Here is a 576716-nt window from a genome sequence, read left to right as displayed (position 1 = left end):
AGTCATGTAAATTTGATTATATTATCTACCCCTTTATCCAAGTTTTTGATTAAAATATTTAACAGAAGCCAAATGACAGAGCCACATAGTACTCTCCTATAGATTTCCCCCCAGGATGACATTGATCCTTTCATTTTCACTCTTCAGGTTTAGTTGTTCAGTCAACTTTGAATATGCATAATTGTGTTATCTTCCAATTTGCAATTCTTTTTCCAACTTGTCTAAAAAGATAAAATAAGAGCTTTAGTCAAATAACTTGCCAAAATTAAGTTATACAATATCTTCTACAGCATTCTTAATCTACAAATCTAATAACCCTAAAGAAAAAAGGAAATCATATTGGCTTCACATAATTTATTCTTGATGAAACCATACAGGTCCATTATGGTAAATGTTTCCTTTTCTGAGAGCATACAAAATAATTCCTTTAATAATTTATTCTAGAATTTTGCTAGCACTTAAACTCAACATACTATAGAGTGAAAAATCAATCTTACTGATTTTTATGGACAATTGTCTGTATCTAGTTTTGTGCCTACTCTCCTATTTTCCATAATTTTTCAAAGGTCAGTGACAGAGAGGGGAAAGGGAAAAGGCATTTATTAAGCATCAACTATGTGCTAGGTACTGTACTAAGTGCTTTTACAAATATTATCTCATTTGGTACTCATAACAATTCTGTAAGGTAGGTGGTATTATTATCCCCACATTCCAGTTGAATAACCTGATTCAAAAAGACATTAAGTGACTTATAAAGGGTAAAAGGATTAGTAAGTATGAGGCCAAATTTGAATTCATGTTTTCTTGATCAGCCCTCTATCCACTGCATTACCTCCATGCTAGAGGTTCATTAACCACACTCACCAGTTCTTTCATTACCTTGGAATGTAGCTTGTCTGGAGCTGGTCACTTGAACCTTCTGAGAATAGTTACTGAAGATATTCTCTTATTGTCTCCTCATTTTTTTTCCTCTCTCCTTTTTTGTTTTTGTTCTCAGCTCAAATACCTTTTACCCTGGTGAGGAAAATAGGAAAAAGAGCTGAATAATTCTCCCTTTACTCTGTTGTACATTATCATCCAGCCAGGAAAAAGTGTTATCCCATCTCTTATCTTCCTTTTCTCTCAACAGTAATTCAAAATTCCTTTTTGTTGTCTTTAGTATTATTTGTCAGTATGTGCTCATTCTGATATTTAGCATTATTGATAATATCTTACAGGACTCTCTCATAATAATTTTTAGTTACTTCCCTTATTTTTAAAGAAACCTTCCCATTTTCTTTTGATATGCAATTACTTGAGTTGGTTTCATCAGAATTTCAGTCATAATAAATTATCTTCCCTAATAAACACAATTCCCAGTAGAATTTTAGGGCATGAGATCTTACATGCCCTTTCCTTGAAATATATTAAATTCGCTCTCCCAAAATTTCAGATGCAAATTACCCTCTGCCTACCTTTTTTTCCTTACCTATCACTAACACGAAGATGGCATGGACATTTCCTCTAAACGCTCTCATCATTTCTACTTCAGCAAAATATTTCTCTTTATTGCAGTGGGTCCATAAAAACAGCTCCCCTCATAGTTTCCTTTACTTGTTAAAAAATTAAATGATCATTGAAAGAAAACAAGATTTTCTAACTTCTCTACTTTTAGCAGATCAACTGAATAATAACATCTGGATAGCAGAGATCACCCTATCACTATCATACTATGCTTCCATGACAGCTTTGCTACTGGGTTTCAGAACTCATTAATCTCTTCCTTCTGATTCAGTAGTATGCAGAATAATTATACCATAGCACCATGTTTCTCCTTCCAATGAGCCTTAACCAGATACTCTCCATTATTCTTTACCTTTCTGATTGTAACAGCAATGCTGCTTGCAGCTGCTGCTGATGTGTAAGACCCAACAAGACCAGCAAACAAGAGCTGTGAGCACAGGTTCTTTGATCTGCTTTTCTAAGGAAAGCTAAAAGTCAAGGGGCTAACAATCTCACTTTAATCAAACATACACATATCATTCACTAGTTTAGAGGGAAAAGCCAGCACCCTGAACTTCAGAGAGAATACAAACATAAATTACAAACATACATTATATAAACGGAGCAAATAACACAAACCAGTCTATCCATAGCAATACATAGTTGCCAGAGAAGCATCAACATCTGGGTTTTTTTCAAAGCTGGGAGACTCTGGAGGCCCAGAGTCTCATCTAGTCAAATCACAGGACACTCTTCCAGTGAGTGAGAGCCCCAAAACAAAATGCTAACCTCTAGGTTTATATACCTTTCTTAGGACCTGAAGGCTTAACACCTAATCAGCAAAAGGCTGTGGGCCTGGGGCTTTGTACCTAGTAAGACTTAATCAAAGGCACTTGATTACTTCAGTACTCCAAAAGGAAAACAGTGAAAAAAGGCCCACCCTGCTTAACATTACATTGATTCAAGGATTCATGTGTATGCAAATACTTTGGTGGCACCCTATCATTTGCAGAATAAAATACATTGGTTCCTGATTTCCCAGTCAGTAGTGCTCCCAATCCCCTTATCACTTTATAATTGTTTGTGTATATCATATATTTACACATAAGATGATCTTTATGGCTTACTTTGTATACTTCTACTTTTTAAAGTTATCTCAATTGATTCTTACTAATATCCCTCCTATTTTTGTATTTTAATTAGATTTATTATTTTTAGTTTACAGCACTCAGTTCCACAAGTTTTTGAGTTCCAAATTTTCTTCCCCTCCCTCGCTTCCCCCCCCAAGATGGTATGAAATCCAATATATTTTCTACATATACCTTTGCATTAAACTTATTTACACAATAGTCAAGTTGCAAAGAAGAATTATGACCAGTGGAATGAATCATGAGAAAGAAGAAACAAAACCCTCAAAAAAGAGAAAAAAGAAAAAGAAAGAGCAAATAGTTTGCCTCAATCTGCATTCAGACTCTGTAGTTCTTTCTCTTGATGTAAATATCTCTTTCCATCACAAGTCCTTTGGGGCTTTCTTTGAACTTTGAATTGTTGAGAAGAGCCAAGTTTATCAAAGTTAGTCATCACAGAAACAATATAACTGTGTTTGTGTGCAATGTTCTCCTGGTTCTGCTCCCCTCACTCAGCATCAGATCAGGTAGGTCTTTCCAGGTTATTATGAAGTCCGTATCTTCCCCATTTTTTGTAGCATAATAGTATTCCATTACATTCATATACCACAGCTTGTTTAGCCATTCCCCAATTGATGGGCATCCCCTTGATTTCCAATTCTTTGCTACTACAAAAAGAGCTGCTATAAATATTTTTGTACATACAGGTCCCTTTCCTACTTCTGTGATCTCTTTGGAATACAGCCCTAGAAGTGGTCTTGCTGGGTCAAAGGGTATGCACATTTTTTAGCCCTTTGGGCATAGTTCCAAATTGCTCTCCAGAATGGCTGGATCAGTTCACAACTCTACCAACAATGTAACAGTGTTCCAATTTTCCTACATCCTCTCTAGCATTTATCATTTTCCTGTTTTGTCATGTCAGTCAATCTGACAGGAGAGACGTGGTACCTAAGAATTCTTTTGATTTGCATTTCTCTAATCAATAGTGATTTAGAGCATTTTTTTTCATGTGACTACAGACATCTTTAATTTCTTCCTCTGAAAACTGCCTGTTCCTATCCTTTGACCATATCTCAATTGGGTAATGACTTTTATTCCTATGAATTTGGCTCAGTTCCCTGTATATTTTAGATATGAGGCCTTTATCAGAGACACTAGTTGTAAAGACTCTTTCCCAATTTTCTGCTTACCTCCCAATCTTTGTTACATTGGCTTTGTTTGTACAAAAACTTTTCAATTTAACATAATCAAAATCTTCCATTGTGCATTTTGTAATGCTCTTTATCTCTTGTTGCATCATGAAATCTTCCCTTCTCCATAAATCTGGCAGGTAAACTCTTCCTCGCTCTCCTAAATTGCTTATAGTATCAGGCTTTGTTCCTAAATCATGAACCCATTTTGACTTTATTTTGGTATAAGGTGTAAGATATTGGTCTATGCCCAGTTTCTGCCATACCATTTTCCAATTTTCCCAGCAGTTTTTGTCAAATAGTGAATTCTTGGCCCAGAAGCTGGATTCTTTGGGTTTATCAAAGAGTAGACTGCTATAGTCGTTGATTACTGTCTCTTATGTACCTAACCTGTTCCACTGAATTACCACTCTATTTCTTAGCCAGTACTCAGTAGTTTTGATGACTGCTGCTTTATAGTACCCTCCTTTTCCATATTCCATTCATAAGTCTCATCTCAACAAATCTCAGTGATACCTATTATGCTAAATTTATCTCTTTGCATTGAATTCTTTCTTAATGTCATACTCTTCACATCTGTGTATAGACATCTAAGAGTTGTTGCCTATCTTTCCAGATACTATTTTCTGTGAGTTAAAATGTGTCTTCACTGCTCTTATTCTTTCTGTGGCCTGCCTCTTACTCCATGGGGTAAACATCCCCCAAAACCAAATCTTATCCTCTCACATAACCCTACCCTACAATTTATTTTTACTTGTATTAGGCTAACCAGAAGAACTGTTAGATTAAAGCACAAGAAAAGTATTCAAATAGTACACCAATATAGCAGAAATATACTGTCTACAGATTACCAAATGCACACTGGGACTGTTCATAATCCAAGAATATGCATGTAGGTCCATATACATAAGGCACGTGTATTACCAATGAATATGCATGGCTGGAACAATTCTGATGTCATCACACTTCACCTTCTTCAGTATTTCCACTAAGCTATTGCTTTTCTCTCATGCCAGCAGCTGGGTTTGAAATGGAATATAGTTTGTTTTTGTTTCTTTTCATAATAGTACTAGGTATCTGCCAGTTTTTTAACCTACAATCCTTAAGGCTATCTTTTGTTAATTAAACCTTGACCAGTCATACCCTGTTAATGAGGGAGTAAAATCCTAAATCTGTCTTTGGAATTTCTTTTCTTTTTCTGCCTCTCAAGATGTCTGTCTAAATCATAGGTTCCCAAAGTGGGTGATACTGCCTCTGGGGTGCTGGACAGATCCAAGAGTAGAGTAGTAGCCATGGGTGTAATTGGGGGCATTGAATAAAAATAAGGGGGCAGTGGAAGCATAAGGAAAGAAGGGAAGAAAGTTTTGAAAAACCATTCATACATGTTTCATCTGTTGTATAACTGATTTAAAGTCAGTTATTACATTATTTTCCAAATAAACATACAAAATGCAAGTTATAATCGATCAATGGTTAAGTCTGCCAACAAGTCTTAACAAGCAAGTGTTGGCAGGCAAGTGTGTCGCACATTGTTGGGAAGTCCCGCATGCACTGGCAGGAACGTGTGCATGCAATGACTTGTATATAATTCTATACAGTTACACAACACAATACTGCATCATCAAAATTTGAGTGCAGGAAAAACCCCACAAATTTACAATAGATTATCAAATTCAAGATGTGTCATTTTTAAAAAAAAATATTTTTAAATGATGCAAATTTCAAAAAAAAAACATTAAAGGGTTAAAGAAGGTAGATTTCCAGGGGGGCATTGAGTAATTTTTTTAAAAGGGGGCTGTAGGACAAATAAATTTGGGAACCTCTGGTCTAAATCATCACCTGAATTAGTCTAAATTCTTTTAAATTCTTATAATACCTGTGAGTCACCACCCTAAGACTCATTCAAGTCATGCCACAGGTTCCACTTAGCAAAATAGCAAAGTAGCTGGGTGGACCCAGAGTAAGGAGATTCTTTCCACTCCAGTTAATTCCTGTGCTAGCATTATGTCTAGAAAACAACTAAAAAGTGATGGATGGACCTTTTGAAGATGACAACCTTTCCTCAACTTCTCCTTAACAAAAACATACCACTCTGCTTCTGATACTTAGTAGACAACTACTATGACAGGAAAGAAAAAAAAAACAACTTCTGAATGGTTCTGACCCAATGTCATACTAGTGTGTCACAATGATCTTAATGATTGCTAGCATTTCCTAGTTTTTCAAAGTCATAAATAGTTGAGTTCAGCAACTAGAGTTATTAAAGCCTTAATTGTTCCTCATGCCTAGGCTACCTCCTGCTTTATCATCTAAAATAATTCTATAATTTGGTTTCTCCTTTTTTGCTAATCACTATCTCCTTCGCAGCTAACTTTCTGACTTTAGGCTATTTGTCTTCTTCACATATTTATCATCTTCAACTATGAAACAAAAACAAATTTGCCTTTCTGAAGTATGAATTAATATGTTCAATTATTCTGTCCAATGGGAGTCATTAACTTGCAGGAAAACATCTTCCTTGACTTCATACATGTAAATCAAAGATCTCCCTCTACCTTTTCTACTCATAGGCAGAATGAATCTTCAAAGTCATAATATTTATCAAGCTGCTGAGAAGCCTTTCTTGATCTCCTTTAATTCTACTGCCCCCTGCATTGATAATCTCCAATTCATTACACATACACACACACACACACACACACACACAGAGTTTGCACATTATTACTGACATGTTGTCTCTCCCATTTGACTGTGAGATCCTTGAGAACAGGAGCTGTTTATTGCTTTTCTATCTCCACAACTTAGCATGGTGCTTGGAATATAGTAGGTGCTAAGAAATACTAATTGACTGACTGCAATAAAGATAAAGATGGAGATGGATATTAACATAGAAGTTACAGATATATGTTTTTGTTACAACAACCTGGCTAGCAGCTGCTGTGGGGGTGAAAAATCAACACAAGCCCAACAACAAGAATGCTGCAAGCACAGGTTCTTTCGATCTGCTTTACTAAGGAAAGTAGCATAAAGTGGGTTAACAATCTCATTTCAAACCAACATACAAATATTATTCACTTAGTTCAGGGGAAAAAGCCAACACCCTGAACTTCAGAGCAAATACAAACAAATTAAAAACATACATTATAAACAGACCAAATACAATTCAGAGTTACTAAGAAACCATCAACATCTGGGTGAGCCAGGAGGCTCTTACAGCAGTTGCCCAGAGTCCTGTACCAACACTCCTCCAGGAGTGAGAGCCTCTAGAAAATAGCTCTGTTCTTTCATTTTATACACTCTTTAGCCCTCATCAAATGTCATCTGAACTCCTACTATTGGCTCTGGCCTTACAAACTCCCCTTACACCCACACAGGCTTAGCACCTAGTAGATAGAGGTTTGGGCCTGGGGCTTTGCACCTACTAAGGCTCAATCAAAGAGACTTAATTAATTTATCATTTGAAAAGAGTAAAAAAGTCCCAACTTACTTCCCAATACAGTTTTATATCCCCATTTTCCCTTATATTCACTTGGCCACCAGCCTAGCTCAGGACTTCAGTGTCTCTCATGGATGGATAACTTTTCCTTAGAAAGAAAAAAGAACATTGTCCTGTAGAAAGGGAACTACACTTGTTCTACTTGGACATAAACATCAGAACTCAAAGCTCATTTAGACTTGATATAATTTCTATTTTGCCTTCCATCAGAGAGATTGCATGGCATAGCAGAGAGAGTAATGGATGTAGAATCAGGAAGACCTAGTTTCAACCCCTGCTTCCAACAATTATGAGCTGTGTGTGAACTTGAATAAGTCATGTAACTGCTCTGTGCCTCATCTGTTTCCTTATCTGTTAAATGAAGGGATTATACTTGATGAGATCAAAGGTCTTTTCTATCTCTAAATATATGTCCTTTTGATCCCATGATGCAGTCAACAAACTTATTCATTAAGGATCCATGCCAAACATAAGGCATTTAAAACCCAAACTGAGCTACCTTGAGGTATAAGGGACATCCTTGATAGTTCATAGTTTCCCCATCCCTGAAGATTACTGAGCAGAGCATAGTGAAGGGGAGAGAATAAAAAAATTATATAGCTCCTACTATGTGCCAGACACTTTACAAATATTGTCTCATTTGATCACTTGAGCATGTTATAGAAGGAATTCCTGTCCAGGTATAGATTGGACTACATGATCTACGAGGTCTCTTCCAACTCTGAAATTCTATGATTCTCCCAAGCTGATGCTTTCTGGTGATTTCATTCATTTTTAGGACTTCTTTATTCTTTATGAAAAGCAGAAGAAAACAGGGAAAAACTCAAATAAATCTATTTTACTGCTTCTCAATAGCTCTGTTCAAAGTTTTGGCAGGCAACATGACTGGGATTTTGGAGCAAATTTGTTTTTTTCCCCCAGATTACCTAGGAATTTCTCATACCCATGCTATTTTCCAACTCATTACAATTCAATTTATTTCAAAATTTTATTGGTACTTTTTGCCTTTACACTACAGTCCTTGGCTATAAACCCTTAATCCCAGTGCCACAAGTCCCTCATAACAAAGGAAAACAGGCAAAAACAACCAATAGAGTAGCTACATCTGATAAGGTTTGTAAAGTTCTGTGATCTTCAGACCCTTTGCCAAGAAGAGGGTGGTGTGGTTCATATTAGAATTCAATTCAGAAAGTTTTTTCATGTGTGTCTACTATATCTTCACTCATATGATAAGTTTGTAGGCATATCTAAAAGACACTTAAGATATAGTCACTGATCATTATTTGAAGATTTGGTGACTACATATCATAGATTTATAGAATTTTAGAGCAGGAAAGGACCCTATATATCATTTAGTATAACATTCTCATTTTACAGATGTGGGAAAAATTCTAAAGCATTAAAGTAACTTACTTAAAACCATACCACCAGTTAATGCCAGAAGAGCTCAAAATCAATTTGTAGAGTCTGGATGAAACATAAAAATATAAAACATTATGTATCAAAAAGAATGATACTGTTAATTCTATCAGAATTCAAATGAGAGAGATCACTTCTGAAATGGCTGAGGAAGAGTTAGTGAAGGGATTCATCCTTTAAAAATGGGAAACTGTGTATATCCCGTTGGGTCAATGACCTCAAAAGCAAGTCCATCTATGTGCAAAAATATTCACAGCAGAATTTATTTATTTTTATTTATGATAGCAAAAAAAAAAAACTGGAAACAAAGTATGTATTCGGTGATTGAGGAAGAGATGAACAAATTATGTCATATGACAATAATGAAATATTATTGTGATGTAAAAAGTAACAAATATGAAGCATTCAGAGAAACGTGGGAAATATGTATGAGGTGAAACAGAACAAAGAGATAAGAACTAGAACTATATATGTGTGTACATATATATATATATATATATATATATATACATATATACAAGTAGAATAACATAAATTAAATTACTTACAGACATCAAAGTTCAATAAAATGCAATAGATAATTTTGTTTCCAGATAACTGAGGAAGGAGTGTTCTTCTCAATAGACGGTAGATTATGGGGATGGAGTACTGCATATGCTATCAGGTATGTTTGTTGTTTTGATTAACATTTTCTTAATTACAAAAAAGTTTTTATTTGGGGATGAAGTGTTAGTGGTGAGAAATTGTGGTCCCAAAACAATAGGCATCTCCTTGGTATAGATTAAAACAAATAGAAAAGTGGATCAGCGGAACAGACTACTTAAGTCAGAACCAGAAACAATCAAGCACACAAGTCCATTCTTCTATAACCATCACCATCCCATGATGTCATTGGTCCTCTTCTAAAACAAAGGATAAACAACAATAGGAAATTAAGACAAATCTATAAGACCAAAAACCATTCCCCAATAGACTACCAAAAGATATAAACAATTTTCAAAAGAAGAATTTCAAACCATCAGCAGTTATATTAAATGTAATGGAATACTATTGTGCTATAAGAAATAATGAGCAGGCAGATTTCAGAAAAACCTTGAAAAACGTACGTAAACTGATACTGAGTGAAGTGAGCAGAACCAGGAGAACACTGTACACAGTAACAGCTACATTGTGTGATGATTAACTATGGTCTCCTTAGCTCTTCTCAGCAATACAATGATCCAAGACAATTCCAAAAGACTCATGATGCAAAATGCTATCCCCATCTAGAGAAAGAACTATGGAGTCTGAATGTGGATTGAAGCATACTATTTTTACCCTTTTTTTCTTTCTCATGGTTTTTCCCTTTTGTTCCAATTCTTCCTTCAAACATGATTAATTTGTAAATATGTTTAATATGATTGCACTTGTAACTAACTTATATCAACCAGTTTGCTTACCATCATGGTGAGAAGAAAGGGAGGGAGAAAAATTTGGAACTCAAAATCTTATAAAAACAAATGTTGAAAACTATTTTTACATATAATTGGCAAAATAAAATGCCATTTACAAATAAAATTATATTAAAGAATAGCACTAATTAATAATAATAAGAGATATCCAAATTAAAAGAATTATGGGATTTGATATCATTCTCATCAAATTGACAAAAGTATTAAATAAAAAGATAGAAGGAGTCAATGTTGGAAGGGCTGTGGAAAGATAATAAAGCTAAGAGATTGTTGATAGCGCTATTAATTGTAATCATTCGGAAAGAGAACTTGGAATTATTGGAAAAAATACCCTTGGACCCAGGGAACTCATTTGTTGGTATATGTTCATACCATTTGACCCAGAAAACCCATTACTACATGAATATTCTTGCCAAGATCAAAGATATACAGAATATCCTCATATGTATCAAAGTATTTATAGCAACATGCATGTGTGTGTGTGTGTAAAAACTAGAAGCAAAGTATAAGTCCATTGCTTAGTGAATGTCTGAACAAATTGTAGCGAAGAAATGTAATAGAATACCATTGTACCCTAAGAAATAGTGAATGAGGGGAATTCCAAGTAACCTTGGAAAACCTATATGAAGTGATAAAAAGTGAAGTCAGTAAAAGCAGAAGAATACATAATACATTAATGTAAAAAAAGCATATACTAAAAGGAAGTTGACCTCCCAGTAATTGTAAAGATTTCTCTCATTCTTGAAGAAAAGATGATAAAATTCACTTCTCAATCCACTTGGTAGAGAAGTCGGGAATGATAGAGGTGAAATGTATAAATTACCAGATGTAATCACTGTGTTGGTTAGCTTTGCTTTACCAGTTAACTTTGGTAACAAAGAAGGGTATATCTGGAAACGACTGTGATGTAAAAAGCTAAGGTATAAATAAAGCTTATTCTAACTCATAAAGAGAAATATCTAAATCGTTTTTTATCATGAAAGAAACTTCCACCATTTTTGGTGTAGTCATTTTGATTTTTTTAAATTGAATGTTTCTTAAGGGGAAAATGGTGACATCATTTAAATATAAGGGGGCAAATGCATATATCAGAAGGGCATTGCTTGCTTCCCAATATCAAGATGCTTCCACCTCAATCTGTGACTCTTTTTATAACTGTCAGAGTTAAAAAAAAAACCCTTTTGGGTCAATACTTCGGTAATGCAAGGATTCTTAGGTTTATAGAACATAGATTTAGAGTTATCAGGGACCTTAGACATAATCAGAGGCCCAGAGAATTTAAATGATTTACCAAGGTCACACAGAAAATAAGTGACAGAACCAAAATTTGAACCCAGATCCTCTGACTCCAAACTCAGTGTTGTTTCCACAGTACCCCAACACTTCAATCAATTCATCATTAGATCTTGAATGTTCTATAAACAGTCACCCATTTTGGTAGTAAGATAACAAATATCTGAAGGAAAAATGTGGTAGGATGTGAATAATCATAGTGAAAAGCAAGAAGCACACCCCAAGAGAAAAGAACCTCCTCGACAAAAAATGAAGAATATACTCATGGGACAATGGGGAAACCATTCTGGCTTGAAGGAGAATGAAGGTTTCCTTTGCAGCATAATAGATAAAGTGGAATAATTGATAGTTGACTAGAAATAATAAAACAATGAAATATGCAATTCTCTAAGAGTGCCGCAGTCTTAGAAGAATACCTGCAAGTTGCTCACTGATTTATATATTAAACAGACACATATCTCTTATATTATGCATATAATAAAATGAAACTTATTGTGTTCTCTTTCTATGTCTATGTGAGTCTCCAAGAATTACTGAGATAAATTTCATTTTCTTCACACTCTGACTGGCAAAGTGAGTCAGCAGTCTTTGGCTGTCTCCCTGAGCCAGGTATGTTTAACTTTTGCCTGGAAACATTAACAGCTATTAAAATAATTCTTTTCATTTCATTAATTATACAACAGACAGAGAAAATTTGGAAATACTGTATGACTCCCTAGGTTCTATTAGCCCTTTCACAGCTGGGAAGCAAGGAAACCTTTCTTTATCAAAGCATTTGTGGTATTTGGGCCTACCTTACTCAAGGACCCTTATCTCCAAGGAAAATCCTAGATGATTTGCATTTCTTTGCCCCTCTTCTAGCTAGCATTTATAAGAGCTAGCATTTAAATAATGCTTTCAGGTTTGCAAAGAACTTTACAAATATTATCTCATTTATTACTCATAACAACTCTGGGAAATTTTTATTCTTATTTTACACATAGTAAAATCGATGCAGATAAATGTTCAGTATCTTACACAATTAGTTTCTGAGGCCAGGTTTGAACTCACATCTTCCTGATTCTAGGTCCAACACTGTATCCACTGTACCACCTTGTTGCCTTTTCTTAGCTCTTAATAAACTGTGAATAAAAAGGTATACTTTTCATAATTATAAGTATGGCTTAATTGTCCTGCTTTATTCATCAAAGAACAGAATTTAAGCAAAATGTCCAACTCTATAGAGAGACTGTGTTTTCATTAGGATAAGGAATGCCCAAGTAAGAAAATTTCCTCTACTAAGGCAGGGTGGCATCTTTTTGGCAACTTATGCTCTTAGAAAGTTGTGTGGGGATACTGAAAGCTGAGGTGCCTTGTTCAGAGCTACACAGTGTCAGAGGCAATATTTGAACCCAGGACTTCTGGCTCCAAGGATAGCTCTCTATCCACACACTATTCCTCTGCTCAGCTCTATAGGATTACAAATTGCCCCATGATTGACATACTAAAATAAGGCCTTTAAAAAAAAAGTTTCCTAGTTAGCTATTTTTAAAAGACCAGAAATCCTAAAGACGGCATATATTTGTATTTATTTTTTCTTTTGTGTTGGACTTTATTTTACAGTATATACCCTCAAAAGTCAGGAACTTCACTAGTCATTATTCATTTAAATGTAGCATGCCTTTACTACATATATACCATGTGTCCCTTCCCAAGCTAGACATTGTAGAATTATGAAAGAAGTAAAAGAATATTCACTAATTTCAAGTAGCTTATAATCCATTTGAAAAGAAGGTAATACATCAGAAAGTAGAAGATATTATGGTATAAACTGTGTATCTAAGTGCTAAAATAATTCAGAATAATGGACAGAGCTGTGCAATTTCCAAAATACAATACAGCCTGCATTTGGGAAATTGTGCTGTTCCTTCAACAATATCAAATCATTCCTTGCAACAAAATCCCATCTTTTTAGCTTCAGTAGTCTCCAGATGATGCTAAGTAACAGGGAGTCATAGAACATCCCATTTTCTGAAGAATTGGAATCAAGAGTGGCTCAATATACCCTGGAGAAATATACGGTAGGTAAAAGTAGATGACAACATCATGCCAACAATAACTTGGTGCAAAAGATGTAATAAAGGAAATCCATGGGAAAAAATATAGGCCAGTCGTATAGCAAAAGTGAGGGACAGGCCTCTAAAGCATGCCACATAATGCTAAAGACCTCGAAGTAATCTACTAGAATGTTGAATAGATGTTCACTGGAAGAAGTGTAGAGAGACATGGATTAGATTCACCACACAGTACAAGAAGGTGTGAGTGGGTTAATGTGTACCACTAGAAATAAGAACCCATCAATAAAACAGCAGATCCATCAAAACACTGAAAAAAAACGAAAAGATCATTATAGAATATTCATGAAGGAGATAAGTTGTCAGCTGAGCTGGTAGTGCTATACAGAGATTGAGGAGAAAGATTATTCCAAAGAGATTATATAGAATAAAAATGGAGACAGTGGTGAGTGAGACAGGGAAATAAGGAGAGGAGCCTAATCAATGATGATTTTTCTTGGGCAGAAGCAAAAAGAAAAGGATAGGCAAAATGGGACTATTTGACAAAAGGTCACAGGATCATCAATTTAAAGTTCAAAAGGGATATCAGAAACTATTTTAATTGAGGGAACTGAGGCCCAAAGATGTCAATCTATTAATAAGCATTATTAAGGACTTACTATGTATTAGGCATTTTACTTAGTGCTGAGAATGCAAGGAAAGACAAAAACAGTCTCTGCCCTCAAGGAGTTCACATTTTGGTGGGGAGACAGCAAGTAAATAACTAGGTATACACAAGATCTGTTCAGAGTTGATGGAAGGTAAGCTCAGAGGGAAAGGCACTAACAGGTGGTAGAGTTGAGAAGGGAGAGACTAAGAAAGTACTCCTGGAAAACATAGTATTTGAACTGTCTCAAAGGAAAAGAAGCCAAAATTGGAAAGGAATGCCTTCCTGATATAGTAGACAGCCAATGGAGTACAGTGTTCAGGGAAGACCAAAGAGGCCAGTAGTGTAGCTGCAACAAGAAAGAAGAATAGAAAAGGGCTGAGTTGTGGACAACTTTAAATGTCAGAGGAGTTTATATTTGACTCTGGAGGTAAAATGGAGACAATGGAATTCATTGAGGTATACGAGGGTAACACAGTCAGATCTGATTTTTTGGAAAATCATTTTGGCAACTAAGTAGAAGATGCATTATAGTGTAGAGAGACATGAGGCAGGAAGACCAATTATACAGGCTCTGACTGGATAGCTTCTGAGCCAAGGAAAATTTGAAACTGATGGAACAGAGAATCATCAAGAACCTTCACAAGAATGGCACAGGGAAGGATTAGATATTGGCAGAATGATCTAGTCTCTCCTTCCCATGCTATACCATTTACCAGCAAATGTTAACTAAATGGATTGTTATGTGGTAAGGTGACCAGCAGAACAGAAGAATTAAAGACACCCTGGGAAGAGAGAGGGGCAAAACAATTAAACAAACCAACCATATGTATTCCAGTGAGATTTACTGCATTTTTTTTAAATAGCAAGCAGGAGGGCCTATTGAAATTTGTGCTGAATCAGTGTGTCCATTGCTTCCAGTATTACTTTTTGTGAGAGAGGCCTTCATCTACCCCAACTGTAAACTCATCTCTGAGATATACCAGCCCAACCCCTTTTGGAGCCATCTGTCGATCAGTATTATCCTGCTCTTATTAACAAAAGTTGTTTGCATCCTGTATTGGTCCCAGTAGCCATCTCAACAATGCCTTTCAGCCTTGGTGTTTTTTTTTAATAAACTTCTTTTAATTCTCTCTTAAAAAAAAAAAAGCTATTGAAATAGTCCAGGTTGAAGATTATAAATATCTGAAATAAGATGGTGGCTATGTGAATGGGAAGAAGGTGAGATGTATGAGATGTAAAGGCAGAAACAACAACAACTGTCAAAAGACTGGATATGTCAGGTGAGTGGGAGTGAGGAGCTGAAGGTAATAATAAAGTTGTGAGCATGGATTATTGGAGAGACAATAAGTCTATGAAAATAATACAAAAGTTAGCAAAAGAGGAGGGCTGGGGCAGAGGGAATAAACCCTATATTAGACATGTTAACTTTGAGGTGCCTATAGGATACATGGTTCAATATGTACAAAAGGCAATTTGTGGTGTGGTACTATAGCTCAAGAAAGAGCCTGGGGCTAGATATATAGATCTGGAAACTATTTGCATAGAGATAATCAATGAACTCATGGAAGATGATGAGATTACCAAGTGAGATAATATAGAACAAAAAGAGGAGGAAGCCTGGACCAGCGCTTGAAGAATACTCTCCATTAATGAGCTTGATGTGGGTGCAGATCCCACAAAGAAGTCTGAGAAGTGATCAGATTGATAAGGGGACAACTAAGAAGGAGCAGTGTTGTGAAAACCTATAGAGGAGAGAATATCCTGAATGAGCAGGCAATCAATGGGGTTGAATGATAAAGAAAGGTCAATAGGCTATAGCCCAAACTTGCCCAAGTGTCAGAGGTGAGATTTGAAAAGAGGTCATATTCAAAATCTGACAGCATTTTTGGAAGGTTAGTGTAGCAGCAATATGAAGAATAAACAACTAGGGGAGTGACAGGAAGATATAGAGACCAACTCAAAACTTAAGAATCTATTTCAAATGATGAGGTCCTCGATTCAATTGGATATTGGGAATGAAGAGGAAACTATCAATTATAAGGTGCTTACAACGGAATTATTTGCAAAAATTAATACCTTAATGTACATACTAACTGAATGAAGGAATGAAAAATATCTGAGTTTATTAAACATGCATAGTCCAGAGAAGAACTATTGGCAGAATAAAGAAGTTGGAACAGAGAGCTCGGCTATTTGGAAAAATACCTAATTAGGTTTGGGACATGTTCTAATTTGACATAACATAAAGGTACTCTTTAGGAGGTGTTTCATAGGCAGCTGTAAATACAGGATAATGTTCATGTTAAGACAAGAAGTCAAAGTGATGTTTTCAAATGTTTTTGAATATCTTCTGCCAAGACTGAGATACAATATTCTGTCCTTAATAGAACAGATACAGCTGTAGCTTACCAGGTCTGTACATCTTCCTTTCTCTGAGTTTGAGTCCAGGCTAGGCCATCAACATCATATTTCATTCACTTTCATCTGGCCATCTGGCACAATAGTATATATGACTGCAATGGCCATCTGCCCAGTAACACTATTTATAATATACTCCTGCTACTCATGTAACAACTTTAGCATCCCATTGATTGCTTCAGAAGCACGAAACCAAGTCAATAGAAGATGGGCAACTTTGCTATCAGCAGTTTGTGATGGAATAGAAAGGACCAGAAAATTTAACCAATATGCTCAAGGAAAATTTGGTTGAAAACTCAAGATTTTCATTGCAGCCATCACCAAACATAATAAATGGGCTGAGAAATAAAAACAAAAACAATCAAGTAAACAAAGTCGGCACATTTGTGAGGTTGAAGGAGAATTTTGGCAGTACAGTTTTCCAGCTCAATGTTCTTGACTAAACTATATAGATCAGGGGTTATTATCTACTCAGTCTTCAAGTTTTTGAAAGGCTGACAAAACAATCAGTTGTTGTTGGGGTTTGTTTTGTTTTGTTTTGTTTTTTGCTTGGACTGGGAGAGGGGAAAAAAAATAGGAGTAATTGCTAGGACTTGTAAAGAGGCAGATATAATTTCAACAGATATTTAAACTGCCTACTATGTGTAAAGCACCGTGCCAGGCACTTTAGATACAAAGATAAAAAAAGGATCTGATCTAAAGGAACTTACAGTTTAGCATGATTAAACAAAAACCAAAAAACTTCACAATGATTAGAGATATCCAAAAATAGTATGGGCTCCCTTGTAATATAATGAGCTGCCTATCGCTAGAAGTCATCCAGCAGAAGCTGGAAGACCAGTTTTCTGGAATGTGATAGGGAAGACACCTATTCAAGTGAAGATTATACTAGATGATGTCTGAAGTCTGTTCTAATCCTGACATTGCATTCTTCTAATTTTTAATCTCACATTCCTTTCCTCTGTTTCTTAGAATCTCTAGTTTCCTTCAAGGGTCGGTTCATGTGCCACCTCCTACAGAAAGCTTTGCTTGACTCTTCCCTTCCCAACTGTTAGTGTCCTCTCTCCCTCCCTAAATGGCCATGTAGTTACAAATCTGTTTATGTTTCATGTCCATCAGTAGAATATAAACTCCTTGAGAGTACTATTTTTTCATCTTGTTTCTGTAGCATGTATGATAATGCACATTGTATATAGTGAACACTTAATAAATGCTTACTAGATTGAATCAGATTCTACACCAGAAACCATACTGGCCCTCTTGTCTGACATCATTCCCACTGTCCATTAGCCAGTCTCAGAATTGTTAAATGTAATCACTATGTGTCTTGGAATTTGTAGCCTAAGTGTGTTATTGTTATTGTTGTTGTTTTGTTGTTGTATTTCCTCTCCATCCACCCCTGCAAGCCATCTATAGACTCTTCTGATTGGCCCTTTTTGTTTTCTGTATTTAGAAACACTGTCCAGTATTCGTATGTTATTTCTTGTATCGTATTCCAGTTATTTGACTTGTGCTTTTCTGGGAGACCACTAATCCTGAAATTTTCTCATGCATTCTGTCTTTGAGATCAATACTTTGCTTATTAAGAGATCATTTTTTTTTCTTCAAAATTATTGCTGTCTACTTCTCTTCCAAATTGTCTTTCACTTCTGTATACATGCATTTCCAATTAGTTTTCCTTTCTTCTGTTTCTTTGTTGAGATTTTCCACCATGGGGTTCATGTCTTTTCTGTTCTGCCAATTGCTTCTGCCATGCAGACCAAAAATTCTGGTTTCACAATTCTTATTTCTCTTTTAAGCCATTCAAGAACATCCTGCTAAGGTTACAGACTCTCTTAGGAATCCACTGGAACCTCTGCCTCATCAGATATTGATTCATTTTCCTTTATGTTGCAATATTTGTTCATAGATTCCTGGGCATGTTTAGCTGATCTAAAAGCCATATTCTTTTCTCATATTAATATCTTCCCTGGTGGATTACATGGCTAGGCTCAAGGTCTTAAGATTTTTGGTACTTGCACATTTTTTCACTTTCCCCCCCTATTTCTTACTTTCTTACTCCACCTTTGATTGTAGTTTCCCTGGAGGTTTGACCTCAAAGCTGTTTCAGTGTCTTCTCACGCTGGGTAATTCACTTTTATCAGCCTCAATCTCCACCCCAAGTGTCTTCTGAGGGGACAGAACTGGCCCAAGATGGCCACTGGCACTTTGCTTTAGGCAGGGCTGGTGGATCCATATACACCCTGACTCCTTGCTCCAGTTCCCTCTTTTCTTCAGTTCTCTAACTGAGCATACTCATAGCACACAAGGATGTAGTCTCAAACAGAGAGAGCTTCTACGTTTCTACATTTTCCATAGCACTGCTTGGAAGGGGCAGAATGGATTTGAGTTCTATTGGAAGCCTATGTGCCCTATGCAGCCTCGACAGAACATGGTGAACAGTAGGGGAGGAGGTCTTAAATAAGCACGTTAAGAGCTCCATAAACCATCAAATTAGAAATTGAACATCAAATTGGAATGGTAGATGCCCAAGCAGAGCTAAACCAGTGGCACTGAAGTTATCATGACCACTCATCTCATCTAAACTTTCTTCATGAGGCAAGTATCCAATTGAAAAGTGACTATAGCTGGGAATAGGAGAAAAGATTTTCCGCTCTGACTCAAGGGGGTGAGACACATACTTCATAGTTCATAGGAGGACTCCTGGGGTGGCTTTCATTCTAGTTACTATCCTACTTTTCACCTCAGCAAGGAATGCATTTTCAAAAAGTATTCTGTATGAATAGAGCTTCATAACCCCAATCTAAGGAGCTTTTATTTCATCCTTTTGCTTGAAATAATAGCATGGGCAATTTGGAGTTAGCTTCCAGTTTCATACAATTTGTATTTCTAATAAACGGGGAAACATGGTATTTGCCTTAGATAAGATGTGTGTGTGTGTGTGTGTGTATAATGATTTGCTTCCTTGCCTTCTAAGAATATATCATGTCTTGGTTACTACAAATAAAAGCTTTGGAAATGTAGGTTTCTTTGTAAGCCCTGACTGCTTGTTGAACTCTCTCTCTCTCTCTCTCTCTCTCTCTCTCTCTCTCTCTCTCTCATTCTGAGGTTGTCCAATAAAATAATGTTTGAAAATGCAACAGTTTTGCAAAACTTGTTTGATTTTTTCATTAGCTCTATAGATAGCCAGTAATCAAAACAAAACGTCTTTTTTTTAACTAGGCAGTACTTAAAAGCCGAAGAGCCTATTAACCATACAGTTTTGTGGAACACATCCAACAGAGAGTTTTTCTTTTTATACTGGGTTGCTGTAATTTGGACATTTCCCTTCTGAAATAGCTTTCAGCTTTAAAAAAAATTAGTTACAATGTGAAGCCACAAATGGTTTATTTACTTCCTTATAAAATGTGTACAGAGACCCAGCATTTAACTTTCATGCTATTCGAAAAGGCAGAACAAATTACCCTCAAAATATTATATCTCTTAATCTCTGGTGTCAGTTTTTCTTTTGACAAAGTCATACACTCATTGCCAGGCTTAAGCAAAATGAAATAACAGCAGCAAGGGATACAATCCTCTCTTCTGTTTTCAGAAAGTTGCAAGCAGCATGCCTCCCTGAGCATGGAGGGGAGAATTTGCCCATTTCCTGCCAACCCCCAGCACAAATCTGGAGTTTTACAGTCAAAAGGCTCTCTGCATTCCCTACCAAAACTGCAGGGCCTAGGGCAATTCTGTATTGGCCTACATAAGGCAGTCTCTCCTGCCTTCCTATTATGTTCTGCTTCCTCCTCCCTTCAATAAACATTCTTGATAGTTTCTTCTCAGGTCAGTCTTCTTAGGATCATAGATATAGACCTGGAAGGGACTACAGAAATCATCTAATCCCGTACTCTCATTTTACAAATGAGAAAACTGAGGATCAGAAAAATTTGATGACTTTCCCAAGGTCAGACAGTAGTTATTGGCACAAGTCTTGTAACTCCAAATCTAGCACTTTTTCCACTTCACCAAATTACAAAAGCCATTTGGCCATAGGTGACGAAGTTTAATTTATGCTATATGAACATGTTGATATAGACACACATATTAATAAATTGATGTAGTAACATATATTATTAAAAATGAAGCTAATTTATGTTATATTAATAAATTGATATAAACATAATGTAGGAATAGGTACAGATAATAGACACACAAATTATAATCAGACCAAAATTATAGGAGTATTGAGGGAAGATAACGTGACATAGTGGAAAACTCTCTTTGAATTAGACTCAAGTTCCAATTCAGCCACAAATTAACTGTGTGACCAAGTTACTATCCTTTCTGAGCCATCTGTATGATTAAGGTCTTGAAAGAGAGTTTCAAAGTTATCTTTCAACTTCAATATACATTTTTTCATTTTTATTTTTAATACGAACATGAACATTTCAATATAAAAAGAAGAAAAAGAAGACTGTGCATACAACTGCAAGCTTCAATAATATAGCTTGTTTTAAAGTACATATTAAATTGAATATGACAGTTTAAAAATTGCAGCTCTGATATTAGATGATTCTATGCTCAAGGGATCAAGGTCATAGGTCACAGAAAAATAGAACATAGATTGGGGGCTAGAAGGAAGGTCACAGGCTACCCTGGAGAGCTTAAGCAACTTGTCCAAGATCAGACAGGAAGCAGGTAACAGAGATGGGATCTGAACCCTGACCTTTGTGCTCCAAGTCCAACATTCCCTGTGTTTAGCACTCTTTCTTTAAATGAAGATTGCACTGTAACAGTTTCCCTTGCTAGAAGCATGGCTAGCATGTACAGCTGACGAAGCAAACATCCAGGCCAGGAGAAAGACAATCCCAAAATGGGGCAAAGAAGATAGTCAGGAGTTATGAGGGAAGTCCAGGCTGAGTTGGTGGTAAGGTATCCACTTAATGCCAAAATTCAAAGGACAGAGATTTTTTCTGTAAAGTGTGTTGCTTCATCACAACAGGAAGCATGTTTTTTGCCTTCTTTGTACACCTAGCCCTTAGACCAGTTCATGGATCACAATAAACTCTTAATAAATGCTTCTTGCCTTCACTACTTGGGGATATTGTAGATGTGATTCATAGTTTAGATAAGGCTTTTAGTAGATGACCACTGACAGCACTGGATTTGGAGTTAGGGGGACCTGGGTTCAGATCCTGTCTCCAGACCCTTGCTGACTGAATGTACCTAGATGAGTCACACAACCTCCCTTGGCCCCAGTTTCTTTACCTGTATAGTAAAAGGCTTTGATTGTCATTGAAGACTCTTCTGGCAATAGATGTATTATCTACAACCCTTATAATCCCTAGGACTCTGAACTTCTGATTCTATAGGAATCTCCTTCCAAGCCCTCATCGCAGATGAGGTTTCTCTTGATTAGCTCCCAGAGAGCATTGGCGTATTTTCTCTTCATTAGTTCGATCTAAGTTTCTATTCTTGCTCTCCAATAAGTCTGTATTTCTTGTAGTCACTAAATTACACTGAACCAAAAACCTTCAAGTAATTTTTTGTTTTGTCCTCTTGCATCCTATCTGGGATACCATGATTTCTACTTGATCTATTGAAGCATTTCAGATCAACAGGAAAGAGCCCTGGTCTGGCCTTTTGGAGATGCAGGAACCAATGCTGGGTTTGGATAAGCTGTGGGAGGCAGGTCACCTAAGTTCTATGCGGCACCAATCCTCTATCTGTAACCTGAAGGAAAGCAAGGAAAGGATTTTCCTAATTCAATTATAAAACTCATGGTAGGTCAAAAAAATCTATGAGAGGAGGAGAAGAAAGAAGGAGGAGATGAAGAAGAAGGAAAAGGAGGAGAAGGAGAAGGAGAAGGAGAAGAAGGAGGATGAGGAAGCATTAAGGGGGATGCAACATGGTGCGAAAAATAATGAAAAGGTGAGTGGGAGAATTTTTTATTTTACATTTACTTCAGGAAATTCTGTTATGTTTTCCTAATTAGAAAAGTGGGAAAGATAAGATTTTTTTCTGCTTGTTCAAAAATCTATTAGGAATAATAATTAATAACAATAATAATAGCTAACTTTATATAGTACTTCAAAGCCTATAAAAATATAATCTCATTTTATCCTGAAAACAATCCTGAAAGGTTGGTCTTATGATTTTCCCCATTTTACAGATGAGGAAACTAAGGGAAGTAGATGTCAGGTGACTTGCCCAGAGACACACAGGTATTAATTATCTGAGAACAGATTAGAACTTGGGTCTTACTGATTCCACATTTAGCACTCCATCCACTGTACCAACTAGCTAACTGTCTTAAAAAGGTTGAGGACAAGGACAAATAAGAGAAAACATGGCTTTTCCTGGGCCTTTTATCTTGAAACTCCACAAAGAAACTGAAACAAAATATATTCTTTCATTCACAGGTGATATTTAAATTCACCGGAATTCATAACATTAAATTGTATTGTCATATCTGCATATTTTCATAACCTATGCAAATCATACCAGAATTCCTAGTATTCCAGTGCTATTTGGCATAATCATTCACTTGACTTTGGGGGTGAGTCGAAGCCTAAAGAGATGGGAATTTGTTTGATTCTCAGGGATCACCACAACTCAGTTTAAGCATTTGATTCATGAATCAGCATAAAGTATTGAGTACTAAGCTTAAGGTCATGATAAACTGGGTTTACATTTTACCTCTGATCCTTATTAGCTGGGTGACGATGGGCAAGTCATTTAGCCTCATTTTGCCTCAGTTATCTCATCTGTAAAATGGGGGTATTAGCATCTGAGATAGCTCAAACTGAGGTAGCTCAAGCAAGGTAGGCTCAAATGAGATAATACAGGTAAAACCACACAAACTAATTTTGATGTTGTTCAGCCTTTTTTCGGTCATGTCTACCTCTTTGTGACCCCATTTGGGATTTTTTTGACGAAGATACTGAAGCGGCTTGCCACATCCTCCTCTAGCTCATTTTACTGAGGTAAACGGGGTTAAGCGACTTGTCCAAGTCCAAGCTAGTAAGTGTTAAAGGTCAGATCTGACCTTCCTGACTGAAGGCCCAGCACCATCCACTAGCTGCTCGACAAACTCTAAAGCCACTACATAAATGACATTTTTGTTAGTTTTTATATTCTCACTGTCCACTAATCTGCATTTAAATTCTGGGGTTTTCTTATGCTTAGCAAAACGAGGCATATTTTTTTATTAATTCTAAGAGAGAGGGAAATTGTTTCCAAATACTGTAAATGAAATACTCACTTCCAAGTTTATGTGCATGTTCAATATGTCTTTGATGTGGCATGTCTTTGTAATAGGACTAATATCTACCAATATTTCTCCTACAAAAAGTTAAACCCAACCCATGACTCTCCCCTGTCCCTTGCAACATGAATTAGTCCCACATCTTCTATTTATCTTCTGAAATAGGGAATCCTTTTCCCTAAAATGACAAAATGCTGCCTGATACTCTTACTTCATTGAAACAGTTTCTTGGCCACCTAAGCACTTCTTAGTCCAACTCAACTGGGGCTGGGCATCTCGGACTTGGTGGGTTACTGAGCACATGTGAATCACCATACCCTACTGACCAGATGACCTGCTGACCATATGCATTTCCATTAGGAAGCAAGGGAGGCCAAGTCTACTGGCCATGAAGGTAAGTGCCACTTAGTCCTTGCTGCATATCCTTTATGTGTTAGGGTAAAGTCAAGCTCCTTTTTGTTAATTGGTTGATGACTTCTGAGTAACTTATTTTGTCACAAAATTGAACTAAGAATGCTGGCATCCAGTCCACCACCTCTCACAATCCTACAGCTATCTGTCATGGGTTAAAGAAGATGAAAATGTGTACTGTGTGTCATTGTTATTACATGTATATATGCATATGCATACATGCATGTATATATAAATAATATATGCATGTATGTACATACGTATATACTCGAAAACATACATACATGAAGATGTATACATGTATATGCATTTCTCACCTGGCTGTACTCCTTTGGATTTCTCTCTTTTTCCCTTGTGCTGAGTGACTTCTCCTGCCCCTTGCTTTTTAGCTTCCTTCTGCTAGTTATCTTCCCTCATGAGATTGTAAAATCTTTAAAGGCAGGGGCTGTTTTTCTTTTTTTGTATTTGTATCCTTAGTGTTTGGCATTGTGTTTTGCCTATAGTACAGTACACATTTATTAAATATGTATCAAGTGACTCTCTCTCTCTCTCCCCCTCTCTGTCTGTGTATGTGTGTGTATACACACACCCACATACATACATATACAAATATATGTGTCATTGAATATATATATACATATATATATGAATATGCATACACACATATATTCCCTATCACCAAACAGGTATATCAGGTATACTTTTTCCCTCCAGAAGTCTCATTCTTACTGCATCATGACAACAGGAACTTTGTACTATCGACATCCTTGAGTAACCAAATACTATGGGTAATCATTTCTAACAACAAAGTGTCTCACTGGCACACATTCTCTTTGTACCCAGAAATGTCTGATGCATTGCTCTTGTCAAGAATACTTCCTGGATTTAACTACTTACTTTCTCAAAGATCCTAAAACCAGTTTCTTCAACAGTCAAACTAATAGGCATTTATGTCAGACCTTCCTTAAGAAATGGAAAAACTCCAGAAAAAACATTGTCTTGTTTTGGAGACTCTAAATATATTTTTCACAAAGAGAGAAGAAAGTATAATGAAAAACATACCTTGACTCATAGAATTTTGGAGCTCTTAAGGGACCTTCTCTAGCCTCCTCATTTTACAGACGATGAAATGTGCCAAAGACATTAAGCGGCCTAGTTAGTATCATTAGGAAATAAGAGAATTGTTATCTCAAATTGTCTTTTGACATAACGCTCTAGGTGAGAGACATTATGTCATAAAAGAGGGCATGAAAGGCCTAGAGGAGACAAGAAAACTTTGGTTGAAACCCAACCTCACAAGTCACAATCTCTCTAGGTCTGAGTTTCCCCTTCTGACAACCAAGAGATTAGACAACATGACCTGTAAGGTCCCTTTCAACTCCCAGTCTATGATCCTAAGCCTTCTTTGATCCAAGATTCATAGGCAAATATATATAAACAATGTTTGTTGCATTGTTGCTGAATTTGGCAGGATCACAAAACAAGAAGCATTGTTTGGATTTGAAGTTAGAAAAATACTTTTAAATGATGCAGAATATAAAGCATCTTCAATGGGGGTGTGGTCCAGTAATCATCCTTTCTGCAACATGAAGGTGAGGACTTTGTCCTGCATATACTCTAACTCTGCTTGCTTGTCACCTGTTTCAGATTGCTCCATTATTTGAGAAAGGAAGGACACTGGCCTGCATTTAGAAACAATGAGTCAAGGAATAAGTCCACACATCAAAGAATAGAGAAGCTTGTCCTCACCTGCGAAAATTTCCAATTTCCTAAAGTCCTCCAATCAGACAAAGTGAAGCATCAGAAAAGTCAGAGAGCCAAACTATTACTTCTGGAAGGAAGAGAAATCATAATAGCTCCAAAAATGACTAATCAGACAGAAGTTTCATGGGGCAAAATTTATACTCAGTAAGATCCTTTTTCACATCTGTTTTGTTTTCTGTATCTGTCCAATGCTATGGTGGTCCCTAAATCCAGTAAATATCATAACTCTCTTTGTTTCATTAAAGAATTACCTTTATTCTTCTATTTTCCCCTTTTTCATAAACTGGCAAATATAAAAAAAATTACATATCTTAATAAAAATAATAGCTGGAATTGATAAAACTCTTTAAGGTTTGTGAAACATTTTGCAAATATTTTCTTGTTTGATCTTTATAATAGCCCTGGGAGGTGGGTGCTATTATTATCAACATCTTGCGGGTGAAGAAACTGAGGCAGATAAAAATTAAGTGATATTCCCAGGGTCAAAGTGTCTGAAGAGCTATGAATTTACATTTTCTTGAATCCAGGTCCAGCACTCTCTCTGCTGTGGACACCTTGATGCCTCTAAGGTTCACCAGCTTGTAGTTCCATTTGTTATACATATTATATATGTATAATATATATATTATATATATATATATAATATGTATAACACACAGGTACATGTGCCTACACAAAAATACATGTAAAATTCAATCATCGCATTTGTAATTAGTCTAAGAAAACTATATTAAATTCAAAACTGATCATTTTTCTGAATGAATAAAATTTTAGATAATGGTTTTATTTGCCTAAATTAATCAAGTCACTTCAGAACTCTAAAAGTCACTAAAAAGTAAGCCTTTCTTTGTCTTCAGACTTTTAATTTTTCTCCATAGATTAAAAATTTCCAGAAATTACGCATCTCTATTCTTGAATAATACCAATTTATATTTGATAGAGACATAACTAGGTGGCACACTAAATAGGGCTCTGGACCTGAAGTCCAGAAGACATGAATTTATATCCAACCTCAGACACTTAATAATTCTATGATTCTGAGCAAATCGCTTAACTTCTGGCTACCTCTGTTTCTTCATATGTAAAATGGGAAAAATAATAGCATCTCCCTGTTCTAAGTATCAAAGAGATTTCTGTAAAGCACTTGAGGAATTTAAATGCTTTAATAATCTAGCTCATTACATAATGCATTACAGTTCATAAAGCATTTTCCTCAAACTAACCCTCTGAAGTTGATAGTGCAAAGTATTATTATCCCTATTTTACAACTGTGGAAACTGATGTTCAAAAAGCTTCAAGGAAGTGACCACTTTCACAAGGCAAGTAAGGAACAGAGCCAGGATATGAGACCAGGTCCTCTGGCTGGAAACCAGGGCTCCATCTACCCACTCCACAAATATTTGCCAAATGTTGATCAGGTCAAGTCTGGTTTCAAATTTTTAGGGGTCCTCCAAACTTTCACTACCTCATATTCTTACTTTTAAACAAACAAACAAATCTCACTTCTTCTTTCCCTTTCTTCTCTCCATGGCCCATTTTTCCTATTCAGACTTATAACCTTGGCACTATGCTCTGTTCTGTTGATTTTCCCCCCATTTTCCTGTATATCTTGAAGGCAAATAGGTGTTTTTGTGTTGTCGCCATTTGACAGTGAGCTCCTTGAGAACAGGAACTGTATTTTGTATTTTGTTTGTTTCTTTTGTTTTATTTTGCCTATCTTCCCAATGCTTAGCACAGAATCTGGAATACTGTATGTGCTTTTAAAAATGCTTGCTTACTTGATCTGACTCCCTTATCCTACATTTCTAATCAATTGCCAAATCTTGCTTCTTAATATTTGCTCAACAGTTTTTGCATTTTCAATCCATTCTCTTTTCTCAAACAGCCACCTTAGCTCAGGCCTTCATTACCCACTTAACCTAAAATATTGTCTAGCTTCTTCAAATCTCCTACATTAGTTCATTTTCCATACTACTACCAAATTGATTTTTTTTAAACCAGTTAGGAACTAGTAACTGTTTAAAATCAGGCTTTCTCTCTCCCCGCCCCCTCCAAAAAAAAGTATGCACACATACTTTACATTTGATCTGCACTAACACTTTCTTAAGTCTAGCCAATCAACAAAACAATAATTCAATGCCTGACTTATAGTGATTGCCGTTTCTGAGGGATAAATGCTCACACTGAAAATTTAGCAATGGGTTCTCATAGGCAAGTTAAAGCTGGTTCCAGCACATTCATGCCTTAAATACACATACGACCATGTCTTGTAGGGTTCCTTATAGCCTCTAGGATAAAATATAAACTCTTATGTTTAGCTTTTGGAGCCCTTCAAAATTTGGGTTCAACCAATATTTCAGTCACATCACTTCTTCACTCTGTGATCAAGACAAATTGGCCTTCTCTCTGTTTCTAACACACAGTTCTCCATCTCTAGTCTCCAATGTCTTTTCATTATATGTCTGTATTTCATTCCTTCCAAATCTCTGCCTTATAGATTTTCTCTCCCTTCAACAAATGTCAAGTACAACCTAAATGAATCCTTTTTTGAGTCCCTCAAATTCTTGTGTCTTTCCTTCCAAACCACCCCGTATCTAACTACTTTATATATACAGTAGTTCCCAAAAGTCTTAGTGGTTTTATGCTTCAGTAGCATAAAATTATATTCATTTATTGAATGTTTGTTATTTTCTTCATATTTATTTTATATGTACATATATATGTATGTAAGATTTGCTGTCTCCCTGATTAGAATGTAAAGATTATTTCATTCATTATATTTGTAGCCCCAGCTCCTAAAACAGAGACTGGCAGAGTCAGGTACTTTATAAATACACAATGACTGATTGATTGACTTATTCTTAGCTCCCTCTCTCTGCCAGACTTTGAATCTTCTCTTAAATCACTGAGGCTAAGGTGGGCAGAATAGGCAGGATCTTGGTAAGCAGCTAGGTGGTCAAGAGGCTGTAGCACTGGACTTGGACTCCAGAAGACCCAAGTTCAAACTCAGCATTAGTAACTTATTGTGACCCTAAGCAAGTCCATCCGACACAGTCTCATCATCTACAAAATGGAGCTAATTATAGAACCTACCTCTCAGAGTTGTTGAGGGAATCGAATAAGGTCATATTTGTAAAGTAACTGCAAAACTTAAAGTGCCATATCAATGTTGCTGTCATTGTTCATTTTCGTATCAGTCTAAAGTAAGATTTTTATTAGCAGGTGCTGTTCTGATATATGTTTTATCTAAAATAATGTCCATTTGCATCATCAAGGTTCAGAAGGTTGACTTGTCAGATCTTCAGGGTTCAGTCAAAGGTTGGAAAGGCTTCACTTCCTTATCACTTATCAGTGTCACTTTTCATTGCCTATATCATCAATAAAGCTAAACATAGGTCAGGCATGTCTTGGGTCACCATCTATTTAAACCCATAGTTTACAAGTTTCCACCCATGCTTTTTGTTTGTATGGTTTTGATTTTTTTGTGCCACATCAAAGCAGAGGGCACATTAACATAAAACTAAAAACATCTAATTGTAGGGAAACTAGGGAGATTCTTTTCTAACTAAAATATAGCTCAAAAGTCAGAGGTTTTATTGCTGATATATATAATAAATGCAGAAAAGCAGATCCTGCTTGCTTCAATTATCTTTATGCATTATGGCACAGTGGATAGGGTACATCACTTAGGAGTCATAAACATTTGGATCCAAATCCTGCCTCAGAAACTTACTGGTTGTTTGATCCTGGGCAGACCATTTAACCTCTCTAGGCCTCAGTTTCCACATCTTTAAATGAGGTGGCTAAAATAAATGATTTCTAATGCCCATTTAAGCCCAAAATTTGTTTCAATAATCAAATCAATGAGGATCTGAGGATCCTATGATCCCATGGAAGAGAACCCCATCAAAGGATTCTCCTTGGCTCACCTTGGCTCCCCAGGACCCACACAGTTTTTATTCACTTGTTTTTAGTCAGGGAGAGTTTCTTCCCCAACCCAATTTTTTGTAAGGACTTAGAATGTGTGAAAGTGAAGTTTCTTGAATGTGGAAGTGACATGGTCAGTTTTGGTTTTTAATAATATTGACCTGGTGGCTATGTGGAGAACTGACTGAAAAGTAAAGAAACTGGAGGCAGAGAGATCAACTAGGAAACATTGAAATAATCCAGGAAAGAGATGATTAAGATGTGAACTAAAATGCTGGTCTATGATTATAGAAAAACAGGCTGAGGTGAGACATTTTGTGGAGGTAGAATCAGTAAGACCTGGCCACTGATTGTCTATGGTGTAAGAGGAGAGAGATAAGACAAGATTGGCTTTCAGACTACGGCCCTGGATTATTGAAGGATGGTGGTAGCCTAAGCGTAAATGGGGACATTAGTGAACTTCATGCCAATAGCAAAACTATTCAAAACTCTCCTAAAAAGAACATTGTACACAATAACAGCCAAATTGTACAATGACTAACTTTGATAAACTGATCTCTTCTTAGCAATGCAGGGATCTAAGACAACCCCTAAGATAGCTCATGATGGAAAATGCTGTCCATATCCAGAAAAAAGAACTATGTAGCCTGAATGCAGATTGAAGCATTTTATTTGCTCTCTCTCTCTCTCTTCTTTCTTCTTTCTTATGGTTTCTTCCGTTGGTTCTAATTCCTCTTTACATATTACATGCTGTCTTGGGGTGGGGGGAGAAGAGAGATGGGGAGAAAATTTGGAACTCATAATCTTATGTAAGTAAATGTTGAAAACTAAAAATAAATTAATTAATGTAAAAAAGACCAAAGAAAAGCTATTCTAAAATTCCCAGAAATCAGAATAGAAGCTTAATTAAAATGAGGACAAAATATTGGAGAATAGTAGTATTGTCATTCCAAAGTTCCTTATTCATTCAAGCCTTAGCCCATTAATTCTAATGGTGTTATGGGTTTAACCTGAAATATATCATAGAATCTTAGTATGTTGGAGTTTAAAGGGATCTCTCCTATCATCTAATCCAAACTCCTTATTTTAAATGAAGAAACAGAGATCCAGAGAAATTAAGTGGGGGTTTTTTCAGAGCCACATCTTCTAATTTCACGTCGAATGGAAGGGAACTCTACTCATTCTTTTATAAGTGTTAGGGGAGCAGATCTTTCCCTTTCTCATAAAAACATCAAGGATTTCTCTTCAAGTTGTCAAGTCAATAAGCATTATTAAGTACCTTCTATGTATCAGAACCGTGCTAAGCACTGGGGATACAAGAAAGGCAAAAAACAGTCCCTGTTCTCAAGGAGCTCACATTCTAATCAGAAGAGTACATACAAACAACTATGTACAAAGAAGAAATATACAGGATGAATTGTAGTTCACCAACAGAGGGCAGACACTAGTATTTAGAGGGAGTGGAAAAGGTTTCATGTAGAAATTGAGATTTAAGTTGGGACTAAAGCAAAATATAAGGCTCAACAGATTTCTTTGGTTTTTCAAATGCCAGAAATGAATATCTAAAAATGGACAAAGATAACGAACTACATCCCTAAAGAAAATCTGTCTAAACATTTAAAATGTGTTTATGACATTCTCAGATTTTGAAATGAAAATAATTGGGGCCTTTTTCAACCCAGAAAAAAATGGTTATTATCAGAAAAATAATCTTGTACCATTTAGAGAATTTATTCTTCACAGAGCACAACAAAGCTATTTATATTTTCTTATTCTTCGAAAAGTGGCCACTTTGCAGATGGGAAAGAGGGAGCAAATTAGGAAAAGTGATTTCTCTAAAGGCACAGTACAAATATGTGATGAGATTAGAAATTATACATCAATTTGAACCACATTGTCCATACCGGGTGAAGCCAAGGAATGAGCAACATGAAAAATATTCCTTCTAATATGACTCATTGGCCATAATGTGCCCCTTGGAGATAAAGAGTCAAGCTTGAGGACGATGAGTAGAGCATTCTTCTCATGTCCTCATAACAAGCTGGTTCTTTTTCCAATACCATGCATAAGCAATGACTCTCCATTTCTACAACAAGGATCTCCTTTGTACATATCTGTCTTAGGGAATTAGAAAAAAACAAGAGACACCATAGTCATCTCTTCACTGAACTCTTCTGTATCAGCATCATGAAAATAATTCCATTTGACCAAGCTGGTCTCTGACAAAAAGTGCTTTATAGTCCAGGTATTTAGGACTCATCATAGTGGTTATTATGGCTCAGTTCCTTAAAATCAGGGCATTTGGACATACATCTTTCTTGGTGCATTTACTTAGGCCTAATATTCTCTTGCGTATAAGACACTAATATGATTTTCTTCCAAATCAGCATGCAGTCTAATGAATGAAAGCAGTCCCCAATTCATGAAAGGGCTGTGTTCCAAAAGTTTATTGGCAAGTCATCTGTTTGGAACTCAGAACACATTTCTCCATAGGGTAAAAAAAACATGTTACACTTGGTGTTAAGAGTCTCAGGCCAACCCAAAGAAGCCTTATTTATTCAATAACATGCAGTAGATAAGCTATTATATTACAAATGCAATCCTAAATTCTGGGAGTTTAGGGCAGGGGACCATGTAATGCAGGAAGTGTCAGCACCAGCTGATTCTCATTAGGGGAGAGGTAGGTTCAAAAAGCAGAATAAAGCATTCCCAGAGCAAACAAAGCCTCTCTCTGCTTCTTGCAAGCTCTCCAAAATCCATCCCAGCCCCAGCAAATTCCTGTTTCTCAGGCTCTTGTTCGGCTAATTGGTAGATCTTTGTTTTGCTAACTCCTACTTCTTACCAATTTTCCCCTCCCCCACTGTTATGAATAATTTATCAGCACAAAAAAAAATCTGTGGGAGGTCACTCCTTAACATTGTTTCATATTTTAAACTTAAATACTAAAATTTAAATATACAATAAAAAAAGAAAAACATATTATAAACTCAAATATTAAAACAAATACAAAATAAGACACAAAAAAGCATTGCCATGTGCACAACAGAATGTAGCAGAGGATTCAAAATATACAATAATAAATTTCCATTTCAAGAAAACCTATATAATAAATACTACACATTGTGTTGAGAGCTGTCCATCTTTTCTTTGCTTCCTTGTAAGTTTTCTGTTGTTCTCTGCTATGCACTTTTTACTTTGTTCTTTTTTCCCCTTCCTCATCCTCTCCCCAAGAAGGCTACAATGAAGGGTGGATATATTTTATATATACATACATATATACATATACATACATATGTATATGTATATATGTATATGTATATAACATATGTATATATGTATGTATATAATATATGTATGTATATATACATACACACAAACATATACATATATACATATACTTAGATATCTATAATCATACTCATATATAGACATATACATTCGTATGTATCTATGTAAGACATATTTGTATTTTTAAAAGAGATTGAGCTTCAATGAAAATGAAACTTTAATTGGTGGATGTTGAGGTGGAATCATAGTGAAGTGAAAATTCAGGTAACATGAAGAAAATCTGATTTTTGTTTGAGAATAGGTGAAGTCTGATTGGAGGATGCCAGGATCCAAATAGCATCTTCAGCACAGGTCCTACCGGGAGCACAATGCCTACTTGAGAATACTGCAAATTTTCTATGCTCACCCATGACTGCCATAACCACCAAGAGTTTCTCATCACTGGCTAATCTTCTACAGTATCTTTACCCCAAGTTACTAGGTTTTCCCGTTGTCGGTATAATGAATATTAGACCACTTTTGGTGAGTGTTTTCCTGTAAAAATCATGTCTAATTAGCTTCTCCTTGTGGCTGTCTGGTACCTTGCTCTAGATCTTCATTATATGTGAATTTGTAGATCATACCTCGTGCATGAGGCTCAACTCTGGCAGTTTGTGGCCTCTGTCTGGGGTTTATGGATACAAGTAGAGTCTGTGCTACCACATAAGGTGAGATAGCCATTATATGAACTTCACCACGGCAGATAAGCTCTTGGTCATCCTGATTGCTATATTGACTCTACCAGAGACCAGAGCTCTTTAGACTCCAACTGACATAAACGATGTGGAGAAGCAGGATCAGGTACTACCCACAGCATCTATACTGTTTATGCCTTTCAAAGATTCCTCAATCCTTCTACTTCTTGCTCCACAGATTTTCTAAAACTATAGGTTTCATCAGAATTCATATGGCAGTGTCAATGGTCTTGTTTTGTTTTTTGTAAATACAGGACTAGAAAACTGCTTTTTTTTCCTAGAGTCAATGAACAAAAACCTTATGTCCTGCTTTATTGGCTGTACTACTGTTCCTGTATTTGGTTTCTTCAGGTATGGTTGGTCAGTCAGGTTTTCCTAGCAGCTTTCTCAGTGCCCCCAGGCAACTCTCTAGGATTCTTAATTGCAGAATAGCCACAAATCTGCATTGATAGATGGAGTTTCCTCACTCTGTTGCCTAAACAAATGAAATCACTTATACAGATGCTGAAATAAAATACATCATTGTTCCTTGTGCAGGCATCCCATGAATCTTCGGGCCAGGCAGCTAGATAGTTCAGTGGATAAGTGCTGGACCTACAGTCAGGAAGACCTGAATTCAAATCCAGACTCAGACACTTACTGCCTGTATGACCCTGGGCAAGACATTTAACCTCTGTATGCATCAGTTTCCTCAACATTAAATTGAGGATAATAGCAGCCCTTTACCTTGCAGGGTTGCAGTGATGATCAAATGAGATAATATTTGTAAAGTGCTTAGCACAGGGCTTGGCACATAGTATGTGTACATCAATGCTTATTCCGTTCTTCTCCCCAGGCCTCTCAAACTCAGTTCCTCCTCCTATCTGATCACATGGGGACTTATCAGGGGACCAAACCAGTGCAGCTCCACTGACAGCAGATCAGTGTCCAATAAGTTGGAGATTTAGAGCCGGGAGTGATCTTAGAGGCCATCTATTCCAATGGTTTCATTTCAACAGTTGAAGAAACTGTCAGGCACATGGTTATCAAAGATGAGATTTGAATCTGGGTCTTCTTGACTCTAAGTCCAGTACTCTATGATGGTTTTCCTGAAATCATATAAAGAAAAGAACTTACAAATATGTTTTAAATGGTCACAGGAAGCATTCAAAAATATTAGAAGTTTCATGCTCACAGGTCTCACAAGTTTCAAATACATTTCTACAGATGACCCCTGACCTTTTCTTCAGAATACCAAACTCCAAATGTTCCAGCTGCTATTGATACTGGTTACTTCTCAGCAGTTCCATTTCCACTATGTCAGAAGGGGTTGCCAATGCCGAAGGAGAAGACAGGGTTTCCTGACTGCCATGTGCCCCACCCCCCTCAGTCAATTGAACCAACTTGCTGAGCAGGGGCTCTTGTTGCTCTGCAGTGCCCTCTTCTAGTCTACTGCCTGTGGTTTGATGAAGAGACAGCCAGCCAGATGTTTTCCCTCTAGGGTTTTATATATCTATCACTTGCCACACACAAGGAAGCAATAGCCTGCTGGCTCAGGGGTTGTCAACATTTTCATCAGATTAACTCAGATAGGGTTCCTTCATGCAATACGAATTAGAACAATTTTAAAATTATTTTTTAAAGGGCAGGCAGAATGAAATAATGTATAAAAACTGAATATACAGGGATTTGAAAGGGGTAAAATGTAATGATGCTAGAAAATGATAGGGGAGCAATAAAGGCTTGATGGGAACTGGTGCATGACTTTAGCTGACAATATTACTAACAACATAATTTTTTATATCCTACTTTCATTTTTCCTACATATAGCATGTTGTATCCAGTGAAAAGCATACATGGAATTATACTTTTTTAATATTATTATTTGAATGTAGCAGGGCATAAACACACTTTACCAAACAAATTCTGAATATACTATATAATCCATACATATGGCAACCACATGTTCTCAACACATGGTCTGAGAAATGATTTTTTTCTGATTTGGGAATTTATTTATGTGAAATTCCCTCAGTATTCATGGGTTCTGCAACTAGAAACCCTAGGGTCAGTCACGGCAAGCACAGCTCTGCTCCACTATAGACATCAAAAACACTGCATAAATATTAATATATGATAGAAAATACAGATTTGTGTGATTTTGCAAGTAACTGGCACATTTCTTTAGTTTGTGACTCTTCCTGTTTTGTACTTCTTAGTCTTTGGCAATGAATGCATATTTTTATTGTCACACTTAATGCCTTTAGCTATTCCAAGACACTTTGTCAAAATATTGAAATTTCCTTGATATTTCCATTGTTTCCAGTGACAAAGATAAGACTACTTGGAGACTGTTCCACATTTCTAGGCTATAGAGTTGTTATATCCATATACCAACCTTAGAGCATATGAGACTAATTCATTGATTCATTAATTTGACACATTAGTGAATGTCACTGCTTTTTGGCTTAAAAGTGGAAGGACTAAGATAGACAGACATTTACCTGGATTAAGACCAGTTTCTCTTTCCACTCTGTGAGAGTTACTGGGTAAGTCTAGGCAATTTCCTTTAATGTGTCAGTTATCTGATCTGTGAAACTGGAAGTTTGGTTTTTATGCTTCTTTTTCTTTGGGATCTCCATGAGAAATAATATAATGAATACTCTCATCAATATTCCTATGGGTCTGTAAGCTTATCGAGACATGTTTTTTTTTTTCTGCAATATATACATTATAGCCCATAGGTGCCTACTATTCTTGCACTACTCTATTCCATAGCCTCTCATAAGTTCATCACAGGGGCTTTCATACATGGGTGTGCTGGGGTCAGCCTGAATTATCTTGTGAGACCAACTATTACATTTTCAGCATGCTCGTTTAAAACTCAGAAATGCACAAAATCAGGGCTTGATTTATAATTCAGTTTTAAATTTAAGAAAGTGATGGAGAAAACATTAAAAATTCAGACTAAACTTAAAGTTATGTCATGCATGAAGGGGTTGTTTGTTTTTTTTAAAGAGAGTAAGTTGTTAGTTAAATATTTACCTGTACCATCTTGGGTCACCCAACGTGCTGGGTGCTTTCTTCAAGTTCTTTTGATATTGGGAAATTACACATATAAGTTGCCTATTGATTAATTCTCATTCTCATGTGACAGGTACATCTTATTTCTCAGCATACACTTCTTTGAATTTTTTATTTTCTGAGTTGAAATTGTTTTATATTTTGCATTTGTATCTTCACCACCTAGTACCACATCTGGCACACAATAGGAACTAAGAAATGTTCATTGATTAATTAACTGAACTTGTTCCTTCTATTTTATTCCTTGTTTGAAATGCTTTGTATTCTATTCTCTAGATAATAAAATTTAGGCTTTTAAACAATGTTTTAAAAGTATGTTGTAATAGTCTCTTCACTCTATCTGTACTTTCTCCTTGTTACACAAAGTAGCAGGACTTTGGTCCTATGGGAAGAGGAGGCATACAACAGAAAATGATAAGATGGAGAACAGAAGAGAGGTTACAAGGAATGTAAGTCTTAAGGTAAGAAAGATGCCACGTTGATATCACAGTGGATCATGCATGATGAATGAATAGCGTGAGAAGCAATCAGAGATCCCCATCCATGCTAAGACAAGTGAAACAGCATAGAATCTCTACCTAAGTAGAGTATCTGAGATACTGGGCTTAGAATGCATGAGACTTAAAGACTGGCTGTATTGGATACATGAATGGGACATCGGTTGTGAAATATTATTTGTTATCTACATGGTATCACTTGCTCACAGGAGAAACAGCCATAGCAACTCTGTGCAAATTGAATTACGTATTTTCTAGAATTTATCCTTTTATAGCTCTACTTGTGGGTTGTAGATGATAATGTGGGTGTGAAGCCACAGGATGGATGTGTTAACCTCTGCCAAGAATACATGTGTATATGTAATATGTATATATCTATATGCATATGAACACATGTATAGGTTTTACATGTGTATATATACATGCGTGTATGTACATATGTACACTGTGTATGTATGTATATATCTGTCTATTATTTTGTTGAATCGATACAATTATACGAAAGGTCATAAAAATATAGGCAGGTTCTGAAAACTGAAGGTTTACCAGAGGTAATTCCTCAAGAACTAATTATAATTGCATAAATCCAAAATGATCCCATATTTTCTAATTAGGCAGTTGATATGGCCACTCAAGAGAATCAAAGCTAGGGGACTGAAGGTTGTTCACTCTCGAAGAACCATAGAAAGCTTGTCATTTTCCCAACGGGGCAGAACATCTTAATCACCAGGGTGAGTGTGGGACTGACCCATTTCCTATTTTAATGGGACTAGCATAGTGGCTAAAGCTGCCACCTTGTGGTTAAGGTTTTTGTTCGTTTTAACTATTTTTAGTTTTGTAAGTACAAATTAGTTTTATTTTAAAAGTGAATGTATGTAGGAACTCCTGTTAAAGTAGCCTTGTGAAAATTCATAGAGGGGGTCTATCTCTCTCACCTAAACTTAAATAAATATTTAAAATGGTATTATATCAAATAACAATAAAAAAATTTGAAGATAATTAATAGGAATCTCCTTCATCCAATGCAGAGTTACACAATCTATGGAAAACTGGGAGAGGGGTGCTATGAAGAAAGCCAACCCAGACTTGGGTAAATAAGCCATAGGCCTGATCAGAAAAGCTTCAGGGAGACCTAGTGACTTTAACACTTTGTTTCTAGGGATGGGAAGCTCAGAATGCCTAAACAGGGAAACTCCAGGGAGATCAGGAACTCATTGAATTATGTCCCAGGATAGGAAGCAGGGCATGGAAGTCCACATTATTGTAACTGGAGACATTCCAGATGGCCCTGAAGTCCCTAGCACTCTGAGCACAAATATGGCAGAGGCCTGAAACATGCCAATGTTCTATATTCAAACACACCATGGAAAGTGGACCCAAGCATCAAGAGCCCATGAAACAAAGTTCAGACCAACAGGGCCTGACCACCCTATCCAAGAAAGCAAAAGGAATGGAATCTGGCTCTAGTACCAGTCCCAAATCAAGAATTAAAATTAGAGGTAACAGTAAAAAGAAGAGAACATGAAACATTCTAAACAAATATTATTAGTCAAGAGATACCCCAGAGGTAAACCCCAAAACAATTCCATTCCACAGTAACTGCAATCAGAGCCTTAAAGGGAGTGTTGAGGAGAAAGGCGGGGTGGGGGTAAATTTAGCCAGAAGGATTACAAGAGTATCTGAAGGAAAAGGGGTAAGAGGTAAAAATGAAATTATACCTAAACCAAAAGCACTGGAGGAAAGAACTAGAAGGATAATAAATAGTTTAGAATATAAAGTGGTAAACCTTACCCAAGAAACAAATGTCCTGAAAATAGAATGAATCAAATGGAACTTACTCTATGGGACTAGAAATAATAGAAAAAAAAATTTTAAAAGATTGAAGGATTAGAAGTTTTAAGGACAAGGTGAGAGAAAGGGAGGAAGTATTCACAAGCCAAACAAACCTTGAAGTATAAATCTTATGAGGGAAGTGTTAAAAGTGGAAAAAAATGAAAATGTAAAAACCATTGATCAGGGTCTGGGGCAGTAGAGTGAAAAAAGATCAATTATGGATCAATAGAGTTGCTCATATTAATTCTCTTTTGCCACCTTCTACTTTGTAAAGAGGGCAAGGCCAACAAGTGGGGCAGGGAGAAGCATAAAAGGAAAAATACAATTAGGAATTATAATTAGGAACATGAACGAAATGAATTCACATATAAAACAAGAGGAGAATTGATTAGAAAGTGGAATATGATAATATGTTGTTTATAAGAAATACACTTGCAACAAATATTCACAGAGTTTTTTAAATGGGTTAGAACTGAATTTCTTATGCTGCATGTAAATTCTAAAAAGCAGATGTAGCAATCAGGATCTCAGATAAGGCAGCAATAAAAATAGACAGTTAAAAGAGACAGAAAAAGGAAACTTTATTATGCCTCTATACATCATAGATAATAAAGCAATATCTGTACTTAATATATTAAAAGCTATTAAAGCTTAAAACTACACTAAAATTTTTGGGACATATTATTTATGTACTGAATGATATAGCACCAAAATACTTACAAAAAAATTAATTGAATTACAGGTAGAAATAAATAGCAAAACTATAATAGTTGGGGGCATAAATGTGCCCCTTTCAGATCTAGAAAAATCTAGAAAAATGATTAATGAGAAACCAGTTTAGAAGATAATTTTAGAAAAGTTAGATCTTTCCACATTGTAATTTCCTTCTTTGTTTCACAAGTTCCATCTGGAACCTCCATTTTGAATAAGGGTCCAGATCAACCATGATCACTCCATTCTACTTCTCTTCTGACTTCATTCCTGATTGCAGACTTCTCAACCATATCAAAGTTGCCTTTTCACCTTGGAAGATCATTCCATTCCTGCAGCCCCCTCCTTCAATTGGTGAGTACCTGCTAGAACATTCATTTTGAGAAAGTTCCTAGGCCAGGGGTGTGGAACCTGTGGCCTTAAGGGCACGTGTGGCCTTCCAGGTCCTTAAGTGTGGCATTCTGACTGAATCCAAATTTTACAGAACAAATCCTTTTACTTTTATTAATACATTTTTGTTTGTCTTTTATATTTTTTTATTTTTAAAATGAATGTATTTAAAATACCAAAGAATAAAATAAGTTTCAATGAAATAATCCTCCCAGATTGACCAGCACAATTAGAACATTAACCATAAAGGCTAAATTGATGGCTGCTATGCTCGTTATTTAGTTCTAACTTCCCCTGCCTACCTGGAGCAAACATGGCACAAGGTCAGCAAGAGTTTATGGGAGTCAAGAATGCCAGTCTGTTAGCAACTTTTGACAATGATACACTGTTTTTCTGTCTGAAGTGGAATTTGCAAATAGTTGCACAGTTCAACAGTACTTTTAAATTGTCTCCTTAATAGTCCATCATGTCAAAGAAGACCAAGAGAATGCTGAAGAAATAAAACAGATTTTTTTTAGTGAGGATTGGGAATTGCAATATTATCTTGTTTCTGCTAAAGATAAGATGACTTGCTTGCTTTGTGACGCTGCAGTATCAATATTAAATTAATTCAGTGCTCATCAGCATTATAACACTTGCAAGGACCACAAATATTTTAAAATAGAGGGAGAGGCGCAAAAGGTTGTACTGCAGAAATTAAAAGATGAAAAGCAAAAGCAAAGAAAATTCTTTGACACAGCAATAAGACCTGGAAATAATGCCACTGAGCAACTTATAAAGTAGCTTATATACACAGGAAAAAAGGGAAGTGATTCAGTGATATAGAAATTGTGCAAGAATGCATTATCGAAGTTGTAGGAACCTTAGACCCTGATAACATTTCCAAGTACAAACAACTGCCTCTTTCAAAGAGAACCATAACTGATAGGCAGCATGAATTAGCGTTCAACTTAACAGAATAACTTCATGTAATACTTCAAAAGGAAAACATAGATTATTCAATCACTTTGGCTAAATCAACTGATACTACTGACTTGGCGCAGGTTTTATATTTCATTCAGGTTATAACAGAAGATTTTCTTTGCCATAAAGAGTTACTCACTTTGGGTACTCTTGCAAACAGAACACAGAGAATAGATATCTTCAACAACTTTCAAGATAAATGTCGTGAAGTTAGACTGAATTTGCCAAATTTAGTGAGTGTATCTACAGATGGTGGACCACAGATCCAGATCCTCTCATTTCTTTTCATTATTCTACAGAGCATTGGCTATCACAGGGACAGGTGTTAGCCAAAATTTTATCTCTGCAAGAACAGATAGTTAAATTTTATGAAGAGCAGAATCAGCAATGTGAATTATTGAAAGAAGATTTCTATAGGAATGCTGCATTTCTGTGTAATATCATTTCTTTGCAAGGTAAAACTAAATCTATATTTAGTTTTAAATCATATCTATATATGATATGTGGCAAAAAATCCAAGTATTTAAAAAAAGGCTATCTTTTTTTCAAAACACTTCTTCAAAAGGAAATTTTGGATGAACATTTTCCCCAGTTAGCAGCTATTATAGACCTATTAATTGGAGAATACAATGAAAAATTCACTAGTTTGAGAATCATGACATCACATTCAAATTAGCATTTCACTCTCATCTAGTTGATATCACCAAGACATCTAAAGAACTACAGATGGAATTAATTGAGCTCTCAGTAGATGACATTTATGGTCATTGTTTGATGCTAAGAAAGATCCAATTGAAATATGGAAAAAATGTAGTAGAATATTCATTCCTTCTGCAACATGCCTGAAAAATGCTTTCTTGCTTTTCAATCACTTACTGCTACAAATCTGCATTCTTCTATCTAAGCCAAATCAAGATGACCTAAGGGTCATAAATGACTGATACATATTTAGAGGATCAACTGAAACTACAGACCTCCATGCTGCAAAATACTTTCCAACAACAGCAGACACAACAAAGTCATTAAAAAGGTTGGTTAACTTTAAAATTAACAAATAGTTTTCATTTTTTGAAATCATTAAGTACATAATAGTTAGATTTTTACAAAATAATGTACATTTTTAAGTATATCTAATTGAAGTTTTTTGAATGTGGCATTATTTGATTACAGCTAAATATTAATGCGGCCTTCCAATATTTAAAAGCTCCCCACCCCTGACCTAGGCCATGAATGCTCACTCCTCCACTCCTCTCCCAGCTCCACTCCTGACTCTTCACACTTCCCCTATATCCTCCCTTCTATCTCCTCCCCCTGACTCCATTTTTCATCTCCTTTTGATTTTTTTTGTCTTTCCCTCATTTAACTATACATTCCTAGGAAGCAGAGAATATCTATTTGTTAATATGTGTATAGGAAAATCCCTCAAAGTCTCTATAGTCCTGGGAGACTCTTTCAAAGTCTTTGTTATTTTTGGTTTCTGCAACCCAGGGCTATTTATCCCCATATTTTTAACTATATTTCATCGGTTTAGCTTCAGCATATGGCTCTGACCCAGATCTTTTTTTGACTCCTGCTTCTATCATATACTGCATCAACTTTCTTTCCTAACTCCTTATGATTTAAACATTTAGTAAGTCTATCATGTATACCTTCATCCAAAGTGTGAGCAGAGTACGATCCAAGAAAAGGCCCTAGAGTCTTTCTTCCACGTTGGCAGTGATCCATTAATCTTGATTCTCTAAGGTGGGTCATATATGTAGTATGTGAAACCACCTGACTATATTGCTCACATATTTCTGTCTTGTTGACAAAAATATTGTGAGAGATTTTACCAAATAAACACCTGTTTGAATTTAATACAGGGCTCAGTACAGAGTAAATTCTTAATGAATGCTTGTTGACTTACTTCACCAGAATGAAAAGGAGTACACATATTTTTCAGCTGTGTATTGTACTTTAACAAAAATTGACCATGTGCTAGGTTATAAAAACCTCATTAACAGATGAACAAAAGCAGACTATCTCCTTTGCTGGTCCTGATACAACAAATTGACAATAAATAAGAGGTGTTTAAAGGAAAGATTCAAAATTAAATGGAGACTAAACAATTTAATGATAAAAAATTTATAGGTTGAAAAAGCAAATCATAAAAACAACAGACAATATCATCAAATAAAATGACAATGAGACAACATTAAAAAACTTTTGGGAGTTCTTATGGAAAATTTACATTTCTAAACACTTTCATAAGGAGTCTTAATGGTGAGAAACAGAGGAAGAAGAAGAAGGGAATGAGAAGGAGAAGAAAAGGAGAAAGATATTTCTATAGATAGAACAAAGAAAGAAAGGAAGAAAGAAATGAAGAGTGTCAATTAAAATTTTTTAAATGCACTGAAAAGAACAGAAGGAAGGTCAAAAGGAAATAGAAACAAGCAAAACAGTTTTAGAATTAATGGCTTGAATTTATTACATGCTATAAAAAAGAAAGCTGTATGTATAATAGAAATTCAGTTTCATCTACAATCCTCTGTTTCTGTTCTTCTTTGTAATGTTCGTGTATGCTAGTATTTGTCAAATTCTGAATAACAAAAAGATAAAAATTCAAAACAATAACTAAATCTTTGCATAGCCATGTGTAAAGCTGATATTTGTGTATCAAGCTATATTTCTCATCAATTTCCATAATAATTACAGAAGTATATTCCCCAGAAAAGTTTAGTCTGAATATATCATAATCACATTTAAGAATCCTAATTTACATATTAAAGGAGTATCTAGTTTGCAGACTATTTGCATATAATGTTCCCATGCAACCCTAGAGAGTTATTTAAAAGAATAATCAGTTCACATGATCTTTGCACAATCACTTATTAAAATACACCACAGAGTTCATTCCCATTTTTATGTTTTGTTTTGTTTTTTTCACTGACTCCAGAGCATTTGAATGTTAAAATAGCTATATGACTCAATCCTTTATTCCAGAAATTTAGAAGGGTAATTTTGGGATCAATTTCATTTCCCAAGTGAAACAAACAATCCTTCTGGATCTCAAGGTGTTATTCTAAAATGTTTGTTTGTTGACCTAAAAACTGACAACAAAGCTGTCCTAAGAGTCAGTTTCTTTCTTATAAAAACTCCAATAGAGAGGAGAGTTGGAAAAGGTGCCTTTGTCTTAAGGGAGACTTCTCAGAAGTATAGTCTGAGAATCTGAATCTCAGAGTGGGAGAAAAGAGAATATGTCTCTTTCTCTACCATAGTTGCTATGTGACTTCATACATTCCAAGTGTCTATTTGTGCCTGTTTGAAAGGTAATTAGTGTTGTCCATGAAAACATGAGTATGAACTCTACCTCCTTTCACCTCTAGCCCTAGGATGAAGTAAGATAAAAACACATCTGTTTTAAAATATTCAAGCCCTACCTAAAGTCCCTCTGTGGAAGTAAACATTTGCTAGGCTTTCAGGATACTTGATGCACTGATTCAGGGTGTGAACTACTGGAACAGGGCCTTACATCCCTAGGAAATCAGAGAAACTTAACGCTTAATGGATTTTCTCTCTTGCAACCCCTCTCCTACAGTGGCCCTGCTATCCCTGGTCTAAAACCTCATTATAAGGACGTTTGAAAAATATCTTTACCCAGCAGGGTTCTGTTTGGAATGAAAACTTCTTCAAAGTGAAGTTCTACTCCCAATGGCCTGGGGGGGAGCTTCTATTCATAATCCAGTTATCAGATAAGTATCCTGGATCTCTGTGTACTTAAGTACTTTAAAAAGACCTTGTGCAAATCTAAACATACTCTAAATGAGCTTGACCTATACAAGGCGTTAGGGAAATGTAGGATAATAACATACTGCCAGTTACCTAGTCACAGCTAGGAGCAATATCAGAAAATAAATCTTAGAAATGCTTTGAGTCCAGCACCACCCATAAAGCTCAGAGTGCATGGATATTAGTCGGAATGCTCTTTCAAAATCTTCCTCATTGCTTCATTGACCTGAGCTTCAAAGTATCTAGAGTCAAGTTGCCCACGGAGCAACTAAGGGACAAAAACTCTAAGCGAAATGTCAGAAAGAAAATAAAAGTTAAAGATAGCAGGGAATACCATGTAGGTTGAGAAAACAGATGGATTGCTTTAGCATGTTCTACCAAAGGGACCAAGGAAGAAAGGGAGAGTATGTGGGCTCTGTTATGGGATAATAAGTAACATGTCATCATTTTTTTTTAAATTTGAGAAGCACTATGTCACCTGAGCCTCAAAACAGCTTTGAGAAGTGCCTACTTCAAATAGAATTATCACTCAAATTTCATAGATGAGGAAATAGGATCAGAGAGCTAACTCTCAGAGAGAACTACCCAGAGTCACATGGGTGTGAGGTGTCAGAGGAGGAATCTGAACCTGGGTCTTCCAGAATCTAGGCCCAACAATCTATCTGTTATAGCATGCTGTGCTTCCTAGTCTATATTACCTACATAACAACTTCTCTGGGACTCTATAAAAAAGAGGAGTGTCGATTAAATTGTCTCTATGGTTCTTTCAAACTCCATATCCTATGAACCTATTGTTAAATAATACCTCATATTTGTAAGGTCCTTCTGTCATATCCATTGTCTCACTTAAATTTCATAACAGCTTCGTGGAGACAGGGCAAAAATTAATCTCCTCAGACTTAAGGAAATGGAGGAGTTAATAAAGACTCAGGGCTAAGATACAATTTTCCAAAAAGTGAAAACCCACTAAGTGAGTGAGTCAAGACTCAAACTCAGTTCATCTCAATCTAAGTCCAATATATTTCTGCTTAACCACACTGGCTATCTAACATGAGTTTGAAGAGGGCAATCTTCCTCTTAACTGGAGTGAGTAATGAGAAAATCAATGTATTCATCTCAAGAATCAATTATAAGACTCAATGGGATCACTGAAACAATTACTTCAACATAGCATCGGGCCTCAAGAGAACAGAAAATGCAAAAAAATGTCCTTCCAAAAAAAATTTTTTTTAAATAGATACTGAGATTAAGTTACTATTCTAAAGACAGCCTTATAGATGCTTAGTTTAGGAATGGGCATAAAGCTAGCCAGGCTGGGAACTGTAACATATACAAAACATCTGCATAATTTGAGGTATCTGGTGTCTTCCAATGAACTAGGAAAGTTCATGTGCTGGCCACAGGCTTTACAGTCATCCCTTTAAAATAACTGTATGTGAAGAAATGCTATTTAAATCAATAGCATACCTTCCTGGGCAAAATTGGTTTTAAATTTATGATGTGTTATGGTTCAATCTGACAAGCTAGTACACATCATAAATTTTTTAACAATAGGATTTTTTGTTAAGTCAAAGCAACCAGTAGAACTAAGATTTTTATCTGGTGATGGCTGGAGAGCTGAGGTTAAAGTAGAAGGCTAGAGAATACTCAAGAGAAATAGCTCTAATTCTGGGGAAGTACTTACTTTGGAAGGTGAAGGTGTTTTGTTAGATCATTATAGAACTCTAGTGTATGGACTTTCTTGGTGGGAGAAGGAAAGGAGGGAATTACAACTACCTCATCTCTAGCAAATCACCTCCCTTTAAAAACTCACCCATCCTTAGCCCTCCCTCCCCCAAAATGAAGAAAAGCATTTAAGTAAAGAAGCATTTATTAAGTGCCTATTTAATAAGAGAAAGAAAAGGGAACAATTTTTTTTTACATACCTACTATGTGCCAGGCATGGAACTATGGACTTTATGTATATTATCTCATTGTACTATGCACTTTACTTATATTATCTCAAGAACACTGGTCCAGAATTTTCCTTTCTTCTATTGCTCTCTCCACCCACCCCTCCAAAAAGAGCAGAGAGGGAAAGGGGAAGGGAACAAGCATTTATTAAGCACCTATTATGTGCCAAGAAAAGACACTTTAAAAGTATTTCATTTAATCCTCACAATCCTCCTGGGCAGTTGTTGTCTCTGAATCTTCTTTAGGATTTTCTTGGCAGGGATACTGGAGTGGTTTGCCATTTTCTTCTTCAGTTTATTTTACAGATGAGTGAGGAAACTGAGTCAAATAGGTTTAAGTGACCTGCATAGGGTCACACAGCTAGTAAGTGTCTGAGGACAGAGCTGAACCCAGGAAAAGTAGTCTTCCTGACTCTAGGACCAATGCTCTATCCCCTGTACCACCTTGCTGTCCCAGTAACCCTGGGAGGTAGGTACTATTATTATCTGAATTTTACAATTCAGGAAACTGAGGCAGAAAGCAGTGAAGTGACTTGCCTAGAGTCACATATCTAGTAAGTACCTGAGGCTGGATTTGAATTTAGATCTTCCTAATCCCAGGCCTAGCACTTTATTCATTGAGCCACATTACTGCTTCTAATATCCCCTAAAGAATATAGGAAATCATGGACTGGGTTTTTATTTTTTAAATTTTTTTGGTTGTAGTATTTTTTTCGTAAGCTAAAAAGTTTTAAAGTTTTATAGAATCTCTGAGTTGCTAGGTATTTCAAAGTTCACGTAGTCCAGCCTCTACATGAAGGCATGCTTTCAGGAACTTGAAGGTATTCCACCTCCATCTGATAACGTTTCAAATATTTGCAGATTGGCATCATCCCTGGCCCTAAGTTTTTTTTTTTTTAATTATCCTCCAGTTAAATGTTTCTTTGACTGACAATTTTCATGTTCTATATTCCAGCATATTGTGTGAATTATCACAATACATCTCATGGACTCTCTACATACACACTTTAAAACATCTGCCCACAACAGAACTTTTGGTTGTTAATCCATGTGCAACACCCTCTCGTTTTGTGTCTTCTTTTTCTCCCTCATTCTCAGATCCTAATGCATAGAACAGTGGGGCCCACTGGGCTGGAGAACTAGGGATATCAAGGCAGCAATGGTGGCCAAAAATTTCTCCTTGCCAGGGTCAACTGCTGAGTCCATTCACTCTCTTCTATGATGGCTTAACTACATTGGAGGTCCCTGCTACAGACAATAAGTCAAGACTAAGATTGTCACTGACAGTGCCAGCATCTATCTGCTCTGGAGTTTGCTCTGATCCCAAGTCCATTCCCTGTGTTATAAGTCCCCCAGAGTTTCTGACTCTTCCTCTGATGATCAACCAAGCTGGAAGGGTTCATTGAACACCTGGTGGATACTCCTTTGATGATGTCACTGGGAGTATTAAGCAGATCCAAACTGTGGATTTCCCAGCATTGTTGCATTGAAAGCAGGATCAAAATTCAGTCTAAGGGCTTTCTGGAGATTAAAAGCTGCTGTAGGCTCAAAACTGCTGGGTGCATGATTTATTAGCATGAATCATTTTCCTATCATTTTGTTCTATTTAATTGTGTATCTATGCTTAAGAGGGGAAAAAAACTATATGCAGAATATAAGAATGTTTATCTGCTTCTATTGAGAATTATTTCTGTTGAGCCAAGGTCATTTAACTAGGACCATCTAGATTATTGCAGTTTTAAAATGGAGGCTAGGTTTGGCCAGTAGGCTAAGAGCTTGGTGCTGATTTCTGATTGGGTAAATCCACCTCCCCTTGACAACAGGTTGGTGCAGTGAGCGGGGAAGCTAAGGAATAGAAAGTCAATGACACTGATTTGGGTTTAAATTCAGAGTACAGGGCTCAAAACCTGACTCTGCTCCCTACAATTTATGTGTGCTCCAACCTCAGTTTCCCTGTCTTTAAAGGAGGAGGTTAGATGAGATGGCCTCTGGAGTCTCTTCCAGATGTAAAACTACGACCCTTTCATCTATAACCTGAATTAAAATCCCAATCCCAATATTTGTCAGCCATAAATTACCCTAGGCAAGGTGCTTTATTTCTCTGGGACACAGTTTTCTCACCTGCAAAATAGATATGGCAGAACTTACCTAACCAGATTGTTATGAAGGTCACATCAGTTCATGCATGCATATATGAAAAAAATAAAAATAAAAATTGCTTTGCAAACCTCAAAGACCTGTTTAAACATCAGCTAATATTGTTATTTTCCCTAGCAAGGACAGGGTTTAGAAATGAATGTTCTGACTCTAGTGAATAAGTTGCAAAAACATAAACACAGCCATTAAAATCAGCACTGTGATCTGAAGCTTTAAAGTATGTTCTTGGAAAAGAAATATTACAGGCTACAAAAGCCAACCTGCTGGCTGAACAGCATACCAAAAGATAGCGCTAAGAGCCACCACCCTGATCAATGAGCCTATCCAATCTGCTTCAGCATTCAGGTCACCAAGGTGAGAAAGTAAGTCTGATTTTTATATTTTAAAGAGGGAAAAGAAATGTGTTTTATGGCCTTTCATTCTTTATTTGAAGATTATCATAAAATGAGAATTTCATATTGTAAAACCCCTAAACAGTAAACCTTTAATACAGCCTGTCATCCATTGCAAAGGGTTTCAATGAAGTGATGCAGCCTGTATTTCCCAGGGAATAGAAAGTTATCAGAGGCAAAGTTAAAAATCCATCTCCTGAAATTAAAGAATTACCTTGAAATGAACATAGCCCTCCTACATAAAGTTTATTTACATTGATCTTGTCAGCATATTTTCTTTGGTTCTTTAAAATGTATTGATTTTAATAACTATTTGATTTTAATAAACTATCCCAGTTAGCAGATTTCAGATATAGGGTCGCTTTGGGGATGAAACTTTCCTTACCAAGTAGGAAAGTGTGCAATCAATGTAACCAACAAGAGGCACAGCTACATATATTGGTCGTGTTAGCATTTAAGTGATCTATAGGAACACAATAAAGCAGGTCTGATAATCAAGGAGGGTTGCAGCTCATTAGGGAGACCTCTCAGAGAAGCAGCCCAACATAAAAGAAAATGTCACATGCCTCCCATTTATTAACTCTAGTCTTTCTTTTAGTGGCTACTTAAGGGGCTATTCTCTCTATTTGCTTAATCTCCGCTGAACAAGACAGCTGTAAAATGCAAAAAACAAAGAGGGATTGTTTTAACTCATGAGGTAAACTAATCTCCCTCTTGAATTGATAAATCAACATTTTAACAATCAAGTCTAAATTCAGTAAATGAAGGTGGTCCAAGGAAAACTTTTTAACAAAAAGAATTCAAATGGGGGTATAGGAGAAAATGATGAGTGCTAGCTCACCAATCTTAAACAACTGCGTGGTAGGTGGAACAGACAGGCTCCCGATCTCATGAAATCATCTAATGGAATAAAAACCCTAACAAAGAATTAAAACAAAGATGGAAGACTTTAATTGAAAACTTGATCAATTAGCAGAGAGGCCATAAGAAGGAGGCAGTGGAGCATGAAATTTGATTAAACCGAACCATACGTCCCACTTCATTTCCAGTGATGTTGTGAAACTGATGACCTTGGGAAGCGAAGATGTTTGACGAGTATAAAATAGCCATTATCTGAATGGTGGTTAAAACCTAGTTCTGATGGTAAGTGTTGTACAATAAGAGAGCCTTTAAATTAAGAATCGCATACATATTCAAAACTTAAAGCACGTAGTAATAAATTTGGATAATTGACACACAATCCAAATTTATTACACCAGATCAGTGCAACTGGAATGCAGGAAGTGACTTCACTTCACGAATTTGACAAACTGAGCAGATCGCGGCTTGCTGACTAGTCGAATTATATCTCATTTTTGGCTCTAGCCCTGTACATTCTTCAGTGGCAGAATGAAACAAGACCCAAATGCCAAGGATGTGCCCAGCAAGAATGAAAATGTGTAGGAAAGTTAGCCTTCTCCCAATGCATGCCTTCACAGAAATGCACTTTTACCCTTTCCAGGTGAAGTGAGCTAAAAGAACACTGTCAACTTCTCTTTTCATCGTGTTACAGTGGACATTAACACCATTTGTAATCATTTTAAAGAACAAAAAAAAAAAAAAAAGGAGGAGGCTTGGTGCAGTGAAAAGACTGCTGGACTCAGATTTGGAAGACCAGGATTCAAAAACTGTCTCTATTTCTTATTACATATAAAATCCTGGGCAAGTCATTTGATGTTTCTAGGTCTCAGTTTCCTCATCTGTAAAATGATAAAGCTGCCTAGCTGACCTAATGGTCATCTTTTAATTAATGATCCTCTGGAAAAAAATGCAGACATATATATATATATATATATATATATATATACACACACACACACACACATATATATACGTTTATATGTATACACACATATGTGTGTATATGTGCATGATATGTTTGTATGTATATACACACACATATATGCTGATGTATATATATATCCACATGGATACATACACATATACATATAGTGAAAAATAAGAACTCAAAATAAATAATGTTAAAGGGGCAAGGGTGAGAGTATATTCTCTTGTGTACCCAGCCAGTTATGGATACATAAAATCATTGCCTATCACAATGCTTCAGTATACAAACTGTTGACCATAACTAAGGAACAGGAAATAATTTGCACACTAAAAAGGGGAAATATAGTGGGACTAGTTTGGAAATCAACCAAGTAAGTTTGAATAATCTCATAGATCACAATCTTCTAGTTGGAGATATTTAACTGAGGATCTTCTAGTTTGGGATCACTAGTTGTGGCTCTTCTAGCAGGAGATCAAGGTAAAGTGTCCTAAAGGAGCAAATGCTTCCTCACACCTCCCCACTATTATCCTCAGGTCACCGCAGAATTTCAGAATGTTAGAGCTTGAAGGACATCAGATATCATTTAACCCAACCTCCTTGAGTTCCCTCCTTTTATATATGAGTAAATGCAGTACCAGAGAGGTGATGAGATCTGCCAAAGGTCACATAATTCCTAAGAGTTGAACTACGACTAGAATTTATGAGCTTTCCCCACTACACCATGTGTACTCTCCCTTGTTATTATCTCTTCCCCATCCTCCCCCCCCCCCCATTCCCATTCTATTGTAGCCCTCACTCTACACTTTTGACAAGTCCCAATACTTATGGCATTGGGGGAAAGCCTTAATATTTGACCTTAAAAAAAGTGCTTCAATATATACACGTAACTGACTGTTACCAGACGAACAAGACACGTCTCCTCAGCTTATCTAGGGATAGGGCCTGCTGGACCTGTGATTTTATTTACGTAGGAAACTCCTAGAAAATGAAACACCCTCTACTTGCAGATGGAAAATCTCAGTAAGACTTGTTTCCTAAACTGGATTGTGGTCTGCACAATATCTCCTTTGTGTATTGCTATTTTATTTACTCTATATCTTTTGACTTGCCTAACTATATGGAACTTGGTCCTTTATAAATCTTTACTTCGTATATTTTGTACAAGAAGCTAGATTTGCATAAGGCCTTGACCATAATTTTTTTTTAATGTTGTCAGGAGCTAGAAATAAAGACAGAAATTGTCTCAGTTACCATAACTTCCCCCCTAAACACACACACACACACACACACAAGCAGGCATGCACACACATGCACATACACACATGTACACTGTGTGTTCCTTCACAATGCCCTGTCTTTAGGATAGGGAGCCCCAACTTTATAGATCATGATCTATGAAGTTGGTCAGCCTTACTACTTGTTTGATCTCCAATCTCTTGCCATTTATATCCCCTCCTTTCAGGGTCCCAAGTGTTCCTATGGCCACCAGCCCTATTAAGTAACTTGTTTGCTGAGATGCTGTGATAGAGTGAATAAAGTGCTGGCCTTGGGGTTAGGAAGACATGAGATCAAAACCCAAATTTGACACTTATTAGCAGTGTGATGTTATGTAAGCCACTTAAACTCTTTGAGTCACTTTCATCTGTAAAATGGGGATAATAAGAGCACCTCACTTCCCAGAGTCCTGAGGATCAAGAGACAAAAGATGTAAAGGGTTGCAAACTTTAAAATGCTACGTAAATCTTTGCTATTATTTTTTCTTCCCTTCCCAATGCCCACAATCAAAATTTCAGGAAAATCAAAAGTAACTCACCATCTGAAAATGACTGACAACCCCTGTCTTAAGGTTTGTTTCCACAAAGTTTACAAATGCTTACAAAGCTCTTTAATAAACTTTAAAAGAACATGTCAGTCAGTCCATTAGTCAATAAGCATTTATTAAGCACCCTCAAAACACTTGGAATCTTGACACAAATTAATTGACTCAGAATATTTTGCTGTCTTTCTAACTCATCCTTCTTGTTACTGACTAAAATTAGGCTCTCAGCTTTGATGTGAACTTTGAGATGCATGCTATGGAGTCTCCTTGAGTAAGATCAGAATTGGGGACATATTTTGGAATTATGTAGGGTTGATATTTCTTACCTCTGTCTTTGTCTCTCTCTAACATCTTCCTTTTTTTTTTCCACTTATGATGTGCACAATAACCATAAATGGTAGCCAACAGTGATGGACTATAAGAACATGAATAAAAGCTTAAAAATTAAGACGGACTTTATGTGAATGTTTGCATGATAGGAACAACCTTTTATTTGATGAAGCCAGAGATACCATACACTCCAATTAATCTGTTGGTATTAAGCAATGTTTAGATGCAAAAGAGCTTTAATATTTGATTTTTTTCCTAATAGCCTCCTAAGGTCATGTGGCTCTTGCTATTATCTTCTCTTTCTATATACTTATAATATAAGGAAAAATAAAAGGTCATTAATTTTGTTCCTTTTTTCCTTTCATTCCAGAATTTTGCTTTCCTAAGTGTCTCAGTTTATTCAGTGATCTTGTGCGCTCCACCCAGTATCTCTTTGTTTTCATCATCCCCAATGGCTGTCTGTTGTTGATGGTATTTAGTTTAGTTTAGTTTTTTCCCTAAACTTCACCTAGTACATTAGAGGTTCTCTTTATCTGTTTTAGACAATAATATTGTTTGAAATTTATCACAGTAAATGAAGTGTGCTCCTAAGCACTACCTTCCAGACCATCAAGGTGCACAGCACTCCAGAAACACATTAGTTTTTAATATACATGGCAGAGTGGGTGGGTGGGTGGGCAGGTACTCAGTTTGCAGAAGCAAGTAATTCAGACAAAAGGAAGTCAGCATCTTTGAAAAAAACAAAACACGCAAAAGATAGTGGCAATTTTCATGCATATTAAATTGCAGGGCTCAGGGGACTAGAAAGTTTTTAATGCTTTTTTCTTTTCTAGATACACTTATAAACTAACCAAATTAAGAGATTCAGAGTGCGAGCAAGCGAGAAAGCAAGTCTGTGAAGGGTGCCAATCCAATTACAGTACAGCATGTCCCTCAAGGCTCATCAAGAGCTGTATTATCACTTATGTATGTCACCTTATACAGTTAACTGTTACTTTTCTACCCTCTTTCCGGGAAAGATACAATCTCCTTATATTTCTCTACCATATGGAAAGGAGCTCATTTTTTTTTAATCTGAAGGATTATTTTTCTTTTGGTTTAATATGGGAAAATGGAAGGGGAAAGAGAGTGGGGGAGGAGAAAGGGAAGGAGATGGACTCAGGGAAAGGACAGGGGAAGAGGAGGGGAAAAAGGATAGGGAAAGGGGAAGGAAATGTGTCCTCTTCTTCAATATCCTCTGAACCCTACCCTGTGACTTCCCTTATCATTGATCTGAAATCTCTATCTCCATACTATTTTCATTGCATGGAGTAACTTTTCTCAACTGTAACAAAGAGATATGGTCAGGAAGGGACATAACATGGCCAGCCTCACCCTCAACCAATCTCCAGTGAGCTTCATGGTCCTCTATTTTCAGTGTACCAAATTAAGTATATTTTATAATTATATGGTAGGCTGTCAGGCTCTCTGACTTTATTCTTGTCACCATTAAAGGGGTTAGGGACTCCTCTTTACTCAGAGCCATAAGTAGACATTTTTGCACCAAGAAAAAGCAGCAAAGACACACCCTCAGATCAACTGTGTTGGAGAAGAAGAAACATTGACCCTATGAGGGGAGACTAAGACCTTGAGACACCAGCTTCACTGGGGTGGGGGAGACCATGAGACAACATAATATCTTTGATGAGGAGACTGCTTCTTAGGAAAGATCAGGGTATAGTCCAGCTGGAGAGGAGCTCACCTGCTGTATGGTCACCTGTCCTAGGAAGGAATCTGATAGCTTCCCATTTTATTTAATTATTCCTGCTAACTACAGTTATCCCTTCCACATAACAACATTCCCTGTTGTGACTTTGATACATCACGGGTCAGCATAAGAAATTAAATAGGAATTTGGGGGAGTTTTGTGGAAGCTGCAGACAACATGCAAAGCCAGTAGATGACACAGAAAAGTTTAGAAATTCAGAAATGCATAAAAGATACATACAATATTATATAATATCAACATATTATATCTTTTAATACCATAATAATTAAAACTTTTTCTTTAATATGAAGAGAGGGCAAACAATTTTAGGTAGATTTTCCAGATTGTGAGGGCAAGCACCCCTAACCCCCATGATATGGAAGGGATAGCTGTAGTTTCCAAGTTTCTAAAGGAAAAGCTTTGTGAAAATGTGAAGGTAAGAAATTTTTGAATCATGTAATGTTTTAAGAGGTTTTTTTTTTTAAATCACGAGCTCTAACTTTTGTTATCCTGGAGTAAAGCTCCAAACACTCTGCTCTAGTTGTGGCTCTGCCTTCAATCTCCACTCCCCATTTTCACCATTACTGTCAGTCACTGAACTAAAGCCAAGCATCATGGAGGCATTAAAAAAAAAGACTTACCAAACAACAGACACTTATAAGACTACAAACTATGTAAACACTCAGTGCCTGATTAATGAATAAATTGTGATTCAAAGGTTTGTTTATATACCAGTTGTTGGAACTTCAGGGCATTTTCCCATAGAAATAATATTTTGTAGCGGATGGTTACAATCCCTACTCCAGTCCATAAAAGCCTATTTAAGATATACTATACCTGAAGTATACATAAGATTATTTATTACTATTTTACGTACAACTAACATTTATTCCATTCCTTCTATGGGGGCAATCTGAGTTCAAACTAAGAATTCCAGAAATACATGTTTCCTCCCTTGAACTGAGGAATGGAAGGAGGATATATTGGCTAACCCTACCTAAGATCAGGCAGCTTGTCATGTCTCTACAAAAGGGGAGAAGGAACTTGTCCATATTTTTATACCTCTACATGAAGGACAAATTACTCCAATCAGTAATGTAAATTTTTTTTGCATGTTTTTAAATGGAAGCAGAAGAATTGAAACCAGATCAAGAGTTAAAATCTGGGGCAAAATCCAGGTTGTCCAGCACTCCTCAGTGTACTACAATTATAGAAACACCTGTGCTAAATAACTTGGTGCCAAGCTACTGTGAAAACTTGCCAGATCTTTCAACTCCCTCGAAAGTCTGATTTCTTACCTCAGCTGGATTAACTTGGCAGAAAGTGATGAGAGAAATAACAAAGGAAGAAACGAAGCATGGTGGAGTGGGGAAGAGAAAGGAAAAGAAGATATAAGGCAAGTCTGGAGGAAAGCAGAAAAGAGGCAGGAGAACAAGAAAAGTGGTAAGCTCATAAGAAAGGCAGCTGGTAGCTCAGTGGATAGAACACTGGGCCTGGAGACCTGAGGACCTGAGTTTAAATCCAGCCTCAGACAAGTGCCTGATAAATTGTGGAGCTATACTAGCTGGGAGACCCTGCACAAGCCACTTAATCTCTGATTGCCTTATAAAAGGATCCACTAGAGAAGGAAATGATAAACTACTTCAGTATCTTTGCCAAGAAAACCCTAAGGAGAGTTGGTCCCTGGGGTCATGAAGAGTTGGACTTGCCTGAACAATAAGTTCCTAAAATCCTAGATTTTAGAGGTATGTAAGGTTGAAGGAATAATATAAAAAAAAAGCATAGGGAAGAAAGAAAGAAGGTGAAAAAAGCTGGGACAGAGGGAAAAGACAGAAGAGGAGGGAGAAAGAGCAAGCAACTGTTCTTGTTATATTGATTCATATAGTTAAAACCAGATTATAGCAGTGAATTTAAAGTGCCCTAAAGTAAAGCTATCCTTGCTCCTTCCTTTGATGGCCATATCATTTTAGGTAAGACCAGTGGACTAAAGATCATAGGATTGCAGAGCTAGAGATGGAAGGAACTCAAAGTTCATCTAGCCCAAAGCCCCCCTTTTTACAAAAGGGAAAAATGAGAGAGAGCTAAGTTAAATGACTTGTCTGGGGTCATGCAGATAGCAAGAGAGAAAGGATTTTTACCCAGGGCCGTTGACTCCAGATCCAGAACTCTTTCCACCTATGTCCACTAATAATTACCTTTTCACTTTCATTTCCTGCCTCAGAGAATTTCTCTTTCTTTCCAAAGCTACATTCTCCACTTGTGCGCCCAAACCTTAACTTCATCTAGAAGCTAATCTCCCTAGTGTTCTACTGTCTCTGACACCTTCACTCTCTCCCTCTTCCTCTTCACTAATTCTATACCAAATCTAGCTGGGGTCCGAATAAGACCCCCTAAACATGTCATGCATAGCTATGCAAATGTAGCTCAAACTCCTGTGCAATACATTTTTTATAAACAAAGAGGGAATAATAAATCCAATAGCAAAATGTTCAATTGGGATAAAATTGCAAAATAAATAAGATTAAGTAGTAGGCACACTCTTAACAAAAGAATACAATTTTCCATGTTGAAGGTGGAACATGCCCCAGAGAATACATCTCACGTGGCTCCATATGTAAGCAACTGTCTGTGCATCAGCATTCCTTTTTACTCTGACTCCATCATTCCTCTCTGATCATTATACAGATCACATACCTTTACTATGATAGTATTACAAAACTCTCTCCTATGCCCTTCTCTGCCTCTGGGTCTCATTCTGTCTCTTTTTGTCTCTCTGTAATCTGATTTCGTCTTTCAAAGAGCTAAAGCCATTTCTTCACACTGTGCAGAGAGAATGGAGGAAGTAAAGTCCAGTCGTGATTCTATTCTTGTGGCCAACAAAAATCTAGTGAAACATCAGCAGATCTGTTCCATTTTCTATTTTCCTTATGATGTCATCTATAAACACTCTTGGAATAATCTGTCCTAGTTGGATCACATATCAATATATTCTCTACAGGCTTATTTTTTTTCCCCTGCCTCTATAATTTGTCTTTTACAAAACTCTGGCCAATTGAAAATAATCTTGCATGATAAAATGGCATTGCCTATAGCTATAATGTATTTTTTTTAGCAAGAAGATTAAATATATTCTATATAAGGCAATTTCTACACTTTTTTGGCTATATAGTAATTGAGAAGCAGTTGCCAAATTCTTAGAGATTGTCAATATTCATCAAAGGGAATAAATAAATTTACTGGAATCTTAATTATTAACACATAGATTGTATCAAGAGATGTTGAGTTTGAGCAGCAATCTCAAGAGAGGTATCAGAAAAATGTTTGGTTGGTCCAGGATCATTAACAACAAGCACTGAAGATAAAGATTTTGAGTCAATACCAAAATCTAAGGTCTAACACATGAGGAAACTTTAATTTGAATCAGATGTGGGAACACAGAGAACCAAGAAAACAAGGAATTGGGAACTTGCACTGCTGTCAACAGGGCTTGCTTGCTAAGCAGGTTCTAGACGTTTCGCTTCTTACTTTGACTGTCCATCAGCATGTCCCTGTAGGCAATGAGGATCCATCTCTGTCTCTCAAGGAGCTTCCTAGATCCTTTAGATGGAAATACCTCTAATGGAATGTTCAAATGAAATCTAAGATATTTGCATTTCAGGTAGGCCCTCTCATGCATTCTTCTGTCTTTTTCTACCCATCAAGTAGCAGGAATCTAATAATTCTCAGATTATAAACTCTTCCTGAATGTGTACCCATAAGATGAGTGATTACTGGTATGTTTTTTTTTCTTTTCCTTAGTAGAGTATATACTTTATTAGGCCTTTTATGGAGTCTAAATGGGAGATGCCAGGGACCCAGAGCACAAGGAAACAGAGGAGAGGCCAGGATCACTTCATAGTCCCCTTAGTAGATCACAGCTTTAGCTTGCCCTCATCCCACATCACATTTACTTCCCCCTCTTACCTACACCCCCACCCTCCTGCCTCAACACCTGATAGCTCATGAGGGAGGCTTTGGCTGAGAAGTAAGAATCCACCTTCTCTTTTCCCCATTCCTATGTCTTTATCTTGTCTTATCGCTTAGTGATGGTAGCAAAGAAGTATGAGTTGCTGCTAGACAATCATCACAGCTGATAGTAGAGCAATGTACTACAACTCCCACGGGTAATTGCAAAGTTTTCAGGTGACTATCAAGGCCTTACTTAACTCAAAGAAGGGACCCTTCAAAAGTGGAATGCCAAATAAAAAGAGGCTGGGGTAGGGTGGTAATGACAGATTTCTGTTGAGTGGGAAAGAACTTAGAACAATGAAGAAAGGGATTTTTTTTGGATCAACCAATCAATATTTATTAAAGGCCTACTATGTATGAACGAGGTACTGAGGATACAAATACAATTAACGAAATAGTGCCTGCTTGAAAGGAGTGAGGGAGTCTTCACTTTAGAGAAATGACATCTTCCCTAAAAGAAAGACTTGGGGGAAGTGGGGAGTTCTGTTCTGTGGAAGGGGGAGGTAGAAAAAAGACTAGAGTTGAGGCTACTTAAGCATGGAGAAAAAAAAAGGTACTCCCTCACTTATCCCATTCAGTGGTAGGACATGATTTGTGAAATCCAAAGTGTGTGGATTGGTAGGTTTCCAAGCAGCCATATCAGACTAGCCTGGGTGGTTTGAGGAGGAAAATCCAACTGGGGATCCAGGATCTCAGGAGAGCCAGGCTATTTCTAGCAGGCAACTGTAGTTCAGGGATCTCAGATTGGGAATAAGTCCAGGCTATGGTTTTATGTAGGTTGGTTGGATTTCATGCTTGAAGAGCTTCAACCCCAAAGTGCAGAAGCAACAGCAGCATCAAAGTCAAGAAAGGGAAAGTGCCCTCATCCAAAGTGAAGGTGCCTGGAACAGAGCCAAAAGCATAGTATTTAGCCACAGCTTCATTAGGGTCTCCCGGAGTTGGTCAAACCACATCTGGATATATCTGCCGCTGCCCCAGCCTGAAGATCTTGACACTCTTGTAGGAGTGACTCCAAATATTCTCACATAAAGAGGTTGGATTGGGAAATAAAAAGTTAAATGATGGCAGACAACCTTAGCTGGACATTCTCTAATTCCTGAAGTCCAATGCCAGCCTTTGTAACAGTTCTTTTTTCAGGTTTCTGAATATTTTCAATCATCTCACTACTGATTGCTGTCTTCTTCCTGGCATAGAGGACTATTCAAGATCCATGCCTTCTACCAGCTTCAGTCCACCAGCTTGATCCATTGTCCTAGGTTGGGAGAGCATTTATTAGAGACATGTTTTCTGGATCATGTGGCACTAGAATGGGGTCAACATTTCACAGTGGTTGTAGCTGAAGTTCTTTAGCTAGGGGGTGTCCTTAAGAGCTGCAAGTTTGGCATTCACCCTGCAGCAGGTTTTTATCTCTTATGGGCTGCACTGATGATGAAGGTCATCTTCTGGACTAGGCTTGAGCTTGTGGTGCTTAGCATCCCTACAGACGTTGCTCTTGTGCCATGGCTATGCAGCCCAGGAACAACAGCCCCCATTCTAGCCTCTGGCGTCTGTCTCCTCTAGGTTTTTGGAAGTGCTAAGGAAGCCTGGAGCCCAAAGTGGTAGCAAAGTATACTGTGATTATTGCTTTTTAAGGTGTAATACTGGATTATACTGGACTTTTTAGAACAGAGATTGGTTAAACATGGCATATACTTTTGTTATTTGTGTGCCATCCTGTACTAGCCCTCATGGACTTTGTTTCATGTTAAGGGTTGGGGTTCATGTTGTGGTAGGTGAACCCCACATGATTTATCCCTCATAGTTTGAAATTAGAGGTGGCTAAAGTCAACTTATGTTTTAGTACACAATTATTATCATAAGAACAGAAAACTAGCCAAAAAACAATCAAAATAGTAAGAGCATTTAATTAAAACTGAAAAGGAAACAAAACAACCAGTAGAATTATTCTCAAAAACCATTACACAAATGAGTGTAGTCTTACTCTCTGCTTCCTCAGCATAGTCCCATCAAGTACCAGGCATTTATTAAGTAGGTACTATGTGTCAAGCACGGTGCTAAACCCTAGCAATGCAAAGATAAAAATGAGATGATTATTGCCATCAAGAATTATGCATTCTACTGAGAAGGATTTGACACGTACATATATATATATATATATATATATATATATATATATATATATATATATATATATATATACATATGTATACATAATGCAAGGTATTAAGTAATGGGAACAAAGGAGAGATCCACAAAGTAAAAGTACATTTTTATCCCTTGGAAATCAGGATCCTCAAAACAAAAGTGTCACTTATCACAAGGAACGAGCTACCATTGACCAAAAGCAGGAGGTTTGTCCAAGATCTAGAAGTATAGTTTGACAGTTCTGGAGTAATAGGACCTAGAGGGGAAAATAAGAAAACATGGTCTAAAACTTTGAGTTCACGATATGAAGTGTCTACATGACACATATAAGAGTTATGTTTCCAATACGTCTCCCTCAACAAGATGATCACGATGAAGTCATATTTATATCTAGTATGTCAGGATAAACTCTACTCCCCTTGACCGTATGAACAAACTTTAACTACAGGGCAAATCTCTGATGCTTCTGGAATTGTAAAGAAGTTATTTTTGCATGACAGTGGACAAAAAAGGTGTTGTTAGACCATAGATGCAATATGGACAGCCAAAGCTTTCCTTTACCTGTAAGAACAAGCTGGGTATCTCTTGGAGGTCTTTAACTTGCTTATAAGTGGTCTTGCTGGCATAGAGAATAGGTAAAAATACTACTGCCACAGCTTCTAACTCTTCCAGTCAATGGTAAACAGAAAGAACTACGATGTTATATGTATTCAAGAGAAGGAACCAAGAGTAGAAGGAGAAAGAGTGCCTTCTAGGTGAAGCTATGCACAGAGTTATTGAAAGAAAATTCTTTGATGGGTGACAAGAAGATAATTACCCTGCTTTGGGAATCACTGAGGAAAGCACTGATTCTAGGTCAGAGGACCTGGGTTCAAATGCTACCCTTTATTGTTATTGCTTCCAATGTTTCCACTTAACCTCCCTAAGCCTCATTTTCTTCATCTGAAAAATGAGAGGATGGCACTACATTATCTCTAATGGCCCTTATAGCTCTAGATCTATGATCCTATGAATGATGGAATTGATCTTGGGTGTAGCTTGTCCATTTGGATATAGTTTGTCCATCAGATTGAGGACAGTATATACAGTTGATAAATATATTTCATGTTTTGATCCAAGATGTGTTTCAGAATTGAGGGAAATATTGAAGGTTATCTTAAGAAGACGTGTAGTTAGGCAATCTGTGAAGGCAGATTTTCTTCAGAGATAAACAAGCAGCTGGGCCTATAGCAGGAGGTCTAGAACAAGGGAGGAGAAGTGCTGTTTCAATAAGGCTGCCTACTACTTCACAATACATTCCTAACCCTGAGTCAGGGACAAGTGTCCACCAGGAGAGCTCTCTGAACATGTGCAAATTTGGAATTAGTTGTAAGTAATTTTTTTTCCTCAACTATATTTGATCAGAACTCAACTGTCTAAAGGCCATTACCTTCAATACGGGGGTTTCATATGTCCTAGCAGAGGGCACATACAGAAATAATAATAGTGTCAGAGTTCCTGGACCTCTGACTGTCAGGGCCTCCGAACTGCTGGCATGCCTTCAGGGTGGAAGATAGGTTAAGAGAGAGTGTTCTCAGTGAAGCAGTAGCCACTGACCCTGATGGTTTCATGTCAACACAGGCATTCTCCCTCAGTGCAGATGTACTGGCTCCCCAGCACAGAAACCGAAATAACATCTCAGTGATATGTATCACACCTCCCCGACACAATTCCCAAAGGGAAGGTAATCAACACATCTCTCAATCACACACAATGAAATATATTTAGAGGCCTAAAATGCCACATCCAACATACTGCCAAGTCATAGTCTCAGTTTCAACCTGCTTTTTACTCATTCTATTCTCATATTTGATTTATCACAATCCCATGGAATATAACAACCGGCTTTGTTAAAGATACACCATCAGTATTAATTCCGTCTTTTCCTTAAATATTTTGGCTACAATAACTGTCAATGGAATCACTTGGCCAACTCCAGCTATTCTCAACAGACAACACAATGCAAGCCTCCCAGGGAAGTCTCCCACATGTAAATGCACATAGTCCCACCTGTTCTCTCATCCACCTCCATATCCTTCCATGCTTGTTTTTCCACCATTATCCTGATAAAGAGAGCCAATGTTTGAACTTCATCCAACTCACAATCTTGAATGTCAAAAACTCAGTGGAAGTAAGTTATTGCTTTTGGGATTAGAGAAGGAAGGGTGAAGAAAGATATCCTAAATAATTTGCAAAATGTGTATAGAGAAGATAGGTGTCACAGAGTTTCTTCTAAATTTGATTTTATGGTCCACAATCCTAGATACATTGATTCTTCCAAGACTTCATCCCACAGCATAGAGAGTTTGTAGAGTGGTACAGCTGTGGCAACTGTTAATCCAAGATGATCTTGTAAAAAGCCACAAGATTTTAGCAGATTACAGCCTGACCCAAAAGGTTAGGAGATCTTCATTTTAACTTCTAAGAGCATGTTAATCTTACCATATCACTCCTCTTCTCAAACAACTTCATGGATTCCTATTTCTCTAACAGGAGTCACCAAAATTTGGTCCATGGGCCAAATTCAACACATCACCGGTTTCTGTGTGGTAGCTTGCAGGCCATATAAAAACAGGCAGCCAGTTGGATTTGGTCCACCAGTCCTCCAGAATCAAATAGGAATACTTTGGTTCACCTTCTAAAGTTTTAAATTCTTCCTCAAATCTATCTTTCTATACTCGTTGTATATTAAGAAACCTAGGTGGCTCTATGGTTAGAAGACCAGGCCAAGAGTCAGGAAGACCTGAGTTTAAATCTGGCCTCAGTCCTTACTAGCTGAGTGACCCTGGGCAAGTCATGGAATCTGTTTGCCTCAGTCTGCTCAACTGTAAAATGGGGATAATCATTGTACTTACTTTGCAAGGTTATTGTGAAATAATATTTCTAAAGCACAGTGCTTGAGATATAATAAGTACTTAAAGATACTTATTTCCTATGACTCTCCTTCATGCATTCTCCAATCTAGTGATCATGATTCAAACTGAAGTGTCATAAATATTTCAAAATTCACAACCTATAATCCACAATTTTAATGAGTACTGTCCTTCTGAAACACTCAAAGGATATGACTACCCTTGAGAAGTAGGTAGGGTGAAAATGGTATAGTGTTTTATGGAGATGAGTGGAAAGAGGCTGTATGCTTTGCCCAAGATTGTGAAAGAGGGACAGTAATACAACCTAGTACTAGAAACTTATAGCTCACTCCTCTGCCAAATATTGTCTTATCCTATAACCCTTGACAATGAAGTCAGCCATGATAAAAGCCCATCCTTAGCTACTCTGTGCCAGATGAAACTAATTAGGAAAACAGATCATGTTGTATTCTGCTCAGATACTACAATAGGATAGATGAACGTAATGAGAATATTGATGTAGCAACTCATCCTAAAATTACACAATACACAATCTGCTCATGGCAAGAAAGTGAAAACTAACTGACATGCCATGAAGGAACAGGGACATGGCCAACTTGTGAGGAAGAAGTCACCAAACTGAGTCCTTCTAATTGAATAGACAGAATTTTTATGGTGTCCCCTATGAAAACCTGGTTCATGGCATTTCTGGCTAAAGTCAAAAGTGAGTGATCTTCTTCTTCAACACTAGAACAAAAGTTTTGGTAAGTAGAGCAGAAGAGCAAAATATTTTCCCATGTAAATTTGAAGATTAGGTATTGTTAAAAGAAGATTATTACACTTAGAAGTGTTTCTGCAGACTTGGGAAGATCATGCAGAAAGACCAATTACAGGAAGTTCTCAGAGAGCTTTCAAGAAATCATATACAAATTAAAGTTATATTCTTATACTTTTAAATACTCATGTCAACAGGGGCAGCAACCCTCCATCCTCAGAACCAAGTAGAGAGCTAAGCACCCAAAAGGAGAACTTGGTAAGAACTTTAAAAAGGGAAAGGAGAACTTCCAATAAACAGAAGCTATAAATTACCCTTTGACTAACATGCCCAAACATACTTTTTGTGTGTAAATACAGGAGAGTATATCAGACTTTTAGGGATATGTTTTCTTCAGTAAATGCTGCTTTCTAAACTCTAAGTCTGCTGACTAGAGAGAGAGCACACTAGTTGAGGGATCTTGAGCAACGATATTAGAAAACTTGCCAACTTCTCAGAGATTACCAAGAGAATTGAGGGGAGTAGATTTTGCTTTCTGACGATCCAATGTGCCAATGCCAAGGCAAGAGGGGGTTGGATGAGTGAGCTAAGAGAGAAATTTTATTTAAAATGAAGGTATTAGACTAGATAGCTCTGAGTTCCCTTCCAAGTCCAGATCTATGATCTATATAATGAAGGCTAATTTCAATTTAGAAAAAGAGGAGTATAAATGTGTAGTACCCATTAGAATATGAGCTCCTTGAGGGCAGGGACAATTTTGGTTTTGTTTTTATATCCCCACCATTTACCACAGAGTCTTGCACATGGCATATCATTATTAAATGCTTGTTAAATACTATTATTTGTACCTGTTTTCTTTCAAATAATAGATTTATTCCCAATAAAGAGTTAACAAGTTATTTTGGGGAGCTCAACTTGATGGTGCAGGTCAAGAAAGACAAACTGAAGAGCACATATATTTTCTGTGCAGTTGTGGAAGCCAAAAAGTCGATTGCTTCCTTTAATCACATGTAATAAATAGAATCTGTAATATAACAATAATGGAAATGTAGCTCCTTATGAGGCAAACAGTTAATATTTTGTTGAAAAAAGAATGTATTTATGTATGGGATAAGGAGGAATAAAAGCTAATAGCCAAAGTCTTTCTCTCCCAAAAATCAAAAGTGTAAGAGATAGTATGCACTGGGCTTCATGTTAAGGATATAGAAGTTCAGATTCCACCTCAGCTATTACATCAGTCACTTAACATCTCAGTTTCCTCATTTATAAAGTGGAGGTAACAACACCCAGAATTCTAGCATTTGCTTATATCACCCTGTTGCACATGCCTATTTATTTTCCACATTTTAAAAACTGTTCTGTATTTAATTAGCAGTAGGGACTACATAGTGGATACAGATCCAACTTTGCCATCAGGAAGATTTGAATTCAAGTCTTACACAAACTGGCTGTCATACAACCTGGGCAAATTACTTGACTTCTCAGTGCACTAGGTAACTCATTTAAAATCAAAAAGTGCAGAAAAAGTATTTAAGCTGCATTAGCAGAAAGTTCCACACCTGGAGTTCCCTGTACAAATGCAATCAAAGGTCTTCTCCAAGGATAAAAAATAACACATGTCAAATGGATTTAATGGATCTCTCTAGAGAAGCTTCCAGTGCTCACAATGATAAGGTAAGGGAATAGCTGTTCACTGGAGAAAGGTACAGACTCTTGGAGTGATTATGTCTGGTGGTGCAAACTGGAAATTAAGGGTAATAGCACCTACCTCAGTGTCATAAGCATCAAATTAGATAACATATTGAAAGTATTGACAAGTATTTGGTCAGATTACTATTATTGTTGTTATTAATATTTTAACACCATTATCATTATCCCTCTCCTCCACCAATCAGAGATGTGCACTTACTTCAAAATTATGGCAAGTACCATGGCTGATGATGTACCTCCTTAGGTGTGCAATATGTACATTTTAATGGTCTAGTTGCTTAAGAAGAATCTTTTCCAGCTCTAAACTCCCACTAAAGAAAATGATGTCATTAGAATGAAGCTCTCTGTCTTTTCAACCCTTGAGGGTCCTATGACATATGGTGTCTCTCCTGTGCTTGGGAAAACCTGCTGGTGCAACCCTGTGAATACTCTTCTGTTGGAGGTGCTGCCTTACTTTCACTCCAATAGCTCCAATACAAAGCATAAATGTGCTCTGCACGAAGAGACTGTAAGCACTTGCTTATGCCAACCTTTTGGCGGCATCCTTTTCTCATGCTGGCACAGGAACAATCAGCAGATGCTTCTCCAGATGACTCCAGATTGATAGGCATTATATACACAATCTATCTCGTATGATTGTGCAACATATACCATCATAAACGCTGCAGGTTGCTCAGGCTGCCTGCTCACTCATCAAATGCTTCTTGAGTTTTGCTGAGCAAGAGATCACAGCACATTAGCATCTCTGGCTACCTAGCCTCCCTACACAGGGAGCACAAAGCAGGACATGACCATGGATAGAATGATTAGCCCTAGAGCTACCAGTGTGATGTGGGCAAAGAGAATGCATCCTGAGCAGATTTTCTCTAGGAGAGCAGTGTGAACTGAAATCAAAACCCAGAATTGTAGAAAGGTCAAAGAACAAAGGATCAATAACAAAAAGAAAGGCTCAAGAAACACCAACACTATCTATAGTAGAACTTTTTTTGATAGTAGTAGTGGCAAAGAACAGGAAAACAAGTCACGGTCCACCCAGTAGGGAAATGGTGAAAGAGACTATGGTACATGAATGTAACAGAACAGTGATTGCTGTCCTTAGTGCTCAAAGAGAACCAAAATGTTATTACTATGTGTTGGAGTCAAGGTACAGTATGTCTGACTGTGGTTGACCTGACCAATATGATCTCGGGAAGCTCTAACACAGTTCAGACACAAATAGTTTATATGAACATTTGGAGTGGAGATGTCTCTAAATTTGCACATCTCATGTTTCTGTTGAGCTACTGCAATTCTGCTTCGCTCACAGAATACAGTGCCTATTTGATACAGGCACATCATGCTGGGTGGTTCTGTGCCAGTGTCTCCCATGTCTCACAATCAATTCTGAAGTTCTTCAGAAAGACCTTGAAAGTGTCCTTGTATCGCTTCTTCTGACCTCTATGTGAGCACTAGCCCTGTATGAGTTCTCTATGAAATAGTCTTTTAGGCAAATGTATGTTTGGCATTCAAACAATGTGGGCAGCCCACTAGAGTTGTGCTCTTTGCAGTAGAGTTTGAATGTTCAGCTTGAGAAACGTTTTCAGTCTGGTAACTTATCTCGCCAGGTGATCTTTAGAATTTTCTACGACAATTCAAATGGAAGCTAATAAGTTTCTTGGCATGATGTGGGTACACATCATGCTTCCACAGGCATGCAACAGACTTTCAGTTTGGTAGGCAGCTTTATATCTCTTCTTTCCCACACTTTCTTTTGGAGCCTCTCAAACACTGAGTTAGCTCTAGCAATGCATGCATCAACCTCATCATCTATGTGCACATCCCTGGAAAGTCTACTGCCAAGGTAAGTGAACCTATCCACAGCATTCAAAATTTCTCCATTTGCTGTAACTGATGATTGCATATGTGGATGGTGTGGTGTTGGTTGGTGGAAAATCTCTGTGGTAACTGTCAGTCCAAAATTAGCACAAGCAGCAGAGAATCAATCCATATTCTGTTGTATCTCAGCCTCAGAGGCTGCATTGAATGCACAATCATCTGTGAACAAAAAGTCAAGCACCAATTCCCCCTCGAATTTAGTCTTGCTTGTAGTCAACAGAATATTACTGCACTGTAAGAAATGATAGCACTATGGGGTACTATTTCACCTTGTTTTTGCACTCATAAGTCAATTCCCTTACAGATGAATGACTCCAGAGAAGAGTGGGAAGACACATATGAACTGATGCAAATAGAAGTTAAAAAAAAGAGAAAAACTTTTTTGACTATAATAATATAAATGGAAAGGCCATCACAAAGCAAAAATAGTTGAAATTGAATGCCATGAAATTAGTTACCAAACCTGGCCTTAAAAAAGAAATGGGAGAAAATATCCCTTTCTTCACTCTTTAAAGAGGTGAGGGTCTGTTAATGTGGAATTCTGCATATAACATCAGACATTTTCACCATGTTCATTAGTTTTGCTAAACTTCTTCTTCTCTCTCTCCCTTTGTACGCTTTATTATTAGGCAGCTTGGTGCAATGGGTCTATAGCAAATAGGACCTCAAGTTGGGAAAGGCTAGGTTTGAGTCCTGCCTATGACACACACTGGCTGTGTGACGGTGGGCAAATCATTTAACCTGAAAGTGCTCAATATGGCCTTGCAGTAGCAGAGGGAAATGTCTCATCTTAGAGTTCCCTATATTAATGAAATCAGAGGTTCAGTCCCTTTTCCTCCTATTATTAGTGATTCCTCTCTGGGAGGACGTAAGGATACTTTGGAAAATGTAATTGATATGAAAATGGAAGATACCAATAATAAATCATTTTTTAAAAAGTTAAAAGAACATCTGTATCACTAAGACACTTTTAATGGCAATAGAATAAAATTCCAAATGGCAGAAATGGACTTTGCTTTGTGTGGCTATAGTAGGAAGTTTGTGCAGGCCCTGCTCAATTAAAACCACACTGAACTTTTCTCAGGAGACAGAGTTGCTTACGTGGCAGCTTTGTGCATTACTGCCTATGTGCAAAGTCCTAACATTTCCCCAAAGTGATGATTCTATAGTCAAAATGTAGATATCTGGGTAGGTTCATCAATAGCCACCCCTACCTGTCAATTTAATGAGCATGCTTATTCTCCTATTCTATAGGTTTTATTGAATACAGACATGACCATTGCCATCTTGTTAAAAGGACAGAGACAACTTTTGATTGGTTTCTAGTAGCTGGGAACCTGACTGATTCCAAATGTCTGGGACTGACTCCAAGTTGACTGCAGTTGGTTGTTCTCTTGGGAAGACAGACTTGTTACCAGAGATTCTTTTGTGTGCTGGACAACCAGATCATCTTTGATACAGTGAAGGCATCTCTTTCTTTTGCATCTATTAAAAATTGCCTATCCTTCCAGTCCACATTCAAGCAAAACACCATAAGGCACTCAGGAGTTCTGAATCTTTTGTCAAGCAGGAGCAGGCCCTAACCCTCTGGTTTTCCATGTGGCTTATTATGCTGCAGTTTCTAGAAAAAAAAAAAAGAAAGAAAGAACAGTGTCTAGGGGAAGCCTAGTAACTCTCCATAATACCCTGGTTATGGAGGAAATAGCTTCATCCTGCTCCCACTCCAGTTAGGCCAGCTGTAGGTTGGTTTACGCCCAGGTGACAAACGGAAAATTCATCATCCACCATCTGATACCTATTCCCTAATGAAAAGAATAGGAAAAAGTACCAGAAAGAGTAAACAAGTTTAACAAAACTAACCAACATTTTGAAAATGTCCAACATTATATGAAATATTTCACATTGACAAACCCCCACCTCTTTAAAGAAATGGAGAAAGGGAAATCTTATATCTCTTTCTTGAATCTAGGTTTGGTCATGATAATATACCTTGGAGAATTCAATAAGGGCATACTCTCCAATAAGCCCCAGGAATATCTCTTTTAGATTATAATGATGATGATGACGATGATGATGATATAGCTAACAGTTACAAAGTCCTTTAAGGTTTCCAAAGTTGATCCCCACAACCCCGAGAGGCAAGTGCCATTTCACAGATGAGGAAATTGAGGTTCAGTGACTTGCCCAGGGTCACAGAGCTAGTAAATGTGTGAGGCAGGATTCAAAATCAAGTCTTTCTCAAAAGTATAGAACCCATCCTCTGTACTACCTGCCTCTGAAAGTTTGGAACTCTGATGGCCTGGACTGGAGGGTCCATTGAACCAAGTGAGTGAAATTAGGCAAAGTCATTTCATCTCTTAGGGCTCTGTTTTATGATCTATAAAACAAGAAAGATTGTGCAAGAAAATCTCTAAAGCCTATTTCAGCTCTAAGTCTCAAGTGAAAAATAGTAGGAGAAAGGAAGGGGGACACTTCCACTTATTGTTCCTTGCTGTTGACCAAGGGGAATAACACAGGAAAATTTGCTTGATACATGGTGAGGTAGATTGGATGCTGGGTCTAGAGTCAGGAAGACCTGGATCCAAATCTAGCCTGAGACGCTTAACTAGCTGAGTGACCCTGGACAAGTCATACGACTTCTGTTTGCCTCAGTTTCTTCACCTGTTAAATTGGGATAAGAACGGTATCTACCTTGTGAGATTGTTGTGAGGACAAATTGAGTTATATTTGTAAAGCGCTTAGCACAGTCCTTGGCACCAAGTAGCCGCTAAATAAATGCTTATTCTCCTTCCCTATTGGCTTGGCTTTTTCCAAGGTCTAAAAGTGAGATATGTATTTGCACTATTAGGCATCTGCAAGACAGCCATGCTTAGAGTCACAGAATTTTAGCATTTTTGAAGTGCAGTGGGCATTTTGCTGTTAGCTTCTATTGTTTAAAAAAAGAAGTCCTATATTTTGCATAAAAAGCTACAGGTCAGGCTGATTATAATGAGCAAACATTTTTCAAGTCCCTGAAGTTAGGAACAAATAATTTCTTTAAAAACACACACATGCACATTATCATTTAGCAATTTATTAGCTACTCTAAATACCCTGAGCAGAAACTTCTGCTCCCATCTGTCCAAGATAAGTTAATAATTACCCCCTTGCCCTTGCCAGGAAATAGTTAAAGGGAAACAGGGAATGGTTCCAGGTTTGCTTTCATTGTTTTTGTCAATTGATAGCACAAATCCTCTTAAAACCTCCAACTCATCCTGCTCATTATCTAAGTGGAACAAAAACTCCCATTAGCTTGTTGGAAGGGGTGGGGAAAGTGATAGAGGCTCAGGGGAAAGCTTTTTAATGTGGAACATTTCATTCAAGTTGGAAAATCTATGAACTAAAATGAAAAAAAAAAAAAAGACTGGACATCAAAAACAGATCTCATATCTCCACCAAGTATATTTTCTATGTGAGATATAGTAATGAAAGAAAGTAGTTAGTCCTTTTTCTGCCTCAACAGCGTGCCTTAATACATGTACACTGTCACATTTCCTTCCAATATGAATATTGGAGAGGCTTCTCAAATCCTGTATCCAGAGGAGGATTGCTTTTAAAACAATAGTCTAAGTCATCAATTAGCTATGGGGAAAAAAAACAAAAGCCATTTTCCATACAGCAGGGATGCCTTTTAATGCTTTCTTGTCAGAACCCTATGGTTCCTGAGCTTTGTCAGTTACATTAGGTGTCACATACAGAAAGTTTCTCTCAAAAGGTCATTGCTTCATGACATTTTCCTCTATTTATTTTTAGATATTCTAACCCTAGTGAGTTTAACCACATAGAAGACTGAGTTTGATAAGCATATTATAATACATCTGAGCCTGATGCTGAGCTATAGAAGGCTCTTTGAGAGTGATTCTCGTCTCATATGGCAACTTTGCTGCTGTCACAGTCAGTATACAGAAAAATACTCCCCTTTGATGCAGTGAGATTTGCAGAGGATCTTGCCAATTAGTGGTTTGAAACTGCTTTATTTTCCATTTATTTTCCAAGTGGTAATCAGACAATATCAATAATGTAATGCACACATCTTGAATTCTCAACAATGAAAGACTAACAGTGAAAAGAAAATTACTCATTACTCAGCTAGAAGGTGGCGGGGCAGATTTGGTATCTATATAAATGCACGCACATACATGTACACACACACAACTACATAGGGATAAATATAAACAAGTGAATGAACAAATGGGTGAACAGAATCAGTGAAATTAATGTGATTTCTCTACACCTTCTTTTGGGTAGAGAAATACAAGAAGATGACCTTTAATTCTGGACATTTAAAATATAACAAACAATAGGGGTCAAAGTTGATACTGAGCAATGTCTTCAGACTTTGGAAAACAGAACCAAATACATCAGATTCCTGCCAAAAAGGGAAAAGGGCATGTGTGTGTGTGTGTGTGTGTGTGTGCATATATATATATATGTATGTGTGTATGTATGTATGTATGTATGTATATGTATATATAAACAAACATGTATGTGTGCATTATGTATATGGTGGTCCTGAACTAGGGTGCTTCATTGTGAATGAAAAGAAAGGTATGAGTACAAAGAATATTGTAGAGGAAGAATTGGCAAAATGCAGGGTGGCAAATGGTGCCTTCAACAGGAATAGGGAATAGACACACACACACATATGTAAGTGTACATATAGATGTAAGTATAATATGTGTATATATACTCATACATGCATATGTTTACATATATGTATACACACATATGTATTTGTAAGTGTATTTGTACCCCATACATATTTTACATACATATGTGCATGTTTTATATCTATATGTATATATGGTGTGCATGTGTGTGTGCATATGTGCACACGTGTGTGTGTGTAAAGAGAACTGAATTTGGATTCCAAGGACCTAAATTCAACTCCCAGCTCTGTTAATTATCTAGCTGTGTGACTTTGGATGTCTTACAAGAGGAAGGAGGAAAGGAACATGTATCAATTAAAGAGCTACCATGTATATTCCAGGAAGTATGGTAAATAGGTTCAAATATCACCTCATTTGATCTTTACAAGGTAGGTGCTTTTATGAGAGAAAAATGAGCCAGATAGAGGTTAAGCTACTTTCTCAGGAGCACACAGTTAGTAAATGTCTGAGGCTGGAGGTGAACTTTGGTCTTCCTTACTCTAGATCTAGAATTCTATCCACTATGTCAGCTAGCTGCCTCAGTTTCCTCATCTCTAAAATGAAGGAAGCATACTAAATGACTGAAAATGTCTCTCCCAGTTTGGAAATCCATGAACTTGTGGTCTATGGGATCTATGACTTCAGCTTGCTGTGGTCTTGATCCCAAACCTTCAGAAGCATGCCAAGTTGCTGTAATGCCAACTCAGGATTAGAGATGTGGGCCAGGAGCACCCAGCATCCTAAACACTTCTGCTGAATGATAAACACCTTTTACTGAGCCAGTTTATGGCTAACCACAGAGCAGCAGCAAAAGACTGTTTGCTGGCACAGAACACTCCCTAAGTGTCCCATTTTCCTCTCTCAGCCCTTCAATTTGAAACTACTCAGAATACATTCAAACCACTGCTTGAACTTGGCACCTCACTTTGCCCAACTCTTTAAAAGGGTCTTTTTAGGATATATGATTTCCAAATCAAACCCTCTGGATGGCTGCCATGTAGACAAGGATACTGTGCCCCAGGCCAGTTAGCATGCAGGCCTTTCATTGATGGTGTGCACTATGATAACACACATATGCCAAAAAATGGTATTGCTCAGCATTTAAATGCCCTACTACTTTTGTGCTTAGCTGTAGCATGGTCCTCAGAGGACCTGATAACAGACCCCATAAGACATTCCAGCTCCCAAATCCAGCTTTTTCATTGACTGTCCCCATGACTAGAAGACTCCTCCTTTTCTCCACCTCCTGGTTTCCCTGGCATCCTTCAAGTCTCAACTAAAGTCGAACCTTCTACAAGAAGCCTTTCCTGATCCCCTCCCCTCTTCAATACTAGTAGTTCCTTCTGTCTGTTGATTATCTCCAGTTGATCCTGTATCTATCTTGTTTGTATATAGTTTTTTTGCATCTTGTGTCCCATAATAAAACGTGAGTTCCTCAAGAGCTGAAACTGTCTTTTGCCTTTTTTATTTTCTTGTATTCCAGTACTTAGTACAGTACCTGACACATAATAAGGACTTAATAAATATTTACTGACTGACTGACTCCACTTCACAGTGGCATGGCCAATGGATGAATTTCTCTCTTTAAGAGCAATGCCCTTTCATGGCTTGGGTTGACCCTTCATTCCTGTTTCCTAATTTGTACTCCTTGAATTGACAAACTCTTGAACTGTTGGATAGAGAGCCTCCCACTGGGAGGGGTTCTGTTAAATGCCACGGCCAAAGGGAGAGAGAAGAGAGAAATCCTTCTCACTCCCACAAGGGTATCTACAAATCATTGTTAAGCCTATACTCCCACTAACTCACAACTTATTTCTCAGAGGTCACCATCATCTATCAACCACTGAGACTGTATCTTTAATTCATTCAAAGAAAGACGTTCCTCCCTTACAAAAGGATCTGGGCACAGATCCATCTTTACAGTTAGTTTAATACTTTGTTGACACCTTGTGATTATATCTCTGAGATTTCTGTGCCTGGATGAGTTGAAAAGAAGGGGATGGTCAAAGATCAACTCTCCCAAAGCAATGTGTGAATTATTTGAGATGAGAAATAATTTTTATACAGTTTCATTTTGCACAGTAATAGTCATATGTCTATGCTTCTTACTGACAGAAGACTGACTCAGAACATCTGACCCTGACCAGACCAAAGTAGGGAGCCCAGTGGATAGAGTACCATGCCTGAAGTCAGGAAGATCTGAGTTTAAACAAGACCACAGAGACTCACTAGCTGTGTGACCCTGGGCAAGCCACTTAAACCTCTGTTTGCCTCAGTTTCCTCATCTGTAAAATGGGGATAATAATAGTATCTATTTCCCAGGATTGTTGTTAGGATCAAATGAGATAACATTTATAAAAAATCACTTAGAACTAAGCCTGGCACATAGTAGGCACTAAATAAATGTTAGTTACTACTACTACCACTACTACTACTAGTACTACTACTACTATTACTTACTTTTAGTTAATTCTATGTCAGTTGAGTGTTGTATTTCAAGATAGTCAATAAACATTTATTAAGTACCTAGTATGTGTCAGGCAGTGGTAAGTGCTAAGGATACAAAGAAAAGTATAAGATAGTCTCTGTCATTGCAGAGTGTAACGCCAATTTGCTAGCGGCTGTTGTGGGGGTGAAAGACCAACCAGAAGAGCATGCAGGAGGGCTGCTAGCACAGGGTCTTTGATCTGCTTTTCTAAGGAAAGCAACTTTAAGGGGTTAACAAAATCACTTTAATTAAACGTACATTTACCATTCACTTAGTTCAGGAGGAAAAGTCAGTACCCTGAACTTCAGAGAGAATACAAACAGAAATTACAAGCAGAAATTATATAAACAGAGCAAATAACACAAATAGCAATACATACATAGTTACCAGAGACAGAAGCAACAACATCTGGGTTTTTCAAAGTGGGAGTGATGAGGGCACAGTCTCTGGGAACCCCTTGAACCCTTAAACTCTCCTTGAATCAGGCCTTGGCCTGAGGCTATAACCATTAAGCCCAAATGCCTACCTTGCCCAGTCCTCTATTGTCCAGCTGTTTCCCACCCTTAATCCTGTTTCCCATCCTTAATCTGATCAAAATATCTATACCCTAGATGGCTACCCCAGCCCTTGATGGGTTGTCATTTCCATATGGCCTTCAGCTATTTCCCCCACCCTGGAGTCTGACCTCGTCCTTAAGTCCCTCCCTAGACCCCTCCTCTGGTCACCCCAGACCACCCCTCAATCCCTCCCACAACCTTTGTGTATATAATCTCCATCTTGCCTCCATGAGGTTGGTCAGAACCAATCTAGCTCAGATGGGTCTGGCCCTTTTTCCTTACAGGCGTCGCAAGGGGTGGGATCTCTCGGGGCAGGCTTATTTGGCTAACTCTTAATAAACTTTATCCCTTCCCTTGGCTAAGAAGGCTTGAGTCGAATTCTTTCGGCAGGACCCGGCGTGTCGGTACTTTGGGGTGTCGAGCACCTCTCACCCCAAACCCTCATCATTTATGGTTCCCTGAACCGGGAAGCACTGCTAATCTCAAGTTCTTCTCCAGCCAAGACTGAAGGTATGTGAGCCTCCCCCTCTCCCAATCCCCCTCCTCGCTCTCCAAACATTTTGGATGTGCTTCTCGGGCCTGACCTCAGCAGGTCCCAGTGGGTTGGACAGCTCGGTCCAGTGGTCTCAGTGAGTCGGACAGTCACACTGTCCTGGTCAACCTGACGCTATCAGGTGGTTCTCGTTCCAGTCGGACAGCTCGGTCCAGTGGTCTCAGTGAGTCGGACAGTCACACTGTCCTGGTCAACCTGACGCTATCAGGTGGTTCTCGGTCCAGTCGGACAGCTCGGTCCAGTGGTCTCAGTGAGTCGGACAGTCACGCTGTCCTGGTCAACCTGACGCTATCAGGTGGTTCTCGGTCCAGTCGGACAGCTCGGTCCAGTGGTCTCAGTGAGTCGGACAGCCACGCTGTCCTGGTCAACTCAACCTGACACTATCAGGTGGTTCTCGGTCCAGTGGTCATGTCGAAGGACATGGACGGATGCCCCATCTGGAAGCATGTGCCAGATCCTTTCAATTGTTTCGGCGCTGGGAATTTGGGAAAGTTTCAGGTATCTTCTGTATATTTTGTCTTCTTGTTTATTTTGTTTGTCCCCCGACAATTACTCCCAACTTCTCCTTTACTAAGGAGGAAAGAATTTCCAGCCTCGGGCCCTGCTCCCACGGCAATATCTCCTCCCCTAGCCTCTCTCTCTGAGGTAGCACCCACTTGGGTCTCTGGGGTATCTTCCCCTCTGACCTCTACCCCTCCTCAGGTACTAGCTGATCTCCCTTGCCAGGCAGATGCCCTGGCCTTGCAGTCTAATCTACCTCAGCCCCAAGCTCCAGGTCCCACAGCGCCTTCAAGGCTTTTTCCCCTGAGGGAAATGCCTGCCTCCCCTGCTGGGACAAGGAGATTGCATGTTCCATTCTCCATTTCAGATCTCATCCAAATTAAAGAAAAACTGGGGAGATACTCAGAAGATCCCACTAAGTTTACTGAAGGTTTTAGGGATCTGTCCCTACAATTTGAACTTTCTTGGTGTGATTTGCATATCCTTTTCTCTACCTGTTGTACCACTGAGGAGAAGAGGAGAATATGGGAACACGCTCAAAAATTTGGGGACAGTTTGGCTAGCAATAACCCCATAAAATATCCCCCAGGAACAGCTGCTGTTCCAACTAGTGACCCAGGATGGCATTATCAAAGGAGTGAGGATAGAGAAAGAGAGACCATATGGAAATTTGCCTGTTAGAAGGCCTAAGAACTGCATTTCAAAAGCAAATAAATTTTCAAAAAATTAGGGAGATTACTCAGGGAGAAAAAGAAAACCTTGTCCTTTTCCAAGCCCGGCTAGTAGAAGCTATTAAGAAGTATTCAAATTTGGATCCTGGTTCTACTGAAGGGGTGGCAATACTTAACATGTATTTCATTAATCAGTCTGCCCCAGATATTAGGAGGAAACTGCAGAAATTGGCAACGGGACCCCAAACACCTCAGGCCCAGTTACTGGAGACAGCATTCGGAGTGTTCAATAATAGAGACTTAGTCCAGGCAGAGGAAAAAGCCAGAGACAGAGAACATGCCCAATTCTTGGCGGCTGCCATGGCCAGGAGATTGCCGGAGGGTGCTTCTGGCAACTTTGGCAAAGGGGAAACCTGCTTTCGATGTCACAAGGAGGGTCACTGGTCTAAGGAGTGCCCCTCTAGGGCGCCCCCCTGGAAGAAGCCTCTAGGATCCACGCCTCCAGGACCATGCCCAGCATGTCCCCGAGGCTGGAAAAGTGGTAGAGCCTCCTCCCAGCACCCTGTCCTCCAGTCTTTTCAAGACTCGGAAGGAGGGGAAAGCCTGGGGCTTGGCTGTGCTCCCACTTTCTCCACCTCTCTCGCGGAGCCCTGGGCAAAATCGAGGCAGAAGGTAAGGTTACCCACTTTATCACGGCTATGTTCTCTTGCTTTAACTAGTGGCTTTGGCCCCACATGCCCCTCGACCTATCAGGTCATGGGCATCAAGGATCTGTTGTCTGAACACTCCTTCTCTGGCCCTGCCCCCTTTTGGGGAAGGGACCTGATGGTGAAGTTGGGAAGCCAATTTTCTATAGTTAAACCTCATAACTCCCTTTTCCCCCTGTTTCCCAGACCTCCCCATGTTCCCCCAGAGGCGTGGGAGAGGGTTGAGCCAATTGTTTGGGATCAGGGAATTCCTGGGCAAGCTACTTCTGCCACCCCAGCCATAGTTCCCCTCCATAGCCTTCAATATCCAATTAAGCCCAAGGCTTGGGAGGGACGGCAACCATTAATTGGCACTCAAGGCCCTGACTCACTGCCTCTAGAGTGGGGCCCTGTATCAGGAGGGCCGAGTTTATAATCTCAAAGAGGATCATAAACATGTCTGAAAGGTTCGGAATCGCCGGATAGAAGAAACTCTCAAAGTAGAAGGCAGAAGAATCAAAACATTTATTTAGGCTCAACAGTAACCAACCCATGAACCAGAAGCCCCATTTTGATATGTTGGTCATAATCTTCCAGGCCCAATAGGTACGCCTTGAAAGAGTAACCAGGAGGCTACAGAGAAACATGATTGCGTAAAGCAAAATCATGTTTCCCCCTTGATGGTAATAAGATTACCCACTGGACTGAAGTCTTTGTTCAGCTTCCTCCCGTAGATCAGCTCTGCTGCTGGCAGCTCCTGCCTCAGCTGTGTCTGTTTCTGAAACTGAAGCTGCAACTGAAACTGACGATGTAACGGTCGTAACTGCCTCTGTAACGGTCGTTGTAACTGCCTCTGGCTCCAACCGAAAAGGAAAGAGAGGAAGAATCTTCAAGCTGTCCTCTCCCCTCTTATAGGGTTTCTGACATCATCAAGCTCCGCCCAAATGACCAGGGCCGATTGGTTCCTGAGTTGGCTCCTCCCCCTAGGGTAGACCAGGTTCTGGAGCTAACACCTCCCCTCAGCCAGCCCCATGACTCCCCACACAGGAAGCCGTCTGCCTCCCGGCATGCTCCCCGGGCCTCCTGCCCCGGAAGAGCAAGCCACAGTGTCCAGAGGCTCAATGAGGCAAGCTGAGCCATTCAAAGAAAACAAAAGCCATTATGGCTACAGGCCCCTACCCAGCACAAGCTTTTGGGACTTTGAAAACTAAACTGACCACCACTCCAGCATTAGCTTTACCTAATCTAGAAAAACCTTTCACTCTCTATGTTGATGAAAGGAGAGGACAGGCTTTGGGAATTCTAATCCAGTCCTTAGGATCTGACCCCTGTTTTCCAAAACAATTAGATTTTCTGGCTGCTACAGCCATTCCAATTGAGGAAGCTTCTAAGCCTCTAGCAGACCAGCCCCTAGAAGCTCTGCCTTGCCAGAGCACCCTGGAAGCAGAGGGCCACCAGTGCCTGGCTAACCACAGGCTCACCAAACATCAAACCTTGCTCTTAGATATCCCCGACCTTATTTGGATGTGCTACATACTCCTGAACCCGGAAGCAGAACAAGTGGTTAGGGGAGCTAGGTACGAAATAGTCATCTTTAATTCCCACCAGGGATATTGTCCTTTCTCTGTACTCCTGTACTGTCTGTTTTGTTGTTTGCTTAACTTCCTTGCCAGGTTTGTCTCCTCCAGTCTCCAAGCCATCAACTTCCAGATGACTGTGCACCCCTTGAACTGGACCCATCAAGCCAGCTCTACGCCCCTTGTCAGCAGGAAGCAATTCCAGAAGCTGAGACCTTCGTCCCTGACCCCAAAAGAATTTGGGTCCCATTTGTTTGAGGGGGGAATGATGAGGGCACAGTCTCTGGGAACCCCTTGAACCCTTAAACTCTCCTTGAATCAGGCCTTGGCCTGAGGCTATAACCATTAATCCCAAATGCCTACCTTGCCCAGTCCTCTATTGTCCAGCTGTTTCCCACCCTTAATCCTGTTTCCCATCCTTAATCTGATCAAAATATCTATACCCTAGATGGCTACCCCAGCCCTTGATGGGTTGTCATTTCCATATGGCCTTCAGCTATTTCCCCCACCCTGGAGTCTGACCTCGTCCTTAAGTCCCTCCCTAGACCCCTCCTCTGATCACCCCAGACCACCCCTCAATCCCTCCCACAACCTTTGTGTATATAATCTCCATCTTGCCTCCATGAGGTTGGTCAGAACCAATCTAGCTCAGATGGGTCTGGCCCTTTTTCCTTACAGGCGTCGCAAGGGGTGGGATCTCTCGGGGCAGGCTTATTTGGCTAACTCTTAATAAACTTTATCCCTTCCCTTGGCTAAGAAGGCTTGAGTCGAATTCTTTCGGCAGGACCCGGCGTGTCGGTACTTTGGGGTGTCGAGCACCTCTCACCCCAAACCCTCATCAGGAGGGCTGCTTCAACGACTACCCAGAGTCTCACCACCAGCACTCTTTCAATGAGTGTGCTCCTGTGTGGGTTGGATAATTGTGAAGACTTCACAGGGTCTGTCTAATGGAGAGGTTTTGGGATTTGGCCTTATAATTTTGGGAAGGCATGCACTTTCCCCCCTCTCTCTCTCAGATGTTAGAAGACAATGAACTTCCTGTGAGCTATTTGTTCTCCGCTCCAGGAAGGGTCTCTCCTTCCCCCATCCCATTTCTCCTCCTAGACTTTCAGGAGCCACCCTGGCAGTTGAGTTCTGATAGGGAAAAACCTGAATGAACCGGATCAATCTTGGTCCTCTGTGTAGTTTTCGCGCCTACATTGTAAGCCCGCCTCTCAGCCAATGGTGAGAAGGGATAGAGGTGGGAATCTTCTTCATTAAGAGTATAAATTAAGGCAGGTTCTCTTTTACCTTGCCTCCTCCCTTATGGAGGTGTGCCCAAGTCTTGCAAGGTTTGTATAATAAATTTACTTTGTTTCTCTTAAAGATGTCTCTCCTATTATTTTAAAATTTCTGTCCCATACACTCCCAAAACAAAATGCCAACCTCAGATCTTATATACACCTCGCAGGCCCCAGGCACACTTGATCACCTCAGTGCTGAGAAGCACTCCAAAACCAAAGACAAAAGGATCCCACTTTACCTGCCCCATTCAAACAAAGGCAAGACTCATTAAAGGCACTTGATGGCCTTAGCATTCCAAAAGAGAACAGCAAAAAAAAAAAAAAAAAAAAAAAAGTCCCACCCTAATTACCATAACACAGAGCTCACAATTCAGTGGGGAAGATAACTGTTTACAAATAGCTGTTTACAAACAAGCAATATAGGGGACAAATTGGAAATAGTCAATAGAGGAAAGGCACTGGAATTAAGAAGAAAGGAGAAAGGCATCCTGTGAAAGGTGCCATGGACCCATGGTTCAATGCTCTCTTTTGTCATATGATCATTTCTTAGGTTTTTAACAATACCATTACTACTACAACTAATGATAATGGTTGGCATTTATGTAGAGCTTTAAAGTTTGCAAAGTGCTTTACATAGGTCATCTCCTTTGATTCTCCAAACAATTTTATGAGGTAGCTGCTATTATTATCTTCATTTTACAGATGGGGAAACTGAGATCAACAAACTTGGTCAGGGGCACACAACTAAAAAATGAATGAGTCATGATTCAAATTCAGATCTCGCTGATTCCCAGTTCAGTGCTTTATCTGCTATGCCATCTAACTGGGGAGATTTGAGGAACACATTCAAAAAATTGTTAGAGATGTTGCAGCAGCCATTGCTGTGAGAAAACCAAGTTCTTCAAAAATCATTTAAGCCAATAATGAAACGCTGTCAGCTAGACCAAAATGCAAAGGAAAATGTGATCAAAAAAGAAAAATAATGCCAATAACGCACAATACTGCAAAACAGCCTGATTAATCCTGAGGGGGACATGGAAGCTGCAAGAAGTGGTCACTGCATCCTCTACAATGCAGCACAAGCTTCTCAAAATTAGAAGAATATTGGGACCATTACATTTTTCTTCTTCTGTGACTACAAGGGAAAAAAAAAAACTTGTCAGAGCAAGATAATACAAAAACTAGAGTACTGATAATTTGGGGGAAAACCCCAATTTTTACTGATAAAACTCAATTTTTCATGCAAGATGCTCACAAAATCATTTTTAGAAGTCCAGGTGATCCTTTAGGGTCTGGACAACTTTTTCATACTGTAAGACATTTACCATCCAAAGTGTTTGGGGGGGGGTGGCAGCTAGGTGGCGCAGTGAGTAGAAGCACCACCTCTGGAGTCAGGAGGACATGAGTTCAAATCTGCAGCCTCAGACCCTTGACAGACTTAGTAGCTGTGTGACCTTGGGCAAGTCACTTAACCCCAATTGCCCTGCCTTCCCCCCTCCACAAAACAAAGTGTTTGGGGGATTTTTACTTCCAGCGGGCTAGGAAGACTTATTCCCATAGAAGGAATGATGAATTAAGATAAATATATTGTTACAGTAAGATGCAGAATTATTCTGAAATCACAGAAATTCCCAAAAAGAGATGGAATACAATAAAATGACCTTGAACTGTGCCATTTGGCTAAAAAGATTAAGAAAGTTTTCCAAGAAATAGAGATAGACTGGTTCATGCCCTGGGAATGTATCTGATCTGAAACACATTGAAATCTAGGGGCTAGACTTGGGAAAATGGACTCTTTGCCAAAATTATGCTTGATGTTCAATGTCAAAGAACGGTTTCACAATGAAGAATTAAAGAATATGTGTCAAAATTTTGTGAATTCAATGCCAATCGTTCAATGAAAGGACATATTGTATATTACAAATTTTTTGAAGACATAAAAAGATGTGATGTTTATTATTGTTCAGTTGTTTTTTCAGTCAGGTCTGATTCTTTGTGACTCCATTTGGGGTTTTCTGGGCAAAGATATTAGAATGGTTTGCCACTTCTTTCTCTAGCTTATTTTACAGATGAGGAAACTGAGGCAAATAGGGTTAAGTGACTTGCTCAGGGTCACACAGCTAATAAGTGTCTAAGGCTGGATTTGAACTTAGGAAGATGACTCCTCCTGACCCCAGGCCCAGTGAGCTTCATCCACTATGCCACCTAGCTGCCAGTAATGTTAGTTTCTGTCAATCAATTTAATGACTGATTGATTTAATTATTGATTAATTATTACTTTTCCCAGTTAATTTGCAAACCACTATGCAATGTCTATCTATGGATGTATGCATACATTTCTGCTTCCAGCATTAATACTCTTTAGTCAAATCTTAGAAGATAATGAATCTTTAAAATTCCATCAGTATCACTTTTTTTTCCTAACTCCCATTTTCTTTTGCTATATATTTTGAAATATAGACATAGATAAGGGATATTTTTGATTTCACAGTTCATAGAAGAGAGAAAGTGCTATAGCCTATCATGAAGGAAGACTTCATAGAGGAGGTGTCTTAAAAGTCTTAAAGGAAGACTAGGATTTGGAAAGGCAGAGAAATGCTGAAGGGAATTTCAGAAGAGAATATACATAAACAAAGGAAAAGAAAAAAATATGGTCCACCAGAGACCTGTATTGAATTACAAATTTCCCACTACTGAAGAATGTATGATTGTGAGTTTTATATATACATGTATTTGTATGTATATAATTTTTCTTTAAGCAAAAAAATATAGCCTCTACAGTAATATTACTTAGTAGAGTAAATCTGACTATATTGTCTCCTTTCCTAAGGAACTCGAAATAGAATGCCTTCATTCCTTAAACCTTTCTTTATTCTAGTAAGGTCATAGGATCAAAGAATTTGTAGCCAGAAAGGAATTTTATAAATCATTTTGTCCAACACCCAGATGTGACTGGTGAGGCCCAAATGGTTTTACTACTTGCCTAACATCACAGTGGTAGTGAGCAAAGTGAACATTCTAAACTATATATGTATGTATGTATGTATGTATGTATGTATGTATGTATGTATGTATGTATATATGTATACATACATATATGCATACATACATACATATATATACATACATACACACATATATACATACATATATATATACACATACATACATATATATGTGTGTGTGTGTGTGTGTGTGTGTGTGTGTGTGCTTTTTCCCACAAAGGCATGGAGCAAAATTTCAAATGAAAGAAAAACCACTTGATGTTTGGGACAGAGTATCAATTAATAAATAAATAATTGCTGACTGACAGACCAACCGACCCACAGTAATATTTGCTTAATGGGTGTTGGGTGTTTGTGCAAGCGGCCATTCCAGTCTGGGATCCCTAGCTCTTGTTCAGTATTAAAAAGTTCTCCACAGTTAGGAACAAAATATCGGCCTTGCACAGTGTGTGTGTTTGTACACACACACACACACACACACATACACATGTACACACACATATAAATGTTCCCAGTCTTGTGATTTCACCAGTGAGCTGGACTCTTGTTATGGGAACTCTTTTTAAACCAATTGAAACCAGATTGAAAACTTGTCTGTTACACTTAAGGCCTTGGAGAGTTGCCTGGGGAGTACAGAGAAATTAAATAGTGACTTGTTCATAGTTACCAGTATATATCAGTGACTGGACTTGAAGCAGTCCAAGAACCAGAGAATCGACTCTGAACTGACTCCAAGGTCAGTCCTTTCTCAGACCATTATGACACACTGCTTCTCATATTTAACCATAAGGACTTAAAAAAATCAATATGAATATTGAATTAATTCTCAATTACATTCATTTTAGTAAGTTTAATGATCTATTTTTTTTCCCCTTTGGAAAGATCATTGTGATCCAGAAAGGTTATTAAATAAGTTAGACCCTTCCCCAAAGAACACAGAAGTGATGAAACATCATAGTTCAAGCAAGTATGTTTCTCACATTCTGATATTCTTGAACCATAAAGTAGATTCTTTTACTATTATCTTGAACGTCTCAGTATGACAATCATCTAATTTACATAAAATCAAATTTGGAACCTAAAAAGAGAGGGATAATTATGTGCAATTACTTCTCTATGGAATGTGGTTCCTTTGTCTAAATAGAGTTATGTTTCTTTTCTCCTTCCTGATTATTCCTAGTTGAAATATGTCCTTCACATTAGCATCATGGAGGGACCTGCCTCACAAAACAACCTCTGGGTTGATTATTAGGGCATCCAAAAGTTCTTTGCAATTAGGAATAAAAAACATTCTAGTATCTTAGTTTGTATGTACTGGTGTGGATGTTAGTTTCTGTGGGACTCAAGAGCCTACTGTTGGTAGACTTCTTCTCAAAGTTTCTGTAATGTATAGTCTACAGATTATATTTGTGTATGACCCTCTGGCTGTCTTGAATACTTAAATATTAGAATAAGAAGGAGGAAAGAACACTTCCATATTCATTATCTCTGGGATACGGAGAAGAAAGAAAAAGAAGAAGACAATGACAAAAATGACAGAAGCAATTTGGGTGTTATTAAGAGTTTTAATTATTAAAAGTTAAAAAACCTTGAAGTCATAAGCATTGCTAAATGATTTGATTAAAACTCTGTATATGAGGCAAAGATTTACATATTATTTTATGGCTTTCTCTTTCTCACTGTGACATTTTTAATGTGCTAGCATTTGTTGTTTAAACTTATTAAAATTAATTAATTATGGATCTTAAATAGATACTCCCTAAAATACCACATTTAATAAGCGGTTCTTTATACATATACCTATTAGGAAACATAATTGATTCAGAAATAACAATAAGACACAGCAGGAACATGCCTATATCCTGAATCACATTATTAAAAGCTGCCTGACTACCTGTAAGTGAATTGACCGTTCCATCAATGATTTACACGAAAATTACAATTATTTTCTTATCCGCATTATGAGTGCCTTTAATCAATACGCTATTACTTAAGCTTTAGAATATGAAAAATTGTACTTACATGGTGTTGCCTGAATTCAATAATAAGATCCACTATCACCTTTCCAGTTTTCAATCTCACTAAAATTGCAATGTGTGAAACTTGAAAGTTGGGGAACAGGGAAAGGAAGGGGTGCTAGGGCAATCTGTAGTAAAACCAGAAAGGTCACATCCATTTCAAACCCATCCTACTTGCGGGAAATTCATTATATATTATTAAGAAGTGAGGTGTGGCATGGCATAGTGAATAGGGAGTCAGCCTGAAAGCCAGGAAGGCTGGAGTTCCAGTTCTACCTTTGACACATACTCCCTGTGGGACTTGCCCCCCCCCCCCGCCCCCAGGCAATCATTTAACTTCTCAGCCATACTCTGAGACGTTTTATTTCCTTTCTTTTATTTCCTTTTTTATTTCCTAATAGGCCTTCCCTGGACTGAAAAGGAAGATCAAGCTCAATAAATGTTAGAGACTAAAAGATGAATAATATAAAGGGGATCTTTAGATAAGAAAAGAACTTATATTTTTACTGTTATTACCACAGGGAAATTGTCTTTAGCATTTGCTTACATTGTTACTCAACACTGGAAGGTTGACTCAATGTATAATTCTTTGGCCATTACAACTTATAAGGAAAAAAATAAGGCTTTCAGTCCTTCCAACTCTTTCTTCAATGATGAAGTCATAATAGCAGAAAAGATTTTAGATCCTCTGTAAATATTAATGCCACTATTGCGCAAGACAGTATCCATTCTCCTCACAGACTTGGGTTCATAATGATGAGAAAAAGACTGCTTCTTTTGGTTCAAGCTCCCAGTCCTGTGTAAAATGGGAAATCCAGAAACTCAGATAGGGTCTAAATACTCCACTAGAAACCCAGGCAAAATCACCATAGAATGAATAAAAACATTTAGTTGGGACAGAAAAGGAAATGTGGAAATTCTTCAGGACTTACTTCCCAATTGAAAACATTCCACCTTTCCCTACCCCAGGATAGTTAAAGTAGAAAGCTTCTTCCATTTCAAGTTTCTACCTTCTAACCCGGTAAAATTGTTCCAGGTCCCAGAAGCCTTGATCCCCTGCTGTTCATCACTCTTGTTTGTCACTCATTCCTTGGCATAGCTCTCCTCAGCCTCAGTGCTCAGAGTGTCAACAGACACTCACAGTTTTTGAGGCTTGGATGCCACGATTCTTAACTCAGCTGGATGCCTGCTTGTGCAGCCAGTCTTAGTTTACTCAGTCAGCTCAGTTTATTGTTAATTCTATAACCAGGCTCCCTTAACATCTCTCCTCTTTCACTCTGCTTCCAATTCCTCTTCTATTCATTTATGTTAAAATCATTTTTTTAAAAAGCATAAAAATAAATGGACTTCTCTTTAATATGATAAAAAAAATCTATCAAAAAAAAGAGCTAGTGTCTTCTATAATGGAGAAATGCTAGCAACATTTCCAGTAAGATCAGGAGTAAAACAAAGATGTCCACTGTCACCATATCATTTGATATAGTTCTAAATGATAGTTTTAGTGATAAAACAAGAAAAAAAATGAGAAAATAAGCAAAATAAAGAAGAAACAAAATTGTTCCTTTTCACAGATGAAATGATAGAGAGCTCTACAGATTCAATTGATAGTAATTGAAACAATAACTTCAGTAATGTGAAAGGATATTAAAAAAAAACAGGGCAGCGAGGTGGCACAGTAGAGTGGTTGGCCTGGAGTCAGGAAGACTCATCTTCCTGAATTCAAATCTGACCTCCTATACTTCCTAGCTGTGTGACCCTGAGCAAGTCACTTAACTCTATTTACCTCAGTTCCCATGTGTAAAATGAGCTACAGAAGGAAATGGCAAACAACTCCAGTATCTTTGCCAAAAAAAAAAAACCCTAATGGGGTCACAAAGACTGAATGACTGAAAAACAAAAGAACAAAAACAAATCCAAAAAACTCCATTGACTTTTCTATATATGTCAACAACAGCAGCAGCAGCAACAAGAATTAGAAGAAATTTTATCCAAAATAAGTACTAACATATAAAAGATCTAGCAGACTACTTGCCAAGATGTATTTGGAATTATAGGAAAAAGGTTGTAAAATACTCTTGATAGAAATAAAAGACAAATAATTGACAAAATATAAGTTGCTCATGGTTGGGCAATGCCAGTGGCATAAGACTGAAAAAAGAAACTACCTTTAAATGAATTTAGAAACTTAATGTCATATCATTACCAATTGATATACCCTAGAATAACCATATAAAAATAAATAAAACAATTTTTAAAAATCATCTGAAGGGATAAAAGATGAAGAATCTCAAGGAAAAATATGAAAAAAAGCAGGAAGAAAGGAGATCATCAGTACCAGACTTCAAATGATACTAGAAAGCCTTTATCACCAGTACTATTTGGTACTTGTTTGCAAAATGGAAATGTAGGTTAAATGAACAGATTAAATAAATAGAAACCAGAAACTATTAAACATAATAGTATAGCACAAGGATAGCAAGTACTCTGATAGGGATTTCAACAAAAGCTACTGAGAAAACCATAAAGCAATTTGGCAGAATAAACATAAATATATTAAAATAAAAGCCATTCCTCAGAAGATAAATAGCAGATGATATAACCAGGTAGTTTTCAAAACAAGATATTAAAACCAATAATAATCACTAAAACATGTTCTAAACCACTGTAAAAGGAAGGTACATTAGTATAACCCTAAATTTTCTATACATATAATACATATGCATACATATTTGATATATATCATACATGATATAGATCTTATGTTCTTCCCCATATCTATCCAATCAGAAAATAGAACACAAGGGAAAGTGACAGAGATTGGAGTGATTGTAAAAGGAAATCCACACCAATGCACTGTTGGCAGAGCAGTGAATTGATCCAACCATTCTGGAAAATATAATAGTCCAGAGGATCATAGCTCTAGAAATAGAAGATTCCTCAAAAATCTGGAACTGTTCCCAAAAATTCACTAAATTCATCAATTCACTACTTTTGATTTAGTGATTCTACTACTAGGGATAAACCCCAAGATGGCCAAAGATAAAAGGAAAACATGAGCTTATAAACAATATTTACAGCAGTACTTTTTATTGTAATAAAGAACTAAAAGCAAAGCAAATCCCCATAAATTAGGGAAAGACTGAGCTAACTGCCACACAAATAGAGTGGAATATCAATGTATCATAAAAATATGGAATGTGATAGAAGATAACTTTACTACATTGTACCACAAGATATGAGGAAAAGGATGTTTCAAGAAAGTTGAGATACTGTGTATGAATTGAATCTAGGTGAAATGGAAATCAGGAAAGTAATTTCTACAATAACTACAATAATGTAAAGGAAAAATAATCAAAAACTCTGATTAATGCAATAACCAATCATGACTACAAACGACTGATAATGAAACACATTTCTACCTCTTGCAGAGGTGATGGTCTACAGGTGCTGAATGAGACATACATTTTTCAGATACAGTCAATGTGTGAATTTGTTTTAATGAACTCTACTTACTTGGTACAAGAGAAATCTTGTATTAGGTGGAGAGGATTTATATAAGAATTTAGTGAAGAGTAATAGCTGCTTTAAAAAAGAAGAAAATAAAGAAAAAATGGCCAGTAAAATGTTTGAAAATATGTGGAATACAGCAGAAGAAAGTTTTGAAAGGGACACAGACAAACAGAAAGTGTTGATACTATCTTGTTAAATTTAATATATACCTTAAGAAAAATTGTACATGCTAAAAGTTCACAGTTTAATATATATAGTCTTTTTTTCTATTATCTTTATACATAGAAATGTTCAAATACGTTGTCTGTCATGTTCATAATATTTTTTTAAAAGTCTAAAGAACGGGGAATGTTTAGCAGACAAAAGTTAGGAGAAGCAATGGAATGATGGAAGTGGAAGACAGGAAGCAGCGAATGGATCTAAGGGAAATTTCCAAATAAGTGGGTCTATTCAAAAGCACAATGAGCTGTCTCAGGAAGCAGAAACTTTCCTCCTCTCTCCCACTTTGCAGGACTTCAAGTAGAATCTATAAAACCACTTCTGAGGATGCTGTAGGAGAAATAAATACTCAGATAATGATAGGTCTAGAAAGTCCCTGACTTCAAAAACTGTTCAAAAGGAGGCTTTGCAAATGAAGTAAAATTTCAGATCTTTCCAGATGTGGATAGGAAGCTATCAGCAAGGGATACAGGGATAATAGGCCCAGAAGAAAAATGCATAGACCAAGGACTAAGTGAGAAGGTTACAACAACTCCAGTAACTAATATTACTAACTTGATTTACAGAATTGGCTCTTGACTTCATTTCACAATTGTTCTTTTTCCCCCAAGGTGAAACACGAGCATATCACAACACCCTATACCACTGGGGACACTGTGAATAATAAATGAAGAAAGCAAAGCACTTAACTACTAAGTGCTTGGTAAGTGATTTTTTCAAAGGTCCCTCTGGGAATAGAGCTTGGTTTCCCTTTAACAACTTGGTAACCCATTGACAGCAAAAAAAAAAAAAATAAAATAAAATAAAAATTGGCATGTGATAAATTTAAAAATATAGAAAAGAATGAGAAAGTAGGGTGATCACAGAGTTCAAGAATTAGATTCAAACTCCAAAGAACAAAGCACCAGAAGAATCAGTCATGAAATAATTGAAAGAAAAAAATCATATTCAGGTCTACGAGGAAGGAATGAAGAAAAGGAATATATACATACAAATGTGTGTGTGTATATACGCATATATGTGTACATATATGTACACATACATAAAATCTTTTTTTAATGCGCCTTTTTGCTAATGTTTGTCAGTACTTCTTAATCAATATTTATTAGGTATATTCACCTATAGTTAGTTTTCTTTCTCTGTGTTGCTTCTCCTTGGTTTAGCTATCAAGAACATATTTGATTCATAGAATAGTTTTGATGGGATTGTTTTCCTAATTTTGCATAGTTTGCTATATTGAAATTATTTTTAATGCTCAACAGACTTCACTTAAAAATCCAAAGTATCCCAGGTTTTTGTTCCCTTTTGAGAGTTCCTTTGTGACTTGTTCAATGTCTTTTTAAATTTTCTATTTCTGTTAATCCATGTTATACTGTTAATATGTGCTATTTTGTAGATGTTATTTCACTAAATTTATCAGCTCTTTTGGCAAAATAATCTCTAATAATTTTATGTCCTCTTCTTTTGTTGTGAATTCTCTTTATTCATTTTTATATTGGCATTTTTTTCTCTCATCTCTGTGCATGTTTTTCATATTAGCTAATAATTTACTTATGTTATTAATTTTTGTTTTTAAAAGCAGGTTTAAAAGCAATGTTATTTATCAACTCAGTGGGGTTTTTTTGCTTTCAATTTTGTTAATTTCTACTTTGATTCTTAGAATTTATGTTTTATCTTTAGCTGTTTTTTCCTTTAAGTTGATGGGATTTCTTTTAGGTTTTTCTTATTTATTGCTTTGCTAGTTTTGTTTTTTTGGGGTTTATTTTTGGTCCTTGTCAACTTACTTTGGTCTATTCTTTCTCTCTTGTTCATTAATGTCTAAAGAGATAACTATTCCTCTAAAATTTTATGCAATCACACATTTGCTTTTTATTTTGATGAATTTTTTGTGATTTGTTCTTTGATACCCACATTGAGGATATCTGAATTATTTAGTCTCCACTTAAGTTTAGCCTTTTCTTCAAATTACTTTTGTTAATTAGGATTTTTATTGCATTGGAAAATGCAGAAAGGGATGTATCTTATAATTTCGCTTCCTTGCATTTGTTTTTGATGGGTTTGGTACCCTAAAAATGATCAATTTTATAAAGTTACTATATGGAGAAATATGTATATTCCTCTCTAATCTTATATAGTTATTGTGAAAGTTCTAGCATATTCAGGTTTTCTAAAATTATCTTTAAGAACTTAATTTCTTTCTTGTTTATCTTTTGTTGTTATTATTTTGTCCAGATATAAAAGAGGTACATTCAGTTCCTGAAATGTTACAGATTTTTCTTCTTCCTTGCAATTTGATTAACTTTTCACTTAGGCACTTAGATACTGTGCATTTAGGTGCATTAAATATTAGGATTTTTAAAACATGTCTGTTACCTCTAAGCAAATGTACATTCCCTATTTATCATTTGTTTTTATCATAGCCTTTTCTGAAATCACGATTGCTACACATTCTTTGTTTAGCTCACCTGAAGCACAAAAAATTTTGTTCCAGCACTACATTTTAATTATGTATGTAAATCCTTATATTTTAATGCATTTCTTGTAAACAATGTGTTGTTGGATTCTGATTTCACCTTGACTCTGCTTTTTTCCTGTTTTATGGATGAGCTTATACAATTGACACTCATAATTCAGACAAATTGTTGATTTTACTCTATCATATTTTCTTACATTATTTCTTTTCTGTGACTCCCAGTCTCCCATTTCAAAAAAAGAGGAAGTTGGTAAAAGATAAGGAATATAATCAACACAACCAATCTATTTCTGAAACAGTTCACTTCCTCTCCACAAAGTTTCTTCTCTTTTGCTCACCTACGTCACAATTACTGATGCATATACTATTCCTTTCTTTCCTTTCAATTTTCTCTTAATGTCACTTTTCAAAGTTAAACTTTGCTTTGCCTTTATCTATAACCTCCCATATCAACTCTTCTCTCCCTTTTAAAAACTTTTAATAGTTCCTTCTTACTCACTTCTTGCCCAGTGTATTCCATTTTCCCTTCCTTTTCTTTCCATTCTTGAGACAATAAATACAGAACAAACTTAACTACCTCTGTAAGCCTTAGAGACTGCTCCCTCTTTTAGAATAGAAGTACTTCATCATTTAATACCTTCCAATTGCTCAAATATGTCTACATTTCTAAGTTTTTCTTGACTGCCGCATTTACATTTCAAAATTTCTAGTTGGCTCTGGTCATTTCAATAGGGATGCCTGAAAGTTCTGTCTTCTCTTAGAGGCATATTTTCCCCCTGTAGGAGTGTTACAAATTGTTATTCTTAGCTGCAAACGTTTATCTTTTGCATTTTGGAATTTTCTATTCCATGTTTTTTTCTCTTTCCTTTAAATACTTTTGAAGGAAGGAAACAAAAGCTATCCTTAGGTATGTGACTACAATAGAGTTCCCATAAAATATAAAAAACATTTTTTAATTATGTGAAGTATATGTATATATACACACAAATGCACACTCTCGCTCTCTCTCTCTCTCTCTCTCTCACACACACACACACACACACGGAGTACCACCTAATTTCATTATTGAACATTAAACAAAATACAACCAACAGACTTATGTGGGAATTAGTTTTAGTTAGTTTTAAATGAGCTACCCCAAAAAAGGCATTCAACATGAAAACTGTACCCCAAAACATTTGTATATAATAACCATAATCTGAGGTGAAAGGAAATCATAAAGAAAAATATACCTAAAGAAGAATTTTTAATTACCAGAAAAAATCATGCCCCAATAATATTCAATATCTGAGTTTCCATGACTAGTTAATATAAAATACATACATAAACACATGTATACACACATACAACAATATTAAAAAGTGATCATAGAAACCCATACATTTCCTATAATAGGAAACAAATATATTTAAAACAGGCTTTTGGATTCTAAAACACTACTACATAGCAACAAATGGACTTTATGATTTAGTTTGACTTACTTTAGCATAAACATTGGGGCACAGCTGCAGTGCAAAATCTCAGCAAGGAAAGAGCAATGCAATTTTAGAAGCAAGAAGAATGGCATTCTTCTTCCTTGTAGTAGCCTGAGTTCAATACCATTGGCGTGTGAATAATCATTTTCATGACAACTGGAAATGTAGATCACAAGTAGGGTTGAAAATTTAAGAACTATACTTAAATAGTGTTTCTTACCTTCATTCATTTGGGGTTCCCCAAATAGCAAATCATGTTGGTGGGAGCTGGAAGACCACAAAATAAATGGTCCATAGAATAATGACTTTAACCATGTCTGTAGTTCATGAATTCTTAAGTTAACTTTGCTGTCAGCGCAGGTTTTAGAGTTTTTTTGTTTGTTTGTCTGTCTTTTGGGTGGGTTTGGTTTGTTTTTCAAACCTATTTGACTAATTTCTGATGTTAACTTACTATATGGTGCTGCATTTTACTTTTTAATTCATTCATTTTTAATGTGTGGGTACAGAGCTTGCACAGATTCCCTGACTATTTCTGGATGCCATATGTGACTCAGTATTTGAGCATGTTAGTAATGACAAACTGCCTGGACACTTCCTGCCATGTGGTGACCAAGTGCCGAAAGGACTTTACATGTTGATACATTGTCACAAACCTCGAAAAGTCCCTTAGTTCTTTGTCATCCTGTGACAATAGGGGAGGGTGGGGGAGAGGCATCAGTATGTAAATTAAAAGAAGACAGCTCTGGTTTAGCCTCTTGGCTTTGAATCTTCCATGTGGCAAACAGTATATTCTATATTTACCCTCCATATTTTGGGGGGTCAAGTGGGAGAAATAATAGTTAATATCATTCATATGGCATTTTATGGTTTGCAAAGTTTTTTACAAATATCTCATTTTGAGATCACAACAACCCTGGAAGGTGCTTGTTATTATCACTATTTTATAAATGAGGAAACCCAGGGATACACAGTAAGTATTTGGGGCAGATTTAAATTCAGTTCTTCCTGCTTCCAAGTCAAGGTCTATCCACTGACCTAGCTGCCAGTAATCTCTACCCTTCTGCCACTCTTAGATGAACATGGACTCAATTAGGGGAGACTGTAGCTGGACCCCTACCTGCCTATTCCATTTCTGTGTAGATAATAAACATCAGCCTCAAAGTGAAGATGACATTTTGAGCTCAAGAGATCAAGATATTCTCATTCCAGTGTGAGAAGCAGTTGGTTGCAGCAGTTTTTGGTTGCTTGTGTCAGTGACAAGAGTGACCTGAGAGGAGGGGATGCTTCTAAATCAGAGAGGACAGCCCCTAAGATGAAGATTAGCCTAAGCCTAACTCTTTTTTCCAGGAGACATGCCATGAGTCATTTGGATGGTACAGAACTAAGGTAAAATGTAAAATGCCTGATCAACACTCCCATAAACTACTTTATGTTATGATGAGGTTTTAGTATCAGCCTTCCAAGACAGTATAATAAGTTATTTAACTTACTGTCAATCTACATGTATCAGTTGTACGTATGTGTTTTAGGCACACACACACATATAAATGTGTGTGTATATATATTTATATACATGTATATATATATACACACATGTATATATATATACACACGTGTATACGCACACACACACACATATTATATATATATGTGTGTGTGTGTATATATATATTATATATATATATATATATATATATATATATATATATATATATATATATATATATATTTGTTCCATGTCTTATCCATAGAATATCCTTCTATTAACTCTTTTAGGGAAACCCTAGATAGGAGCCTAAATCTAAGCTTTAAATACTTTGTCCCTCTGGGTTCTGGGTTGGAAATTGAAGGAGACAAAAAACATGAGGAAAGGAAGCCTAGACCACCTCTGAATAAAGACCAGAATCCACCAGGATTGAACCTGGTCCAAAATGTATGCCTGTGTTGAGAGTATAGGGGTCCCTTAAAAGAGAAGAGAATGGTCCCGGCATTCCAGCCTCTGCAGGTCTATCAGTGGTTTCTCAGTGTTAGACATTCAGTTATACATTTAGATCTCACATCACTTAACACTTTTGCAGCACAGAATCATGAAAAAATAGAATGTAGAACATGAATGCTTTCAATTTCGGGATAAGGACTCCAAGAAGGAGGAATTTCACAAAAAAATTACAAAAGGGTAGAAAAGAATAAATGCTATGTTGAGGGAGCAAGATTAGACGCTCTCTAAGATTTCTTACTGGAGAAGAAAATGGCAAATCACTCCAGTATCTTTGCCAAGAAAACTCCAAATGGGATCAGGAAGAGTCAGACACAATTGAAATGACACAACAAGATTTCAACAAGATCTACTCTTCCAACTTCCTCATGTATACTAATTCCAGTTCTGTTATTTCTTTATTATATTCAATACAATTGAGAGATAGCACAGCATAGAAGAAAGACTACTGAACTTGGACTCACAGGAGTTCAGAACCCAGATTAGCCAATTACTACCTGTGGGTTATTAGACAAGTCATTTTACCTCTTTGAGAGTTCAATTTCCTCATTTGCAAAATTATGGGTTAAACCAGATGGTTTCTAAGACCCCTTCTGTACTGCCATCTACTTGAGTAACATTTCTTCCAGATTGTAAAGGAGAACCGGTCTTTAAGGAATGGAAGAAGGGGGAATGTGGACCCAAACTGATGGGGAATAGTGATCTCTTTTAATCAGTCCCATAACTGTACATTTACACCAAATACTAATATGTTAGAGGTACCGTAGTACATAGTAAGCTAGTTGTTGTTGTTTGGTCATTTCAGTTGTGTCTGGCTTTTCATGACCCCGTTTGTGGTTTTCCTGGTAAAGATACTGGAGTGGTTTGCTATTTCCTTCTCTAGCTCATTTTATAGATTAGGCAACTGAGGCAAACAGGTCACACAGCTAGGAACTATCTGAGGCCAGATTTGAACTCAGGAAAATTAATCTTCCTGACTTCAGGCCCAACACTCTATCTACTATACCACCTAGCTACCCCTAGTAGACCAGTAGTCAAGAAGACATATATTAACAGTATGCCTACAATGCTTCCTTATTAGCATGTGACTCTGGATGACTGAATCTCTATAATCCTCAGGCACATAGACCTAAGACTAATCTACTAAGTCATGGACTGGTTATGACCTATGTTGATGGAGGGAGTTACCACACCAGGCATTCCCTATGCTGACAAATTCACAGATCCTTCATATAATGTGCTACCAAATGTCAATTGTCCATAGCATGGTATTTGAATTATGGCTTTTTTTTCCCCACTAGACAAGATTGATATGCACTGGTCCATTCACAACCTGATCCATTCACAACCTCAATCAACTGCCATTATAAACAATGGTTTGCATCTTTGAAATGACTGACTAGGATTTAGGAACCAAACCTTTGTACTGTAAAGAGTCTCATACATTAGATTGTGAGTTCCTTGCAGGCAGGGGCGGTCTTTTGCCTTTCTTTGTATTCTTAGTACTTAGGATAGTGCCTAGAACAGAGTGGGCACTTAATAAATGTTTATTAACTGACTGAATCCTTATTGACTGACCATACAAAGATTAAAGTCATTAATTTCAATTCAACAAATACTTCTTACCTGTTTTCTACGGCCAGATGAAAAATAAAGGCAAATAAGAACTAGTTCCCACCCTCAAGAAATTTACAACTAGTAGAGGGGACTTCTTATTTATATTAGCTCTAGTTCAAATTACAACTATAGTTCAAAGTAGAATGCAATAAAAAGTATAAGAATGCAATAAAAAGTTCTATGAGAATGACTTCTTTATAGTCAACTTATGAAGTGAAATAAGACTTTTGTGATCCTGAATTCTTTAAGTAAAAACAGACTATTACTTAGAGAGAGAGTCACTGTGTTTTCACATTTACCTAACTTCATCTGGTTTCATACTGTGAACTCCGAGAAGAGCATGTAAATTTAAATTATGCACCTGTGTAGTGACCTCACAAACATGATCCCCAAGAACACATCCCTAAGAGAACAACATGCCAATTTTTTTTTTCTTTAGAAAGTCCTTTTACAATCTGTTTTTTATTTCACATAGCGAGGGTATAAAGAATGGAATATCCTCTCAGAAAACACTGCATTACCATCAAGTAGCTACACTAATTTATTTTAAATGTTATACTGATATTTACTCAAGATGTTTATATGTGGCTTGCTTATTTTTTCATACTCCTTTGTAGAAATTATGGCAGAGAAAATAACACACATTTGCATAGTTCCTCAAGGTTTCAGAGTGTCTGCCTCACAACAATTACATTGTGAGGTAAATGACATAAATACTACTATCCTTATTTTAGGTGAGTACATGGAGTCTCATGAAGGTTAAGGGATTCGCTCAATATCCCCCAACTAGTAAGTGTCAGAGCTGGGACTGGAGCCAAGGTCTTCTGATTTCAAATTGAGTGTTCTTTTCACTACACCACAGATCCTCTCCATTTCTAAGTTGGCTTTAGTTCAGTTGTAAAATTTAGTTCAGTTGCTAAATTAGCTAAGGTGGTCCATCTGGCTTCTAATTATCCCATTTTCCTAAATTGTGTCTTCATTAAAGCAAATTTATTTATATTATTCTTCACAAGCATTACATTCCAGAAATTAATATTTTTAAACTAAAATCAAGAAATCATAGCATAAACATGAACTATCTTATAATAAATACCCAAAATGAAAAGAAGCAACCTGAAAAGAGGATCATTTGCTACCCACATGCCACAGACCCTTAGTTTTTAAAAATCTGGTTTACTTTCCCAACTGAATAATACTTTCCAACAAGAGTGCCAATGGGAAGAATGAAGTGGGAAATAACAGGGAGTATGAGATAAAACAAAGGAGCAATTGACTAAGAAAGAAACAACATTTGTAAAAGCCCCTCATTTACGTATTGCGTTTTACAACTTCTAATCTTTTTTCCCCCTTACCTGAGAGATTTTGTATAGGCAGGCTATTCCACACATATGCTTGACTCCTTTCAAATATCAACAAACTTTAATGACACATTTCACGCAATAAAAGCCTCCACTTATTTCCACCTACAGTTGAAAGAATTAAACATTAGTAATATTTTTGGGAAAGGCAATTTTCATTAGGGAAGAAGTAATGCGGTAGGGCAGCTGGGTAACACTATAGATAGAATGCTGGGCCTGGAGTGAGGAAACCTCATCTTCCTATGTTCAAATCTGACCTCATATACTTCCTAGCTGTGTGACCCTGGGCAAGTCACTTAACCCTGTTTGCCTCAGTTTCCTCATCTGTAAAATGAGCTGGAGAAAGAAATGGCAAACCACTCTGGTATCTTTGCCAAGAAAATCCCAAATGGGGTCAAGAAGAGTCGGACCCAACTGAAATGACCAAACAATATGGTATAGTGAAAAGCATCCTAGAGTTTGAGTTAAAAGCATAGGTAATTCAGTGCGAGGCCAGGTGTGTGGGGACACCTTCTTAGTGAACATTATAATTGGCCCTTTTCCATTTTGGGTTACCTTCCCTCATCCCAGAAGTAATGCTGTCAGACAAATCTACCTCTATGTTCTCTTATGGTCAAGAGAAACCTGCATTCCAAATCTGTCTTTTATGTGTCACCATGAGCAAATTACTCATCCTTTCTAAGCTTACATTAGGATCTATTCTAGCCCCTAGATACACAAAACCTTCATATATGAAATAACAAGAAAAAGCATTGAGGTTATATTAACTTGTAACGTACTTATCACATCCTTCAGAGACTGGTCCAGGTGACTTGAGTTGAGTAAAAAAATTCAGGATAAGAACAAATTTGATGGAATTTTATATTGTTAATAATATGTCCCTTGAACCCTGAATATCTTTACCCTAGTGAGCTATAACTGTCTCTCTAGTGGTGAAGGCCTCTGGCTCTGGGAAATTTACAGATAATTGTCTCACAATCCAGCTAATGTTATGAAAACAAGCCACCACACCTCAGTTGCTCTTGGAGGATCCTTGGAGGATCTCTCTGCCACTTTGATGCCCCCTTTCCATTAGTGAGTTCCTTCTAGAAGTTCCATTGCGAGGAAGTACCCAAGTCAGCCATCCTTCACTCCTTTCTTGCCCTACAAATTGATCTGGCATCACAAGAGGCAGCTTAGATTGCTGGGATGGCTCAAAATTCTGAAGACTCACTGCATCCTTCATTTCAAGTTTTTCTGAAGCCCTGGTCAGACAGAAATAATATCTTTCAATAAATCTCATTAGGACACATTGTAACAACAATGTTGCTAGCAGCTGCTGTGGAGGTGAAAGACCAACAACAAGAGCACACAGGAGGGCTGCTAGCACAAAGTCTTTGATCTGCTTTTCTAAGGAAAGTAATTCTAAGGGGTTAACCATCTCACTTTAATTAAACATACATATATCATTCACTTAGTTCAGGGGGAAAAGTTAGCACCCTGAACTTCAGAGCAAATACAAACAGAAAAAATATAAACAGATCAACAGACAGACTTTTGTCTGATCAAGACATCACATACATGGTTACCAGAGAGAGAAGCACCAACATCTGGGCTTTCAAAGCTGGGGGTGGTCTTCAATGGCTATCCAGAGTCTCATCACCAACACTCTTCCAATGAGTCTACTCCCAAAAACAAAATGTCAACCTCAGAGCACATATACCCTCTTCAGAGCCCTAAAGGGCTCAGCACCTACTTAGCAGAAAGGTGTGGGAAAGATATTTAATTACTAGCACCACATCATATACAGTGTTTCCAGTCAATGACTCGATTCAAACAAAGGCAAGACTCAAAGACACCTGATTGCCTCAGTGCTGGGAAGCACTCCAAAACAAAAGACAACAGAAAGTCCCACTTTACCTGCCAGATTCAAACAAAGGCAAGACTCATTAGGGAAGCATTCCAAAAGAGAAAACAGTAAAAAAAAAAGTCCCACCCTGCTTAACATCACCCACATAAGGTAAGAAGGCATCTGAGGTAGGGTGGTAAAGACTGGAAGGATTGTCTTTCCTAAATTGGAGAACCTAGAAGTAAAAATACTGCAGATATGACTTGAACAAGGGCAAAGGTCAACAGTACAGCTTCCTTTATTCTGTACATTATAATTGTATGAGATCAAATAAGACTTCAGGACTAACATGTTACACTATCTTAACTAATATTGACTTTGTAATTCATTAAAAAAAAACTTAAGAGTTATCTAATAATTTGAACCACATCTTTTTGGATCCTGCCTCTGTTGTTCTACATGCTAACTACCCCTTCCCAAGTTCATATCATCTACAAAGCATGCCTTCAATCACTTAATCCAAGTTAACTAATACAAATGTTGGACAGAATAGAAACAAGATGGATTCCTGGAGCACTCTAATAGAGATATACCCACAAAAGTTTCCTTCTTGTTTTTCAGCAATTTCTAAATCCCTTGAGCTCTCATCTAGCTGCTATAAAGGAGCTTCATTCTATTTCCATATGATGTGTGTGTATATGTACATACATGTTTATGTACAGATGCATATGTATTATATATGTATGTATATGCATGTTCTACATATATATATATATATATATATATTATCACAGGGAAACAAAAATCATTAAAAGCACTGTACAATTTACCATATAAAATTCATCCCATTATCATCTGACTATTCAATTGTGGGGCTCTCAACATCTGCTAAAAATGTATGTATCTATAGACCAGTTCTATGAGTTACCCACACAAGTTCGTATCATGGTCTGTACAATTAAACATATTTTCAACCAATTAGTTTTTCTTCTCTAAAAAATAAGGATAAATTCTTGAGAGATTATGGATCTCATTTAGAGAGTTCTATGATGTTCTAGGGCATAATGAAATTTTTACAATATCATTTGTAAACAGGAAAATCTAAAAGCCTTCATCATTTATAGGGAATCACATTTTCATGTGAACTCTGTTCTGAATACCATTTTTGATGGTGGTGAACATTTCTTCTTGTGTTATACCATATTTGAAATTAATCATCAGACATAATGAAAGAAAGTTATCTTTGATGTTTGGTCTTTCAAAAATCTTATGTAATTTTAACATTTTAGGGGACATCTTGTTGAAGAGGATTTTAAAGGAGAGATTTTTCTGTATTGGGTCAAATGAATTTTATTGTAATCAATGAAGAATAAGTATAGTGGGTTCTTATATTCCTTATACCTATCAATCAAGAGTGCCTTCTGCTGTATAATATCATATGTATAATATATAATAATGTCATACACACACACACATATAAACCTGCTTCAGGAAGACATGAGTTCAAATCTTGCCTCATACACTTACTAGCTATGTGACCCTGGGCAAGTCACTTAACCTCTCTCATTTTCAGTCTCATACTTTGTAAAATGAGGATAATCTCAAATGATCTCATAAGGCTGTTAGGAGGATCAAATGTGACATGTATAAAGCACTTTGCCAATCTTTATAATTTATAATGCTATAGCATTATATAAATGGGAGCTATTATTCTTATTATTGTGAAGAGTTTCTGTCTATAATATTATCATTTGAGAAGTACTCCCATAGATAAACCTAACCTCTTATACTGTAATTAAATATTCAGAGTTCTTTCTTCTCTGGAGATAAAGAACATTTGGTCACTGACATTCATATAGTATTACTGAAGTTATGAAATTACCCTTCAAATACCTTTTGTCTTGGCTAATTCCAACTTTCAAATTTTTCCTTATTGGACCTATTTTCCAATCTGAGGAGCTGTGTCTATGTGATATTAAATGAGCAAGTTGAAAGTTTGAAAGTTGAATATATTAACTGACTGTGATGACTGCAGATAACATATATCTACATGGCACAAACAATCAGTTTTGCTGTTGCTTTTTAACTGTGTTTTTTAGCCAATTGATCAAAATGCAGAATGAATACTTATATTTGTTCTTCAGTTGTTTCAGTCCTATCCAACTCTTAGTGACCCCATTTGGGGCTTTTTGCAAAGATACTGGAGTGGTTTGTCGCTTTACAGATGAGGAAATTGAGGCAAACAGAATTAAGTAACTTGCCCAGGGCCACACAGCTAGGAAGTATCTGAGGCCAGATTTAAACTCAGGATGATGGAGTCTTTCTGACTTCAGGCCTAGCACTCTATCCACTATGACACCTAGCTGCCCTATACCTATATTAGAATATGAAAATGAGAAGGGAACTTAGAAGTCACTTAAATCCGACTTTCTCCCTAAGGGTGATTACCCTCCCCAATGTCCCTGAATAGTGATCATTCAGCTTTAGTTTAAATAATTCCAATGAGGAGCAGTCATTATTTTTAGAGAAACTTAATTCCATTCTCGGTGAGTTCTAATTATTAAGAAGTTCTTCCCTTTGTTGAAATGATATCCATCTGTCTTAGTCCAGTTTCTCTCCCCTGGAGTCAAGTAAAATAAGTCTAATCTTGCCCTCCATAATAAAAATTGAGTTGAAAAACATTTAAGCACCTACTGGAAAACGGCATCGTACTAAGTGCAAGGGATACAAAGAAAGACAAAAAAATTACCTTCCCTCAAGGAATTCGTACTCTAGCAAGGGAATCAACATGCAAGGAATTATGTTCAAACAAGATACATACAGGGAAAATTGGAGGTAAGCTCAGAGGGAAGGCACAAATTAAGGGGAGTAGAGAAAGACCACTTGCAGACAGTGGAATGTTATCTGGATCTTGAAGAAAGCTAGGAAAAGCAGGGGGCAAAGAAGATGAGGGAGAGAATTTCAGGTGTGGGAAACAGGGAATGAAAATGCCTATAGGTGGGAGATGAAGTATCTTGTTTGAGGATCACCAAGAAGGCCAGGAGAAGGAATCAAACAAGTCTGAGGAGAACCAGGAGAGAGTAGTATAATGATAACCCATAGAGAAAAGGGCATCTAGGAAAAGAGGATGGTTGACCATGTTAAATGCTGAAGAGAGATCAAGAAGTTTGAAGACTAAGGAAATGCAATTAGATATGATAATTAAGAGATTATTGGTATTTTTGGAGAGGGTAGCCTAAGTTGAACGATAAGGTTGGAAAACAGAGCACAGAAAATTAAGAAAACAATGAGAGGAAAGGAAGTAAAATTACTGAAGGCAGACAGTCTTCTCAGGGAGTTTAGTGACAAAAGAGAGCTAGTTGGGATAAATTGATCAAGTGAAATATTTTGCAGAACAAAATGGCATGGATATGTTTGTAGGCAGTAGATAAGTAGTCAAGAGTCAGGGAAAGATTGAAGATTAGCGAGCATAAAGATGAAAAGAGGGAAAATCTCTCAAAATACAGAATGTAATAAGATGACATGAACGTATTAGACTTGTCTTGGCAAGGAGATGAGTGGCCTTCATCATGTGAGACAACAATCAGTTGTTGTTTCAAACATTTGAAAAATAGTGCCCATGCCTCTCCCCCAAATTTTCTTCTTTGGGCTAAACATTGCTAGTTCATCCCTCACAAATTAACTCTCTTTAATATACACGAATATCATGTTAAAATGATAGAACTGTTTACATTCTCCTCCTTCATGGGTAAATAGGAGGAGGACACAGGTTAAAAAAAAAGTTAAAGACTGATACCACAATTTTTCATGAAAGGAAGGGATGGATTGGTTTCCCTTTCCAAGTCTATTAGAATGCCCCAATGGGATGGATTGGTTTTGGCGTCAAAAACAGTACCTTGGAGCATAAAGGAAAATTCACCCACATAGAGTCCTATGAAGGACATGGTCAGGATTGGGGGAAAAACAGGGAATATGTTCACCTAAGAATTTCTAAAAGTTGCTTGATAATACAGCTGCACAGTTGATAACCCTGAATAGCAAAGGATTACTGCTTAAGTTGATAATTTTCTTTCCCCAATAAGGAGTAAGCCATCAACAAAGAGTCTAGAAAGGAGGGAAATAAAGGCCCTTCTAATGGCTCAGAAAAATATGCTGCACTATTGTGCTTTGCCAATTTGCAGTGTGAAAAAAACATTTAAACTAAAAAAATCCACCTTTCTTTATATTCTGTCATTTTTCTGAAAAGTTCAACATGCTTTGCCAACATTACTTTATTGGCCAATAAATCAATTAGCATTTATTAAATACCTACTGTGTACTAGGAACTGGAATCAAAAGCTTCTAGCTTAGGAAATTAAACAAATGAACCTTTAAACAAATGTGTAAAGTGTATCCTTCTGAAACAATATGGGGCAATTTTGCTAGCAAACTTACTATCATTTATACCCATTCTTTTGTTATACTGTAAGATTACCCTTCAACTAAATTGACCAAATTAATTGTCTGAATAAGATTTATGTGTATTTAATCCTGATTACCATTCCATGTGATAATTTAATACTGAATGTATACCAATACTCTGACAGATCTGTTATCTCATTAATATGGACAATCACCCAATGATGCAGATTACAACTTATCCAAGCCTGGCTATTCTCATTGACTCTTATCCAAATGTCCCTATGAATTCACTGCATGGGGTCCTCTTACCCTGCTGAAAGACTTTCTTACATTTTCTTGACATTATAAGTTTACCAATGGACTATGAAAATGGTCCTTTGATCATTTCCTTCTTGCTTCATGACCAGAATATTTTTTCAATAATATATTTATTTAATGGCATTCCTTTTTAAATTCCAGGGTATATTGTTGCTTAGAAGCTTTAACAAATTTAATAATGAGCCAAGGATTGGCATTCCCACCAACATTCAGTTTGGCATACTTCCTAAATCAATCCATCAACAAGTATTTATTAAACACCCATTATATGCCAGACAGTGTGCTAGGGGTTAGAGATACAAGTACAAAGAATGAAAATGCCTACTAACAAGAATCTTACAATCTAATGGGGAAGGGGGAAAGCATATAAATGTATGAATTAAAAATATAATGGAAATAAGTTAAATACAGGTAATTAGAAAGAGAGAGTAATAGTGGTTAGGGAAATCAGGAAAGGCTTCATGCAAAGATGGTTCTTTAACTGCACTGTAAGGAAGAGAGAAACTCTGTGGAAGGTAAGGAAAGAGTATATTCCAAGTATTTTGGATGGCCAAGGGAGCACAGATGGAAGATGAAGTATCACACCTGAGGACAAACAGTGTAAACACTAAACACTAAATTATCCATGTTTCTCAGAAAGCTAATGATTACTACTGCCTAGACCCATTCCTAGTATTTAAAATAGCATTTTTATGGTTCAGGGTGTCTGAGTTTTTCCTATTAGTCTCTTGGCCCAGTATCTAGACACTAGGAAACTGTCCTCTTCTCTACTGTATCTCAATGACCCCACTCATGTGAGCATGGCCTAATGAAGTTGACCACACAATTATGGTTTGAATATATAAAGTGCTTTACTCATTACCACAGAAACCAAAGGAAAAATTCAAATATGTGTATTTTTAAAATGCTAGCCCTAATACCACAGTGGCCCTTTCCAAGTCTATAGGAATGCCCCAAACTTAGGAGTTCCAAGAACATAATTCAAATGTTAAAACTATGACCTCACTTTCATCTCCCACTGGGAGCTGTTAAACGTCCCCAGTTACTTTTTCATTTACAATGTTTTGTAGTGTTAATGTCCAATCAGCTGTGGGACCTACAAACTCTGTGTGGTGTTTCAGAGGGTTTCTGTTTCCTTCTCAAGAGCAGCGATCAGGAATCTGACTTCAGATGATGATTTAGATGATTCTGCCTGTTGGCTTCCAGTCTCTCCTGACTTACCAATCACCTCATGGGCCTGTTCTTGCTCAAAAGCATAAAAATGGCTTTACCATTATTATTATTATAGTCTCTTCAAGGAAAAATTTCTGTAAGGTCAGAAGGAACCTATCTCTGTGCTAGTGCCATCTTGTCTTCTTCTGCCCCTCATCCTCAATATTTGTCTTATGGTATATATTCTAATTTATTTCTGCCCTGAGCTGATACTGGTTCTCCCCACTGTTCAGCTCTTTCTCTGTCTTGGCAAAGATTTATGGGAGAGCCCTACTGGAGAGATAGCTGCAAAGCTTTACACTTTTCTACAAAATTTCCTGTTTGTAATAGATCAAAGAATACCGATATCTAACAAGGACTTATCCATTATTCTTTAGATCATTTGCAACTTCAAAATTCTTTGAAGACTATAGTGTCCATGACTCGTAGCCTTATAATATTACTAGAAGAACACTGGTATTAAAAAAGTGGGCCATTCCTTTAAGAACATCAGGACATTTAACAGACCTTTGGAATTTCCCAAAGACAATACAGACCATTTTGCTCCTTTTGTTCAATTTTTGGCCTGGTTCATTATACATAGAGAAAGTTAGTGAACCCATAATGAATTTTTGTCAACATACTTTTACCTATAAAATAGTGTTAGAATTTAAAGAACAATAAACCTAGACCGAAGTTCCTGTCTACCATTTTAATATTCATGCTGTAGCATTCTAATTGAGACAGGCAACCATGCTAAGTGAGAATAACTATCTATTTAGGGAACCCTACAGTTGCTAAGATCTGACTCTAAAATAAGGAAGCAGCATAGTATAGTACAAGGAATAGGAATCATGACAACTGGAAACTAGTGTCAGCTATGCCAATAATTGGCACATGACTTTCAGAACGTTAACTTAAATGCTCTCCACTTCTATGTTCTCATTTGTAAAGTGAAGGAGTTGGTTTAAATGACTTCTAAGGTCCTTTCCAGATGAAATTCTATGATACCAAAGGTTCAATGACCTGTAGACCTCACTCAGTCCAATGACTGTAACCTTTCTCACCTCTGTCCTCATTCCAAATTTCACTGAAGTTCACTGAACACAGAAGATGTGCTTTTTTGAAACATTTGGAAGGTACTATGTTTTTTTTTTGAGATGCACACTCAATTACAAATTTACTTGACTGTGTATGGTTGCACCAACATTGGATCTGAAATCAAAGGATAAGACTTCAAATCCTAATTCTGCTACTTAGTACCTGTGTGACTTCTTGCCAGTCACTTATCCTTTCTTGGTAAAATGAATGGTTTGGACTAAATGATCTTCCAGTTTTGATACCCTTTAAGCACTGTTTGTTCCTGCCTACAACAAAAAGTACAGCTATCCAATATTTTGTCAACCTTCCTTGAAAAATGGTTAAGAACTCTACTTGGATGACAGAGAGGAGACAGATTCTCTGTTTATTTACTCTTAAATTGAGAGACAATTTAGAGAAAGAAATTTCTTACATAATTCTTGATAGTCATGATGTTAGGAATTAAACTTGACATCTTTCCATAATTTGGCCGAGAACTATAGGCCACAATCAAAAAAAAAATTAGTATAATATGGATCCATTATGTTTATGTATATACAAACAAGTTCCATCTGAGTGGTAATGAATAAATGAAAATCAGTATTTCAAATAGGAAAATAAGTATCTACCCTAAATATTGAAGCATTTGCAGCATGTACAAGTATTTTCCTTATTAGCCGATCACCAATAAAAAAGAATTCTGAAAGTTCAAAATGGAAACATACACAAACTCATACAAGTAGAACTCTTTTTGTAACATAATTACAACAATCAGAGGAGTTATGATCCAAATGCTAAACAACCCAATGAATAAAGCAGATAAGAGTTAAAACAATGCTGGGCAGGAAATCAAAATCAAAGGGAGGAAATAAAATGGAAATACATATTTGAGATAATTAATAATCTCTATTATCTATTGGTTAACAGTTTGGTTTTTTTTCCTAACAAAATAGGTCTTTCTTTATTGACAGATTCAAAAGCACAAGTTGCCTTTTTCATTCTCAAAGTGACATACAAATGATGCCAGCTCAGGTCTGTGAGAAGAAATGATGGAGAGTTACACTGATTCAGAATTAAGAATCATTGGGCATCAATTGAATTGATCAAGAAATTCCTTGTGATCATAAAATACCCCCATGTGATTCCCAGAGACACATGTAAGCAAGTGGTAGATATTTTTTGGATTGAGCAGGGGGGAAAAGCAAATCTCATGGATTGAGGCTTTGATTTCTAAAACCAAACCATAACAATAAAAATTCTAGTTCTAGCTTGGGATATTTTCATATATTACCTCATTCAACCTAATATAACTGAAGGCAGGAAAATAGGAGTCAGATATTATTCCCTCTTTACATGAGTGCATTTATAACTAGAAGTCTAATCCTTCAGATTAGAAGGTGAAGCTTCTGATATTAGTCATTATCAGTCTACATTGCAAAAAATAAACAAACATAAAACAAAAACAAAAACCACTTCCATGAAGCATATGTGAAACTAAGTAAATAATCTCTGAAAATATTTGGAGAACTAAATAAATTAATGACATTGCCTCAGACATGTTTTCCTTCAACTCTCTTTAGAAAAAGATGCCATATTTCTGAATGCTACATGTCAGGTTGATAATACCATTTGGATTGCCAGAATTCCATCATGATTGCATTTTTCTTCCCATCTTGCTTTCAGTTAGTCCATTTCCATCAATTCCATGACTTCAGGATTACAATGTGATACTAATTTGTTTTTTCCCCAAAGTAGATTATGGAAAACTGCTAAAATAAAGATCAAAAGGCGCAGTGCAATACATTGGGGAAGAAACATCATCATGGGAATATACTTAGACCACCAGAAGAGAAAGAAGAAATAGATAGGGAGTTCAGAAAATTTGGCATGGAACCATGAGATACTATTGATATGGAACTTCAACTATACAGATATATGCTGAAGCTCTCTCTTCCAAAATTATAGCAGCTAATAAATCTTTTATGCTGTAAAGATAGTTTGGTTTTTCAAAAGGCGATCGAAGCAAGGAAATGTCACAGAGACTGAATTAAAATTTAAAAAAAAGACAACGGCTCAGTCTTAAAAGAAGTCCTAAAGATCAGAATGAGCTAAGTCTGACAATGAATACTAAGGACAACAACAACAACAAAAAGGAGGTGTTTATAAGTTGTGCTTTGGGAAAGAGGAAAGTTAAAGAATAGAGAAAAAGCTCAGAACAAATTAGACAATGGTACTGGATAACAGAGAAATCATAACAACTCAACTGTATTTTCCTTTTTTTTCTTCTAATAACTGAAAATGAAAGTCGACAGGCCTTTCAAACTATATTAGCTCCTCCTGTAGGTTCTAGTGGGTATGTATATGAGAGTAGATAAGTGAGTGTGGGTAAATGAGAGATGGTAAGAGAACAGTCAGCTATGCCCAATGGGTCCAGGTCAGGAGACTCAAATTAACTACATTTCATGGTATTGGGGGAAAATGGCACATGTGATTGTTTCCTGACCATGATCTTTTTTTTTCATTATGTAAGATGTCAGAGATACCAAAGAACTTTTCCACAAAGTCATGCTCTGATGCCTCATCATGGCCTAACATTCTCTTTTACTTTATTTGTAAATTTGTTTTTAGTTTAAATTTAAATACAAGAAAAGAAAACTTCAATATTTAAACTAAAATAATACAGAATAAGAAATGGAAATAAATTCATTGCCATGTGGACAGCAGAACATGAGAGAGGATTCAACATATTCAGCAATGAATTTCCATTTCAAGAAAGCTTATATAATAAATACTAGGTATTGTGTTGAAAGCTGTCCATCTTTTCTTTGCTTCTTGTAAGTTTTCTTTTGTTCTCATCTGTGTACTTTTTACTTTGTTCTTTTTTCTCCCTTCCTTCTCACCCTCCCTTCCTACAATTAAGCACAGATATAGAATATAGATATATAAACACACACACTCACACACATACACATAAACACATATAAATATATACACAAAGATAAACATATACACCTATACGTATACTTACACATGCATATACTTAGATATTGATAATCATAGTTATATATAAACATGCATTCATATGCATCTATGTAAGACCATTCTATACTTATTTATGCTTGGTTTCTCTAATGGTAGATAACCTCTTCATAAATCCAAGTCTTTCCATATTTTTCCAAGTGCATCAACCCATCATTTCCTACACCACAGCAATATTCCCACCTTATACTGTCTAGTTGTTTTAAATAGTCCAAAACAACACTGATATATATGACTGACACATAGTATAGTTTTCCTATTTTTCTCTTTTGGTGGCCTGACATTCTTAAAGGCTTAGTCAGCAGAATGAAAAGTCTGGAAAGTTCTGTCTTGCCCAACATGCTTTGAGTATGTCCCTGGCAACAGGATGTGTCTCTTTTGAGAGGACCAACCTATCTAACCGAGGAGAGATGCATCTCCACTGAGTCTCCATATGTACAATAATGGTGGAATAATGGTAGGAAATATGGCGGAGAGTGCTAAGAATCATATCTTTTTTTCTTTTTTATTGATAAACTTTAATTTGATTATTGGTACTCTAAATGTAAGATCCATGTCCAATAATCAGCAAATGAACATATTGCTAGAGAAACGGAAGTATATCAAATTTGACTATTACTACAAACGAAAACAGACAAAAGGAAATTGTTACTGAATTGAAGGTGGTTCACAGGTACTCCTTGGAGAGGCAAAGAAAGAAGTTAGCAGAATCAGTTTTATCATATGCTCAAAGACAAGAATAAACACTAGTTCATGGAGTACTTGGTCAACACAAATTGTAGTATTAATAAGTATTTCAAAATTAACTACCACAAAAAGAATTGCAGCTTATGAATCAACATCAGTTGTTAAGGATTAAATGGTAGGGAAATTGTGTGAATAACTTATAAAGACCCTACACATTAAATGAACATACATTCTAATAATTGGGAAAAGTTTGGAAAGTAAAGGTGGGAAAAGGTAAGAATGTGGAGAAATATATTGGAAAACATGGTTAAGAAAAAGGAATTAGAGAAGACAAAGATGAATAGATTTCACAGAAGTTTAGCACTTCTATGCCCTGAATATTTTCTTTTAAAAAAGAACCAGCAGGTGCTAGACTGACAAACACCAAATAGCCTCATAATCAAAAAAAAAAAAAAAGAAAGAGAACAGATAAGAAATGTTTTGTTAAGAACGTGGGAGTTAGTCCTGTATCAGTTGTCTGTGTAGAGTCAGACTATTGACTCATCAGAACTAAGATGAGAGTAAGTTAAAAAAGAAAAAAGAAAGAATGATAATGAGAAAAAATATGTGGACTAAAATTCAAAAGACTACGAACTATTTAAGGATATAATTGAAAAATTTAAATGGGAAGTGACAACAGAATTTACATGGACACTAACTACAATAAATTTATCCAAAGGTTTAATCAATGTAAGATAATAGCCACAATGTGGAGACCTAAGGACCATCATATTGTTATTTCACAATTAGCCCAAAGATATAGATAACATAAGAAGATTCCACAATACTTATTGTTTGTTGATTATGAAAAAAGCATTTCATTCAGTAGAACAAAATATCATCTTCTAGGGTTTTTCTTTTTATTATGCAAAAGATATGCATATATCAAAATCATTCCAGAATCTTTGAAAGACATAAGAACAGAAATAACCAGCTTTGAAGATACTCTAATAATAAATAATAATAAAACTGAGAGATATATGTTTGCCAAAATATTCCCCACTCTGATGGAGAAGATCAAGCCTACTGCCCAAATGCAAGAAGTATTTCCTATAGACGGTAAGGCCCTCAAGAAGCTCTCGTTTGTGGTTGACATTTTGCTATTGTGTCAAGCCCAAGAGTATTGCAAATGTCTTTTAAGAAATGTTGTTCATCCTTCATTTTTGAAGAGGATCCCTGACATGTCTGGACTTATGCATGAACTGGATTTAAGTGAGGCACAGTTGCACAAAGTCATCAGCCTCACCTTCCCTTCCAGAGTCATTGAAATCCAGTGGTAAGACAAAAGTAAAGATGACTGGTGATGGCCCAGGATGCAGTGCATGACTGTGGCATCTTTGTTGTCTGACCAAACTCTAAGTGCTCCACAGTGCTTGCTTCAGCCATCTTCATGGCCTCTGGAACAAATTGTTCTCATCCACCCATTCTGCCAGGCATGGTTGGTATAGACATCCCCCTACTCATCGATGGGTTGGAAGCCTATTGATTACCCTCAACCTGGTTTAGCCTATCTGCCAAGATGGTTTTACTGGAGTATGGCCACTGCACATGCTACAGCTTCTTGGAACCATAGAAAGAGTTGAGTGACAGGTGGATACTAAAGGTTGATGAGTAGTCCTGAAAAGGGCTCAGCAAGTCCTCATACCAAAGGTGCTAATCAGGCAGAAATTGCAAAGTTTAAGATTTCATCTCAATATGAGGAAAAATTTAATGAAACTTAGAGCTGTCCAAAAGTAGAAGAGGAGGTAATGGGTTTACAATGACTACAGGTCTTCAAGGGAAGGCAAGGTGATCCCTTTGTGGGTTGGGAGTTAGAGGATTCCATTCCAACACAGGCTATACCAGTTCATGGAATAACAGTATCATAGGATCACATATCTAGAGTTAGAAGGGAACAGTACGATCATAGACGAACACTTAATTTCAGAGATAAGAAAAGTTGTTAAATGGTTTTCAGTTGTGTCCAACACTTACTGACCCCATTTGGGGTTTTCTTGGCAAAGATACTGGAGTGATTTGCCATTTCCTGCTCCAGCTCATTTTATAGAAAGAAAATGAAGCAATCAGGGTTAAGTGCCTTGGCCAGGTCACACAGCTAGTAAGTGTCTGAGGCCAGATTTGAGACAAGTCTACCTGACTCCAGGCCCAGCACTCTATCCACCATGCCACCTAGCTGCCAAGAAAAGTGCTGATCTCTAATGTCTATTTAAAATCTGACACTCTGGCTTCTCTGATTTTGGATTTAAAAAAAAAAATCTCTATATAGATCATGGTTTCTTTCTTTATTACTTGCAAACCTGTTTACTTTATTTAAACTTTTTGATCCTTATTTTCCTCGTCTGTAAAATGGAAATGATGTGCAATGTATCTCACAAAATTGTTCTGAAGATCCAGGTAGATAATGTATCTTAAAACATTTACAAAGTATTATAAAATAAGCTATAATGTTTATTCATAAAGCTCAACCACATTTATATAGCCTTTTGCTGTTTGCAAAACACTTTTCTCACAATAACCCTGTGACACAGGGAGTGAAAATGTTATTATATTTATTTTATAGATTATGAAACACTGGCTCAATGTGGTTACATAATTTGCCCCTGGTCACATGGAAAGGGAGTGGCAAAGCTGGGATTCAGTCCCAAATTCTCTGAACCCAATTCCACTGCCCATATCACCATGCCACACTATTTCCAAAACCCCTCCATTTCCATTACCCTGCAAATGGCTATGCCTATGGGTCCCTTTATGGATAAACTGTACATTCTCTTTCCCAAACACAACTTTGGGGGAAATGATGCTTACCATTTGTGGGATAGTAGAAAGAGTGTTGAACCAGGGGTCCGAGGAATTGAATCTACTTTCCATCTTGACCATAACATGTTGAGACACATTGAGAAAAATCACTCCTTTACTACCTCACTGCAAATGTCTAAGACTTTAGGTGGGACTGGATGAAATATAAGATTTCTTCCATTTCTAAATCTATGATCCTATGGTAAATATTTTACCCAAGGTGCCTTAATAAGACATTAGTCAGTCAGACAATAAACATTTAGAAAGTGCCTACTATGTGCTAGCCATTGTGCAAAACACTGGCAAGTGTTTTGGCAAGCAAGGCAAAAGACAGTCCCCACCCTCATGAGCTCACAGACTAATGGGGAAGAAAATATATAAATGACTATGTAAAAGAAGCTATATACAGGATAAATAGAAAGTATTCAACAGGGGGAAGATGCTAGCACTAAGGGGAATCAGAAAAGTATATCTATAGAAGGTAGGATTTTATCTAGGACTTCGAGGAAGTCAGGAAGCAGAGATGGAGAGGGAGAATATTAACCTTTTGAAGGTGACTGGCATTTAGCAATTAAAGTTCAAGAGAGGAAAGATAAAAACCTTACACTGCATTGATGGGGTAGTCCAGTTCTTTGAAGGAAATATGCAGGGCAAATACAAGAGGCACAAACTCGGGCATTTCAAATTACTATTTGTTATGAAGTCTATAAAGTACAATAGCATATCTCCATTTATCAACAGTCTTTCTTTATCTTACTTCCTTTATTGAACAGAATATTTAAAGGGATGAAGTTCTAAACAGGATATTAAGATTAAGGCATGCAATCCATGTAAGTCTTCTATTTGTCCCTTCTCCCACTCCAGACTCTGAGCTCATATGGAAAAGATTCAGTTGTCGGGTTCCTCCCCTGAAGAGTCAGTTTATCTCTTTGAGTCTTTACTCCCACTTGGAATTTATCTAGGAAACTTCAGGAGAAACTTAGCTATGACTAATGTCTAGATTTCCACAAAAGTGAGTGGCAAAGCCCCCAGTACCCACATAGATACTCACTGGTTATGGGATATTTATTAATATTTAATTATTTTAATTTAATTATTTAATTTAATCTTTTATATTAAATAACTGATTAAATAAAATTATTTAATATTTGATTTTTTAATAATTAATAAGACTCAAATATTCACAGGCATCTATCCATGAATGAATGTAGAAACATGAAATATAAAAACAGAACATCAATTCTCATAGGAAGCTAAACACAATTTATGGGGCAGCTCCTCATTTTGGTGCCAAATGCCCAATTGGCTTTAGCCCATTATCACTCTGAAATCTCAGGCTCAAAGGAATCCACCAGCCTCAACCTCCTAAGTAGCAGGGATTTATCAGCATAAGTCACCATGCCAGGCTGTATTGGAACATTGTTGTGCTACATGAAATGAATGAGAAAATCAGAATCAAGAGAACAGTTTACACAATGACTGCCACAAATGCAGGATTGTGTGTTTGGGGTGTGTGGGGGTATTCAGAGGTGACCAACACCTCTGGTGAGAAAGCTTGCTGAGCAATTTTCGAGGTTGCTCACCCATCTTTGATGTTCACCTGCCACCCAACTCTCACCTTTGGCTCCAAGAATCTGTAACATGTGCAGCAGCCACACCCCAGTAAAACTGTCTTGGCAGATGGGTTAAACCAGGTTGGGGGTAGCTGACAGATCTTAAACCTATTGGTGAGTTAGTGGGATGGCCACTCCAAGTATGTGAAAAACTTCTGCCAGCAGCATGGGTAGATGAGAACAATCTGTTCCAATGGCCATGGACATGGCTGAAGCAAGCACTGGTCTGACATCAAAACTGCCCAGATCATCTACTGAATCACAGGCTGTCATCAGTCATCCTGACTTTTTTCTTGCCACTGGACTCCAATGACTCTAGAAGCGAGATTGAGGTTGATGACGGTGTGCCTCACTTAAATTCAATTCACACACAAGTCAAGATATCACTCTTGTGATGTATCAGGCTGCTTCAAAAATGAAGGATGAATAACAAATATTCCCTATTCAACACAAACCTGTACCATTTGACCAACTCACAGCAATATCGTGGAGTTTCGGCAAAGTCTAGATGTCATTGCCCCAATGGCATTCAATTTAGCCCTTTAGGTTCTGAACAATCACTGATTGCCCTTCACCTAGAAGCATGTCGATAAGGAAGTCTCCTCCCTCTGGGAGGTTGGTATATGACTCTGGAACTCAGAAACTGTTAACTTTAAGTCACTTAAATTTGGGAACCTTAACCTCAGAACTATCCACGATGTAACCTGTAAGGTAGGTGGGATGGGGGAAGTGAAGAGGATAGGGCAAAAGAAACCCATAGAAACACAGGATCAAATGTTCCTATTCCTTTGCAAATTGGGACTCAGAGATGAGTCCCATTACTATCTCATACATGTTGTAAAAATATGTGATGTTATTTTGAAAAAAGAATGAAAAACCATTTGTTAAGCCCTTACTATATGCCAGGTACTCTGCTAAGCACTAGAAATACTAATAGAAAAGCAGGACAGTCCCTATTCCCAATGAGCTAACAGTCTAACGAGGGGAGATAGCACATATAGGAGGTTCAGGGTGGAATGCAAGGCCCAGAAGACCTTAGGGTTCAGTGGCAGGGTAGATGGTCAAGTCTCAGTCTGGAGATCTACATGGTTCAGCAGCAAGGGAAATGGCAAGGACATGAGCTCTTCTCTTACCCATCAGAAAGGTGACACCACTCAGCATCTCATCATTGAAAAAGGCGAAGAGTTTGCTCAAAGTGAGTTTCATTTCCTGCAAGATATAAGCCCACTACCTGTTGCTGCCCTAAGGGTCCCAGCTACTTCCACAGCCCCAGGACAGAATGGAAAGGCAAGTCAAGACAAAAATAGGCACAGCTCTCATCGCTACAGCTGTGACAATGGCCAACTACCCAAACCACTACATGCTGCTTAGGCAGTTATGGCAGCAGCAGTTGAGAAAGAAAAGGAAGTTGCAGCAGCTAAGGAGGAGCAGTTGTTGCAATTCTGCAATTCTAGCCCTGCAAGACCCACTGAAGTTTATATTGTTGTTGCTGCCCCCTCACCTCTGGTGGGAAAGATGGTCAAATGTTTTCTCAGAAGATTACTGCTGAGAAAAAGAGAGAGAGAGAGAGAGAGAGAGAGAGAGAGAGAGAGAGAGAGAGAGAGAGAGAGAGAGAGAAGAGAGAGCTAGAATTGAGTCAAATTCCAAATATTCTCAAAGACAAAAACTTTTCAGTGGAGGAGGGGGAAGGAATTACAAGCCATACCAATGTTATTAAAAAGAGACTCCCAAAATGGATTCTTGTCAAATTGCCAAGAGCAGAAGAGTCTAGGAACTCCATTTGATATTCAAGTTATAGCTAGATTAGCCATTTATCAAGGATATTATAGAAAAAAATCTTGCCCAGGTAGAAAGCCTTTGAGGTCTCTTCCTGCTCTCATATTTTATGATTGTAGTGAGAACTACATGGGAAGGTGAGTATTCTACAAAGAGAGAGAAAATACTGTTGAGGGCAGAGAACAGTCTCCAAAAGACATCATGTTCTTTCTTCATCTACTGAGGCAGAAAATGTGCTCATTTCAATTCATTTATCTAGGAATTAATTTGTTCTGCATTTAAGTGCCTGTTTTGGATACTAAGTTTATCAGTATGTAAGCAGGCCAAAAGTTTGATCATAATCCTCACTCAGATAAGGCTTGAAGTGCTGCATTTGGCAATTAAAACATTCACATTGTCATTCTTTTAAAAAGAAAGATTCTGTTGGCTGTAAGTATAGATATAGTTCCTGAAAAGAAGCAAACATTAAACAGGATTAATAATGACCAGCAAAAAATGATAATGATTAATTAATCACTAAAATCATTAAGTTATACTACTTTGCTTTTCATTTTCCTTTATTTGTTGCTTGGTGGATTTACAAGGCATCAGAATTTATTTCTTAGTCATTAAATATGATCTTATGCACATGTACATAAAACATTTCAAGGAACCATAACACACTCTGCTTAATCACCTCTATCCATCATACCTTACTTTTAGGGCAGATAGGTGATGCAGTGGATAGACTGCTAGGTGTGGAGTCAGGAAGACCTGAGTTCAAATTCGACTTCAGACACTTTATAGCTGTGTGACTCTGGGTAAGTCACTTGACCTCTGTTTACTTCAGGCTCCTCTTCTGTAAAATGGGGGTAATAATAGCATCTATCTTCCAGGATTGTTATGAGGATTAAATGAGATAAGACACTTAGCAGGGCGCCTGGCACAGAGTAAGTGCTATGTAAATGTTAGCTATTATTATTATGCTAAATATTATTACTTTTACTGTAGAAACTTTTGATAATTCCTCATTTTCCTTGTCAACCAAAGGTAGAGTGGCTGCCCAAGATAATAAAATTTTCACACCCCCTAGGAATAGCATCTATTTCAGCAACATTACAAATCACGCAAAATATCCATCTACAAGTTAAAACTAGCTTGGAATACTTTTTAAAAATTTATAAATCCCTATGTGAAAACACATGCACACAAACACACACAAACTTACCTTGCAAATACATTTAAATGTCTGTGGAACCCAACCATAGGATGACAATCCATTCCCCAATAAATGTCTGTTCAAAGGATATATACAGCCAGTTCTCAAAAGAGTATGAACTATGAACAACCATATGTAAAAGAATCCCAAATCACTAATGATAAAAAGAAACAAAAATTGTAAAACTTTAGAGTTTCAACACACTTCCATCAAATTGGCAAAGATGAGAAAAAGACAGGAAGAGTCAAAGTTGAAAGAAACATAGAGTGGGCAGCCCACAAATACATGTTTTTGTGGAGATGTGAATTGGTCTAACTGTTCTACAAAACAAATGAGAAATAGGCAAGAAAAATAATCACTAAATTCTTCATACTCTAAGGTGGTGAAGTGGTGAGTTCCCCAATTAATTTATTGAACTTTCTACCTATAGTTATAGACATATCTTACCTCTTGTTAAGAGCACAAAGACAATTCCTGGTTGGTTACCACCTCAATAAGATGATTGGTCACTTGGGACTCAGCAAGACAACACAGGTTGGAGGCATAAACCTTGTGCTACTCTGTGTAAAGTGGAGCTGACAGTCATCTATCATCCTCCTGGCTCCCTTTTTTAAAAACTATTTTCTTATTGGACAACAGACCAAGGCACAGTCCAGTAGACCTTGGAATTCAAGAGACAAGAAGAAAAGACAGTACATGCATCCAGACTCCTTCATCCAAGAAATGTTAATGGATGCCTTGAGAAAGAAGTACACAGAAATTACATCTGCTCACTCCTGGCTTTCTTACCCACTTAACTCAAGAGGAGCTGATAGCAGACATTCCCAACCCAGGTAATGGAAACAGTGGGATAGTATAGAGCAGGGGTGGGGAGCCTGCAGCCTCAAGACCACATGCGGCCTTCTAGGTCCTTGGGTGCAGCCTTTTGATTGAGTCCAAGTTTTACAGAACAAATCTTTTTATTAAGAGGATTTCTTCTGTGAAGGCTGGATTCAGTCAGACCTAGAGGGCCGCATGTGGCCTTGAGGCCACAGGTCCCCCACCCTTGGTATAGAGTATTGGGAGTTCATAGAAAAGACATGGCAGAAGCTGATACATGCTTGCCTACATACTTGAGAGAAAGATGAATATGGACAATTTTCCTAATGCTCAACTTCTTGTGTTGCAAAGTGGAAGGGGTAGGGATAAGGGGTGCTCTGGCCAGCTCCAATTGGTTTGAAATTGACAATTACTAAATTTGCAGTGTGAGTACTTACATGCTATATTTCAGCAAATACTACAAAGCAGGGTTTTAATATGGTGATTTGTCTAGACTTAAGGAAGAGATGCAGAAAATGTTAATAATGCATATTAAATGCAAAAGTGTGCCATGCATATGTTTGTTTTTCAGAGAGCCAGTAGCTAAACATTTACCAGCATATCCCTGGAGGAGAGGATCTAAATTGCCTATGCAACACGATTTTGGATTCTAGTCTTCTAGCAGAAAAGTGGGTAGTGCTTGCCTTGGAGGTTTTAACCATGAGCTTAAGAGTTCAGAAATATGACCTTCCAGAGAAAAGGGGGGGTGGCGTTCCTGAGTGACATGCCTCTAAGAGAAAGAAGATAGTTTATGTAGCCACCACGGAAGGAGCAGCAGAAAAGAGACTTAAAACCAAAGACTGAGACCTTGCCATTCTCCATTATGGCCATGAAAGATTCATACACTTCAGGTCTGATAGGGAAAGAGTGCCTTTCTAGCACTACCAAGTGTGTTTGCCTTTCGGGAGGAGTACAAACCACAGAATGACACTGCATGTCTTGGGGAGACTCTAGAGGACCCTGGGGGAGAAGTAAGTATTCAGAGGAATGTTGGAGTGTTGCCCTGCTTGCATACCTGAGTTTGGTCCCCTTGACCAGAGAGTTTATGAACTACTCACTGTGAGTGCTTTATCTATTTTCTGTATCTGTTTATGGGTTCCTTTGAGTGGCCTAAAGTGTTTTATGTATTTTCTATATCTGTTTATGAACTGCTATGAGTCCTCTGTGTCTTCTGAGTTTTCTTTGGGGTGAAATAAAAGCTTGCTTGTATCTAAAATGCAATTGTTTTTTCAAGTTCCTAGAGACTTATATTTGGAAACTTCTTAGAGTAAACTCTGAATGGGTGAATATGGAGAAAAAGATGATGACCCCTTTGCATCAATCTCCCTCCTAACATTAAATTTAATCTATATAAACTCAGAGCTTGAGGCACCCCTTTATCTGGCAATCCCCCCACTAGGTATGTGGCCCACAGAACTAAATGAAAGAAAAAAACAGCCCCATATGTGCCAAAATATTCATAATAGCTGAATAAATTGTGGTATATGGTGAATGTAATGTAATATTATTTCATTGTAAGAAATATGAAGAATTCAGAAGCATAGAAGAGGATATAAACAGAAGGATTTTATTACTCCTTTGTTAAATTTAATATGCACATTTCTTTTTAAAAACTACATAGCAAGTTCATAGAGAATTCTATATGAAATTTTGAACTTTTATAGCTTGTTTTTTTAAAAGAAATATGAATATATTTGATTTATCAAAAGAGTAACAAAACTGTTTGGTTTATGGCTTTTTCTGTACTTCTGAATTTTTCTTACAGTGAAATGATTCTTAGCCCTTACGCCTTTACCCCATCATAGGCAAGTCTCATCCACAGCTTGGAAGTCACGGGGTAGTGGTAGAGGAGAGAAGATATAAAGACCAAAAATGACTTCACTATGAAAAAAACTGAGAATTTTGAAATGCAAAAGATACAAAGAAGTATTTTACTTTTCCTTTTTTAAAAATTCAACATGTTCATATTACTTTAAAAACAAACTATGTAATAAGTTCATACTTTCACGTATAATCCTCTTATGGCTTTTAGTATATTGAAATTGTTTTAATGGTTGTTAAGTTCAAGATGAAAAATTAAGAAAAGAATTAAGAGAAACATGAAAAAACATATGAACTGATAGAAAAAAAGAGACATAATAATATTCCAAGTAATGACAAAAATGTTAATTTTCTTAAATTAAGAAGCCAGTTGAACTCAAATGATTTCAATGACCAATCATGATCCTAATGAACAGATATACAAACATATCCTGCACTATCACCAGCACTACACTTCGTGGCAGAGAGGCAACTACAGGGCCTAAATGTTACTTTGTTATAAGATTCAGTTATTTTATTGTTCAGCTTTCCTTAATTTTTTTTTTCTGTATTACAAAGAAAGAACCAAATAGAGAATGTATGTGAAAACAACTATGGTGTTAAAAAATGTCAATAGGACAGTTTTAAAAGTATCAAAAGTAAAAAAAAAAAATTGTTTTTAAAAAATACAGGTTTTAAAGGCAGCTAGGAGACACAATGGACAGAGCACTGGGCCTGAAGTCATGAAGACCTGAGTTGAAATCCATTTGCTAGTTGTGTGACTCTAGGTAGGTCACTTAACCCCTCTCCACCTCAATTTCTTCTTATGCAAAATGGGAATCATAATAGCCCCCTCAGTTGTGAGGATCAAATAAGATAATATTTATAAAATGCTTAGCGCAGTGCTTAGCACGTAGTAGGGGCTTAATAAATGCTTATTTCCTTCCTTCCTGGATGATGCATTTTTGTAACCATCTATTTCCTCTGCTTTATAAATAAACTATCTAGTCTTCATATGTCAATTCAAGCATTCAAACCTAGATAAAAAAAGATGTAAATAGCAAAAAGAAATGGTCAGTCTCCTTGTAGTTCTCAATTTAAATAAAAATAGCTATAATGATAGTTTGAGATACTATATTATCTTGGAGGGGTAATCAATCCTTTATATTGTTTTGTCAGCCATTATAATTATCACCACCACCATCATATCCCTGCTATCTCATTTTTCTCTTCTCTTTTTGCTGTATTTCTGATAGAATCTGTTATCATCCTGCATATTATTCAATTATAGTTAACATTCTATGGACTACTGCAAAAGTAGAATAAATGATTATTTTTTGTAAATGAATAAAAGTATTGAAATGTAAGCTCATTCTATGTAGATTTGACTTTGCAACCACTATTAGCAAACAGGACAACAGGAATGATATATGTCTACCTCATATTGTTCCCATAAGGTTTAATCTCTTCCCTTAGATTTTCACATTTTGAAATTTTTCCCTTCAATATTTGGACATTTTTAGTATTTGGTGCAGTGACATCTATTAAAAATATGGCTCTGAAATTTTTATGGATCAATATTACATCTGAGCAATTGTAGCCAACAATGATGTCTGTAGGGATATTCTGGTTTCAACATGGCTTATTTGTTCAATTCTGAGGGATATTTGGGGGATTCTATTTGAAGGATGGGAATTTGTCATCTACTAGTTTGTAAAAGATAGGGAATCTTTGGTGTTTAATTCTAGTCACTTGGATGTGTAGGCATCCAGTCAAGGCTACATTTTTGCAAAGTATAACAATATATTGAAGTTTTTACCATTTGATTAATATTCATTGATCGATAAGCATATGCTCTTTAAGGATAAACTTTCTGTAATCTCTGATGGCAATGACCTGACCCTGAATTGCTATCATAAACTCTTCCCTGTCTATAAACAAATCTGCATGACTAAGCCATTTCTTCCACACATCGTTACAAGTTTATGTGCTTCTCTGTCTTGGAGTACCTTTTAATTCCACTCTTGGAACTTAGCCATTTCATAGGATTTGTCCAAAGATAAATCACTATCAGCTGTATTTAAGAAATCCACTGATGTACCTGATGTCAGATGTTTCTTTGTGTAATGAGATCTGTTTGTTCCAAATGCATTTGTATATCTCTAAATTTGTAATTTATTGTGTCACTTGAGAAAACTGATTAATCCTTTTCCCTTCTTTTTTTTCTAGCAAGGAATTGTTCATATTTCTATAGTGGCCTTTGGGTGGATAGGCTTATGTTATGTTGAAATTGTATGAGCTTTTGTATGGACACCATCTAGATCTGTTGTCAACCACTTCATCATTCTAAAATTATATGTTAAAATTGGTGTTGTGGAGGTTCCCATTGTCCTAATTACATTCTTCCCATTAAGCCTTCATTTCAGGATGCCAGTGAGTCTCTTAGAATGCTCAGTCTCAGCTTTCTCCTTACTAGCTTTATATTTTATGCATATCATCTAAAGAAGATCAAGATATTTTTAAGTGTTTCTTTCATCTATTGTTTCATTTTGTCCTGTGGATTCAAGCTCAAAGTCTTTGATCTCTATTCTTGCTTGGCTCTCATTAAGAATTTTACTTCTAGCTGGTACAAAAATACATTTTGATATCATTGGAGAAAGTTTCCATCAGATTAAGTAGCTACTTTCTTTTTCCAGTGCTTTCTTATCATAAGCTTGCCATTATCTACTGTACATCAAACTATTAATATGATACTCTGGTATAACTCCATCTTTGACTTGAAAGCTTCAGTAGTATTCAGGAGTAATTATAATAGCTGACTTAGTGTTAAGCATTGAAGGACTCAATTCAAGTCCCAAGACTTAACTTTAAGCCTAAATTTTTTTACCCTTGAATTGAGCATAGAGGACTTAACCTATTTCCCTAGAAGATGACATATTTTATATCAGTTGTTCTTGAAATTATTGTGTCAATGGCATGTTTTTAATAGAAAACAGTTTTCCATGTGTACATAAATTATGCTATCATTATCATTATGTTTGAATCTATTTTATATAGTGTTGCTACATGACCAAGCCATGAGTGTGCAACTGAATCAGACTTTGCATAAATAAAGGCAGTATAAATGTTATAAGGCTTTTTGCAACTTGTTCAATAATCCTTGAATCAGTAAGGAGGGGTTCTTTATATGCTTGAGACATTTTGGCAAGCCCTCAGACAATATATTTTTGTGCATAATTAGGGACTTTTTGTGCAAAGAATGCTTTGGACCTGGGTGACCTGTAGATATCAAAATGTCCAATCTGAACTCACATTATTTCTCCCCCCAAACTCTTCCCTTTTACAAACTTCTATATTACTGTCAAGTGAACCACCTTCCTCTCTGTCTTCAGGGCTCACAACCTATGTGTCATCTTCAACTTCTCACTATCTCTCACTGCCTCATATCTAATTTGTTGCCAAGGTCTGTTTTTTTTTTCATCTTTGCAACATCTTTCCAATACACTCCATTCTCTTCTCTAAAACTGCCAACTCTCAGATTCAGGCCCTCATGTCCTCATGCCTATACTTTTGAAATAGTTTGCTGATTGGTCTCCTGCTATAAGTCTCTCTCTACTCCAGTCCATCCTCCATTCAGTTGCCAAATTATTTTCCTAATGCAAAGATCCAATCATGTCATTCCCACTCACAATTTACCCAAGTGGCTCCCTATCATCTCCAGGATTAATATGAAATCCTCCATTTAGTGTTCAAAGCCCTAGCAAACTTCACCCAAACACATACACTTGCCCAGTCTTCTTATTCCTCACATCTCCCCACATTTCGATCCAGTGACACTGTTCTCTTTGCTGTTTCTCGAACCAAAGCTCTGGGCATTTTCACTGACTGTCTCTCATACCTAGAATACTCGCTCTCCTCATCTCCACCTATTGACTTCCTTCAAATCTTGGTTAAAATCCCACCATCTACAGAAAGCCTTTCCCAATACCGCTTAATGCTAGTACCTTCCCTCTCTTGATTATTTCCTGTGTATCTTGTACATAGCTTAGTTGTATATAGTTGTTCGCATATTATTTCCCCTAATAGATTGTGAGATTGAGGGCTGGGTCTGTCTTTTGCCTTTCTTTATATCCTTAGCACTTAGCACAGTGCCTGCATACTTGCAGTAGGCAATTAATTCTTATTAACCAACTGAAATAGTACAAAGCACATAAACACATAACTATCCTGTATTTGAAGGATCACTGGTGATCTCATTTCTTGTTAGTAAATCTGTAATACTTCTGTTAATAAAGATGGGATCAAGATTGGATCAGCGAACAAGTATTTTACTAGTCCTTTATGCACTATTATGAAGCACTTGGACCAACAATTATGGAGCTTACCCACATCTGCCACTCTTAAGTTTGGGAGAGAATTTAGAGTTTCAATCACCTCATTTAACATAATTCTTCTATCATTTACTATATTAATGACACTCAGGTTATATACTTTGGGAACAAAGTTTATTTGTATGAAATCACCCATTAAAAATTCTTAATAAATTCTGTGAAGCTAATGTATCTACACTGTCAGCTCCAAGATAGAAATATGCACTCATGTTTATTTGTTTTCCCCAGTTCAATTCAACTAAACAAAACTTAGTAGGAGTAGAGTTCTGAAGTATTCCAAGTTGGTCTTCTGCCATTGCCTCTTCTCTCTCCATCTGTCCTTGTCTGACTTTTCTCTTTAACTGAAGTTCTGAATTTCCAAACATCTACTGAACATCTGTACCTGGATATCCTTCCAGCTCCCCAAGTTTATCTCTACCCACCAAATTCATCATCTTTGCCCCAAGCCTGCCCTCACACCTAACTACCCACTTGTAGTTATCGTCATCATTCTGTCAATTATCAATCCCAGAACCATCCCTGCCTCACTGCTCTCATTTACCTCCAATGTCTGCTTAGTTGCTGAGCTGTATCAATTTTTTCTACAGAGCTGTCTAATCAGAACCCACTTCTCCATTCCAACTAACACTACCTTCATTTGGAAATGTTTCTATATCACCAGGCTATAAAAATAGCATCTTAAATAATCTCCTTACTTCCATCCTCTCCTCACTCTAATCTATTGGATACTCTACTGCCAGAGTAATCTTTCCAAAGCATAGCTCTTACTATATCACTTTCCTCTTCAAAATCTTTCATGATTATCTATTGCCTGATGAGTCTTTTTAGTCATGTTTGACTCTTTGTAACCCCATTTGGGGTTTTCTTGGCAAAGATACGGGAGTGCTTTGCCATTTCCTTCTCCAGCTCATTTTACAGATGAGAAAACTCAGGCAAAGAGGGTTAAGTGACTTGCCCAGAGTCACACAGCTAGGTGTATCAGGTTCTCCTGACTCCAGGGCTGGCACTCCTGTCTACTGTGCCACCTAGCTGCCTGATGAATAAATTCCAAATTTTTTTTCCCTTGTGTTCATAGTATCTAATTTCTTAGCATTTTCTTTAAGTAATCACCAATGCTAACTCCTTACCAGTTGAAATGTTTAGCATCCTTCAATACTCAGTTCCAGTACTATCTTCACCATGAAGATTTTATACCCCACACCAAGATTATAAATAAGATTTCCCTTTTTAGATAATAATAGCTAGCATTTACATGGCACTTCAAGGTTTGCAAAGAACTTTAAAGGAATCTCATATTATCAGATATCTCAGGCACTTTGTTTATACATATTTTATGTATCATATTCCAGTGTTAATTATAACACTAGGATATTTCTATATAACTAGGATTATAGCACTAAATATTTTTTTCTTACTGCCCTTGTAGATTGCAAGTTCTCTGCAGTCAGGTTTTATGCTTTATCTGGAGTTTCTTGGGAACAATGAGAGGGTAAGGGACTTGCCCCAAGTCTCGCAGCCAGTACTGTCAGAGGCAGGAATAGAAATGTAGCCAACCTGACTTATAAAGCCAGCTCTCAATCTGTATGCCATCCTGCCTCTCTTTCTTATATATAAGAAGCATTAAGTAAGTGTTTGCTGAATTTAATTCAATTTACTTTAACTGAGATATGACTTACCAGACAAGAAATGATTGATTACTCATTTAGAATCAGTTTTTTAGGTCAGTTGTCTATGTAAGAGCCTGCTATACAAATGTAAGAACATGAGCAGCTAGGTGGTGCAGCGAGTAGAGCAATGGCCCTGGAGTCAGGAGGACCTAAGTTCAAATCCATCCTCAGACTCTTGACCCACTTACTAGCTGTGTGACTTTGGGCAAGTCACTTAACCCCAATTGCCCTTCCTTCCCCCCTCCAAAAAACAAAACAAACAAAAAGAAATTAAAAAACCCTCCTAATGAATAAAAAATAATAACTTCAAATGTAAGAGCAAAGATGAAAATAAATTCCAAATGAAAAGATAGAATAACAATTATAAAAAGATAGGGCATGCAATGCAATCAGCTCCAAACTGACTTATTTTAACAAGCGGTAGATGCAAAAAAGAAAGGGGTTGGTGGTAGATAAAATACCAGATGACAAAGACTATTACAATTCCCTAAGGATGTTTCACTGACGTAAATCACAATCAGGAAAATGATGAGTCCAAAAGAGACTATAAACCACCTTGGTCAACAAACATTTAATTTCCTAGACAAATGGAAAGGTTTGGTATCCAAAGACAGCACTGTTTTGAAATATAAATTTATTTATAAAATCTTAGGAGGGGAAGATGGCGGGAAATTGTGAGAATCAGCTCATAAAACTGTGAGAAGCAGTGGAGGGGAAAAATAAGTTCCTGGAAAGCTAAGCATATTCAAGTCAAATTGTCAAAGAACATTAAAGGATGAAAATTAAATAAGGGCAATAATCAGAGAAAACTGGAAATGATCTGTCAAGATTATTGCAACAATTCTTTCCATCAATAAAAGGGGGGCTAACCATATTTGGATTCTAATATTTGAGTTACCACTGTGTTGAATGAAGTGAAAATGGCGATAGAGACAACAAATATGGGAAAAACAGCTGGATTAGACCAAGTAAATACAGAGGGGGTCTATGATGAAGGAGAAATTATTTTGAAAGCATTGAGTAATTTAGTCTCAAGATATCTGAGAGAGGAAAAGATTCCAATTTTGTGGGCAGAAATCACAGAAATTATTACTATCAATAAAAGAGAAAATATCAATAAATACCTATTTTGCTAATTCCTTATTTGTGTAAAACTTTGATAAGAATAATCTATCCATGTATTGATGCCACCCTTGTTTAAAGCATGGTGAAGAAAAAGGAGGAAATTTGTAAATTGGTCTATAGCATACTACATCTTTATAGTTATACAAGTAACTGAAAGGTGAGGAGGATGCTAGGCATATTATTTGCTGAATATTTTTAAAAGCATTTGACTCAGTAGAGAAAAATGCTACCAAATAGGTTCTTCTGAACACAAAGTGTTTTCCATGAATATCTTAAAAAAACTTAGAAAGATTCTCTGATCGATGTAACAACAAAGTTAATTTTTTCAACAGCCCTCTGATTAATAGTATCAAGTGAAACATAAAACAGAGACACATATTTGCCAAAGGTGTTCACAATTCTCAATCAATATATCCACACAGAGTCCAAATAGAAGAGGTTCCCCAAATGTAATGAGATTCCCCAAATATTCCTGTCTCTAAGATGCTATTGTACTGATCAAGTCCTGGAATATTACAGTGATTTCCAAATGGAATATGTAATTATTCAAAAAGATTTCAATGTCTCTACCCACCCCACCCTCAAAAATCAAGTGGATTAAGAATTCCTATTTTACAGTCTATGCATATGTAAAGGTACAATATAAACAACATGGCCTGAGTCAACAATTAAATAAGAGAGCAGCCTCAATTGCTTTTTAAAAACTGTCCTGTATTTTTATAATGCACCAAAATTTCTCCCTGAAAGACCAATCTTTTAGCATGAAAATTCTTACAGTAAGTCATATGGCTCCAAGATTTAGAGTGATATAGTCTAAAAAATTAAAGTTGTGGGGCATCTAAAATGCAATGGAGAGGTGCATAGTAGGTACAAATAGACAGATTAGCATCTTTTCCTCTCTCAAATATCTTGAGACTCAATTACTCAATTCTTTCAAAATAATTTCTCCTTCATCATAGACCCCCTCTGTATTTATTTGGTCTAATCCAGCTGTTCTTCCCATATTTGTTATCTCTGTTGCCATTTTCACTTCATTCACAAATAGAGAAATGGAAGCAGTCTAAGTGTCAAATTTGAGATGATTTCCAATTCTTTGACACAAAAAGAGCTCCTATAAATATTTTGTACATAATAGGTCCTTTTTTTCTTTTTTTCTTTGATCTCTGTGAGATATAAACCTAATAGTGGTATTGCTGGGTCAAAAAGATATGCAAAGTTTTTTATTCCATTCTGCCATTCATGTCCATTTTATGGGTGAGTTCATCCATTTACATTCACAGTTATGATTAGTAACATACTTTCCTCCATCTCATTTTCTTTTGTTTCTTCTTCTCTCTTTGTATTCTGTCTTTCTTCAAAAGTCTGTTTTGTTTCTGGCCACTGCCTCCCTTAATCTGTTTTCTTTTATCATCCCTCTGTTTTTCCTTTATCCCGTTCCTCTCCTACTTCTTTTCTGGATGAGTTAGAATTGCCTGCTACCATCTCATTTCCCCCTCCACTGTTAAAGTTCTTCCTTGCATACCTATTTTATCTAAAAAATTTTTTCCCATTCTCTCTCTCCCTTTCTCCTTCTCCCAGTGCATCCCTCTTTCTCACCCTTTCATCTTTTTGAGATCACTCTAACATAATCAACTCACATCCATGTCCTCTATCTATTGAAACTCCTTCTAACTGCCTTAAAATGACAAAGATTTTAGGAATTACACATATCATCTTCCCATATAGGAATGTAATCAGTTTAACTTTATTTTATGATTCCTCTTTCATGCTTGCCTTTTTATGCTTCTTTTGAGTCTTGGCTTTGAGTGTCAAATTTTCTATTCAGTTCTGGTCTTTTCATTAAGAATCTTTATTTCATTAAATATCCATTTTTCCTCTGAAGGATTATACTCAGTTTTGCTGGGTAAATCAATCTGGGTTGTAATCTAAGCTCTTTTGCTTCTTGGAATATCACATTCCAAGACCTCTCCTCCTTTAATGTGAAAGCTGCTATATTTTGTGTGATCTTGATGGCATCTCCACAATATTTGACATGTTTCTTTCTGTAGCTTAAAGTATTTTTCTTTTTATTCAGGGAGTCCTGAAATTTCACTATACTACTCCTGAGAGTTTTAATTTTTTAATCTCTTTCAGGAGGTGACCAGAAGAGTCTTTCAATTTCTATTTTCCCTTTTGAGCTAAGATATTGAGCAGTTTTTCCTGATAATGTCTTGAAATATGATATCTAGGCTCTTTCTTTGATCATGAATTTCAGGGTCCAATAATTCTTAAATCATCTCTCCTCAATCTATTTTCCAGGTCAATTTCTTTTCTGATGAGATATTTCACACTGTCTTCTATTTTTTTTCATTCTTTTGACTTTGTTTTATTGCTTCTTGAGTTCTCATGGGGCCATTAGCTTCTACTTTCCTAGTGCTAATTTTTAAGGAACTTTTTTCTTCAGTGGGTTTTTTCACCTCTTTTTCCATTTGACCAATTCTACTTTTTAAGGAGCTCTTTTCTTCAGTGAATTTGTGTGCCAGTTTTGCCATTAGGCCAATTCTGTTTTTGTAAGGTATTATTATTTTCTTCATTTACTTCTGTGCCTCTTTTACCAAGTTGTTAATTCTCTTTTCATATTTTTTACATCATTCTCATTTCTTTTCCCAATTTTTCCTCTACCACTCATCTCTTTCTTTATTTCTTTAACTCTTCCAGGAATTATTGTTAGGTTTGGTGCCAATTAGCATTTTTCTTTGAGGTTTTGTTTGTAGCATTTTCACATTGTTTTCTTCTTCTGAGTTTATGTCTTTGTTCCTCCCTGCCACCATAGGAGCTTTTTATGAACAATTTTTTTGTTGTCATTGGCTCATTTTTCTAGCCTATTTCTTGACTTTGAATGTTAAAGTTGGGCTCTGCTCACCCAGGGGTGGGGAGCCACTGTCCAATCCTAAGGCTTCTGTATGCATCTATTTTCAGAGCTAGTTCTGGGAGTCTGCAAGTTTTTGGTTCTTCCAAGGTAGTGTGATCCTGAAAGATGTATGGTACTTCTCTTCTGATTTGTGCTCTAGTCTTTACCCAGGAAGGTCTGCTGCATTCACAAGCACTAGTGCTTTGTCTGGGAACTGTGGCCAGGGCCCCTATTCTCTTATGGCTTATAGACAGCACTCCTCTCTACCTTGGACCCACTTGCATACGAGCAACAGAGTTGCCAAATAGTAACACTGTACCCAGTGCCAGCAAAGGGTTTCCTGTAATCTTTTTCTTATCTGTTGTCCAAACTCTTCACCATCTCTAAGCTGAGAGTTCCTGAAGTTGCTGTTGCTGATGAAGGTGCTCTTGCTGTCACCACATGTAAGTCCTCCATAAGGTTTTAAAAATGAATTTATATTTCAAGCCATTGTTATCCGTAGCTATATTTTAAAAATATTTGCTGACAGGCTCTTTTGGCCTCATTAAAGAAACTTTTTTTACATTAATGAAACTTCCATAGGAATACCAATAATCTTTTCTTTATTTCCCATTTTTGCTAGCACCAATATCTCATTTGAATAAGTCAGACTGGAACAGTTTTAATTATTATGAGATACCTTCTTCCCTTTATTTTTATCTGTTCTTTTTATTTGATCTCGATTATGAACTTTGCTCTGACAAATTAGTAGATAGTATTTTACACAGATAGCTGATTCATTAATGACTCCCACATCAATAACCAGTAGTTTTCTATATACAATATAGTCAGTTTCATTTTTGGTGATATTTCATGTTTTCTGCTCTCTATGTTGAGTAACTTCTCATTCTCCATTTTTTAAAGTATCCATGATACATAAGCATGAGTTTTCTGTTTGGTCTATAAGCCTTTTATCTCTCTCATTTATCCCTCTTAAACTATAGTTTTCAATTAAATTCAATAAAATTTAACAAGCATTGATTAAGTACCTATTATATGCCAGGCATTCTACCATTCTCTAGAAGTATAAAGACAAAAATGAAACAGCTCCTGGCCTCAGAGTTACATTCTCCAACAAATATATCTATATATATTTATATCTATATATTTGATATATGGATATGTAACATAAAATCAAGGCATTTACATTCTAATGAGATAATATATACACAGATATAGATATAGATGTTGCCATCCTTACTATGCCCATCTTTGCCCTGAAATCACCAAATATTGAAAAACGTTTCTCTTCCAGTAGACCTAAAGCTCCTAGAGAGCAGGGGTTGTCTTACTTATATCTTTGTATGTTCATTATGAGTACTGCAAAATGACAAGTACCCCATGAAGTTATCTTTTCTTACTGCCTTGGGACATATGTTGAAATGTACTTTATCATCATCTTTATTTTACTTTCTAAGGAGGACCTTTGAGTAGTCTTCTCCTTAGATGAAACTTTTTTATGTTTTCTTATTTTTGGCAAGAATATTAATATTAGTATGATTCAAGACTTAAAGGAGTACATTGACTTTGCATTTAACAAGACTCCAACATTTAGAATACCAATAACTTAATCAATGTTTATGTCAGGTCCCAAACCTACACAATTCTACCCCATTTTCTACTACCACCGCAGAAACATGAAAGGAAAACAAAATATCAAAGGCTATATTGTATTTTATTTTGTTTCACAGATTGTCATGGACAAGTAATTCATTACTTATTGGCAAGTCTACTGGTGATGAATCCCTACATACTTAATCAGGTTTGTCTTGGGACAAGCTTAATCCACAGTCACCTAAATTATTTCTACCTATAAAGATAAATGTTTTATCAAAGAAATGTGATCCTAGAAGACATTTTCTTCACTGACAGAGGCATTTCTGTGATCTCTAACCAATAATAGTAATTTCTCAGATAAACAATAGATTTCACCTTAAAATTCCCTGAGTCTGTGCTTATCAAATCTTATTTTTATCCCTCTGTGAAGTATACTTTTTATAGTTTTAAAGAGCTTTTCCAGATCATTACTAAAATAATTCTGCCTTTTACTCCATTAAACATGTCCTGTCACTAAAGTTTCCAAGCATTCTGAAAACAGCTCTAAAAAAGATTACATAGAAAGAATTGATTTCATACTCAGGCTATGGATTTTGTAGCTAGGTGTAACACAGAAATAAGTATTTGCTTTTAAGTCCTGATCAAAAAATCTTACAAGTGGGAGCCAATCAGTAAGACTTTTGAATCTGATAGTGGAGGGGAGAAGGTGGATATCTAGAATTATATAAAAACTTCACGTGCCTGTAATAATCTAGTTCTAGAAAAGTCACACCTATCTATTATCTAACTACAAGATTTCATTAATAACATATAAACTGCTAGAACACTCACATATCCAAAGACTTTCTAAAGACACACGCTTACACCTGGGTCACAGTTATGGTATGATTCTAGGAAATTTAAACCAAACATTACTACAACCCAGTGAATCAACATTACTCAGAATATAGACCAGCTTGGAATGGCTGATGCTAGAGCTGGGGTGGGATTGATATGGTTTTATACTAAGATCAACAAAGAAAATGGGAGCTTTAGCCATCAGTGTCTGTGCCTGAAATGCATTTTGACCTTAGTTCTGCCTCTTAGAATCCTTTACTTCCTTCTAAATGCTACTACAGTGCCATCTTCTCCATGAAGCTTTTCCTAATCCTCCCTGCTGCTAATGCCTCAATCTCTTCCTCCCACAGATCTACAAGGAATTTATTTTACATGTGTATATATGTACATACAGCCAATCCTCAACATTCACATGTTTAATTTTGACAACTTCAAGCATTTGTGTGATTTTATTAGTAACCTCATTTTCACTTTCCCCTTGGCAACTGTGAACATTCCTAGCTGTGTTCAGTGGAGAAAAGGCCTGATGTACACAAGTGGCTGATAACCTACTAGGCACTTGACTGGTCTTATTCACGCTACCATTGTAAAGGACTCTCAGTGCATGCATTTGTTGCATATTTTCAGTGTTTCCCTTTAAAACTCAAGTGTTGTATTGCAATTATGCCCCAAAATATAGTGTAAGTCCTTTGGGTTCTAAGGTGATGTTGAGACCTCACCAGTCTCAGAGTACTCCAAAAGCAGAGATTTAAGTCTCAGAAATTTATCCCTTGGTTTTCAGAAGGCGGTCAAGGTAAAGAGGTTTACAGCAGTATAATATGCAATACAACACTCTCTACACCACCGTCCAACACTGTGGAAAGTAGGATTCAAGTTAAAAAATGTTTTAGTTTTAAGAATTTTATTTGCTATATGGTATTTATGATACTGTAGATTTCATGTGTTATGAAAAGTGAATATTATCTGGAATAATGTTTTATTTTTAATTGAGATATCAGCACAAAAAGTTATAGAATTCTAGGGAATTACTAGTGAGAAAAAATGTTTTGCATGTTTCCAATTTTATTTTATGTACTGTATTTTATGGGTTATCATGGTTACTGTGTTGGGAAAAGTGCATATTTTCAGAATTAGTTTTCTTATAAAAACTGTAAGCAGAAAAGTGTATTTTCAGTAACCTCTAGCAAAATATTATAATTTTTAGTTGTTACAGGAACCTAAACCCCTATTTCCCATAGGTTCAATGTATCAACATTCATGTTTTTTTTACTTTCCTAACATTTTCTAGGAATGTTACCCCCACAGAATTTGAGTATTGACTATATGCTACTTTATTCATGTATGTGTTGTTTCCTCCTATAACATGCAAGTTCCTTGAATCAGGGACTGCTTCATTTTTTGTGTTTTTATCCTCAGCATCTAGCACAGTAGCTGGCACATAGTAGGTGCCTAACAAATACTTGTAGATTGATTTTATAAATGCAACAGTCTAGACACAACGGACTCTGGGTACTTGTGAATACATCAGTAACGAGTAGCTCAGATAAAGGATTGGAAGAATTCCTTTGCTATTAGGGGCTGTACTCATGGATTCATCAGTCATTCTAGGTGTTCCTCTCTCTGGGGAAATGGGCCCAGTCAAATTGCCTGAATTATTGTCTATAAATCTTTAAGAAAGACATGGGACGATACTTAATTCTGTGATGGAACTCATGGGGATAGAAGAATATCAAATGATACTTTGGCATAGGCAAAATAAAAAAGATGAGTGTTTTATGAAAGATCGTTCTTTTGTGATTACGTCCTAATCTGACTGCGGTTTTTTGATAGGGATACCAGGCTTTATAGCAGAAAGTCTACAGACTCAGAAAGCACAGTCACGTAGTGAAACTAATATCACTTCCTAATTTATTACTCTGTAATTCTGGATGGCTATAGAGGAAGGAAAAGTGGGAAAATACCATAATTCATCAATAAACACAATTCAGAACCTTAAGGAGTTTGCCTCTCTGGTAGACTTAGGCAGAATTAAAAAATCTTTTGACAAGCTTTGAAGTTCATGAAAGGTAGATAACTAAAGATCAGGACACTGTGACCATGTTCCTTGAGGATATAAGAAGGAGGCCTTATGGAGTGTGGAGACAATAACTGTTTCCTGGAATAGAAATTGAAAAGAGAAAACAGTCATTAACTGGTGTGGAATTACATTTTAGGAATAAGCATACAACCAATACAGCCAAATCCTTCAAGATTTTCATCTAAAGAAGGGGTTCTTAACTTCTATTGTGCCATAAACCTCTTTACTTCTGTTGAAGCCTATTATCCCTTTCTCAGAATAATGTTGCTGTTTTCTTAATTCATCATTGTAAAGAATGAAAAAATACAGTGAAATTGTTTTTCCCATTCAAGCTCATTGTCGCTTCTGAAATCCATACCAGCCCCCATTTCTCCTAGTTTAAGAATATCTGATCTACATTCAAACTCCACACGTGAAGACATGTTATATTGGCCATATATGTATGAGCAAATCAACTTTTAAACAAGGACTGAGAGTTAATAACCAAAGGGAAATTTTAAGAGTTAGTTAATTCCTAATGTCCCAAGAACACCAGCAGAGGACACAGCTGCTGTGAAAGCAAATGTAGCATGCATACTCGAATATGCTATTGCCTTTCCTAGTCTTATTACTATATTGATGCCAGCACTGAAGACACGATAGCAGATGATTCCAAGGGCTTTTTCCTCTTCTCTATCTTCCCTCTCAATGCTCAGTGAAAATGGTAAAAGATTAAAACAAAACATCCATCATTTTGAATTGAATAGAGAAGTAAAGATGCCCAGAGCCCACACCAAAGCAAGAGAGTCCTAAAGAGTCATTCAGCCTCACTCTGGAATACCTCCCACTCCCAAATTAACCAGCAATGAAGAGGTTTCACTTCAGTCCTAGGGGTTTCCTTAGAGCAGAGTGATCTGCCAAGGTGCAGAACTTCCATAAACATTTTTGAGACAGGCCCAGAAGAACATACCTTGAATCACACCCTCCTCTATCAGAGAACCAGGTGGAAAACTGCCAGAGTTCCAGTTTTAGGACAATCCTCAAGACAAACACAGCTGTCTGGCTAGAATTCAGTTTTATTGGCATCTTTCATTAGTTGGGTAATCAGGTGACACCCTCCCTATTGGAATTCCTTTAAAACCAACCCAAAAAAATGGGGAGAGAGGATAAAACAATACACAGAACCATCTGGCCTCACAAATGACAGAAATCCTTTGAAGGATTATTTTTAGCTGTAATCATTGAAAAAATGAAATGATTCCTAAATAGCATTTCCTATTGGCTCAAAGAAATGTTGAACAAGTCATAGCTTCCACTTTCAAGTTACATCAGACTGGCTCTCTCAAACAATATGCTATTAAAGTAAACTAATCTTTTTCTGCAGGCAACTAGGTGGCGTAGTGAATTGAGTGAGTCAGGAAGAATCATTTTTCTGAGTTCATATCTGACCTCAGACACTTATTAGCTGTGTGACCCTGGGAAAGTCACTTAACTCTGTTTGCTTCAGTTCTTCATCTATAAAATGAACTGGACAAGGAAATGGCAATACTCCAATATTTTTTCCAAGACAATTGCAAAAATGGGGTCACAAAGAATCAGACACAACTCGACAACAATAAAAATCTTTTTATGCACAGATATTATCCATTTGTATCTGCAAATAGAAAGTTTGCACATGGAGGGTGATGCCCAAGAGGACTCAGGGTCAAGTCCAGTATTGCATGGCCTTCATATACCATGTTCAGCCATTTTCCCAAATGATGAGCACTCTATAGTTTCCAGTTCTTTGCCATCACAGAATGAGCTGCTATAATTATTTTTTTTTGTACATAGGGGCACTTTTCTTCCTTTTCTGATCTCATTAGTTTACAGGTCCAATAATGTTATCTCTGGATCAAAGGGTATGAACCTCTACTAACTTTAGGGGCATGTTTTCCATTTGATTTCCAGCATAATTGGACTAGTTCACAGTTATACGAACAGTATGCCAAAGTATCTATTTTCCTGAAGACCTCCAAATTTATCATTTTCATTTTTTCTTATCTTTGCTAATTTAATGTTAGGCAGAATTTCAAAGTTGCTTTAATTTGCAATCCTCTAAATATTAATGATACTGAGCCTTTGTTTATAGGGCTATAGATAGCTTAACTGTTTTCCCTTGAGAACTGCCTGTTTGTATACTCTGACCACTTATCAATTGGGAAATCCTAATAGCAGGTTTGGGTTTTTTTGGTGGTTGTTTTGATAAGTTGAATAGATCCATTTTTTTCCTTGTCAATTTTTCCCCTTTCCAGTGGAGCTTCTTCTAAGGTCACTGTTCAGAAGAAATAGAACTCTAAAACATTGACTACTGCAATTTAGGTGAAAAAAATACTCCAGAAATAGCTTTAATGTTCATGTCTACATTCAGGATTTCAAAGGTGAATTTAAACATTAGAAAATTGTTCAAACACTGAAATTTTTATTTTCATTTTCACTCGTAGGTTTTCACATAAAAAAAACAGTATAGCATATGTCCACATATTACAAAGAGATTGTATATGGTAATCCATTGCTACTACACAATGATATTCTGATATTCCTTTAATTTTGTGCCTTATTAATTAAAAAATAGGGTACTTAATGTATATTTTATTAAATAGGCAGTTACACTCTAGGGATGTGTCTAGACTTTGATGCCTGCTAGGAATAAAATTCAAAAGTTTTTACTACATTTCCAGCACAGACCACTTGTAAAGAATTAAAGTATTAAAGATGAAGTCTTCTTCAATTTTTGTTGGTGGGTTATTTATTGTTATTTTATTATTTTTATGGAAGGGGCTGTTTTTTTCCTCTGTATTTCTAGCAATTTTCTAACAATTTTAATGACAATATGTGAGCATTTTTAGATTATAGATTGAAGTGTTAATATAATCTGGAACATATTTTCATCTAAGACTAATAAATTTCATAAGTAATTAAATTGCCATTGAGATTAAAATAACTTGTTGATAGAAGTGAGTTATACAACATTGTTTGCTGAAGAGAAAAAAACTAAAATATTCTATATTGATCTTTTTTCTAAATATAAATTATGGGCAAAATATAAGAAAAATAATAACTAGGTGCTAAAATAATTCAAAGGACTTGAGGTATCATGATTACTTACTATATTAAGGGCACTATTAATGGCACTTCACACATTCCAATGAGGGCAGGATCTTCTCAATGTGATATGAAAGATAAATGGCAGATGAAAGACGTGAACCCCAAACACTCTGAAAATAATGTTAAGACAGAATCAATAATACAGCAGCACTTTTAAAAGTACATACTAATGAAATTACTATGTGTTTAGTTATTTGGTTTCCCAGGACATGATACTGGGATGGAATAAAGGAGGAAATAAATATGAGATATCAAATATTTATATTCTGTGATATTTTGATATATCCAAGATTTGATAAGTGTATATACCTTGCATAAATATGGATCACACTCTCCTCCAGCCTTGGTTTTTAAACATAATGGAAATCTTGCTCTTGTACGTCTGGTATTGCAGGATCACAATTGTATATTTTAATGTTCTATTTGTTGTCGCCCATTCTGGCCCATCTCCCTTTCAAGTCATACATCCTTGATGTATTTTATATTTTGCTCACAAACAAGTTGTCAATGGTAACAATTTGGAGGCTACATGTGCTTACCATCAGTCTTTCCACTTAAAGGCAGTGTAGAGCAATAATAGCAATATTGTTGTTGTTCAGTCATTTTCAGTCATATCTAACTCTTCTGATCCCATTTTGAGGCTTTTCTTGGCAAAGATATTGCAGTGGTTTGCCATTTCCTTTCCTAACTCATTTACAGATGAGAAAACTGAGGCAAACACTGTTAAGTGATTTGCCCAGGGTCACACAGCTATTAAGTGTCTGGGGCCTAATGTGAACTCAGGAAGAGTTGCCTTTCTGACTCCAGGCCTGGTATTCTATCCACTGCACCACCATGTTGTTCTTTTTTTAAAATTTATTTAATATATTTAGTTTTCAGCATTGATTTTCACAAGAGTTTGAATTACAAATTTTCTCCCCATTTCTGCCCTAGCCCCCTCTCCAAGATGGCATATATTCTGTTGCCCCCTTCCCCAGTCAGCCATCCCTTCCGTCACCCCACTCCCCTCCCATCCTCTTTTCCCTTCCTTTCTTGTAGGGGAAGATCAATTTGTATGCCCCACTGCTTGTGTATCTTATTTTCTAGTTGTATGCAAAAACTTTTTTTGTTGTTTTTGAACATCTGTTTTTAAAACTTTGAGTTCCAAATTCTCTCCCCTCTTCCCTTCACACCCACCCTCCCTAAGAAGTCAAGCAATTCAACATAGGCCACAAGCATATCATTATGTAAAACCCTTCTACAATACCCATGTTGTGAAAGACTAACTATGTTTTGCTCCTTCCTAACCTATCCCCCTTTATTGAATTTTCTCCCTTGACCCTGTCCCTTTCCAAAAGTGTTTGTTTCTGATTACCTCCTCCTCCATCTGCCCTCCCTTCTATCATCCCCCCTTTTTTATCTTCTTCCTCTTTTCTCCTGTGGGGTAAGATACCCAGTTGAGTGTGTATGATATTCCCTCCTCAGGTCAAATCTGATAAGAGTAAGATTCACTCATTCCCCCTCACCTGCCTTCTCTTCCCTTCTTACAGAACTGTTTTTTCTTGCCACTTTTATGCGAGATAATTTACCCCATTCTATCTCTCCCTTTCTCCCTCTCTCAATATATTCCTCTCCCATCCCTTAATTTGATTTTATTTCTTTTAGATATCATCCCTTCATATTCAACTCACCCTGTGCCCTCTCTCTCTCTCTCTCTCTCTCTCTCTCTCTCTCACTGTGTATATATATACATATATATATGTATATATATACACATATATATGTAAATATATATACATATATACATAGATATATATACACACATACATATATACATACATACACACACATACATATACATACACATATATATACACACACACACACACACACATATATATATATATATGCATATTCCCTTCAGCTATTCTAATACTGAGGTCTCATGAATCATACACATCATCTTTCCATGTAGGAATGTAAACAAAACAGTTCACTTTTAGTAAGTCCCTTGCAATTTCTTTTTCTTTATTATCTTTTCATGCTTCTCTTGATTCTTGTGTTTGAAAGTCAAATTTTCTATTCAGCTCTGGTCTTTTCACTGAGAAAGCTTGAAAGTCCTCTATTTTATTAAAAATCCATATTTTGCCTTGGACCATGATACTCAGTTTTGCTGCGTAGGTGATTCTTGGTTTTAATCCTAGCTCCATTGACCTCCGGAATATCGTATTCCAAGGCCTTCGATCTCTTAATGTAGAAGCTGCTAGATCTTGGGTTATTCTGATTATGTTTCCACAATACTCAAATTGTTTCCTTCTGGCTGCTTGCAGTATTTTCTCCTTGATCTGGGACCTCTGGAATTTGGCAACAATATTCCTAGGAGATTTCTTTTTGGGATCTATTTGAGGAGGCAATTGGTGAATTCATTCAATTTCTATTTTGCCCTGTGGCTCTTGAATATCAGGGCAGTTCTCCTTGATAATTTCTTGAAAGTTGATATCTAGGCTCTTTTTTGATCATGGCTTTCAGGTAGTCCAATAATATTTAAAATATCTTTCCTGGATCTATTTTCCAGGTCAGTCATTTTTCTAATGAGATATTTGACATTGTCTTCCATTTTTTCATTCCTTTGGTTCTGTTTTATAATATCTTGATTTCTCACAAAGTCACTAGCTTCCACTTGCTCCAGTCTAATTTTTAAGGTAATATTTTCTTCAGTGGTCTTTTGGACCTCCTTTTTCATTTGGCTAATTCTGCCTTTCAAGGCATTCTTCTCCTCATTGGCTTTTTGGAGCTCTTTTGCCATTTGACTTAGTCTATTTTTTAAGGTGTTGTTTTCTTCAGTATTTTTTTGGATCTCATTTAGCAAGTCATTGACTTGTTTTTCATGGTTTTCTCGCATCATTCTCATTTCTCTTCCCAATTTTTCCTCTACTTCTCTAACTTGCTTTTCCAAATCCTTTTTGAGCTCTTCCATGGCCTGAGACCAGTTCATGTTTTTCTTGGAGGCATTTATTGTAGGCTCATTGACTTTGTTGACTTCTTTTGACTGTATGTTTTGGTCTTCTTTGTCACCAAGGAAAGATTCCAAAGTCTGAGACTGAATCTGGGTGCGTTTTCGCTGCCTGGCCATGTTCCCAGCCATCTTACTTGACCCTTGAGTTTTTTGTCAGGGTATGACTGCTTGTAGAGTAAAGAGTACTATGTTCCAAGCTTGAGGGGATGTGCTGTTGTTTTTAGAGCTATTACAGCCAGCTCTGCCACACCAGCACTCCTCCTCCCCAAAGAACCCCCAACCCGGACTGGACTCAGATCTTCAGTAGGCTCTGCACTCCTGCTCTGATCTGCCACTTAATTCCTCCCACCAGGTGGGCCTGGGGCCAGAAGCAACTGCAGTTGTAGTTCTGTAGCTGCCCCACCTCTGCTGCTGCTGGGGCAGTGGCCAAACCACGAACTCCTTCTTTCACTCTGTCCCCAGCAGCTTTTCCCACTAACCTTCTCTGTTGTCTTTGGTGTTTGTGGGTTGAGAAGTCTGGTAACTGCCGCAGTTCACTGATTCAGGGCACTAGGGCCCGCTCCACCCAGCTCCCGGTCTGGTTGGTCCTGCTGCCACCTGCGCTGGGCTCTGCTCCGCTCCCAGCTCCGTGTACGATAGACCTCACCCAGCAACCATCCAGGCTGTCCTGGGCTGGAGCCCTGCTACCCTCTGCTATTTCGTGGGTTCTGTAGTTTTTCTCTGTTGTCTTTAGTGTTTGTTGGTTGAGAAGTCTGGCAACTGCCACAGCTCACTGATTCAGGGCACTAGGGCCCACTCCGTCCGGCTCGTGGTCTGGTTGGTCCACGCGGCCAACACTGGGCTCTACTCCACTCCACTCCCTGCTCCATGCTCGATAGACCTCACCCAGCAACCATCCAGGACGGATGGAGCCCTGCTTCCCTTTGCTATTTTGTGGGTTCTGCAGTTCTAGAATTGGTTCATGGCCATTTTTTATGGGTTTTTGGAGGGACTTGGTGGGGAGCACACTAGTCCCGGCTTTCCAGCCACCATCTTAGCTCTGCCTCTCCCCCCATGTTGTTCTTAAAGGGCTACAAAATGCTAGCTATCTTTATCCATTGTGCCACCTAGCTGTCCCCAGGACAGGAAACAAGGTAAACTTGTTAGATTTCTGTAATCCAGATGCAAATTGGGATGAGGAACTTTAAAAGCTCAGAACAGGGCAGTAATTAGATTTTGCCCTAGATCAGACAACTTTGGGCATGCTAAGCTTTTAGATAGCTGGCCACTGATAAGACAATTGAAGACATTAGTAAGACCCAATGAAAACAAAACAGAACCAAAGAGGGCCCAGACATCTAGATACCAGAAGAATCTAAAACTATGCAGAGATTGGTCCTAACAAACAAAACAAGAAAAATAAAATCATATGATTATATAAATACATGCGTAAATGGCTTTGACAATAATCATTCCTGTTAGAAAAAGTACAAATACTCAGGAATAGATAGATCATTCCTTAATAGGATAAGTGTATATCTAAACCAAGAGCCTTCATTATATGTAATGGAGACAAACTAGAGTCCTTTCCAATAATATCAGTGGTAAAGGAAGGATGTCCATTACCATCTCAATTTTTTAATATAGTGCTGGAAATATTAGCTATAGAAATAAGACAAAGAAACTGAAAAAATAAGCCCAGACAAAGAGAAAACTAAATAAATCCTTTTTCCCCCTGTTGCAACAATTTGGCTAGCAGCTGCTGTGGGGGTGTAAAACCAACAAAAGCCAGCTCACAGAATGCTGCCAGCCCAGGTTCCTTTGATCTGCTTTACTAAGGAAAGCAACATTAAGTATACAAATAAGTATAAAAATATCATTCGCTTAGTTCAGGGGGAAAAGCCAGCACCCTGAACTTCAGAGCAAATACAAACAAATTACCAACATCAACAGACAGATCTTGTCGATTCAAATCTCAATGCATAGTTACCAGAGTTTAACAAAGTCTGAACATCCAGTTTTACAAGCTGGAGGGCTCTTAACTACAGCTGCCCAGAGTCTCCACATCAGTGCACTGCCAAGAGTGAGATCCCTAAGCAAATAGCTCTGTCTTCTCTTTTTATGCACACTTTAGCCATCATCAAATGTCATCTGAGCAAGCAGAACTTAAGCTCTTACTGTTGGCTCTGGTCTTAGCACCTCCCCCTAGAACCCTGAGGGCTTCACGCCCACATTGGCTTAGCACCTAATAGCTAGGAGTTTGGGGCCTACTTGGGAGCAAAGATATAATCAGACCTCCCTTCATGGTCCCCACCTGGAGCCCACCTTAGTTACTTAATTTAATCAAGGAAATAAAGGCAAATTCTTCAAGGGCACTTGGTTGAATAAATGCCAAGAGCCCATCTTGATCACCAATACCCTGCCCCCCCCACCACAGATGATATGATAGTTTACTTTGATATTCCTGGAGAATCAACTGTGAAATTTAACTGAAATAATTAATAATATCAGCAAAGTTCCTGGATACAAAATAAAGTCACATACATCAGTATTTCCATATATTACCAATGAAATGAAGCAAAGACAGTGAAAGTTAAGTTTTATCTTAAATAAATATAGGACTTCTAAGGGCAGAACCGAGACAGTAGAGTAAGAAGAACACTCTGCTGAGCTCTCCCAACATTCCCTTCCAAACAACTTTAAAATAACACCTCAAATCAAATTTTGGAGTGGGAAATACAACAAAAGATCAGTGAGACATTGGTCCAGCCTATGACACTTAAGAGGACAGAAAGATCTGTGATCCCAGGGTGAAGGCTGGCCCAGAGCCCATATGGATGAAACACTAGTCGTGGTACTAGGTGGTGGCAACAGAAACAGCAGCAGCTTGGGTGGGGGGGTGGGTCCTCAAGCCAGTGTCCTTAAGGGGATCTGGCAACTGGTCAGGAAGAGATTACAGGGGTCCAATATGCCAGCACTGGACAAAGGACCAGATGCTGCAAATCCATTGCTTCTACCCACTTCTCAGTCATAATTCAAGGGCAGTGAGGAGTACTTTTGATCAAGAATGAGCAGAGGTCCTGAGGAACAGTATTGCTTTAGGTCACAAAGCATCGGGGCCCTGAAGAACATTATCACTTCTACTCCCAAGGGAACAGAGATCCTGAGAAATAGGATAATTTCCAATCCCAAGGAAGAAAGGGCCCTGAGAATCAGTATTAATTAAAATCTCAAGGGATCAGGGGCCCTTCCTGGGTAAGGACCAGAGTGCAGATCAGAAGAGTAGTGACCACACCTCTCCCCAGACCATACAAACTGGAAGCACAAAATCTTCCAGAACTAGCACCAAAACCACTAGAACCAGCTCTAAAAAGAGCAGCTCAGAAAAAGCTTAAGGCTTGAGACACTGTCCCTCACCACCACCCTTACACCAGGAACAGAACCCAAATTTAACATAAAATTCAAAATTAAGAAAAAAGGTGGGAAAATAAGGAAACAAAAAAAGAACCTAACCATAAAAGGCTACTATGGTGCAGAGAAGAGGAAGACACAAACTCAGAAGAAGACAATGAAGTCAAAACAGCTATAAGCAAAGCCTCAAAGATAAACATAAATTGGACATAATTACAACAAGAATTCCTGGAAGAGCTAAAAGGTGATTATTAAAATCAAATGAAAAAGGTAGAAGAAAAATTAGATAAAAACATGAGAGCAAAAGAAAATTATGAAAAGACAATCAGTAGCTTGGTGAAAAAGAGTGCACACAAAAATACCTAAGGAAATAACAGCTTGAAAAAATAAATGGCCAAATGATAAAAGAGGCACATAAATCCACTGCAGAGAAGAACTCCTTAAAAAGCAGAATTGACCACATGGAAAAAGTTGTACCAAAATTCATGGAAGAAAAGAACTTTTTAAAAAGCAGAATTGGCTAAATGCAAAAGGAGATACAAAAGCTTACTGAAGAAAATAATTACTTAAAATTAGGATTAGGTAAGTGGAAGCTAATGACTCCATGAGACATTCAGAAACAATATAATCAAAAGAATCAAAAAATAGAAGAAAATGTGTATATCTCATTGGGAAAAAAAATGACCTGGAAAACAGATCCAGAAGAGATAATTTAAGAATTATTGGGCTTCCTAAAAGTCATGATCAAAAAGAGGGTCTAGACATCATCTTTCAAGAAATTATCAAGGAAAATTGCCCTGATATCCCAGAACCAGAGGATAAAAAAAGAAACAGAAAGACTCTACCAATCACTACCTGAAAGAGACTCCAAAATGAAAACTCCCAGAATATTATAGCCAAATTCCAGTGCTTCCAGATCAAGGACAAAATATTGCAAAGAGTCAGAAAGAAATCATTCAAATACCATGGAGCCACTGACAGTCTCACATAAGATTTAGCAGCCTGCATGTTAAAGGAGCAGAAGATTTGGAATATAATATTCTAGAAGACAAAAAAAAATCTGGGATTACAACCAAAAATAACCTACCTAGCAAAACTGAGTATAATCCTTAAAAGGAAAACAATAAATATTTAATGAAATAGAGGATTTTCAAGCATTCTGGATGAAAAGACCAGAGGTGAATAGAAAATCCGACTTTCAAATACAAGACTCAAAAGAAGCATAAAAAGGTAAACCTGAGTGAGAAATCACAAGGGACTCAATAAGGTTTAACTATTTACTTTTCTATATGCAAAGATGATACATGTAACTTCTAAGAACTTTATCATTAGTAGGGCAGTCAGAAGGATTCTATATAGAAAGAGACTGTGGGAGTGAGTCAATTATGTTGCGGTGATGTAAAAAATGGATAGATAAGAAAGAGAGATGCTTTGGAAGAATGGGAAAGGGAGAGGAAGAATGGGGAAAATTATGTCACATAAAAGAGGTATATAAGGAACAGTTTTTATATTGGAGAGGGAGATGGTGGGATGAGTGCAGGAAAGGCTTCAACCCCATTCATATCTAAATGTGTTCAAAGAGGGTATGCACACACTCACACACAGAGACACACAGAGACACACAGACACAGACACAGACACAGACACACACACACACACAGCCTCTCTCTCTCAATTGGCAATAGAAATCTATCTTATCCAACAGGGAAGTAGGAGGGGAAGTGGATAAGAGAAGGGGGTGTGATAAAAGGGAGGACAGATAAAAGAAAGCCATGGTCAGAGGCAAAACAGATTTTAGAGGAGGGACAGACTAAAAGAGAGAGAAGAATAAACATGAAAAAATAGGATAGAAATAAAATGCATAGTTAGCAATCATAATGGCAAATGGGAGGGACTCACCCATAAAAAGGAAAGGGAAAGCAGAATGGATTTGAAACCAGAATCCAACAATGTTGTTCACAAGAAACACACTTACAAGAGAGAGACACAAGCAGAGTGAAAATAAGGGGCTGATGCAGAATCTGTTATGCTTCAGCTGATGTAAAAAAGGCAGGTGTAGCAATCATGATATCAGACAAAGTAAAAACAAAAATAGACCCAAATAAAAGGAGTAAGCAGGAGAATCATAGAAAATGAAGTAATACCAATAACTAAACATATATGCACCAAATGACACAGCATCCAAATTCTTAAAAGAAAAAAAGTTAAATGAAACACAGGAGGAAATAGTAAAACTATACTAGTGGAGGACCTCAACTTTCCCCCCTCAGAACCAGATAAATATAACCATAAAATAAATAAGAAATTAACAAAATGAACAAAATCCTTTTTAAAAAAACTTAAATCAAGGATTTTTTATTTACATTAAATTACATATATTAATTAAATTACACATATATAAACTGCTGCCTTCTCCCCACCAAAAAAAAAATATTCTCCTCCAGTCAGTTCTATAGTTGTCATTTTACACACGTTTGGGTCCCTCCTGAGAGCCTTCAGTCCTCTTTTGCAGTGTAGGTTTTGGCACCATCCCATTTGCCTGGCCAGGTACTGGTCTCTTGCTGACCTCCTAACATCTTTGTTGTTGCACTCTAAGAACTGGCTGTGTTTCAGGCAGCTTCTCCTCTCCTCCTCAGCCTCTCGTCTCTTCCTCCCTCTTGCAGGTGCTTTCACCCCATTGATCCTTTGGGGCTGAAGGCCTTCTCCATGTCTCCCACCCCACTGGATCCTTCCTCACCACAAAGCCTGTCCTGTGCCTCAGAACTTGAGCTACTTCCCTCCCTTTCCTGACTCCTCTCTGAAGGGCTGATGCTCAGCTCCCTTTCTCTGGAGGTGTTTCTCATGCTTGGCTTTCTTTCCCTCAGCACAGCCTCCCACCTCTTGTTTCCTTCTCCCCCTCATACTGGTCTTTGCTGTTTCTCAGCCTGGCTTTTTCTCATTTCTGAGGGGGCTGCTTCTCCCACTCTTGCTCCTACCTACCCTATTGGTCAGTTCTCCCCCCTCTCCTCTCTTTTCCTCTTCTGGATGTAATCTTTATTGCTGTCCTCCCTGGACCTATCCTGATCTATTTTTTTTTTCCTTTCTGGCGACCACTCTCTATGGGATGTTAGTCCTGCTTCCTGACCTGGCTTTTACAGCTGCAGTCCTGATGCTGGTCACCTCTGACCCTTGCTGCAGTGTCACTGTCTTCTGCCCTAAAGGCCTTGGTGTCGCTCTTGTTATGGTGCCCTCTGTTCTCCCCACTCCACCCCACCCCAATAGCTTGAGTGAGCTTAGTTCCTTTCACCATGATAGCCACTTTCACTCCTGAAGCTCCACTGACTCATCTTCAATTTTATCATCTTCGCTGCTGTCCATATCAAGTTTACTGTCTGCACCTGGGTTTTCCTCTCCTTTCACTCAGGTTTTGGGTATGATTCTATCAACTGGGGCTCTGTTGTCTGTATTTAATTCATCACAAGAACTCTGTGGCTTCTCCTCCTTTATCCTAGGGCTAACTTCCCCAGGCACGTCCTCTTCTCCAACTGCTAGATTTAAAAGGCACCTATAAAATCCACTGAGACCTTTCTACTGTTACATCCAGACAAGCCTCTAAGGAAGTGATTCTCTTCTCTCCATTTCTTCAGCTCTCTCTTGAAGCTTCTTCTTATATGTCACAAATACCTCTTTATCATAAAATTATCTCTTTTCAATTTCTCATTCTCATGGAATTTTCTTTTCCACTCTTTTCTCTTGCTTTTTTTTCTTATCTCAATTTCTTTTGGTAGTCTGTGGATATACTTATGCTTTCTGTCATTTACTAAAAGCAATTTAGGATTACTTTCCTCCTTTTCCCACTAATTTCATCATAAATCCAAGAATTCATTCACAAATCCTGGTGTGGTTTATCACTTGCTTCTTGAAGGTTTCTCTCTGAAGGCTGTCACTCACAGAGGTCTCCTCATTAGAGTCATTGTCAAACACCAATGACTTCTGCAAAATAACTTTCTGAAATTGCTGTGCTTTCTTTGGCAAAATGAGCCCACCCTTGTTGCTGTTGTTTGTCCTTCATTCTAGGCAAGATGATGCCATGACTTGCAAGTGAATTGGATTTAAGTGAAGGAGGGCTGTGCAAGACAGCCAGCTTCACTCTCTCCCCTAAAGCCATTTGGGTCCAGTAGCAAGACATAGATCAGGACAACTAGAGACAGCCTTGGATGCAGTGGGAGACCTTGGCCTTTTTAAGCTAAGGTCTTTCAGAGTTCTTACTTTGCCTGAGGCAACACGTATTCGGTGATTAAGGCTGGTTAAGAAATGAGACAAGGAATGACCCCTCTTATCCAATAAAAAAATCACTCTGGGAGGGGAAGAACCTCAAAGTTTCTGGCCAAAACAGAAATAGTAGTGCTTAGGCTAGGAACCAGTTGTTGGCCAATCCATGAGAGCCAGAGTGAACTGGGTTTAGGACATGGTCTTTAAGAAAGAAATCTAGCCAGTAGTTTGGCAAAAAGTAGGCATACACCAGCATCTCACACTGTATACCAAGATAAGAACAAAACAGATGAATGATCTAGATGTAAAGGGTGATATCATAAGTAAATTAGGGGAGCATGGGGAAAAGTACCTGTCAGATCTATTGATAAGGGAAGAGTTTATAACCAAACAAGAGATAGAGAGGATCACTGGAAGTAAAATGGATAATTTTGATTAAATAAAATTAAAAAGCTTTTTCATAAATGCAACCAGAATTAGAAGGAAAACAAAAAAATTAGAAGGAAACTAGGGAAAAAAATTGCAGCAAGTTTCTCTGATAAAAGGCTCATTTCCAAATACACAGGGAACTGATCCAAATTTTTAAAAACAGAGCCATTCCCCAGCTGACAAATGGTCAAAAGATATGAACAGGCTGTTTTCAGAAAAAGAAATCAAAACTATCAATAGTCACATAAAATTACCCTAAATCACATTAGACAAATGCAAATTAAAGCACTCTGAGATAGCACATCACACCTATCAAACTGACTAACAACAGAAAAAAGTAAATGACAAATGCTAGAAGGGATGTGAAAAAATTGGTACATCGATGCACTGCTGATGGAATTGTGAACCGGTCCAACCATTCTGGAAAACAATTCAGAACTATGCTCAAAGAGTCATCAAATTGTGCATACCCTTCAAGACAGCAATACCACTACTAAGTCTGTATCCCAAAGAGATCAAAGAAAGGCAGAAGAACATATTCATACTAAAATATTTATAGCAACTCTTTGTGGTAGCAAAGAATTGAAACTGAGGAGATGTGCATCAACTGGGAAATGGCTGACCAAGTTGTGGTATATGAGTGTGATGGAATATGATTGCGCTATAAGAAAAAATGAGCAAGATGGAGACAAACCAGGGAAGACTTATATGAACTGATGCAATGTGAACTGAGCAGAATCAGAAGAATATTGTATGCAGTAACAACAATACTATAAGTAGGGTCAATTGTCAAAGACTCAGCTAAACTTATCAAGACAATGATACAAGTCATTTCCAAAGGATCTATGATGAAAAATGCTATCCACCTCCAGAGAAAGAGTTGATGAACTCTAAATGAACGCTGAAGCATATTTTTCTAATTTTTAAATTTTCTTTTTTATGAGATTTTCCTAATGCACTTAGAATATAATTATATACATATATATAATTCCGTACAACTTTTACCCATGAAACCTACCTAAAATACAAAAGGAAAAATGAAACATAATTTGAAATGATCAGGCTTTTCTGTGTATTTCTCTTACGGGCTAGTCTTAGCCAAGCAATTTTATTCACATGTAAATAAAGGTCTAATTAAATATTTAAAACACACAATTGATGATTTAGGGATGATCTGTGGTAACTAAGTTTGAAAATTAGTTAGCCTTCTCATACTCAAGAGCAGGTAGCTGGTGTCATTCTTTTTCATAGGAAAACTAAAAAGGACCTGGCCCAACACAGTGTTATGTGCTTGAATTCAGCTTTTAATAGGAAAGCCATTGAAAATGTCATTCACTGAAAACTACTGAAACCCACCTTGACTATACTATACATGTCAAGGTCAGCCCACTGATCCAGCATGACCTATCAGTTAATTTGAAACATGCTCTGAAGCAGAAACCTAATCTTCAGAGATGACACTAAAACTGCTCAAATGTACTGGTGATTATACTATATGTGAAATAAATAATGAATACTCAAAATGGAACATATGGTGAAGTTATTGTAGATGAGATCTCAGATGCCTATGAGGTCTTTCCCATTCTCAGCTTAGAGAGGGTTGGCAGTCATACTCTAGGAACATCTGGGGAGTCACAAGAGATGATGTGAGTTTCCAAAAATGAGCTGGCCCAGCTGGCTAGCCAACTGGCAATATACTGGAATAGAATGTTGTGTCTGATTTGTGGAGGTTATATGAGAACACTAGGAAGTCAATATATTTGTAGAACAACATTGGGACATTCACCACTTAAATGTGTGGGAATTACAGGTATACCCAATGGGAGAATATTCATGCTAGAGAGTAGCAGTTTCAATGACCTCTACATGGAAGATCCAAAATTTAAGTGCAGATCTTATATGAGTGAGTATTAAGAAATGTGGCAATGTCAACGCATTATAATTCTGTCTCCTTTGGAATGGACAATTAAAATTCCTTTTTTAAATAAATTTTATTCAAATTTCTATTGGGCTTTAAAATATATAAAATATATGAAAAATTATTTTGGAAGCTAAAACCAAACAAATGATTGCAGAAGTGAGGAAGAATGTTATAATAGAAAGAACACTGGCTTTGGAGTTAGAGAATTTGGGTTCAAATCCTGACTTTGTTACTTATTACTTGTGTGAACTTGGGCCAATAAATTACTCTCTAGTCCTCAGTACTTTATCTGTAAAATGAATGGTTTAGACTAAATTGTTTCGGAAGTCACTTCCAGCTCTAAATCTATGATCCTACATTCCCTATTACTTGTTGATTTTAATATCAACCCCGAACAAAAACAAATAAACAGATGAGAGAAAATTAAAAGATAAGTGCATTCAGCATGACTAATATGGAATTATGTTTGATATAATTGTACATGTATATCCTATGTCAGATTGCTTGCTGTCTTGGGGAGGGAGAAAGGGAGACAGAGAGGGAGAAAAATTTGAAACTCAGAATTTTACAAAAATAAATGTTGAAAAATTCCTTTACCTGTAATTGGAAAAGAAATAAAATACTATTAAGGGGGGAAAAAAGGAAAGAAAAGAAAAGTACATTGGCTTTAAAGTGGCCACATTGACTTTGTTTTCCTGTTTTGCTTTCTTTACTTTGTGTACAATATGGATTTGTTGTCATTGTTTATAAGTGAATGTTTGTAGTCATTTTGTATAACATTCTTGTTTAGTTTTGCTTTCTTTCTGCATCATGTCATCTAAATCTTCCAATATTTTTTTAATTCTTCATTTCATCATTTATTATGTTGAAATAACATGTTTTATTCACAGAATTTGTTTTCCATTCCACAGCTGATGGACCATCTTTTTAACTCTATGATTTAGCTAAACTGGCCTTCCTACCGCTTCTTACATAGAACACCCTGATTCCTGTCTCTTTATCTCTGCACCACTCATCTTCCATGCCTAGAATTAACTCCCTCCTCAACCCAGCCTCCTAGCATCCTTTACTTCTCTAAATGATCTGTGTAAGACCAATAGCACCAGCACACAGAAGGGCTGCCAACACAGGTTCTTTGATCCGCTTTTCTAAGGAAAGCATCTTTAAGGGTTAACAATCTCACTTTAATTAAACATACATATATCACTCACTTAGTTCAGGGGGAAAAGATCAGCCCCCTGAACTTCAGGGCAAATACAAACAGAATTTACAAATCAAATACATTATATAAACAGATCAAATAACACAAACCAGTCTATCCATAGTGATACATAGTTGCCAGAGAAGCACCATCATCTGTCTGGCTTTATCAAAGCTGGGGTGGCTTTTTCAACAGCTTGCCCAGAGTCTTGTCAATCTTTCAATGAGCGTACCCCAAAAAGTGAAACCCTAACCTTCCAGTACATATACCCTGTTCAGGACCCTGAGGGCTCAAGGCTCACCATTTAGGGTGTGAGAAACCAGAGTGTGGGAAAACTCCAACCACCAGCACTACATCATATACAATTCAATGACTCTCTATTGTCTTAGTACTCAGAAACATTCCAAGCCAAAAAAGATTCCACTTTACCTGCCCTATTCAAACAAAAGCCAGACTCATTAAAGTGAAGAACAGCAAAACAGTGAACAGCATTAAGAGAGGAACAACAAAAAATCCTGCCCTGATTACCATCACACACCTGAAGCCTCTTCTGATCCTCACAAATGTATATACCTTCCCTGCCTAAACAATCTTTATTTATTCTGTGTGTGTACACATATATACAAGCATACATACATATATATGTATGTGTATATATGTTACATACATATGATACACCTACATGTTGTCTGAACCAATAAACTATAATATCCTTAAGAACAAGGATTGTTCCATTTTTATGTTTGTATCCCAAGTTCCTAGTTCAGTACCTGTCAAATAGTAGGAGCTTAATAAATGTTTGTTGACAGATTGATTGACCTTGTTTGTTTCCACTTTTTTGCTATTATAAATCATGCTTCTGAAATATTTTTGGTGCACAATTTTTTTCCCTTTCAAAAATTTCCCTGGGCTATAGTCCCAGATGTTGAACCATTTTATAAAATAAATTGCATTTCTCCTTAGTCCTTGGTATTTTCATACTTGTTTTCAAAAGAAGTGAACTAGCAATTTTATCCTTTGACCACTTGTCTACTGGAGAACAGCAACTATTTTGGTTAACGTACATAATTTCCTTATACATTTTCGATGCCAGACTTTTATTAGAAGTGTTTGGTGCAAAGATTTTTTCCCTGTTTGTTTCTTTCCTTCCTATCCTGGATGTCTTTGTTTTTCATGACACACACACACACACACACACTTTAAAATTTATTTTCATATAATTAAAATCATCTATTTTATTTCCTGCAATTTCCTCTCACATCTTGTCAAAAATTTATCCTTTTTCCTCAATTGTGAAAGCTATAATAAGCTACTGTACTCTAGGGTTTTTTAATGATATGTTTGTATTTACACCATTTATCCATTTAGAATTTATTATGGTGGAAGATATGAGCTATGGACCTCCTCTGATTTGTTACTAACTTGCTATCTAAATTTGTCAACCATTTTTGTTAAACACTAAATAATTTCCCCCATGTTTTATGACCTTACATTTTTTAAACACTAAACTACTCTGTATTCTGGTTCTATCTTATTATTCTGTGACCTATTCCATTGATCTTTTCCCTAGTTATTTTCCAATACTAGTAATTTTGATAATTATTGCTTTCTAATGTAATTTGAAACCCAGATATATAGGTTCCACCTTCATTTTTTAATTCTTAATAATTTTGGATATTTTATTTTATTTTTATTTTCTTCTTCCAAATAAAATCTGTTCTTTCTTATGTATTTTAAACTATGACATAGAATGTTCTAGTCTCTAAAGAATTGAAGTTAGGCATTACCTTGAAGGCAATGTGATGTACACAGTGAGACTGAGAAGATTAAAACATGGCAAAGAAGAAATTATTCAGGAAAAACAGCATAAAAGATTATATCCAAGAAAAGTTTAACTGGAGCAAAAATAGAATGGGTTAAACATATAACTAGAGGAAAGAGTAATGGATGGACAGTTCACATGCTTCATTGGTATCTGTGGACCTGTTCTGATTTTATACAGATCCATATTATATTATGTCTATGGAATACAATGGACTCAAGAAAAAACTCAGAACTTTGTGTGGTGAACTTCTGGGAGGATGAGAATCACACAAGATGAGCAGTCAGGTATATGTTTTGATATGCATTGTTGGAGGAAATACCCACACCCATCTATCATATGATTATAGATCTTTTAGAGGATGAGAATCTTTGCTTAGGGGTATATGGGATGATGATAAATTAAATCAGAGAGAAAGCAAAACAGTTCAATTCTTAATTTGCTCCTGTTTGCTCTGCCGAGGAGGGCAACCTTTGTATTGGAAATGACAGGAAGAATAAAGCAAACAGGGAATTGAAACAGAAGATAAGTAAAGAGATAATAAGGAAGTACTTAGTTGCCCAGATGAACTACATCCTTGGCTACTGAAATAACTGACTGATATAATGGTAAGCATTATTTGGAAAATTGAGGAAAATGTGAAAGGTACTGTAAGATTGGAGAAAAATCCATGATGTCATAAGTCTTTAAAAAATGAAAGAGAGCAGCCTGAAAACTATAGGTCATTGAGTTTGATTTTAGTTTCTGAGAAAACTGCACAACAGATATTTAAGAAGGCTGGTGAACACACAGAGAGCGAAGTTGTGATCACAGAGCCAGCATGGATTCATCAATAACAGGTTATGGCAGACAAACCTCATTTTATTTTTTTTTTAATGCAATTTATTTATTTAACATATTTGGTTTTCAGCATTGATTTTCACAACATTTTGAATTACAAATTTTCTCCCCATTTCTACCCTCCCCCCCACTCCAAGATGGCTTATATTCTGGTTGCCCTGTTCCCCAGTCAGCCCTCCCCTCTATCACCCCCCTCCCCTCTCATCCCCTTTTCCCTTCCTTTCTTGTAGGGCAAGATAAATTTCTACACCCCATTGCCTGTGTATCTTATTTTCTAGTTGCATATAAAAACTTTTTTTGTTTTTGAACATCTGATTTTAAAACTTTGAGTTCCAAATTCTCTTCCCTCTTCCCTTCCCACCCACCCTCCCTAAGAAGTTGAGCAATTCAACCTACGCCACACATGTATTATTATGTATAACCCTTCCACAATACTCATGTTGTGAAAGGCTAACTACATTTTGCTCCTTCCCAACCCATCCCGCTTTATTGACCTCATTTTATTTTTAATATAGTTATTAAACCCAAATAAGCTGAGGGAGCCAAGTAACACATTGGATGACAGTCAGGATCCAAAAGAATTTTGACATGAAAAGCACTGGACTATATGATAAATGTAAAGTGATATACTTGGGTACAAAAAAAATCAGTATCACAAATATTTTAGGGGGTTGGGTGACCCAGTTATCCAACACTTTACCTGAAAAAGATTTAGGGCTTTAAGTGGGCTGAAAGCTCAACAGGAGTCAACAATATGATGCGCCAGTCAAAAATCTAACAAAATTTTGGCCTGCAACAGGAGAGGCACAGCTTCCAAGTACAAGGAGGTGGGAGTAACTATGTACTGCATATGCCCTTATCAGATATCATCTGGAATATTATGTTCTGGGAAACACAGCTGAGGAAGGAAAGTGACAGTCTGGAGAACATCCAAGAAAGGACAAGGGTGGTGAAAGAAGGCCTTGCACCAATGTTATCTGAGGAATGATCAAAAGGAAGAGGGATATTTATCCTGAAGAAGAGCAGAGTTGGGTAGGAGACCATGACAGCCATGTTCAAGAATTAAAAGTTCTATTTGACGCCAGGGTGACAAATCAGGAGCAATGGGTAGAAACTGCAAAGAGGTTCTCTTAGGCATGATGTCAGGAAAATTTTCCTTGAAATTAAAGCTATCTAAAATAGCTTCAAGAGGTGGTAGATTCTCCCTCTTTGGAGATTTTGAAGCAGAAGCTCAATGACTACTTTTGTATAGTAGTGGAAACTTCTTTCAGGTTTCGGGTTGAATTAGATGACCACTATATTCTTTCCAATTCTCAAATTCTGTGATTCTGAGTTTTGGAGTATACTACTAACATTTTGATTAGTACAGCATTAACACTTTGGACTTATTTAATGAGCACAATTTTATTTACTAGATTAGTTTGGTCAAATTAAGAGCCCTGATCTCTAATTTTTTACTACTTTATTTCTAGAAACAGTTCTTGTTTTCAGTTGATATATATCACATAAGTATCAAAGTACCATCCTAGATATTTCAAATATTTGCCATTATTTTAAATGTTATCAGGCTTTTTTATTATTTTATGTGTATGTATGAGTATATATATAGAAATCCTGATTATTTTATGGATTATTTTATATAGGCTGCTACATTTCTGAAGCTGTCTGATTTCAATGTTTTCACTGATTCTGATTTTTAACTAAACCAAGACCTAATGTGCAAACAGAATTTGCTTCATCCTTACCAATGCCTATTACTTTAATTTCTTTTTCTGACCTTCTTGCTTTGTCTAGTATTGGTAGGACTAAGTCAAATAATGATGGTGAGAGTGAGTAGCCTTGCTTAAGCACTATCCTAAGTGGGAAAGATTTTACATGCAAAAATTGACATCAATGTACGTAATAAATCATAATTATCCATTCCTAGCCATATGTTTTCCCCCCACACATTTTATCAATGCCTTGGACAAAGTCTTAGATAGTATGTTGTTCAAATGTATGGATGACAGATAGCTAAGAGGCATAACCAACACAGTGAATGAGTCAATACCCAAAAAGATCTTGATTAGTTAGAGTTAATTAAATAAGACAAAATCCTATTGGGATAAATGAAAAGTCTCACTCTTGGGTATAAAACTCACAAGAACAAGAAGGAAGAGGTATGGTTGGAAAGCAGTTTGTCTGGAAAAGATTTGGAAGCTTTAATGAGTTCCAAGCTCAACATGTCAGCAATGTGATGTTGCAGCCTAAAAAGCTAGAGCAATTATGGGTTGCATTTAGAGGGGCCCAGTTTCCAGGAATAAGTGATAATCCCACTGCATTCTGTTCTTGTCAGATCTCATCTGTAGTATTGTGTTTAATTATGGGCAGCATAATTTAGGAAACACATTGGTATTGCAGAAGATCATCTAGAGGAGGGCATTTAGGAGGAGCAGTCAAAAGAAATAATTCATCCCTGAATTTTACTTTTATTCAAGAATATTTGGAGCAATTTTCTGGGAAAAAATGGTGGTTAGATGTCTTCACATTTTTGTACATAATTCCATGATTCTCTCTCCAATCACCATCTTGAAATTCTAACATTTTTGTACACAAAATTCTTAAGCACTCCTTTTCAGGTAAATTGTATTTGAATGTTTCATTGCATTTTCTATTTCCATAAACTGGCCATCCAGCCTGAGAATTTTATTTCCCATTAATTCCATTCCTTTATTCAATTTGTCCATCCCTTTCTCCGTGTAGTTTATATGTCATCAATTTGACCTGTATGATGAAATCACTTGTACAATCTATAATAAAAATTCTCATTACAGACTACTTACTTATAACACAGCTTTCTTCAGTGATATCTAATTTTTCTCTACCTTAAAGTATATACTAACCAATTTTATCTACCTTGTGTTAGCTCCATCTTTATTTTTTGAGCATTGTGAGAAATATTTTTTCTTCTTTTCAAGGTCTTTTAGTACATGGTATAATTTCATTGTATTGAAAGTTTCCTTCTTTTTCTTGCTGCTTAATCAACTTCCTTGTCTTTTCTATTTCCTTATCTGAGAGCTTCTTACGAGGCTCTTTTAATTTATTCATGTGGCAAGTCCACTTGGGGGAGAGCATGTCTGTTCATGAGCTGAGCTCTTCCCTGATTTTCAATAATTGCTTTTTCATGACTTGCCCTTGTCTTTATCAGATACCTCCTACAATCAAGTAATAGTATAATGTTCACAACAGACAACTGCTGACAGAAGAGGTCTTATCAAAATTTTGTACTTAGAGAAAGACATTTGTTTCTATTACACAGAAAGTTCATGAGGAATTTGTGAAGCATATGATTTTATCACAGTATTGATCAATAGCTGGCTTGAAACTAGGATTAATTTAATCATTTCATTAGAAGCTGGTCACTACATTTTAAAAAATCTTACTAGTCTTCTAAAAAGAAAATTTGGATCTGAAACACATTTTAGTCAGTGTGTACTCAAGGTGGGGATTGCTGAGAAGACATCAAATGGTCAAGGTATTCTCACACTATTTTATCAAAAGATCAAAGACAGCAGGAGTGAAGAAACCTTTAAAACTGTTTTAAGTACACGTCAGATGTTCTTATCCTCTCAGGCCACTAGAGTAGTGAGAGCTTCTTTTCTCAGGTACTGCTGACACAGAATGAGAAATGACACTGCTTTCTGCAGGATCATCTCATTTCTTGGCAGTTGTTAGCATCTGAGCAGTGGTGTGTAAACCAAAGAGGTACCAATGCCCTGGTGACTGAAATGTTGTGAAAATGATTTCAGAGTAAAGCATACTGTAACTGACTTGGAAAACTTCCACACAACCATGCTGTATTTCTGGAAATCTGAAATGCCATCATTTGATGGAACTTTGGAACTTAGTCAAGGATAATGGTGTATATTTCCTGAAAATGTTTCTTTAGCGCATCATCCATTGCCAGCCGAATGCATTTGGATCTATGACCACTCTAAGCAGGGCTGGCTTTCCTTCAGGGATTAAAAAGCATTGTTCTATAACACACGGTGAATTCTTTAAGAAAACAAGATTCTGAAATACACCTTGCTTTGCCATCATGGAGCTAGATGTGTTTATGAGGGATTAGGGTTTGCCATTCATCTTAAATCCCATAGCATGAGAAGGCAATCAGATGAAGCCATGGACATGATTACATCACACCTCAGTAGCAACTTCCTATGTCTTAACATCCTTTTCTGTTGCTCTCCTTGTTCAAAAAGCCGATGGACAGCAGATGTCAATAAATCAACAAGCATTTATTAAGGGCTGACTATGTGCCAGGCAGTATGTATGGTTAGCTCTGAGGATACAAAGAAAAGCAAAAAAACACTCCCCGCTGTCATGGAGCCTACATTCTACTGGAAAGACAAGATTGAAGTAATTAAGCATGTTCCCCATACTCAAAGAGTAGATAAAAAATAATCTGAAAGGAGAAACCTCTAGCATCTGGGAAAATAAGAAAACCCTCCTGCAGAAGGATTTAAACTAAGACTTGAATCATTTTCAGCAATTATATATAGGTGACACACTTTGGCTTGGAAGTGTAATACTTAGAGAGTACGAATCCTCAGGGCGCTAACAGTCTAGATGAGGAGATAGAATTAACATGCCTAAATTAATTATTGACCATTACAGGACAAACACAGATACACAGACAGATAGATAGACAGATAGATAGATAGATAGATAGATGGATGGATGGATACATAGATATAGATCTTTAAAAATTTTTATTTAAAGTTTTGAGTTCCAAATTCTATTCCTCCCTCCCATCATCCCTGAGATAGTAAACAATCAGACATAGGTTATATGTGTACAATTATGAAAAACATTTCCATATTAGTCATTTTGTACAAGAAGACTCAAAAAAATGAAATAAAAAAGTGAAAAATAGCATGCATCAGTCCGTACTCAACCAATATCAGTTTTTCCTCTGGAGGCAAATATTGTGCTTCATCATTAGTGCTTTGGGACTCTCTTGGATCACTGTATTGCTGAAAGTAGCTAAGTCATTCACTTCATCAAATAATGTTGCTGCTACTGTGTACAACGTTCTCTTGGTTCTGTTCACTTCACTAGACATCAGTTCATGTGAGTCTTTACATGTTTTTCTGAAAACATCTTGAAGTCATCTTTCAGTACAATAATATTCCATTACAATTATATACCACAGCTTGTTTAGCCATTCCCCAACTGATGGGCATCCCTTTGATTTCCAATCCTTAACCACCATAAAAAGAGCTGCTATAAATATTTTTATACAAATAGGTCCTTTTTCCTTTTTTGATGTCTTTGGGATATAGACCTAGCAGTGGTATTGTTGGATCAAAAAGTATGCAGTTTTATAGCCCTTTGGACATAGTTCCAAATTGATCTCCAGAATGATTGGATCAGTTCACAATTCCACCAACAGTGCAACAATACCAGTTCTCAAACATCCAACATTTTCCTTTTTTTGTCATATTAGCCAATCTGATAGGTGTGAGGTGGTACCTCAGAGTACAAACATATACAATTGATAGACTTTGTGGTACAGGCTACAAGTCTTAGAGGATATTGAAGAAAAGGAAAGATTAATGTGTACTAGGTCACTAGATTTAGAGACAGGAAAGACCTAGAATTCTAATTCTTTCTCTGACACTTATGTGACCAAGGGCATCACTTAATCTTTTCAAATCTCAGCTTCCTCCTCTATAAAATGTAAATACTAATACCTGATATATATAAAAATTTATATATGATATATATTATATATTTTATATGCATACACATACATATGTATTATGTATGTATATACATAATATATTAGTAAATATATAGTATAGTATTGATTACGTACTAGTGACATATGCATATTTGTTTCTCAGATATTACTGTAATTGTTTTTGTTACCCATGTGGGAAAATTTCTTGTAATAATGGGATTTGAGCAAGGCTTTGAAAGAAGGACTTGTAAATGTGTAACCAAAGGGAGAAAAGAAGGAATTGTACATGGAGAGGAACCACAGGAACAAAGATCAGGACAGAAAATGAGAGACTAATCTAAGGAGATGAGCGTTTCAGGAATAGTTTATGTGAGGGAATGGTAGGAAATAGATTTGTTGGAAAAGGCAGGACTGGATGATGAAGTACCTTAAAACTCAAACAGAATGGTTAAGTTTTGATAGAGTAAGCGATAGGGAAACTTTGTTCACACTAACCCCCAGCTCAAAAGTTGAAGTGGCTCCCCATTGCCTACTAAATAAAGTCCAAATGACTCTGCAATCCAAACCAAACTGAACTTTGCAGCTTTTTTTCTCATTTTAAAAATCTCCTTTATGTGCTGCAGCCAAACTAACCTGAATAGATCGTGTCCTTTGACAGTACTACCTAATCTTTGAATCTTCCTTGGAGAAAAAAAGTTTCCCTGTGGTTGAGCTATCCTGATTGGTGAGTGAATGTAAATTTTCCTGACTACTATATCTAGCCAGCTCTAGACTTTACTTAATATTGATCTACCTAGGATATCTCACTATCTACCATGCCAGCTATGTATGGACCTCATGCCCCTGCTTCCGCTCTCTTGCTCTGAGATCAGTAGTGTAGCATTTCCTAAACCAAAACTCCTTTTCTAGGCATTACGTCTTATATGTATTGTGTCCCCATATTAGAATGTAAGCATCTCAAGGACAACAATGAACAATGTCACATTTTTGCTAAATATGCCTCGGTACCTAATACAGCTCTTGGTACATAAGGTGCTTAGCTAATTTTTCTCTTCTTCATTGACGTATTCATACATTCATTCCCACCATGCAGCTCTAATTCCATGATCTACACTTGCTGAAATCTGAGAATTAAAGTTACTTCCTACACAAACTTTCCTAATCATCACAACTGAAAAAGAATCATCCCTCTCTGAGCCCTTTTCACATTTGCTTATGCTTTACCCTTTTGTGTATATGTATTGTTTCACCTTCTACATTGTAGATCCTCTGAGAGCAAGAATGGATTTCTTATTTATCTATGTATCCTCCTAAACTTAACACAATATCTGGGTGATAGTAGGCACTTAATAAGTGTTCCTTGATCAATAACTAAATGTTGAATGAAGTGAACACTAAGGCAGGAGTTTAAGGAATGTTATCCTAGTACCAGTAGGCAAAACAAATTAGAGATGTGGAGAAACTTCAGTCAAAAGTGCCCCCCCCCCCAAAAAAAGGCTGTCATAGTTTTCCATATTTGAGTTTATTAAGAATTAGAATAAAGGGAAATGTCAGAGTAGAGGCAGCACTCGCCTGAGCTCTCCCCAAATTCCAAACAACTTTAAAATAACAATTCAAAATAAATTCTGGTGTGGCACAATAAGCAAAAGGATGAGGTGAAATAATTTTCCAGCCCAAGACAACTCTGAAGGTTGAGCACAGTCCAATGCAGTCTGCCTGGTGGCAGCAAGCCTCGGGGTGACTGAATCAGCAGCTAAGGCTCTTCTCATCCTACAGATGGTAAGAGGGTCAGACAACTAGACAGAAGGAGATTATAGGGGACCTTTTGCTGCCACTGGGTGCAGGACACTGTTGCATTATCCATACATGGTATAAGAAAGAACACTAGCACACCAGAGTTTGTGGCCATAGTGGAACAGGGAGCCTGGTCACAGTTCCAGGGCAGAAAAGAATGCTTGTGGTCACTCATAGAACAAAAGCATAAGACAGGAGAGAAGTGTCCTTAGGTCATACCATCTTGGAAGAACTGAAAACTTACAGACATGTAGAACTACCTCTGAAAACAGCAGCACTGAAAACCTGAAGCTTGGAATAGGGTCCCCTCCACTGCAGAAGAGCTTAACTTTAACATAAAGTCACGAAATAGGCTAGAAAAAGGAACAAACATCAACAATAAAAAAGAGCCTGACCATGGAAAAAAAGTTACTATGACTGTAGGGAAGGCCAAAACAAAAAACTCAGAAGACATCAAAGTCAAAATAGCTGTATTGAAAGCCTCAAAGAAAAATGTGAATTGGTTTCAAGGCCAAAAGGAATTCCTTGAAGAGTTCAAAAAAGATTGTGAAAATCAAATAAGAAATCATGAAAAAAGAGTCAACAGCTTGGTAAAGGAGGCACAAAAAATACTGAAGAAAATAACACCTCAAAAAACAGAACAGGCCAAATGATAAAATAAATAAAATAAAAAGATACAAAAATCCACAGAAGAGAAGAATTCCTTAACAAGCAAATTTGGCCAAATAGAAAAAGACATACAAAAATTCACTGAATAAAAGAACTCCTGTTATGGTAATTAGTGTGGGACTCTTTTTACTCTTTTCTCTTTTGGAATGCTGAGGTAATCAAGTACCTTTGATGAGTTTTGCCTTTCAAATGTAATGGCAAGCAAAGTAGACTTTTTGTTGTCTTTGTTTTGGAGTGCTTCTCAGCACTGAGGAACTTATGATTGAATAAAAGGTCTTTGATGACCTGCTTTCGTCAAGAGAAGGCCTACTTCACATGGGTTTGAGTCGCATGGTTGTAATACCCTCTGAACCTGAAGAAGCATATATAAACTTAGAGGTTAGCATTTTGCCTTTGGGGGCACACTCACTGAAAGAGTGTTGGTGATGAGACTCTAGGTAGCCATTGAAGCAGCCTGCCCCTCCTGCCCCCGCTTTGAAAACCCAGATGTTGGTACTTCTCTCTGGTAACTACATATGTATTGTAATTGGGTCAGACAGATAAAAGCCTGTCTATTAATTTGTTTGTAATTTCTGTTTGTATTTGCTCTGAAGTTCAGGGTGCTGGCTTTTCCCCCTGAACTAAGTGAATGGTATATGTATGTTTAATTAAAATAAGATCATTAACCCCTTAAAGTTGCTTTCCTTAGAAAGGCATATCAAATGACCTGTTACAGCAGCCCTCTGGTGAGCTCTTGTTGTTGGTCTCATTGTTGGTCTTTCATCTCCACAGCAGCTGCTAGCAATATTGTTTTATGACTCCTAAGAAAGTAGAATTAGCCAAATGGAAAAGGAGTTACAAAACTCACATAAGAAAATAATTCTTTAATAATTAGAATTGAGCAAGTGGAAGCTAATGACTGCATGAGACATCAAGAAACAATAAAATAAAATCAAAACAATGCCAAAATAGAAGAAAATGTGAAATATCTCATTGGAAAAAACAAATGAACTGGAAAGTAGACCTAGGATTGCATAGTACATTTGCAGTTTCATGTGTAAATCATCTTTTTTTTACTATACTATGTTTTGGAAATGCTTTTTTATTTCATAAATTAAAAATAAAATTTAAAAAAGAATTATTGGACTACTTGAACACGATGATAAAGGGGGGGGGGTGCTAGGCATCATCTTTCAAGAAATTATGAAGGAAAACTGTTCTGATATCTCAGAACCAGAAAGGAAAACAGAAATTAAAAGAATTCACCAATCACCTCCTGAAAGAGATCCCAAAAAGAAAACTTCCAGGAATATTATAGACAAATTCCAGACCTCCCAGGTCAAGGAAAAATACTGCAAGTAGCCAGAAAGAAACAATTCAAATATCACAAGGCCACAGTCAGTAAAACACAGGATTTAGCAGTTTCTACATTAAAGAACTGAAGGAGGGCTTGGAATATGATATTACAGAGGGCAAAAAGTTAGGATTACAACAAATAATCACCTACCCAGCAAAACTGAGTATAATCCTTGGGGGGGGGGGGGTGGATATTCAATGAAAAAGAGAGCTTTAAAACATTTCTGATGGAAAAAAATGAATAGAAAATTTGACTTTCATATACAAGACTCAAGAGAACCAAAAAAGATAAACAGGAAACAGAAGGGACTCAGTAAATTTAAACTGTGTACATTCCCACATGGAAAGATGATACCTGTAACTCCTAAAAACTCTGTTATTATTAGGGCAGTTAAAAGTATACATATACAGAGGGCACAAGTATGAATTGACCACAATGAAATGATCTAAAAAAAATAAAATTAAGGAGTCAAAAAGAGGGATATACTGGGAGAAAGGAAAGGTAAAATGGGGTAAATTATCTCACATAAAAGAGGCAAGAATGAGTTTTTCAGTAGAGGGGGAAATGGCGGGGTAGCAGACAATGCTTCAACTTTACTCTCACTGGAATTGGCTCAAAGAGGGAATAACACATATACACAGTTGGGTATAAAAATCTATCTTACCCTATGTGGAAGTAGGAGGGTTATATGAGAAGGGATAGTTGATAGAAAGGAGGGTAGATTGGGGGAGGCAGTGGACAGAAGCAAAACAATTTTGAGGAGAGGCAGGGTGGTGGGAGAGAGACAGACTCAGAGACAGAGAAGGAGAGGGGGAAGGGGAGAGAGGGAAGCAGGGGGAGAGAGACGGGGGAGAGGGGGAGGAGAGAGAGGGAGGAGAGACAGAGAGACAGAGAGACAGAGAGAGAGAGAGAGAGAGAGAGAGAGAGAGAGAGATGGATGGGGTGTAACAGGATGAAGGGAAATGCATAATTAATAATCATAACTGTGAAAAAATTACATCAAGTTTCTCAAAGGCCTCATTTCTCAAATATATAGAAAATTGCCTTAAATTTATAAGAATATGAGTCATTCCCCAATTGATATATGGTCAAGGGATATGAACAGGCAGTTTTCAGATGAAGAAATCAAAGCTATCTATAGTCATATGAAAAAGAAATACTCTAAATCACTACTGATTAAAGAAATGCAAAATAAAACAACTCAGAGATACCACTTCATACTTGACAGATTGTCTAATATGACAGAAAATGAAAATGACAAATGTTGGAGGGAGTGTGGGAAAACTGGGACACCAATGCACTGTTGGTGGAGTTGTGAACTGATCCAAACATTCTGGAGAGCAATTTGGAACTATGCCCAAAGGGCTATAAAACCATGCATACCCTTTGATTCATCAATACCACTGTTAGGTAATAATTTTAAAAATAGGTAATAATAAAAAATTAAAAAGGAAAAGGACTTATATGTACAAAAATATTTATAGTAGCGCTTTTTGTGGTGGCAAAAAATTGGAAATTGTGGGGGCTGATCATCAATGGGGAAATGCCTGGACAAACTGTGGTATATGATTGTGATGGAATAGTATTGTGCTATAAGAAATGATGAGCAGGGTGCTTTCAGAAAAACCTGTAAAGATTTAACATGAACAAATGCAAAGTAAAGTGAGCAGAACCTGGAGAACGGTATACACAGTAAACAGTAATACTATATGATGATCAACTATGAATGACTTAGCTATTCTCAGCAATACAATGATCCAAGATGATTCTGAAAGATTTGTGATGAAAAATGCTGTGTCCAAAGAAAGAACTGATAGGATCTGAATGCAGATCAAAGCATATTTTTGCTCTTTCTTTCTTTCTTTTTTTTTGGTCTGTGCATTCTTTCACAATATGACTAGCATAAGAACATGTTTTTCATGACTGCACATCTATAACCTATATCAAATTGCTTGCCTTCTGAATGAGGGGGGAGGAGAAGGAGAAACAGAGAGAATCTGAAACTCTAATTTGATAAAAATGTTTTTTACATGTAATTGGAAAAATACAATATTTTTTTAAAAAAAGAATTAGGACTAGTGGAGCGGTGGTAAGAATAGAAACATAAGACAGATTCTAGAAGCAGTTTTTAAAAAAAGGAATTTATAGGCCTTAATGACTATAGATAAAGATCATGATGGTACTGAATGAGTCAGAGCTGCTTCCATGTGTTCAAGATTAAGTGACTGGGTGCATGATAATGCTATCCATGAAGAGAAGAAAGATAATGTGAATATTTATTGTCTGGTAAATGGGAAATTTACTCTAATTATGTAGTAAAATAGTTAAATTACATTTCTGAAGCCTCAAAAATTAAAAAGACTATTTGTATGAACAACTTTCAACATTTCACAAAATTTCACATTTTAGTCTAATGACCATATGCTAAAAGAACTCATCCCTGAATGATCTAAACAACTATGAAGGAAGGGTCTTGAATGCCTTCTGTTTGTTAATGCATGTTTCAGGACACAGGAATCACAAGGAGATCTCTGGGGAAAAGCAAGCATATCACCCAGCAAACTCCAAAAGTTCCAGGATCACCCAGGATCTGTGGAAATAATGTTGACCTGAAATGTTAAGTGATGAACACATAGACTGAGAAAGAATTTAGGAGTAACAATGGGTCATGAATGGTGGAATGAGGGAGAAAACTGATCCCAGAGAGAATGAAAATAGCAATTAACCTTGAACCAGCCTCAGGGATCAGGATGTAAATGAATTGGACAACGAATTCACTAATTAATCCTATAAGTTCTACAGAGACTATGACTGACCCTCCGGAAAGAAAAGAAATTGGAGGTCACTGGAAGGGAAGCTATAATGATTATCTTCTCTTTTATAATGCCTTTAGTCAATCTGTTCAAAGAGTTATATTTTGTTAGCCTTAGCACTATGTTGGCTATGGACTATCCATGGTAATAAGTAATAATAAACATTTATATAGTGCCTACTATGTGCTAGGCACCATGTTAAGTGCTTTCAATCATCATCTCATTTGATCCTCACAACAACCCTAGAAGGTATGTAATATTAATTTTTTTATTTAATATTTTTAGTTTTCAACATTGATTTCCACAAGAATTTGAGTTACAAATTTTCTCCCCATTTTTACCCTCCCCCCATCCAAGAGGGCATATATTCCTACTGCCCCATTCCCCAGTCAGCCCTACCTTCTGTTACCCCATTATCCCCCCAACCCCTCTTCCCATACTTTCTTGCAGGGCAAGATAGATTTCTATGCCACATTGCCTGTATATCTTATTTTCCAGTTGCATGCAAAACAACTTTTTTTTGAACATCTGCTTTCAAAATTTTGAGTTCCAAATTCTCTCCTCTCTTCCCTCCCCACCCACCCTCCCTAAGAAGGCAAGCAATTCAACACAGGTCACATGTGTATCATTATGTAAAACCCTTCTACAATACTCATGTTGTAAAAAATTAACTATATTTTGCTCCCTCCTATCCTGTCCCACTTTATTCAATTTTCTCCCTTGACCCTGTCCCTTTTTAGAAAGTGTTTGCTTTTGATTACCTCCTCCCCCTATCTGCCCTCCCTTCTATCATCCCCTCTTTTTTTATTTCATTCCTCCTTCTTTCCTGTGGGGTAAAATACCCATTTGAGTGTGTATGTTATTCCCTCCTCAAGTCAAATCCGATGAGAGCAAGATTCACTTATTCCCCCTCACCTGACCCTCTTCCCTTCCAACAGAACTGCTTTTGATTGCCACTTTCATGCAAGATAATTTACCCCATTCTATCTCTCCCTTTCTTCTTCTCTCAATATATTCCTCTCTCATCTCTTAATTTGATTTTATTTTTTAGATATAATCCCTTCATATTCAACTCACCCTGTGCAATCTACGTATATGTATGTATGTATATATAACATATATACATACATACATATATGTATATATATATATATGTATATATATATATATATATATATATACACATATTCCCTTCAGCTACCCTAATACTGAGATATCATGAATTATACACATCATCTTTCCATGTAGGAATGTAAACAAAACAGTTCAACTTTAGTCAGTCCCTTATGATTTCTCTTTCTTGTTTACCTTTTCATGCTTCTCTTGATTCTTGTGTTTGAAAGTCAAATTTTCTATTCAGCTCCCGTCTTTTCACTGAGAAAGCTTGAAAGTCCTCTATTTAATTGAAAATCCATATTTTGCCTTGGAGCATGATACTCAGTTTTGCTCAGTAGGTGATTCTTAGTTTTAATCCTAGCTCCATTGACCTCTGGAATATCATATTCCAAGCCCTTCAATCACTTAATGTAGAAGCTGCTAGATCTTGTAAGGGGGGCAGAATAGAGTCATGGAGATGACTACATTTAGTTTGGGGATATCTTATGATGATGAACAAATGTTAATTATTAATTATTATTAATTATTGTTAATTATTAAATGTTAAATATTAATTATTCTTACAGATAGGCAGCTTAGTGTCAGAATAAGCTAGGTTCAAGTCCCAACTCTGATACACATTGACTGCCTAACCCAGGGAAAATCCCTTAACATCACAGTGCTCTAAGCAACTGTTAGTTCATAATGCACAGATATAGGAAAGGGAAGGGAACAAACATTTATTAAGCACCTACTGTGTGCCAGCCACTGTACTGAGGGCTTTATAGATATTTATATCTTAGGTTGCAAGGACCTCAGAGGCCAACCAATCCCTCTTATTCTACCGAAGAGGAAATAAAGACTGAGAGAGTTTATGACTTGACCAAAGCAACATACACAGTAAATGTCAGAGGTGGGATTTTAATCCAGTTCCTCTGATTCCAGCTGGAGCCAGGGCTCTTTGCAGAAAAATCACTAATCTCAAAAGCATTGGTCCAAATGATAATAAAAAACTTCATATACATAGAAGGCAATATTAAGTTAATACACAACACAAACCCACGTCTCTCATCTCTTTTGAACGATTAAGGGCTACTAACGCCCATTTTAAAACTTCATGCAATTATTTGTTACAATCAGTTTTTTTTTATTTGAAGGTTATAATTTAAACAACAGCCACCAGCAAAATATGTATTTAAATAAAGAAAATAAAAATCATTATTCAATAAAATCACAAACCACAAAATAATTTATAATTGAAGTATATGTTAGTGTAACAAAATAATAAAAAAATTTTCATTTCCCTTTCTGTTTTCCTCTTCTTCTGTGAATGACTTTTGAATTTGTTGCTATAATTGTTATTTGCACAGATATAATTGACATGTGTATTATTGTTCTATTCCTTTTTTCTTCGGGTTGTATATGTAACTCACTTATGGTCTACTCCCCAAATTACAATTAGCACTTACCAACTGGATCCCAAAGGGTATACCTATGTTCTACGAATAATCCTGTGAGCAGCTTCTCCAAACACTACTCATGCACCTCCAACAACGTGCCTCTCATTGGCAGTCAGCCAGAAAAACAATTAGCTTTCAGCAATGGTATTTACTAAAATGGCATAGTAAGAAAAACTGTTACCAATATTTCCCAAAATCCTATGGCACACTATCCTATAAATACACACAACAGAAGAGTGGGTTCAAACATAAAGTACATTAGTAACGAGGCGCACGTGTAGGAAAGATGCGTGAGAGGACAACTGTGTTAACAGTTAACTCACAAGTCCTCATACTGTGCAGCCAAGAACGTATTTCTTTCCATTGAGACCTCAACAAGCTCACTTTCAGTTGCAGATCTCTGATGAATGAGCCACTCAGCTGCATTCCCAGGATCTGTTTCTTTCTTGAGTCCAGAGTCAACATTTCTCTCCACCATGAGAGGTCATGATCCCTGAAGTTGTCACCTTCTTTGAGTGGATATCTCACTCTATCTGTTTCTATCTTCTATGTGCTTTGCTGCTCCAGATGGATTCACTGTCTCCAACTTGCCCAACACCTTTGATCCCATAACTAACATGGGGGAAGTGAGGAGAGTCCCCAGTTAGTCAATCTTGAAGCCCAAATCACAAAGGATTGCCCCAAAATGCTCCATACGCACAGTGGAGGATATAGAGCACTGGACCCGAAGTCAGGAAGAGTGAAAATCTGACTTCCCTCCCCTTGCTACCTCCTGGTACAAGTACAAATTATCCCTGAACCTGGAACCCTTAGTTCCCAAACTAATTTAATATTTTTTTTTTCTACAGGGTGTTCCTAAAGTCTGGACACATAGGCAAAAATGCATATTTTCAAGAAACAAAATGAAATTTTCCAACCACATTTTATTTAATTGGAACATTAACAAATAAGATCTTCAATATGATTTCCATCATTTGTGACGCAAAGGTTGATGTGCTTTGCAGGATTCATGTAAACTCGATGCTATAACCACACATTGCCATCAATTTTCCTATGTGTCCAGACTTTAGCAACACCCTGTATATAGTACCAAGGGGTATGAATAATTTTCTCAGCTAAAGATATTGTTCTCTTCTTGACCAAATTAGAAAGTATTTCCCACCTGACAAAGGGATTGGGGAATAGACAAATGTTTATACATTATGAATTTAATCCTGTACGAATACTTTATTGTGAGCTTATAGGAAAATTCTTTAATATTTTTGTACTTTATAATTATATCCTTTTTATTGACTCTGTGACCAGATCATTTGAGGTGGGATGGGGAATCCTCTACCTTATGTATAAATCTTCCCATATTTCATCTTACACAATTCAGTCTTATTTGTCTATAGTAAATGTTGTTACAAGTGTCTTCCATGGTGTGGTGAGAATTCATCAAATACTGTTCTACTGACTTGATGAAAGATGAAGGGGTATACTAAGAAGTACTGCTCTCTTCAGATTCTCTTAGAAGACCTGCCTGAGTATTTTCAGAAAGAAAATACTAGAGGTGAAACCTTCTTGTCTTTTTTATTTTTGGTATGTTTATGTTGCCCTTGAAAAATCCTGATATTCTCCAATTGAAAAATAGTGAAAACAGACAGTTTTCAGAAGAAATCAAAGTTATCAATGGCCATATGGTAAAATGCTGTAAATCAATAATAATTAGGTAAATGCAAATTAAAACAACTCTGAGGAACCACCTCATACCCATCAGAATGGCAAAATATTTCAAAAAGGAAAATGACAGGTGCTGGAGGGGATGTGGAAAAATAGGTATACCAATTTATTCTTGATGGAGTTGTGATGGAGAACAATTTGGAACTATGCCTAAAGGGCTATTAAACTGTGCATATTTGACCCAACAATATCACTACTAGGTCTGTATCCTAAAGAGACTGAATAAAAGGGGAAAGGCCCTATTTGTACAAAAAAAAATACTTATGGCAGCTCCTTAGGGGGTCACAAAGAATTATAAACTGAGGAGATATCCATTAATTTGGGAATGGCTGAAAAAGTTGTGGTATACGATTGTGATGGAAAACTACTGTGCTATAACCAATGATGAGGAGGATGGTTTCAGAAAAACCTGGGAAGACTTATATGAACTGAGGCTATGTGCAATGAGCAGAACTAGGAGACTGCTGTACACAATAACAATAATATTGTAACAAGGATCAATTGTGAAAGACATACCAACTTTGATAAAGAAAATTATCCAAAATTATTCTGAAGGACTCATGATGTAAAATGCCATCCACCTCCAGAGAAAAGAACTGATGAAGTCTGAATGCAGATTGAAGTATGCTTTTTCACTTTGTTTCTTGCTTTTTATTATGTTGGGGTTTTTTGCAACATGGCTAATGTGGAAATATGTTTTGCATGACTTCGTGTGTCTAATTCTTGCCTTCTCAATTGAAGGGGGAGGGGCTTGAGGGAGAGAGAGAATTTGTGATTGAAAAATTAAAAATGAATGTTAAAAAAGAGAAAGATCCATATATTTATATAACTTCAACAACTCTGAAATCTCTTTCCTGCTACCTTATTTCTCAATCATTCAACCTTTCTTACACTCATAAATTAAGGATGTTTGGATAAGATTAAGAGAGCAATCAAATGTGCGCCATGATAGACAGTGGAATACAATGGAAAGAACACTAACTGTGCAATCAGAAGACAATATGACATCTCAGTTCTGCCACTTGTTACCTGTGTAGCCTTTCCCACATGGCACACTGGTCTCCTTGAGAGAAGGAGCAGCATGACCTAGAGGCATGTAGAGGATTACTACTGCATTGGGGCCAAAGCCTCCTCGTCTATAAAATGAGAGTTTGGGACTAAATGATCTCAAAGGACCTTCAAGCTGTAAATCCTAAAACCCACTAATCCTTACCTGTGTCACGCTGGTTTCTTCTCTCTCACTTTACATGTAGGCCATGTAGCTCTATCTGTTTTCCCAAGTAAAGATACTGTAGTATGTGAAGCACTTATCACAGAGATACTAATCATTTTTATTAAGCTTGTGACATATAGAAAAGAGAGAGAAATTGCCCCGTCCAAAAAACTTGTTCCTTCATTATTTTATGTTGGTGAATTTCCTTGACTGAATGGAACTGGAATCTTAGGTGTTCCTTTCCCAGGCACTAGGGAAACTCCCTGCGGTGTTCTCAAAGTTCCTCTTTCTTTATCTTCTTTCATAGTAGTGGCTATGCGAGGGGTCCCCAATTAGTCAACCCTGAATCCCAAGCTACAGCACACTGCTACCCAGTGCCCATTATACAAAGTGGAAATAGCAATGGACCTGAGTGCAAAAGCGGCTTCAGACACGTACTTACTGTGTCAGCTAAGACAAGTCACTTAACCTCTTTTTGTCTGTTTCCTCATCTGTAAAATGGGGTAATAGCACCTACCTCTCACAGTTGTGAGAATCAAATGAGATAATGTTTGGAAAGCACTTTGCAAACCACAAAGTGCTATATGAATTTCAGCTATTATTACAAATGATATTATTACTAATAAAGCACCTACCAACTAGTCCCCCACCTTGTTTTTAGTAATTTTAGAATTAGCACTACCTCCTTACTCTCCTCTCTAATTTGTATCATCAACTGAATCCACCTTTTGTCCCATTGGTACATTTTGTCTTAAATGCTCATATGGACCTGTGATCTCATTAAGAAGTTCCCTTGAATGATGTTAATAACAACTCATCCATTCCTGCCCATCTTCGGTGATTCCCACCCATGCCCTTCCAAATGCTGTCCACATGTAAAATACAAGTTATATGCCCCTGGAAAGAAGGCAATACAATGTATCATGGGTTGGCATAAACAATTAAATAAGAATTTGGGAGGAGTTTTGTAGAAACCACAGAAGACATGCCAATGCCAGCAGATGATGCAGAAAAAGTTTAGAAACTCAGAAATGCATAAAAAATATATATAGTATTGTATAATATCAACATATTTTATCTTTTAATACCATAATAACCCAGGCTTCTTCTCTGGTATAAAGGGAGGGCCAAAAAATTTTATGTGGATTTTCTAGATTGTGGGAGTCACCACACCCTTTACCCCCACAATATGAAAGGGATAACTAGTTGATATTCCTTCAAACACCCAGGTACCCCAGCTCATCAGCATCTGAACTCCCATAGCTGATATCTTCACCCCAGTTCAATGACCAACAAGGTTACCTTAGATTCTATAGTTAAGTCCCCTCCATAAACATAAACACTGAAATATCTTTCTCTGATCATAATCTCTTATTCTTCCTTTTCTCACTCTACCTCACTATTCATAAATGTATTGATCATCCTTATCATGATCTGTGGTCACCCCCTATCCTTATTCCCCCAGTCTATCACATGGATTTTGGCCTCACTTTCCTCCTTTTATAATCATCTTACCTAGTATTGTAGTAACTTCCTAACTGGTCCTCTTGTTTTTATTCATTCCCCTCTCCAGTGCAAACAACAAGCAAAATCATCTCCACAAAATAGTTTCTTACCACGTCACCCCATTTTTCATCTCAAAATCCTTCAAGAGTTCTGTATTATCTCTAGAATAACACAAATTCCTCTGCCTGGAATTCTCCGCAATATTACTCTCATATACATTTCTAGTCTTATTTCCTGTCACTTCCCTTCCTATACTCTCCATTCCCAGCCAATTGAACTATTAGCTCTTCCTGACACTTAGAATTTCAGGTCTGGCCTCCATGTGCCTTCATATAAGTCACCTATTCATGCCTGCATAAGGGAACAGGAGGTGAGCTTGATGACTATACCTCTCCCTTATAGATGCCCATTGGCAACTTACTAAGAAGACAAAGATAACTACTGATTAATTACCAGAGACTGAAGCAAAACTGGGATAAATTGAAAGATTTGGAGTCATCCTTTAGTCTCTCCTTTGGGACAGGTCGAGTTGCTGGCATTCCTATTCTATTCCTCAAGATGATTTGGCTACCTAGGCCTGTTGGGAAAACACTCTAGTAAAGGAACCATAATATTGTGCTAGCCTATAACAGTGGGCCTATAGGTGTTGCCAAGCATTTAGAGGATTTTTTTACCTTTTCCCTTAGCAGGGCACAGAACGTGGTAAAGCAGACCTGGGTTCAGGGAATAAAAGAAGATGCTTCTGTATACACACAGTGTCTTACCACCAAGTATGAGCTGCCTAAAGACAGAAATACATGAGAGTATCATGTACTTGCCTAAAGCTTTATCACTGGCTACATATGAGAGGAGAGTTCCTACGAATGGGGTTTCCCAGATTTATAGATAACTGTAACCAATTAAATGGCATCCAGAATTCCTATAGGAATACATGGCAAATATGGACATGTGTATGACTATATGGCAGAGGGAGTTCATAGAGAATGTTTCTGAAGGCCAGTCTCCAGTATAGAAGAAAGAAGGTTTTGATTTTCTAAACAGTGCTATTTCAGAATTTAGACTTCTTTCTAGAGGACATTACCACTCTTGGTGTTGCCTCTAAAGCAAAGCTACTTAAATTGGGTCCATGAATTTAGATTTTTTCCTATATTTTGATTACTCTGTTTTGATATATTTTATTTCCTTTGTAATCCTATACATGTTACTTTATTCATTAAAAAATTTCATTCTGAGCTATCCATAAGCTTCATTAGGTTGTCCAAAACGTCCATGAAGCCAAAAAAAATTAATAATTCTTGTTTAAAGCAATGCCAAATCTGAGACATGTTTCTTAGAGATAGAAGAGGACTACCTGCTTGAGCCCTACAGCTGGAAGATAAATAAGAGTTAAAGCCAAGATATGTCAGAGCATGGAATTTGAATCTTGCGACTCAGTATTACAATGAGTTATGTGAAAAATTTAAGTTCACTTGTAAGGTATTGCCCATCTAGCCCCACCAAAGTGTTCTTCCCCTTCTGAGTTTAAAACATGGGGTTGTTTAGGAAAAAAAACCCTCAAAATGACTGTGTAGAAGACAATGGTAGAGAAAGATTTCACTGGACTACAAAGGAGCTTCTATGAGAATTTAAGTTTAATTTCCTTCCAAGGGAATGATTCACTAATTTTTATAGGCTACTTTCGTGCCTTCTTACTTTTCTATAGGGTAAAATAATGGCTATCCTCTACTCAATATATTTTTGTTAATTTGAGTGCTTATATAGGAGCTAGAATTTAACCATATTTGTCAAAAACTAGATAAGCTATTTACAAGCTATACTGAAAGCTTTCCCACAGTAAATCTAGGTAAGCATATAAACCAGAGGGATAATTTTCTTTTGAGGCTAGTCATGTTGCCCTTAGGAAACTCTGGAAAAACCATTATATTTTGGACACAAACCCATTCTCTAGGAGGTACCAAGAGGCAGCAGCTCCAAACCAGTCAATTCATTTTGGTTCAGCCTCAGTTTCTGGGAAGTGTACTATTAGGAACTCTTCTCATGTTGAGTAGGAAAAAAAGTTGTGGACAAAAGCATATTATTTAAATTCCCATGTTTCTGTGACAAAGCAGCCCATTCCTGAAAGACTAGGAATGCTCAGGCTTCCCTAACATTACCACTGCAGAATCTAGGTACATTCTAATGTGCCTTGATCTGTGTTCTGGTCAGGGGAAGAATGTAAGAAAAAAAAAATAGTCATGTCTGTAATGTTGCTTTTATAGGCCAGAGCAAATGGATAACATCTCCCACAAGAATCCATTCTTTCAGAGGAATCCTGGTCAGTAAAATCCATTCCCTAGGAGGGGTCCAAGGGTGGCTCCAAACCAGTCAATTCACTTTGGTTAAACTTCAGTCTCTAGGATCACACCAAGGGTTGTCTTTGTCCTCAACAAAATGTCAATGGACATATCTTCACTATAAATTGATTTCATTAAATCAATTCCAGAAATTTCTGATAAAACCCTAATCCCCCTATACTTACTCCCTCTCAGAATACTTATTTTCCTTCAAAAACCATGACAAATAGTACTGTCTCTATGAAGGACTGCCCAGTATCCCCAGATGTTAGTGTTCTTACCCTCCTTAAACTACTTTATATATACTTACCTTTGTGAACATGTTTCCCCTAACAGGATGAACATATGTTCCTTGAGGATTTGCATCCATTTTTTCTTTATATCACCAACACTTAGCACAGTGATTTGCACATAACAGGTAATTAGAAATGTTTGACAAACTAAATTGAACCTTCTTTGGTCTTTTCCACTCAGATTCCTTCCTGGCTCGAAGAGGCCTCTCCAGGAACTCTCCTAGAACAGCTGAGAAACTTCTTCTCTGCATGGTGGCTTATTTTCATCTACATTGGCCCTTAACTGATTCCAGTAGCTTCTTCAAGTTCTTTTACTAATAGAATTCCTCTATACTACCCTGATCAACCAAGCATTCTTCTTAATCAAACAAGATCTTTTCACTGAATTAGAATAAATAATACCATACATTAACCTACCTGAAAGGCTTATGAAGCTATTCACTGACATTTCTTTATGCAAAATTGGGATGAAAGCACTAAGTGGGGTGTTATAAACATATTTAATGAGCACTTGATGGATTCTGTATTAGGGCCTAATCATAAAACCTCTTCTTCTACTCCAACAAGGAAAGCAAAATGTTCAGTATATGATGTACTGAGGATGTAGCCTAGTTAATTACCGTGCAGTCAGTTCTCATTGCAAGAATGGTTTGGGTTCCAAAAGTTTATTTGCAAGTCGGCTATATAAAACTTAGGATATATTTTTCCCATAGAAATAATGCCATTAAGAGGTAGTTAAATTCCCAGGTTAGCCTGGAACAGAAACCTACATAACTAATGATATAGGTGAAAAATAGAACCTTTGATGGGAAGTCATGTTCTAAACGTTTTTAAATTTTCTTTAAAAAGTGACTAAATTTTTAATATTCTTTGATACTGTCACCACTATTGCACATACCCCCTCAAAAGCTACAAAGTCAGAGGCCAAGATCCCATATCTAGCAATACATTCATTACATCACTTTTTGTGGCAGGAAATGTTGCACTCAATGTGGGTTGGCTTAACAAATTGTGCTACGCCTATACAACAGAATATTATTGGACAATAGGAAATGACAAAGTAACTTATAGACATTTTGGGAGACTAGTGTAGAATGGCACAAACATTCAACTAAGGGATCAAAACATAATGATCACAATCTCATAAAGGAAAACAATAGTAAAAGTCACAAAATTTTAGATTAATATAATCATATAATCTGGTCTTGATTCTGGAAAACTAAGTATGAAACAAATCTCTCTTCTCAATAGATATATGGCAGACTAAAGGTGTAGAATGCTGCACATGTTGTTGATATGTTCATTGTGTTGGTTTTGTTTCCTTATTTTTTCTTTATTATAGAAGAAAATTAGAACAATTAGAAGGGGATAAATAGCAATGAGCGTCAATAAAACATTTTTAAAAGAATCTTGTTATTTCATCAACAAGACAGAGGATTAGTCACTTTCTCCAAATCACTTCAAACCTCTAACCCACAAAAAAGGCAATTATCCACCAGATGTAGAGTATTTACAGTTTAATCCCCAGGAGAAAAAAAAAAACAACAAAACTCTTAGCATAGTTAAAAAGTCTGTATGAATTAGCACACACACAGAAGCTTTAATTCTTAGAGCATTTACTCAGCACACTTATCCCAACCAACTACCATGACCCAGGTACAAAAACACAAATTAATTCTTGGGTTTGTGCAGGAGACAATCTAGGGACTCCCGATACTACAGTAACTCTGCCCAAGCCATTCTGCTCTTCCTTAGTTCTCCAGTGGAAGAACCTGATTATTCCTAGCCACATGTTTTTCCATCCTTTTTTTCCAAAGAAGACCAATGGTATTATGAGGTGGTGTCTTGACTTGTGCATGAATTGGATTTAAGTGAGGCAGAGTTAAATCATCAACCTCACTCTCTTTTCCAGAGCCATCCAAGTGCAGGAACAAAACAAAAGTCAAAATAGCAGGTGACAGCCCACGATGCAGTAGATGACTTTGGTGTCTTCAATGTCTGACCAAGCTCTAAATGCTCCACAGTGCCTGCTTCAGCTGCCTTCATGGCCTTTAATTGTTCTCATCTGCCCATTCCACCAGGGCAGTCTTTACATGTTTGGGATAGACATTCCCCAACTTACTGACATCTGAGGCCTAGCAGCTGCCCTCAATCTCATTTAGCTGGTCTGCTGAGACAGTTTTACCAGGGTGTGGCCACTATGCATGCTACACAGAGTGCCCAGTGACATGAAACACAAACAAAGGAAGAACTGAGTGGACTTGAAACTTGCTGCCTTTTGACTGGAATCCTACCTTAGGTTAGTGACACTGATCATATACAATCTTTTTTACCCAGATTCAGCAAGATATGGTAGTATCTTTGTTGGTTCTGATTCTGCCTAACTAGGAAAAATTAGAGAAGAGGGGAGAAAGTTAATGAGGTGTAGTGCCAGTGTGGAGGTTGTGCTGAACCTGAAGGAAAGGCAACTGAAACACAACTGTGGCCTCTACTGCTCTTCTTAGAGGCTACTCAGGGCAGAGACTCATTCTGTCAAACCTTATATTCCCACAAAACATGAAGAATAAGGTAACATTGCAGCTCAGCAACAGTAGTTTACCCATCAGCACAGGGGATAAGGACAGAAGGTGAATTTTTTTAACATGGAATTTTTTAAAAGACTCCAAAATAACTCCAAAAGACAACAGGAAAGAGGTCTCAGCAAAAGCCAAATCCAAAGCAAACAACAACAAAGGATCCTAAAACTATTTTAAAAAGGGCTCCAAATCCCAAAGAGACTACAAAGCTTCCCTAACAAATATAACATTAAGGAAAATGAACCAAAGCCTGATTAAAAACAAGATCCTAAAGACTCACCAAAAGCATTGAAAAAAATTAAGAAAATCTAGACGCATCCAAAAGAGAAGTGAAATAGATAAAGAAGAATTAGAATGAATGCATATCAGAAATTGGAGCTCTCAATGGAGAATCTAAAAACTCAACTTGCATATTTGGAAAAAATGGTCCAAGATAAAGAATTTCTTCTAACAAGTGAAAAAGTAACAGATCTAATGAGAAAATGTTGCAAAGGAGAAGCAAATGAAAATAATATCAAAGGCAATAGCATAAAAAACCAAGTCAATTCTATATAAGACAAAATGACAAACCTCAAAGACAAGATGCACAGGAATAACCTAAGGATTATATGGCTCTCAGAATAAAAGGATATACTTTTTAACCTGAATTCCACAATGCAAGAAAAAAAACCAAAAAAACAAAAGAACATCTTGTAATGGCAAGCAAACTGGGATTTTTGCTGGATTGAATGTGGGTTGAGTTTTAGCCAATCCGAGACTTGTATGTGCATTGAGTTCTAGCCAATCAGATGTGCATGCATTCAGCCAATCAGAGACCTGAGTTCTAGCCAATCAGATGCTGGCTAGAACTGCATATAAGGAGAGCCCAGAGTGTGAGAGAAGTAGACATCTAGAGGGGGTTGGAGAGAAGACATCGAGAGAGAGGTGGGGAGAGAGAGAGAGAGAGAGAGAGAGAGAGAGAGAGAGAGAGAGAGAGAGATGCCAGCATTGAGAAGAGAAGAACAAGGAGAAGAGATGAAGAAGAATGAGCTGTGAGCGTTAAGCTGAGGGAAAACCTAAAAGAGCTGGAAAGAGACCTAAAACAGCTGGGAGGAGACCTCTAGAAAAGAGAGTAGACCTTTGATGGCAGAGAGTTGCTGAAGGAGCCTCTGAACTTTGAAGGTGAGTAGAGCTGTAGGACAGAGACCTGCCCATGGGAAGGAGGCATAGACTGAGCCCCTTTTGAGAGCTGTTAAAGTGAACTGAGCTGTTAACACAGAGCATCTGGTCTTTGGAGGTGAATTGAGATGGTATTGGTGGTATGTGTTGCTGCCCTATTAAGCTTCATCTTCCTAGAAACAGAAGCTCTGGGCAGGAACCCCTGGAGCCTACTGTTGGTCAGGAGCTTGGAAGGGAGCAGTTCCCATGAGCTGAGACCTGGTGCAGGAGTGGAAAGCTGCCTACGTGTGAATCCAGGTGAGAGTCAGGAGCAGTCAGCCTACAGAGGAAGAGTCATGGGACTGGGAAATCAACCTCGAGTCAAGATGAAAGAGGGCATTTTTTGGACACTTATTCTAGTTCTTCTCAGCACTAAGGCAGTCAAGTACCTTTAACTGAGTCGTGCCTTTGATTGAATCAAGAGTTTTGATGATCTGCTAAAGTCACAAGAATCCTAAGTCACATGAGTTTGAGTCACATGGTTGTGATGCCCTCTGACCCTGAAGAAGTGTATAGATATACTCTGCTTTGGGGGCTCACTCACTGGAAGAGTGTTCCTGTGATCTGACCAGAGGAGACCCTGGGTAGCCATTATGGAGCCCCCTGGCTTTGAAAACACAGATGTTGGTGTTTCTCTCTAATTATGTATGTATCACTATGGACAGAGAGAAGCCCTGTCTGCTAATTTGTGTTATTTGCTCTGTTTATATAGCTTCTGCTTGAAATTTCTGTTTGTGTTTTCTCTGAAGTTCAGGGTGCTAACTTTTTTCCCTGAACTAAGTAAATAATATATGTATGTTTAATTAAAATGAGATTGTCCAATGAGATATTCACATTGTTTTCCATTTTTTCATTCCTTTGGTTCTGTTTTATAATATCTTGAGTTCTCATGAAGTCACTAGCTTCCACTTGCTCCAATCTAATTTTTAAGGTAGTATTTTCTTCAGGGGTCTTTTGGATCTCCTTTTCCATTTGGCTAATTCTGCCTTTCAAGGCATTCTTCTCCTCATTGACTTTTTGGAGCTCTTTTGCCATTTGAGTTAGTCTGTTATTAAGGTGTTAATTTCTTCAGTATTTTTGGGTCTCCTTTAGCAAGTCATTGACTTGTTTTTCATGATTTTCTTGCATCACTCTCATTTCTTTTCCCAATTTTTCTTCTACTTCTCTTACTTGCTTTTCCAAATCCTTTTTGAGCTCTTCCATGGCCTGAGACCAATTCATATTTTTCTTGGAGACTTTTGATGTAGGCTCTTTGACTTTGTTGACTTCTTCTGGCTATATGTTTTGCTCTTCTTTGTCACCAAAAAAAGATTCCAGAGTCTGAATCTGGGTCCATTTTTGCTGCCTGTTCATGTTCCCAGCCAACTACTTGACCCTTGAGCTTTTCTTCGGGGTGTGACTGCTTGTAGAGTATAGAGTACTTTGTTCCAAGCTTTTAGGGGCCTTGTGCTGCTGTTTTCAGAGCTACTTCTACACAGCAAACTCTGTCACACCAGTGCTCCTCCTCCCCCAAGAACCACCAACCCGGACCATGACTCAGATTCAAGCAAGCTCTGCACTCCTACTCTGATCTACCACTTAATTCCTCCCACCTGGTGGGCCTGGGGCTGGAAGCAACCGCAGCAAGAAGCAGCCCCAGGGCTGCACCACTTCCATGCCCCCGAGGCTGGGGCTGACCATGCACTCCCTTCACTCCATTCTAGCAGTTCTACCCACTAACCTTCTCTGTTGTCTTTGGCATTTGTGGGTTGAGAAGTCTGGTAAATGCCACAGCTCAATGATTCAGGGCCCTCTGGCCTGTTCCACTTAGCTCCCAGTCTGGTTGGTCCTGGCACTGCTCACACTGGGCTGTGCTCTGCTCTGCTCCCAGCTCTATGCAATAGACCCTTCCCTGAGACCATCCAGGCTTTCCTGGGATGGAGCCCTGATTTCTTCTGTTATTTTATGGGTTCTACAGTTCTAGGATTTGTTCAGAGCCATTTTTTATAGGTGTTTGGAGGGACCTGGGGGAGAGCTCACACAAGTCCTTGCTTTCCAGCCGCCATCTTGGCTCTGCCCCTAAAGTGAGATTGCAAACCCCTTAAAGTTGCTTTCCTTAGAAAAGCAGATCAAAGAATCTGTGCTACCAGCCCTCCTGCGTCCTGGTTTTGTTGGTCTTACAGCTCCACAGCAGCTGCTAGCAACATTGTTGTTATACATATGACTACAGATAACAAATAATCAATCAAGAGAAACACAAAATGCTGCCAGACAAAAATAAAAACCCACATTGCAAATTCCAAGGCACTAAGTGGCAAACAACTTCAATGACAGAAACAAATTTTGAAAGCATCCAGGAGAAAGTCTTTCAAAGATGAAGGAAAGGAAATTAGGATAGCACAAGTTTATTCCATATCCATAAGAAATGGCAGAAGAGAATGGAATGTATTTCAAACTAAAATGGCATACCCTATAAAAAAAAGAAAACATGTTCCAAGTTCTAGTGAGGAACATAAAGTATATATGTTAATTCCTCATATCTCACAATTAGTGCCAGAAAACACACACACACACACACACACACACACACACACTTGTATATGCTTCTCTCCTTCCCATATTTCTAAACTTTTCCCCTATATTTCTATGTAAATCTGACTCCAATGATTATTCTTCAAAGAGGTTTATTAGAAAGAGACACGATAGAATTAGGGGATTCTGAATAGGCAATTTGTTTTTAATCAGGGGTGTGTGTATGTGTGTGCATGTAGACAGGGGATGGGTGTTGGAAGTTGAAACATCTCCATTTGATGGAGAAAGATTTTGTATAATGTGGGTAGAAAGGGGTGGAGAAGAAAAAGGGCTGCAGGGACAGGGACACATTTGACAATTTCTCCCAAAGGAGATCTATCAAGAGTACAATGATGGTTCTAGTGGGGTGTGGCATAGAGCACTGGCTATCAGACCCTACTGGCAATGACTCTAGGAGAAGTAGAAGCTCTACAGAGAATGGAGGGAGGGAAAGCTGTATTGATAATGGGTTCTTGCTTAATTTGAAGATCTTCCCCATCTATGAATAGGCCCAGGTGACCGGCTTAAGTCACATGGAAGCCTAAGTCATGTGGTGGGAGGAGCTTGCTGAATTTGTAGAACAAGAAAAGGTAGAGAAGGAAATGCTCAGAGCAGTTAGAGCTGAGGGAGAAAGAGGAGGCAGGCAGCCGGCTGTGTTTGTTTGTAGGAAAGGGGAGCGGGGCAAGGAAGGCTATGGAATGGAGTTGCTCTAGGTAGTGATAATGTGTTTTAACTTCTTTTTCACTATGATAGATTCAGTTTCCTGGTGTTGGGATTTGGCTTTCTGGTGTCTGAATAACTGTCTTTCTTCTGTCTTCTATATGGAGAGTCTGTTATATTTTGTGATTCAGAACCACACCACCATACTCATAACAATAGCAACCATTGTGAATATTGCCTGGGAGATACAAAAGCTTTTGAGGGATTCAGCTCTTCAACAACAACAACTTTAAGAGACAGAAACAGTACAGAAATTTGAGGGCAATCATCTAGGATTCTGACAAAACAGGGTTGGGTCTCAAGGAAATTATTTTTCTATTAATAACCCATCATTAATTAGGATCTAGGCTTTTATTTCCTCATTCAGGGACTAACCCCTGTAGCTCTGTCAGCCAGTCTCTAAAGGATATGGCTGATAGAGGACATTGCCTTAACCCTTGCAGTATATGGTCCTCAATCTAGGGCAGGACCCCACCCAACTAAAAGAATTTAATTCTGTTTAGAGTGTAAACAGAATATGACCTAGGTGAATTCCAGCCCCAAAGCATTGATGCTGTTGCCCTGTACCAACCCCCACCCCTCAATGGAGTTTAGGGGAACCAAGCTCATGAAGAAGAAAACCAACTGGACTGGCCTGGGTGGAGATGGATTCCCCTGTTCAGATTGCTAGAGGTGGCTGAGTCTCATGATCACATCAAGATCTCAGCAGGAGATGAAGATTTTTAGTCCACCCCCTCATTAACTGTTCACCAATCAGGGTTGATTTCTCCTGTCAGGGGGTATTCACTTTCAAAAAAACATTTAAAGCATTCAGAATCTCCATTGGGTATCTTTGATTACTGAGAGAAACCACTGACCATCAATTTATTGATTATTAACTAGCCTAATTTTATTAATTTCCCATAAATTCTGTCTCTTGGGTTTTTTTTTTGTTTTTTTTTGTTTTTTTTTTTTAATGCAATTTATTTATTTAACATATTTGGTTTTCAGCATTGATTTTCACAACAGTTTGAATTACAAATTTTCTCCCCATTTCTGCCCTCCCCCCCCACTCCAAGATGGCGTATATTCTGGTTGCCCTGTTCCCCAGTCAGCCCTCCCCTCTATCACCCCCCTCCCCTCTCATCCCCTTTTCCCTTCCTTTCTTGTAGGGCAAGATAAATTTCTACGCCCCATTGCCTGTGTATCTTATTTTTTAGTTGCATACAAAAAGTTTTTTTGTTTTTGAACATCTGATTTTAAAACTTTGAGTTCCAAATTCCCTTCCCTCTTCCCTTCCCACCCACCCTCCCTAAGAAGTTGAGCAATTCAACCTAGGCCACACATGTATTATTATGTATAACCCTTCCACAATATTCATGTTGTGAAAGGCTAACTACATTTTGCTCCTTCCCAACCCATCCCGCTTTATTGAATTTTCTTCCTTGACCCTGTCCCCTTTCCAAAGTGTTTGTTTTGATTACCTCCACCCCCATCTGCCCTCCACTCCATCATCCCCCTGCCTTTTATTTTTTTTTTTTATCTTCCTCCCTCTTCTTTCCTGTGGGGTAAGATACCCAACTGAGTATGTATGGTATTCCCCCTCAGGCCAAATCTGATGAGAGCAAGGTTCACTCATTCCCCCCTCACCTGCCCACTCCCCTCCTCTCCTAGAACTGCTTCCTCTTGCCACCTTTATGGGAGATAATCCACCCCATTCTATCTCTCCCTATCTCCCTCTCTCAGTAAGTTACTCTCTCATCCCTTAATTTCATTTTATTTCTTTTAGCTATCTTCCCTTCATCCTCAACTCACCCTGTGTCTGCTCTCTTTCTTTTACATATATATATATATACACATGCATACACATACATACATATACACATAGATACATGCATACATACACATTCACTTATATATATACATAAACATATATATATGCATATATATATATGCATATTCCCTTCAACTACCCTAATACTGAGGTCTCATGAATCATACTCATCATCTTTCCATGTAGGAATGTAAACAAAACAGTTCAACTTTAGTAAGTCCCTTGCAATTTCCGTTTCTTGATTACCTTTTCATGCTTCTCTTCATTCTTGTGTTTGAAAGTCAAATTTTCTATTCAGTTCTGGTCTTTTCACTGAGAAAGCTTGAAAGTCCTCCATTTTATTGAAAATCCATATTTTGCCTTGGAACATGATACTCAGTTTTGCTGGGTAGGTGATTCTAGGTTTTAATCCTAGCTCCATTGACCTCCGGAATATCGCATTCCACGCCCTTCGATCTCTTAATGTAGAAGCTGCCAGGTCTTGGGTTATTCTGATTGGGTTTCCACAATATTCAAATTGTTTCTTTCTGGCTGCTTGCAGTATTTTCTCCTTGATCTGGGAGCTCTGGAATTTGGCAACAATATTCCTAGGAGATTTCTTTTTGGGATCTATTTGCGGAGGCGATCGATGGATTCTTTCAATTTCTATTTTGCCCTGTGGCTCTAGAATATCAGGGCAGTTCTCCTTGATAATTTCCTGAAAGATGGTATCTAGGCTCTTTTTTTGATCATGGCTTTCAGGTAGTCCAATAATTTTTAAATTATCTCTCCTGGATCTATTTTCCAGGTCAGTGGTTTTTCCAAGGAGATATTTCACATTGTCTTCCATTTTTTCATTCCTCTGGTTCTGTTTTATAATATCCTGATTTCTCATAGTTTGTCATAGTTCAGTGGGAGCAAGTGGTAATTTCTGTGTTTTGGTCATTTGGGATATTGAAAGTATTTGAGATGGAAATGATTCTTCAATAGTAGGTCTCCCTGTTAATTACCGGGAAAGGAGGAGCTGAAGAGCCATATTCTCAGATATGGGTCTGGTGAGACTACTACACAACTCATTATCAATGACTACCATTGTAAGCAGACCAGTTCAGATCAGTTATTTCAACCCCTTCTGATAACACAAAAATACACAAACCAATGGAGGTTCCAAAAGTGTTCCTTTCTCTTTGGAGATTTAAAGACAACACCCATCTTCTTTGGGCTAGTGCCTGCCAGAAGTGCTGACTGAAAAGGACACACATTCTTGAATAACACAGCAAAAAGTTGGGATTTAGTGGGTCAATAAGCCTTTGTTAAGTATTTACTCTGTGCTAAGCACTAGGGATACAAATAAAGGCAAAAGCATGGTCCTTCCTCTCAAGGAGCTTGCATCCTAATGGGGGATCACTACATGCAGAAAACTATATGTGAATGAAAGAGAATCCCAGAAGAAAGGTACCACCAAATCCTCCTCTATGTTCAAAATCTTGGACAAGTTTTGTTTCTATGCATGGCATTCTCTGAAGAAAAAAAAACTAGACTAAGAAGTAGCTAACTAGTTCTTTGGTGCTGATTTATATAAAAGCAACCATATTGCTTAAAATGGAGGATTGGGTAAAAAGAGGAGTGACGCTAACCTAGGAAGTGGCTACAGGTTAAGTTAACTGGGAGGTTAACTACAGTCAGTTTTGTGTTTCTCCTTGCTCCCCTATAAATGCATAGTACTATAAATGGACAGAAGTTAGGAAAGTCCTCAGCTCTGACAGCTTGAATCTGCCTGATCTCCAGATTCTTGTATTAATAGATTTCGGATACTTGCTCTTTTGTCTTGCTTTAAAAAGATTGCAATTTTCTCCAGGAATGTAGAGTGTACATGGCACAACAATGAGCCTTGAACACACCAGAAATAAACTGTTCTAAATTTTATTCAGTATTTAATACAATTCTGATGTTCTCACATTAATAAACTATATCATTAATAGAGGAAGAAAATAGCTAACAAACAGTTGTGTTGGAAGTGACCGCAATGCATAACAAAACATTATAGTCATCCAAAAATCTGCCCTCATATACCCTTGTGATTCTGTCAGTTCAGGCTGGCATCAGTTATCTCAAAACAAGCTTTGGCACTTCCCTTTACTCTGTAGAATCAAATAGTGAAAGGGTAGCACATTAACTACAGGGTTGGAAGTGGGGGGTGGGGAATGGAAGAACGCCAGAATATTTCAAATAGCTTTGTAACAGTATGGTGTGCTTCTTTACCCCCCAGTACTAAATTTATTAGATTTGACTAAAATCCTTTGATGTGCATTAAAAAGGTTTTGTTTGTTTCCTTTGGCTTGAGCTTCTGTGAACACTGCAAAAATGCTAATGTCATGTAGACTAGCCAACCATTTTTGCTCATAAATACTGGATAATCTAGTACTTTTTTCTTTTTTCCCTTCTCTTCCATTTTTTATTTGCTAATTTTTTAACATTTTTGTTTAAAGTTTTAAGTTCAAAATTCTATCTGTCCCTCCCCTGCCTTTTCCCTTATATGGTAAGCAATCAGATGTATGTTATACATTTGCAATTGTAGAAAAATTTCCAAACTATTCATTTTGTAGAAGACTCTAATAAAAGGGAAACAAATGAAAGTAAAAAATAGAATGCTTCAGTCCATATTCAATCAATATCAGTACTTTCTCTGGAGGTGGATAGCATGCTTCATCATTAGTCCCCTGGGATTGTCCTGGATCACTGTATTGATAAGAATAGCTAAGCATTCACCATTCTTCGTCAAACAATATTGCTGTTACTATGTACAACTTTCTCTCGGTTCTGTTCACTTCACTATGCATTAGTTCATGTAAGTCTTCCCAGATTTTTCTGAAATCCACCTGCTCATCATTTCTTATAGCACAATAATATCCCATAAAATCGTATACCACAGCCTATTTAGCCATTCCCCAATTGATAGGCACTCCCTCCTCTTTGATTTTCAATTTTAAGCCAGCACAAAAAGAGCTGCTATGAATATTTTTATGCAAATAAGTTCTTTTCTCTTTCAGGAGATGTCTTTGGGATATATATCTAGCAGTGGTATTGCTGAATTAAAAGGTATGCACAGTTTTATAGCACTTTGGGCATAGTTCCAAATTGCTCTCCAGAATGGCTGGATCAGTTCACAACTCTACCAATAGTACGTTAGTATCCCAATTCTCCTACATCCCCTCCAACATCCAACATTTTTTTTTTTGTCATATTATTCACTCTGAGAAGTGGGAGGTGGTACACCTCAGAGTTGTTTTAATTTGCATTTCTCTGATCAATAGTGATTTAGAGTATTTTTTCATATGTCTATAGGTAGCTTCAATTTCTTTATCTCAAAACTGCCTGTTCATTCCTTTGACCATTTATCAATTGAGGAATTATTTGTATTCTTTTTTTCATTTACTTAATATATTTAGTTTTCAGCATTGATTTTCACAAGAGTTTGAATTACAAATTTTCTCCCCATTTCTACCCTCCTGCCCACTCCAAGATGGCGTATATTCTGGTTGCCCTGTTCCCCAGTCAGCCCTCCCTTCTGTCACCCAACTCCCCTCCCATCCCCTTTTCCCTTTCTTTCTTGTAGGGCAAGATCAATTTCTATGCCCCACTGCCCGTGTATCTTATTTCCTAGTTGTACGCAAAAACTTTTTTTTTTGTTTTTGAACATCTGTTTTTAAAACTTTGAGTTCCAAATTCTCTCCCCTCTTCCCTTCCCACCCACCCTCCCTAAGAAGTCAAGCAATTCAACATAGGCCACATGCGTATCATTACATATAGCCCTTCCACAACACTCATGTTGTAAAAGACTCACTATATTTTGTTCCTTCCTAACCTATCCCCCTTTATTAAATTTTCTCCCTTGGCCCTGTCCCCTTTCGAAAGTTTTGTTTTTGATTACCTCCACCCCCATCTGCCCTCCCTTCTATCATCCCCCTCCCTTCTTTTTTATCTTCTTCCTCCTTTTTTCCTGTGGGGTAATTTACCCAATTGAGTATGTATGGTATTCCCTCCTCAGCACAAATCTGATGAGAGCAAGATTCACTTATTCCCCCTCACCTGACTTCTTTTCCCTTCCTACAGAACTGCTTTTTCTTGCCACTTTTATGCGAGATAATTTACCCCATTCTATCTCTCCCTATCTTCCTCTCTCAATATATTCCTCTCTCATCCCTTAATTTGATTTTATTTCTTTTAGATATCTTCCCTTCATCTTCAACTCACCCTGTGCCTGCTTTCTCTCTCTCTCTCTACATATATATATACACATACATATATATATATACATACACACTCACATATACATATATACATAAACATATATATATATATATATATACACACATACATATATGCATATTCCCTTCATCTACACTAATACTGAGGTCTCATGAATCATACACATCATCTTTCCATGTAGGAATGTAAACAAAACAGTTCAACTACATAAGTCCCTTGCAATTTCTTTTTCTTGTTCTTTTTCTTGATTACCTTTTCATGCTTCTCTTGATTCTTGTGTTTGAAAGTCAAATTTTCTATTCAGCTCTGGTCTTTTCACTGTGAAAGCTTGAAAGTCCTCTATTTTATTGAAAATCCATATTTTGCTTTGGAGCATGATAGTCAGTTTTGCTGGGTAGTTGATTCTTCGTTTTAATCCTAGCTCCATTGATGTCCGGAATATCATATTCCAAGCCCTTCGATCTCTTAATGTAGAAGCTACTAGTTCTTGGGTTATTCTGACTGTGTTTCCACAATGCTCAAATTGTTTCTTTCTGGCTGCTTGCAGTATTTTCTCCTTGATCTGGGACCTCTGAAATTTGGCGACAATATTCCTAGGAGATTTCTTTTTGGGATCTATTTGAGGTGGCGATCGGTGGATTCTTTCAATTTCTATTTTGCCCTGTGGCTCTAGAATATCAGGACAGTTCTCCTCGATAATTTCTTGAAAGATGATATCTAGGCTCTTTTTTGATCATGGCTTTCAGGTAGTCCAATTATTTTTAAATTATCTCTCCTGGATCTATTTTCCAGGTCAGTGGTTTTTCCAATGAGATATTCTACATTGTCTTCCATTTTATTCATTCCTCTGGTTCTGTTTTATAATATCTTGATTTCTCATAAAGTCACTAGCTTCCACTTGCTCCAACCTAATTTTTAAGGTAGTATTTTCTTCAGTGGTCTTTCGGACCTCCTTTTCCATTTGGCTAATTCTGCCTTTTAAGGCATTCTTCTCCTCATTGGCTTTTTGGAGCTCTTTTACCACTTGAGTTAGTCTATTTTTTAAGGTGTTGTTTTCTTCAGTGTATTTTTCAGCATTTTTTGGGTCTCCTTTAGCAAGTCATTGACTTGTTTTTCATGGTTTTCTCACATCCTTCTCATTTCGCTTCCCAATTTTTCCTCTACTTCTCTAACTTGCTTTTCCAAATCCTTTTTGAGCTGTTCCATGGCCTGAGACCAGTTCAAGTTTTTCTTGGAGGCTTTTGTTGTAGACTCTTTGACTTTGTTGACTTCTTCTAGCTGTATGTTTTGGTCTTCTTTGTCACCAAAGTAAGATTCCAAAGTCTGAGACTGTATCTGGGTGCATTTTTGCTTCCTGGCCATATTCCCAGCCTACTAACTTGACCCTTGAGTTTTTCAGCAAGGTATGACTGCTTGTAGACTAAAGAGTTCTATGTTCCACGCTTGGGGGGATGCACCAGCTCTGCCACACCAGCACTCCTCCTTCCCCAAGAACCCCCAACCTGTACTGGACTTAGATCTTCAGCAGACTCTGCACTCCTGCTCTGATCTGCCACTTAATTCCTCCCACCAGGTGGGCCTGGGGCCAGAAGCAACTGCAGCTGTACTTCTGTAGCTGCCCCACCTCCGCTGCCCCCGGGGCAGTAGCCGAACGCTGAACTCCTTCCACTCCCACAGCTTTTCCCACTAACCTTCTCTGCAGTCTTTGGTGTTTGTGGGTTGAGAAGTCTCGTAACTGCTGCAGCTCGCTGATTCAGGGCTCTAGGGCACACTCCGCCTGGCTCCTGGTCTGGTTGGTCTGGGCACAGCCCACCCTGGGCTCTGCTCCACTCAGCTCCCAGCTCTGTGAGGGATAGACCTCACTCAGAGACCATCCAGGCTGTCCTGGGCGAGAGCCCTGCTTCCCTCTGCTATTTTGTGGGTTCTGCAGTTCTAGAATTGGTTCAGAGCCATTTTTTATAGGTTTTTGGAGGGACTCGGCAGGGAGCTCACACTAGTCCCTGCTTTTCAGCCGCCATCTTTGCTCCACCCCCTGATCCCATTATTTGTATTCTTACAAATATGCATCAGTTCTCCATTTGAGAAATGAGGCTTTTATCCGAGATAGCTGTTGCAAAAATTTTCCCCTGTTACTGCTTTCTTTATAATTTTGATTACATTGATTTTGTTTGTGTGAAACCTTTTTAAATAATCAAAATTATCTACTTTACAACTTTGTAATGCTGTCTATATTTTCTTTAGTCCTAAATTCTTCCCTTATCCATAAATCTGACAGATAAATTATTCCATGCTCTCTTAATTTGCTAAGGGTATCACCCTTTATGTCTAAATAATGTAGTCATTTTGTATACAGTGTGATGATGGTCTACAACTAGTTTTCACCATACTGTTTTCCAGTTTTCCCAGCAGTTTTTGTCAAATAATGAATTTTTCTTCCAAAAGCCTGGTTTATCATATAATAGATTACTATAATCATTACTATAATGTAGTTTGTACCTTATCTATTTCACTGGTCTGCCACTGTATTTCTTAGCCAGTCAGTACCAGATTGTTTTGATAACTTCCACTTTATAATATAGTTTGAGATCTGGTATGGCTAGATCATCTTCTTTTGCATTTTTTCCACTGATTCCCTTGATATCCTTCAGCTTTTCTTCTTCCAGATGAATTTTATTATTTTTTCTAGCTCTATAAATTTTTGATAGTTTGATTGGCATGGTACTGAAAAGATAAATTTAGGTAGAATTATTATTTTTATTACATTGGCTCAGCCTACCCATGAGCAATTAATATTTTTCTAATTGTTTAGATTTGATTTTGTGTGAAAAGTGTTTTATAGTTGTGTTTATATAGTTCCTGGATTTGTCTTGGTACGTAGACTCCCAAGTATTTTATACTGTCTACAGTTACTTTAAATGGAATTTCTCTTTCTGTCTTTTGTTGCTGGACTTTCCTGGTAATATGTAAAAATGCTAATGATTTATGTGGGTTTATTTTGTATCCAGGAACTTCGCTAAAGTTAATAATTTCAAGTAGGTTTCGAGTTGATTCTCTAAGATGTTCTAAGTATAACATCATATCATCTGCAAAGAGTGATAGTGTTGTTTCTTTGTTCTCTATTCTAATTCCTTTTTCTTTTTCTTCTCTTATTGCTATAGCTAATATTCGTAGTACAATACTAAATAACAGAGATGATAATGGACATTCTTGCTTCACCCCTGATTGTACTGGGAAGGCTTCTAGCTTATCCCCATTGTAATAATGCTTGCCAGTGGTTTTATGTAAATATTACTTATCATTGTAGGGTAAGTTCCCTTTATTCCTATGTTCTCCAGTGTTTTTAATAGGAATAGGTGCTGTATTTTGTCAAAGGCTTTTTCTGCATCTATTGGGATAACCATATGATTTCCAGTAGGAAATGATATGGTAAATTATGCTGATAGTTTTCCTAATATTGAACCAGCCCTGCCTTTCTGGTATAAATCCCATCTGGTCATAGTGTATGATCCTTGTGACATATCACTATAATCTCTTTGCTAATATTTTAAATTTTTTGCATCAATATTCATTAGGGAAATTTGTGTCATAAACAGAATTTGGTAGTACTCCTTTTCTGTCTATTTTTCCAAATAGCTTATATAGTATTAAGATTAATTATTTTTAAATGTTTGTCAGAATTTGCTTGTGAATCCATCTGGCCCAGGGGATTTTTTCTTAGGAAATTCACTGATGGCTTGTTCAATTTCTTTTTCTAAGATTGGGTTATTTAAGTATTTTACTTCTTCTGTTAATCTGGGCAAATTATATTTTTTATATATTTATCTATTTCATTTAGATTGTCAAATAAATTGGCATATAATTAGACAAAATAAGTCCTAACAATTGTCTTTATTCCCTTTCATTTTTGATAATAGTAATTTGGTTTTCTTCTCTTATTTTTAACCAAGTTAACCAATTGTTTATTTTATTGTTTGTGTTTTGTTTTTTCACAAAACCAGCTTCTAGTTTTATTTATCATTTCAATGGTTTTCTTAGTTTCAATTATATTAATCTCTCCTTTGATTTTCAGGATTTACAGTCTGCTGTTTAATTGGGATTTTTAATTTGTTTTATTTTTAGTTTTTTTCATTGCGTGCCCAATTGATTGAGTTTCTTTTTCTCTATTTTATTGATGCAGGCAATTAGAGATACAAATTTTCCCCTAAGAACTGCTTTGGTTGCATCCCATAAATTTTAGTATATTGTCTCATTGTTGTCATTTTCTTTAATGAAATTATCAACTGCCCCTATGATTTGTTCTTTGAACCTACTTGTTTTTTAGAATTAGATCATTTAATTTCCAATTAATTTTTAATCTCTCTTTCCATTGTCCATTATTGGATGTAATTTTTATTGCACTATAATCTTAAAAGGATGTGTTTACTATTTCTGCCTTTCTGCATTTTCTTGTGATGTTTTTATGCCCTAATACATGGTCAATTTTTGTATAATTGCCATGTACTGCTGAGAAAGGTATATCCCTTTCTATTCCCATTCAATTTTCTCCAGAGATCTATCATATCTAACTTTTCCAGAATTTTATTCACCTCCTTAACTTCTTTCTTGTTTATTTTTTGATTGGATTTATCTACCTCTGAGAGGGGAAAGTTGAGGTCCCCCACTAGTATAGTTTTATTATCTATTTCCTCCTGTAACTCATTCAACTTCTCCTTCAAAAATTTAGATGCTATCCCATTTGATATATATATGTTTAGTATTGATATGACTACATTGTCTATAGTACCTTTCAACAAGTTACAGTTTCCTTTATCTCTTTTTAGATCAATTTTTGCTTTTGCTTTGTCTGAAATCATGATTATTACTCCTGCTTTCTTGGCTTCAGCTGAAGCATAATAGATTCTGCTCCAGTTCCTTACCTTTACCCTCTGTGCATTTTTCTGCTTCAAATGTGTTTCTTATAAACAATATATTGTTTACAAGGATTCTGGTTTTTAATCCATTCTCCTATCTGCTTCCATTTTATGGGTGAGTTCATCCTATTTGCATTTATAGCTATGATTATTAATTGTGTATTTCCTTCCATGCTATTTTCTAGTGTTTATCCCCATCTTTCTCTTATACCCCACCCTTTTGTTCCTCTAAAGTGTTTTATTTCTGAACACTGCCTTCCCTAATATACCCTCCCTTGTATCAGTGTCTCCTCCTCCTTCTATGATCCCCACCCTTTTCTACTTCCTTATAGGGGTAGGATAGATTTCTTTATCCAACTGAATGTGTTTGTAACCGAGCGTGTATGTTTTTCCCTCTTTGAGCCAATTTTGAAGAGTGTAAGGTTTAATCTTTGCCCACCATCTCCACCCTTCATCTTTCCCTCCATTATAATAGCTCTTTCATGTCTCTTTTATGTGCTATAATTTACCCCATTCAGTCTCTCCCCTCCTTTTTCTAGTGTAATTTTCTTTCTCACCCTTTTATTATTTGGGGTATCATCCCATCAAAGTCACCTTATATCCACACCTTCTATCTACATACACTCTTTCTAATTGCTCTTATAGTAATAAAGTTAAGAGTTACAAATATTATCTTGCCATATAGAAATATAAGCAGTTTAACCATATTGAATTTCTTATGTTTTGTCATTCTTGTTTCTTTTTTTTTTAACTTTTTATGTTTCTTGAGTCTTGTATTTGCAGGTAAAAGTTTTTATTCCACTCTGGTCTTTGAATTAGAAATGCTTGAAAGTCTTCTATTTCATTAAATGACAGGTTTTCCCTGAAAATTTAGCTGGGTAGGTAATTCCTGGTTGTAATCCTAACTCTTTTGCTTTATAGTATCTTATACTCCCAGCCCTCCAGTTCTTTAATGTGGAAACTACCAAATCCTATGTAATCCTGACTATAGCTCCATGATATTTGAATTGTTTCTTTTTGGCAGTTTACAATACTTTATCCTTAATCTGTGAGCTCTGGAATGTGGCTATAATGTTCCTGGGAGTTTTCATTTTGAGATCTCTTTCAGGCAGTGATTGATTGATTCTTTCAGTTTCTATTTTGCCCTCTGGTTCTAATATATCAAGGCAATTTTCTTTGACAATTTCTTGAAAGATGTTGTCCAGGCTTTTCTTTTTTTTTTTTTTTCTAATCATGGCTTTCAGGTAGTGCAATAATTCTTATATTATCACTCCTGGATTTATTTTCTAGGTGAGTCGTTTTTTCCAATGAGAAATATCACATTTCCTTCTATTTTTTTTTTTTGCTTTTTTGACTTTGTTTTAACATACCTTGATGTCGCATAGAGTCATTAGTTTTCACTAGTTCATTTCTAATTTTTAAGGTATTATCTTCTTCAGTGACCTTTTGTACTTCCTTTTCCATTTGGCCACTTCTACTTTTTAGGGAATTATGTTCCTCAGTAAATTTTTGAATATCTTTTCCCACACTATTGACACTTTTTTCATGATCCTCTTGCATTACTTTCATTTCTTTTCCCAATTTTTCTTCTACTTCTCTAATTTTCCTTCTAAAATCCTTTTTGAGTTATTCCAGGAATTCTTTTTGAGTCTAAGACCAAATTATATTTTTCTTTGAGGCTTCACATGTAGCCATTTTGGCACTATTTTCTTCTAAATTTATGCCTTGATCCTCCTTATTACCATAGCAACTTTCTATAGTCAACCTCTTTTTTGTTTTTGTTTTTGTTTTTTTGCTTATTTTTTTCTGCCTATTATTGTGACAGTGTTTTCGATGTGATAATTAAGCTTTGGTCCAGCACTGTCCCAAACTTTTTCTGCTGGGGTTCTGGGTCATACTGCTGGCTTTCACTGGACTTCAGGACTTAGCTGCTTGCTTTCTCTGGAGGGTAGGCTTCCCTTCTGGCTGGAGGTTGAAGCCTCCCTGTTGGCCTCCCCTGAATGTGAGGTTTAGCTGTTGGCCTGCTCCAGGAGTGAGGCATTGCTGCTGAGTTGTTATGGTAAGAGTCTTTCTTGTGGGTGGCTCTAGAGGAAGGATCTTGTTGCTGATCTGCCCCTGGGTGGGGCCCTGTGGTTGGGTTGCTATGGAAACAGTGTCTCTCTGCTGGTAGGCCTCAGGAGCAGTCTCTCCTTGCTGGACAGCCCTAGGGAAGGGCTTCGCTACTTGCCAGCAATGGGATCAAGGCCTCCTTGGTGGCTTGTGCTGGGGGTAAGGTCACTGGGGTGGGGTCTTGCTCACTTGCCTAGGGAGCTGCTGATTTACAGGAGGGCAGGGCCTCACTAGTGGATTGCCCTAGCCTTAAAGCCTTGCGGCAGGCCCCCTGCTGTGAGACTGGCAGCTGCTGCTGCTGCTCCTCTTGGTCCTTGCTCCCCTCTTACCCCAGTGAGACAGACCTTTCCCTGCAGGGCTGATAAACTGCTTCCTACTCCTAGATCAATTCTGATGTGGTTTTCTAGTTGTTTGGAGGGTTTCAGAGGGTTCCTTCTTCACCCTCAACATCTTGGCACCAGAAGTCCTCCTTTTCCATTTTAGCACTCAACTGAGCACAGTATTATTTACTTTCATTACTCACTGGACTAGAAATAGGAATGTGAAAGTGATAATGTAATGACTGTGATCTCTTTAAAATTAAATATCAGCAATTATTTGAAAGTACAAAACAAAAGAAAAATTCTTATCATGCTTGTTGCAGACAAAAAATGTATTGAAAATAAAACAAATTACCTGCTGACATTCTATTTGCCAAGATTTCAGTAGATTATTTTGCTAAGGATAACATCATTTGTCTCCACTTAATCATTATTCTCTTAAGTGATTCTTTGCTGTTCAGAAAATTTCTATTTTGTGCCAACAACTTGTGCTCATTTATTAACTGCATTGTCCCTGAACTAGAAATTCTGTATTACAAGCTGATTTCCAGAAGCTATGTGATTCTGTGGTATTTATGTGGCATTTTATATATTCAAAGAGGTTCCAATCATTCCTATTTCTCCTGAATATCCCTTTGTAGACTTTATAGCAAAAGCTAAATGAAAACTACATCCTCTTTGCCAGATAATCAAGAATTAATCACAGTCAAGAGAAATTGAAAGGAGATTATCTTTAGCATCTACTCCAACAACAGAAAATAAGCATTCATATCATCCAGACAGGCTGTCCTTGCAAATGTACCCAGCCTAGCTGTGAATATACTTGTTCTTGAGGGACTGCCAACCAGTCCTGGTTCCAGAGCATGGAAAAATAGTTATGTCAACTTTTAAAATCCAGATTCTCAACAAAGACACTAGGATGTGGTAGAAAGAACACTGGACTCCGAGGTCTGACCTCACACCCAGCTAAGTGGCAATGATGATAAATAGATGATAAATAGAGACAGTCAATGTTGGAGGAGCTGTAGAAAGATAGGCTCACTAATACAATGTTGACAGAACTGCAAATTATTCCAAGTACTTAGGAAATCAATTTGTAATTACATAAACTGCTCAGATGCTTTAACAGTGATTTCTATCCTCAGCATATATCTCAAGGAAACAAAGATCCAATATGTAACAAAATATGAACACCATCACGTTATCGGGAACCCAAAGATGTAACCATCAGTTGGAGAGCCGATTAAATTGTTTAGAATGTTATTGCCTTGTAAGAAATGATGAATATGCAGAATTATGACAAACATGCATGAACTTGTATAAAGTGATGAAGAGAGAATAAAGTAGACTGAAGAGAACAACTGGCTGCCCCGCAGCATTTAGCACAATAGTAAAAGGCAGCTGAAAAGAAAACTGGGAAGATGGCAAACAGAGAGAAAAGTAAGAATCAGAAAGAATTTAACTCAACAACCTAGATGTAGTTTTGGTGGTTTTTTTTTTAATAAACTTCAATATAGAAATTACCTCCTGAGGAACTCCATTTTGAACATTTTGACAGAAATTCTGTCTAGACCAACCTTTGATACCATATTACCAAACAAGCACAAAATCATATAGGACAAGAATATTAGATATTATACCACACAAAAAATTAGAAGAGATTCATATTAAATACAATTGTGAATACAAAAGATAAAATATGTAATTTTGATTGCATAAAATTGAAAAGATTTTTAATGAACACATTTAGGGCAACTAGGATAAGAAGAGAAGAAAACAAATTGAAAAATTCTCTGTAGTACATATCACTGATATCCAAGGTGTTTAAACAATTATTCAACACTTACTATATACAAAGTATTGTGCTGTGCTGGGATCAGAAAAAAAAAAGCCAGCCACTGCATACCAAGAGCTTTCATTCACATAGTAACTAGTACATATATAGATATATACAAGATAGAAGCTAACTTTAGAAAAGACACTAGCAGCCAGGGAGATTGGGAAAGGCATCCTCCAGAAGGTGTAACACCATTTGTATACTAAAGAAAGCCAAGGATTCTAAGTGGTGGAAGTGAAGAAGGAGAACATTTCAAAGATGGTGGCCACCTAATGTAAAAGCATGGAGATGAGAGATGGAGAAGTGTGTGTGAGGAATAGCAAATAGGCCAGTATGGTTGTACCAAAGAATGTAGAAGAGTAATGTTCAAGAAGACCAGAGAAATAGCAATATGACTATCCAAGACAATTCCCAAAGACTCGTTTAGGAAAGTGCTATCCACATCCAGAGAAAGAGCTATGGAGTCTGAACGCAGATAGAAGCATATTGTTTTCACTTTTTTGTGTTTTTTTCCTGTGGCTTTTCCCTTTTGTTCTGTTCATTCCCGACTAATGTGGAAATATGTTTACATAATGGCACACATATAACAATTGCTTGCCATCTTGGGGAGGGGGGTGGGAGGGAATGTGAAAAAATTTGAAACTCAAATCTTATAAAAATGAATGTTGAAAACTAGCTCTACATGTAATTGGAAAAAAACTAAATGCTATTTTACAAAAAAGAAGAAGACTGGAGTGATAGCAAGAGGTCAGATTGTGAAGGATTTTAAATGCCAAATAGGAAGCAGAGGAAAAGGAGGATGAGGACAAAGAGAAGGAGGAAGAGGAGGAGAAGAAGGAGGAGGAGGAGGAGGAGGAAAGGAGATAAAGAAGAATTAGAAGAACAACAACAACGTTAAATGTTGTGTAATTATAATGACCCAAGTATGGCCCTAAAAAAGGAGATGAAAAAAAATGCACCTCTCCCCCTCCTTTTCTTTCTTTTCTTTTCTTTTCTTTCTTTTTTGTTTTTAAACAAATTGGGGCATTAAACTTTTTGTAGTATGTTTAGTTTTGCTGAAATGCTTTTTTGTAAATTTTCTTAAAGTAAAGCTTTCTGAGTGGGGAGAGGAATATATTCAGAAATTAAAATGACATAAACAGAAGATATCAATAAAACATTTAAGTGTTCTTTAAAGTACTGCAAAAGAACAGGAAATTGTGATTCTAATTTTTTTAAATACCGAGATTGCCTAATTTTTAGGATTACACCTATCAATAAATTCTTCCAAATCACTTCAATCTTATTGAAGTTTTCAGTGAACAGATTTGCTAAAGCCAGTGACTAAAAGTTGAACTAAAGGTTTGTCCCACTGTGTGGGCCCACCTAATAATTTGTTCAGTATTACTCAATCTATCATTTCTTCTTGAATGACAAATGCAAAATGATGTCCTGAGGGAACCTTTCATTGGACTATCTTCCTAACTTTCAAAGGCATTTGTGGAAACAACTACAAGCTTCAAAAGAGCAAGGCCATAAAATTACCATGTGCCCAAATATAGGCTACTCTTCCCCACCCCTACATTCTGCAATATTATAGACCACACAATTAAAATGAGATTTCTTTCAAAAGGAAAAAAAATAATTATACAATGAAAAGTAGCACCAGTTATAAGCTGCATTCAGATTTTATACAAGACTTGAGGAAAAAGTTCAGACCAAATTACATAAGAGGAGAAATGCTGATTCTGGACCCTGGACAAAATCTTCAAGGTTTCTCATAGTACAAATAAGGCATGACATTAGCGCAATACTTACCTAGACTTCTTTCATTTCACATAATAGCATGAAAACATGTTGTGTAAATCCCTAATTAGTGGGCCACACATTTATGTTCTTTTTCTGATATAAATACAGGTTACAGACATCCTTTTCAACTACAATTTGCCATCCAGCTTTCCCATGTCAGCTTTCTTTTATCTATGTGCTTCAGCTTCAGCAGGTGAGCAGGGCCTATAGAAAGATTGCCTCAGTCCTGTCAGATAGCTTGAACTAGGGACTTCTGAGCTACAGTGGGATAAGTTGATCAGGCATCTTCACTAATTTCAGCATTAACATGATGAGCTCCCAGAAGAGGGGGACAGAGCACCAGCTTGTCTAAAAATGTGTGAACCAACCCAAAACAGGTCAAAGCTCACAACCTAACCAGTAGTGGGATCAGGCCTATGTAATCACTACACTATCTGTATCTCCATTCCCAGCACCTAACAGTGCCTGCCACAAAGCAGTTGCTCAATAAATACTTTTGATTGAATTATCTGTCAGCATTCTTTGGAAATGTGGTTAGCAGAACTAAACAAGATACTCAAGCAAGTATACAACAAATATATATAAATCACTTGTTGTGTGCCAGGAACAGTCCCAGGCACTGGGCATAGTACAGACTTAGTCTGACCAAGGCAGAGTACAGCAAAACTTTAATATGCCTTAGGAACCAAGCCTCTTAATGCAGCCGAAGGTTACTTTAGCTACCATTTCAAACTGTTCACTCATTCTGAGGATGAAGTTCATTAAAATTCCTAAATCTTTTTCACATAAATTGTTAGTTACCCCTCAAATCTTTTTGTCCTTTGCAAATACGACATGCAGCCAATTTATGACCTCATTGAAGTCATTTTTAAAAGGCATAGGGCCATGTTTAAAGGCTCAGGGCCAAGAAGAATTCCCTAGGCACTCTACTAGATACCTCTCTCAATTGATCACCATTTTTTAAATACTACCCAGCCTGGATGAATTTCTGGCTCTCAGGCAATCACATGAAGGAAAAAGGTCATGATATAAGTAGGTCCTTCACCCAATTTCACCACACCAAAATAAGGTTTCCTCAATGCAGTAGATAATTTATCTAAGCATTCTAAAGATGCCTCCTGAATTGTGTATTTTCAGTGATTCATCCACTCTGAGTCAACTCATTTGCCTGAATAGTCAAATATCCCTAAACTCCCCGATTTAAGGGAGTTAGAATTTAAGCACATTCAATTTTCTAAGTCCTGAGACTTTTCCACCTTAGTTAAACAGCCACAGATTTATCACTAAGTTAGTGTAGTATGCAAGGACTTGGACCAGAGGGAGCTTCCATGAGGGACCTTGAGGACCTTGACCCTGAACCTAATGTTCAGGTCATGTTCTTTGGCCCAAGGCTCTTAGATTTATACCACTGTATCCCAGAGAGACCAGTATCCCATAGATCACTTTCTATTAGTCTCTTTTAGTACTCATTTTTTCCAGTTTACCTCAGTATATTCCTCAGATACAAAAAACAATCTCAAAACCATTATGTCAGTGGATATTGAGGGAATAGAAAATTGGGGGAATGTTCTCCTTCTCCTTACTTCCACCTGGAGATTAGGTCAACTTCTTGTAAAGCCCAACCCTGGGTTAGAGTTTTGTGGGAAGTGTTGTAATGAAGTCTCTGACCTACCCATAGGTCATAGTTCACTACCAGTTACCCTGGCTCTCCAAATTTGTCATTAGCATGACAGGTTTCCATAAGCCTGGCCCTAAGCAACTCCATTTCAACATTAAAATGTGTGCCCTTTACCTCAATGTTATCTCAATATAAAAGGTCGCCTCCTTTTACAACGCTTCTAAAGTTATTTTTAATTTTTTCCCTCCAAGATGTATTCAATACCTGGGAGAAGTTAAATGTGTCCAAGTCCTTCATCTCCAATGCTTCACTTCCCTGGATCACCACAATGTTACCAAAATGACTCCCCTAGGGTAAAACAGATTTTCCCCCTTGCAATGGCTTTTTGCTTTTTATTGTTAGAGATGTCTCAAAACTGGTGTTTTGAACAGTAAAGTAGTCTTCTACAAAAATGGCAAGGCAATTGGGATTTGGATAGAACAAGTTTCCGATTTTCTCTTCTCCCTGCAGGATTTTACAGAGTCTTAAATGGTATGTTTCAGTACAGTAGAATCCTATTATGGTGCTGGGGATAAGGGACAAGGATAACATCTGCTTTACAAGCTTTCTACATGATTGAGGGGCAAAGGCACTATACTTGGGACACTGGGGACATGAGTTGGCCCTTGGTATTGTTAAATGGTAGCATAACAAGGTGCTATAAAACAGGATTTTACAATAGCTAACATAACAGAAAATTTCAAACTAAACTACATTAATAAAAGAAAAAAAAATCATAAAATGAATCAAATAACTTGTAAACTCCAAAAAGCACTAAATAATATTCAATGATAATTTGTTTGTAATCAAATATGCACACATATACATGCATATATTATTTTTGTTTTTGACAGAATTTGTGATTTCATTAGGCTAGAGATATCAGTGAGGAGCTCCAGAGAGATAGAGATAGAGAGAGAAAGAGAGGGAGAGAGACAGAGAGAGAGATGATTAGAGGTAGAGATGTATAGATGCATACATACATGCAAAAATATATTTAATATTTATCTTAATTGGTTTTAACTACAGTGACCTACAGCCCAGACGGACTAGACTCAGTATTAGGGGCTCCTTCATAGTCATAATCTTGGCTTGTGATCTGACCCAGGTTTTGCCTAGGAAGATCAAAATCTAGCTTCTATCTAAATCTCCACACAAAACAAAAAGGACTCTCAAATTCCATTCAAACATCCTAGCTAATAAGATACTGAATATAACAATTTCCTCTACCTCCCTACACACACACACATACACAGACAGACACACACACACATACACATACACACACACACACACACACACACACACATGCACTGTATACTCAAGTTCATAAGCATTTAAGATAACTCCCTTTCCCTCAGATCTATGAACCCTCTCTCCTCACACAATATTCCAGGCATATAACTCTGGATGATCAACAAAGACAAGGGAAAAAGGGGTTTCTAAATAGTCAAGCAACTGTCAAGTAATGGACTCCATGGTCCTCCATATTTACAGCATTATACTGGATAAGTATCTATAATACACATATACCTTCTTTCAATAGGAAAAAGCATTCAGATATCCTCAGTATCAATACCCTTCCCTGGGCCTTCACACACAGCACACCCTAGTCACAGTATCAGTGCAGAATAAAAGGGTTCCTCCATGCTTCTGTCAATTGCTTCTCCTTGATTCTGGTTCCTATTTAATCTAGGAGCTCCTCACTTCAGTTTTTTTCATCTACTTCTACTCCTTTGATGGATATAGTCTCTTTATATACATGATTTCCTGATGGACACAATTCCCTGGAAGGGTCATGTGAAGATTTCCTTTTAGAGAGCAGAAGCCACTTGTGTTTAAACATCCAGGTTTTCTACTTTTATGCTGTTCCTCACAACCCACTAGTTGCAAATCATCATCATGATCAAAGTGGTATAAAAGAGGCATAAAAGAGGGTCCATACCTTGTCAAGAAAATTTCACACCTGAATTAGGATACATCCCCAATGTCAGAACAAAGGGTAACATCAACTTTTACACATTGTGTGGAGAGATATCATCAAGTGCCTGATTAATGATTCTTCTTAGTAGAGTAATGAAGACTCAAGACAACTTCTGATCTTACTCTCTACACAATTTAAAACAATTAATTATAAACAATAGAAAAAATGTGTAGGCATACATATATGTATATACATACTTATGTCAATATTTATAATTGCTTTCATCAAAATTATATTGAAATTAAAATTATTAATTATTTTCCAGAAAACTAAGCTTTCTGAGTAACATTAAGAAAGGCATAAAAACTTTGATAAAAACTAATATATTTTAAATAAAAATGTTAAAAATCATACCAATCTGTCCATTTACCACCCTCTTTTTGGAAACACAGAATTATGTAGGACAATGCAATAGCTTATTCTGATTTCTGCTTCTTATAAGTATGAATATGAAAATAGCTAGTATGTGAGCAGATTTAATGAGCCTAATTTATTCTGATTAATCAGGACTTATTATCAACGCCTTACAAAAACTCTCAATCATATTTCTATGAAAAATATGAGTAGTGTAATTCTCATTCATTGTCTTATTAGAATAAATAATATTTAAAAGATAAAACAACTTACAAATTGAAAACTAGGAAACTCACTCAGCGTACCAAATAGACATGGGCTATCATTTGCTCATTCCCAGCTCTAGCTTGAGTCTTTCTCTGTCCTAGGGATTGTAATAGATCAAATATCACCTGTACCACCTTTATGTCATAGTTATGATCTTTTTTCTAATTCTGTTTGCCACATTCCAAAGATTTATACTCAATCTCTTATTTTAATGTTTTAATATATTCTTCCTTCATAAGGACAAGATGGTATGCCAGTGTGGGATGGATCCTTTTATAGTCATTTCCTTTCACTACTGAGAGTTTTGCTTTACTGCCTTGAAAATATCACTGTGTAGAAAAAGAGGCCTTCTCAAAATTCCACTATTTTTACAGGATTATTTACTGGTCTTCCAGAACACACCAGCCAAAGGCTTCAATTAGCATGAGGAAGCAGCTTGGTGTTGCAGGTTTCCTATATATCTCATAACAATAGTTTTGTTCTCAACTCCCTTGCTGACTTCTTGTAAAATTCCAGATTTATTTTTAAAAGGTTGAATTTTCTCCTACTCATTTGAAATGCTTAATGACATCTAGCTTATATTTCTGATTTTATTTTTACCATATGTTCTTAGTCACTCATTCAAGTCTACATCTGCTGATTATCTGGTACAGTATGTCTTCCGTATCAACTACAAAACAATGATAGTTTAAGTCTTAAATAATTATGCTCCACCATGGCTGTCAAATCAACTTCTGTTTCAAATTCCAAAGGGTAGTAGCCCTGTTAATTCTTAAGCTTTGTTCTTGGAAAACAACAAAACTTCATCTGTCAAGTCATTTGTGCAAATGTAAGCAAAGCTTTAACTTTACTTAATGGCAGAAATAGGAATTTCTGTGCCCTAGCTTATCAAGTTTGGGAAACTATCATCTTAGCTCAGAAGTCATATACCCTATGACTGTTCAGGACCAGAAATACTGGCCGAAAGGGCAAAGGTAGTGACTGAAAAATTGAAGTATATCTACAATGACAGAGTACAGCCCCAACAAGTAAGAAAATTAGAGGCAGATGTCTCCCAGTCACTGAGTAGGAGGTGTTGGAATCCAACCCCAGTGACCTACAGTCTCTCTACCCCACTGCTGCTTCACTGTTAGTGACTAAACTGTCCTGATCTTAGCAGTCGATACCATTAGCGATAAACTACAGCTTGGGCTCACTATTTATCTTCTGACCCTGAAAAAACTACTATACTTCTGTCTTTGTCTTCCTTTAGATCCAAATTAATTAGAAAAACTCATTAATTGCATTTCTACAGAAAAATGTCTATTCCTCAAAAAAATAATTATGAATATAAAATATTTTTAAAACAACCTCACAGATCTCAGAGGCCTAATTCATAATCACTCAAATCAACATCACACTCAACAGATAAATTAGTTTTCCTACCTAAGCCTACTGGAAGTATTAGGATAATCAAATGATGTGATACAGCTAGATAGATTTAGATAGATAGATATACTTTTTCAACTATAAAACACTGAAGTAATTCTTGATGTCACATTGTATTTAGGAGGGAGATTTAAGAGTTAGAGTAAGTCCAAGGGAGGGTGACCAAAGTAGATATGGGACTTGAAATCATGTCATAGAAATACTGGTTGAAGAAAATGAGGATATTTAACCCAAAGAAGAGAAGGCATATGAATCATATTATCTTTAAATATTTAAAGTGCTCTCTTATGTAAAAAGGATTAGATTTATTCTGCTTTACTTAGAGGCCAGAACTTGAATCAGAAGTTCTATGAGTCCTCTCAATAAAAGTGGAGATGCTTTCTTGACATAACGTGAAAATGGAATATGCTACTTTGATGAATAGTGAGCTCTCTAATAGGAGAGGTACTGAAGCAGTAGCTAGAAAACTATTTGTCAGGAATGCCCAAGAAGGGAGATATGTTTCAGGTAAGGGCTGGACTATAGGTTCGCTAAAGTTCACCTCAATTCCAAGGTTCTAGGATTCAAAATGAAGTTCCACAAAATGTCCAAAAGGGCCACTGAATTTGAGCTTTCCTAGATTTGGCAAGGGTAACAACTACACAAAGACTTATCACTAAAACTAGACACAATGATCTATACTGGTAACTCTTTCTATTTCCTCCCTTTTGATAATGCCAGGGGAAAGTTGAGTTTTCCCCATGAATCTACCTTATATATAGGGAAGAGAAGCCCTGGGTAATGTGAATAATTCTACCCAATTGCCCTTAGAATGAGATGAGAGACAACTGTGAAAATATCGGAGGAATGTTAAATGAAGCCTCTCTAGAGTCTTGACGCAAGGGATCGGTGCCAAGGGACAAGAAATTTTGGAGATACCACATCTCAAACAATTGTCTCTGATAGGGCCCCAATAAGAGATGAGCGTGCAGGTTTTAATCATAACTGGGCAAATTTCTGTGAGCTCAAATAACGAGAGACTATAGCTCAAACAAGGCACTTCAGGGAAAAGTTTCCCACATCCAGGCCAGTATTTGAGCTATATAGAAGAACTCTGACTTCTAACATGACAGCGAAAACTCTTTTGGTTTTACCAAGATGTAAAAGGATATGCAAAGGTGTGCTTCCTTTGACAAAGGGCTATTAATCTAGAGTACAGTAGCTACCTCCCATTTGGGTGGAGGGCCACAAGGGAAACAAACGAGAAAACCACAGAACCAACAAGCAGAAATGAAGCCTATTTACATGATAAGAACCACAGAAAATCTTAAGAGCCCTGCCCCATGAGGCTATATGAATTGCTGGCCATTAATCTCCATAAGTTCCATAGTTTCCATAAGTTAATTTGTTTTCTGCAACCACCTTCCTTTCTTTCTTTTTTTCCTTCCTTCTTTTCCTTCCTTCCTTTCTTCTTTCTTTTTAATTTTGTGAACTGTGTGATTACAAAAGAAACAGGTCACTGGGCAGAACAGCCAGGAAGCACAATGAGTAGGGGGCTGGATTTGGTATGAAGATATAAGGTTGAATTTTGCCTGAGCAATTTACCAGTGATGTGGTATTTAACCACACCCAGCCTCTTGAGGAAGTCCATCCCACTTTTGGATAGTTGTAATTCTTTGCAGGTTTTTTCCTAACATAAAGCCCAAATATGTCTCTGTCATTTTTACCTACTACTCCTGGTTCTGTCTTCTGGTGCCAAATAAAATTAAGTTCAATCCCCCCTTCCCAGGACAGCCCTTCATACACTTGAAGACAGTTATAATGTCCCTTTGCTTCTAAAGGCTAAGCATCCGTAGTTTTGCAACTAATTTTCATGTGACATAGACTCTAGGCTTTCACCATACTGTCTGCCCTTCTCTGGAAACCTTCCAGCTTATGCATGTCCTCTTAAAATTGTGATAGACACAACTGAGCACAATATACCAGAGGGGGTCTCGCAAGGATGAAACTCACTATCATATTAGCTCTCGTGGCTGCTACATTTGACTTATGACTCATAAGAAGCTTGTAATCCACTAAAACTCCCAGAACTTTTTAAGAATTATGGTAGTCTGTCTATGCCTCTTCCATCTTAAACTTGTGAAGCTAACTTTTTTTTAAATAACCAAGTATAAGGCTTTATATTCATCTCTACTGAATTTCATTATTTTGGTAGTTATATGGAAGATGGACCAGAGAGGGGGACAAATGTATACGGAACAGGGAGACCAAATAGGAGGATATTCCCATAGTCCAGGTGAGAAATGACAAGGGCCACACATCTGCAAGATGTTCATGAAATCAATTTATAAATTACATTAATATGATAATAGTTTTTACATGTGTGCAATTTCTTTTTAATGAATGTCATACTTATTATAACACTTAAAGATACCATGATTTTTATTTGCTTGAGCAAACCCAGCTATACCTTGCTAGTTAATTTTTTAAAAGTACTGAAGATGAAAAAAAAATGTTATCACTTGGTGGGCAACTTTCTTATAATGAGTTATATGGTTACATAGTTCAGCAATTTTGACTGAAAGACAAAAATAAAAGGCATTCTAAATACATATACATCCAGCCTGTGTGTAACTTTTCCCTCCCACTTCTACCCTTGACTTGTGGACTCCAAAACCGTGCCATGACTGCTACCTCATCTTGGAAAGTTCCTCCCCTCTTTGTAAGCTGATATAAAGGAAAATCCAATTCTGCAGCCTTCTCACCCTTGAATATCCCCTCTGCTAAGCCCAGACCTTTCTATCATTGGCAAGTTTCTCTTGGAACCTCCATTTTGTGGAGTGGCCCAGGCAGTACAGCCTTCATTCACTCCCTGGCTCTGCTCCTGAATTTTGGACTTCAAGCCCAAGTCCTCACTCTGAGTACCCTCATTCTCTACTCTCCTCCCACACTTTTCAGATTTCTTTTGTTTGTTGTCTTTACTAATTAGAATATAAGTTCCTTGAGGATTTTCTTTTTGTCCCTTCTATTAATACCCTTGGCACTTAACTCAGTACTTGGCACATAGTAAATACTTAATAAATAATCAGAATAGGGAATGAGGTGACAAAACAATCTCTTTTTGCAGATGATATGATGATATTCTTAGAAAATCCCAAAGACTACTAAAAAGTTAGTTAAAACAATGAATAATTTTAATAAAGTAGCAGGATATAAAATAAATCCATAAAAATCATCAGCATTCCTAACAAACAAAACTCCGCAAGGAAATAGTAAAAAATACCCCATTTAAAACAACTGAACAGTATAAAAAACCTGGGAGTACACCTGCCAAAACAAACCCAGGAACTATATAAACAAAATTATAAAAAACTTTTTAAACAAATAAAATCAGATTTAATTAACTGAAGAGATAATAATTGTTCATGGGTAGACAGGGCTAATATAATAAAAACAATGATTTTACTCAATCTAATTTATACATTCAATGCCATCCCAATTGAATGACCAAAATTATTTTACTAAATAAGAAAAAATGATAACAAAATTCATTTGGAAAAAGCAAAAAGTCAAAAATATCAAAGGAAATAACGAAAAAGTATAACGGAAAGAGGCTTAGCAGCAGGAGATCTTTAACTGTATAATAAGGCAGTAATTATCAAAACTATCTGGTAGTGGCTAAGAAATAGAAAGATAAATCAGTGGAATCCAGTAGACATACAAAGACTTAAGATTTTGGGGAAAGAATTTATTATTTGCTAAAACTTGTTGGGAAAACTGCAAAATGGTATGGAAGAAACTGGCCATGGAGTATTTCACACCGTTTACCAAGATAAGGTCAAAATGGATACATGACCCAGATATAATGAGAGATTTTACAAGAAAATTAAAAGAACATGAGAAATATTACTTACCAGACTTATGGATAGGTGAACAATTTATAAATAAATGAGAGATAGCAAAATTAGGTGTTGTGGAGATTAAAATAATTTTAGAGACATAGTTTCTGGGTAATTTAAATATTTTGTTAATAAGGCCAGCATGTTATTAATAAAAGGATGGTCATTTGGCCATCTGTCTTAGACCAAGACCCCGGATGGCAGTGGGTTCACAGTGTATATGCCTTTCAAAGAAAAGGTGTTCTTGAGGAGTACCAATCAACTCCAACTAGTTGATACAATAATAGGTGGGATATATTAAAATGAGGATCTTTGGAATCCCCGACTTTGATCACCCAAATCTTGACTTATCAGGTTCCATATTACCAGTCTTGAAAGAAAGGAAGATTCAACATTTTCCCAGACCTGGATGAGCAAACTAAATGAGCAGGAATACACCCATTAGCCCAAACTTGAAAATTCTGTCACTATCTGATGAGATCTTGGCTTAGGTAAATCTTTAAGAGAGATTTCTGACACTGGTTGGTTTATGGATGAGAAAGTAAGAAGGGGGAAAAACCTTTATCCTAATATAATAGTTATTAAATATGAGGATAATATTCATTTCTCACAGTGTAAAACTGATAATTTTTATTACATTAAATCAAAAAAGTTTTGTACAAATAAAACAATTATAGCCGAAGTCAAAACGAAAGCCGAAAATTGGGAGAAAATTTTTACAGATAGCTTATCAGAAAAAGGTCTCGTATCTAAAACATATAAAGAACTTTGTCAAATATATAAGATTATAAGTCATTCCCCAATTGATAAACAGCGAAAGGATATGAACAGTTTTCCAATGAAGAAACCAAATAATTTATAGTCATAAAAAAATCCTCTAAATCATTATTGGTTAGATTAAAACAGATTAAAACAAGCTTGAGATAATCATTTTACACCTACCAGATTGGTGGAAATGATAAAATGAGAAAATGACAAATGTTGGAGAAGACGTGAAAAAAAATGGAAAGCTAATTCATTGCTGGTGGAATTGTGAAATGATCCAACCACTCTGGAGAACAATCTGGAATTATGCCCACAGAGTTATTATACTATCTATACTCTTTGACACAGTAATACCACTACTTGGTCTATTTCCAAAGATGATCAAGGAAAAAAGAAGAGAACCTATATGTTCTAGAATGTTTATAGCAGCTCTCTTCATGGTGACAAAGAACTAGAAATTGTAGATTTGTCCATCAGTTGGAGAATGGCTGAATAAGGAGTGGTATATGATTGTGATGCAATGCTGCTGTGCCATAACAAATAATGAGTTCAATGATTTTAGAAGAACATGGAAATTCTTACACAAAATAATGAAGAGCAAAATGAGTAGAACCAAGAGAACGCTGTATACAGTAATAGTTAATTTTGTCTATTAAAAATACCCAAATTTAACTATTAAGGACATATGAAGAAAGAAACTATCTGCATCCAGAGAAAGAACTGATAAATAGAAGTATATAGGGAATAATTTTGCATATATATACATATATATATATATACACACCTATTTGTATCTAATGGTAGCCATCTCTAAGGTGGGTAGAGGCAAGAAAAAAATAAATTTACATAATAATTTTGTTGTCTATTTGAAAGGAATAGCAAGCTATGCATAGTAGCTTTGCCATTTCATGTGCATTCATCCTTTTTAATGTACTGTTATGGAAATGCTTGCTTTATTCCATAAATTAAAAATAAAATCTAAAAAATGTCCTTCCTTCCCTCCAGCAGAAGCAACAGTGTGTCAATGAGTATAAGAAATTTAGTCACTTTTCTAAGAAAATTCCAAAATCTTTCAAATAGGATTTCCCACAGAAGCAAGGTTATAAAGGATCGTTAGTTTCCACAGCACAATGAGTACTATTCTTCAGCTGTATCATTAGTTTAATAGACTTCTGTTCCTTGCTAGCCTGGGAACACCTTAATCACCTTTTATAGTACTATTTCTATGGCAAAATGCATCCCTCCTTCTAACTAACCGACTTGCAAATAAACTTTTGTAACACAAGCCATTCTTACAATGAGAACTGACTGCACAGTAACAAAACTACATCCTCTGTGTGACCATCATCTGCCAAAACATTATGTTTTCCTTGTTGAAGTTGAAGGGATTTCATGATTAGGACCTAATACAGAATTCATTGAGTGTTCATTAAATATGCTTACAACACTCCAATTTGCGCTTTCATCCAATTTTTTTCATGAATGAAATGTAAGTAATATCTTCATAAGTCATTCGAGAAGGGTACTGTCTGGTATTGCTTTTTTTTAACTCAATGAAAAGGTAATGTTTAATTAAGAGCACCATTTTACTGGTCAGATGACAGTACAGAAATTCTGTAAGTGAATTATAGGAAGCAACTAGAAGCTGATAAGGGGCAAGGTGAGCTGCTTAAAATGAAAATTTTCTTTGAGAAGAGATCATTTCATTTTTTGCATTTCTAACCCCAATGCCTAGCTCATTGCCTGCCACCCAGTAGTTTTATAACAAATGCTCATCAGTTGGTTGCTTGACTGCCCAGGCCAAGGAGGAAATTGAGTAAAAATATCAAAGAGCGGAACCTAGTAAAAGATTGGTTTTGGGGACCAAGATGCAACTATTTGTCCAAAACCCCTAAATTTTGAATTTATATAACCACTCCCCCCCCACCAATTCACTTTTTATTTACGTTTCTCTCATTCCTGAAATCTCCTCTCTCCCTCCACCAGGAGAAATGGTGTGATTTCCTACAAATGGCAGCAAGAACACATGCTCCTTGGGTGAGTCTGAGCCTAGACTTTTGGCCTCTGGATGCTGTGTGTGTGTGTGTGTGTGTGTGTGTGTGTGTGTGTGCGCGCACGTGCGCGCATGTAGGGGATCAAATAGTGATGATGAAGATTGAACTTTTCAGAAGTGATGGCCTCAGGAGATGAAAAATGCCTGATTTCCCTGGATGGCACCAAGAATATTTCAGAAAATATCCCCTGAAACTATTACACTGTAGGAGAAAAAGATGACCACAGAGGAGAAGGCGGAAAGACTGGGGCCAAGGCAGGTTTGCCAAATGAGACTTACACTGAGAGAGCTATTAGAAGTGCAAGGCAGTAAGGTGAAGGTTCAATTCCCTTTCAGAAGTCTTACAAAATAGCTCATGTTCTGATGGTTGAAGAATGCACCTACAAGGAGAATATTATAGGTACTGTAATTTACATTTCATGTAACAACAAATTGGTTCTGGGCCCAGGTGAGGCAAGAGCACTCGTGAACCTTTACCAATGCTCTTCCATATGAGTCTTTTTTGTTTTAGTTTTAGCTCAGGTGTAGTGGTATGGTGCTAGTCTGTGCTGGTGAGATGGAGTTGGTCTTCTCTAGGCTATTCTCCTAGGGCAGCAGTTCTAAAAGCATGGTCTAAGAGGACCCTTTCAGGGAGTCTTTTTATTTTTTTTGACTAGATAAAGAGGCCATTGTTTGCCTCATTTCTTATTAAGCCTTAATACTAAATAGACATTGCCCAACTGAGACCCGTTAAAGACCTTAGCTTGAAAAGGTCAGGGTTCCCTACTGCATCCTGAGCCATCTCCAGTTGTCCTGACCTGAATCTGGCCATTGGACCCAGATGGCTCCAGAGAAGAAAGTGAGGCTGGTGACTTTGCACAGCCTTCTCTCCCTCAAATCCAATTCATTTGCATGTCATGGCATCAACTCCCTGATGTCGTGGTCCTCTTCAAGAACGAAGGATAAACAACAACAACAACAACAGGGATTCCACTAGGTCAAAACTGTTTTCATAATAAAACAGTTTAATTTCTAACATAGTGAATATTAATAGATATAACCCACAGAATCCAAAGCTCTTTGGGGAGTCCTCAATAATTTTTAGGCATGTAAAAGGGTCCTGAGTCTAAAAAGTTTGAGACTTCCTGCTCTAGGGCATGGCTTTTTCTCTAGTTATTCATCTTTCTTCCTCCAGGGGAGGAAGGGGAGAAACGTTTTCAACCATAGTGGAATCTGTCAATGTCCCTGCTCAGGGTGTCCTGGAGCGAAATTTTCAGTGTGAGCATTTACCTTGAGAACTGACATAAGACAAGAGTTTGAATTGTTTTACTGATTATCTAGACCCAACAAAGTGATGGAGAAAATGTTAATAATGCCAGTGAAACTTACAAGTAAGTAGCACATATGCAGTTTCTTTGGAGAGCTGGTTGTTTAATCTTTACCAACACAGCCCTGGTCCTGCCCCAAGGCCACCTAGGTAAGTCAGAGATAGCCTGTGACGCCCTAAATTGCTGAGTAATTCACTGCCTAGAAACGGAGGTCCCAGTTTAAGTCTGTCTGCTCTGGGAAGTTGTAAATATGAATCAATAATTCTTTTCTGTTCTCTCCCAAACCCCAGCCAGGAAAAATAGTGGTCTGGCGAAGTGCCATAGTTTTAAATCTCAATCTCTCTCTCTCTCTCTCTCTCTCTCTCTCTCTCTCTCTCTCTCTCTCTCGCTCTCTCTCTCTCTCGCTCTCCCCCCCCCCTCCTCTTCCAGGTACTTCACACTGCACCCAGACAGTGACACCAGAAGGCTGGCAACGTCACGGTTGACCATGTTTACCATGAAAATTGACTTTAAAGACAAATAATAGAAGTTGAAAATAAACTTTTAAGAGTCCTTTTAGGAGAGATTCAGAGAAAAGGAAGGAGAGCTATGAGAAATCACCTGCTCCAATCACAGGAAACCATATGGTTTCAGCACACTGAGGGTCCTGGCACACAGGATTCCCTCCTCGTGGTTCCTAGAGCAGACAGAAGTACATATTCTGGTTTTGGCATCTCTAGTCTTATGTGATTTCCTGCACTGTTTCCACAAACCTAGATTTTTAGTCCTCTCTCAAAAAGCTTCCCTTAGCATGGCGGTGGCTATCTGATCAGTGTTCTTGGCAATGCCACAACAGCATGACATCAGCATTTCTTTTGTGGAGGGCCTGGAGTCAGGAAGACTCACATCTAGCCTTAGACACTTACTAGCTGACCCTAGGCAAATCACTTAAACCCATTTGCCTCAGTTTCCTCATCTATAAAATGATCTGGAGAAGGAAATGGCAAATCACCCCAGTATCTTTGCAAAGACAACTCCAAATAGGGTCATGAAGAGTCAGACATGTGAACACCTCAACAACAATAACTTCTTTCATGTAAAGAAATAGTTACACTTATACCTGACCAGCACTGTACATTGAGTAACTTTCTACTCCTATTTTGGGGGAGACTCCAAAAAGTCAACAAATCTTTATTTAGCACGTAACTAGGTGCCAGCCACTAGGTTTAATCACTAAGGACACACACAGAAAAGACAAAAAAACAGTGCTAGCCCTTAAAGATCTCACATTCTAATGGAGGAGACAACTTGCAAATAACTATACAAATACAAGATATATACAAGGCAAATTCGAAGTTGTTTAAGAGGAAAGGTACTGGGGGCACAGAAATGGAGAAAGAAACCAGGAAAGGAGTTGAACTTAGTCTTTTTTTTCCAATTAAATTTATTTCAACATTTATTAAATGCCTGAACCAAGTCTTGAAGATAGCCAGGGAAGCCAGGAAGCATTTAATCCTGGAGGTAACAGGGAGCCACTATAGTTTACTTAGTAGGGGGAGGTAACATACTTAGACCTGTGCATTAGAAAGATCATTTTGGCAGCTGAGCGGATTGGAGTGAAGTAATATGTTTTGTATAATTCTATAAATTATGCTGTTGGGATATATTTTTACTCAGCCTAATCATGAATACCAAATATTTCTCTAGTTCTGTAGTTATTCATTTATATCTATAAGCATTCTTTAATAGTTGGCTATATATATATATATATATATATACATACATATATGCACACATATATAAAGTTCTGTGTTTGTCTTGGTGAGATAATTTCCAGGTGTTTTATCTATATTGTCAATATTCTAAATGGCATTTGACTTTATATTACATTTTCTAATTTCTTCATTTAAAGAAATGATGATTCTTCTGTGGGGCTGTCTTATATACTTCCATACAATCAAAGTTGTTTATTATTTCATTTTTGCTGATTGTCTTGTGTTTTCTAAACAAGTCATCATATAATCTGCAAATTGGGATATTTTAACTTACTTTTTGAACTAATTCTGATTCCTTTAGTATACATTTCTTATCTTATTACTATTCCTAACATATCAAGAATTATTGTCAAGTAATAACATGGGAGTATACATCCTTTTTTAACCCATTATAAGTAGAGAAGGGGTAATGATTTCTGCATTACATATAATATCACTTCATGTTTAAATATTTTGTATTATGTTAATGAAAAAATATTTATTCTTACATGTTTTATTAATAATGTAAATTTCTTTCTCCACATCTATTAAAATAACACTTTTTATTGTTAATATGATTTACTATATTGTTTTTAAATATTGAACTATTTCTCATTCTTGAGAAATATATATGTATATGAGAACTGTATATCTGTATACAAATCCCATTTGATGTAAATGGACAATTTTATTGGCAGAGGCAATATTCAGTATTTTGCATCAAAATTTTTAATGATATTGCTCTATAAGTTTCTTTCTCCATCTTGTCTTTCCCTTGTGTGGGGACCACAACCACATATGACTCATAAAAAGAATATAGTAGAACACAGTCTTTGGTTTTTTTTTAAAGATTAGTTACTATGAAGATGTTTTGTTCTTTGAAATTTCGATAGAATTACCTCATATATCTATCTGGCAATTTGTCAATGACCTATTCAAAATCTTTTTCTGATACTTATTTACTTATATTATGCATTTACTACTTTGTTAATCTGGGTATTTTATTTTCTATGGGAATTTATTAATTTCTTTTAAATTCCTAATTGACATAGTTTCATTAAAATTCTCTAATAATTTTTATTATTTTTTAAATGTTGTGATTTATTCATTCTGAATTTTTATTTTGGTGACTGAGTTTTTCTCTCCACACTTTTTGGTTGAGATAATGTTTTTCTAAATTATTGGCATTTTTTAAAAGTCAGCCCTATGTTTTATTTCCTAATTCAATGGTCCCTTTGTTTTCATTTTGCTTTTTTTTTTCTTTGACCTCAATCATCATTTCTTTTTGTTTTGGATACATTAATTTGCTGATCTTTTTCATTTTAAAAAAGAAATTAAGCTCATTTATCTTGTTTTCCCTTTATCATTGCAGTTGCTTAAGAGGGTCACATAAGACTGATGTTCATTTTTCATTTTTTCTTTGTTTCATGAGTTGTCATGCCCAGAGAATTCATCACCAAATGGCCAACCAGCTGTTGATAAGACTCTTTATACTTAGCAAGTCTGATACTTTGAACAGTCAAGGTATGTCTCTAGAAATGTACCTCAAGCCTTTCTAGCATAACAGAACCTGCCACAGCTCTTGATTCACTGTCATAGCTTTTGAGGCTCCATGCCATGATGAATCAGCAGAAAGGACTCTGTGGAACACTCAGTGCCAGTCACACTGGACCACTAACTGTTGCCTGGTTTTGCTTTGCCCTCCCCAGCTTATGTGTATTCACAAAGGCCATTCTACCCTGGATACACTCCCTTCTCCACCTACTGAAATCCTTCTCACCCTTCAAGATGCAGGTCAAGTGTTGCCTTTTCTATCCAATTTTCTCTAATCAACCCAGTTAAAAGTAAACTTTCACATCTTATTTCTTAGGGCACATTCTCTAGACCTTTCCTTTGTGACAGTCACATTCTATCATGTAGCAGAATGATTTGTATACATGCCTTTTCCTGTATTAGACTGGAAGCTCCAAGAGGGCAGGGATTGTGACTTCTCTAATTCCTGTATCTAGCTCAGGCTCTGGATATTGGAAGTGTTTTTTTTAAAATGGTGAACTAAACTGAATTGAAGAAGTATATATTGTGTGCATGCCCTGTAAAATGCTTACTACAAATTTTTTTCCTTCCTCCTCCCTCAACTTCCTTGAGATGCCTTATATTCTTGGCATTTCTTTTTCAAGGAGTTATACTGTACTCTCTACTTCATCCCTATTGTCCCATCTCATTTTAGCTATAATTGAACAAATTGTGTTTCATGTCAGCAGTTTTTACTCTTATTTGTTACCATTTAAAACTGACTATTAGAACATCTGTTGAGTAGTCTGGAAAATGCATTTTGGAAAAAGAACTGGTGACTTAATTTGATGATGTATACACAGTCACTGAGAAGTCAAATCCCAAACTCCACACAAATATTGTTTTTTTCAACACTGTGTGTTCTTTCACTTTCCTTTCTACATTAGCAAATGATTTTTCTTCATTCATGAAACACTAAAGAAAAATGGCAATCACTGGAAAGCCTGTTAGCTTGCTTTTCTTTTAATCAACACTAGCCATCTTTTCTCTGAGATCAGAATTAACCACATGCTTTTTTTCTTCAGATTTATGAGGCAGTTTATTTTTCAAAGGTAATTTTCCTAGATACATTATTCTAATAGACTAACATGTGAACATGTCTCTGCGCAGGAAAACTAATGCTAAGCTCATCACCTAGCCATTATGAATGTACATTAGTCCTCTTAAAGTATAGTACTCAACTTCAAAAAAGGTCAGGTGCATGCATTAGCTTGACTGGGTACATTCTAAGATCCTTCATTCATTTGTGCCTTCAATCATCCATTAATTCATTGATTCCAACAATTACTTATTGTTAGGTATTATGGAGGTGGTATTTGCTACTGAAAGATTCTATATATAGTCTCTGGCTTCAAGGAGCTTACAATGTAGGTGGGGGCAGAATATATTACCACAAATATTACATACAAAACCATGACTATATGCTTTGAGTGTCAAGTGAAAGAATCATATAGAGAAGAGTGCTATAATTCAATAAGCATCTATTAAGCACTTACTATGTGCCAGGTGCTATATTATAAGCATTTAGAAGGAGAACTCTCTATGAGAGGTATAGGTAAGAGCACTGCAGGAGTAATAGAGAAGGCAGGACTCTGGCTGAGCCTTGAAAGATAAGTAGGGTTTCTGTAGTTACAGAGCAGGGGAAGGGTCTAGGGTAGAGGTTCTTAACCTTTTTTGTGTCATGGACCCCTTTTGCAGGCTAATGGAGCTTAAGGATTTTTTTCCTCCGAATAATGTTTCTAAATACATAAAAGATAAAGAAACCACATTTATTTAAATAGTTAACTTTTTTTTAAGTTCATGGGTACCAGTTTAGGAAATCCCTCAAATAGGAGGAGAAAGTAGAGAAGAACAAAGATAAGCAAGTGAAAATCCTGAGAAGACTCTCCCATCTAACATAGATAAGTATACAATGATTGCCCAACAAGACTACTAGCTCTTCTCAGGGTCAGAGAAACTTAGTTAGTTGTAAGGTTACCTCAAAGTTCACCAGTCCACTATATACCTAAATAAAAATCTCTTCTACAGCATTCTTGGTAAGCATCCAATATATATAAGAAAAACTCAAAGATTGCAAAACTCATCTTCAAACAGTCCATTGTGCTTTTGAAAAATTTCTGAAGCAAGGTTTTCCTTACATCTAGTTGAAAGCCTTCTCTTAGCAAGTTATAGTCCTTACTTCTGGTTCTGCCCTCTGGGTCCAGACAGAACAAGTCAATCCCTCTCTTACATGACAGCCTTGATAATTCTCGAAGAGATCTCTATTACATCTCCCCTAAGATAACTCTAGGGGGCAGCCAGATGGCTCAGTGGATAGAACACTAGGCCTGGAATCAGGAAGATCTGAGTTCAAATCTTACCTCAGACACTAGATGTGTGACCCTGGGCAAGTCATTTAACCAGTTTGCTTTAATCTACTGGAGAAGGACATGGCAAACCACTCCAGTATCTTTGTCAAGAAACCCTCATGGAAAGTATAGTCCAGGAGACCACAAAGAGTTAGGCATTACTGAACAACAACAACAAAGATAACTCTGCTTCAAGGCAAATACACCCTATTCCTTCAACTAATCTTTGTATGGCATGGTTTCAAGGCTTCTAATTTAATTATCTTGGCTACTTTCCTTTGGACATTCCTCAGTTATTAAGATATGATATCTAAAATAGAACATGGTCCTCCAGATGAGGTCAGACAAGAAGAAGAATACAGTGAGATTATCACCTTCTATCTTTGGGTCATTATGCTTCTACTCATGCAACCTAAGCTACACTCTTTTTGACTAACATTTTAATCAGTGATTCAAATAGAGATTGAAGTCCACTAAAGCATCCGAAAAATTTTTCTCACAGATTATTTTGTGAACACAAGTACAGAACTGAGGGCAAGAGGAATTAAGTGATTTGGTTAGTAATACAGCCAGTAAGTGGCAAAGCATGGAATAGAAGGAAGTTCCTTTGAATTTAAAACTATTATTATTCTTTCCACTAAAACAGGATGCCTCCTTTAGGATCCTGATTCCATTATCCAATGTGGAAGTTATCCCTTCCTGGTTTATATAACTGGGCAATTTGATAAGTAGGCCATCTGGGCCTTCATCCAAATCACTGACAAAATGTTTGATAAAAATTCCAAATAGCATGAGGCTAAGGGCCCATTCTCAAGGTACTCCATTAATAACAACAGGTGATATTTATACAACACTTTACAGTTTTAAAATGCTTTACCCATGTTACCTCATTTAATCCTCACAATAACCCTATTAAGCAAGTACTGCTGGCATTTTTATCCCTATTTCTAAACTGAGAAAATTGAAGCAAAGAAAAATTAAATCACACAGTTGATAAATGGCAGAGTTAAGAGTTCAAACCCAGATCTTCTAACTTTAAAACCAGTGTTTCTCCACTCTGTCATGTTTTCTACACATTGACCTTCTGCTCTTCATCATGACTCTTTGGGTTAGATCATTCATTTCCAAATCCATCTATCTATATTGTCATCTTAAATATGTCCACAAAGATATCATGAAAGACTTTGTTAAATGCCTAGCTGAAATTCAGGTGTAATATGTCTTTGGCCTTCCCCTGATGTAGTTCTCCAGAACAGCTGTGGGGAGGAAGAAAGAAAGGTGAGCCTAATATATTTGTTCTTAATGAGCTCATGTTTGTTCTTAGTGATTATATTTTCTATTTTTATAATGTTTGAATGATGTAATAATGTATTAAATTATATTCTAACATGATATATAATTTGATGTGATATGATATGACAAATTAATGTAACATGGTATAATTAAATGAATTAGCATAGCATGTCATATTGTACTATACCAACATGTATATACATGTAACATGTATATTTATATAGACATACACACATACATACATATACATACACATATATATGTATACTATATATATATATATATTATAATGAGCTCTATGGTTTATCTATCTGCATTGATGTCAGAATCTGGACAATGGGCATTCTTCATCACAATTAGCAATTCTTTTGAGATTCCTTCTGGCTATGAGGGAGTACAGAGTCATCCTACTTTGTGTCCCATTTCTCTTCCCTCCCTACCTGTACAATATAACACAGGTTAGGGCTCCCCTCTGCCTCTTCAAATTCTCTTTGCTTTCCCTTTGAAGCATTTCTTCCTTATTTTCAAGGACTATTTAATTCTCCTTGATAACCTGAATAGAGTCCATTCTTTCCGTTTGTCTTGTTTCCATTTGTAGATGGACTCACCAGAACTTTGTACACATGTCTGTTATTAAGCACTGGCACAATCATAAAGACATTCTGGTCAAGTCATTGAAAAATTTATCCATACTTGTTGGAATGGAGATCCTCAATTCTTTGCTGCTTTTGTGGTTAACTATGTTGGCTAAACTTTCCAATGGTCACGACAAACTGTGTACTGTCCTGGGACCTCTGTCTCCGTGAGGGACCCTGATGAGATTTTATAAGTAACATTACTACCTTTTTCTGAATCTTTCCCAGATTGTTATCTCATAAAAATCACCAAGTCATTTGTTCAGATTCATTTGTTTTGCAATTAATAGATTCCCACAAAGGCTTTGAAGAGTAAATATTCCAAGCAGGCCACTGGAAGAGTTTCCTATGCATAAATACATTGTCTTACTACTTTTTACTTTTATTTCTGTCTCTTTTCACTGTTACCAGACTTCACATACAGTGTATCTTTGTCTTTCCTCTGTCTTGGCATCATCTCTTCTCTATGATCTTGCTCAGCCCTCTATCAATGCTGGAAATCTACCCCCTTCCTCTTTTTATGAAATTCATTCCCCCTTCCCAGGGTAATATTCCCTCAATATCCATGTATCAACCCACTGAAATCATTCCGGACCTTTAAAGCTCAGCTCATATGTCACCTCCTTCCTTCTCTAATCCTCAAAGTAATATCCTCCTCTGACAATTTACATGTAGCACTTTGTAAGGATCTGTCCACTGCCACCATCGCATTATTGTATAACAATACTATCTAGCATTTATATATTATTTTAAGATTTGCAAAGTGCTTCACATATATTTCCTCATTTTATTTATTGTATCACTCACTCAATTCAACCAATATTTGTTGAGTACTTATTATATGTGAGGAATGGTACCAAACACTGGGCCTACAGAGACAAGAACAAAATAGCCCCTGGCCTCAAAAGCTTATATTCTACTAGTACAAAACAACATATACACCTATACAGATTAGATCATGGATAGATGGAAAGAGGGAGAGAAAAACTGATGGACAGAAAGTGGGGAGAGAGAGGGAGAGAGGGAGAGAGAGAGAGAGAGAGTGAGAGAGAGAATGAGAATATGCAGATTGCACAAATTTTATCTCCGGGCATTAAATGGGGAGTTAAGGAAAACCTACTATAGGAGTTAGCTGAACTATGCTTTCAAGGAAGCTACAGATTCTACTAGACAGAGATGAGGAGGGAGTGCATTCCAGGCATGGGGAGAGTGGAGCAGGGGAGAGAAAGATGGTTCAAAGGCACGAAAACAGCAGATGTAATGACTTTTTTCAGAAAACAAAGTAGTCCAGATTGACTGGAATGTAGAATATGTGACATAGAGTAATATGAAATTAGTTTGGAAAGATAAGTTGGAGCAACAAGTAGGAGCTTTAAACTCCAATTATGGAGGAGTCAGTTTCTACTTGCACATATATATGTTGTAGTCTCTGCCTTCCCTACCCCCAAGCCTTATTATATGTCACTCCCCTGCATTTACTTTACAATCCATCCAAACTAGTCTTCTTGCTGTTTTTCACACTTGACAATCCATTTCCCATCTCTTTATCTTCGAACAGGCCACCTCCCCCCAATATCTAGAATGCATTTCTCCCTCACCACTGCTTCTTAGAATCTCTAATTTCCTTGACAGCTCAGATCAAGTATAACCCTCTACATAAAGCCCTTCCTAATGCCTTAAGCTGCTAGTAGCTTATTTTGTTATTTATTTTGTTATATACATGTATATATGATTTCTCTCCGACAGAACAGAAGTTCCTCGAAATTAGGGATTGCTTCTTTGTTTTCTTTTTATCTGGAGAGCATCTAGCATTGGGCCCAGTACAAAGTAGGTGCTTAATAAATACTCAACACTTTTGTACCCCCAGTACCTAGATCAGTATATTATGTAGTAAGACATTTCTTTAAAAGTTTGTTGAACTGAATTGGATTAAAATACTTGAAGATTAACTACAAAGAACATGGCTTGTTGTTGTTGGGTTGGATTTGGAGTTGGGTTTTTGTTTTTTGTTTTTAGTGTACTCATATTTAATCCTTAAAATGGTAGGGAGATGGAGCAGTGGAAGTCACAAACACACATACAACTGCAAAGCAGACACCCCAGCATTCTGTAGTCTTTGTACTCTAGCTATTAAGTAGGTGCATTTGTTGAAAAACAAACTAATTGGATTTTAAACAAATAACATGACACAGTGCGGTACTTGATTTTAATGAAGGTAAGGGGGAACTATTAATTCTCTAAATCACCTCTTGTGATTTCAAAGTTACAAGTTCTCCTTTCATCTTTACTCACTGCAAACTTTTTTTTATCATGTAAATGTAAAGCAGGATAGGAAAAATAATAAATTATATATATGAATTCCTATTATATTTTTATATATACTACATATATATCACCATTAACTCATAGACCTCTTAAAGCAACTCTCAGTGATCTTTACTTATTCCTCCATGCACCAGCAAACATCTATAAATCTTACAAATGCTGTTACTGATAACCCTATTGGTACCAGTAATTACAAGTAATATCTCAAAAACAGGGTTGCCTCACTAACTTGTATACTGGAATGGTAGGCTTTTGTAACCTTAGATTCTAAAAGGTACAGAATCAGGGAGGTCCAAATAACAATGTTATAATAATAGCAACTGAATCATAAGGACAATAGATGACCTATAATGCTTTTTGATTTACAAGGTTTTTTGTTGGGTTTTTCCCTCCTTACCATAGTACTGGAGGTTCACTGTAAAAGAATTATCCTGATTTTACAAATGAGGAAACTGAGGGCCAGAGAAGTAAAGTAAATTGGCTAGGGTTACAAGGTTAGTGAATGGCAAAGCTGAGGCATAAATCCAGGCTTTCTGACAAGTTAATGGTTCTTTCTCCTCCACCATGATGCCATTACAAGTTTTAGCCATTAGCACTACCTGGTTTTGACTGGTTTGTGATGAGAAATTTAGTCCTCTGCCATATTTTCCCTTTCCTTTAACACATAATGAACTCTAAATTTTATGAATTATCTAGAGAGTCTGAAGTATTTTCTTTTCTTCACAGACTTTGTCTTGTCCGCATTATTGGAGGGACAGGGAATATGATCTTTGACATGATTTGATACCAGTCCGGAAAGCCCAGAATGAACCATAAGGTATCAATAAAGTGCTAAATTAACTGTAAAGATTATTCTAAATCCCATTCATTTATGATTTTGGGGGCCATTAATTGGTACAGTGGAGAGAGAATTGAGTCTGGAGTCAGGAAGACCTGAGTTCAAATCTAACCTCAGACATTTGCTAACTGGATGACCTTGGGCAAGTCACTTATTTTTGCCTTAGTTTACTCAATTTAAAATGGGTACAATAATAGCACCTACCTCCCAGGGTTATTTTAAGGCTCAAAAGAGATAGTATTTGTAAAGTATCATGCATAATGCTTGGCACATAGTGGATGCTTTAGAAATGTTACTTTAGAAGAAGATGATGATGTTTGAATTGTTCTATTGAGTGAATCAGAAAGGAAGTAAAGGGGATAACACAAAGAATAACAGGCCATACTTCCAAGTGACCTTCAGAAGTCAGTTCACCCAATCTAGTAAACAGACCAGGAAAGGAACTCAGCTCCTCGTGGAGGAAGAAAAGACAGCAGAGGACAAACAGAGCCAGGGAAAAGGAAGTGGATATGTATTCAGTTACTTTAACAGCACTTCTGTGATTGTATTCTAGGTTTTCTGAAGTGTGCCCTCTCTCCCTTCCCACACTGCCCCCCTCCCCATCAAAGGTCATCTCACCTATACCAAATTTCCAAAAAAATTATCTATGCTGCATTCCACTTCTGTTAGAGTGCATTATTGGGAGTTATCTGTATCTTGTATTAAATAAAAATTTTAAAAAATGGTCTTATTATAAATGCAATAGGCAAATTGAACATGTATCTAAGACGTCATGTGTGTACAACCAAACTCTTTGATATGGCTTTTAAATTACTGTGCAATTATATCCAATACAGAAGTAGAAAAAATAACCAGTTAACCTAAATTTCAAAGTGAATATTTAACCATTTATCTTTCCAATGCATTGTTCTACCTTTAAAAGGAGATAGCTAGATGTCTCAGTGGATGGAGCTCTGGGTCTTCGCAGCCAGACAAAAAGGAGAGGAAGGTCGCGCGTGGATCCCCTTGGTACCCAGTACCAGATGGTCTGCTGGGCATGCTCACTAACTCCTCTCGTCATTGAAATGAGAACGAATCGGGCTTGTCCTTTCCTTAGATGCGAGGTGTTTGCTAGAAGCAGCCTCAGTTTGAATCACAGCCCGCCCACCCAAAGTTTATTTCACCGGCTTGTTCAATAAAGTCCTTCAAATATTTTTCTTCCTGAGTTTGCCTTATTAATCAGGGCAAAGCCCAAAGAGTCAGGAAGATCTGAGTTCCAATTCAGAGCCATACACTTCCTAGCTGTGTGACCCAGGGTTAATTACTGAACCTCCGTTTGCCTCAGTTTCCTCCACTCTAAAACAGGGATGATAATAGCACCTGCCTCCCAGAGTGGTCGAGAGGATCAAATGAGATTTTTATTTGCAAAGTGCTTAGATCAGTTTCAGGCATTTAATAAATATGCATCTTTCCTTCCTTAAAAATGTACCCAACTGAAAAAGCATTTCCACTTCTGAATTCATTCATTCAACATTTACTGTTTACCATATGCAGGGCACTATGGTAGGCCCTAGAGGTGATAAAAAGTTGACATAAGGCACAGTCCCTACCTATAGTGTAGCAGGGAAATAAATAATTCCTCTCCATGCTATCCTGCCCCGGAAACCTCTTCAACCTAGAAGTTTATCCCAGCCTTGAAATTCACATATTAGAAGTAAATTCTGTTTTGCCTCTTCCTTTGGATGGCATCTCTCAGAAACTCTGTTTAAAGGGTTGGCAGGGATGGTGGATGGTGCCTTGGTTAGCCCAAATCCCATTCCTCTCCAAAATACTCCACATTTTCTTACCATACCCCTGTTCCTGGCATCTAAGTTGTCCCCACTCTGCTGCCCTCACTCCCACTGCTTTTTAGCTTCGTTTCAGTATTGTCTTTCCCCATTAGGAAGAAAGATTCTTGAGGGCAAGGATTGTTTTTCTTTCTCATTGTATTTGTATTTCCAGAATTTGGCACAATACAGGACACAACCCTTAATAAATGCTTGTTGACTAATTTATGACTGAAAAAAGAATGAACAAATACATTCCTTTTGTTGATCTACATGTTCCTGTCTATCTTATCATCAATTTTCTTATGCCTCCCCCTCTTAGACTTCTAATTTGCCTTCTGATTAATTTATACTGATTTAGCAGCATAAATTCTAAGGCATTCAAGCCTCCATTCATTTCTCAAAAGTCACATACAAAACCTAGTACCCAGTAGCAAGATAGTAGCAAGTATTGTAGTTTGTCATTGGTAGTATAATTTGTGCAATCCAAATTAAGAGAGACACTGTGAATTCAATTGCGAAGGCATTTGGAACATAGGAGTTCAATATTGGTATTGGTTTGAGAAAATCTATTGCATCTTAGAGGGGAAGTAGTGCCTATTACATTTTATCATAAGAGTTTATATTTATGTAGCATTTGTTATAGCATTTGTGTATGTATGTAGCATTATGTAGCATTTATGTAGCAAACAGAAATGATTTTTAAAGTACTTTCCTTACTATAGCACTATGAGATAAATAGTACAAATCCTAATTACTCCCATTTCACAGATGAGAAGACTGAAGCTCTAAGATTTAATGACTTAGACACATAGTCACAAAGCATCAGTGAGAGAACTAAAAATTCAGTTTTCTAATTCTGATTCTTACATTCTTTCCACCAATGACAAAATAAAATCAGAATTTCCAGGATTCAGCTAAAGAAGTTCTCCGGGGGAAAAAAAAATACTACATCCCTACACACAATCATTAACAGTGGCGGGGGGGAAGACAATTAATGAACTTATTATGCATTTTAAAAGTAGAAAATGAATAAATAAATGAACCTAATGTAAGCACAAATGAGGAGATGTTGATAATTAGAAGTGAAATGGACAAATTGGAAACCAAAATAGATAAGCTGCCCCCTTAATAGCCAAGGAGATGCTGAGCTGTGATGTCCCTACATTTTTGTAATGCAATACGTAGAGAGGTGGATTTTGGGAAATGTAGTATAAGAACTTACAAACCTCTTGGGGGGGGGGAAGGCTTATAATTAAGTATTTTTCATCCTTTCATTTTAACTGACCTGCCCTCCCACCACCCCCCAAAAATAGAAACTCAAATGAAGTGTTAAAATAGAAACCAAATATTTATACTCAGAAAACAGAAACTTGAATAAATGCAAAGTTTCACTGGGATATGATTAACGCACTGATGTGCTCCAGTGCCAGAATCTTTTTGCCTAAAATCTACCACTTTATTATGAATATTCTTAAACAAAGCAGGGTTGCTTACTTCTTAACAACCAAAGACAGATTCTTACCATATGTTCTGATTTTTCCTGATCCTTATCAAAATTTGTTTATACCAGTTTCTTCAAAGACATTATCAGGGAAATTCATGATCAGAAAACAAAGTTGAATAATGAGGAATGACACTTTGCACACTCCATTGAACTTCATTCAAGAAATCTAGAGTATGGCTATCAGCATATTGGGTAGATTCTCTCTCTATGAAGGATTTGCAGAAGGAGGACATGGATAGTGGCAGCAAAGAATAAGCAGATATAGATATGTTTCTACGTGGATCACTGAAGGGCTTTACGAACATTAAATGTGATCACAGATTTGATTACTGTAGTAAGCTATTTCGATGATAGCACTGAGGCAAAACTAGATGAGGTTCAGCTTTGGGATATACGTACATCACACTCATTTTGTTCCTACAGATTAAGAACCTGCTGTTTCTCTTAAACTTTTCAATCTGTTAACAATACAACCAAAAATCTTTGCTTGAGGCTTGCTGCCACCCAGTACTTTGAAATAGCCAGTTTTATTGCCCCGCATCTTCATTCCCCGATACTGCTTATATGAGGACAGCAGGCAGGAATTCTCCATTTGACTGCTGCTGACAGCATCTCTAGTGGCATAACCTCTATGTCTGTCTATTCTTTTCACTTCTCTACAAAGCACCGAGGGAAAAGGAGTCACTTGGGCCAACTGTATGAAAGAGCTTCAGCTAAACTGCTATGAAAAATGCCATGTACTTATAATGTTTCTATTTTTTGAATTAGTGTAGCCATTTTGCTGACATATCTTGGTATTTGGGCAGGTAGGTGGTACAGTGGATAAAGCACTGGACCTGGAGTCAGGAAGACCCCTCTTCCTGAGTTCAAACCCAGCCTTTGAAGTTTACTAGCTATGTGACCCTGGGTGAGTCATTTAACCCTGTTTGCCTCAGTTACTCATCTGTAAAACGGGCTGGAGATAGAGCTGTTGTCAGATTGCATGAGGTGTTAGAGAAGGAGAGAAAAGAACGGGGAACCTGCTGCCTCAAGGTCACATGCAGCCCTCTAAGTCCTCAAGTGCAGCCTTCTGTCTGAATCCAAACTTCACAGAACAAATCCCCTTAGTAAAAGAATTTGTTCTGTAAAACTTGGACTCAGTCAAAAGGCTGAACCTGAAGTCTTAGAAGGTCACATGTGGCCTTGAGGCCACAGGTTCCCCACCCCTGTTATAGAGCTTACATTTCTATGTCTTGTTCAAAAGACTAGAATAAGAGAATTTATGAAACGCTTTCTAAAAAAAGTCTACAGCATTCCTTTGATTTTCCACTGTTGTGAATCATAGCTGACTTACATAATAGCTCTTTGAGATTTGCGAAGCTTTTTATGTACATTTTCTCATTTGAGCCTCATGACAACCTTGTGAGATAGGTATTACAAGAATCTTTATGTCCATTTTACAGATGAGGATATAGAGGCTCAGAGATGGTAGTTGTTTGCCTGAGATCACCAAGTTAGTTTACAGTTAGCTGTACATAGAAGTGGTTAAATCACAGTATCCAAAGAGTAGTCATTAGGGGGTCGAATCCAACTTGGATGAAAGGTTCTAATTGAGGGCCACAGTAATCTTGTTTTGGTCATATGCCATTCCATATTTTTATTATTTAAATTGACTTGTCAAATTGACACATGGCCTGAAAGTTGGAAGGGCTACCTAACACATTGGAAAACAGAATCAAAAATCTAAAAAGATCTGGACTGACTAGAGTAATGGGCAAAATCTAATTTGATGAAAATAATATGCATTATTATGGGAAGACCACTGGTTTTTGAGTCAGAACCTGACTCAGTTCAAGTGCTGTCTCTGAATGTCTGACCAAATTATGATGTACGAACAAAATGAGATATTTTTATGAGGTAAGGAATGACAAATTCAATGAAAGTGAAGAAATTTGGGGATACTAGTATTCATTGTTATAACATGAAATGAGCAGAAGAGGATAACAACTTACAAGTTTATTACAATAATGTTAAGGAGAATAGCTCTGAAACACTAAAGAAATTTAATCAGTGGCATAGCAAATCATGACTTCAGAAGCCTGATGAGGAAGTGAACCACCTTCATTTTGGCAGAAAGGTGATAGACTAGAAGTGCAGAAAGAGACATGCCTTTTCAGATATGACCAATGTGTTCACTATTGTGCTTGACAAGGGAGGGGTTCTTTTGGGGAAAAGAGTTAGTGGGTAGTCATGAAGGGATGGAGAGAAGGCAGGAAGGAAGAAAGGCAGGAGGCAGGAAGGAAGGAAGAAAGGAAGGAAGGAAAGAAAGACAGAAAGGAGGGAAGAGTGGAGAGAGTACATCAATTAAAAAAATTAAAATACACAGGAAAAAAACAGAAACAGAGAAGACATAATCAAGGTTATTTTGTTACTGCCATAATAAATTTAATATACACATTTTAAAAAATTGTACTTAAGAAAAGTTTATGGTTTTATATACATTCCTGATTTTTTTCTTTGTATACTAAAATGTTCATTTGTTGATGGTTGTTAAATTCATAATTAAAGAGAAAAAATTAAATAAAATCTTTTTAAAAGGTTTGCCTCTGCCATTTAATACATGTGTGACCTTTTATAGGTCACTTAACCTCTCAAGGCCTTATTTGTATAATAAAGTGAGTTGGATTAAAAGACTTCCTAAAATGAATATATGCAATATTCCACACTTAAGTAAAAGAAAAAAAAAGCTACTGCATGTTGGGAGGGGCATTGCTAGACGATAGTTTATATAAAAAGTTGTGTGACAAATATGCATAGTCAAGCAAAACAAATTTCCACTTTGGGAAGAGAAAATCAATGCTTGTTCATTGGAAACATAATTTGTTTTAAAGAGAAGTTATGTCTGTATTTTAATGTATTGAAACCTCATTTTGAGCCAAGAATGTGATATGACAATCAAAAATGTTAATACTATCCCAAGCTACATTAACTGGATCATTTCATCTAGTACGAGGAAAATGATATTTCTGCTAAAGTTTACTGTGGTCAAATAATATCATATCTATATTTCGTGTTGGGCACCACATTTTGAGAAAGACATTGATAAGGTGTAGTGGCTAAGCAGGATTGTAAGATCATTGGAGACCATGCTATATGAGGAACATTTGAAGAATTGGGAAGTTTTAGCCAGGTTAAGAGTATACTTAGTTGTAATTGCATGATAGTACTTGGACAATCAAATAGGTGGAAGAGGAATTTGTTTATCCCTCAATGAAAAATAATTACTAGGTGTTGCAAGGAAGCAAATTTAGGATTTGCTAACCATAAAGAAAACCTGTGAGAACTAATGGTTTTCAGAGGTCTATTTTATCTCTAAGATTCTGTGAACAGTCCTAGTGTGCTGGGCTGATCAGATCAGATCTGAACTACTGTGTCCATTTCTAGGCACCTCAGTTTAAAAGGGGGTATTGAAAAACTAGACTATGTCCATAGTTGCCCTGGGTGGTTAGGGGGATGGTAATGTCATATGAGGAAGGAGTATGGGAATTAAGGATGCTTAGCCTAGAGAAGCAAAGTTATAAATGTAATAGAAAGTTATAAATGGAATAGTATTTGAAAAGCTATCCTTTGGAATCAGGAATAAACTTCTGTGTGGTTCTAAAGGATAGAAGGAGGAAATTACAGGAAGTTTTAATATAAGGGCTCAAGGAGAGGCACTGATTGATATATTTAGATTCTTGACCATTTCTCTCCAGGAAAAACAGGTTCTTTACTGGAGAGGGGGAGCAGAAAGGGACACAAGTTTGGTTGCTCTGTTCTCCTCTGAAGGAGAAAATACTTGATTATAATTATATCCATCAGTCTACCCTCCCCCCATTCCCCACCAAATTCTACTGGTCTAGGAGCAGGATTGATCGAAAACCAAAAAACACTAGCTTCACTGGTTGCTGTCCTATAAAGGAGGAAGGGTTAAACAAGCTTACACCCATGGACTTTGTTCCTTCTTTCAAAATGCTGATTACACAAAACAACACACAAATAATGATTAGTAAGTCAACCATTTATTCAGAAAGATAGCAAACAGAAATCAGAAAAGTTATAAGAAATTGAATATACTATAAAACATACAAGAATTTATGAACCAGTTAGACCCCCATCTCACTAAAGATGAAATTCTCAAAGTCTTTAGGGATGCGCCTGAAAAACTGTCTTCCCCTGCTTGCCACTTTGAAAGTCTGTCCTTCTCCATGTGTCTGCTGTCATACCCCAAGAGAACTTGGAACTGGTTTTTTCACCTCTCAACAAAGGAAGAATGTCTTTCTTATCCAAAACTCACAAGCCAACTCAGCCCCTCATCTAGGCAAGCACTGTCCCATCAGCCATCTTCTCCACCAATTAGGAAAATCCCATGAAAAATGTTCCAGGCTTGGCTAGGGAGTTGGATTACATTCAGAAAAGTCTAAAATATTGGAAGTTGCCTGAGGAAAGTTGGTTTCCATAGAGCACCTCAGTGCAGGATCTCAATGGCCTATATGCATTGCCATTATACTGAAGCCTTGGGGTTAGGGTGATGAGGAGGTAGAAAGATACAGAGGGATGATGAGGAAAAGATCAATGGACAAACAGGGCAGCGGCAAAAGACAAATTAGTCCAATATGATCCAATTAACATTTATTAGGTGCCTGTGATGTGCCAAGCACTGTGCTAAGTATAAAAGATACAATTAATAAAAAGAAAAACAGTCCCTGCCTTCAACAATCTAATGGGTAAGATAACACACACAGGAAAGCAGAGCAGGAAAGCCAGGTCACCAAGGGGTATCTTATGCAGTGGAGTTGAAACCAGGCAGGGGAGAAGATGTAAAGTGGAGCGGGGTTCGTTACCTGCTTAACAATTTTGTCCTGCCTACCCTACATGGATAATTTCTGAACTCTGTTTTCTGTATTTCCCTCTAGGCCCACCACCACCTTTGATCCTTGAAGGTTAATCTATGCCTTTGTAAAAGCAATGTTTATGTGCTACACATTTTATATACAGTTAATGAAAGAGGCAAGAATCATAAGAAAAAAATACCCTTTTTTCTTGACTTAAAATACCAAGGTCATTCCCAACTCCAGGCCCAATTAAAGAAAAAAGTGGACTAAGATCCAAAGATGAGAAAAGGTGTGTGTGTGTGGGGGAAACTGCAGGGTTATTTACAGCTCTAGTGCAGGTCACTGGCAATTCATTTAATCTCTTAGGTGCCCCAGGCAACTCTGGAAAATGCTAAATTCTAAAGCATTTGTCTACTTGCATGGATAAAGGGAGTTTCCTCGTTGGTATATCCTTACCCAAATGAAATCACAACTTCAATTAAAAAAAAGTATAGACATTTTAATAGTGTTCTTCCATTGAGGAAATATTCTGAAAGAAATAGATTGACTCCAGTGGATTATTTTGAAACATTTTAAAGTTATAATGGAGGAAATTGTACAGGGCTAGAAAGTATATTGAGCTTCATGTGTTTGCTCAAAGCTCATGAACTGTTAGTACCATGACAAATTTTGCATTATATAAAGGCCTTTGTAAACACGGTTCAATAATGGGGAGGGGGGTGGGTGAGGGAACACAAACCAGACTTTATTGTATAAACAATTTTTATTATGTAAAATGCTAGAGATAAAATTATGAATAGGGCATAGATGGTAATGGTTAATTAACTTATTTTGGGGGGAGAGTGTGGAAAAAAAAAAACCCTGACCTATTCCATAACACTGTTTTGTAGGAAGCAAAAAGACCTTAATGAAAAATAAGTGGAAACTATAGTTTCAGGAATCTTTAAGCCCAGCTCAATGCAACTATAGACTTGTTAGTTTTCTCCTAGTCCCATTCCATGGACTACCAGGGACTATGCATCTCTCTTCCAGAGTGATTCCATTTACCCATCTTCTAAGTGAGAGTTTCCAACTTCAATCTAAAGGATTTCTTAAAAAATGAAACTTGCCAACACAACTATGGTGTTATAAATCTCCTTTCTAGCATTTTCTACTGACATTCTAATGTCTTCCTGAACATAATAAAAAAGGTCATTTTCCACCTGAATTCATCTCCTCCAAGCCACCTTATATTACTGTAAATCCAGGTTTCAACAAGTTTTATTTCATTCCTTCTAGAGTATTTTATTTACTTTAACCAAGCTAAAAATCCCAACCACCACCTCACACTCTACTCTAAAAGCTTGAATAAGGATTACATTTTATTGGCTAACTGTATGTGGATACCTTTTAAGAGTCGAACTGTTCCTTCTACCTGAGTGACAGAGAATTAAATGTCCCCTTTCCAATGTTGCCTGTGGATTTATTCTGATTTTGTTTCACAGGCTTATTTGATAGCTTTCCATGTACCAATTATGCCAAGATCAGCCTTTTGTAGAATTTTTAACTCACTCAAGAGAAGATAGGCTGATATAATTATAGGTTCTCTTTGCATAGTCAACTCAAGTGATTGTCCTATCACCTATTTATTTCTTTGCCAGCGCCCCCAACATTTTCACCCTTGTCCAGGAGGTCATTACTGGGGTTATAGGGAATCAAAGACATCCCAAGGGATTGCTTATAAATTGGTAAGGAAATGAAAGCTCCTGGTTGTTTCTGATATGGATTTCCTGTGCAGGAGAATTTCTGGAATAACATGCAATGTGTAATCAGAGTCAGAGCAAGCAGAAAATGAGAGGTCAGGGGTAAGAGAATAGTGGAAGCTCAATATATTCCTGAAATCCCCTATGGTGTGTAAGGGTAGGGTCTAAATTTTCTCATTGCAGCATATTAGGATTTGGTAATGCACTCTTCCCTACCAAGAGCAAGCTAACAGATTCTCTACAAAAAATGAAAATGGACATCAGAGATTTTTGATACTGCAGAGGAGACTGACTGGAAGAGCTCACAAACTATCCCTCGGTGTACTCTATGCAAGACAGAAAGGCAAAAAAAGACAAAAAAAATGCCCCTCTCAGCAGCACCGTCCTAGCGAGGTTAACTAGAGGAAAATCGTAGCTGCCAAAGGAGCTATCACTGACAGTATCCCAGAGCTGCTGGGTTACACATGCAAGGCTGAGAGATTTTTTCCCCTAAGGCAAGCTGAAGAGGGCGGGATCTGGAAGTGAGGAAGCTCCCTCTTAGAGAGCCGAGAATGAGAATGCCAAGCAAACAGCCAGCAATCTGCCACTGAGTCGGATGAAAAGCCAAAAGCGGAGGGGGAGGGAAGGCGTGGAACCGCATTATTTAGGAAGATACTCTCAGAAATCTAGTAGCTGCCAAGACTTAAAGAGCCAACATATGCTACCTGTGTGTGAGGAACAATTGGAGGGAAAGGAGCAGGGGCTCCCTTGGGAAGAGGATGGGGATTAATGGAGAGCAGCAGGCTTGCCTTCTTAGCCTTTACCCACTACCGCCCTTTCTCCCTAAATTTCACGCCAGAGTGAGCAAAGATCTTGGTGGCTAGCTAAGACCAGATGAGGTAGACTAGAGGAATGGATAGTGGACCTAGTTCCCCAGACTCAGATAAGTGTAACCAATGTCAGTTATGGCAAATGACCCGGGGGAGGCGAGCAACAGCCAGGTCCTCTAACCAGAAAGGTGCTGTCCCTTCTCTCCGCGACAATGGGAAGGGTGTCACCATGGGAAAGGAGACTGCCAAGACTGTCTTTCGCAAAGACAGCACTAAGAAAAATTTTCTATCATTTCACTCTTTCCTGAGCCTTTTACTTAGAAGCTTGGGGAGACCTAAGAAAAGAGAAGCAGAGTGAGTCATGGCGTTTAAATAAGGAGCTTTTATTGAGTACATCAAAAACAGCAGAACTTTTTTTTTGCCGTTCTTTGAAACACCAACTTTTTTTTTCGTTCTTTGAAACAAACCGACCTATCTCCTATCCCATCTCCTATCTCCTCTTCACAGAAATTATTTCCTCTGCTTCTGAAATCTCTCTCCTTTTATTTTTTAAGTCATAGTTTAACTCCCCCCCACCTTCGCTCTTGCTTTCTCCTTTAACTTTTCCCCTAATTTGACTTTCCACTGTGATCCCCATTTCTTTGTTGTTTGTTTGTTTGTTTTGACCTGTTTAGTTTGTTTGACTAGTCTGGTGGTTCCTTTTGGAAATCCATTCTCTTTATAGATGGGTCATACCATGTTACCAAGAGACAGTTATCAGTCATTTATTTCTTAGTTTGAATTTGTCAACATATTTTTTTTCTAGGAGGACTTACATGTTAAGCCATACTTGCAAGGTGAAAACGTTGTCCCTTAGTAATTTCCATGTATCAATCTTTGACTAAATATAAGTGTTATTGGGAAGGAGTGTTGTTGGGAGGGAAAATTTCAGGAAGTACTTCCTTGGACTCTGAGTTACATACCCATAGACACCTGCTACATCAATATATGCTTGAGGGGGAAAAATCTACCTTTTCAAAAAATACTTACCAAGCACAATACATAGTTCTTGGTATTGTGAAGCTTATAAAAGATGTAAGAGACCTGATACTTGCTCTTCAGGACATTATGATTGCTCTTTCTCTTCTCATTAAATCCTAAAGTCAGTACAAGAAGGAAAAAAATAGTAAATGACATCAACAATAAAAGCCAGAGCTTAACCTGGAGTCAGGAAGACCGGAGTTCAAATGTAGTCACAGAGGTTTACTAGCTATGTGTCTGTGGGCAAGTTACTTAAGTTTGCATCAGTTTTCTTAACTGTAAAATGACGATAATTATAGTACCTACCTCACAGGGTTGTTGTGGGATTAAATGAGATAATATTTGTAAAGCATTTAGCACAGTTCCTGGAATATAGTAGGTGCTATATAAATGCTTATTTCCCTTCTCTCCCCTGCCCCTCCCCCCCCAACAAATTAGAAGAACATATACATGGGGATTTAACATTTTCCTCAAGTAATTGTTGGGACCAGGTAAAAAAAATGGGGAGAATATTCTTAGGACTAGACAAAAATGATAACAAAAAGGATGATTAGGAAAGAGGAGTCAGAGATTTATATACATACAAGCTAAGTAAGTACAGTAGCTTGGGTTGACCTGAAGCAGAAGGAATACTTTTTAGGATTAATAAATGAGAGGAATTAGAGAGTATTAGCTAACTAGTAGAAACTCACTACTTTTAGATTAGGAAAAAAAATTGGCAGGGTAGAACTAGAACCTTGACCTTGCCACACCAATGGCTGCTAACAGTGAAATCCTTCTACTAAGACTAAAATTTGGGAAAGAGGCCCTTAAAAGATTAGCTAATTCACGCTTCTCTTAGTCCTATGTCAATCCCCTTCCTCGAAGCAAGATCCAAAGAAGGAAATATCTTGGCTGTGAAATTCCTCACTGAGGAAATTCAATCTATGGAAGGAACTCAGCAAAATGAAGCCAGATCATGTCTGCTTATGCAGAAAACATCCAACAGCACTTATCTCTAAGTTCCAAAAGCTCCCTGGTACTGATCACCTTCAGAGAAATGTGCCCTGGCAAGTGTTTTGTTTCTCTGTATGGCTCATCTTCACCTTGAATCCTAGGGATCGTGGAGGGGGTTACGTGGGGAGGAACATAGGCCGAGAGCAGACATTAGGCTTATTTCCGTTATTTACATGACATTCTCCCAGAAACAGAACAATACCTCATTAGATATATAATTATATAGTAGATAAGATATCAAGAAATGGAAATGTCTAGAAATTGGTTAACCCCTATAGATAATGTTTTTTTTCCTCTTTGTGTCAGCTAGTTAGCCCTCTAAACCCAGCCTTCATTACCTGTGGCCTTGGGCTGCTTATGGCCCTCAGGCACACCAAAGGATTTCAGGTGGCCCTTGAAAAATGTAGAGGATATTTTCCTCTACATTTTTTCATGGGCCGCCTGGCCTACTCTGAACCAACAGGGCATTTACCTTTTGGCAGCATGATGAAACCTACAGATCCCTTTTTAGAATAATGTATTGTTGCCTACATTCATAATTGAAAGAAATGCTAAATTTCACTTAAAAGTTAGTGAAAATAAAGATGTGTTTTTCCCCCCATCCAAGTCCTCAACCTTAGCTTAAGAGCTCCTACTCTAAACCATGGAAAAGGAAAAGAACACTATCTCCAAAATAGCTGAATTATTTCCTCTCTCTTCCACTATCTATGATTCTATTATTACTCTATTACAGCTAGAGAGAACCAAACAAAAATAGGATTAAGAAGGAGCATATGAAGTAGTGGTGTGGTATAATAGATCAGTCTGAGTTAAGAATTCTAGTCCTGTCTTGACCAACCATTTAATCTTCATTATTCAGTACCTCAATCTCCTCATCTGTAAACTATAAGAGCTCTGAAGTCTCTTCAAACTATAAAATTATATGATTCTATGAGTGAGGCAGATGAAACATAATGAAGAATTTATTAACAATATAAGACAGTCTGTCTGGGATTACCGAACTGAGGTTCATCCTTGGATGCAAAGATGTATTTTTTTCTCTTCAATTGAATTGACCAAAGACATATCTCCTATTACATATTCTTTCCATTTACAAGCATAATCACCTAAATATCCCCTTATTGTACTTATATATTATCATATGCTCTTATTTAATGTTATAATATGCACTCCTGGTATCATTATCAATGCAACAAAAGTCTCGGAATAGACTATCAGAGTATTATGCCTGTGTCTAGAGAAGAGGAAAGGGATTTGTTTTACTCCTTAGAGCTGGAAAAATGAGAGAAATCATAGGAAAGTTTCTCCTCAGTTTCTCCAGACACATGTTTTGGAGGATCCCACTGTTAAGAGCAGCAGGTGAAGGAAAAAGTTGATGGCCTGGGGCTATCACATGAAGTGGGTTATATTGCAGCTAGTAAGATATCTAATAAGGCCATAGCTTTAAATGTTGTATCCATCCTAACTAGTGGGCTCAAGGCTATTCCTATTGAATTGGAAGCTCAGTGCAAATTACATTGAGTAGACCACAACCCCTTCTTCTAACCATAAAAAAAAGATGAGAATATCCTTTCTTCTCTCCTATTTTCTCTCCTCAAAATGTCTTTTTCTGACTTCTTTTCCCCCTCTCAAGGCTACCCTTAATGTTCATCTGAAATTGATTTCACCTATGTTAGGAATATTGGGAGACGTGGGAAAAAAAGAATGGAGGAAACACAGTATGAATTGACCTGACTTTCAAACCCTCTAGGTTAGGCTCTAAGCCTACAGTCCAATACAAGAAATCCAGTGTTTAGGTCCTTTTACAACCACTTGTTATATCACCAATACTTGCCCTATACTTCTATATGATTTAAGTGTCTTTATAAAAATGGAATAAATATCATTTGCCACCTTTCCTTTGGGGATTTATCAGTTAATTATAACATAATTATAGACATGGACTGCAAAAAAATTTCATCTAACAGATCCCCCCTCCACACACATGCATACACACACATGCATATACACACACACACACACACACACACCTGCTAAAATGCATAATAAATTTTGATGAGATTAATATGAACAAGCTTTTAAAATACAGGTTTCTGTACTTGTTTATGTAATCATACATAGTACTCTATTTTCTCAAAAGTCTTTGACTTTAAAGTGTAATAATAATATAAAGTGATTCAAGTAACAATTTTAAATATTTCTACATAGTTTAAAATCATGGACATTAAATTAATTATTTTCTTTATAGGATTTAGGCATGAAATAGTTATGAATCATCTGTGATTCTGAAATCTATTGCTTGACATTAATACTCTGACCAATTCACCCTGCAAGAGCAAAATGTAAAGGACAGATTGGTGTTGATGATCTTAGCTCATGCACTATTAATTTAGTAGACCCTGGTACCAGATCTGTAAGCATGCCTAAATAATGTTATATAAAACACAACCCACTATGGGTTCCCAAAAACAGTTTAAATAACTGCACTGGGATTTTGTTTTTGCTTTTTTACTGCATTAGTGTTGTGTAGCACTCACCTAGATTTTGGATTATTCTACTAATTTGCTTTAAAATGGCAGCTCCCTTATTTATATTTACTGAGAGTGATACATTAACCCAAAATAGATATCTCTGTGATGCTCTGGATAGGGAACTTGAGTTCCATTTCCTTATTTGTCAAGTTGGACACATGCCTCCAAAACCATTATTAGCTCCAAATTTTTTATCCTATATTATGTAACTTAAGTCATGAGGGATGAGTTACTACTATTAATGCATTTTTGTAACCTAAGTAAAAGGCCTATTTTGATCTCACAGGAGCTATATTTACCAATAATTACTTTTCATTCATTTAAATATAATATTCAAAAGTAAACTAGTGAGAATTCATTATTTGGTGGATGCTGACTCTTTTTGGGATCAAGATGGACTTTTTATTGACAAAAATGGCTAGCCTTGAAATCAGGAAGAACTAGATTTAAATCCTGCCTCAAATCGATACTACCTGTGTGACTTAAGAAAGCTGATTAACCTCTCAGTGCTTGAAGCAACTCTAAAAGTGTATATAAATTACAGAGAGTTACTAACATGCATAGGTAGAGGGAGTTTCCATATCAATAATTCCTTATATCAATGAAATCAAAGGTCCAGATGATTCTGCTTCCCTCCCCCTCCCCAATAAATAAATAAGTAAAAGCAATAATTATATTTGTATGTGTATATAGGGTTATAAGATAAAGTATAAGTTCTTTTCTCAGTTCTACAGATCTTTAATTTGTCAGCCCCTTATTCTTGAAAGAATAGTGAATCATAAGATGGAAGGTAGAAGTGTCATTACAAATAGAGGTAGCCCTGGGGATCATCTGTAGAATGCTTAATCAAATTTAAATTTCTTTAAAGGTATCATTTAAGTAATCCCACTCTGAGTCACTTTCTATTTATTCAGTGCTAAAAGAGCTGCTTCTTTCAACTTAAAGTTGAAAATATACTGCGACCTTTGAAAAGAAATTCCCAAATAGCAGGGAAAACCCAGAATACATCATGCTGCTTGATTAAATTTTATGCACCTAATGTAATCGCTTGTGGGTTATTTTTGACATCAATTTTATAGTGTAGGCTTCATAGTAAAACAGCTTAGCAAGACTCTTTCCTCATTTCTCATGTAGGGGTTAGAAAACCAAATGAGTGGGTCTCTAGTTAGACTTGTATTGCTGTTTTTCTTTTTTGTTGTTGTTGCTCTTATGGCAGTTCAAACCTACAGACTGAAGGAAGTACTGGGCATTTTCCAAGGCTCTGAAGGTTTTTGCTTTAGTGATATAGCTAGTTAGCTAGCATTATTAAAGATGTTGATGGAGAGCTGTTTCATCCTCAGTTACAGAAATATACTATTACTATGATTTTACCACAGTATGAAATCAAACACAATATTCAATTCCACAAATGTTTGAATGGCTATGTACTGTGGACACAAAAGTCTCAAAAAATAGCCTCAAAGAGTTTACAATTCAATTATGTAGGTGATAGAGACTAGACCTGTGATTTTGGGGCACTGCTGGATGAGAAAACTACCTCTCTTGATGCAGGTTCGCACCTTCTTTATAAAATATAATCTTATAGACTTGCCTAGCATTGAGACCTACATGATTAAATAATATTCACAGTAGGTATGAGTCAGAAGTAGGGCACTATCTTCTTGGGTTCTCTATCTACTGTACTATGATGTCTCCCTTCAATTATATATCATTCAGGAAATTAAGATTTCTATATGTTGCACTAGTGTTTTAAAAAAAGAACATTGGATTTAGAAGACCTGAATTCTCATCCTTGTTTCTATAATTTGCCAGCTATGTGATGTTGGACTAATTACTTAACCCTTCTGTACTTCATTTCCCTCATCTGAAAAAGGAGTGGCTTGGTCTTGATAACTTCTAAGGAACTTTTCAGGCCCTGATTTATGACCTATGATCCTTGAACCAATATAGTGATTCCTGCAATATCTATGGAATAATTTCTCAAAGGCCTTTGCAATTCACATGTGAAACTAACACCTGTATGAATATGAATATGGCCAATTCATATCTGTTCTTAATTCTACAAAATTTATCAACAAATTCTGCTTTTGTAGAGTATCAAACCTGTTTCTTGCTCTTCTTTTCAATCTCTGCCATAGTCTTAAGCCACGTGCTTTTGGGTTGTCTTGATTATTGCTCTGAAAAATGAATACTAACGACTTTGAATATATAACACTCATGTAACACACAATACATATATATGACATACATACATTATTCGTGCTTATTTTCAACATACATGTATGTGTGTATATTTTAAATATTGAAGTCTTTCTTAAAATGGTTTGGAACATAATGGAAATACATTTACTTAAAGTCCTTAGAATATGTATGCATGTGTGTGTATATATATATATATATATATATATGTGTGTGTGTGTGTGTGTGTGTGTGTGTATGTGTGTGTGTACACATATATCCATTATCTACATTTTTATATTTATCTACAAACACATACTTATAAATATATACATATAGATACTAACGAATGAAGATGATGGTTTAAGATCAATTCTGAATATAACCCAAGTTTGGGTTGGGCTTCTATCCAGTGGGCACAGTGGCCACACACAAGATAAAGTTTAAAACAAAACCCTAATTTCAAAGAGGCAGGCAGTAGGGCCTTAAGTTAAGGTAATTTAGGTGTCTAGATGTCCTTGACTTAGCTTAATTCTAGAGCCTCCTTTACTTAGGGAAAAGACTTCGTCAAATAAATCTAAACTCCAGCAGCTGAGCAAAATTCACTCTATAAATGTGAGTTCTGAACCGTTTTCCTTCAAGAAACATTCTTCCTGTTTTTGGTCTGAAATTAATATGATTAAAACAGAAGTACCTAGTTGCCTTGAAGATCAAGGAAATATCTTAATTTGAGAAGGAAGACAAACAAGAATTCTTGAATATTGTACTTTGGAATATGCAAACCTAATCAAACTATATAAAAAGCCAAAGTTAATGTGAAGAAAAAGGAGGAAAAGAGATCTTTTGTTCTATTCTGTTTTGTTATCAACATAAAACAAAGCTTAAAATGAATTTTCCTAGGCTTCTGGTATGATGGAATGTAAAGGTCAAGGGTCATTTGTTGTTGTTTTTTTCCGGGGGGGGGGGCGTTTTTAATACGTCATTCTCTTCCTTCTGGGGAAAGAATACTACCTGATCTTTACTAGATGGCACTCTCTGTTGGAAATCAGGTCCACGTAGGCATGAGCCTATGTTTCAGAAAGGCTACTGAATGCTGAGGTGTGCTGATGCAGAAAAGAGATTTTGCTATACTTCGGTAAAAAAGAATGGAGAACTCGAGTCCCTGGCTTAAACCCACGCAGAGTTAGAACAGCTCTTCCCGGACGCCTCTGTCTGAGATCCGCAAAGCTTCCGATGCCTTGCTGGGGAGCGGGTCCTGTCACCAGAAATTGTCCGAGAAGCTTTTAGGTCTCTTCAGACGCCGGTGTTTTCGGAGGCTGGAAAGCTTTAGACCTTCATTTCCCACAACTTTAAGGTTTTCTTTTTCTTTTTTTCTTATTCGTTTCCCGCTTAATTTAAAAATGAAGGATCCACGATTTTTTCCCCATCATTTTTAAAGGGGGGAGGAAAAGCCTTATGAAAATAACAACTACTCTGGAAGATCTGAATTTGTCTTGCCCAAATCGTGCGGGGGGGGGATTTGGGGGGGGGGAGGGCGTGGAGATGGTATTGGGAACAAATAAGCGAATACCGTTAGTGTCTAGTACACACTGGTTATTCAAGAGCTTTGACTTCAAAAAGAAGGGGAAAAACCCAGAACGTCAAATAGTCCCCTCCAGTCCCGACGGCTGCAACCAACCAAAAGCTATTCCTGTCTCCTCCAGAGGCTCACTTACTTTGTTTTCTTTCGCTCAGTTCTGTTTTGCTCAAACCCACCAACCTAGATCCCAATCTTTTCCCTCCCCCACCCTACCCTAGTCATCGCATTCCAGCCCCGGACATCCTCCTAAAAGAAGGATGCAGAATTCTAGCAGAGAAAAGAAGTGCGGGAAGTAAAGGACCGGTGTGATGTTTGCTTATGTGAGAAACGTGGAGAACTTGTCCTTTTCTCAGCCAAATGGGAAACAAGAAAGAGATAATGTCACATGAGTAATACTAGCAAAACCAAGGAAGTGGTAGTCCCTCGGGAGCCGCCAGGGTACCAGCCGAGCCGATGCTCCCGGGGATATCCTTTGCTAGTTTCCCATTGGCGGTGCGCGTTCCCGAGGGGGCGGGACTCCCGGGGTGGAGACCTGCCTACTCTAGTATCCCTGGCGCGCGCTTCGCACTCCCCATCCTCCTTGCGCCTTCCTAGTGCCAGGCTCGCAAGGCTCGGTCCTGCAGCGCCCCTAGGCTGCCAGTCGGCGCTTCAACCACCTGCTCTGTTTAGTGGGGAGGGGTAGGAGAGAGACGTTGCGGGGGGGGGGGAGGGGGGGAGAGTTTGAGAGAGGGTGGGGAGGAAGGAGGAGAGAGGGAAGGAGAAGCTTACACACGCCTTCCAGTCACTACCACTCAGAGCCTAGTTCCCTTCGATCGCAGCTGCGGCTGCTACTGCTGCCGCTGCTGCCGCTGCTACCGCCGCCGCTGCCACTGCCACCGCCACCACTGCCTCTGCCGCTACCGCTGCCACCTGAGGAGAGCTGCAAGACCCGCTGTTTCTCATCACCTTTCTCCAGTGATTTTGTTCATAGCACCTGGGCTTTTTTTTTTCAATTGCGATTATTATTGCAAGAGAAAGAAATTAAAGAAAATAAGGACCACCTGCAAATTACAAAATTACTCAGTTGTCTCGGGTGGGGGGAAAGCTCTCGTGGTTCACCAGCAGGGAGGGAAACTGCTTTGGGGGTTTGTGGGGGAGGGGGGAATTGGTGGCACTGGCCGTTGGAAAGTTGCGTTCGAGGAAGAGGACAAGGTGCAGCCCCAGATCCTGGGGGGGGCGGTGTGTTTGTGCGAAGCTGCTGCCCCCCATTCCCCCTTTCCCATTCCTAACCTCCAAGTGGTACTATTACCGAGGGGACTAGAGGACGACGCCCCCCTCCTGTGAAGTGGACTGTGTTCTTCCACACAGAAGAGGAGGAGGAGGAGGAGGAAGAGGAGGAGGAGGAGGAATATGGCACCGACAGCAGCCCACTCCTGTCGACTGGTCGTAAGCCTCCTGATCTCTGCCGCCGTTCTTAGGCCAGGTGAGCAGCTGCGGAAACGTGGCCACTCATAATGCCAGGGTGAAGAAAGCGGGGAAAGAAGGGGGGTCGTTTCTTGGGACCTCCTCCTCCAGTATGCCCGGGGCTATGCGCAAAGGCATTTAGAGGAGGGAGGGAACTGGTTGTGGGGGGCCAGGAGAGTGCTCTTTTTGGAGCTGGGACCTGTCACTCGTGCCGCCTCTTCAGGCTTTGCTGGTTTGTTCAAGTTTGGGTGATGAGCAGGTGCACTCTTTGAATCTCAAATAACTTTATATAAAACTGGGGGTGTGGGAGTGATCGTGGGAAGACGACCTCTTTATCCCTTCCCCCTTTAGATCCCTATGTTTAGTGGCGAATTTTTTCTTCCCTCATATACTCTCTGAGTATCTCTGTAGTGTCTAAGTCCACGTCATTACCTTCCATGCAGTTTTTGTATCATTTAGATATAGCAGGAAATTATCGCACGCTACTTTTTTTTTTCTTGATGAGTCCCCCAGTAACTTCCCCAGGGCAGAATGGGTTGGAGATCAGAAGAAAATGACACGAGAGGGAGAGAAAACTTCATCCTTTCCCAAACTTGCTGCTTGAATATGGTTTTCCCTCCGTTGATGCGTGTGTGTGACCAGAGGAAAATGGAAAGGGTTACAAGCAACACACCAGAAATGGCATCATTAATGCCTAGGTTTGAGAGAGGTAGACGGATTGGTGGTTTGTGGTTCTTCCAGTTTGTGTGAGCTAACAGTTCTGAATTGTGTCTGACTATTCAGAGCCCTCCTCCCACCCCCAACTAAGATGTCACACAAAAACCGTTTCCTGACTTTCCACCTCTGGTCTGGCTCAAGTCCTTTCGGACCACTATGTCTGAGATAGAGCAGCCACTTGGCTGTCACTGTTCCTTCAGAGTGCGGCAGTTGCAATCTCCTTGCTTCCTCCTCTCCGCACCCTTGGATTTGATTTAAAATATAAATCTGTATCCAACGTATATTTAAAGTTTTTACATGTGGTCTGATAGCCAGTCGGGTGTTTCTGTTGATTATTTCTCCCTCCTTTAGATCATAAAAAGAAAGCCCACTTTCTTCTTGTAGCTCTCAACATAATTCAGAGCTCTTCAATTCTTTGCTAGGCAAAGCCATCAAACGGGTTTTAGAAGCTCCAAACCGCTCCCAGGCAAAAGGAAAAGAGAGAACTGTTTGTGGTGTGTGTGTGTGTGTGTGTGTGAGTGAGAGAGAGAGAGAGAGAGACGAAGGGAGGGAGGAGGAGGAGGAGGAAGAGGTTTGAGTGTGTTTTGGGTGGCGGAAGAGGAGTAGGGTGGGAGTTTGTCTCTCCCTTCTTTTTTTTTTTTTTAAAGTTGCTTTTCTGGTTGAGGTAATGACCTCACCTGCAGTCCTGAGGCAGACTGAAGACAGCCTCTGCAACAAATCTTTAGCTTTTAGGAGGAGGGCGAAGCCAAGAGTTTGAGAGGGTTTTAAGTGTGTGGAGGGGGTTGGGTGAGCTGAAAAGAGGGAGATGGACGGGAGATTAAGGAAGAGTGCAGTGGTCAAAGACTCTGGAAGATTTTAGATCTCTTCACTTTTCCACAGTCCCCGTGACCAAAAGGGAAGTGAGCTGGATAAAGAAAGCGGGGGGGGGGGGGGGGGGGGGGGAGGGGGTGAGTTAGAATGGCGTGGGAGAGAGAGGAAGCCTATACAATGCAAACCAAAAAAAAAAAAAATGAGCGTGTAAATTTTTCCAGTTTAACCATTTCATGACTTTTATGGGATAATATTAATTGATTACCTCCCTTCCCGCTGCTCCCCCCAATTTTCCTTTCGTTGCGGCTGCTGTTATTTTGTGTTGGACACGTCCCCGGTCAGGTTTCTCTGCACATTGAAAAGCTAAGCAGGGAGTGGTTCTGCCTCTAAAACGTTTCTTTCCCCCCTGCTGTGCAGTAGTCATTGCAGCGCTATTTATTTTAGCCCCGAAGGATTGTGTTGCCAGCAGTAAATGTACAACACGAACGCGTGAACAGTGCTGGGAGAGTGTATAATACACATACTGTCACATAGTAACAGGAGCACACACGCACTGCCTGATGCCAGGCTTCCTCTCTCGGCTGAATGGTAGGTCGGATATTGCAGACCTGAAAACCGAGAAGCCTAGTTATTGGACTCGCCTGTGTGGGAGCAGACCCCCTTTCAATATCGAGGATAGAGGTGTGAGGAGTGTGTGTGTGTGCTTTGAAAAGCGCAGTGTCGACCGCAGCAACTGAAAGTCTCCTAGTAGCTAAATGTACTTTCTTCAGACCCCTTTGAAAAACTGACCCCTGTGGGAATGCAGTATAAAAGCCTGGCACAATGGACCAGGCAAGTTAGATCTCTCCCCTCCCACCCCACCCCCCCTTTTTTTTCTTTTCTATTTCCTTTCCAGAGCTATTTTTTTTTAATAGTGCTTGGTCAGATTGGAAGAACAAAACAACTCCAGTTTGTGAAACTGCTCTACTCTCCCTCTTTTTTCCTTTGCTTTTATTTAGCACTCTAGCTTGTTATGACTTCTACTATCTATAGGACTCTCTATGAACATACTTTTGCCATGGGATGTTACTATGTACCTTTTGAGGTAGAGGATATTAATCACCAAGACTGAAGTGAATATAAAGGCTAAGGAGTATGTGTTCAGCATTCAAGGTAGAGAGTCTCATTATTCTTGTAGAAAGAGCGTCAGCCTGTGGTGACATTTTGTATTGCTTTACGAAAGGCTTTGCCTGATTATATTTACAACGATAAGAGGTTATTGAGGTAGTGCTGTGCAATTAACTGTTTCTCCACTGGGGTCACCTATTTTTGTCCTCCTTTTGAAGGTTTCCGAACAGCGTATCATTAAGACTGATTCCAAAATGGAAGTTTAACAACAGTTGTAACATGTTGCTGCTTACTCTTCCTGTGTGAATATTTTTACCAGACCAGGCCTTGAAATCATGTTTGACATGCTTAGTCTTGAAGATGTCGACCTTCTGATTTTTTGGTCATGTGCTGATTTTTCGATGTAGTAATATTAAAGCAAAACAAAACATACTTTCGAAAAACATTTGCAAGCTAATTATGTTTCTGTATTGTTTTATTCTCTGTATTTTCTTTTATATCAATCTGGTGTTTCTTGTGGTACAGTAGGAAATAGACAAGACTGGTAGTCTGGAGACCTGAGTTCCAGCCCTGGCTCTGCCACCAACCTAGTATGACCTTGGGAGTCTTTGACTTTATTCTTAAAATGAGTCGAGCAAGATAATTGCTAAGATCCCTTCCAGATCCCAAACAAAAAAATATTTTTATGACATAAAGGTTGAAAAGAGTTTCTTTGGGTAAGACAGGCAGGCTGATGCTTAAATTATTTCTTTCAAAGATTCAAATCAAAACCTTATAGGCAAAGTCAGGGAAAATTTGAGTTTTAAAGATTATTTTGGAAAAGTGGAAGGCAGCATGTGACATAGATAAAGGGACTCACTAGGTAGACCTGAGCTTAAGTGATGCTTCTAATCACATTCCTGTGTCACAAGGGGTCAACTTTCTTTATCTCTCAATCCTATCTACCCTTTAAGATGTTGAGAAAGGTGGAAGCAGTTTGGGGTGTTCCCACACCAATAAAATCATGTCTAGACCTCCTTACCATCATTACTACCAGCACCACTATTCTGCCTTAATCCTAGGAGAAAAAGAACTGTTGATCCTAGACTCCATAGAAATATATTAAGATTCAAGTTCTTCAATCAGGGAACTGGTATTGGGGAAATAAAGAGTCTAGTGAGAAATAAACTGGCTCCGCAAGAGAAGGTGCCATACTTGGAAAACTTTTGAACTTAAGAAAATTGTGATAGTTGGCCTGTCTGCACACAAATGGCAAAATGCTTTTAGTCAACCAGTAAAGAGTTCCTATACTAAAGCAAATGTTGTTAATGTTTCAGAGTGCAGAACCTTTTTCTCTATATGCTAAAGCTTGAAAAGTGGCTCCATTAAATATGGTAGAAAATACTTATTAGTCAATGTTTCTAATTTGAAATGTTTGAGGCTTTTGTTGATTTGTTTATAAGTATAGATGGAGATCCACCTGAATTTTTTAAAATATGATTGTTCAAGAGGGTCTCTATTCTAAGATTCATATGGTACCATATAACTGGCAAGGAGACAGGAAATTTGTGCCATTTTCAGCTTTTCTACATGCATGTGGTATGACTTTGGAAGAGAGTTACAGTAGCTCCTACATATTGTTCCATTCCCATGGGTAAAATCAAGCATCTTCGGGATGCTTGCTTACTCTTGTAATCATCTCATAGGTAAGGCTCTGTTTAAGGTATATATTTGCACAGCATTTTCAGTGCTTTAAATGAAACCTTGTTTTAAACAGAAATTTATTACATTATTTGCAGCACCTTTTTATTTGTTACAGTCAATGAACAATTTGAACATCGTATTGGAGAACATGCAAAATTGTCAAATTTTTAAAGTTCTCCAGACACCTTCCAAACCAGTGATCCTTGTAAAAACTGAGTGGCATTGAAGCTTTTCAGCATTACTGTATATCATATGATAGTATTTTGTTTTAACTGTTTTGATAGTCATTTTTTTCTAACTTTAACAACCACACCTCTCTTTGGTCTGCTTATTTACGTAGTGTCAAATAGTTTCAAAGACTTCTTAAGTTCCTTGAAGCTCTGGATTCAAGTAGACGATATAGTACTTATTCCAAACATACAGGCTCATAAGCATGGGGAACTTACAGAATATAGGAATGCTATATACATATACATATATATTCATGTATACGTATGTGAGCCTATACTTCTGTATCTGAAAAGGATATAGCTGTAGACATAGTTATTATATACAACAGCAGCATGATGTACTATATAGAGAGTTCCCTGATGTTTCCATCAGGAAGACCTATGTTCAAGTCTTGTCTCTGACAAATTATTTGTATGACCATGGGGAATTATTTAACCTCTCATTGCTTCATTGTTCTATGACTATGTTACAGGTGAATTGGGAAAGTTGGAGTTACTCATTTACATTACTGTAGGGAGTTTCCATACCCTTCCAAAATGACTAAATCGCTGACATGTGTGATGTGAACACAAACGTGGGGGAGATGGCAGGTATAAACTTAAGCCTACTTAATTTTAATGTGTTAGGGTCATTGACATGCAATTTCCTAAACATATAAAAAATCTGAACTGAGCAAATACTATTTAGAGAACATGTTTATCTATATTTGAAGTAACTGATAGGAATTTTACTTTTATATTTTAGCTTTGTATTCTTTTTTTAGTTAATAAGAGATGAGACAACAATATATATTTTCTCCACATCTTTCACAATATTCCTTCACCAGAGAAGTATTTTGTCCCCCAAATGGAGAACACAATCAACATTAAATATTTTCTCCTTTACGTATGTTTATCTCTTAATAGATAGTATCTTATGTCATTATTTGCAGTGTTGATCGAATCTTTACAAAATGGGGAAAACATTGTAATATCTAACTTCTACACGCATTATTCTTGTTAACATGTTTTCATCCATTTTGATTTCTTTGTTAAAGTATCACATGAATTATGCTTTCTCTTTTCCTTACCTTGAGCAGAATACAGTATAAGTATAAGTACTTCAGTGAGTACCAGCAGCAAACACATAATGGTATTCAATAAGCATTTATCAGTCCTAATAATAGCTTATGTTCTAAGGATGGAATTAGCCATTAATGCTCCCATCCCTTTTTTTCCATTCAGGTCTCAATTATCCATCCTAGTGCAGGGAATCAAAAGCATGAACAATCCAAAATGGCAAACGCGCGCGCGCACACACACACACACACACACACACACTTGTGCTTAATTTTTGGCTTTGACATATCTCGTATCAATATAAATAAGTCTTTTTACCTGAAATTCATAATCCTTTTCATTTTTTTTAATGAAGTCACATTATGAGTAATAGATTAGGTAACCAGACTATGGCTATATAGCTTCACTTTCTTGCTCCCCTCTCTGCTTTTCTTCTTATCTCATAAAGTCATAGAAGCTAGTTGGAGGCTTATATCCTTCCAAGGACAGGAGAGAATATTAAACATTTTGATTTAAGAGGCACTTAAGTATTTTGATGTAGAAGGCTTTCCCTTCTAGCTCCTACTGGTTTGCTGAATTAAACAGAAATTGTATTCATGTCAACAAAGGGCTTAAATAAAGAATAATCATAATTCATGTCAACAAGAACACAAAGCAAAATTTTCTGGGGATAAGTCCTAGAGTGAATAGTTCATTCTAATATTTTAGAAAATATTTGGGTAAGTATGCATGCTTTACACTTACAAAAATCATATTTCTAGAAGTTTGAACCCTAAACACAATATGACTTTTCTTCACTCTTAACTCCTTTGGAGTTATACTTCAATCCATTGCTGAGGCTGCAATCTCATTAATGTGCCTCTTTCTTATCCTTGCATAACTCTTGACCATTCCCCACTCCCAACCCAGAAAAAGACTAGGAAAGACTGGAAGAGCTTAGAAAGCTGAGACCCTCTGTATGGGATAACTGACCTCTCAATGCGTTCTGCTCCTTAGTCCTATTATTGTGACTTAACTAAATATATGTCTCAAAACAGAAGAGTAGTGTACTTAAATAGTGCTAAAGTATTCACCTCTAAAACTTGCTTTTCATCATGAGTGTTATTTTTAATAACTTTCTTGGTAGTAGTAGTTTCAGGGAAATATTATTGTGGGGTAAGAGACCCACTATTTTTATCCTTAACACCCATCACAACACCTTGCATCTAAAGGGTACTTAATAAATGTTTGTTGATTGATTGATTGTTAAAGTTACTTAACCTTATCAGCTTTTTCTGTAGCTCTGGGGCCAAGCCTGAGTCTCTCCCACACTCCGCTCTCCCAGCCCCCCACCTTCAGGAAAACCCATATTATTATCTAGAATGTTTTAGAAAGGCTTCAGAAATGCCTTAATCCAATCCCTCTCTTAAATTCTTTCCTGTACTAGTCAGAGGTATGGGCCAGAGGCAGCCTGTGGCCTGACTTTAATGGATGAACAGGAAACTTGGCCATGGATTATGAGATAATCTTGTCATTTGTTCCAGGCGTCTCCGAGTTGTCAGAGAATTCTATACAGTGAGAGTAAGATAATGGGACAGTAGTTACAAATGACACAAGTAGAAGGACAGGGCAAGATTTTACTTTCTCTTGCTCTAAGAGTAGGACAAAGGCCTAAAGGAGAGGGTTGGTCATTGTGACTACAATTCTTAAATCATTTTTAGTCTCGGTGCTTACATCTAACAGTTCAGAAGCTTCTAAATACACAATCTATCAGCCCCCAATTACAGGAGAGAGATTGTAGGATCATAGATTTAAGATAGCGAAAGGACCTTAGATGTATCGGAGGCAAACTCCCTTCTTTTACAGATGAAAGAACTGAGGCCCAAAGTCATGAGGTGATTTACTCCAAGTCATACAGATGGAAGATGCCAGAGCTGGGATTTAAACTTGGGTCTTCTGACTTCAGGTGCAATACCTTTTTAATTGTAACATGCTGCTACTATAAAGAGATTCTACTACTTTCCCTATGCTTTGGAAACTTAGCAGGTGGGAAGATAAGAAAGGAGAGAAGCAAATATAGAAGCAAGGAAGGCCACCAGAGCAATTGAAGCCAGTGACTCAACTATAAAAGGAAGAGGCAATTAGTACAGTTGTCCTGTGCAGTCAGAAAAGGGGAATACAGGGCACTTTCTCACAAATAAGTTGTTCCTTACCATTAACATTGCTTCTTCATCCTCAGTGTCTTCCAGTATGAGTATGGAGAGAAAAGGATATAGTTGTTTCAGATGGTTATAGGTGAGGGACTACACGTTGCTGAGAGAAACATGGAGTGAGGAACGAGATTGGATGGGAAGGATAAGACAGTGTTTTAGGGATTTGTCTTAGGAACACAATGTACTAGTTATGGCTCTGGAATTGAAAGAAAGATTGAAGATACTCTGAGGTTGTAGATTCAGAATCATAGAACTGGAGGGGTCAAGAGGAAGGAGTCAGGATTCAGAGTTATTTAGAATTGAGACAATTTCAGTACAGCAAACACTCTTGTAGTTTTCCCTTAGTTATAGTTGTAGGTATACCCTTGATCATTTTCATGCAAAATAGGGTTTTACTTAAAGAGTCTTTAACATAGTCATTTTAGCCTTAAAGGACTGGGCCTATCAGGAACACTTTAACTTGATGACATCGGAGATATATTAGTTAAAGAGAATGTGCCATCAGAAAATCTTATGTACTACTGTATTAGGCTGAGTAATACTAAAATTTACAAAGTTTGAACTTGGCTCGTAAGACAGTTGGGTGGAGGTGTTGGTGGCTGTGGCAAGGGGATCTGAATGATGAGTTAGATGAGTTGAAAATAAAGCAGTAAGAGGTTGGCATATCTGTCTTTCCTGAACCTACCTTGCATCTCAACTGCACCCTTTTCATCATTTTTTTTTTGGTCTGTCCTAGCCCCACAAAGATGTAACCCAAATAGTGAATAATCACAGTGGCTCAACACCATTCCTTTTGAATGAAAAATGCATGCTTCTACCCCCCACAGTCCATTTCACCTCCACGACACACATTAGAATAAAATATTTATTAAGTTATCTGTCATTTAGCCAAGTAAAATCAGAAAGAAAAGGTTTTGTAATTTCCTGCTATTTGAATATTTTAAAAGATCCTGTGTATTCTTTACATTGTGTCATTCTGTTGTGTTTTTGGAGAGACATGAGACCTGGAACTAGGTAGGTTTGATTTATCTGTAAAGTAGAAAAATTGGAAGTAATAGGATACCATAGTGTATTTTTTTCTTTCTAGTCATATGAATAACTTCTCTCATGTCTTCAAAGATGAATATTTGGGGAACAGAAAAGATAATGAACATGAAGCCGTTGAACAAAAATTGCATTGCCCAATATAGTCATATTTGTCATAGGGCTTGATGACATCCTACAAAACAAAATATTCCCGTTTCAAATATCTAGTATTTCCAAAAATGTCTCTGATGGGAGTTTCAAAAAGTAAATAAATTGTCCATCCTACATCCTTAAACGATTTCCCTTAGGCATGACATAGAGGGTTCATTAATAAAATGTTTGAAGAAACTCATGACCAAGATGGCTGTAGGGATATTAATATTTTGGTTACAGAAAAGGTCACCTACTAAAATATATAGAGGCATTGTGGTCTTTATCGGTGGAGGTACTTGCCCACACCACTGAAAATCCTTCAAGTATAAGTATGAATATAAAAATAAGATCATTTCCATTACAAATTGTTGTTTCTCCTTGGTCAAGCCATATTAATGGCTCATTTTCTTTAACAATCTCTTTCTTGAAGCTCTTCCTTACTCATTTTTAACCTTATATAAAATAAGAAAATAGGGAAATAAAATGTACACATATTTAGACTGAAATTCTGAGCAACATCAAAGCTCTTGTGTGATCAATCCCTAGTTCTGTCTTGAGGGGCTGGGAGGGCTCGGTGGCATGAGTGAAAAATGGCAGCATACCCTAGAATGCTTGCTATGACTATGGCTCTCTGATCAGAAGCTGAAGCTTTTTAATGTAGTTTAACTCTGAAGTTGTGCTACTTTGAATTCACATTCTCATCCATCTTGAAGAATTCCTAGTGCAAACTAGGAATTAGATTGTGTTTACCCTGCTATAAAAGCCAAGATAAGAGGCATCATGTGATTCCTAACACTATTGACATTGTACTTCATTGCGCTAGTGGTGAAGAATCCCGTCATTGTTTGTCCTTTGTAGGTATGATAAGTGATGAATTGTATAGGAGGACTAATTAATACTCTTTGACAATCTTTGGGAAGCACTTAAAAAAAATCCAAGTTAATTTTGAAGAGAGCCATTTTTATGGCTTTCTCAACAGAGTATAAAATAAAATATTTGTCAGGATTTTTAGAAGGTTCTCAAAAAGTTACCATCTACTGAAAATATGAACAATGCTCTCTACTACTTAATAGAATTCTCACAATATGATTTTTTTTTAGCTTTTGTTACAACTAAAAGTTAGAAAATTTATTTCATAGCTACTTTTATAGAAAATAAAAAAGTAAAGAACTTTCAAAAATACTTGTTAAAGATAAAACAAAAACTTACGCATTCTCTTTATAAATGGATACCTTTAATATGCTAGCATTGAAATTCACATAATTAGATGACTTCTTTTTGGAATTGGTTTGATATGTCTAAGTTTGTAGTACATGCACTTTAACCTTCACAAACATTTTCTGTACCTGAGAGAAGGTGTGCATAGTTTTTGAGAGGAATTTTTATGTTAGTTATAAGATTTATAGCATAATCTTGTAAACAGGTTTTCATGTTTTTGTAGGCTTAAAGATGATGAAAAATGGGCACGACTCAAAATATGAATAATACTTTTGCAAGTAGACCTATAAAAAGAGGTAATAAATATTTAGTTTTACTGTGGGTGGATTAATCCTCACTCAGCCCTATCCCAGTGGATGCTAATCTAGTACTCTAATGTGATAATTCTTTGAGGAATGTCTGCATAGTCTAAGATTAAATTGCGTTTCTTATCACACTAGAATGGCAAACCAGTATCCCTTTATTAAAACAAGCCCTGCATCTGCTCAGCTGTTTTTTTTTTTCTTTTACAGATAAGAGAGATGGCTCTTTTCTAAAGGAACTGATAAAATACTGAAAGGAATAGAGCTTCAGGGTGTGAATTGGAGGTTATCATTGTTTAGAACAGTTCTATAATATTTAGTTATAAAGAACTTGAACTGGTTTCCAAGTGTTTTCTACAGACAACTAGAGTACCATGAACCTACTTCCATGATAACCAACAAAAATTAATTTTGCTGCTTAATTTCCATAGGCCAATCAATTACTGCTGACATGGTTAAGTGGATCCATACTTCTAGATCAGCACTTTTCCATTGTGCAACCATAATATAATAGAGCTAATTTATTCATACTAGGAAACATTTAAACTGTGTGGTAATTTTCATTTTGCTGATGGCATAAATTATATTACATTACACTTACATTTGTAGATGTGTTTGATATATCACTAAAATATTGGGAAGTATATTCATATTAGGATATTTGATATTAGTAAATAAGGAGTATAATTAGTTGAGTTTTATTAGCTCACACATGTTAAAAAAGTAGTTTTAAAAATAATCTTGAAAAAAAGCCGTAAGAAATAGAAATAAGAAAATACCAGCACCGAAGTTGTCAAGATTAGATAATACAACATGTGAAATTATTCCTAGAAATTAAAATGTGTATTTCTTTTTAGACTTTATATAAGAGAGAATTGTAGTAATGACCTTGTAACGGAAAGAATATTTTCATTTATTATAATGATAATAATGATGATAGCAACATGTTGATATTAAAGGCACATTTTCTCAAATATAATTCAATAGAGGGAGCTCTTCTACCTTCTTGTTATATACATAGTTAACATTTCTACTTGTTAGAATTTTTCTTCTGGCTTCTGATTTAATAATGAAATTTATTTTAAACATAATTTCTTTTTTCAATTAAGAAATGATCCATTTTGAACCTAATAATTAAACATCAATAGAACTAAACTATTTACATTTAAATAAATTAATTTCAGCACGTAAATGGATTTATAATTTTCATTCATTTCAATTCTGTGTCCACTCCTTTTCATCCACATTTTCCTTTTACAGGGCCATAGTAAGTCCGTACTCTTCTTCTGTTCCTTTTTTCTGTTCTCATTATTTCATAGAGGTCCTAGATTCCTTGTACTTGTTTGTTTTAATTGCATTCTAGTATGCTGGTAAATATTTAACAACCAGCTCTTGGGGGGGAGGGGAAGTTCTCATGACACACATTTAACTTTAATCCAAATTATCAACATTTTCTCCTTTCCTGTATATCTAAACACTCATGAAAAGAATAAATCAAGTCCTGATTTGTAGTGTTTGCCAATTCTCAAAGTGTAAACGTTTACACTGAGTATTTAACAATCAGCTCTCCCCAGCACTCCAGCACTTTGTTAATATATTCCTCTCAGAGGCAGGAAGGTATGGGTCATGCCCCTTCTCTGATATGTACTGTATGATCCTGAGCAAGTCACACAATCTCCCAGTGCTCTAGGATACTCCTTAAGACTGCAGTTTTCAGAGAAGGTGCAGATCTTTGTTAATAGAGGGAGTTTCCTTATTTGGCATTTCTCTGTAACAATGAAAGGCAGCAGTGGCTAGAGTGGCAGGTGACACAGTGGATAGAGTGCCAGGCCTGGAGTCAGGAAAATTCATCTCCCTGAGTTCAAATCTGGCCTCAGACATTTATTAGCTGTGTGACCCTGGGCAAGTCACTTAACCCTGTTTGCCTCAGTTTTCTCAACTATGAAAATGATCTGGAGAAGGAAATGGCAAACCATGCAGTCTCTTTGCCAAGAAAACCCCAAATGGGGTCATGAAGAGTTGGACACAACTGAACAACAACAGTGATAAAACAATAAAATCACAGGTCCAGTCTCTATCCTACTGCTGAACATACAGGTTGCTTACATTTTTTAAAAAAAAACAGGCACAAATAATGCTGCTAAGAAAGTATTTGAACAAACAATACTTGCACATAGATGTATGATGTGTATATTCACATTATTAATATCTTTCTATACATACATATTTGTATAACAAGTGATATTATTTAGGTAACTTTTACTTCAGTCAATAAACATTTATTAAGCACCTTCTATGTGCCAGACCCTGTGCTAAACTGGGGATACAAATAAAAAGACAATTCCTGCCCTCAAGGAGTTTAAAATCCAATGGGAGAGGACCACAAGGAAGGTAAAAGGAGGGATTATGTGGCCCCTAAGGCATGATAGAGAATTCTAAGAGGTCCAGAAGCAGCAGTATAGCTGGTAAGAAATGGAGATTCAACTTCCTTTCTCCCAAATTCTACAAGTAATCAATTACATCAGTAATGAGTGAGTGAACCTGTTTCTGCACAACCCTGCCAGCATTGTATTATAGCTTTTAATTATTTTTGTCAATTTGATGAGTATGAGGTGAGATCTCAAAATATTTACTTTAGATCTCTTTATTAGTAAGATTGAGGATTTTATTTTCAAATTATGAGCAATGTGCTTCCCTTTTTTAATTTACGAAATTGATTTCCAATCCATGATGGAAAAATGGTTGAAGGATAGAGACAATTTTACTATGTGGCATTGAAGAAAGCCACTTAAGGAGGACAGTGAATGAGAAAGAATAGATTAAAAAAAAGAATCCTAATGGAGATTTAGAAGAAGTGGCCAACAATTTCTAGTATTTCATGTATCAAAATTAATTTATTTAAATGTAAGCCATTTCAAAACAAGCTAAATTAGTTGGATTGTTATGCTGTTCAGAGGTGGGAGTGGTCTAAAGGGAAGCCCATGTAGCTTCTGGCATAGGTAGTTATCAGGTGTGAAGCTTTGGCCAGGCTCACATATTTCCTATGGTTTGGTTGGTTTTTGAAAAGGAGAATTCAAGAACATATTGCGAAGGTGCTGATTCACTGCAGGGAAGCTTAAGGAGCAGGAACTGTATTCCACAAGATAGGGAAGGTAGGTCATAATTTTATTATTCTTCTGCTTGGCACCACTCTGTGGAGACTGGGGGAGGATAATTCAGGGCCTGGTTAAGGAGGCCCTTAGCTCTTAGTCCTTTGGCCAAGGCAAAGAAAAGAAGTTGATTAGCAGCAAGTTCCAGCAGCTTTCACATCTTTGCTGTGACCTGATTTATGGTTGGAAGGATAGTGAGGGAAAGGTTGAATAGGTGTCATACTGCTTTTTACTATGATAGGCCAAGAATTCCTTGGAATTCTGTCAGCCAAGAGACAAAGAAGGCAGGAGATGCCCATCTATTCAGCCCTGGCAATAGGTAAGGGGACTCAAAAGGAGTTTCCACTTCCCTAGAAGGATGCCAGGCAGTTCTCTGGGGCTTTGATACAGCTCTGAGGCCTGGATATGGGGACAAAAGGGTGTGACTTCTCTCAGCTCAGTCCAGTTTGAGATACTCTTTGGAACATTGGGGAAAGGAACGACTCCTTTCTAGACAATGTTTTTTCTAGGTCTAGGCCAGTACATGAGCCACAGGTGGAATAAGAAAAGCCCTCAGTAACTTTTGGCCCCTCTATCCAAATAGGCATGGATATGGGAGGTAGTAGATGGCTCCGGTTTGGGAGAGCTAAGGGGCATAATGTGACAGGTCAGGTTCATTGCTAGCTCAGACTCCAGGGCAGCAGGACAGGATGGTGCCATTAGAGTAACTATAGTGACAATCTCTCCTCTTTAGTGATTTTTGCAATTTTTTTTGTTTTCCATTTCATCTTTGTCCTCTTCCCTTTCTGGCTGAAAAAGAGGGGAGTAAGTAGCAATTCTTAATAGGTGAGAGGATTTGGGCAGAGCTGGTTCCTACGGCTTCTTGGTGCTGTGCTATTTTTTTAGGAAGGCCTTCAAGATGATTATTTTTGACCTATATGGAGAGTTTTACTCAAAATTTCAAAGTCTAAGCTTAAATTATGTTACAAAAGGACATGTTCATTAAGCTGATGATGGACAGGAATGAGGAAATACTGAATAAGCAAACTCTCCACACTGAGTTAAGTTGGGGATATAACCTATTGATCTTTTAAGGTAGATAATACTTCAGGAGGAGCAATGAGCATTACCGCATCATTAGTGTTTTATATAGTGGAGTAAATACAAAAGAGTAAACTACTTTTTGTGGTTACTTAATGTATATGTCAGGTCACCAATGCGTACATGTGTAATAATCACAATTCATTCATAGTGCCCTTAGAGGAGGTAATTTGGACTTACACAGGACCATTACTTCAGGTAAGTCAACTGAATATGGTTGCATAATGACCTTTAAATGCTCTTCATTGTATTCGGCTACACAAATGACTTATTAGCTGTAGGAGAAATTCTATAGGAGAAATATAAAATAAATATTGCATTTCAATTTTGAAACAATTTTTAAAGAAAAAAACCCAAAGATTCTATTAGGGGATGCCAAATAAAAAGGTATAGACCTTGGGCAATTTCCTGCTGTTTGACTCAGAGTTAGGTGTCTGTTAGAGAAGAAACAGGAGAAGGACATCCTAGAAAAAGAGGATAAATTTAGATGCTATCATTAGTGTTAGCCATTCATTAATCAGAGAATCATTATAATGATACCCACCTGGCTCTTCCTAAATATAGGGGATATATAGGGAATCATTAGTGCAGTGAAAAACCACTGGCTATTATTTTTGGAAACTCATAAAAATAACAGCTAATATTTATATGGTACTTTAAATTACTTTACATAATCCTCTCATTTGATCCTTACAACACTCTGGGATAGATACTTTCCCCATTTAACAGATGAGCAAACTGAGGACCAAAGAAGTTATTTTCCCAGAGCCACTTAGCTAATAAGCGTCCAAGGCAAAATTCCAAGCCAGATCTCCCTTATTCCAAGTCTATCATTCTTTCTACTATGCCACACTATCTCTCCTTGAAGAAAGGTGGTATCTCTAAAAATTAAAAGAGCAGAAATTATAGACCAGGATGCTTAACTTTAATGTTGTTATATATATTAGAACAAGTCAAACTTCAAAATTTTTTTAACTCTTAATTTTGTAAATACTTTGTCCACTGAAGTTACCATCTGGAAACACTACTTTAAAATTTTGTGGCAAAAAAATTATCAACCTGTGCTTGACAATGTTTCTCTCTGAATTTAGCAAACCTAGCCCTTGGATTACAGTCTTATGCAGTATGGCTTTGGTGTCCAACTTGAAGCATTTCTAGTTAAGTAAGAAGTGCCAAAACCTGTATTTCATTAGAATAGCCCTGGAGACCCTGGGGATTAATATGATTAATCTGAGATAAGAAGTTTAAAATATAAATGGATGATCTCCCTTTTGGTTGAAAATATTTTGATAATTTTGGATAATGTAGATGGGGGGAGATATTGAAAACACATTTCATTTAATTTGAAGTTCTGCCTATGGCTATCTTTTCTGGTCTAAAATAGTCTACAAAAGGGCAGATGCATAATTAAATAGATGGTTACAAAATTAATAGTTCAGTATCACTGTAGGATACCATATGGTATTTGAAAATGGCCAGTCTTGGAGCTACTAATGTTTAATTTAAGCAAGTCCACAGCCATTAATTTCCCATTATTTATAAATTTCTGTGGCATATATTTTAAAAGAGCTAAGATACAGTCCCTGCCTTCATTGCGTTTACTGTCTAGTTGAGTAAATGTTACACCATATCCACTAAAAATAAAATAATAATTTGAGAGATTGTTGCCACGAGGTAGCTCATATTGAGTTTTCAAGACCAATGAAGGAATTCCTAAAATGATAAATCTCTTGAATTAGAAGAAATTTCTGATGTCATCTTACCCAGTCCTTACATGAATCCCTGCTACAAAATTCTTGAAGAATTTCACAAGACAGTTCATCTGATGTTTAGAAAAGTTTCAGTGTTAGAAAGTTCACCCTTTTATTAAGCCCAAATTTTCCTCTCTGTAGGTTTCACTTGGGAGCTCAATTCAGTCAGCAGAATCTCATACACAGACAGGATCACCTTATGGCCTATAGGGAATAGCTTTTATACTCAGCCATTAAACTGAATTCCCTACATGAGGGTCATGAACAACTTTGTAGAGTATATGTCTATTTTATGCTTTACTCGACATTAATGATCAGAGAGCTATTGAGCAAGGTTATCTTTGTTATATCTCTAAAGGAATTCTGTGTAATTGATATATGCATAGGAGACACTTTCTTAGAAAGGAAGATTTTAAGGCTTAGTTTTTCTGTAGGCAGATAAGCAACTGCCTCCAAGGAGCTTACATTCTAATGTGGGAAGACTTTTTATAAAAATGATCTAAAAAGTGGAGATTAGGGAAGAGAAGTTACCTGCTCAGGGCCATACTGTCAACATCTGAAGTCCTGGGAATCAGAAGCAGAACCAAAGAAGGAATGATGCAAGGCTAGCCTGAGCCTGTCCGCAAAATGGATTCCCCTTGATGAAAGCACCAGTGGGAGAAGGGGAAGTCAGCATATTCTAGGCTGAGATCCCGGGGAAGTTTCAGGGTGAGGAGGCTGTTGAGACATGGTAGCACAACTGAGAGAGGAAAATACCTGTTCCCTTAAAATACCTTCATCAGGCAAATGTGACAATCCTGGACCTTTTGGGCAATAAAATGTGTACCTTGGTCAGAGGCAATGGTATAAGGAAGCCCATAGAGAAAAAAAAAAAAGATGTGTTCTTTAAAGGACTTGATAATAGCTGCCATAGTCGCAGGACTTAACTGATACTACTGTCCTGAATAAGCATTAGCTGAAGTGCAGGGCAAACAAACATCTTGTCCTATGATGGAAGAAGAATAGTATAATCAATTCACCTACCAGAGACAGATTGAGAACCTGGGATCTACCATATTGATCTTTAAAAGACAGAAGCACGAAGAATGACATTAAGAAGTGACTATATCATCCTTGGTTATTTCATATGGTACTATACCCCTCCAAAACCCCTTGTCCAGATTGAAAATAGACCCAATCCCTAATATCTGCTGATTTTTATAAGGGCATCAGCCTGGTTATTTAGTCCAGCAGAAGCAAAGAAGCTATTATTAAGTGCCTACTCTGTACCAGGTTCTGTGCTAAGCAGAGGGAATTTTTAAAAAAGGCAGAAGTCCTTGCCTTCAGGGAACTCAATCTAATAGGGGAGACAAGGAAAACAAAATACAACCAAGCCATATGTAGGATAAATGGGAAATAATTAAGAGGGAAGGCACTAGAATTAAGAGGGGTTGGAAAAGGCTTCCTGTAATAGAGAAAATTTTAGTTGGGACTTGAAGGAAGGCAGGAAATCCAGGAGGCAGAGTTGAGGAGGGAACACATTCCAGATTCAGGAGACAATCAGAGATAAATGCTTGGAGTGGAGAGCTGTATTGTCTTCTTCATGGAACAGAACAAGGATGAAGGTGTTGGAGAGAGGGGGAGGGCCATGTCACTAGATCAATGAGTAGGGTTATGAAGAACTTTGGGTGTATTGTGCCTTCTATAGGCACTTACTTGCCATACTAACTGTATATAGTGGGAGGAATGAGCAAAATTCTTCCATTTGTCCTGAACCTGAAGTGGAGAAGTTTTAATAGTCCAAATCCTTCTCCCCAGATCCCAGACCACTCGGTCAGACTCCTAACCACAGCCTAGGAATCCATATATATTAAAAATTCTTATCCACTAGCACCTCACAACACCTATGAGACTGGCTGACATGACAGAAAATGACAAATGCTGGAGGGGGTGTGGAAAAATTGGGACACTAAAGCACTGTAGTGAACTTGTGAAATGGTTCTACCATTCTGGGGAGCAATTTGGAAGTATGCCCAAAGGGCTATAAAACTGTGCATACCCCTTGACCTGGCAATGCTACTACCAGCTATGTATCCCAAAGAGATCAAAGCAACTCTTGTAGGGCAGCTATTTTTTTGGTGGCAAAGAATTAGAAACTGAGGGGATGCCCATCAATTAGGGAATAGCTCAACAAGTTGTGATGGAATAGTATTGAGCTATGAGTAATGATGAGCAGGATGGCTTCAGAAAAAACAGGGAAATTTGATGCCAAGTGGAGTGAGCAGAATCAAGAGAATATTTTACATAGTAACAGCAATATTTTAATGATGATCAACTGTGAAAGACCGAGCTACTCTGATAAAGAAAATAATCCAATATAATTCCAAAGGACCCATGATCAAAACTATTATCCACCTCTAGAGAGAGAACTGATGAACTCTGAGTATAAACTGAAGCATACTTTTTCACTTTCTTTATTTTTCTGTTTGTGAGTATGCCTTCTTTTATAGCATGGCTAATATGGAAATATGTTTTGCATGACTTCATATGTATAGTAAGTATCATATTGCTTGCCTTCTCAAGAGGTGAAGGAAGGCCAGGAGGGAGGGGGAGAATTTGGAACTCTAAATTTTAAGAATGAATTTTAATTTTTTTAAAATGTAATTAAGAAATATTTAATGAAATAAACAATTTTTGAAAAAATCTTCTCTGCTCTATTCCTCAAGGCTCTCTTACATATCAGCCATGTAGCCCACTGAGAAGACTTGGCAGAATTCCCATACTAGGTTGCACAGTGGATAGAGCAGTGAAGTAGGAATCAGGAAGACCCGAGTTCAAAAATGGCCTCAGATGCTTACTAGCTGTTTAACCCTAAGCAAGTTACTTAACCTCTGTCAACCTCAATTTCTTTAGCTGTATAGTTACTATCTCCCAGGATTATTGTAAGGATGAGATAACATTTTTTTAAAATGGTTTGCAAACCTCACAGTACTATATAACTATCAGCAATTACTACTACTACTACTACTATTAATATTCCCTAGAGTATCCTTGTTATTGGCTTGAGGTCCAGTTTCTTATGTCAGGCAAAGCCATCATTAAACCAAGCAAAACAAAGTTCCTCAAGACAGAGGTCCTTTGGGCTAGTGGAAGAAGGGCCTGAGACTAAATGTCTCAGCTTCCAACATCACAACCCCCTCTGATACTACTGGGTAGGGCTGCTGACACCTCAAAAGGATGATGTTCAGTAAAGTGAAAGGCAACAGTAACAAGTAGAACACAGCAAAAATAGAACCCCAAATACAGCACTATTGTTGTTCAGTCATGTGACACTATTTGGGGTGTTTTCCAGGCAAAGATACTAGCAGAGTTTTTCATTTCCTTCTCCACTGATTTTACAAATGAGAAAACTGAAGCAAATAGGATTGTGACTTGCCCAGGGTCACACAGCTAAGTAAGTGTTTGAGGCTGGATTTGAACTCAGGTCTTCCTCACTCCAGGCCCAGTACTCTATATCCACTAGGCCACCTCACTGCCTTAGAAAGAGTGGTTAAATTAGGTGATCTCTCAAGCCTTATTGCATTCATATTCTGAGATAATTAAGTCAGACAGAAAAAATATCTAGGGTTCACAAATGTCCTTCAAATGTATTGCCAATTTTGTGTTGTTGGGTTTTTTTAGTTTTGTTTTTATAAATCAAATATAACTGAATAGGTCTTGCCTTGTTAGAGCCAAATGTTATGGCAAGTTGTCACAGCTGCAGTGGATATGATCCTAATGCTGGTTGTGTAATCATAATATCTACTCTTCTCCAGGTGAATTTTCCATCTTTCTGTTTATGTGTTAGTATTTCTTTTCATTTTCTGTTTATTTTTTCCTCTTTCCTTATGATCGAACAGGGAAGGGGTTTCTGGGCTAGTCATGAGACATAGAGTTAACTTTCCTGGCTTCATCTTATGGCAGGTCTCCAACTGTGTTTTTCTTAATTGCGAGACACTCAGTTGGATCAATTGACCTAAGGAAAGGTACCTGAAAAGGTTTTCCTTCTTTTATTATAAGTGTGATTATAAATGATGCTTTCATTTATAGTAAAATTTTTAAACCCCATTACTTAGTACTTAGTGCTCTTTGGATAATAAATCAACAGGAAAAATAGCTTAGGGATATTTTTGAGAATCGTGCCTTAATCTAGAATATGAAGGCTTCAAAGGAGATCAAAGTGGAATTCCAAACGTACAGTATAACAGTAGTAGAATCTCACTGGAATTTAATTTGAAGGCAGATATTGACTCAAAAGAATTATATTTGAAAGGAAGAAGAAAAATAGATGGTATTCTCCTTAATGAGTCTGTCTAGGTTCTGTAACAATGATTATAGAGGCCTACTTTGAAAAATTCTATACTTAACTTTTTTTTCTTTTTTTGAAATCTTCCTTTGATCTTGGATGACTCTAAACTAAATATTTTAATCAGAACAAGTGTCCCATTTACCCTATGTTTTACTCACCTTTCGATTCTGTTTGGTTTTAATGAAATGTTCTTTTTAAACCATTAGAGTTTTTCTCTTTCTTCTAGTAAAATGGCAGAAGATGGCATCAAAGTTAAATGATTCCAATTAGAGTAGGCAGTATTAGAATAGATAAAGGAGTTATGATGCGATGAATCTTTTGCAGCATATAAGTCTACTTTGCAGACTTTATGGGGGGCTGGGGAAATCATTTCTACTTGTAAAAAGATCACATGTTTCTGAACTGGTATTTATTAAATGTAAATGTTTTCTTATATTCCTAAGTAAATTTAGGAATTATTCGCTTATTTTAATTATATAGGGATTAGAATAGTCTAAACTATATGGCTTCCCAAAATTTTAAATAAATGTTGGAAATATATCACACTGTAGAATCTCTAATGCCTCTTTCACATTTCTAGAATGGGTTAGCTGTCTAGGAAGACATTACATTTAAGTTATTAATCTGAGCATTTTATGCAGTACCAGTAGAATCATTCAAATCAAAAAAATGTCAGGGTTGGGAGAGACCTTGGAGGTCATTTAGTAAGGCTCTAAAAAAGTGTAACTCCCTATGAACCAAATACATCGTCAGAAAGTGATTTAACTTAGGCATGAAAGTAAATAGAACCCTTGGAATATTTTGGGGAAGTGCAAAATATATTTGAAAAACAGCAACCATTAATTCTATAAAAGTAGGAATTCTTATTCAAGTCCTCAAAAAACTCTAAAATGAGACATTTCACAATGGACCAATGTCACAGTAGAAAAAAAGCAGTGGACTTCAAGTCAGGAAGCATAGATTTGAGTTCCAGGTGTGCCATTAACTTGTTATGTGTCTTTGATCTAGGAACTCCTGACACCTGACTTTTCTGATTTACTCCTGCAATATTCATCATTGCTAGTGTACACAACAATGTTCTTTGGAATCGGCAACAATGGCTCCAAGGTTTTGAGATTAGTGGCATTAATAGAATCAGGGAAGTCCTCAAAAGAGATTGAAGTTGGTTCAGCATATCTTTAACATTAACCATATTTTATTGCATTCTTATTCTTTGAAAATTGGAATTCACATATAATGCTTAAGGTAATTCATTTCGAATGGAATATTTGATTTTTATCAGGGTGCTCTATTCACTGACAATGCCTAATGATGAAGACTTTCTATTATCAACTTCTTCAACTTTCTCTTCTCTAGATTAAATAATCTCAATTCACATAACCTTTTCTCTTAGGACTCATTTCACAATAGTGAATCATTTTCATTGCCTTTCTTTGGATCCTGCCCAAATCCTCTGAATATTCCTTCAGTTTCATAGTCTTACTCTACCATTAGCCAAGGATAGCTTTGTTAATAAATTCTCACTTGTTTGGCTCATTGGCCCAACTTTCTTCTGAATTTCTGCCAGGATATTCTGATATTCATTTTTTAGTCCAAAGGAACAAGATTGATTGTGGTGATAAAGGGCAGGGAGGGAGATGGACTATTAGGGACCTGTGTCATTGTCCTACATAGTGTATGACCTAGTGTCTAGAGAGGTCCATTTGTCTGTGTTACAAGTTTAAAAAAATGATTTATTAGAAACTTAATGTTAAACATCATCGAAACAATTATACTTGACTAATAACTACTTATATTTAATAAAATTTAACTCAAAAAGTATTAAGATGCTTTTTTTAATCTTCTAAGTTCCTGTCAAGATCTTTTAATCCTTTTATGCTTATTAACTTGCTCTCATATGCTCATAGTGAAGAGGTAGAATTATTTCTCCACTCTTCTGGTTTTATTTTTTTCACTTTGAATTTTTTCACAAAGCTATTTCCCTAGACTTCTTTATATGAATTATTTCAATTTAATTTTAATATTTCATCACATTGATACACCACAATTTATATGTTCTTCTATTTGGGGGTATTTATGTTGCTTTCAGAACCTTTTTCAATTATATGTAATGCTGCTATAGCAACCTTTGAACAGATAGCTCATTTTTGGTTGTTTGTGATAGAAGAATTGGGGCATATTTCCAACAATGGAATTATTGGGTCTAAGTGTATGATGATTTTTCTGACTTTTACTGTGTAGTGTCAGGTTGTTCTCCAGAAAGGTTCTCCAGAAAGTTGGCAATGTCACCAACGATGAATTAATATGTTTTGCTCCAACTCCTTTGGCATTGAACATGTTACTTCACTTTTACTATTTCGGTGGGTTTAGGGTAGTTGTTTTAATTTAGATCTTTTTGAATAATTAGTGAGGTTGATATATTTCTGCTTTTGAAAATTATTCATATTTTTTGACTATAGTCAAAATGTACTAGGACTTTCCATTGTGGCTATCAACAAAGCTGTTTATATTTTAGTGCTTACATTTTAATTTCAAGTATTTGTCATAAATATTTTTCTGATATTTTTCTTTTCCTTTTACATATTTATTACATAGAAGTTGTTTATCATCATCATCGTCATCATCATGTAAAAGCATATCTATCCCCCCGAATAATTCCAACCATTTGTTGAATCAAAATACATTTCTCTCCCTTCTACCACTGAGATAAGTTCTGCCTTCCATTTTCTCTCATCTTTTCTGGAATTCATTTTTTATGCTTCAGTCTGTCATCCAGCTGGAAATCACTTGCGTATAAAATGTAAAATGTGGCTACAAATTTCTTTCTCATCAAATCACCAACAACTTTTACGAAGTGATTTATTCCTTAGTTTTTATTTTCTAATTATTTTTCAAACATTAATCCTTTTTATTCATTTTCTAGGATACCTAGAATAGCTATTTCATTACATTGATATATTTTTCTATTTTCCCTCAATACCAAAGAATTTGATGTTCTATGTTGTAATATATTTTGAAGTCTTGGAGTTCAAGCCTCCCATCATCAGATTTTTGTTCCAGTGTGCCCCTTAATATTTTTGTATGCTCGTTTTCATAACGATTTCATTGTTTTTTCCAGTTCTACAAATTCAAGACCCCCTTTTTAATTTCACCATTATGCCTGCCCAAATATTATTACACCGTTTTGGCTAGAACTTTGAACTTTAATATAAATTTAACTAAAGCAGCATGATGTCCTAATAAATCCATCTTCCTACATATAATCATATTAAATGTCAGAAAATTAGATGTTTCAGTTATCTTGGCAAGAGGATCCAAAACTAGTGCAGCAAAATCACATCAAATTGCAGATTCTAAGAGTTGGAAGGGACCTCAGAGCCAATCCAGTCTATCCTAGAGATAGACTAGGTCAAACAAGGGACTTGCTCAGAGTCACAGTAAGTTTCACAGAAGTGGGAACCCAGGTCCTCAGCCCCCTGTTGGAAAAGAGCCTTGGATCAGATGTCCAGAAGTTCTCTTATTTGGGGAACTACTTTCATGGCTCTGCTTTGGGATTGCCCAAAGTTTATTGTAGGTTCTCATTCACAAAGAGTTGGAGATACAGGGGAATAAGATGCTGATGTTCCTAACCAACACCTATAGGTCTCTTCCCCTGCTAAAATCGATTGTATAGATAATGAATAATAATGACCATTCATAAATATTTCTTCCTTGGAACTAGGACCCAGAAAAGGAGTCCTTCAGGGTCTCTGGTCCTTGAATTAATAAAGACCCTTATGCCAATGTAAGTAGAGATTGAAAAGAATACAAATAAGAAGAGGCTATTGGGAGATTTTGAGTATAGAATGCCCTTGGGGGAGTGGCTTTCTGGGTTCAAGTGTACCTGTACTGTCTATGAGCCCTCTGCTTTGGACAATTACCTTTAGGAAGCCCCCTCTTTCTCATACTCTGCATTTTCTTAAACTACTCTCTCCTGGCTTACTTCCCAACCTAACTCCTTCTCCTCAGTCTCCTTTGCTTAACTCATCACTCCCATCATGCCCCCTGCCTTGAGGTGTTCCCCAGGGTTCTATGCCAAGGACCTTTTACCTTCTTCCCCTATACTTTCTGCTGGGTAACTTCATCAATTTCAAGGGATTTGAGCATCATCTTTAGGCAGATGACTCTCAGATCTAGTTATCCAGCCCCAGCCTGTAGTCCAAGCTTCAATCCTGTATCACCAGTTGCCTATTGGACTTTGCAGACTAGATTTCCCAGGGACATCTTAAACTTACTGTGTTTAAAAGTGAACTCTATCATTGTCCTGAAACCCTCCACTATTCTAAGCTTCCCTATTTCTGTCGAAGGTACCACCATCTTTCCAAGGTCTCAGGTTCATAATCTCAGCATTATCCTTGACTCTTCACTATTCTTCTCTTCACATATCCAATAAGGTGCCAAATCTTTCAGTTCCTACCTTCACAATATCTCTCACATTCAACCCCTTCTCCCCATTCAAACAACCACCATCTTATTTCTGATTCTCATCACTTCTCCCAACATCCTTCCAATTGGTCATGTGCTTCAAGTTTCTCATCAGTCCAGTCTATTTTACACATTTCTGACAGAGTAATCTTCTAGAAGTGTAGATCTGACCATTTGACTCCCCTACTCAACCAACACCAATGGCAAAAATGTCTCTAGAATAAATATCAGCTTCTTTGTTTAGCTTTTAACGTCCTGCTAATCTGGCCTCAACTACTTTTACAGCCCCATTAGATATTACTCTTCTTCCTACACTCTCTGATCTATCCAAACTGGCCTTCTCTCTATTCTATATAGAGTATACTCAGTATACTTTACCTTCTGTCCTTGTGCTTTTCTACTGGCCAGCCCCCATGCCTGAAATGCACTATGTCCTTACCATAGCTTCATGTAGTCACTCTCTTTATTTAAAATATAGCTCAGACACTGTCTTCTGCCCCTTTTCTTAATCCACCCCCCACAAATACTAGTGCCCTTTTCCCCACAAGTTCCTTGTGTTTAAATATTATGTATATGTACATATATTAAATTTATATGCTGACATATTGTGTATGTATTTGTCTCTGCCTTTAGTATATAAGCTCATTGCAAGTAGGAATCATTTCATTCTTTGTACCAGTTTTCCCAGCACATTGTATAGTCCCCACCACCTAGCAGGTACTTAATAAAAGCTGGTCAATTGATTTTGCTTAAGCTCATCTACCTCCTTTTCCCTAATCCAATTTTGTAGTTATACCTATCTGGAAATAGTATAATAGTGTTAAAGATGAAAGGAGTTGAACTTTGTATCAAGACACCTCTGATACCTACTGCATATATGAAATTTTAGCCACACAGTTAATCTCCATGGGTCACGGGTTTATCACATGTAATATATTTTGAGACCAAAATGGTCTCAAGGACACCTTTCAATTCTAACATTCTATGGTTTTTTTTAAACCTGGTTATATAATGTTTTGATTTATGCACAAAGGGGCATGACCCTTTCTTTAAAGGGATCATTTGTGTAGGGAACAAACTATATAAAAACTATGAGGAGACTTGGAGCAATCAGCAAGGGAAAGGATTGAACATAGATTAGAAAGGGTTGAGGTGAAAGTTGAGCACTTCATACAAAATAATAAAGGCAGGATAGGATTTGTAACCTAGCTTGGAGAATTTACTGCTGTGGGTGGACAGGACCATCACAGGGGTTGTGTTTGTTTATTTTTTAGTCAGGTCAATAGCATGATGTTGTCCTGGGATTTTCTTTCTCTTTTGCTTTAGGCAAGAAGAAGATGAAACATAAAGAGAATATTGAATTATGGTATTGTCATTGGGTAACATGCTTAAATTTCTTTTCTTCTAGAGCAAGACAGGAAAGATTATATTGCCAGCAAGGGCTTTAGATGCAAAGTTGCCATTGAGGCCTAAAACATACTGGTCCTCTATACAAGTCTAGATGGTACTATAGTCAAACTAAAAAATTCTGTTTGAGTTAGATTTATTTAAACTTAAGAGAGAGAATGATATTTGCATTTGATTAAGTAGCACTTGGAGAAATTTTAAAGATTAGTGATAAAAAATACTAAATTCGATGTTATAATAATGGTAGTTAAGCATATGTGTTTGTGTCATTTTAAGCTTTATGTATCACTTCTATAAGAAATCAACCAGTAATGCTTTTAGGATTATTTTTACAAAGATGTGTTTCTTTCTTTTTAAAAGCAGTATGAAATGGAGAAGTTTCTTATATTTTCTCGGACAAATTTTAAAATATCCACACAAAGGCTAGCTGTTTGGAGCATAAGTTCATCATACAGGAACTGCTATCTGTTAGCACATCCCAGTCATGTGCATAGGACCTAGAAGGAAAGAATCTTGTTTTTGGAATGCTAGTCTTGCAAATTTATACCAATTAAGTAAGAGTATATAGGTTTTGTTGTTGTTCAGTTGTTTCAATTGTGTCCAACTCTTTATGACCACATTTGGGGTTTTCTTGGCAAAGATACTGGAATAGTTTGCCATTTCCTTCTCCAGCTCATTTTACAGATGAGGAAACTCAGGCAAACAGGCTTAAGTGATTTGTCCAGGGCCACACAGTCAGTAAGTATCTGAGGCATGATTTGAACTCAGGTCTTCTGGATTCCAGGCCTAGCACTATCTACTGTGCCACCTAGCTGCCCACATATATGATAGGTATAATGAATAAATTAAATATGTAGATAAGCTGAAAATGTTTTTGTTTCTAACAAACCTTCAACTAGAGTTGTTAGTAAAAAAAAAAAAAGAGAAAGATTTAAAGTTTTACTTTCTCTTTGTTTCCCTCCTCGTTTTAAAAAACTGGTATTCATTTTCCACAAGAGAAATACATTTCATCTACCAGTGTGCACTTGTCTCCTAAGTCGATTTTCAAGTGATATAGTTAAAAGAAACAGCAAGAGGAAATAAAAATAAAATAAAAACTACAAAAACTAGGAAACATTTTAAAGGAAAGAAATTTTTCTTTATAATTTCACCTTTTCTGTTATTTTTCCTTTTTTGCCTCCTGGAAATATTATACAATTTACTACTTTTTATCTAAAATTTTTGCTAGATATAGAATGTACCCCTTTTTAAAAATGTTGACTCACACAACTAAACCAGTTTATACTTGCTAGACACATTCCTACATTCCTCAGGATAGTCTTTTTACAATGAGTAAAAAAGACTTTAAAAATGTCTGTATCCTTAATATCCTGCCATAAAAATCCCACAACCTAGTTATTGAACTAGAAAATTACAATTTATTTATAGTTAACTTTTGATTACCATTATGAGAATTGTTATATGACTTTTGCATTGTATGACATCGAGTCTTCTGGGACTTTGCCCCTCTGCATTATTTGAGTCCTAAGCTACCAATATAGCAAGGCAATGTGGAATGACTGGATACCTCTTATCCTTGTCCCTAATTTGGGCAAGTCATTTGAACCCCGTTGGACTTTTGTTTCCTCATTTGTAAAATAAAGGAATTGGACTGTGGGTCATTTTTAGCTGTAAGTTTCTGCAATTTAATTTGAGCCAGGAAATAGAGAAGAAGATGTAAGAAGGGAATGTGAAGATCTGGATGCAAGGGTGTATATAGTTATATTAAAACAAATAAAATCATTTTCTGATGAGGAGTTATTTTGCATTGACCTTGCTTTTTCTCTCTATATCCATACATAATGGGTAATGTTTTTCAGAGAGAGACCTGGAAATCATAGTGGACCATGAGACAAATGAGTCAGGAATGAAATTTTAAAAGGAAACATCATATCAGCAAGTACTAACTCATATAACATTCAAGGTCTGGGAAATAATCTGCCTGGTATGCTCAACAGTGGCTAGATTTTTCATTAGAATAGCACATCCTATTTTCTTTTTTAAGGATATGGAAGAATTGGAGGGGATCCAGAAAAGAGTAATACAAATGATTAAAGATATAGAAAATAGTCCCTGTGAGGAAAGGTTAAAGCTTGGTGAAGGGAAGGCTAAAGGGTGACTTAATAATTGTCTTGAAATATATGAAGGGTTACTGTGATAAGGAAGCTAAGTAGTTGTCTCCTTCCCCATAGATGACCAAACATCAGGAAATAAAAGCTTAAATTGCACTAAGAAAAAGTTCATCTAATAAGTAAAATACAGAAGAATTTATTGACTTTGAGGTTATGCAAACACTTGAACAAGCTACTTTGATTGCAGAATCTCTATCTCTGGAGACATTTTAAAATAGATTGCTAGACATCTATCTCTTGAATGGGTAAGTGTTTACTTGCCTGAAGGCAGGGACCTTAGCATGATGACCCCTTGCTCTCCCTGCCAGCTCTATGATAAGAGTTAAAGGGTTGGGATTTGGTAATGAAGGAATGAGGGCAAGGCCATGATATGCCAAATAGAGAGTAACCATTCATATAATTTGCAATAAAACAAACAAGATTTCTGATTATCTTTTATAAAGATTTATTTAACCTTATAATTAATTTTAGAAATTTTGGTAATTTAGGGGAAGTGAGGGTTTATTTTTATTTTAGCTATAGGACAAAATAGCCAAAGAATTCAAATTCTAACTTCTTTTTTTCCAGGAAAAAAGTCTGAATTAAGACTTCTGTTTCTTTTAAATGATATCATCTCTGTTCTTAGGGGTTTTGTATTGTTTGTATGATTTAATAGTAGCATCACTCATCATTATTTCAGGTGGCTAAAATCTTTTCTTTACTGTGCCTCTGGCAAAATACAGTGTTGAAATGTCTGAGATGGATGTCAGAGAGGGATGTAGAGATGGCAAAAATAGGAATCAAATTTGCTTTTAGTACCTTTTTTAATGCAGTTTATTGTTTATGGAGTTTATCTTCAATCAACAAGGATTTTAAAAACATTTTGTTTGTTTCATTAAATATTTTCCAATTACATTTTTAAAAAATCTAACATTCATTTTTTTTTAAAAAATTGAGTTCCAAATTCTCTTCCTACTCCTCCTCCATCCCTTGAGAAGGCAAGCAATATGATTCCAATTATACATGTGAAGTCATGCAAAGCATGTTTCCATATTAGCCATGTTACAAAAGAAAACACATAAAACAAGAAAAATAAACTAAAAAAGTACACTTCAATCTTCATTCAGAGCTCAGTTCCTTCTGTGGAATTGGGTAGCATTTTTCATCTTGGGTTTTTTGGAATTGTTTTGGATCATTTCCTTGATCAGAGTAGCTAAATCTTTCACACTTGATTTTCCTTTCAACATTGCTGTTATAATGTATAATTTCTCCTGCTTCTGCTTACTTTACATCAGTTCATATAAGGCTTCCCAGGTTTTTCTGAAGCTATTCTGCCCATCATTTCTTATAGTACAGTAGTATTCCATCAAAATCACATCACAACTTGTCTAATCATTTTCCAATTGATGGGCAGGCATCCCCTTGATTTCCAATTCTTTGCCACCACAAAAAGAGCTGCTATAAATATTTTTGCACAAATTGGTTTTTCCCCTTTTCTTTAGTCTTTTGGGATAGAGTATTAGGAGTGGTATTGCTGGGTCAAAGGGTATGCACAGTATTATAGCCCTTTGGGTGTATTTCCAAATTGTTCACCAGAATGGTTGGACTACTTCACAACTTCACCAGCAGTGCATTAGTGTCCTGATTTTTCCACATCCCCTCCAGCATTTGTCATTTTCCTTTCTGACATGTTAGCCAATCTGATAGGTGTGAGATGGTATTTCAGAGCAACAAAAAATTATTGAGTCCCAACTATGTGCCAGGCACAGTGTTAGGTTCTGGAACCACAAAAACAAAAGCAGGACAGTCCCTTCCCTCAAGGAACTTAATTGTTCTTTTAACATCATATCAGTGTTCTGAAATTATTTTCAGCTGTTTATATGCATATGTATGTATATACATACATATATTTTTTCAATATATAAAACTTTGAAAGTTTTTTTAATGTCCTGTCTTTATGCCACTGAAGAAAATGTGAGTTTACTAACTGTGTAAGGAAGATGTGTAGTTAAGTGCTATAGTCTTGAAAAATAAGATTTGAGAGTTGGCTTTATTTAAGTAAATCTTTAAGGAAAACTGTAGTAAAAGAGTATAGTTACAGCTCTGTTAAATGTTTTAAACAAAAAGCTTAATACAGCAACACCTTTTGTTCTCTTTGTTTAGTATTTAACTACAAGGAAAGAAGAAATGGAAGAAATTAAGCAACCAGTTTAGGCTGAGATGAAAACTGCACAAATCGCTTAATGCAATTAGCCCCCAGTGTTATTTTTCCTTTTCTACTTTTCTCATTTTCTGGCATTAGAGAAGATGCTTCTGGTAAATTGCTCCAGTAAAAGAGAGACAAGATGGTTTGTTGCGGTTGGCATAATGAGTCTTAGGCCTGGCTTGTACTTTTTTGTTGCTGTTTTGGATTACCGTATTGTCATATTTTATATGCACATGCTATACATATGGGGTCATATTCTCCAGGCGTATAAACATTGCTCACTGCCTCCCACCTATTGGACTCAGCTCTTGAGAAGTATGACCCAGTCATTTTGTGAGCTTTCAGCTATGAAATCACCACCTTTAAGTGAAACAATTGCCCAACTATGGAATATGTAATGCTATTCTGGATATGTCATCTTTTGGTTTATAGTTTTCATTTCACTGTACAAAGGTTTTACTTTGCTATAAATTAAGCTGTCATTTTAAAACATTGGGTATTCCACTATTTTACTTTTCGCTTTTACAGCTTTAACATTTTCTTGCCCCGTAAGAAAGTATTAATTGGCATAACCAACTACTTAAACCTCTGCCCCTCCCATCAGCCCCCTCCTCCAAATGGTGACTTCTTCTAGCAACCTCCATTTTGAAGAAATGTCCAAGCCAGCCACTTTGACTTCTCTCCTGGCCTAGGGTACCTTCTTCCTCCCCTCTCCCTCGCCTTTAGCTCACTTAATAATATAATAGCTAACATTTATATAAATGCTTTAAGATTTGCAAAGTATTTTACAAATGTTGTTTAATACTCACAATCACCACTTGAGGTAGGTGCTATTATTATCCCCATTCCCCATTTTTACAAACGAGGTGACTGAGGCAGATAGGTTAAGCTGATTAGTGCCAAAGGCAGGATTTTAACTCAAGTTTTCCTGAGTTCAGGTCCAGTGCACACTGTCCACCATGCAACCTAACTGCTCCCTCCCCACCCCTTACACTCACACACCCGCACACACGTACACGCACACACTAAGTCTAAGCAGTCCCTTCCCTTAAACTACTTAGATCCTCTAATGGGAGAAGACGATATATAAAAGTGAGCCTTTACATTTATGTGCTGTCTTCTCTCATTAGAATCTAAGTTCCTTGAGGAAAGGAACTGTTATTTTGTTGTTGGTGGGTTTTGCTTGTATTTGTACTTACAGTGCTTAGTAGCTCCTAGCTACGGTAAGAGCTTAATCTATTTGATCACCTGTGTTTCATCCAAAATTCTTCCTAATTTTACCTTCCCTGACGAAGTATATATTTTGTTACAGAGTACAAGTCAGTATTTTCAGGGTGTTGCAAGGTCCTCATCTTTGTAAAGACTTGATGTCTGCTTTGTTAACTTTGCACACCTTATTTGGACCTGCAATAAGTGGGTGAATGGAAATTCTGATTGATCATGAATGTCATTTGGCAAAGAATAATAGAGGCTATGTTATCTTATATAAATGAACTAATAGTACTTGGATATTTATGAACTTAAGGAACAATCTCTTCAGAGGAATAAAATTAAATTTTCGGAATCATTCCTTTATGTAACAGTTTCTTGGGGGGTGGGGGGGACCGGTTTAGGGTAATGTCCCTTTTCTTGTTATTCTTGGATTCAGGGTCCTCTCATTGGTTCTAATCTACCCACCCAGTAAACTCCCATTTACATTGAGATCCATTTGTTCTTAGCAAATTTCTGAGAAATCGTTTTATAGTAAAGAATGGGAATGATTTGATCAAAATAGAAAGCGGTCATCACAAAATATATCATGAGCAAGCATTCCCATCACCAAAGGCCCCAAGAAAAACATCCTGATTCCTTTTAGTACTCCAATAATGGAAGGTTGCTTGTAAATTTAGCCTAGCCCCAACCCTGAGACCTAGCCCTCGGATGACACTAGATAAGTGGGAAACATTGTAATAATAACTTGCCCATCACCATAGGAACCCTGCCCACTGGATATAGTTGTCTTTCCTCTTGTTCAGGCATCCCACCTTAGCTTCATTCTGGCCTCTGTCTTCAAAAACACTCATTTCTATGCATGTGCATTACTTCTGTGAAAGGCAAGGCTTTTCTTTGATTTAACTGATTTATGAGATTATGAAACTGAAAGGCTATACTTGAGTAGCCAGTGCCCTCTATTGCCTGCAAAAGGTCCACCCACCCTCACCCCTGCAGTCTGCCACCACTCCTACTTTTCCAGTTTTATGTCATAATCTTCTCAGTTCTTGATTCTTTACTGCAGATGCACTGGATAGACTGCTATGCTTTTTCCTGAACCTACACTTTCCTGACTCTGTGCTTATACTCTTCCCTTCCTTTGCCATGAAGGTGTTTTATCCCCTGATTCACATGCCTTTCTGACTCACGCTTTGAAGTCCAACTCAAATGCCATTTCCTTTGCAACAGCTTTCCTCGTCTCCTCAGGCCTTTTGCCACATGGACCCCACAAAGCACTTTGTTTTTTCTCTTCTGTGATATTAATTTGTGCTACGTTTTTCTATCTATATCTGTCTATGCCTCTATTTCCCACAGATCTACCAAACTAGAAGCACAGAGAGAAGGGACTATATTTTATCTAAACTTTACATTATTCCATTGCCACTATTCTAGCACCTGGGCAGTGTAGTGGATAGAGCACTGGGCCTGGAGTCAGAATACCTGAGTTCAAATGTGACCTCACACACTTAGGAGCTGTGTGACTCTGGACAAGCCGTTTAAGCCTGTTCGCCTCAGTTCCTCATCTGTAAAGTGAGCTGGAGAAGGAAATAACAAACCACTCTAATATCTTTGCCAAGAAAACCCTAAATGGGGTCATGAATAGTCAGACACAAGTGAAATGACTGAACTACAATGGTAAACAAAGAATTTACACTTTCAGTTTTTATTGGTTGTAAACCCACCAAGGGAGCATACCAAAGAAGTATTTCAGGGTTCTTGGGCCACTACAGACCTCCCTTGGGACAGGACAGTTCACAGACCTTGGGTACCTCTTCTAATCAGAGATCCCCCCCCATCAATATAGACATATAGGTTCCCAAGTGGCAAACTGTAGACATAATCTGTACATCATATTTCTTGTTCAGTCATTTTTCAGTCATGTCTGACTCTTCGTTACTCTATTTGGAATTTTCTTAGCAAAGATATTGAAGTGTTTTGCATTTCTTTCTCCAGTTTGTTTTACAGATGAGGAAACTGAGGCAAACAGGGTTAAGTGACTTGTCTAGGATCATACAGCTAGTACGTATCTAAGGCTAGATTTGAGGTGAGCAAGATGAGTCTTCCTGACTCCAGGCTCAGCACTGTATCCACTATACCACATAGGTGCCATACGTCATATTAAGGACCATAAACAATTCCCTTGCAAGGTTCCCCAGAGAAGGGCAATCATCAGAGGACAGGAACACACAGGAGAGAAACAAAAGAACCCTGTCTCAGGTGTTGTCTGAGTCACTTCCACAAGCCGTACATGGCTTCTCCCTCATTCTATCCTCACAATCTAACTACCTATTGTCCAGCAACAGTATCAATTCTATTTGCCTTAAGTAACCTAGGTAGGAGACTCCAATACCGGCAAATAACCTTGCCCTCACCTACCCTTAGTAAGCTTCTGACCCAGTGAAAACCACCAGGGCAGGCTCTAATGTGGGCACACCTGGTTCTAGTTGTATTACTGTTATGGGTCTTCCTTCCATGGTATTGCTATGCAGAAGCCCCTGGCATTTAAGCCATACATATTAGTTAGAGATGTACGTAGATAGCAGTTACACCAGAAAACATAGTAGTGGTATTGGGAAACTCTTACTAGTTCCTAATTTTATAGTGGCCATCATGGAACTTCAACTTCTTCCAGGTATCCAATTGCATATTACAGCCAACTTTCTAGGAATACAGATAAAGGGATATGCATACACTGGAATGTCAGACCTGGTACATGATTGTCAAATTGATAAAATGATTTTTTTAAATGAAAAAAGATTCAATTTTTCTAGGAATTCTTTTCTCACTAAAAGCTATATTGTAAAAATAAATTTCTCCTTAATATATGTTAGTTCCTTTTGAATGGAGAAGTCTGGGTTTCCAACTTGCTATATTGCTTCCAAAGTCTAAAATCTGTTTTCAGCATCTAATCAATTTTAGTAGAGCACTGGTTATAGTTTTTGTGCCATTTTCCCTTCCCTTAGAGGCATATGCTCGTGTTGATCTTTGTAATAATCACTGCAAGTAGCGCAGGGGAATTAGAGTGATATTTTAATTTATTTTCATTGACATTTATCTTTTTCAGTAATTGTTCATGGAATAGCGGAAAGAACATTGAATTTGGAGGCAGAGGACATACATTTGAACCCTTCTTTGCTACTCAGTGTCTGTATGAACTTAGAAAACTGATTTTGCCTCAGAGGCCTCAGTTTTCTTATCTGTAAAATGATAAGACTAGGCTTAAATGATCTCTAAGGTCCTTTCCAGTCCTAAATCCTGTGATACAAACTCACATTTAAGTTTAAAGTCCATTTTAATCAGATTATATGGTATGTTCAAATGTCAGAATTTTCAAGTAATTTACAAATATTGAAACATAGCTACTAAAAGAAGTTCACAATCTCATATACTATCTTTTAAATAATAATAAAAACATTGTATAACATGAAGGGATAGGTTCCCCACCCCCACCATAGGATGGTAACTAACCATTTCAGACCTAAGTTTGACTTTGCCATTTAATTTGTTGCAAAGTCATCTTTCTGGACCTCTATTACATCATTTGTAAAATGAGAGAGTTGCACTTGAAGATTTCTAAAGCCCCTTACTGTTCTAACCTTTTGTAATCCTGTGATGTCTGGTGAGAAGAGAAGAGAAAACAAACAAACAAGCAAAAAACCCCACCTTCAATAAGCATCAAGAAGATATAAAAGGAGACATCCCTAAAGCAGCCCCTGTGATTAGCTACTGAGGTAGTGATAACAGGAGGGGCAACTAGGTGGCCCAGTGGATAGGCCTGGAGTCAGGAAGACTCATCTTCCTGAACTTTAAATCTGGCCTTAGACTAGCTGTGTGACCCTGGGCAAGTCACTTAACCCCATTTTTCTCAGTTGCCTCTTCTGTAAAATAAGCTGGAGAAGGAAATGTCAACCACTGCTGTATCTTTGCCAAGAAAACTCCAAATGGGTCATGAAGAGTCAGACGCAATTAAAAGGACTGAACAGCCAAAGTCATAACAGGGATTAGTTTCTCCTATAATTTGGATAGGCTGGAGAGGAAAAAAAAGCTGGCCACCATTTTTGTTTTGAGATATCGTAAGTATTACTCCAGTAATTAGTCAGGTCTAGGAACCTTGAGCTAGTTACGTGTTCCTCATTTCATTCAGGGGGGTAAAATTTAAGAGGATTTCAGTTTTATATAAATAATAATCTTCCTATAGTGAAAACTGTAATATATTGGAACAGGTTACTACAGGAAGTTGTTGAGTCTCTTTCTCTAAAAATATATTTACAAATACAATAGGTTCCCATTTATTTGTGGTATCTTTAACGTGGTTTACCAGAAGGCCAGCAGAAAGACTAGATGATATCTCAAGGTCCCTTTCATGATTCTATGTGATAAATAGAAAAAGAAGAAAAAAAACTTACTAATCCTCCTTAAATCTGTTTAAAAAAATCATGAAAAACACATGAAATTTTACACAGGAAGATTTCTGCATAATTTGGAAATTGATTATAAACCAGATTCCTGCTTTGCAGACATTTGGTACTGATACTGTTCTTACTGTTTGGAAACATCTAGTAATAATTGTGCTATTTCCTACAGAGCATTAAATAGTAAATACTCCTTGGGTAAAATTTGTAGCCTGTAATAGATGTTTTTAAGGCAATGGATATGATATACATTAAATACTTGCATTTAAAGACTCTTTTCACCTATCACAAGAGAAACTTAAAATAATTTCCCCCCTATTGGAAGTGGCTAGGCAGCAGCACAGTGGTTAGAGCACTGGACCTAGAGTCAAGAAGACCCAAATTCAGAGATAGCCTCAGACATTAGCTGGGTGACTCCGGAATGGTTACTTTACCTCTGACAGCCTTAGTTTCCTCATATGTAAAATGGGGATATAGCACTTCCAAGGTTATTTTGCAGCTAAAATGAAATACTATTTGTAAAGCAATTTGCAAACCTTAAAAGTATGGTGTAAATTGCTTTTATCCTGATGTGTAATTTTTAGTTGTTGATTGGACACATTAGAATTAAATGCAAATTTATTATAGTAAAGCTCACCTCTATGGTCAGTAGACATACAGGGTCAGAATCTAAAAAAACTTTTAAAAATTAGGATTCATTCTTGGATGGCTTGACTCTAACAATAATGCTGCCTGAAGCTACTGTGGCTGTGTAAGACCAATGACACCAGCACATGGGAGGGCTGCTAGCACAGATTCTTTGATCTGCTTTTCTAAGGAAATCAACTTTAAGGGGTTTACAATCTCACTTTAAATATATATATATATATATATATATATATATATGTGTGTGTGTGTGTGTGTGTATAAATATATATGTATGTGTGTATATATGTGTATATACATATATATATATATGTGTGTGTGTATATATAAAAATTCACTTAGTTCAGGGAAAAAGTCAGCACCCTGAACTTCAGAGAAAACACAAACAGAAATTATAAGCAGAAAAAATATAAACAGCAAATAACACAAATCAACAGACAGGCTTCTAGCTGTCTGAACAAAGCTATACATACATAGTTGCCAGAGAGAGAGAGAGAAAGAAGCAGCAACATCTGGGTTTTCAAAGCTGGGGGACTCCTTAACAGCTACCTAGAGCCTCCATACCAACACTCTTCCAATGAATGAGCCCCAAACAAAATGCTAATCTTAGAGTATATATACATGCTTCTTCAGGGTCAGAGTGCTTCACACCTCTTGAGGGTTTCACATCTCTTGAGGGTTTCACACTTCTCGTGACCTAACTAGCAAAAGGGTGTGGGCTTCCCACAAACAAAGGCAAGACTCAATCAAAGGCACTTAATTACCTTAGTGCTGAAAAGCAATCCAGAACAAAAGACAACAAAAAGTCCCACTTTGCTTGCCATTACAGGCTCTTAGGTAGCATGACCATAATTCATCTCCTTCAGTGACATAATCACTAGTTCCATCACTGATATTTTCTCAGATTTTTGTGGGGGAAATGCAAAGTTTCAAGAAATGATTTCATCAGGTTAGAGAGGTTCTATGTGAAGATGCTCGCTCTATCAATGGAAGGAAGTGGGGAGGAAGGAAAGAAAGAAGGAAGAAAGGATTTATTAAGCATCCACTATGTGGGGGCACTCTGTTAAGTGGCTTACAAATATCTCATTTAATCATCACAACACTGGAAGGGGGGTGCTATTATTATCCCAATTTTATAGTTGAAGAAGCTGAGACAAACACGTTAAGTGACTTGCCCAGAGTCATTCAGGTAATTAGTTTCTGAGACTTGTATTGGATCTCAGGTCTTCCTGACTCCAGGCCTAGAAGTTTATCCTTGCTGCCATCTAGCTGGTATATAGTAGGTATTCTATTTACAATCTTAAAGAGTTTACTGGAACACAGGTTTAGTCACTTGCCCAGTCACATAGCCAGTATGTTTTAGAGGCACAATGTGAACCTAAGTCTTCCCACCTCTAGGACTAGTTTTCTGTCCACTGGTCCTCACTACTTGTTTATTTTCTGTGATTATTAACCATCAAGTGGCAGGTCTGAGATAGCTGGGGGCCCAAGTCTTTCAGTTCTGATTGTGTTCCAGAATTTAGAAATCCTAAATGCTTAGAATGCTAGACTCTCTTTTGTACACAATATTCTACTCAGAGCTAGGAGAAACAATTTTGAAAACATATTTTATTGATGCTTTTTGCCTTTATATCAGTCATTTCAAATCCCATCCTCTTCCAGATTGAAACCTACTAATGTATACAGTGATAACATGTGATAATGTATACGATATTCTGTTCCCAAACTCTTGGTCTTTAGGCTTCATTATCTGTTCACTGAGACTTTCATTTTTTTAGTTACTCAGAGTTCTATCTCCTTTTAGAAATCTTGTCATTTACATTGCAGAAGACATTGTGTATAGTGTTCTGTTGGTTCTTCCTTTTTCCCATTTTATATCAATTCATGCAAACCAGGAAGAACTAATTTCAAAATGATGGGTCTTTTCTTCCATAAAAATATGCATAGTTGTCTCAGTAAAAGTAAATTATTTTTCTTCATTTAAAATACAACATAAAACAAGGTTCTTAACCTTTTTTGTGGCACTTCCCTTTGACAGTGGTGAAGACTATGGATTCTTTCTGAGAATATTGTACAAAAATACACAAAAATAAAATATGTGGGATTAAAAGGAACTAATAATATTGAAATTCAGCTATCAAAATATTTTGAAAGCAAGGTTACAGACACAAGATCCTCTAAGACAGATTTTTTTGCACCTTATATAAATTGAATAAAATGTGTAATTGTTCCCTCTTCTTGTCTGTTGTGTTCCCACCTATCCTTTAAAGCCCAAATCAAATGCTGTTGCCTCTTTGAAGATATACCTGATCATCCTTGCTGGTAGCAGTTTTCCCCTACAGACCAAAAATATCACTTTGTTTTATACCTCTAAAATGTACTATTCATGTTTATTGTGTATTATTGCTGTCTAAGCATGTGTCTTATAATCACTGCTAGACTCTAAGCTCTATGAGATCAGGGCCTATCTTATCTAAACTTTGTATCCTTTTAGTCCTTCCTACAGTGCTCTTCACACAGTAATACTTGATAAATGTCTGTTGAGTTGAATTGATACTTGGCTATACAGATTGTAATTCCAGTTATTTACCTGAATTCTAGAAGTGGTAGAAATCAACCACCAACCCACCTCTCATCTTCAGTCTCTGTCACTATATTGGCTCCATTTCTGATGCCTATACATCTTACTCTTATTCTAGAAAGCAAAATTTAAATTATTTTACTTAACCTCTAGACATTCCTGAGTATTCTTCTTTATTTCTTTTCCACTTCACTGCAAAAGCAAGAAAGAGATATCTATATACAATACTACTACTTCCTTATCATTCATTCCTCCAGCATTTGCAATCTGGCTGCCATCTCCCTTATTACTAAAATTGTCCTCTATTGATACCTCAGCTGACAAGTTCAATTATTTGGACTTTTCTCAGCCCTCATCTTCAGTGTCTTTACAGTATTTAATACTGTTGACCACCCCCTCCTTTTTGTTTAATATTCTCTGCCCCTTTGGTGTCTATAGCACCAATTTCTTTTCTTAACTGTCTGGCTAATTCATCCCAGTCTCTTGAATGCCCCTGGTCATTGTAAATTTATGATCCTATGATCTCATAATTCCCCCAATTATACATTTTCCTTCTCACACCTCAGTTGTGGGTGGTTCCCAGGCTGTCTCCTCTTTCTGCATACTTTCCTTTGGTAATGTCATTGGCTCACATGACTACAATGAAGAACTCTATACAAATGATTTCCTAATTTATGTATCTATTATCAGTCTTCCCTTCAAGTACTAGTGCTGAATTCCAATTGGTTGACGTTGTCTTCTCCCAGTTGTCCTTCTAGAACTTCAAATCAAACATGTCCCAAACAGAATGCATTATGTTCTCTGTTAAACCTATCCCTCTCTCTCTAACTGAAGGAGTTAACCTTTCTTTACATTATTTCTGTTGAATTTCACAATCATCCAGGTTCAAAACCTCAGAATAGTTTTTGAATATTCCTTCTCTTTCCTCAATATTATCCACTCTCTTCCTCTCTGTTCCTTATGCTAGTTCAGACCTTCATTACCTTTTGCCTGAGATCTTTTGTTTTTCATAGCATTTTATTTTTACAATTGCATGTGAAGATAATTTTCAACACTCATTTTTTTATAAAATTTTGAGTTCCAGATTTTCTCTCTTCCTTCTCTCTCCTCTCTCTGAGACTGTAACAATTTTATATAGGTCATATATGTGCAATCATATAAAACATTTTCATATTAGTGATGTTGTGAAAGAAGAAGCAGAACAAAGGAAAAAAACAAAAAGTGAAAATAAAGCGCATTCAGAATGGATAGAATTTTCCATCATTAGTCTTTTGGAATTGTCTTGGATTATTGTATTGCTTAGAAGAGTGAAGTCAATCATAGTTAATCATCACACAATGTTTCTGTTACTGTGTACAATATTCTCCTGGTTCTGCTCACTTCACTCAGCATCAGTTCATGTAAGTCTTTCAAGGTTTTTCAGAAATCATCCTTCTAGTCATTTCTTATAGCACAATAGTTTTCCATTACATTCATATACCACTTGTTCAGCCATCCCCCAATTGATGGGCATCTCCTCATTTTCCAATTCTTTGCTACCACAAAAAGAGCTGCTGTAAATATTTTTTGTAGATGTAGGTCCTTTTCCATTTTTTATGATCTGCTTGAGCTATTATAATAGCCTGCTAAGAGAAGTCCCTTCCCTCAGGCTTTATCTTCCAAGATAATTTTCTAAATACAGTGGTCTGGCCATGTCAGTTTTCTGGTCAAAAATGACCAGTGACTCCACAGTGGTTGTAGAACAAAATTCAAACTTTGTAGCCTTGCATTTAAAGATATTTTCAGCCTGGCACCAATCTACCTTTCCAACCTCATTTCATAGTATTTCTTTCACCTGTGATCTAAATTTTAGACAAATGAACTGTTCTCACATCTCATCCAGAATTCTACCCACTTCATACATTTGTCTATGCTGTTTCTCATTCCTGTAATAGATTTTGTCCTCACCTCTTCCTGGCAAAACCATTGTTTTCTTTTGAGGCCGAGCTTAGGAGCCAAATTCATGAAACCTGCACTGACAATAATCTTCCTTTTGGAATTTTCTTACAACACTTTGTATATTTCTGCCTCACAGCACCTAGAATAGTGCATGATACATACATATCAGGAGCTTAATGATTGTTTATTGAATTATTGTTTTGTTAAATACCAAGAAACATATTTATTCTACCTGTTCTTGGGCCCTATGACTCTATTTAGAATCCCTCGATTCTGCTCTGCAACAAGAACCATTTAAACTCATGATTGTGTATTTAAAAAATAGGTAAAGATTAATTTTAGGGGATAGCTATAAAGAAATTTAAAAATAACTTAAATTTCTGTGTCACTCAAACATTTTCAAAGTGCTCCTCACACAGTTCTCCTATATACCACAGACATGAGTAGTACAAACATGGTTATCTTCATTTCAGAGGAAGATAACTCAAATTCAAGCTGGCGAAGAGATTTTCTAGTGGTATCACTGCTAGTAAGTGTGAAAGCCACGATTTGAACTGAAGCTTTCTATCTTTAAGTTTTATATCATTTCCACTTCATCGCCCCTGAATGAAAATTGTGGCAAGTTAGTGACTGTATTTTTAAAAATAACCATAATTTAAAATAATAGCTGAAAAGTATCAGCTCCATTTTACAGATGGTAAAACCAGGGCTCATGGAGATTAAGTGACTTGTCTAGTCTCATATAGGTAGGCAGGTGTGAGGCAAAATTTGAAACCAGATCTTTCACTGACTCCAAGACCAGCATGCTATCCATTACACAACTCTAATCTTCCTAACAGATTGACTTTTCAGAATCTGTTATGTGAGCCTTGAGTTTTTGTTGTCTCCACCAACTTTCTATTTGTGTGGAAAGTAGCTTTGTAATTGGAGAAACAGATGCACCATGGATTATAATGGCCATAATGCTTCACGCATTTTCATAACATAGTAATTGGATACACAGTAAACAAAGCATGAATCTTAGGCAATATAATTATGTTCCTAGTTTATCACAGGTTAGCAATCTACATATACAATCTGAGATTAGTCAAATGACCAGCCCACCAACTTATTAACAAAAGATACATGTTGTTATACAATTATGACGGTTACCATTGCTTCCACTATATTTCTCAATTTCAGATTTTATTTACCGCCCACGGCAGCTCTGCTTTCACCTCTTGGCAGAACCATTTTCCCTATGGTAACCATTTAGGATCCAGCTCTAAAGCCATCCCAAACCATAGATCTCTGAGATTTTTTTTTTCTTGCTTGATGTTTTAATTTTAAAATTGTAGCTTTTATGACTCATGAAGGAAAATTTTGATCGATACTTTTACTACCACATCATACAGTGGGCTTTGGACAGATCTAAAAGTCTCTGTTGACTGAATAAAATGTTGAATGTTTGGACTTTCCCCCCTGATTTGTACATGGCTTCCACCGGTCAACTCTATTGTTCATTATTTTCCCTAGCTAAGTAAGTTAATATTTTAGCATATTTTTTACTGTTTAATTATCATAAAAGAAATCATAAAGAAACACATAAATAAGTGTGCTATTTAATTCAATCCAGCATGCATTTATGAACTGCTTATTGTGTGCAAGGCACAGTGCTAGGTACTGGGCCCATGACATTGGCCAAATTTCTAGTAGGAATAATCATTTATTAAGTACTTTTTATGTACCTGCAAAAATTTATTATTCCCATTTTACAGTTGAGGAAATTGAGGCTAATAGAGGTTAAAAGACTTGCCTGGGATTGCCCAGCTAACATTTTTGTGTATGTATGTGTGTGTGTGTGTGTGTGCGCGTACGCACATGCGTGAACATATGCATGGGCATGTATATTACACCATCTAGCAGCCTTGACAATTAAAATGCCATCTACAATGTACAGTTTCCTTATACCATTACTGATGTATGTTTCCCTCTTTTCTTCTTTTTTTTTAACACCACCTAAAGAATTTTGCCTGCAAATATAATATCATTAAAGCAAGCTTAACATAACGGTGAACCATTAGAGATTTCCACCTTTTTTGGCCCTTTCAGCCATATTCAACTCATGTGATAGGTCATGTTCAAGAAGAACTGAATTAATTTTTTAAAATAACGTTCTTGTAAGACTATTGAATTCTAAACTCCAGATGTACAACATTGTTTGATTTCCAGTTTTCTATCTGAGTTTATACTTCAGACAATAATACAACAAAATATGTTGGCTACCCATTTTCCTTTCTGAAAATAGTGATTCTTGTGGCTCTGCAGGCCCTGTAAAGCTCATAAATTTTTGTCTTGATGTTTTTCATTTTTAAAACAACATTGTAAGTTAGAAATTACAGATATCAATCTTCTTCCTTTAAAAGATTGCTTTTGCTGATAGTTTTTCTTTAAATACCTAAAAATTTAAAATAATACCTATCATAAATTATAGAATTGGGTACATGTTTCATATTATTTTACATAACTTAATTATTTGAATAAATATTTGGGTTGTTTGTGTGCTTGGGGAAGGGGAAGTGGTGGTAGTTAAAACGTTGCCTGTAAATTAATAACTGTTAGTCTAAATGTCAATAATTGAAATTTAAGAACTGCATTCTTACATAAAGAGAAAGGTGAGAGATTCCAGACCTGTAAGACATAGGAAATAATTCACATTCACTTCTTTGATGACATTTAGAGTATCCTTAGTATTCATTAATTCATTGTTTCAATCAACAAACAGTATTTACTATGTGCTAGACACTGTGCAAGGTGCTAAGAGTAAAGAAGATCCTATTCTCAAAAGAGGATTCACTCTTTTGTGGGGAAATAGCTTTGACAAATAGATAGACGATAAATGTGTGAATATACATATATACTTACATGCATACCCCGAATACTTTCTGTGGAAAGGGCATGAGCAAGTGGGGTGATGAGGATAGTCTTGTTGAGGTGGCACCTGTACCAAGCATTAAAAGCATGGATTCTCCAAAATGGAGATGAACAAGGAGTTCACTTCAGACATGATAGACAGTCTGTGCATAGGCCCAGAGATGGAATGTCACATACAGTGAATGGAAAATGGGCTAGTTTGACTAGCATATAGAATGCTTAAAAGAAAGTAATCTGTAGTAGACTTAGGTAGGGTGGGGTCAAATGGTGAAGTGACCAAAATGTGAAGGAAAGTTTAAATTTTGATCCTAGAGGTAATAAATAGGAAGCCACAGGAGCTTCCTGAACATGGGAGAGTGACTGATGCTTTACAAATAATAATTTAGAATGGTAGGGAGGATGGAGAGAATAAAGTTCCCTAATTAGGAGGCTGTTTCTCCAGAGTTTAGAGGTAGTGAGAGACTAAAGTAGAATCGTGGCCATGTGAAGAAAGAAAAAATTGATGCAAGCCACATGATAGAGGTAGAGTCTTGACAACATTGGCAACTGATTGGCTATGGAGACTGAATTGAGGATAACCCTGAGGTGGCAAAGCTGAACACTTGGAAAGTGGTACCTTTAGCAGAAATAGGGAGAGTCAGGAAGAGAGGAAGGTCTGGAAAAGATCAATGAGTTGTAGAAATTTTGAGCTTAAGAAACCTATAGGACATCCAGTTAGAAATATCTAAAAGTTCAAAAAGACTGGTTCTTGGGAGTGGAAAATAAGGCTAGATATATAAATCTGGGAGTCATTTGCTTAGACATAGGACCCAGGAGAACTGAAGAAATCACCAAGCAAGAAATAGAGAGAGAGTAGAGAAGAGGACCTAGAAGAGCCCTGGGGGTACACCCACAAACAGGAGGTCATACATGGATGGATGATAATCCAGCAGAGGAGAAGGAGATTTATTGAGGTTATACATTTTATTTAACATTTCTCTTTCTATTCAGAGAGTTGCAAGAATTTCTCATGATATCATAAGCCATTTTTGACTTTGTCTTGATGTTTTTAATCTTTGCTTTTGCAATTTAGTTAATTTTGCGTACTAATTTGTGGAGGAAGCATGTTCTCCCTTTTCCATGTATTTTAACTAGCCTTTATGTCTTTTTATTGGATGGTGCTGACAATGGAGGGAAACACTCTACTCTCTTTAGCAGTGAGATATGATCTAGAACTTGAAATTATATTTCCCAGAACCTATATTCAGAACAGTTTTTAAAATACAAGTTTGTAATATGGCACATTTCAAATTACATGAAAAGAGATAAGAATCTGAGTTAGCAAATTTTTAATGCTGTTTTATTTTGACAGAATTTCCTGATTCAAAATAAATGTAGACAAAATTTATCAGAAAATATTCTTATAAAATTCATACAGTGATATTTTAGACTTCTGTATTCCTCACAGCAATAAGCACTATGACAGGAATAATTAGTATGTAAGATATACATAGGAAGACAGGACAGAGTTGTGAAAAGGGCTCCAAACTATAATTCAGGAGCCTGGGTTTCAGGCCTGACTCTGCCAATAACTCTTGTTACATAAGGTATGTTACTTTACCTCATGGGACTTAAATGGCCTAAAAATGGAGATAATCTGAGAAGTAAAAGTAGCTACAGGTTCCTGTGGGCAGAACAGCCATGGGCCTGTCTAGTTGTTATGGACATTATGTTTGCTTAGTCTCTTGCCTTTCTCACTCAGCAACTGTTTTATAAGAAGCAATTTCATACTATTTCTCATTTTCATGAAAGAGTATTTCATGTTCAGAATAAAATAAATGGAGATAATTATGATTATGCTATTGCAGAGGATTGTTGCAAGAAAATATTTTAGAAACTATAAAGTTCTATAGGATGTTAGTTACTATTATCTGATAAGTGTTTGTTGTTTTGACTTGTTTAGGACTCACACATTAGCTTCAAACAGAGCCCTATCCTTTGGGAGGTAAGAAGGTTACATTGCTTTGATATCACTCAGTCTTCTTATTAAGATTTTAAACCTTAAAACAATGATCCATAATACTGTCAAATTTTGGATTTCGTTTATTGGTCCACAGAATGGATAATTCATTTAACTTCCACAGCTGTAAACAAACAAAAAGCTATCATTTCATAGCAATAAAATCAGTACACATGTGTAGCAAGATTCAGTGTAATTAGATTTATGGTATAATCTTCCTATTTAAAAAAAAAGTCTCTTTCCCAAATTATACTGAGATGCTAGTACCAGGAATTTTAGTGTGAAAGTGAAAACTGGAGAAAATTAGTGCTAAACATATGCCCCTTTATTGCCATTATCATTAAATATTGAATAGCATGATGCTTGTAGCCTTTCAGCCCAATCTGCTCCCTTCCAGGAATCTGGCCAGCTAGTCCTGACCACCCAGACAGTGAAAGCTTGTCCTACCTAGCGAATGCAAAGGAGCAGGGCAGTTTACACAAAAACTACAAGGACAACTCTGTTTTTAAAACTCTGGCAATATTTCAGTAGAGCAGCCAAGATTTTTCTGATGCAGCCCTATCTTCCTCTCCATTTCAGTTACTTAATAGGCAGTCTTCATCCCTACTTGTATCAGGGTTATTTGTAAAAAGTTATTTTGCCCCTTGCCCCCCCCCCCCGCTCCAATGCTTAATCCCTGATTTGTTGATAGTTCTCACTCTTATATGTGATGGCATAGGTTCTCTTGCCTTATTTTTTCTTATTCCTTTCTATTTGAGAACAAGGCCACAGAGCTGAACAAGGGATCTCTAAAATTTCTAGTCTGTTGAAGTAGATGCAAGTATATTATATTAGAACATACAGAGATAAATATCCATCTTTCTGAGAATCAGCACACTCTGTAAAGGATCTTGCTCATAAGTTCACTCAATGTTAATCTCAAAATTTTTAACTTTTCACTACTTCTGGCCATGTCTATACTATGCTGCCTCCACCCTGGCCATCATATTAAATCCTTCCCACATGCTAGTGCCCACTATGGAACCATATACTTTCCTCCCTGAGATGCCAGATTGTTATTGCTGAGATTTCACCTTATCTTGCCTGTACCAGGCCTTCATATTACTTTTTGGCTGTTTCTACAATACGTGGTCTCTCTCCCGCCACCACCACCCTCCCCCAAGCCCCCAGCCCTTTTCCAGCTTTCATTTGTGTTGTTTTCTGCCAGTAGACTATAAGCCTCTCAAGGGCAAGGACTGTCTTGCTTGCTCCTTTTGTATGTCCAGACCTTAACACATTTATTAGAGTATGAATGTTCATTTTGTTCATCCAGCAAATTATTTAGCTATTGGGGAAAAAAGAAAGATGTATACTACTATTCAGTAATGATCACTGTGCTTTATTTCTGATGTTGTTACCTAATGTTTGATGATATGACAGAAACAACAATTTACTATTTCAATGTGTATGAGAATGCTTAAAACATTTAAAATCTTAGATTTTGGCATTTTATGCAGTATAAGAATTTTCTAAAATTAACCTAATTATAAGAAAATAATGTTTCATATTCTTTGAATATGGGTATAAATATGATTATATCCTTAGTTTATATAATAATAATGTGAAAATAATGAAATACATCATAGTGGAGAGTGGACAGTCTTGGAGTCCATAAGACCTTGGTTCAAGTCCTACTCTGATGTGTAATGATGATTAAAAGAACTAATCTCTTAATGCCCTAAGTAATTCTCTGAGACTAGCATTTGCAGGTGAATTTTTATTCTGAATTAGTGGGGAGCCCCCAAATTGATGTAATTTGAACCACTCTTCCCCCCCAAAAAATGGCCTAGTGGAAAAGAATGCCAAATTTAGAGTCCTAGAACCAGGGTTCAAATCCCAGCTCTGCCACTAACTACCTGGGCAACATTGGCAATTTTCTTCATCTCCTTAGGCATCAGTTTCTTCATCTCTCAAATGATAGGGCTGGTCTAGATTGCCTCTAGAGTTGTTTGTAGAGGGAAGCTAGGTGGTTCAGTGGATAGAGCACTGGCCTTCAAGTCAGGAGGAACTGAATTCAAATGTGACTTGAGACACTGTGTGATTTTGGGCAAGTTCCTTAACCCCTGTTGCCTCAAAAAAGCCATTTGTGGCTCTGGATCTTATAATCATATAATTAAAATCCTCAAGTCAAAATGCATCAAACTTTTTAAAAGCAATATGTATTAGTAAAGATCCTAAAAGGGCAGCTAGGTGGTACAGTGGATAGAGGACTGGGCTTGGAATCAGAAAGACATGAATTCAAATCTGGCCTTAGACACTCACTAGCTGTGACCCTGGGTAAGTCACTTTTAACCCTCTTTGCCTCAATTTCCTTAGGTATCAAATGAGCTGGCGAAGGATATGACAAACCACTCCAGTATCTTTGTCAACAAAACCCCAAAATGGAATCATAAAGCATCAGACATGACTGAAATGGCTGAATAACAGCAACAAACAGCTTCTAAGCCTTCTCATTATCTCATTAGAACATAGAATGATTCTGAATCAATTTCAGAGAAGGATGAAGCCTTTCTGCATAGGGTCCCTCTCTTCCTTTAAGATGAAGTTAAAACACCATCTGTCTTATGAAACCTTTCCTGGTTTACCCAATCTCTAGTGTCCTCCCTCCCAAAATGCCTTGCATTCAACTACTTTGTGTGTATGCAATGTATAAATACTCACTTTATTTTTTTATTCTGCATATATGTATATTGTTGTCTCCTGCATTAGAAAATCAACTTCTTAAAATGTAGGGGTTTTTCCCATTCTTTGTAGCTGCATCCTTAGCACCAAGCACATTGCCTAACATAGTTGATGCTTAATAAGTGGTCAATTCATTAGTTGATTGTTTATAATCAACAAATGAACTGTGTTTGATTGCTTCTTGAGAAGAATAGTATGATGGCTGGTGTGGTTATACAGCCTGGAATATCTGCTCCCAGGGAGGCTGAGGCTGGTGAATTGCTTGAGCTGAGGAGTTCTGAGTTTCTGCACACTGAGTATGAATATAGTGTGTATCTGAGAGCAGAGGGAAGGGGAGATGTACCAGGCTGCTTAAGGATAGGCAAACAAACCAGAAATGAAGCAGATTAAAAGTCCCATGCCAATCAGGGGTGGGATCAGGTCTGTGAGTGGCCACTGCATTCTCAGCCCTGGAAAAGAAAGACCTCATTCTCAGAGGAGAGGTGGTGAAACAATACAATGTAGTATAAAACAATACAATAAAAAATAGGTTACAAAATACAACTCTAACCTAGTCCTTGGACCATAGATTCCTACTATGTTCCCCAAAATGACGTTTCATTCCATATTTTCCATCTTTCTCTTTATTTTGTCAACTGGGCTTGCTTTGCTTTGAGGAACCCCTAGGTCTGCTCCAGTAGCATTTTGTTTTTGTTTTGGCCCAGCAAAATATATAGCTTAAATTTATATAGCACTTTATGGTTTACAAAATAATCATGAGCAAAACATTTACCTTACCAGCCATTTCTAGTTGCTACCACAGAAGATAAAAAAATTGAAAAAATCATTTGGAGGTGGGTTCTTAACTTTTTGTGTGTTTCATGGATCCCTTTGACAGTCTGTGAAATCCTATAGACACTTTCTTATAATAACGTTTTAAAACACATAATCTAAAATGTGGAGAATTATAAAGGAAGCCATTTTGCTGAAATAAGATGTAATTCTTTCCCATCCAAGTTCATGAGCTCCCATAAGTCTGTCCATGGACACCATGAGGGCTTATGGACCCTAGGTTAGAGGATGAGCCTCTGATTTAGAGTGTATTCACCTAAAGAGAGGAAAAGTTATATCACCATCCTGAATGTGCACCCATCTTCATCATTACATTTATCATACTTTGTTTCAATTATAAAACAAAGCATCCCATGTGCCATTAATATTGCTACTGATTATAATAATAATGATAACTAAACTTACTTCAAAATTATGAGGTAAAGCATGCCACCCAAGTACTAGGTAACAGACTAGTCTTTCTAAAATTTGATAAAAGTAATAATGTAGTGGAACTTATATATAGCTATCCTGCTTTTAAAAAAGCCACAGAAAACTATCCCCTGGAAAACAAATATTTTGTTTGCATAGAAGTAGTGAGAGGTAACTTGACAACTATGGTGTTTGATATAAAATATGCCAAGTACCAAAGAAACTGGACATTTCATTTAATCAATATTATTCTATTTTATTTTTTACTGATGTTGTTTTAGCAAAAACAGAACAGGAATTATTAACATAGGTAAATGTGTTTTGTTTGCATTTTGACAACTGTATATCAGTATTATTGATTCCTGCATATTTTTTGCTTTTAAAAACATTATTCTGAGAAGGGATCCATGGGCTTCACCAGATATAGAAAAAAGGTTAAGGACCTCTGAAATAGAGAAAGCAATACTTTTATATACCAAATAGGGGAATACCTATTTTAGTGGTAGAGAAGTTTTTAAAAAAATATTCAACATATACTAGAGTATTTACTCTTTTCTAGGCACTATACTAGCAGTCCTTCTCTCTGGTTATGTTTGTTCATAAAAACATACACTGTTAGAAAGAGGAAGGGTCTTTGTTGATTATCTATGCCAACCACCTTATTTTTTAGTTTCCAAAACTAAGGCACACTGATTTGTCCAAGCAAAGTCAGGCAACTGATTACTGACAGATCAAGCAAGAACTAGAACCCAGGTCCTCAGTTGCCAATTTAGTGCTTTTCCCAATATACTGAACTATCTCTTAAGCTAGATTCCTCTGTTTTAAAAATAAAATGCCATGAATTTGATACTTTTAATTTTTTTTAAAGCTCTTACTTAATGATATCATCACAGTAACTCTGTTGTCAGTTTTTGCAACCAGACTAGCCATCCATCAGCAGCATCTCTGCTTTGTAGCTTCTAGGTCACTGGTCCAGGTTACCACAAGTTAACTCCTATGAGTAAGACAATTGCATGGTTGGACAAGCTGGATAAAGAAAAGTAACATTGTGAGAGTGAGGGGCCTAATCCTTAAACTAAGGTAGTATCTGGGAAAGGTGTCTGGAAATCTGTAGATGAGAGATTCTCAGATGGGGCTCCTTAAACTTTATTTAAAAAGAATCCTATTATTATAGTTATTAAACTGCATTTCTGAATAATTGATTTCCCTTGTATTTTATTTATCCATATCACGCTGTTTTTCAAGAAGGAGTTCATAGACTTTACCAGACTTCCAAAGATATGTGTGACAGATAAATAAGTTGAGAACCCCTGCTGTAGATACTGGAGCTGAAGAGTAATGCAACAGTTATCTAGGAGTAAGCTCATAGGTGTACATTTAAGGATAGAATATACTCCTTGACTACTAATTGGTTGACTTTACTGATAATCTAGAATCCATGTTTGGTTCATTTTAGACATCTAAAAGTTAAGTTGTTAATTCCCATGTACCTTTCAAATGCAAACAGGGTCAGTGGGTTTTACAGTGCCCTAAAACTTCAAAGGCTGAGAAATTTAATCATTTTTTGTCCATCGTTAAATTGCTTAAATGCTACATACCTCAGATTCCTCATATAAAAAATAGGGATAATACCAACCTACTAAATGGAACTAATTTGAGGAATAACTATAAAAATGATTACAAAACATTTTAAAAATATAAATTGATATAAAAAGTAATATTTTGATGTATCTTTCCATTTATTAATATTATTTTTAAAAGAAAGAAATCTGCTATTTCCCCTTTTAAAATTTAAGACAATTTAATCTTTAGTTTAATCCCAGAAAATATATATTTTGTGTTTTTATACTCTTAACTTATTAATGGTGTTATTAAATGCCACTTGATATTGAAAAATGTTTTATATGCTGAACTTTTAATTAACCTTAGCAGAGAACATTAGCACATTGTATAAAATGCAGCCTTTTCTAGCACTAAGATCATTGTTCTGAGAACCAGAGTGCTAGAACTGAGGATTCGCTTCAGGTTATCTATGGAATTTTTCTTTCAGATTCCCTTTGGCAGGGGCCCTTTCCATTCTTTAGAAGGAGATGACTTCAGTGGTTCAGATGGTTCAGTGATGTGTTGGAGGCAGTACTAGATTTCAAGTGAGGAGGACCTTAGTTCAGATTCTGTCTCAGATCTGTGTAAGTTACTTGCCTCTAACAGCCTCTGTGTGCTCATCTGTAAAATGGGGATAAATAATAGCATTTTTTGGGTTGTGGTGGGGATCAAATGACATAATGTATGGAGAACATTTTGCAAACCTTAAAATGCTATATAAATGTTAGTTATCATCATCATCATCATCAGAAGTAGTAGTAGTAGTAGTTGTAGTTGTAGTAGTAGTTGTAGTAATAGTAGTAGACGACGACGACGACGATGACGATTGGACCTTCTGAGGCTCAACCTTCCATGCTGATGAGATTCTCCTCCAAGTTTCTTCAGCTCTGCTGGCAGAGGAAATGCCTTATTGAATACCAGTGGGGATACTTACATCCAAAGGGTCTGGTTGAGTAGGGCTGAGCTGAACAGGTAATGCTGAGACATGCCTGATGAATAGGCTGCTGAAACTCTTCTGTTGCTGTCAGAGCAACTCCTGCCATGGATGCTTCCTGGCTCCTGTGACATAATAATAAAGCACGTGTAAAATGCAGCTTTTGCGTCCTGGAGTTCTCTTTTATTTTGGGGCCCCATCTCGTAAGAGAGAAATACAGCCTAAAAGGAAGGAATTAAGATAACATCAGCCCAAAGAAGAAGAAAAGGATGAAAGGTGATTTGATCACTTTTCTCTAGATTACCAAGTTACTAGAGAGAATGAAAGAATAAAAGAGGAATTGTGTTTATGTGTCAACAGAGGGAATTCAGATAGTAAGAAAACAGAAAAGTGAGGGACTTTTTTTAATTGAAACATGGGGGTGGAAATGGATGCCTGGCATTGTGGGGCAGCCAAAAGAATGCTCAATTTAATGTCCTGGCTCAGCCACTTAATAGTTGTGTGACCAAATCATCTTCTGTCTCTGGGTCTCAGTTCCTTCATTTGTAATATAACAAGTTAGATGTCCCTTCCAGCTCCAACAGCCTATATTTTAGTAATAAAATCTGCTTAGAGTGGTTCAGGTGAAACCTGTCAAAAGACTGACCTCCTAAAATTTTTTTTCCAGCCTTATGATTTTAATTAAGCAATTAAAATTATAATGTCCTATGACAATATCTTACATCTAGCAGTAAATTGCAAATAAAATGAAAATGTATAAGAAGATACAGTGAAAAAATTTTATTCTTATTATTGGTGATGATAATAAATTTACTTTCATCCAGTTCTTTAAGGTTTACAAAGTACTTTCATCAGAGCAGGATGAAAATCTTTGATGGGCAGGTGAGAGTCACTGATGGTAGGGGTGCATTAGAAAGAGCTAAACTTCAGCCTCCATTTGAGATCGTAAAATCATAGATGATACACCAGACACCTGCTCCTTAGTTTATACAATGTTATCAGTTTACTATGCAGTATTCAATAAGCGTGTGTTTTAAACATCTCATTGTGATTATTTTTGTTTCAAAATTCCATCAGTAGTAACAGCAATTGTTTTCTCAAGATGGGCAAAATTGAGGATCCCTCTTCACTTGTTTTCATGTAGGTTTCTGATCTTGTATTGTAGATTGATGTATCAGGAATGCTTCAAGCATAATTATGAATATTAATTTGAAAGTGGAATATTATTTCTTTTACAGGTGAAATAATTTTAAATCTTTGAGTGATGAGCTACTTTTAAAAATAATGACAGATACAGCTTTGGGTAGAAAAAAGCAGAATGTGAATCCTAGTTCATGTAGCTTTCTTAAGAACTCACCTTCACGCCAATTTTGATGAATAAAGACAATATATAAAGAAAAAAATCTGTGTTGTAAAACAATCCATGCAATTGGTTTCTCGTTCCTAATCAGAAGCATCACAAAATAACTAGGTATGTGGCCAGTATAGTTTCAGCAGAACAAAATCACTTCTCTTCCTGCCCCTTTCAAAAAAAAGATTTTTAGAAGCAAATTAACAAAAATGCATTGAAGTTTTATCTATTGATTCAGGTAATAGGAAAGAGTGTGGGGCTCAAAGATGCACTATAAATCGTATTTCACAATAATCACTACAAAATTATGAGATGTTTCTTGCTTCCCTGGTCCTGAGCACAGGGACTTGACCATGAGAAGCACTTAATAAATTCTTTTTGAATTGAATTAAATTGGTTTGTATGGCTACATTTGCATTTGGTAAATAGCTCCTTTCATTAACTGATTCAATAAAAACATGTGAATGAGCCACTTCAGGTAGTTTATATTGAGTGATAAAAGGTAAGTAGTTATGGGGCATGGATGGGGGGCATGGTAATTTATTTCTGAACTTTGAATTTATTTGCAAATAATAGATTATAAAGTATCAGGATATAAAGTTAGTTTTCCTAATCTTCGCCAAATACATTCCCACATTATTCTACCACTTAAAGCATGGTACCCAAATGAGTAATTAGACTGTGATTTCTCTTTATGGCAGTATGTATTACATTATTGTGGCTTTAAAAAATAAATTCCTATCCTCTGTTATAGAAAAGTAAAAAGAAAATTAATCAGAATATACTTTTCAGAAAATTTTTGGTTGAACATATACCTTTATAATATCATGGATGATCAGTTTTGTAAATAATTCACTAGGAAGGCCAGGGGAAGGGATTACACATTTCTATGGGGTCTACTATGTGTCAGCCACTGTGTTAAGCACTTTTTACAAATATTATTGACTCCCACAACAACTCTGTGAGGTAGATGCTATCATTATCCCTATTTTACAGTTGAGGAAATTGGGGCTGACAGAAATTAAATGTGGCAGAGTCATACAACTAGTAAGTGTCTGAAGTCACATTTGAATCTGGGTCTTCCTGACCCTAAGCCCAGCACTCTCTATCCAGTGCACAGCAGCTGCCTCACACTCCTCTGAGACACTGCTACCAAAGTGATTTTCCTGAAGCGTAGCTATGACCATGTGACTCCTTTGCTCAAACAAAGCTCGTGGCTCCTTATTGCCTCTAGAATGAAATATAAACTCCTGCGTTTAGATTTTAAAGCGCCACACAAGTTGGCCCCAATCTGCTTTCCAGCCTCACTGGTCATCACTCTCCTCCCACACTCTACAATTCAGCCAAAATGACTTCTTTGTTTCTCACTCGCAGCACTCCCTCTCCCAAGCCTTGCACTGGCCATCTCCCATGACTGGCATGCACTCCCTCCTCGCCCCTGCCCCAAAGAGCCTCTTTCAGGTCAAGTAAACCTGTACTAATAAGTGCCTACTATGTGCCAGGCAGTGTGCGAAGTGCTGGGGACACAATGAAAGGCCAAGAAGAAAGGTGCAATTCAGGCATTCTGTTCTGTCCCCAAATGCTAGTCATGTCCCTCCCAAACCACCTTGTATTCAACTATTTTGTGTGTTTATAAAATTTATGTTTAGGTATACATTTTTATAGGTACTCATCACTTAAGCTCATTGCAAATATGTTTTGTTTTCATTATTTGTACTTGTATCTCTTGTACTTTATCCTTAAATCTGGCCTACTAATGATTGGTGTTTTTCAAACATACCTCAGACTTGCTCACTCTAGTGCGTTTATAAAAGGTTTCAGCTCCATTTGTCTATCTCATTATAAAACCTCTCTGACCTAATCCCCTACTCCATTTTCACCCCTTGATTCATCCAACCAACACTTTACAGTTGGGCTGTACTTCTGGATAGATTTTTCTAGATTTCAGTTCATAGCTTAATTAAGGGTAACAGTGAAGCAGAAACATGTCTCATATCTCTTTTATGGGAGTGACTATTCCTCTGATGTTTTATATGCTATCAATAAATATTTTATCATATGCTGTCAATGTTGGAAGCCATTTAGTGCACCTCACATGTGACCAAGAATCCCCTCTGCAACATATCACAAAATTCATTATCTAGCTCCTGTTTGATGACATCCTTTGATAGATTATTCTCAACCCATTCCATATTTCTAATTATTAATGTTCCCTTCCCAGCTAGGTAAGATGGTACCTGGTCTATGGCTGCACTAGAGTCTTTAGACTGAACTTCATGGGTATTGGAGAAGTCTGGGGAGTCTATCTGTACATAAAGTCACTTCCCAAGTCCTAAGTTTCCATAGCAATTTATTTAGGCATAGTTAAAGTATAAGGTGGGGTAAGAGTAATCATGAATGTGAATATATTTCTGTTCCTTAAGATCCAGAACTGGACAAATGAGCATAGAGATTGAAACTCCCAGGCTTCTAATCGGTTTTGGGTGGGGTTTTTTGGTTAAGAAAATTACTTAATTTTTCTAGTCCTCATTTTTCTGTTTCTTAAAATAGAAACAAAACCAACAGGAAATTTAAATTCTTGCCTTCACTGCCTACTTCATAGAAAGGCTATTGGGCGTTAATCATTTTAGGCTCTCCGAAGAAGGAACTATGGGATACAGTATCTCCTGAAATAAGCCTTGGAGGTATTTTGACATGATCTTTACTTAATTTTAAAGGGAGACTAGGTCTGAATATTGAAATTAAATAAATTCAAAACCAAGAGACAGAATGAAGTGAACGGTAAGCCCAACGCAAACCTGCACCTCCACACGTTAAATATAAGGCTTTGCATAGGTAACTCAACCTCATTCATCCTCTGAGAGCTAGGAGCAGGTGCACCCTACAAGAAAACCACCTGCTGACCATCCCAACTGTGGCATTGATGCCAGCTGTGGAAGCATCTGTTGGTTCTCTTCCTAAGCAATAGGAATGATGAAGCTGGCATGTTGACTCAATGTGGTGCACTCACAAATTAGTTTAATTGGCATCCTTAACCTTGTAGTTATTACTGATACGTCTTTGTTGTGTTTCTCCTACCATTAACTCTGTACTCCCTTCTATTCCTTTTCAGTTGCCCCTACAATTTTGTAGAAGTAATTACTTGGTCCTATCATTTTTACTGGAGGCACAACATTGATATAGCTGGAAGGAGTAAGAAGGTCACAAGATGTATAATGTCACTGTTCCACAGCATGTATTCAACTTTTATTAAAAATCCTGCCTACAGCCTGGATTTTTTAAAGAGTCTTAAGGAATAGATCAAAAGTTAGAAAGACCGAGGTTCAAACTGTACCTCAGAAACTTAATAGTTATGTGACCTCTGGAAAAGTACCTTGTCCCCTCTGGACCTCAGCTTCCTCATCTATAAAATGCAGAGGCTGACTACATGACTTCTAAGGTTGCTCTCAGCTCTAAATCTGTAATGCTATGATTCCCTCTGGAGCTTTTAGACTTGCTTTAAGCTATCTCTTTCCCATTGTATTTTGTTTATGTAGGGGTAATCTCTTTTCTGACTTTTAATATCTAGTTCAAGGAACAGAAGTCTTTGAAACCAGTGAATTATGCAGCTTAATCATGGAAAGTGGTCATATCACTTTAGCTGATAAATATTTTTAAAATCTGAAAGTCAGATTATGTTAAAGATATGAGATCCAAACTAGAATTAGTAAAATAGATAAAGAATAAATCCCTAATCCCAGTGCTTGGTGCAACACACATCTTGGTACAAACCACATCTCATTTAGTGTAAATGATAGTTGGCTTCTTTCAAGTTATCTCCTGTTGATATATTTTTTATTTTGTCATTTCTTTTGACAATGATTTCTCTTCAGGTGCATCAATAATATATCTGCAGAAATCTTTTAAATAATTTCACCAAAGTTTAGAGGATCACTGATGACCCTAAGGGTTTCTTGAGGTACTAGTTATATAAAATTGTTACATAATTTTGTTATACTGTGGGAGGAAGCACTTAGCTCGGTTAAAAATAGAAGAGAATTTTCATCTCCTTTAGATTCACTTGGTCAGGTGATTGGTGTTGGTTCACTCACAGTGAGTATGTAAATGATTTCACTTATTTCTCATTTCCTTTCTCACCCTGTATCTTACATGGGTATAGTTAAGATCTTTAAGTATAAGCAGTGAAATAAGTGTTATATTAATCTCTTTAAAAGGGTTTCATGGAGTAAACACAGGCCTGTATTTGCCACTAGTTGAACAGATGTGCCATTTAGATTAAGGTGACTCAGTGGTTATGCAAACCATAGGTTTGGATAACTGGAAAGAGTAAGGCATTGCATATAATAATAGTTATCATTTTGGGAATAGAGACAGTTAAATGACTCAGTGGATAGGGGGCTGGGCCTACAATTAGGAAGACCTGAGTTCAAATCTGGCCTCAGATACTTACTAGCTGTGTGACCCTGGGCAAGTCACTTAACCTCTGTCTCCCTTAATCTACTGGAAAAGGAAATGGCAAACCACTCCAGTATCTTTACCAAGAAAACCCCTGGACAAGTATTGGTATGTAGTGGTCCATGGCAGGGGTGGGGGGTGTTAAAAAGAGTCAGAAATGATTGAATGACTCAAAACATTTGGGGTAATTGCTACCCATTGAGGGTAGGGTTCTATCTAAAGTTCTGCATAGTGCTCTATAGACATTATCTCATTTGAGCCTCTCACAACCTACTTATGAGATAAATAGTATTATTAGCTCCATTTTACAGATAAGAAAACAGGTTCACAGGAAGCAATATGCCCATGGAAACAGGGTGCAAATAGCAGAATAGAATTTGAACCTAGTGCTTTTAAGCAAAAATGCCTGACACGAAGAAATGCTTGATAAATACTAACCAACCTCCCCCCCTCCAAAATGGGGCCAGTAGTATCTTGTCATGCTGGATTGAGTATTCTCTGCCTTTTAAAAACAACCAAATTTACTTCATTACAGGCTAAGATAAGGGGGAGAGGAAAAAGAATGAAAGAAGTTACTGACTTTTTAAAAAATTCTCTGAGAGATAAAGGCCAATCTTTACCAGCTGTCCCTTTTTAATTAAATTTCAGTTTTTCAGTCTGGGCATTTGTGCGTTTGACTAGCTTAAGAGTTAGAATTTAAATACTAGAAAGGGGTTTTGAAGTTAATACTCCATTAAGAAACAGCTGAGAAACTAAGCATAGCCTTGCTCTTTCTTCTGGAAGCTGCAGTCAGCCAGATGCAGTTCTTTCATTCTGTCTGCACAGACATGAGGGAGGGAGAAGTTCTCTTCATAGAAAATAATATGACTGAAACCTTGGATTTTTCCAAAATGAGGATTTTTATTTCTCTATGATATGTCTACTTCCTAGTCTTTCAGATCTTCTTTGTTACATTAGAGCTCATTTACAACTTTGGGTGCTTTGAGTAGTGACTTTTAGAACGGAAATAATTCCAAAATTAGGTGCAAATGAGTTGTGGAATATTATGCACAATAAGAAAGTTAGGATAAAAAACCACATGTTTCATATGCAATTTTGTAATGTCTCATGTCTTCCTTCATAATTATTTAGCCTGTCAAAAATGCTATAAATTTGCTTTGGTATGACTTATTACTAACTTTCTTTTTAAATTTTAGACTGACAGTGTTTTACCATATTAACACCCCAAATAGTTTATTACTTTTTTGGTTTCATAAGTTATATGCTTTCTCAATTCTACTCTTTCATTTCCTTTTTTTGTCTAATGTCATTATATACATAATAATACTAAATCTATACTGTTTCTGATAAACTTACTTCTCTTCTTTTCCCCTTATTTAAAAAAGAACTATTCCAAATTGTAGGATCGTAGAATCAAAGATCTGGAATTGGAAGGGTCTTCAGAGGCCAACTAATGGACCTCCTGTCCCCTGTCCCCCATTTTACAAGTAGGGAATCTAAGACTCAGATAACGATTTGCCCATTTCACATGGTCAGTAGACGTCAGAAGTGGGATCTTAAATGGCATCTCCCATTTCCTTTGGTCCATTGTAGATGAAAGTATTTTCTCACTGCTCCTCAATAATTTTGTTTAAGCTTTGGGGGGCTGAGAATGGCGTGAGAGGGAGGGAAGCATACAATTATATAGCATGTGCTTTTGCCATTTCAAGAATTTAAAAATAGATACTTTATTTTTAGTAGATTCAGTAATGAAGAAGCATTTCTCGAATTGACAATCAACACTTTGCCCTATCTTTTTTCCCCCTTGAAAAAAAGATATCATGACTTTATAATTTCTGAAATGGTAACAATGAAAACAAAGATATAAAAGTTCTGGCAGGAATCTGATAAAATTTATCACTTAAGTAGGCTTTTTGAATTCAGAGTTAGATATAGGTTTAAATCACTCCATTTAATTGCTTTGCTTGAGAAAATAGCATAAAAGCAGGTAAATGCAAATGCTGTTCACAACTATGGAAAAAAGGACAACATCCAGATGGAGGCAGAAAAGCACAAGTGAATTTGTAGCGTTGATGAATTAGTGGTATCATCAGTCAGTAGAAAGCTGTGATGCAGTAGATACCTGGCAGGTGGTCAAGGGGCTGTCTTGAGTACTTTAGGCCACGTAACAGTTGATATACCAAATCTAGGAAGGAAATACAAGCATTTAGGCAGGAAAATACAGGAAACAAGAGAATGTAACGAACTTAAAGGACCAAGTTTTGTTAAGTCTATATTTGTGAATAAGGTTATAGGTAATAAAAATTCCCAAGTGGGAATTTTTAAAAATGCAGCAGACTAGAAAATGGAAGGGATCCCAAAGGAGTCTTATTTTTCCAGTTGAAGTAACTGCTACTAATCTGATACTATACTGTACAGTGTGGTCAAAGAAAGCAGGTGATTTTAAAAAATGAGATTTCTCTAGAGAAGGAGTAATTAGAGTGTCAAGCAGAGTAATTATAGTATCACATAGTTCACATTCTGCAAAAGGACAAATATTGAGAAAGGAAGAGGAATGAGGCCTTTTTAATATATAAAAATGGGTAAATACAAATCATTTTCAGTAATTCTTACAAAATCACAAATATAACACATTTTACAATGGCAATAAATCAACAAGTATAAACTAGGTAGCTACTATGTGCCTGAAACTGTGCTAGGTACTAGGGACACAAATACATTAAAAGATTAACGTGTTATGTCAGTACTTTTAAAGATTTCTGAGAATTTAGGCTTTTAGGGTTTAGGGGAAATTTCTTATTTGTATTTGTATCTGCAACACCTAACACAGTGCCTGACACATATTAGGTACTTTATTTTGTAGATGGATTGGTTTGGTTCCGTTAGTGTGACTATTTCCTCTATTAATGCAGATGGCACATTTTTGTATCCTTATGACAATAATACATATTTTTTTGCATAGACCCATGGATCTCAGACTCTTAAAGCAAAAAGGAACCATAAGAGTCATCTAATCCAGCTCCCTCACTTTACAGAAGAGGAAACTGAGATCCAGAGATATTAAGGGATTTGTCCAACTAGAATAATTCCCATTTCAACCAGCACTGACCGTTGTTGGCTAATGTGGCAGATAGAGGTAATGTTGGTCAGGAAATAGGATCCAGACCTTCTGATTCCAAGTTCACTACTCTTTACCCTCTACTACTGTAGTTGAAGAGAGCATTTTGTTTTTTATCACCACTATCTCATGTACCCCCTCCAGAAGAATGAATGATTGGAGAGCATCTTATGAATCAATGCTTTCATGTAATTAATCAATACATTAATACAATCAATATATTAAGGCAATTAATCAATACATTAATAAAATAATTCAGTACTTTTTTCTGAAAAGGGCAATATCATCATGCAATTATAGCCAAAGGATCTGGGTTAAAATCCTGACTCTATTATTATCTACTTGTGTCTAACCTTAGGCAAACATTTAACCACTTTGGAACTCAATTTCCGTATTTTTAAAATGAGCAGGTTGGACTCGTTATTCTCTAAAGTTCTTTCCAGGTTTATATTGCTTGTCATATATCTTTAATAAGTTAATATTACTTCTTTTTAATTCTTTTGGATATGGCTTTCTACAAATCTGTATATGCTTGGGCTGAGAAGGTAATACTTATAAGAAGTTAGGGTGTTACTTTCTTGAATGATCTAATTAATTTCAACAAAATTATTTGATCACATATAGCACACAAAGCCCTAGGGATACAGAGAACATAATTCTCGCCCTTATATAGTTTACAGTTTAATAAGGGGGATATAATATATACACAGGTATATATTATCTTACAAAGAAAAATATGATAGAGATGAAGTTTAGTCAGGGAAAAGAATATGACAAACACGAGCAGGAAGAGATCATTACAATAAAGGCAAGCCAAAAAGTATTGCAAATTTGTAGACATTGGCATAGTTATTAATTTTTTTAGTCTTTCATTGTTTACTAGTAGAGTACCAAAAAGATATGGTCTTAAGTGGCATTGTGGTATATTATCTTAGAGTCAAGCAGGCCTGGGTTCAAGTGTTGCTTGTCATTCATTTTGACTGTGAACCTGAGCAAATCATTTAAACTTTCAATGCCTCAGGCAATTCTAATGATTATACATTTCAAAAAGTAAAGATTTTAATAGATAATTATAAAAGATTATATTATATAATAATTATGAAGATTAAAATATACATTGGTAGGGGGAATTTTCTCATCAGAGAACTCCCTATAACAAGTAGCTCACAAATTTAGATTAACAATCATGTTGTCTAGTTGTAACTTTCCTATTTATCCTACATATGACATGGTCATCTTTTACAGTAGATTGTGTGTGCCTGGAGAGCTCTATTTTGCCTTTCTTTGTATCCACAGTGTGTAGCCCAGGGCCTAGCATAAGGTAAGTGCTTAATAAATTTTTATTGACTGGCTTACTGACTGGTAGGAGATAGGAGGAATAAAAAGAATGGGCTTTTGGTGGGGCAGAGAATAACTATATGGTAAGATAATAGGATCTTATTCATTTTTATTTTTTAAAATTATTTATTTTTAATATTCATTTATTTTTAAAACTTTAGTTCCACATACATTTCTTCCCCAATTTTTCCTTTACCACTCTTAACTCTTTTTTTAAGTCTTCCAGGAACTCTTGCTGGCCTTAGATCCGCTTCACGTTTATCTTTAAGACTTTGCTTGTAGCTGTTTTACATTGTTGCCTTCCAAGTTTATGTCTTGGTTTTCCCTGCCACTATAGTAGCTTTTTATGGGCAAGTTCTTTTTTGTTGTTGTTGGCTCATTTTCCTAGCCTATTTCCTCACTTTTAACTTTATGTTAAAGTTGGACTCTGCTTACCTGGGGGTGGAAAGGCACTATACCAAGCTTCATGCTTTTCTGTGTGCATGTGTGCTGTTCTTTTCAAAGCTATTTCTGGGGATCCTCAAGTTTTCCATGCTTCAAAGGTGATGTTATCTTGGGAGAGGTGTGGTCATCGCTCTGTTGGTCTGCACCCTGGTCTTTACCAATGAAGGGTCCCTGCTCCCCTGCAGCTGCTGGTACTAGTGCTCCTCTTGGCCCTGAAACTGTGATGAGGGCCCCTGATCCCTTGTGACCAATCACAAATGCACCTCTGTACCCTAGAACTGTGACCAGAATTGCTTATAAGCAATAGAATTATCAATTAGTGCCAGCTGTACCCAGTGCCAGTAAAGGGTCCCCTGTAATCTCTTTCTGACCAGTTGTCTGACTTCCTTAACGTCTCTGGGCTGAGAGCTCCCAAAGTTGCTACTGCTCCTGCTGCTGCTGACGTGGCTGCCTCCAAGACCCACCACTGGTGCTCTGGGCCTGCGCATACTCCTACATTACAGAACTCTCCTACAGGCTTCCTAAGTTGTCTTAGGCTAGAAAAATGTCTCTTGCTGACATTTTGTTGGCTCTGCCACTCCAAAATTTGATTTGAAACATTATTTCAAAGTTGTTTGGAGGAGAATGTTGGGAGAGTTCAGCTGGATCCCAGCCTGTAAAATGAGTTGGAGAAGGGAATGGCAAACCCTCTGGGATCTCTGCCAAATGGGGTCATGAAGAGTCAGACATGACTGAACCAACTGAACAATAACAACAAAGCGTACCATAGTTTTTAGAGAGTTGGCTGCAAAGTCAGGAAGACAACGGTTCAAGTACTGCCATGAACATATACTGACTGTGCAGTTGCCGTGGCAAATCATTTAATGTCTGTTTGCTCCAGATAAATCTCTAAAAGTATAAATTGCAGAGAAGGTGCTGATCTTCACTACTCGTTGAGGACATCTAACAATATCAAGATAAATTCGCTGATAGTGTATAGGGATGGGGACTAGGTCTGTGATTTTAATGGCATGGAAAATTCTTGAATGAGGAAACTCTATTGATATAAGCTAGCACCTTTTACAGATGAGGAAACTGAGGCAGAGTTAAGTGACTTGCCCAGGTTACACAGCTAATAAGTGTCTAAGGCCAGATTTAAACTCATGAAGAGGGTCTTCCTGACTTCAGGCCTGGCACTCTATCCATTGCACCACCTCGATGCCCCTATGGCATACTACTCTCCACAGTTCTGTACAGAACAGATAATAAAACTTTTCACCACATTTTTAGCCATTTATCTTTTTGCACTCTCATGTGGTATATGAATATATATGTATATCTATACAATATATATGTACATATATGTCAACATTTTACATACTAATAAGCTTTAAAAGGCAAAAATGTTGATATTGTATATAATTATGTATATTTGTATATGTGAGAAGAGGCATATAGTACATAACCAGTGTTGAAGCCAGGAAAAAATTGGGTTCAAGTCCGACACATACTAGCTGTGTGGCACTGGTCAAGTCACTTAATGTTTCTCTCTTCTAGGTAACTCTGAGATTTTAAGTTTCACAGAAGATGGCTTCCTGCATTAGCAAAGGAAGATTCCTCACTTGGGAATTTGTTATAACAATTAAATAGCAATCAAATCAAATAGGTCCAGTTCCTATATATATGTACATCTATATATTGTATATGTTTATAATTATGTGTATATCTGTACGTATATGTGTGTGTATGTGTGTACAGAAAGAGACACACACAAAGACAGAGACAGACAGATATTATGGTCTACTGATTCAAAGAAGAAAAGTGACACAAAGGAATAATCACAAAGGTAGAAGGAGAACCAAAGCGGTAACATTGTCAGAGGCACCAAGAAGGTACAAAGTATAATAAAGAAGTTATTCCTCTTTGACAATTACCATATCAAGAGTAGTTTTAGTGTAGTGAAGAAGAGGGAAACCAGATTGCAAAACATCAGGGTGGGGAAGAAGTAGATGTGAATAAAACATCAAAACAGTTGTAGTCGTGAAGGGGCAGGGGGCAGGAAAGAAATAGCATAGCTAACCAGAAGGGACAAAGGAGATCGGGTGATGTTTTCCTCACAATTAGAGAGACCTAGATGTACTTACAGAGACAGGGACATGAGGAAAATTTTATAATTCTGCAGAACGGCTCTGGAATTAGGGGAAAGAGAATTTTGTTTTGAGAACACAAAATTAGTTTAGTGTTGAGAAATAGGTGTCTTATTTTTTTCTTTGGGACTTTCAGAAAGGAATAGGTAATGGATTGAGGTGAGGGTGGGGAATTGGAGGGAGCTGAAATGAAGAAAGTGGTAGTTGGAAGAGCTTGCAAATGAAGGACTTAATTTTCTCCAGGAAGCTGATCAATTTTAAAGGAGGAAGAGGAATTCTGGATTTTAAGAACATTTCATATGGATTAAGGGGCTAGGGAGTCAATAAGGTAGAAGTAGTAATATTTCTTTGCAGCAGTTTGCTCAGAGTTGTTGTATAAAAGTGAAAATTCATCATGTGCCAAGTCAGTTCCCTTCTAGAAGAAAAATATGACAGGAAATGCTAAGGAAATTTACAATGAAAGTCACTTTCAAATCAGCAACTTGCAAGCCAAGTGATGCCAATAATAGTAAGAATGTGGATACATTCAGTAAACTGTTATTTAAAAGCAAGAAACAAATACAGGGAAATTAGGAGATCAGATAGTGAGATTTAAACGGGGGAAACATTAGAGCTTGTTTAAAGATAGAACTGACTTTAAAAGCAATGCCTTCTATATTTATAGGATCAAAGGGATATAGATGGGGTGGGCCGTAGCATCCCAAGTCCAACATGTCACAAAGATGTGTTAAATTCTATAGTCAGGACTAGTCCACAGAGTGTATTTGGAGCTAACACAAGTGAGTATATTCTAATTCAGACAGTCCCAGTGTCGGGTCACCCTCATGCTAGAAATTCTGACAAGGGAGAAACAGTGTATCATAGTGGAAAATTGACCACAGGCAAGTAATTTAATCTCTGTTTAAGCCTCAGTTTTCTTATCTATTAAATGGGAATAATTGTACTTGTTCTTATCTCAAATAAGGATCAAATGTAACAATATATGTAAAATGTGTGTTATCTCAACTAAAAAACCCAACTTCAACGTTTAAAGCTTTTAATTGAAGAAGAATGCAAACTATAAACTATATAGATGCCACCTTTTCTTACTACGAAAGTGTCTTTTCCGTTTATTGAAACTTGGCTACTTCTGTTAGAACCAGGCTGACTTTAGAGAGTTACGTGGGCATGTGTCCTTGGATGATGAAAAGGTAAGGTCCGTGTTGAAACTGAAAATTACCCATCAATACCTTGGGTTAGGCATGGTAGGCAGAAACCTTGTCTTAGTGCACCATTTCATTTTCCTTTTCCACAGGAGTCAATGTACTTTATGGACATTGATTAATGAATTAAACCTGCTGATTTTTTTTTTTTTTTTTGCTTCACAGCTGAGATGCTTTGTAGCCTTGGGCAAAAGTGTGTGTTCCTCTAAACCACAAGTGTTAAATGGGAGAAAAATAATGTTTCCCTTCCTCATAGGGGGGCTTTAGTAATTATTAAAGTTGGAAACCTGCTGAAAATTATTATCATGCTACAGACTTGAATTTCTTTGGGGTATGAAGGGCAGGATATTAAGTAGTCATAATATAGAACAGCTTCTCAAACAGCCTGAGTCCGAGCCACTGCTAATTATGAAATTATGCCAGATGAACTTCCTTTGTTCTCTCACCACTTCCCTAACAGTCAGTGGGATGTGGAGTGATCAAGTGGGGAAAAAGCACTAATGGACAGAAAGAGCAAATGCCTTAATTTCTCTGGGGAAATGATACATAGTTTGCTCACTGTATACAGCTCCTGTCTAAAAAAAAACCCCAAACTGTTGAGGCTTATAACTACCAGTTTTTCTAGAACTGTGTTGAAGATAAAGCAGCCAACTTATTTTTTTAGAGTAGAGTAATATGTACATATTTGTTGTGTAGTTTTATTTACCATAAATTCCTTCAGTTTAGAAATAAAAATGGTAGCTGACTCCTGGTGTATTTTGAAAGATGAAAAAAATTGACATTTTAAAAAGTGGGCTATTTCTACAGTCTCATTTTATGGAGAGTGAATAAAGTTATTCAGTAGGGTAATAAGTATTAAAACCATTTATTGTAAATAGTATATTATGTCATTCTTTGTTCCTTGGGATATGGAATTTTGATTTGTCATGCAGCAGAATATCTGATTTATTTTACTCATGGCTTAGGAAACAATATCCGCCATTACAAGTCAATATTGGCCTTGTCTGTGGAGTTTCATTTGTGTATTAATTTCTTTAGTGGAAGGACAAACATGGATAATGATATGATAAAGACATTAGAGTTCATCAGTTACCTCAGACCCTGGCAGTACCGAATGAATTTTTAGCTGCAGACTTTATTAAATCACATTTAGCAGGACTGGGTGAGTTTTTTTGTCATGTTTTGTTTTTCGGTTTATTGTCTATTTATTCAGCATTCTTTTGTTGCCCCGGTGGGGAAACCCAACAGATCATCAGGTATACTTATGACTCATTACAGTTTGCTTGTATCTAATTCTCTGCCAGGACTGTATCTCTTTCTCTGCAGAACAAATATCTATATTAAGGCAGTAGCAGCTAGACCACTTTAGCCAGTATTGCAGTTTTTCCCTCACATTTTATTAGTCACTGATATAACTGTCTTCAGCATCCTCAGCCTGCATATTAATGTGACTTTAAAATGCCCCTTCAGCACTCAATGTGTGTTATCTCAACTAAAAAAACTCACAACTTCAATGTTTAAAGCTTTTAATTGAAGAGGAATGTCATGATTCCACCAATTTTAATGGAAGTCTTTAGGCAGTAGTTAAAAGGTACCATACCTTTACATAAAAAGTGATACGGTTACTAAAGATTTTCTGGCTTATAGTCTTTCTGCTGCCAACTTCTGCCCTTCTACATTTATATTTATGCTTTCTCAAAATATCCCAACTTCCCAATTCTTTAGGCATCTCAGTACCCATGACCTGCTCCTCAGTTCCACCTCAGCTACACAGAGAGATAGCCATGCTATTGTTCTTTCCATCACCCACAAAATGTTCTACTTGCAGCTTCGTGAACTTATTCCTTTTTGTGATCATAATTTTTTATCATTCTGTCTTTCTCTTTGCCTTATGACCCTTTATGCTATTTTTTTATCTTCACAATGGCCTCCATTCTCTGTCATTCCTCTCCCCTTCTTTGTCACTGAATTGTCTTAGCTCTTTTCAACTCTACACTATCCCTTTCCCCTCAAATCCTTTTCCCCTTTGTCACATCATTAATCACACTTTAAGAAAACCCAACCATGAATTAGTGCCAACATCCACCTCCCCTCCTCCTCTTCATGTAATTCTCAAGAGAGCTGGAGAACACATGAACTTATACTGATTAGGACTACTAAAAATTTGTTATCTAATCTCAGCTTGGCCCTCACTACAGCAAAGCAGTCATTCTAATCCTCCCTAATCAACTTGCTAGCCCCTTTCTGTGGAGGCTAGCAGCTGTGCCAAACCTTTTCCCTTCTCCTCAAGACTTGTATAGGAACCCTATCGCCCACCTTCTGAGCTAAAGACCTTGCTTCATAATCCATTGAAAAAATCAAGGCCATTCACCAAGAGTTTCCTTTTCTCCTCTCCTCATTTCACATCCCTCAGACATCTCCTTCATTGTAGTTTCTAAAAAAGAGGTGGCCTTTTATTTGCCAAAGCCAGCTCCTTTGCTTTCAACCTTGACTGCATCCTCTTCCTTTTCTAATGGAATAGGCCCACTACCATCACCACTATCTCTCTAATCCTCAACCTATCTCTATCAACTGGTTAGTTTCTTGCTACCAAGTAAAAACTTCCTAGTTGATTACACTATCCCCACTAGCAATCTTCCTATATCTCTCCTCCATTTTGAGGAATATTCCTGTTGCTGTTGACCCTACAATAATTGTACACTAATTGATAAAAAAGATTTTAGGAGTGCTTCATGGCTCTGAAGTGGTTTTGCGAATGTTATGTTCTTTAACCTTCAAGTTATACTTGGTATGTTAAATTATCTGAAAAATCTAATACCTTGTTATAGAAGCTTGTTGTTCCAAATTATTGGGGAACTACCTGGAGACATAGATATAAGGAATCAGTTGTGGTGTATTAGATAGGGCTCTGGACTTGGAGTCAGGAGGACTTGGGTTCAAATTTTGCCTCGGACACTTACTAATTGTGTGACCCTGGACAAATCATTTAACATCTCTGGGCCTCAGTTTCCTTGTCTGCAAAATGAGGGGGCTGGACTTCATTAAATCTCTGGTCCCTTATATCTTTGAATCTTTGATCTTGTATTTTGGTTTCTTCTTTTCTTTTCCATTTGTTTAGAAATAACTTATGCAAACAAAATTAAAGTATACCATGTGAACTATAAAATCCTCCCCCCTAAAGATATTTTCTTGTTTACTATGGTCTAATCAACTGGTTCAAGTAATCTTGCCATCTTACTGACTCTGCTAAAAGTTTGCGATTAGAAAAAAGTTACCTTCAGTTTGCTATCCATCATTTTTCAACATTTTACTGAAAAAAAATAGAGAAGCAGTGTTGTGTAGGAGGTGGAGAGCTGAACTCATAGTCAGAAAGACTTAGGTTCAAGACCTATCTCTGATACACACTGGCTGTGTGAAAATGGGCCAGTCACATAGTTTCTCAATGCCTTAGGGAACTCCAAAGGCTTACAGATATTATAGATGAGTTGTAGACATTTGGTATACACTGCTGAAATCATGGTGCTGATCAACAACAACAAAATTAAGTAAATTACTCTAGAAAATATATAATTATTCCTATAGAATTGCAGAGGAAAGTAGGTACAAAAGATTAATAGGGTAAAGCATTTGAATGAATTTTGATTAGCTCTAAGTTTAAATTTTAAATGTATCATGCAATGCCTTATATTAAGAAGGTTGAAATTAAATAGCCGCTAACATACAAATGATGTAAAACTGTCTGACTAATATTATATTTTGAATGTCAGATTAGTACAGCAGTGTGGTTGCTCAGTGGTTTCTGGAGAGTCTCTATGTCAGTCATTGGAATCTAGGGCCTTTTTTGATTAGGTTGTGGTTGGAGGCATTGATTTAGTTGATTGCTGGGCCATGACTTGAGCAATTCTCGGGAAATGGTAAAGGTTCCATTTCCTGTGCCATTATGTGGAGGGCTCTGTCTTGTTGAATAAGGTCCAATTCGAATATATTTGCTATTATTTTACCCCTTCTCTGGAGGCCTCTGTTCTTAGAAATGGTAGTGGATGAAACTAGAAAGACTCTTGGACTGGGAAGGATCAATTCCTGATTTGTTAGAGGTCCTATCCAGACTTTATAAACCAATTTGTGTATTAAAATGCTTATAATTTAAAGAAAAACTTCAATCCACCACTGTTTAGAAAAGCTTTTAATCTACATTCTAAATATGCAAAATTATTTTTAGCAAGATGTTAATATGAGAGGCACCTGGGTGCAGTGGATAGAAAGCTGGGCTCAAAGCCAGGAAAACCTGGGTTCAAGTGTCCTACCTCTGACACTTACTGTCTGTTTAATCCTCTAGGCAGTTTTCTCTGATTGTTAGTTGCAAAGAAGGTAGAGGGTAGAGGGGGTTTTCAAATCATAGGTCCAGTCCCTGTCCCCAAAATGTTAATATCCCCAATAACTAGTCTCCTTCATGGTTAGTCTTGAATTTGGATAAAATCTGGCAAAATTTCGTGAAGGATTTAAGAATGCCAAAAGCTTCATTGAAAGCAAGACCCAATCCCTGGACCCCACTACTTGGATAATGATGATTGCTTATATCTTTTTAGTTACTTTTAGAATTACCAGGGGATAAGGGAAAGCACATAACAGCTGGCAAACAAGGTTCAAGAGAATGTGTCATTGTGTGTTCTTGAGAGTGGTTTCCTCAGGGAGCTCACTTTGTCCTTGGATGGAATTATTAATATAGTCCTAACTCTGAGTTTTATTGCAAGTTGTGAATTAGCTTGGGCTTTTTTTCTGACTGTACAAAATATGACCTAAGAGAAAATAAAGAGCTTTAGAATCACCAAATCACCAGCACTTTATGAGTTTTCCCACTTTTTCTTTCTAAGAATGTTTCTCACTTTTGACCAAATACAACTAAGCTTCTACAAAATACATCGGTCACTATCAGGGAGGTCATAGACATTCCCCTTCCATTTCTACTGCCACAGGAGAGTTTCATTCTTTTCTCTGTTTCATGCCCATTGCTGCAGGCCCAACTATTCTCTAGGGATCATCCCCCACCCTTACCCCGGCTTCTCACACCACTCTAGTAGAAGGATCTGCGGGCCTAAAAAGGTGACAAAAGAGAAGAAAAAACAAAAGATTCCACTTCTAACTCGTACCTTCCTCCCCCATAACTTAAATCAAAGTCCTTTCAGCAATAAAGCATATGATCTCCTGCAAAAGGAAAGAGGGAAAGGAAAAAAAAAAACAACTAAGGAAAAAAGAAGAACTGGAGATAAAAATACTTTCCCAATAAATGCTTTAATCCTTTGCCCTCAGAACTAGGCCTTAGACTTATCTTTAAAAAGAAAGAGTGAGTGTGAGGGAGAAGGCCAATAAACTCTGCCAAATGACCCTTGCCACTGCCCTCTCCACCCTGGTACCATTTTTCTTGCCAAAAGTCAGCAGGGGAAGAAAGAAGGAAAGAGGAAAATCAAAGAAAGGAGAGGAACAGGAGAGAAGAATAGAGGTTAAATTGGATTTTGTTGAAGTATTTCCTTTACCCCATCTGTTCACCCTTTAAACCTCCATTCCAACTTGTTTCCCCCTTGAAATCCTGTTCCACTCCTCACCTGAGACCTATGATCTCAGTTCTTCAATCCTTTTCATCTGTTTTTTCACTCTATGCTGCTCCTCAGTCCCTTGTATCCTGTCTCTGATTCAACTCTATTCTTGCCTCAAAACACCTTTCCCTATCTTGTCCCCTAATGGATGCTTAGTTTTAGATTCCAGGTTATATCCCACAGATCTGGAGCTAGGGTATGCTGCCCAGGACAAAGACTGGAAGGAGACTTAACACACTGACTTCTGAGATTTAGAGCACACTTTGGGTGTTGAAAGATAAATTCTGAAGTCATTTTTTTCACAAAACTGTTATAAAAGATGGTTAGGTTTCATAATACAATCCTACTATTGATATGGCATCGAATAAATGGGCTTTTGTGGGCTTACCTGGGGATCTGATCACTGAGTTTTCCCAACAAATTACCTTTTAGAAAACACCCCTATTATAATTTTGGAACTACCTGCAATGTAAATCCAAAATAAAAGAGGGAGAAGGTAATGTCAGTTAACGTTTTCTTAATTTAGAAGTTGATTAGAGATACATGGGGTGGGAGGATCCCACCATATGTTAAAATTCAAAACACCAAAATTAAGTATTAAAATCCCTTGAAAGGCATGGAGTGGTTATATCTCCTTGGGAACTCAGTCGCTTATGATGGTTATAAACCCATGATAGAGAAAACACTGTAGAATATAAGCTTTCACTCGGAAACATCAGTTCTTTGACATAGAAATCCCTCAAGATAATGGGGGAAAAGGGAGAAGTAGAATCTACAACTATAAATTTTTTAAAAGGTGCTTTGCTTTTTTTAATTCGTTCGTTGGTGGACTAAGAATATAATTTACATCCTTAGTTATTTTCATAAGCGATACAAGACGGAGGCACAGAAGACATGACAAAATGCTACATTTACCTATATTTTCTGATATCTGCATTTTCTACTCTCTAGTAGTGATTTCAGTTTTGTTTCTCTGTGCAGAATGCACAGAATTACTCCACAGAATTACTAGCTACTGAAAAAAGAAGCCATGTGGGCAGAGAATCAAGGAGAAATTACTAAAATTAAGTGCATATGTTGTGGTGAGGGCATGTAAAGATGAGAATAAAGGGTAAAAGGGGGGTTCGTGCATTTTGGACAAGGTTGTAATCAATCCAGTGGGGCTGAGAGTGAGTCTAAATTTCAGAATATAATTGGCATAATAGGCCTTCAGGAAAGAGAGAAATAATCCTTAGGAATAGGGCTTAGTCTTTATCCTTGTATAAAGTAAGATACTTAATTTATCCTCTATAAATCATTGACAATGGGCCTGTTTTAGTCTCTCAGTAAATAATTATTGTTCAGTGATTCATTAGAAAGAAAAAGCATCCTTGGCAATGTTGCACATTAGGGATTATATATCAAAGATAGTAAACTATAGTTTGTACTGTATACACACACATACATACATATATGCACACACATACATGATGTATGTTTTACATCTGTGTATATATGTGCATATTTATATATTTTGCATACATATTACTAAAGGGTTTACTTTCTTAAACATTTATTCTGCTTTGTGGATACTGTTCAATAATTACATCTGCTAAAATTATATTTGGTTTGTAAAATTTGTATTAGCTCCGCCAACATTTACCAGTCTCTTTAGTTGGGACAAAAAAGAATGCTTTTGTTTGAAACAAATACCAAATTTCTCACACAGATTCCCATGAAAACTGAAGCAAAAAAGAGGAAGAGAAAAGAGAACTGTGGAATATTAAATGCCTGCTACACCTGCTTCCTGATTCTTATTAGGCCAGCTGACTGATTCTCATTTGGTTCGCTCATTTTTTTAAAGCCCTGGGCACTTGGGTCAGTGCATATTTTTGTGGCTGCACTAAACATTTTATTAAAGCTATTAAAAGATTAAGAATAAAGACTTGGCACATATAAAAACCCAAATGTAATTTTCCATATGTAGGTGATCTCCTGGAATGCTTCTCAACTGAAGGAAGATTGTAGTTGCTAAGCAGATTGGTGATTTATTAAGACAGGTAGTAGCACTGTAAATATAAAAGGATATTTAAACAGCTGGTGTCTCTGTGATTCTATCATCAATCTACTCTGTAGATATGGTGTCAAGATGTGTACAGAATGGTTAACACTCCTTTCAGAATGTGCTAGTGAAAATGGACAGATTCACTACATACATCTTGGCTTTATATTTTCAACACAACAAAATACTATTCACTGAGCTCATCTAATGAAGTTTAAGATTAAAATAAATTACTTGAATTTCCATAGAATTCTGTTTCCTTCTTAAACTTTGTGCTTTAAAATTTTCCATAATATAATACACATATAAGTAAATGTCTAATATGTGTGTATATGCATAGGTATACACGTGTGTATGTGACATCTCAAAAGCTAAATTACCAATCTGGTAATATGTATCTTTATAAAATAGTCTTTGCTAATTTTTATAATAAATTTTAATTTTAAAAAGCCTGTGACTGAGGATCTCAGAGGCTCTTAATAAGAGGATAATAAAAATAATTTGTAGCCACATGATCAATTTAGCAAGCCTGAAAGCCCAGATGAGAATATTTTATGAAAATGATGAATTCTGCATGATTCATATCCATTCTGTGAACATTTAATGTATATGAGGCACTGTGGTAGATCTGGGGGAGCTACAAAGACCGTGAGGCATGGTTCTTATGCAGAAGGAGCCTGCAATGTTGTAAGGGAGATAAGATGTTCTGGAATAAATATAATACAAACTTATTTGACAATTTGAAGGAGGCAGGAGTCATTTACAGCAACTGTTTATTATAGGTACCTACCATGTGCCAGGCACTGAATGTACAAAGTAAAAAAAAAAAAGAGACATTCCCTAACCTCAAACATCTTAATTCTGTTGTGGTGAAATAACATAAATACAGGCAAACAAATTACAAAATAATGTCAAGGAAGAAGACAGGGAACAGCAACAAGGAGATCAGGAAAACTTCCCATAGCAAGAAAACAAACTGGGGATGATTCTATGAGGTAGAGTTGAGGAGGAAGTACATTCTAGGTATGGGGACAGCCTGGGCAAAGACACAGGGACAAGAGCCATGTCATATAAAAGGAACAGGGACATAAAATACATGCAGGAGAGCCATATTCGATAAGCTTGGAGGAGGCAAGGTGCAAAGGGTTTTGAGTCTCAAAAAGAACAGGTTTGTTTCTGGATGGAAAAATTGTTTTTCTGGGGTGGGGTCCAGACCTGTGATTTCATCCTGTGAGTTACTCCCAAAGTAGAAAGTCTTTCCATTTATTAAGGTCAGCAACTCATATTGAACTGGACTTCAATTCCTGGGTAAATTCTAGAATGGCTCATTAAGGAGATGGATGGCAAACATCAAGGGAAGTGGTCATAATAAAGTGGCACCATGCATTCTTTAGGAAAGCATGCATAAAGGTATATTAGTGGCAGCTATAGTTTAATGAATATACATACAAGTATTGGTTTAGGCCCAGGAAACTTGGGGTCAAATCTACCTCTGACACATCCCAACTGTGTGACTTCGGGCAAGTCATTGAATCTCTTTGGACCTGACTTAATTTTCCCTTCTGTAAAATAAAGGCTTGGCCTCAAAATTATCTTACAGCCTTAAATCAGTGATTCTTCCAACAGGGCGTGGACAAGTCATTCCAGACTAAATGATTTTCTTTTTTGAAAGGATTTCTAATCTAGGATATGAGAAGAATGTTCTGGATATTGTTTACCTAGATTTTAGTAAACTTTTTGATAAAGTATCTCAATATTCTTTTATAAATATCTGATGGAGAGGTAGGGACTAAATGATACTACAATTAAATAGATTCAGAACAGGTTGGATGGTCATCCCCATAGAGTCATTTTTAATGATTCGACGTAAATGTGGCAGGAAGTCTGTAGCAGTGTGCCCCAGGGACCTGTGTATGGTCCAGGGCTTTTTACATTTTATCAATGATTTGGACAGCATGCTCATCCAATCTGCAGGTGACATCCTACAAATCTAGGAAGGATAACTAATGTGCTTGTTGGTAGAATCAGAATCCAAAGATATCTAGACAGGCTAGGGTATTGGGCTTGAATATAAGATGAAATTAAATAGAAATAAATGGAAAGGCTTGCAATTGGGTACAAAAATCAGCTTCATAAATACAAGAAGGAAGACATAATTAGACAACACTTGTTTAAAAGATTTGGGAATTTTAGTGAACTTACAGCTCTAGATGGAGTCAAAAGTATGATTTGGCAGCCAAGAAAAAAACTAATTCAATTTTGGGCTGCATTATGAGCAGTATAAATTCCAGGAAGAGGTAAGTGATAGTCCCACTATATGCTACCTGTTTTGGATTTCATCTGTAGTGTTACGTTCAATTCTGGATACCACTGTTAAAGAAGGACACTGATTTGCTGGAGAGTATGCAGAGGAGCAGGGGCGGTTAGGTAGTGTAGTGGATAGAGTACTGGCCTGGAGTCAAGAAGATATGAGTTCAAATATGACTTCAGACACTAGTTGTGTGACCCTGGGTGAGTCACTTAACCTCTATTTGCCTCAGTTCTCAGACATAAGATGGGGATACACGGGAGAAGGAAATGACAAACTGCTCCAGTATCTTTGAACCCAAGTGGGGTCACAGAGAGTCAGACATGACTAAACAACAACAACAATCCAGACGAGGACAAGTAGGGTGTTAAAGGGACTTGTGTCAATGTTGTAGGAGAGTTGGTTACAGGAATTGGGCATGTTTAGCCTAGAGAAGAAAACAGGAGGGCCATGATGTCTGACTTCAAGTATTTAAAGAATTGTCATGTAGGGAAGTTATTAAACTTGCTCTCTTTGGGGCAGAACATGGAATGATGAGTGAAATTTGCAAAAAGAAAAAAGTAGACTTTGTGTCTGGAAAGAATTACCAACAAGTAAGCTAGGTCCAAATCAGAATGTGCCACCCTCGGAAGTAGTTGCCTTCCTTTCTTTGAAGATTTTTCAAGCAGAGGTTGTATGATCATTTCTCTGTCACATTGTAATAGGGATAAATTTGATATACATATTAGGACTAGATGGCTTCTGAGATCCCTTCCAACTCTCAAATTCTCTAATTCCATCATTTTATATATAACTTAGTCTTAGAGAAGTGGTTGGAGCCACTGAGAGAATAAGGGACTTACTCATGGTTATGCGTCTATATGTCTCTATCTATCTCTATCTCTGTCTACATCTATCTGTCTGTCTGTCCGTCTGTCTATATTTCAGTGGTAGTATTTGAACCCTGGTCTTTCTGACTCCAGGGTTTAACTTTCATCATCTGTGCCAGGTTTCCTCCAGAGAGTTTGAATTTTATCTCAGAGGAGTTCTTAACCTCTTGGATTCCTTATTAGAATAATATTTTCAAGTGTATAAAACACATGATATTACAAAAGAAATCAATCATATTGAAAGAAATATCAAAATATATTTTAAAAGTTCGCAGACCACAGGTAAGAACCTTTCTCTTAGAGGATATTGGAAGCTACGAGAATTTCTTGAGCAGGTGAGTCAGGCCTCTAATTTATAAATATAAATTTGGTAGCTATATGGAATATGGATTTGATTGTGTGTGGTTTGTCCTTCATTCTCAAAGAGGACCATGACATCAGGGAGATGATGACATGACTTTCAACTGACTTTGATTTGAGCGAGGGAGGGCTGTGCAAGGTCACCAGCCTCACTTTTTCCTCCAGAACCATCTGGGTCCAGTGGCCAGATATTCATCAGGATGATGCATCAGGATGCAGTGGGAGACCTTGGCCCTTTTAAGCTATGGTCTTTTCAAGTTCTCACTTTGAGTGAGGCAGTGCCCATTCAGTGAATAGGCCTCTTTAAGAAGTGAGTCAAGGGATGGCCCCTTTAATCCAAAAGAAAAAAAATCAAACTGGGAAGGGAAGACCCTCAGGGTTGCTGGCTGATCCAGGAGGACCCAAAAAATAATCGTTAAGTGTTGCTTGGGCAGGGACTTATTGTTGTCTAATCAAAGAGATCCAGAGTGAATTGGGTTTAAGGCTTGGTGTTTGAGAAGAAAATCTAGCCAGTAAACCCCAAATTAACTAGGTAGCTTTTAGCCATTAAAATTTACCTTCCTTTGGGCAGAATACTCTCAGGTAAGGGAAGGAAAGGAAAGTAAGAAGACCAATTAAGAGACTGTTGCAGTAGTTCAGGCAAAAGGTGATGAATAGCTGATCTAGGGTAGTGGCCATGTAAGAGAAGGGATTACATGAGAAATAATCTTTGCCATCACAGTTATATATGTGATAATGTTAAATTAGTTTTTCTGTATCAATGTATGATAGTGCTTTCAAGTCTTTATTATCATCAAATTCATCAAATTCAAGATGCTGTCCTTTCAATTAAAAGTACAGGGCAATAATTTACTTCTTTACTCTAAAATATAATGGATTCTAATAAAATGCATAAAAAACAACAGCAAGCCTCCAGTATGAATGAAAACTTGATATACCCCAAAATGAATTATAATAAATTGGCTTATAAAGAATCAACCAAGACCAGGAATCTTCTTCATATGAATTTATTCCAAACCTAGACATATGAATAAACCCTTCCTCAATGATGACTTGGTAAAGGATAAACTGCTACTTTTAGATAGGTCTCCATGGCAATGCTCTGTCAAATATGATTAATTTACAATCACAGAATAAACAAAATGCAAATGTTGGTTTTGTTAAAAAAATGAGGTAAGCCATTAATTTAAGCATTCATGCTTTTCAAATCCTTTCTTTTCCTATAGAAAATCGGAACAAGCTAATCTACAACTCTTTCAAAACATTGAAATTAATCGGCACGTGGAAACACTTATATTCATCTAATAACCTCAAAATGGCTTTTCCATTGAACTTCTCATTAAAGTTCAACCATCTACTATCTCTAGTTACCAGAATCATTATTTTTTTTCTTTTAAATACACCTTATTCCCCAAATTCTATGCTTTTCTACTACCCTTTCACATTTATTTATTCACTATCCACAATTCCTAAAACTCTCTATTTAAAACACTTTTACCCACAGAGTTATGTGGGGATTGAAGATGCTGAGTAGAGAGCAAATAAGTGTGGAGAATACTAAAGAATTTCTAACAAATCCTTTTTGAGCTCTTCCATGGCCTGAGACCAATTCATATTTTTCTTGGAGCCTTTTGATGTAGGCTCTTTGACTTTGTCGACTTCTTCTGGCTGTATGTTGTGGTCTTCTTTGTCACCAAAAAAAAGATTCTGAATCTGGATCCGTTTTCACTGCCTGTTCATGTTCCCAGACAACTACTTGATCCTTGAGCTTTTTGTAAAGGTATGACTGCTTGTAGACAGTACTTTGTGCCAAGCTTTAGAGGCCTTGTGCTGCTGTTTTCAGAGCTACTTCTACACAGCAAACTCAGCCACACCAGTGCTCCTCCTCCCGCAAGAACCACCAACCCGGACCATGACTCGGATCCAAGCAGGCTCTGCACTCCTGCTCTGATCCACCACTTAATTCCTCCCACCTGGTGGAAACAGCCCCAGAGTTGCACCACTTCTGCATCCCCAGGGCTGGGGCTGACCCAAACTCCTTTCACTCTGTTCCCACAGTTTTTCCCACTAACCTTCTCTGTTGTCTTTGGTATTTGTGGGTTGAGAAGTCTGGTAACTGCCACAGCTCAATGATTCAGGACCCCACTGTCTATTCCGCCCGGATCCCAGTCTGGTTGGTCCTGGCACAGCCCATGCTGGTCTCTGCTCTGCTCCATTCCCAGCTCCGTGTGATAGACCCTTCCCCACGAACATCCAGGCTTTCCTGGGCTGGAGCCCTGCTTCCCTCTGTTATTTTGTGGGTTCTACAGCTCTAGAATTTGTTCAAAGTCATTTTTTACAGGTGTTTGGAGGGACCTGGTGGAGAGCTTAAGCAAGTCCCTGCTTTCCACCTGCCATCTTGGCTCGGCCCCCTTTAAAGAATTTGTTAAAATAGGAACCTAGCGTAAAGTGCCTTGTTATTGTGTGGATTTGAATCCACTTCTGATTAAATTATACATCTTGAAATAATTCATATATTAAAAAGGATGCTATAACACACATACCTCTTAATACCAACCTATCTCAGTAATAATAAATATTCTAGTCTATCTTTGGTGTGGATAATCTTTCTATGCTACAGGTTGCAACTAATTGATGCCTGCCCATCCTATGTAACTCTTGTCCACAAACACCTAGCATGTTTGTGTCTTTACTCAACTTATATGAAATCACATAGATGGTAATGGACTGCACAGGTTTTCCATCTAGGATCCCTTACTTTTACTTGGTGAACAGCACACCTCTTTCCATCATACGTTTGTTTCATGTTATCTTTATACTGCTTCCCCCTTCGTAATTCCTTTTTAGTAAAACATTTGCCACTATTTGCTTATATTACTGTTTCCATGTCCATTGCCCATTGAGTGATTCTCACCTTTGAGTCTTCCAAGACCATCTGGTTTTCCATGACAGGATCGCTAGAAGAACTATTGGCACTAAAAATATGGATCTTTGTTTCAGGAAGAAGCTTGATTTCAATGATACTGTTATGTTTTTTGTCTGGGGAATTTTAGGGATTATTCAGAAGCCATTACATGTGCAAAATGAAAAAGACTTCAATTCAAGGTTTCCAACTTTAGGAGTCAGGTGAATAGAGTGCTGGACCTGGAGTAGAGCTTTTTGAGTTATTGATGAATTCGTTATGAGTTCAAATCTGGCCTCAGACACTTACTAGCTGTGTGACTTTGGACAAATCACTTATACTTCTCTCAACTATAAAATGGGGATGATAATAGCACCTACCTTGAAGGATGTTGTGATGATCAAATGGCATAACATTTGCAAAATGCTTAGCACAGTGCCTGTCACATATTAAGTTCTAGCTATCATTATCATCATCAATATTAAGAATAGCATCATTATCCTTATTACTATTAGTAATTCAGTTACCAAACAGATGATTTTTGAGGCTAGCTCTTAATTTTGTCCTGCCCTTTCTACTTACGGCTTCTCCAAGAAAAAGTCTAGGGGAGGTTCAGAATTTGACACATTCATCGTAGAGTACCTGCCTTTTGTCTCCTGAGCACTAATCTCACATCACCAACTACCTATTGGCTATTTTGAACTTGATATCACATAATCAACTCATTCAATGTGTCTAAAACAGGACTGAATATTTTTTCTCTAATTAAATCTTCCTCTCTCCTTGACTTTCCTATCTCTGTCAAGGGAAGCATTATCCTTCTATGCCTTCAACCTTGAAGGCATCTTCAACTCCTCATTCTTTCTCACCACATATAATCAATCAATTGCAAAGTCTTATTGATTCTCCCTCTACGATATCTCTCTCATCCATCCTTTTCCTGTCACTCACACAGCTACCACCCTAGCTTAGACCATCATTATCTAGACCATAGCAGTGGCTTTCTAATTGGTCTTCCTACCTCAAGTCTCTCCTATCCATCACTACACAAGACTCTCCATCCTCTACATGGCTGCTTAAGTGTTATTCCTAAAGTACAGTTTTGAAATCATGTCAGTGCCCAGATTGGTAAACTCCAATGACTCTCAATTACCTATAAGATCAAATCCAAACTCCTTTGTTTGACACAGTTGGCTACAACCTACCATTCTGGCCTTTTGTACATTACTGCCTTATACACAGTATTTGGCCCAATCATACTAGCCTTTTTGATGTTAAATTTCCCAAAGCCAATACAGGTTGGAATTGGTCAACAATCATTTATGATGATTCTACTCCATGCCAGAGGCAGGTAGGTGGCCCAATGGATAGGGTACCAGTCCTGGAGTAAGGAAAGACCTAAGTTCAAATTCAGCCTCAGTCACTTACTAGCCATGTGACCCTGGGCACATGACTTAACTTCTGCTTGTCTTAATCTCCTCATCTTTAAAATGTGAATAATGATAGCACCTCTCTCCCAGAGTTGTTGTGAAGATCAAATTAGATAATAATTGTAAAGGGCTTAGCATAGTGCCTAGAACATAGTGAATGCTCTATAGATCTTAGTTTATTGTTATTTTTTTACTGTCACTGTGCTAGGTGATGGAGATAAAGACATCCAAATAAGGAAGATCTTGACTCTAATGGAGTTTATATTCCTTAAGGGAATATTTCCTTACTATTTTAGAATATCTATATTCTTTTCAGGCCAAATGCCATCTCCTATAATAAGACCTTTACTGATATCCCCAGCTGTTGGTGTCTCTCCCACATACCCAACAAATTTATATTCCTTATAATGTGCACAAACACACATACACACACACATACGTGCATGTTATCCTTTGAGGGCAAAAATTGTTTCATTCATATCTTTGTATCCCCAGTACCTAGCTAGCATAGTATCTGGCACATAATAGAAGTTTAATACATACTTTTTGATTTGTTGATGAATTCATTATGTAATGTCCAATATGCAAATTGAAGCAACTTCAGGTCAACCGAAAGCAAAAGCCAATTGTTCTAGAATTTGGAGTCTGTAAAATTTTTTATTCAGCTTCCTCAGAATCTAGAATTGGATTTTGTCATATTACCCTATTTAAGTCCTTGGAATACCGGGGTGGGGTGGGGTAACTTGGATTTTTAACTATGACTGACATTTTTTCCTTTCCTTGAAAGTATATACATTCTAACGGGCATGCTGATATACTGGAGAATTTGGCTAGGGATAGAAAATTTACATTTTCTCATGTCCCATGACTAGATGGTCAAAATTAATCTACCACATGAAGAAAATAAATACTGTTTTCTTGAGTCCATTTTCAGTATTCAAGATGGTTAGGAGCAGTTTATTTTTGAATTTAATTTATTGTCATATCTGGTTATAAGAGTTATGGGAAGGGATTTTAAGAAGGTGATACTAGGGAGTTCTCAACAATGTTTTTTGGTTTGTTTTTTTAGGATGAATCATACCTATTTTCCTCACAAAGTATCTTTATCTTCTTAATTTTTCCCAATTAATTGCAATAATTAATGCTTTACCTTTTTAAATAATAAATTTAGTTTTATTTTTAGTTTACAACACTCAGTTCTACAAGTTTTGGGGTTCCAAATTTTCTCTCCCTCCCTCTCCTCCCCCCTCCTCCCCAAGTAGGCATGTAATCCAATGTAGGTTCTACATATACCTTCACATTGAACTTATTTATATAATAGTCCAGTTGTAAAGAAGAATTATAACCAGTGGAATGAATCATGAGAAAGGAGAAATGAAATCAAAAAAGAAGGAAAAGAAAGAGAGCAAAAAGTTTACTTCAATATGCATTCAGCCTCCCTAATTCTTTTTCTGGATGTGCATAGCTTTTTCCATCATAAGTCTTTTTGGAGCTGTCTTTGAACCTTGCATTGATGAGAAGAGTCGAGTCTATCAAAGTTAGTCCTTACTACAGATACTGTGTCTATAATCATGTATAATGATCTCCTAGTTCTGCTCCCCTCACTCAGCATCAGTTCATATAAGTCATTCCAGGTTATAATGAAGTCTGTCTGCTCCTCGTTTCTTATAGCACAATAGTATTATTCCATTATATTCATATACCACAATTTGTTTAGCCATTCCTCAATTGATGGGCATCCCCTTGATTTCCAATTCTTTGCCACCACAAAAAGAGCTGCTATAAATATTTTTGTACATACAGGTCTCTTTCCCACTTGTCTGATCTCTTTGGGATGTAGCCCTAGATGTGGTATTGCTGGGTCAGAAGGTATGCACATTTTTATAGCCCTTTGGGCATAGTTCCAAATTGCTCTCTAGGATGGCTGGATCAGTTCACAACTCCACCAACAATGTAGCAATGTTCCAATTTTCCCACATCCTCTCCAGCATTTATGATTTCCATGTTTTGTCGTGTTAGCCAATCTGACGAGAGAGATGTGGTACCTAAGAATTCTTTTGATTTGCATTTCTCTAATCAATAGTGATTTAGAGAACTTTTTTCATATGCCTATAGATATCTTTAATTTCTTCCTCTGAAAACTGCCTGTTCATTATCCTTTGACCATTTCTCAATTGGGGAATGACTTGTATTCCTACAGATTTGACTCAGTTCCCTGTATACTTTAGAGATGAGGCCTTTATCAGAGACACTTTGTAAAGATTTTCTCCCAATTTTCTTCTTCCCTCCTAATCTTTGTTGCATTGGCTTTGTTTGTACAAAAGCTTTTCAATTTAACATAATCAAAATTATCAGTTTTGCATTTTGTAACACTCTCTATCTCTTGTTGGGTCGAATTCTTCCCTTTCCCATAAATCTGACAGGTAAACTATTCCTTGCTCTCCCGAATTGCTTAGAGTATCAGCCTTTATTCCTAAATCATGAACCCATTTTGACTCTATTTTTGTATATGGTGTCTATGCCCAGTTTCTGCCATACCATTTTCCAATTTTCCCATCAGTTTTTGTGAAATAGTGAATACTTAACCCAGAAGCTGGATTCTTTGGGTATATCAAAGAGTAAATTGCTGTAGTCATTGACTATTGTGTCTTGTGTACCTAACCTTTTCCACTGATCCACTGCTGTTTCTTAGCCAGTGCCAAGTAGTTTTGATGACTGCTGCTTTATATAGTACAGCCATCTGGTATGGCTAGGCCCCCTTCACTAGCATTTCTTTTCACTAATTCCCTTGATATTCTAGACCTTTTATTCTTCCAGATGAATTTTGTTGTTGTTTTATCCAGCTTTTTGGTAGTTTGATTGGTATGGTACTGAATAAGTGAATTAATTATAAGCTTTAGCAATAAGGGAAGAAAGAGAAATTGAAGGAATTAGAACAGGCAAAGAAGAAACTAAGTTATCACTCTTTGCAGATGATATGATGATTTACTTAGCGAATCCTAGAGAATCAAGTAAAAAACTACTTGAAATAATAAAAAACTTTAGCAAAGTTGCAGGATATAAAATAAGCCCACATAAATCATTGGCATTCCTGTATATTACTAACAAAGCCCAACAACAAAAGATAGAGAAATTCCATTTAAAGTTACTGTAGACACTGTAAAATATTTTGGAGCCTACCTGCCAAGACAAACCCAGGGCCTATATGAACACAATTACAAAACACTTTTCACACAAATAAAGTCAGATCTAAATAAATGGAAAAATATCAATTGCTCATGGTTAGGTTGAGCTAATTTAATAAAAAAAATGACAATTTTACCTCAATGCTTTACCTTTTAAGAAATAAAGCCTTTCATCCATGGTACTTCAAATATTTTTCATTTGCTAGAGGATAAGTACAAACATTTGCAAGTTCATTATTTTTATATTTAATTATGATTGTTTTATGATTATAAATTGATTTTTATCATGAGTGATCTTTAAAGTGGGGGAAATGCTATGTTTAAAAACATAGATATGGTTTTAATAAACCTTTCCCCCAGATGCATGTAGAATTTCTCTTAGTTTAGGAATTTTATTTAGCCCTTGTCAGATTGGAATTAGGGTGTAATATGCGTATGTTTGGAAAATTACTTGCCAATGTCTGCTTTCATTAGTCTTTAATTAATAATAAGTTGGTCACATTTCAAAAATCTATATTATATTAACTATTATAACACTTTGACTAACAAGAATCTAAGTTTGACTACAAAGCATACTTTAATAAATATAAATTAATTCTACTTTGGCTCTTTTTTCCCTTGAGTAGATCCTATAGGAATTCATGGATTTGTTCAGACATAGGTAAGAATCCTATTGCCTGGGACTGAAAAAGTGGACTCGAGTTTTAAGAATGAAATTGTGATGAAGAAGTAACAACTGATTTCATAAGTAAGAAAGAGAGGATGGATGCACACACACATACAATATACACACACATATATATATATATATACACACACGGGGGCTAATGTGGCTGAATAGATAGCTCATCAATGAATTCAGATTTTGAAGAGATACAGAAAATAAATAGATGAGTAAAGTAAACCAGGCATGAACACAAGAGGGGCAAAGGGAGGCCCTAGAGTGCCATGGTGTTTTACTATGAGCTGACATGATAAACACAAAACAAAACAAAAAACACATGATTTTTTAAAAAGTGCTTTCTCCAGCTGGTTAGGAGAAAGAGTAAGATCAAAGAAGGGCTAGGATCTCTGCTGGAAAGGGTGATATATGGGAAGTAAATAGTGATGAGATTGTGAAATCACTTTAATTTCTACTTTTGCTTCTGTTGTTACCATCTCACAGTGAATACGTCAACAAGCATTTATCAAACTCTTACTATGGCCAGATGCTGTGCTAATCATAATGGATGAGAGAGAGAGAAAGAGAGAGAGAGAGAGAGAGAGAGAGAGAGAGAGAGAGAGAGAACACACAGTCAGTATGTGGCAAGAATGTAACTTGAACCCTAACCCAGAATTTCCTGGTTCCAAAGCTTACCCACTATTCATTTATCAAGCAGACCAAGGGTCCTCTCTATTTATATCACTAAAATTATAAAAAATGGTAAGTTCTTCTCATTTTTTAGCTTTAGAAATTTCGAAGCCTTGGCCAACATACTTCACTTCTTTTAAGTTGTAATTTATGTTTCTTCCAATATATGCCAATGCAGTAGAGTATCCAATGTTTATTTCTTAGTGTCATGAGTGATAGAGCAGTGGAGAGTTGATTCCCTATTATTTTAAGTAGGCTTTTAAAAAAATATATTTCAGCAAAACTTTAACCTAGGAACAAATTTAAAAGAACCTTGACTTACAGCATTAAAACAGTTATCCAAAACACATACCCCAGCACCCAATGGTTTATTTTCCTTTGAACAAATAAAGAAAACAACATCCAGAAGATATTCTTTTACTCTAAGATTTTTGCAAAAATGAGCAACCTGTATTGTTTAAATTGTCACAGTCATGTTTTTTGTCAATTTGCGGAGTCAAGGACTCAATAAAACATGAATATAATTCTGTCACCAATGATAATCTTAAGCTGTTCTCCCCTTATTTCCAAATTAATATCCATTACAGCACATTTCTTTGTCAGATTTCGGCACTTTGGCTTATTATCATCTTACAGTCAGGAGAATATCGAATTATATTCATATGCCTATTAAACCTTTCACCCTTAAAGGTAACCCACAGGATTATTTCCCTCTTTTAGGAAAAAATGAGCTAAATGTAGTACTCATTACTTCAAAGAAAAAGCATGGTAAGGTCTGTCAGAGTATTAAATATAATAGAGTTAATGTCTCTGTGGTGCCCTATCTTTCTCATGCTTCAGGGTGGTCTGTTATTACTGAAGCCTCAACAACAGATGGCCATTCAGCTAGTAAGCAAAAATGTATTGAATATATACTGTGTTTATGCTACATAATATTTGCAAAGTTGAGTATTGATGGTCTTTTCTATTTGAGTATAGTGAAGGCCTACAGTGTCCATTGCTTGTTCATTCATTCATTTTTTTTCATTCATTCATTCATTGGTTCTTCCATTTATTGCTTGTTCATTCAATCATTTTTTTTCATTCATTCATTCATTGGTTCTTCCATTTATCGCTTCATCCATTCATTTTAGTACATTAATTTTAACCTTTTCCCCACCATAACAAACAAGACATGGTGATCTTTAGAAAGGAGGATGTCAAGTTGCTAACTCCTCCTTTGCCATGGTTTAAGAGGAATATGTAAAAAAAAGGGGCAAGGGAAACACCTTTCTCAAAAATACCTACCTCTACCCCATATCCCACCAAGTAAAAGTTAATTTAGATTTACAAGTTGCTCTTTTAAAATGCAAATACTCTTTCTCACCTTTAAGTCTATGGAGCACTCACTTTGGTTTATCTTAATGAGAGAATCAGATTGGTTTCCTCTTAGTATTACAATCAAATTTCATTCTTCCTAACGCTTAGCTAATATCTATCCCCCACCTCCCTTTGAGGAAAAAAAGGGTTTTCACTTTAATCATACACTTGCAATGGTGAAGACCTCAGTGACCAATATAATGATGAATTGGGAATGGAACAAACCTGTGTGTCAAGTACTTTAGAATTTTTTAAAAGGCCACAAAAAGAGGAGCTCAGAAGACTGAATTCAAATCCAGTCTCAAAAACTAGCTGTGTGATGCCAGGCACATCATTTTAACCTTTTTTCTACTTCGGCTTCCTCATCTGTAAAATAAGGATTATAATAATAACTACCCCTCACTGTTGTTTTGAGGATAAAAATGAGAAAACTTTTTTGAAAGCACTTTGCAAACCTTCAATCATTATATTCTTATTGTGGTGCTGGTGGTGGTGGTGGTGGTGATGATGATAATGCCCTCCTCATTAAAACCTCCCTAGAACAAAAACAAGCTAGGTAAGCCAAATCAATGGCAACCATATCTCGAAGCCAACATATGTGATGTTTCCCAAGTTCCACACTTGTAATTCCTCTTCTCTGTACAGAGAAAAGTAAAGTGCATTCCATCACCTGTTCCATAGACTGGTTTTTTAAAGAATCGTTTTCTCAATACTTTATGCTTTAGAGATATATATAAAGCACTGGGCTCCTGGTAGGGAGGCAAAGAGAAGAGTGAAATGAAGACACAAACCCTGCCCACTCTGAAGTTTTATTTTACTGATAGCAGTAAGAAAAGTATGTTGCCCTAGAGAATGTTGCCTCCCTTGACTGAGCCCCCAATCCTGGCTCTGTGCCTCAGGCAGAACCATTGAGTTAGCATTCATAGAGGCTAGGCATCATTTTTTCCAGGTTGACAAGGAATCTAATAATAAAGAAAAATAATATGTCTTTGAGAATCTGGCCTTGTTTTCTTCTTTACTTATTTAGCACATAATTGATTCCATTTTAAATGTTTGCACACTTCCCCTAATAGTGATGATAATGTAATAGTCTCAGTGGTATAATTGCCCAAGTTCACAGTTCAGAGTCTCATACGGTGACATTTTAATTTGTTGCTTTTGAATTGAATTTCTGTTACCTTTTTAAAAAATGGATGCTGATGCATGCCATCAGCATATTAATTATGCACATCTCATTAATCCCCTTTGTCAACTTTGTTCTCTTTTTTAAGTCAATTGAAAGAAAAAAAATGTTTCACAAACTTTCAGCTAAGAAACATGGAAGGCTGTGTTTAATCCCTACAAAATAAGATTTTATATTAAAAAGACATGTTGACCTCTATTTCTCCATCCTTAAAATGACTTTTGGATCCTATGATAAATAAATCACACAATAAGAGCTTATATTAACATTGTTTACAGGGCGGCAAAGCACTTTTCTAATAACACTCCCCTCCCATTTTAGAGAAGAGGAAAGTGAGGCTCAGTGACTTGTTCATGGTCATGCCAATTTATAAGTAACACATCGAGGACTTAAACTCACACTTTCAGACAATACTAGGCCCTTCCCATTACTATCAGAGGTTACATTGTTCACCATTAGATTGCAACCCTTCCTATATATCTTTACCTGCGTACATCTTCTACCTATACTTTCATGAATCATTTTACTACATGAGACTCACTTTTTAAGATTCTAAGTTCCCTGGGAGCCAGACTTGTATTTTACTTATTATATGCAAGGTATGTCCAAACAAAGGGACCAGTTTCTGAATAAGCAAATTCAGGCATCCATAAGCCTCCTGTCTTTTAAAATTCAAGTGAAACAATGATAAAAATCCTTTGCAAACATCAATCAAAATGCATTATGAATATCAGTTATTGTTTTTTACTAAATTTGTCGTATTCTGAAATCATGAACTAATAGGAGCAATGATGCCATTGCTGAACACTTTTTAACTCCTCTTGGAATTGTCTTCAGTGCTAGCAGTCGCATCATGGCTTTAGTGGTACATGATAGCCTTGTGATTATAGATGACCAATAAATTATTAGTTGTTACTGATATTGTGATAATGATCTGTTTTCCCTTTTGAAGATCCATCTCTAAAATTTTAGAAAACCAAGGGAATTCAACTTTAACCGATTTCATTCTTTGAATCTTTCAGCTTCTGAATTCAGTGAGCAGAGAGTTGGAATATGGAAGAATTAAAAAGATAGACTTTACTCTACTTAATGTGCCTGGAATCAAACCTGTAAAGCTTCCTGCATCAGTAGGTTAGTTCGGGAGTGGGGAATCTGTGCCCTCGAGGCCACATGTGGCCCTCTAGTCTTCAAGAATCCAAAGTCAGAGGGCTCCACTTGAGGATCTAGAGGGCCACATGTGGCCTTGAGGCCGCAGGTTCCCCACCCCTGGGTTAGTACATAGCTGGTGGTAATAGGTATCAGTGTTTCTCTTCCACTTCATCCTAAGGCTTGATAAAAGGAGTGAGAGGGTGAGGACAAAACTAGGGATGTTAGAGAAGAGACAGGAAGCCCCATGTAAGGTGTTCTGATAATATGTGGGGACAAGGTCAGAAGATGTCACCTCCTAAAACTGAAGCTAACAAAAAATCTATATAAAGTAAATGAGAATTACTTTGCCTAAGAAATGGTACATAAATGAGTTTGTTGATTAGACTGTGGTTTCGAATTCCCAACTCAGGCAAATAGCAGCGTAAAATAAGAGACAGCTAGGTCATATGGTGAATAGTTCAAATCTAGCTTCAGACAATTACACCTGAATAACCCTAGGCAAATCACCTTACCTCCTCAGCCTCAGTTTCCCCATCTCTAAAATGGGATAAGATCACCAAACCACACTGGGTTGTGACAAGGATTCAATGACTTATCTAAAGCACTTTGCAAACCTTAGAGTGTTATGTAACTGTATAAAACACATAATAAATAGGTAATATAAGCTGTAATCTGTTCCACTGTATTAGAGTACATGGAAAATTAGATCTGTCTGTATCACTTATTCCTGTGCAACCTAGTAGAAAAGAAAGCTGAATCTGGAGTTAGACTACCAGGGCTCAGATTCCAGGTCAGGCACTAACCACTTGTTCGACCATGGATAAGTCACTAAAACCTTGCTGGATTTTTGTTTCCTCAACTATAAAATGAATAGGTTGGACTAGATGGTCTCTGAGATTACTTTCCACCTCTACATCAAATAACCTTAAGATTAATCAGCAGGCAGGGAGGGGAAGTCTTTAAATATATCCAGAAGATAGAGCACTGGCCCTAGAATCAGGTGGACCTGAGTTCAAATTTGACCTTAGCCGTTTACTAGCTGTGTGACCCTGGTCAAGTCACTTAATCCCATTGCCTCCCAACAAATAAATACATTCAGTAGAAAAGTATATAGGTAAATAAATTGTGTGCTATCTGTAATGTTGCATACTATATAACATATGTTTAAATTTTGTTAAGTAATAATAGTATTATTACAGCAGGTATAGTTCTTCCACTAAAGTTTGGCGCAATGCCTTACTTTAGCGTGGAGGTGACAGACTGAAAGAGTATTCATATGGAGTCCCTTGAAGCCAAAAAGCCTTGAGTATTGGCCTGGTCACAGACCAGATGTCTTTTAGCTTAGCTGAGTTTGAAGTAGCTGTTAGGCAATTTTTTTAATGGCCACAACAACCCTCAAAAAGCATCTACTAAGTTATTAGAGAAGTTACAGTTTGTGTTGGCAGAATGATCATCGTCATCAACGACGTCCCAAATCCTTCTGAGCATTGAAGCAGGCGATGATACACATGAGGAATTGTAGGGAAATCTCATGAATTATTGTGACTAACCCATTAAAGGAGGTATGGAAGAGACATTATAATTGCATGAGAGAAGAATTACATTACCAAACGGAAATGATCTTTGCATTTGTTCCAACACTTAGAACAAATAAAAATAGACCATTTCTAAAATAATTGATAACATTGTAATCTTATGGCAATATATTGTTTAATACATAAACTAACAGTGGCATTTATATTTGCTTATGTTAAAACATGAATAGCAAAGAAGTGTTCAAGACCATGGTTAATATTCAGATTTAAGCAGTAAGAGAAGAGTTGTGTTTTGCTAGGTCTTTTCTTTAAAGGCCAGGGAAGTAAGGAAAAACATAATTTAAAATTGATTTTTTCAACTTTAGTATGATTTGCATTTGGAAGTTTGCAGTTAGACCATTAAACACAAGAGCCAAGATGTTAGTTTTCTTAATTCATATGTGGATAGCTTTAAACACACATCTGTGTGTATATGTATTTATATATATGTAGACACATATATAAATACATATGTGTATCTTTATGTTTATATGTCTATATGTTTATATATCTATACATAGACATACTTATTAACATTGTCATTGTTAAATCTTGTCCTACTCTTGGTGAGTTTATTTAGGGTTTTTGAAAAATATACTGGAATGGTTTGCCATTTCCTTTTCTACTTCATTTTACAGAATGAGGCAAACAGGATCAGGTGACTTCCCCAGTGTCTTATAGCTAGTAATTGTCTGAGGCCAGATCTGGACTTGGGAAGACAAGCCTTCCTGACTCCAGGCCTCAGTGCACCACCTACCTGCCCCAAAGTTTGCTATTTCCTTCTCCAGTGGATTAAGACAAACGGAGGTTAAATATCTTGCCCAGCATCATGCAGCTAGTAAGTTTCTGCGGCTAGATTTGAACTCAGGTTCAGGTCTTCTTGACTCCAGAACCAGTACTCTGTCCATCGAGCATAATTTCAAATCAGTTTAATTTAAGTTTTCATTCTTTGTACCAAATTCAGAACTCTCTTACTTTCCATCACTTACAGAAAAACTGCCTGTTGTTTAAATGTACCCTCTTTGAATCATTCCACATCTATTTTTGGAAGTCTGCCATCACAATGCAGAAAACATGAACTGTGGCTCTAGTGAGGTTTCTGGTATGAAGACTTAAAAAAAACTAGTCAAAAAACCCAGAGTGATAGTTTGAAAGCAGAACTCATATTATACTCTTCCACTGAAAACAGATCCACTGTGGTTCTTTCAAGTACCTTTGGAAAATCATCTGGAAGACATTGGCATATCCATTATAAATCACAGATCTGAGCCCTTCCTTTTTCCCCTCCAAATGAAAACTGTGATACAGGGAATGGAGCAGCTTAATTTATAGACAGAAGGCCTTGCTTTCCTTGCTTTCTCAGCTGTTTGATGAGGGGAAAATGGCTTCACTTTGGGGGCCTTTACTTTCCTCATCTGTAAAATGAAGAGTTTGGATTAGGTTATCCCTTCCAGGATCATATCTATAACTCTTTATACTAAGTGCATCACAGAAAGATAATCAAAATATCATTTGATACAGAATTATGTAACCAAACAGCCTTCCTAGGTCTTACGATGTAATTCAATTCAGCAATAATTTCTTAAGTGTCTACTGTGTGCAAGGCACTGTGTGAGGTTCTGAAGATTGTGACTGTAAGTTGTTTATTATCATTGTGATTGAGGTGAAAGAAGTCTAAAATAAATATACATATTAAAACATCATACAAATTGACTTACCATCTCATCTTTTCTGAATATTCAAATGACATATTTGGAGGGGAAAAAATGGAAATACCTTCTAACAAGTACACCTGTGTTTGGATTGTCTCAATTGTTTTTTTTAAGTTAGTGTACTTTTAATGATGCTTTAAAAGTGAAACACACGAACTTTTAAAAAGAGAATCATAAACATACAAACACACGTACTCCCCCAACACCTTCTTCCCTATACCAGGTATACCTCAGTCTCTTGAAGAGTTGGAGGAGAAAGAGAGATTAGGTTCATATCTTCAGCTCAGTTTCTAAAGAGCACAGTCCCAGTTCCAGGCCCAAAACATCACTCTGTTTGGAATCTCGGGCACCTTGGCTTCTACAGACTTTCCTGGCTGTACAATTCTGCCTATAATCCTAGCTCCAAGCCTGCTATGCCTTGAAATCCTAGGTCCCTTGGAATCACCAGCACCTGAAAGTGAGGACAAACAACACAGAACACACCCACACACCCACATACACCCACCCTCTCCAGTCCCATTTCTCAGAACTGGGGTAAAAGAGAGGTAGTAAGGGAAGGCAAATCCTTTCCCTCTCTCCAGTTCAGTTCATGACATCCATGCTGAAGAGCATAGCCAAAAAGATGGCAGGCTTAGTTTTGCTACCTTTAAAGATGCAGTTAACCAATCAAGGAAGTCCACCCGCACACACGCTAGGCAACAAAACAGGTTCCACATTAACCAAATTGGACATGTTTAGGGGCCCTCAGGGACATCTCCATGAGTCAAACTGGGCATGCCCAGAGCAACTTAGGTTACACATTTCCTTTTGTTTGAAATTTTCCATCTTTTTTTTTTAAAACACTGGGTTACAGAGGCAAAAGAAATAATCTTTGTTAGGCTAGGTGTTTTGCTTTTTGGTTCAGAAATTATGATCAATAAAATATTAGACAAGAAGAGAATATAGTCTTTCAAATGAACCCTCAAATAGAATGGTTCTATTTGCTTCTACAATGGTACTACAGTTTTGTCTTCTAAAATTAGGCAAATATATTTAGCAAATGGAATATTTAAAATTTCCCTAAACTGGTGTAGCCAAAATAATCATATGTAAAAATTTGTTCTTAAGCTTCAAAGACTTAGACTTTGAAAAAAAATGTAATGACCATTGTCCTCCCTAATCTACATTCCTTCCATATGCAAAACGTTTGTTTTCACAATTATAACTTACGAGACTGAAAACATTTTTCTCATTTTATGTTCCTTTAAAAATAATATATTCTGTTTTCATCTTCCTGTATTAAAAGAAAATTAATCAGTCTAGTAAGCAATCCTTATAATAGTTTTATATCATAATAAATCATGACACCAACCTGAGTTGTGATAACAGGTATGAATAATGACTTTTCTCTGAAAACTTTGAAAGCATTCCTACATAGGAGGTTATTATAGCATTTCAAAACTCGTTTATTTCTCCTACATGATCTTTCCTAGAAAGTAGAAGACAAAGAGGCAGAGAAGTATAGCATTCGTTAATCCATTCGTTGATATAATGAGCATTTATTTAGCACTTATTCTGTGTTAGGCACTATGTGAAACCAAGAATGAAATAGGCCCTTCCTTCAAGAGGCATATACTAGAAAGACTATTGAATCAGGAGTTAGAAAACCTAGACTTGACATCCAGCTGTACTACTTTCTAACTGTATTACCTTTAATAAATCACTTCATTTTTATGGGTCTCAGATTCCTCGTTTGTAAAATAAAGGAGCTAGACCAGATGGCCTCTAAAATCCCTTCTAGCTCTTATTCTGTGGCCCTATTTAGCAGGTGCATCCAAAAAAAATTAATGTTTTATTTGACATAGTATTATATAATTCAACAGCCTTCCTAAATCTTGGGCTATAATTCAATTCAAAAAAAATTATCAAATGCCTGGTGTGTGCAAGGCCCTGAGGCACTATGATACTCTAGAATTGATAATCACTGCAAGTTATTTACCTTCATTATACCCGAGATCAAAGAACATGAGAATAAACCTCTGCATATTAGAGAGAATTAGATAATGTAACACTCACTTTCATTATTTCTTAATAGCCATATTGAATTTGTGTGCAAACAAATTAAAGTGTGTCTTAATGTTGAGACAACTAGGTGGCTCCATGGATAGGGCACCGGATCAGGCCTTTAGAAGGCCTAAATTCAGATCTAGTCTTAGACACTTACTAGCTGTGTCACCCTGGGCAAGTCACTTAACCTCCGTCTTCCTTAATTTCCTCAGTTAGCTAGCTAGTTAGCTAGTAGTAGCAGCAGCAGCAATAGTAGTAGTAATGCCTGTGTGTTTCATAGTTCTGAAGCACAAAGGAATATGAACAACACATAGTTGACTATTCCCTAACATGAGAAGAAATGGGATTTTGAATAATATGTTATTTCTAACACCTGTAACAGTATCATCTAGATATCAGCAGAATTTATTACATTGTTATCAAGTGATACTGGAGTTCAGGACTGTAAGGAACTATTCACTAGCACATGCTAGTTTTATCAATAAACAAAATGGAGATGAAAAGATAAACAGGGTGTCCCAAAAGTCTTGGTGCAAATATGTTTTAATTGCTCCTTTTGTCTTTTTCTTCGTTTCTCCTCTAGGCATGAATCATGGCAGCATAAAGAAAGAAAAAAAAAACTGTGGCATATAAATATTGTTGTTGTTCAGTCATCTCAGTTGGTCCAACTCTTTGTGACCTCATTTGGGGTTTTCTTGGCAAAGATATTGGAGTGATTTGCTATTTCCTTCTCCAGTTCATTTTACAGATGAGAAACTGAGGCAAACAGGGCTAAGTGACTTGCCCAGGGTCACACAGCTAGTGAGTGTCTGAGGTCAGATTTGAACTCTGGAAGACACTCTTTCTGACTCCAACCCCAGTTCTCTATGCACTTGGCCATCTAGCTACCCCCTAGAGTATAAAGATAAAAGGGAAATTTTAATTATGATTAGATTTATTAATACTATTAATCAGCTCTATTCTGTTTAGGCTTCTTTTATCATCATGGACCCTACTTGCTTAAACCAAATAGAAACCAGACTGATGGAGTTGTAGGGGTTTTTTTTTTAATTTTAGTGTTAACTGAAGTTTCTAGTAGAGAGGGGAGTTTTGTAATGGTATCTTAGAATAGAGTTATATTTATTTTGGTAAACTAGGTAGGAACCCTGGGTATCAACTCTACAATTTAGAAAATTCTTTATCAAACTCTGTTGGAAGTAAGTACCTTTTAACTATATAAGGTTAACAGCAATTCCATGATGTATGTGTTTTATAAAATCCATTATGTAGACAGATTTAGCCACAGAAGATAATTGATTAACCTAGGATTGTGCTATATAATGAGTTGGTGTCAAATCTGATTTTGTTCCTTGGACTAAAAAAAAAGTGAGGCTTTAGCATTTCCTGCCCTCCACTCCAACACAGACCACCAGTTAAGAGACCGTAGCTCCTCTCTTAACAAGATGCTTTATGACCTTTTGCTTTAAACCTAATAATCTCCAGTTATGGCTACTTGCTCCCAGCAGTTCATCTATAGCAGTAGCCATGAGAACACTCTCCTGGGAAGAGCAGGGAATCTGCTTTGCTTCTACTTGTAGGGACACATGTGAATGGGGCCAAGAAGTTCCTTCTGCTCAGACACTGGCAAGGCCACATGTTTTCCTCTCTCTTTCTCTCTTCCCTCCTCTCTCCCCCGCCCCTCAAAAAAAAAAAAGAAACATTTAGAAAACTTTCAGTTACAGATAGTCTCAAGCTGGCTAAATTATTTTCCCCTGTTGTCATAAGATTTAAAATACATCTTTTATTCTCTGCTCGAACCCTCATCACTGTGTAGTGGTATTCTCTTCAACACATGCACCTAAAGTAAACAGTGGTGCTTTGGTAGCACAGGGGATATATTTTCAAGGGTGAATACTTTGAAGAATCTTTTGCAACAGTGTTTCCGATCTAATAATTTGCCTCTTTTTCTAATATTCCTTGTGTCATTAATGAGTTCTTGCTGAACTCATTTTGGCACAAGATGGGATTTTGATGGTGGTAGGGTTCCCTCAGTCTGCCTGTAAAATACGCAGGAAAGCCATTCATTGATTCAATAGCTTCATTAAAAAAACCATACCTTTTCATAAGCTGTGCTATTGCAGTTTTCACAAATAAGAATAATTTGCCCAGGTATTCTGAACATTTTAAGGAGACTAGGTAGACTTTTGAATTTCTTCTAATAAAGATGAAAAATCAAGGAGTGGTGTTTCAGGAGTTAAAAACCCAATTCTACAAATGATTGTGCTATTCAGGGTATAATTTATCTTTGCAGAAATATATTATGTTGAGCATTTGATTACATTGTCCCAATATACAACTAATCAGTTAACTTCAGTATCATTCCTGAGAACTATTAATTAATCTGTTGTATTGTAAGCCAGGCTCTCCTTCCTCCTCCTCTTCCACCCCTCTCCATTAAAAAAAATGTATACTAGGAACCATTCCATGTAAAGACACTTTTATCAATGTCATATGAAGGTTGCCATGTGACCTACTTTTTTTTCTTTATTAGGTTAATCAAATTAATCAACCTTAGAGGGTTTAGATTCAGCCAGCAGTTTTAATGGGGTGAAACTTAAGCAGAATAGAGGAGAAAAATGCCATCTCTTGTATGCCATGAAAATAGTTTCAGAGTATATATACCACAAAAGCTATGTGTGATGGTCTTTATATGTATATAAAGTAAAAAGATTTGAGTCAGTAATTATAATTAGAAATATAGATTTTTGGTATTGCTATACTAAGAGAGGCAGCACTGAGTTAGAACAGAGAACCAGACTTAGATGACTTGGGTACAAATCCTACCTCTGAAATATACTGGCTGTGTATTAAATGTTGAGGCAAGTCATTTCATCTATCAGTATCCAGGCAACTCTCTAATGCTCCAAGACACAGAACAATTGCTGATCTACAGTAGTAGAGGGAGTTTGGGGTTGAGGTGTTGGGGAAATTGCTACACCAGTGAAACCATAGTTCCAAATTAAAAAGAAAATTGTTATGCTGTGCTGTGATAATCTGGCAAGAGTAGTATGGCAAATAGGACTGGACAAAAAATCAGGAAGACCTGTTTTGGCACTTAGAAGCTGTGTGAGCTTTGTACCTTAGTTTCCCCATCCATACAATGAGAGAATTTGAATCACTGTTCTCTGAGGTTCATTCCAGCTCAAGGTGCCCTATGACTTTCTGATTCACCATGGCATATTCCACTAACACTGAGAAGCTAAAGTTCAGGTGACTTTCTGTAATCCAGATGACCTCCACTGAGGATTTTCAGGCAAATATTTTCTTTATCTTTAACTTTCACATTTTCACTTGCTTTTTACTATCCATGTGATAAACATTTTAATATGTAAAGAACAAAAAGAATCATATAGGAAGCTGTGAGCTTGTTATGTGTGTGTGTGTATATATATGTATATATACATATATATATATACATATACATATATAATGGATTTAATACTGTAGTGTCAGTCTGTTTCCCAATACTTAAAAAGTATTAACAGATATTACATTATATTTTTGACCACTGTAATACCTTAGCCTTTCACCCTGGGGACAGGGTCCTGCAGTGTGTTTTAATATTTGTTCCAAAACAAATAATGCTTAAGAGTTCCTATTTATTAATCCTGCTTTTTCTACATGATTCTCTCAAGTTCTTAATTATCTTGCTTTTATGTTATATTCAAAGTGTGAGTGGTATAATTCATCCCCACATAAAAGAACTTCAAAAATCCTTCAGCTTCCAATTTATTATCTCAATGCCATCAGTATAATGAACCGTATTCTTGCCCAGATCATGTTATGTCCATAGAATACACATTCACCTACAAACTCCATTAAACTATGAACTACATGTGATCAGGGGATTTTTTTTGTATCCCTATTACATAGACCTGGGCCTGCCATGGTGTATTGGGAATCAAGATGGGATCTTAGCACTTATTCAACCAAGTGCCCCTGAAGAGTTTGGCCTTTATCTCCTTGATTAAATTAGGTAACTAAGGTGGGGCTCCAGGTGGGGCCCATGAAAGGAGATCTGATTATATCTTTGATCCCAAGTAGGCCCAAAACCCCTATCTATTAAGTGCTAAGCCTATGTGGGTGTAAATTGGTAACAAAGGTTCTCATGCAGGCAGTCTTTTGCTCTGTCTGTGTCTATATGTTGGCAGCCACCATCTGCTTCTTCTTTCTCCTCATCAGCTGCTCCCACCAAATCTGCACAAAGACCGTTCTCTGATATTCCTCTCAAGTCTGTAGAAAGGCTGTTCTCTGCTCCTGTTTCAAAACTCCACATACAATATGATCTCAAAACATTCACCCTTTCAGTGCAGTCCTCTGGAGCCAGGCTTATCAGCTCAAGCCCTATCTCTGGCCATCCAACCCTCCCCCATGCCTGGGCTTTTTCTCCCACAGGCCTGTCTCTTTCGGAGTGCTAGCACCATGGGGAGAGGAAAGGAGCCTTTGTTGCTCCAGAGGCTCCATAGAACCATGGCCACCCCAAGTACAAAGAGCAATCCAAAAACTGGGAAACATTCAACCACCCCAGTGCCCCAAAACACCATACTTTCCTTTTAAAATGCATATTCTGCCATGACTATGCCATTTGTTGTAACAATTCAGCTAGTAGCTGCTGTGGGGGTGTAAAATGAACAACAACTAGCTCATAGAACCCTGCGAGCCCAGGTTCTTTTGATCTGCTTTACTAAGGAAAGCAACGTTAAGGGGTTAACAATCTCAATTTAATCCAGCATACAAATATCATTCACTTAGTTCAGGGGGAAAAGCCAGCACCCTGAACTTTAGAGCAAATACAAACAAATTACCAACATCAACAGACAGACCTTGTCTGATTCAAATCTCAGTACATAGTTACTAGAGTTAAACCAAGTCCAAACATCTGGGTTTACAAGCTGGAGGGCTCTTAACTACAGCTTCCTGGAGCCTCCACATCAGCACACTGCCAAGAGTGAGAGCCCTAAGCAAATAGCTCTGTCTTCCCTTTTTATGCACTCTTTAGCTGTCATCAAATGTCCTCTGAGAGACCAGAACTTAAGCTCTTACTATTGGCCCTGATCTTAGCACCTCCCTTCATTGGCCCCACCTGGAGCCCCACCTTAGTTACCAATTCACACCCACATAGGCTTAGCACTTAATAGATAGGGGTTTTGGGCCTACTCGGGAGCAAAGATATAATCAGACCTCCCTTCATGGGCCCCACCTGGAGCCCCACCTTAGTTACCTAATTTAATCAAGGAGATAAAGGCCAAACTCTTCAGGGGCACTTGGTTGAATAAGTGCTAAGAGCCTATCTTGATTCCCAATACACATGGCACATTGCAGGCACTTAATAAATGCTGGCTAATTTGACTTCTTACTGTGTCTCAGTTTTAGCATATTCTGTAATTGGGGACTTTGAATGTACAGATATTCAGGAAGGGAAAATTTAGTAGATTTGTGTGTGATCTGTATTATCTCTTGGTGAATTCTAAAATTAAGCCAAGGGCTGGCATTACTAGGACAAGGAAAGCAATAGTCAGTGATTTCCAAAGGGAAAATATAAATGAGTTCTACATATTGATTATCATGTGAATCCTTCCTGTAGAGTTAATGGAAAGAACTTGAGCTTTGCCCCATCTTGTACATGATGCTTAAGCAGATGTGTTATTCATTAATATGATGTTATTTGTTCAGTGAGATTTTATCCAGGATTAGGTTTTGTGTGAGGGATGGATTGTTCAGGACCATAAGGACAGAAAAATGAAAAACAAAACAAAATAGATGTAGTACAAATGAAAAAAATCAACACCAAATCATACACTGAAATGCCTGCAACATAAGGTAAATTGACCTTTAAATGTACACAATGCCAATGAGAATGCAAATTGAGGCTGACTTTTCCACTAAAGCAAGCTCTTAAAAAGTGATTTTTATGGCATATAAAGCATAAACTTTCCATTCTTGCTTATTTTTTTGAAATACACTTATTTTTTTTCCAGTAAGAGCATGTTTATAGAAAGTAGTACGGCTGATTATTTGAGCTTGGATATGGGGTCTTTTAGAATTAAAAAGCAACTGCTTATGTATTTATACTTAAATTTGAATATAAAATCAGCCAACTCTCATTTAAGTCTAAACAAATGATGTATTTTTCTTCTTAATAAATACACTGGAGCCCATCCAGAGATAATTTTTAAGAGGCATATTAAAAGTCAAAAATGGTCTTAAATCAAATACAATAAAACCTCATCTAATAAGAATTCTTGGAGAATTATTCATTTTTAGATAGTTTAGTTTAGCTGAGGGTGTAATGATTTCAGTTTTAAGATATCTTTTTTAAAAGTTAATTTATTTTGAATTGGTATCTTTTGACATTGTGTGTGTTATATTTCCCTGCCTTTTAAGCTGGGTACAATGGCACTTTCCCCCTAATAACTCAGGGCCATTATTATGAATGAATCAAGAATGAATAAATGAAATGCATTTGGTAAGCTCTTACTATGTGCAAAATGGGGCAGTGAGGTAGTGCAATTAATAGAGTGGGAGGTCTGGAGTCAGGAAGACTCCTCTTCCTGAGTTGAAATCTGGCCTCAGACACTTACTAGCTGTATGATCCTAGGCAAGTCACATAACCCTGTTTGTCTCAGTTTCCTCATCTATAAAATGAGCTGGAGAAGAAAATGGCAAACCATTTTAGTATCTTTGCTAAGAAAGCCCCAAATGGGGTCAAAAAGAGTCAGACATGACTGCAAATGACTGAACAACAACAAATGTGCAAAATATCGTGTTACGTATCGGGGGTACAAATAGAAAGTAATGTAGCCCCTGTTTTTATTATTTTTATTTATGATAATGATGATGATCTTAGTCATAGAATTTTAGAGTGGAAAAGACCTGATTCAGACCATTTATAATATTTTAGATTTAGAGCTGTAAGGAATCAGCTGTAAGTCCCTGAGCCCAACTTCCTCCTTTTATGGATGAGAAAACTAAGACCCAGAGCATTTAAGTATCTTCACAAAGCTAAGTATTTAAAGGAGGATTCGAACCAAAGTCTTCCTGACTTCAGGTCCAGTACCCTATCCAATATACAGATAAGGAGCCTAGGGCCCAAAGATGTGGCATGACTGACTCGAAGTAAAACAACTAAGTATTCTGCGACAGTGATAGAACTTGAAACTCAGGTTTCCCAATTCCTAGTTTGGCACCATCTGCTCAGTCCCCTACACCTTCTCACTCCTTGCTTTGTATCATTATACAGTGATGAACTTGGCTTATTGTGGTAAGGAGGAGCATCTCTCCTCCCCTGTTTTATGACCCCAGGCTACTGTGCCTTTTGAGTTCTTGTGTCTGTTTTTTATGTTCATGTCTCCCTTTTTACTATCAAGTGCCCCTCTCTGCTGCTTTCAGTGTGCCTGTCTTTGGGCAGTCATTGTCTCCTTCTAATTTCCTTTTTCTTATCTGTTGTGGACTGGGAGACCATATAGCCAAACTTGTTAGAATAGTTTCTAAAATAAGAATAAACAGGGTTTTAGTGAGGACGTTCCTAAGAGTAAAGTGTATTGACTTTGCAATATCTATTTCAGCTATTCAGAGGTCTTTTGTTGCTTGTTTCCTGGCTAAAATTCTCAGTTCTGGGCTGTGTTCCAGATAGTTGAGGTTGCCAGATAAGTGACCTCCAGGTAAATGAGGTGTCCCTGTATTTTGTCTGTGTTCTTAGACTTCTTCTTTTTATTTAAAATATCACCTGTTAACTATGGAAGATAAAAACTATGAGGTTTTTTGGTCAAACATGGAGTAAAGAGATGTTTAATATATATTGTGGAATCATTTAACTAAAAGAATAAGTTTATTTAAGCCTTTGTTCAGTCTTTCTGGTTTTTACCTGCACTACTTACTGAGGTAACACATTTCAGATATTCATTACTTGATGTGGAAAGTAACACTTCTTTTGATTTGTTCTCTTCCCAGCTTCAAAGAGTTCCCCTACCTCTGTTATTCCAGGTTTTGCTGGATAAATCTATTTTCCTTTTATCTCTATCCTTTATAAGTTTATTAATAATTCTATCCCCTTTGAGTTCTCATTTTTAAGACTAAAGAGTCTTACTGTTTTAGTAGGTAATCATTATAAAGAAATTTCATTATTTTTATTGTTGTTAATAATAACAATAATAATAGCTAGCATTTATATAGTGCCTTTAAGTTTTGCAAAGTGCTTTGCAAATATTTTCTTATTTGATGCTCACATCAACCCTGTGAGGTAGGTGCTATTATTTATTTTTCCCATTTAATAGATAAGAAAACAAAATTGTTACTCACCCAGATACATGCAGTTAGCAAGTATTGGAGGTCAGATTTGAATACAGCCCTTTTCGACTCTAGGTCCAGTGCGCTATCCACTTTAAGCATTTTATTTTCTCTCCTCTCATCTTTTTCTAGCTCTTCTGCATTTTTTATGTGCAACATCCCCTATGCAAAGACATGATGATTTTTCATAAGGGTAGAATAAAGGATATGTGATCTCCTCCCCCTCCCCCTCCCAGTTCTCATTCCAATGATTCCTAGGACATGGTCTGATCTTTTCAAGTAAGAGTATAAAATGGCTCCTAGATGCCTTTCTTAGTTCATAGCAGAAAGCCCATAATCCTAAGAATATTTTTGTATTATTTTTATATGCCCCAAGCTATAGTCATGGAATAGCCAAGGAAAGGACATATTCAGAGTTAATAGAGAAGGGAATTATTCTATTTTTTTCTTCCCTACCTCAGACCTTTGTCAGGAAATGTTGGCTCTGACACATGCCACCTGTATGACTTTGAACAAGTTATGTAACTTCTCTGAGATTTAAATTTCTCAAATGTAAAGTCAAGGATTTAAACAATGATTTCTAAAGTCAATTCCCTCTTTTAAATCTGTGATCCTATATAGACAGCCCAATATTTTAAACTACAAACAGGTTGGGAAGCTATAGACAATTTCCAGAAAGAATTGGTGCTATGGGTGGTGGATATAATCAATTTTCTCCCCCCTTTTGCCCCCTCTGAGGTTTCCAGACAAGAAATTAGGGGAAAAGAAGATCACTTAAAAAGTAAACATCCGATAATTATTAACAAAAATATATTTTTCATGTTATTATTTTTATTATTTTTTCACATTAGATATGAGAAAAGGGCTAACCTGCTTGGATACTTCTTTCACCCCACATCTTTACTTCTTTGTGCTGGTACTGTTTCAGCCAGTTGTGTAGAATCTCTGGAACTCAACAGCAAACTACTTTTTGTTAGCCCTGCTCTCATAATTTATGAATCAGATGCTGTGAGCTACTAAAGGAACATTCAAGGAAGACTTCAAAAAATTCTCATACAAATAAACCTTCAGTCATTCAGTAAACATGTATTATGCACCTACTATGTACCAGGTACTGTGATCCAAGAACTAGTGATACAGAGAAAGACAAAAGAGTCCTTGCTATTAAGGAGCCAACAGTCTAATGGAGGAGACAATATGCAAACAACTGTACAAACTATATACAGGAAAATTAGAAATAATAGAGGAAAGGTGCTAGAATTGAGGGAATCTATAAGGGCTTCCTTTAAAAAGTGGAATTTTAGCTGGGCATTGGAGGGAGCCAGGAGCCTAAAATGAAGAGAGAGAGTCTTCCAAGCATGGGGGACAGCCAGTGAAAATGCCCAGAGTTGGGAGATGGAATGTCCTGTGAGAAGAATAGTAAGGAGGCCAGTGTCACTGGATCAAAGAGTACAAGGGACAGGAAGGTGGTCTTAGACCTCTTCATTCACAGCTGATTGGCAAAGATACCATTCTAAGACAATGAAAGGATAATAAACTGTCAAAATAGGGGCCATGCCATGCAGCTTTAGCAAAGGAGAAAATAAATTCTAGTTCAAAATGCACAAAGAGGTGAAGAAAACAAGGGAAAATTTATTCAAGGAACATCATTGGTGGGGGAAAGCAAACACAGGGCTAGGTAGGGTGTTGAGGTGAAGGGGAAAAGGAGATAGGCAGCTCCTTGAAGCATATGGACATTTTACAGTACAGCTAATTGAGAATTGATTGTGCATATAGAAAGGTTATGTTTTATTAAGGGAAACCTTTTCCCCCTTTGTCTTTATGAAATGCTCTCATCTGCAGATGTTATTCCCTTCCCATACTAAGCTCTCATCAATTTATAATTCACCACATAGTTTTAAAAGTGCTGTACAGATTTCCTGTTTCTATCATAGAGTGTATTACTAATAGGTAAAGAGCTACTGTGCAGAGTCAAATAGGATACAGGTTGATATGCTGCATGTCTATAGAGGGCTGGACGCCAGACATGCTGGTGCCAAAAACATTTAACCCAATCATCTCTTAGATCATTTTAAATTTTTCTAAGTGCCGTTTTGTAGGCTTCCTGAAAATGAATTCACCCACTAAAACAACGCTTTTCAGGGTTGACTGTAAATGGACTCATTGGTTTCTGGAATATTAAATGAAATCCCAAAGTACTATAGTCTATGAGGAGTGCCATAAAGAGAGTCTATAATTTTTGGTACAAGTCTGCTCACACAGAATAGTGAGCATAGCTTGATGAAATATGAGATCTGTACATTAGAACAGGAGCATTCCCTAACATGTTTCCCAAGAGAAATATTTGAAGCCGCGTGTCTTGAGTCATTACATGACAAGACTCAACAAAGCACCGAAGTATGTGTTAGGGAACAAAGAAATGATTGACTTTTAAGTGTAATGATAAGTTGTACCTTTTACAACTTCCCATAAAAAAGCCTCCCAAATATCTTGTGGGATTTAGCTGATAAATACTCACATTAATCTAAGATTAGAAATTCAGGTGTTATTGAGATGCCAGAGCAAAAAAAGGTAAAAGATGATGTTCCTGTGGTCACACAGCAAGAGAGTTGTGGAGCTGAATGTCTAATCTTTGTCCTAATTGCCATTGTACTAATCTTTATGTCACATCACCTAATTACTCAGACAAAATGAATGGGCAATATCGATGCATCTTTCTAGGAGGCTTATTTTTGTGATTGTTTAAAGTGATGGTAGGAAGCTAATTTAGTCTTCCAATGCTCCCTATCTTACTTTGTGATTATCACAAAATTGGCTTCATCATTATAAAATGATTTTCTCTGTGTGTGTGTGTGTGTGTGCTTGAGTTGTCAGGTAGATGCAGGATTAAGAATTAGACCACAATTTCTCAGAATTTCCTCTCACTTCCTGTTCGTGGACAGAGGTTGAATGAGAAGAAGAGATAGTGGAAAAAGAACCTTTCAGGATGAATTAGAACTAGATAAGGCAAAGAGGTCATTCAGAGCAGTGGTTTCCTAACCTTACTTCAGGACAATTCAGCAAGTGTTTGTTAAGGAGTTTATTCTGAACATAGCACTATGTTAGAAGCTGCAATGATTTAAAAAAAAAGACATGATGTCCCTACTTTAAGGAAATTAAAATCTCTTGGAACTGGTGAGTACCATGGATGTTGAGTCTATGATTGTTAATAGAGAAAATATGAACATAAACAGAAAGGAAAGTGAGAATGGACTTTTAGGAGAAATTCAGAGAGAATGATCTGAACAGGATGGAGGTTGTGTTTTGAGAAGCAGTTGAAGACACATTTTGATGTACTTATTTGGCCCAAATCCTATGGAAGGCTTGAAAATAAATTTAAATTTGACATACTTGGTGATAGAGATTCACTGAGTGACTGAAAAAGGGTGTTTTAGACAGAAACTTAAAAATCAAATTGTGGGATGGGTTACATGGGAGAAGAGAAAGGTAGCAGTGGGAATGGAGAGGAAAGGACAAATCTAAAAGATATTATGAAGAAAAAGCCAAAAAGACATTTTGATGCATGGGGTAGATTTCTGGGCATCATTCTTCCAGCTTATATTTTCTGAGATTGAGACATGGTTTGGTACCTCTTGTTAAACTCGTGGTAGCTAAAAATTGTAAGTTATTACATTGCACCCCTGTGAAATAGTTAACAGCTAGCAAAGTATTCTGGAAAATGCAATAAAGTAACTCCCATAGGGGTTCACTAAGTATCTCGTTGCTAGCTGGTTCAGTAAAGGTTACTAAATATTATTTCATAGCCCAAAGTTCCTATTTAATGCATGTATCTATAATTTTGAAACATAAGGCAAACTCATTTACCCCAGGATTTCAATCCTAAAGAGTTTAAGTGGGACTGAGGTGTATCCTGGGAGTTGTAAGGTTATTAGGTTTACATCTCTGCTCCCACCCTTGTAACATCATTGAGATCTGTAGGACCTCACATCTGTTCAAGAACCTTGGGATTCTGATATGTTAGGAAGTATTCTGATTAAGTTAAAAATAATTGGGATCTCACTAGAAGGAAGCAACGATTCCTCTGGGGCTCTGTGGCTGATAGAGGCAGCATGCTCTCTGAGTCTGGTTATAGAGTGTTTCTCACCTTGAGGCTAATCTAGGGATCCTGGAGGCACTAGAATTAAGGCAGGCCAGGATGGACTTTACCTACCAAAATGAGTGCATATCAAATGAGAATACAGAAGAGATGAAAAATGTCCGATGTGTTGCTAATCGTATATTTCTGTCCTTTTGTTTCACTAGGGAAAATGCCTGCATTGATACTAACGATGCATATTTGAGTACAGTAAAATTTAAAGTTTTTTTCGTACGAGTGTATATTAACAACACCAACAGTACCCTTTACCACGAATAATTGATGATGGTGATAGCTAGTTATAACTAGCACTTTATAAAGAGTTTCACTTTATCTTCACAACAACGTTGGGAGGCAGGTACCATAATTATCCACATTCTACAGATGATGGAAACTGAGGCTTAGACCTTAAGTGACTTACCCAAAGTCAGAGAGCTACTGAGTGTCTTGGGTCACATTTGAACTCAGATCTTCCTCACTTCAGGTGCTGAAGTTTATCCACTGCTGCCACCTAGCTGCTATGCTGTATCAATGTGTGTATCTTAGAATAATGTTTTAGCCTGGTGTAGAGGCAGTACCTTTGTAATCCCTGCTAGTAGAGAGGCTGAGGCTGGTGGACCGTTTGAACTCGTGATTTTGGAGCTTCGTTATGCTCAGATGAGAGGTTTGACACTAATATGGTGAGCATTCAACCAGGTCAGAAACAAAGCAGATCAGCTCTCACTTGCCTATCAGTGGTAGGCTCTGACCTGAGCAGCTGCTACACACTGCATATCTACCTGGGTAAGTTAGGCAGACCCAGTCTCAAAAATAAACAAATAAACAACATTTTAGATATCAAAGAAAATTTAGAGATAATTTGGAGAATATCTAGCCTGAACCTAAGGAAACAGATTCAGAGAGGCTTGGTGACTTACCCAGGGTTGCCCAAAATTACAGACAGAGTTATGACTAGGACTCTGGTCTCTGATTACTTCAGTGGCACTTTTTTCATTGTATGATGATGACTTCTACATTGACGCAGAAAAATTAAGTATATTGAATGTGCACCATGCAAACTTTCACATAGATGAACAAGTTCATGAATGCATGTACACACACACACATGCGCACATACACAGAGAGAAAAGGAAATTCAAAGTACTACATTTATGTTATATTTCTTTTGACTACTTCCAGAGGAGAGCAAAGTCTTATGAAAATGAATATATGATTTTGTGGGATTTCCATAGCCTAGGAAAGTCAAGCTTTCCATATTATTCTACTTTGTGAAATAATTATTTTCCATGATGATATAATATCCAGAGGTCAAATTGAACTGATGGTTGAAGGCAATACTTACACATTCTTGACTAGGTAAGTAAGATACACTGAACATAAAGCTATCAAGGAGAAGACTGTAACTGTGTATGTCAATACCTAATGGAATCCTGAAATCAAAGCTCAACGGGAAAAATACATTTAAAACAGCACTTACGCAGAGTACTAAACTCAGTGTATACTTTTGGAACTCTAAGGAGGAAAATAACAACAAACAACAAAACAGGGTCCATCGCCTTAAGGTAGGTATAGAAAAATGAATGCTGCCTTGCCAAAGGAGGGAGAAGATTAATATACGTTCTCAGAATACATGATAAAAGGTTAAAAACTTAAAGAAATACTGTTAGAACAAACATACATCACTCCATTGAGCAATAATAAAGGCTGGAAATAGATATATACTGACAAATTTGTCAAAAGTAACTGTTGGTGGTTTACCTCTGGGTGCAGCCCATGAAATGACTAAGAGATCCAAGAGCAGAATTTAAAGGCACCCCTCCATGGACAAGATCCACATGAGCTTACTCAACTGACACGTCGACAAAAAAGTGTAGAACAAGTGGACTTGTTTACAGAAATGAACAGGCTTATGATGGTAATTTGGGATCAGATTATAAGTCCGTTCTTATTGATAGATGTAGATTTTACTAGGAAATGTTAAAAATGTACATCACATACCTGAAGGTGGCAAAAATTTAATACCTGCCATATATCTAGCCAGACAGCCTCTGTTGGGTAAAACACATGAGAAGATTACTATCTTTAATTAAAAATTTTTTGAGATATGTCTCTCTGTCTGGACTAGGCTGGAAGTGATAAAGGTCACTCATGGACGTGATCTGACTACTGATCAACATGTAAGCCCTGCCCTGACTCATTCTCAACTGAGTCACTTCATCTCTTTTAAGGCAGCCTGGTAACCGCCTGCTCCTAAGGGCTCACCATTTTGATACCAGGCACAGTATGGACACCCAAATGATTTAGCAAACTGAAATTCAGAACTGAACTCTAGCTGAACCAGCCTCTGCTTTCCCAGTTGTGTTTGTGGGCATGTGTCACCATACCTATCTATCTTTCATAAACTAACAGATGACACATACAAAAACATATCTAAAATTATCCTTAAAAAATCAACAAATAAAATGTACTAGACCAGAGAATTATCCAAAATGAAACTGTTGTCTACAATTGCTCATTCATATACTGATCCAAAAAATAATGTTTTTAATAGATATCACAATACCAAATAGTCATAATCGTCAATCTGTGTGCAATGAAAAGCTTTTGAAAAATAAAGCCCTACTAGAAGAAAGTAGAACCATCTGGAAACCAAATGAAATATATGATCCCCATAATCCTGTCTGCTACTTGATTTGTCCCAGAGATGCTTTCAGGGAGCCTACAGATGATGAGCTAATATCACAATCTTTTGATTCAATTACAAAAGGCAGTTATTTTTATCCATCTGTGAATTAGTCTATAGCATATCGACTATAAAAGAATAAAAACAGGATAGTGATTTGTACCAGGGCTGATTCTATTTGAACTATATTGAGAAGAATGAAGTTGTCGTTGTTAATAAAGGCAGTATACAGTAGTGTATAGAGCAGGGGTGGGGAACCTGTGACAAGGCTACATGTGGCCTTCTAGGTTGTTGGGTGTGGCCTTTTGACTGAGTCTGTTTTACAGAACAAATCTTTTTATTAAGGATTAATGTTTATTTGTTAATTATAAATTAATAATTTGTTAATTATTATTTGTTCTAGCCACTAGAGAGATGGCTTCAGAGTCAAGACAAAATGGGTTTAAGTTGCACCTCTGACATATATTGGCTTTGTGACCTGTGGCAAGTCGCTTAATCTGTCAGTGGTTCCCAGGCAGCCCTCTAAGACTATAAATTACAGAGCCATCCTCACCAAAGAGCTCCCTGCATCAATGAAATCGGGACAAAATAATAGCCATCATCATAAAATTTATCTAATGCATGTATAAAATCTGATGAGAACTTATGAAAATAACCTATATCATTAGAAAGTAATAGGTACCTAAGCTGAAGATGCAGAAGTCAGGGAGAACTGAGTTTAACTCCAGCACCACAGAGCTAGTAAGTATCTGAGCTTGCCTGGGAACTACTGACAGATTAAGTGACATTTAACCTCTGTTTGCCTCAGTTTCCTCAACTGCAAAATGGGGGCAATAATAGTACCTACCTCTCAGAATTGTTGTGAAGATCAAATGAGGTACTGTTTATAAAATGCTTAGCTTAGCACCTGGCCCGTAATAAGCACCACATAAACATTAGCTACTATTATTATAATTAACATCATCTCAACAGGTATTTACTGAGCATTTATTGTAACAGTAAACAAAAGATTAATGCAACTAAAATATGAACTCTGATTCACCTCCTCTTATTCTCTCTTGATAATTTCATGGAGAGGCAATTAGCTAGCTGAATTCACATAGATGGACATCTAGTTCTTTTTCAGGAAGAGATTGTGCAAGCTGACCTAGATCATGGGAGCACGTAACAATATCGTGATATCTTGGGCCTTCTTGAACCTCAGTCTTCAGTTTTGTCACCAGTAAAATGAGGGAGTTAGAAGAAATTATCTTTGTTCTCTTTCAGCTCTAAATCCTATGAATCTAAGGATAGATAGACAGAAGCATAGATATAGAGAATGGTATGTTTTTCCTGTGAAAAAAGAATTTTTTTTCCTTTCCACAAATGCTGAACACTAGGACAATAGCAGAGTCCAAAATAAAATATCCTGGCACTATGCACCAGTGAATTCTAAGAGAAATAAGCAGACTGGTATACAAAATTCTCAAAGCTAACTGGTTTGGTAACATTGTACAAGCTCTCTAGTCTTTGGGAAATAAGCTAGTTTAATTTTTAACTAAAGCACAATTTATTTCAACTGTCCCAAGTGTGATAGTATGCAAAGCAAAATGTTGAAAGAGTAGTTGCATATCTAATAAATGAGTATGGAAAAAGTACTGTAATAGAAAACTCCACACTAGTCATTGCCCACAGCAAAGTAAATTCCAGAACATAAAGCTAACAAATGTCCTATGTTCATGTTTCAAATTCAATATTGCTTTTAAGAAACCATCAAACAGTGCCAGGCAATGCCAAGAGCCTCCGTTAAAGTCTATGTGGCTTAATGTAAAATATACACTTACAAAGTCTATATTGCATTGCAGAACTTACTTCAGAAAACACTATGTTGCTGGCCTAACCTTCAATCCATTTTTCACAGTCTTCATATCCAGGAACACTTCCAAGACACACACGATATTAGCTGCACACTCTCTAAATTTAACTTGAAAATTTAAAGAGATCAAATCCATATGTGCAAGAAAAATAAAGTGTCAGCATGACCATCTTAAATCTGCTCTGTAGATTTTTTTAATCTATTTCTTTGGAAGTGCCAGGATGTGCAATTTGTACAGCACCTTTCAAAAAACCATATTTTCATTATGAAATAGCACACAAATCAATAGTCACTTATAAGGTATACACTTAAAAGTGATATCCTTATATTTGAATTTTAGTAATATGTCATTTCCTGTTGGACTCATTTTAATCTCATAGTTGCAGCAATATTTTAAGCTTCAGTGGTCAGGATGATCTTTTACCTAACATCGTTTCTCTTCCATTTATTTTCTGCTTGCTCTGAGGAAAGTTTTAACCTTCATAACTGTGTTGTTTAATTTCTATCTTTCTGTGTCTGAGACATTTAAGTCTATATTGTAGCCTCAAGTTGCAGACAACTAGATAGATCGAAAAATAGACTAGAAAGATAGAGACATAGATGTTTAGAATGATGTGTTTTTCCTGTGAAAAAAGAACTGATACTTTCCAAAAACTGGACACCAGTACAATAGCAGAGTCCAAAAAATATACTGGCACTACACACCAGTGAATTCTAAGAGAAATAAGCAGACTGGTATGCAAAATTCTCAAAGCTAGCTGCTTTTATAACATCGTACAAGCTCTCTGGTCTTTGGGGAATAAGCTAATTCAATTTCTAACTAAAGCACAGTATATTTCACCTGCCCCAAGTATGATAGTATACAAAGTAAAATGTTGACAGAGTAGTTGCATATCTAATAAATGATTATGAAAAAGTACTGTAATAGAAAACTCCACACTAGTCATTACCCACAGCAAAGTGGAATGTCTTAAATTGGATTTTTTCAATATTGTGGTCCCTACTTACACACACACACACACGCTCACATTTGTCACTTTGATACAATAAAAAAAAAATTTCCTTCTGAATTTTTGTCTTAAAATGTAATATTCAACAATGTAAATTTTGGAGAGCCTGTAGAACAAGAAGATTATTTGAATGGGTACCATCTTCATTATAAGACCATACTAATTCTCTTGAAAGATCTAAGTTTTGTAATTACTTTAAAATTTATTTGGTGAATTTGAAGGTAAGACACATGTCTGATGTATTTTCCACATTGAATATATAATATTTAATTTGAATATTGAGGGATCCACCCTATGGATAGATGTACTTGGAGGTGGTTTTTCTCGTTCATTTTTTTTTTTGTTACAGCTTTACTTTTATTTTAAGTCACAAAATCAGTGAAAAGAATTACTACTCCCCATCCCACTCCTGGTCATGCTATCTAGATGACTGGCAATTTGCAAAATTTTTGTCTTTCACAAAGAAAGTTCTCAAAATGCATCGATTTTTGTTTCATTACCATAAGCAAGGTAAAGTACACATGCAGCCTATTTTGTCACATTCAGTGCATATGAAATATCTGTTGATCTCGGAGGGAACACATCCGTCAACTACCTTATCAGTGCTAAGTAATCCATGGAACAGTGATGTATTATACTGCTCAGGTGCATAATTTCTTCCTTGTCCTATTGTGTCATGTTCTGGTATTGGTGCAACAAATTAATTTCCCATCAGCATTTTAACTTTGTTTCTAGTTCTAGGGTTTTGTTTTGTTTTTGAACATGGTAAAATCTTACCTTTCCCTGGAATTCTACTCAGGATAAATTAGTTACTGTATCAGGATAATTGTCAAAAACACTGCCATCGAAAATCTGCTTCCTGAACAATTCTATTTTTTGTACATAGAATTTGCAGTTTCAAGGTAAAGACAAAAATGACGTAAAGTCATTGCATGTAATAAACAAATGAAAATGGTCTCTGGTTACTTTGTGGGTATGTATCACATCTTGATCAGATTCAAATTCAGTAAATATTTATTGTTTGAATATAGTTCAGAAACATACCTAAGACAGAGTCCCTGTCCTCATGAAGCTTATGGCTAGATTTCAAAAGCCTCCGAGATGGAAGGTTGTCTCTTCTCTATTTTACCTGTCATTTCTATCCATTAGTACTGTATGGTACATGTGGCAGAGTCAATAGTGCATAATGAGTGAATGTAAGAGGCTCTGATTGCATCAGGTGATGTGCCACAAAATATCACCATTGATTTTTCACTTTTAATCCTAGACCTAATCTTTGCTTCCCCAAAGCCCAGTGCAGACAAGACTAACACCTTCCTTGTAGTTGCTTCTCAGGCATTGACCCTTATTGCTGGGGTAGTGAGGACCTTATTTAAGACCTAGATACTAAAAGTTAACCAAGTGTTTGTAGTTAGTTGACTTGAAGACAGGCCAGAAAACTTAACTTTCAGTCTTAAATTTGTTTCTTTGTCTCATAGCTGAGCTATGTCTTGCAATGAACATGACTAATGAGTACTAAATCATGAGGTTTGGGAAAGTATTCATTTGATTCTTGCTCCTTTCATCCTAGGGTAAGCTTTGAAGTTTACTTATGAATGAAACTAGCCTACTATGTGCCAGGCACTGTGCTAAAATATCTGTACCCTCCTTTTTTATTCAGCCTGACCCACACAGGCTTCCATATGTCACTGCATACTACTCTATTGGGGGTTTTACTAGCTACTGATGCTTTGCCAGTTCCTCAATAAGCCATCTACTCCATTGTCCATCTACTCCAGAAAACATTGATTTTGTATTTTCTGTTAGGTGAAAAGAAAAAAACTCAAGTATTTTGCATATATATATATATATATATATATATACACACACTATATATGTGCGTGTGCACACACATATGTGTAAATGTGTGTATATATATACATAAGTATATATATATATATACTTTCATTTTTGGCAATTAATAATTAACTCAAAGGATATTACTGCTTTTTCATTTCTCTTGAGTGAAACTGCTTTCTTAACTCTTCTTAGAGCTAAACACTTACAACAATGAGGAGTATCTCTACCCAGCAACTATCTTCTGGTGAGTTTACCGAGAGCGGGGAACCTGAGGCCTCAAGGCCACATGTGGCCTTCTAGGTCCTCGGGTTAACGGCCTTTTGACTGAGTCCAAGTTTTACAGAACAAATCCTTTTATTAAGGGGATTTGCTCTGTGAAGTTTGGATTCAGTTAAAAGGCTGCCCTGGAGGACCTGGAGGGCCACACGTGTCCTTGAGGTGCGGGTTCCCTAGTGCTGGGCTCGGCATTCTCCAGGAAACACTGACAAACTGGGCTGGGTGACAATACTTTGACATTCAAATAGTCGTTTCAGGAATCGGGGGCAAGGAATAGGCAAAGGCATTCTTCTCATTGTGACCTCTTCACTTTTGCTTTAATGGTTCCTTAGTTAATAAAATAGTCTGTGTGTTCAGAAGATTCTTCTTCGTGCTTAGGACTTGTGGCCAAGTGCTCTTTCTTGGGTCCATTTGATGTCATTACTGACAACTTTCTTTTTTCCTTCTCAGCTCCCTCGGTTACCTTTTTTGATAGATCCAGATGTAGCACAAAGGTTACAAGGGACATTCCACTTAATCAAGAGGTGGTTGTGATTTCACTACTCCTGAGACAAAGAATACAAAGGTTAATGACCCTAGAGGGCCAGCACATCCTTTCAACACATGTTAATTAATAATGAATAACCTGTAATGATTTAGTTTGGATACAGGTCACACAGATTTCTGGGAGTTTTTTTAATTATTATTTTTTATCTTTTTTTTTTTTAAACAAAAACTGGTTCTGGCTTTTTTCGGGCTAGACTCTCTAGGAGCATCAATGTTGTGGTAGAGTAAGCCTTGTTGGACCCAGGGTCCTGGCCTCAGCTTTATGAGTTCAGAAACTTAATTTTATTTTTTCACCCAGGAGTGAATAAGCCCTGGGGAAGCCTTTCACACTAACCAAACTCACAAGAATTTGATTTATAAAACAAAGTGACACAATATTGTTCTACTGTGATAAATGTACTAGAAAAGAATAACTGGTATCACCACTTTTCATAACACACTTTATGCTGATTTAACTTCAATCTTCAGTCTCTCAACTGAAGAGAGTAAATTATGAAAGAGAAGAAAGCATAAAATTAGAGCAAAGAGAGTTGAATATTCTTAAAGGGAATATTTCTAACTAAATAATTGATAACCTTTCATAAGAATTAGAGCACACTTACTCTGGACAGTGCTAGAGACAAAATGATCCCCCAGCTGTTTGTGCCTTCCCTTCCAAACTACCCTGTATTCAACAACTTTGAATTTACTTGTAATTGGTTTTTTTTTGCTTATTTCTTTTTTTCTTCTTTCTTTTTTTGGAGGCAATTGAGGATAAGTGACTTGCCCTAGGTCACACAGCTAGTAAGTGTGTGGGGTCAAATTTGAACTCAGGTCCTCCTGACTCAAGACCATTGTTCTATCCACTGCACCACCTAGCTGCTCTCCTTTTGCTTATTTCTTTATGAATCTTTTATCTCCCCTGTTAGAACTAAGGAGGGATTATTCACTTACAGCATTTGTATCTCTCCAGACTGGCACAGTGCCTGACATATAATAGGTGCTTAATAAATGTGGTTTTTTGATTGATTGATTCTTTACAATATAACTCTACTTTCCCCCTGTTTTCTTTATCAATCACCAAAAGCTTTTAGTGAACTCCTCAAGAGCAGGGACTGTCTTGTGCTTTCTCTTTGTGTCCCAGAGTGCTTAGCACAATTCCTGGCACATAGTAAGCATTGAATAAATGTGTGTTGACTGATATAATAGCCATAGCATAATTGACAAATTAAAGTTTCTCTTATAGTCATCATATTTTAGATTGATATCTTCTTGACAAGATTTTTGGGAGAGACTCTAAGATTGTTGATAAGAGATTTGGGAGATGCTCTAATCCAGGGAATAGGACATCTCCAAATCATCTCTTAGTGTGGATTATTTCTACCCATGATTAATCTCATCTGTTTGTTAGCTTCAGTTTTAAAGGCTGGCGCTTTCTGACTTTGTCTTGAAATTTTGGGATGTACCAATTTGGAGTTTTCATTCCCCTGAGCTAGGGGTGGGGTACCTGCAGCCTTAAGGTCACATGTGGACCTCTAAGTCCTCAAGTGGGGCCCTTTGATTGAATCCAAACTTCACAGAACAAATCCCCTTAATAAAAGGATTTGTTCTATCAAACTTGGACTCAGTCAAAAGGCCACACCCCAGGACCTAGAAGGCCACATGTGGCCTTGAGGCTGCAGGTTCCTCACCCCGCTATAAACCCTAACTATACTTAACAAGAGCATGTCTAGCAATACTATTTTGCAAAACTAGTTAGCAAATCTCAAATATAGAGCAAATGGACACCCTGGCCACTACTACCTCACTTCCTAAAGTGTGTTACCTCACCTTTTCCTTGTCACCTAGCAGTCTCTAGCTGTCACTATGAGAGACAGTTGGTCTGGAGGGGTTATTTCACTGCTATTCCTTTCTGGCCTATATAGAAAAGTATAGAAAGTGTAAGTTACAACATGAACCCCAAGGGTAAATGTTAAAGTGTCTTCGTGAGACAGTCCAAGCTGGTGAAATCCTTAACTGATAGGTCTTATATGCCCGAGAAAGGGAGCCTGGTGTTATGAATAGAGGGCCAACTTTGGAGTCAGACTTGGGTTCAAGTCCTGAATGTGACATATATTAATTGTGTGATCATGGGCAAGGTGCTTAATCTCTTACTGCTGATGGCTATCACCCTTAGACTATAAGTTGTAGACTAGTTGTCTATTTGCATTGACACCATGAATTTCTTACAGGCAGGAAATCAGAAGTCTGGACATACACACACACACACACACACACACACACACACATCAATATATCAATATATATATATATATAATGTATGTATGTATATACACACACAGACACACATATACATACATATACACATAGATATACATACACACATATATACATATATATATACACACACATATATATGTATATATAAAAGAAGTCAAATGGAAGGAAATTCAGAGCTTTCTCTTACATTTGGAAATAACCTTGGGGAAGAAACTAGTATTTGATGAGTAATCTTAACCATGCAGGTAAAATATTGTTCCTGGTCTGCTTTGGGTTGCTTACTACTTCCCCTGTTGTCTTTATCACACATTTTTTCTAACATAACCCAACTAATAACTGTATTAGAAGAAAGATAAGAGTAATGCAAACCAATGAGTGATATAAACTTAAAAGAAAGGAGCATTTTAGGGTTGGAATTACTGACTTGAATGATATACAGAGAATCATCGTGAATTTTTATAAGCTTTAAGTTAAATTCTAAGACCATTTCCTAATGAGACACTATTGTTGTCTCATTCCTTTCCCATTCAGGTTTGTCTGCTGTGTTCCTTCTTTGAAGTCAATATTCTTTAATTTGTTCAAACCACAAACATTTATTAAGAACTTAAACATTTATTAAAAGCTCATTGTGTGCAAAGCAGTATGGGAGGAACTGAAGTGTCAGGTGGGGGTGTGTGTAGATGCAGTATTTTTTTTAAATGGACTCTGCCCTCATCGCATCTATCAGGGCAACAAAACCCAAAGAGAAAACTATGACACATGACATGATATACTTAATTTTCTATAGTTTGGATATTTCAACTAGCAAATCATTTGTTGGGCTTCACTATGTGTTCTTGTACTTAATCTTTCCTTGTGGATGTGGCTGATATCCTGGAAATAAGGTGAAGGCAGTTATCTAAAACCCTGGAGGTTGAAAAGAATTGGGCATGTTTAGCCTGGAAAAGAAAAGACTGCAGGGGGTGGGAGAGGGAGGGGGTTGGGGATGATAGCTATCTGTAAGCATTCAAAGGGCTGCCATCTAGAAGGACTAGACTTGTGCTTTGGCCTCAAAGGGCAGGACCAGAAGCAACTGGTGGAAGTTACAAAGAGACAAATTTAGAACCACTTTAAGGAAAGTGTTCCTAGCAGGGTTGTTCAAAAGTAGAACAAGCAACTTAGAGAGGTAGTGTGTTCCTCTTACTTGGAGGTCTGCAATCGGAAGCTGAACAACCACTTGTGAAGTATTTTGTCAGGGGGTTTCCTGTAACACATGAATTGAACTAGATGGCCACCAATGTCCTACTTCCAACTTTCACATTCTCTGATTTTGTGAGATGTTTTTGTCAAGCAAATAATAAAATCCCCTTGCTCTTTTTTCATGCAGCACCACCTACTCAAAATGTCTTTGTTTTCTGCCCCATTTCCTCCTATAATCTAAATCCTATCTTTTCTACCAGTCCTTAAAGTTCAGTCTGAAGTCCCATCTTTTCCATGAGGCTCCCGACTACTACAATAAATCTACCCTCTCACCTTCCTCTGAAGTCCCTTAATCATGTACGCTGCCTTAATTCATGCCTACTGTTTCATTGGTGCACGTCTTATCTCTCCATCTAGCTAGCAGGAATCTTGTTGTATAATCTGCTATGTTCCCTACGGTGCCTACCACATTGCTGTGTATATAATAGGTAATTAATAATACTTGTTGAATGAATGGATAAAATGATAGTCAAACTCAGAGCTGGAAAGCCATCCAGGTTTTCTTGCTCCTTCCTCTGCCCTGAGCTCCCTTCCAAATACTCCATAAAGTTTTCTCTTTTTCTGACTGACTCTCGGTCATTGTCTTTGTCTAAATATCCATCTCTTTCTCTGTCTCTTTGTTTCATCCTCTCTCCTCCCCTTGATCTCTCTCTCCATGACTGTTACTCTCATTCTCCCCCTTCCCCTTCCGTTAGATCTTCTCAGTTGGGAAGGAATTTAAGCTATTTGACTTAAAAGAAGTGATCTTTAGCTCCAGCTTGACTTCATACATAAACAATGATCCAGTGTGATATCAACAAAGCACTTAATTAACAAAGTAGGTGACAATGTCTAGAAGAATTTGAAAGCCGGGTTTACTCAGAGAAAAAGTGAAAAGGACATGGTGTAAAGGAATATCAATAGAATGCTAAAAGGGAAAGGCTCCTTCTTCTGCCACTAAATAGGTGTTTAAACCTGGGGCAAATCGTGTCTCTCTTTCTGGGTCTCTTTTAAATAAAATATACTATGTATGTATGTATGTGCATACATGATATGTATACATACATATGTAGTCCATATATGTATATTCAGTGTTTTCCTTATTGATTTATTTTGAAGTATGAACTAAAATGGGAAAGAGGGTTACTAATCTCTCTTGAGTTATTAAGACTTACACTGCACTAAGGCTTTGGGGATGCCCTACATATTAGAAGGATTTTCAGTGGCAAGGATTGAACAAAAAAAGGTGGTAATGTTTTATTTTGTTTGGTATTTTTTTCTGGCTGACCTTGAGTTAGCCAGAAAATTCAATAGACCAGAATGTCCCATTCCCCAAGTATTCCAGTTAATTTAAGTTTTACTGTAAAGTAGTATGTAGACAACTTCTTAAAGTCCAAGCTGCTGTGCTAGTTGTTACAAGCAGTTAACCCTTATTTGAATTTTAATTCCTGAAATTCAACCATCCTCCCCCCCCCAAATTTATAGGATGACAATGAGGAAGAAATGAAGGAAAATGGAGGAGTCTTTTATTTCTGTACATTTGGGTCAATTTATTAGTTTCTTTTTGTTTAATTAGGGTAATGCTTATTAAGATTTTATTGTTGTAGACTAGACCAAACTTGATAGTGTGGGAAATAAGATTCTTTATTGTTCAGTAATTAAATCATTCCCTGTTGGAAGTCAGAACTTAAAGTTATTGGTCCAAACTGGTAAAGAAAAAAAAAAGTAAAAAAAAAGGAATTTATAGTCAACAACTACATCAACTTCTAAGATGTTCTTGGCTGTTAAAAGCCTGATTATTATGCTATAAAAAGACTGGTAAATGGAAAGTGGATCTAGATAAAAGTAGTCAACTTTAGTAAGATAAATTTGGTACTATGGAGCACTCTAGATAAGTGCAACTTAATTTTACCCTAATCTTCCTAAAGGGAGAAGGTTCCTTATAGAAAAAATAAGCTAGCTTAATGACTTACTATTCAGTAGTTTTAATGTAGAGCATGTTAGTATAATACTATATTTATTTGGCTGATTAGAAAAGGATTCATTATGTGCTTTTTAGCATTGTTCCTGGAGTAATTAAAAAAAACAAACAACTGCTTTGAAGCTAAAAGAAGTAAATAAGGTCTTTAAAAAATTTTTTCCTCATAAAACTGTAGCTACTATGTTCAAAAGCTTAGATAAAGGTAAAAGTAATCTTACTTATCAATTTCAATAGCCTTGAATTAAGGAGCAAATGAAAATTGAACTTTTCTTAAACTATAGTTGTGCTAAAAGAAAAAAATTTGCTGTTCATTGTTTTTTCTCCTCTCCCCTCCTTTCTCCCCTTCCTTTCTTTCTTGCTTAAATTAATTTTACTGTTCTAATATTTGAAATCATGTATTTAATAGACTCCTCACTGCTTCCAATTCCTTATCATTTCATTCCATTTGTACGCCACTATCAGACCAATTTTCCTAAAGCATATCTCTGTTCTGCCATACAATGGCTTAAAAGCATTCAACGAATACCCTTTGACTAAGAAATAAAGTAGAGATTTCTTAGCATGGCAGTTAGAACACTTTCCCAGGAAAAAGAGCTGTCTTTCCAACCAGAAGTAATCTCTTCTCTGTACTTTTATGGCACCTTGTTTCTACTTCCCTTATGGTACTTACCATATTTTACCTTGCATTATAATTATTTGTACACATGTATATACATGGATTGTGTTATCTATCTTTGTAGTCTGAATGTAGTTTGGATGACAACCAGCACATGGAAGGCATTTGATAAATGTAATACTATAACTATTGACATCCAATATTTTTGTGAGTTTTTTTATTCTACTCACAGCAGATTGACTAGTACTCCTAGATCCTTACTGTTTCATCAGTAAATTTTTTCCGATGATGTTCAGAGGTTAAATGACTTCCTTATAAAACAAATAGTTAATAGATCTATTAAAAACAAGAACTCAGGACTTCTAAGAGTAGCTAACTTACTTTTTCTACCTCTTCCACTTTCACATACTGCCTCTAACTTGCTATCATAACACTAATATAATTCAATCTATTCAAGGTACTTTCTAGTAATATTTCCATTTTTATCCATTTTTCTTTTTCTTTGTCTTTTTATTTTATATGTATGTATGCATACACATATATTATGAAAATATAACATCTAGAGAATGCCTTAATAGTAAGAATCTATTTGCTGTGTAACTCTTAATCACTCCATCTCCCATTTCATACCTTTGCATTGGGCTGTGCCCAGTAACTGAAATGTTCTCTCTTCTCAGTTCCAACCCTGGATTCCTTTAAGTTCCAGCTCAAATTTTCCCTTTTGCAGGAGGTTCTTTGGCTCCCCCAGATACTGGTACCTTTCTCTCTAAGATTACCTTCCATCTACTCTGTCTGTCCCTTGTATATACCTTGTTATTTTCTTTGTATTCTCAATTCTTAACAGTGTCTAGTGCAGAGTAAATGCTCAATAAATGCATTTTGACTGACTAATGTAGAAGCAGTGTGGGAAAATAGAAGCAATATCTCATTTGGAAGCAGGAGGCCTGAGTTCATACGCTTCTATGGCTTACAAATTGTATGATCATGAGTAAGGTTAGTTGGTAAACAATACACTATTTTCCAACAAAAACATAATTTAAGCAAACATATAATTATCTAAGAAGATGTATTACTATAGAAGCATCAACTTTAGTGTTTGTTTTTATTCAACACCTAGTAGAAAAAAATTCCAAGGAATTCCTATTTCTAAAACCCATTTTACCATTCTCCTAAGAACAGATGATCTTATTTAAGGTTCTCCCAAAAGAGAAATAAGCAAAAGAAAAGACACAGGGATGAAGATGTGCAAACAACTTTTAAAAACTATCAATCATAATTCTTTTATTCAAACACAACATTATCATACTTATTGAATCTAGAGATAGAAAGAACCATTCTCATTTTGCAAATGGCATAGATGAGGCCAAATCTACCATCCCTGCTACTAGGGAGGTTGAGGCTGGTGGATCACTTGAGCTTAGGAGCTCTGAGCTGCAGTGGACTATGCTGATCCAATGTCTTTATTAAGTCTGGCACCACTTTGTTAAGCTCAGGATGCCTTAGGAGAGGCAAATTAGCCCACACTAGAAATAGAACAAGTTAGAACTTCCATGGTCATCATTGGTGGATCAGGAGATGAGTGATTGTTTGACTTCCAGTCTGGGCAATACGGGAACAACTAGGCTCAATAAAGGGAGGAGGGTCCAGTACATAGACCAGGAAACCTCCCAGAGAACTTACATTAGTAGTTTAATAAAGTCACTCACCTAATATCTTTCAGAGCCATGATTCAAATTCAGGTCATATAAGAGGTTTTCTAATACCAATAGCACTCTGTCTTATTTAGTGATTTATCACAAGGCTCAAATGTATGGAATGTATTTACAGGGTTACACTAAATATAAGATGCATCTTTGTCTGGCATTTGGGGTTATAGGCACTGAGAAAAACATATTTTTTCTTTGCTTTTGGAGACATTGTTTCGTCTTGACTTAAATAGGTCTGCTATCTCTGTTGTTCATTCATTGAAAAGACCATCATTAAGCCCTTTCAATATACAATGCACTGTGCTGTGCACTGTTGATTGAGAGAAACTGAAAATGACATTTAGAAAAATAATTCAGGTACCACTGAATGGATGTAGAAAACAGATGAATAAGGTCAAATGTTTCATTTTTTGTTCCTTTGTTAACCTAACTAGAGCCAGGTATGTTAGGGGAGAGAATTTTTCAGAATGAAAACCTTAAAAATGAAAACAGTAAACAACAAAGGGAAAGTATTGCCCTATTGTGTAGATGTAATACTTTATCCAAGGAGTATGATACACTAGTAGACTGTGGTTGCTTCTGAATCACTTAAAGCAAGTAAAATTAAGACAGGCCTATGAAAACTCCTCTGCAACACAAGTAATTTACCGTTTGTCGAGAAGCAAAAGCCATTGTAAAGCTCAAGTTCTAATTTGTTCCTCCAGCTTCTCTCATGGTATTTCGATTTGAATTGATAGTGCTTAGCACTATCTATAGCATTGGGACTTGGCATTTAACAAATTCATTTCCATTCATTCATCCATTTAATTTTTTCTAATGGCACCTACCATCCTTGCAATTTTCCATCCTCAGCCCATCTACTTTTCCCTATCATATGAGACTTTATCCCACAGCCTGCTCCCCCCATCCAGGCAACTTTCAGGCCTTGGATTCTAGATCTACAATATCTATTGAATCCGTTCCCTTCATTTTTCTGCCACTAATTCAGGTCCTCATCTTCTCTCATCTCAACTATTGTAATAGTCTCCCAACAGATGTTCTTGTTTTTGTTTTTATTTTTATTACTCAAAGGGCAACTGGGTGGTACAGTGGATAGAATGTCAGGTCTAGAGTCAGGAAGACTCATCTTCCTGAGTTCAAATCTGGCCTCTGACACTTACTAGCTATGTGACCATAGGTGAGTCACTTAACTCTCTTTGCCTCATCTGTAAAATGAGCTGGAGAAAGAAATTGCAAAGCACTCCATTATCTTTGCCAAGAACACCCCAAATGGGTTCATGAAGAGTTGGACACGACTGGAAAAATGACTGAACGACAACTTATTACTCAAAAATTTTCAGTTGCTTTCCATTGCCTAATGAAAAGGGTATAGATGCCTTATCCTTCTTCCCCCTCCACCAAAAAGACTCTCCACAATTGGGCTCTTACCTGCCATTTTTCCAGCCTCTCTTACACTGTTACTAGATGTGCTCCAAGGAAGATGGAGTATTATCCTTTGTATCCCCATTAAGCAATCAATCAACAAGCCTTTGTTAAGCACCTACTACATGCTAAGTCCTATGCTAGGTATTAGAAATACAAAGGCAAAAATGAAAAGTCACCTCCCTCAAGTAGCTTACTGGTGGAGGCAGGGAGGGGAGGATTCAGTAAGATATCAGGTGCATATATAGTCACACATAAAATAAATACGAGATGATTTGGAGAGCTCAGGTGCCTTTGCTCATGCTGTCTTCTACAGAGACTCCTTGCCCACTCCCCAAGAAACTATGCCAGATTTTCATCAAAGATCAATTCAGGGAAAATTTTCTTTACCAAGTCTTCTCTTACTCCCCTGGCTGAAAATGATAGCACTTTGACTGAACTCTTCCTTTCCCTCCTTACACCATATTGTATGTCCTTTACCCATCCACCATTAGATTGTAGCTGTTTGATATCAGGATTTTTGTCTTATTTACTGGTTGTATCCTCTGTGTGTAGCACAATGCTTTGCATATAGTCGGTGCCTCATAAATATTTGTTAAACTTCACTAACACGATCATAAAAGCATCTTTTGGAGAGGCCCCATGGTTTATGGGAGTCCAGAAACCTTGCTTATGATTACAACTGATACTAACTACCTGTGAACTCCCTAAGACATAGTTTTCTCAATGATTAAATGAAGGGACCAAACTGAATGATTTTTAATTTCCTTCTCATTGCTAGTATTTTGTGATTCATTTTGGATTGATGTTTTAGAGGTGTCAGTGAGTTTTATAAGAGAAACATTTGACAACTCTCCACTTCTGAACATAGAAAGATGGAACTAATTTCTTCACCACTGCCCCCCCATATTGAAAAATAGATAAGAGCCTCTGAATAGGTAGCTCTGAGATGTGTCTGAAGACAGATGCCCCTCTCCTGGCACCATTTTAAAAGTTGGGGAACTGGCATCAATTAAGTGGGAAGCACACTGGGCAAATTCTCATGGTTTCCTGTCACAGAGTCACATTTACAGAGGACAAAATATCATATAAGTTCCTATCCTCTGGAAGGCACCCAAGCTTAGCAACAGCCTTGTATTAGAAGTAAGCCAAGTAGGTGTGATTACATATGGTATAAGTGGGGGAGTTAACCAGAAAGTTCTCCTTTGATACCTTGAAATATCCCCCTAACTACACTAACACTCAGCCAAACATTGTAATGTTTATTGGTTTGGTTGTTTCCATCTTTTAAAATGCTGATATCACAGGAGGGTTAACATTTTAAGCTTAAGTCAGTCATTAACACCTTGGTGTGGATTAAAGTATCATCTATTTTGCTATAGATAAGGAAAAAAGACTGTGAGATGATGTGATAAAGAGGAAAGTAAACCTATTGAAGTGAGAGAATCAGAGAAGTCAAGAGACAGGAAGGAGTAGATAGGTTGAGAAAAGGAAGGTAGCCCAAGGGTACTAGAGGCAAACCTTACTACTTAACTATGTTACAAACTGATGTAAAAGGATATTTATTACACATTTGCTTTTATGGTAGCTAATTTATTGGAAATATTCTAAATGATACATCAATTAGTTGTTATATTTGAATAGAGCATATTAAATTAGTTTTGTCTTTGCTTTTATTTCTCTACTCTTGAATCCTACTGTCTTGGATCAAAGGATTTCTGACAGTAGTCAATTATCCCTGAGAGGTTTAACACATTAAGCTTTCTACAGTCATTAACACCTTGATATGACTTAATTTATCAGCTATTTTAACGGTGCAGAGCATTATCCAGGAGGGTAAAAATCCATAATGTACCACCCCAGTAGTTTGGGGACTATGAGCTTCTTCCTAGTAGCAAGGAAACAGAACAGAGAATGGAGATGTGGTTCTGAAATGGCTGGGTGTCATGGTAGGTAACAAAATGAGAGGGTCCAAGAGACTTGGGACTCATCCCAAAGGCATGTTCTTTTTATCTATGCCATGATATCCTAGCTTCTAACTAGAATAATAACCCTGGGGTAGGATTCCATTTATCTTAAGTGCTTTGCTGGTTTAGGGCTTTGTGATTCCTTCACAGTGATATGATTGCTGGACAACAAGAGACTTTCCACTGTTACACAGGCTGCCATATTTGATGTTATGTCTCCTGGTCTCCATGAAAAGCTTTTTTACCTCAAGGAGCAAGTGTAACAACATTAATAATAATAAAAATTATAATAATAGCTAACATTTATGTTGCACTTACTAGTGCAAGAAACTATGCTAAGCTCTTTACAATTATTATCTCATTTGATTCTCACAGCAACCCTGGGAAGTAGGTGCAATTATTACCCTCATTTTACAGGTAAGGAAACTGAGGCAAACAGAGCTAAATGACTTACTCAAGGTCACATGGGTAATAAGTCCAGGCCCAGTGCTCTATCTATTGAGCCACCTAGCTGCCCTAATAACTACCCTAGCTAATGGGATAGCTTGGTAGCTGAAATGATACTAATGAATTTGTGTGGATAATGTATAAATAATTCTTTATTGATCATAGTTTAGTGGTGGTTTGATCTTTCTAATGCTAAACATAAATTAGCCCTGCTACTTTATAAATGAAGAAACTGAATTTTAGGGAGACTAAACAACTTTGCCAGAGTCATAGCTATTAAGTGTTAGAGCCATCTCTGAACCAAGATCTTCCTGACTCTAAGTCAAACACATTATCCACCACACCACACAAGGAATAAAGATGAGATTCCAACCAATTGCAGTAGCTTCTATTAGACCTATTCAAAAATGGGAAATAGAAGAAGGAAAAGATATTGTACCTACTTTCTGCAAAGGTTTAATCAATATAAAGTAGTTGCTACAGTGAGAAGAGTGCAGAAACTATCATAGGCAAGAAAACACTTTTATTTTCTTGCCAGAAAATCAATAGCCAAAGACAACAGCAGTTTAGAATATAAATGTATTTGTAAAGCAGTATGGAGAGAAGGATGGCAGAGTATTCTGTAAAATAGCAAAGAACAGTAGAAACAAGACCAAGAGTACAGAAAGTTGGCAGGAGACCCAACTAAGCCATATCTTCCCAAGTACATTCTTAGATAAAACTGGCAGGAGAGTAAGTGGACTAGAGATGGAACAGATTTGCCAAAATTTCTACAATGACCTATTTTCATTCTCAATGGCAGGGGAAACCATTATATTTGGGCCTAAACCATAGTCTCCAATGTGCTATTCAAGAGAGTAGAAATGTTAGTGTATCAGAAAAAGAAGCTGTAACAGAATAAATAAATGACCAAGGAAATACATGCTGGTAGTGACAGAATTTCAGAGACCACTTCAAAAGATATCTCTGGAAGGAAAAGATTCAAAGAGAATGAAAAAAGTCACAGGCAATATGATTACATAGAAAGTCTGATTAAAGGATATATGTCAAAGAAATCAAAGAAAGAGAGAAAGAAGCCATGTGTACAAAAATATTTGTGTCATCTCTTTATGGTGGTACAGTATTAGAAACTGAGGGGATGTCCATCAATGAGGGAATGACTAAATAACTTATAGTATATGAATGTGATAAAATACTATTTGGCTGTAAGAAATAATGAAGAGGATAGTTTTTAGAAAAACCTGGGAAGACCTGTATGAACTGATGCAAAAGTGAAGTGAGCAGAACTAGGAGAACAATCTGTACAATAACAGCAATATTGTGAAAGATAATCAACTTTGGAAGACTTAGGAACTCTGATCAACATAATGACCCACCATAATATTGAAGGACTCATTAGGAAAAGTGGCATCTGCTTCCACATAGTGACCTGATGGACTCAGAATATAAATTGAAGTATATGTTTCTCTTCCTTTTTTTGGAAACATGGATAATATGGAAATTTATTTTGCATGACTATGCATATTTATAATAGGTTTTGTTTTTGTGGAGGGAGAGGTTAAGAGAAAGGAGAGAATTTGGGACTGAAAAATGTCTATATACTTTAAAAATGTATTTTAAAAATTAAAAAAAAAAGATATCAGTAATTAGTCAACAAACATTTATTAAGTACCAGGCCCTGTGCAAAGCACTGGGAATCCAAATAACAGCAAAATATAGTGGCTGTTCTTAGTGGGAGCCGGAACTCAACCTGAGGAAAAGTATTTTTGGCAATTGGGAAATGGTGCTCTACTTTTTGCATGATCTCAATAAGCTCTAGAACTCAAAAAGAAAAGGAAAGCAAAGGAAAGAAAAGAAAAGCCATGGTTCTTATTATTTTTGTCTGTTTTCTTTTTGACCAAAATTTTCTCCTAGTGAGGCTATATATTGTGAATGGTATAAATGTATGGTTGTGAATCCAGGAAAATCATAAACTTTGAAGAACCAAAGTTTTGGATAATGGAATGAGCATAAGAGTGACACATGATGGCTGAAAGTAGGCAACTGTTTATTTCCAATGATGAAATTTGTGATAGTAGTTTGCAGAGGAGATAGCAAGGAAATGAATGATGAGAAAGGAGTTCATTTAGGCTCTGGAATCAGAGGTGCTGGGTGCAAATCTTTCCTTGCCACTTACTCACTGGGTGACCTTGGACAATTAATTTAACCTCTCTGGGCTTCAATTTTACATCTCTATCTCTATCTATCTATCTATCTATCTATAGAGAGAGAGAATCTAAGAATTCAACTATATAGCCACCAAGGTTCTTCTGTGTAATGAGAGCTAGCACTAACAGACACCTCTATCACACTAAGTATAATTTTTTTAAAGCACCTAATGGGTGTTCTCTCCAGTATGTTGGCTAGATCCTCTATGGAAGATCAATAGGAGAAAATGGAGAAGAGTCACATAGGCTGAAAAGCTAGGTAGTTTCCACCTATTTGGAGAAAGGTCATTGAGAAGTCATAGAGTCATTGTATTCTGGGAGGAGGATTTGGATGAGGCTTCTAAGCCAGTGGATGGATGAAGGACGCTAAAAATGTAATAAATGAGACAGTGCTTTTCAAATAAAGTACAAGTCCTGAGACAAAATTTGCAGATGCTGCAGCAGGAAGATGAGGGGCTACACTGGCGCCTATAAACAATTAAACTACAGATCCTGAAATGAACATTTTGCATTTACTGGGTCCTGTAGAAGCTAAAGAAGAAAGCCCAATTTAAAAAGAAAATGTGTCTAATTTTGACACCCCCATATATATATGCACATGTGCGCACGTGTACACACACACATGCACATACACATACATACACATCCAGGCACAACACGGGAGAATATCTTTGCCATAGTCTGCAAAGTCTGACTTTTAAAAAGTGGTCATGAACAGAGCCCCGAATGACTTGAGTTACATAGTGAGGCTATTTTGGAAATCAAATGCGTCACGATATAAAAAATTATTTCATTCTAATTTTTAGGTGGTCTGTAAAGGTTACACAACTCTATGATTTTGACTGGATTTGATTCAAGAAACATTTAATTTTAGCAAACATTTACTGGGTGCAGAGCTTTGAACTAGCAGCTGAGAAAGATGCAAAAATAAAATTAGGCACTGTTTTTGCCTTCATAGAGCTTCCAATCTTATAAGGTATTATAACTTATACACAAATAATTATAATACAGTATGATGATTAAATGACAAAAACAATAATAACTAACTTTTATATAGCATTTACTATGTGCCAGGCACAATGCTAAGTGCTTTAAAATTCTAATCTCATTTGATCCTCACAACAACCATGGGAGGCAGGTACTATTATCACCCCCATTTTACAAATGAGGAAACTGAGGCAAACAGAGGTTATGTGACTCCCCAAGGTCACACAAATAGGAAGTGTCTGATCCCAGATGTGAGCTTAGGTCTTTGTGACAGCAGGCCTAGTGCGCTATCCACTCTGCTACCTAGCTGCCCCTAAGAGGCTGTGAAGTCTAAGAAAGGAAATTCTTTTCTACCATGGAGCACTAGGAAAGGTTTCCCAACATGTGAGGTTGATCCTATAGGTGTTGAACAGGCAAAGAGTTTGCTTTATACAAGTTACAGCACGCCTAAATAATTTCTAGTGAGCTTTGTGCTATACCCATACATCATTCTCCATTTTTACAAAATCTAATCCATTGGGGTTTGGGTAAGAATGGAAAGGTCAGCTGTGCTTTCAAATTTAAGCACATTTGGATTTTGTCTCCTTTCCACCCCTCCCATTCCCCATCCTGAGCCTCCTCTACCCAAACTCTATATGCCTGCAAATAACCAAGTTTACAAAGCAACCCCCTCACCCTCATCTAACATGGGCTTATGCATATAGGAGCTCAAATATTTGCTGAACAAATAGTCATCAATTCTGTCTCCCTGTGGGATTTGCATTGTCACATTTCATGGTTACTTGAGCCCCTAGGTAACTGGGGAAGGGAATTAAGCTATTATTACCTTGTTTTTGATAGGGCTTTACATTTTATAAAGCCTTTACATATATCATCTTATTTTTTTCCTCACAACTGGATGAAAATTTATATTATTATCCCTGTTTTATGACTAGGGAAATTGCAGCTCAGAGAAATTAAGTTACTTGCCTACAGTCAAATGGCTAGTAAATGACACTGCCCCAGAGCCAGGACTAGAATTGAGGCAGGTCTTCCCTCCAAGATATTTTTTCCACTCTTTCCTTACAAAGAAGAAAGCAACAAGTCAAACCAGTCTGGCTGTCTTAAAATGAAGGAATCATTCACCACTGAGATGGAAACTGAATATTTAGAGCAGCTTTTCTTAAGCTTTTGGGTTTCAGGACCCCTTTACACTCTTAAAAATTACCGAGGACCTCAGATACCTTTTGTTTATAAGAGCTACCTATTAAAATTTATGAAATTAAGATAAAAAAATTCAATATGTTTATTAATTAAAAATAATAACAAACCCTTATGTTAACATAAATAACATATCTTATGAAAAAATAACTATATTTTCCAAAACAGAAAATAGTGAGAATGAAATTGTTTTACATATTTTTGCAAATTTCTTTAATGCCTAGTTTAATAGAAGACAGCTGGCTCCTCATATCTGCTTCTGCATTCAATCTGTTGTGATATATTGTTTTGCTTGAGTATATGAAGAAAATTTGGCCTCATAGAATATGTAGCTGGAAAAGGAAGGAGTATTTTAATAGATAGCTAACATCTTGGTGTTATTATAAAAATAGTTTTAACCTCATAGACTGCTGAAAGGGGGACCATTAAGGATATGAAGACCAAACTTAGAGAGCCACTGATTTAGGGTATCACCATCAAAGGAATCAACCACTTTGCCATTTTTTTTTTCTAAAATGTGTTGGGATTGTCATGTAAGCATAGGCACTGGGGTGTGTAGGAGAATAGGGAGGAGGGAAAGAGAGAGAGGTAGGGAAGGTATTTTTGTATTTATAACATGCTCCATAGGTAGAGGTTATATTTTGTATCATTTAATTGAACTGTCTGTAATTTAGAAAGTATTCTCTGAGGTTTTAGTAATTACCCAAAACATATGCTGTTTTTCCTACAACATCAAATAGATTATGTGGACTTTGTTACAGGAATTTTGATGCTGTTCTGCTATTTGCCCTCCCATAATTTTGAATTTAAAATGTAATCAGTCACTGAATAGCCCTGTTAGTATTCACACTGTATGTACACTTCCCTCCCTGTGTGTGCACACGCAGTAAATGTGTGTGTTCCAGCTCACAGTAAGTGATTCTTAGAATTGATTGATGTATTATTCAGGACACTTTATGAGAATTTGCTTTCTCTTGTTCCATGACAGGCTGTCCAGGCAGATTAAATTTTCAAGAGGACGTGAAGTTAATACCCAGGATTCTTACAGCATCCGTATATAGTTTAATGCGTAATAGGTATAATTTTCTAAGTATCTCTGCTTTCAATGACAAATATTACCACACAGATTTAAAGGTCTTTTTTTTATAAAAAGAAGAAGAGAAAGTATGTCAGCATTTCATGTTAGGAAATGAATGTGCTTGGCCCTCTCTTCTTTTTATAAGTCACATTTGGACACCAAATTAATGGCCGTCTGCTTCCTTGATAATACTGTAAGTAGAGGTCATGGACAGTGGACATACATAATTGCATGTTGTAATAGTACAATATCACAATTTATTATACAAATGATTTGCAAGAATTATTTTAATGCTCTGTTTTCCATTTTGTATTCATGCTTTTCTTCTCAGAGGCTTTTCTACCCTTACTACACACTATGGTTTCTATAAAAATTAGTCAGCCACAGTCCTCCAATATAATGATTTCAATAGTTCCGAGTGTCTGGCAGTTGTATAGGTCTGCTGGAGTGCCTTGGCTTCACCAAAACTTAGAGGTGTGCCATTTGCCATATAAATGTAGACATAACTAGAAGCATAAGCAAATCTACTATCAAAGAGTTCCTTAGTGATCTAACTCAGAACAAGTTTTCTCTGCTTCTAACTTGCATCCCCTCTAAACTAGTTTATTGTGTTGCCAAGGACTGTGGGGTTCAAGCAACCCCTTCACAAAATGTTGCTTCAACATTTGGAATTTAAACTGATGACACCTAAGTGGTTTTTATGGAGTTGCAAGTTTACCCCTTTTAATTAGCCAATTAATTAATCAGTATAAATTATATATGATTTTACATAATATATAATAAATTAAAATAAATAAATGAATCATTACTAAATTGATAAATAGCTAATATAACCATTAACAATATGGATTATACAACATTTATTTTATACAAACAAATAGTTCATTGAGTACCATAGAAGTTTAGAATGGGAAGGAAAGCTATCCATTATCCAGACAAAGATGTAAAGATGTGTAGTCAGGGGAATCTAAAGCCCTCAGTTACTTACTTCCTGCTAACCTTAGGCGACTCTCTCCCGATCTTACTTTCCTAAGGTGTAAAATGAGGAAATTGGACTTGATGGCTACAACAGTCCCTTAACTCTTACATCTAAGATCTAACATTTTATCAGTGAGGAAGCGAAGGTCCACGGATGAAGTCATGTCCCCAAAGTCACCACAATGCTAATGGAGGAGCCACAGATAGAAGCCAAGGCCTCAGAACTGCATGATTATAGATTTAGAACTGGGAGACATCATTTAGTTCAAGTATCAGTATTTAAAGATGAGAACACCTACGCAGAGGTTAAGCGATTTGTCCAAGGTCGTACACATTGGCAAATTCTAATGAAAATCCTCTGACTCCAAATTCTGTGCATAAATTTTATCTTGGGACCTCTGAGGGAAAATGGTAAAGGTAAATCTATCAAAACAAAAACATAAATTATGTGTCCTCTAGATATTCTGTCCACCTATTTCAGCTGGGTATTTTCTTGAAATATATTAGCTCCATAATTTGACATTTTCCTTTTAATTGGCATTTACAGAACAGCCTGTAATTTTTCATTGACTGGGGCATAAGTTAACCAAACAGGCTTGATAATGTTTTTTTTAAAAAATTGTCTATTTTTGAGCACTTAATATCTTCACATTCAGCAATTTCACTACTTAGAAGAATGTTTGAAAAATTATGTTAATCATGGAGCACAACCTCATTTAAATTTTATTTTCATATTTTCTCTGATTACCAGAACAACTTTTGGTAGCTAGTAACATATAGTAATTCCTTAGAAATACCCATTTTCATAGCTGGATAAAAAACTCAAGTGATTTCATAGTATTATAATTTGGAATAATAATTCTATTTTATTTCAAGTTGTATAGCAATAATAATTTTCAAACTTCTAAAAGCTAAAATGCTGTGGAATAATATTTACAATAGAGATAAACCTAATTTCCTCTTAGTTTTTAAAAATTATTTCTAGCAATCATATATTTACTGTATTGTTAGTCTGAATGTTATATTTCTGGGTTGCTGTTTTTTTTTTTATTTTGGGAAGGACCCATACCTATGATAACACAGGTTGATGAAGGGAACTCCCAGTGTGGAAATTCCTCCTACCTTAACAACTGGCAACTCATGTGTCAGCTATACTTTTTATCATTAGAGAATTGCCTGGTGGCACCAAAATTTAATCAACTTCCACATGATTGATCACACTACCAGTATTCATCAGAGGCAGGATTTGAATTCAGGTCTTTCTGATTCCAAGATCTGACTCTTGTCCACCATGCCACCCTTCTTCTTACATGTGTATAATTGTCACATAAATTTCGCATGCATTTTACTCTCCCCCTCCAATTGTAGGATATTATAAAATGTATTAAAGCTCTATTTATGTAACACGATAGATGCTTTGAAATAGCCAAAGGGAATGAAAAATATTGGGCAACTGGTATTGACTTAGGTGCATTTGTGTATCAAGCTTCCTTATTCTTACAGCCAGGACAAATTAAAATGCTCCAATATGTTTTTAGACACAAGATAAAAATGAATCTTAAACACCATGTGTCATTTTTGTGCCCAGATCATTATTATTTAAAGTCTGGAATGCAAAAAAAAAGAGATTTTTACCAACTAGATCATTGTCTCAGTACAAATTTTTAAAAATTATTTTGATTATATAGCGAGGTGTTTATATTGAAGATGTTTAGAGTGTATAGAGTATATACATTTCTCTAGAAGTACCTAATTTATATGGCATCATAACTGAATAAGGGATTTTCCTAGATAAATAAAACTTAACCTTTTTAAGCACCAAAACTTTTAAAAAATTTTAGCCATTTTTGTGGAAATGTTGCCAACATATATTATCTACTTCTCTGCCTTCGTAAACATGATGCCTAAGTGATAGGGATCTTGTCATATACTTTTGTATCCTTCACATTAAGATTATCATTAACTGCAATTGATTGATTCGGAGCCTAGAACAATAAAAGATATTCTCTGATAAAGTAAGTGGAGAAATATTTCAGTGTTATTTAGGAATTAGACCACATCCTCTTCTGAGTCAAGCCATAGAGTCATCTCTCTAGAGCTGGAAAGGACCTTAAATGCTACCTAATCTAACTCTTTTGTTTTACAGATGATGATATTGAGGCCCACAGAGGTTAAGTGACTTGACCCAGGTCACACAGATGGAAATGTAGGCAACAACATTTACAACTCACAGCAGTTTCTCTTTTCACCCTTTCATGTAGTAATTGGATACTATAAGCCCCCAAAGTAAACTTCAGCAGTATCACTCTCTTTAACTGATGCTGACAAGAACACACACATAGTGCGTTGGGTATATTGCAATCTATCCCACCCTGTGATTTGGGAATAGTTTCTCTGCATTCAGACCATAGCTGGAATCTTGCATCTATTTCTGGTTACCACATTTTTGGGGGGTGGACAGTGAGTTGGCACAGTGGATAGAGTGCTGGGCCTGGAGCCAGGAGACTCATCTTCATGAGTTCAAATCCAGCCTCAGATACTTAATAGCTGTATGACTCTTGACAAGTCACTTAACCCTACCTGCCTCATCTGTAAAACGACCTGGAGATGGAAACGGCAAACCACATCAGTATCTTGGGCAAAAAAAACCCCAAATGGGGTCACAAAGAGTTGGACATGACTGAAAAATAGCCATATTTTTAGAAAGATCTTTGATGAACTGGGGCATATCCAGAGAGTTCCCTCAAACTAGAGGACATGCTATCGTGTTAAATAAAGATGGGTTAAAAAAGAACTAGGGATGGTTGCCCAGAGTAACAGAAGGTTTTAGTGGGTCATGATAGCCATCTTCAGGTAATCAAAGGGCCATCATATAAAAGGAACATTATATTTGTTCCACTAGGCCCCATAAAACAGAATTAGAAATGAAGGGTGGAAGCTACAGAGAAAAAGCAAAATTTGGCTGAATATAAGTAAAAAAAAAAAACATCCTAGCAAAGAGATCTATCCAGCGATAGAATGGATTCAGGAGATAGTGCTCAAATGGACCCACATCATTCATCTGAATGCTCTTTTCAACTATGCACATTGCAGCTCCCTTATGCCTGCCCATCCCATGCTGCTCTTGTTCTCTCATAGCTTCCTCATCAGAAGTCCAAAGTGTTGGAGGCGTTCCTGCCTTTCTCCTGACATGGCAGAGATACCAGTTGAGCACTTGGTTTGTCTACCTGTAATCCCTCATCCTCACCCTATCATGCATTTCACTAAAAATATATATTTACTCTTTTAAAAAATTCCTTATTGCTTACATGTTGCAGCCTGCTCATACCCACCATGTACCTCTCCATTGCCCTCTGTGTGATATGCATTTTTTAAAAATATTCTTATGATTAGAAGATTATAGAGTGAGAGGTAGAAGGGTTTAGAAGTTGCCTAATATTATCTTTTGATTTTTGCAAAGATAATGAATTTCTCATTCGATGTTGCTGTTAAGTTGTTTTATAGTCATGTCTGATTCTTCATGACTCTTTTAGGTTTTCTTGGTAAAGATACTAGAGTGATTTGCCATTTCTTTCTCCAACTCATTTTATAGATGAGGAAACTGAGACAAATGGGATCAAGTGACTTGCCCCAGGGTCACATGGCTAGTAAGTGTCTGAGGCCAGATTTGAACTCGAAAAGATGAGGTTTTCTGACTCCAGGCCCAGTGTTCTATTCACTGCCCTGCCTACTTTCTTAGAGGTCCCCAAATCAAGGATGATTAACTATTTCCTTGGGATGTTGTAGGAGGTTCTTATTCAGGTATAAATCAAACTGAATGCCCTTTGAAATTCCTTCCTACTCTGAGTTTAAATGACTTTTTTATTGAATTTAAGGTGCTTCCTTCTATGGTCATCAGGAAATGGCTAACCTAAAATGTAACTAATGTAAAAGCAGCATGATGTGACAGTCAAATAAACTTAATGTGATCTAGGGCTGCATTGAGATGCACAGCTTCTAGGAGTAATGAAATGGTATTCCCTTTGTCCTCTGCCATCAGGAGACCTCATTTAAAATATTGTGTTTGCTTCTGGACATCACGGTTTAAGAAGGGCATTGGCAAACAGGAAGACATACAGAGGAAGGGACCCAGATGATGAAATGCTCTGAGTCTGTGTCATAGGAGGACTGGTAAAAAGAGTTGGAGAGGTTTAGTCTGGAGAAGAGAAAACTAGGGGGAAACATCCTCTATTCAAACATTTCATATGGAAGAGGAATTAGATCATTTGGCCCCAGAGTTCGGAAACACGAGCAGTGGGCAGAAGTTACAAAAAAGTTTTAACTTTGTGTTGGAGAAAACTTCCTAATGGTAATAGCTGTACAAAAATGGAATGGGAACCTCAAAAGATATTGGGTTGCTGATCCTTGGTGTTTTTCAAGCGGAGGATGGATGGCTAGGTATGATGAAGTAGGAATTCCTTTCTACTGTAAATTTGACTAAATGGTTACTGGGGGGTCCCTTCCATCTCTCATATTCTGTGATTATGGGAGGCAAGGTGAGATCTTAGACCAGGAGTGGGGTTTTAAGTTTTAAGGCCACATGTGGCCGTCTAGGTCCTCAAGTGTAGCCCTTTGACAGAATCCAATGAAGTTCCAATTCATTCAAAGGGACACACTTGAGGACCTAGAATGCTACATGTGGCCTCGAAGTTTAGATTCAGTCAAAGGGCAGCACTTGAGGACCTAGAGGGCCACATGTGGTCTCAAGGCCACAGATTTCCCACCCCTGTCTTAGATTCATAGAATGTTAGATCTGGAAGGCACCTCAGAGAGTATCTAGTCCAATTTATATATGAAGTATGAATCCCACATACACTGTTTCCACCAAGAGGTCGTTCAATCTCTGCTTTAAAAATGTCAATTGATGAAAAATTCAGTACCCCCATGAGGCAGCCCTTTCCACTGTGGGACAGATCTAACTATTAGAGATTTGTTTCTTATACTGAGCAGAAATCTGCCTCCCTGTAACTTCTCCCCCAGTGGTTCTAGTTCTGCTCTCTGGAGCCAAGTACAGCAAATTGCTCTTCCACATAACAGACCTTCAGCAGTTCAGAAACATTAATATCTCCCCTATATCTTATCTCCTCCAGGTGAAATATGCCCAATTCCTTTAACCAGCTCTCATATGGCATGAGTTCTAGCGTCTTTGCAATCCTAGTCATTTTATCTTACAAATATAGAAATAGATTCAAAATGCTGAATTTTGAAGTAGTGAAAAATATAAATAATGGTAGTGGTCACCACATAGACTAAAGGAATAGGAAAGTAAGAATTTGTTAGATGCATCTGGACTTGACACACTTAGCCTGTATTTCCCTACAGTTGAGGTGGAAACCTCATGAGACCATAGCTTTTTAACATTATTCTCTCTTACCCCACTCCAATTTTGAAAGCATCTAATCCTTATTTGGCTTTTTAAATAGATAGGTTTGGGGGTGAGGGAGGGGTATGACTTCCTGCTTAGAGTTATTATTTATCATTATAAATTAATTAGCATTAGAACTTATAAATCATAAAGTACTGACTTTGGAGCCACAAAGGCCTGTGTTTGAATCCTACTTCAGACTCATACTATCTATGAAATAATTTAACCCCTCTGAACCTCAGTTTCATCATTATAAAGAGCTGATACTTAGAGCACTTAGAGTGCCGTAAGGATCAAATGAGATAATGTCTTTAAAGCATTTTGCAAAAATGTAAAGAATTATCTGAACATCAGTAGTTATTAAAACAGTCTCTTATGGGTTTAGTCATTGTGATCAAATTTACTTTCTGACCATAAACAGCAATGGCTCACATTTTGAACCTGGTGACTCCATCAAGATGAGACCAATCTACTGAAGTGCAGTCTAAAGCAATCAGTGAGCTTTGCTCCTTAACTTTACTCTATCCCAGGCCAAATCTGCTGAAGAGACAGCTGGTTCTATTTTGATGTGATTTATTAACATAGAAAAGGTAGAAGAATGCCATAAACACACCTTTAACATGAAAAATGGTTTGAATACTTATTCTTCAAAGACCCTGAATATCAGGTCTGATTTTTTTTTTTAAAGTTTGTTATTGCTATGTAGGTGGGATGCTACAGCTTTTGAAATGACTCATGAAACGTGGATTGGGAAGGGTGTATTCTGAGCCTCTGACTTAAAGGAACAAAATCATAGAGCTCTCTACCAAATCCCCCCAAGGCACAGCTTCAGTGTGGGATGTCTTGTGGGACTCTTGAAAGGGAATGTTAGGGTAATGTAAGCAGCCAGAGAGGCCACGAGAAAGCAATGGGTTTTAATTCCCCAAACTCAGATTTTTCTCTTTTCTCCTGCATAGCCAAAAGCTTAACTTTGGTTTCTGGTATTTTTATGAGCTCTTATTTTGAGCCCCTTGTGTTTGTGAAATAAAATTTCACATAAAGTGTGTTTTCTGGGCACAATTTATTCAGGTTTGAAAGTGCTTACTGGAGATACAGGCACAGCCTCCCTTTCTCCTTTCTTACACAGTAATTCAATAGAATTGCTTGTTTGGGGATTCTTTCTTTTGTTTCCACTATGGTGGAAAGAAAGCACAAGAGAGTAAAATTCATTTGATTGATTGATGAGATTACATTCAGACTGTGACAGTGCATAACTCTCCTCATTGCCCTACCAGCTGACCTCCACAGGGAGTCTGAGGGCACCTCAAGCTTGGGACAGACTAAGATTTAAGTTTCTTTGTTAACACTGCCCTCAAGAGCAGGAACAATTGGGAGTCATGCTACTGGGATTTGGAGCACGTACTTCTTTACCCAAGGAACCGACCAGGAACATGAGTAATTCAGCTGGTAAAAATCTGGTGCTAATGATGTCACTGCCATGGAATTCAATCCTGACACATGTACCCCCTTTGAGAGGCATCATGGTACAGTAGACAAGGGCCTGACCACGGGGTCAGGAAGGGCTAGGTTCAAGTTTCACCTTTACCACAGCCTAGCTATATGACCGTAGGCAGGCGCCTTAACCTCTTCGGGGTCAAAACCTTCAAGACCATAAGTTCAAGACAAATTACTGTTGTAGCTCAGTGAAGGTAGCTTTCACACTGGGAGTTGCTTACAGTGATGAAATCACAAGAATGGGCAACATAAATAAAGGGCCAACTAACCACACCTAGAAAAGTTCTGATTTATGACCATAGCCATCTGTCCTTCACTTCTTTTAGAGTTCTCCTCAGGGCTAGCCTTCATTATGAGACACTAATTGCAATGACAGTAATGTCCCTAATAATCACAGCTCATTTGTGGTCTCTAAAACCAATGTTACTGTTATCCAGCAGTCTCACAGTTTTGTGGCATTGGTCACAGGGGAAAGACTGAGAGAGTTTGGATGGCTCAGCACAAACACACACATATAGTAGCAGTTCTAACTTTTTTGTTGTTTGTTTTATTGGACTATATAAATTCAGTTACTATGAAGTTGCTTTTTCTTAGAGGGAGAAATCTCTAGTCTGGTGTCGTTATCATCTGCTAAACCAGGAGACCTGGAAACTAGCTACCACTACTAAAATAATATTAACAACAATAATAGCTAACATTTACATAGTGCTTACTATGTGCCAGGCACTGTGCTAAGTTCTTTCAATTATTATCTCATTAGGAAACTGAGACAAAAGATTAAGTGACTTGTCCAGAGTCACACAGCTAATAAGTGTCTGAGGCTAGATTTGAACTCGGGTCTTCCTAACGTCAGGTCCAGTGCTCTATCCACTGCAGTATCCATGTGCATCCATATCCATAGCTTAGGTATTCTAGTACTCATTGTGTAATTGCAAGAAAATTACTTCGCTGCTCTGTGATTCAACCTCATCACTGTAAAATGAGAGTTATTCAAAATGATTGTGAAGGCCTCTTCCAACCTTAATATTATGCGATTCTAAGAATCTTGCAGAAACATATTTCTGACCTTCCACCATTCTTTACCTGTGAACCCTTGTCCCTTGGGTGCCCTCACCATCCAGTTTCTCTCTCCTCTTTTGCTTCACAGCTGATGAACATCACTGAGGAAAGTTAGGGAAATGAGCTAATTTCATTAAATACAATTTTATAATAAATAACCTCAGCTAAGCCTTAGATACTGCTCAATAAATCCTTCCCTCTAACCTTATTGACTCTTTTCTCATTTCTCACAGCCACTGTTGTAAACTTTTTTTCTTCTCTTCCCTCATCTCCAGCAGCATTCTACACTCAGGGAAGATTACTGAGTTTATAGGCTCACCGAAAAGGCTGAAGCTATTTGACATAAGCTCCTTGACTTCCCTTTTCCAGGCCCCCGAATTTATCAGCATCATCATACACTTTCTGTTACATTTGGGATTCTCAATATTACTCTCTTCCCCCAACCCCTGCAAAAAAAGAGTATGACGTGAGAGTTTCATAAAGGTTCCATTATATAGATGTAGCTGTGAGACATACTTTTAAGTTTAATTGTCATTATTAATATTTTTCCCCATCATTTTCTTAAGTCTAGATAATTAACAAAATAATAGGTCAAGCCCTGATTTGTAGCATTTTTTAATTCCCAAGGTGTAAATGCTTACATTGAAAATTTAACAATCCAAGTGAATAAGCTGACTCCACCAGCACACCCCTGGTTACTATCTGCATCATCATGAGAGAGTCGCTTAATTTCTATTAGCCTAGTTTCCCAATCTGTTAAATGAAGGGGATGGGACTAGTTGGTTTCCTAACTCCAAATCTTTGATCTATCTTCCCATATTAAGTAAGAACTCACAATAATGTAGCTATGACCTTCCCAAATTACAAAGCCTCATTTGCATCTGGATCACGGGATAACAGATTTAGACCTGGAAGGGTCTAAATACAACCTCCAGCTATAGACGAGGAAAACTGAGAGAACACTTGCCCAAATTTATATAGCTAGTTTGTTTCTGAGACAAGATCTGAACTGAGGTTTTTCTAACTCTACCACCAGCATTCTATTCCACCATATTGCCTCTCAAACACCTTCTGAAAGCAACCAAAATTTCTACAAAGTCTCATCAGTATCAGCCAGTCTACTCCTACGAGTCTATTCTACTTGTCGCTTATTTTTCTGCTTTCCTAAATGTGCTACTATATGCATTGCTCCCGTATGGCCATACTGGTGAATCAGTGCTGCGCACACGCTGTTCATTACTGGAGCTGTCTCTTCTCAGTGCTGACATAGGTTAAAATTCTCTGGTTCACCATTGTTGTTGGCAGTTATCCTGATGCTTTCCTTCTCTCTATTCATAGAAGAGTTATTACTTCTCTTTGTTAAGATCCTCCCACCTACATCATTGATCCTACTTCATCTCATCTCTAGTACTTCAACCTAGAAGTCATTTTCTTTTTTTCTTGCATTTTCAATCTGTTGCTACCCCCATTTGACTGGCTACTTCCTATTTAACTTATAAATATGTTCATATTTCTTGAAACTTAAAAAGCATTCTTTAAGTTATTCTTTCTAGGTCATCCGACTACTGATCTATCTTTCACTTTCCTACTAAATTTCTTTTAAAAAGTTGACTATGCCTGATACTTCCATTTGTTCATTGACCACTGTCCACAATTGCTTGTTAACCGGTTTTCATTCCTACCAGAGGCAGCTGGGGTCATGGTGGATAGAGTATTGGATCTACAATCAGGAAGACTTGAATTCAAATCCAGCCTCATTTGCTAGCTATGTAACCCTGGGCAAATCACTTAATCTATGCTTGCCTCAGTTTCCTCATCTGTAAATAGGGTTGATGATAGCACCTTCCACCTATGGATAAAAAGAGATAATATTTGTAAAACCCTTTACAAACCTATATACATACAAGTTGTTGTTGTTATTCATTTCTTCCTATTGCTTTCCTTTCTCCCTTGGTTTCAAAGACACCATCTTCTCCTTCCTGGAATGTTATCTTCTTCTCAAGTTCCTAGTATAGGGCAGCAATTCTCAAAGTGTGGTCCAGATCCATGTAATCCTTGAGATTTCAGGGGATATACAAGGTCAAAACAATTTTCATAATAGTACTAAGATGTTTTACTATCTAATATTATAAATATACAATAAGATAATAAGATGTTTTAATATCTAAAATTGTATAGTCAATATTGATAGGTAGAACCCACATAAACAAAAGCTTTTTGAACTTTTTGTTTGAGCTCAATAATGTTTAGAAGCATAAAGCAGTCTAGAGACCAACAGAGAGCATTCCCTAAAGGTATCTCCTTGGCCTCTTTTCATTCTCCCTCTACAGCTCTCTCATGTGAATACAAGCTTCGTATAGTCAGAGATTGTGCCATTTCTGTCTCTACATACTGACGTGCTCTGAAATGAGAAGCAGGAAAACCAGGACTGCGAATAATGCTTTAAAAGGCCAACTGGAGGTTGTCATCTTTAGGCATAGATATGGGTCTAGGGCTCAGGGGAAAAAAAGGTAAGGGCTAGGAGACATCTGCATGAAGGCAGTCATGAAAGTCAACTGAATGATAGTTGAAGCTGTAGGAGTATATAGGGATTCAGTTCCATTAATTTCAACTCAGCAGGCATTTATTTATGTGCCTACTGTTTTTTGTAAGGTACAATATTAGTGTTTTAAAATGGCAAAAGATTTGCCACAAGAACCTATAGACCAGGGGTTCTTCGTCGATTTTGGTGTAAATGACCCCTTCAGCACATTGATGTAGCCTCTGGACTTCTTCTCAGAATAAGGTTTTATAATGCATAAAGTAAAATACATAGGATTACAAATGATGCAAGTTTGGTTGAAATATGGTTATAAAGTATTTTTAAGGGAAAAAAAAACCAAGCTCAAAGACCCTAGGTTAACCTCCCTGCCCCGCCCCAGCAACAGACAAAATGAGATTATAGGAAGCAAGCATATACCTCGGCAATACGAAGCATCCTAAAACATCAGGCGTTACAAGTTCCAGCAAGTATTTGTTAGGAAGTTAATATTTTAATAGCCTTTTATTCAGTTTTTAGTTTTCATAGTTAAATCTTGACTTATGAAAATGAAGTACACTCTATTACATGCTGGAATTAAAAGAAAAGTGAGTTGTCTAAGAGAGTTGCATCCAAGCAAGGTCTGGAATCTCTAATGTTGCATGAAAAGAAACCAATGGCTTATGAATCCAAATTACTTACATTTGTACACACAAACTCTACTCTGAGCTGGCCAGTACCTTCTGGGCTCTGCTTTCACTAGAAGAAATAATGTCATTGTACTACAGAAAAGATGACCTGAGACGTCAACTAGTCCAAGCCATTGTCTTTTGATCAGACTGAATTCAAACCATTCCAGGATCAGTGATCTTAAGGTTTCATGAAGTAGTGAAAGTCAAGTTGGAGATACATAAGAAAAATCCCCTTGTGGTTGAAATGCTAGCTACTACAACAAAACCTGTTAAACCCATAAATCTGCCCCAGAAATGATGTTTCAATCATTAGATGCCCAAGAAGAAAATGTGACAGTCAGTGGAGAGTCTTCTATTAATAAGTTAAATTCATTTCCCTTAGTTGTCAAATAAGGAGGTAGGAGGAGGAAAGGGAACAAACATTTATTAAGCACACTTAGTGTGTGCTAGGCACTCTGCTAAGTACTTTACAATATATTATCTCATTTGATAATAAAACAATAGTCTACTAGTTTGAATGAATAACTAATACTAATGATGTTAAATGTCTCAGATTTTCCATGTGGCTTGTAGTTCACTATTGTATTTTTAAATGTTAATTCCAGTAATAAAGACAATTATACAATTCAATAGAAAAAGAGAATTGGTGTTAAGAGGAAAGTGTGATAAAGATATTATTAGACTACATAAATTAGCAGTGAATTCGTAGTGAATGAATTTGCCTAAGTGCTAAATTAAGATCAATAGAAAAATTTTTATTAGAAATAATTTCAAAATGTATTATGCTAACCAGTTGTTCCTCCAACTTTTCAAGAGCATTTTTAAAAAATGATTTTTGTTTTGACAATTCTGATTTTTTCTAAATATAAATGCTTTCAGATGGAAGTACTGTTGCTGCTGTGTCTCATGAGACAGCATCCTTGTTGAGGTCTCATCATAATGATAGTCCTATGAAAGAGACGCTAGTCCAGTTTGTTGAAGGAAGACAATAATATTGAACCAATTATTTCTAATGCCTTATTTGAATTTTTAAAGATATATTCCTATATAGTGGATTCATGTACTTTGGGAGGAGGTTGTAATACTTAAATACTTGTCATGTAAATGGCTGAACTTTTAAGTAATGCTACTGAAATAAATTATTAAATTACCATGTATTTTCTGCACTCCAGTGACCATCTAAGACATTTCAAAAAGTATTATACTTAAAGGCAACTCAATGATTTTTCCATAAAAAAAAAATGTATTGAGGGGAGGAAGATGTAATATTGTAAGGGAGCCAGCAGATGGCATTATAAAGCCCATTTTACCATAATACTATCACACTGTGCCCTTGGGTCATGGACAAATGACATGTCTAACCCAAAGAAGGGTCCTTAAATGAGATTTTAAATATGTCCCATGCCAGAAGTGGATTCCCACCTTAAGCATCGCAGTGGGCATTGTGGACCTCAAAATGTATTGTGTTTGCATGTTTAATTGACTAGGCAACAAGATGAAAACATATACCATCAAGCCCAGATCCCATTAGACATTGGACTTTTGCAAAAGTCGGGTCTAAAGAGTTAATCAAGTGCCAAGATTTAGGCATTCCAAAAAATACAGATGGAATAACTATTACTTCAGCAAATGGCTTCCATTTATCTTTTAACATTACTTTCAAATTGGGTACCAGAAGGTCTGACTTTAAAATGAGTAAAATATATTTTGAAAATGAACACATGCATTTCAAAAAAAATTAGGTTATTTTTAACAGTAAATTATTCTTTGCTATCTCTCTGAACAGAGCATGAGCCATTTTTACTTTTTTGCATACTAGAATTCAAAATAGAGTACCTACAGAATTGTGCAGCAAAAGAAAGAATTTTTTGCCACTTTTGCAAGAGTTTTTCCATCTATAAACCCTGTGAAGACCAAAGCTTTCATTTTGGGGGGACCAAGATTTTCTTAGATGTAGAAATATAAATGTTAGGAAATTTGTAGGATGGGGGGAGGATCCTTTATTCTAAAAATAAAATTGCAATTTGAATTTTAATTGTAATTGTAAACATTTTTGGTAAACATTACTTTCACCCCGGCCTGTCCTACTGGGGAGGAGAACATCTCTTTTTTTGGTTCAGGATTGGTGAGAGATGAGGTTGTAATAATTATAAAATAGTTATATATAATAGTTATATAAGAGATTTAATAGTTATATACAAAATGTTTAAAGTCAAGCAACTAAATGTTCTATGAATTTTAAATTTACTTAATCAGAGACATTTTCATAAAAGTAATCATCTGCTTACTACCTGATTTAATTTTCCTCACTTTGACTTTCTACTTGCTGTCTCTTCCCCTTATTCTTAAAAGAAAAGCCATTCTATGATTGAATGTTAAGCTGAAGCAATGCTTTTTTTTCCATTGCTGATAAGGTTGCTGGACAATTTAAGCCTTAGTCCAAATTCTGCCATTATCTAGAAGTTTGACCTCGGTCGAATCCTATTAATGTCTTAGGGCCTCAGGGTCATCATCAATATAATGAGGAGGTTAGAAGAGATGACCTCAACAATCCATTCTGCTCCAAACTCTATGAATAATCACCAATTCAATTCAGCAAGCATTTGTACAGGGCCTACAGTTTACAAGGTTTCATGTTTGATAGTATATGTGTACTATGATGTGTGATGTGTATATATGTACATGTATATGCATACATACATATATGTATACATGGATATTGTGCGTGTATAATGTGTGTGCACTGAATGTGTGTGGGGGTGTGTGTGTATGTACTGAGAAGGACAAAAATAAGGGGTGCCTGTCCTCAGTGGCTTTTACAGATAATTAACCATCTTTTATCAAGTGCTTATTATGAACTGAGAGGCAGCATGGAGGCATGGATAGAGAGTTCAGGATAAATTAGGAAGCCCTGAGCTCACGTCTCATCTCTGACATGTACTGGTCTTGTGAGACTGAGCAAGTCATTTAACCCCTCGAGGTTTTAGTCAACTTTAAGACTATAAAGTACAAAAGATTCTCATCTGCATTGCTAGAGGGAATTTCTTCACCCCACAGAGGTCTCTACATTTTTTTTGGAGGCAGTCATGGTTAAGTGACTTGCTTAGGGTCACACAACTGGTAAGTGTCTGAGGTCAGATTTGAACTCAGGTCCTCCTGACTCCAGGGTCAGCACTCTATCCACATGCCACCTTGCTGTCTCCCTCTATATCAATTACATTAGAAGTCTAATTACTATTCTTTTCTGTGTTCCAGGCACCAGTGCTAAGCACCGGGGATACAAAGCAAAATGGAAAATGGTATTTGCCCCCAGAGAGCTTACATTCTGATAGGGGAGACAATACATACATAAATGGGTATATACAAGATACATATGGAATAGATAAGAAATAACCTTAGAGGGGAAGAAACCAGGAGTTCTGGGGAGCTAGGGAGGCATTCCGAATTTGGGAGTGTTAGAGCAGAGTCTTGAAAGAAACCAAGCATTCTAAAAGGTAGAGGTGAGGAAGGGGAGCATTCTATGCAAAGGGGCACAATGATAAAAACTGCAGAGTTGCGTGTGAGAAACAGCAAGCAGGCTACTATGTCTGGACTAGAGTGCTTGGAAAGGGGTAATATATAAAACTTTGACAGCCGGGCGGAGGATGGATCAGAGCGGGAGAGCCTTGGAATGATGATACCAATTAGGAGGCTATTTCAGTAGTCTCTGTCAGTGATGAGGACCTGAACTAAGGGAGGAACATGCCCAACAAGATAAGATGTGCTTGTTGAAAAATACCTCAATATTTTAAGTACTTAAGGAATGGCTAAATAATGAGAATTCAGAAGAAGTAATATTTCCTGAGGTGAGGCAAGTTAGAAAAAGAGAGTTTATCAAGGAAGGCTTCTTGGAAGTGGGGTAATTTTTAAGCCAGACTTTAGAGATTCCTTAGATTTCAATAAGGTTTTGATTAGTAGGGTTGGGGATGGAACAAAAGGAATATTCTAGAGGAGAAAAAGTAGTATGGGGTGGGGAAAGAGTCTGTGTGGTAAAAATTCCATTTGTTATACATATGACCAAAATACCTTTCTGCAAATTATTATAGATTATAACTCTAAAATGGCTCCTGGAAGGCTAGATGATCAAAGTGAACTTTAGAAATTACTATTAGAATTGATGAGTAATAAGGACATCTGTGGAGAGGCATGGACTAATGATGTCCTTGCTGCAGACAAACTAGGATGTAGTGAAAAGAAAAAAAAAATCTTTTAGAGAAATTTTTAAGAATCATAAAACCAGAAATATGACTAAATTGATATTCCTAAAGCACAGGTTTGGCCCTATCATTCCTTTGATCAAAAACGATTTCTGGCTCTTTATTGCCTCCAGAATAAAATGAAGAGTTTAGCCTGGTATTTGTCTCTCCAAATATGACTTCACCTTACTTAACGACCTAATTTCTTATTACCCATTTTCAGTCTGGACTGCAGACTGAAATGACAGCTGACAGTGAGGGGAGAGGTAGAAGTTATCACCATCTAGAAAAGCATTAGTTAATGTTAATTAATGAAGGAGCAAATAACCTTCTACACATCTGTAGCCCCAGAAGGCATCACTGCATTCTAACTCAGTACAATAATTGATGATATTGCAGTATCAGTAATATTAATAAGGTTTTCAAAGAAATGTTAAATTACTTTCAATATAATATACTTAATATGATATAAAGAAGTGAAATGTATTATCTGTTTTGGAAAGATTTCCATTGATAATAGTTAAAATGAGTGTTAGTATTAAGGGGATAAGTTTGTTACCTGAAAAATGTGCTCATCCAGAACATCTAAATCTCCAGTGATAAATGAGACGTCATTTAATATGTATGCATTTCCATACTATACTGGCTTTGGGCATTACTAAATCCATTTGATGATGTTTCATATAAACTATTCTTTCTGTAGACAGTGCTGGCTTAGAGAGATAACTTATTACTTTAAAAAATGTCTGGAGATATTTTTCCATATATCATTTAAATTCATATAGCTTTATTCTCCACTTACTGATTTTTACCTACATATTTTCACTTTCTAGCAGTGCTGCTAATAACAGTTCATAAAGTAGAAATAATGTTGCTATCAGTTCTTACCTCCCAGTGCCCAATTCAAAGTAGAGCAACAAGAAGAAGCATTATTCCCTATAAGAGTAATTTTTAATTTATTTCTTATTTTTATTTTCAGCTTCAAATTTTCTCCCTCCCTCAGCCCCTCTTTCCACCCATTGAGGAAGCAAACAATATGTAACGTATTATGCATGGAATTCATACAAAACATATTTCCATATTAGCCATGTTGGGAAAAAAGCAAGAAAAATAAAGAAGATTAAAAAATATTATTCAGTCCTCAGTTCATCACTTCTCTCTCTGGATGCGGATAGCAGGTTTCATCATGAGTCTTTTGGAACTGGCATGGATCATCATATTAATCAGAGTTGCTAAATCTGTCAGGGTGGATTATCATAACAGTATTGCTATTACTGTGTATAATGTTCTCCTGGTTCTGTTCACTTCACTTTGTTTCAGTTCATATAAATCTTCCCAGGCTTCTCTGAAACCATCCCTTTTGACATTCAAGAAGTATTTATTGAACTCATCTGGTGTGTAGTCACTGTGCTGGGCAGCTCAGATATGACAACAAAAGCAAAAAGGTTCCCACCATTAAGGAGTTTAATGTTTGCTGGAGGATTAGAGCATGTACTCAAATAAGTAAATCCAAAGTAATGGGAGGGGGGAGCAGATGAGAGGTGTTGCAACAATTCGGCTAGCAGCTGTTGTGGGGGTGAAAGACCAACACAAGCCCAACAACAAGAATGCTGCCAGCATGGGTTCTTTTGATCTGTTTTACTAAGAAAAGTAACATTAAGGGGTTACCAATCTTACTTTAATCTAACATATACATATAAACTCACTTAGTTCAGGAGGAAAAGCCAGCAACCTGAACTTCAGGGCAAATACAAACAAGTTACAAACATACACAATATAAACAGACCAGATCACAATTCATAGTTACCAAGAAACCATCAACATCTGGGTTGACGAGCTGGGAGGCTCTTAGAAGGATTGCCCAGAGTCCCACACCAACACTCCTTCAGGAGTGAGACCCTCAAGCAAACAGCTCTGTTCTCTCTTTTTATACAGTCTTCAGCCATCATAAAATGTCATCTGAGTGATCAGAAGTTAGGCGCATGCTATTGGCTCTGGTCTTAGCAACTCCCATTAGGGCCCTGGGGGCTTCATGCCTACATAGGTTTAGCACATAGTAATTAGGGGTTTGGGGCTGGGGCTTTGCACCTAGTAAGGCTCAATCAAAGACACAATTAATTTAACATTCTAAAACAGCAAAAAAAGTCCCAACTTAATATTACAAGAGGGCAGACAGAGAACTAACAATTGAGGGAATCAAGAAAGATCTTGTGTAGGAAATAGTATCATTGGATAGGAAATGCATGCCTTGAAGGAAGCAAGTAATTCCTAAAGGTGGAAATAAAGAGAAAGAACATCCTAGAGATGAGGAATGGCTCATGCAAAGGCAAGAAGTGCAACATACAATGAGTAAACCAGTGTGGCTATTTTTGTGCACCGTATGTAGTAGCCACACCGGTTTAAAGGTGCCTTTAAATATTTTAATTTCAATTTAAAGGCATCTTTGTGACTGACAAGGCAGTGCTCTAGAGATGTAATGTTTAAAAAAAAACTTTCAGTAATGCAAATGATTCTCAGATACATACGTTATTTCATGAGTAAATCTAGAGATAAATTATAACAGAGTGTTATCCTTCAGACCCTGTAGTTTTACTTATACAATCACAAAATTCTCTGAATAGTTAGAAACTTTTCTTTCCCTCCTTTTACCTTTTAAAATCACTTAGATAATGTTTCAGTGTGAGATCAGTATACCAACTTGCACTTGACTGTCACTGAAAATTGTTTTATATTTTTTATAGGGAAGAGTAGAAGAGCAGGACTTCAGCCCGAAATTAAATGTTAAACTTTAAATTTTGATTTGCAAGACTATTTACACAGATGAGTAAATATGCCATTTGTGTCATTAGTTATTCATTCATGTCTTGTGAGTGAATTATTTTCACTCACGTGGTTTATCAAGCCATTATTAAGAAATGTGTGTAGTAGATATAAGGAGGATCATAAAAGAGTTTTAAAATTTCAAAAAAATTCTATCCAAAAATTTGACACCCTTCTAGTCAGCTAGCATTTCTTACACACCTACTATGTACCAGGCACTATGGAAAACACTCGGGAATATAGAGAAAGGCAAAAAATAGTCCCTGCTCTCAAGGAGCCAATGGTCAGATGGGGGAGACACATGCAAACAATTATAACAAGTTATACATAAAAAAGACATAGGAAATGAGTAAAAAAAAAAAAAAAAGAAGGCATTAGAATGAAGAGGATTAGGGAAGGCTTTCTGGAGAAGATAGGATTTTAGTTGGGACTTAAAGGGAGCCAGGGAAGGCAGTAGGTTGAAATGTGGAGGGAGAACATTCCAGGCATGGGGAGAAAATGCCCAGAACCAAGAGAGGTAGTGTCTTCTTTGTGTAGTAGTCAAGAGGCCAGTGTCACTGAATCAAAAAGTACATGGCAGGGAGAAAGGTACCAGAATCCTGGAAAGGAAGGGTGGGGCTAAGTTTTGAAGGGCTTTGAATGCTAAATGGAGGATTTTGTCATTTGGTCCTGTAGGTGATAGGGAAACCATTGGAGTTTATTAAGTGTGAGAGGTGATATGGTCAGACCTACACTTTAGGAAAATCACTATAGTAGTTGAATGGAGGATGGATTTGGAGTGGAGAGAGACTTGAGGTAGGAAGACCCTCCCCCAAGCATGCTGTTGCAATAATCCAGGCATGATGTGACTAGGGCCTGTACCAGGGTGGTGGGAGTGTCAGAGAAAAGAAGGGTGTCCTGTAAATACCTCAGAATCCTATCAGACTTTAGCTAAAAGATATATTCTGAGCCAGGTATTAGGGTAAATGCCTATAATCCCTATAATTAGAGGAGGCCAAGGCTGATGCATCTCTTGAGCCTGGAAGTTCTGAGCTGCTATGGGGTCAAAGATGATCTAGGTCTGCATCAGTATCGTGAGCCCCCAAGACCAGAGGTCTACCAGGCTAAGGAAGATTGAGCTAGCCCGCATCATAAACAGAGCAGGTCAGAGTTTCATGCCAATCAACAGTGGGATTAGCAGTAGAATCAGACCTATATACTGCATCTTTAGCTTAGGGAAGATAGAGGCACGGAGCCTTGAAAAAATTAATTAATTAAATTAAGATGCATTCTGATTAAGCTACAATGGCACTCAGAAATGAATAGTGTGACATTTTTCATCATCTGTAATCTATACCTGGCAATCAGCTGCAGACTGAAAGAAAATTAATAAGAAAGATAAATTCCCCACAGAGGAAGGAACTATGCACAGAATGATACAAATTTTAAATAACTTATACATTCTCAGGGCATCTGTTCAGGTTGAGTGCTAGTGTTGTAAGGAAAAGATGATGAATAGTTAAGACACTGGGAAAGAGAATAAAAGCAGGCGAGTATTTTAAGAATGTGATCTTCCAATTTAGTTCCCTTTAAGGAACTAAAAGGATAGGCCCTGACCTTTCCCTCACCAGTAACAGGTGCAAACAGGAATGCCAACACCTCTGCAAGTTTCAAACAGTCAGAAGAGTTGTTGAACCTTCTTATAATAAGATCCAATCAGTTCATCTGCTGAACCATCTCACCATTCCCTACAGGGATTCCTAATGAGAATGTGCGCTATATAAAAAATGAGATAATTTGTAGAGATGATTTCTCAGAACCCTGGCAGAACCCACTTGTTCACATTCCTCATCATTCACCATGGTATATTTCTGAAAGCTATTCTCTGAGGAAATAGTACATCCTAAAGGGGTATAAATATCTGTTTGTTCAGTGAGGAGGAAAGGGCCTGGATCTTGCTACCAAGAGATTCATGACAGATCTCTGATAGGAACAGGTGAGGGAAGATTCCTAGTGTGTTAAAACTGTATCTCGTTCTGGTGTCCCCAGCCACCCCCTACCCTTCTAGTCAGTATAGTTACTAAGTTGTAGCAGGAAATAACTTGCAAAGGGGAACCTGGAAATGATGTGCAAACCTTCCCAAAGACCAAAGGAGCATAATTTACAAATTGTATTATTTATTAACTAAAATTCACATCCTGGTAATATGTGCAACATCAGGAGAGACCATATATGTGTTGCTTGTCAAGGCTTCTGGCCCAATGATATGTAAATTTCAGACAAAATCTAGACCTCCACAGATCCAGACCAGCAGAATATCAAAAAGGTGCTGATAACTTTGAGATAATGACTTTGAAATTTTGCCAGTAACTTTGAGATGATTTGGATATGTTACTAAATTAACCCCAAGGCGGCACAAAGAGGAGCTGGCCTCCCCACCCCGCCCCAATCACAATTAAAATGAGACCTCAAATTCCTAGTCTCAGCGCATTCTTGCATCGAGTCCATGATTCCTAGTGCTCCCTATTCTAATACTTTGTTACATGAAGAATGTTATCAGCTTCTTCTCCTCCCTATTATTTTCCCCATGCTGCCTTCCTTTACCACTTCATTCCTTGTCCCCAGGGCACCTTCAGCCTTTCTATCACTTTTGCCACTTGTCTCTGGGCCCTGTTTCCCACTGCCAATTGTGGTCTTTTCCAGTGAGTACCCAAAGGATTGGATGCAGGGCATGCCTACAACAATTTCATAAATTAATTATAAATTCACCACGAAAGTCATTGCTTAATACCTCAAGTTGAGAGAGAGAACTTTTGAGGTTTAACAGTTTGTGTAAATAACGATGGTTTATTTAAAGAAAGTTTTAAACCATATTCATGAGAAGCCATTGATCTTTCTTTCCTTCTTCTACATGGATAGAAATTTCCAAACTCCAACCCTTACAATATCAAAGGAATATCCTGAGAAGTTCATTTCATTCCATCCATCCATCCATTTATTTATACATCCATTCTCCAACAAAATGTAGAATAGTAATGGTCCCATCTTTAGGAGATTATAATCTAGTTGAACTGATATAGCAACTCTTAGATGAAATATTTTATTTACAGAAATTAGAAATTTATTTACAGAAATTAGAAGGAACTTATGCTTTTCCCTGAAGCGTTATTTTCTCCTACTATAAAGAGCCACCATAGTCAGGCCTTTGGATGAAAAATGGACTGATTTGTTTTTCCTCGTCTGTTCTCCTGTTTTCTGTATGTAGGATGTTGTCCATGCTGACAAATCTTCAAAAGAGCTAAAGGCAGAGAGAGGAAGCAGAAGCAAAGGGGAGAGTTTCAATGCAACAAACATTTATTTCACCCTTAATAAGACATTGATAGGGTAACAAAAATATGTAAGAAGCTTAAGCTCCCACATAAAGATTTTGAGATGTGAATGAATTTGCTTTCACATGGACTCCTACTGATGTGAAATCTGGGACCAAATTTAGCAGTATTTTAATTAATAGTTTTGAACATTTCCCCTCACCAAAATCTTTTAGAATATTTATAGTCAGTAGCACAGTTTATTGTCTTAGTTCCTTTTACCTCTCCTGCCAACCCTCTGATGGCATTTTTTCATAAATGAAGTGGACCAGGAAAGATGGAAGGTAGAAGAGGCTAAGGATGAATTAAAAACATGAAATTAAAAACACTCAGTTGAGTTTATTTGACAAAGTAACATTAAAATCAGCATGCTTACCTGCTGGATAACATATATTCTGCTCTGGTGAGGTCAGATTGATATGGGATGAATGAGAGAAAACAAGAAAATGAAACTAAAGGAAGGAAGAACTCATAAGAGTATAAGCAAACATAAGCCAAGTCCTATAATTGGAAAGTAATATTAATGGTTTAGAAAATTGTCTTACTCTATTAGTTATTCCATTGTTTGGAATATGCACTGATAGTATAATCAAAAACAAGAAAAGAGCTATTTATTAAAAAGATTTTTCAGTCAGCTAGTCAACATGTATTCATTTAATAAGCACTCACTATGTGCCAGACACTCTACTAAGCACTGGGTGGGGATAAAAAAAAAGCAAAAAGTAGTACCTGCCCTCCAGACATGTACATTCTAAGGGAGGAGATAATTTGTGCATAACTAGGTACATGCGCAAGATGTATCCAGAGTAGATGGATAGTAAATCTAAGAGGAAAGTCATCAGCAGCTAGGAGGACAACTAGACAGGCCTTCTGCAGAATGGAGCTTTGAGTTGAGTCTTGAAGGAATCCAGAGAAACTAAGATGTAGAGGTAAGGATACAGAGCATTCCAGATGTGAGGAACAGCAAGTGGGAAGGCAAGGAGTAAGGAGATCCAGAAAGCATCCCATGTACTTGGATTATAGAGTACATAGAAGGTAGTAAACTGTGAAAAAAAAAACAACTAGAAATGTAGGAAAAGGATAGGTTATGAAAAGCTCTCAAGGCCAAACAGGAATTTATATTTGGTCCTACAGAGAAAAACTAGAATTCACTGAGCCAGGGGATGACATGATAAAACCTGCTCTTCAGCAAAATCACCTTGGCAGCTGAGTGGAAGATGGATTAAAGTGGGGAGAGATGTCCCACCATGTTAAAAGATTTTCATCGTAACATCATGTAAATTGCAAAAACTTGGAATCAAAGTGAATGTCCCATAGTAGAGAAATGGCTTAAAAATGTGGTATATCAATGGATTACAACAGTGTTATCAGTGCTGAAAATAGGAGTAATACAAAGAAATCTAGGAAGCTCTTCATGAAAAAATGCAAAGTAGAAAAAAAAAAGCAGAACTTTAACAGGAAAAATGAATGAGGATGAATGGACAAAGAATCCTAATAGGGATTTGGCATAACAGGTGGAAATGTTCTATTATATTGTATGTTAAAGCTAAGTAATTAAAATTTATAGTTGCTAAGCAACCTTAGTTGTTCTAAGTTGTTAGTATGGATGTTCACTGTTAAATTTCTGCATAAATTATTTAAAGAAACAATAAAACTTTTAAATTGTTTTGGTAGAAAGTTCCATCTTCAAAGAAAGCTGAGCTTACAGACCAAATCCATTATGAGCTTTAGCTAGATTTTTAGGTTTCAGTCTATTAAAAATAAAATTCGAATTAGATGCAAATAATATATTCAAAATGTAGACCATTTATAATTAAACAAGTCTTTTTAGTTCTCTCCTTTTCTCCCCTAGTTATGTCCTTTCTATTCTAACCAATATGTTTGAGAGAAAACCCCCCAATAACTTTATAACCTTCACTTAGTCTGGAGTTAGAAGTCACAATAGGTTCCTAAGACATGCCTTGTACTGGACAGGAAGAAAACATTCCAATACTAACAAACATCTACTACTTGATATCTTTAGCAAAACACTTAACCTTCTTTGAGTGTCATCTCCACACCTGGAAAATGGGGAAAAAAGTAATATTTTACTGACTACATAACTTAAAAGAAGGATCAATGAGATTATCTCTGTGAAACACTTTGAACTGGTACATGGATCTTTACAAATGCAAATAATTTTTATGCCCTTTCTATAAATTTGATTCAGTTCAACCATTCTAAATGCATCAACTTCCTACCTTCTTATAATCAGACCAATTTAAGGTCTAACATGGTAGAGCCAGAAAAGCAATTGAGTTGAGTCAGGCAGTCTGTAAAATGCAGACATTGAGCTCTGAGGTGCCTTCCTGCTCTCTACATCTATGATCTTAGAATCCAATGACCTAGGTTTCCAGGGACTTACTAACTTTGTGACCCTGACTAAGTTATTTCTTCTTCCTGTACAGAATGGAAATGATAATACATTCCCTATATACCTTGCAGGGTTTTTGTGAGGACAGCATTCTTTAAATTTTCTATACTATTTCAATTTGAGTTACTGATTTTGGCCTTTCTTTGTTTAGTTTTTCAGTCATGTCCAATGCTTTGTGATCTCTTTTCGGGTATTCTTGGCAGAGACGCTGGAGTGGTTTGCCATTTCCTTCTCCAGTTCATTTTACAGGCGAGGAAACTGAGTTAAGTGACTTCCCCTGGGTTATGCAGCTAGTAAGTATCTGAGGCCAGATTTGAACTCAGAAAGAGGACTCTTCCGGACTCCAGGCCTGACATTCCATCCACTCCACTACCTAGCTCTGGTATTCTACAAGAAAGGAAATAAATGTATGTCACCAGTCTAAGGTGATCAGAGCAACTAGAATACTATACAGTAATGACATCAACCTCAGTTGGAAATGGGAGCCACTAAACCATGCATAAAGATCCCTGTAACATACTGACATTCTATTATATTTTATTTATTTCATTAAGTGCTTCCCAATCAGATTTTAACCTTGATTTGAAAGTGTTAGGGGCCAGTCTGTGGCAATGTGCTTGACACTTCTGCTGTAGAATGCAATAAAAGCCTCTTTAATTATGAGGCTTTTTCAGAAGTGCTCAGAGCTAAGGCATTGCTGAACTTCTTCAGAGACTTGTTTAATGTGAAAGAAGTGAAAAAAATAAATATGGAAAACTGTCAGACCCCTCTTGAAAAAGATATGTTCAATTCTGATACGGCAACAATGCATTTTCTTTACCCTGATGAGGCACTCACCTATTTATCCTATCTCTTATTCTCCCTCTTCCCAGATGCCTCTCTTGTCCTCAGCCCTCTAATCCCTTCTTTTCTCTTTCTTTCAATAGCTTCCCTAACTCCACTTTCCACTTATTCAGGCTGAGGAAAATCCTATTGCCTGGCAGCTTTGCACAATGTGAAACCACTGTCAGCCAAAGTAACACTAGGTCCTGTGTGCCTGAGGGACAACTGAGATGCTGTACTCAGGACAACTGTACCTTCTCTCTGCAACTGAACCAAAGGCTGCATTCCAAATCAAGAGCGCTGAAGCCACTGCAAATAAAGTTCTGTGATTTTTCCTGTACCTCCACTCCTTAGGAGACAGCCTTTCTGAGTTGCTGAGGCCAAAACATTTCATCACCTGTTGGCCAGCTCTCTAGGCATGAATTTCTCAACTGGGCTAAATGACAGACAGGCAGTCTGTAGCTAAGACCATACACAAAAGCCTTTGTGGTATAGAAGAATGTGCCAGTTTTCACTTGGGTGGAATAATCTTTAAGAACCCAAGGTCACCTGAATGACCTACTCAAGTATTGGAAAAAGGCTTTAGCTAGAATAAATACATCTGATGGCGTTGAAGTTTAAACCAGGTGAATAGCCTTATCCCAAGATGTGTGATAGTAGTACATAAGACACTGCCAAGGTGTATTCATTATAATACAGCTACTGTCTCACATTATTGATGCAAATCTATTTAAGATAGACTTAACAGCCAGACTGATAGAAAAAACTCAGTTCTGTTCCCAGAATGTACTAAACCTTCACTTTTCTTTTTCATATGTATGAAGAGAGGAAAGGTGTAAGAAAGAGGTAGCAAAGTGAAAGGGGAAAGCAGTTTCATTTAAGATTTTGTGGATTTTTCTACAATCATTCAGAAAAAGATGCAAATTCTGTTTCTCCGGCATGACCTTCATTCTCCTTTGAACTCAGCATCCCAGTCTCTTCAGGCCTAACCTGGACATGTGCCCTCTCACTTAACACTTTCAACTGCTATTAAAATAGCAACACTTTCCTCAAAGGGTAACACTTTTGACATGCATTGGTGTTAAGTACATTAACAGGGCAAAGAGATCTAGGTAGAAAGAGTCATCTTTGGATGAAATTGTGAGGGAAAAATTCTGAAAATTTATTATTAATAGAAAAGATCTATGACAGGCCCAATTACTTATTGACCTTGGTACAGTGAGAAATTCAAGTTGACAAGTCAAAATGTTTTTTACAAGATATATAGGTAATGTATAAAGAAGGGACCAACAAATAAGAGTGAAAATAAGCTCTCAAACATTGGGGGAAAGAATTAAATAGATTTTATCCCTCTCTGCCTTCAAACTAATACCTTTTTCTAATTATTCTGAGTAGCTAAAACTTTCTTCTACTGTGTTTCTAAATGATGAAGAAAAGAAAGTTATATAGTATTTTTAATGGAGAAGTATTCTTATAAAATATTCTTCCCACTTAAATCTAGAAAAGCCCTAAGTAGAAGAGATTCCCCTTACCGATTTTTTTCCTTGACAATAATGAATCATTCTTGACAGGAAAGAAGAATTTTAGAAAAGGTCACAGAATATATTGGAGAATAGAACTTATTTCTCTCCAGGTACTAGAAAACAGGAACAATTTTCTGAAGCACAAGCCAGGAGGGAGAGTGCCTTGGAAGCCTTTGCTCCACTACATTCGAAACTGTATGTAATTCAAAATCTACCACCAATGAATTTTACAGGCAGCTGAGAGAGAATAATGCTTACATCCTTTGCAGGGGAAGTCCCTTTACTGCACATTTGTCCCTGGCATGGTGTGCCACAGTTCTTTAAAGGAAATAGAAGCAGGCATTCATAAACTAAGTTGACACCCCCTTATGCTGCTGCCTGCTTTAGATATCGGCATGGAGCTGGAATCTAATCAACAGGCAGCCCTAGCTGCCTGGCTAGTTCTCCATGGTGACCTCTGGATTCTGGTACAGCACCCTCTGGAGGAAATTTGCATCTTTGAACTTCATGAGGGGAGAGGGTATGGTGTTGTTACTTTTCTTTTTTAATGTGTCACAGATAACCGTATTACTTTCCCTAAACTCGAAGGCCTATTCTCTTCTAGCACTCACTAGTCCAGAGATGATGCTTGAAGTAACATTCTGTCTAGAGGAGTCATTGCCACTGATTGCCCTGGGCATGTAGGTCTGGGTCCATCAGGAAACTACAAAGATGCTGTTTGGATAATTTATGAATATCCATTTTCTCCACAAGCTGTACCCAACAGAGTTCTTTTTTCACAGTAACTGTTCAGAATATCATTGCTGTTCACTGCCCTGCCAAACAAGCTGAAATTTGAAGCACCGATGGAGTGGGGAATTCTTCCAGAAATTAAATGTGAGAACATTAGGGAGTCCTGATCTCAAGACCAAAAGGAAGATTGGATTGCAATTTAATTTGTCTTAAACTTGATACCTCATTACTGCCGTATTCTGCTTGTCAGCCTGCCAAATTTGGCTTCTTATCTGTTTGTTTATTAGCACAGTACATCATTACCTATCTTGCTGCTAACAGAAAAGAATTAAATTCTAGCTATTAGCTTCATAGCATCAGTGAAGATTCAAAAGAAGCTTCCCAAAGTTACCATCCATACATCAGTGCTTTGTCCTTGGAGGACAGATGTGCCTTTGATGCCTCACTGAAGGCTGACAGTAAATGGGAAAAAAGCACTCTGCGTGATTAAATTCACATGTATGTAAATTTGTAAAATGAAAAGACAAAAAAAAATTACTCAGTTGAATCTTTTAAAATTCCCAATCCCCTTGGTTTTTGTCATTTGGCTTAGTTTTGTCCCAAACTAAATACCATGTTTCCTCCTGCATGTAATAAGAACAGTTAAACTCTTTCAGGCAGCTGGTGGCACAGTGAACAGAATGCCAATCCTAGAGTCAGGAAGACCTGAGTTCAAATGTGACCTCGGTCTCTAGCTGTGTGATCTGGGCAAGTCACTTAATCAGTTTGCCTCAGTTTTCTGAATTGTAGAATAGAGGCAAAAACAGCATTTATCTCACTGGGTTGTTGTGAGGATCAAATGAGATATTTGTTACAAATAAATAAGCAAATGCTTATCACAGTGCCTGGCTCATAGTAGGTGCTATATAAATCCATTTTCCCTGTCCCTTCCCTCCACTTCCCTTTCAGATTTATATTAGATATAGCTGATAGGTTCTGGATCATGTTCAATAGCAGTAGCAGTGAGAACAAAGTCTTAATGTAATTACTGAAAATAATCACTTGTCTTGGCAATATTTATAGGAAAAAAATTTGATAAAATGAGATAGCAACAATATGGCTTCTAAGGTGACCAAAGAGCTCAAAATGTCAGAAAGCAAAGTGTTAACCCCCATTTTACAGATAAAGCCAGAAGTTAAATAATGACTTTTCCAAAATCATGTGGAAAATCAAAAGTAGAGCTATCACCACCTCTAAATTTAGTTAAGTCTTTAGAAAAAGTAAGTTCAATAGAAATGTGCCCTCTAGGAGCCCTTGGCCTACGACAAAAGGTGGCTCTCAATGTGCATTTATTAGTGGAATTTGTTGTTCAGTCTTTTCAGTCATATTTGACTCTGTGACCCTGTGTGGGATTTTCTTGGCAAAGATACTGAAGCGGTTTGCCATTTCCTTCTCCAGCTCATTTTGCAGATGAGGGAATTGAGGCAAATAGGATTAAGTGATTTTCCCAGGGTCACACAGCAAGTAAGTGTCAGAGGCCAGATTTGAACTCAGGATGATATCTTCTTGAGTCCAGACCCCGAATTCTATCCACTGCACCACCTAGCTGCCCTAATAGTGAAGTTAAGGAGTAAAAACTTAGAATTTTAAATGATAGCAAATGTATGTACTTTAGTATTTCAGTGTTTCCATGTTCTTCTTGATGTGAACATTCTCTTCAATAGCACAATTTGCAATCTATCTTCATTTCATCATCTTGTGCAACTGTTCTCTTAAACCTCCTCTTCAAGAATTCATCCAACACCCTATAGGCATTCACCTAGACCTTCTAACACTTTATGAGAACCATTTTAGCTATATGCTATTCGTGATTCTGGCTGCATGACCAGCCTACCTCTTCATATGTTTCCTTACAACCTTTTACACTGCTTCTTGTATACAGGTCATTGTTGCTAATAGCCTGTAACCAAATTAAATCCACTCTATATTTTCTCTTTGTGTTTTGGATTCCCCCCTCCTATTTTGATTCTTTGAAACCTGTGATGTTCCATGATTAGAAACCACGTAGCATCACCAGAAATCAATCAGGGTTAAAAAAAAGATGATTTTTGTGTGTGTGTCAAGAAGTTGATAGGGATAAAGTAGCTAGGGATAATTGACAGCACTGTACAATTTTCCTAAATGCAATCTAGTCCATTTTCTTCCTGCTATTCAATTGAGTTAAGGTCATTGTCCATCCATCAGTACATATGTATCATGACATATGTACTGATGGACTAACTTAATGGGCAGTCCATCAAGCTGTATGCCATAATTTGGACAGTAGAAATTCTTCATTCACTTGCTTTCTCCACTTATGAATTGTGTGGATCTCAGTGAGAAGGCTCTGTAGGATTGTGGGGCTTGATGCAGTGTCATCTTCAAAATGGAGTACCTAGAAAAACTCACTTTTTATAAGAAATCACTCTTTCACTTGAGCTCTGAATGAGATATTGTCCAATTTGATAATGAATACCTTTTGGAAACACAGCTTCTTATTCATCTGAAAATTATACTCAGAGGATTATTGAGAGAAATTACCTTTATTGTTTTATTTGTCTTGCACAATCTTAACATAGACATGTAAGGGCTCATTAGAGAGGAAATGTTAAGATTGCTTTTTACTCTACTGAGCCAAATGCTTTAAAAAAAGTAAACAGCGGACAATGCAGAAGTATCTTGTTTTTGCTACACCTTTCAGTAAATTGTTGACTTTGAAGATATGGTCTGCTATAGAAAACCATTTGCAAAAGCCTGCCTATCTCTCCCCTTTTCCTCTCTTCAGAAAGGCTATCCTTGATATGTGTATATGTCACTCCCATAAAGATTTTCTGGAGATGAAAAAGTAGTCATATGGGTTTGTTGTCTGGGTCAAATTTTTTTTTCAAAATGATACTATCTGTAATCTTTCCACTTCTAGGGTATCTTCCCCTCTTTCAGATATCTTAAGTTACCTCCAGCACAGATTTCTCTATGCATTTGCTATGTCCCACTTTATCTTCCTGTTTCTGCCGCGTTTAGCCCCGTTCCTACCTGCTTATGTTAGAGATTACAGTTTTAGATTCTGAATGTCGTGGTTCCAACGTCATCAGTGTGGAAAATAGCCTGTTATAGCAATGTTGCCATACCTTTGCTGTATTCGTTTGTCTCTTTATTGTTCTACTTTATTTTAATCAACATGAACTCTTGAGATGATCTTGCTTTAGTTTTGTCTCACACAAAGTTTTCTGTACTTTTATCCCTTCCTCTTCCTCTTTCCCCCACTCCTTATTTGTAAAAATAAGACATCACTAATCACATTATCTCAATAGTCTCCTCCATAACGTTTTGCAAATGAATCCATATTCTAAACCAGTGTCTCACTATTTGCCAAGGTGATCAAGGTCAAGTGTTTGGTGGCTGAGGTGGTTTCTGGCCTCTTCGTTGTGATGATTATTTTATATTTGATAAGCTTCTAAGAAACAGGGTAGCATATAGGAAGAGAGCCTTAGTCAGAAAGACCTAGGTTCAAGTATTGCCTTTGACAGATACAAACTGTGTGACCATGAGTTACTCATTTAATCTCTCTTCAAATGTGATATTTTGTGGACAGCTCCAACCACTACAGAATGTGCCTGGTGGATCTTCAATACCTTTTGACATTATTTAAGGATACCAAAAAACTCTCCCTATTTCACAGTATTTACAAAAGCATTTCATGCATAAGTTTTTCTCTAGGTATAAATGAATAAGAACACCATTGGTAACTAGTTGAACAAAGCCCTAAAACTCATAATCTGCCTCCCCCAGAACAATATCAGCAATCCAGCTCCGTCATTTGCTCAGCCAACATTAACAGGACTACTACCTCATTGTATACTAAGTGATTCAAGGGATAAGAAGCAGTATGATAGAACACTGGATTGGAAGCTATAGAATTTGAGTTCCAATCTTAGATTAAACCTGATTACAAATATATATTCTACAAGGGAATACTCGGTAAGTTGTTGTTGTTGTTTGTCCTTCATTCTTGAAGAGGACCATGACATCAGGGAGGTGATACCATGACATGCAAGTGAACTGGATTTAAGTGAGGCAGGGCTGTGCAAAGTTACCAGCCTCACTTTCATCTCTGGAGCCATCTGGGTCCAATGGTGAGGTATAGATCGGGCCGCCTAGAGATGGCCCTGGATGCAGTGGTAGACCTTGGCCTTCTTAAGCTAAGGTCTTTAATGGGTGTCAGCGCAACTAACACAAGGCCTATTCAGTGTTTAAGGCTTAATAAGAAATGAGGCAGAGAATGGCCTCTTTACCTAGTACAAAAAAAATCAATCTGGGAGGGTAAGACCCTCAAGGTTTCTGGCCAAAATAAAAACAATTGCTATTTACATTCACTCTGAGCCAGTCAGGGCCCAAACAATGACCAAGGGTTCACCTGAGACCTATTGTTGGCCAATCAATGAGAGCTAGAGTGATGATACACATAGTGCTATAGGAATTCAAAGGGAGAGATCTTTCAACTGAGAGCAAGTAGGAGATGGCCTTCAAGGCAGGTAGCAGTATTCCAATAGGTGGCAATGGGTAGATGGACAATTCAGGCTCTGCCACTAACAAGCTGTGCAATCTTGGGCAAGTCACTTAACTTCAAATGAGAATGTTAAAGCTATATAATCCTTCAAATCTCTTCTAGCTCTGTCTATACATCCAGGTATGGCTTATCAGAATAGAATTGTAGAGGTGGGGAAGGACAAAGTTAGCTTTATGGGAGAAACATTAAATAAACCAGTTTGGCTGGAGAAGGGGGTTCAGAAAGGGGAAAAGGAGATAAATATGGGAAAACATGGCAAGATGTTACAGAAGGGCTTTCATTGCCAGGCTAAATAGTTGGAAATTTATTCAAGAGGGGAAGTCATTGAAGGTTTTTTTTTTTTTGACAAAGGAAGGGATATCTCCCTATCTCAAGCAATGGTTTAGGGCATAGACTTTCTTGATGTTTAAATCATTACCAAAACTTGATTCACATGTTGATTTCAAATATCATTGTTGACAAGAGTGTGAGACATGTTTATGATTTGAGCAAGATCTATAGTATCCATCTATCTCTTTGTTGATCAGAAGCAAGGATTTTTCCTATAACAAATCTTAACAATTCTGGGGAAATTTTGGAGCATTTTGAATCATGTGTTCAGGGTTACACACGGTTAAGACCTTCATCCATCAACATGAGCTCCTTTGTTAATTAGCAAGTGCTCTGTTTTCTTCTTCTTCTTCCAAATCCTCACTGTACTGATTTGGCTCTCAGTTATAAGCAGATAGATTTGGAGCTCCCTGCAAATGGTCTCAGAACTTGATACTAGTTAAATCTGCCTCTTACCTGAGCAAAGTTGAAGACCTGAAAGTACCTTTGCCTTGAATAGACCTATTGTGAGTGCTCAGCCTGCCAATTACTTGACATTGTACAAAAAGAACCTCATTGGTATTAAATGCACTGCTGGATCCTGCATTGTACCAAGCTGTTCATTAGAAGTAATGTCAAGTATAAATGACCTGGACCAGAATTCAAACCAATCACTAAGGACTGAAAATCTAAAAGGGAAGTTTACTAAGCACAAATGTTAACCTGTAGAGGAGGACTTCTTAAGCTGAGGTCTATGAACTTGAATGGGGAAAAATTACACCTTTATTTTCACTAACCTCTGACTGATATTGAGCATTTTCTTCCAATATGAATATAGGCAACAACCCATCACAGTATTAGCAATGCCTATGATTGTCACCAATAGAGATCACATATATTTTCATGTCACATTACAGCTGAGCTTATCTTGAAATAACATTTATGCTCATCACTACTTGAAAATTACTGTAGTCATTAGAATCACTGTAAGAGATGTTACCATATCACATTTTTAATATTAGATAACTGTATTCTAAAATAATAATAGATAATATTTATATAGAACTTTAAGGTTTCCAAAACACTTTACATATCTCAACTCATTTGATCCTCACTATAACCCTGTATAATTGATTTCCTATGCATTATATTCTTTTAAACATATTATTCTTAGAAGGAGGGCATTAGCTTCGCCAGATTACTAAAGGGCTCCATGACACCAAACAAGGTTAGGAACTTCGGTCTAGAAGATGGAGATAATATGCAAAGATAACCTTTTTCCCTAGAGCTTTGATTCATTCAAGATATATACACATAGAAATAGAGAAAAGAAACAAGAGAAATAGAGCTGTATTGTTCTTAGGGCTCTAATAAAAATTATCAATTTCCCCTATATTTAATGCATTTGCCTCTTTTTATATATTTTATTCATGTAAACATATGCATCTTAATGCACATACATATGCAAATATTTAGAATTTCATTGAATGTGATTAGCATTGTTATTAAAATCTATGATAAGTATTTGGGCATTTGGAAAATTAGTAAAAAGTAAAATGACAGCATTCCAAGAAAAAAGAACTGTATTTTTTGTCAGTTACCTTGATTTTTTTGGTGGTTGTTTGTTTCATTTTTTGAACTCAGTCTCCCTATCTCAGTGATTATGAGTCAGTTCCTCTACTGATTGGCATGGAGACTTTGACCTATTCTTTTCTGACTTGGGCCAGTTTGCCCCTTCTGAGTCAACTTGGTGGCTTCCCACTCCAGAAGGCTGCCGCATTGGCACTGGACCTAGTGTAGAAAATCAATAAGCGTAAGCCTGACTGCAGCCCCGAACATCTTAGCTCAGGGTCTTCATTGGCCTCAGCCTTCCCAGTGACAGAGATTACAGGCATGTTCCACCATTTCTAATATGTTTCAGTTAACTTGTACAACCAAAGAAAAGTATTTCAAATTGAACTCAGGTGTAGATTTTGATTAGCAGCATCATTTTATCTTGAACAAATTCATTCTCATCTTAGTAGAAATTATTTACTCTGAAAATGTGTGGAGTATGTTCCTTCTTTTAATCACTTACCAAAAACCACAGCAGCTCTTTTTCCCCCTCCCAGTTTGAGTATGCTGTTTTCTCCAAAACTGTTTGCAAGATGCTAATTGTGTGTTTGGAGTGGAGAGAGTGGCAACTGCATAGCAATGTTGGGGATGGGAAAAAGGATGGACATGTTCCCCCAAATACTTGAGATTTCACTGAACAGTTTTAATAATTTTGAAGTAAAATCATATGCTTTGGGGGATATTGAAGGATTTCAAACAATGGCAGGAAGGATGACCACTTGTCAAGAATATTGTAGGGGAGATTTTTTATTTCTGCACAGATTCGAACAGATAGCCTTCTGTCTATTACAACTCTGAGATTTGCAAAATTGATTATCTGTAATATCATGCTAGTTTCCTGAGACAGCAAGCTTAGTTATAATAATAACTCATGGTTATAGAATATTTTAAAGCTTACGAATTGTTTTTCTTACAACAACTCTATGACATACCTGGTACAAATAGTTGGATTAGAGCATAGTGATAATTAGGAGAAGGACCCAGGTTCAGCAATTTAGCCATATTGGATTACATCATGATTAGGTATTGTTTTAATGCATGTTGGTAACAATAAGGGGAAGTAGTTAAGAGAGAATGAGTAGGTTTGGCAGCCACTACTGGCAGAAGAGAGAGACAGAGACAGAATAAGTAGTACCATTTTCGTATATAAAGAGTAGTAAATTTTATAGGTTTCTTTGTAAATTGACATTTTAAAAGTTCCTTAAAGCTGAGAACTTCTTACTTTGGGACCTTAAGATGTTTAAGATGGGACTTTAAGCCATGTCATTAGCATATTTACTAACTTTCACATTGCAGAAGTAAAATTATAATTAAATTAGGCAAATGAAATATTTTTCTTGGAATTTTTCTCCCTCTCCTTGAGATGCCATTTATTTTTGTTATATAATAGTTTTACTTTGTTGTGGTTTTGAATACAAGTTTTGAAATACAGTATTGATATTTATTTGAATTCAAGGTTGATTCATCCTGACATGAATGAGAGCTAAAGAAATTCTTGTTTTTCATTTATAATAAAGTGAAAGTTGATATTTTTGTGTAAATGTATTATGTAACTTATCACACTATATTCATCATAATATATTTTCATAACCAAAGGTCATTATTAGATTTGTTCTCCCTCTGGTTTCTACATAATTACCAAGGCATCCTAACTCTTTCTTTAAATTTTCTTTTATTGCATTGCTTATTTCTTTCCTTTGCCCTTATTACATCTAACCTTGAATAATATTTATTTGTGTACATGTCTTTTATTACACTGTAAGCCCTTTGAGGGAAAGAACTGTCATTTTTCAGCTTGGTTTTCCAGGGCAAAGAGCAGCACCTTGCATACAGTAGCCAATAAATGTTTGGCTTAATTGGATTAATTGAAATGAGCAGTGGAATGCCAGTATCTCAGTGCCTGGACTAGGCTAGTAACATCACAAGGTCCCCTTCAGGAACTCCCCCATAGAATCTAACTGTCAGAAGTTTCTCTTAAAGAATTCTTTTGAAATGTATATACTCCTTGAAAAGGTTTAGTTCACTGATCATTCACACCTTTAATAAGATCACCTTATAAAATCCAGTAGAGATCTTTAGTGATTGGATTTAGTGATTTGGATTGAGGAAGAGAGGAAAAAAAAGAAATTATATGGAAAAAGGAGAAGCCTAAACCAAGCATATGTACTATCACTGGGATCTTCCTATGGGTATTCAAGAATTCCCCTTTATGCTTTGAGCTGTGAGGAATATTTCTACAACTTATTGGAATGCCGAGAACTTTCTATGCTATATAGAATTTCTAGAAGTGCCTTTTAGGAGACTGTCAAAACTCAAGACACTTTTTTTTTTAGATAGGAATCCTATAGACCAGGGGTGGGGAACCTGTGGCTTCAAGGCCACATGTGGCCCCTCTAGGTCTTCCAGTGCAGCCCTTTGACTGAATCTAAACTTCCCAGAACAGATCCCCTTATTAAGAATAATTTTTTTCTGTAAAACTTGGACTCAGTCAAAAGGCTACACCTAAGAACCTAGAAGGCCATATGTGGCCTCGAAGCTGCAGGTTCCCCACCGCTGGTGTAGACCTGTATATCTCCAAATAGCGAAGTACTTTTAATAATTTCAGGAGAGTACTTCTAGCTTACTCTTTTTTCATTAACCCTTACTGAAACCATATTTCACATGATCTAATAAGCCTGCAGCACAAAATAGAAATTAGGATGCCCTTTGTTTGATCTGTTTAGCTGAAATAGAAAGTTGAGGCAGTTCCAACTTAACCAAATTCTCTCAGTAGAAGAAAAACATAAACAAAAAACTGCATAAACAAAAACACTTAGAACAATTTTTTCAAACCCAGAAAAAAATGGTATGTCATAATTTCCCCAAAAAATATATAGGTAGTGTAAAGGATTTAGAAAGTGAAAAGTAGATAGATGCAAAGGCTCATTTTCTTCTATTAGATAAAATTACTGTAAAATAAAATACTGTTCAAGCTTTCAAACCAATTTGGATGCTGAGAAACAGGTGTCTCTATCACTCTATCATTCCCTTCTGTCCCCAAAATGAATATCAGACTAGAAAATGAAATTGTTAGAGAATCACCCCAAATAATCATTTTATTTGCATCTCTAGCTGCACCTTATAATCCAAACAGCCTTACTTATTTAGCTACAAACTGTTCTTTGCCTGTCCTTAGGATAGGAAATAATCAAAATATGTAAAGCATCTTCTGATATTCAATCAGCAAGAGTAACCAATGTCAACATTAGATTTCTTTCATTAGTTTCTAATTCTCTAAGAGAGTGTCTATCACCATTGCTTTGTTGTTGTCCAGTTGTTTTTAGTTGTGTCCTCGTCTTTGTGACCCCTTTCCTTGGCAGAAACTGGAGTAGTTTGCCATTTCCTTCTCCAGTTCCTTTTTACAGATGAGGATAAAATTAAGGGACTTGCCCATTGTCACACAACTAGTTCCTAACTCCAGGGTCAGCACTCTATCTGCTGTGCCACCTAGTTGCCCTAACTATTGTTTCAGGCAAGCTTAATTTCTAGTAGGATGTTTTCTTCATCAATTTATCTTTTTTTTTTTAAAAAAAAAGTATTTTCTTCCTTTGTAACCTATTGGAAAAAATGAGGGGTAGGAAAGCTGCTGATAAAATCTGCAGAACTCAACAGTGGGAAAGACAAGCTTTCCATTATCTACCCTGAGGTAATTGTTTATTAAGCTTATACTGTATTTCCAGTGGGAAGAATTCCATCCTGTTCTTACTTGGAAATTCCATTTGTGTCAAGAGACTAAAACTACCAAGAACTTTTAGACAAATTCATTATGAGATCCCTTTATAATATAGAATGTAATAATTATTCATTCATCTAGAGATTCCATATCCGAAGCCTTAACAATTCAGAACGTAGTCGATGTGTTTTGGTACTTTTGGAACAGGCTGTTTCCTAGGCCTAGAATTCCTCTTTATCTTGAAATCCCTGTCTTCCTTTAAAACTCAACATAAGTGCCAACTCTACAGAAAGTAGAAATACCTGATCCCTCTAGTTGCTAGTGCTCTTCCTCCTAAAATTACTTCATATTCTCTTTCTCTCTCTGTCTCTCCACACACATGCACGCGCGCACATACAAACATATTTTCTATGTACTTTTCCATACCTGTTGCATCTCTCCTCCCAAACACATGTAAGCTCCTCTAAGATAGGGAGGATTATGTTTTTTGCATCTACAGTAGCCTAACACTGCCCGTGGCTCAATAGCAGGTGCTTCTAATGAATTGAATAGTATAAGTAAGGAGGATTTTGTTCTGCTTTTTAGAGTTCAGTTCCTCAGGATCCATGGCCATGGCAGTGCCTACTTTTCAGGTGTTAGATGATAACTCCCAGAATAGCCCCAAGGATCCTAGATAGTAATTCCTAGAATCATAGTGATAGACAGTCCTATTGCAACTGTGCCATGAGATATGGGGGTGACATAATGTGATATTTACTATGCTTGCACAGAATGACGATATTGCTAATGTTAACCTGTGAACTTAATGTTGGCAAGATGCCTTCTTTGTCTGTTGCCCTATAAAGCGAGTGGGCACTGGTCAGTGAGTGGGGGAAGCCATAGGGGAATCTGTGTATGCCTTGACCAGCCTCCATCAAGGCTTGAGAGGATTTGGGGGAGTTCACTAGCTGTGCCTGTCTCTATTGACCCCATCAAGATGTAGGGGTAGTTGCCTCCCCTTCAGGCTGGTCCCTGCTAGAAGGGTGATTAGGGAATGCTGTAGGAGTCAGTGCTCCCATTATCAGCAACACTTCTGAGAAGACTACACTAGAATAAAGTCAGATTATTAACCCATCTGAAGATGTCTTCCTGTCCTTCCTGTCTGACCAGATCAAGAGTGAACCTGTTAGAGGCTGGAATCCAGAAGCTCCAGTGCCTCCCATCAGCTATCTGAGAAACAAATAGATTTAAAGAACCTAGAAGAAAATTTTTAAAAGCCTGTGAAAGGCCAAAATCCATGTCCAAAGAGTCATAGGTTAAAGTCATGTAGCCTGTGTTTAAAAAGTGTTTCCTCATAACAATCCTATGAGGGAGAAGATGCAAACACAGCAACCTCCGTTTTAGAAAGGAGTAGGGAAAGAACCTGGCCCATAGTCCCACCAGTAATACATTTTTGAGCTAATCCCAATCTCTTGACTACAGGCCAAGGGGTCTTTTCTGGTTACCAAATAATATCCAAATGTTAATGTTATGGACATTCACTTAGGAGAGTCTCTCAGATTTATTCAGAAGCTTACTTTTATTTTACCCATAATTTGCTCAAGCTTTGTTTCTCATTTAAAGCCTGTAGCATGTTGGAAGCATTGAAGATCACAGGTGCTGTTCTAGAGTCAGGCAAAGCAACAACAGACAAAAGTGACAGCTTTCATCCTAGTACTGTTGGTGTCAAAGAAAACATCTGTCTGGGGTAATTTCCCATAAGATCAAATAGTCCAGAACACTTTAGTTAATGCCGAGAGCATATTATATTATTACAGAGCAATATAATAATTAATAATCATGGTGATGACTTTGAGTAATCAAGAAAAGGTTATACTATTTAATAAGGCAAGAGAAACTGCAATATATTTTAAGAGATTTCCATTAATTTTGTTTTTAAAAATGACTTATAAACTTGAACATTATTACAACTAATTAAATTTGCTTTAAATTTAAATTAATTTTTAACCCATAAAATATCATAAACTCCATTTCCTCTAAGTTTCCATCCATCAGGATTCTTTGTCCATTCCTTCTTATTCATTTCTCATATTCTCATAGTAAAAAAGAAGGATCATCTTTTTATTTTTTCACTTTACAGTATTTCATAAAGGTCTTTCCAGATTTCTTTACATTCTTCATATATGCTGGTCTTAATTGCATGAGAATTTTCAATTAAATTAATACAGTACAATTCATTTAACCATTGCTTTATTGTTTGACACTTTGTTTACAGCATTCTGTGGTAATTATATATAATGCTGCTATAGATATTTTTGAAGATAGCTTTTATTTATGGAAAACAGCTTTACTATAAAAAAGTTGAACACAAAGGAATATATGTAAGAAAATTTACTTCTGTTGAACACCTCTAACAATGATAGATATAAAAGGTCATAGGACTATAGACAGAGCTAGAATGAACCTCAAAGAACATCTAATTCAATCCTTCATTTTACAAGTGAGAAAATAAGGGCACAGAAAGTTTCAGTGACTTACCCCAAAGTCATACAGGTACTAAAGGGATTAGAGAGAAGGATTTGAACCCACGTGCTCTGACTCCAAAGCTAATGCTCCTTACCCTATAGCATGCTGCTATGATTCTGAAAGGCAATTAGCCTTCCATTATTCCCAATGAAAAATTATCAACAGTAAAAAGTTTTTGTTCATTCAACATTTATTAGATACCTGTTGTGTTCAGATCATTTTTAAGAATATGGTAGCTATTTGTAATGTATGTATAATATCAGATATATAAATCAAAGATATAGTTTTCAACTTTATGATGCATTTTAGTATATATATGCATATATATGTGCATATATATGCATATATATACATGGTACACTTTCTACTAACAAACACACCAATAATGTCTTATTGAAGGATCAAACTGTAGAATATGCAAACAAAAGTTACTCATTATGAGGATAAAAGCTTATTAATTATGTCTGTCTGAATAAACCTTAACATTGAAGGTTAAGAGGGAAAGGGGGGGAGGAGGGAGGGACTTGCTAGTTATGTACCAATCACTTACTAAGTAGATTTCACCAGTCTTGTGCCACCTATCATCAGATGTCAGGAAAAAATCACTAGTTGTGAGGATCTGGATCCCAGCCAGTCCTTGGAAGTTAAAATTTCCATCTTTGAAAGACTTTCCCAATATAAGGAGTATACATAATGTCAGAATAGTCAAGCATCATTTGCCCAGTGATGGCAAGGAAGGCAGAAATAGAGGTAGTTACAAGTTAGTCAGATGAAGTGGTTCCGGGATGAAGCAAGACTCAACCAGAAGCTATGTTAGCATTATGTCTGAATGAAGTCATAAAGTTGAAAGAAAAAATGCTATCCTTTGTCATTAGTGCTGAATTCCAGTGCTTACCTTTGCTCTGATCGTACACTTATCATACAGTGTAAATAATACTGATTGTTAGAATACTAAACATTGCTGGGAATTTGTGAATGTATTGAAGTAATATGGTGGAAAGAGAGTAGGATTTTGAGTCAGAGAACCTAGATCTACATACTGGTTTTGCTGCTTATCTCCTGTGTCACTTTGGGCAAATCCCTTGACCTTAAGCCTGGCTATCTAATCTGTAAAATGAGATTTTTGAAAAGAATGATCTCTAAAGTCCCTTCTAGTACTGAATTGTTGATTTTTACCAAGGATGACTTGGAACATGGCCATACCCTAAACCTGGCACAGGTAACATTGATTTTCTTTCTGCTCCTTTCTTTAAAATTGCATTACCATTCTGGGTCCCAAAACACAAGGTGATTGGTACAAAGGTTGGACAGTCTGACAACGCTGAAGCATGATTTCAAATTTAGCTTTGGAGTTGTCTTTCTCTCTGTGTTGCTGGTATTAGGGATGGAAAAAGGGCTGGTGTGTGTTAATACCAAAATAGGTTTCATGTTAAAAATTTGTTTGGAAATTCAGATTCTCACCTCTACAAGAGTTAATATTTGCTTTGGTCTGCAGTGCTTACTTAGTCTCAAGCTTTGTGAAGTAGCTTACACAAAAAAGCTGCTTTCTGTTTGCCTTGCAAGTTTGTGATTTCACACAAAGTGTCTAATGTACTTCAGAAGAGACAAAGCATTAGCAGCTTTCCGCCAGAATAATATCCATCAATGTCTTGTAGAATACGAACTAGATCATAGGATGCAACAAACATTTAAAAATCCTCTTGCTCTGTTTAGTAAAAGAAGTTGGAAGCTTTCAATTTGAGGGGAAATTTCTAAATTTTTCAATAATTTTAAGTGCAATAAAATCCCCAAAAATTATTTTTAAAAATGAATAACTTTTAAAAATTTGTTAGCACTAGTTCATGAGGAAAATGTAGTTCAGAACTAATCAAATGCTTGATATATCAAATCCTTTATTCTTTACAACTATGTACCAAAATCCTTGATATTTTAAAGAACTTTATTTCCTGTACAATCTCTAGAAAGTAATACCTTCAAACAAATATAGGTCAAATATAGGTCAAAAGTTTGACCTGTAGTTACTGTGGTTTGTTTATCTGAAATATTCAATTTTACTATTTTTGAGCAGTTTGCATTAGTTTCTTACCCATCTGGTGAGAATTTGGCTTAAAATAACCCAGGTTTTAATAGCCATAGACTACATTTTATGTTCTGCTGTCAATTCTAAGTACTGAATTTGAATCAGTCCTTTTTATGGGTTATTTCACCTTGGTGACTGCTCAGCCATAAGTCTCCTTAGAAATTTCCTTTGACATATTATTGTAACTTATTTATTGGTATTAAAGTGCTTGAGTTAGCCTGAAAGTCTATGATTTACTGCCCAAAATCCTCCTTCTCCCTCAAGCTGAACACATAGTAGGTACCACATAGATACCTGTTAATTGATTGATATTTGATTGAACTCATACCAAGAATTACACTATTATATTCAAGCTATCTGCATTCCCCAAAATAAAATAAAAAGTGACAGTTTTTACTAACATTGTACTTGAGAGGTGGGACTGTGGTGGTGTAATTTCTGTGTTAGTAGTATTAACATAGTGATGTCAGAATTTTTTACAGTTACATATAGACTACATGAATTCTAAGATAATCATTAGAATTTTCTCTTACTGGTAAAACATAAGCATCTCTTTAATATTTTGTTTGACTGATTTGATTTATTTATTGACTAGTTTATATATACTATTCTATTTGTTGGAGAGTTAGGATAGGAGGGAAATTTTGGAACATGTTAAGCATAAAATTTAAAACGTTCCTAAGCAAAACTTCTAATAATTCATATAAAACATTCTAAACTCTTGCCATGGAAATTACCACTCTTCTGTCTGACCTGGCATTCTTTCACTGTGTAAGAATTGCAAATATTCTTTTAACCTCAACTATACTATTGTGTGTATAGGGTTTTTTTTGTTTGTTTAAAGCTCTGAAAAAATAATAGGACTGAAGAGGATATGTGATAATTTTCATCTAGGGGAATTTTTAGTGTTATTATCTCTGCAAGCAGTGACCACAAGTAAAGCATCAAAGGCTTTTTTTTTGCTTTTTAAATGGAAAGATGAAGCAAATGTATTAGCACCTCAGTGGGGAAGAGAGCATGTGGAATGAACATAATCATGAAGTAGCAATTGACAATCTGCACTACTGTCACACAGAACACACTGAACATCAAAGGTCTCAATTGTGTCAGAAAGTTAGAGCACCTACTGAGACTTACCCAAATATCCAGCCCTAGCCCATGCTGTGATGCAGATCACCTCTACTGATGGAGGCTCCGACTTTGTCCTTGAATACTTTTGTGTACTCTCTCCTACTTCAGTGAATATTAAATGAGACCATGAAAAGGCAGGATATAAACTCTAGGTTTGCATTTTGGAGAGATATGTTCATCTCTCTCTCTCTCTCTCTCTCTCTCTCTCTCACACACACACACACACACACACACACACACACGCACACGCACATAAACACATACATCCCTCTAAAATGTTTTGTGATTTGACTTAGAAAATCAGAAGGTTTTATGGTTTTGCAAGCGATGCTGTCAAAGTAATTAATGGACAAAAATAAATAGAGAAGGAAATGGCAAACCACTCCAGTATCTTTGCCAAGGAAACCCCGTGGACAGTATGGTCCATGGAGTCGTGAATGACTAAACAAAAACAACAATGAAAAGGAAGAAGGAAGAAATCCTAAAAATCTTCCAGCCTTAAACAATGAAGTAAAGGACTAGGGCAAAAGCATAGGGGAGAAAGATGATAAAGGATGCATTAGAAGCAGAAAATAAATTCAATTTAGTTCCATTTAAGTAACATTTATTAAATGCTTATTATTAAGTGCAAATGTGCTAGTCACTTGGAGATACAAAGATATGATATAAATCCTTATGACCCAGGTAATTCTCAGCTAGTGTTATGTGCATCAAAAGTATAATTCCTCCATTTTTGGACAATTTTCTCCATCTGCCAGGATGTTATTTTTTATTAACTAGGGCATGGAAGAGTCTCAGTTATCTTGCTTTTGAGGAATTATATCATCTATTTCCTTACGATTTTGATTTTACATCTCATCCCTAATATCCTAGTATATTCTAAGAAGGATTTGGTGGGGCAGCAAATGATGTACTGGAGTTATAGTGTTAGCTGAGGCGGAGCAAATATTCCATTTAATTCAATAAAATATTAAAAATACCTACTATGTTCAACACAACATGCTAGGTATTTGGGATAAAAAAGGACAGAGTTCCTGCCCCCAAAGAGTTTACAGTCTTATACCGAAAGAAGAACATAGCACAAATAGTATAATATAGTCCAGTACAGCACATTTACATTATAAGTGCAAAGAAGATGCCCAAAATTTCAAGACATTTTATGGAGAGTTCACTTTTATCTAGGGGCATCAGAAAAGGCTTTATGGGAAAAGCAGTGCCTAAGTTGGATCCTGTGGGGTTGGGGGTGGGGGTATGTGGTCTGGAGGAGCTATTCCAAGAATTGGAAATAGCCTAGAGGCAGAGAGTTAAGTGTGAGAAAGGGAAAAAATGGTTAGTAGTACATTTATGCTGGACTTCCATACTGACTGGATTATGTGGCTGCTCAGATGAAGCTTTTTAAGGGGTAATATTTTTCAGGCTAAGTACAAAAAGGCCAAAGCAACAAGCAAACCTGGACCAGATGCCCAAGAACATGGGTTCATTAATAATTCTGTGATTCTCTTAGAAATGAGAAAAAAAAGCAGTTTTTTAGGCTTTCTCTCTCCCAAGTGATTTTTTACCTTTCTACACCTCTTATCACTTATCAATTAAGAATATTGCCTGGGAGAAAAACAAAATTGAAACTGACCTCTAATTATTTCTTTTTACTTGTGTTCATCAGTGTTCCTTACATTGAAAGTCCTATGCAGGCAGGGAAAGAATTTTATTTCTATTTTTTGTACCATGGATATGCCAGCTAATTGTAAAAATTTATTCATTCATTTTTTTAAAAAAATACATTATTTTCTCAAATATTTCTGATTTGAGAGAGATCATGGTGAATTTAGAGTCCACAAACTTGAGTTCTTACACCCTCTATGGTCCTTGTTAGCTGTATAACCAGTCATTTCATTTCTCTTTCCTCATGTGTTAAATAAAGAGGTAGTTAGCACAGTGAATAGAGCCTGGAATCAGAAAGACACATCTTCCTGAGTTCAAATCTGGCCTCAAAAATTTACTAGCTGTGTGGCCCTGGGCAAGTCACTTAACCCTGTCTGCTTCAGTTTCCTCATCGGTAAAATGGGGGGGAGAAGGAAATGACAAACCATTCTTGGCTTACTCATTGGAAGAGTGTAGGTGTGGAGACTCTAGATAGCCATTAAGGAGACCCCTGGCTTTGAAAACCCAGATGTTGGTGCCCCTCTCTCTGGTAACTATGTATTGTGATTTGGTCAGATAGCTAGAAGCCTGTCTGTTAATCTCTCTGTTATTTGCTCTGTTTATATAATTTCTGCTTGTAATTTCTGTTTGTATTTGCTCTGAAGTTCAGGGTGCTGGCTTTTCCCCCTGAACTAGGTGAATGGTATATGTATGTTTAATTAAAGTAAGACTGTTAACCCCTTAAAGTTGCTTGCCTTAGTAAAGCAGATCAAAGAAATTGTGCTGGCAGCCCTCCTGTGTACTGGTGTTATTGGTCTTTCACCCCCACAACAGCTGCTAGCAACATTGTTGTTACAAAATGTTACAGAATTTTTCTCTGCCAAAAAAATCCCAAATGGGGTCACAAAGACTGGGATGTGACTAGACAACAGTTAAATGAGGGTTATTAGATCATAGGATCCTGGATCTGGGATTTCAGAGGACATCAAGTTTGACCTCTTCATTTTATAGATTAGGACCATGGAGTTACTCAAGGTCACACAGGTAGTAGGTATCAGAGTTAGGATTCAAATCCAAGTCCTTAGATTTAATATCCAGGGCTCTTGCCACATTTCCACCCACTCTGCCTTCTCAAGATCCTATAATGAATTGCCATTATGTTTGTAAATAATCAAAATAGGTTTTTGTTTTGGGTTTTTTTTTATATTTTCTAAATGCCTGTCTTTTGTTTCAGGCCTTGTTCAGTTGTGTCTGGCTGTGAATTCATTTGGTGATTCCTTGGCAGATATTAGAGTGGTTTGTCATTTCCTTCTCCAGCTCATTTTACAGATGAGGAAACTGAGGCAAACAGGGCTAAGTGACTTTCCCAGGATCACATACCTAGTAAGTGTCTGAGGGTAGATTTGAACTCACAAAGGTGAGTCTTCCTGACTCTAGACCTGGAACTCTACACACCAGGCCACGTAGCTGTTCTGTCTTCCTTTGCTCCCCTTGAAATTTCTCTAGAAAATGATATACTCTTTCTAGTATAAGAATTATGTTAATCTGAGTAATTTCCCTAAAGGTGAGAAAAAAATGCCTTACTTAGAAAAAAATTATAATTCACTGCTTCTGTCCTTCTATCATTCTGTTGTCCTCTAGTAACATCATAGACTTCAATAAAGAAAACAAAATCTGTTTCTCTAAAATTGTTCATTTCCACTTTGGCCTTACGTTTGCTTCCTGTATTTGATGGATCAAGTATGTATTCACAAGGGATACAACCCACTTTAACAGGATGCATGTAAAGAGAAGGCCCAAAGCTTTTATCATTGATTCAAGTTTTATGATACCCTGGCAAAATGGAAACTGGGTATTCCTGGTGTACCATGCCAGTGAAATAGAATCTAGTGTGTATTGTTGAACAAACCCTAAAGATAAATGTTATATTTTTCTAAGATATTTTGAAAGGCTATTCTAGCTTTTTTAGAATGGGCTGTTGTTTGGGTTAGAGGATGCATAGTAGAAAGAATTCTGAACTGGCTGCCAAGAAACATAGCTTCTGGCCCCATCTCTGCCCCTCAATAGCTGCCTTTTATCTCTTTGGGTCTCATTTTCTCATCAGAAAAGAATTTCTAGATAATTTCCAAGTTCTAACAATAAGATAATTTCCAAGTTCTAACAATAAGATAATTTCCAAGTTCTAACAATAAGATAGCAGGGCTTGAGAATTGAAAGGTACCTAATCTAGCTCACCTTTCACAGGTGAGGAAAATGTGGCCCTATGAGATGAAGTGACTCATCTAAGATCGCAAAGGTAGAATGTGATGTTGTAGTGGAAAGAGCTCTGGATTTGGAGTCAAGAGACCTCTGGCTCGAATACAGAAATGTATCCAGGATGGAGGTCTTGCCAGTTGTATGACCCTGGATAAGTCATTCTCACTCTGTGCTTCATTTTACTTATCTCTAAACTGGGAGGTTAATAAGACTTGCTTTGGAGGGCTGTTGTGAAAATTGTACCTTGTAAATCTTAGAGTCATAAATAAATATATTTTCTAAAGTTGCATCATAAATGGAAGAGCTGGGATTCCAACCCAACTCTTTTGATTCTACATATTTGTTTTACAGAATTATTTAGAATGGCTGGAGAATGCACCCCTAAAACTGTATATTTCTTAACATATATGGATTTTTTTAAAGATGTCATTTTGTTGACACAATACAGAATTATTTGTGTAAAACAAATTGAATATTAACATAATGTCTTTAAACTTTTTCTGATGATGGTATGGAACCCCCAAAAGTTTCCATTACTTCAGAAGATACAATTAGAGTCTTTTGTAGAGTATTGTGCCTGCATTGCTGATGATAGTGCTTTCATGAATACAGCATAGATGCTATTTTTGCCAAAATAATTGAACTGCATTCATAGTTTCAATGGAACTTACATCAAAAATGCATGAGAAAATGCTACTATTCTTCATTTAACCAGCTTTGATAGTCTTAATACCTAAACAAGGACTTTCATGCCGAGGGAAACGTTTGGGATCTTAGAATATATTTTTTCATCTTTCATATGTCATTCATGGTTTTTGTATCATTACCAAATGTAGGACCTCAAAATAACCCTCTCTTCCTAATTTCCAGATTGAATTCCCAGGAAGCTTTATTTACACCTTTAGTTTCAGGAAAATAACTAGGACTGTGCCTATATCATAATAAAACAACCAGTTTTAAAATGAAAATTGAAATAATTTTTTGTAGTGATTGTTTCTAGAGAATGCCAAATAACCAATTTCATTCCAATTCAACACACATTTATTAAACATTTAACGGTGCATAGCACTGTGCTGTGTGCTGGGCATATAAAAATGAAAAGTATCACAGTCCTTACCCTCAGGAAAATTCCAGTTTGATATGGAGGATGTTTTAAAAATTACACATTCAGTTGATCTTCAAATTGCTTCCACTATTTACTATATTGGTATGTTATATTGGGGTTTTTGTATAGAAAACTCATGATAAGGAATAGCTCTACAAATACAGGTTGGCACCTTCTAGTCAACTTGTAGTTTTGCAGATTAGACCTCTCAGTGCTCTAGGTTTTGACACCTGGAGAGCTGAGAGGTCACACAGGGACACACAATCTGTGTCAGAGGACTTGAACCCAGGTCTTCTTGACTCTAAGATTGGCTCGCTACCCACTGCAACATGCTGCCCCTCGTTATATAGCTTATTTAACTGAGTTGAGAGGAACTATAAAAAAGCAATTCAATTCTTTTTGCATCAGGCTCAGGCTAGTCAAAAAGATGAATTGAACTTGAAGAAAATGTTATCTTTATAAACATCCTGAATTACATACAAAATATTTCCTGTATAAGCCTTTCCTGAGCCACAGTGTGATGTAGAGGAATGAGCACTGGCCTTGGACTCAGGACTCTACCTTTCAAATACTGGCTCTGCCACTTCCAACTTATGCAACCTTGTGCAAGTCATATAACTTCTCTGGCCCTTAATTGCCTCCTCTGTAAAATGATAGGGCTGGACTAGATAACCATTGAGGTTCCTTTGATTTCTAAGTCTAGGATCCTAAACTGGGATGAGAGCAAGGGAGAGATGAGATGAAATAAGGTGCTTGGCCTTCTTTTTTAACTCTCTTTACCACATTTTTTGTCTTTTTTAATCACACTAAATAGTGTGCTTTATTCATTTCCTTAACTATTTCTTTTTATTTAATATTGTAAATCTCCAATACATCTCTAAATAGAAACATATACAATACTGAATCATTGTCACAGTGTTTCCTTTTTTGTTTCTCTACAAAGAATATAATACCATTATGTATATATTAGTCAAAGATCAGTATAAAGATAGATAGAGGGAGGAGGAAGAGAAAGAAGGAAGAAAGAAAGAAAAAGAATTGACAGAGTATATAGGCAAAGAGTTGTATCAAGAGTTGAAAATTAGGAAGAAAATGGTCTAGAATGCCTTTGGGACATGGTACAGTTCTTCTGATAACTCCAAGATTCTCTCTGAAACAAAAATCCTTTAAATACTAATATTTTCCAATGATGTTGTGTGGCTATAAGTCATAGAACCTTATAGTATCCAGAAAACTGAAGTGAAGTTCACCGTTAAGGCAGTTGAGAGGTATTATGATGGATAAAGAAAGGCTGCAACACACAGGGAATTGCCAAGGAGAAGCAAAGTAGAGAATGACATCAAATAAACGTGAAATTAAAAAAAAGAAATTGACCATGTGTCAAAAGCAAAGAATAACCAATAAATACCTTATGTGCTCCATTGGTATACTCAAGACATGAGGAAACCTCAAGGAAGGCCTCCACAGTATTGTTTGCTCCACCCGTGGTGACTTCTTAGGAGGAAATGGATGAGCACAGCAGAGCCGTGATCTGCATCATTGGAGCGAATATCCACATTGATGAAATTGCAGAACTGTTTGAGTATTTTAGGGTTAATGATAAACTCAGGGCAGCTAGGTGGCACAGTGGATAGAACGGTGGGCCTGGAGTCTGGAAGACTCATCTTTGTGAGTTCAAATTCTCCTTCAGACAGTAGTGATCTGTATGCATGGGCAAGTCATTTAACTCTATTTTTGTCAGTTCTTCAACTGTAAAATGAGCTGGAGGAGGGAATGGCAAACTATTCCAGTCTCTTTGCCAAGAAAATCCAAAATGGGGTCAGGAAGAGTCAGTCATGACTGAATAACAACAACAAAAGGACAAACTCTACAAAGCTTTATATGTTAGTGTCTGGAGCTAATATTGCTAAAATAATTCCATAGATCCAAGATTTCATCAATTCAGCCACTCCTTTCGCCAATACGGAACATTAATAGAATGTCTTCATAAGTTTCTATGCAGAAAAAAAAAATTCATCATCTTCCTACCAACATGGTATGGCCTGGAACTTAGGCAGGTTAGTCCTTAGATGGTAGATATAGCATTCATTGACATGCCCTTAATTTGTACTTTAATAAGGTTTTTCTGGTTATTCAAATAAGAAAATGGGTATCATGAACTTAATCTGTTATTCTAATATTGACTCTCCAGGAGGAAAATCAGATTTTCAATTACATTATTTTTATTTATATTTATGTAAATATATATTCCAGTTGCAAAGCCCACCATAAATGTAAATTTGATGTAGTAGAAAGAACATGGAATCTGATGTCAAAAGACCTGGATTTGAATCTTGGTTGTTCCATTTTCTAGCTACGTGAGTGCAAACTTTCTGAGTTGAGGGATTTAACAAGATGATCTTTGAGGTTCCTTATAAGTCTAGAGTCTATGATTACCCATATTTAGGTAATTTAGAGTCATAGGATGTAAAGCCAAAAATGACTTTATAGAATATTTAAATACCCTCATTTTTATAGTTGAAGAAATTGAGGACCGGCGATGTTAAATAAGTATCCCCATGTTTTGGTGTGCAATAAAATTCAATACTTAATACTATTTTGATGGGAAAAAACAGCTTTATTAAAGGAAAGCAACAGACTGTTAAAGATTTAAACAATTCCTATGAGTATTCCGTATGTTTTAATTAAGTTTTTTTGTGAGGCAATTCATTAATAAAAGGAAAAGAAGAGAAATAAAAGTGTACTTTAATCTGCCAGAATCATTATATGCCAACACTTATTTCCCCCAATAAAAACCTTAAGGCAGGAAGTCCTAACCTTTTTCTTTGTGTGAGTTTGTGTGTGTGCATGTGTGTGTGCGCGCATGTGCGTGCACAAGCACTATGGATCTCTTCAGCAAACTCTTTTGCATAACAATGTTTTTAAATGCATAAATTGCAATACATAGGACTACCACCTAGCCAATTATGCGGAAATACAGTTATCAATTAAAAAAAAAGTTTACAAACCCCAGGTTGAGAAGCCCTGCTGTAGGAAAAAATATTAATTTCCTTACCCTCACCCTTTCTGTGGAAAATCAATTTTAATAGTCTGACCTTGGTCCCAACTCATTCTATAAAAATGTAATTTTGGTATAATACCAACTGACGTTTATATAGGCCTTTATGTTTGAAAAGTGCTTTAACTTAATTTATCTCATTTGAATCTCTCAGTAGTTCTATGAAATAGATTTATAGATACTGTGATCCCCATTTTATAGATGAGGAAACTGAGGGGCAGAGAGGCTAAATGAAGTCACCAATGATCCCATCACAATAAGAATTTGCAGCTGGATTCAATCCCAGATGTTGAATCTAACACTCTCCATTGAATCACATTTGATTTCTACTGTCTATCCTTTACGTATATCTGTGTACATTGTTGTTATCTTCCTTAAAAATATACTTCTAAAGCACTGGGACTATCACAGCTACACTGAAGAGTTTAACAATTGTTTTAGAACTAGTTAGGTAGATAAAGCATTTATTAAAGACTTTGTGCTAGGCACTGTCTGAGCGCTGACAGTACAAACACAAACAAAAAAATATAGTCCCTTTACTCGAGTCACATTCGGCGCATCTCACTATCTTTTCCACAAAACTCATCCCCTGACCCAACTTCTCTCTTTCTCTGTAAAGCACCACTCTACTTCCAATTTCCCACCTTCACAGCATTGGAATCATTCTTTTCCTGGTTCTCTTCCTTAGCCCACAATCCAACCACAAACCACAAATCCAATCAGCTACCAAGTTTTGTTGATTTTGTCTCCTAAACATCTTTTGCTTCTCAACACCCACGCAGTTAACACATTAGTTCAGGTCCTTATTGCCTCTTACCTGAAATATTGCAATATAGGCTTTTGATTGGTGTCCCTGATACAAGCCTCTACACTAGGCAGTCCTTCCTCCATGTAGCTGACAAAATAATAATAAAATACAGGTCTGAGCATGTATGTCACTTCTCTGCTCCAGAAACTCCAGTGGCTCCCTACTACCTCTAGGATCAAATACAAATTCTTCTGTTTGACATCTAAAGCCCTTCAAAACCTAACTGCAACTTATCTTTCCAGACTTATTAAACATCTCTCCCCTTCATGCACTTTACAGTCTAGTCCAACTGGCCATCTTGCTATTTCTCACAGAAAGGATTCCTTCTTCTATCTCTATGTCTTTGCATGGGTTATCTATCCTCCGTGCTTGGAATTTATTATCTCCTCACTTGTGACTCTTAGAATCTCTAGTTTCCTCCAAAGTTTAGCTCAAATACTATCTCCTAAATGATATCTTTCTTGATTTCATCAGTGCCCCCTCCCAAATTACCTTATAATTATTTTGCATATACCTATGTGTGAATGTGTTGTCATTGACACACATGCTGTTTAATGAGGCTGAAGAAAATCATGAAACCAGACAGCCTTCATCTACTACAAATTTGTTGTATAACTTCAACTGGACCCTCACTCCTGCAAGGCAATCTTTTTACACCTCCCTAATTAGCTCTCAACACAGTAGTTGTTCCAAACCTTCTCATCCCTCTTCAAATCTCCCATGACTCCTCATCCTTACCCCACCCCCATCAACTCTCTCAGCCAAGAATCCTATTTTTTTAAAAAAATTTTACTGAAAAATAATGAATTAAAAATAAAATAATTAAAAATAAAAGAGATGCTTCTTTTGCCCTCCATCATATTACACCATCCAGAAGCCTTCTCCCACTACCTTCTCTTTCACTTATCTCACGTAATGAGATGGACCTTCTCTTTGCCAAGGAAAACCACTTTATGTGCACAAATAATTCCATTATATTCTGTCTGTTTCAGGGGATTGGCCCCCATTATCTCGCTCTCACACCTATCTTCAACCTTTCCCTGTCTACTGGCTGCTTCCCTATCACCTACAAACATGCCCATGTCTCCTCCATCTGCAAAAATCCTTCCCTTGATCCATTGATTTCCACTAGTTGTTGTCTCATATCTTTCTTCTCTTTTGTAGCTAAATTACTTGAGAAGGCCCTCTATAATTCAATTACCTTTTACCAATTTACCAATTACCTTTTCTCTCACTTTCTTCTTAATTCTCTACAAGCTAGCTTCTAGCTTCTTCATTCAACTAAAACTGCCCTCTCCAAATTTGCCAATGATCTCTTAATTGCTAAATCTAACTGCCTTTTCCCAATTCTCATCCTTCTTGATCTCTCTGCAGCCATTGACATTATCAATCACCATATTCTCCTTGATATTCTCTCCTTTTTAAATTTTCATAACACTATTCTTTCCTGAATCTCCTTCTATCTGCCTTCTCTTCAGCCTCCTTTACTGGCTCCTCAACCTGATCCAACACTTTAACCATGGGTGTTCCTGTCCTATGCCCACTTATCTTCTCCCTCTATACTCTTTTATTTGGTGATCTCATCATCTCCTATGGCTTTCAATGATCATTGCAATACTGATTGTCAAATTTATTTATCCATCCCTAATCTCTCTGCCATCCTACAGTCTCCTATTTCCAACTGCCGGTAGACATCCCAAATTTTATATACTTTAGCCATTTTCAATTCAACATGTTCAAAAATGAACTCATTATCTCTCTCTGATCCCCAAACCCTTCCTTCTTCCTAACATCCCTGTTACTATTGAGGGTACTAGTATCCTTCTGCAGCGGTTAAAGTGCCAGGCCTGGAGTCATCTTCCTGAGTTCCAATCTGGCCTTAGACACTTACTAGCTGTGTGACCCTGGTCAAGTCACTTAATCCTGTCTGCCTCAGTTTCTTCACCTGTAAAATGAACTAGAGAAAGAAATGGCAGATCTCTCTAGTATCTTTGCCAAGAAAACCCCAAATGAGTCACAAAGAGTTGGACATGACTGAAAACTGAACAACAAAAGCATCTTTCTAGTCATCCAGGTTCACAACATAGATGTTATCCTTAACTTCTCACTTTGTCTTACTCCTCATATTCAATCTATTGCCAACACCTATCAATTTTGCCTTCATAACATCTGTCTCATTTGCACCTTTCTCTGCTCTGATACTGGTACCACCTAGGTTCAGGCCCTATTTGCTTCATGCCTAGATTATTGCAGTAGCCTGGGGGCTGGCCTGCTTCCGCAGTTCTCTCTCCTCTTCAGTGTATCTTTCATTCAGCTATCAAAGTAATCTTCCTAAAGTTCAGACCTTACTGTGTCACTCCCCTGCTCAGTAAACTTCCTTTCACCTCCAGGATCAAACACAAAATCCTGTTTGGCTTTCCAACCTCTTTATAACCTGACCTCTCTGCTACCTTTCCAGTTTTCTGAGATATTACATACCCCATTACATACCCCTAAGAGGACGCTGGCCTCCTTGCTGATCCTCAAACAAGACGTTCCATCTCCTAATTGGGCATTTCCTACTTCATCTCTAACTCCAGGATCCCTGGCTCCCTTCAAGTCCCAGCTAAAATATTACCTTCCACAAAGAGGCTCTCCTGACATCGCTTAATTCTAATGACTTCACTCTGTTATTTCCAATTTATCCCATATATAATTTGAATGTTAACTCCTTCAGTAGACTCAGTAGCTTGAGGGAACTATCTTTTACCTGTCTTTGTATCTCCAGGACTTAGCACCGCACCTGGCCCATAGTAGGCACTTAATAAATATTTGCCTGACCGACCAATATAAATGTGATTCCCTAGAGGGCTGATGATTTCATTTTTTTAGGTAGCTGGGTCATTCTGTGGATAGAGTGCTGGGCCCAGAGTCAGGAAAATCTGACACCTCAGATATAGTTAGTAGATGTGTGACCCTGGGCAAGTCCTTAACCTCTATTTGCTTCAGTTTCCTCAACTCAGAAATGGGGATAATACTAGCACCTACCTCCCAGGGTTGTTGTGAGGATCAAATGAGAAAATAATTGTAAAGAGTTTAGAATAATTCCTGGTCTGTAGTAAGCACTATATAAACTATTACTACAACCACTACCACCACTGTCTTTGTATCCCCAGGATTTAGCAGAGTCCCTGACACAAAGTCATGTTTTATAAAATGCTTGGTTGACTGGCGGTGTTTCATTTTCACTGCAGTAAATAGTGGTAGTGATGGTGACCTCTAAATAAATTTCAATAGAAAACAGTAGAATCTATCTATTGAATTGCCATTCAACTTATAGTTAAATGTCCTATTCTGTCACTCAGAAGGTAATGATATTGTCAGGCCATTCTGAAACAGCAGTGTTCTCTAACCCAAATGTCTTTGTATTTCAGTACCAGAGAATGATTCCTCAAAATGTGTACAATTAGCCAATTTCTGTAAAGCATCTGATGTCCAAAATATAAAAGTAGTTATATTCCCTTAGAAAGTTATATTCTGTGTAGAGTTTTGACAGTATTTATTTTAAAAAATTTGCCCCACCCCCTAAAAATCTGTGACTGTAATTGACTTGTGCCTCATGTTGAAAAATATCCTATACTTCAGAATATTATGTTGAAAGATTATTCTTTTTCTCTGGCCAACCTATTCTGTTTCTATTTGATTCTATTATTAGCCTTCCTGACTGCATTGTTCTTCATCTTTGGTTTAATAACTCTTTGTAAAAATACTTAAATAATTGCATATTTCTCTTAAAGCATAGCCCATTTTCACGTTTTATTGTATGCCATGACATTTTGATAGTAGTAGTAGTCATAGTAGTAATAATTCATAATAATGGTTTGCATTTATATACCACTTTCTAACCAGAAGGCTTGAAAGGCAATTTAAAAGCTTACTATGTACATATCTCTATGCGTGTTTGTGCATATGCGTAGAATGTGCCAATATACTCACAACATGCATAATATACCCTCCCACCCTCACCCCCCACCAACCCCATACTAGGACACATTCTAAAGTGCAATCGCTCCAAGAAGAAATATGGCAACCATTCTGTATTTGTAACTGGGCCCAATAGTCTTTAGGCTGCAAAGCTATGAATAATTTATCCAACTAAAATTACAGGGGGAATTCTGGTAAGCTAAATGTAATTTCCCAACTTAGGCTTGGCAAGGAAATCAGGATAAACAGCTCTTTCTCCTGCAAAAGGTGGAACCAGGATCATTAGTGATGACAGCCACTGTGGGTCTCAGCTGGCACTTCATCTGAAAGAGTTAAGACATCTGTAAAAATTAGGAAGCTAACATCACCAAATCGCTACAGTCGGCTGCCAGAGCCTAAACTACTGGTCATCCTATCACAGTAGTTGTAAATACCGCGCAGCAGAGGAGAAGCTGACGCATTCATGAAAGGCCTTGAAAAAAGTTTTCTAAAGTCATTTTGTGTCCTTATACCTACCACCTGATTCTCATTTGACAAGCCTAGGGCACATAAGTCACTAATTATGTTTGTGGCACATTTGTCTACTGTCTTCCTTCCTAATACCCTTATTCATAGAGGAACCAACAGCTCACCCTAATGACTAATTTTCTCTGATGTTTAGAACCCACTTATATTCTCTTAATATTAGAATTCAAGCCCTTTCCCCTTACCCCTCCAGTAAGAGGTTCAGATAGTCCTGGCACAATTTTCAAACAAGCAGATTAGAGAGAACAAAGGTGTGTCACTCCCTTTTCAAGATTCACTGAGTCATTGGCTCTTCCTGCTCATTGGCCAGTAAGGTGATTTTTTTCATCATACTTAAGTGCCCAAATCCTTCACTGTGGAGCTAATTCCCTGAAAGTGGTCAGTGAAGGCTCATTACTTCATGAGGTATACTCAGTCTAACCCCACTACACACACACACACACACACACACACACACACACGTACACATGTACACACATGTATTGGTGGTAGGTTTTGATTATTGTAAATCTTTTCTTGTCATCGCAGGTGAAGTAAAGGGAATACTATAGCAGTACCCTCATAACTCAGTTCCTGGCTTTTAAATCCTCCAAGTTTCCTTGAAGGGAAAATGATGTGAATTGTTGGTAACTTTCACTGTTCCAATGACTTTTTGTTTGCTTCTATCAAAAATGGGGTGTAACCTAAAACAAAATCTAAATGCCTATCATAGCAAAAGTACACAATATTCAAGACATTATAGATTCAAAGTATTCAACAGTGTACTTGGAGTGGTGTGAATAGGAAATTCCCAAGGGAAATGGCTATCTTTGGCTTCCTAATTATATAAATGTCAATCTATGTTTGCAAGTGAGGAAAAAAATAAACAACAAGGTAATTGGTACTTTCATTAAGATAGAAGTGGAAATGAACATGTTTTAAAATTCTTTTTGACTTTTCTTTTTAGAATATAAGCTCTTAGAGGACAGGAGGTGCTTCTGTTTTGTCTTTGCATCTCTAACACCTTAAGCACTACCTTGCTCATAGTAGGAATTTAATGTGTGTTGAATGAAATTGATTTCTTTCTTCCGAATTCTTCTGTTCTGCCAAGGCCATTCTAGTCTGCAAAGAATCTATTCTAGATTAACATCTTGTACCATCTTTCTTAAGCTTTGAATTTTCATGCTTGGCTTGTACAACATTTTTCTTTTAAAGTGCTTCAATCTTTTTGAAGATTTTATTTCTATCCCTATAGAGAGCAAATCTTCCAAAAAAAGTTTTATTGAGTTTCTGAGCTGGTGGTTTTTGCAATAAGTCCATTTTCTCTTCAGGTACGAAGAGAGAGCAAAGTTGTCATGTGGTATTGCTGTCTTGTTGCGTTTCCTTGTTCCTCACCCCTTTTCGGTAATTTCTCCTTGTTTTCCTTTAGCTTGTAGTATTTATTCATCTGTAAAATGATGGTTGGATTAGATTAGACTGTGATGTCCCTTCTAGCTCTTGAACTAGGATGCTAAGATTCTGTTTTATGTGGACCTCTTTTCTTATTTATTTCTTCAATCTCTTTCAGTTTTCCTGCAAGTTTTTTTTTTCCCTGAGAGTTTTCCTCTCTCCTTTCTCCTCCTTTATCCTTGTTGCTTGTCTCCTCTATTTAGCACATTGGTTGCTCTTCTGAGGTGATGAGCCATCTTGCTGGACCCATTTTTTAAAAATTCGAAAATGTTGCATGTATGCCAGAAAATCATGGAGGGAAAAAAATCAAAGTAACTAATGTGAAAGAGAGCATCCTTTTGAAAATTTCTTTTTTGTTGTTCTGTTTTGTTTTTAAGAGGAGTGTTGTGTAGTGGAAAGTGTACTGGAATGAGAGAGTTAGGAGGCCTGAATTGCAGTCCCAGCTCAGCTGCTAACTAGGTGTATAACCTTGGGTGGGTGGTTTAATCTTTCTATAATACAGTTTAACTTTCCCTAATTTTACTAATCCCTAATGTCCCTGTATACAATCATTTCTTGCATAGTACAGAAATAATAGTGCTTTTCTGAACTAAGGGTTTCTAAAAACCACAAATTCTGAGGCAAGACAAAATACACCATCCTCTGGGCTATCATTGATTCCTATTCCTCTGTGTGTAGTTCTAAAACCCCACAGCTTTCATTTTAACAGGGGCAACCATGTTAAACATGCCATTTCTTCTTTTACTTTTTTTTTGCAAGCTTTTGGATGGTATAGCATTTTGGGTGGTTTAGGCTTGTTACCTTAGCAACCTTCAGGGGGTTTAACTTTTTGTCTGTTAAGGAAAAGAGAACAAAGCAAGCCTCACCAAGATAATTTTTCATTGTGAGTCTGAGCATACAACAGTGTTTCAAGTAAACCTCTTTATATCAGGTTCAAATCTCTGTATATAGTTGAGTACTGTTTGAAATGCTGTACATCTAATTATTTCCTACTTCTTTACATAAAATATTCATCATTTATATGTGTATACACATACATAAGAATATATGCTTATTGTTTCTGAGGGGGCTGGGAAAATGCTTAAAGGAACACTGTGGCCAGTTGACAAATATTTGAATTATGACTTTAATTACAATTTTGCTTTGAAAGTTTTTCATTCCTCTCCATCTAAATTTTATTTATAATGAGGTTTTGATGTTTGTAATGCATTGGTTAAGATGAGGTTCCCACCACACCTCCATAGGCCTCAGCAAAATGTAAAGCTATTTTAGTGAGGAAGAGTTTAGGTCATTTTAACTCTGTTTCTTCAGCACCACCTGGTGGATTAAATGTCTTCTGTTTATTTTTTCCTGGTTTTAGAAATAACTGATGTTAATCAAACTCTAAAACCAATTAAACATATTTCCAAGGCCTTTGAATCTTGACCTTCTGCGTATCCACTGAAATTTCAAAGGTCTTTTCAGCCAAATGGAGGATTAGCAAAGTTAGAGAATTTAACCTTATATAATGTCATAATATGTTAGACCCTAGTGTTTAAAATAACAGCTACATGTGTTCATAGTTTCAATAGTATATAACATAGATATGATAAATACCTCTATATATGATATATAATATTAATGATGTAGCAATATAATATATTCTATATAATATCTCACTCTTTACATGGTTCCTTTTTCATTTTTCCCAGTGATTAATACAAGACAAGGAATTTCTGTTTATTGGTAGTAAATTATGGTTGGAGTTTTAGAGTTAGAACTTTTGAAAGAAATTTTGGGAAATCTCTTTATGATATAATACATCTTAAATAGTACACTTGTGTAACAAAATCCCTAATCTGCCCTTATTAATTTTTAATTTAAGACTAGAATTTAAGTCTAAATTATCCTAATGTTAGTACCCTAAATAATATGGGCATTTTTCTTTCATTAATATTCATATTGTGAATGAAAAGTGAGTTTATTATTAATTAAGTAGGTGGGCAGTTCTGTGGAAAGAACACTATGTTGAGTTTGAGTCTTGGTTCTACATATGTGGATCACTTAAGCCTCAGTCTCCCAATCTATTAAAATGGTCAGACACATACATATACACACACACACGTAAAACCCTATAAATGCTGTTTGTAATGTTTACAATGCACCCCCCCCCCAAAATGAATGTTAACTGCTAATTTTAGGGAAGTGCTTTATAAATCTCAAATCCATGTTGAGAGGCCTCCTTGTACAGGAAGTAGGTAGAGTGAGGGACTTTGAGTCAGGAAATCTAAACTCGATTTTGCCTGAGCCTTTTAGTAGCTTTGCGACTACTGCCCCTTAACCTTTCTGGTTCTCAAAGTGCCTACCTCACAGAGTTGGTGGGGGCTTAAATGAGATAGCACATAAAAAGTATTTTGCAAGCTTTTTAGGTCAATTTTGGCCCATCGTAAGAAAAAAATTGCTTGACAGGGGTATCCAAAAGGTGGTATATCTTGGGAGATAGTGAGTTCCCTTCATTAGAAATCTTAAGCAGAGTCTCAGTAGTGAATTTGGAAATGTAAAGGGGATCTATACTTCAGATAAGTGATTTCGAAGGTCCTTCCAACCCTATGATAATGACTAAGTGGGCAAAATAATGATCTGTGTTCATTATTCAGTGGATTTGCGAATCCTGACTGTAGAAAAAGCTAACAGATGACACCTCTTAGAACCAAAATGATCAGCATGCATATTTTCAGTAAATTGTGTGGAAATTTTGTCTATCCATTACTTACATTAGTAAAGGCAAAGAGCATTTTAGGTTGCAATCAGGATCTGTGTTTCCAGTGTTAACTTTAGTGGAGAAAATGTTACTACTTTTTTAAAAATTGCTATTAAAAAATAAAGCAAATATTTATGAATTTTTTTGGTATTATTATTTTATTGTAAATGTAACATTGAACATGAATATATACAACTAAACCTATTTGTTAGCTATTGACTTTTTTTTAATTTTTTTTTAAACTTATTTAACATATTTAGTTTTCAGCATGGATTTTCACAAGAGTGTGGATTACAAATTTTCTCCCCATTTCTACCCTCCCCCCCACTCCAAGATGGCGTATACTCTGATTGCCCTGTTCCCCAGTCAGCGCTCCCCTCTGTCACCCCACTCCCCTCCCATCCCCTTTTCCCTTCCTTTCTTGTAGGGCAAGAGAAATTTTTACGCCCCATTGCCTGTGTATCTTACTTTCTTGTTGCATGCAAAAACATTTTTGTTTGTTTTTGAACATCTGTTTTTAAAACTTTGAGTTCCAAATTCTCTCCCCTCTTCCCTTCCCACCCACCCTCCCTAAGAAGTCAAGCAATTCAACATAGGCCACATGTGTATCATTTTGTATAACCCTTCCACAATACTCATGTTATGAAAGACTAACTATATTTTGCTCCTTCCCAACCCATCCCCCTTTATTGAATTTTCTCCCTTGACCCTGTCCCCTTTCCAAAGTGTTTGTTTTTGACTACCTCCACCCCCATCTGCCCTCCCCTCCATCATCCCCCCCATTTTTTTTTATCTTCTTCCCTCTTCTTTCCTGTGGGGTAAGATTCCCAATTGAGTATGTATGGTATTCCCTCCTTAGACCAAATCTGATGAGAGCAATGTTCACTCATTCCCCCCTCATCCGCCCTCTCCCCTCCTCCCACAGAACTGCTTCCTCTTGCCACCTTTATGGGAGATAATCCATCCCATTCTATCTCTCCTTATCTCCCTCTCTCAGTATGTTCCTCTCTCATCCCTTAATTTGATTTTATTTCTTTTAGATATCTTCCCTTCATCTTCAACTCACCCTGTGTCTGCTCTCTCCCTCTCTCTCTCTCTCTCTCTCTCTCTCTCTCTCTATATATATATATATATATATATATATATATATATATACACATACACACATAGATATATACATACACATTCACCCATATATATACATAAACATATATGTATGCATATTCCCTTCAGCTACCCTAATACTGAGGTCTCATGAATCATACACATCATCTTTCCATGTAGGAATGTCAACAAAACAGTTCACCTTTAGTAAGTCCCTTGCAATTTATTTTTCTTGTTCTTTTTCTTGATTACCTTTTCATGCTTTTCTTGATTCTTGTGTTTGAAAGTCAAATTTTCTATTCAGTTCTGGTCTTTTCACTGAGAAAGCTTGAAAGTCCTCTATTTTATTGAAAATCCATATTTTGCCTTGGAGTATGATACTCAGTTTTGCTGGGTAGGTGATTCTAGGTTTTAATCCTAGCTCCATTGACCTCTGGAATATCGTATTCCAAGCCCTTTGATCTCTTAATGTAGAGGCTGCCAGATCTTGGGTTATTCTGATTGGGTTTCCACAATACTCAAATTGTTTCTTTCCGGCTGCTTGCAGTATTTTCTCCTTGATCTGGGAGCTCTGGAATTTGGCAACAATATTCCTGGGAGATTTCTTTTTGGGATCTATTTGAGGAGGCGATCGATGGATTCTTTCAATTTCTATTTTGCCCTGTGGCTCTAGAATATCAGGGCAGTTCTCCTTGATAATTTCTTGAAAGATGATATCTAGGCTCTTTTTTTGATCATGACTTTCAGGTAGTCCAATAATTTTTAAATTATCTCTCCTGGATCTATTTTCCAGGTCAGCGGTTTTTCCAATGAGATATTTCACATTGTCTTCCATTTTTTCATTCCTTTGGTTCTGTTTTATATCTTGATTTCTCATAAAATCACTAGCTTCCACTTGCTCCAGTCTAATTTTTAAAGTAGTATTTTCTTCAGTGGTCTTTTGGACCTCCTTTTCCATTTGGCTAATTCTGCCTTTCAAGGCATTCTTCTCCTCATTGGCTTTTTGGAGCTCTTTTGCCATTTGAGTTAGTCTGTTTTTTAAGGTGTTGTTTTCTTCAGTGTATTTTTCAGTATTTTTTGGGGTGTCCTTTAGCAAGTCATTGACTTATTTTTCATGGTTTTCTCGCATCCTTCTCATTTCTCTTCCCAGTTTTTCCTCTACTTCTCTAACTTGCTTTTCCAAATCCTTTTTGAGCTCTTCCATGGCCTGGGACCAGTTCATGTTTTTCTTGGAGGCGTTTGGTGTAGGCTCTTGCACTTTATTGACTTCTTTAGGCTGCATGTTTTGGTCTTCCTTGTCAGCAAAGAAAGAATGCAAAGTCTGAGACTGAATCTCGGTGCGTTTTCGCTGCCTGGCCATATTCCCAGCCAACTAACTTGACCTTTGAGTTTTTCAGTGGGGTATGACTGCTTGTAGACTATAGAGTTCTATGTTCCACGTTTGGGGGGGAGGTGCCAGCTCTGCCACACCAGCACTGCTCCTTCCCCAACCCCCAACCCCGGACTGGGCTTAGATCTTCAGCAGGCTGTTGTACTCCTGCTCTGATCCGCCACTTAATTCCTCCCACCAGGTGGGCCTGGAGCTGAAAGTAACAACAGCTGTAGCTGCCCCCCCCCCCCCCCCCCCCCCCCCCCCCCCCCCCCCCCGCCCAGAAGCCGAACCGCAAACTCCTTCTGCTCCCGCAGCTTTTCCCACTAACATTCTCCGCTGTCTTTGGTGTTTGCGGGCTAAGGAGTCTGGTAACTTCCGCAGCTCACTGATTCCGGGCGCTAGGGCCCCCTCCGCCTGGCTTCTGGTCTGGATGGTCCACGCCATTCAGCCTGGGTTCTGCTCCACTCCGTTCCCAGCTCTCAGCTCCGTGTGGGATAGACCTCACCCAGAGACCATCCAGGCTGTCCTGGGCTGGAGCCCTGCTTCCCTCTGCTATTTTGTGGGTTCTGCCGTTCTAGAATTGGTTCAGAGCCATTTTTTATAGGCTCTTGGAGGGACTCGGTATGGAGCTCACACGAGTTCCTGCTTACCAGCTGCCATCTTGGCTCCGCCCCCCTATTTATGAATTTTTAAAATACTATATGTCAGTTGTTATCACAGTCATTATGACTACCTCATTTTTAAAATTGCAGTGGCTATTCTTGTTTTCAGAATTTGCTTATCAATGGACAAGGCAGACTTTTCAAATGAGAAAGATAATTATTTAGATTCATTTTACAACTTAAATGTGTCAGTGAAGTCTATCTGAAGGAGCCAGTATATCCTCAGAATACACATTTCTTATGCCTTTCCTTCAGAACAGTATTTGTATATCCAGAGGGCAGATTTGGGCCCTGTGTATTTGAACTGTGCCTTGGAGAGGCAGTGTACATAGTGGATAAAGAGCCAGTCTTGAAGCAAGGAAGACTAGGGTTCAAATTGAACCCCTGATGCCTGTTGGAGGTGTGACCTTGGTCAAGTCACTTAAGACATCAGTGCTCAAGGCAATTCTGTGAGTTGCAGAGACAGTATCAGAGAAGTTGTCAATCTGCAATGGTACGGGGAGTTTCGTCATTTGGGAGTTCCCAGTGCCAGCAAAATCACAAGTCCAGTTCCTTTCCCTTTTTTTTTTTTCTGTATGGTATCAAAAGGGTTAATTGGTAAAGAAAAGCTGTTAAGATTTGAACAGCAAATATGTTTAGTGCCTTGTAACGCCATTTGGGATAAATAATTACAGTAATGGAATACAATCAACTTTACAAATACATGCTCCTTTTTAATCTTGAACCAGGCTTAATTAATTTACCTTGCTGCTTTAAGATAATACTTAAACAATCTTCTCTTTCTTTTTTCTCCATAGGCCTTGGATTGTATACTGTAAATTCAGTATATGGAGATACCATTGTTATGCCTTGCCGTCTTGAAGTACCTCAGACCCTTATGTTTGGAAAATGGAAATACGTAAGTGTAGCCTACCTTGAACTTGGTTAATTGTCTCCCATTTTCAAAATAAGATTCCTTCTGTGAGTAAAATGGGAGCTTCAAATTAACATAATTGCAATATTCTGCTGTCAAGTAAAATGTATGAAGGTAAAATTAGTCTTATAAATATGCCACAAGGATAATTCCTTGAGTCCTGCATGCCAGAATCTATTCTTCACTCTCCTCTCCCCCAAATGCCTGACCTATTCCCCTAGATCATATTAGTCTAAAAAGACATCTTTATGCATTAGAAGTGGTGATATTCCTAGGACTTACCAAGGAAGCTTTGTGTCTCGTCTAAACATTCAGGAGCCATATTTTAATGTCTCTCCATTATTCCCTGATTTTCAACATACACTTTTCAAAGAAAGTCACTTAAAGCATGTGTAGCCTCTGAACACACAGTAAAAATTACAAGTGTAGAACAAATAAATTGGGACTTATTCATTAGATTTATGAATATCCAGGTGGGGTTTTTTAAGATATTTTTTACATTTGTGTGTCCCAAATTTCACCACCTATTAATCTCTTTTGTACTTTCTCTTTCAGCCATGGCCTTCTCAGAAAATAACTTTTCCTTTTACTAAAATTAAGGTCATGATTTTTCAATTTCCTACCTTCACAAATGTAAATAACCCAGTGTAATTATTTACTGTCTCCTCTTTTCCTCTCATCTAAGGGAAATCTCTGGCCCAGCTACTTGCCATAGCTAAGCTTTCCACCTGGCCTCTAGATTCAGGCTGCTCTGTATCCTCCAAAACCTTGCTTCATTAATTATCCCCTTTCTCTTATGCATCTTTACTCTCTCCCTCTCCAGTTGCTCCTGACCATCTGTTTACAAATCTGCTTAGTTCTTCTCAATCAACTATGGGGCCTGTAGCTGTAGCCTAGATGGAATATAGCTATCTCCCATTCAGATATAAGCCCACTTCCCTTTTCCCTTTCACTACCAAGCTTCATGAGAAAAAAAAAGCCTACATACAATGTTTTTCCCATCCATTCCCATCTGGTTTCCATCCCCATTGTTCTATTGAAACTGCTCTTTCAAAGGTCACTGATGACCTCATAATCATTAAATCCAATAGCCTTTTCTCAGACCTCATTTTCCTTGACCTTTATGGAACATTTAACATTGCTGACCCTTGATGCTTTTTTTTGTCTCTTGGCCTTTATTGCACCATATTTTCCTAATGATGTTCTTACCTCTGTGACCACTCCTTCCCATAATCCTCTTCCTTATCCCTTAGGTTTTCTCAGTTTCTCTCTCAATGTCATCCATTCTCACAACTTAAACTGTAACCTCCACTTAGGCAACTCCCAAATCTCTTTCACCATCCCTGAACTCTCCCCTGAGCTGATTCAGATTTCTAATTACTTACCATTCATCTCTAACTGGATTTCTTAGCAACACCTCAGATAGAACAGGACAAAGAAGAACTTGTCATCTTTCTCTGCTCCTTTGGACTTTCTCATTTCTTTCTTTGTCATCACCATTTACCCAGCCATTATTTCTTTTTTTTCTTTTTTTTCCAGCCATTATTTCTTGAAACTGATATTCATCAACTTTTCCTTTGCCTTCCATTTGCTAAATACAATCAGCACCATGGTGCAGTTGGAAAAGTATTGGTTCTGGAATGGAGGAACCTGAGTTGAGATGCTTTAATGTTTACTACCCAGGTGACTTTGGACAAGGTATTTAGTTTCCTTGGGCCTCAGCTTCTTTATATGTAAGATGAGGATATTGGACTGTAACAACAATGCTACTTGCAGCTGCTGTGGGGGTATAAGACCAATAACACTGGCACACAGGAGGGCTGCTAACACAGGTTCTTTGATCTGCTTTTCTAAAGCAAAGCAACTTAAAAGGGGTCAATAATCTTACTTTAATCAACATGTACATATATTCATATCATTCACTTATTTCAGGGGAAAAGTCTGCACCCTGAACTTCAGAGAAAATACAAACAGAAATTACAAGCAGAAATTATATAAACAGAGCAAATACAAACAGCAGAGATCAGCAGACTGTCTCACCAAAAGCAATACATACATAGTTGCCAGAGAGAGAAGCACCAACATCTGGGTTTTTCAAAGCCTGGAGACTCCTTAACAGCTATCCAGAGTCTCGTCTGGACACATCACACAAACACTCTTCCAATGAGTGAGCCCCAAAGCAGAATGCTAAACCCAGAGTATATATACCCTTTTTCAGGGCCAGAGGGCATCACGACCCTCATCACCCAGGCTCATGTGACTCAGGCTTCCATGTGACTCAGGTTCAAAGCACATCACATAGGCCTATTAAGGGGCAGGGAAGATCTTCAAATTGTATTAACATTACATGGACTATATGTTTTTTGAGGTGCCAGCTCAGTCTTCTTCCAGCTTTAAATCTGTGATCTTATGAAATCTATTTCACCTCTGTTCCTGCCTTTCATTCCCACTGTCACAACCCTAGTGCACATCATCGTTCCCACCCAACTGTGTCTCCAAATCATCCTTCTAACTATTCTCTTTCTACATCTGGACTCTTCCTCCACCAATCCATCCTTCACGCCACTGGCCAATTCATCTTTCTTATGCCTAGTAATAAGTATTTTTGAATAGAGTGTGCTTATAACCTAGTAATGAATAGGGGGGTGGGGAAGATTAATTGTTGTGAGGGAAAGAGAATAACGACATTCTCACAAAGATAATTTTTCATTGTCCAGCTACGTATACAATAGCAGTTCACTGGATCCCTTACTTAGATCTGGAAAGACCTTAGAGAAAGCCTAATTTGCTCTCCGACTACTTACAGGAGAAGGGTTAAAAGCAACTTGCTCAAGGTCAAAAGCTAGTAAGTAACAGATCCAGGATTCTAGCTAAAATCTTCTCACTCCAAATCCATTTTTCTTTCCCTATGCACCCACTGCCTGTAAAGTAATTTAAGTAAACTTTCTCTTTAACAGCAGAAAACATTCTCACATCTCATATTTATAATGCCTTCAATAATGAATAGTTAGTTTCATTGTGAGATATTGAAAACAGTCATTTTCTGCCTATTTACAAAAATGAGAATCAGGGTGGGAGATGGAGGGGAGGAAAAGAAGGAGGGAGGGAGGAAAGGAGGATGGGAGGGAGGGGGAGGGAGAGAGAGAGAGAGAGATTCCACATAGGAGCAAAGATACTTAGAGGAGAAAAATTCCAGCCAATCTGGCAAAAAAAAAAATTATATTATGGATTTAATTACCATTTTACTTTTTAAAAAACCCCAAAGATCTGATTACAAACTCAGATAATCTCAGATTTAGAAGAGACCTCACTAGTCCTGTTTGCAGTCTTCCACAAGAAGAGATCCACTATCTCAAAAGATCTTATTCCACTTTTAGACTAAGTGTTAGGAAGTTTTTTTTTTCTCTTTTTTTCTTCTGCATCAAGCCTAAATTTAATTCTTTGCAATTTAAGCCACAGCTCTTAGTTCTTTCTGCCCTCTGATGCTGAGCAGGACAAATCTAATCTCTCTTCCATGTTAGAGTCCTTCAGACATTTGATATCCTCCCTAAATCACTTACCCACACTAAACCTGCTCATTATCTTCAAGTGACCATTTGTGGTATGGTCTGCAGCCCTCTCATCATCCCATTTACCCCCTTCTGAATGGGCTTCAGCTTGTTTATGGGCTTCATGTAATGTGGCATCCGAAAGGGAACAAAGTTCCGCAGCTGTGGTGTGACCAGGATAGAGAACAGCAGAAAGATCAATTCTCTTTCTGGACACTCTTCCTCTATTAATACAACAATGTAACATTAGCTTTTATTTATTTATTTGGCTACAAAGTCACGCAGTTGACTTATATCAAGCTTATAGTCCAATAAAACCCTCAGGCCTTTTAAAAAATATATAGAAGCCATTATGTGGCCATACCTCATTGTTTCTGTACTTGTGAAGCAGATTCTTAAAAAAAATTCAACTATAAAACTTGACATCCATCCCTATAATTTCTTTATAAATTTATTTTTTATTTTTAGTTTACAACATTAAGTTCCACAAGCTTTGGGGTTCTAAATTTTCTCTCCCTCCCTCTCCTCCACCCTTCCCCCCAAGATGGCATGTAATCCAATGTAGGTTCTACATATACCTTCACATTGAACTTATTTACATAAGAAGTATAACCAATGGAATGAATCATGAGAAAAGAGAAACAAAATCAAAAAAGAAGGGAAAAAAGAGAGCAAATAGTTTGCCTCAATCTGCATTCAGACTCTATAATTCTTCCTCTGGATGTGCATAGCTTTTTCCATCATGAGTCTTTTGGAGCTGTCTTTGAACCTCGTATTGATGAGAGGAGTCAAGTCTATCGGAGTTAGTCTTTACAGATACCGTGTGTCTGTAATCGTGTATAATGATCTCCTGGTTCTGCTCTCCTCACTCAGCATCAGTTCATATGTGCCTTTCCAGGTTATAATGAAGTCCGTCTGTTCCTCATTTCTTATTGCACAATAGTATTCCATTACATTCATATACCACAATTTATTTAGCCATTCCCCAATTGATGGGCATCCCCTTGATTTCCAATTCTTTGCCACCACAAAAAGAGCAGCTATAAATGCTTTTGTATATACAGGTCCATTTTTCACTTGTATGATCTCTTTGGTATATAGCCACAGAAGTGGTATTGCTGGGTCAAAGGGTATACACATTTTATAGCCATTTGGGCATAGTTCCAAATTGCACTCCAGAATGGCTGGATCAGTTTACAACTCTACCAACAATGCAATGGTGTTCCAATTTTCCCACATCCTCTCCAGCATTTATCATTTCCCTGTTTTGTCATGTTAGCCAATCTGACAGGAGAGATGCAGTACCTAAGAGTTGTTTTGATTTGCATTTCTCTAATCAATAGTGATTTAGAGCATTTTTTCATAAGCCTATAGCTATCTTTAATTTCTTCCTCTGAAAATAGACTGTTCATATCCTTTGACCATTTCTCAATTGGCGAATGACTTGCAGTCCTATAAATCTGGCTCAGTTCCCTGTATATTTTAGAGATGAGGCCTTTGTCAGAGATACTGGTTGTAAAGATTTTTTTTCTAATTTTCTGCTTCCCTCCCAATCTTGGTTATCCCTATCAAATTTAATCTCATTGGATTATGTACATTATTTTGGGCTGCCATTTTTTAAATCCTAACTCTGGCATCCATTACGTCAGCTGTTCCTAAGGGCTTCATATTGCACCTACAAATTTGATACGCACACCTTCTATAATAATAACAATAATGATGAATACTATTGTAGGTAACATTTCTATAGCTCTTACTATGTGCTGGGCATAATGCTAAGCGCTTTATAATTTATGACCTCATTTAATCCTCACAACAACCCTGGAAAGCAGTGCTATTGTCAGCTCCACTGTATAGGTGAGGAAACTGCAGCCAGCAGAAGTTAAGTGACTTGTCCAGGGCCACACAGCTATTAAGCATTTAAGACTGTATTTGAACTCTGCTCTTACTGACTCCAGGCTGAGCACTCTAGCTGCCCCATTGACTAAAAACGTTGACTAGGATCAAGGACATATCCCTAGGGCACTGCACTAGAAACCTCCCCCAAAATGCTCTTTGGACGGACCTGGTTGGTATTCAGCCAGTTCTGAATCCTCCTGACTATACTAGTACATTTCTATTTCATTTACAAGAGTTGCATAACAGACTTTTCTAAAAATCTAAATATATTATGTTACTAGCACTTGCCTGATATGTTTATCTATCGAAAAAGATAATGTGGTTGGTTAATCCAGTATGATCTGTTCTCAGTTAAGCCATTATAGGTTTTAGGGATCCCTACTTCCCATTCTAAATTCTCACAAACTATTCTTTTAATAATAAACTCTAGAATTTTGCCTAAAATGGAAATCAAGCTCACTGACTTAGAATTTTTAGGTTTAATTCTTTTCTATTTTTTTTAAATTGGAATAACATTTGCTCTTTACCAATCCAGCAACACTTTCTCCTCCATCATCTTACGGAGATTGACATCAGCCCAGCAATTACCTTTGCTGTTTCTTTCAATAACCTAGGATACTTTTTATTTCATCCTGGTGATTTGAAGGTAACTAGATAGATGCTATCTCACCATACCTTCACTTATCTTGAATTTCTATGCTCTGTTCATCATTTTTGTTGCGTTCTACTATTAGTCTACTCTGGGACAGAGGGGAAGACAGAAACAAAATGAGAGCTGAGCAGGATGGCCTCCTCATCACTGTTAGCCATTATCATTATTACATTCACCCCAAATATCATTTTCTTCCTCTGCTGTAAATACTTCAATATCACCCTCTAAATAAAGTCCTAACTTCTTAGACTGTCATTCAAGGCCCTCTCCAGCCTGAAGGCTCCCTGACCTTTTCAGCCTTACCTCATACTATTCTTCTCCATGTTTGTTGTGGTTAAGCCAACTATAATTGAATTTTCCTCTGTAATCAAACACATATCCATCAAAGATGCCCAGGGCCATCATTTGTGAATGTGCAGTTTTCCCATTTCTGTGCCTTTACTCACAGCCATTTCCATACCTGGAATTCCTCACCTCCCTCCCATCTCTTTCTATTGTACTTCTTAGGTTTCATCATTTTCTACTCTACATGACAGTTATTGGTTTGTTATTGCATATTATATTTGATATACCCCCTAGATTGTGAGCTCCCTGTCGCCAGAGACTTTATTATCTTATTTCTCTCCCATTGTCTTACTTCTTCCCTCTTTCCATTGCTCCCTTCCTTCTTCCTCCCCTCACTTTTAAACACCAACAACATACACACAAAGTACTGTTAAACACTCACTCTCCCCCATCCCTATATCCACTCAATTGCTAAGCCTTGTTAATTCTACTTCCACAATTTCTCTTGTATCTGTTCTCTACTCACATAGCCACCTCCCCAGATCAGGTCTTCATCACCTCTGACCCGGACTATTGCAATAACCACCTAACGTGTGGGAATAGGATTCAATTTGTCCTTCTTGACCCCAGAAGGCAGAACTAGGAGAAAAGAAGTAAAGAGGAAAAATTTCTATGTCAGAAAAAAGCAATCCTACGAACAATTAGAGCTTTCCAAAATGGAATGGAATGAACTACCTCAAGAGATGTTGAGTTCTCTTCCTTGGAAATCTTCAAGCAAAGGTTTGATGACCGTTTGTCATGTGTATCACCATCTATCTAACTAATAGTGGAGATTACTTTTGGGTATGGGCTCTACCTTAAGGCTACTGAGGTATCTTCTAAGTCAAATTCTATGATTCTAGAAAGCCTCTCCATCTGCTACACCTAACAAAGTCATATCGCTAAAGCTCAAGTGTAACACGTCATCCTTTCAGTCAGAAAACACCAGTGACTCCCAATTACTTTTAAGACCAGTTACAGTGTGCATTTCTCATCTCCTTCACCTTAAGGAACTCACTTTGGATAAATCAATGAAGAAAGCATTTATTAATCTCTTACAGTGTGACTGGCTCTATGCTACAGCTGCTTGCTGATTGATTTATCCAATGTAAGTTCCTTAAGAAGTGGAAGATTTGGGGAATGAGAAATGTACACTATCTATGGCTAATAAATTCAGTTCTTTACAGCATAGTAATCATGGATTCACACCATGTATATTTCAAGTAGTATTTGTCTTTTTCACACTTTAGATTGTGCACCTAAAACACTGCTTCAGTTATTTATACGGGTGATCAAAAGTGGGGGGAGGTCCAGGTTTCCATGAATTCTGTGACCCCTTAAAATTCTCCAAGTCTGGCCTGTATTGTGATCAGTTCAGGCAAAGTAAAAAGGACATTCACATGTAGAAAAATAAAACATGTAAGTAAATATCAGCTATCTACAAGAAGGGTTTAATTAATCTCAACATCTAAATGAAGAACCATCACTTAATTAGAACATTGCTGTTCTATTCAATAGGTGATATTATCTTTGCTACAGTAATTTTTGCTACCTAGGTTCCGGGGTCCAAGATTTAGATTATTGGCTTTCTTTTTTTTTTAATTCACTTCAATAAACATTTTTTAAGTACCTACTCTGATGTTTCTGCCAAATCACCTACCTAAATAGACATAACAAGTGAACAAAAATTACCATATCCAAACCTTTGATGCCTGAAACACATTTTGTGAATTTAAGTAGTGATTCAAATGTGCTACCTTTTATTATGGCTAATAAATATGTTTCACTATTATAAAAAAGGGAATTAAAGGAAAGAGCTAATTAGATTCTCATAAATTCTTTGAGGTTAGAGACTGAGTCTTGCCCATAATTTCATCCTTCCCCTCCCCACCACTGCAATAGCACCTAGTACAGTGCTTTGTAAGTACTCAATAAATATTTGTTGAATTTGTTGAATGAATGATCTTTGGGAATCCCCTTCTGAACAGCAATACCCACTGGAAGAGCCAGTAGATTTCCTGTCATTGAAGAGAATAATCTGCCAAGTGGCATCTCCCTAAGGTAATAAAACTTGGCCTGTATATCTTTAGAGGTAATCCCCACAGTGCCTAGCAGAGTGCCTTACATATCATAGGTCCAATAAACATTAACCTATTAAATGAATAGTCAGTGAGATATTTGGGCCTGCTGATTTTTTTCATACTTCCTTTCCAGTGGTTTGGAGTCAAAGATTGAACCTATAAAGAGTGGTGGCTAAAGACATTTGCCAATATTATCCGAATATTTAAACCACTTAACAAACCCAGCCTTTAGCATTTTTCATGATTCATTTAGTAAGAATCAGTTATTTTTATCATCATTGTCACCTTATAGCCATAGCACTTCATGCTTTTCAAAGCACTTTTTGAAGTCTCATTGGATTTTTCCATTAATACCTAGGGAGGGATAGGAAAAGATTTCTATATAGAGAGTAAATTTTAATGATGAGTAGGTATGAGAGGGAAAGTATCTCCCTGAAAGCAGAGGGAGAAAAGCTTTGTATTTTAGAAAACTCTTGATCAAGTTTTAACAAAAAAGTAGTGTTAGACTGTTGCATGTAGCATCCAGTGATGGCTAAGAGAATAAATATATGACTTTTTAGTCATTAATACTTATTTCTAAGTAATATGATTGGTTTACAAAGACAAATAATATTCAGCAACAGAATCCATTTTAATATGTATCTGGTTAAAGATCAGACCTGCCACATGGGCTGAACAATAGACCTTTAAAAGCATGATGATAAAAAGACTCAATGCCAAATATTATTTGCATGGACTTTTTAACTTGCAGTTTGTAGGCAAAATATACATTGTTGCTGTGGGCCTTAGAATTTCATTTTGTGCAAATGTTCATATGGTTTTATTTTCTTTCATTGTTTGCTTGCAGTGAGAACATTCCTTGTCAGCATCTAAATAGATCACTGATTCTTGTCCAACATATGCAGGAGAAGCTGCAGTTTTTTAAAGCATTTGTCTTTTCACTTCCACATGAGCAAAACCAAATCCTGGAGAATAACCAGAGAATTGCTTTTCTTATGAATATTAACTTTCTGTAACCAAAATTTATGTAAAGGCTTGCCTCTGAAATTTTTCTTCTTGGACAGAAACTGCAAATATTAGTAGAAAGAAATGCCCAAGGAAGTTATATTGTGCAGGATTTAATCCTGAAATATCTGAATGAGCCCATGTTTAAACCTGAAGTAAAAAACTTATTTTTATTTTAATTTGTAGGAAAAGCCTGACGGCAGCCCAGTATTTATTGCCTTCCGATCCTCTACGAGAAAAAATGTGCAATATGATGAAGTACCGGAATACAAAGACAGATTAAGCCTCTCGGAAAACTACACCTTATCCATCAGTCATGCGAGGATCAGTGATGAAAAGAGATTTGTGTGCATGCTAGTTACAGAGGACAATGTGTTCGAGGCCCCGACAGTGGTCAAGGTGTTCAGTAAGTAGTCTCTGTGAAATGGGATCGATAGTGATGACCAGAAAAATTTTACTTAGAGCAATAACTGAGCTATCTGCCTTGTCTCTCTAAGCAGCCTCTATGTAACAGACCTAGAAATCTTCATTCTGCTCATGTATACGGTTGGCATTGAATACAGGCAGCCTGAAATTCAAACAGTAGAGTTATAGTGGGAAGCCAGGAAATGTTGTCTGTTATTCTGCCTTATAAATTTTTCATGTGATAAGAGATTTTACTTAATAATTAACTTGACCAAAGTATTTGGAATTTGATTGACCTAACAAATAAAGGCCTGTCACATTTGGGGGGGGGGGAAGGTTCAATTTTTTACATTGAAAACTTAAAGTCTGCCCTACTGTTTCGCTCTAGTTTATATTCCAAAAATTAAATAACAGAGTGATTCCCAGCCTGTTTTGGGGGAATTCACCAGTTTTAGACATTTGGAAATTAGAAAATTGCTTCTCTAGGCATAGGAAAGTAATAGCTTTGAGCCTGAATGACTATGTGGGAGGGAGCAGGTGATTAAAAGAAGAGGTAGGCAGGGGAAAGAAACTTGCAAAGAACAAAAAGTCAGAAAATTACAGTAGTCACAATCATAAAATTAGTTTGCCTAATGATAATATATGGCTGGTGTTACATGCAAAGGGCCCTGACAAGGAAGTTACTGGAGAGGTCCTAATTAAAGCAATGCAGCTTCTCGAATGCAAGTAAAAACACCCCACCTCAATTACATCAAAGAGTTTTAGAATTAGAGAACAAAGGCTTCCAATGTTATTGTATGGCAAACAGCGGCCTTTAAAAATTATGTAATCAAACCTTCACTTAAGAACTTTTTTTTCTTGCATTCTGATACCTCAGCCACACCTAGAAATTATCATAGGAAGCAAAACACAGGACTCTCTAACTAACGTAAAATATGCATAGTAATAGTATATGCAAGTAGGCAGGAATTTCCCTGTGTACTTATATCAACTTCAAAGTTCTACTTTAGGGTGGGATTCAAAGAATGCTTGGATAATCCAGGGAAACCTTTGTACTCCAGAAAGAGCCTCTAAAAATAAAGTCCATATTTCCATTGATTACCTTTCAGCTTCCAAGGCCTTTTTCAAACAGTCAGCCAAGAGCCCTGTCAAACAGTTCTATGAATCAAATAAATAAGCGTTCATTCCTCATGGTCTCCCCTTCCTTGTGTCCCAAATTATTAGTTAAAAACACATCCATTTGCCAATGGATGCCTTGTTCAGAGTCAGGACCAGTGATTTAAGAATTACCATGCTGAAGACACTCATGTGTGTCCCCTCTCCCCCTACTCTAAAGACAGCAACCACTTGGAATGAAGCAATAAAAACTATTGTGATTATTGGTCCTAATGTTATCAACATAAGCAGATACAGACGGTGAGCCATGGTAGAGACAAAGTTAGAGAAAGGCAATATTTCTCTGTGTTTACATTCACGTATAGAATATAAAGTAAGTGGTTAGTGTTTTGTTTTATGTCTTTGCTTTGTTTTTGACATAGTGAAAGCATGCCAAGATAGAAAGAAGAAAAATGATGAACTAACCTGTATTTTTGGATTTATGAGGATTGATTGAGATGCCATTTAGCTGTGGGTTTTTTGTTTTTTTAGTTTTTGGTCTGGGTAAGGGGATAGGAGGGTGATGTAGAGCTACCCAAGGGAATTTTGGTTGGTCTATTTCAATAAAATCTGCAAGCTGCTTTAGAGCACAGAGGATTTCTATGATTGTGAAAACAAACTTCCCCCACCTCCTCTGAATGTTGTTGAAAACAAAGTAACTCTCAGAAACAGAATCTGCATTCCAGGCTCTGGGCCAGGGAGAATTTAAATAGACAAAGTGACACACTCTTAGAAATGGTGTTTTTATACAAGAAACCGTGAGACCCTCCAAGTCTGACAGAATGAAGTGAACAACTCATGATAAAGACAATGTTTGAAAAAGCATATACAATCTTGACTTTTTTTAAAAAATGTATTTACTTTGGGTCATATTGGTAAAGCTAACAGCAGCTGTGACAAGGATGCTTTTATGTTATGCAGTGTCTATATTGTAGATGTCTAAGAGTAACCAGCTCTGTCAATCAGCCCTCTGTTTCCCTCTGTTGAGTCACCTAGCAACATACATGGGGTAACACACAGTTGAATATGGCTAATGAAAGCCAATCACAGAGCAACCTATTGCAGATTACCATATACATGGGCTCAAAGAAAACTTGTGTATTCCAACTAGTGGCCAAAGCTAGAAACTCTATAATGATGGGTTCAGGTTTTGTTTTTAAATGTAACTTGCAAAATAGAAACCATGCCAATAAACAGGCACAGATTCAAAAAAGAAAATATCCTTTTTGAAAAAACCATAACCACAGAATTTTAGTAACTGAAACGTATCAACATCAAAGAGTGGTTGTATTGAGCATAGACTTGGGGTTAGTGAAGTCATCCAGTAGAAAAGAAAAACAAATCAGTTTCCTTTTGAACTTGGAGTGGGAGACACATGCAAATATTCTGTCTTGAAATTATACAAAGAGCATAGAATTCAAATGTTGCCTCAGTAGAAGAGGCAGCATGGTAGGAACCTGGGAGACTTGGATTCTACTCATCTCTTACGATTGTGGGCAAGTCAGTCAGCAACCTCCCTGAGGTCTAAAATATCTTACCTATAAAATGGGGAAGGGGTTGACCTGAATTGTTTCGGGGTCTCTTCCAACAGTGATATTGGTGAGGAAAAAGAATTCTCTTTGCATATCTGTGGATATGAAGAGTGGTCCTTCATAAGGTAATGTTGTCTGCATTCCACAGGCCATCCAGAGCCCTTCTATCATAATCTAATTTCTTTTTCCAAGCTGGCCTTCAATATCTTTTCATGATTAGGTGATGGTTGTCCACTCAAAGTATGAATAACATTGTTATGTTTTAGATCCTCTAGTTAAGTCTGGGTGTCCGTCAGTGTTTGACCTTTTAATCTTTGTGATTTGTGAAACAAATGAGACTACAGTTCATCATGGTCTTCATTCTGCCCTTCCTCTGCAACAAGTTCACATCTCATCATCATGATGTACCTGCGATTTCACCAATAGCTGTGATTATTTCTTGTCCTTGAGAGTTTTGTAAAGGGATAACACTCACAGGTGGTTAGGTGGCACAGTAGTGGGCCCAGGAAAACCTGAGTTCAAATCCAGGCCCAAACATTATTAGCTGCATGATCTCAGGCAAGTCACTTAAATTATGTTTGCCTCATTTTCATCAACTGTAAGAAAGGGACAATAATAGCACCTAACTCCCAGGGTTGTTGTGAGGATCAGATGAGATATTTGTAATGTGCTTAGCACAGTGCCTGGTACATAGTAGTTGCTATATAAAAGTTAGTTGTTATTATTATTATTATTATTATTAAGTTTTGAAAGATGCTGAAATCCGTATTTTACAACAACCTATTCACCTGCTTCTTCTCCGCTCCACCCTTTCCCCTGACATGTACTCATAATACTCTCTGGGTTGAGCTACCTGGGAACATGACTTTTAAATATTTTTTGCAATTAACAAACATTTATTTCCTCTCTGTTTAACACCTTGCTTCCCATTAAAAGCAAAAACAAAATCCTTGTAACATATATGTACATATATGGTCAAGCAAAACAAATCCCCACATTGGCCATATCCAAAAATGTATGAACTGATGCAGAATGAAGTGAACAGAGCCAGAAACCTGTCATAAAAACAAACAGCTTGGAAAGACTTAAGTCTGATCAATACAAGGACCAGCCATAATTCCAGATAACCTGAAGAAGAATATGATTTTTGTAAGCAACATTGGTAAATGTAAGTGAGATAATTTTGCATTAAGTGTTTCATCCTCCTTCCAACAAAGTCCTACTCTGGTGCTTCATTATGCCAACACAGTGCAAATCTGGCAGGTCCCACATCGAGCTGGAAAGACTTCAAGAATGGCCCTCAGTTATGGACTGACAACTGTCTATTGTCTGAGAACCAACACATGGAGGGTTTTTTTTTTAACTTGGTTAATAGGTTGGTTGTTGTCCTTTGTTCTCAAAGAGGACCTAAATGACAACACTGTGTTGGGTCGAGGTACAGTGTATCCAACTGTGGCTGATCAGCCCAATATGAGCTTGGAAGGCTCCACCACAGGTTGGGAAAATAGCCCATGAACATTCAAAGAGATGTCTCTGAAGCTGCACATCTCACGTTTCTTTTGAGCTACTACAATTCTGCTTTGCTCATAGTGCACAGTGCCTTCTTTGATGTGAGCTTGCCATGCTGAGCAGTCCTGTGCCCGCATCTCTCATGTCACACAGTTGATTAGAAAGTTCTTCAGAGAGACCTTGAAAGTCTTTGTATTGCTTCTTCTGACCTCCATGTGAGCATTTGCCTTGTTGAGTTCTCCATAAAATAGTTTTTAGGCAAATCTCTACTAAGGTTTGGAAAGACTTTGCTCTCTGTTGATGGAGGAAATGACAACATTGATGAAGTCGTGGATGTTTTGAAACATTTGAAGCTTCACCATCATTCAGCCATGATAAATCTCAAAATGACAATAAGGGGTCCCAACTTTCATAGCCTTTCACAGGTGGTTCCTGAAAGGTGAGAGAGTGCACTACATCTAACAAGGGAAGCCAGAGCCTTCTATACTCAAAAGTCTTTCAATCAATGTTCCCTGTGACATGGTTCAGGATGGTCTTAAGTCTGAAAGGATTGCCTCTGTCACAGCTACCACAAAGTTAGTGGCAGACTGTTGAGTAAATGGGAGGCCGCACCCTCAGAAATTGGGACCAGATAGCTTTCTGTGTTGGGAGACTGTTTGTAGAGGGTAAAGGATGAAAGTGACCCCATATTGACATATAACAACCTTGTGCCTTGGCCTTGAATGTTTCTTGTTAATGTCCCTATCAAGTATTGTGGTGAGACTGACCAGCAAGAGGGAAAGACCAAATGGCCGAAAGTTGATATCTTCTGTCCTACAAACTTTTCTAAAGTAGTTCATTGGTGTTGAAATAATGAGAAAGCTAATATTGGGATTTTATCATATAATGAAAATTTTGGCACTATGGGCCAGTCAAGGAAATAGGAGAGATCATACATTATAATCAATAACCAATTTCTCATCCCTAAATAGGGAAGCAATTCGGAATAGTGAAAAGAGTACTCAATTTGGAATTAGAAGAGTTGTGTTTAAACCCCAGCTCTCGTATTTATTTATCGAAGGAGAGAATATATGTAAAACATGTCCCAAACACTGAAGCTTCATATAAATGTTAGCTATTAGATTGTATTACTGTAATTTCAGGATAGGTATTCAGCCTCTCAGCATCTCAGTTTTTGAATCTAAAAAGTGAGAAGTTTGGAGTAGGTAGTTTCTAATGGAATGTTCAGTTCTCCATCAATTAGGATGACATATAAATGACCTAGGAAATCTAGGTGGCAAAGTGGATAGAGTGATGGGTTTGGAGTCAGGAAGACTCATCTTCATGAGTTCAAATCCTGCCTCTGACAGTTACTAGCTGTGTGACCCTGGGCAAGTCACTTGACCCTGGTTGCTTCCGTTCCTCATCTGCAAAATGAACTGGAGAAGGAAATGGCAAAACTATTCCAGTATGTTTGCTGAGAAAACCCCAAATAAGGGTCACAAAGAATTAGACATGACTGAACAACAATGACATAAATGACCTAATCATTCCTTGACAAGTCCATCTCTATTTAAATGGATTGATTTCTCTCCAGCCGTTCCCCCCAACCTCAGTCTTTTATGGCTCTGTCTCACTATGGCCTAAATTGGTCTGAACTTTATGGGTAATAAAAAAGGGAAAAGAGATTATTCTGATAATAATAATACCCACTAGCATTGATATAGTGCTTTAAGGTTTGCAAACTGATTTACAAAGATTTTCTTATTTTACCCTCCCAATAGACCAGGTGATAAGGAACCTGAGATTTGCAGAGGTTAAGTGATAACTTGTCTAGTGTCACACCTAGTAAGTAAGTGTAAGTCTGCATTTGGGCTCAAGTCTTCCTGACTCCAGGTCCAAAGCTCTATACACTGACCTTTGAAAATATATTAATAGGTGGTGAATATCAAGTATATCTTAGCTTTAATTATTTATGAGTACATGGCATAGGACTGCCACAAATGTTCTATAGTGTATTTCACAAAAATCATTTGAGTCATAGCATAATAAACTCTCAGTGTAGTCTATGGACATTAAATCTTTGCTCAGGGGTCAAGCAAGACTGCCGGCTCTTTCTTTCTGTTTCTTTTCCCTCCTTTCTTTTAAAGTATGATCAGGTTAAAGATAAACATTCTGAAAATTCAGAAAGTTTTGCTGTACTTCAGTTTTAAACCTTTGCAGTGTATTCCTGTGGTAATGAGGCTCCAAGCTCCTCCAATAAAAAAAGGAGGAAAAAAAACGAATAAAGACTAGATTCTGCCTCTTGATATAGAGTTAGTTCCAAAATGGCTTTAGACACACTTGTTTATAGGCATCCAGAGGCAAAATTTGACTATAATTAGTATCATTTAATTAAATGACTTTAATAATATAAATAACTTTATGGCACCAATTTTTCCTATAGATTGTACATACATGTGAATTCTTGAAACATTAAAAGATAATTTACATATTGTTTCTTAAACACTTTTGAATTGATACGCAATTCTGCTAATATGGCATATGTCTTTATAGCCCTTCAGCTAATAACCATAGATATGAAAGAAAATTACACAGAAAAATAATTTTAAGCAATGCAGAGATTTTGAAACAAAATTAAAAGGAGTACATAGCTCAAAGAAACAAGTATCATTTCCTTAATAATATAAATAAATAAATAGAGGCCCCTAAATGCAAATCTGACATCCCAAACTGCTCATTTTGGGGTGGGAAAGAGATGGGACTAGTATTAAGTTTGTCTGCAATTTAATTTCAGACGGGAAGAATATTTTTAAAATTAGCATACACTGCCTACACATTAAAATATACTAAACTTATCCATACATTATAGAATACTGACTGGTTACATATGAGCATGTGTACAATAACACCATAAATCACTGTTTTGAAAACAGAGCGAATGTACATTTTATGTTAAAGAGAGTGAATGTGTGCTCATGTGTTTCTGTACTGGATTTCTCATTGCATTTGGTGCCAAGGAAAACAGTACCCTTCAAAGAGCCTACCCATTATCTCTTTGAATTGTATATCATCTTTTAATTTTTCATAGTTATCCATACATTCCAGTCACACAAAATGCTAAAGGTGGAGCTAAAACAAGTTAACTCCTTTTCCCCTATGCTTATTCGCATTTTCAGAGGCAACGTGGCATACTGGATAGAAGCTAACCTCAAGACCACAAAGTCCTGAGTTCAAGTGTTGCCATACTAGCTTTGTGTGATGCTGGTTAAATAACTCAACCTGTCAATATCCTAAGCAACTCTCCAAGACTCTAAGTGGCAGAGAAGATGCCAACTTATTTTGGTAGAGAGAATTGCCTTACTTAAGAGTCCTAATAGAAAATCAAAGTAAGAGTTCAAATGGACCTTAAAGATAATCTATTCTGGTCCTCTCATTTTACAGATAAGGAAACAAAATAAGAGTAGAGAATGTCTTGCTCAAAGTTATACAAGTATAGAGAGTCACAATTTAATTTTAGTTCTCCTGACTCCCGGTACAGTACTTTTTCCACTTAATAGACTTACATCTAGTAAGCTTGGCTATCCAGAAACCTGAGGGAATCAGTCTTTTGAATATCCACATTTTTTAGATAGCTAAGTTGATCCCTTTAAGCACCACATCATGGTTCATATTAGCCATCTGAGACAAAAATCTTTTTCAAAATGTATTATGCACTTTCATAGCTTTTTAGAAAAGAGTCCAGTGAGCACAATGTAACCTTTTCTTGTTAACTCTCCATCATCATTATGAACATCAATTATTAAACTGTGCTATCTAAGCAAGGAGACATGACTAGACAGCAATTCATTTGAAAAAGAGTTGATGGTTCTAGTGGACCTCTTGCTCAAAATGAGTCTGTAGTAGGATATATTAGCCAATAAAGTTCACATGATTGATTATAAGCTGCGTTTAGAGGGGCATAGTGTAGAGAAGTAATGGTCCTATTCTTTTCAGGCTACATCTGGAGTATTATGTTCATTTCCAAGCACCATATTTTAGGAAAGGCCAGTTAAGATAACAAAGGTCGTCAGGATCATGCTATATGAAGATAGAATGAAGGAAATTAGGATCAAGGGAATACCTTGATGGAGCATGATAGTATTCAAGTATTAGAAGTCTTGTCATGGAGAAGAAGGACTAGATTTGTTCTTGGGGATCTCAGAGGGCAGAACTAAGAACAATGACCAGTGCAAGGAAGTTGCAGAGAATCTGATTTACTGTCAAACACTTAGAACTGTGTAGAAGTGAAATTGGCTGATTCATCTTAAGTCTTTTTTTAAAAAAAGACTCAATGACCACTCTGGAGGCATGCTATAAAGGGGATTCCCCATGGGCTGCCTATTGTATCATATAGAAATTCTTCTTTTGAGCTATCAAGGTCTTCATAACCAGGCCCCTGAACTTTTTCTGGTTTCTTGTCCTCTGCCATATTCTCTACAATCCAGATGCACAAGCCTAGTTACTATTCCTTACACACAATACTCCTTCTCCCATCTCTGTCCCAGCTGTCCTTCTTGCCTGGAATGCCCTCCCTCCTTAATTTTACCTCTGAGTTTTTGTTGCTGTTGTGTTTGTCCTTCATTTTTCAAAGAGGACCATGACATCAGGAAAATGGTGACATGACTTGCAGTTGACTTTGATTTGAGTGAGGGAGGGCTGTGCAAGGTCACCAGCCTCACTTTCTCCTCTAGAGCCATCTGAGTACAGTGGCCTGATATTCACCAGGACGACTGGAGATGACCCAGGATACAATGGGAGACCCGGGCCTCTTTTAGGCTAAGACCTTTTCAGGTCCTCACTTTGAGTAAGGTAACCCTCATTCAATGAATAGGCCTCTTTAAGAGGTGAGTCAAGGGATGGCCCCTTTAATTAGAAAAAAAGAAATAAAAAGATCGAAATGGGAGGGGAAGACCCTCAGGGTTGCTCCTTCAAAGAGAAACAGTTTCCGTTAACATTCCCTCTGAGCCAGGAGGGCCCAAAATATAGCCTGCCCCTCCCCCTCCCCCTCTCCTGACGTCACCCTCTCTCTCCCCCTCTCCCTCTTCCCCTCTCCCTCTCTCCCTCTTCCCCTCTACCCTTTCCCTCTCTCTCTCCATTTTTTATGGCTTTGGAAAATGTAAATCCTTTCTAAATGCTTCTTAACTGACTCCTTATTCTGAAGTCTCATCCAATTCTAAGATTCTGCAACTCTGATTCTATATTACAGAAATAGCCTTGGGGGCTAATGAGATGGGTATAAAATTTTTCTCTTATCCTAAGTGGGCCTGGAATGGTGTGTTTTGTGTGTGTGTGTTTATGCCTCCTCTCATTCCTCCTGTGACAGCATGCCTGCCTAAAATAACCCTTCCCACCTTGCATTTTTGCTGCTTTTTTCCAGGATGGTCTTAGAAACTATAATCAAACGCATAGTTTCCTAGTGAGAGAGAGCCTCAGGGACTTTGCTATTAGTGCACTGTGGGAGTCTTGGAGCATGAATCTTGGAACTATCATGTTGTGAGTGCACAGGGACTGTTTTTGCTTCTTTTCTACTTCTTGGCCAAAATAGCCAAGTTCCAGTTTGGTGAAGTGTCAGTGGTTATGTTAAAGCCACTTTAATTCTGTTGGATGAACAGAATTAAAGGGATTTCACATAGCAGACAGGAAGTCCCTAGAGAATGTAACTTCAAGACTCATGTTAAAATAAATACAGAATAATTCCATACTAATATTCATGAAAATGATTAGCAGATATATAATCATAGCAAAGAGATAAGAAAATGTACCTCCTTGCCTTCCTTGCAAATGTGAGGAACCATGAGTATGGATCATTGCATACACTGTCAGACATGGTTGATATATTTTTCTTTCTCTTTTTTGTTCTTTCCTACAAGAAATAGTTCACTTGGAGGTGGTGGAGCAATATATTTAAAGATGAAAGCTATGTAAAATCAAAAGATATTGTAGTGGGGGGGCAGAAATTGGGAACTTACAACATGCACTTTGGTCTTGCCCTCTGTTCCAGCAACTCACTTGAGAACCACAATTTCTGGCAAACCAGCACTTCTTAGACTCATCTTTCTGGTGGTGATTATCTTCCCCTCTCATAAGTTCTTGGTTTTCTTTTTCAGTCTGTCAGACAATCAGTAAACATTTATTAAGTGCCTACTATGTGCCAGGTATTGTACTAAGCACTGGGGACCCAAAGAAAAGTAAAAGACAATCCTCGCTCTCAAGGAGCTCATAGTCTAATTGGGGAGACATCTAAATAACCATGTACAAACGCGATAGCTACAGGAGAAATTGTAAACAATCAACAGAGGGAAGACACTTGAATTAAGGAGGATCAGGAAAATCTTTTCGTAATAGGTGAGATTTTAACTGGAACTTGAAGGAAGCCAGGAGGGAAAACATTCTAGTCAATGAAAATGCCAGAAAGGGGAGGGAGGTGGGAGGGGAGGGTTATGAAGGGCTTTGAACACCAAACAGAAGAATTTATACTTGATCTTGGAAATGATAGGCAGCCAATGAACTTAATTGACTAGCGGGCTGATGTTGTCAAATCTGTATTTTAGAAAGATCACTTTGACGCTGAACGGAGGATGGAGTTGAGTGGGAACTGAAGTGTGGCAAGAAGACTAACCAGCAGGCTATTTCAATAGTCCTGGCATCCTGCTGGGTAGCCAGCAAGAGGATCCAGAAGACTCCTAACCTCTAGAACTCAAGAGGCTGCCGCCAGTATCTCTGTTCAATCACCGTTGCTATGAGAAAGAAACAGAAATTTGAATTTCTTCATCAGCCTTGGCTAGACAATACATACTCTCCCTGCTATGTGAAAGTGGCTGCCATAGCTTTAGGGACTGGGATAAGGAAAGGGAAATCTCCTCCCCTGCTTAAAGTCTAAGGGAGAGCAGATGGAGTCCCAAGCATCATGCACAGAATAGAGAGTGGAAATTGTCTTTCATTATAAAATCCACCAAGAAAAAATCTACCTTTTCACTGGCCTCTTCTTTGACATAGCCCTTCCACCTAATTAATGGGGGAGGGGAAGAGCCAATGGAACCACCAAGAAGCCTCTGTTTGTGTGTACTCTGTATTGAGGTTAGAGCAGATATCTGGCCAGAAGACCAAGGCACAGGCTCAGCACCCTTGAAGGCAAGACCTATCTTACTTATATTTGTACCCCCAGCATTTAGCACAGTGTCTGGCACATAGTAAGCACTTAATAAATACCCTATTTAGCCCAACCTCTTCAGTATATACAGATGAGAACTAAGGCTCAGAAAATTTAAGTGATGTGGTCTTTGGTGGCAGAACAGAGTTTTGAACTCTGAACTCCTGCTTCATTGTCCTGTGGCCCTTACATGGCATTGTAATAACTCAAGGATAGACCAGGTGTGAGCATTTTAATTCAGTACTTTGCCAGTTCTGGATGTGGTGCAGGAGATATTCCCAATAACTTCACACTCCGTTTTTTTTTTTCCTTTGTACTACTACGGTGATAGTGGTCATTCATCATGTTATAATGAGCCTGATGCTCATGATAGGAAGAGGGACAGGCAGCCATTTGGAGGTACACTGGCTCTTTCAAACCACCAGGGTGCTATTTAGTCCTTTGACTGCAGTCTTCACTGTTAGAACCATCAGCGGGCTTGGTAAAATGCCTAGGAAGCTGTAAGAAAAATAATGCTTTCTAATTAGAGAGATCATTTTCAAAAGAGTTCCAGGTACTTAAAATAACATTTAAAATAAATAATGCAAAGGTTTGGTGTGTGGTGGATTTTTTCTCATATGTAGCTAGACCAATTTGCCAAATTGCAATCTTTGTGCTGATTCTGTTCTTTGATTGGTCACTTGTTTTCCAGCTTTGGGGAAATGCATTATTTGATATAAGGCAAAACAGAGGTCCTGTCTTTTCCACACAGATTTTATTTTATTTTTCCTTCAATTTCAGAGCTACCATCAAAACCTGAAATTGTAAATAAAGCACCATTCTTGGAAACGGAACAGCTGAAAAAGGTAAGGCACACATTTCTTGCTTAACTAACTGCCTTAATTTCATCTAGTCTGAAGGGACTGATAATAACTACATAAGGATCCAAATTTGGTTCATTCAGAACAGGCATGGGACCAGTAGCTTAAGACTTTGTACAGGAGAGGAGAGAAGAGTAATTTATCTCTCTTGCAAAATGCCTCTAGTCTGCTGCTAGAAAATACATCAGAGAGCCAAAATAGCCATTTCCAAATATTGTGCATGGGTGGATCATTTTGGTTCCAAACTGGCTGATTACATTGTACTCCTTTTCTTCTCACTAGTACAACTAAACATTTCTTTGTTAAAAGAAAAGTCTTAGGTTCTATTGAATAACCCATATCATGCAGTATGGTGAATTTCATGTTTGCTCTAAAACAGTTTTTCACTCCAATGCAGTAGGTCGCTAAGTAGTCATACTGTTGACTGAACCTGTAGAATAATTGCGCTTGATTAAAGTACATTAGTAAATAACACGAGGATGGACAGGTCACCTCCATCTCCATTTTCATAACAGTCACATTGGGCCACTAAATTTTGTTTAATAAAGCATTCAGACTTAGGTGTTAACATCACTTTCTGTTTTGCAGTTGGGTGATTGTGTTTCAAAAGACAGTTATCCAGATGTCAACATTACATGGTACAGGAATGGAAAAACTTTGGACCCTTCGGAAGGTGAGTCTGAGTTTGTACTGGATGTGCAATCTTGCCTCTAAATGTTTTGCTAAATTTTGATCTACAACTATGGGTCTAGTTGCTTTAAGTATCCATTATTTTTTTTTCCAAATGCTGATTTAGTGCTGCTGTAAAAGAGAAAGGAGTAAGGAAAATTACTTCTGTGTGTGACATGTTCTCATAGTTAATTAAAGTGTGTGGGAGACAGGACTGTAGGATTCTATTTCTGCTTACACCATTGTCTTACTCTGTAATACCAAAAAGACATCTTCCTTGCTACATGTCAGTCTCCCTGCCTGTACAGTACCTATAGCAGGACTAAGACACCTTTCAAAGGGTTTGTGAAGTTCAAGTACTTTGAATGCAGGTAAAAGATCCTGTGATTAATATTCCTTCTTTCTTTTAGGTGTGGTCACAACTTTACAAAGACAAGTGGATCCAACAACTCAACTCTCCACTGTAACTTCATCTCTAGTGTACAAGACAACAAAAAATGATATAAAGATACCATTCACATGTTCTGTGACATATTATGGTCCATCTGGCCAAAAAACCATTCATTCTGATCAAGCAATCTTCGATATTTACTGTAAGTTACTCTTTTTTTTCATTTTGTGGTTATTCAGTCATTTCAGTTGTGTCTGACTTTTCATGACCCCATTTGGGGTTTTCTTGGCGAAGATACTAGAGCAGTTTTCTGTTTCCTTCTCCAGCTCATTTTACAGATAAGGAAACTGAGGCAAAGAGGGTTAAGGGATTTGCCCAGGGTCACACAGCTAGTAAGTGTCTGAAGCCGGATTTGAGCCCAGGAAGATGAGTTTTCCTGACTCCAGGCCTAGCGCTCTATTCATTGCACCACCTAAGTGCCCTTATTATTTTTTCATATAGCCACAAAATAACTTTATCTATGTCAATTAGCAAACATTGTGTTTTCCTATTTTCTAAAGCAAACAACTAAAGATTTTGAATCAGAAGACAGAATCAAATCCCAGCTCTGCTGGGATTACTGAGATTTACTGTTAGAATTTATGATCCTAAGCCATCTTAAAAATGAAATAGAAATATGTAACATGTTTAGAATTCTCTACATTCTGTTTTCACTATTTAACTTGACCAAACAGTTTGAATTATGGAAAAAATCTAGCTAGAAATGTTCCTAGACATCATCTAGTCCTACCCCCAGAATTTATAAGTGCATTCTACAAGTATTTAATAAATATCTTTTTATTTTCTTGGTCAAGGAGGCCAGAACTAGAGGTCCAATGCTATAAACTTAGATTGTGTCCAAAAAAAACCTTCCTAACAGTAGAAGCTAGCCACAAGTAGAATGAGCTGCCTTGAGGAGTAATGGATTTCCAGCAAGGGCTGAATTGCAGCTTGTTAGATATATTGTAGAGGTCATGTTGGTCAAGGCACAGGTTGGACCAGATGACCTCTGAAGTCCCATCTGTGATTCCTTGAATCTTTGAGTGGAGTCTCGCTTCTTCATTTTGCCAAGGTACCCTGACAGGAATTGCCCCTGATCATACAGCTAGCTGGATTTTCTATCAACTCTGTGTGCTATAAAATTCAAAATTAGAAGTAGGGAGTATTTCAGGGGAAAAGATACTTTAGTGTTTTTTCTACAAGTAAGAGGTATGGCAAATCCTCTAAAGTGGAAATTTACTTGAAATTCCAATAAGAGCATGGTATGTTCAAAAGTGACTATCAATCTAGTTCCTATCCTTCACAAATCGTGAAAATGCCAGTGGGGCCAAGGAAAATTTCCAAATCATCTATATTTTGTTTTATGTGTTATAAAATAGAAACTGGTTTAAGTTTACACCAGGAAAATTTTAAAGCATAATGTTTATCAAGAGGAAAAAGAAATGGTTCCATAGCCCTTAAACTGGCCAAATATAAAACTTTTGGGCCAACAAACCCAGATCTTTCCCTTTTATTCAGAAAGTAGTGTTGCTCTTCCGAAGTAAATTTATTTTAATTGCCTAATTAATGACAGAACACAAGAAAAACTTCTTCCAAGCCGTTTATATGGTAACTTGATTTTGCCGTTACCACTGAGAGCGCATAGTGGTAGAGGCTGTCAAATGGTTTATTTAAATTGAGAAGGGAAAAGAGGGTTGTAGAGATAAAAGGCAATGGGTGGAGTATAGCAGGGAATCCTGGGAAGAGAAGAAGGGGGAAAACATGAAACTGTTTGGAAATTATGAGATATCACCATGGCTAACTCAATACATAGAATGTTTTCGAGAAAGGCAATGAGTAGCCACTGTAGACCAAAAGAAGAATAAGACAGAGTCCTTATCTTCAGAGAACTTAGGCCACGTAGGCCATATGAGTGAAAAAAGAGAAATGGCAATATAAAGGACAATGCCTAAGAGCCATGAGTAGATCATTTTGGCAGAAGCATGGTTCACATAGGATAATATTAAGATATATATCAAGGAGATGGAGGTTGTCCTAGATCGTGGATGCCACACTACAAAGTTTGGACTTGCCTCTATATGTAACAGATATCCATTTAATCAGAAATGCGACTTTCAGAAAGAAGTATTATAGGAAAATTAATCTGATAGCGGTAGATAGAATGGATTGAAGGAGAGACTAACAACAAAGTAGGATCAAGCCAATGAGACCTAGACTAGGATGATAGCAGTGGGGGTGGTGTTTAAATCCCACCCATGCTACTTTCTACTTGTGTGACCTCGAGGAAGCCATTGAACTTTTTCCTAGGCTTCTGTTTTCTTACCTGTAAAATGAGGTTGGGTTAGATGATGTCTAAGGTCTCTTACAGCTCTGAATCTGTAATCCTATTGGCATTATGAAAAAAATAATAATTTATAGGCCTTGATGCTGTAGTACCAATGCGATACCCACAGCGCCTGAGGCTGCTATGAATATGCTGGCATAGTTCTGAGTCGCAAAATACAACAGACTTTCTTCATTGAAGGCAGAGCCAAAACATTTTTTCCAACATGAGAAAGCCAAATCCATCATAGCAACAAAGAAATCTAAACACATTATCAATGCAGGAGGCACCACCATTCCCAATCCTTCCCTCTATTAGGCCACAACAAGGGCAAAAGCACTCCCTGGCTCTCACCCTAGCTACTGTGTCTCTCTCCCAGCTCTGACTGCTCTGACTCACTTCCTGTCAATTCTGTTCCACCCTTCCTGCTCCACCTTTTCAGCAAGCTCCTCTCACTATAGGCTCATGTGACTCAGGCTCCCATGTGACTCAAACTCATGTGACTCAGGTCACATGGACCTAATTAATGTATGGGAAAGGTCTTCAAATTTTATTAACAATACATTAACAGTACAGATGGCTGAATGGATGGGGGAGGTAAGCAGAAAATTTCAGGCCTAGGGACTGCAATTAAGTATTGAAAAGCTGGAGAGAAGGGCCAGAGGAAAGCTAGCAGCATAGTGCAGTCACTATATCATACAACAATACAATGGAAAAAAAATGCCATACAGCTACCCATTCAAGGAGCTGGATCCTGGAGAAGACTTGGGTGCTCATGGTTGCTATCACAGCATTTAAAGCATTCTTATAAGGAGGGATTACAATTGTTTTGCTTGATCCTAGAGGGGATAGATAGAAGTGGCAGAGAGAGAGATCAATAGAAGATCAATAGTAAAAGCTATCCAAAATGGAATTATCTCTCTCATTAGATGATGAGTATCCCATTACTGGTGACCTTTAACACTAGGAAGGACCAGGGACATCAATTGGCAGAATCCTTCCAGGTACTCTTAAATTCTGGTAATTCTAGAGCCTGGATAATGAATTGTAAGGAAAGTTTTAGAAATTTCTGCACAGGTGTAGGTTAGACTAGATGCTTCCATTGACATCCCTTTCCTCTTTGAGATTCTGTCATTTCATGAGTCAAATATGATGATGTTGATACTCTGAAACATTTACCAATGCAGATTGGCCTTCTGTGTAGCATTAGAGATTGCTCTTGGACACTGAGGGGTTAAGTGGTTTGCTCAAGGTCCTATAGTTAGTAGATGTCAGCTGCGGGGCTTGACCTGAATCCAAAGCTTTCTGTCAAACCAATCTCCTGCATTGCTCCTCTATAGTGTCTTAAGGTTTTCAAAGCTCTTTATGCATATTTTCTCATTTAATTCTTACGTCTCTAGGATATGTTACTGCCAGCATTATTGTCCTTATGTTAACAAATGAAGAAGCTGAATCTCAGGGAGGTTTAGTGACTTGTGAATAGGAGAACAATGTTGTTACTGATGGGATCAGAAGAGCCAAAAAGGGGTTGTCATTTTGAGAAAGCCAATTAGTTTCATTTTAGTCACGTTGAGTTCTTTCCAGAATGCTCCTGTTAAACTTCTGATTTGTTGCCTTGGAGTGGGGTAATGGATTGCTCCCATTATCCCCTGTTGGTTTATTAGTTTCATAGTGAAGAGCAGGACTGTGAACAAGAGGAGAACAAGAGAGATAAGGGCTGGGTAGAAGAAAAGGAATGGAAATTATTTGAAATGCCAAGTACAGTTGGGAAGATGGGCTCCAATAGGGTGGCATGTCTTAAGTAGCAATGACTCAACACTGAAACAGGAGTCAGAGGAAGGAGAAAGTGTAGTGGACTGGGTGTGGAAGAGAAGAAAATAGCATCAAAAATGAATTTTATGTACTTCACAATACACTTTGCAGTCCTCAGCCTGGAGACTATCATTGGCAAATCAGAGAAGACTTTAGCTTCATTTCCATCTTAGCCCTGTTCATGACATCCTCTAGACTTCAAAACCATGCCTCCCCTCTACTTCATCCCCAGCACCATACCCTATTTTTCAGTTTTCTTTTGGTTGAAGACTTACACCGTTAGAATGTAAGCTCCTCAAGCAAAAACTGTTTCCTTCCTTCCTTCCTCCCTTCCTTTCCTTTCTTCCATCTTCCTTCTTTCCTTCCTTCCTTTCTATTGAAAAGCCTACAGTGATGAAGATGATAAAAAAAGATGTGCAGGGTGGTTTAAGGTTTGCAAAGTACTATACACACACACACACACACATATGTGTATATACATATACATATATATATACATATATATATACATATATACATATATATACATATATATACATATATACATATATATATACATATATATATATATATGTTATCTCCATTCTACACACATACTCTGAAAAGAAGAGTAATCACACCAGAATATTCTAGGTAAGATGCAGCATGATCAGAAGGTCTGCAAAACTTTGCAAAAATATTGCAAACTTTGTGCTGACACATGCAGAAAAATTGGAGAAACAAATGATCTGTTATTTCCCTCTCCTCCCTCTGTTAATTTTGTCTGTATCTTTGACATGATATGGAAAAAATATTTTTGTAGCATCTGGGCAACTAACCTGTTAGTTTAGTCCCTCAAGTCCCACTTGTAGCATCAATCATATGAACTCTTCTTGGGGAGATCACTTTTGTCTTTATAAGAATGCCAAAGTACATCATCTGGGGAAACTCTATGCACATAATTAATGATACAACAATTTAAAGTTCTCAAAGTGAAAAAGTGTTCCATCAAACGAGCCTTGCCTTAGCTCATTTCTAAATCCAGTATTCTCTTAATCAAGTACTGATTTTAAAACATCTTAAAGTTTAAAAGTAGATCATTATTAGAAAGTTACTCATTTTGGAAATTGATACACTTCTAAGTCTGAGATTTTTTATCCTATTTTGTGTTTGTTAGTTGTGGCTCATTATCTATGGACTTTAATTTCCCTAGAATTCTGCTTGTGAACAGCAGCTAATAGTAAAGAATACCCTTTAGCCCTATTTTCTTTGGAAACATTACCAAAGTGGAATGAAAGTTGTATCTCGGCTTCATTGAACAGAACAGAATTATATTACATTTACAGTTCTGCTGATTGTGTTAAGGGTCTCTCTCAGATCATGGGATTCATCTTTTTGAAAGCAAGTATACTCTTCAGCATACTGAAAAGCTTTGTCTGTGCTATTTAGCTCATGCTCCTTTGTACTTAATGTAGGGTACTATTATGTAATGTGAGTGCAGTGTTGCCTAATAGAAGTACCTATTTTGATGGCTGCAGTTCAGTCTTTCCAAATAGTAAGTTTCATAGAATACAGCTAAATTCCCTTATAATGAAATCATACAGTGAGATTGTTCCTACTGGTCTTTTACACATAAAATAATTATGGTCATTCCTACTACGGTTAAAGACGTTTTGCTAAGAAGAAATTGATTTTTATATAACAGGGTTCCTTTGTAGCTTGCTCTAACTAGGATTAGTACTCAGTATGGAAAGCACCTATTAACTTAAATCCTTCTATAAAAAGATACATTTAAGCAATTACCATTACTTGCTTCTTGAGAAAATCGTGTATAATTTAGTCATTTACATTATGTGTATAGAGTACTTTGGTACTTGACAAAAACTGTTGACTTGTGTCCATTTCTTTTTGCAGATCCCACAGAGAAGGTGACAATTCAAGTATTACCACCCAAAAATGCCATTAAGGAAGGAGACAACATCACTCTAAAATGTTTAGGAAATGGTAACCCCCCTCCAGAGGAGTTTTTGTTTTACCTCCCAGTAAGTGCCTCAGTTCTGTCACTTAGCTTTAGAACTATCATTTTCCCCTGCTTGACATTTGTCTGATGTTCACATTTTATAACATAAAAGAGGGAACGTGATGCTGCTCATATAGTTTTCCCATGGAAGGTTTTCCCTAGTCTATGAGGAAGCTATGAAACAGGGTAGATTTTTTTTTTCTGCCCTACCAGTAAAATTAAGCTACACAGGGAGCTACTTCTAAAACTCCTCTGAAGTTAAAAATCCAGTAGGGGGAAAAGTGACCAGAAGACACAATAGCTATTAAAAACCCATTGGCGAGTTTGTTTCTCAAATAAATTGCCAAATTCATCTTATCAGGAAGACTGAATGGAAAACAGGAATGATAACAGAGGAAGAACTCGCCCTGCATTCTGATCCTAGCTTTGCCAGTCATTCTTAGGATGAGCTTGAAAAACTCCTGTCTCTTCTCTGTGCTTTAGTTTCTTCATCTGAAAAACAGAGACAATCCTTTTGGACATTTTCGGGCTATACTTGAAGAATCAGTTGAGAGTTAACATACCTGTCCAAGAGCAGTTGAAAGAAAGCCCAGGACACGGAACCCAAATGAATATTTATTTTCCCAAGAACTTTACGGCTATTTGGCTCTAAAATAATTTAATAACGATTAATTGTTTTTAAATACATTTCATTTACTTTAATTTTAAAATAATAAAATGCTTTTATTTCTTCCCCACCAAAAAAATCTAACAACATTAAAATAAAAAGCCAAACATTTTTATTTAAATTCCAACCACAAGTCCTATATTTTCCATTTCCATATCTTCCCTTTCAAAACTGAAGGAATTATATTGTAGTCATTAAGAAACATGATTGCCCTCATCTTTGCTACTCAATGTAATCACGGGCCGTTTTACCTCTATCCAAAGGGACAGCCAGAAGGTATAAGAAGCTCGAATACTTATGTATTGACAGATGTGAGACGAAATGCGTCAGGAGACTACAAATGTTCTCTAACAGATGAAAAAAGCATGATTGCTTCCACGACCATCACAGTGCACTGTAAGTTACCTTATTTTTTTCATGCACAGTTTCAGAAAGCAATTTCTAGCCTAATACAGTACTCTCTCTCTAAATAAGTTGTAACTGGTGTTGTTGCTGTTCAGTCATTTCAGTCATGTCTGACTTTTTGTGACCCCATTTAGGGTTTTCTTGGCAAAGATATTGGAGTGATTTGCCATTTCCTTCTCTAGCTCATTTTACAGATGAGGAAACTGAGGCAAACAGGGTTAAGTGACTTGCTCAGGGTCACACAGCTAGTAAGTGCTTGAGGCTGGATTTAAGCTTAGGTCTTCCTGATTCCAGGCTGGGCTGTGCCAGTTGTAACCTAGTTTCATTAAACTTAATTAAGTTCATCAGTCTCAGCACCACTTTGGTTCAGTGTTTGTATTACAGAGTTTATCATATGTATGGATTTAATTAATGCAACTTTGAATTGTGCTGAAAATCCAGTATCATTCCAAATTCCCACAATGTGGAGCATAAGAAACTGGACCTGTTATGGATATTAATGGAATAATGAACCATTATATATTGTGAAGAACTGCCTGGATATTCCTGAAATTCATAGAAGTAGCAGCTGGCCCATGGAAGTTTTATTTAAGACTCTATTTAATAGAGAACAAAAATTATAGGGCCTAACACCCATAACCAAAACCAGTTAAAATGAATTTGGCTTTGGGAATGAGATCAGGGCTATTACAATAATTTCATTGGCCAATGAAACCATGCTGATGGGTGGACAGTGAGTATCTAAAAGCAGAAGCATCCTCAGGATAAAAGTCTTCTGCAGCATCCCTTTTATTCTCTTTTAACCTGTGCTTTTAATCTTTAGACTAAAGCTCTGCGAGCTCAGGAAGGTGAAAGGAGAGATGCAGGGAGGCACATCAAGAGCAAACACTTGACCTTCCTAAAGATTGATTTTCCCATTCAGGGCAGTCCATCCTGTGGAGATACTGGCAAGACAGGTGCAGTCTGAGAGGGAGTTTTGTGGAGACAGGGACCCCCTTGCAGTGTCGCCCTGAAGGCATTCAGAATTCAAAGATTGCCCAGTGCACATATCATTCTTCCTTGGAGATGAAGACCAGGAGCAATGAGATTTTGATATCCTGTAGTGCCAGTGAGAGCTTTCCTTCTGGGTGATATAGTCTAATTCCTTGAGACTGAGGCTTCACCCTGCTTCAAAAGAGAAGAGAGACTTCAGTAGCCTTCCAGAATTTTCCTGGGAAAGAGGCTCTAAAGATCCTTTTCAAATGCCATTTTTTGGCATTTCTTCAGAGGATTCAGGCTGAAGACTCTGGTAGGATACAAGAAGGGAGGTAGATAGAGTAGATAGCTAGCTAAATAAATAGATAGATAGATAGATAGATAGATAGATAGATAGATAGATAGATAGATGTACCAATTCCTAACTATTGGTACAGATTGCGACAGTATGAAGAGATGGCCACATTTTAACATATTATTAGGAGCACATTCTAAGTATTAAGGGAAAAGAATAGAACTATTAAGGAAACGTTTCTCCACAAATAATTGCTCTGTCCAGTATTCATCCTGTATTGACTTGAGTAAATGTATGACGAGCTGATTGTTGGGACAGCAGTGATGCCCCTAGTTAAGGACTCTGCTGCCATACTTTTCTATATGTTTAAAAGTATTTATGGGACCATTCATCCAGGACTGCCCTGCATTCTTAGTAGGCTTCTTTGTGAGCCTTACTCTTTTTTTTTTTTGGTGACACTGGTGAAATGAAGCCAGTAAATAGCTATGCCTTTGAAAGATGTCATGTGTAAATTGCTTCTGAGGGTCTTATGTCAAGAATCCATTGCCTTAGGGGATATTAAGGCTTGCTTGCTTTTGATAGAGACTGAAAAATCCCAAGAAATGAGAGCTATAGTGTCTGTTAACTGAGTATCTAGCAGGAAGAACAAGCTGATAATAAAGTCACTGAGGTGTCTTGATAATCATCAGTGATGGGAATACGAATAAGGAGAAGGATGTGACAGTTTAATTAGATTTCAGGTGTTTGTGTGGGCTTTTTTTTAAAAAAAAATGCATTTTAGTTTTGAAATGCAAGGCTGGAATGTGGCAGTTGGATTTTAAGAGAGAAGCCAGAGAAAATCAACATTTTAATTCTCTTAAAAGAAATACTGGTACCATGTTTTAGTTTTGTTTGCTTGTTTTCTCCTGAAAACAAACCTGTTCTCTTTTCCATAGGTAGAATATTGAGACCAGAATAACTAAATTGCAGACTGTACAAAAGTAATTCCAGCCTACAAATGTACCATCCTCCCCTAAATAATTAGGGGGAATGAAACTTTTTTCTACCCTGCCCCCAACTGACAAATACTAATTACCCTTATAATTGCAAAAGTTCATCACCATCCTTTAGGTTAATTCCCTCTAACTTCTCATTCCCCAACTCAACCATCCAAATAAAACATTCTACTTCACCTAGCACTGCATTTGACATTGAAATCCACTTCTACCAAATAATCTACCAAATAATTTTTTTGTTTGATATAGTGGTTTTTTTTTTAGAAAATCAGTGATAAACTGAGCAAGAAGGGATGATTTCTTAATAGGCCATTCCACCTAAACCACTAAGCTCTTTGAAGAAACATTCCACGCATCTCATAGATGAATATTTGTATATTTCTGTAGGAATTTTTGTACCTTATAATCTTTAAAATGTTATTTTCTGATAGTATGCTTAAATGTAACTATTGTCTAACCTTTCAACCAGGTGAAAAGGGCAAAAACCATGCTTTATGAGTCTAACAAATTGAGTAGTATCTCTGTGAAGAAAGTTTTAGAGTATTTCCTGGTTTTTTAGTTTATCATAAGTTCTATAATATATATTCTACAATATATTTTCTGTAATTCTATAATATGTATTCTATATTTTCTGAAATATTTTCATATTTTACAAATTACCTTCTTTTCCAGCAACACTTCCCCTTATATTGTTTGTTTCCTTCCAGAAATAAATACTTTTCCCTGGTGAAGAAGTTAAATCCAACTGATATTTAAAGGCAGCCTCTATATCAAGCCTATTAATTGGATGGACCATTTGGCAATCCAGACTACCTATTAGATGGCCATAGTAACCAGTCCAATTCATTGTCATATAAATGTGGTCTAGGTTTCAAATCACTTGCTAGGATTTATTCTTTCATCACTTCCTCCCTTCCAAAAACAGTATTCAGGTATTTTAATTTTCTGAGGTTTGCATTTCAAACAGTTCTTTTGCTTCACAGATTTGGATTTGTCCCTTAACCCAAGTGGAGAAGTTACTAAGCAAATTGGAGATGCTCTTCCTGTGACATGTACGATATCTTCAAGTAGGAATGCAACTGTTGTTTGGTTGAAAGTAAGTAATGTTTTTACTAGCTTTCTTTGTAAATTCATTACTATTTAGAGTACAGTCATTTTATGTTGTACAGAAAAATATTACACATCTCACACAATGATAGAGGTAAGAATATTATATAGACACACTCTATTGAAAGCGATGCTTTAACTTTTTACAAATGTTCATTTCTAAACAAAATTTGAAATACATACTTCATTAAAAACTATTGCCATGAATATCAGTTTGTTGGAACAAGTACTAAGAACACACATGAAATATATAAATTCCCGATAGACTTCCATTAATAACGTCTCTTGGTATTTCAACGTTATTGTCTGAAATTCAGTAAAAGATACTCATGTACAATCATCGGTTCTTTTTAGTACCACAGATGGTAAGGTGGGACTTGCAATTGCTCCTTTGGAGTTTGGGAAAGTTGTTTCAACAATGGAGATGAATGACCCTGGCCCCAGCACTTAAAATTATAGCAAAACATCCATTTCTTTTTGATCAGTGCTGTCAGAAGTCAATCTTATATGTTTCCTCTAGTGTCACGATCATGCAATTCCTAAACAGTGCAACTGGGGCATACTTTTAAAGTGGTGGTGGGCAGAGACCAGCCTCATGAGTTGCATAGATAAGTTATTAACAACTAGCATGTTTTGCTCACCTAAATACACATGTGTGTGTGTATATATATATGTATACATATATATATGCGCATGTATATATACACAACCTAATTATAAATAATTTAAATCCAGAGACACTTTTTTAAAGATCTTTTCCTACATGCTGTGCCTCCAAGGTGATACATATGTAACTAATACTGTGCAGAGGTCCCTGCAGGTCAATCAGCCTGGCAATAGTCTTAGGGATCCTGTGGGCTACCCAGCATGACATTAATTTTCACTAAAATTTTCACTTGCTGTCACTCTATGCGTATTTCAGCATTGACTGCCTATTGTGTAATCGCTCAGGATCATTAGTTGAATACTTTGTGGCAGGCTGATTGTCCGTCCTCAAATGCTGTTAATGCCACCCAGTCAGTGGTTGGAGAAAGGGTGAGAGTTATGGTGAACAAAGAACCCTTGAGTTATGTGGCAGTGATATCATTACTGTTTCCATTTGCGGTTGCTACCTTTTGCACAATTGCTTGAGGTTAAGAATTCATAGCAGAAGGTCTGGACCTCTGCTTTATATTGACACAGACTTCCCAGTGAGGATACTCCCTCTACCAACACAGGACAGCAAATATACTGCAAGTTATTGCCTTAGAGAGTTGCCAAGGGCACCAAGAGGTTGAGTGATTCATCCAGAGTCACACTATCAATGAGGATAAAAGTCTGGATTTGAACCCAGGTCTTCTTACAACAAGGCCAGTTCTCTATCTAACATCACATATCATAACATATCATAGTGACATATATAATTTCACCTCTGGGTCATTAGATAAAAATTGTTTTACTCTTTCTCAAGTGTTTCTCTCCAATATCTCATTGCTTTAGTCAATGTTACTACTAATAATAATAATGTCGGTAATTTTATTTGGATGTCTTGAAAAATGTTTTTATCTCACTCAGCAAGGAAGAGCAGATAAAGAGAGTAGATTTATACTTTTTAGCATTCAGAAGCCACCCTTTGAGGAAATGGTACCATTCCTCAGCATAGAACCATAGACTTCAAGCTATGTCAGTGAGCAGCTAAGTGGTGCAGAGGATAGAGCATGGGGCAAGGAGTTAGGAAGGCCTGATTTCAAATCCAGCCTCAGATACTTACTAGCTCTGTGGCCCTGGGTAAGTCACTTATCCTCTGTTTACCTCAGTTCCCCCATCTGTAAAATGAGGGATATAATATCACTTTTCTCTCAGGGTGGTTGTGAGGATCAAAAGAGATAATAATTGTAAAGCTCCTACTTAGCATAATGCCTGGGCCATTGTAAGCATTAATATAAATGTTACCTACTAGTATGTAAATGTTAGATATTTTTATTATTATTTCCACTGGTTCTACAAGAGAAAATAAAGAAAACATTTTGTTTTCATATGTTTGTTTTATTAATCTAAAGACAGGGAAAAAATCCTCAGATTTTCATGAGTAGGATAAATGGAGTGATTGATCATTAGACTGTCAAAAAATATTAGTCTAGATCTTAATTACTCTTGAGTAAATATGCCTACAGTTATAACTGAGCCATGCAGAATAATTAACTTTTTCATTTAATCAGGATAACACTAAGCTGCGGTCTAGGCCATCATTTTCCAGTCTACAGTATCAGGATGCTGGGAACTATGTCTGTGAAACTAATCTCCAAGAGGTGGAAGGGTTAAAGAAAAGAGAATCTCTGACTCTAATTGTGGAAGGTAATAAAGGAGAGGAGTTTATATGCACCCAATTTTTCTTTCAAAACCCTTGGTAATTCTGCAGTTGGTTTCATTCATCACAGTCAGTTAACCACAATATTTTAATTATGCTGATATTTTAGGAAAACCTCAAATTAAAATGACAAAGAAAACTGATCCAAATGGATTGTCTAAAACAATTACCTGCCACGTGGAAGGTTTTCCCAAGCCGGCTGTTCAGTGGACAATCACAGGCAGTGGAAGCGTCATAAACCAAGCAAGTATTTTTCTTCTCATCATTTGCCCTTAATCTTTCTGAGGTTTTATTTTGGTGGCCCAGATATGGGGCTGGTTTTGGTATCAACACAACTTTTGTCTATATATATTCTAGGAGGTGAGGAGGGAACTTTCTAATTAACTTCTGAACAGCACTGAAGGGAAGAAAAGGAGACTCCAAACTTTTAAAATTGATTTTTAGAGATAAGGGGAATAGATACTTCAATTGTGATTTTCTTGGTATTGGGAGTTCCCTGGTGACCTTTCAACCAGTGCAGTATGGCCACTTAGTAGTCTTAGAGATATGTGTGGGACACAACTGAGAAAAAATGTAAACAACTTTCCCAGAATCAGTATTTTTTCAGAGGCCAGAATTAAAATCCAGTCTTCCTGGTTTTGAGGCCAGCTTTCTATCCACTATAACATGACACCTCCCTATATTTCTTTTTCCCCGGAACCATGAAAAGAACTAAATTTATGATGTCTATGGGTCTCTCAGTATGTCTTTTGAAAAGAATGTAAAGTAGGGTATTCAGTGGTCCTTATTTCCTTAAACTTAGGTGATTAAAATATTAACAGGAATGCTTTGGTGCTTCATAAATTTACACATTCAAGTGTAGTAAGTGACTTCTATTCATTTGCTTCCTTGTGTTGTGTTAAGGAATAGTTCATTTTAAAATTATTTCCTACTGTAGTGCTAGAATCAGTGTGGGGAACCTGTGGCCTCAAGGCCATATGTGGTCCTCAAGTATGGCATTTTGACTGAATCCAAACTTCACAGAACAAATCCACTTCATAAAAAGATTTGTTTTGTAAAACTTGGACTCAGAAGGCCGCAACCAAGGACCTAGAAGGTCACATGTCTCCTTGAAGCCACAGGTTCCCCACCCCATGACAACTAGATAATGCAGTTATTTCATTTGAATATATGGCCTCCTTTGGTTATACCAGAGTTAGGTCTATATAGCGAGGCCATTTAGGACATAAAATGGGGTGGGGAAGGTAAATAATAATTTGTGTGCTAAAGTAGTTAGATTGCATGGCATTTTTCTTCCATTGCCTCCTAAAAGAGGACTAGGTCTTAGAATATATGGAGTTACAAATGTGTTTTTCTTATGGTGTGAACTCTGGTCATTACCTCATGCCAATTTTAATATCGAATAGAGTGAAAATCTGGCTTATCATTGGGGGTTCAAAATTGTAAACCCATGAAATTGTCAATCTGTTGGATTCTCAGATAGAAAGCATAACAAGCTGTTAGAGACTAGGTTTAATGGTTTCCCTGACATGTTCCTTTATTTTTTAAAATATACAAAGATGCCACATGAATTGTTCTTTCTCTGGCACTGGTTATGGACTCTCTCTTTGTGGATATTAGTATTCCATATGGTTATTTATAACTTCTGAGTTACCTCTTGTTTTGCTTTGGGCTGGTCATAAGACACAAAATAAAAGGCTGTCAGTTTCTTTTTAAAATTAAAATTGTTCCAGCTTCCCTGGTACCCAGGTGGCTATGCAATACCACTTCCTAGAACTGTCAGTGCACATATCATGGCAGGGGAAAAGGACTAGTGATGATCACATATCTCATCAAATTCTGTGTCTTTCTCCATTTTCGGTGATTTGGCATTGTGTGTGGTTCTATGGATGCACGCTGCCAGGGAAGTATAATGCCCCCAAACAGAATGGTCAGAGATTAGAGACAGGGGTAGAACATATGGACTTTATCTCTGATGAAGTGTGTAATCAGTATTTTTTCCCTGAGGCTTTTGGGGTATGTGCTCAAGAATAGTTCTCTCTTACCAGCTACTTCATGTAAGTAGGAGCAATGTTCTCAGAGAGAGGTAATTCTGATTATCCCGCTCTGTAGCCACAGTTAATCACAGAAGAATGCAAAGGAGGAGAAAGAAGTCCTAGCTCTGATTTAGATTTAGAGCTGGATGGGATCTCTGAAATCTTGATTCTAGCCCCCTCCTTTTATATATGAAGAAACTGATGCCTGAGAGGTTAAGTGACTTGCCCATGGTCACTCAGCTGATTTCCCAATACGGGATTCTTACCTAGATCTTCATGACTTATCACTTTGTACATTACACCATACTGCCTCTCTGTAAATACCTAAGAAATAGACACTCCCTGAAACCTGATTTGTTAGCAATAAGTGTGACTATTGAAAGTAACTAATTTTTTTTATGGCTCCTGTTGCTATTCCTTTGCCTTTTGTTTTATCTGGTAAATTGATTACTTTTGTTTTCTCTATCCTTTTTTCCATTCTAGTTTATGTAAATCACATTGAAAAAGAAAGACCTTAAGATAGCAATAGTATGGACAAAATACAAAAAGAGAATCAAGCTAGAAAAGTGTAAAGGCACCATATTAAAGAGGAAAAAAAAGAATGAAGTCAAGGATCCAAAAAAAATATTGTATGAAAGTCATATCGAATGGTGGAAAATTGGAGATTTTGCTGTCCATGTGGAATTGACCAAGATGCTCTGCTTCTGAGACAAAAATGAAGTTGTCATTATTTTATTCTTTGGTTATGTTCCCTGAAGTTATGATAGACGTATGTGAATCCTTATACTCTCTCAGATGGTGATCTTTCCATTGGTCAATGGATTGCTGATTTTTTTTAAGCAGCTGGTGCCCAACTAGATATTGTCAGAGGAAGGCTACATACACAATGAGAAGGGCTCCTTCCCATTAGGAGTTTACAGTTGCATACTCACATCAAATTATTAAGAAGAAAGGGGTTTCTTTAGGCTAGACCTGCGATTTCATTGGTATATGAAATGTCTTGTGAAGCAACTCTTTCCACCAGTGTAAATTTGAAACTTACAGTCTTAGGGAATTGCCTAAGACATTAAAGAGTTATGATTTGCCCAGAATCACATCTCCAGTATGTGCCAGAGATAAGTAGTAACCGTAGGTCTTCTCTATCCCCTATCCAACATTGCTTCAAAAGCATAGATCTAGAGCTGAAGGGACCTCAGATACCACCTCTTCCAAATCCCTCATTGTATTGACAATTAAGTTGGGAGTTTTTTTTTTTTAGTTTTAGAATGCTAAATTAATTAAGTGTCTTTGATTGAGCCTGACTAGGTGCAAAACCCCAGGTCCAAACCCCTATCTACTAGGTGCTAAGCCCATGTGGGTGTGAAGCCCTCAGGGGGCCCTAAGGGGAGTTGCTGAGACCAGAGCCAATAGTAGGAGCCTAAATTCTGGTCACTCAGATGAAATTTGAAGAAGTCCAAAGACCGTAGAAAAAGAGAGAACAGAGCTATTTGCTTGAGGCTCTCAGTCCTGGAGGAGTGTTGGTATGGGACTCTGGGCAGCCACTCTAAGAGCTTCCCAGGTCACCCAGATGTTGATGGTTTCTTGGTAGCTATGAATTGTATTTGGTCTCTTTATGTTTGTAATTTGGTTGTTTTTGCTCTGAAGTTCAGGGTGCTGGCTTTTTCCCCTGAACTAAGTGAATGATATTTGTATGTTGGATTGAAAAAAGATTGTTAACCCCCTAATGCTACTTTCCTTAGTAAAGCAGATAAAAAGAATCTGTGCTGGCAGCGTTCTTGTTGTTGGGCTTATGTTGGTCTTTCACCCCCACAGCAGCTGTTAGCCGAATTGTTGCAACACTCATTTATAACAGGTGAGAAAAAACTGAGGACCAGGGCAGTTAAGTGACTTGCCCAAGCTCACTCAAATAGTAAGCATCAAAGATGAGCCTCGAACTCAGTTCTTCTAAGTTCGGTCTCAGTGATCTTTCCCTTAGAAAGTGACTATTATACAGTATAGACAGTGTGTTCAGCAGGAATTTGAGAAGCAAGACTAAATATACAAACTGATGGGTTGAAGGCTACTCTCTTTGACTACAGAATAGATTAAACCTAAGGAGACCACCTAGGAATTAAAATCTAATGTCCCATTATCCCATATCCTAACCAACTTCGTTTATCTTTTTCACATTTAGTCAACAACTAATTGTTCAGAATAGATTATTTTTGCCACGCAAATAACACCGCTGAGAATGGTTGTGATGAGTATGAAATAATCCAAAGATCACTAATCATTATCACTAATATTTGTAGGGAAGAACACTTAAACTAATGAAGCAGAGTTCTATTTAAATTGTATAATGAAAGATAATAATTTGTTGGGAGGGTTGCTTGTTAGGAATAATAATTTATTGAAGCTCTATATAATATTCCAAACTTTGAGTATGTGGGCAACTTTTTAACAACAAAAATTTTCCAGACTGCCACAAGCTCTGTGATAATAGTTATACCGTTCACATATATTGATTGAGAAAATACATAATGATAAAAAGCTATTATGAATTTGGTAAGGTTTTTTTTAATTTTAATCAAAACACAGCTACATTAATTTGAAAAGTAATTCATACATGTATGAGACATTATTTGGGAACTCATATCAATAACTCAGTGGCAAATGAGAAGTTCATGCCCCACAGATTGGAAAGCATTATTATAAAATATGGAATTTTTAAGGTAGGGTCTCAGATACAATCTTATTTTTATATTCAGTTTATTTTTAATTTATGAAATAAAATCATTACTATAACATAGTAAAGTAAAAAAAGATTGTACATAAAACTGCAAATCTATTATGCACAACTTGCTATTCCTTTTAAATATGTAATAAAGTTGTGTAAATTTCTTTTTTTTCCTTCCCTCCTCCGCCTACCATAGACCTGGCTACCATTAGACACAAATATATGTATATATAATATATATATATACACACACATATGTGTGTATGTGTATTTGTAAAATCATTCCATATATACTTCCACTTATCAGTTCTTTCTCTGGATTCAGATAGCATCTTCCTTCTTAGTCCTTTGTAGTTAGTTTGGGTATTTCTAATAGTCAGAATGACTTAATTGCTCAAAGTTGTTCTTAAAATAATATTGCTGTTACTATATACAACATTCACTTGGTTCAAGGTCAGAAAAGAGTAGGTGATTCTTCCAAAGTTACTTAGATAGCTGGTGGCCAAGTTAGGACTAGAATTCAGGTTTACTTCCTCCCAGTCCCATGCTTGCTGCCCTTAGGTTGTCTTTGTCTCCTAGTGTGGAAATGTTGACTGAGCCTCCCTCTCTAATGAAGGGAGATGAGTGTAATTAAAAAATTAGGAATTTAACTAAAATAGTTAGAAATGTAAATAGGACCGGAAGTAATATGTTTAACAATTTTTCCCCACTATAGATATTATTTCCCAGGAATAGCACCTTGTCACAATCTCAGTGCATCAATTATTTTTCATCTCATTCTCTTTAGTTAATTTCCATTTCAAAATTGACTTTGCTTCTTTCCTTTACAGACGGAGGAATCTCCTTATATCAATGGCAGGTATTATAGTAAAATTATCATTTCCCCTGAAGAGAATGTTACATTAACTTGCACAGCAGAAAACCAGCTGGAGAGAACAGTAAACTCCTTGAATGTCTCTGCTAGTGAGTATTTCATTTCTGACATTAAAACAAAATTAATATAAGACAAACTGAGGTTAACCCTCCTTAGTTTAAAATCTTCAATTCCATCTTCCTGTTCCTCATCATGGTAAGTTTTATGCATTTATTATTTTGTACCCACTATCATTTTCATAATATTCTTCTTTTCTTGTGTCTGTCAAGTAATAGTCTTGTCTGACAATCAAGTCACTTCATGATGCATGGGTCAGAATCCACATTCTATGCAGGGACTTTTCCTCCCAAAGCTGCAAAGAATGTGAATTCAGTTGTTTTTGCTTATGCCATTTTTGTGTTCTGAGTAAAAGTGAAAGGAGAAATTATCTTTTAAAACATTCCTGTAACTGTGTGAGGCCCAAATGTATTTTCATTCCCTTTTATTTATTACCTTCTGTTAAAGTCCTACATAGAAATATTCTTAACATTATCGTCCAGACAGACAGAAGTTAAATACATTGGTTTTAATCCCTATAGTAAAATTGGTAGCAAAGCTAAGATTTGAACTCTTAGCTTAATGTCAAGACCAGGGGTGGGAAACCTGCAGCCTTGAGGCCACAGGTGGCCTTCTAGATCCTTAAGTGGGGTCTTTTGACTGAATCCAAGGCCTCAGGTTCCCCACCCCTGGTCTAGCACATAGCTACAGCTGAATACAAGCGTATATATGTACATATAGATTATATCATACATACATGTAATTGTATCCAACAGATGTATAACAGTCACACACAAGCATATAGATAGATATTTTTTAAATTTTATAATATATTTAAATGAACCTATCTCAAAGGGAGGCAGGAAATTTGCCAGTATGAAATTTTGACCAGCATATTACAAATTAAATATTTAACTCCATCAGACTACAATAGCCTATCATTAACATGAAATTGTAAACCATCTTTTAGTGTATAGTTTATCACTGTATCTTTGTTAAACTTTAAAACAGGGCTGGTCAAGACTGGAGTCCTCCCTGCCAAATCCTAACTTTTTTCCACTTTACATTTTACCATGTTCTTTTATAGTGTCTTTAATTTGAGCCTCACAAGCACTTTGGGGTGTAGCCAGGGTAGGTATTGTTCCCATTTTTATGGGTGAGGAAACTGAGTTTAATTTAAAGTTTAAGTGTTTTGCCCAAGGTCAGATAGATTCAGTTTATAGAGTTGGAAGGGACTTTAGACCAACTCCTAAATTTATACCTAAGAAAACTAAGGGCCAGAGTGGTTTAAATAGCTTGCCCAAGTTACACTGCTAATTTGTGGTTGTTTCATTCATTTCTGACTTTTCATGACTCCTTTTGGAGTTTACTTGGCAAAGATACTGGAACAGTTTGCCATTTCTTTCTCTAGATCATTTTACAGATGAGAAACTGAGGCAAACAGGGTTAAATGACTTGTCCAGGGTCACACAGCTAGTAAGTATCTGGAGATCTGGAGCTAGATTTGAACCCATGGAAATGACTCTTCCTGACTCCAGGCCTGGTACTCTATCCACTGCACCGCCAGTTGGGCTGCGCTACTAATTAATGGCTAGTAAATGATGGACCAGGGACTAGAACCCAAGACTTCTGATTCCCAAGCGAGTATTATTTCACTATCTGATACCAAGCTGGGAGAGGAGTCCGCTGACTTACGTTTTGAAAGTTGTTATTCTTTATCAGGTCACAATCTCAGATGTGGCCACAAAAGTTCAGGGTAATAAGCTATTCCTAGGTGTTAGCTAGCTGCAGAAAGATATATGTGAATGAGGATAATGGTCTGGGTCAGATCAGAAGTAGAGAAGAATGATGTCACTAATTAATAGGCAGATTAGGGGATGAGAGGGGAGGATCTAAAAACACAAGTATTCTATTATTGGAAAACTTCAGATCAAGTGTATTTACTTGCTCTGCCCCGAGGAGTCTATATCCAGCAGCCTAAACTTCTTTTTTGAATGTCACTTTCTGCTTAGTCAATAGCTTATGTCAGTTTTCTGAATCTTGAGATGGCCATTCATGTGGCACATACCTAGTCATGAAACTATTTATTGTTCCAAGCTAGTCGATAATGGACAATAAAATGAATACAAGAGTATTCATGGTCAGTCTATGCATTGTCAGCTGTGCATTTTCCCATGAATTACAGAATTTTGAAGCTTTTTTGAAAGCTGAAATTATTTTCTTTGTAGGGAACTTTATGCTTCATTAAGTGTAATTTTTTCCCCTTTAGCTGTAGGATAGATCTTTTGTCTTTAACTATTATAACATCATACTATAATGGTAAAGGTGACTTTCATATATCAACAAATTTTGTTTTTAATTTCATATTAACATTTTTCATTTCAGTCAGTATTCCAGAACAAGATGAGGCAGACGATATAAGTGGTAGGTACTATGCGACAGACTTCTCTTCCTTGGCTATCAGCTCAAGATTTATGAAGTACCATTGGATGAGTAATTTCCCCAGCTGTCCACAATTTTGACTGGAATTAAAATAGTAGATGAGACAAGCTAGTAAGAATGTTAAAAATGTTTCCTTAAAAATCACACAAGTAAAGTTTGCATGGATCCATAGTACACCTTTCCTTTCCTTTCCTTTTATTTTCTTGGTTTTGCTTTTGTTTTTGTAACTAGAATTAGCAGCCTAGATTTACTTCCATTCCAAATCATTGGCACCATCTATAATTGCATGGACTTCTCTTCTTTGTTTTAGATGAAAATAAAGAAAAAGTGAACGACCAGGCAAAGTTAATAGTGGGGATTGTTGTTGGCCTCCTCCTCGCAGCTCTTGTTGCTGGTGTGGTCTACTGGCTGTACATGAAGAAATCAAAGTAAGAACTTAAAAAAACAAATTTAGCATTCACTTGCTTAAAATGCAAAAAGTATTTGCTCATTTTCCTCTGTTCAATCACATGTAAGCTTTAAACACTAAAGAAGAGCTCTTTCCCAAATTGGAATGATTTGCTGTTGCTGAAATGAAAGGACTTTGTTTCTGATTTTCCAGTTCACATCTTGCAAAAATTGGATATATGGCCTTAGGGCTTGGTTTCATGTGTGCCCACTAGTTGTTTCAAATTCAGGTCAGGATCAATTAGTTAATTTTCTGATCCATTTGGTTGGCTTTATTACACTTATGTTTCAAGAAGATCCGCAGTTCAAGACTGGCCACAAGCTGGTGGCTTTTCCTTATGAAGTTCGAAAAGACCATCTACTACAGGGGCTGCTAGGTGATTCATAGAGATCCCAACTTTTACTCTGCCCAGGGAAATATCACCAGTGCTGCTGAGATGGCATAGGGATTTGTGAGCACCATGAACCCAATCTCAGAGCCTGCCCCATCAGGAGACAATGTGCCCATTCTTTCACATGGGTTCTTTGGCTTCATCTCATAGCACCATAGAATGTCATCATTGCAAGGGTACCCTGAAATCAAATCCAGCTCCCTTATTTTATAGGTAAGCAAATGGGGGCCCAGGGAAGTAGCATAACTTGTTCAAACTCACAGCTTATTGGAGGTCACTTCATTTCCCATTCCAATACTCCTCTGTAAAAAAAAAAAAGCTGAGTTTTAAGTTGAATGAACAAAAAGTAATAGAAGTAAATTTTAAAATCTGAACTCCATTGAAATATGGCCTGCACTGATGGCATATTAAGCCAATATGTTTTGAGCTCAAAAAGAAAACACTCCTTGAATAAGGAGTCCTCAAGAAGCAATACAGCCTCTACACTTGTTAAATTCAAATCTCATTTTTCTACCAACAGATACTATGATTTTCATCTGGGCTAAGGGTTAACCAGAAATGTTATTCACAATTGACAGAAATGTCCCTCACTTGGTCAGGCCTGCTAGAACTTAAAGTCATGAAAGAGTTATCTAGGCATATCTATAGATACAGTTTCCTAAAGTGAATTTGTGTACCATGGGGAGGGAAGAAATATTGACATGACACTATCTACAAGGCACTGTGCTAAGCATTTTTTTTTTTACAAATATCTCATGGGAAGTGCTATTTTTTTGTTCCCATTTTACAGATGAGGAAAGTGAGGCAAAGAAGGTTAAGTGACTTGCCCAGAATCACACAACTAAGTGTCAGAGGCCAGATTTGATCTTGGGTTTTCCTGACTAGGAAAACCTAGCACTCTATTTACTGTGCTACCAGCGGCCTCTCGGCATGGAGTATGCTCTGCTGCAACCAAATTAAGTTTGATTCTTGATTACATTTTTTCAAGAATTAGTTTATTTCTCAAAATGAAGGCCCAGTGGAGAGCTAAAACAGGCCAACTTGGTCTAAGTAAAAAAGTTAACAGTACTGTTTTCAGTAAAGAGATTTGATTGATGAGTATTCTTTAAAGGAAGAAGTTAATAATCTATTGAATTCTCACTTCCGTTTGGTACTTTTTCCATATTTAAAATAAGCTGTCTTTTTAATACTACACCCCATCAAGCCAACTTTTTGTTCAAAAACTCATCAGAAGTGTGTCATATGCTGGAAGGCTGATTTCAGCTTGAACTCCTCCCCGCAAATAAAATGATCTAAATATCTCGATTGACACTATGGGTCCAATCACAAACTTCCTTTTACACACAAACCACTCCCTCCAACAGTTATTCACTGTTTGAATCCTCCCTCCAACAGTTACTCACCTAAACCCTGTCCCCAAAGTGACATCAGTGGAAAGTCTGAGAAGGCAGCAGCACAGAAGTTTCAAACCCACTTGAGGCAAGAAAATGTTTTTTCTTTCTGTATGTTGTGATTGATAGACACTTTTTGTGATCCCATCAGAGAATAGTGAATCTTGATCCAGGCAATTCCTTATGGAACCTTGATCAGATACCTCACCCTTCACCCAGTTATTAGAATCACCCATTAAATTCACATATTCTTCTCCACCATGAGCATTATGTCCTACAGCTACCATGTGGGGAAGGTCCATCCATTCATGTCTATGGTTTCTATGAAAAATTATATAAATGCCTCAAGTCATACACACAGAAGAAAATAAAAGTAGTTGCTTAGGGGAGAACACTACCCTATAGCAATCCACCATCCATGTATAAGTTTTAAAGAAATTTTACTTAAACTCTGATCCCACCATCACAACAATAAGGAATACATAAATTTAAGATCCACGAGTTTGAAATATTTCAAATTTGATTGACTGCAGAGACTTCAGCTATATTCCAAAGGCATTGAGCTTGTTTGGGATTTGATTTTTTTTTGAGAATGGTTTGGGAGGAGAAAGCAGAAGTCAGTAAGTTGATAACCCTTTATGTAACACTTTGTGTCAGGTATGAGCGTTGGGGATACAAAGGAAGGCAAAATTTCTCTCTGCCCCCATGGAATTCACAGAGACAAGTTATGTGTAACTAGGTATATAGAAGATAGATACAGAGTAGATGAGAGGTAATTCCGAGGGAAAGACACCAGTAGTTGGGGTGAGGAATGGCTCTGGGCAGAGATGGCCTCCTACAGAAGGCGGAATTTGAGCTGAGTCTTGAAAGAAGCCATCAAGAGGCAGAGGTGAGATAGGACAAAGACACAAAAATAGGAGGTGGAATATTGTGTATAAAGTACAAGTAGGCATTAGAGCTGAATTGGAAAGTGTGAAGTATAAGGCTGGAACTGTTAGAAGGAGCCAGGTTCTGACGAGCTTTAAATGCCAAAACATTTGGCACTGTATCGACGTCTATACAGTAGGCATGACAAGAGTGCCAATATACTGGATATGACGGGTAAGAGAGTCCAGCCAAAGTAACACTGGGTAACTGAGAGGATGGTGATTCCTTCAGCAGTAGGAAGGAGAGGAAGACTTGGCTCCATAATATGAAATTTGGCTGAAACATAAAGAACTGTCACTCTCCTATATGGTGATCAAGCACATGTGAAACTCTTGAACCAGGTCCAACATCTTTAATCATCCTGATCTAATTTCTAGCTTCTCATCAGACAGATTTTTGTCATTCTATGACTAGCAGAATTAACATTTTCTATTACTCCATGAATTAGTACCATATGGTAACCCCAGATGATGCACCATATATTAAATGCAGGACACTTGGTTGTGTAGCACTCAGGCTCCAGCTTGATGCAGTTCCTTCCAAGTGCCTCATTAAATTAAGAGCAACTTTGACCATTTGACTTCCACACACTTAACCATCCAAATAAATGTTATCTCCCTGAAAAATGCACCAACTCCGATAGGGTTAATATTTTTGGTAATCAAAGCAATACACCCTTATTCTCATCACAAGCATGGATAAAGTGATTTTTATTAAGCATTGGTAGGGCACTTCAGATTTGCCAAGTGTTTCTCAGTCCTGATTAGTTATCCCTTGCAAAAACCCTGTTGAAGAAGCTACCATTTTAGCAACTTAATTTGGTATTGTTAACTCTATAAATGAAGGAAAAAACTGAAACTCATGAAAGTTTAGCTAATAGCCTCAAACTCCAGAACATGTATCATGTCCTGAATTAGAGATTTTCATGTATGACTTATTAGGCTGATTAATAAGACTATAAGATCGTTGCATATACTCTTAAAATAGCCATCATTTGAAATTCTTGGACAAGTTAAATAGTGTAATGTCCATTACTTTGAGAAAATGACTGAAGAGCACAAATATCTGCATATGTTGGCCACTGAAATAATCCAAGGCTAATTGAAGGAGTACTTATAAGCACTCTTCTCATAAGGCATGCCTTCTACCTTACAAATCAGTACAGCTAATTCTCAGCCTTTTTATGTGGATATCAGATATTGAGAAAGGACAGGGCCCCTGATTTTCTTTGGAAGCCTAAATACATAGTCATTAGTTAACCAGCCTGAAAAGATATCTATCTCATTCGCATATTCCCAAAAGCAAGTCTGAGAGACAGACAAGATGTAATGGAGAATAGCTTTATAGAAGCATAGTCAAGCATGGAGTCAGACCTTAGCAACGTTGTGAGAAAGTTCTTTGCTCTTGCTCTATAAAACAATAATTGGGTTTAAATGAGAATGATTAGAAACATGTTTGCAGTCCTGAGTAGTGTTTCTTTCATAGTAAACTTTAAAATGGGCTTAATGGGGAATTGTGTAATACATTCCTTCATCCTGCCCCCTCACCTAGATCTCAGGTTTCAAACCACTGCTGGGAAATCTGTTTTTATATCTAAGCAGGAATATATGAACTAAAGCAAAGAAATGTCATATAGTTGCTCCACACCCAGAGAAGAATAAGGACAGTAAGACCCACAGATGCTGATAACAGTAAAGAAGTATTGACCATTGTACTTCCTCACTGAAAGTCTTATGATACTTGAGTTTGGTCATAGTGCAGAATGTTTAGCAGTGTCCATCCCTAACGTACGTATGGCATAAACCATCAATTTTAGGTAGAAAGCACACATTTGGTCAGCTGAGTAAGAATAACAAAAAGTTACGTTCTGCCAGAGCTACCACCCCCTCTCCACTAGCCCTATCAAGGGAAACAAGATGACGAAAAAGTAGGATCCATAGTTAATCCCAAATCCTTGTTTCAGCCATTAGTTTCTACTTTATCCTCTAAAACTCCTTTTCATCCGAGCTCAGATTAAATACCCGACATGTATAAAACTCCTAATAGACATTCTTCCTTGTCGCTGCAACTCATGTGTCAAGCAGATACCCAAAATCTCAATGAGTAATTCAAGTACCTAATATTGAAGCTGAGAATAAATCTAAGAGATCTACCTCCTAGGATCATAGGAATCACTGCCAGTTAAATGAAAAGCATGGATTTGTGAATTTATAGTATAAATGTTTCTAATGAAATAGATACGCAGAGTTCTTCCTCATAGAATTAACATTTTCTCTAGCCTTTTCCTTCAAGAAAGCAAGGTTTTACTCTAAATCAGAGTTTCTTATCTCACAGTCTATGAACTTAAAAAAAACTGTGATGACTGTATTTCTATGTAATGGATTTCCTTGATAATAACATGTATTTATTTTATGCATTTAAAAACATTATTCTGAAAAGGGATCCATAGACTTCACCAGACTGTCAAAGGTGACCGTGATATACACAAAAAAAGATTAGGAACACCTACTGTAGGTCAAGGAGAAAGGTATTGGGGCGGCCAAGTCACTGCTTTTGCCTTTCTTTGTTTCCCCAGAGCTTAGCATAGGGCCTGACCAATAGTGAGCACTTAATAAATACTTGTTGACGGATTTACGTTTGGCTGAGGAACGCCCTCAATTCTATTCTTTTCTGCCATCATTGTAAGGTTCTGCCTTTTCTTACAAAATAATTTGTTACAACCCCTATCTCTGAAAAAAAAAATCCGTAATTTAGCTTCCTCTCTCCTTTTCTTTTTGTAGAGCTGAGTTACATTATCGCATGTCACCAGTAGGTGCCACCATCTAACATATGTTATATTGTAATTTGAAAACTCATTAAGCTCTTGGGTTTTTTAAGTGAAATTAATGCCAAGTTTAATCAGTTCCCTAAATTTAAAGTTATGTTAAAATTAAGTTATACCAAATGGAGGATAGAGGCACATAATCCTAATTAAGAAATAGCAGTGCTGAGTGATTTCACACATACAAAAGTTAATTCCATTTAGTAATATTTTACATATACGTATAACATTTTTAATGTTTTCTTTGCGTACATAGAAGAATGCAAACATAAAATGTGACTATAAAATAAAGAGGTTAGTTTTCTTTACTTTATAACCATCCTATCTGTATGTCTGAACTGAGAAAAAGATGCATCTTCTTGGGCTTGGGAGATGTAAGGTAAAGACAGAACTTGAAACAATAAAAACAGTATTCAAACTGCAGGAAAGTAATGACAGATTTACAGGTTTATGGTTTATAAAGTACTTTACGTACATTATCTTACCTGATCTTCGCAGCCAATCTGTGAAGAAAGTACCACTCTTACTTTCCCTATTTGACAAGGGAGAAACCTAAGGCTCAGAAAGATAAAAGTACTGAACCTAAGGTCACATAGCTAGTAGAAAGTCAGTCCTTTGAAAGCAGTCCTGTTTCATTTTTGCTTATGAATCCCCTAGACCTTAGTGTCTAGAAATAGTGGTAGTAGCCGCTTATTAAAAGTTTTTTCAGTTGAATTCAATAGTAATTATCAGAGTCAAGATCAGAGTACATAGACTACTTTTAAAAGGTTAGGATTTGTAAAATATTTACATCCTAATTTAATTTTGAAATGTTCAAATTTAAACTTGCTAACTTGTGGGAAATATAACATACATGTTTTGTATTTTGGCTCACCCTTTTTAGCTGCTGTGATTCCACTGACGTGTACTCTTTCCACGCCATTTTATCTTGCTCAGCCTTTGTCTGGCCCCACAGAAGTTTTAACCCATGTGCTGCAGGCCTTCCTCTGGTTCTTTCATCATCTCACAACTTTGCACTCATGCTATTGATCTGTCATCTCTCATTTTTTACGCATAAAAATCCTCAAATCTCAAAGTTGCAAGAGCTACCAGTGGTTAGTCCAACCAATAACAGTGGTTCTCTCTTCTACATCACCCTCTGCCCAACCTCTACTCAGCAATCCTTAGGGGCAGGAAATTACTTCCTAAGTTAGTCTTATTCCATTGTTGGACAGCTCTAATTTCTAGGAAAATTTTCTAAATTCCATGCCAACATGGAACTTGTACTTAAAAATGCTCTTTTAAACACCTTGTTGTATATTAGATATCACGCTTTTGTCAATGATCTTTAATAGAAGTATTTTCCCATTCTATAATTAGTCTTCTAATTCTGTCTCCATTGATTTTATTTGTTGAAAACTTTTAAAACATATATAATCAAAATTGTATGTTTTCTCTCTTCCTCGTATCCCTTGTTTAATTAAGTGCATGTCCCACCCCTGCCTTTAAACACTGCACCTCCTAGTTTCTGTGTCTTCTTTCAATTATCAGCTAAATCCCCATCTTCTATAAGAAGTCTTTCTCCAACCTCCCATATCTTGATGCTTTCCCTCTTAGACTTCCCCAAGTTTATCCTGTATCTAGCTTGTGGATACCTAGTTATTTACATGATATCTCCTCTGTTGTCTCTCTGCTTCTTGAAATCAGAGATTTTTTTTAACTTTTCTTTGCCTTAGTGCCATGCCTGGCACACAGACTCTAATAATTGCTCGTGGGTTAGTCGATTTATTTTAATGATCGCTTCTCTTTTTAAAGGCCCTGAAATCATTTACTTAATAGTACTCTATAGAATTTTTCTAAAAATTGAAGGTAAGCTCACCAGCCTGTAGTTTTGTGATCTACGTTCATCCCTTTTTTAAAAATCAGGACATTTGCCTATTTATTTCTTGTGCTGCAGTATCTCTTCTATTCTCTATAATACTTCAAAGATCGGTAACAATAGCCTGTAGCTGAGTTATCACCAGTTCTTTCTGCACCCTATGTAGTTCCTCTAAGCCTAGTGACTGAAGCTTGATCACTCTACCTCCTTTTATAGTCACATATTTCATGGATCGTGTCTTTTTTACCCCTTCTTAAATAATAGGACCTCACCTATTTACGTCCACCATGCAGCTTTCCATTGCTCTTTGAATTATCTACATTTTTGATCCTTCCAAGACCTTTGTATCTCAAGACTCATCACAGAAGATGATTAGTGTTTTTTTTTTAAATGTGCTCTTGTTGCAAGGTGGCCTTTGAGACCATAGAAATCACTGCTTAAGTCCCCAGATGGGTTGCAGCTAGATTAATTACACTAAATGCTGTGTCCCATCCATTATCCATTCATTATGCCCACCCAATATACATGCATGCACATGCACACGTAAGTATTTTAAATATGGTGCTGAATAGTATTTAATTCATGATTGTAGGCAGGTACCCAACCTCACCTTGATCTGCCTGTTCACAAATAGGTCCAGGCAGCCAGTTGGGATGTAGAGAAAACCAAATTCTAAACATACTCAGTGACCTGAAGTTCCCTTGGCCAGAGCTTATGCAATTCACTTGTTTTCACCTCCAAACTTTTGTGTCCAATACCAGTTTCCTTCTCCATTTCTGCATCCTTTCCTGATTCAAGAAAATGCATTTCTGTGCCTCAGCTTTATATAAACAAAGGCAAATGATTTTATGACTATAAAGTAACAACACTGCTGTTCACCCAACAATTAGAAAGCCTGCTTCACTACTTTATAGTTCTCTTTCAGCCCTAAGATTCTAGGAGCAGACCCTGAACATGTTCAGTTCTTTCCTTTGGATAGAATCAGGAAATTCTAGCATTCAGGAAGATTAGCACAACCATGAACAGTTTTTTAGGACCTTCTTACTCAATGACTCACAGCAGATAAAATTCACAATACTCATCAGAAGCTGAAAATGAGTTTGAATACAAACTAACAACAACAGGAATTCATTCATTACCTCCCTACCCAACCACAGGTGATTGGACAGGTAAAATCACAATCGACCATTCTTAATCAAGCAATATGTTTCACTTATTGATGTGAACTGGGCAGGCATTGGAGCCTTCATACTGCTTTCTGTCAGAGACACTCATACAAGTGTTGGCATACATGGGTAACTCTTTTCTACTTATTTCCAAAGCTCGTCAAACCCCCCCAAAATGAACTTCACTAGCAAGCTTACAATAGACAGTCTTTCATCTTCTCTCCTTTGCCCTTCCCTCATTTCCCATGAACTTCTTGTGACATCAGAATCTTGATCTTCCCATTTTTAGGGACATGTAATAGTTGGTTTTACCAACAAACTTTCACCAACACATTCAATCCTTCACCAGATTCAGTGTAGCCCTGGTGCATCTTCTTATTCATATTTTCTTCTTATTTAATGGAAAAGATAAAGAACAAGTTTTTTAAAAAGATCATTAAGAGGCTTCCGCACTCATAAGGTATTTAGTTCATTGTCAAAACATTTTGTTCTGTTAATTATTCTTGGGTTTGGTTTCACATTCAGTATTTTTATCTCTTTTGGGTTGTTGTTGTTTTCTTTACCTCAATGATTGAGAAAAAAGCAGAGAAAAAGAGTACTAGAGATGGCTCCGGCAGATACTGAGGCTGCTGTCACAAGTTCAAAGTCACAGTTTACTCAGGAGTGCTACTCCCTAACATTGGCACTTACTGAAGCTAGCAAAGCAAATACTTGACTCTGAAGCCTTCAACACATTTCCCTTAATTGCCCCCAATGTGTTGTTTCAAATAGTTTTTTATGACTCCTGCACCACCTACACAGTATCCACACGTGTATCTGACACGTCAGTGTAAGGTGATAGAAAATATAGTAGCTGATTCTCTGGTTGGCTTTGCCATTGATGTGGGGTAATCACCATCAGCAAAATGTATCATTAAAGCTTCTTACTCAGGAAGCAGTGACAGTATCCTGGGTGCTTATGGTAAGAACTTTTTAACCATGTCCTCTGTTTTTCTTTCTCCATTTCCTTTATGCAAGAAAAGATGATGAACTTATTTGCCTTTAACTTCAATATTTCAAATGATCTGATATTTTATCAGTGATGGTATTTTCTCACTTAGGAAGCACATGAAAGCCCCTATGGCCCTTAATAATTTCATGAGTTGCTGAGGGGAGAAAAACCACCATCACCAGGCCTTCTGCTAATTAACCTCCCCAATACTCAATGAGATTGGTCCTTTTGGTAGCCAGATGACAGATTCACAAAGCAGCACTGGCCCTGTATTCAAAGCTTTTTGAATTTGGAAGGACCTTCCAGAGGTTAAGATCTTATTGGCTTAGCCTTTGATAACACAGGACCTGGGTGAAAAAACAGAAGTTTGATGAATACTAATATTATGAGTAAATCCAAAAGCAATTCATATGTCCCTGCATCAACAATGTTGCTTGCAGCTATTGCAGCTGGGTAAGACCAATAACACCAGCACACAGGAGGGCTGCTAGCACGGGTTCTTTGATCTGCTTTTCTAAGGAAACTAACTTTAAGAGATTTACAATCTCACTTTAATCAAACATACATACACCATTCACTTAGTTCAGGAGGAAAAGCCAACACCCTGAGCTTCAGAGCAAATACAAATAGAAATTACAAACAGAGACAATATAAACAGATCAACATTTCTGTCTAACCAAATGACAGTACATAGTTACCAGAGAAGCACCAATATCTGGGTTTTCAAAACCTGGGCAGGGCTGCTTCAATGGCTTACCCAGAGTCTCATCACTAACATTCTTTCAATGAGTATGCCCCCAAACAAAATGCTAACCTCTGGCTTTATATACCTTGTTCAGGGTCAAAGGGTGTCACAACCATGCAACTCAAGCCTGTGTGAACTAGGCTTTCTTGTTTCTTAAGCAGGTCAAAGACTCTGATTTAATCAAAGAAAGAAGAGACAACAAAAAAGTCCACTTTGCTTGCCATTGCATTTGAAAGGCAAGACCCATCAAAGGTATTTGATAACCTTAGCATTCTAAAAGAGAAAACAAAAAAGTTCCACCCTAATTAGCATTTTAGTCCCTGGATTAGGTAAAACATGGATTATTTGTTGCAAGACTGATAATTTTGATGCATCACATTTTAAAAATGAATTTAGTGGATGAAATCAGTAATCATCTGCTGGATTTTGATTGTCTAAGACAACATCCCCTTCAGACTGTTATTTGGAAAGGCTGAGCACTATTTGCATAGAATCTGGACATGCTAAATTTAAAATTGGCACAAGAGAGCCAGAGACAAAGATTTCTAGATCTTCATTTTACATTTTACATATATAGAAACTAAGTCACTCAAAGGTCACAATAGCTAGTTTGTTACAGAACTGGTATTAGAATTCTGTGCTCTTATACTCTGCAAAAATGTTTCTAATGTACTTTATTGGATGATCTATGCAGGTGTGCCCTGTACCTTTAGATCACAGTTAACACTAATAATAACTAAGATTTATATAGTTCTTTAAGGATTTATAAATTGCTATACATGTTATTTAATTACAATGCAAGAAAGAAGATATTTATGTGATAAAGTAATTTGACTTAAGGAATTTACTTTGTTGAGTTCATTCACCACATATTCCCATTTGCATCTTGAAATTCTGACCTTGAAAAGATGATCATGGCATTAAGGCACTCTCTCAGATGGTTCTAGAGTTGCTCACACACTTAACGAATGGATTTTATAGGCTATAGTTCAAACTAAGCTAAGCATTTAATTCACGAATTCATCCTAAACTACTTGCATTAAGTGTCTCAGTTTGAATGAGTCATAAGTCTTTATCTCCCCTGTATGTATACTCTACTTGGCTCCTTCCCTTTTCCCAGAAAAGTTGTGATTCTAGCCATAAGAGTTCCAGAAATCTTTTGCCTGTATATAAGTTCTTATAGGCGTGATGGAGTTTTTAAAAAAATTTTAAGCTTGCATTTCCTTGAGCTTCTCAATCAAGGGGCACCTAAAGTTTTACATGGATTAATGAATGCTTTAAACATATATTAAAAAAAAAAAAAACATGGACAGACAAGAGATCTGTATTGTTGCACCATTGTGCCAGGGATCCAGGAGAAAGGGAAAATATTTGCCCTCTTCTCGCTTTACCTGAATAATCTAGAAGTTGAAGTTTCCATCTAGGGATTTGAGGAGAACTGCTTAAAAAATGACAAATGTTAACAATATTTAACATCCAATATCTTTTGCTGCTGCTGTATTTCCAGGTTTCCTAGATAAACATGACAGGAACAAAGACTGTGATGTGATATTCATCTACAAAGCATCTCCTACTGAGGCCACTTCTAGAGCCCCAGGGGCTTTAGGGTTCACTCCTGGCTACCATCACCTCATTATTCTTTGCTGAAATAGAAACTGAAATTGGGTGCACTAGGCTTTGGTCAGGTTGGTGTGCATAGGAGAGGAAACTCTGAAGAGGTGCCCTGTCTCACTCTTAGTGTTCAGGGTAGTGTCTGCTGAGATGCAAACTCTACCTAAAAAGGAATTACTACTTCCCTAAAATAAATATAGGAGAAAATGGAAATTGTACAACCAAAAGACAAGAGAGAGCTGATTATTTGAAGTCTATACTAAAGATAATTGAATTTTTGATTGATCTTATGCCTATAAGCACAACTCCACCACCATGTTAATTCCACTAAGTGGTCTTCTGTTTGTCTGGAACTATTCAAACTAGTGCAGGGGTGGGGAACCTGTGGCTGCCAGGCCACATGAAGCCCTCAAGTATGGCCTTTTGACTGAGTCCAAACTTCTGGCCTCGAGACTACAGGTTCCCCACTCCTGCACTAGTGCTTTGTCTAAAGTATATTGGTGATCACACTCAATTTGAACCTTAATGGTAGTATATGGACACATGTGACACACGCAATAGTGGTTATCTTACTTTTCTTATAGGACAGCATCAAAACATGTAAACAAAGACCTGGGAAACATGGAGGAAAACAAAAAGTTAGAAGAAAACAATCACAAAACAGAAGCTTAAGAGAAAAAAATTTTCCGATTGCTGTTCCAGGTAGGTGGACTTTACACAAAGGTCTAAATGTAATGACTTAGTGGGTAAGTATGGAGTATCCTAGGAGATTAAAGGAAAAGAGGTTTTGAGGTTCTCATTTCATAATTCTGGCCTTCGAAATCCTGAAAGAGACGTCGTTAAGAGTAAAACACACCACTTTAGTGAGCCCAAAGATCGCAAATTCACAGAACAAAGAACGATTGTCCCATGAACAACCAGTGTCACCCGAGATTTTAACTTTTGCCAAAAGTGTTTCAGAATCCCAAGAAACCTCATTCTATGGGATGATGTGTTAGCAATATTGTGAGAGGATGTGACAAGGTTCTAATGGTTTCAATTTGGGCAAAGAAAAGGAAGAGGTTCATGTAAAAATGTAATCTAAACATTTTAATGCAGTTTTGCTTATGAGTGATAGAATAATTATCTAAATGTCCCTTGAAAATCTTTCTCACAGAAGGAGAGCAGCTCACTCTAGATCTTTGTCTATAACTATAGCATGTGATTATCTGTAGATGACTTCTGTATTTCATTCTTGAGTATTAGGGAAGATGATGATTAGGTAGTGAGAGTCACATTTACTCACTTCTTCACATTCCCATGGCCCAGACAGACATAGCATCAGCAGCAGTGCAATGTGGTAGAGAAAGAAGTGACTTTGGGGCAAGGAGAGAGAGGTTTGAATCCCATCTTTGTTTCTTATAGCTGTCCTACCTGTGGTCTTACACAAGATACTTTATTTTTTTCCAGCTTAGTTTCCTCACCTAGAAAAGGAGGAGATTAAATAAAATTATCTCTAAGGCCCTGCTAATGCAACTAGGTAGTGGGGTGGATAGACTGCCAGGCCTGGAGTAAGGAAGACTCATCTGAGCCAAATCTGGCCTCAGACTAGTACTATCTGTGTGACCCTAGGCAAGTCACTTAACCCTGTTTGCCTCAGTTTTCCCATCTGTAAAATAAGCTGGAGAAGGAAATATCAAGCCACTCCAGGATCTTTGTTGAGAAAATCCCAAATGGGGTCCTAAAGAATCAGACATGACTGAAAAAATGACGGAACAAAAGGCCTCTCTCAGCTCTAGAACATGAGAATTTGGGGCATTAGTAAGAATGATATAGGCTGCTAATCTATGCATATCCTTTGGAGTGTGAGGTCCATGTCCACCACAGTACATAGAAGGGTCATTACAGTTAAACCTTTAAGGTAAGATTTGGAATGGAAGAAAACAAAGTGGAATCTAGTTACATGGTGAGAAAGATGTAGGAGTGAGGTGGGGAAGCTTTTGAGCAAGAACAACAAACACCTCCAATTGATCTGCTTTCACATGGACTTGGTTTAAAGATCAGAAGACTAGGAGGTTAAAGTGCTCAGCACCTGACTCTTAATCTCCTCACAACAGAGCCTTGACTTACAGATTTCTCAAACTTACAACTGAGAGGAACACTTCCATGTCTTTGCTATATGATTCATTTCACTATCCATTTTCTTTAAAATTGGATATAATATTTTCAGAGTAAGATTTGAACTTCAAATTATTTTTCTTCTGGATAAGGAAGAAAGAGTATGATTTTGGAGAGAGGGCAAGTATGTTTGCTCAATACATAAATGGGATGAAATGCTTGAATTTCCTTCTATATGTAGGTCTTACGGATTTGTCAAAGTTAAGCAATTCCCCTCCTCCAGCACCACTCCTCCAACAAAACTCTTAATATCAAATAAATTTTGTAGAAAAGATGCATAAACTTAGGAATAAAAATAGAAAAGAATCAAGTGAAAGATGAAATTTTCATACATGACAACGTTTTTTCCCCAAGCAGCAATTGACTGGTACATAATGATTGTTAATGGTAATTCACTTTGGTTAATTTCTTTTCTTTCCACATTTTCAGAGAAAAAAAACCATATAGACCAATTGAAGCATGAACGTGGATTGTATTTAAGACATATACAAAGACATTGACAGCTATTCATGGTTCAAGTGTTAAGCAGTTCATTCTACCAAGCTGTCACAAGATTTTAGAAAATTATCTCAAGTAAAACAACAAATAGAAAAATTTAAGAAAAAACAAACAAATTTTGGCAGCCATGATAATAGGTCACTATGTTGTGTTCTGTTTGAATTTTTTTCTGTAAATTTCTGCACTGAGGATTTCTTTTTTTGTTTGCCTTTTATGTAAATTTTTTACGTAGCTATTTTTATACACTGTAAGGCTTTGTTCTGGGAGTTGCTGTTAATCTGATGTATAGTGTAATGTTTTTATTTCAATTGTTTTTTATGGATACTCTTTGAGCAGGTACATTTCTGATTCTGATTGCTATCAATAACGCCTCAAATTTTATCACAAGTTCCTGAAACCCTAAGGTAGAAACTTGTGGCCATGTGGTAGGGGCACCACATGTTACTCTATTCAAAGATGTAATTATCTCTCTCAATATACACACACACACGCACATACACATCAGGTTGAAAAACACTATTTCAATGTACATACAGCAAACTAACACCAGTCGAAACACAAGCATACTAACATATAAGCAACAGGTTTCCTAAAATGAAATAGATGCCTGTTGTCAAGAAACAACACCGAATTGGGGGTAGTACTTACATATAGAGATAGTTGCTGGGAATATTTCTTAAAAGAAAAAAAAGTAAATCAATCAATAACAGTTTGGAAAATCATGGCTTATATCCCCATTTCCATTACTTATAATGTGACTGAAACTTCAAATTGATTTTGTATCCTCTGGGTTTTCCACTGCCTTAAAAACACGCTTTTATTTTCCTCTTTGAAGAAGATATCAGTCAGAATTGGAGATTTTTAACAGTGGTCATTATCAGAGCTGCGTTATTTTCCACAGGAATAGAATATATATTTTTTGTGTGTGTTTGTTTTTGTTAACTACGCTACAGATATTGAATGCACCTTGAGATAATTTAGTGTTTTTAACTGGTACATAATTTATCAAACAGTACATGAAAGTGTAATAATGAAATGTCTATGTATCTTTAGTTACATTCAAATTTGTAACTTTATAAACATGTTTTACGCTTGGACATTTTTAGGATGGTAGTATAAATGGAAACATTTCGAGGTAGACTGGATATGGGCCAATAGTGTATTTGTGATTAGCCTTTTCAACCTTTCCTCCTTCATGCAGAAGCCTGGTTTCTGAATAAACATGATACAGCCATTTTTGGCCCTAGTGTAACATAATTTTGTGGACAAATGACATCAAATTTCCAGTTAAAAAAACAATTATCCAGAGGGGAAGGGGAGACAAAAAATGGAAACTGGTGACTCTTTTTTGAACAGACCAGTAAAAGTTTTTTTTAATAGAAATTAACAGACAAATTAGAGATTAAATTCAAATGGAAGTCAGGAATGATATTTTGCCACTTCTGCATTCTTTAGAAACACACTGTTATTGTAAATTTGTAAAATGTCTGGGCAGTAGTGACTGATGTCTTAATAAAAGCTTCCTGTAGTACATTGGTATGGATTAAATACATATGATGTCCTATTAAACTCTATAATGTATAAAATATTAGAGCGAAAAGAAAATATGCTATATTGCCTCTAAACTTTGATTTATTAAAGTTTTATTTGGCAGGAAAAAATTGAATTTTGGTCAACATTTAAACCAAAGTGAAAGGAAAAAAAAAAACCAAAGTAATTTGTTTTGCATGGCTAAGCCATTCTGTTATCTCTGTAAATACTGTGATTTCTTTTCCTTTTTTTTTTCTTTTTAGAGTTTTAAGGAAATTCTAAAATTTTTAAACACCTGTTTTCCGAAATAAAACATGAACACTAAAAAAAAGAAATTACTTATATATAATTTTTTTTCTTTTGGTTGTGGGAGATAAAGGCTGCAAAGTACAGCTGCTAAGATACTTTTGCAGAAAGCAGCAATGTGACACTAAGAAGAAAGGGTTAAAAACCACAATACTTTGGCTTCACCTTGTGATAGTTAACTAATTCCAGAAATAGCTGTCAAACCCTAGCGAGTGGGCCATCTGAAGTGGCACGCTCCAGAACGAGAGCAGAAAGCATGCAGGGACGGAGCGGACAACACTGTCCACTACATCAAAGGTTGGAAGAAGAAAAAAGTTTGTGAATCGATATCTACATTGACAATATTGAGAATGAAGATGAACCAGTTCTCACCATTTGAGGTTTCTTCTGCTCCAGCTTCTCTCCAGTTTAATTCTTTGGCAACAGGAGGCAGGTTTTCCCAGCTCAAAGTTCACTCCCTGTCGGTGATTACAGGAACTGTGTGTGGAAATGGATTAACATGCCCATCTATGCCTAAAAGATAATAAAACTGAAGTATGTCTTCAAATGTCTGTCTCCCATTTTAGTCTGAAGGAACATTTTTCTGAGCCCATTTTTTCGTTTAGAAACGATTTCAGTGCCTTGTATATGAAACCAAACGTTCAAGGACAACTGACTTAAGATTGCAGTCTTCTGTGAGTAACTGATAGTCCTGGGTGAGCTGAATAACAAATATTGCTACAACCTTTCATAAACCAAAGTTAGCTGACTCGGCCAGCCAACATAACCTCAGATTTCCACAGATGAGTGTCTCTATAAAATATTTCTTTCTGAACCTTCAACAGATTAGATCAGACTGCACTCATGTTTGGCATCTTCCAGGTTTTTCCACACCGTTTTATAAAATAAATAACTTTCCCAGTCCTTTACACATAATGCAAACATACAAACCAACATGCTATTGGAAGTAGATTTGTAATTACCTAGGAAATTTTGTAGAAATGACCTCTCTTCAAGATAAACCGCCAAATGAACATGGGGAAAAATAATAGATGCCACCAATTGAGACATTGCCTGACCCTTGGAAAGCTACTTGCTTCTCCCTTGGATTCATATTTGTCATCTGTTAACTATTACCTATTAATTATTAGAGATAATGAGTTTGTGTTTCTCTTACAATGGAACTTTTTAATAATGTTAGCAAGGAAGAAGCCTTATCATACAATAGAACTTAACTTGTCATAGTTCTTAGATTTCAAGGGATACCATTAGATATTTGGCATGTCTGAATCTGTGATATTGTACTATGTAAGGAAATGGGCTTCCATCATAGTCACAGCATAATTGGGCTAATCGGGTAAAATTCTGTGTTGTCCATTTGGGAAGATTATAGGGTTAGAGCTGAAAAGGATGAACCTTCAAGGCCATTTGCTCCAAAACCTTTGGTTTTTTGTTTTTGTTTTTTTTTTTTAGAAAGGACTGGGGAGTTTAAGTGACCTGTCCAAAGTCAAATAGGTAATAAGTAACTAAAGCAGAATTTGAATCCAGGTCCTCTGGCTCAAAATATAGTACTCTGTATCCTTCTGCACAGTTCTGCTGTACCCCTCTCCTTCTCTGTAGTTCACCCCCTCTCATATGAAACAATTCACTTGTGTCAAAAAGGCATGAACTTTGAAACTTTTTTTGAAACAGAAGCTTCAGATTTGAACTAAATCACCCATCCTTTCTTGCCTGCCCCATTCCTTGTAACCAGAGGCACATATGGCAGAGGTTAAAAACAGGGGCTGGCTGACTACTTGTTGGAAATGTAGAATGATTTCCATTTAAGTACAGATTGGACTAAAGGATCCTTCTCAGTTTGAAGGTTCTACGCATGCAGCATCAAATTTGCAGCTTTGATTCAAAGCATCAGAATCTCTTCAAGACAGTGATATTCTGATTGACCTTATCAGTATTGTGCTTTACTTAATAGGTGAACAAAATGCCCATGTGTAAATATATAGAAGTGTATTGTCTGAGATTCTTGTAAACAAAACACCACATACTGTATTAAGTATGCATAAAGCAAAAAGCAAAACAAGCAAAAAACTTCCCCTTCCCTGCCCCCTTCACATTGACCCTGATAAAAAATAGCATTTATGTAGTGGCTTAAGGTTTGCAAAGTGTTTGATATATGTATATACACATACATAAAAGCTCATTTGATCCCCACAAAAACCCTGGAAGATAAATGCTGTTACTTTCTCCATTTTACAAGTAAGTAAACTGTGGTGGGAAGAAGGCAAGTGACTCATCACACAACTATTAATGTGTGAGGCAGAATCTGAACTCACTTCTTCCTGGCTACAAACGCACTGCCCTCTGCACTATGCCACCTAGCTGTTACTTCATCTTTGTCTTTATCAATACTCCCCCAGACTTAGGTAAAACCTTTTTTTTCCTCTAGAACCTAGGACTCTGTTGTCCCTGGCTATTTAACTTCACATACATGGCTCTCAAACACAGATACCTATTGGAAGTATCTAAGCATGCACTCACACATCACAGAGATGTCATTCCAAGTTTCTTGTTCTATCTCACTATATTATCTACTTCCATAAAGGACGGTGGCTTGTAGGAAATTTATAGGACATCAAGGATGAGAGAACTAAAATGAGGAATAATAATAGATGATAAATTAATTTAAATTATTTAATTCAATAATTATTATTTACTTATTTGGACTAGATAATTATATAATTGAATTGAGGGAAAATAAATAATAAAACATGGAATAATAAGAACAAGAATCTATACATATATGCTACCTGGTCACTTTTCCTTTTCTGCTGGGAGAAGTTTGCTGATCAAGAAAGTCATCATCGACGTAATTCTAGAAGATTTGCCGAGGAGTAAGAGGCTACAAGGGGGCAATGTTGGGGATTGAGAGAGAACAGGTTTTACAGTTATGAGGAGAAGACATGGCAGTTCATGTCAGATGCGTGCCCATGAGGTACAGCCACCCTGAAATTTCTATCAATTGAAATGACTTCTTCACAGATGGGACCATCTGTAACAAAAGAAGGCATCATTAACAGGAGAAGTGTATTAGCATTGACCTGAGAAGAATCAGTTTTGACCAAAGGGAAAAGCAGACCAAAAGGCACTCTCAAACCAATTTTTGTAATCCATGATATGAAAATAATACAAGAAGTAATGAATGCAAATTCAGTTGAGGGGACATTAGTTATTAGAGTGGCTCATAGAGGGATAGTAGCTTGCTTTCTCTTTTAATAACAATAAGCTAGCATTTAAAGGGTGCTTTAAGGTTGGCAAAGCTCTTCATATATGTTAACTCATGATACAACTGTGTGAGGTTGGTCTTATTATCCTCATTTTACTGATGAGGAAGGTGAAGTTCCAACTTCCAAGGTCACAAGGCTCATAAGTATCTGAGGCAGAATTCGAACTCAGGTCTTTATGATTCCAAGTCCCATAACCTAGCCACTGTGCCTCCCAACTGCCTAGCTCTTTTAACCCATTATTCTTGCTAATTATACAGTAAGCAAAGGTGCTCCTACCAAAGGAGTGTGTGTTAAATGTCTGTATCCTTTAGCCCCTTTGCCATAATGGCTTTAGGGAGCAGTGCTATGACCCCAGCCTCAGTTTCTTTCTTTTTTTAAAAAAAATGCCATACCTGACTTTGCAAACTATTTGTTTGTGTTCAAATGGTAGAAAGTATTGAAAAGCATGATCCAAGTGCTTTGGAAATGATTCCCAACGTCACCATAACTTTGCTGCTGTCCATTTTGGCAGAGAGTACAGCAGGTCATATATATGTCCAGGTTTTATTGAAAAAAAGAAAATAGCTTATCCAGAGACATTAACCAGGGTGGTTAAATCTCTAGAAACTAATAAGAAATAGCATGGCAGGGCTAGCTATTCTGTGCCTCTAGATAAGCAGCACAATATGAGTCCCAAATAGATTTTTAAAAATATATCGATATCTTTTGCTTTTACATGACCTAATTTCCCCTATATCCCTCCCTAAGCCTCCTCCCAGAAAATCCTTTCATATAATGAAGTTTTTAAAGAAGAAATAAGATGAGGGATTGAGGAGAGGGGAATCAGTAAAACTGAACAATACATCGAAAAAATATTAAAATATATCCAATGTCTCATATTCATGGACCTCCCCCCAACTTCTGTAAAGGAGTGAGGGGAAAGAGAAAGGGTCTTATCACATCTCATCTTTGGGACCATGCTAGTTCTTTGTAATTTTGCAAACATGAACTTTTGATTGTTTAGTGACTGTCGTTCTTTTTACTTAACTTTTTTGTAGTCGTTGTGTGTATTTTCTTGGTTCTACTTCACTTTGTATCAGTTCATAGAACTCTTTCCATGCTTCTCTGTACTAATCATCTCTCATTTCTTGCAACACAATAATATTCCATCATATTCATTACCATAATTTGTTTAGTCATTCTCCAATCAATAGGCATCTACTTTGTTTCCAGTTCTTTTCTATCACAAATTGCCACATTATGTAAATATCGTGGTAAAAGAGGCCTTTTTTATTAATGATCTTGAAGTACATGCCTAATATGAGATCTGAGTCAAAAAATATGGATGTTTTAGCCACTTTATCAAATAGCTTTCCTAAAAATAAATTCAGTGGAGGAAACCCTGGTGTATGAGATGCCATGGGAGGCGAAATCCCAAGACACTAACCCCTATGAGGCCCAGAGATGACTAGAGGCTGCTGTGGGTATGAGAGTGCATCAGGATGGGTAGGGCAGAATTTACTTGGGATGAAGGTCCAGAAATCTAGGCTGTCTGGAAACTTCTTATTTTAACTACTTTTGCTCAGAGGCAGCACAAACTAATGAGTAGTAAGATGGCTTCTAAGTCAGGAAGGTCTGGGTACAAGTCCCACATAAGACAGATGCTCTAGCTACATGACCCAGATATTTCTCTAAAACTATAAAATCACAGAAAAAAATTGTTGAGCTACACTCATGGGAAGAGAGTCTCTTCATCCATAGCTCCCCAACGACTAGATAGATAGAAATAGCTAACTTGTCCTAAATTCCATTGTTTCTACATACTGAAGTAATTTAGGCAGTTAGGTAGTATAATGGTTAGAGTGTTGAGCCTGGAGTCAGGAAGACCTTAGTTCAAATCCAGCCTCAGACACTTATGAGCTGTGTGACCTTGGGCAGGTCACTTAACTCCTATCTGTCTTCACTTCCTTAACTGCAAAATGTGGGTAATAATACCATCTACCTCCCAGGGTGGTTGTAAGAATCAATTGAGATAATAATTGTATTATTATATGTGCCTGGCACATAGTAAACTGTTAGTAAATTTTTATACCTTCCCCTAATTAATGCTGTTAGCACTCACTAATTTTGATTTCCTCTGAATTTCTCTTCTTTAAAATATTGTCATTTTATTTTGCTATAAACAAGGCGATCCTATATGCTTAGCTTATTGTAATGGGTTTATTTTCAATTAATATTTGTTTTCTCTCCCCACCAATTACATACTGAAAAAAATAATATAAAAACAAAAACCTTTTACCAAATACGTAGGGTCAAGCAGAAAAAAAATTCCCATAACTGCCAAGTCCGAAAATGCCTGTCTCATTCTTCATTCTGCCTTTTGAATCTCAGTGTCTTGAAATAAAGCCTTGACTAGTCTTCAAAGCTCTGCTAAGAAGTATTGTTTGATGCTATGTCACCACAGAGAAAACACGGTAAGAAACTCAGTGTCAAAAGCTTGGATAATAGCTATCACCCACAAAACTCAAGGTCTCCAATAGAAAGGAACATGGAACACACTCCCACCCCACCCCGCCCCGTCATCTTCCCTCCATGCTTCCATTCTGATTCTGCATGCTAAAGATCCAGGGTAAATGGAGCTTCAGCTCATCAGTAGCCGAAAGTGGTAGACATTTAAGATATTCCCTTCTTCAGCGATAACAGCCTTGTCTCCTACTTTTAAGTGTTCATCAATAAGGAAATCATGTTGTTGGTAAAACTTGATGAAGTTACTGCTGGAAGATTACTTCACAGGAGCATCCCAGGGATGCCTGATTAAGGGAACTGAATATTTGTAGTTAAGATAGGTTTATGTCTAAGCGTTAAAGTCATTGCTCAGATATTAAATCACTGCTACAGTACAATCTAACCTGAGATCACGGGTTCTTACATTGCTGGTAAAAGCAGGAAATTCCTTTATCAGCAAGATAACTAACTGCTGCCAACTCCAGGCTTAGAAATGGCCCTTCTCTCAAAAGCCGAAGAGACGTTGCCTATTGTTGAATCTGATCCCAACTGTAGAGATTACCTTGGGGAAAGAACGTTTTGCCATTTTGATTTCAATTTCTTCTTGGTTAATGATTTTATAAAGTAAGATAACGTTTGATTGCACACACAATAGATACGTAAGGTTGATGTTAGAATCTTAGCATGATGTATTGTCTGTGGTATACAGGTGATCAGTGGTGGGATTCGAATGAATTAACAACCAGTTCTCCACGGAATCCAGCCGAGGCTCCCCCCCCCTTGCTAACAACCAGTTCCCCAAACTCAACCTAAAATTAGGTACCAGTTCTACCCAACCCTTGTGAACTGCCTGAATCCCACCACTGCATGTGATCCCCAAGTATCCTTCTTCTCTTGCCATCTTACAAAATGGATCATGGTCTCTGGGAAGTAATGCACAAAGTGGTCTTCAGCCACTATCATCTACTTTTATCAAGAGTTCATTTTTCTTGAACATGGCAAGGATAGGGACTAACCCTGTGTTTCAACTGCTATGGGGTACTCTGGTAAGGAAACCCCATCCACCAATGCATGTCAGCAGCTTCTCTGCAACTTAGATTCTGGACCATTGAAAGGTTTAGTGACTTACCCACGTGATACACAGATAGTAATGTGTCCAAGGAGGAGCTCGAACTTGGGATTTCTGGATTCCAAATGAAAAGAAATTATTTCTTAAATACACAATCCATACTCTAGAGGTAAAACAATGAGATATGTGTCTATATTGCCTTTATAACAACCACCTTCAGAACACAGATCCTTTTTCCAGGATAAAAATTATTTTGGGATGCTCTCTGTACCTCTTTCCAGTGACCCTCTGTCTGAAGAAATCAACTTGACCCAAACGGGACAGCAACTTGCTTTGCCTAAGAGACACCATCACCAATCCTTAGCTTCTTAGCATCTGAGTGCCATTCTGCGTGTTGCCTTTGTCAATTCCTGTCCCAGCCTTTTAATCTCAGAAAGGAGGTAGTAAAATTGTATGCAAGGTCATCTAAGCTTAACCCAAAGACTTAAAATTTGAGCTTAGAAACTAAATACCAGTGGGGATCAGCAAAGGGGTAGCTGCCTCAAGTAGATATAGTGAGCTCAATTATTCATTTGGGTCTCTGAATGAGGTGAAGTTTGATAGGTCAAAAGAAACATAATGAAAACTAATTGAGTCTTTCCTCTAAGCTTATTTTGTGTGAATAGAAGGGCCAGCAAATGGTTAGCCAGCTTCTGCAACATAGCTTTTCATGTGGACTCTTGGCCCATGGTCTGCATGAAATTTAAACAGACTTTGAAAACTTGATCTGAGGAGAATAAGACAGCAAATTCTTGTGCCTTTCTTTTCTTTTTTTGTTTTGGTGGGGGAAGGGAAGCACCATGGCAGAAATAAGGTAGTTTGTGATGGTGATAGTGGATAAATTTCATTCATTTCTCCTCTCCTCCCATAACATCTGATCTGCATCTTGCCCTAGTGGTAGCTGAGTTAGTGAACGGCTCTCTGGGTCAAACCAGCATTGAGGAAGCTCAGCCTCCTTCACTTTCAGGGCAGGCACACCTCATTAATATCCCTGCTGGTCAGCCTTTGAAAATTGTCTCCATCCTCCCTGATCTATCTTGAAACAATTGTGCTCTCATCAAGATTAGTACCAATGCCCATTGGTAGAGAACTTCATGGTTTATAAAGCATTTTCTCACAGTAGTCTGGTAATTAGGTGGTGAAAATGGTAGCATTCCTATTTGATACATGAAGAAACAGAGCTTCAGAGCAGTTAAATAGTTTGCCTCAGGTCACACAGCAAGCAAAGGTTCAGAGCTGGGTAAACAGGGATTTTCTGACACTACTCAGTGTGCTTTTCCTTGCTGTACCTGGATTATATGGTCCCAAACCCCACCTGCCAATACAAAATACATTTTGCTGTCACCTACCCATTTGTATCCAATTCTCTTTAGCCTAACAAACATAATTTGACAATGCAATTCTTAAGTACATCATGGTGTGTTGGCAGACTGGAAGTATATTGTCCCTGCCTTTGAAGCCTACTGGCTGCTCTCACCTTCGCTGATCCAGAAGCTCAGTATTCAAAATAGACTCAGATAATTGCTCTGTGTGCCCACATAATTACATGCCCATACCTTTTCCAAAATTAGAAATTATATTAAAGCTAGACATTCTGCTGACACCACATTTCTCACCAAATGTCAGGCTCTTTGAAAAAAATCTTCTCCACTGAAAAGGCCTAATTAGATTTTCGGTAACTCATGTCAATGGTCATTAGGCCAATCATGCAAATTAGCATGTACCCAGGTGCCCAGGGATTAAATCACAGCCACAAATGCAAAAGAACTCATGCATCAACTCAAAAAGAAATTGAGCAAATCGTACCTCTCCTTTTCTTGCTTTTTCTTAGATTTGCATAGTATGGATATTTCAGGCACAGCCAGTTTTTTCTTCATCAAGAAATTTGTCAGGCAGTAGGAGGATTATATTATCGTAAGGGAATAGGAATAGCAAAGAAAGGGTCAAAGTCCTATAAAAACATATATATATGTATGTATACATACACATGCATGGGCATGCATTTTACCAAGGGCCTCCTTTTCTTAACATACTTTCCCTGAACACCTGGAATTAGGGAACATTTCTTTCCTGGTTCTGCAGACACTATGGGGGCTTCTTGGCAAGTTGGAGGAGGGGTCACTAAACCTCTACGAATCTGACTGGTCATTTCTACACTGAGCACTGGGTGTGAACATAAATGGCCAGATTCAATGACCACTGGTAGACAAACAAGTGTGGTCCACTTATCTTCTGTTAGGTCAAATATTTACCCATCCCCTTTAGTTTGTTGCTGCTGCAGCAGCATTAGCAGCATTATTTCATGGGCCAAATCCCTAAAAGGATGAAAGGAAATTGACAGATAATTCATCTAAGTTTTTCTACCTCTGTAACTGGTGGTCTTGGCCAAATACCAAGTCTGCCCACATAAGACAAACATGTTTAAACAAATGATAAGAGGTATTGAAAACATGATCCAAGTGCTTTGGAGGTGGCTCTCAATATTATCATTACTTTGCTGCCATCCATCTTCTTTGCAGACAATATAGCTGATGGTCATAGATGTGCCCAGGGATTGGGAGGAAAAGAAGAGCATGTCTGGAGGTAGCCAGGATGTTCATAGTTCCAGAAGCCAAGTCATACGAAGAGAGATTGTTGGAACTGTAGATTTTAATCTAGAGAAGTAGAAACTTTAAGGCGTTGGAAGGGGGATATGCTACTTGTCTTCACATATTTGAAAACAAGTAGCAGATCCCTCTTCCAACCCCTTTAAGAAAGAAAGGGAGAAGAAGAAAGTAAAAGCACAGTATAGCAGAAGCCAACATCCTGACCCCCATCCTTCATGGTCATTTGGCCCTAGTCACTTTATCTCCCTGAACCCTTTTCTTCATCTCTAAAATAAACGAAAAGTATTGCAGCCAAACCAACCACCACAATGGCCACATATTATGACCTGGATGACCTCCTTCCCAAGAAGGATCCTGGTGTTGAGCTCAGACTTGAGATCAGGAAGACAGTGGGGTTCAAGGCCTGACTCTGCGGCATATTAGCTGTAAAGTATCTTAACCTTGTAGCATCCCAGCCAACTCTCAAAGACTCTTAATTACAGAGGATTTGCCCATTTGAATAGTTAGAAGACGCTGCCAGACTGAGAATGCTCAAAATGGATGAAATCACAGGTCCAGTTGACCAGACCTATACCTACACCCACTTACACATGCACATTTGTTGTGATCAAAGTACTTTGCAAACTTTACAACACTGTAGAAATGTGAGCTATTATTGTTTTGTGTAGCTCTAGAAGGCAGAACTAAGACCAACTGATAAAAGGTCATGGGAAGACAAATTTGGGCTTCATCATCATCATAAAATATTATTATACCTAACATTTATATAGCACTCTAAGGTGTGCTAAGTATTTTACCTATGTTATCTCATTTAATCCTCACAACTCTGATGTAGGTCCTATTATCATCCCCATTTTTCAGATAAGGAAACTGAGAAGTTAAGTGATTTGCCCAGTTTACATACACACATATACATATATACACATGTGTGCATATACCTACACGTATACACACATAGATCCTTTTCAAGGCACATCATTCCATTGCTGGGCAATTCTAATTGCATATATACATACATACACACACATATATGTTTATTCCTTACACGTAGGTAGGTAGGTAGGCAGACAGACAGAGGAATGAATCACTGGCAGTATTCCAGGGAAGGTTATTATCTAAGGGAGTCTGGCATAAAGAACTAGGTTAAACTAGGTGACATTTGAGGTCCTGTCATACTCTAGGATTTCTTGATTCTATTGTCTTTTCCAATTTATCAGAAAAGGATATTGATAGTGAGGACAGAAAGCATTTGAAGCTATTGCTTTCTCAGTTTACAACATACACTGAGTTTAATCACTCCCTTAAGCCTAAAACTATAAAGAGTTTATTTCTGAGTAGGGGTGTAGATGTGCAGGGACAAGCTTGTAAAAGAGAATTCAAAACCAGGGATACTAGGAATTATGTGGCAGAAGAAGAATAAACAACCAAAAAATAAAGAGTTCAGGTAGGGGTCATTTTATCCCTAGCTGAGAGGCTAAAGAGGAGGGAAGGAGGCCAGAATGCCTCACCGGGGATAAGGGGCTTAGCCGAAAATGTATAGGGAGATTTCATGCTGGGCGAGTTGGAGCAGTGCAAAAGGAGAACTGGAAACAAAGCCACAGACTTCAACATTTTCACTCAATTTGGCTTGAAATGGCTCGAGAACCTGATTTCCCATTTCAGTGAGAACATCTCCAAGCACTTACCTTGGCCCTACCAAGCAGCAAGCATGTGTTCCTAAGTACCTGGCAGCCCAGTTCTTCAGACTGAAAGGTACTAAGTGGACAATATGGTTACCCAAACAATCACTAATCTGCCAGAATGTGCTCTCAGTGTTTGGTCACAATAGTCCCTTTATGGCTTAGTTTATAGCTTATGGCTTCAACACACGAAAATGACCATCTGGGAAAGGAAGTCCTCTGAATTATGACAATCAGACTGCTAGAGGAAATTAGCCAGTTTCAGATAAAAACCTCCCCCAGTGGTCTTTTCTTTTTTGCCCTTCCTTCCCCCCTTTTCCTCCTATGCCTGTCCTTCCCTGCACCCCCATTCCAAATCTCACACACAGAATAGAGGGTGACAAAAATGAACAGATCACCATTACAGCTAATGAGATGAGGCTTCCATTACACACAATTACAAATTAGTTTTTGTAAACAAATCCATCTTCTGCTCTGTCCTGATAGGTAGCTCTGTAAACAAAGTGTTCTGAAATCATTCTAATTACAGCCAGCGGTAGTGGATTTAAAGGATTTGGGGGGTCATCTATCTAAATTAAAGCATGTTCAGATTAGAAAAACCACATTACAGTGGAGATGAAGCCTGCCTGTTAGGGAGCTTTTCCAAAATTAAAATGATAACACACAGGGAGAGTATCATTCCCTTGAACTTGTTGCTGTCTTCTGTAGCTTGTAATTAACATGCAAACACAATGATCGGAAAGACAGCGTTTAATACCACTGACATGCCCCTCCTTTAGAACATAGCCATTTTAATTCCTTTATTATTAATGTGATACAAACTACTGTATGTGGATGTGAAAAAGCAGAGACAAGTCAGGGTTGGCACCATGCTTTATTGAAATTCAAATTAAGAAGAAATGGTATGCTATCTACCCAGCTTATGTTATCAAGTATTCAGGCAATAGGTGAAGGGATATCTTAATGAACCCAAAAGGGAGGGATTTGGTCCCAGAAAAAGAGTCCTGAGGAAGAGCACAGGTTCACAGTGAGTAACAACATAAAGTCTTCCTGGATTTTTTTTAAAACCAAACCATGCTCTAGGAAAGACAGCAAGGCCACATTAATGGCAATTTAGTTACCTCCTAACTCATACGTTAAACACAAGGAATATCTATGCTTTTAGTATTATAATCAACATCATTCTGTAAAGCTCATGTATGTTTTGTTTTCCATCGTATCATTCACAACCACTTTACTAAACGGAGATAGGAAAGTAGGATGTTCCATATCCACTCGATGTCACTTTTGGAATAAGATCATAGATTTGGAATTGAAAGGGACCTGAGAGGTCACCGAGTCCAATGTCCTCATTTTACAGATGAAGGAACTGAGGCTCAAAAAGGCCATTACCTGCCCAGAGTCTTGCAGCTATTAAATGTCAGGAACCCGAGTCTTCCTGGCTCCAGGTCTAACACCATACTGTAAACCTTACTGCCTCAAGTGGAAGATGACATAGTGGAACAACAGAATTCAGAGTTGTTGTCTCAAGTATCTTTCACACACACATGTATACACACACAATCTTTTAATATATGAGTTAGGATTTGCAAAAAGAGAAATCACCCTCAAAAAAAAAGGCCTACTTGGGCTAGAAAGCAGTTGAAAAGAGATTTTACAGGATTGTAACAAAATATACCCATTCCTGGCTTCCTGGTTTCAGAGGTAATCATCTCCTCTGCCACTGCAGACACCATGATCCTTCAGTTCAAGCTCCATGCACTCTATGAATTTTCCCTTATTAATTTACTATCCTAATTGCTTACACAACTTCCTACTCATGAATTCAAACATTTATTAAAAGCACCTAAGTACAAAGCATTGTGCTAGGGAAGATATAAAGGAAATTATGACATGGCCCTTGCCCTCATTCAATTTATAACCTAGCAGGGAGGATATGATACATTCATAAGGAAGAGTCATTTCTGTATGGAAAAATGTGGAAGTTTTGCTCTGGATATGGTGAATATGAGGAACAAACCAGGAGCAAAAGATGGAAGCAGTAGCAAAGCAAACCAATTTAGGTTTGAGGTAAAGAAGAATTTCCAGAACAATTAGAGCTTTTCAAAGTGGAATGGGATGCCTTGTACAATAGTAGGCTTCTCCTTGTTGAAGATCTTCAAGCAGAATTATCCACTTGTTGTAAGAGAAGGAAACAAGCCTCATGGAGAACTACGTGCCAAGCACTGTGTTAATAACTTTTGTAAATATTGTATCATTTGATTGTAAGAGCAACATCCCAATCTCTTTCCTCATGCAAGTTAAAAGACATTGAGGCCATCCTTCAGTTTTGATTGACTCAGAAGACTGAAAGTTCAGGCTGTTGATATCATTTTTTTGGTCACCTGATGACGAAACAGCCACAAGGAGCTCCAGGGGCTTTCTGAGGCTTGAGCCGGAGATCAGGACGGGCAATTCAGGCCCAGCTGAATCAGCTGTGGGTTTCCTCAATGTTTCTCCTTGTTGAATATCCTCCTGCTGTGGTTAAGTAAACTAACTGTTGAAAAGCCTGTCAGTGACTCATTTGGTCTAAACCACCAGGTACTAGTTTGAGTCAGACTCCAAAGTTCTGTAGGTGAAGATAACTCTCAAGAAGCCAGAAATGTGGGCCTGAAGCTCACAGAAGGGGTCATGTCTGGGAATACGGATTTATCTACATAGAAGTGATGGTGGGAGGTATGGAAGTCATGATATTTCCAAGGAAGAAAGTGTGGGAAAGAAACTTCCAGGTCATATGGGCAATGAAGTGGAAGACTCAACATTTTCCCTAATCCCTACAAACTCTCAAGTTTTTCTAAAACAGACATCGTGAGCCAAAGATAAAGAAAATTCAGCTGACTCCATGGTCTAAGACACAGAATCCAAAAAGGAGAGGGAAAAGACCCAGGAACTGACACTCACTGATTCTGAACTTACTTAGCACCCCTTCTCTTGTCCCATACTTCAGGCAGGGAGGCTACACTTGCAGACCCAAGGATCAAACACAAGCTTAAAACAAAACCCACTCCCATAGCCAGTCCCTCCTATCTCTTTCTAGTACTGTGAAGACCCTCAGCTCCAGGCTGCAGAAATTTGCCCAGGCCCATGTCAGATAGCCAGTATGGCAGGCTCCATTCAAAGAGCAAAAGCCTGAAAGGGGCTACAGCTACAAAATTCTGGACTTCCAGTGCTAGGATGGACAACTCACAGAGTGTTGGTGCCCAGACCCACAACCCTATAGCAATAGTGCAGCATCTCTCTGAACTGCCAGTGCCAGAGTGGACAACTCTTTAGCACCAGCTGGGCAAAGCTCTGAATGGCTGGTTCCAGGGCAGACAACTCCAAAGCATTGGTAGTGTCAGACCAGAGAACTAAGGAAAAGAGGGAGTGAGACTGATCATCAGGTTAGGACACTATGTATGGGAAGGAAGAGGCAGATCTCCACTAAGCCTGAGGAAAAGAGCAAAGGAACTGGATAGGTTGAGTTCTCACCATGTAAAAATCACTTGGAACAGAGAAAAAGACTGGTGAACCATAGATTGCCCAGCATCACAGGCAGCTGAGACACTTTGAAATTCAGCTGCCAAGGAAAGCATCATCTGAGGGAGCAGAGTCAAGAAATAGTTACAGGGGGGGGAAAAGACTGAAATTACCAAAGATAACAGGAAAAAGAAAACTCAAAGACCTTGAGCATAAGGAGAAAAAACAAAAGGGAAACAGAAGAAGGAAATATGGCCTCCAGATCTAGTAAAGGAGTTCAGGCATCTATGAATAAATACTGAAAAACAAAGGAAAATGATCCAACACTTTTTTTAAAATAACATTTTATTTTCCCCCAATTACATGTTAAAACACTTTTTTACCTTTTTAAAGTTATGAGTTCCAAATTTTATCCCTCCCTCTCCTTCCTCCCCTCTTCATGTGATGGCAAGTAATTTGGTATAGGTTATACATGTGCAATCATGTAAAACATTTCCATATTAGTGATTTTTTTTTACAAGAAGACTAACAAAGAAAGAGAAAGGAAGGAAGAAAATTAAAAATAGTATGCTTCAGTCTATAATCAGACAGTATTGGTTCTTCTCTGGTGGCAGATAGCATGCCTCATCACAAGTCCTTTGGGATTGTCTTGGATCATTATGTTGCTGAGACTAAGTTATTCATAATTCTTCATCATACAATATTGCGTTACTGTGTACAACATTCTCCTGGTTCTACTCACTTCACTCTGCATCAATTCGTGCAAGTCTTTCCAGGTTTTTCTTAAACCATCCTGCTTGTTCTTTCTTATAGAACAATAATATTACATCACAATCATACACCATAACTTGTTCAGTAATTCCTCAGTTGATGTGCATTCTGTCGATTTCTAATTCTTTGCCACCACAAAAAAAGAATCGTCATAGATGTTTTTGTACAATTAGGTGCTTTTCCCTTTTCTTTGATCTCTTTAGGATAGAGACCTAGTAGTGGTATTGCTGGGTCAAAGGGTATGCACAGTTTAATAACCCTATGGGTATGGTTCCTAATTGTTATCCAGAATGGTCACAACTCCACCAACAATGCAATTGGTGTCCCAATTTTTCTACCTCCACTCTATCATTTGTCATTTTCCTTTTCTACCATTTTAGGCCAATCTTACTGGTGTGAGGTAGTATCTTGGAGTTATTTTAATTTATATTTCTCTAATTAGTAGTGATTTAGAGCATTTTTTCCCATGCGACTATTGATAGTTTTGATTTCTTCTGAAAACTGCCAGATCATATCTTTTGACTATTTAGCAATTTGAGAATGGTTATTTTTTCAAATTTGATCAAGTTCACTATATATTTCAGAAATAGACCTTTATCAGGGAAACTTATTATAAATTGTACTTCCTGTGACCCTCTCTATCTCTTGTTGGGTAGCAAGCTCTTATCTGTAGATCTGACAGGTACATTTTTTTTCATGCTTCCTTACTTGTGATGTTACACTTTATATCTAAATCATGTATCCATTTTGTTCTTATCTTGGTATGCAGTATGAGATGTTGACCTTTACCTGATTTCTGCCAAACTGTTTTCCAATTTTCCTAGCATTTTTTTGTCAAATGATGAGTTTTTACCTAAAAGTTTGAATCTATGGGTTTATCAAATAATAGATTACTATGGTCATTTACTACTGTATATTGTGTGCCTAATTCACCAATCTATTTTTTGACCAGTAACAGATTTTGATGATTACTGCTTTGTAATATAGTTTGAAATCTGGCACAGCTAAGCTACCTTCACTCACATTTTTTTCATTGATTCCCTTGATATTCTTGACCTTTTCTTCTTCCAGATAAATTTTATTACTTTTTCTAACTCTATAAAATGGTTCTTTGGTAATTTGATTGGTATGGAACTAAATAAGTAAATTAACTTGAATAGAATTGTCATTTTATTATATTGACTCGGTCTGCCTATGAGCAATGAATACTCCTTCAATCGTTTAGAGCTGTCTTTATTTGTGTGCAAAGTAATTTTGTTTATATAGGCCCTGGGTGTGTCTTGAAAGGTATAGATTCCCATATATTTTATATTGCCTGTAGTTATTTTAAATGGAATTTTTCCATCTCTTCTTGTTGGGTTTTTTTGGGGGGCAGTATATAGAAATGCTGATGATTTATTTGGGTTTATTTTATATTCTGAAACTTTGCTAAAGTTATTTTTTCAACCAGTCTTTTAGTTGATTCTCTAAGAATATCATCATTTTAAAGAGTGATAGTTTTGTTTCCTCATTGCCTATTTTTATTCCTTCAATTTTGTTTTCTTGTCCTGTTGCTATAGCTAGCATTTCTAGTACAATATGGAATAATAGCGGTGATAATTGACATCCTTGCTTCATCTCTGATCTAATTGGGAAGGCTTATCCCCATTACAGATAATGCTTGCTTTTGGTTTTTGATAGGCACTACTTATGATTTTAAGAAAAGCTCCATTTATTTCTAAGCCTTCTAGTGCTTTTAACAGTAAAGTGTGTTGTATTTGTCAAAAGCTTTTTCTGCATCTACTGATATAATTATATAATTTCTGTGGGTTTTGCTATTGATATGGTCAGTTATGCTGGTAATTTTCCTAATATTGAGCCAGCCTTGCATTTTTGGCATAAATCACTCCTGGTAATAGTATATGATATTTGTGATATATTGCTGTATTCTCCTTTCTAGTATTTTATTAAAATTTTTGAAATGATATTCATTAAGTTTTCTTTCTCTGTTTTTGATCTCTCTGGTTTATGTATCAAAACCATATATATGTCATAAAAGGAATTTGGTAGACTCCTTTACCACTTTTAAAAATAGCTTATATAGTATTGGGATTAACTGTTCCTTAAATATTTTATGGATTTAACTTGTAAATCCTTCGGGTCATAGGGATTTTTTCTTAGGGAACTCATTGATGTCTTGTTTAATTTCTTTTATAAGATACAATTATTAAGTATTCTTTTTCTCTTCTGTTAATCTGGGCACTTTATTTTTGTAAATATTCATCCACTTAACTTAGCTTGTCAGTTTTACAGATATATAACTGGGCAAAATAACTCCTAATAATTGCTTTAATTTCTTCTTCATTGGTGGTACATTCACCGCTTCCATTTGTGATGTTGGTAATTTGGTTTTCTTCTTTTTTAAAAATAAAGCTAACAAATCGTTTTTCCATCTGCTAGTTTTATTTATTAGTTCTTTTTTTTACTTTTAATTTTATTAATCTCCTCTTTCTTTCTCTCTTTTATTGATGCATTTAGAGCTAGAAACCTTACCCTTAATTTAGCAAAGTTGTTTCCACAAATTTTGGTAAGCTATCTCATTGTTGTCATTTTCTTTAAATTTTAATTCAACGATTTGTTCTTTGATCTATTCATTCTTCAAGATTAAATTATTCAGTTTCCAATTAATTTTAACCTATACCCCCATGTCTCTTTATTGAATGTAATTTTTATTGCATTATTATTTGAAAAGGGTACATTTAATATTTTTGCTTTTCTGCATTTGGTTCTGAGGTTTTTAATGTTCTATGTGAAGTTGCCATGTACAGATGAGAAAAAAAGGTATATTCCTTAATATTCCCATCTAGTTTGTCTTTCCAGAAGTCTATCATATCTAACTTTTCTAAGATTCTAACTCATCTTCTTAGCTTTTTTCTTACTCATTTTATGGTTACATTTATCTGTCTCTGAGAGAAGAAAGTTGAGGTCCTCCACTAGTATAGTTTTATTGTTAATTTCCTCTTGTAACTCGTTTAACTTTTCCTTTAGGAATTTGGATGCCATACCACTTATTGCATATATGTTTAGTGTTTATATCACTTGATTGTCTATGGTACCTTTAAGCAAGATATAGCTCCCCTGATTATCTCTTTATTAAGTCTATTTTAAAATTTGCTGTGCCTGAGATCATGATTGCTACCACTCAATTTTTTACATCAGATGAAGCATAATAGATTCTGGTCTAGCCCCTTATATTAACTCTTTGTGTCTCTTTTTCAAGTTTGTTTCTTGTAAATAACATATTGTTGGATTCTGATTTCTAATCCATTCTGCTATCTGCTTCCATTTTATGGGTGAGTACATCCCATTCACATTAATGATGACTGCATATTCTCTTCATCTATTTTCTTCTGTTACTTCTTTCTCCCTTTGTATCCTGTCCCTTCTCTAAGATCCATTTTGCTTCTGACCACTCTTTTATTCCCACTCCCTTTTGCTTATTCCCTTCCCCTCCTACTCCCTTATTGGGTAAGATAGATTTCTATGCCCAATTCAGTGTGTGAGTGTGTGTGTGTGTGTGTGTGTGTGTGTGTGTGTACATATCCGCATATGTATACAAACACATATATATTTTATTCCATTTTTGAACAAATTTAGATATGTTTCAGTCATTCCCCATCAACCCCCACCATTTTCCCCTTTAGAGCAAAACATTCCTTGTACTTCTTTTTTAAGCAAGATATTTTCCCTGTTCTTCTTCTCTATTCTTCCTTTTCCTTGGGCAACCCTCTTTTCACCCCATCCATTTTTTTACATCATCCCAACATAATTGACTCACTCCTGTGCCTTCTGTCTGTGTAGAATTCTTCTAACTTCCCTAATAATGACAAATCATTACATGTCATATATATTATCTTCCCATAGATGAATGTAAAGAGTTTTACCTAGAGTCAGTTATGATTTCTCTTTCATGTTCATTTTTCTATACTTCTCTTGAGTCTTGTAATTGAAAGTTATATTTTCTATTTAGTTCTGGAACTTGAATTTGTGGAACTAAGTGTTGTAAACTAAAAATAAAAATTCTAAAAAAACTTAAAAGCAACTTAGAACACAAAATAAATAGAGGAATGCTTTCGAAAATATAAAATACCCACACTATCAGAAGACAAGATAGAGATCTTAAATAACCCAATTTCAGAAAAGGGAAAAGATCAAGCTGTAAAGGAACTGGCAAAGAAAAAACTCTAGGTCCTGATGAATTCACAATACTTCAAGAAGCGTGAGTATCCATACTTCACAAATTATTCTCCAAAACTGAGAAAGAAAACAACCTACTAGAGTCCTTGTATAAGACAAATATATTCCTAATATCTAAACCAAGGAAGGATAAAACACAAGAAAAAAATTATAGGCCAATGTCATTAATGAATACTGACTCCAAAATTTTAAACAAAATTCTGTCAAATTTTATATCCAAGAAATCATTCATTATGACCTAGTGGGATTTAAACTACAGACTCAAGAATGGTTCAACATTAGGAAAACAATAAGCATAGTTAATTACATTAAACCCCCAAACATCCCAAACTGCATGATCATCTCAAAGGATTAAGAAAAAGGTTTTGATAAAATACTATAATTTTCTGTTTAAAAACCCTGAAAAGTATAAGTATAGAACATTTTCATAATGCCATAAAAAGCATTTATCTAAAACAAAAAAAAAGAGCATCATATCCAATTGGGAAATACTACAACCTTCTCCAAAAAATGAGAGTGAAGTAAGGGATGCCCTTTTCACCTATTACTATTTGATATGGTTCTGGAAATACTTGGTACAGAAATAAGACAGGAGAAATAAGTTAAAGGAATGAAGAGAGGTAAAGAGGAGATAAAACTATCACTATTTACTGATGATATGATGGTATACTTGAAAAATCCTAGAGAATCAGCAAAAATACTAGACAATAGTTCCAGCAAAGTTACAGGCTATAAAATAAATCCTCAAAAATCAACAGCATTTTTATACGCTAATAGCAAAACACAAGCAATAATAGGGAAATATCATTCCAAATAATTGCAATATGCATAAAATATCTGGAAATCAACTTCTCAAAGCACACAAAAGACCTATATAAATCTAAATACATAGAAATAAAGAAAGACTCAAATAGCTGGAGTAATATTCAGTGTTTATGGCTGGACCATGCCAACATAAAAAAAGAATTATAATTCAACCAAAATTAATTTACATTTTAAATTTATGCCAATCAAATTACCAAGGTGATATTTTCTAGAACTCGATAAAATAATAACAAAATCGATTTGAAAACAAACAACAACAAAAATCTATAATACTGAGAGAAATTATGAAAAGTAGAGACTAAAGGGGAATAATAGCACTTCTAGATCTCAAACTATATTATTAATCAGCAGTCAGCAAATCTACCTGATATTGATTAAAAACTAGTAGACCAATGGAACAGGCTAGACAACAGAGAATCAAAAACCATAGAACTCAATAACCTAGTGTTTGATAAATTAGAAAAAAATATCTAGGTGAAAAAAGCTACTTATTTGATTTTTTAAAAACTGCTTAGACCAGCACCTTATTCTATATCCCACAACATATTCTAAAAGGATATGCAACCTTAATATTAAAGATCATACTATGAATAAATATCATAGAAACTGATCATATACCTCTCACAGCAATGTATTCTTAACCAGACAAGAGATAGGGTAATTATAAAAAAAAAAAACAGATAACTTTGATTACCTGGAACTTCTGCATAGACAAAATTCAGCATCTAGGATAAGAAGGGAAATGGTCAAATAGGGGGAAAAAATCTGTACCAAATTTTTCTGATAAGAGTTTGGTATCTGAGATATATGTATACATATACATATTACATATGTATATATGCACTTGTATGTATATATGTATGTGTATGTATACATGTGTGTATACATGCCATTTTCCAATAGATAAGTGATTAAAGGATATGAACAGTTTTCAAAAGAATTGAAAAGTATTCACATGAAAAAAATATCCAAAGCACAATTAATAAGGGGAATGCAAATCAAAATAAACCTGAGGTTTCACTTCACACATTGCAAATTGGCAAAGATGGAAAAAAAATGGCGATAGTGTTGGGGTTTTGTGGAAAGTCATGCACACTAATACATTATTGGTGGAGCTGTAAAATGTTACAACCATTTTGGAATGAAATTTGTTCTCATGCAAATAAAGTTACTATGCCTATACTCTTTGAAGCAGAAATGCTATCACTGGGCTTATATCTAAAGGAAGTCATCAATTAGAACAGTCTTCATATACTCAAAAATATTTAAAGCAACACTTTTTACAATAGCTAAAAATTAGAAACAAGGTAGATTCCCATCAATTGGTGCATGTCTGAACAAATTGTAGTACATTGATTTAATGGAGTATTACTGTGCTTGTGATGAATACAGAGAAGGATCTATATGAACTGATGCAGAGTGAAATAAGCAAGGTCAAGAAAACAATATATGCTATAGATACAAAGTAAATGGGAAAAGCAATGACATGACAAAAAATCAAAAGTGAACATAAAAATTTAAAGAGAAAGCAGGAATCTGAGGAAGAAATATGAGGAGACAACCCTGACCCATCCTTTCCTTGAGGAGGGAGGTCTACCGTTATTACACATTGCACACGTTTTCAGTTTTATCTTGAAAAATACTATTTGTCCTATGGGATAGTGTAAGAACAATGCTGCTTGCAGCTGCTGTGGAGGTGTAAGGCCAATAACACCAGCATACAGGAAGGCTTCGAGCACAGGTTCTTTGATCTGCTTTTCTAAGGAAAGTAACTTTAAGGAGTTAACAGTCTTACTTTAATTAAACATACATATATCATTCACTTAGTTCAAGGGAAAAAGTTAGCACCCTGAACTTCAGAGCAAATACAAACAGAAATTACAAACAGAGCAAATAACACAAATCAACAGACAGGCTTCTGTCTGACCATAGCAATATAGACATAGTTACCAGAGAGACAAGCACCACCATCTGGGTTTTCAAAGCTTGGGGGGGGAAGCGGGGGTGCTCCTTAATGGCTACCCAGAGTCTCATATGGCCAAATCACAGTCTTCCAATGAGTTAGCCCCCAAAGCAAAATGCTAACCTCAGAATATATATATATACATACATACACACTTCTTCAGGGTCAGAGGGTATCACAACCATGTGACTCAAACTCATGTAACTTAGCCTTTCTTGTTACTTAAGAAGGTCATCAAAGAGTCTTGATTCAATCAAAGACTCTTGATTGAAACAAAGGCAAGACTCAATCAAAGGCACTTGATTGCCTTAATGCTGAGAAGCATTCCAAAAGAAACAAGAGCGAAAAGTCCTACTTTGCTTGCCATTACAGATAGCTCATTGGGAGCAGGAGGGGAAGAATACTTGAAATAATTATGATGATTTAGGAAACAGAAGATAGGGATCTTTCATTCTGATTTGCACTTCCTATATCTATTCTCTCTCCTTATTAAATATATGAGATGCCTTGAAAGAAGGGATTTCTTTCTCTTCTATTTATATCCATAATACTTAGTAAAGTGCTTTACACATAATAAGAATATAATAAATGCTTTTTCACTCATTCCTCCATTCATTAGTGACAGAAGGTACTTGTCCTAGAAATAAATCCTAATCCAAAAAATGATGGTGACAATATGAGTAAACAGAAGAAAATACCAACTATAATGAAGAAATACTATGGGTTAGAGAGGTCTAAGAAGCAAACCAAGAGTAAAAGCAAGCACTCTCTCATAAATATAAGAAGAAACTCAAAGAAAAAAGAAACTTAGCTTCAAGGATTTCAAGAGTGGAAAGAAAAAAAGAAGCAAGCAAGAGGTTTTTGTAAAGGAAATTTTAAATGAAATGATAGCTTGGAAGAAAAAAATTAAAGGAAAATAAAGAACATAGTATAGAAGGCAAAAAATCTTTCCCAAGTAGTCAAATTTATAAAAATAGTTTGGAATAAGTAGGACTCAATGACTAGAGAATACAACAAGAAATATTAGAATATGGTTAAAAAGATGGAATATATAGAAGACAGTCTAAGTTATTGTTGCAATAATTTGGCTATCAGCTGCTGTGGGGGTGAAAGACCAACACAAGCCCAACAGAGATGCAGCCAGCACAGGTTCTTTTGATCTGCTTTACTAAAGAAAGTAGTGTTAGGGGGTTAACAATATTATTTCAATCCAACATACAAATATCATTCACTTAGTTCAGGGGGAAAAGCCAGCAGCCTGAACTTCAGAGCAAATACAAGCAAATTACAAACATACATTATAAACAGACCAAATACAATTCATAGTTACCAAGAAATCAACATCTGAGTTCAGGAGCCAGGGAGCTCATAACAACAGCTGGCCCAGAGTCACGCACCACTCCTCCTGTGGCTCAGAGCCCCAAGCAAATAGCTCTGTTCTCTCTTTTTATATACTCTTTAGCCATCATCATCATCTGAGAGACCAGAACTTAGGCTCCTGCTATTGGCTCTGGTCTTACCAACTCCCCTTACAACCCTGAGGGCTTCATGCCCACATAGGCTTAGAACCTAGTAATTAGGTGTTTGGGCCTGGGGCTTTGCACCTAGTAAAGCTCAATCAAAGACACTTAATTAATTTGTCATTCTAAAAGAGTAAAAAAAGTCCCAACTTAATCGATATTACAACAACACATTTCAGGAAATCATAAAATTGTCAAGATATTAGATCCAAGGGCTAAAATAGAAAAAAAAAATCTGATAAGAAGGAGAAGAGAGCCAAATTTCTAATGTCAGAAATGAAACAGGAGACCTTATGAAAAATGAAGAGGAAGTGAAAAAAATAGAAACTTTTTGTTCAATTAACAGGGCTGACAAATGAAAGATATCAATATTTATAAAAACACAACATATGCAGGTCAACAGAAGAAAATAATTTAGCTAACCAAACTGTAGAAAAAGAAATTAAACAAGCCATAAAGGAACCCTAAATGAAAACCAAACAAAGAACCAGATGCATTAACAAGTTAATTCAATCAAACATTCAAAAACAAGAATGTTTTTGATTTTACATATATATTTAATTTTAATTTTAAATAATTTTATTTATATTATACATAACTTAACTTGTGTACAATGAAAATAAATCATGTAATTTGCAAAAATAGAGATATGGAATTCTCCCCAACTCCCAGCAAAGTTGTTACTATAACACATTAAAAAGGTAATATACTATAAACAGCTTGGATTAATAACACCATTACAGTACCATATCTGGACATATACTACAAATATATATATATGTAAATATAAATAATTTGGTCCTAGTTTTTTAATGGAAATTTTAATCGTAGAACAGATTAGGTACACAACATACAACAGCAAACAAATAGAGTAGAATAGTATTTGAAAATTCTAAGACTCCAACTACTAGGGCAAGGATTCCCTATATGATGAAAACCACTGGTAAAGGAGAAAATCATCTAGCAGAAGTCAGGGGTAGATAATACCAAGTATTCACACCACAGTCCACAAATAGACTGGAAACAGTGAACCGGGGAAAACATTGTGTATCAAAATTTTCTGATAATCATTCGATTCCCAAACTACATAGGCAATTAATACAAATATAGAACAATTCTTCAATAGGTAAATAGTTAAGATGAACATGAAGTTCTTAAAAGAAAGGAAAGATACAAATAGCCATGTGAAAAAATGCTCCAAATCATTAATAAGATAAATTAAATCAATTCATCATATTGGTAAAGAAAATGACAGTTTTTAGAGGTGCTGTAGGACAGAAATATTAATACTCTGTTGGTGGAGCTATGAAGTAGTCCAACCATTCTAGATAAAACAATTTGGAATTGAGACAGCTAATTGACCCAGTGACTACAGCATCAACCCTGGAGTCAGGAGGACCCGAGTTCAAATTGGGTCTCAGATACTTGACACATGTGTGACCTTTGGCAAGTCACTTAACCCCAATTGTCCTGCCTTTCCCCCTCCATAAAAAAACCAATTTCGAACTATAGTCAGAAAGTAATTAAATGTCACATACCCTTTGACGCAGAAGTTGTACTACTACTATTACTAAGCTTATACCAGCAAAAAAAAATGGTTTTTAAAGGAAAGGAAAAAAATGCACAAAAATATTTATAGCTGCTCATTTTTTGTTATAGCAAAAGCACCAGAAACAAAGTGGGTACCCATCAATTGGGGAATGGCTAAACAAATTGTGATATAATGGAATATTATTACACCATAAGAAATGACAAAATGGATCAAGAAAAACCTGGAATGACTTGCATGAATTGATCCAGAGTGAAGCGAAAAGAACCAGTAGAATAGTTTATACGACTACAACACTGTAAGGGAAAACAGCTATAGAATATTTAAGTTCTATTACCAATGAAATGACCAATCATGACTCCAAAGGACTGATAATGAATCTTGCTTCCCTCCTATTGTCAGGATGGTGATGACGCACATCTTCACACACAGCCAATGTGTGGATTTTTTGTATGTGACTATAATTATTGGTTTCAAGAGAGGCCTTTGTTATTTGAAGGAGGAGAGTAGTAAGTGGTTCTAAAAAAGAAAAGAAAGAAATCAATGAGTGTCAATGAATCATTTAAAAAGTAAGCAGAAAGAGCAGAAGGAAGTTCAGAAGGAAAAAAACCAGATAAATAGGGCACTGTTGGAATTATCATGTGGACATAACCCCCACCCCCAAAAGCTATATTGGTAGTGGAGATTAATAGCTTCATATTCAGTCCTCTTTTCCTGTTCTTCCACCTACAAGCAAAGTCCATGCTTGCTAATGTTTTTCAAATTTATAATAATTAAAAGAGTTGTTCATTTTACATCATGGGTGATGTCTTGACTTCCTTATGAATTGAAGTGACACAAAGTTGTGCAAAGTTGTCAGCCTCACTCTCTCTTCCTGAGTAATCAAAATCTAGGGGCAGGACAAAAGTCAAGATAACTGACGATGGTCTGGGATGCAGGGGATAACCATGGCATCTTTGATGCCTGACCAAGCTCTAAAACTTCATGGCTCCTGCTTAAGTCACCCTCGTGGCCACTGGAACAAATTGTTCCCATGCACCCATTCTACTTGGAAAGTCTTCACATGCTTGGGGTAGACCTCTCCCTGACTCACTGAGAGGTTCAAGGACTGTCGGTTACTCTCACAATCTGGTCTAGCCCTGGTAAATTGTGGAAACAGTTTACTAGGATGTGGCCTCTGTGCATGCTGCAGCTTCTCAGAGTCATGGGTGAGAGCTGGGTTAAGAAGAATACCAAAGGTAGATGAGCAGTCCTGAAAAGGGCTTGGCAAGCCTGAAAACCCCACACAAATGAAGTGACAGCTTAGCACAGTGGAAAGAGGACTAGCTAAAATCAAAAGACCTGGCTTCAAATCCCTCCCCTGACATTTTCTAACTATGTGACCTTGGATAACTGACTTGACTTTCCTGGGCCTCAGTTTCCTAATATGTAAAATAGAAATGTTGCATTAGATTGCCTCTGAAGTCCTTTTAAACTATGATACCATGACATTACTGACTGACCATAGATGTTTTCTATCCATATTCTTTCCTGGTCTCCAATAACACTGACTGCAAGATAACTGAAGGGAATCTGGGATTTGTACACTATAATAAATTATCAGGAAGACAGAGAGGTCCTTATTTTGCTCACAGCCTTCTCAAAGGGAGGGTGTATGTGTTAGCTTTACTTGAACTAATGTCTGTGCACAAGGGAGCTATCAGCATATTCATGAATTAGTCTTTTGTTTGTAGTTGTAATATAAAGGATAATCACGTGTTTATTTTGGTAAGGTATTTTTGCCTCAAAGCACTCAGATGCCTCCTTATGAAACTCTTGAGTGATAGCAAGTCCCTGCCTGGGAATACATCTAGGCAATTCACATCTATTTGTGAAATTCAAATACTGTCCTTCTTATTTAAAGAGATTCAGAATTTATTTCTGAGGTATGGACAACTTCCTCTTACTGAAGGAGCCTGTGAATTCTCTAGGCTTTAGTTCTGGAGTCTCCATGAATTTCTACAGCCAGAAATATATTATCACCTGATGGCCAAGCTTCTAATGGCAAACATCTTTCAACTGAGAAAGACGAGTCCTCAGATGACCGCCACACCTACCCAAACTCGCCCTCCATTGGCGTATTTAGGAGCCCAGTTAGCCTCTTGTTTTAGGTAGTTAAAGAGATTTTGTCAGTAAGAGAGATCTTGGTTCACAAAAAAAAAATGACTGATGTGTACAGAAGAAGTACTAACAGGTAACTTGATTAATGAATGTGGTAACAATTCTTTTCTCTTCAAAAGCATTAGCTGTGATGATAAGGACTAATGTTTGCTGCAAAGATGAACCCAAGTACTTCCTTCTCAAGATTGCTAAGAGCCATCTCCATTTTACTAGTCACCATTATGCCAGTTTAGACTTCATTCTCACACAACTAGATTCCTCTAGTAGCTTTCTAAATTTAGTCTCTTTCCTCTCTAAGCAGAGTAATCAAATACATGACTTTGATCTCTTCTCTCCCTGCCTCCAAAGCTCTCAAAGCTCTCTACAGAATGAAGTTCAAACTTCTTAATTTAGGATTCAAAGTTGACTCTAACAATCTGGCTGTCACCTGCCTTTTCAGGTATATTTCACACAATTCCCCTTCATATATAATAAAGGTTCTGGAGCTACTATCCCATCTACAGCCACTAGCAAATCAGATCCCCAGAGGATGGCTGTTATGTTTTCTCCCCTTGGAGTTTTGGTGACCAAGAGTTTAGGAGTATCTTTCTAGTAATGCTTGCTATAGGTCATAAGCCCTTGCTAGTGTGCTTCTCTCCAATTGACTATCGATTAATAAATAGTCAGCCAAATATAATTAGCTATTAGAAAGGGGTATTTACTAAAGTGATGGAGTAAGAACATTTGGTAGAAGACATCCCCCCAAAAGTCTGTGACATTCTCACCAATACATAGTCTAGCTGGGGAAAATGAGCTTAAGTTTAAAACAAACACATGCGACAAGGGGTAATTCTTAGCTCTTAGTTGCTGGAAATCCTTTTTGCCACTTCACAGGGAACTCGTGAAATTCCTCTTAGGTATGGTAGAGCTTTTGACTGGGATCCGCAGACGGTTCTAAAGCTGACTTTCCTTAGTGGGCCTAAGTCATCCTTGGCTCCTGATGCAGACACTTCTCTTCAGGGACATTTGCTAGGATGCCGCTGAGAAGTCCAAAGCTCCTGAAGCTCTCAAGATCCTGGGCTGGGCAGGTGTGGATGGGAGGCACTGAGGCTCCCCTCCACACCTCCCCCCCCAAGCAATTCCTTCTCTGGGGCTTAGTTGAAACTCCTTTCTCCTGATTTACACCTGAGATAATAACGCTGGACTATGAACTGACTTGCTATTTTATAGAAAGCCCACAGTGTGGGAAAGAGGATACATTCATTTAATGCCTTTGAATAATTCAATAGAGATATGCTCACATAATAAATGTATCATTATAGAATGTCTTATTAATTAATATTAATTATATATAAATTATATTAATAATAATTAATAATTTAAGTGGAGTGCCATAATTTATTGGTTAAGTAATTTGACATCCTTTTACAAGACCTTTATACTCATTGTCCCCCAAGCATATGCCTATTGCCTTTGTACCTTTGCCCAGACTCTTCCCTGGATCTGGAATAACCATCTACATATTATTTGTTTGGTGGGGATGATGGGGAGGGTTGGACTATACCCCTGGTCTGGTTATCAGGAACTCTCTCTAAGGAGACTCCTTACATCAATGCAGGTCTACAACTACTCTCCAACGTACAGTCCTTGAAAGTTTCTTGGAGGCACTGTACCTGATAATATTTTACATACCCTTTAAGCCACAGTTCGATGCCTTCTCTTACATGAGGTTTTCCCCAATCCCCTTTCTATATTTGATCATCTATTCCTCCAGTGTCTCATGCACTTCATTTGTTCTTTTATTCTATGTACTCTTCATACTATCATGTGTAACATCATCATTTGGGTGCACATCTTATCTCTTTGACTAGATTACAAGCCAAACTAGAACTCAGGTGTACTAACTCCAACTGCTGTTTTGTTGTTCAGTCATTTCAGTTGTGTCTGACTCTTCATGATCCCATTTGGGGTATTCTTGGCAAAGATACTGGAGTGGTTTGTCATTTCATTCTCCAGCTCATTTTACGGATGAACAAACTTAAGGCAAACAGGGTTAAGTGATTTGCTCAGGGTCACACAGCTAGTAAGTGTGAAGCCAGATTTGAACTCAGGAAGATCCACTGTGCCACCTAGCTGCCCTTATCTAACTCTAATACCAGTGTTTTTATGGCTACAACATGCTTCCTGAACTAAGGGACTATTTAAATTTTTATTGTCAATGTTCCTGTACTTGTTTAAAGGTCTCCAGTCTAGTCCTTAGTAAATTGATATGTTTCACATAGGATCCTAAGACTAGAGCAGGGGTGAGGAACCTGCAGCCTCAAGGCCACATGGGGCCCTCTAGGTCCTCAAGTGCAGTCCTTTGACTGAATCCAAACCTCACAGAACAAATCCCCTTAATAAGAGGATTTGTTCTGTAAAACTTGGACTCAATCAAAAGGCCACACTTGAGGACCTAGAGGGCCACATGTAACCTTGAGGTCACAGGTTTCTCACCCTGGTCTAGAGTTAGAAGGGACTTCAGGGGTCTTCTAGTCTAACTCCTCCATTTTACAAATAAGGAAATTGAGTCTCCGGGGTTAATTATCAGATAAAATCATAAAGTGATTTTCTCAAGGTCATACATATAAGTGTCCAAGACTGGACTTGACCCCAAAGTCAGTGCTCTTTCTACTATAACAAACTCTACCCCACCATACTCTTATTTTTCTTGAATTTCACTGGCATGGAACAGTTATGTAAGAGTATGTCATCAATAATAGAATGCCAAGATCAGGGAATCTTTCCACACATTGACAGCTGATCAAAGCATAAGGTATCGTTTGATTCACCAAGTGATTATGTTTCACAACACAAATAAAGACAACTCTAAATCCTGAAATTTTTAAACTGTCTTTTCTTTAACCTCTACTTGGTCACAGTACAGGAGAGTGGTAAGAGGAATCTATTTCAGTTTATTCTTTGAAGTCGAAACTAAAACTTGCTTTTAGAAGCAATAATCATAATTCAACTGAGAGAGAAACGTATCAGAGCTAAATAATGTACAAACATCTGAGCGGGGCCCTACATGCCTTGCATTCTAAGAAGGGTTTTGAAATTCTGATTTGTATATCACTCCAGCCAAATGTTTTAATAAATAATCTGAGGCAGACCATTCTGAATCTCACGAGCTCCTTATGAGAAAGACTCCAGATTAATAGAAAACGTCATTGTTAACAACTAGAGAGCCTGTAACAAATCCCCCTCCAAAGTAATTGGTGAAGAATCCGTGTGGCTTGTCCCCTAGTGATGGTTTGGTTTCCTCATGGTTCCAGTTATCCCAAGAAGACTGAAACCTACAGAAGGAAGCAAAATAGTGGTCCTGGGCCTAACAGGATGCTTCCCCTAGGACCAGCATGTGAAGCAGCAATTACAAGTTTGAATTTCACAAGTAATTGGGAGACCAGGGAGATTCATACCAAGCTCATTTGCCCTGTTATCTGGGAGTGGAAAGAACCTGTTATTTAGAGCTATTAGGTCACTGAGCTGAAGAGTATTAACTCTCCCACAGTGTGGCTATATCCAGCCATGGATAGATGGTCTTCAGGAATGCCTCCTCACCTTCATAATACAGTCTTAGGAGTTTTTTCCTGCTTCGACCATAACTATAAATTACTAGTTAAAACCAAAATACAACTGAACAGAGTTGAGAGAAATAAATACACCAAATGAAAGTTCAGTCAGGCCTTTATCAAAACTGCTGTCCTAGACCTCTGTCCTCTCAGAGGACAGATTGCACAGCTGCTGTCAGTCTCTGGTCTTATAAAAGGCATTTTCTATGCTCTTTTGTGCCTTGAATATATCCTCACTGTTTTCAGCACAGCCCTGTGGTTGTTCAGCAGCTCAGTGATTTACAAGGCCCCCTAGGTCCTTGTGGTTTGGTTAATTCCCAATTCCCTTACTCTGGGAGTGAATATTTCATGTTCTAGCAGCTACAGTTCTTTGCCAACTAAAATTAAGCTTCTCTTCAGTAGAGTGCATTGTGGGGTGACATACTTCTAGTTATCCTCAACTTCTCTGGTTCTTTCTTCTTCCAATTTCTTAGCAGCTGGCAATAACAGAAAAGCACTTTATCTAGGAGGGCACCTTTCTATCACTTCCTTTAGAACTCCTCACCATACCCAATAGAATGTTCTGAATAACGTGGATGCCCAGCAAAGGGTCTTGGCAGACTTTGTTTGATGGTTTACCAGGTTGGAGAATATCAATTTCTCCCCTCTCCAGTCACCATGTTTGTGGTTCTAGCATTGCAGAACTGGGTAACTTTGCCTAGCTACTGGCTCACCAGTCATACTCCAAAGAGGCATGGGCATAGGACTAATATTGCTAGGTCAAAGGGAATTTATTCACAGTTTAATAACTTTGGGGGCATAGTTTCAAATTATTATATAAAACTTTTCTCCTAGATCAGTTAACATGTCAGAAATTCCACCAATTAGAAGCAATAAGGAGTTCACATTCACGGAACACTTCAAGCACGTCACATGTAACAATCCAAGAATATAAATCGTAGTGTTATCATCCCCATTTTACACTGTTGTTGTCATTTTATAACTTGTTTTTCACAACTGACGCTCCAGTGAAAGGATTGCCTTTGGAACAGGGAAGTTCTGTCCGGTGTTGAAAGTGTATTGATGAAGAGTTGGAAACAAACCTCTATGGGAGACAGGGAGAAGCAGCTCTGAGGATTCTGGGAAGTTTATCCTTTCAACAGGAATTCTAAGAGGCTGATTTGCTCAGTCAGACAGCTGGAGTCAGACCTGGACTTTGAATCCAGGTTTACCTACTCCAAGTCTGGGCTTTTTTCCCCTATTCCCCTATTCATTTGTTTGAGTTAGTGTGTTATGAATGGGAAGAGTCTAGTTTATGGCAGGCTCTTTCAAGCTTTGCCAAAGTAAGAAGGTAAATCAGCTTCTTTCTTGACCTTCAAACCCATTAGTTTGGACTTTTAAGTCTTCTTCTAGCACCAAATCTATGAATGGCTGAACAATCTGTGATACATGAATGTAATGGAGTATTATTGTGATATTTAAAAAAAGGAACTAGGTGGTTTCAAAGAGACATGGAATAACTTATATGAACTAGTGTCAAGTGAAGTAAGGAGAACCAAGAAAACAATTTATATTATAATTAATATTATAAAAATTAGCAATTTTGAAGGCTTGTTTGAAAAATCCCCAAATGCTGGAGAATAAATTGAGCAGAACAAAGAGAACAGTTTGTATAATGACAACAGTGTAAAAACAAATAACTTTGAAATCTGTAAGGACTCTGATCAACACAGTGAACATGCATGACTCCAGAAGACTGATGAAGCATGCTGCCCACTTCCTGACAGAGAGGTGATAGATTAAGAGTACAGAATGAGAAATATTTTTGTGGACATGGCTAATGAGGAAATTTTGTTTTGTTTGACCATGTATATTTGTTACAAGGAAATTGTTTTTCTTTTTAATTTTTTTTTGGAATGGAATTAATGGGGATGGAGACAAGGGAGAAAAATATTTATGTTAATTAAAATTTAAATTTAATATATTTTTTAAAACTGTATGAATATTAAAGAATTTGCCCATTTTCATTTTATCCAAGAACCTTGATATTACTTGTCTCTTACCTTGCTTGGTTTTATTCCTAGGAATATATTGTTTGTGACCCTGGCCTCATTATTCCTTCCCATGACAAAACCTTAACTCATTATTATTCCCCCTGAAGTCACTTGGCTTTATTTAAGCCACTTAGCATTAGGCTGAGCCCTTCCTCCCTCCACCAGCTGTTTGCCAGTTTGGAATTTCACCACAGGCAGTGCACTAAGCCTCTACATAATGTGCTACTTCTGCCCCAACTCTATCATCTGCCTTTTGCAGAAGGGGAAGAGCTGCCCTGCACCTCCCCACGGACTCATCTACAAAATCGATTTTTACTTACATTCTCAGTTTGCCCTCCAAACACAGATGCTGTGCTTAAGAGACTAATTGATCATTTCACCTCAATTATACCAAAATGATATTGAAAAGCGGAAGAGGCCTTAAGCTAGTAAAGCTCAATAGTTGGCAGGATGAGAGCCGCTTATCAATTACAGTTAGAAACCAAAAACTCACCATTGCTTCAGATTGTCAGAGTAATAAAGAGAAATGTTCCCCCCAAATGGCACTGTATTGACCAGGATATCGATTCTGATGAAATTGTGTCGAATACAGAGTTTACAGTATTAGCATCATCAATGCCAACAGAAGCCCTTCTGCTCTAATAGTTCATAATTTATATGTAATTTCCTCTACCACAAGCCATGAGTTCAGTATGGTCCTCTGAATAGGCTGCAGACCCTATTGTCTTTCTCACCACACACTTTACATGAATTCCTTTATTGCCGTTATCATTTAGGTAATTTCATTTCTGTTCCTGTGTTGTTCTTTTTCATTTCACAAATGAAATGGCATTTGGGTCATTAACAAGAGGGACAGCCAGTCAACCAAACTGCTCCAAAAGAAAAGGAAAACAAGACTCTCCTGATGGAATCACAACCTCTTCACTATCTTCCTCTAATGGAGGGAGTAGCAGCTTCGGAGATAAGGACAGTGGGAAAGAACATTTGCTCATTTCTTAGTGGAGTGAGAAATTATTCATCATTTGTTTAAAAAGAGAATTGCAAAGATACTAGGAAAAACGTCCAGGTCAATTTGGAGAAAACTGAGATAAGTCATTATGATAATGATGCATGGCATTTACATAGAATTTTTGCATTCTATACACACATCAAAAATCCCCATACCACGCTGTGGATAAACACTTTGATCCCCTCTGACCTGGTTCCTAAAAGAAAACATTCAGGTTAAACATAAGGTAATATTTGCCTTACACACTTGCATTTAAATAAGTTTTAAGATTTACTTACTTTCCCAATAGAGAGTCACTCTGATAAAGCTTAACACATTGATTAGGAAGAAGACAGAGAAGATTCCTACCTCTGGCGAAAGTAAATATTTTAATGCAGGCAATCACAGTAGGACTGACAGCTAGTTGAAAGGATAAACTTCCCAGAATCCTCAGAGCTGCTTCTCCCTGTCTCCCATAGAGGTTTGTTTCCTACTCTTCATCAATACACTTTAAACACCAGACAGAACTTCCCTGTTCCAAAGGCAAGCCTTTCACTGGAGCGTCAATTGTGAAAAAACAAAACAAAAAAACAAAACTTGACATTTATGAAGGAAAATAACAAGGAATGTCAGTATATGAACCCGGATGTTACTCAAAAAATATTAGCAACAGCAAAAATTTCACAGCAACAAAACTACCTCAGGTTAATGCTAGTCCTTTAGTTGCTACTCTTCTAAAGACTTTCAATCACTCCTCACCCTATGTTATTCGCCAGACTTATTAGAAATAGACATTTTAAGACAAAGATTCAAATTCCAATGTGTCCTCCATATGGCATTTCAAGTGGATGTTTTCCTTTCCTTGTAATGACACATAATATTTCCTCTGGTTCTAAGAGTTTTAAAACATATTGTTGTCACTTGGAGATGACAGAAAAGACATGCTGACCTAATCTGTAAATGGCAAGAAACTGAGAGAAAAAGCTAAATATTTTCAGTAACAGATGAGGATCTGAACGGATCTCAATGGGCTGAAATGAGCAGCTGAATCCAATAAAAGTCAATCAACCAACAAATATTTCTCAAGCACCTGCTTATATCCCTTATATAAGGTATATACACCTGCTTATATACTGTATATGCAATATGTATACCTGCTTATATACTGCATAAGACACTAGGGATCTAAGTACAAAGAATGACAAAACTCCTGCTTACAATGTGTTTACATTCTAATATGGCAGACAGATACATAGAAAACATGGACAGCACAAATATAAAGTTAAGAATATATCTATGCACGTATACATAATAAAGTAGTTGAATACAAGGTAGTTTGGGAGGGAGGGTTTTAGCAGTTGGGGAGGTTAGGAGGTGACCAGAAAAGGATTTATCCTAGGCAGCTTAAGAGCTGCCTGCTAAGGGCGGAGTTAAGAAGAGAGAACATTCCCTGAATGGAGGGGGGGGGGGGGGGGCCAGGGGGAAGGTATATAAGATGGAATATCATGAATGAGGAATCGAAAAGGCCAGTTTGGCTGGATAACAGCATGTGGGAAACTGGGTGGGGGGGGGCAGTAAGGTGGAATGCCTAACAAGGCTAGAAACATAAGTTGGGGCAAAATTGTGCAGGCTTTTCAAAAATAAACGGAGGAGTTAATATTTTATCCTGGAGGCAATAGAAAGTCAATGCAGTTGGTTTGTGAGTTCCCCTATGCTCAAGGAAAATTACTTTGACAGCAATGTGTAGGATGAATTGGAGTAGTAACAGACTTAAGGCAGGAAAACCAATTAGGAGACTGCTGCAATAATTTAAGCAAGGGGTGATGAGGGCTTAAACTAAGATTGTAGCTGTGTGAGTGGAGAGAATGGGTAAGATCTGAGAGATCTGTCAAGGTAGAAATGGGAAGAATTGACAACAGATGGGATATGTGGTGTGAATAAGAATGAGGAGTCCAGGGTAATGGTAGGATTATGAACTTGAGACACCAGAAAAATGGTAGTGTTTTTGACAGAAATAAGGAAGTTTGCAAGACAGGAAAGCTCAGGGGAAAAGGTAATGAGTTCCAGTGTAGACATGGTGAGTTTTTTTAAAAATAAATTTATTTATTTTTAGTTTTCAACATTCACTTCCATAAGATTTTGAGTTCCAAATTTTCTCCCCATCTCTCCCCTCCACCCACCCCAATAGACGTGGAGAGTTTTAAATGTCTCTAGGATATCCAGTTTGAAATCTCCCAAAGGCAATTAGTGATCTGGAACTAAAATTTGGGAAGAGAGTAGATAGATATATAGATCTAGGAATCATCTGCATCAAGATGATCATTAAAGCCAGAGAAGCTGATGATGTTTCTAAGAGTGAGTTGCTGCTGCTGCTGTTTATCCTTCATTCTCGAAGAGGACCATGACATCAGGGAGGTGATGCCATGAAATGCAAGTGAATTGGATTTAAGAGAGGGAGGGCTGGCTGTGCAAAGTCACCAGGCTCACCTTCCCCTCTGGAGTCATCTGAGTCCAGTGGCCAGATATGGATCAGGACAACTGGAGATGGCCCAGGATGCAGCAGGGGACCTTGGTCTCTTCAAGTTAAGGTCTTTAACAGGTTTCAGTTTAACTGAGGCAGCACCCATTCAGTAATTAAAGCTTAATAAAATGGAGCAAAGAAAGGCCTCTTTAAAAAAAAAAATAGAACTGGGAGGGGAAGACCCTGAGGGTTTCTGGTCAAAACAGAAACAATTGTTATTTACATTTATTTTGAGTCAATCTGGGCCCACACAGTGACCAAATAGGGTTAGATCTGGGAACAGATTTGGGGTTAGGGCTGGTCTTTAAGAGAAAAAACAAAACAAAACAACAGCAACTAAAAGTTCCAGAGATTAAAATTTACATTCCTTTTGGGCACAGCACTGGCAAGTACCGGTATGATGCCCTGTGTATGACTGTATAATGATGGAGTGCTGGCCTCCTGACTGGGAGAAGAATCCAGTATCTATGTTGGTGAAGAAGAGAGAAGCAAATTTCACTGTCAGGTCACTGCATTCATCATGGTCTTGATGGCTTTCAGCACTATTTCTGGAAGACCACTTACCATCAGATTGTCAAGGTGATTCATAGTTTAGGTAGGTGTTCAAAGAAACTTTGGTTTCCTTCTTCTAACTCCATGATTCCATTATTTAATATATTTTATTTTTCCCCAATTACATGTTAAAACAATTTTTAACATTTCAAAAAAAGTTTTGAGTTCCAAATTCCATCACTCCTTCCTTCCCTCTCCACCTCCCTGAGATGGTAAACAATCATATATGAAACCAAAAGTCCATTTGTAGATTTAATAACATAAAAAAAATTATTCAGACAGTACTTTTCTCTCAAAAGCTACTGACTGCACAGTACCTGGCACACAGTAGGTGCTTAATAAATGTTTATTGGCTCGAACTCTCTCTCATCCTTTCTGGAACCTGGGCATTTACTATTGTTCAACTCTGAAGAAAGAGAGAAAGCAATATCCTGGCAATGACCCTAAATTTCTGAAATTTTGTTTTCTGACCCATCTACTCCTATTAAAAACAGATTTTTCAGGCTCCTTTCATAAGGTCAATTTTTTTTAACCCAGGCAATTCTGTTATGAACTGCCTTTCCCGTCTCCTCAAAGTGATTGAAAATATCCTTCTGACTTTGAACACTAGGATCATCTGTGACATTTATTTGAACTTCTGCTATCTATTTTCCCTTTATTTTTTTACTCAGCTTTTCAATTTTTTTCATATTTGAATTTTAGCCTTAGACTGAGTTGTTGATTACGTGATATGCCTTTGTTCTCTACAATGCTGGGATTGACCTAGGCAATTAGGCAAAGACAAATCACTTCAGCATGTGTCAGAAGGAGGACTGGAACCCAGATCTTGGCCATAAGACCAATACTCCTAACCATTATGTCATACTTCATTCATTGTTAATATTATTCAATAAATATGAATAATTATATGCAAAGCTTGGAGATTATGTTTCACTTTGAAAAGATTTAGGACATTCAGTACTAATGACAAAATAATCATGGTAGAAAGACCTTTGTAACCTAGTTTTTAGAAAGATCATGTAGAATGTCTAAGGAAGTTGAAGGTATTAAAAGGAGACTCTGACTTTTCCTAACTAAAGAAATTTTCATTCCTGTGAGGGACATTTCTATAGGTCAGTTGGTGTCTTGATAGTTCAAAAGTATAGAGAAGGGAGGTAAGGTTGAAAGAAGTTAAAAGAGAAAAGTAGTTACCTTATAATTCACTCCCCATCAACTGAATGAATTATATCAAAGTTTCAGCATAGAGGGTTTAGTTTTTAATTATTCTAGGAAATCAGGCTCCATCTTTAGTCCAAAACATTCTGAGTTTCTAGTATTATTTTATAGCTGACTTAGGCATGAGGAAGGGGAGCATTCATGGTCACTGGACATCTAAATGGGATCTTCTTAAGGAGATAAAAATGGACTGATGATCCTGCTTCCTTAGCCACTTAATAAATGGGAAGTTGGTTAATCTCTCTCTACTTGATCCTCATAAGTAACCTGAAGATAGTCATGTATGTTATTCCTGCATTCTTGGTATGGATAACATGATGCTCAAGTTCTTTTGGATGTATTTAGTACCATTCTTCTCTTACAGGGAAGTTAGTGAAAACTGAATACAAAGCTGTTGTATAGAGGTTAGAGTTGTAGATATCTACTTTACTGTTCCATCTTCTAGGATATTCACTGGTTCTTAACCTGGAGTTCGTGAACTTAGAAAAAAAAGTATTTTCATAGCTGCATTTCAGCATAGTTTCTCTTTGGTTCCTATGTATTTTAAATATTTTTAAAAATTGTTCTAAGAATGGCTAGGCTTCATCAGACTGTCAAAGGACTGTAGTATCCATAACATGAATAAAAGTTCTCTCGGACATAATAGATGATGTGTAACATTTGGGGGTTACCTGACTTGAAAGGCAGATGGGCAAGTCACTCATCTCTCAGTTTCACTTTCCTCATCTGTCTCCCAGGGTCATTGTGAGGATTGGATGAGATGCTATATGTAAAGGACTTTGCAAACCTTAAAGTGCCATATAAATACTGCCCATCATTTATCATTATTATATTATTATAGTTAACATGAGTATATGAAAATGGCAGGATGACATTAATAATTGTGAAGGGTAGGGTAGGTGTCAGGTGAGGAATCTTGGGCAATTTGAGGATGTGTTTCAGGCTTCCTGCACAGATTCCCAGGAAGTGCACATTGCTCTCTTATAAATCTCTACAAAACTGAAAATTAAGTTAGCTCAGGAAAGCAGGAGCCCTCAGGCTGCATCCAGATAGAGAGATAAGGGTCACTTTGGATCCCAATGCTGATTCCCAGGGAGCAAGTCAACATTTAAGGGATTGTGATGATGAAGTCTTGAAATACATAAATATTTGAATGGCTTAGCTCTCAGTTTCCTTTGTTCCCCAGTAATTTCGTCATGGGAGGAGAGAGGGAAGGGTAGCCACACCACAGGTGGAAAGAGTTTATATGTGTGAACCTACGTCAGCAAGGTCTCTCCAAAGTGTTTTATTGCTGCGGAATTTCTTAAAGATTCATAGATTTGAGGTTAAAAGAGTCTTGAGAGGCCACCTTTTACAGATGAGGAAACTAAGGCCTGGAGAAGTCAAATAAGTTGCCAAATGTCACACACTTGTGTCAATAGGAGAATATCTGAATCTGTTAGCCAACCACAAATCTAGGGCTCTCATCACTGTACTCAGCTGCCCCTTAAATAGTTCCCTTTTTTCCTTTATTTCTCTTTTTCAACCTTTTTTTTTGGAGGGGGGAAGGCAGGGCAATCAGGGTTAAGTGACTTGCCCAAGGTCACACAGCTAGTAAGTGTGTCAAGTGTCTGAGGGTGCTTTGAACTCAGGTCCTCCTGTCTGCAAGGCTGGTGCTCTACTCACTGCACCACCTAGCTGCCCATTTTTTCCTTATTTAAACATGAGCATGCACTTGCATGAGCACCTGTGCGAACACGAATACGAACACACGAACATACACACACACACACACACACACACACACACACTCCTTTTTGATGCTGTGGAATACCAAATATGGTACCTTCTCTTCTTCCTCAGGTCCTTTCTGCTCATTTGGCATATCAGGCTGCTTGCTCCACCTTGCTTCCCTATGTGCTCTGTTTCCCCCTCCTTCTTTACCTCTCTCTCTCCCTCTGTCTTAAAGTATGATTCCCAAAACTAAAGATAGGGAAATTTTGTATTGGGAAGAAAAAGAGAAATATATGTGCCTCTTAGGTAAAATATTCCTTCTGTTGCATACCTTAAAGAAGAAAATGAAATTTAAAAGAAAGAAGCAATTGGGAACATATAAAGAAGATTCATTAACACTGATGGGGAATGGAGGTTAGTCTCAGTAATATTTTACCAGTGAAAAAAAGTCAGGAATGCCTCATGATTAGAGATTGTGATTGAGGACGTTCCTTCCCTCCATTCTATTCCCATTCTCCCCTGGTTCACCTATAGGGCTGCCGCCACAATTGCTCTTTGATATGCGTGTGTGGGTGTGTATACACCAAAGTTCAAACACAAAAATATGTGTAGGTGCATATATGTATGTATATGTAAACATATAGAAATATGGACAGGTAGGTGGTACAGTGCACAGAGAACCAGGAAGATTCATATTCTTGAGTTCAAATCTGGCCTTAGACACTTACTAGCTGTGTGACTCTGGGCAAGTCACTTAACCCTGTTTACCTCAGTTTCCTCATTGCTGGATAAGGAAAAGGCAAAACACTCCACTGTCTTTGCCAAGAAAACCCCAAATGAGGTCACACAGGGTCAGACATGACTGAAAGTGATTGAACAATAAAATGTATGCCTAACTATATGCAAATACATATGTATATCACTTGAAGCTTCCCATTGCTAATTTCCCCATCTCGAAAATAGTAGAATGGAAAAGAGATTATAAACTTATTGAAGGGAATGGAAAGTCCTAATGAAAATGTATTTTTAAAAGTCAAAGAGCTTCTTAAGTGAAAAGTTTGACTAAACTCAAAGCACCAGAATATTATCCTTGCTAATGTCTAAAAAGTCTCTTGGAGTCTGCAGTTGGGGATGCAAATCCCAGAGATGTGACCCTAGGTAGTCACTCAATCTTTACGAACCTTTGTAAAATAGAGGTGGCAACTACTCCCCTACATCAAAGAAACATCCTGAAGTTCTAACTGATTTCTTAATAAAGGGATCTCTAATAAAATAGTTTAGATCTTGATTTAACCTAAGAAAGAAATGTAGTGCTTTGTTTAATTAAATACTCTTCTCTAGACCTTGAGACTACAAGAGGATTTTTAGACAGCTGCAAGGATTTTATTCTCATGCTCTGTGTTCAATACTTCTCACTTGAGAAATTCTTTGACATTTAAAAATACCAACCAGAAAATATTGCTGAAAAAAATAATGACAGCTTTACTCTAGTATCTCATGTCATGGAAATGACTTTGACTTCTCAAAGGCTATGTTGACAGAACCCAAGGTCTAGCAATCTCTGTCCAGCAACAAAGTTTACTTTCTGAAAAGCAGCCTAGCTCAGTACAGAGTGACACCTCCCCAGTAGGCTAGCTACTTAATGATGGATTCTTTGGTTGTGGCAACCCATGAAACAAACTAAAAATACAAAATGGTGCCGATTACTATGGAGTCAGTCCCCTTCTATTTCTTCAGTGCCAATACTGAAGGAAGGAGTAAAGAGTGCGAGAATTGCGGTTTTATCTGATGCATAAACTTTAACTTGATAATTGGTACTCTTAATGTCAGACCTTTGTCCACTAACGAATGAGTGGACACTTTACTAGAGCAACTGAACGTTATTAAACTTGCTATAAATTAACCCAGAAGAACAAAGAAAGTTGTGGCTAAATGGAAGGATAGCTCACAGAAGAAGCGAATAAAGGAAGTGGTGGAGTTGGTTTTATTGTGTATCCAAAAGCAACAAAAAGTCTCATTTCATAGATATTTTGTTATTTCCTAGTGCAATGCTCATAATAAATATAAGGGGAGAGTGGTAAACATAAAGAAATTTCAGTTTAGGTACCATCTGATGCAATGAAGAGAGAAACTCTAAGAAGAAATCAACGATTTCTCCAAATTAAAACAATATATATGATTTGATACTCAGGGATTTTCATAGAAAAGTGACAATATGGTAAGAAATGTACTAGAGAACCTGAGTCAGGGAAAAAAGAATGGGAGAGACCAAAGACTGGCAAACTTCTGAGAAGCCTTATCCCCATCTTTCATTAATATCATATGAAAGGAAAGAATTGACACTACACATAGCGAGCACTGAATAAGATTATGAAAATGAAATTGGCTATATTTTAACACATAGGAAACAACACTGCTGGTGTAAGACATTCTTGGATCCGCGTACAGTTAGACAACTGACTTGTTAGATCAAAGTTGTTAGATCGAAATTAGTAAAAAACTGGAAGAATAAAAATGAGAAAAAGATACGGCAAGCCGTTGAAACAAACTAATCCTGACCAACTGAAACAAGTTAAAAATGAAAAATGGGTGACAGATAAAAGACACAGACTACAATAATTTCATACACAGAATATAGCACTTTCACACAGAAATTCAACCACTGTAAATCAATTGCCAAATCAAGGAAACCAAGACAGCACAAAAAACTCAGCCAGCGAACACTTGACTTATTTGCCAAGCAAAGAGATATAGTAGCCAAAGGCAACACAAGCTCAAAATATTAACACATTTATAAAATCTTATAGAAAACAGATTATGAGCGATTACATACAGACCATGAACTTCCATTGACTCATAAAACAGAGATGCCATCAAGGGTAACGTCAGTTTGATAGGGACCTAACGAAGCAAAGCCATCCCTAGGACTTATAGGGGTGAAAAGGAAGGATGAAAATGAACAGAATAAAACAGAAAACCTGCCAAGGTTTTCATAAATTTTTTTTTCACTTGAATTCACCCCAAAAAGCTTGGGTCTAAATCACTGGAGCACTAGAAAGAGAAGCCCACTGGTGTACCAAAGAAAAACCCAACTTTAATAAATGTGATGGGAAAAAAAAATTAAATGGAAGAACTTACATGTCTAGCAACAACGGGAGTCTCTGACAAAGACCCAGGTAAAACACATAATGGAAGCTTCCAACATCACCAAATTTAATCCAGATAGAGGTTCTGAAAAGCCTCATTTTCTCTTTTATTCATTCGGCCCCTGTACTCAGTCCCTTTTATTCAGACAGCTCTTAGGTATGCAGCCTACTAAATCCTAGACTAAATCTACTCTTTTGGGTAGTCATTATAAATAAAGAAGCTGTACTGATCACTACCTGGATGAGCAGGTGTTTTATATACTACCGAGGAGAACAGGTGCTGCATATAGTTCTGGGGGCTAGGTTCAGACAGCTGAATCCAAGAGAGAGATCTTTTGTTTCCCGACCTTTTGTTTCTTTCCATGTGAAGTTTGGTAAATTACTGCTCTCTTCCAATCTACTCCCTGAACAAAGTTTTCTGATAGGCTTTTGGTTCCTTGGGATTGGCTTGCTGGGTAGACATTTACATATTTAAATACTTGTGAACAGGTTGAAGAATTTTCCTTAGGCCTGGTATTTTAAAACCAGTTGAGCCTAGTCTCTTTGATTTAATCAAGCCCGTTGTCAAGCAGAGCTGCTGGTCTTGAGGAATGGCTGTTATTAGTGGTAGTCATGGCTAGTATCTGACCACCATCTCAGCAGTGTCCTAAGGTGTAGTATAAGGTTAATATGCTGAGAGGGAAATAAAAATGGAGGTCTTCTCTTCAGCCAAGTACAATAGCAGCCTCTCCTTGACCCATCTCCAGTTCTTTTGGGGATTCTCAGAGTAAAACTAAGAAATTACAGAAAAGCAGTTCCTCCAGGCTAAGGGCATTCTAAGAAGGATGCTACAAAGACCCCCAACCCCCTCCCCAATATTCTCCCAACCATAACATTTACTATGGTGATAAAATCCTAAATCTCCCCAACCTCACCCCTACATCGCATTAGCAAAGCATGAATTGACTTTCAGTGGAAATTCTTCCCAATTTCAACCCATTTGATCACAGTGTAATGTCAGACTGTACTGGGAGTCTTTGAGATAGGTGGCACACTGAATCTGGAGTCAGGAAGACATGCATTCAAATCAGCCACTGACACTTACTAGCAGCATGACCCTGGGCAAGTCATTTTATTTCAGCCTGCCTCAGTGTCCTCAGCTATTAAAATTTGGATAATAATAGCACCTACCTCCTAGGGTTGTAAGGATCAAATTAAATAATATTGTTAAAGTGCTTTGCAAACCTTAAAGCACTTTAAAAGCTGTTATTATGTCATCCAAGGGGCCCTTCCACACTAACAGCCATCCCCTTTTCCTCTTCATTTTTCCATTGCTTAGCTCTCCCAGAAGCATTCTTTACCACCTCTCTACGTATGATTTGTTGATTCCTCCCAGTCTCAACCCCTTCCTGCAGCTGCCTGTCGTTGGCCTCTGCTTGGAGTAAATACTCATCAAGGTGGCAGAGCACAGTTAGAAGAACCTGTCCCAGATCCCCATCTGCATTCTATTCTGCCCTTCCTCTGTTTTCCTTCTCTGCCTCCTGTACTACCCCCTGTTCATTCTTGTGGATGTTGATATCTTTCTCTAGGTTGGGCCATGCAGCAGGTAAGGCTAATTCCACCACTTTCTCAGCCACAGGGGTCCACGTACATGTCTACATGCAAAAGGTCTCTATCCATAGAAGAAAGCCACTGTGTCTAAATGGCTGCTTGTTATCACCTGTACTTTTAGTTTATAGTGAATCATCCCTCTTGCATCCCCTCTCATTTCAAGTGCTGACCAGGGAGGGTTCAAATTGCAGGAGCACTAGGATAAGAACAACATTGTGGTAACAAAAGAAAATTTTATTGAAGGTGCTAGGAAAAAAAGATTAAATGGAGGAGCTTCTAGAAGTATAGGAACCCCTGCCAGAGGACTTGCAAAGCTGATACAGAAAACTTCAGGTTTGATTTAGATAGAAGCTTCAACAGAGTCCCTTTTATTCAGGACACCCTCGTGTATGCAGCCTAGAGAGGCATATAGGTCCTATAGAGAAATTAGATATTTCTGCATATATTACCTGGCAGAATTGGTCTTGCATATAGTTCCAATGGCTGGGTTAAGACCAGGGATCCCCATCAATTGGGGAATGGCTGAATGAGTTGTGGTGTATGGTTGTGATGGAATACCACTGTGCTGTAAGGAATGATGAGCTCAATGCTCTTAAAAAGGCATAAAGAGATCTGCATGAGATGAGGAAGCATGAAGTGAGCAGAACCACAAGAACATTGTATACAGTAATAGCAATATTATTTTAAGAACAACTTTGAGTGACTAAGTCATTTTAAATATTATAAATATATGAATTATAAATATAAAATATTATAAATACATAATTTAAAAATAAAGGACATATGAAGAAAGACACTATCTGTATCCAGAGAAAGAACTGATAAATAGAAGTATATGTAGAATAATTTTATACACACACACACACACACACATATGTCTATATATGTATATATACCTATTTATATCTAATGATAGTCATCCCTAAGGCATGGGGGGTGGGGAGGAAGAAAAAATTTATGTGCTAATTTTGTTGTATATTTGGAGGGAATAGCAAGTCGTACATGGTAGATTTGCAGTTTCGTGTGCAATCATCTTTTTTATTGTACTGCGTTATAGAAATGCTAGTTTTGTTCTGTGAATTGAAAATAAAATAAATGTGTAATACCACAAAAACAAATAAACAAAAGAAACAGTCATCACTAATGGAGCTGAAACCAGAAAGCCCTTTGTTCATTCTATTTTTCCTTATAAAATCCTTTTTAAATCCCTTATCTCTTACAAATGAGCTTATCAGTGGAGAGATGGCACTGAAAAGACAAAGGCAGGGGAAAAAGCTGGATTATGCCAAGGGTAGATAGGGAAGATCTCTGCTTTGGGCAATACAATTGTGAAGATGTTGAGGGATTTATTCACAAGGTATCAAGGAAGAGAAGGCATGGAAAATAAATTTCAGCTCTTATTAACATCCTCCCAAAGGGCAACTGAACTGACAGTTACTGACTATGTAGGCCTCCTTTGTCATCTATATAAAATGTTATAAGAATCATTTACCCATGTATTAAGGGCATCCTTTTGAGTGTTTTAATAGGAAACATTCAAGGATTCACAAGCAATATGTCACAGCAGACCACATCTTTACCATGTCAGAGTTGACCAAAAAATGAAGAAAATATGAGATTCTACTACATTTACTGTTTGTTGATTCAAAAGGTATTTCATTTAGTAGCGCAAAATGCTGCTTTGAAGGTTTTTTTTTCCTAATGAGACATCTCCACACATCAAAATTATTCAAAATTCTTTGAAAAATATAAAAGACATAATCTCATTCATGGCTCATAAATACCAGCTGAGGTATTAAACAGAGTCAATCAATAAATTAAACAGTCAATCAATAAATATTTATTAAATGCCTACTATGTGCCAAGTACTGTGCTAAACAGGATATATTCTCACTAAAGGTAGTCACCATAATAATGCATGAGGTCCAATACAAAGTTCAAGTTGAACAGAGATTCCCTGTGAATTAGATCTTTTGGGGGGGGGCAGGGCAATTGGGGTTAAGTGATTTGCCCAAGGTCACACAGCTAGTACATGACAAGTATCTGAGGCTGCATTTGAATTCAGGTCCTCCTGACTCCAGGGCCAGTGCTCTATTCCCTGGGCCACCTCGCTGCCCTGAATTTAATCTTCTTAATGCTCTTGGATGCAGATGACTCCATATTGGTTACTTCAAGTCCTGGAACATTGGAAGGCCTCCTGGAAAAAGAAATTACCTAATTACTATTTTAGGAAAGCCTGAATGCTTCACTTGATTTCCTCATTCCTAGCCAAGTCCCCCACAGCTTCTTTGCCAACCACCTCTCCACCTACGCAAATCATGTCTTTTCCTATCTCACCCTCAGCCTCATTCTCCTCACTCCTACCCACTAGCTCTCCATTTCTTGGAACCATGAGCCATAATCGAGTCAATTCTGCCATTGTTCCCAGAAGGAATCTTTCAGTCTGTTCCCCTGTGACCCCACAAATTATCACTGTAATTTTTCTCACCAATGTGACCCTCCCTGGCCACCACTCTCCTCCCATTAGAATATAAATGCATTGAGGGCAGGACTGCCTTGGCTTTTGTATTTTTGTCTTCACCCCCCAACACAGTTCTTGGCACATAGTAAATGCTCAATAAATTTTTTTTATTCATTCATTAATCCACTCATTCATCAAAATTAGAAAAAAAAAAGTGGATAAAGACTGTCAATAGCTTAGATTTTGACATGCAGAGTTAGATGAAGAATCTATAGAGCTTGTTCATTAGTAAGTATGTATTTGGGATAGACAGTACAAAGAGACAATTAGTCAGACCCAGAATTAAACAGGAGCAGGAGCCAAGCCCACTGAATTGTCTTCAGAAAATTGCAATGCTCCTTTAATGACCCCAAACTTTTCCCAGAAACAGTTAACATTTTAAACACCATTATTTCACTGGTGTCGTAGGAAAATAAGTCATGGGATACAGTGGTCTTTGAGAAACTAAAAATGGGTATCACAAAAAGAGGAATCCTGAAGCACATGGAGGGTTTGATCATGCTGCTGGCGTAAGGTATGTAATCAGAGAAATAGATGAGTGAAAAGGAAGATGAGTTAGGCAGTGAAAAGGATAAAAATAGCAGGACATTCCCCAGGCTCCATTGGTACTCTGGAAATGTCAGAAGGCCCCTCAGGACAATGGGGAGACTCCCTTTGGCAAATTTATGGGAAAATATGGACAAGGTATGGTGGAGTCTCACAAGATGGCCAGGGGCTGTAATAGATGGGCTGTAATGTGCATCGTTAGAGACAGGGCTTCGAAATCAACCAGATCACAGAACAACTTTTGTATTTTGATTAGCCTTAGGACTTCTAGTTTAAATTGTCACCCTTAAGTGAGCTAACAGCACCTAATCATTCAATCAGGGAACATATATTACAAGGTTGCAGGCTCTCAAAAAGAAAAACACTTAGGTGATTGGGAAATTCCACTGTCCTAGAGCTTTCAAAAGTGTTCCACCTTTACCTGCTGTTTACATGATAGGGACTAAGCAGTCAATTGATGCAAAAACGACACATGAAACTCAAAAAGTCTTAGGTATTATTACTTCATACTTCATGACTTTTTTAATCAATCAATCAATAAGTATTAGGCACCTACTATGGGTCAGGCACTAGGCCAAGTGCTAGGGATACAAAAAGAGGCAAAAGACAATTCTCTGCCTTCAAGGAGCTTACAGTCTAATAGAAGAATCCATATTCAATATATACAAAGCAATCTATATATAGGATAAATAGGAAATTATTAACAGACAGATGGCACTATAATTAAGAGGGGTTGGGAAACCTTTCTGGATTTCAGTTAAGACGAAAAGGAAGACAGGGAGGTTGGTAGGTGAAGTTAAGGAGGGAAAGCATTCTAGTCCTGGGGGACAGTTGGAGAAAATGCCTGATGTGGAGAGATGGTCTGGCTTGTTCATATGACATCCAGGAGGCCAGTGTCATGGGACCTATAGCTTTGTTATAAACTTTCTTTAGCATTCTAAAGTCTTTTCAAATAAGAAAAGAAATGAAACATCGTTTCTCACTATACGTAATATGCACCTGCTATATTCTGGTCACTGAACTAGGTACCAGGGAGGCAAAGAAAAAGGATGAAAAGTGAAGTCAGGAGCCATCTTTTAAAGAAACCACTAGCTTGAAAATAAAAGAATCAGTATGTTAGAAATCTAATACACTGGTGGAGGTGGATTTTGATAAACAATAGACTTGTCTTTGTTACCCATCTGAAATCATATCAATAACAATGATGATGATGATAAATAACACTTATATAGTGCTTACTATGCTAAATTCTTTGCACTAATTATGTCATTTGATGCTCATAACAACCCTGTGAGATAGGTGCTACCATTATACCAATTTTACAGATGAGAAAACTGAGGTAAACAGGTTAAGAGACTTGCCCAGGATCATATGGCTAGTAAGTGTCTGAGGCTAGATTTGAACTCAGGTCTTCCTGACTCCAAGCTTAGGGCTGTATCTGCTATATTGCCTAGCTGCCCCTAATAATATTACCTCCCCAACGGCAGACTCCAAAGCAGAAGAGGTCAGATCTTTAACACTTTCCATTTGTCCTTAGAAAAAGAAAGACTCAAATAACTATTTTTGGTACTTACTATATATAGGAAAGGTTGCTGATTTTCAATTACAGAAGCAGGATTTTTCAATGAGACAAACCTATTATCCTAAAGCCTTTACTCTAGCCTACGGATTCTTTACTTGGAATCCGAGGACTCCAATCCAATCCAAGCTTGTTGGATAGATTTCTGGATTCCATGAGCTTGTTTTTTTCAATTGATAACTATTTCAACATAGGGGCAGCTAGCTGGTGCTATGGATAAAGCACTGAACCTGGAGTCAGGAAGATCCGAGATCAAATCTGACTACTAGCTGTGTGACCCTGGGCAAGTCACTTAATCTCTATCTGCCTCAGTCCTCATCTGTAAAATGGAAACACAATGGAGAAGGAAATGGCAAACCACTCCAATATCTTTGCCAAGAAAATCCCATGGATTTTGTCCACAGGATCACATACAGTGAGACACGACTAAGCAACTGTTACAACAATTTGACTAGCAGCTGCTGTGGGGGTGTAAAACCAACAACAAGCAGCTCACAGAAAGCTGTAAGCCCAAGTTCTTTTGATCTGCTTTACTAAGGAAAGCAATGTTAAGGAGTTAACAATCTTACTTTAATCCAACATACAAATATCATTCACTCAGCTAAGGGGGAAAAGCCAGCACTGTGAGCTTCAGAGCAAACACAAACAAATTACAAACATCAACAGACCCAATACAGTTCATAGTTACCAACAAAACCATCAACATCTGACTTCAGCCAGAAGGCCCTTAGAGCAGCTTCCCAGAGTCCCGTGCCTCCAGGAGTGAGAGCCTTAAGCAAATAGCTCTGTTTTCCCTTTTTATGCACTCTTTAGCCATCATCGAACATCATCTGAACCACTAGAACTTAAGCTCTGGAGTTAGCACCTCCCTCCGTTGGCCCCCACCTGGAGCCCCATCTTAGTTACCAGTTCACACCCACATAGGCTTAGCACCTCACAGATAGGGGTTTTGGGGCCTGGGGTTTAGCACCTAAACTCAATCAAAGACACTGAATTAACCAAAGCAAACAAAGGCCAAACTCTTCGAATAAGTGCTAAGAGCCCATCTTGATCCCCAATACAACAACTGAACAACAATAACAAAATTTCAACATAATTGGTTCTCTTTGTAATCTTTTGCATTGTACTTTATGTATGTAAAAACATTATTCTAAGAAAAAGTCTCCTGCTAGCGTCTTCCTTCTATTATCTCCATTTTATCCTGCAATTTCTTGTTTGTATATGGTTATAAGAATGTTGTCTTCACCTATTAACAGTGTGAGAACCATGAGAACAAGGACTCTTTTTTGCCTGTCTTTGTATCCTCAGCACTTAGCACAGCACGTGGAACATAGTAGGTGACATACCGTATTTCCCCATGTGTAAGATGCTCCCACGTATAAGACACGCCTTAATTTTGGGGCCCAGCATTTGAAAAAAAATGTATTACATAAAATTATTGAACTCAAGTTTTATTCATCTGCTCATAGCTTTCAGGCGTCTTTTGGGCAAGTCTGATGCATGTACACATGCTTAGTCCATGCCGTTTCATGAAGCTGAAGCACCAGTTGTGTCCTCCTTTGACATCAGTAACTTCTTTTCATCAGCAGTTCTTCTTGCCTCATGCTGAACCATCTTTGTGGACACAGGAATTCCAATTGCCCTTTGCTCTTCAATCCATATCTTCAATTCCCTCTCTAAATCAGGCCATTTTGCTGACTTGCCTCTCATGGCCTTCTTCTGCCAGGGCATTTTCAGCAGGGTTTCTTCTTCCTGTAGCCAGTCTCAGATTGTTTTCTCAGTTGCAGGAGGACCAAACTTATGTTCAGCAGCATGATTTCCATTCACTTTTGCAAACTGGATCACTCTTAACTTGAATTCAGCACTGTACGAAAATCTTTTCTGAGCCATTTTTTTCTGGCCAGAACATGGCAAAATGTAACCTAATGTACCAGTAACAATGAGAAACAGTGAGCACAAAGACAACAAGCCCGAAAAAGCAGGAAATGCAAGTAAAAAACTTTACAACCACTGTATAAGATGCACCCATTTTTAGACCCCAAATTTTTCCAAAAAGGGTACATCTTATGCATGGGGAAATACGGTAGTAAGTACTTACTTTGATTGACCTAGCTGCTAACTGGGGCCATGACACAGAAAGTTCTTTTTTTTTCTTTTTTAATGTTCTTATTCTTTTTTTTCCAATTACATTTTAAAAACAATTTTTAATCTTTAGCTTTTTTAAACTTTGAGTTTCAAATTCTCTTTTTCCCTCTCTTCCCTCTCCCCTCCCTAAGATTTCAAACAATTTGATAGAGTTACACAAGCGTGATCATGCAATACGTATTGCCATATTTGTCATGTTGTAAAAGAAAAGAGGAAACAAAAAGACAAAAAAGTAAAAAACAGTATACTTTCATCTGCATTCAAACTTCATCAGTTCTTTCTTTAGAGGTAGAAAGCATTTTTCATCTTAAATCCTTCAGAATTGTCTTGGGTCTTTGTGTTCCTGAGAATAGCTAAGTCATTCACAGTTGATCATCATACAGTATTTTTGTTACTGTGTGTAATGTTCTCCTGGTTCTGCTCACTTCACTTTGTATCAGTTCATGTAAGTCTTTCCAGGTTTTTCTGAGAACATCCTGCTCATCATTTCTTATAGCCCAATAGTATTCCATCACAATTATTGCTACAACCTGTAGTTTCCTACATCTCCTACCATTTCCTAGTTGATGGACCACTTGTCTGACCTCCTAACCATCTGTGAGCTGAGACCTCCAGAGGTCACCAATGCTTATTCAGTTGCCCATAAGGGCCACTGCTAGACTGCATTCTACTCTCATCCCAGCGAGACAGTGAGACAGTCCTTTCCTGTCAATGTTCTAAGTTATCTTGGACTGGAAAATTGTTTCACCCCATCCTTATATTGGTTTTGCTGTTCTAGAATTTGTTTTGAGTCATTACTTTAAAGTTGTTTGGACGGGTATTTGGGAAATCTCAGGCAAGTCCCTGCTGTTATTCTGCCATCTTGGTTTGGCCCCTTCCATGAAAAGTTCAAAAATGTCTTCAGGAGCCTTTGGAATGATGGTAAGCTATGATCTGAGTCCAGTGGCTTTCAGGCGAAAAGAAGTGGAAAGAACCAAGAATAATCCAACTCAAAAACCAAGAAATGCTTATTTATGGAAATATCTGTAGAATTTCCCCTCTGTTTTGGGGAGCTGGTACTTCTGAACAGAGAAAGTTCTCTGAGAGGTGTCAGATGCTTTTTAAATACACTTTAAAAAAGAGAGAGTCCTCTGAGAATTAAATCACCAGGCAGCTCCAAAGTAAAAAAGCAGTGAAACCAACAAATTACATTTATAGGACACATTTCATCAGGAGGAATCCCTGAGCACTTTACAGACTGATTAAAAACCATGCATATAGAGATTGCTGCACCCTGGGCTGAAATACTGCTGCCACTGGGGAATCTTCTTGCAGCCATTTAGTAGGTTGAAATTCTGCAAGTCTGTGACAAGGTACAAAAAGGGTACTATTTCTGACCAAAGCGCCCATCAGCTCCTGCCACAATCCCAGGGAAATGTGTGGTAGCACCTCCTTCTGGAAAGAGAATTTCCAGGCATGCAAAATTAGTGTGAATGAAGCAAACGGGGCATTATTTCTTTTTCTTGCTGTCTCCTTTTGTGGGAAATGACCTTTTCTTGCACTTTGTGCCTTTGGAAAACAATACAGCTTCCTTCTAGTTTCCATTATTCCTGCCCACATTTCCTTCTCAAATGCTTCTATTAAAGTGTCTGAACTAAGGGATAGGACCATCAAGTGGTGGTGCAGGGAAGGCTGCAGGCCCAGGACACTTATTGATTATCCAGGCTGGGAGGTTTTAACTCTTTTTTTCACAAACCACTTTGGCCTATGAACCACCTTCTCAGAATAATGTTTTTAAATGCATACGATTGCAAAAGGAAAGCAATTATGAGAGAATAGGTATCAATTTTTTTTTTTTTAAGTTCATAGACACCTTTTATAGAGCTGAAGCCTCCAGGGCTTAAGTGATTTGCCTCAGGTCATTCGGGTAAGTAGCTACAGAGTCAGGATTTGAACCCAAGACCTCTGGGTCTAGAGCAGGGGTGTGGCCTCCCTTTGACTTAAATCTAAACTTTACAGAACTAATCTCCTTAATAAAAGGATTTGCTCTGTGAAACTTGGCCTCAGTCAAAAGGCCACACCATGAGGACTTAGAAGGCAGGTGGCCTTCAGGCGGCAGGTTTCCCCGCCTCAGGTCAGGAGTCATTCTTCTTTTGACTATATGGATATGCTTTTCCCTTTAGTTTTCACTGCCATAGTTAACCAATCAGATGGAGGGCAGAAAAATAGCAGCCTATTTTCTGACACTCTGGTCTTTCTTTTTCTCATTTGCCACCTGCTTTTGCAGGCCCTATTCCTGGGGAGCAGTGAAGAGTTAGGGACTGGAGCTAGGGACTGACCATCAGGCAGTAATGGGGTTGGCAGTCTAGGGCAAGACAGAGGAAGAAAAGGATGAAAACCCCTAGTGCCATCCATTAGCAAAGAAGAGTTTCTGTGACTTCCTGACAGTGACTCTCTTATTTTTCTTCCCTCCCAGATCATGAAAATCTAGCCTCCCTACTTTTTATTCTCTAGATTAAAAAAGAATAGGCTTGAATATGTTCCTGAAAAAAAAATCACCTGCCAACTGAATCATCTTGGATCTGTTTTTATACTGGGAAAAAACCAAGACTTGGAGTCAGAAGATCTTTTCTAGTATGAGATCTACCATTCGGAAGCCATGTGACTGTGCAGATTGGTTCAGTTCTGCAAGTCTCAGGTTCCTCATTTGTAAAAAAGGGATAAGACTTAACACTGCTTACTTCACAGGCATTGTTTCAAGGAAAGAACAGGTTGTCCCAAAAGTCTTAGTGCAGTTTTAAGCTATTAAAGCTTTGTAATTCATATACAACTATAGAAATGCACTAGGTGAGCACAGAATTTAATGATTGGCCAGCTTTTTGGTAAAGCAAATAATTAGACTGGGTTAATGTTGCAAGTTTGGATCAAGTATCAAGAACAAGTATCAAGTATCTTATATCTGATTTGGAAGATAGTCTTCTAGAGCTCTAGAAGAATGGAAGCATAGACATTTCAAAAAGTCAGCAGGGTGGTACAATGCATAAAGCACTAGATTGGAGTCAGTAGAGCCTAACTTCAAATCCAGCTTCAGATTACCAGCTGTTTGATCTTGAGCGAGTCACTTAACCTCCACATGCCTCAGTTTCCTCATCTGTCAAAACAGAGATAACAATAGAACCTACCTCCCAAGGTTATTGCGAAGATAAAATGAGATAACATTTATAAAGCATTTTTGCAAACCTTAAAGTACTATATCAATGTTAGCTATTATTGTAGCTCACTATCGTTAGGTAATATAGCAGAAAGAGGGTTAGACTGAGTCAGGAATAAATGATTTCAAATCAGAAGCTTGTTCACTATGTGGCCCTAGGCAAGTCACTCTTTTGATCTCCATTTCCTCACCTGTAGTAAAAGTATCTACCTGATGGGGATTTTGTGAGGATCAAATGGATGTATGGATGTATGTATGTGCATTTGTCTTTGCAAATCTTAAAGTACTGTGTAAATGCTAGCTATCATCGTCATCATTGAATTTGAGAGCCCATTGCACAAATGCAGGTAGAATCTGGCTCAGCTGGCATTTCTTTGTTCAATTCAATTCGACAAACATTTATTAAGTGCCTACTATGTGCAAAGCTTTGTGTTAAGTGCTAGAGGTACAAAGACAAAAATAAATAAGTCCCTGCCTTCACAGAGCTTAGGGTACGATTAATATGTATAGGGATAAGTAAATTAAAAGCATGTACAAAGTCAATATAAAGGAATTTGAAGATGAGGGAACCAATAATAGGGAAGCTAGGAGCTGAACCAGGTTTAGGGGGAAATTTAATGGGACAGATTAAGTTTGAGAAGTTTATGGGACATGGAGAATCAGCTGATATGGCACTGAAACTTAAGAGATAAAATGAAGGTTGGCGTCTTGGCCCAAAATACTGGCTTGAAAAGATTCCTATGGTCTGAGAAACAGTGAATACTGAACACTCAGGGTTGGTTTACTTACATAGTATTTATTTAATTTTCCCCTAATGATTGATGTGGCTACATTCTTGGTATTTTTTCTCATGCCGTCATTATTGTTAATGAAATTTCCACTATTTGTTTTCTGACCCACCAATTCTTTAGATTAAGTTATTTAGTATCCAGTTAATTTAAAGTTCTTATTGCGTATAATTGTTACTATGTTGCATTCAGTGAAGGATGTTTAATATTTTTTCTTACTGCATATGTTTATGAGGTTTTATGCCTTAATACATACTTAATTTTCATTAAAGTGCTATGCTCAATTGAGTATACATTATATATAAGTATGTATAAATATATTGAGATGTCTCATATATGCATATATGAATAAATATACAAATTTATATATGTATGTGTTTCTCAGGTGTTCGTGGCAACTTTATGGAAATTTATACACATATGTGTTGTACCGAGAGTGAGTGAGACATGCTACAGAGTATAAGTTTCAAATGGAGAATTTATTAGCCAGTGGCCATTTGGGGTTCAACCCAAATCAGAATGACCCTGAGTAGAGCTGAAAAAGTTGTATTTATAGAAAATACAGGGTGCAGTGGTGAATTATCTCTTGAAATTTACATATGTTATTTTAGCAGACTTGGCAAGCCTGTATTATTTCACTTTTTGTGACCATGATACAAGAAGAGGAACTTCCTTAATGGAATAGATTGTAAATACAACAAATCAGATAGCTGACAAAGTGTCAACTGAAATTACAACCCAGGATCTCTGTGTCCAATTTGCCATTATCATCCTACAACATGTTCATAAAATATCAAGATAAGGTAAAGTCATATAATTCAAGATAATGTCTGGGGCTGAGTCTTTCATCCTTAATGGCCATAGACAGACCAAGGGATGCTCCAGCTGGGTTTGTTGACACAAGATAGAAACATCTCTGAGCCTGCTCAGGAAACAGAGACTGCTAGCATCAAGCTTTTTCTCTGGTTAATTAGTTTACATTCCTAAGAACAGTCATGGGGGCCCAAGGACATTTGCTGAACGCCAAACGGCAGGAACTGAGTCCATTTTTCTTATGCAAACTAGGGTTTTTAGTTAGGGGCTGGGGACAGGGTTCTCCTTAGCAATAACTGATTTCTCCAGCACCACATATGTATGCATACATGTATATACACATATTGTACACAAATATACATTTATTTCATATCTCATATATATGTATATTTCTCAGCTGTGCATGGCACCTTTATGAAAATTAACCATGAATGCTAATCATCCGAGAGCTATCATAGCTAACTTTCCTGAAATTCCCTTCAGGTCCTTAATTTCTTTCTTATTTTTTGGTTTAGATTTGTCTAGTTTTGAAAGGAAATCATTGAGGTCCCCTATTTTAGAGTTTTAGAAAGAAGATTCTGGAACAGCATAGAATCAATGTTCTGTACTTCATGCAATCAGTTTCCATTCTTCTTCCCTTTTTCTCTTACCCTAGCCCAGACCCCAATCACTGGCTCTTACCCTTCTGATTGCTCATTTGTATATACCTTTTATGTTTCTCTTTATTTTCATGTTTGCATTTCAAAGATTCTACTCTGTTTTGGTCTTTTCATAAGAAATGCTTAAAAGTCTCCTATTTCATTAAAGGTCTATTTTCCCTTCAGCTTTGCTGGGTAAGTTCTTATTGGTTGTAAACCCATGTCTTTGACCGTTTGAAGTATTGTATTTCATGCTCTCTGTACCTTTAAAGTGGTAGCTGCTATATCTTCTGTGATCTTGATGTCTGTCCGTCCTTGAACTCTTTCTTCTTGACCATCTGCAGCATTTTTTTTCTTCCTCCTAGAAACTCTAAATTTTGAAAAAGATGTTTCTGAGAATTTTCATGTTTTTTTTTTCAGGAGGTGATTACTAAGTTCTTTATATTCTAACTTTGCCCACTCGTTCTAGTAGATCAATAAACATTTATTAAGTGCATGCTATGTGCCAGGCCCTGTGTTAAGCACTGGGTCACAAACTGGGGTCCAAGTTCAAAGAGCTCACATTCTAACTGGGGGAACCAGCATGCATATATATATGTGTATATATATATATATATATATATATATATGTATATGTATATATATACACACACATGTAGGTTCAGCTACACAGTGGATAAAAAAGCCCAGAAGGTATAAAGGATCAGCAGTGAAATGAATGGCAAGGCCCAGGGTACTTAGGATACATTAGAAGGTTAGGTAAGTTGGAAGGGACAATCCTAACTCCCTCGTTTATAGATGAAGCAAATGAATGCCAGACGATTTGTCCAAGGTCACAGAGTAGTAGGTAACAGCTTTCTTTATTAGATCATATTCTGCCAAAACCTTGAGAACCTCACCTCCCCTTTTCTACTACACACACCCTTGGAGTATACAGGGAATAGCATCAAGGCAAATGGTAAGTCAGAAAGGACTTTACAAAGCAGTGGCCTGGAAGATGCCTTGTGGTCCTTCAAATGACTAAAAGTGTCACAGATGGTGAGTCCCACTCCATCCAAACAGTGTGAGCAGTTCATTTTGGAGGGCAGGATACCTGGAGAGGTATGACCCAGTATCCTTGGAAGTGGGGAGTGAGGTTTAGAGTCTGAGTGCAATGAAGATTTTGGGTTCTCTTCCACAGTGGCAGAGACAGAAAGAGGGTTGTTAGTGTCCAGCCAGGATGATGTGCATGCGTGTGGGGTGGGGGGAGTGGGGGCAGAAATGGGGATATGTTGATTAGTTCTGCTGAATTTTTTTTGCTCTCTTTTTTATTTGTTACAAGAAATTGTTCCCTGGGTAGGAGACAGGAGAGAGAGAGAAATAAAAGCAAATTATATTGTCAAAAAAATAAGTTAAAAAACATGAAAATCTTATCCTGGAGGGATAACACTAGACCATTAACTTCCACTATTATGTCAATAAATTATTTTATCAGATTAATAAGCAGGTGATAAGGAGTTAAGGGTCTGAGTTTTAAATCAAAGAATCAGAGGCGGAAGGGACTTAGTCTGACCCCCTTATTTTACAGATGAGGAAACCAAGGCCCATAGAGGTAAAGTGATTTGTCCAAGGTCACACATTTAGTAAATGGCAATGGGGGGATTCAAAACTATGTCATGATATGAAATTCAATTATTTTTTCCCACTACACCACACTCTTAAATTGTGGGAAAAGTCAGAATCTGGATCACATGTTCAGAACTTGTACTACATGGGATGGAATGGGAAGGCTTGACTGGGAAGACTCCCATGGGAGGGTAGGTTAATGCTTAAGAAATATTTACATACTTAGTAAATACTAAGAAATATTTAAAGTAGATATGGGGGAGGGAGACAAAGAGAAGGTATTATTGTAAGGGGACAGAAGGCATGAAAAACCAACTTGGCCTATTTTGCTGTCTTGCCTAGAGCCAACCCTGCCTTGATCTTAATCCTCTAACAAAATGAAGGAAAACTCTCTGTTTCCCTCCTGTTTTCCATGTTCCTCCAGTTTAAGTTATTATTATTAATCAAAAATCCTCAGGCAGCTACAGGGGTTTGTTGAAAATAAACTATGCTTCAGCAGTGGTTTAGGGGGAGCCATATTTTCTCTGTCCTTTTTAATATCTTCACTCTCCTTTAGAGCTTTTATTTTATCACTGCTTGTTGCATCCCTTTGCTGCTTCTCTCTTGGTGCAGTTGCTTCTCTGTCTTTTCTCTCCATTTTCTCTGATTTATTTTCTTTTTTTTCTCCTGTCACTGGCTTAGTACCAGGAGATGGATACTAATGTCTCGTTCAAGCGCTGTAACTGCTGTGTCAAGATGACAGGCCCAGCAGGCTGCCATGATTCTAATACTGACTAAAGAGCGGATCTGCTACACGTTGATTAATTGGTGGGGAGGGGGAAATAGATAAGGCTGCTGCTTTCTACCCAAAAATGCATCCTCCCTTTTCTTGAAGAAAGCATCCCAAGTTGCACAGCACTCCTCTTTTCACAGAGATAATGGACATTTCCTCTCAGCATATAGCTAATTGGTATTTTATAGTCCCTTCTTTCAACACCATCTAGTCATTAGTCCTTTAATGTTCCCAGCATCTTATGCAAAAGTCAGGGACCAACTCTAACCTTCCTATAAATGAGGAAACTGAGGCATGGGTTTCAGGGCTACATATCATTTAACTCTTTAGTTCAAGGTCACAGGATCATAGAACTCAAGTTGGAAGGGACAATCCTAACTCCCTTGTTTTATAGATGAAGCAAGTGAATACCAGAGGATTTGTCCAAGGTCACAGAGCTAGTAGGTAACAGCTTTCTTTATTAGACCGTATTCTGCTAAAACCTTGAGAGCTTCACCTCCCTTTTTCTAATACACACCCCCTGACTGGGTGTAATATTAATCACATATTAGAAGTATGTAGTTACTTGGCTCCAAAGCATGTCCATAAATTTATCTACAAATTTCCTAAATATTGCATTTTACTGGGCTAGTGCCCTGGCTCCCATAGCTTTTGAATTCTGAGCTAGACTCTGCAGTGTAAGTTTTATATATTTACATAATCATTGTATTATATGTTCATAAATTATAGATTATACAAATATATAAATTATATAATAGATAAATACATAAAATATAATTCCATTGCATTATGTAATCGTAAATATAATAATCTATTTATATAATCATTAGGGCACCTAGGAATGGGTATGCAGATCCCCAAATCAAACTAAAGGAGCCCGTTGGCTCCATTCTTCATGCAAGGCTTTTGAGTCAGTTTTTGCATGAAATAACCAGATAGCCTTGGAATAATAGAGCTTGAACTCATATGAGTCAAGTGATATCTTTTCAGTAAATAAGGATGTAATTGCTTTTGAATAGGTAGAGCATTAGCCTCATAACTCATTGAAATGAACAAGATCAGTATGTTAAAACCCAGCACGTCATTTTGAGAAAATGTTCTTACTGTCAAGTTATATAACTAGAAAACCTTCTGAGGGCTTTGAATCCCATGTGATAGGATTGGAAAAAATGTTATGACTTTTCCAGGAATAATGAATAGCTAGAATTTGGAATATATGTGGTTTATAAACCTAAGGTAAGTACATGGGTATAAAGTGGCTTGTATAATACATAACACTGTGGTTCGGAGACTAAAGGGAATGACCTCTTGACATAGCCTTCCAGCTCCATCATTCTAAGACAATAGCTCATCAATAATGCTCTGAACAAGGTCAGACATAACACACATACTTTAAAGGCCTCTTTTAAGTAGGCAAGTCTTATAGCAGTCCCCGAAGGCACATAAACTGTGAGTCTCTTAGAGAGAGAAGGAGACTTCAAATTCCCTAGCAATGCCATCTCTCTAGTCCCCCAGATTTTAATTTTAGGGATTTATAGCAAACACGCTACTTGAGAGAGACAGGTCATTTAGCTTGGAATAAAACCAGTAAGTGATTAAAATTAACCTTCCTAATTATACGCCAAAGTCACAGTACTGGAATGCTGTTGTAAAACACTTTCTGAAAAATTTAAAATTTTTCCTTAAATTAGATCAGTAGTTTAGTTTAAAGGCAGCTGAAACTCAGCAGAGAACCTTTCTGGGAAGGCCCCACCTGCCGTGCCTCCTGGTCACCTGTGCTGAAAATTGCTCCATAATCAGATCTTGCTGCTTACAACTTACCTGGAGTTATCAGGTTCTCATCACCACTTGGGTGTGTGCTGTGGGCCCTCAGCTGGTGAGAAAATGTCAAGTGCTCATTAACCCTTAAGATACTAAAGATGTAATTCTCTTCACAACCCCTGCCAAGCAAAGTGGTACAGTTAAAAATGGCAGGAGTAGCTGTTCATTTTTTAAAGATTGTAGAACATTTCTCTTGGGACTCTATGGAAATTAGGGGATTTGTTGTGAGTCAGAGCCAGATTAAAAACTGGAAGGGATATGGGGAACCAAAATAACCTTAAATGTGGAAATGTATCTAGTTCCATCATGGTGAGGGAACACAGGAACAAGAAAAGATGATGTTCAAGGTTTCTTCCCACAAAGACCACCAGAAGTGATGCCCAACTTTTTGCTAAGAGCTTGGATAAGATGGCTTTTTGCCAGAAAGGAGAATAATTTGAAGGAGAAGGGAGATGGAGAAGCCAGGAGAAAAGTGTTCAAAAACTTTTTGTGATGGATAAACAGATTCACTGGGACATGCAATTACAGTAATAGGAAAATGCAGAAATAAACTGACTTTGGACTCTGTGCTGCTGTAATGATTGATATATTTAATTTCTTCTTCAGTTGTTTCAGTTGTGTCTAACTCTTTGTGACCCCATTTGGGGTTTTCTTGGCAAAGATACTAGAATGCTTTGTTATTTCTGTCTCCAGCTCATTTTGTAGTTGAAAAAACTGAGGCAAACAGGGATAAGTGACTTGTCCAGGGTCATACAGCTAGTAAGTGTCTGAGGGCAGATTTGAACTCAGGAAGAGGAGTCTTCTTGACTCTAAACCCAGCACTCTGTCCATGGTACCACCTAGCTGCCCTATTAATTTTTAGTAGTAATTTAGAAAAAAAAAATCATGATGTGGATAATGGACTTCACCAAACACATTTATTAAAATCCCTAAAAACTCTCTCCTTTGAATTTTCACAGTATTCAGAGGCAAGTATTAACTCTCCTTTCCAGATGAAGAAAATGAAGCATAGCAAGATAGCATGTAGATTTGAAAGTTAGCCAGAAACTATCAAGTTGAGTAGAGCATTTAGGCCTCCTAGTTTTTACCACTAAATCTGAATCCATCCCTATAAAGACTTTCCAAATACTCTGCCCAATTTACCACTCCCCCTCCCCCAAAAAAGCCTTTAAAATCTCTCCAACAGCAGTGAAAAGCTTAATCATTGTTGGAGTGCTTGAGCATGGGCTTCCATGGTGGAATAAGAGGGTGTGACCTTTAAGAGGAACGAGTGCTCTTGTTTCCATCCACAACTGCCAAGCCAGTTTAACTGAAGGGGTTAATACCGAAGGTGATTGACTTGTCACTCTGGAGTGCTTCTGGTCCTTTGGAAAAGCTCTAAGTTGACCAAAACCATTGGTTTTCTCAGACATCAGATTGATAACGCATAGCACAAGTGTTCTTATAGGCTGCTGATGTGCAAGGCAGTGTGGTTAGGCAGCATTTGCAGGGTCCTCATCTTGGCAAGTTTATAGGCACTTCAGCACTAATAGTAAGACTGCCAAAAGAGCTTCAATGCCTACTCAAGTGTGCTTTCCAAATGAAACACATGCTTTTTTATTTAGCCTTTAAAACTCTTTTGGTCTCATTCACTTAGAACCAGTCACTTCAAGCATTCTTTTATTTACTTAGAAGCCATAGGAGCTAGATTTGGTTTTTCCTTTTTAATTATAGCAGATGAATAAAAATCAACAGATAGCTTCAGCTTCAATGACCCACTGCACTGAGCCATCTTATAACACTAGTTAATCGGTTAACTTCTTCAGGTTGGGTTTGACATAGAAGTGTTTGAGGTGGGGTGGGGGAAAACATCAAGACTGCTCTTTTTCTTTCTATACACGCACACACACCACAAACATACCTACATGTATGTATGTATATTACAGTACTCCTGGGCTAGCAATTCCAGATGATTTTGAAAAGTCCATCTAAAAATTTTTCAAATGTCACATCCATGAAGAGTGAGCATTGGAAACATCCTTTTTGTCCAGTGGAAACCTTGTAGATATTGTCTAATTTACATTAAGACTTTTTGAATAAATTAATCTTCAGGATTAACAAACATATCTGAAGCATGCAGACTGGAGGGGTGAGATGAGATCAGGGTGTGGCTCTTCTTACTAAATTGCTGTAAAAGTTATAGGTGTTGGATCTGTCTCGTATTTGTAAAAACTGTAAAAGGGATGTCTCTCCCTTTCCCTTCCACTTCAATAGAGGTATTAAGGAAAATAACTTTGATTATTAAACATAAAATACTTCCCAGTCTTAAAGTGCAATATGAGTGATTGATTTTGTTAGCACTGGTTACAATTCCAGTAGAAATGGAGTATGTATGCCTCCATATTTTGCAAGAAATTCTAGATAAATTGGCATTCAGAATTGTTCTTGAATAAACATTTATACAAGCAAATGTCATGTTTAAGGTTCTGTGTAAGATGGTACTGAATTTTTCATGCTCAGTATTACTATTGGATTAAGAAAAGAAAGCAAAAGAAAAAAGGACTACCTGGTCCCTAAATAGGTGACAGTTTATCTTTGCAAGGGAAAGTGGAAAATATGTAGGGGGATGAAGGGAGCCAGACTTAGTGTGTGTGTGTGTGTACATATATATATATATACATATATATGTACACACACACACACATATATATACATATACATATATAAAATATAATATATAAACACATAAAATATTATGGTATATTATCTATTATTTGTTACATATTATACTATTATATATTAATATATTAAAGTTAACAGAGAAGTTTAACCAAAATATGTAGATGATAAGAGAAGACCTAGTTGCCTCCCATGAGCCCAAGTCGTCTAGGAAGGACAAATTACATTCTAGAGTAATAAATAAGAGGTGGCATTTGGTAACGAAAAGAATACTGGACCTGGGAGAAAGAAAAAAAGGGGTTTGAATCCTGCCTCAGACCTTTACCGGTTGCATGACCCTGGGCAATTCACCTAAGTACTCCGGGCCTCAGTTTCCACATTTTTTTTTGGAGGGGGGAAGGAAAGGCAATTGGGTTTAAGTGACTTGCCCAAGGTCACACAGCTAGTGTCAAGTGTCTGAGGCTGAATTTGAACTCAGGTCCTCCTGACTTCAGGGCTGGTGCTCTATTCACTGCACCACCTAGCTACCCCAGGTTCCACATCTATAAAAATGAAAAAGGAAATGATGAAGATTCCTTCTAGTTCTGAACCTATAGTATGATCCTGTGAAAGAATTTGTGGGATATAAATGCTTCATTGCTGCTGATGATCTTTGAGAAGCTATGTTCAGTGGAATGGGGACCACTGGTCTGGAGAAGGATCAATATTCTTCCCATTTTCCAATGTTTGGCGGGGGATGGGGGGAGCCTGAGGAGAAATGCATGATTTTGATGTGAATTCTTACTAAAAATTTGGAATGCTTTAAAGGGGCAATTTGTGAAAATTAAGAAACCACTAAGATCTAATATGAGTTCATTATTGGACTACTAAATCAGGGGAGAAAGTATAATTGGAGTTCACCAAGATATCTGACAAACGTATCATGGTGTCTCTGGGTATAACATGAAGAAATACAGAATGGATAAGAACAGTCAGTTGGATTCAGAACTAGTTGAATAAGGCCAAAGAGTCTTGATTAATGAAATCAGTTTATAATATCTCAGGGTTCTGTCCTTGGCATTTATTTCTACCTATTTGAAAGCCTACAATGGTGAAGTACCTTGTTCCCGGTTAAAGTGCTAGACAGTGGCAGACCTGGGACTAACATCCCAGGGGTGTTTCCTAACTCTTCCTCCAGGGGTGCTTCCTCACAAAACTACATTGATGCTGAAGAATCCCTTCAGGTCTGAAAACTGAAGGGAAAACATAGTTTAATTTCTTTTGTCTACCATCCGATTTTCTTTATAGAACTACTGACTACTTACTTTTATAAACAGAAGCGAGTGTTGATTTTTCCCAGTTGTAGTTCATCTCCTCAAAAGACATTTCTAGCCGTCAGATTCTATACCCTGAGAGCCCACATCTATAATTTATCAGTATAGACTATTCTTAGTCTTCTTTTATGGACCCAGGTGAAGTTTATATTCTGCTTTAGATTTCTGCTTGCATTATTTGATCTTTGAAATAACCCTATGACATAGCCAGCAGGGGAAAAAAATTGTGGCCTCCATTTTGCAAATGAGAAAGAAAGACTCCAAGAACGTACTACGGCTAGACTACGGTCATAAAGTTTACAGGTATAAGAGCTGGGTCTTAAGGCCAGCTTTTTCTTTCTTACTCCAAAATCAGTGCTTTTCCCCTTATATCATCGGCAAATACCATGTAAAAGGAAGCTAGTATTGTATTAAAGCAATTTCCAGGTGTTTCCTCCAGTTCAAGTGTCTTGTAAATGCAATGTGATGGCAATTACAAACAGAAAAGCAGGGCCACCAAGAAGTAAATGAAGGTGTTGTATGTATATAGAATTTTGAATTGTTGGTTGGACTAGATGACCTTTGAGGAATCTTCTAGCTCTAGATCTTTCATAATTCTGTGTAGGTTTATAATCTTGAGTATTCAGCTCTAGTACAGTGGCCAGAGTGTAGGGTATAGAATGAGCAAGACCTAGATTGAAATCCCACCTCTGACACTTAGGAATTTTATAACTAGTTTTAAGCAGGCCACTTAACTTCTCTCTGCCTCAAGCAACTCCCTTGCACTTACTAAGTCACAGAAGGTTTCAATCTGCACCTGCCTTAGTGGAAGACCCTCTAATTGTCCCTTCTGCAGTTCCCCCAGTGAAATTATAGACATCTGTTCACAAGGCTGCTTACGTGGCTACTACATAACATTTCTAATCTGGTGCCTTTGTAAAAAGTTATCTGGTATTTCAGGTCATGAGATTATCTTTATAGGCAAGTGCTATGTTGGTACTTCAATATATCAATTCCCTTGGGTGTGGTCAAATTTGGATTCTCCTTACAGTGAATTCTACACCGCACAGTCCATTTCACATTGCCTAATTTTCTTTCCAATTAAATGTCATTTGTTCATTTAGCTTATCACTAAAATAAGAACAAAGTACAACACTTAAAAGAAACAAAAGCCTATGTGATATTAAATGAAGAAGTGACTCAGTATTCTGGTAACATTCATTTTATAAAATACCTTACAAGAACAGATAAAGTACTCGAGGTTACATAATAACCAGATCTGGAAAAGAACATTGAATAAAATATAAATTAATTGAACACATAACTATATTTGCCACATGTTAGACAAATTTTTAAAAGTATTTTTTTTCTTTGCTGATAAAATAGTTATTTGGAAGAAAACCCTTCAATATGCACTCGATTTCTGTCTTTTTTTTTTCCTGGAAACTTTTCCTAGAAGCTTTAAATCCCAGGTCAACAGGTAGTACCTGAAACTATTTAAAATATACTGTAGTTTGCTTCCAAATCTGTCAAGCTTAAGACACAAATTTAAAATATAACCAAGTCAGATACTAAGTGCAAAGTAAAGCTTCAAGTTGAAAATTCAAGAGAAAAAAAAAATTCCAAACAACTACAGGAAATGCTTCTGGTGCGTAAAAAAATTCACATTATGAAGAAATCTTTGCCAAGTGTTCTTGGAATGTGAAATACTGACACAGTTATAAAAAGTGGGCCCTTGGGAGTTACGACCAGGGCTCTAATGACCGTTTGCAACATGTGAAGGGACAGGAATAAGAAAGAAGAGTAAGAGCCATCTCTTTGGATGGGAGTTGGTCTGAAGCTATGCATGGACACTGCTCTGTTTAACGTTTTGAGAGTCTGGCCAGGACCTAAATCATGTTTTCCTACCAGTACAATAACAGACATAAAAAACCAAAGAAACAGCAGAAGCTGGAGATCAGTGAACTGGAAAGCCCATAGGGAAAGTCTGCCCACAAAAAAAACCCCCACAGGTATTTAAATTTTATCCACTCATCCTTTTATCATACAGGACACTGATCAAAATAAACAATTCTGTAGATATTTTTGACACATAGAGAAAATATATATATACCTTCTTAGGTTACAGGCACATAAAATCTAGATCATTTCTAACTACAGTAACACAACTTTTTATTAGGTAGAGGGAGTCTTTAGTATCTTAGATATTTTCAAAATAACCCGATGTCCCCTGTAAAAGAGAGCAACAATTCTTTCAAACAGCATCTCTTATTTAATGCGATGTTTGATGTATCCCTTTTCTCTGTTGCTGAAGAATTTTTGATCGGTTCTTTTGAGATGATAAAACTAATGCAAACTGTCAAACACAGAAGTGGACATTTTGGTCAGTCAAGAAGTTTTCTGTGTATGACAGTAGTTTTTACTTTAAAAATATTGCTCACTGATTTGAAGATCTAGTTCAAATTTAGTAAATGTCAAACTATCTTTACTGACAGATATGTGAAGGCTCACTTCGAGTTCTGAGAACCCGAAACCTGTGGAAGTTGTAATGCATTATTTTTTCATCACTTCTATGAGGGCAGTAGGAACAGTTATTCTACTAAAGAAGCCACTTGTATGTTACTAGCACATACAATCAGAAATTTCTTTAATGTGGCCAACATATGATATGGTATTTCCTTTATAAGGTAACCAATGCACAAAACTGAAAGCTGTGCACGCTGTCAAAACAAAAGTGAAGAAATTAAGTCACTGCAATCCAGAAGAGGGAGAATAAAAATATGGCCATGTGGGGCTTTGGTATGCCGATTCCCAGGATGAACGTAGAATGCAAAAAGCCAATTCCCCTTTCAGTTGAGAGACATCTGCAGAAATCAAGCCAGAGAACTTAAGAGCCAAGACTTGTGTCTGCACAAGCCTCAAGTCTCTCTGATCATCTCCTATCGTGGGACCCAGAGATTAAAAATAGATATGT

At 37.1% G+C, this 576716-nt stretch overlaps 1 protein-coding gene and 2 pseudogenes across 2 annotated transcripts; 1 reads left to right on the top strand and 2 right to left on the bottom strand.

The window, feature by feature from the left end:
* Positions 1–60199: 60199 nt before the first annotated feature.
* Positions 60200–67542, bottom strand: LOC118837164 (annotated as a pseudogene).
* Positions 67543–70513: 2971 nt separating this feature from the next.
* LOC118837163 lies at positions 70514–172033 on the bottom strand (annotated as a pseudogene).
* A 74825-nt stretch (positions 172034–246858) lies between these two features.
* ALCAM (activated leukocyte cell adhesion molecule) lies at positions 246859–508911 on the top strand. 2 transcript variants are annotated; one of them, XM_036746785.1, is made up of 16 exons: positions 246931–247609; positions 447140–447240; positions 456951–457170; positions 469317–469381; positions 469985–470069; positions 470476–470658; positions 476524–476651; positions 477560–477692; positions 480950–481062; positions 483272–483407; positions 483530–483663; positions 489003–489135; positions 491468–491506; positions 491835–491952; positions 504458–504575; positions 506460–508911. In XM_036746785.1, exons 1-15 carry the CDS (start codon positions 247537–247539, stop codon positions 504543–504545), a joined length of 1749 nt encoding a protein of 582 aa, XP_036602680.1. In that variant the 5' UTR covers positions 246931–247536; the 3' UTR covers positions 504546–504575; positions 506460–508911. The 2 variants fall into 2 exon arrangements, with proteins under 2 accessions (XP_036602681.1, XP_036602680.1); XM_036746786.1 differs by lacking the exon at positions 491468–491506 and having other exon boundaries at positions 246859–247609.
* Positions 508912–576716: the final 67805 nt, after the last annotated feature.

Source organism: Trichosurus vulpecula, chromosome 2 (genome assembly GCF_011100635.1).
Source record: "Trichosurus vulpecula isolate mTriVul1 chromosome 2, mTriVul1.pri, whole genome shotgun sequence".
NCBI lineage: Eukaryota > Metazoa > Chordata > Mammalia > Diprotodontia > Phalangeridae > Trichosurus > Trichosurus vulpecula.
This window is presented reverse-complemented; position numbering and strand designations above follow the sequence as displayed.

Bases quoted from the DNA above. Each gene is read 5' to 3' on its own strand.
- ALCAM (XM_036746785.1), top strand. From the start codon at position 247,537: ATGGCACCGACAGCAGCCCACTCCTGTCGACTGGTCGTAAGCCTCCTG. The intron at 470,070-470,475 runs GTGAGTCTGAGT...TCTTTCTTTTAG, and splicing joins AACTTTGGACCCTTCGGAAG to GTGTGGTCACAACTTTACAA. The intron at 483,408-483,529 runs GTAATAAAGGAG...CTGATATTTTAG, and splicing joins TCTGACTCTAATTGTGGAAG to GAAAACCTCAAATTAAAATG.